This window comes from Equus asinus, chromosome 12, assembly GCF_041296235.1.
Source record: "Equus asinus isolate D_3611 breed Donkey chromosome 12, EquAss-T2T_v2, whole genome shotgun sequence".
NCBI lineage: Eukaryota > Metazoa > Chordata > Mammalia > Perissodactyla > Equidae > Equus > Equus asinus.
In genome coordinates, this window is record NC_091801.1 from 54,365,370 (window position 1) to 54,904,366 (window position 538,997).

General features: G+C 37.4%; 1 protein-coding gene, 2 long non-coding RNA genes and 2 pseudogenes across 10 annotated transcripts; 2 read left to right on the forward strand and 3 right to left on the reverse strand.

Annotated features, from left to right (window-relative positions):
• Positions 1 to 1,230: 1,230 nt before the first annotated feature.
• ANGPT1 (angiopoietin 1) lies at positions 1,231 to 242,074 on the reverse strand. Of its 8 annotated transcripts, none has more exons than XM_014855264.3 (9): positions 241,179 to 242,074; positions 105,320 to 105,475; positions 94,637 to 94,758; positions 73,039 to 73,268; positions 55,726 to 55,853; positions 47,048 to 47,149; positions 38,589 to 38,755; positions 15,049 to 15,179; positions 1,231 to 3,606 (listed from the first exon to the last, which is right to left on the reverse strand). In XM_014855264.3, exons 1-9 carry the CDS (start codon positions 241,473 to 241,475, stop codon positions 3,446 to 3,448), a joined length of 1,494 nt encoding a protein of 497 aa, XP_014710750.1. In that variant the 5' UTR covers positions 241,476 to 242,074; the 3' UTR covers positions 1,231 to 3,445. The 8 variants fall into 8 exon arrangements, with proteins under 8 accessions (XP_014710750.1, XP_014710749.1, XP_070337580.1 ...); XM_014855263.3 differs by having other exon boundaries at positions 73,036 to 73,268; XM_070481479.1 differs by lacking the exon at positions 241,179 to 242,074 and adding an exon at positions 240,976 to 241,059 and having other exon boundaries at positions 73,036 to 73,268.
• Positions 242,075 to 245,319: 3,245 nt separating this feature from the next.
• Positions 245,320 to 248,527, forward strand: LOC139039919 (uncharacterized). The gene is made up of 3 exons (XR_011493296.1): positions 245,320 to 246,060; positions 246,819 to 246,903; positions 247,585 to 248,527. It is a non-coding gene; the product is annotated as an uncharacterized lncRNA (long non-coding RNA).
• A 114,806-nt stretch (positions 248,528 to 363,333) lies between these two features.
• LOC123275784 (uncharacterized) lies at positions 363,334 to 393,270 on the forward strand. Its single transcript, XR_006511861.2, has 4 exons — positions 363,334 to 363,494; positions 374,036 to 374,163; positions 381,392 to 381,543; positions 389,141 to 393,270. It is a non-coding gene; the product is annotated as an uncharacterized lncRNA (long non-coding RNA).
• A 34,943-nt stretch (positions 393,271 to 428,213) lies between these two features.
• Positions 428,214 to 430,497, reverse strand: LOC139039809 (ferritin light chain pseudogene; annotated as a pseudogene).
• A 29,363-nt stretch (positions 430,498 to 459,860) lies between these two features.
• On the reverse strand, positions 459,861 to 461,911 carry LOC139039810 (tigger transposable element-derived protein 1-like; annotated as a pseudogene).
• Between the last annotated feature and the right edge of the window lie 77,086 nt (positions 461,912 to 538,997).

Genomic DNA, 538,997 nt, shown 5'->3' on the forward strand with positions numbered 1-538,997 from the left:
TCTGGTGGATCAGCTGAGGGCTTGCTGGACTACAGTGGCCGCATCTGGTAAACTCAGTCTTGCGTCCTGTGGTCTTTAATCCTCCATTAGGCTACCCTGTGCTTTTTATCCTGGCAGAGGTGGGGTGGAGCTGAACGCTCTTGAGACCTAGGCTCAGAAGTGGCACACAGGCACTTTTGCATTCTATTGGCTGGAGCAAGTCTCAAGCCGGCCCTTCCGGGCATGGGGAAAGACTCAACCTCTACATGGGATGAGCTGCAAAGTCACACTGTAAGGGCAGCACAGAGAAAGCAGAAGGACAGAGGTCATTTGTGCAATTAGTCTATCACAGGCTTCTTCATTTCTTCATTTGGATCGGAATTCTGAGTAGATGGAATGGAACTGTCTGGGAATGCAGGCTGGGGTTAACCTAACAAGTTTGTTTCAACTTCAGGCAGTAGTAAGGAAACACTGAAGGATTTTGAGCAGGGAAGAAACAGGTTCAGAAGTCTGGCTTTAGGAATAAGCTTGTGTGATTAGGGATGAATAGGAGCAGAGAGTAGCAGGAGAAAGAGTATCTTTTTCAGTGATATAGGTGGAAGTTAATGAAAATTCGGATCAATCTGGAGGCAATGGGAGCAGAATCAAGGGGAAAGGTAAAAAATTTCCTTCTAAGAACTGAACTGATAAGACAGCTGATAGACAGGAGGCCTGAGGGGCGAGGAGCATCTCCTTCATGCTCTTTCCCTTTTATAACTCAGATATTCAGCACACATCCTATTATTCCACATTCAGAGTCCTCAGGATTTATTGTCAACTGTCATATGCTAATACAACACTTAATAATTGGCAGGACATAACCAGCATACAGTAGAGATCTACCGTTCTAATAGAGCTAAGATATCTTACATCCCAGACTGAACATTTTTCAAAGATTGAGGCTTTAGTTCATTTAGTAGTCTTTTTTTCAGTGATTCTATACTCCCATAGATCTCTAATTTTAAATTTGTAAAACATTTAAAATGAGATGAAGTTTCACAAATACATTGTTTTCAATTTTATTTATATCAAATAAAGCTGTGATTGATGTGAAGAAATTTGCATAGAAGCCACATGAATTTTATTGAAAGGAAAATTTAAAGACAAAATCCTAATACTTAGCTTACCACAAAATAATTAAATGCAAAGGATATACATGTTAAGTGGCCATAAACATGTAAGCATCACACAATGCACGTAATGGAGTCATAAAACATTTTATACTGCTTTATTATAAATAATTGGAAACAATATTTCATTTTTCAAACCCAGATAGCAAACCAGTAAATGTCATGCTTTCTTTTTATTCATTATTTCATTTTATTTTTATAATATGAGTTGGGAAATAGTATTATTTATCAAAACACTGGTAAAAAGAATCTGTAGGAATACAAAAGAACAAAACACTCACTTTCATTCACTTAAATGAAAACAAGCAAGAAGATTTTTAGAGGGAGAGGCTAAATAGTGCTATGAAGGAGTCACCAAGAAGAGAAAAACTGCGGAATACCTGCAAATATCACTTGTAAGGCAAAACAGGTTGTATACAGATGTATAAATATAAAGACTTAATGGTAAACTTTAAAAAATATTTTCTTAAAAATGCAAATAGCTTTTACCTCTCAAATGGAGGAAAGCCACAAAGGGATAATAACAGATCAAGTCACCAGGTCTGAAATTGGTATTGTTGCTTTGAAAAAACATTTTTTTAAGAAAGGAAAGCCAATAAGCATTTCAATTTTCTTATCTCATAGAAACTCATGTTTTGATAAAAACTGTGCTCTATTGTAACCTTGAAGACGTAGAGGCAGAAAGTACTTCTTGATAAAATATTGTGCTAACTTCAAATTGCCCAAAAATCTGTGTCCCCAAATTTACTTAAAATAGATTATCCCATAGGAATATTTTCGCTAAGAGATTTATAGCAGCTAACAGTCAGAATTTTCTTAGTGAGGTAACTATGATTAATTTTCTTTTTTGTGTGTTTCCTTTATGTATAACACAGAGTTTTGCCAATTTTCTCCACAAATAATAAGTTTTAAAAATCAGAAACTGCCTAAGAAAACAGAGCCTGCGTAGAAAAATGCGAAGAAATAATGTAGTTCATAAAGTGGTATAGTGGATTTCTTTGAAAACTTGTGTTTATTTTCATCAATTAAGGACAACATTGTATATTCCAGATGAAACAGCTATTAGGTTTACCATGGATATTAACATACTATGTACAATGGTATTTATAATTCCTTTTTTATTTTTCATAGACTTCAAAGTGTATCTTTTACAGAAACTGGAACAGAGTGAATCTGGAAAGCATGTTTTAGTTAATCAGCAAAAATTAAATTAGCATGAAATAGGGTGAAGAATTGAAGATCATTATTTTTAAAATAATGAAGTTACACTTAAGTATACACATGCAAGAAGACACTGTAAAATAAACTGTTCCAGTTTACTTGGTTTTACTTCAACTTAATACACTCTAAAACACTGCTTTAATGTATAATATCAAAGAAAATATTAAATGCATGTATATTATCTTAAGAGCTTGATGATATATTTCACATTCTTTAAACTTTACTCAGGCTATAAATATATTTATAGATCAGTCAGTCAGCTTTTAAAATAAATGAAAACTGTAGCATGGGGGATAAATTTTCACCTCATATGTCCATACTTGATTGTGTCCATTTTTTCTGAAAACTGTATCAAAAAATCAAAGAGTAATGGAGCGTGTTTCTACCTCACACGTTGTTCTTTATACACTAAAATTCTTTATGGCTTCCCAAAATGAAATTTACATTTGAAGATGAGTTAACTGAAATCAACTAGTAAGTACGATTTAGGAGTTAGGCTTCTGAAATCCATTAACATTTAACCAATTCAGAGGGCGGTGCTGTTCTTCCTGAACTTTTATTAAAATTGTGCAACAGTATAAACTTACTGTTAGTAGGTTTGCATAGAAATAACACCATTTCACTGGTGTCATACATCTTTTCCAAAGGATTATGGCAGGCCTGTTTCTATTCTTCATGTATATTCTTTTGTTGTTGTTGTTGTTGTTAATTTTCTTCTTTTTTCAGTTTTACATGAATAAACCATATTTATCATCTGGCTACTATAGTTCCAAAATAAAATCCAGTAGTAATTTGAAGCACAGCGAACTGAGCAGTTTCTTCCCTTTTTAAAGCTTGATAGTGAGTGGCATTCTCTATAGCCAAGCCATATGAACATGGTAACCCCAAGAAGAGACTTTTGTGATCTCAAAAGGTTCCAAATCCACAGTCAAGAACCTTGATGACTTCACATAATTGCCACCTGTTGCTGGAAGGGAGATAATATTGTTTGCTTCAGAAGTTTTCAAGCAGTTTTTCATCTGGTAGCTTCTCCAGATTTCTTTGTTGCTTTTATAATTGCTTCTGATATTGTGCCTTCAAAAGTCTAAAGGTCGAATCATCATAGTTGTGGAACGTAAGGAGTAACTGGGCCCTTTGAAGTAGTGCCACTTTATCCCATTCAGTTTTCCATGGTTTTGTCCCGCTGTATAGAACATTCCGTTTAGATTGGATGGGCCACAAGCATCAAACCACCAGCCTGAAAAATTAGTTAACAATGAAAGAGAGAAGAGGAAGAAACAATTATAAATAAATTGAACACTTGGAAGCTAATAGCATTAACTGAAGGGGAAGTTATTCATACTTGTTATAATTATTTGCAAATAGGAGGCATTTAAGAAATATCTTCTCAGTACTGGAATTGTTTTGAATAACATCGATTCAGGCAGTGTACGAACAATCGGAGAAAGGAATGCTTTCATGAAAATTAGCTTTCAGTGTCACTCCATTCGGACTCATTTCACACTGTGAGGATGGGAAGCTTCTGGGTTTCAAGATGTGATCTAAATCAGCCTGGATTTATGTGTAGGGCAAGTAAAATGCAGATACCCCAAAGAGGCATCTACCTTAAGCCTGTTATTGGGAATAGAACCATTAATTATTAGTGATGAAGTTAAGAACATTAGACAACTGGCATTGAAATAGAAAGAAATGTTCCCTATTTACTCTATAATTTTGCCAAGAACTGGCCCTTCGCTGCTTCTGAAATTATTTGGATACTGGGCAATGACTGTGAATTTGAATTACCAGGCCCTCTCTGTAGTTTATAGCCATACGGGAAGTGTGCATCAACAGTAGCCACATAGTTCCTCTAGAGCAGTATGTTTTCTGTGATTGTCCAAAAAGAAAAACAACTTGATGAGTAACATGGAGCTCCTATGCTCCCTGTAAGGATAACTTAGTACTTTATTTTTTTTAATGAATCAAGTTCTTAGATTTTTAGATAAAACATAGTACTTTTTCTCTCTCTTCTGGAGTAACACTACTGAAATCTTTAGGGAGAGATTTATGCCAGAGACATTCTGGCATATTTGTATTTGGATACAGTTGACCTCCCTTTGATTACAGAGTTCTACCTAAGGGACTAATAGTTAAAGAAAAAGCTGTACAGCTGATGTTTGACTGTAACATGAGCATCATCTTGCAGAAACTTTAGAAAAAGTTATATGAAGAAAAGCTAGTTCTCACTTTTCAATTTTTGAAGATGAATACAGCTGGGTTGTGTTTGCAAAGTCAAACTAGAGGCATAGCAAGCTGTATTAATCACTGATTCATACTGGGGAACAGTAAGGTATGTCTTGATGAGTTTGGAAAGACACTGTGTTCAATGCTGTTTTACCAACTGTACGCAAACAACATAGATGTTAATGTAGTCAAAACACGAGGGACAAGAAGGTTCTTGTTTGGCGAGGGAAGAGGAACTGTAAAATTCCACCTTTTTTTCTTAAGATTAATTCTTTAAAAAATTTTTTGGTAAGTACAACTAGTAAAAATATGCTATTTATATTACAAAAGGCATTCTAACATTAGGAAATTTATTTACCCAGAAGACTCTCAAAGGACAAAATGATTGCTTTAGTGTTTTAACTCTTTCCTCCTTTTCTATGACCTTCTTGAGGCACTCTTCCATCATGTTAATGAGCCTTTCATACTCTTTCAAATATCCACCATGGTGTCTGAAGTAAACGCAGTTACTCTATTGTTGAGAAGTACAAATTACAGAATGATCCTCCAAATTATCTTAAGGCACTCAGGGTAAAAGTGTGTGGTTTTGTCCGGTTTATAGAAAGTCACAAGAGTTCTGAAAGAGTGTGGGAAGGCAGAGGGCTGTAGCAACAGCAGCCTGGCCATAAAGGACACAGGCAGAAGGATACATTTATCGGGAAACTTATGATGGGCTTAAGAAAGAGAAACGGAACTAGCATCCAACTAGGGGCACATAACAGAATCAGATAAACGGATCTTGTGTATATTTTCCAATGAGTATGACAGGGTAATGTTTGTGGTGAGGAGAATGGCATTTTGGAGATACTGAAAGAAGAACAGTATGGCTGGGTCAGAGTTGACAAGAAAACCAGTAGCCCGAAGCCAAGAGAGTCTGAAGACCAAATCACATAGTCTTTTGTTCATTATCCCAAGGCATGGTCTATATACCAGCCCACCTCGCATACTTAGTGCTGCACAGTTTGCTTAACAAATAACTGGCCAGCAACTACAGGCTTATTGACAGAGCGATTGACTTAGTTTCTTCTTGAACAGCCTCTATGGTCTGAAATAGTTTAGCTTGCTAAAAAGCTACATTTGATAGACACCCGAAGACATAACATCCGTGCTTACTGTATTCAATTTTTCTTTCTTCATTCAATATGTAATTATTGTGAAGTGTTGTCACACAATACTCAACAAGACAGATGCGGTCCCTGCCCTTATGGAACTTACTTCTAATGTGAGAAATAGGCAAAAAAGTAGCAAATAAATAAAATACCTACAAAGCATGACCAAAAAGAAAAGAAAAAAAGAGAAAAGAATCAGGGAGCCATGAAGGAAAATAACAGACTTACTTGACTTTTCATGTTCATGGAAGATGTTGACATTTAATGAGAGATGAAGGATGAGAGGGAGGCAGCCGTGTGAAGATGGGGAAAGACTCTTTTAAGCAGAGTATAGCACATGACAAAGTTATTAGGAAGAAAGAGAGCTTGGTTTAAGGACTAAAAGAACATCAGTGTAGCTGGCACATAGTGAACAAAGGAGAGACTTGCAGAAAATGAAGGTGGAGAAGTAGGCAGTTTTGGTGGAAAGCTGAACAATGTTTGCGGAAAAATTTATAGTTTATCCAGCCTACTTGTCCATCATCAGGTGAACAAGTAAAACATTCCCTAGGAATGGGAACCAATATTTAGCAAGAGGAACCAGATCTTCCAGCTGAAATGTGTAATCAAATATTACTTAGAACCCTCATTCTATAACTATGGTCTGCCGAAGTTATCCTGAGCATCTGTGGTAGCGTCATAAAGAGGAGAAAAATGAATCTAGAATCAATTCAACGAATATTAACCAATAGAAGGACATAAAGGTCAGAGTTGAGTAAAATTAAATTCCTGACTTCAAGGAGTGCACAGTTTTGTGTAGGACACAACAAATTGTTAAAAAATGAGATGATAGCTGTTAAACAGAGATGAAAAAAATCCTTAGAAACATAAACAGAAAGTCCTGTTTGTGGGTCCATAAGGCTCACTCATTTACCTCCTGAGCTGGGTCCTGAAGGATGGGTGTGAGTTCACTGGGCAGAAAGAGATTCTAAAGACAGTATGTACTCTGAGAGAGCAGGAGAGAGTGTCTGCCAGCAGCTTGGCTTGGCTGGAGTGCCAGTGGGTAAGGGGTTGGAGAATATAGGGCTAGCAAAATAAACAGGAGGGAGCACACAGAGGTTTTTATTACATTTTTAGAAATTTTCTTTTGGGCAATGAGGAGCCTGGAGAACACCAGACAAGAAATTAGAAAACCCAGACTTCAATGCTGACTTCACCAATTAATAACCAAGAAATCTTAGGCAATAACGTAAATAACATTGATATTTATTGAACAGTTAATATGTCTCAGGGACTCTGCTAAAATATTTATGTGCATTTTCTTATTTTATTCCCCAACAGCCTTATGTGGTATGGCAAGTACCATCATAAAGACACTGATGCTCAGATAGTTTAAGGAACATTTCCAAGGTCATACAGCCACTTACCTCTTCACTTATAAGATGTGGATTATAAATGTCCGAACAACCATTTTCATAGCACAGTTGCAAGGATCAAAGAAGATGATGCACTATTAGGGCCTGTAACACCCCATCTAAGTGCTTTGTATAAGTTATCTAGGAAGTGGGGCATGAGGGTTAGAGCAGGAACCAAAAGGATTAAATTTTGTGAGGCATCATAATGATTTAATAATGAAGACCAGGTCCTTGGTAACAACATATTTCCTTATTTGCTTGATAGAGTTTATTAGAGAAATATGAAAATGATTTGGCCCCAAATGAGTACAGTTGTACAGCGTTTGCCTTCTAAAGACATGGCATTTAAGCACCTAACATGTGTTTTGTTTTCAATGATTATCTCTTTATCTTAAGACCAGTGGGCCGTCTATACTATGGACTATCAGAGGGCAATTGATAATAATAAGATGATGAATTAAGATGGCAGAAAACTAAATGAAAGGGCAATTATTTCTCATGACAATTTTGGTTGTAGTTTCCTTTATAAAATACTCTGAACTTCAAGGTAGCAAAAATGGTTAGCTCTGTGCTAGTAAGTATTCTCTGACACATGTATTAAAGCAAACTAAGGAATTTCTTTGTATTACATATTTCAGTTTGTCCACTTTCTACCCCTCTCTGAAAAAATTAAGCATGACCAGGTCTTTTAAACATAAATCCTGAAAAGACAAGGTTTTAAAGCATATTTCCAGAAAGCGGGCAAAAGTATAGCAGACTCATGGTTATTCATATGTAATCCCTAGTATTCAGATAATCATATATACTCAACAGTGTGTGAGTTTACATATATAAGTAAGTTACATGTAAGTTCCATGCAAATATAAGTTTGCATGGAACGAAGGTGTTCTGTGTGGGTATGCCTGAGTTTGCAGGTCCTCTCTGATAAAATACCAAATAGCTGAATTACATATCCTCTATAATCCTTGGGAAATATTAACTTTGTACTTTGTTCTGTATGTGCCTGGGCATAACAAATGAGCAATATGCTAAAGAAGTTAATCTAGGAAAGGCACTTTAAGCTTAAAAGAACTCACTGTTTCAAGCAAAGGATGGAAGAAAGCAGCAGCTTCCATCTGCTATTAGGACAACTGATAAAATGTCTCAAATGTTTTAAGATTGGCAACTGCCAAGATGCACTTTGCCAAGCATTTTTCTTCATAACCTGTAACCTCATGTATATTTTAATAAGAAATCTGAGATGCATGTTTCTAATTCATTTACACTTAACTCATTAAAATTTAGTTTTCTAATAACTATCCCGGGCTTCCCAGGCCTTTAAAAATCATTTAAGCCTGTTATCTTTGAAGCAGAAAATTCACATTTTATCACCAGTAAATGAAACTTTGCCCAGAAAATAGGAATTTGATTTTAAACGTTGTACTCAGGAAGTGCAAATTTGTTTGACAGTCAGGAAACCAAACCTTCAAATTCTTTTGATCCTAAACAAAATGTCTCTCAACACTTCTTTTCTAAGGTAAAAAGTACAGCAAAATGAAAAGATATATCTGTTTTTATGGATTTCTTTCATTTATTTTCAATGCATGCATTCTAATCAGCAATATGGAACAGAACTTGCATGGAGAATAAGATTTTCCTCTTTTATCGTTAAATAAGGATGAGGCTGAACTGAACCAATTGGTGCCCTTGTTATCAATGGGATCATCACAAAAAAATCACTCGCTGAGTTTATGTGCACAAAATTGGCGTTACCCATAGCTAGCCTCAAGGAGCAGCTGCATGGGTCTTGTGTGCAGGAGGCAGAGGACCTTTCCAGAGGTCTGCATTCTCTCTGTCATCTCGTACTACATCCCCTTCAGGCCAAGGACTTGGCTTTTTTTTCCTTTCTCTTTTTGTTCCAAAGATGAAAAGTTGTTTATCCTGGCCAGTAATCTTGAATTCGTTAAAAACCTCTAGGTATTCTCTTACTGTCTCTCCCCTCCCATGGACTTCATTTCACTTTTAACCCGGTTTAAGTGAGGAAATCCTCATGAAAATGTGCTGCAAACAGTCAAACAGAGCTAAACTGCTGTCTTTGAAGGTCATTCCTTTTAACAGAGGCAGTAAAAGGAGTGTATGAGGTGATGGCTTATCTGGAGGTTGCATTCAAATCCTACCTCTGACACTAATTCTGCGACCTTTGGCAAGTTATCTAACTTTTCTCTATCTCAGTTCTTGCCAACAGCGTTATTGTGGTCCTTACTTCAAAGAGTTTTTAGAAGCATCATGTAAGTTATTAACTATAAATCATTTAGGATAATGCAAAAATGTCTGTTAGACAGTAAGAGTGCAATAAATATTTGCTAAATTATTATTAGAGCAAACTACAAACAAAATTAAGCTTTTGATTATTTCTCGTCCGCTGTCAATTATTAACCTTTGGTGGCAACCTTGTGGTATAGGCCTATCAGTTCTGGTTCACCCTTTTCCAAACTTCTCTTTTGAAAAACATTTTCTGATATTCTTTCTTCTTTTTCCAGTAAGTAAAAATTTCCTCAAGAAAATAGAAATATAATCCTAAACTTTGCACTGAGGATGTTCAAATTTATTTGAAAGTCAGGAATCAAACACTCAAAATTTCCAATTCTAAAGTTTAGTCTTCTAGGTTTTAGTTATTCTTAAAATTTAGTTCCAGTCCTCAATATTCATCCCATTGTTCCATGTGTGTGCATGCAAATGCATACATGTGATTATGCATCTTAAATCTAAGTTCACGCAAGAGTCACATTCATACTCACATTGATTTATTTTTATGTATTCTCACTGGGATCATTTGTAATTTTGCAAAGTCTTTTCAGAGATTCTGATAACATATTCATTTAACCAACATTTATCTAACACACGCAACGTGCCAGACACTGCTCTAGGCACTGAGGACACAGCAATAGCTAGCACAAAGTCCCTGCCTTCAAGGAATGTACATTTTTGTGGACTAGGCTTACAGTTATGTACTAAATAAGGAATTGCTTTGGAATAAAGTAATGCAATGTAGATTTCTGTGGTCAACCTTAAATTATCCCTATGGATCTTTTCTCTGAACATTTTTGCTTGAAAACCTAGGGAATGCCAGTTATCTGACAATGCTTAACTCATCCTTCCTGGGTTATTAAAAAACTCTAAGATGATTATATGTTCCCCAAAGATCTTGTCACTTCAGCATCATTCACCAGTTGGAGAAGCTACTAATTTCTTCCATTTTCTTTGTCTTCTTCAAGATTATATAGCAGGCAATATCAACTCTCTGCTGCAAGCATTTATCAGCTCTCTGCTCCTAGCATCTGGTAAGTTCTAGGGTGTACTAAGAAATTTATGTGTATGGCTTTATCCTCTCTTTTAGGACTGAATTGAGAAATATCCTTTGTTAGCTTTAGCAAAGTCCTGTCTGTCGGCTGACATAGTTTATGCGTGGGAAAAGAGATCGGAGTTTCTACCATAACAGATTCTTTCTGCAGAAGGTTAGGTCACATTTTTGCATAGCTTTTACGTTATATACTAAATATGGAAATTATGTTGAAAGAAAAGTAAGGTAAGGAAAGGAATGTAAAGCAATACCACACTTCGTTTTGTTTTTTCTTCAGCAACATTTAATAATTGTAGTTTCTAACAGACTTTTAGAAATATTTGCTTGAAGAATGCTAATTTAGTACCAAAGACCATGTTTTCCTTGAATGTAAGTTCACTTTGAGTGTGACAATCTAGTAATAAAAATTTTTCATTTTCACAGTTTTGGAGTCAGAGTTGTTTTGCGTATTTATTTTTTAGACTATAAATCCATATAAACAAAAGCACACATTGGATGAGACTTCATTTTCATTTTCTTAATGTTAAATATTAGATAAAATTCAAGTTGGTAATGAAATGGATTCCTCTGTCTGATCTCAGGAGGGCATAGTAGGAGCTCTCCTGTGGGACTAAGAAAATATTTCCTATAATGATCTCTTAAATTTATCCTCCCAGTACTGAAATATACAGATTTGTTGTTAACAGCCTACATAGAGGGGAGACCTAAAGAGAAAACTCACGAATTTTCCTAAAGCCAATGAAATCACAGACAAAGATATTTCTGACTTATAAATCTATGCTGACAAATCACCTCTAGTTAATGATTAATTAAGGGGTCAATTCCAGAGAAAATGTGCCTGGCAACTTGATCTTGAAATATATGCTCTGGTCCCATATGAAGTGTGTAATAAAACATAAAAATAACTCAATACATAAGTTGGGTGGAAGAATTGCTGGCTTTCTGGTAAGGAAGGAATAAGTCCATATACTTCTGGGAAAGGAGGTGTAAAACACTGTGCTATCTATTTCTATTGACGGCAAATGTGCTTTTGCAGCCCCTCATGCCTCCTTTCCACTCAACGATCCACTATGAATTACAACCCATGCATCGAAAGATAATATCACTTGTTTTTCCCTACTGTAGCCACAATGAGTACATGGAATAATGGAATCACAGAACTAGAAAAAAAATGTGACATTCTTATCTAGATCCACAACTACAGGAACATGCATAAGCAAACTCTTTCAGATGAATAGCTTTACTTTCTCTTCTTGAAGATGTCCATAACTAGACATGCACAATGCTCCCTGGCAACTCATTCCAGCATTTGACCCCCGGACACTCCATCTAAAGTCACTTCCCCCTTCCTCCAATAACTCTATTACATATTATATTTTGTCCCTAGAACTTGTTATGGTTTGAAATTGTGTTATTTATTGTTTACTTTTTTGTTGATGGCCTCCCTCCATAGATGCAAGCTCTATTCTGTCTTTCTTATTCCCTTAATAGTTACTTGTGAAAAATATGTTAAATTGATAGAAGGAATTTAAGAAGTTAAGATGTTAGGAAAGAAGGAAGAAAGATCAAAATGTTCTACCTTATGTCTAGCTGAAATACCTTTTGCTTTCAATTAAGCCCATCTCCTCTTGTTTAGTCTTTGACAGATAAGGGGAGCAACGATACTACATTCTCCAATTAAAATCCTTCCACGTACTTAAAGAAAACTATTTAGGATAGTTAGCGGGCAATAAATTTTACTTTACCCTTAATTCCTTTTCGAAGAAATAAAGAAAAAATATATAAACAAGACAAAACAAAGCTTTAATTGATAATGATGGAGAAGTATGAGTTATTAATTTCAAAGAGTATGAAATTTCACTGCTTAAACGAGACTATTTTCAATAGGCAAAAAATTCAAATACAAATTTTAAAAAAGAAAGGAAAAATCATCAGATGAAGAAAATGTTTCTAAGGGAAAATATGACAGAGAATAAATAGTGGTGGTGGGGATCTGCTAATTAGGACGTAAGTTCCAGGCAATACTCAAGTTACCTGGACTGTCATCGACATTCATCCTTATGTTCTCCAGTTCTTAGCTATCTAAATTCCACATTTTAGCTTTGCAGAGTGAATAGCTTTGCAAGACCTGGATTCTTTCAAAAGGATATTTGATAGGGTAATGGCGTTTATTACAAAAACACATTTACTTAGACTATTTCAGCCCAAGCAATAAGTGGAAATTTTCTCTCCCCAACATATGCGTTTATTGGTGAGTAAGAAGCAAGTCCAAGAATGATTATGGATGAATGAACATGACAAAGTTCCATCATTTGCAGCAGAAATAAAGTCATAAATCTGAGCAATGAAGTTTTCTCATTGACAACCAAGAGGGGCATTCTCCTCTTTGGTCTATATTTTCATTATGATGACAGGAATATGAACATATTGGAACACTCTTCTAAGGAAACATTTGAAAGATTTTACTGTTGGTTCATGTGTTGTATTTATTTGGTAACAAAAATTATATGTAAAAATAGACATGGAGAAAATGAAGCATACTTATATTAAAATGGGCAGGAAACTGGGCAAAGTCATTTTGTCTTTGTATAAAGTTACTGACAATTTCATTTATGGGATCAAGAAGGCAATGAAAAGAAAAATTTTCTTTCAGAAAAAAAGTTCAAAATCTTACCTGTGGGTACCAGTTTTTAAAAACATTCTAAATTTGTAACACCTGTTTGGGGGAGGGGGTCATAAAATTACATATAGAGGACATTTAACTATTTGAAGAGCTTGAATGTGATGCCAAAATGGCATATTGAAAGCTTAAGGAGAAAGATATGATAGAGGTGGAATCATAACAAGTTGGCTTTAACAATGCTAGGGCTCATCTCACGTTGAAAAGATGTTAACATAAGTGGAGTGGATGGGGGTAAAAGGGATGTGACTTGGTGGTGGTAGTAATAGAGGGCTCGGGGATGGGGATGAAGGTGGAAAGTTTTCTGCAAAACCTTCTCTCTATACTCTTCCAAGCTCTGTTAATTGATAAGAAAAACATCAACCTAATGTTTCATTTCATTGACTTCAAAATTTGAAAGTGATTTCAAGCGTTACAAGATGGTTATTCATTAATTCATGTACCATATTTTTTATTGAGTTCCTATGTGCCACAATCTACTGCGCTAGATGTTACGAATAAAATGGTGAACATTAACTTACTTTTGTTCTCCTTACGTACAAAGTGGAGATTAGAGTTTCCCTCTCTGCTTATCTCACAGAGTTGATTTGAAGTTCAAGTAAGATAGTACAACAAATACAGTGACATATAATAACACGTAATAATAATGGTAGTAATATCATATTTGGGGAAGGAAAATACTAGATTTAGAGTTTTTTCCTTACTAGCATGAAAACATGTTTTGTTGTAGACTAACACAGAGAAAGGATCAGAACAGCTTAAGGTGGGAGTGGTTGCTATCCCAGTAAGAGAGAGAAGCAATGCTAAAACTGTGAGAGGAGAAACAGTGGGAAAAAAATTTCCTTTACAATTTTGTTTGGTGCAAACTCCTTCCTTGCCAGAGCCTATAACATTCTTGAGCTACATCATTTGCAACGGGTTTTAGCTTAGTGTTTCTCAAACTTCAATCTGTTGTGTATCAACTTTGCAGGTTTTGCCATATCCGTTTATAACATTTATTAATATTTTTCTTTAAATCTACGATTTTTTAAATATCAAATAGTGTGAATACATTTAAAACTGCATTCCTTTAAAGAAGAAACAAATACCACTTGCTATAATAAAAGACAGATATAAAACTCAATAAAATTAAAACAAAATCACTTTGATTCTAGGTAGGTGCCATTGCTAACCAAGGTCCTGAGCCTCAGGCCAAAGGGTTTGCTGCCTTTGCTAAGAAGGGTCATTATTGAGTAAGTGCTAAGGAAGTGTTACAGACATGTTTGCACCAAATTAAGAATTTCTCTTTGACACAATCAGAAGGCTAGAAAATACTGCAAAAGTGCAAAAGGATTAACTTTCTTACTCAGTGATACAATATTATTCAATGATATCACCTATACCAGCGCAAATGTCTTGCAGAGGTCAACACTGTATAATACGAAACCCTGGCACAGCCGGTCTAAATTGTATGACTTTAGATCTAACTACACCTCTATATTCTTCTTATTCTATTTCATAGAAGATTAATGAACTCTATTACACAGTTGCAAAGCATTTTGTAAGAATTTTTTTTTCTGTATGTTGAATTCTCAAATTGTTCATTCCATTATAGACATTATTATGATTATTTAGAAGGTAGAATAACTGGGATTTTAAGAGGCTAAAGAATTTATTCAGAGCCAAGTTTAGCATGTCCCTTCTATAGATGTTGGGGGAGGAGGAAAAACTTCTAAATATGCTAGCGATGTCTTGCACAAGAACATATGGTAAATTAGTGGGCAGAACAAAATGATCTCTAGGGACTTGCTCTTAAGTTTCCTGACCAGAAGATCAGAGTCATTTCTCATAGATAAGAAACCTCAAGCCTCAAACCAATGAAACATAACTTAGAGAATGGCCCCATAGGACTTACCTCCTGTTAGCATGAGGGCACATTTGCACATACAGTTGTCATTATCAGCATCTTTAGTGCTGAAATCAGCACCGTGTAAGATCAGGCTGCTCTGTTTTCCTGCTGTCCCAGTGTGACCCTTTAAATACAACCTGAAGTTAAAAAAAAAAAAAAAAAAAGATAAGCCATTCAACAGAATAACAGAACCCAGAAGACTGGCATGTTGAATGTTTGCCTTTTTCATTATTTTCTCTTTTCTTTGAACTCAGCCCTTCCAACAAACTGCTACAAGATCCAAGCTCTCTGAACGAAAAGCAAGAAAGACTAAATAAAGGAAGGAAGGAGAAAAGGATGGATGGAGGGAGGGAAAATGGGAGGAAGGAAGGAAGGAAAGACTCCAAATTACAGATAGACAAAATTCTCTATGGCTATGTGCTTGGTGTTTATTTCACTATGCACGTTCAAACTCATAGCTCCCTGATAATGCAAGATCCACAGAAGGAAAATATACAATTAAACTCCACTCAAGTTTTGTTGGTTTCAATGATTAACAGAACTTGTAGTTAATAGTAGGCTGAAGGAAACTTCTAATGCTGAATTATCACATACAAACATATTTTAAAACTCTGAGAGGCAGGCTAAAAGTCACCAGTGACGCAAAACTGTAGAATTTTTAAGTACAGATTCACATTTTAGGTTGCAGGCTGCTCACATGGACGTGGGTCTCACCAGGGCAAAGTAAGGTGAGAGGTCATCAATGCGAGTCCTGGGCCATGTTACCTGGGTGAGTCCACCACCTTCCAGATCTAGTCTGAAGTTTTAATTTGATCAATTTCTCAGCCTCCCAGGGACAGACACACACAAAACTGAGAAAGACTTTTGTCAGGTCTCCATTTACAGTAAAAATAGGAACATTGTGGGAGCCCAGTCTCACGGTCTCCTTAGAGAAAATTTCACACAGAAAGCCAAACTGTAATAGAAAGTTGCTGGTTTGATGAACACAGAATCAGAGTTTGAGGAAGAAGATGAATGATTTCAAAATTAAGTAGCTGTGACCCTGCTGGCCTGAAACCTCTGGCTCCACTGGGACTGGCTGTGTTTAGCCCAAAGGTGCTCTTCGATGAGTGACAATAACTCCAACTCTGATTCTTGGCTTCTCTATGATTCGCAGTGACTTTCCTTAAGGTAAGTCAATACCATTTTCCCTGCAGTAGCTTTAAGCTCACCAATGGGTCTAGACTTTCCAGGACACAATAATTCTCTACACTGTCTTTTGCAGGTAAACCGGAACAAATGTTGAGTTGACATTAAGTGAGTGACTGGTAAGTGCTGGATATAGTTTATACTTTTATCTTTTCACAAGAAGATTATAGTTTCAACCTCATAATTTACAATAATTTCTTCGTGTGACCAAGGCAATAGGAATAAACAATTATAAATTTAGGAAGTAGAGGAAAGCAAAAAGAAGAAAATAAAAAGCAACCCAAATCTCATCTCTGAATATAACTACTCTTAACATTATGGTTTATATACATTTAGCCTTTTCCCTGTTTTTCCCCTCTCCAAATAGAAAATATTATTTATTTTAATTTTAAGTAAACATGTAATTTCTGATCACATTCTCATAAAAATTTTGAACAATGGACATAAAGTGTTTGCCCACAGGCCTATCTCATCTACCTCTTCAGAAGTAATTGCTCATGTCAGTTTTGTACTCTTAAAAACAGTTTTTCCTCATGTATAAACACAAATGAAATCATACTTTACATTTTCTTTATAATATGCTTTTCATATATAATTTTATATCCATTTCTCCACGCCATTACATAGTCTTCTCCAACATCATTTGGAAGCTGTTGAATGACTATATCATCAATTGTCTCAAGTTTAAGGGTTCCTTCCTAAATCTCTAAATAAGTATGCAAGTATATATGTTAGGGTTAGAATAAAGTACAGAATAAACATCTACAGTGTATTTTGCTGAACTTCACCTCTATGGACCTCATCAACGATGTATATTAAGGTCTGTAAGTCAAAAGAGACATTTTTCTAGATCCACATAATCAAGATTTGAAGGTCAGCCTTCTAGTCCCGGCAGCTTTTCTCTGAATTATTGCAGAAGTCTTACGACTGGTCTCACTGCCTTGAGTCCTTGCTCCTTCCCTTTCCCTCTAAAATCCATGCTCTGTGTAGCTCATTCAAAAACATGCATCTCATCATTCCTCTGTCCTGGTTAAAATCTCTCAGTTGTTCTCCCAACACATGAAAGAGAAAGTCCAGATTTTCTTATTGTGGTTTACAAGGACTCCGAAGATCTAGCCCTCATCTACTTTCTCCCATACCACCCTCACACCTCTACACCTCCTATCTCTTGTTATTTTCTGCACATGTACGTAATGCTCCAGACTTACCAATCACTTGTTCTCTAAGAGCACTGCACTCTCATTTCTCTGTACATCTGCATATGCTTCCCCTCTTCCTGGAAGGCCTTTCCGGCTGCTAAACTACTCGTCCTTTAAGATTCATTTCAAGTATAAGCTCAAAGAACATCAGATTGATACCTTTATAGTGAAACTTACTGTGCTGTATTTTACTTGTCTTTTTACCTGTCTTCTCCCATAATAAACTGTGAGCTCCTTGAGGCATAAGCTGTGTCTTACTCATCTTTGAATCACCAGAATCTAGAACAGTGTTTGATACAGAGGACACAGGCTCAATGTTCACTAAATAAATGAATGATGGGTGTGAATGAATGATTGGTGTAATTAATTTTCAGAAGGCTAAAGGCAGCAAGCAAAAGCAAACCCAAACATCAATAACCCTAATAACCAAAATATACCTGGCCCATGTTTTCAGAGGGATAACTTTTACATCTCATTTAGCTAAGTACTCAAGTTCCCACTTCCTTCCAATCAACTCAAATAATTAAAAAAAAATACATACACATACACACACGTACACCCTTATACACCCTTCTTGATCTTCTTCCCAGTTCTGTTTTTGTTCTTATTTTCTTGGAGACTCCAGGATGTGAAAACATGTTCGATACATTATGCAGACAAAATAAAGGAAGAAAGGCTATGTCTTAATTCTTATTAGTTCTTACGTCTTATTGAATGACTTATTTGTATTGTGTGCATAGCCAACGAATATTAGAGAATAAATTAAAAATAAAGACAGACTTGAGGCCGGCCCCATGGCCAAGTGGTTAAGTTTGTGCACTCTGCTTCGGCGGCCCAGGGTTTCGCCAGTACGGATCCTGGGTGCAGACATGGCACCACTCATCAGGCCATGTTGAGGCAGCGTCCCACATGCCACAACTAGAATGACCTACAACTAGAGCACACATCTATGTACTGGGGGGCCTTGGGGAGGAGAAGAAGAAGGAGGAAAAAAAAAAGATTGGCAACAGATGCTAGCTCAGGTGCCAATCTTTAAAAAAAAATAAGATAAAATAAAAATTCTTAAGGTAAATCCTTCAGCTAAAAATATTTTGAAAAAAAGGAAAAAGCCTAATAAGGTGTAAAATATTTCCTTAAGGCCCTGCCCATATTAGGAATCTTTAAATCAAAAATCAGAAGTGGAGAAGAGTCCCAAGATAGTGCAATGTAAATATTGGGACATATTGGTTGCAATAATTTAAAAGTAGAACTGAGGGGTGACAGAAACGGGTGAAGCTAGTCAAAAGGTACAAACTTTCAGTTATAAAACAAATAAGTCCTGGGGATGTAATGTACAGCATGGTGACTATAGTTAATAATACTGTATTGTATATTTGAAAGTTGCTAAAAGAGTAGAATTTAAAAGTTTTCATAACAAGAAAAAAATGTAACTGTGTGGTGATAGATGTTAACTAGACTTATTAAGGTGATCATTTTGCAATATATATATATGTGGGGACCTGGATTTGGCCACCCCAAGATATGTCTCTTTGTCATGGTGATTATTTGAGGCTAGTTTCTTTGCAGACAGGAAAGCAACTAAAAAGTAGAACTAAATCTCTATCTGTAAAGGTGCCTCCCTCTCTGTACCAGGAAGAAGAAAGGAGATGACCTTCTCTCTAGAAACTCTTAATCAATGCCAAAGGCAAGGGTTAAATCTGCATTTTATTGTGCTTGTCTGGTAACCTCCTGTAACTGACTTCCCTCCGCCTCCCAACACTGGCATTTCTTTAAGGATTAAGCATCTTTCCTTAGGCTAGGAACTGATTGCTGCGCTCACCTGTGACCACCCAGCTCAAGACAATAGCCTTGCCTCCTGCTACGCCCACTGAGATATCAGACCACTATCTGCTGTGTCCATCAAGCGCTGTGCGGACAGGACAATCTTGTGACTATTGTGGGAGGGACATTTCAATCACATGTGAAACACCCTGTTTGGGGGTATATAACCATTCTGTGCACCCCACTTCTTTGGTGCCGTTTCTTCCTTTGGGAAGAAAGGCCCCGGGCCATGGTTCCTCATAAATCTTTGTTTAATTTTCTCTTGCTATTCTGTCTCATGTGAATTTAATTCGTTCTCCGGCCAGACGAACCCACATTTAGGTAGAGGATAAGTCTTCCTCCCTACATATACATATTAAATCATTATGTTATACACCTGAAACTAGCATAATGTTATATGTCAATTATAGCTCAATAAAAAATAAAGTAGAAGACACCGATATTTCGAGGAACAGTGGATTTTTCACTGTACAAGACTGAGTAGAACTTGTAATTTATGTACGGTAGTGTTCCTCCCCCCATGTCTATATCCTTAGCTTGTCACAGGGGAGCAGCTTACACTCTTCTAAGGAAGAGACACCCCACTGACAGTTACCCTCTTGCACTTGGAAATAGAGATGGTGTTTCATAAAAATAATTTTTCTTAACACTATTTTAAGAAACTTACAAATGAGGATACCTATACTTCTGTCGACTCCTACAAGGATTCCACAAGCAACTGTGTAGTCAGGGATAGACCCTCTGCACAGTTAAGGGGCTCATTCTTTCTCAGCAGCTATTTAGCTGGCATAGAATACCAATTATTGACCCAAAGGCAACAAAGGTAGTTGATGATTTGATACAAGCAAATTAAGGGCTGGCCATTTCCTAATGCCAAATATATTTTCTAATTAGATAAGAAAACTAATGTGAATTGAGGTTCAAACAGAATACTTAGGTGGTTCTTTTTAATAGTGATTCTGGCTAACTTATGTATAATTAACTATTCACAGCTTTCTATATTCTGCTAATGGAATCTCACTTTCCAAAAAAAAAGCCAGTGAAAGAAGGGCCAAAATTAGCTTTGCATCTGACTATGGTAAAAGGGAACCTGAAGTGCGAGTCATTAGAGAGAATACTTTCCCCAAAATAATACCACGGGAATCCTGGACATTTTTTTTTGAGTTCAGCCAGTGTAGATGTGGCTTACATGAAGGATGATGTGTTAGGAGATAAAAACCAAACGTTATTCCAGAGCAAAGTATTTGGCTTAGGGACAGAAATATGGAAGACGCCAGAAAAAAAAGAAAAAAAGCAACAACACGAAAATAACACAAAATTCCAAAGAATATAGTTAGATGTGACAAAAAAAGGTAGCCACAAAGTAAAATCATGGTATTCATCCTTTTAAACCAACTTTTCCTAATTAAGGGGGAAAAATTTATGAGTACCATTTCTTTGGTGACTATGAAGAATGTTAGCATATTGATTTTTTTCAACTAGCATCTTAAGGGAAAACGAAGCTGATAAAAGAACATTGAAATTGGTCATGAATCTATAGTCATCCTTGATGAAACTATAGTTACCCATTTTCTTTCACTTAAATTTCAATACCTAGAAAAACAAAATCATATTTCTTAACGAATGTAGGATAATAGTGTGTCCTAGTAAGGAGGAACCGACTTCAAAATACATCTATGTGTCATACAAGTGATTCTAGAGCTTACTTTTCTTTAAAATAGGCAGCCAGATCTCATGCATCCAGTTTCTCACTAATTTTGTCTACTTAAGAGATGTCTATACTTCTGACATTTTTATGTCTTCACTGTATTCAGGAGGGCAAGAGTCTCTTTCATTATCCAAGGCAGTGGGAGTTGTGTGTATGACAAATTGAAGTTTGGCCCTGGCTCTTTTAAACAGTAGACAGACTCTCAGATAACTGAACTTTAAGGTCTTACATACTGACAGGCTGTACACATTTTTATTTTGGCTCTGAGCTCTCTCCCTGCCACCATATGGAACTAGTTTGTCTTTCTCACAAGCACTTGAAGAAAATGCAAAATAACCCCCACAGTTCTCTTTCAGTGCCTTGTAGCAAGGACACAATCTGACAAGTGTTTCCCAACACCACTAGGTCTCCTGGTTGCTGCTCCAGGGGTGTCTGCTTCCCACCCACCCTTGCTCTGTCGAGGAGGCTGGGCACCATCATCAGAGCATGTTTTTTTTAGCACTGAGTTTAAACGATCCAGGTGGCACTTATTTATGAAAATTATGAAATTAATTGTGAAAATAAATATTTCTCTTGTCAATCTATATATAGAGAAAACAGTGTTTGCCTTACTGTAGACTTTTAGCAAGATTAGGTATTTGTTTGGCATTATAAAGTCATTGGAAAGTATACAAATAATTAGTATTGTAGTAAACAGGGTAAGGGAGAAATTCAGGAGATGCTAACCTGCTCAAAAAGTTTAGTGGAAGAGATTAGCATTGGAGGCTGTGGAGGTCATGGACTTCGGAGAGAGATGAGGAGGAGATTTTCAAAAAAAGGGTTGTGAAATTCATGGCACAATTAAGTTTTGAGGTTATCTAACATCAAAAGAAGATAAGGAAGGGGCCAGCCTGGTGGCACAGTGGTGAAGTTTGCACATTCCATCTCGGCAGCCCAGGTTCGCTGGTTCAGATCCCAGGTGCGGGCCTACACACCGCTTGTCAAGTCATACTGTGGCAGGCATCCCACATATAAAGTAGAGGAAGATGGGCATGGATGTTACCTCAACAAAGAGAGGAGGATTGGTGGTGGATGTTGGCTCAGGGCACATCTTCCTCAATAAATAAATAAATAAATAAAAATGAAAAAAAAAAAGAAGATAAGAAAGAAAAGGGATTCCATCTTTCATTTGAATGTGCTGGGAGCATCAAGTGAAAAGGCAGACAATGATCTTATTTAGATACTAAGCATTTAAGATTTTTATTCCTCTTTTTTCTATTAGTATTTGAAGCTGAAGTTCTTTATGTTTTTCATTAAATGCCCTTTTTGTTAAGTATATAGTGTTCTACAGTGGAAAATACTTAAGGCTGGAAGCCTTGAGATAAAGGGAAGAACGTAAATTTATCTTAGCACAAGGGGAGACTTGAGCCCTATATTAGACTGTTAATATAGTGAAATTATGTCTAGTTAAATAATATTTTCTAAGTTTTTTCAAAATAACATCTTTGAGACAAACATTTTATTCTCTTTAGTTCAGGATTTTCCAAGTGTATCCTGTGCTTTTAAATGACGAGTTTTACTAAACTGATTCCTTTCTCTCCATCTTTACAAGTCCAAAATCAACCGTTTTTCAAGACAAGCCCAAATATTATACAGGAAGCCTTCTCTCTTCTTTCTCCTCTAAATTGTTATTGCACTGATAAATTGCTTCTCTTGTGACCCATCTCATTTTGCCTATTGTAGTATTTTTATTTTTATATCTGCCTTTTCCTTCTTCCTAGACTGTAAGCTCCTAATGAGAAGTATTCATGTCTTAGTCATCTTTATAAACTCCATATACCGTACACATAAGAGGCATTCAATAAATATTTATTGAGTTGATTATTAACTTAGAGTTCAAGTTGTTTAAAATTAAGTTTCATTCATCTCAAGAGATGGTTTATATGTACTAACATTTTAACTCTAGTAATACAACTGTGTTTTACAATTCAAGCCCCATGGGCATTTTTCTTCTGATTTGAAATTTGTCCAATGATAATGACCTAATGGTCTGCTCAAGTCATAATGGGGCACTGGTGTAATGAGGATGGAATTAGTTTGTGACTGCCAATAGACATTTGAAGAAATAGCTCATGGAATAACCCATTAAATTATATATTAGAGTCCATATGAGAAATGAGATCATCAAGTTTTACAAAAGGACCTATATCTATACATGTGTCCATTCTATTGCATAACTCCCTCTGGAACCTGGGCATTCGTCTAAAAATCTGTTTCAATAGCTTTATCTTCATTGTTAGAGGATAGAGGGTTTGTTTTCCAATGTTGAATCTTAGTACTGTGATCTCTGTTGAATGAGGCTCTATTAAGGCTGTGTCATTGTGTGCAACACTGTTTTTCACATGCTTGAGATGTATTTGTTACTCCATTGTCCATACGTGAGCAGAATTATTTACTTATTTGCAAGAGTCTCTAAATGAGTATCTGAGAAAAATGATAGAAAAATACACAAAGCAAAGTCAGTGCACCTGTGAAAAAATGAATGAATACATGCCTATGACAGACTTTGTATGACAATGATCTGCACACATAGACATAAATCTGCAAGTAGAAAGACAAGCTCAAAAGAAATTTCAAAAGAAAAGAGTGGTGTGAGTAGAAGGTTAAGAGACAATAATGTACAGTTTGATGAATCAAGACTTATGGATATGATAGAGATTTATAGATACCTAAAAAGACATAAAGACCAAGCAGGTATACGTAGTTTGGAACAAATTAAGTATGAATGAAAATAATAACTGACAATAAGTCATTAACCCCAATTTTTCCTTCTTTCCTTTCTGTCCCCACAAAAGATAAATAAATAAAACATTAGCTCCTGAAGAGTAAGACTGTGTCATGAACACTTGTGTCTTGAGAGAGCGTATAAAACTGAACAGAGTTTGGAGCCTAATAGTTATTTGTTTGGGTTTGCAACCTAGCTCCTATCCTTTCTGATCTCCAGTTGCCTCATCTGTAAAATGGGTCTAATAATAGTAATGTCTTTCTAATATTGTTGTGAAGATTAAATGTGGTAGTACACAGAAAGTCCTTAAAAGGATTGTCACATGTAGAGTAAGTACCTGATGAATATTAACAGAGCATTAAATCAAACTTCTCTAACCAATAACCATAAAATACACAGTAGCTCAGTAAATATGAGTTTTATAAGTTTAAATTGAACAAGTATAAATGGGTCTGATGTTAATAGCCATACATAAGCATACTGAGAGTCACAAAAATAACGAGAGAGACGCAGCTAATTAAGACATGCGTATAGGCAATACGCTGGAGAAATTAAAGATGAAAAGGATCAATTTTCTCAAATCCATAAGGACTCATTTCCTTTAAAATTTTTTCTCATTTTATAAAGAGCAAACAGGATACTAAGTACATAGCATAAGAAACCAAAGAGTTGCTTTGCTGACTAACAGCATAGTTTAAGATCTACTTTATTTTGAACTCAGGTGCCTCAATAATAAGTCTTTAACTCAAATGTTTATTCTTTAATAAACTAAAATTCCAATCTTTTGCAAATCCTATGTTTTGTTGCCATATAATAAGGTGCTTTATTGCCTGAATCCAGCATATGTTTTTTCCTTTCTTTACCCATAATTGATACCAAGAAAAATTCCCAAAAAGATCACTCATGCCAACCTATCCTTTAATTCTCATCGCTACTTCCTGAAAGCTTTCTTTATCACATTCCATCTTCCTTAATTGGTGTCATTTGTTCTCAGATGGAATTGGATCGCTGGGGAATCACCAGAATTTATGTATATTAACCTAAGAATTATGCTAAGAAGGAATACATTGTCTCACTAGTTTCTTACACCTTAGAAGCCCTGAGGTAGATATGTTATTTACCTTTGAACATGTTTAGTGGAAGACATGCAAGGGTGAAAAATGGTTGAGATAGCAAGGGTCACGGGAATCTGTGCTGTGATTAAGAAAGATAAATTTCTAGAGTTACAGAAAACTTTAGCCCAAATAATGAGAAACTTCGGAAAATCCAGTTTCATTTATTTTCTAGTGTGATTGTTTTATATATTAGCTTTTATTATACATGCATAAATTGCACGCTAATTTTTCATCTATTTAATTTTTCATAATATACATTTTAATGTCTCTCCCTTATCTTACAAATATTAATATAATGCAGAACTTCGATAAAAATGAGGTTATCAACCACCCACGTCTTCTCAAGCTCTTGACACAGGGGAACATTGTTCCCAGTGACTCCTGTTTTAAAACTCCAGTAAAATACAGTTCTCAGTGTTTCTCAATGAGATGAAGACCGAATATGTTCAAAACTCACGATAAATTCTTCCTCCAAAGAAAACAGCGAACTCACACACCGTTATCTCTGAGTGCCTTTGCATAGTGCTGGGAGAGTACACTCTATCCTGTACATTAAAAAAAAAAAAGCTATTTTCATGAAATCTGTGACAATGAAACCATACTTCCCAAGTTCAGAAATACATACTGTAGTGATTCTGTTTTTCATTCAAAATAAAATGAAGTGTTCCCGTATTCCTCTTCTCTTCTAAGAATACATAAATAAAAACATTGAGTGCCAAAATGAACTACATGGCACGAAGACCCCTAAAAACTAAACTGAAAAACACAAGCTGTCCCTTAAACATATTTCAATTCCCTTGGCGTCAAATGTGGCTGATGGAGTCAGCTCCGAGTGAATGCCTCACTGACTGGACCCTCTTCTGGTGCCTGAAAGACCAGGCCAAGAGCCACCTCAGAGAGTTTATGGGTTTGCTTTTTTAGCAAAAATTAAGTCAGGACCTTGTAAAACTTGTGATCAAAATTGGTGACTTTTTAGTATAAACAAGTTCAAGGGAGGTAGGTTTGTTCTCATTTTTATTTCTGCTTAAAAAGCAGCAAGAAACTTTTCTTTCCAGCATCGCCTAAGGGAAGACAAAGGGAGAGGAAAGGGTGAGTAGAATGTTGAAAACCATTGAGGGGTATTATCTGAGGTTTTTTTGCAAAGAGGAAATACTTTCTCTTGTTGTACTTGGACAATGTGTCGCTATAAGTTCTGCAAATAAGGCTCCAGCGTGCATAAGCAGATTCTTCTGTTGACCAAAATCATCAGTGGGCTTATTTCTCTCTAGAATTAGTATAAGATAAAGCCCAAACTCCTCATCATGTAATATGGCCCTCCATTTTCTGTAGCACAGTGAACCCCTATGTACAAGATACTCGCTATTCTCTAACTTTTCTCCTTCTGCCAGCATCCTCCATACTTGCCTCATGAAAACTTGCTCATATTTCACAAATCATATTTCCTCTATGAAGGCTTTCTTGGTCCCCTTCAATCTCCTCCCACGTACCACATACATCCTCAATCCCAGGCAAATTGACCACTTTTCTTTAGTGTCCAGCTATACCTTAATTCCAAGGGTTCTTACCGTGGAGTTGAATCACACATAAATGTAAGCAAAATTTTGTGTTTGTTTATTTATTTAGGGAGAAGATCCATAGCTCCATCAGCTTTTTTTTTTTTTTCGTGAGAAAGATTTGCCCTGGGCTAACATCTGTGGCCAATCTTCCTCTATCTTTGTATGTTAGTCACCACCACAGCATGGACACCAACAAGTGGTGTAGGTCTGCACCTGGGAACTTAACCCAGGTGGCCAAAGCAGAATGTGCTGAACTTAACCACTAGGTCACTGGGGCTGGCCCTCAAATTTTTTAAAAGGTCCATGATTCTTTGATGAAAAAAACAAAATAAGACAAAACAAAAAACGGACAAACATGCTAAAACATACTGCAGCTGAAACTTTTGTTTTATACCAACTATCTTGTGGCTTCCTCCTTCTCCTAAACTATTAGCCCCAAAGACCAGCAAGAATGGTGTCTCCCTTTAGTGTCATTAAAGTGTTTTTTCTGCATCAGCATCAGCTGGTTGTACTCGGTAGGACTGAGGTACCTAGGTCCTGAATCCGAGGATCAGAAACTCTGGATGTGGGATTCAGAAAGCAACACTTTGAAACAAACGCCCTAGTTGTCTATCTGCACACTCAAGTTTGGAGACAACTGACTAGTACCAGGGAAATAATTGCAACATGATAAATGTTTGATGGCTGGCTGGCTGGATAAATGAATGAATGTAGACTCTGATTTCAAAAGAATTGTCATTACTTTTAAGAGTAAGTTTAGCAAAGTTACATAGATTAAAGCAAAACTATATCCAATTAAGAGATAAATAAAATAATTATGAATATTGGACAACTACATATTTAATTATTATTTCTTAAAAAGCCAAGAAAATACTGACAATGTCTCTAACCATCACTGTATCTTCTAGGTTAGGGGATGGTAAAGAAGCATACAATCTTAGCAGAAGAATTATATCTTGTACTAAGAACACAAGATGTACTTTAAAAATCAAATTATAAACAGGTACAAACCATTCATTTGATCTTTAATCACATCTATTATTTTTAAAGCATGACTTATTAAAATAATTGCTTTTATTTTTTTTAGGGCCAGCCTGGTGGTATAGTGGTTAAGTTTGTGTGCTCCACTTCGGTGGCCCGGTGTTCACAGGTTTGTATCCTGGGTGCAGACCTACACACTCCTCATCAAGCCTTTCTGTGGTGGCACCCCACACACAAAATGGAGGAAGATTGGCACAGCTGTTAGCTCAGGAACAATCTTCTTCACACACACACACACACAAAAATAACAAAAAATAATTATTTTCTAACAATGATGTGACTTCCAATTGCTTATATAATAACTTCTGATCTTCAGATCTAGAAAATTCTCTCTAGAATTGATAATGAGGGTGTGAAGGAGTCAGAAAGTTGCTTTTCATTTGCAGCCTAAAAATTAATAAGGCTAAAATTTTTCTTTTATCCAGCTGTTTAGTCGAGCTTCTAACTGAGGCAGGTAATAAAACAGCACTTTGCTTTTTTTGTGTTGTTGAGGAAGATTAGCCCTCAGCTAACATCTGCTGCCAATTCTCCTCTTTTTGCTGAGGAAGACTGGCCCTGAGCTAACATCTGTGCCCATCTTCCTCTACTTTATATGTGGGACGCCTACCACAGCATGACTTGCCAAGCGGTGCCATGTCTGTACCCGGGATCCAAACCGGCACACCCCGGGCTGCTGAAGCAGAATGTGTGCACTTAACCACTGTGCCACCGGGCCGGCCCCAATAAAACAGCACCTTTGATTCTTTTAATAGAGAATGAGCAGAACCAACACAAACATTGGCATTTGTGGTGTTAGCACCCAAAGAGACATGTCTAAGCACTTTGAAATTATTTGGCACGGAGTAAATGCTCAATTTATATTAAAGTTGAATCTTATAATGCTACTATCAACATACAGTTTGTAGCTGATGCATTTAATGTTGATATATGTTGATACTTCGCATAATTATTAAAAATGGTTTTATGATGTTTATGGTTGAAATGAGTAAAGGCTCTTATAAAAGAAATAAGTCATCTAGAGAGAAAAAGGTATTGTATAAGTTACAGGGTAATTAATATATTATATCGTCATTTTCACAATTTTGAAATTTTTACTCAAAAAATATAATTAACTAAATCTTATACTTTCTGATAAGCTCTCAGTTATTCACCCATGATGAGTTCTATAAAATCAAAGTTTACTGTCACCTAATGGCACCTTCAAAATTGCATGTAAAATTGGATGGCCTGGTGGCATAGTGGTTAAGTTCTCGTGCTCTGCTTCAGTGGCCCAGGGTTCACCGGTTCGGATCCTGGGTGTGGACCTACACACCACTAATCAAGCCATGCTGTGGCAGCATCCCACATACAAAACACAGGGAGATTGGCACAAATGTTAGGTCAGGCCAATCTTCCTCACCAAAAAGAAAATTGCAGACAAAGTACATAGTCGTTGTAATCCACAAACTGCTTACCAGTGACAGCAACATAGCATCCTTTTCCAGGATCAGTTGACCTTAGAAATAAGGTATGTTGTGTACCTATTTTATTAACATTTTATTTCATTTTCTTGGCATTGGGCAACATAGAATTTCTTGCATATCTTTTGCAGGTAAAGAAAACAAACAGAAGAGCCCACAGTTGAATAGATCAGGCAAATGAATCTCAACGAAGCAACAATCCAAGAAACTAAAGGACATAGCATTTTATCAAAAATCTTACTGTCAAATGCTGCCTTTCTATACCATCAACCTCTGAGGGAAGGAATTTTGACTTCTTGATCTTTGAATTTCCAGCATCTAGATCAATAATTGCTATTTAGTAGTCAGCTGTGTTTGTTGAGTGGATAAAAAATATCTTTGTTTATATATCTTTCATATATTTATTAGAAAGTGCTTCCTTTGCAGACATATGCCAAGACTTGTGGAGAGGTCCCTGCCCACCTAGAGGTGGCAGCCTAATAACAGGCAATAACCAAGTACAACCAAGTGTGATGAGGACTCTGATAAAGATATGCACAGCGCACAGGGAGAGCACGTCGAAGGAGCTCCTTACTCAGTCTACAAAGCAGAGTTCTACAGATGGCGCTGAGACTTAAAGAACAAAGAAAATCAAGTTGGCAAAGAGGTTAAACTCTTGAAGGACAGAGGTTGAGTTCTGTGGGTTTTGTTTCCCCCACAGCATCTTGCACATTGTTGTTGCTCGTATTTATTGAAGAGAATAATCAAAACATTGAGTGAAAAAAAAATTGATTGGGTGTGAGAGAAGACCGTTTCAGATGGGCTGCCCTCAGAGGCCATCACTAGGGGCCAGGCCTAAGTCGCCCTCATATTACTAGTTGTGTGGCTCTCCTCTCTGCTCTTAGCATCATGCTTTGTCATTACACCTTTACACTCCTTGCTCAAGCCGTACCTAACTACTTGCAGCTCACTAACAAGACATGCTGAGTCTCCCTTCTGAGCCTTCGCATATACTATTACCTCTTCGACCTCCAACTTTGAACTATTTCTCCAGCTAATTCCAATTTGCCACTTTTAGCCCACCCCTTGGAAGTTTTCCAAACCTCACTAAATTGATAAGGTCCCCTATTCATGCCATACTAGTGTTTATTAGTGAACTCCCTGTGTTAATGGCATAATAATTGCCTGTTTTTCTACTACCCACCCCTTACCCTATCTCCATCACACATGTGTATGCATATGTGTGAACATACACATATACAACTGCACTGAAATTTCTGTGACCAATTTATCCTAGGATAGCACATAATAGAAAATAACAAATATTTCATTCATTGAAGATAGAGCCTTCATCTTTTCAGTAGTGGACAACATTAGGAGGACCCCCAGCAGAGGGACCGCAGGACATCTCCCTAGACTATTTCCTGGAGGCAGCGCTAGCTGATTCTAGATACATTTGCCAATCTGTAAGTTTCTAGGACAGCAGTTTTCTGAGTCCCAGCATTACTCATTCTGGAGCAGGAATCCTCTGGGAATCCTTAGACCTAACAGCACTGGGGCATTTTTTTTGGTCAGCTTGGAAAAGTCCAAGACTCTAGAGACTGACATCAATCGGCCTTAAAGTCAAGAGATGTTCCTGCCCCTTCGAAGACCTGAAGAAGATACAAAGTATGTTGTAAGTGCGTGCCTTTTTCTTCTTGAGTATTTCATCTCCGTTAAGTACAAAGTACAAATTTTGTTGAATAAAAACAATTCCTTCTCTGTTTTAGGAAGTAACCACAATGAAAATCACAGTCTAAAAAAAGTAATACATCTCCCAAGTTGGAGAAATTATTTGAAAAAATACAAACAAAACTACTTAAAGCCTTGAGTTTCATACCTAGACCAAAAATTCAACAGGGTAGAAACTACCAAGAGATTCCCTATATATCTTTTTCTACCTTGATCAGTCCAGAACTGCTGTAAAAAATAACTTTCCTCTCAGTATTTCAACACATCTGCTACCAGTTCCAGCCAGAACCATGTAAGCTCAGAGGATCAGAGAAATGAAAAACATTTCACAAAAAGGAGTGAAACGAGTTTTGCAATACTTACAAAAATGCAGGGTTTAAATTTTCATGGGAGACTCAAGAGAATTCTTTTCAATCCACACTAATTTGTTTTGTCCTCGAAATGCACACACGACATGGGAGCACTTTAATGGTTGAATAAAAAAGAAGGATTTTGGAATTGGAAAGACTTCTTCCTTACCTCCTCATTTTGATTCTGAGGACCTGAGTCTTGGAAAAGTGAAGTAACTCGTCCAAGGTCATTCAGAAAAGTAGCTACAGATCCAAGTCCAGAGTTCCTGTCTTTTGATTCCCGATACAATGTTTTACCCATTACCTCAAACTGCTTCCCAATAAAGATCTTGGCCAAAAATAAACTTTGTATAAACAGATATTTAATGGCCAAATTATTGTGAAGATTCTTTTTAGAAATTTTGTTTCAAATATTCTATTCATCCCTTCATGTGGAATCTCTTCCAGAACAAGGCTTTAACATAGCCACAGTCAGTTCAACCATGAAGGTATCATTCATCCCCAACAAATAATACGGACATAATAAAATATGAAGAATATTCCCACATAGTGCATTATAAATATTATAGTTAGATTATAATTGTAATATAAGATGTACATTATAAATGGTTAAACATTATCATTCAGACTTTACTAATACAAATTTTCTATTGGTTCAAAGAGGGGCTATCTTCAACCTTGCTATTATACCATCTGTGATAAAGGATTTACTAATTGAGTTAATACCATAAAAAGATAAAGGAATTAACTTCAGGGATAAAACTGCCAACTAAGAATGGAGAAAACTAACATGCAAAATCACTTGATCCAATAAAAAAAAGTTTACTAAAACTATGCCTTTCTAACGAGACTGTAAATTTTTAATATAATTTTCTTTTTCTTTCTAAACTTGAAAGTAGTACAACTAAATTTATCTCCAATTGGTAAATCTTTACTTTTTTAGTTATAAAAATAATAATACGGGGGCTGGCCCAGTGGCGCAGCAGTTAAGTGCGCATGTTCCGTGTTGGCGGCTTGGGGTCCACCGGATTGGATCGCAGGTGCTGACATGGTGCTGCTCATGAAACCATGCTGTGGCAGGTGTCCCACATATAAAGTAGAGGAAGATGGGCACGAATGTTAGCTCAGGGCTAGTCTTCCTCAGCAAAAAGGAGGATTGGCAGATGTTAGCTCAGGGCAGATCTTCCTCAAAAAAAATGAAAGAAAGAAAAAAAATAATACAATGGTTTTTAACCTGTGATCAACAAATGCCTAAGGCACTAGCAAGGGGAGGGCAAAGGGATACTGCAATAGGTCCCTACAGACTCTTCAACCAAAATAAATCAGCTTTATGTGTTTTAAACATTATGATATTTTGTAAAAATTTTCTTTAAGAGACTACATATTCCATTGCAAAAACAAAACCTTAAGCGAATTAAATAAACTTAGCCCAGCCAATAATGGGACTAATTGACCTTTTGTCGTTTCTGATGTGATAAAATGAAAAATACACAGTATCATTTATATAGCATCCTTGTCAAAAAAATTTAATTTGAATCTCATCAGAAAGAAATCAAATAAACCCAGAAAGAGACATTTCTGAGGAAAAGTGACCCTGGATTCTTTAAAAATATTAACGGTGGGTGTGTGTAGCCTGTTTTAGGCAAAGACTAAAGAGACCACAGATGCAATGAGCAAACCTGGACTAGGTCCAGAATCCAAAGAAATAAATAGATAAATACCAACCAATAAAAGACGTTTTGGGGGGAGAGAGGGGGGTGGATTTCAACATAGAAATATAATTTAAATTTTTAATTAATTTAATCAATAATAAGTTTCTTGGTATGATAAAAATTGAATTAAAAATATCTAAATATCTTTCATAGTTTTGTGGCATTTAAGTTTGTCCAATATAAAATATGTTTGAATACTCTTTCTGATTGGATCCCTATAGCAAAATGGCAATTATGGTAGGAGAGGGGAGATTAGTCCCACTTAAAAATGAGAAAATTGAGGTATAATATAGCAGGTGATTTGCCCAAGGTATACTGGGCAACTTGGTTAATCCTACTGTCCTACTGTCAACTTGGTTAATCTGAGATCTATGTTTCCCAGAATCTCCTTCCTTGTGTGGTCCCAAGTTAGAGTTGGCCAAAAGAAGATTGTGTGTGAGATTTGGAAGGTGGGAGTAAAGCATTGGCCCAACTCTCAGACCATCATTAGATATGGCGATATTCATGGGTAGAGCACCGGACAGTTCCCAGCTTGTCCTCTCTTCCACTCTGTGCCCAGCTTGCCTTCCCCATGCTGGCAACAGCTCCAGGCCTACCACCAGATGTTTAACTGCACACCCCCAGGTAACACAGCTACCCTGAAGCAACAGGTTTCCTTAGATCTCCCCCTTTGTGGTTCCACTGTGGGGGCTGGACGTGCTTGGTTTCTTGGATTTCCCCGTAAGCTCTGGCTTGTTCACCACCATACCAAGTTTCAAGCATATGTGTTAGTGACTTTCTCTGATTTTCCAACCTTCACCTTCCAGACCTTCACTTCCACAGCTCATCTCACATTTGTATAGGGTGTAGTTTGTATAACAAATCCCTTAATTTCATAACACTCATCATGACTGTGTTTCCCTGACTGAACACTGACTGATACAACCAAGTCGGTTTTATAGATAGTGAAGCCAGACTTCACTATTTAATATCTCCCATATCTTCTGATTCCTATTCTAGAGCTCTTTCCAGTAGATCATAGCATCTCTCCAACACCACATAATCTGTTATTTTTTTAAGCATTTGTTGTCATGGTGGTCGTTGTGTATTTGTTTTTTAATTCTATGTATTGGGATCAGCAAAGTTTTCATGAGAAGTAAAAGGTCACTGTAAGCCCTAAACTGATGGAAACCCTTATTGAAGTATTTATTAGAGAGATAAAAATTTGATCATTTATCAAAGAACTGAAAGGTCATAAAATAAAAAAGAAACAAGCATAAAATTAATTCTATTTTGGAAAATAATTTTTGAGCTGTAAAGAGTTTTACAACTACTTTAATTTATATGACAGAAAACTGAGAACCAGAGAGATGAGAAAATATGTACATCCACATTCAGATTATTAAAGATAGAAATGGGATTAGAGGAAACATATTTTATCTCTTAGAATATGTACTTTGAGTGTATTTAATTCTAGAAATTAACTGATGGATTTCCCTTAATCAGGGATGGCCATATGAGGGGCAGTTATGAGATCAAAACTCACATCTTGACTTCTACTCATATTAGTCCTTGTGATCTTGTGCACAGTACCATTTCTCTCATATGAGAATAAGGTGTCTGGTGCATAGTATATATTCATCAAATATTAGCTATTAACTTTTAGTTAATAGTTTGGTATCTATCTTGAATCTTGACCAAATAGTTTCTGTACTCTAGAAGCTTAGAAATTAGTGGGAAAGCTCTACACACAATTATTCAATAAATACTTATTAATGACTTATAATAGAATGTGGATACTGGATAGTTATCCAGAGACCGTTATGGAGCTGTGAGAGCACAAAGCATCCAAATTGGCCTGAGTGAGGGTGAAGCATTTCTCTGCAAAAATCACTGTAGGGAGATGTGTAGGGAAGTGTTCTTAGGATCAATCCCTGTGGCAAAGTGAAGAAAGAGGTACTGAGCAGAGGGAGAAGTTTGGCTCATATGCAGTCACAGTGAAGATCTCAGCTAAGCTCAAGTGGAACTCTGGACCTTGGATGGCCCTTCAGAATTGTCCTTAACTGAGGCAAGGGGTACGTTACACCTTTATTGACCTGTCATTGGATGCAATCTGTCTGCAGGAAGGAACAGTGACCTTAGATGATGTGACTTTCTTCAGCCACAGGCAATACCCAATCAGGGGACCTTGGCTACAAGCTGTTAGCCACCAACATTCCTAGGAGGTGGGAGAAGGAGTGCTTCAGCTCTGAAGGAAGGCTATGGGTGAGTGCATCACAGCACATACCATAGAAGGTATCAGGGAAGACTCCCTGGGATAAAGTAGAATCTTGAAGATTTAGAAGATGTATCCAAATTTGGGTTTATATTTGTAGGGTAAGAGTATAGCATAAACAAAGGCATGGAAGGCTTAGGGAAATTGCAAGTAGTTTTGGGAACATAATCATAAAGAGGGGGTATCTAGTTGGGTGAGGCTGTGGGGAGAGTATGATAGCAGTAGCTGCATAAGTAGGTAGGGCCAGGCCATGAGGAATTTTAAGTGGAAGACGTTAACCTGTAGATATATGAACACTGTTGAAATATATGAAGGAGGGTAGAGACCAAGTCAGATTGTCTTTTAGGAAAACCATCCCAACAATAGTGCGGAAGATATACTTGAGAGCATCAGGACTGGAGGCAAGAAGACTCTATAATAGTCTGGGTGTTAGATGACAAGGGTCTGGATAACACTACCTCTCTAGAGGAAGTATTTAATAATTTCACGTTGATTGTGTGTTGTTTCACATGATGTGTTTATCATGACACTCACATTATTGTTTTTTCATATTTATATTCTCCTGGGTTCTGTAGATTTTATTTTCTATCTGAGAAAATCATTTGGAATTTCCTTAGAGGATAAAAGAAATATATGTGCTATATATGTACATTTGAAAGCTCATCTATCCATTCACAACACTTACTTTTAATCAATATGTGTCTAGAGCATAAAAAAGATGTTCTTTTAAAAATATTAGATTCATAAATTATGGCCACAGCTATTGCAAGAGTTTTCAGAATACAATTTCTATTAAAATAGAGTATTTTTAAAAAGAAAAGTCTTAAAAAAACTCTGAATTTAATTTGAAAGAAGAAAAATATAGAAAATGTAAAAATATAAGGCAAAAATCTAGCAAAAATTCCATGGTTTTGATTTTAGTTACAATTTGGCTGAATTTGAGCAAGTCAATGGACCAAAGCCACAGTTTCTTCATCTTTGAAATGTAGCTAATAATACCTACCTCAAAAAGTCATTGTAAAGATTAAATTAAAAATCATTTCATAAATTATAAAATACCATACAAACGTTGGCATTAATACTTTTGATGATTTATCACAATGGTGTATTCAAATTCAGAGGGAAGAGAAAGGAGTGGAAGGAAAACACACGAAGGCAAAGCTGGACATCTGCAGTTCTAACTTCAGGCCACATGTGATGATACTGGGCCTGGGGAAACAGTGCTGGACATGAGTGAGTGATGATGCAGGTGAAGAAGGAAGTCACCAAGGTGTAGCTTCCCTTTTCAAGCTTGTGTTTGATTTTCTTTGAGAGAGTGAATAACACCATTTTATAGTGTGATTATTTTAACTAAGCTTTCACCAGAACAGGCGTTATGTTTAATGAGTCCTAATTTCCCATTTGATGCCAATATGAATCCTAATATTTACTTGCATGAGAAAGTGATGATTACAGACCTGTTTTCTGCTGAGTCTTGGCAGGAGAGAGGGTCAGAACTACCAACTTTATCACAGCTGCATGGTACAGTGAAAATCACACCCAGGTAGGTAGGAGTTAAATATCCCGTATTTAAGTCTTTCTCCCTCCTTGGGCAAAATATTGCATATTTCTGGATCTCAGCTTTCTTTTCTTTAAAACCATAGGTTTCCTTCTAGATTTATAATTCTTATTCTCAAGGTTCACAATTGTCTCAACAAAGAAAAATGGGGATACCAGAGGGTATGCCTCACTCTAGCTGGGAAGACAACGTTTTGCTCATAGATCTGCATCATATGGCTGAAGAATGGAATCACACAGATGTTGAAAGAATGGGAAATGCTCAATGAGGGCAGTAGGATACTCTAAGGTGAGGTAAATGCTCCTTCCTCATGCCTATGCCAGAATGACATTCATACCACGCACCCTGAAGCCAAATTCAGATGCCCACAATCCTCCTAAACCTGCCCAATCACTGTCCCCCTAATACCACTCCAGCCTCGCAACCACGTCTGTGTGCACACACATACACACACACGAATTGAGAGACATTTTGGAAAAGGAACCAAAGCAAATTCTTCAGGAGCCTAGAAAAGGACTAGACTAATTACTTGCTAGTCCTATTGTCAGGCTGTCTTACGTTAGCCAAGTTTCATGTAGTCTCAAGTTTCAGGTCAAAACATTTACATAAGAGTACCCCTGATGTTTTACAGTGGTTTTTCTTGTTATAAAATTCTCAAAATATTGACCTCCTTGGAAACACTTCTTCTTACACTCCATTGCATTTTATAAATGTCTCTTCTATGGTTTCTTGAGTTGCCATTATGTACACTCTCACTCCCTGCCATGGGACTATCAGCTCTTTAGATCTATTTCTCATCCTCTATTGTGGTGACATCATCATTGTTTGTTAAGAAAATGATTATTACGTCTCCAAGGATCCAATCCCATACATGATCCATTAAAATAACGTGAGACGTGTTCATGAAAAAGTTGTAGATTCGAACTCCTAAAGAATGGTATGTCTCAAAAAGACAAATAAGCAGCAGAAACAGTTGAACTATGAGCAGAGGGCCACACAGGTTGGAAAAAAACAGAAGTCTTTGGTTGCTGTCGTTGCATTTTGCTTGAAGCAATGTGCCAACCCTATAATGGACACGATTGTTTTCCGTGATGGATGTAGAGTAGCCACAATATTGAGAGCTTAACATCACTGCAACTCTAACTTGCTGATTAGAAAACTGAGGCACATATACAATTATTAAATACCTGCTATGTGCCAGGCATGGCGTTAATGAGTAGTGATATAAAAGTAACTGAAATATATTCCCTGTTCTCAAGGAGTGCCAATCAATTGTTCAGTGACATAGTTAGTTACAAAGCTGGACTGTGAGGTCTGGGGAACTAGTGACTTCGTCACTGACTGCAAAATCATCAGTGTATAGTAGAGTTCCTGGAACACAGAAGGAAAAAAATAAGTGTTTGTGAAATGAATTTACCACACCACATTACTTGCTTCATCATTTCTTAATGTTTCTTTTTCTAGTGTACAAGCTGCTCATCAAAAAAAAAATCAGAGATGTTAACAATTAAGTGGATAGTTTGCCTATTTTTATACCTGCAATGATATATTGTGTGGATTGATGCCATTATTTGTTTGTTTTTGCCTTTTACATTATTTACCAAAAAATTCTAAATTAAGCCTCATTTACCTTACCTTTTATGTAAGTCATTCAAAAACATAAAATTTTACTCCTCTTTTGTCACCTTCAAGACGTGAAAAAATAATAATTTAAGAAAGGTTAATAAAGAAAGTATAAGTAGAAAATCTTTTGACAGAAGGAATGGAGTATTTATTTCAAGCCACTGAATTTGAGTCAGTTCTCTGTCATCAGTTTTATAAGTATGAATTCACTGCACCTTTGTAACAATAACAAAAACAATAATATTGTGCTTGACTAAATTCCCTATTGTCTAGAATTGAGCCAACATCAGTAAGTCTGTGAAACTTGAAGTTTAAATTTTTTAAGGAGTCTCTATAAGGCTTTTTGTATCTGTCATAGGCCTATACAAACAACTCGTTTTTACTTTGATGGATGACTTTCATAATTTCTTTTTTTCACATTTTTCCACTAAAACTATTAAGTGGCTAGACCCAAGGTAGTGGAGTGCTACACAGAAGAAGAACTTACCTGTAGTTTTGCTTTTCGTTTCCTATGTGGAATCTGTCATACTGTGAGTAGGCTCTGTTTCCTTCCCAGTCCATTAACTCAATTCTTAGTGTGTACTGTCTCTGACTGGTTATGGCAAAAATAAACTCATTCCCCAGCCAATATTCACCGGAGGGATTTCCAAAACCCTGTGAAAGAAGATAGAGATGCAGTTGTTACTTCAGAAAGAAGCTCTTTTCATGATCAGCGTTTAACTGTTGTAAATAGTAATAAAACATTCTTTAAAAGTAAAGATATTTCTTCCGTGTTTTTACACCCTCTTATTCAATTACAGAATCAATACTTTTCTGATATGTTTCCCTCCATCGAGGCTTATGTCTAATTCTTATTACAGTAAAACCAGATATCCAAATCTGTATGGATGAGATGTTTTGGATTAAATGAATCTGATTAATAGGTTTAACCTGTAAATGCTTCTCAGTCACAGCTTGCTTTTGAAAATGTTTCTATAATACTAGTTAATGGAATATTTTAAACAATGAAAAATTTAAGCCTTTTCCAATGGATATTATCAGGATAGTATTGGACAAGTTATTTAACAATATTATTATTGTTTTTGTTATTGTTATTATTTAGGAGTCAAATTAGGCTCAGATTATAATTCAGACATATTACTAGACCCTTGATCTTTCTAGCTTTAACAATCTCAGTTTTAAATATTAGTAAGCAAACCTGTAAATCCGGGACTATAATCTTTTAAATGCTTCACTGACATGGGTTTGAATTTCAAGGTAGAAGGATGACAAGGAAGAGCTAGTGAGTGAACCTAGCTGGCTGCTCTGCACCTGATCTCAATATGGCTCCAGTGTTCTCTTTAAGGCAATCCTGGTCATGTTTGTTAAGTGTTCAAAATAATTTCTTTATGGGGAGAAACAGTGGTCCCCAAAAGAAAACCAACTGATAATGTTGGTGATAGGAAAATAAAGAACCCTAAGAAACCACTGGCATTCTAGACTTTTGGGTATTCACAATTGCCTCAGAAAGTATTCCCTGGAAATGCTTGAAATTCAATGTAGTTCTTGATCTATGTGTTTGTCTTTCTGAAGAGACTACGAGCTCCTTGAGGACAGATGCCGTGTAGTATATGCGAATCCTCAAAGACTACTGGAATGTTGGCATACACTGGGCCCTCCATATGTTTTATTGAAGTTCAAAGAAAAAGGAAGAAAAGAAAGGAAGAACGTGAGAAGGAATGGTATTCAGAGAAGTAGCCGTGAAACACTATTCTTTGTTGTAGGTAATGTGGTTGAGTCTCAGGGAAGTGTTTCTTAAAGTGCCCAACTGGATCATAATCACTGGAGCTCTGGTTGAAAAAAAATAATTCCTGGCTCCACACTGAATGAAAACATCTGAGAGCCAGCCCCACGAACCTGCATCTGAACAAGCTGCCCCTCTGTCCTGTGAGTGCTAATATCTGGAAGACACACCTCCGCTAATCACAGGATATAGTCTGATGTTTCAGAAGGAAACAGATTCTGGTTAATTCAGCTATTCATTAATAAAGGTTTCATTTTATCTACATTAAGAAGTATAAGGGAGGTACTAAAATAATCAAGGATTCCTTATTTTTGCAATACAGATGACAGAATTTGGAAAATCTTTGTTTCTTTTCAAATTTAATGCACATCAGCTTCATAGAATTATAACTACAGTAGAGGTCTTCTTAACTGTGCTCTCCGTTAACCAATTTAACACATGAATCAGTGTTCTCCACTCCTTCTTTAAGACATATTGATGCCCAGAGTATACCAAAAATATTAAACACATTTGTGCACTACTGTCTCTGCCAATGGAGTTACTTACCAAAGGTCAGTTGTGTTTGGTCCCAAGTCCATTTATGGCAGTTCTGTCATTATAATAATAAGACTAATAATATTAAGTAAATAAGTTAAATATTAGTGGGGAAAGAGGAGGCTTTGTTTTATTTTGTTTTTTTTTAAAACTTAATTTAAATATTTGGGTTTTTTCAAAAATAGTCATTAAAAAACACCTTTGGATTATGCATTGTAACAACTCTAAAAGACTGGGAAAAATAACACGTTAGAGGATTTTTAACTTACGTTGCTTTGCATGTGTCGTACTTGCTCTAGTTTAAAAAATGGAAGCTAGAAATCTGATATATCTCATTATGCGAAAGTTTTATGAAAGAACAACAAACCCAGAATTCCAGGCTTTGGCTCTATGTTTTAAAAAATGGGCAAATGAATGTATGTTTTAATATTTAAAGTTGAAATGAAATGTATTAGTATATGTAGGCACATTTTTAAAATTATTCCCCAAATTAACTTAGTTGTTGGTTAACTGAACACCCTTTGTCCAGATTGCACTGGATACATACCCTCTGAAGACTATCTACCTGTAGCTCTGAGCAAAGATAGGACCCACTGAAGTCACTGTTCCAAAGACAGTACTTTCCTCTCTGTTCCTAAGATGCTCAAGTCACACGCTGCAAAAGTTCCACAGTGGCAGGAAACTCTAGAGCAATTGAGGATGTGCTAAGAATTTTACATATTCTTATGGCAGCGGGTGCTACACAGTAGGGAGAAGAGTGAAGCTTACCTTCTCCAATGAATAAGCAAAGAGAGAAAGCTACAGGGGACTAACGTTAAAGAATTAGCACATTCTCAGTTGGAGCAGCCACTGGAAAGAAAAAAAAGACTGCTGGGATTTTCTTTGCATTTTTTTTCGGCTCAGACGTGTCAAAACTCGCCCTCTAACCACTTGATGATCCTCTCTTCTGTGTAATCAGTTAGAAGGGATTCAGCAATTATACTAAATGTGAGTAAGGAGTCTGGGAATGATGAAGCATTAAGTTTTAGGTCACATATTTCCATGCTGTTGAAAGAGCTTCATGGATAAAACACTCCAGCTTCCCCAGGATAAGAGCAGTGATCTCCAGGGAGCCTCACAAATGGACGAGCCTTAGCGTCATTTCTACAAAAGCCTCCATTCCCATCTTGGCATGCAAGCTTGTACCTCCCTCTAAGTGGAGATTAATATCTGTTCCTAAACACTTTGCTTTTTCTGATTGAAAATAGAGGAAAAAGCAACTAAAAAGGAAGCAACGAAATTTGCTTTTAGAAACCAAAATTCTACTTCGTGCACCTTCCCCAAAAGCTATCTAATTATGCTCTATTGTGGCTACAATGTATCAAAATGGCTGTTTGATAGTGTAGGGAGGAGACCTTCTAACAGCTAAGCGCAGTGATGCAGAAACAACTGTTTCATCATAAAGATGAAAAATAAGCGAAAGAAAGGGACACGGGTTCCCACATTAGTAAACTGTCTATTGGATAGTTTATCAGGCAGACCACAAATATGATGTCTAGGAACAAAGGCTTGGCTTTGATTAAGTAACTTCTACTCCCTCTCTCTGCTCCAATTTGAAACCTTTTCCTGCCACATATTTGCTGTGGAACCTCCAACATTACTTCTGAGCCTCAGTTTCTTCATCTGCAAAACAGGGATTAAAAATGTCATTTCCATACAAAGTGTTGTGAGAAGGAAATAACATATCTAAAGTATTTAGCTCACTGCTGATGCACGAGAAGCACTTAAAAATCTAGTTGCTGTTGTTATTATAGTTAGAGGATATATCACAATACATAGTAATTTTACTTGCCTCTCTCCCCCAAGACTGTAAGTTACTTGAGGGTAAACAGGTTCCTTTCTGCTATGTATGAGAAAGGGAACAAAAATAATCCAGGATCTTGTCTTAGCCTGAAAATTAATATGGAAATACTGAAACAATTATTTTAAATGTTTTCAGATGCGAGGAACTAATGTATTCTTAGGACAAGTTGAGTGTTTGTTTATACAAATGTTTGTTTATATAAAAGCCGTTTTAATCCAAGACGTTAGTTATTAAATAACTAATTATTATTAAGTATTAAATAAGTAATTAAAAGAAGTTAATTATTAAATAAGAAATTTAAACCAACTGGTTGCAATTGGGACATAAACCAAAACGTAGACTATTTTCTTATTCTTGCTTTTGCTTCCTAATGCTGAAAAGAAGTTGTCTCCTTCAACTCTCCTTGGTCCTACTTTTTAAAATCTCTTTCTCTCTACATATCATAGGTTTTAGGTTCTACAGAAGAGGTAAGTTTTGAGATCTTAAACCCATGCTACTAAATTGATAGTCCTGACAGCTGCTTTCATCTAGGAGTGCATATCAGGAAGAGCTGTGGAGCTTATTAAAAATATAGATGACTTGGTTCCTACATGGAGGTTCTGACCCACTATGTCTGGGGTGGGCTTAGAGATCTGTACACATAAAAGTTTCCACAAGTGAATCTGCTGTGTACCAAAGGTGGGGAATCATATAATTATGACGTGAAATAGCTGCTCCAAGTGAAATGAGAAAGAATATATTAATCAGATCAAATTATTTCAATGGTACATGGGGAAAATACAAGCACAAAACTTCATCTTCATACTGAGCTCCACATTAAGAGGCAAGTTTTGATTATGTATCATGGAACTGTCTTTGAAAAACATTTTATTTTCAGGCTGAAATAAAGAGATGGCCAATGCACATCTAAAAAATATAGGTTTACACGTATTGCACACATAACAGCTTACCATAGGTCTATATTTTACTCCAAATAGTCTGTAACAGACACCAAAATAAAAATAAAACATAAAAAGTTTATTGCTGATACTGAAAAAGCAGCAAGTCCTTACTGAATGAATAAACAACAGTAATAAAAATAAAATCTCTTGATAAATAAAATCCAAGGATGCTATATCCTTTCATGAAAACTATGTTTAGTTATGCCACTCACAGTCACACGAAAGATGTTGATATCATAATTCAGATAGATTGTTAATCAATTTTATTTCTCCCTTAGATCTTAAAAGGCAAAAGAGACATTAGAATTTTTTTAAAGATTTTATTTTTTTCCTTTTTCTCCCCAAAGCCCCCCAGTACATAGTTGTATATTCTTCGTTGTGGGTCCTTCTAGTTGTGGCATGTGGGATGCTGCCTCAGCGTGGTTTGATGAGCAGTGCCATGTCCGCGCCCAGGATTCGAACCAATGAAACACTGGGCCGCTTGCAGGGGAGCGCGCGAACTTAACCACTCAGCCACGGGGCCAGCCCCGAGACATGAGAATTTAACCTACACTAATGCTTACTTAAAATTGGCCTTAAAGACCAAATTGTGCTAAAAGAATGAACACAGAGGAAAGACCAATATTCATTAGTTTTTGCCAAAATCTACAGAAATGTTCAGTTTTAGTTTGTATTTTTCCAAGTTAATAAAATAATTGTCTCTGATACTTTATTTGTTTTGTCTGATAATGCTCATAGAAAGTGTTGACTTTTTATAGTTGAAGCAATTGAAACCAGACACAGTCCGTGTGTCCTACGGGTTTCATCTCCTTTTGTACAAATGATTAAAGAAAACAGATAAGAAGTCAGTGTTACTGCGCTGTGGCTTTCCAAAGGTGCTTTAATATACAATTCAATTGTGCATCTCCTCTAAATGTTGGCACACTCAGCCCAAGAAAGATGGAAAGAATGATTTATTTCAATATTTTCAATCTCATATGTATTTTTCTCTTTTTAATGTGATGATGTTAAAATTGAAAATGTCCTCTTAATTTTTTCCAGAAACACAGAACTCCCAGAAGGTATGGTGCCCAGACTGACATATTTGTGTCCATAGGAAGCCCTGTTTATGGGGGCAATTGTTTTCAACACAAAGCCAGGTTGTCTCCAGGGCATTAGTCACCACCTTCTATAAAGTTAGGCTGCTAGGGTACTATTTGGAACTCTTAGCTTGATTGGGCTTTATATGCAAAAGTACTGCTGATAAGTGTTATTGCTAGAGGCCACTAAATGGTACCCTCATGGTTTGAAGGAGTTAGTGTAGTTCCTTAAGTGCCTCATTAAAAAGGCCCACTCTGGACTTTCCTCTTGGCAAACATCTTTACAAATCCATAAACCAGATTTTGCTGAATCTCCTCCTAAAGGAAGTTTAAGTGAAAACAAAGCTCAGGTGCTCAGGTCAAAGACTTTTGAAGGCTTACAACTACTGTTAAGAATCAAATAAACTGCAAATCTTCCATGTTGAGAGAGGTTGAAAAATAATAATTACAATATATAATCTATATTTGTAATTTCATGTGTTCATAATTTTAACATATTGTTCTGGAAACCATATGAAGCAAGAGGCAGCCCATAGATAGCAACCAGCAAGAAGGGAAGAAGAGAGGAAAAACAGAAAGGAATGAGGAACGAAACCATGTCTGTACTCAGTGCCTGAGAAAGAAGTAAAGAGTCTCAGTGTGTATAATAGCAGATTAGTGAAGATTGAGGAGAAAGTGGTCCATGCCAAAAAGGTCTTGTCGTCCCAAAAGATGTATACTCTAGCAGTCAGTTCTTCTGATGTAGGAAGCAGAAATGGGTGTGAGTCATAAGAATTGGCATAAGGAGTCTACATCCATTCTTTGTGGAGTCATGTCACTTTGTCTTTGGTGAAAGAAAAATTCTGGAGGAAACAAGTGAAACACTTTCTACCTTGCGCTTTGGTAAAAGTTAACCAAGTTGTAATATATGACGATTTTTTTAAGTTAAAATTTAAAAAGTCATCAGACTCATTTTTTGCCAAAGTGTTTCAGAATTTTGGAGCTTATCTCATTTCCTGACCTTGTAGAATCGATCCTCAACTGATAAATTATTCTAGTTTGATTAGAATATGATAGTCTTTCTATTTTAAAAAAGGGAGAAGGGTAGACTTCTTAAAAGCCATGATTAAAGAATAATTCAGTCTCATGCTAATAGTGAAAAAAACACTTGTTGGCTTTAGCCTACCTTTCCATCTTGAGTTTACGGTTTATTGAAGACATCAAAGTTCCAACTTTGTGTAACTCCAAACTTCATTAACTTACTTACAGAGTACTCAATAGCGTATCTGATAAAAATATTGTAGACACAGAGACAGCACTAGAGACCTCCCTTTATTTACTAAAACCTTTTGTTTAGTGTCTTTTGACCAACTATGAACCTATTATTGGGTAGACTGTGAATGTTGACCAACCACAGTTTTCACACATTTTCTACAAGAATATCAAGACAGAACTTAGGCTAGTACAACATCTCTCTTCATCTTTTTCTCTACCTTCTGAGAGGGGAATTTGTCAAAAATTTGACAAGAATTGTCCAGAAGATTTATACATAACATATGAGAATTAGTCCATAAATGGAAATCCTCTTCCATTACTGTGCCTTGACATTTTGTCAGCAGATTTTAATAGTTAACATTGTAAGCATTGACTATGTGATTATTTGATTGTGGATTATTTCAACCATCTACTATATTATCTTGGGAAAATTGATCTCCCAACTTGCTCAGTTTCCTTTTAAAATGGAGACAGTATTAGATAATAGATTTGATATAAAAATTAGATGAGAATTTATGTGGGGCTGTCACCCATTAAGCATTGAAAAAGTTAGCTATGATGATGGTGGTGATGATGATGATGATGATGATGTCTGCTGTTATTTTGGAGACCCCAATGGATCATTCTTCACAGTTCACACCCGTGTGTACTCCTCTCACGTTGAATCTGGACTGACCCTGTCATCAACTTTAACCAAAAGAATGTTGTGGAAGTGACATTGTGCCATTACTGGGTCTAATACGTCCTAAAAAGGCCTGGAAGCTTCTATTTTTGTGCTTAAGGATGCTAACTGCTACATGTGAAGTCTGATGACCTTGGATCACTGTACTGGGAGAAGCCCAACCTAGCCACATGGAGGTCTCAGTCAACAGCCAACAACAACTTGCTAGCCATGTGAGTGAGGCCATTGGTAGTATCCACCCATCCTGTTCCACAACCTGCAACCCTGCACGCCTCCCTCATCCTGGCTCATGTACTCAGTCTGGGTCTAAGTTTTAGCTTCCCCCACCAACATTCAATGAGAAATGAATCCAGACAATACATAATAGTCCATCAAATAATTTCAGTAATATCTTTTTCTTTCTGATGTACACGTGGAAATCATTTACTCAAAATGATTTATGAGTGTTTTGTGTTTAATGAAAATAAGGTCAGTAACGTATCATTTTATTTTTTAAATAACTGAAAACACCTAAAAATACAAGAATTTATCACATAGTTTGGTGAAGATAACTTCATGACAAAACATCAAAAACTACATAAGGGGCTGGCCCCGTGGCCCAGTGGTTAAATTCACGCGCTCTGCTTTGGCGGCCCAGGGTTTCACTGGTTCGAATCCTGGGCGTGGACATGGCACTGCTCACCAAGCCACGTTGAGGCAGCATCCCACATGCCACCACTAGAAGGACCCACAACTAAAAATACACAACTATGTACCGGGGGGGCTTTGGGAGAAAAAGGAGAAATAAAATCTTAAAAAAAAAAAAACCTACATAAATTCTTTCATCTTACCATTTTATATTCTTTCCAACCTCTTTGGAAATCCAGACTTCCATCTTCACGATGTTGTATTACAGTCCAACCTCCCCCATTAAGATCCATATTGCAAAATACCTGACAAAGAGAAAATAACGGCAAGTGAAAATTATGTCTGTTTTAAAGAAACATGTATCAGAAATGTTTCAAAATAGAAATAGGGCGGATTGGCCTATAGATAAGAGGAATAAAAACTGCTATGTTGAAAAATGTTGGACATCTTATTGGTTACATTGTCTTATATTTCAGTTGTTTCTAACTAAATTTCATCAAATGTGCATAAATTATTTGTAAAAAACTAAATCAGTCAGTTTAAAACTGTCTCAGACTACAAAAACTTTTTTAAAATCTTTGTCTTAAATGGTAATAGGCACTTGAGTTTCTTCAATTTTTAAAAATGCTACTAAAGTTTCCAAAATTATAGACCACGTTATTACCAAAACATAAAACTCAGAATTTTTAAATCTTCAATTAATTGAAATGGCAATATAATAATAATAAAGATTTTAGAAAAATAATTTTAAAAAAATCATAAAAATTTATCTTTTGCATAATACATTGCATATTAACTCCTATACACTTACATACTATAATAATTATCTTTAGTGGTTCAGTATTACATTAGAGGAAAAGTTTGGTCCTCAGCGTATGGAGAATACATTATTTGCTTGAATTTTCATCATGAACAATAAAGAGGAGAACACAATGTACTGTATTACTTTTGACTGCGAGAAGTGTTTCTTTCCCATGTGGAAAAGTTATCCAAAACTTTCAAAGACTTATGCTTATTTCAATTATTCTAAATACAATGGTATTTATTTAGGAATTGATTCATTTCCCCCAGAGTCCACCCAAGGAGAGAAACATATATGTAATGGGATTATCTTTGGAAAGCAATCACTGTAATTGATGTAGCAAGAATGTGGCAGCTTGATTATTTAAGGGCCCAGCTATGGGGATCATCGTTCCCCCGGCAATTGACTACTAAAGCATTTTGGAGGCTGGCTAAAGGTGTAGATATAATGCAACAGCAGCAGGCTGGCTGTATGGGCAAAGAGCTAAGCTCTGATTAAAGGAAAAACCTCAAGCAGTCTCCCTGAGGCATTAAATTTGGAACACAGATGCCTAAAGGGTATGAAAACAACGGCAAGAACTGTCACTCAAAGGACAAATTGTCCATGTACTTCCTCAGAGTGAAAGGAACTAAGAGATACATCCCGCTTTGTGAGCATATAAAATAGGCAAACTGCTCTCCTGAGGGCTCTCCCTCTAATTTGACAACAGCCACACATCAGCATGTCTTCATCATCCCTAGCAATTGACTCACCCCAAAGATTATAAATTTGAAATTCCCCTCCCTGGCCCACTGGTTCCTCACTAATCCCTTAACCTTTCCGTACCTGCTCTTTGTCCTCAACATAACCTCTAGCTAGTCTTTTGTCCTCCTTAATTCTAATTCTAATGCATATACTTATTTTTCACTCAACAAGAATTTTTGGGCATTGATTCTGTGTTACAACAGGGGATATTATGATGAATAAAATATAAATCGTGTCCTCAAAACATCTAAACGTTTCAATAGTGACGGCTCCTATAGGATTAAGGAGATGTAGGGGTCCACAATTTTTGATTCCAGTAAGCTGACAAGTGATAGATAGTGATCTAAATAAGAAATTTAAGGAAGAGAGCTAACATATGAGAAAAGAAATGATGATCATTTCGGACTTCTAGAGTTTGAGGTAGCATAGTCATCCAAAAGGGGGAGTTCATTGATCAGTGAGAGATGATCTACTGGAGGTAGACCAAGGATAAGAATATGGATGAGAGGATAAGGGAATAAGAAAAATATAGCCGTTGACAACAGCATGCTTGTGAAGTACCAGATAATTTAAACACTTTACATGCAGTTTTCTAACTTATTTCACAACAACGCTATAATATATATCATCTCCGTTTTATAGATGAGAAAAATCAAGGGCTTAGAGTATTTCTGCAACTTACCAATGGTTATTATTAATAACAAGTACTGAATCTGGGATATAAACCCTACATCTAACTAATTAAAAATTATATTGGAGTAATCTGCTTGAAAGCAATAGTTGATAGCATGGAAATGGATTATTTAAAGAAGCAAAGAAAAAAATGGTAAGAGATGTGTTTAGGGGGAGGGTGGTGGGTCCAAGGTTGGGCTTTTGTGAACAGCTGATGGAGATAAAATACAACAATATCCTTTAGGTAGGCAAAGGCTTCACTTTATTTGCTGCTGTCTCCAGTGCCTAGAGCAGTGCCCAGCTTAGTACATTTAGCAGGCACTGAATGAACATTTGTTGAATAACTAAAGATGCAATAAGGAAAGATAAAATAGAAAAACTTGATTAATGGAATGCAATGAAAGCTGGCGATAGATTTTGAGTTGAGGAAGTGATCAACTTAATGAAATATTCCAGAGAAGTCAAGATAAATAAAGATTATATTCCAGAGAAGTTAAGATAAACAAAGATTAAGAAAATACACACTTAATTTAAAATGAAAGAGGCATTAGTGACCTCGAGGAGAGAGAGAGAGAGAGAGAGAGAGAGAGGGAGAGAGAGAGAGAGAGAGACTGAGAATTCCCATGAGAATAAAATCCAGATGACCTAGTTTAAAGAGGGCATAGGTGGTGATTCAAGACAAGTGGCCATGGTGGAACTTTACTGGTGAAACTTAAATAAGAGTAAGTGAAAATGTCAAGAAAACATTTTGCTAGAGGAAACTAATGTCACTTGTTTCTTAATTAAATTTTACCCCGCTTTAACCAGTTAATCCAGAATTTTTTCCAGATTTTTATTTCCTAATGGACATTGACTGCCTGAAAGTTTGCCAAACTCTGTTTGCAAAGCTATAAAGTCCACTTACACACTCAGGGAAAGGAATAACTACACTTATAAATATAGAGTGTGTAGAGAAAACTATTCTTCACAGTTTTTTAAATTACTATTATCTAGGTTATTAAAATTGTATGCACTTAAAGTTTTAAAATTACTCACAAATTTTAGAAAAGGGCAATTTTCCTTTTAAATAAAGGTTTCCAGTGACTTGGAAATGTTAAGGAGTGCTGAGAGCAGTTCTTAGATAAAGACCCAGAGAAAGTCAGAATTACATGGGGAGAAAGAAGTTACCCAGGCAGATTACTGCATTGGAAGCTGAGGTGCAGAGAAGTTAAGAGGTTGGACATATGCTCCACAATTCTTATTAGGACCCAATAATAACAGCAACGATAATAGCTGCCATTTGTGGAATATGGACACAATAGAGCTGAATGGCACATTGGTTAGGGGCGTGGAATTGGGTGCTAAATTTCCTGTGTTCAAATCCCACCTCTGCTCTTATAGCTTTTGCAAGGATTAAATGAGTCGATCCATAAAGAGTTTTTAGAATAGTGTTTGGCAGAAAATAGGCTTTGTCATTATTCTCATCTCTTAGATGTATTTTACATATGAGATAACATGTATTTGTATTATATATTATATATTCTGTATATATAATACCTCACATATTATATAGCTTACTATTATATATAACATTACATATAATTTATTATGAATAATACAGAATGTACAAAACCAAAAAATATAAAAGTTCAGTAAATTGTCCTTACGATTATGATTACCAGCTTCTTGTTAATAATACTGTCATCACTAATGTTTGAGCATGCTACTTTTTATTATATACATATATACTTAAGAAGCTGGACTCATGCTAGCAAAAAAAAAGAAATGCCATGTTATTTCTAGTCAGAAGAAAAATACAAAGCCTATGCTTAACAGATGAAGGAAGTTCAAGAAAATAGGTGGTTGGTTTCAAAAGATTTGAGACATAAAAGGACTTGAAACATTCACTCGCCAATATTGTGTGGTCTGTGCTATCTGGCGGTGTCCTTCCTGTAGACGAGGGCCCTGCCACATTTACTATGCCTGTTGTATTTATTGGTCACATGACTTGGGCTTAACTCTATCCAAGAAAAGATTGAACTGGCTCCTATCCCAGGCAAGGTCAAAGCTTTCAAGCATTAAATACCTTTTAACATAATATGGAGATTTAAACCCAAACAGAAAAGGGAAATTTGATTCACATAGTTCTTATGCTTTTATGCTCCATACAAGTTGGAATGATTAGGCTTGTGGATGTTAATTATTTTTCCATAACCTTAAATAGAAAAGGCTCAACACATTTGTTATAGTCCTTTTCCAAGAATTAGGGGAATTATGAATTCAGAAACAATTTTTTAATATTTTACAATAAGCAGAGTTATGATTTAACGGTTTTCTTTTTGAATGAAACTAAGCAGGCTATGAGGCATTTGGTTCTAGAAACTTATAAAATACAATGGAAAGTCTTATTTCCTACTGCTATGCATAGAAGGGAATTCAGAGAGGAAAATAACAACAAGCCACTAATAATAAAAAAGTAAAAAATAAATACATAAATGATCTAATCTTCCTTTTCTATCTGCTTAAAAAATTTAATAGTTCTGGAAAACTGCCTTTGGCTTCCCCATCACATTTTACAAGGTAACACTTTTCTAACTTTTGAAGATAGTCTTTCTTGGCACGGAACGATGTCAGTCAAAACAATAACTGTAGAACAATTCTGTGTACACACAACTTTCACTCTGCCTAAAAGAGGAATAATTCCTGTTGATAGTTTTTGTCACTTGCCAAAATAGCCCAGTTATGTCGATTGATCCACATCCCACATATTTGAACTTTCTGTTTTGTTCTGTTTTTCTATAGGCTTCTCTTGAGTTTCTTACCCTTACTAGAACTTCTGCAAGCATTACAATGAGGAAAGCTTTTGCTAAGCATATTCAAACGTAGCACCAAACTTTATATCTACAAAGCACAATGCACTTGGGAGGGTGAAGCTCCTAAAGATGCATTTTGCAAGCACTTTTTGTAGGACTGAGATGATATTGATGATCTCTATCAAAATAGGAGAAGAAAATGAGATTACAGGCTAGAAGAAAAGCGGCGTGGCTTAAAATCTGAACACAATCAATTTTACATAATTTTCTGGCAACAAACGCTTATCTGTGTCACTCACACAGGTTCATATAAAAAATCATGAATAGCGCCACTTCAGCAATTACTCCAATAAATGATTATCTTACTTAGCCCCCTGTTAAGATGCTACAGTCTGGAACTGATTTCCTTTTTCACAAAGCCTGTGTTCAATATTTATTAACTACATGATTTGAGCAAGTTATTTTTCTAAAATAGGGATAATGGGAGCACCCATCTCATAGGCTTATTGGAAACAAGTGAGTACCTATATGTAAAGTGCTTAGAATAGCTCCTGGCAAATTGTAAATGCTCAGTACATTTGAACTATTGTATTAATTAGCTTCTAAATTACTCTGGGGAAATTCATACAATATTTTTCTTACTATGCCATGCTATGTGGCTATAACAAGCGATTTTTTTAAAAAAACTACTACCTACAAAAAAGCGAAGGCATATTAGTCAAAAGTATACATAATAGAACACTATTACTACTTGTGAGACAATCCATGATCATAAAGGGAAAAGAATAAAATGAGGGAATGAACACCTAAGTCAAAAAAAAGACCAAAGTCTTCCTTCTTTTTGCTCAGTTACCTCCCCCTATTGCCGCACTCTGCTACCATCTCCAATAAAACTAAATCTAATGATAGTCCTGACCAGATGAGGTGGAAATTCTCCTTCTTCCCTCTGAACAGCCATGAGGCCACTTCTACAGAGATAAAACTTGCCTCTTATAGGCTTGTACTGATGTTACCGCTAACCTGCTCAGGCTACTGTCTTTTCCTAAGCTCAAATTTTAGAAGTTTAGTCCAGCAGATATTTGACACTTGGGGATTTAATATTTTAAATTTCACTTATTCATGAACGACCCTGAAGCTCTGTAATATGCAAAATCCATTATTTTGCACAATGTAAGTTTAAATCATGCCATCCTGATGAAGCCAACACAGGAGTCAGCCACTGATATAGTGAATTGGATCCTCCAACCCACTCTTTTCTGAAGATGTGAAAAGCAAATTTATTCAAGATTATGAGTTAAGATATGATACTTTTCTTTCACCCTAACAGTAACAGTGGTTCTGCAAATAGCCTGTGCATCATTTGCACCTCAAAATGTTTTGAAGTAAGAGTAGTTCAAAACACTAGTTGCAGGGGTGGCCCAGTGGTACAATGGTTAGGCTTGCATACTCTGCTTCAGTGGCCTGGGGTTCGCTGGTTCAGATCCCAGGGGCAGACCCACACTGCTCATCAAGCCATGCTGTGGTGGCATCCAACATACAAAAAAAGGAATATTGACATGGATGTCAGCTCAGGGACAATCTTCCTCAAGCAAAAAGAGAAAGCTTGGCAACAGATGTTAGCTCAGGGCCAGTCTTCCTCACAGAAAACAAAATAAAACAAAACAAAAATGCTAGTTGCAGTTATACATGAATTAAAGTTCATGGAATAATCAAAACTTTATTTGAACTGCCCCTCTGCCCCAGGGCCATTGGCAGTATTGGTGATGGGGTGAAAAGGATTCTAAAAGTGTGAAGGTTAATCCAAAACTTTAAAAGTTAATTTCATTTTTATATTTGTATGTATCATAGAACCGTTAGTAGTCTAAAGAGAAAGTCATTTAACGTTTTTAGCTAACTTTTATCTTTAGAGTCAAGGCATGTTGTAGTAGAACTGACAATAATTTAGGGGTTCTTTCAGGTCTTGGGCAGCACTGTAGGTAAATTACAGAGAGTTTTTATGTTAGCTCCACTCCGCCCCCCGGGACAGTTTCTGACACACTTTACATGTCATGTGTAGGTGTGTCAGTGTGTGGGTGTATATACATGTGCATGTATGTATGAATTGAATTTAAGCTTAAGTATGATTTTAAGATATGGGCAAGTAGAGTCGGGAGGCTTCATATCACATGATCCAAAGAATCCAAAAGCCTCCTCCTTACGATAAGTTACCCTCTTCTCTTTACTCCTAGACTTGCCATTGTACCTTCAGAGTTTTTTGTTTTTCTGTTTTTTAATCAAATGGCGCACTTGATTCAGTGAAGTCTTGAACAGAAGCTCAAAATGAAAAACAAGTGAAACCAAACTTCTCTGGTAGGTGGCCCAGGTAGCAATGTATGGAACTGTGCTTCCTGCCTTTTTACCCTCTGTGCTTTCTTCCCTCCATCCCCATTATGGAACAGCATGGAAGGTCTCTTTTTAGAAGAAAATTTTGCCCTAGCCCGTGGAAAAAAAAACCCTCAAGCTAACTTAAACCCCTAATCCTTATTGAAATTAAAAGAGAGAGGATGCTGGTGGAGTCCAGACTCTCCCTCTCGACAATTACATGACATCTGGCAAACTGGTCTCCAAGATTCATTTCCCTCACCATCAAAGGAGACTAACAATCAAGAAGACTAAGTAAGTTAGGTTTACTTACTATATAGTACATAGAAGTGTGACATTATCATCAGCAGGTCGTTTATCCATTCATTCGTTTGAGCATATATTTATTGAGGACCTACTATGCGCCAGAAGCCATGCCGGATCCCAGGAAATCAAGATAAGAAGGCACAATCCTTGCCTTGTAGAACTCTGGTAGTGAGAAAGTCATGCAGAGTTCCTGGAGGAGATTAGGGGAAGCCTTCCAAGAGCATTTGCACAGTACCCAGAGGAAATGGTGACATGGGACTGATAATTTAGGTGGGCAAAGAGAGGAAGAAAGTTATTTCATCCTTTGAGGATGGAGCACTGCAAGGGGGGCCATGGGCATCTAGCTAAAGCTTCTACGTACTGGAGAGCAGGGCTCTCCTCATGGCTCTCCATACACTCTGCTTTAAACAGACTGTCTCTATCACTACCCGTCTACAGTGTGTTATAATTATCTGTGAAATAGTGTGTTTTCATCATTACAGTGGGATCTGTTTGTTCTATATTGTGTCCCTAGCCCGTGACTGACAAATGAATGACATCCACTTAATATGTATTGAATGAAGGAATGGATGGACGATTTAATGAATAAATAGGGAGAAAGTATATAAAAGAGATGTGAGCAGGAAGACAGTGTTTGCTTACTTCAAAGTTTACTTTGGATCCTGTTCAACATACTGATAAATCCTATCTTCCAACCCACTCTTTTAGGTAAATATGAAAAGCAAATCATTTCAAGATTATGAGTTAAGATAGGCTTCTCTCACCCTAATAGGAGCAATGATTCTGCAAATAGCTATATGTCCCTGGCTTCCTCTCCACAGTATTTGGACTGTAGATGATATGTGCCATCTGGGTCTTTGGGACTTTGGAAGATGGCTCCTAATTCTTCCCCATGCACTTGAAGTACATGTGACCTCGACATGTAATCTGTACAAGGCAAGCATTTATGAGCAATGGAACATCCTAGGAATGAGCAGAGAATAAACAGAAAATTTTGTGTGAAAGAGGGATGGGAGGTGGGGGTTGGGGAAGTCTGTACAATAGGGTTTTCATCTTTTATGGACCTGGGAAACAGAGTATCTTTGGGAGAAAAAAGCTCAGGCATATATATTTTAGGTTTAACAAGCTCACAAATCAATCTGATTATTCAGCAATTCAACTAGGATCTGCTTTACATCTCGTAAACAAACACTTCTGGTTTTACCTTTTTGGGTTCTGGCATATTATTAATATAAATAGTGTAGATTCCACTTTTATTAAAACCAGCTTGATATGCATCTGCACAGTCTCTAAATGGTTTCTCTTCCTCTTTTTTTCCTCCCTTTAGTAAAACTGCAAAAAAAAAAAAAAAGATTGCAATTTGTGAATAAGAATATCAGTACCGTTAGTACCCAAATGGACTCCAAGTATAGCTAAGCAAGTCTTCATTTCCTCCAAATAAACGTCAATATTGCACTTACTAAAAAATCAATCATAAAGACAATACTAGATTTTGAGCTGACTCACAAAATTCAAAATTAAAGGAAAAAGCTGTAGAGCAATTTCTAACTGAATACTTCTTACATTTTGCTTAATTTCTTAAATCTCGTTTTTCTCTATATCTTTTCCAGAACAACAACTCAAGGGACAAATGACCTGATCATGTAATACCTCCAATTGGTAACAATTATGTCAATGTTCCTGCAAAATTTCTAAAATGTTCTTACTTACATTTCATGGGAAAGTTTTTTAAAAAATGCTGAAACATTTTTGGAGGAAGAGGAGATGAAGATATCTAATTCAAGTATAAAAATATAGTATGGAGGTTTAAAATGCTAAAAGTAGGTAGTAATGTTTCTCCATAGCTTTATATTGAAGACCTCCTAGAAATCTTTATTTAAAAAAATTCTTAAAATAATTACATTTAGAAAGTAGAAAAGAACCTCTGACCCAATTTAACTACCTAGAAAGAAAAGGGAGGTAAACTTTGTTTTTTATTTAGTGACCTGAAGTTCAACTATCAGGCAGATGATACACGAAAAAACAAAAATGAATAAGATTTGAAATTAGGTTATATATGAGAGGAGCTCAGTAAAGGCTAGAAGTCACGGGGAAAAGTAAATTTAATTAGAGATAGTCTCTACTGAGAGCTTTATTCACTGAGCTTCACCCATTAAGTTCTTATTAATAAGATCAAAATACAAAAATGACCCATAATTAGTAGTCCTTAACTAAGGATATAAGTAGTATATTTATAAAATATTTATGATTTAGCATTTTCTAATAAACGTATGTTATTTTGGTAACTGGTCTCATTAGCCATTTTCTAGAAGTTTTTAAGATTAAGAATATTTTACCGTTTTGCCCTTAAAGTCTCATGTTATTTAATAAATATCTGCTTTCAATCACTTTGAGTCACAGTAGTCTCCATAATAAGAATACAAAAGGTAAACAATGAATCAATGCTTTTAAATTGATTTTAAATGCTCTAATAATCTAAAATACTAGCCTGACTTAAACTTAAAATGCGTGATGTTACTAATTTATAGATAATTAAAAACAGTCCGATCTTGGTGGAAAGAATGACTATCTCAATATAAATATTTCAAATTTTCAAAAATAATTATATTTCAAGAAAGTGAAATATCCATGTCAGATATGTTCCCACAACAAAAATATAGAATTATAACATTTAATAGTATCATGGTTTTCTATGTAGCTCACGTTTGCACTAATGGTTTTGTCCACTTATATTAATAATTAAGTCTAAACACCACCATAACAATTGCAATATCAATGCAGAATAAGTAATCAGAGGACTGTGGGTTCATACAACAGGGGAGAAGCATTACACAGAATGTATGCAAATAGAAATTTAAAAATAAATATATGAATGCTTACTCAAAAACCATCTTTAATGGCATTGAACAGTCAATGGATTGTATAAAGGTATCGTTTTCAAAAACATCAATGCTGTTCACTTGTGCTTACTTATTTTAAGCTAATGGACTGTTACTTTTCTAAAACAAAACCTTTCTAAGTTCTAAATACTTGATGTTCTTTTGAAAAGTTGAAAATAACCAAATTAGATTTAAAAAATGGGGATGTAAAGAAATATCAACTAAAATTTATGATCCCTTGAGAGTATGAAGAACACAGGAAGATGTGGTCAACAGGAATTCACTGGTAAACCCATTTTCCTTTTCTGTGTGAGAGATGGAGAAAATCATTTATCTAAGGAGAAAATACTTCTCTTGTTGGATATACCACTTCCTGCCCTCCCTTATTTAGTTATGTAAGGAGAACACATTCCCTTCCCACTTCTCTGCCACCTTCCCTCCCCTTTTCTTTTCCTCTTCAGGAAGATGTGGGTGAAGAGGCTGTTGTGTGGGAAGAGGGAAGCTATTTCACACATATTTTCAATAACAGAGAAAAAAAGAAAAAGTTGGGTATCATCTTATTTTTATGGAAACTAATTGTATAAAAATGTTATCCAAGCTATGAATGTAAGTCCTATAACTGGAAAAGTCGTTTGAAAATCCTACCATAAAAGGTACAACTTATACTATGGATTTGTTGTTGTTATGGCAACATATCTGATGTAGATATTTCACTCTTTTGAAACATAGTTTGGTATTTTTGAAAAAATGAAATACGTTCTTTCCAGAAAAAAATAGTCATTTTTTCCAGAAAGATTAGACTGTTTGTTTTTAATTATTTATTAATTAGCAAACATTGTGCTTGAAAGTTTGATCCAGGCTACATTTTTGAGTATTATAGCATTTAAAATCAATTTTAAAGCTCCATTCAGAGCTTACCTTTGACATTTGTATTATATACTATGCTTTGAAGAAGGCCCCTTCTATAAGGGTAGATTGACCTTCAGAGTTTTTCTTTCTTTTTTTAATCTATAAAGTGAGCAGTTTTAATCTATAAGTGAGCATATCTCTGAGGTAAGTATGTGAATTACAAAACACAGAGCAGACTGACTGAATCATAATAAGTACTCAAGAAATGGTAGTTATTATTATTGTTGTTATAGTTAATAATAATATTATTAATGGCAACATTATATTACTATTCTTTCTTCTGGACAGGACACTAGCAGGCTGCAGAAGGCTAGCGAGTCCAGCCAATGGAGTGGTGAATCCTGCTGTCTGTCATCCTGAAGTCCAGATATTGTAGCTGACTAAATGCAGGGAAGTTACAATTGACTGGGTACATTTAGGATCATATTTAACCGGCCTCTACTTGTCAAAGTTGGCTAATTGGCTTATTTTATTCATTGATTCATGTATTAATCAGGTCATACCATTGTTGTTCAAGTCTAAAAGAACCCAGGTAATCTAATCTTGCTATACATTGTAAGCTTGTATCTGAATAGTTAAGTTTTAAAGACTATTTCAGATGAAATGATATATGATGTAAATACAACACGTTGATTGAGGTGTTAATCTCATAACTTTAATTTGCATGATGAATTGCTTTCTTTGTTAAGTCCTGGAGAGTTCTGAAACTCAGTGTTATGATTAGATATTGTAAAACTGGACATGTAGTAAACATTTTTAAAACATAGAAAGACAATAACAAAAATGAATTTACTGAACATTACACGTGTCAGAACTAAGGATACATTTTTGTAGGAGCCCTTGAGATTGAATAAGATGGAAGATAATGCCTGCGGGAATGTATGGTAAATGAGAGACAGACATGGAAAGCCTAATGGAAGAGGACAAAAGAAGTATCAACTAGACAGAGCTGGAGGAGTGACCTGGAGACCTGATACAAGTGTTTATCTATCTGTCAAAGTGGTTTAAACTTCTTATAATAATAGACTGATTTAAAAGCATGAATTAAAAATTGATCTTTATAAAAGTTCTTTCTTTGACCACATACTCTTATCTTTTCCTCTCTCATTCTTACTTAATGAATTTGTCTTTCTGCTAATTCAGAATCTAGATCCCCACCATTTACCTTCAGCCCATTCCTAGCCTCCCATTTCTTTTGTCCTACTTCCACCTCAGAGTCAGTCATTAAAGAACAGTTTAGGGAGAATTCAAAGCTCTCTGTATCTACTGACTTTCATCCATGAACCCCTTGCATGGGTGGATTCTGACCCAAGGAAGGATGTTTATTCACTTTCTCACCCTCACTTCTAGATTGCAAATACTAAAGTGAGGTTATTTACTGCCATCCAAATGCATGTTTTTGAACTTCAGCTGTGCTCTCCATGCTGCTCAGACAAACCCTTGGTCATTTCTAATAGACTTTTGATTACATTTCGTGAAGAATGTATTTCAAATCTTTCCACTTTTTTCAAGACTAAATCTCACTGCTATCTTCTCTCACTCTTCACATATAACCTTGTTTTAAGGTTTACTATGAAGGTCAAAGCCATTTGACATGTCTTGACCTTCTTCCTCTTTTCTATAGAAGTTGTCTTTGCTGATCCTTCCCCTTGCTTTATGTGTGGAACTCTCTTAGTCCCTTTTCTACTTCTTTAATTGTGCTTTCTCTTTCATCTTCTTTAGGTTATCTTCCTCTCCTCACTTACCATTTAGATGTCCACCAAAATTCTGTTCTTGGATGTCTATTCCTTATAAATCTACTCTTTTTGCAAACTATCTATCATGGCTTCAAACTTCTACAAAGAAGATTTCCAAGATGCAAGCATTTTTGACACTGTATTTGATTCATTCTTGACCTCTAGATCTGTATTTCTACTTGTCTATGGGGCAGTTCCTACTGCTACCTCAACTTTCCTTTGTTTAGTGTTGCCTAATCTTTCCAAATTCTATTCAATCTCTTTCTCTTACTGGTCCCACTATCCCCTTTTAGTTGTCATCAGTTAAAAATTAATGAAAGTCTAAATATAAGACAAATAGACTGAGTCTTTTCAATCAGTTTTTCAATTAAAAAGCCTGCCTTCCGACCCTCTTAGTTTAGTCCATTGCATATTAACTTAACAAATGTTGATAAAACATCTTCTGTTTGCATGACTTTTCCTAGGCAATGGAGATATAGACATAGGAAAACCACAACCTGCTCTTAACGTGATCACATTAATGATCATGTTAAGATGATGGGAGAAAACCTACTATATTAGTGGGTCTTCTATGATAGCTCATGATAACTATATCCATGTTTAGTATCATCCATGATAGAGGAAAACCCAACTCAAGGTTGCTTAAGCAAAAAGATAATCCATTGAATCATATAATGTATGTTCATATATTAAATATGTTAGTATATATACGTTCATATATATTATATATGAACATAATTGAACAATCTAGGATAGAGTTTTAGGTAAAGCATGATCAGGTTTCAAACAACATGAATAGGAATTGGTTTATCTTTTTCCTGATTCACTTGTTATTGACTCTCTACCCGGTCACAAGATGGCTAGCAATATAATGTTTCCAGTTTAAATATAGCACCAGAGAGAGACAATGCACAAAATTGCTATCTTGGAGGTGTGGATCAAGTGCATCGGGAGTACGTAGGGAGCATACACTCTGTCTGCCAGGTAGACCTGCGGAAAGCTATTCAGGAAGAGATAACACCTGAATGAATAAAACATGTAAAAAAGCTTACCTGAACTAAATTATAAGAGGCTGCTATGCCAGTTCAAAGACTTTACCCACACCAATATCAGCAAATAGACCTAGTAAGCCTTAGGAAGGAATCATTATTCATTCTTTTCATTTAGCCTTATCTGTCCAACCAAATCTTTGTGATCTAAAAGGAAAGAATAGGGGCACGAGCAGGTGCACGTCTATCTGTCACCAGCCAACATTCAGTCAATAAGCAATTTGACTCCAGGAGCTGTTGACTTTATCTAGCTCTTCCTTTCAGTTGTCCCGCCAATTTCAATCCAGATGGTGTGTCTGCCACCAGGATGACTTCAAGGAAGAACCATGAAAGCTGCGGCAGAGGGTCACTTCAATTCAGATGAACCCTCAAGAGAAAACTTCCTGGAATGTGCAATTGGTAATTCTGAGTCTTAGCAAACTTAGCAGAGAACACGGAAGGCAATTAGCCCTGCAACCAGAGATAATGTAAAAAGCCAAAGTCCTTGATGCTACTCTTTTCCTAAAAAGTTGCTAAAAGGGATCAATTCTTCAAACATTCTTTTTAAATCTTATATGTGGCTAATGGTTCATATCTCTTGAGTATTTAAGAAACATCAGAATGTATGTGGATCAAGTGATTGGTTTAAGGATTATCCTTGTGGTACTTTTTCGGCCATCACTGTTAGGGAGATAATAGTACCAGGAATTGGCCTTAAATCTGTGATTTTCAATACAACAGGTCACTGAATTAATTGAGCATACAGATAAGTAAAATGGCATATCTGACAAAGTGCAAACAATTGATTGATTGTAATCTGTACTCTTCAGCCAGGTGTGTGGGCATTTTATGGAAAGACCATTTGAAGATACTCTTTGGAATCCTAATTTATCCGAAAGGCCTTTTAGAAGTGGAGAACGGTAATACCTTGCATTTCAGCGGTGTGGAAAAATTAAAAGAAGGCTTGCAGGCAATATTCAATATTTCAATATTTTGTAGGTAGATGTGAGGGTGAGAGAGACTTACCAATGATTTCATAAATGCATATCACATATGTATAGCTACATAAATACATAAAAGCTTTATGCTTCTACATTGAAAATTTCAAAGTTTGTATTTGATTTCATATAAACATATGCATACGAACCTAAATATCTGTGGGTTTATATCTCAACATGATTGTTTTTAACCTACAAAAATGGCAATCGTATATGATTTAATCTAATATATATACGTATAAATGTACGTATGCATATATAAAATATGAATTGCTATATCACAATATAACAAACGTGATATATTCTGTTTGTAAATAAATTTGAATTGTTAAGTAGCTAAAAGCTCTCTTTTTTAAAACGTATTATTCGTTTTCTCCATAGTCCCCCCACCCCTGGCATAAGGGAACACAAGAACATCATTTACTTACTGCATTATTATTTTAATTAAATTTTTGCAAAAAGAACTATTTTTCCTCTCATTTAAATTCTTTAGGTGTATATATTTTGTAGGTAATCTGTAAAATCTTGACTACCCATCATCTTCTTGGTGGAACTATAATAATCATGATCATAACAAAATCAACTAGAATTAATGGAATACTTACTATGTGCTCAACTCTGAATTTCTCGTGCTAAGTATGTTTTATATGCTTCATTTCATTTAATGCTCATAAATATCTTGAGGTGGATTTATCAATATATGGTTTTATATATGAGGAAACTGGATCTCAGAGGTGCTATCTGACTTCACCAAAACTTATAGGTAGTGAAAGTCTTTAACTATAAAGCCAAGAATCTTAACTACTTTTTACTGACTTCTGGAGCAAAGTCAAATCCAAATAGAACTCCAATGAGTTATCTGTCACAGAGTCCCCAGCAATATTTAGCTGACTAGGTCACACCCAGGGTCTTGGGTGACTCAGGACAAGACTTAATTCTGAATGGATACAGGCTCTTCTCATGCAAGTAGGAAGTATGGGAAGAGTGACAGGAGGCAGAAATGAGAAGAAAGAAGAAAAACGTTGAGAAGAAGATAGAAGAGAGGCATAGGTAGCAGAATTATCTGTGAGATGGGAACTCTCAGCAGAAATGTGAAGCAGTGATGGCCCACAACTTCAAAAGCTAATGCAGAATTAGGAAGTAAGAGGTCCCTGAGCAGCCATACTGGATTTAATAATGTCCATACCCTAAAGCCATGCTGACCAGGATTTACCCCCATTAGTTTTAGATATTATTCTCACAAGCCTAATTGCTTGATTCCCAGCCTATGGACTATTTGCTAGAAGCCACAAATTTAGAGAAAAGGCCAGTCTTGAAGGTGAGAGTAGGCATATGTGTATGTGTTTGTGTGGGAGTGTGTTTGCGTTCATCTTCTAGAATCAAGCACAAAGACAGAGAAAATGGATAATTTAAAGCTTTCTGTGTGTATAAGGGAAAGACAGTACATTTTTAAAAGTAGGCCAAAATAAGAAATGATAATGGTTTGGGCAAGTATATAATATAAGGGATAAATTATATGCTTTTCCAAAGGCATCGTGGTAGTATGATGTAAGTTAATTCTACTGATAATGAATTAAGTTATTAGAAAAAGCTTTAATTTTATTTAATCTTCTCTTAGAGGAAAAATAGGAGAGAGGATATAAACAATGCAGGATGTTTATCATCACAATATTTTTCAATTTTCTTAAAATGTTACTACTTAAAAAGATACATTTTAACTCTCTGGAGAATATATTACCCATTATGTATAACTGTAGGTATATATATATATATATATATATACACATTTTTTAATAACATCATGATACATGCATAAGTTAATAAACTGTTAAGTCTATGTGGACATGCAAAGCACTCTATGCCATAGGTGGATTTTTATGGTACTCTTTTTTTAGTTTAGAATATTGAAACATCAAATAATTCTACATATTTCTACTTTATTTTGATTCGTGTATTTAAATAAATTTTCTAATGCTTCTCTAGTGTGAAATGACTTATGTACATGATTGAATGCATATTCAATGTAAAGCAACTAGGAATAAAAAAATTGACTAAATGTTGAAAATGGATTTATATACAACTTTTGTTTAATTGAATGACCATTCATTTTTCATAAAATTCATTTCTGTGTTTTCCCTTTGGGCCCCAGATGAGCAGTTATGAGTGCTACGTGACGCTTGCCATTTGTTCGGAAAGTCATTTTGTTAACAAAGATATTTCAGGTGTTTCATGTTTGTTAATTTCCCACGTAATGTTTTCAGCCTGACTGTAATATATTGATTTTGAACAAAGGATTTCCTATGCACATGAGAAAGCTTCAAGGGCATGTTTTGTGCCCTTTTATGAGTAGACAAATCATTGATTTCAGCAAAAGCCATTAAAAATGGAATGAAAGTCCTTGGGTTTTGCTGTAAACATAGAAAGTAGTTGCCAGATGCTTTTGAAAACTGACCAAAAAACCCCACAACATCTTCATTTTGAAGTTTTAAATAAATAAAGGCTGACTGTCACCATCGGTATGTCACTTTAATTCTTACTCTTGTAGTGAAATATACTTGAAGAATAGTGCTTAATTGCCAGCTGAGGCTCTACATGCGATTCTGCTCTGAACTTAGGGCTTCCTCAGTAATTATGATTGATGTCAAATCATGAGAATTTATGGAATGATGATGGAAGTCATACAATTTGCAGGTCTGTGTAGGACACCAGGCAAACCTAAGGTGTATGGTACTTTTATGTCAAGCAACCTGGCAGCAGCGCTGGGACTAGAACTCAGATGTCCAGATTCTTGTTCCTTCTAGACCACCATGTCCTGCCCTCTAGATGGTGTATGTCATAGCTGCTCCAAGACACTGGTGAGGAGACCATCTCGATCTAAGTCCTAGTTCTAGGGACGTGGGTAGGATTAATTACGGTTGAGATTCAGTTTATTTGCGCATTTGTAACTGTGTACATGAGGCTGAAACAACTGGCAAAACCTTTCTTTGGAACCAAATCTCCATTACAGTTAAACCCACAGTCCAATTTCGCTGTTCTACAGGAACTCATGCTGGTTGTGAAAACGCAATGTTCATACCTAAAAATAGTCATGAATACACGCAAAGACAGGATAAAATTAAAAGCGGTTTGACTTAATTGATATTGCATTTAATAATTTAAATTCATTGAAAATTTTATGATTTACTTATCTGTTCTTGGTAGGTCACATATTAATGTGATTCCTTGTCAGAGACAGTGCCACTCAGAACATGGACATCCAAGCCAGAGGTGGGTGAGATGCCAATGCACGTAGAGTTAGTCATGATGCTGGTATTCTTTAGTTGAAAATAATGATAAACTCCCATAGGAAGCTAAAAATGTTTTTTTATCAATAGTTTTAAAGGTTCTTTGCATTTGTCTTTGAGAAAACTCTTATGCTAAAAATCAATATTTTGTTTATATATATTGAAGCCTAACTGTACAGTTGCACTATTTCTCAGGGTTTGTTTCTTTTTTCTCAGTTCCTAAAGCATAAGAAATTTCATGAAGGTTTCACTCTATGGTTTATGTGATGCAAACGTTGAATTATGTTAATAACATGTTTTTCTCTTATTTTCTCTCTAAGTATAGGTGCTATTTGGCTCAGTGTAAAGCACCACAGCTTATCTGTAACTAATGTCCACTGCCCCATTATGATCCTGGACTTAGAAAATATCTGTTGAATTGGACTTAAATGTGGATGAGTCCAGGAAATGACTTAGTTAAAATTCTATTCAAAATATTTTGTGCTTCTTTGCTTTCGCCAATCAGGCCATGAAAAGCACAAGAGAAGACGGAACGGAGTTTGCTCATGGTAATGTTGGAACATCAAGGCAACACTTTTCTTTTGTGGCCTTTCACCCTGGTAACTTCCAGACCCAGCTGGAACCAGGAGATATCCCTTTTCAGATAGCCTAGTTTCTGAATTTGAAACTCTAATTCCAAAAGAGAATTAACCACAAAATTTCAAATCTCCCCCGAAAGATGTGGTTTAGAAATAGTTCATGGGAGAGGTCAAGGACTGTATTATTTTTATTTTGTTATCATTAGTTTGGCTATCTGCTATTCACACAATTTTTTTTATAGAAATTATGACTTTTCAAAAGGCAGATAACACGCTTCATCAAAAAGGAGAAATATACCATTTCCAAAAATAAATAGTTACTTTCTCCTTAAGCCATTGGGTTTTATGAAAGGAAGTGCTAGAAGTGTGGTTCATTTTAAGGAAATTGTAAATGTTTGACATATAATTTTCTGTCAAGATAAAGCATTTTCCTCATTAAATGGGAACAAGTGCTCTCTGTATCGTTCACCAGATGACTTCCTGTATTTTTCTTTCTTTTTCCACCTAATGTTAAATTGTGCATTACAAGTAGTCAACGAAAAACCAAATATTTTACTCACTCAATGAAAATGATATTTTCTATTTTTATCAATGTTTATATGAGTGACATTCAAGATGTTTTAATTTCCTCCCATCGCTTGTGATGTTTTTAGAGTGGTTCTTAACTCAAGGGACATGCAAGAGTTCAAAGTGTCTCATCCCTTGACTGAATGATTTACTTCACAAACTCAACAGACACTGCACGGGAGGTAAATTCCTTTCAGATGGTAGAATTGTTCTGAGAACAGAGCCAAATGTCTCCTCAGCACTGGGAAGGAAGCAAATGCCTCATTTCCCCTTTTCTGAAGGCCACAGGACTGAAAGTAATGATCAAACGTTCCATACTACTGCAATCAGCCTCTGGGAAAGACACTTTAAATCAAATAATTTAGATCACTTAAAAATTTGTAGTATCAGTCATTATGTCTTTCAGATGATGTGAAAGGAGTTTTTAAAATGAATTTCATGAGAAGCTCTTTATAATTTGAAATTTGAGCTTCATATTAGGGAACTAAGTACATAAATATGCTTGGGTCTCTTGCCATTTATTTTTAAGTTACTTTTATTCTTCTCTACCCTGTGTGCCTTTCTACCCAAAACTGCTGCCGGTCCTTTCACATTCAAGTTTCTTGGATGTGGGTAGATAACATTTTCCACTTTTACTTCCTCCTATTCATTTCAGTCTTTGACCTATGCAACTGAGCCATATACTTCACCCAAACTCTTCCTTCAGAAGGTCACTTCCCAGTTTCAAACTTCACTTTTCAGTCTTTTTTTTTTTTTGTATTTGACCTTTCTGCTTATTTGCCACTAATCTAAGACCTTTCATAACAGTCTTTTCTCCCTGCCATAACACTGCTCACTACTGGTTTTTCCCCTAATTCTGTTTTCTTTTTGGTCGCTTTTTATCTATCCTTTAAAGAACTCCCAGTTTTCTGTCTTTGATTTTACATTCTTATTACTATAAAATGAATTCATAATCTTAGTATGTAAATTCTCTGAAATTGTACATAAACTTGTGCCTGGGTATTTGCACTAAGGGGGAAAGAAAGTTAGGCTAGTTTTTATTAGATTCTCAAACACATCTATAATCCCCTAAATGGTTGAGTCATTGCTTTATACGCACCTTCAAGGATTTCACTTGCTGCACGGCTTTCCCACTTGTCTCCTCTGAGGACAATCTGGTTATCCAGATTTCACTCGTGAATTCCAGATTCTTATTCCTCTGCCTTCCAGATTCTAATTGTCCTACAGTCACCTCAGCCAATACGCCCAAAACTAAACTCACTTCCCCCTTTAACCTGCTTCTCTTCACATGTTGTCGATTTTAAGGAATATCATCAACATCCTCTCAGCTACTCAACCCCAGAAATTTGGAAGCTCTATTTGACTCTACTTCTAGTAAGTTCTTATTTCTTGTTGATTCTAATTCTTCTTTGTTCACAGATTTCCCCTCCACCTGTGTTTCCATTTACCCCGTTTGATCTTGCCAAAGTTATTTCTCTCCTAGAAGATCCTTTTGAGAATCTGTTGAAAATCATTGTCAACTCTACTTTCGCTCACCATCCTAGAACAGTGGATAAAGTACAGATTCCAGAACCAGACTCTCTGGGCTCAAATTTCACCTTGCTCACTTGATAGCACTGTGAAATTTGGAAATTATTTACCTCTCTGTGCTTAGTTTCTTTATCTGTCATATAAGGTTAGTAATAGCACCTAGCTTATAGAGTTATCAGAATTAAATGAGTTGATATATGCAAAGAGCTCAGAATATTAGCTTGTACTCTTCTAAGTATTTGTTAATATTTTAATAATGGCAAGAACACCTCTATGGTCCCTCTGTTTCCAAGCTTGTCAACTTTCCAATATATTCTTCCTATATCATGACTGGGGTAACTTTTCTAAAATGCAAATGTCACCTTTGTCCTGATATATTGACAATGACTCCTTATTGCTTTCAGGTAAAAAAGGCAGCTTCTTTGCTCTCCTCAGTTCACCTCTCTAACCTCATCTTTCCCTGTTCTCCTGCCTTTGATTCTGAGATTTATGCTATTCATTTGGATGTACGCTCCCGCCCAACCCCCGTTCCCATGACTCCTGGCAAACAGACATGTTGTTTGAGCTCTCTGGAGTAAGATCTGTTTTCTTTATTTTGAAGACTCAATTATTATCTCCCCGTTAGAGCCATCCTGCCTATGTTTTAATCCTGGATCCACCTTTTCCAGCTATGTAACCTTGAGCAAATTATTCAAGTTCCCTGTAGAATTTATAAGATGAGGATAACCATAGCAGTTCCCTCATACTGTTGTGAAGACTAACTACTGTTGTTGTGATATACAGCTTAAGCAATGCCTGAATCATAATAAGCGTTCAACAAAATCCTTAAAAAGACTCTGCAGATGCTGGATTCTGTGTTCATCCTTCTGTCTCTGCCATGATTTTAATATTTCTCCTGTGTGTTGTTAGTGCCCTGGCCTCACCTCTAGCAAACAATTATGAAATATCATTGTTTATCTGTCTCTTTCCCCACCAAATTCTAGTTACCTTGAAGCCACAGATTGAATTATATCTGTCCCCTCTTCCCTGATCTGAACAGTATCTGATATACTATAGGAACTCAGCAAATATTTGTTATCCTTATCCCCAGAAGAGAATCTCAAACAGAACAGTTGTTGCATAACTATTTTTTGAATGAATGGATAAATTTTATTAATCACATCTTGGTCTAGCAGGAGTATGCTCCAAGCTGATCTGGACAGTAAGACAATCAGCCCATGTAATTTTATGATGGAGCCTAAATCCTACTTTCTTTTAAACTTTTCTTTCTTCCCTTTTTTTATGCTTTGTTAGTAATTAAATTCTTGATCACATAATATGATGTTTACCTTGTGTATGCTGATCATGTGATGATGTTTTAATTACCTCTGAACATAGATGACTAGTGAAAGTTTGATAGTCACTGTGCCTGATTATCTTCCCCAAAAGAATTCTAAGCCTTGTTTTCATGCCATTATCAATGTAAACTATTTAATTCCTGCAATAACTGTGAATTACCAAAAACCTAAAGCAATCAGCTAAGCTCTGACACTATGAAAACATTGAGGGCAATATTTCTTTGGTGGGCAATGATTCTACAAATAAATGCGACCAAATGTTTGCAGACAAAGGTTAGACAAAAATGAATGTGTTACTCAGAAGTCTTACAATATGGATGCAATTTAGTATGAAATGACTATTTGCCTAAGACATCACTATTGCCTATTCAGAAAAAGAAGAAGAATGTTTGGTGAATTATTTCAGAAAATGTATTTATTAATTGTATTTAGCTTAAATGGATCTCATGACATTAGTAGGAAAAGTTCTGTGAAACTAAATAAAAATATTCCCTATATGCAAAGATTGATTTATAGTCCCTAGGCCAAATGCATGATTGGGGAAAGGATAAATTTCCTTTTCTTACTTTTACCATATAACTTTAGTGAGTTATAAGCACTTTAGAAAACATAAAAATAAAAATAACTACAATCTTTTGAGCATTTACTATGGATAGGCATCGATGCTATGTGTTTTACATAAACCTCTTTTAATTCTTGCTATAAAACCATCAAGTATGTATTATGATCCCATCTTAGAGATAAGAAAACTGAAGCTAAAAGAAGCTGCTTGGATGATTGTCAACAGTCACGCACCCTGGAGCATTATATTCAGACATTTTCTGTGAAAGAAATTTTATTTATAGATAGCACTTAATAAATTTGTGTGTAGTTAAATCTTGTCACTTGGAGAAGGAACTAAAATTTAATGAGTCAGTTATGTCATGTGCTCTTTGCTTTTATATGCAGTATCTAATTTAATTCTTTCCTTATCACTGTGAAGTAGACACAATTATCTTGACTTTATAAATGATGAAGCAGCTTCCTAAAGGTTTAATTAGTTGCCAATGACAGAAAAAACCCACTAAAAATTTATTTTCTTGCCTTGTAGTATTATATTCAGGCTGTCACCATAAATGACTGAGTCAAGTTGGAACCAGAGGAAACTTAAGGTCTATTAACAGTTTTGGCTTTTTGGATTATAACACAGTTCATGATGATTTTGCAAAATCTTTTAGAAGACTACTCTTTGAGTTTTTGAAATATGCATTTTAGAAAATTGATGCATTTATTGTGGTGTATTGATTTTGGCAACTTTGTATATATCTAAATTTCAAAGTAGAATATTTACATGTAAGCTTTTGATAAGTAATAAATCCATTTGATAAATGAATTTTTGGTCATAAAATTAGGGAAAAGTTTTTACTTATGTGTTTTAGAATTAGAATGAAATAAAAGTTCGTTTTAGTAACTGGTATTTAATCCAGTATTGCCATTTAAAACTTTAAAGTCACCATAACTAAATACTATGGCACCAGTGAAAATGAAGATATGCAGAGAATTAAAATCTTAATCGATGCCTTAGTGAGAGGCATTTTGTGTCTCTTACGAGTCCTTAAATGACCAAATATTTAGTTAGAGTACTAAACTGTGGGATTAAAGAAAAAAATATTAACAAGAAGCAAATAAAATCTGTGGTTATGAGACCACAGAACATTGGAAAATAGGGCAATCAGCTTACGGTAGGATCATAAGTGCTGTAGTTAAATCAGGATTTATTTTAGGATTGTATCATTAAAAAGAAAATATTTATCTAGAGGCCTGAAGTATTAGGCAATTTCTGTCTCGAGTATTACTTTTTTTATTTTTGGATATGCTATATCATGGAACAGACAGAGGTACTTTTCTCACACCCTGAGTGGATGTTAAGGGTAGCGTCTATCAGGAATGCCATCGAAATTGTTCAATAAATGTTTCTTGAATTTAACAAATGTTTGGTTGCCTTATGTTGCACCCAAACGCCAAACCTAGCCAGTAATTTTAATTCTGAAGTCACCCCCTCACCTCTAAAAGTTTACAGACATATTTATTAGATAAATACTCAGAAAAGAAGAGAAATTATGATAAGCAGGGAGACATATGAGCTCTGTGAGAATCACCAGAGCTTGATATTTCTAACATCATGAAAAAAAAGAACTACTCGACTCCATGTGCTTTAAGTCTCCTGATGATAAGAAAAACATGTTTTCAATCTTTCCCCAAATGTATTCAGTTCAATATGCGAATAGATATGTCTCATATTAATACTTAATTTCTAAATACTCATGAGCTCTATTAAAATTCTCTGGCAAAATCTTACCATGCTTTCCTTCCAGTGGACTCTAACTCAAGGTTTTGGCAGGCTCTGACTGATTAGCAGGTTTTTTCCTTCCCAATCACATTTCTGAGCACGCCCAAGTGGAGCTCTGGGAACTCACTGTTTAAAAAGTATTCTTTACAAAGTATATTAAGGCCTTGTTTAGACTATCTAAAGAAGATATAACTCAAGGTAATGGAGTGTAATAGAGAAATGTGAAATGTCTTTAAAACAAGATCACTTAATATGGAGTTATCCTCTATACTCATATCTATACATGAAAGTATGGAATTGAGCTAATTTTTCATATAGCTCAAGCCCACTATTAAATTAAAGGAATCTCCACATTTTGTATATTGCATTTGCACACAGAGCCTTTACATGAATGCTCATAAGTCACAGCTTAATGACAATCATAACTTTCAGATGTAAGTGGTGTTCTCTTTCACTCATCACCATTTACCATTCCATCTTCCCTCAGAGAAAGGCTGATCAGTGAGCAGAACTACAGAAGATGACCTTAAGCTATAAGCTTTGAAGAGCTCTCCTGAGGCTCAGGAGAGGTTCTGCTTCAAGTGGACAAGTGCACACAGAGGCACTCATTCAATAATTGTTGGGTAGATGGATGGACAGATGGATGGACGTCTTCTAAAGAGACACAGGCCTGCAATATTTCCAATGGTTAAATGGTTCCAGATATTCTAGTGATATTAAAAGTTTGTATTTCCACTGTCAAAAAGACACCACAGAATAGATGTGCCTAGACTCCTTAGTTAGGTCTCCTCTGCACAGAACTAAGCATAAGTGATCTTGATAAAGACTTTTAATAACAAAAATTCTTTCTCCCTCATAATAGTTATTGGGAACTTCTATATCTCCTTTTCTCTGCAGGCAATTCTCCCCTCTCACCTTCTGCAAAAGAAACAATTAATATTATTTTTAAAATGGGAATTCTCCTGAAACTTTCCCAGGTACTCTTAACTAATCTTTAGCATTGGCTAATTACTGTCCTGTATAATTGTGTCTAACACCACCACACCGAATAGTTATCGATGATAGTATAGATTTTATCTAAGGTTAAAAAGACTAAGAAAGAAAGAAGAAACTAGAAAGCCCTTTTAGAAAGATATTGTGAATTCAAGCTTATGAAGACACTCTGTGAAAAGTTAAAAACGTGAGAAAATTGTCAGTGAAAACATTATGAAATGCTTCTAAGAATAAAGTTCTTTTGCTGCTTTTACATAGCAATCAATGCAATGTAGAAAGTTATATGGAATATTTACTTGCTCCATATTAAACAAAATATTTACTGAAATGAGGAAGAAATTCTTACCACCTTCTTTAGTGCAAAGGTTGACGAGGTTATGCACTGTGTCCATCAGCTCCAATTGCTGCTTCTGAAGGACACTGTTGTTGGTGGTGGCCCTGTTCAATTGTTTCTCCAGTTCCTGGATTACAGATGTTTGACGAGTAACCAAGCTTTGAAGATTCTCTTTCTCTTCCTTTAAGGTGTCCAGCTCTTCCTTGTGCTTTCCTTCCATTTCCAAGATTTTATGTTCTAATATACTACAAGGAAATGAAGATAAGATAAAAATGCTATACAAAAAAATTGTACAACTAATTCCTGAGTTTATTTAAAGGTAGAAATTTTATTTAAATATTTCACCATGGAAATTGTTTTTAAGGGAGAGACTCAGGATATATATATATATATATAATATATAATATATTTTTTAAATCGGAGTGACATATACAACATGTCAAATGAATTATTAGACTAGTTGTTGTGAGAGTAGTGTTTATTTACTAAATATAATTTATTTCCTAGGGTTTATCTCCTATCCAGGGTAGCTGATTTGGACGCAAATAAGTATAGTCTGGAGAAGTTTCATTAAGGAAATGGAGCTGATAAAAAACAGAATAGTTCAGAAAAAGAACGTATGAACAGGGGCCGGTCCAGTGGCACAGTGGTTAGATTCACATGCTCTGCTTCGGTGGCCTGGAGTTTGCAGGTTCAGATCCCAGGTGCTGACCTAGCACCACTTGTCAAGCCACACTGCAGCAGCATCCCACATAAAAGAGAGGAAGACTAGCACATATGTTAGCTCAGCAACAATCTTCCTGAAGCAAAAAGAGGAAGATTGCCAATAGATGTTAGCTCAGGGCCAATCTTCCTCATAAAAAAAAAGAGCATGAACAAAATACAGAAACTATTTTTTATTTACTTTGCTTCATTCATTTGGGATTCTCAGAACATTAACAGTGATTAAATTTTGTAATAGTTCTGTGGGGTCAGGGAGTAGTATGTTGATGTAGAAAACACAGGACCAGAAAGTAAGCTATCTAAAGTCACAATGAACAGGATTTCTTGGGATTTTTGGTGCCTGGTCACATATCATAACCACTAGCTTACTTTATCTCTCAACCTAAGCTTCAAAATGAGGCTTAAAGTCATCACAAATTCCCAAATCACTGAATAATTGATTCTGAAAAGGAAGATCACATTAGGCTGGTGGCATGGTCTCACAGTAGGATTTGGGGTGCTTTGCTCAGGGTGATGCGATCCTCAACTGAGAACCTTCTTTCTCTCAGAATGCTTCAAAGGATACTCCCCTTGCGCATTGCACATTAAAAATGATAGAGAATGCAGAAGCACTCTTGAATCCTAGCAACTGACTGGAAATAAAAGCATTTACATTTTATAGAGTGTGTAATATACTAGTATTCTTCAGAGAAAAGCCTTATCCAGTTTTCCCAGTTCCATTTTCAGAAGGTTCAAACAGTCCTTAGTTTACAAGGTGTTATTCAAATGTAACATACCAGACTAAGTACTTAATTTACCTTGGAGAGATATAACAGTGAATCATTCCTATAAGTTTTGAAAAAGGGGACACTAGGGAATGTTTTAAATTTAATACTTAAATCATAAAATAGAGTATGTTTGAAGAGCCAAACTTTTCAACTCCATGTACTGGGGAACAAGCTGGATATCCAATTGTCCTTTAGATAGATTAAGAAATGTTGAAAGGGCCAGCCCTCATGACCCAGTGGTTAAGTTTAGTGCACTCCGCTGTGGTGGCCTGGGTCCACTTCCCGGGCACAGACTTACACCACTTGACTGTCAGTGGCCATGCTGTGGTGGCAGCTGGCAGACAAAAACAGGAACATTACAACAAATGTCAGCTCAGGGAGAATCTTCCTCAGGAAAAAAAAAAAGCGTAGAAAGAACTGCCCATGGGCATTCCAGATCTTTGCCAACAAACCTGTCTCCCAAGAAAATGTGGCTTAGAATATGGCAGGAAAGTTGCCTGTTGAACCAAGCTTGAAAAATACTAGGATGCTTCTATGTATAAGACTCTACTGATTTACAACACCTTTGGTAGCATGACAAGATTCACATGTGAAAATTTCACATCGAGACCCATTAGGGGCAGCTCTGTGACGTCTGCAAGATAAGAAAAGCCATGTTTCTGTTTTATATATACATATATTTTTAATTGCAGTAATGTTGGTTTATAACAGAAATTTCAGGTATACACCATTGTATTTGACTTCTGTATAGACTACATTATGTTCACCACCAAAGGTCTAGTTTGAATTGCTTTCATTCTATGAGACACCAACAGTGAAATAAGACCTGACCTGACTGATCATTAAGCAAACTCATTTTTTTGGTGAGGAAGAGTGGCCCTGAGCTAACATCTGTGCCAATCTTCCTCTATTTTGTATGTGGGATGCCACCACATCATAGCTTGATGAGCAGTGTGTAGGTCCGCACCTGGGATCGAAACCCACAAACCCTGGGCCACTGAAGCAGAGCATACGAACTTAACCACTATGCCACAGGGCCAGCCCCAAGCAAATTCAATTTTGATAGGTCTCGGGTGCAGCGATTTGGGGAAAATGTGATGGTCATTTACAGTTTTTAAAATGTTTTTGCAAATGAAAAATTTAAGCAAGAAGGAGTAAGATGAAAGACTATCTCTAAGGAGTGGGTACGATTCATTGTCTTTCAGTGTTTTCTTCTGTATCAATAACTTGTTGTTGAAGTTGACAGTTAAAAGCAAACAAAACAAAAGTATCTCCCCTATTGGTTAAAAAGCTCATCCCACCCACTGGTTTAGTGATTAGCGTACTTGCCATGGATGTCAGAGGAGGTCTTCTTTGTGCCTATTGATTTTTGGCCTTTAGATCTGAGAATTAACAATGATCAATGCCTTAGCACACTTTCAGCTTACTTTTAATTATTTTTGTTCCTCCTCATAGAGTAATGATCAGATGCAAGATACCCATAATATAGTCAGTTAACTTATAAGAAAATTGTCTTTTAAATTTACGAGAGTTACATTTTGCTATCAAGAAATCTTAGAATTAACTGTTAAAACGACAATAATGTAAAGATTAAAATTTGAATGATATAGTCGTATAACACAGGATAAAAACTCTGAATTATCATTTTGTTCCTAAAATAAGATGAGCAGTGGCTTTTCAGTTTTCCTAATTGGTAGGCAACACTCTGGTTTGGAAAATATCATATTATACTTATAACTTGTATTTATTAGTTGCTAAGTACCAATAGTGGTCTCAGCACTATGTAAAATGTAAAATGACACTATTCCTATCCTAAGAATTTATTTTTAAAGAGAAAACTTCAAATAGAAAAATAGCAGCTATAAGAAACTTCTGTTTCACACATAATACTTCTTTTTTGCTTTTTGCATCAATGTTTTTCTACTTTTGATGCATACCTTGTTCAAGAGGACAGATACTTAAAGATGGCTACTACCTGAGATGTTGATAAAGGAGTTTTGTTTTGTTTGTTTGTTTTATTTTTCAGGATAATTTGGAAAAAGTTGAGAATGGAAAGTTGATCAAAGAAGTCCTGGTGCCAAAGGAAATAATTCCGGACACTGGCTTGTGGAAGAAAGGTCCTGCATTTCCTGAGTTAAAGGAATATACACTTGGCGTGTTGGAAAGAACATTAATTTTCATAACTCACCAAACAACCTTTAATGCACCATCACTACCAAGTATCGAAAGACATCAACATAGCCTGTCACCTTAAAATAGATATTCATGCAAAGTAAAGAAAGGACTGCTCACAGAAGTAAGAAGCCTGTTCTGCATCACAGAGATTTCACAGGATTGAGAATGAAATACAAGCATGAAAAAATAATATGAAAATGATTTCAGGCAAATTGGAAACATCTCACACTGTTCCCCAAATGGCAGGTCTTACCAGTTAATTCTCTCTTCCAGTCATTTTCTCATTTCACTTCTTCATTTGGAGTTCCTTACAAAACTTCTGTACTCCAGTAATTCTCTATTAACTTTATTTATTAGGGCTATCTTTTATATTAATGATCACATTTTAGACTTCTTCAGGCAAGACTGATCTCTTTTTGACCGTTACATTTGACTCTGCTCACCCCTCCTTTGCATCTCCTCTTCATATTTGGCTTCAAAAAAACTATTCTCTTTTCTTTGCTACTTCTCATCCATTGGTTGATATCTACTTGGGAAGTCAGCTCGTCCTCCTCAGTATTTCCAAACTGGTTTAAGTCAAAAACTTTCTTGCCAGAAAAATTCATAGACTATCTCTAGTTATTAATCACGATGTTGTAATATATCATTATGGTTGTGTAGCATTTTAAAACTCTTATCTCCTTTGATTCTTAAAGCAATATAGTGATATAGACTGAGTAGATGTTACAACCCTCAGTTTATAGGTAAGAATCTAAATATCATGCCCCAAATTGTGCATATATTGTGCCAGAATCAAGATAAAAACCCATGTCTTCTAACTTGTCAGATTAGAAATCTAACATCCCAGCACTGTGAAAACTAGCATTAGAGTCTCATCTCTTTGACTTAGTGTAATACAATCTCTGCCTATTTCAACCCCTTTATACTTTACCAGGAATCAAGGCATAAGCTTAACATCTCCTTAATATTTGCTGCTCTCTATCTGGTTATTTTGGGAGCTTGTCTTTCACAATATTCCAAACTATCAATCTTTTCCATGTATAAAAACAAAATTTCTTTGCCAAGCCAGTTTTTTTTTTTAATCTGAACTGAGATTTACTTAACTCCACTCTGCCTTAACCCTTCTGCCATCAAGTTTAATTTTCTTACTCATTATATTATTAATCATAATCCATTTTGTCCTCAATCTTTTCATTGCTTGTCTTACATTTTCCCTATCCCAGGGGCGTTGGGAGAGGCCATCTCAGCTAGGCACAGAGACCTCTATATATAAAGGTTGATCTGAAGGACAACATTACAGATCCAATGTTCTAAAATCAGATGAGAAAAGTAGCCATATTTTCCCTTCAGTGATAAGTGTAGCTTAGGTTTAAATGCATAATCCAAAACCTGGATGTTGATTCCAAAATTCAGTGCACTGTTTTCTAGAATGCATTCAGTATATTTTTATTAGGCATTCCATTGTTAAGAGTTCTATTATCAAGTTTTGGGGAAGCCTAAATTAAATAAACAGTTTTTATTATGATGCATCCTTTAGGGTTAGTGTTTTATGGAACAACAATTTATGAAACAATGCACCTAAATCTATTCAAATAGACCTAGAAATCCAAGGACAGAGTTTCTCACAGAATTCTCACTACTTCCTGTTTCCCATCTTTCTGGAAACACTCTGAGAAGAGACATGCATCGAATTTTGGCACTTAGCTTCTAGTTTGAAGCAGAGGTGCACTTAAATGAAGAATAAAATAAACAAAATAATCTAGGCCTTGAACTTCAGTAAGAGGTTCTCACTGAGTGTATACAAAGCCCTATTTGAATTTTTTGGTTGACTTTTCCCCCTCATTTCCAGTCTGCCTGCTCCATCAAATCTTATTGGAAATATTTCAAATCATTGAACACATTTTGAAAATTTCACAGAAAAAGCTTTCTCTTTCAAACTGTTTCCCACAATAGAGTTCTTAACATAGCAGCCAATGAATTCACGGCAGTGACAGTTGCCTAAGCTCTATGTGTGTAAACACAGCCCTTAGACAAGGAAGAAGATGTTGAAAATATAGAAAACTCCTCAATTTTATCTATTTGAACCTACTTACAGATGGTTCCATTTTTTAATTATTTTTAATATGCATGTGTCAATATGTGTAGCAATTTGGGTTTTAAACAGCAATTTTTTCCCCATTCAAACAAGAGTGTACTAAGTTCATGTTAAATTTATACTTTAAGTTTCTAATTTCAGCACATAAATTTTCCTTTAAAATATGAAGTTAAATATTTTTGCAATTAAGATAGGGAGCAGAAGCATAAATTACCACAAGTAAATATTGGCAAATAAATTTTTTAAAGTTTAGGGTAAACAAGAATGAGCAAAATATGCTGTGAAAGCCAGAAATCAAGAAGAAAAAAGTATATACATTTAATGACATAAAAATGTAATAACTCTATAAAAAATAGGCTGAACAAAAAATGATAAACTAGAGAAAATATTTGAAACATACATGAATAAGTTTTAACATCCATTAAAGAGCTTATGCGAGTTAATAAAGCAAAGATAAACATTTAATAGAAAAATGAGAAATATACATGAATGAGCCAGTCACAAAGAAGAAATGCAAGTGGTCAATAAACATGAAAAGATGCACAAGTTAACCTCTCAGGTAGACAAGACAATAGCTAGCAAAGTTTGGGGAAATTAGAAAGTTCATGCACACAAGGGGAGAATGTAAAATTTAGAGATAATTTGTCAATATCTATGAAAATTTTAAATAATCTCATAACAATTCTAATAAATTGTAAATTATAGTGCATCTATAAAAATTAATGAGGTATATCTGTAATTACATGTACAACACATCCATGATAAATTGTTATGAAGTAAAAAAACGCAGCATTTAAAAAATGGGTACAATCTATACACATACACATATATCACATAAATGTCTACTTTTGCATTTGTATGATTGCATATGGGTATGTGTCTGAGTAAACACACACATAACTATGCACACTCTATACACATGTATATCTTAGTATATTCATAGAAAAAGTCTGGAAGAATAAGCACCAAACTCTTAATCTGCTAATGATGATTCTCTGCAGGGGTTGATGGTAGTGGAGGAGCAAGGAATTAGGGAGACTTTGACTTTCAGTTGTATAAACATCTATATAACTTAATGTTTAGGTAGGTTTTTTTTTTTTTTTTTTTTTTTTGGTAAAGATTGGCACCTGAGCTAACATCTGTTGCCAATCTTCTTTTTCTTTTTCTTTTTCTTTTTCTTCTTCTTCTTCGTCTCCTCCCCAAAGCACCCCAGTACATAGTTGTACATTCTAGTTGTAGGCCCTTTTGGTTATGCTATGTGGGATGCCACCTCAGCATGGCCCAATGAGCAGTGCCATGTTGGCACCCAGGATCCAAACTGGTGAAACCCTGGGCCACCAAAGCAGAGCATGCAAACTCAACCACTTGGATATGGGGCCAGCCCCAGATCAAGTTTATGTTACATTTTTTATTAATCAGAGAGGTGTGGTAAGCAGTCATGGGTCTATAATGGTCTGGGAAGATACCATCTTAGAGATTAAAAATTGGGCTGAATTAATGGACCTCAGAACATGGACTGATAAACTTGGGTGCCATGCAATGGGCTTTTGGGTGCAGAATAGCAGAATAAACACCATCTGTATTTTATTTATACTGAGAATAATTAGGAGTGACATCAGCAACACAGCAAAGTGAGCTGTTCGCTTTATCTCTTCCCCTTTGAACTACAACTAAGTGGACATTCATTGATCAATGGAAGATACCCACACAGCACAAGAGGAAATCTGAGAGATCCATACAACCATACAACTGAAGGTGGATGGACTGGGCCTTTGGGAAGTAGTGGAGATAGGTGAGCATTCTGTGATTCTTCCCCAACAGCCAAGATATGAAGAGCATGATGAATAAGATAAAAAACAATCTAGAATCCTTAAAAAATAGAGCTGATGTTATGGAGGAAAGAATTAGTGATGATTTAAAGGATAGAAATCCTTCAGCTAGAGGAGGAGAGAGAGCTAAGAGTTTAAAAGAATGAAGGAATTCTTCAAGAAATATCCGACTCAACTAGGAAAAGCAACATAAGGATTATAGGTATTACAGAAGGAGAAGAAAGGAGCAGAGAGCTTGTTCGAGGAAATAATAGCTGAGAAACTTCCCAAACCTGGTGAGGGAACCAGACTTGCAAATACATGCACCCAACAGAACTCCTAATTACATCAATGCTAAAAGACCTACTACAAATCATATAGCAGTAAAACTGGTAAAAGTAAATGACAAAGAATAAACATTAAGGGCAGCAAGCCAGAAGAAAATAACCTGAAAAGGAACCCCTATCAGGCTTTCAGGGGATTTCTCACAGGCAAGGAGACTGGAATGAGATATTCAAAATACTGAAAGACAAAAACTTTCAGCCAAGAATACACTATCCTTCAGATATGAAGGAGGAATAAAAGCTTTCCCAGATAAACAAATGTTGAGAGAGTTCATCACCACTAGACTTCCTCTACAAGAAATGATCAAGGATGCCCTCATATCTGAAACAAAAAGGCAAAGGTCTACAAAGCTTTGAGAAAGGAAATAAATAGACAGAGAAAATCAGAAACCTATATTTGTCTTTCAGAACAGGAAAGCAAATGCTTAATTATAACTTAAAAGACTTAGGGAAGAAAAGCATCAAGAGTAACTATAAACACTTCAACTTAGTCACAAGCTCACAACACAAAACAGAATAATTTGTGACAACAATAACTCATAAGGGGAACAGGAAAGGAATGGAACATCCTTAGGCTAATAGAGATAAGAGGCTATCAGAAAATGGACTATCTCATCTATGAGATCTTTTATACAAACCTCACGGTAACCACTAAATAAAAAATCAGAGCAGAGCCACAACTCACTAAAAAAGAGAAAACTGAGAAAACCAACAAAATGAAATGGCAGTCAAGAACACAAAGGAAGAGAAACAATGGAAATATAGAACAATTGGAAAACAATAGATAAAATGGCAGTATTAAGCCCTCATATATCAATAGTCACTCTAAAAGCAAGTGGATTGAATTTTCCAATCAAAAGACACAGAGTAGTTGGATGGATTGAAAAACAGGACCCAACAATATGCTGCCTCCAGGCAACACATCTCAGCTCTAAACACAAACACAGGCTCAGAATGAAGGGATGGAAGATGATACTCCAAGCTAATGGAAACCAAAAAAAAAGCAGATGTTGACATACTTCTGTGAGACAAAGTAGATGTCAAGATAAAAAAGACAATGAGAGACAAAGAGGGCCAGTACACAATGATGAAAGGGACTTTCCTCCAAGAGGAACACATGAACATATATGCACCCAACACAGGAGCACCAAACTATATAAAACAACTATTAACAGACCTAAAGGGAGAAATTAACAGCAACACAGTAATAGTAAGGGACTTCAATACCCCACTTACATCAATGGATAGATCATCAGAAAGTCAACAAGGAAATAGTGAATTTAAACAAAACACTTGATCAGATGGATGTAATAGATATTTACACAGCATTCCATCCAAAAACAACAGAATACACACTCTTCTCAAGTGCACATGGAAAATTCTCAAAGACAGACCATATGGGAAACAAGGCAAGCCTCACTAAATTTAAGAAGATTGAAATCATATCAAGCATCTTTACTGACCACAATGCTATGAAACTAGAAATCAACTGCAAGAAAAATGCTGGAAAAGTCATAAATATGTGGAGACTAAACGACACACTACTGAACAACCATTGAATCAATGAAGAAATCAAAGGAGAAATTCAAAAATACCTGGAGACAAATGAAAATGAATATACAACATACCAACTCATGGGATGCAGCAAAAGCAGTTATAAGAGGGAAATTCATAACAATGCAGACCCACCTCAACAAACAAGAAAGATCTCAAATAAGTAACTTTAAACTATACCTAATAGAAAAAGAAAACCAAACAAAGCCCAAAGTCAGCAGAAGAAGAGAAATAATAAAACTCAGAGCAGAAATAAATGAAACAGAAAGCAAAAAAAATGTAGAAAAGATCAATGAAACTAAGAGCTGGTTCTTTGAGAAGATAAAATTGACAAGCCCTTAGCCAGACTCACTAAGAAAAAAGAAAGAAGGCTCAAATAAACAAAATTGGAAATGAAAGAGGAAAAATTACAATGGATACCACAGAAATACAGAAGATTATAAGATAATACTATGAAAAATTATATGCCCACAAAGTGAATAACCTAGAAGAAATGGATAATTATTAGACTCATACAACCTCTCCAAGGTGAATCAAGAAGAAATAGAGAATATGAATAGGTCAGTTACAACTAAAGAGAATTAAATAGTAATAAAAAATTCCCCCAAAATAAAAGTCCAGGACCAGATGGCTTCTCCATTCAAAGAAGATTTAGTACCTATCCTTCTCGAACTATTCCAAAAAATTGATGAAGATGAAACACTTCCTAACACATTCTACAAGGCCAACACCACCCTGAGCCCAAAGCCAGACAAGGACAACACAAAGGAGGAAAATTACAGGCCAAATATTGCTGAAGAACATAGATTCAAAAATCCTCAACACAATATTGGCAAACTGAATACTGCAATATATTAAAAGGATCATGCACCATGATCAAGTGGGATTTATGCCAGGGATACAGAGATTGTTCAACATCTGCAAATCAATCAGTGTGATACACCACATTAACAAAATGAGGAACAAAACCCACATGATCATCTCAATAGATGCAGAGAAAGCATTTGACAAGATCCAACATCCATTTACAACAAAAACTCTCAATATAATGGGTATAGAAGGAAAGTAACAACATAACAAAAGCCATATATGACAAACCCACAGCCAATATCATACTCAATGGGGAAAAGCTGAAAGCCATCCCTCTGAGAACAGGAAAAAGACAAGGATGCCACTCTCTCTAATCTCATTTAACATAGTACTAGAGATTTTGGCCAGAGAAATTAGGCAAGAAAAAGAAATAAAACATATCCAAATTGACAAGCAAGAAGTGAAACTCTTGCTGTTTGTAGATGACATGATTTTATATATAGAAAACCCTAAAGAATCCATCAGAAAATTATTAGAAATAGTCAAAAACTACAGCAAATTTGCAAGGTACAAAATCAACTTACAAAAATTAGTTGCATTTCTATATACTAATAATGAACTAGCAGAAAGAGAAGTCAAGAATACAATCCCATTTACAATCGCAACAAAAAGAATAAAATATCTAGGAATAACTTTAACCAAAGTAGTGAAAGATCTATACAATGAAAACTATAAGACGTTGAAAGAAATTGAAGAAGATATAAAGAAATGGAAAGATATTCCACATGCATTGATTGGAAGAATTAACATAGTTAAAATGTCCATATTACCTAAAGGATTCTACAGATTCAATGCAATCCCAATCAGCATCCTAATGATGTTCTTCACAGAAATAGAACAAAGAATCCTAAAATTTCTATGGAACAGCAAAAGACCTTGAATAACCAAAGCAATCCTGAGTAAAAGAACAAAGCCAGAAGCATTATAATGACTGATTTCAAAATATATTACAAAGCTATAGTGATCAAAATAGCATGGTACTGGCACAAAAACAGACACACAGATCAGTGGAACAGAATTGAAGGCCAAGAAATAAAACCACGCATCTATAGACAGCTAACCTTTGACAAAGGAGCCAAGAGCATATGATGGAGAGAGGAAAGTTTCTTCAATGAATGGTGTTGGGAAAACTGGACATTCACAGGCAAAAGAATGAAAGTAGATCATTATCTTTTGCCAAACATAAAAATCAGTTCAAAATGGATTAAAGACTTGAATGTAAGACCTGAAGCCATAAAACTCCTAGAAGAAATTATAGGCAGTTTACTCTTTGACATGGATCTTAGCAGTGTTTTTTCAAATACCATGTCTACTCAGGCAAGAGAAACAAAAGAAAAAATTAACAAATGGGACTACATCAGGCTAAAAATGTTCTGCAAGGCAAAGGAAACCACGAACAAAAACAAAAGGTAATCCACCAACTGGAAGAAAATATTTGAAATCAAATATCTGACAAGGGGTTAATTTCCAAAATATGAAAAGAACTTACACAACTCAACACCCAAAAAATAAACAATGATCAAAAAATAGGCAGAAGATATGAACAGACATTTTTCCAAAGAAGATATACAGATGGTCAACAGATACATGAAAAGATGTTCAACACCACTAATTATTAGCGAAATGCAAATCAAAACTACAATGAAATATTACCCTGTATTAGTCAGAATGGCTATAATCACCAAGACAAAAAACACAAATGTTAGAGAGGATGTGGAGAAAAAGCAGCCCTCATACACTGCTGGTGGGAATGCAAGCGGGTGCAGCCACTATGGAAAATAGTGTGGAGATTTCCCTACAAATTAAAAATAGAAATACCATACAATTTAGATATTCCACTACTGGGTATTTATCCAAAGAGCTTGAAATCAACAATCCAAAGAGACTTATGCACCCCTATGTTCACTGCATCATTATCCTCAATAGCCAAGATGTGGTAGCAACCCAAGTGCCCTGCTATGGATGAATGGATAAAGAAGATTTGGTACATATACAATGGAATACTACTCACCCATACAAAAGACAAAACAGTCCAATTTGCAACAGCATTGATGGACCTTGAGAGTATGATGTTAAACAAAATAAGCCAGACAGAGAAAGACAAATACTGCATGATTTCACTCATATATGGAAGATAAACAAACACATGGACAAAGAGAACAGATTAGTGGTTACCAGAGGGGAATGGGGCTGGTGGGTAAGCAAAAGGGGTAAAGGGGCACATATATATGGTGACGGATAAAAATTAGACTAGAGGTGGTTAGTACCACGTAGTCTGTATAGAAATTGATAAATAAAAAGGTACACCTGAAATTACACAGTTATAAACCATTATGATCTCAATAAAATAAAAAGAACAATATATTTATAATATTAAATGTAAATACTATGTAATTTGTGTTTTCTATTCTATTAAAAATATTTTTTAGTTGTGTGTGTGTGCGTGTTCACAGATAAATGACATTTGTTGAGATAGAGCTACTGGGATGTTTGCCAGTTCATCCTTCATTCAACATTCAAAAAGCATTTAATGCTATATAGACCACCTGTAGAGAATTGTGCCTGGGAGCATAAAGACAAAGATAAATAAAACGCAATCTCTGTGTCCCAGAAGGTCATAGCCTAATAGTAGAGAGATAGATACACACACACACACACACACACACACAAGTGCACACACGCATATATTACAATGTGATGGGATAATTGAAATAATGGGTGAAAAAACAAGGTGCAGTGTTATCACATAAGTTGTAGTGAGCAAATCTATTTGGCAGAGTCAGAGAAGAGGTCTTGAAGGGGGTAACATTTGCAGTGAGTAGGGTATTACTCAGGGTAATTGTATTGAAGGGTAGACAGGAGTTTTATAAATTGAATAAAGAACTACAGGGCATTCTTGATAAGTCAAACATGAAACACATCTGAAATAATATCAAGTCTTCAGTGTGATACTCACAAGTAACATGATTAAATACTTACTGTGTGTGTCAGGCACTGGTCTCAGTGCTTTATATGCATTAACTCAATTATCCCACATCAACTCCATGCACTGCTATTATCATCATTCCTGTGTTACAAATTAGGAAACCAAAGCACAGAGAGTTTAAGTAACTTGCCGAAAGTCACACAAATAATTTGTGGCAGAGTTGGTTACAGCAGGATGAAGGAAAAGTGGAAACCCAGGCTGTCTGGCCTCAGGACTCATGCTCTTCACTAGTAGACCATACTTTCTAAAATATAAGACTCGAGGAAGTACAGGTATAAAATTAAGCTTATAATGATCATGGATGGTGCTCTATGCTAAAGAACTTGAACTTTCTTCAGTTGGTTACAGAGAATCATTAGGAGGTTGGGCAGATGGCTGTCTAGAGATTAAAAAATTGGGCTGAATTCGTGTGTGGGGGAACGTAAACAAAAGCAAAGAATAACCTGACTTGCATTTGAGAGAGACTTTGGCAGAGCTCTGGATGAGAGGTCTGAGAGGCCTGAGGCTTAAAGCACAGAGGTCACTGCAAAGGCCGACACGAGAATTAATGGAAGTTTGATCTAAAACATAGTCAGTGGAGACAGAAAAACAGGAGAGACTGTAAAAACATTTAGGAGATGGAACTGATTGCATCAACAGTGATCAGTGAGTTGCGAGGAACCAGGGAAAGGAAAGAATGAAGGTGACCCTTGTATTTCCCGTTTGATTCAGAATTCTCTTCCACTCTAAGATCCTATGGTTAATAAAATTCAAATGAAAAAAATGTTATATGCCATTAAATTCATTTTTAAAAAATGTGAGAGGGGAAAAAAACATTTTATTCAATCGGTGTCTGTAGGTCTTCAATTTACAAGGTATAGAATAGAGTAGAATAAATTCAAATACTTTTCCTTGATCCTTTCTATATACAACTAACATAATTCAACTTAACTTATTGCTAGAAGTTGGCAAGATTTTATTTTAGTAGAACTTATCAAATGGAGGATAGCTTTAATTTAAAAGACTGTGACAACTTTTTTTAGTCATATTAAGTTATTAAAAATCAATATTTTATTGTGCCACTAAAATACTTTACTTGTAAGGTACAATTTAGTATACTGAAACTGCACACACTTCGATCACTTAAAATTAATTCACTTCATCACTTCCCATAAACTCCAGCTAGAAGATAGATGAGGCTTGTCAAAGAAGTTCAGAGAATTCCCAAGGTAAAATGGTTTATATTTCATACTCCAGTATTGGGGGAAGAAATAATGATCTATACAGGAATAGGCCAAAAACAACTAGCCTGACCCTTTCTTCAAATTTGTTTGTGTTAGGAGGATAACTTGACAACCACATCCATTAATCTGGAGGCTGCATCATGGTGAAAAAATATTTTTATAATAATTAAGACACAGAACCATCATGGACTTAAACCCTAATTTTGCCATACACTAGCTGTTTAGTCAAGGGCAAGCTACTCGATCTCTGTAAACTTCTTTATATACAAAATGGGAATAATAATAGGTTCTTCGCAGAATTATTTGGAGGATTAGCAACAGTGTATGTAAAGCACCTCACACAGATATCCACCTGATACTAGATAGCTAGGCAGCAGACGGTTTTGCTAACACTACGTAGGAATGGCCATCATATGTGTAGTTCCACTTCACTCTGAATGTCTTACTGAATATTTCCCTAACCTTTGCTCTGCATATTCAATACCAGCATCAAGAAAACCTAAGGGCTCCATCTTTGTGTACATGGAATGGTGATCTCCCTTCCTGTATACCCTGGTGAGACAAAAGAATTTCTTCTGGAATATTTTTTCACCTGGCTGTGCTCGCACGTTGGAAAAAGTTGAGGTTAAGTTAGAGATGGGCAGGTGCCTTGACACCCAGTCAGTTGACCAAAGCTTTAGACTAAAAGATCCAGTTATATATTTGGTTTAGCTGAAGGAATTTGCATTTTGACATCTTTCCTTGTCTACCTCTGTTTTCTATCGTTTTGAGTGGAAGTGGCAGGAAACATACTGGAGAAATCTAATAAAAGTTGACAATTACTTGTCCCACTTTGTGGTCATAGCAAAACCCTATGTGCAAAGTAAATGTTAACGCTTCTCATTTCTTGGGTTCTTGGTTGTGAAATTTCAATCATATGGGCCAGTTACTGATCCCTTGCTTGCAAGTGCTGTTTCTTTGAGGCAAAAAACAAAACCAAGTTTTGAGATTAGGATAGCATCCAATAAAAGAAAAAAAAATTCCCTAAGAAAACAAACCAGAAGCTTCTTGGAGTCAGCCCCCACTAGACTGTTAGGAAAGCAAGTGGTAGAGCAAATGTTGTTAATCCTATTCCTGCTTTGTATCTTTGACCATTTAGGGGATAAAGAAGTGAATCTAATGAGGTTAAAAATCCATTTTCAACCCTACAAGTGATGCATTTAATTTGTCAGGATGTAAACCAGCAGGACCTCTCAGCATGATTAGTAGTATAATCCTGTCCATAAAATATTCTTCCTTATTCTGCCAAAGAAGTGATGGACCTTCCTAAGGTCCAGCTCACCAACTTGGCAGCCGAGGCCCCATCCTGCTCAAAGTTGGTAAGTCACACACCCAGACACAACCCCTGACATTCCTTGGGGAGGAAGCAAAGCTTAATTTAGATAATCCCCCTTGCAAAGTGTATTAGCTGATCCAAACCAGACCTGGCCGACTAAAGGCATGTTGCTTCTACATTTCAGAGATGCTTCAACGTAGAAATAGCTTCTTGTCGCATTTGGAGGATTAAGATTCATTTAAGGAATAGGTAGGGATGATCAATAAACTATTTTAAAATATACAAACAGCTTCATGTTTGCCTTTGACCTTTCATCTACTTAAATAGTGGGGGGAGTACATTTCTTTGTTATTCTAGAAAGTGCTTGGCAGAGTTCCTCTGATTCCATTTCACATATGAAAATAAACAATAACAATAAACAGAATAGGGAAAGTATGCTGTGTATCACAAATGGATACTTTTGGTTTATAGAAAGAAAAACACTTTTGTCTAAGTGGTTCATGGAAGAATATGCCTGGGTTAAGCACAGATGTTCCACCACCACTCTATTACACACATTAGACCCTTCAACGGAAGACACTCTATAGTCTAGAGATACGGCAATGGAGGGAGATAGAGCACATTGATAGAAAGACACCCCCAGGAACCACATGTGAGGTAATGTCAAACTTGAGGGTCAAAAGAAGAAAGGGGTGTAGAGTAGGAGTGAAAAATGCATGTAAGTTTTTGTCAGTATGAGCAGAGAAATAAATTTCAAATTAAAACTGAACTCCCTGAATTGATTGTGAAATACCTATATTGCTGTAGAAGAGAATTGTTATAATCCTGAAAAAATTATGACTAGCAATAAATGAGATGATTTATATTTTTAAGAAAAGCTGAATTTTCCTTAGAAATTAGAATTCAATGAGAAAAAAATTCATCAACTAAAGCATGTATGTATTTATGATCAGGAGTCAGCTTCCTCTGAGAGGTTGTGGCACGTGCAGAAGCCCCTTCTACTGACCTACAGCCCTTTTGAGAGCTCAAGCCTTGACTCAGCTTTACTGATGGAATAGAGAAAACTTTCAAGCAATTTCCCTTAAAAAAAATCCCAGCATTTCATGGTGAGAATCCCATGGTAAAAAATGATGTCAGGTGCCATAACAAGAATCATGATGGAAAGTCAAAAAACCCCCAAATAATATGAAACTAAGGTAGAAAGGATATATTTTTTAGAAAAGAAGAAGAGAGAAAAAAAGAAGCAAAGAAAGAATGAATATGAGAAGGAGGGAGGGCAAAGGAGACAGAGACAAGGAGAGATGAAGAGAGCTGAGTATAGGTGACACTTAAGAACAGCATTTATTTCCATAGTTAAGAGCGAGCCCTCTCAGGTCTCCCAGTTTTTTTATGGTATCTTGACAGCTAAAGTGTCAGATGTAGACCAAGAGATAACACATATCAGCTGAGGAAGAATTGAAGAGTGTAAATTCGTGCTGACAATTTTTTAAAAGATAAAACTTATGTGGTAACATACCTAGCAAGAGATGGATTAAAACCATCCTAGGTTACACCTATAAAATGAAATACCTTGCAGTTATTAAGAATGATATTTGAGAGATATTTTTTGATTAGAAAAGATATCTATCACCAAAAAAAGCAGGCTTCAAAACAGTATGTATAGCGTAACACAACTTTTTGTGAAAAATATATTTATATATAATATAGATGGACATATGTAGCTCTCTCAATGTTCTGGGATTGTGTTTTTTAATTATCTTTTGTGTACATTCTCCTTTTTCTACAGTTAATGTGTGTTATTTATATAATTATAAAAACAGCCTAAAAAACAAGGCAAAATTGTCTTTGTTTTATTTATTCATTCCTAGACAAAGCTTTTACCATATCATCTTGAAATACATGACTATAAACAGGGTTCATTTTTATCAACAAAGATAAAGCATGGTGGGACCCTAAATCAAGGGATGGTTAAAAAAAGTACACCTGTTATGTGTATGTGATGGTTACTGTGAAACTGCAGTAGGATAACGGGTACTTTTCAACAGAATTCTCAATTCCAGAACATTTCATCATGCAACCAGTTCAGGGTCAAGTCCTGTCAAGTTTATTTATAGCTCTACAGTTTACTCCATGACACAGGACAAAGAAAATAAATGCAAACTTAGAAACACAAGTCATAGAGCATGAGTGACTCCTTTCAGAATCGAAACCAACAGCCAGGTTTATCTTCTTCATGATGTAAAACCTTACTATAATTGTTGTCACTAAGGTCTACTTCTAGCATGAAGTTTGGGAAATCCTTCTAGGTTGCACATAATGTGCTACACTGAAAAGAGCAGGACTAAGAATGTAGAAACCTGGATTATATTCCCCATTCTGCCACTAGCTAGCTGTGTGACCTTGGACAGGTCACTCATTTCCACTGAGTCTGTTCCCTCATCTGTAAAGTAAGAGGAGAACTAGCAGTCCTCTTAGGTGCCTTCCTGGTTTGGAATATGGTGGAAACTCTAGTTCCACCAACACAACGGTATTTAACTAGTATCTAGCAACACAATGGTCTTTAACTCAATATAACGAAAGTTCTTCAAGTCATCCAAATATCCAGAAGAAAGTGCAGTTAATATATACTATACTTGTCCTACAGAGGTTACTGCTTTGATTGAATTGTTCATCATGAATGTCAATGCCTTCAAAATAATATAGTCTATATGCCATCCCAGCTTTCAAGAACTCTAAGTCTCATATCACTTACTTGAGATGATTCATAGTTTATAAAACACATCTATAAAGCTAACCAAAGAAATTTATCATGTCCAGAATAAATGGCTTTAAACTGGGGGGAGCAAAAGAACATCTTGAACCAACTTTGCAAGTAAATGATTTTCTGGAAAAATATAAATTGCCTTTTTCTCTAGTGCAAGATCTCTGAATTCAACAATCCTGTAGCTTTGCTCAAGCTTAAGGGCCAGTAGAGTGATGATTCAAGCTACAGAGTTTCAGAGGCTCTATTCTCTATTCCTATATATTTTGATCCTGCTGAAAACTGTCAATATTTTGTGTCAGTGAATTAAATCATAGAATCAAATACAAGCATGCTTCGTTTTATTGTGTTTCACTTTATTTTGCTTTGCAGATATTGCGTTTTTTTACAAATTGAAGGTTTGTGGCAACTCTGCATCAAGCAAGTTTATTGGCGCCATTTTCCCAAATTGGCTCATTTCATATCTGTCACATTTTGGTAATTCTTGCAATGTTTCAAACTTTTTCATTATCATTATATTTGTGATTATATTTGGTGAGCTATGATCAGTGATCTTTGATGCTACTCTTGTAATTGTTTTGGGGCACCACGAATCATGCCCATATAAGACAGAGAACTTAATCAATAAATGTATGTGTTCTGACTCCTCCAACAGCCGGTTGTTCCCCCATCTCTCTCCCTCTACTCATGCCTCCCTATTCCCTGAGACACAACAATATTGAAATTAGGCCAATTAATAACCGTATAATGGTATCTAAGTGTTCAGTTGAAAGGAGGGGTCGCATGTCTCTCACTTTAAATCAAAAGCTAGAAATGATTGAGCTTAGTGAGGAAGGCGTGTCAAAAGCTGAGACAGGCCAAAAGCTAGGCCACTTGTGACAAACTGCTGGCCAAGTTGTGAATACAAAGGAAAAGTTCTTGAAGAAAATTAAAAATGCTATCCAATGAACACCTGAATGATAAGGAAGTGAAGCAGGCTTTTTGGTAATATGGAGAAAGTTGAGTGATCTGGATAGAAGATCAAAGCAGCCACAACATTCTCTGAATCCAAAGCCTAATCCAAAGCAAGGCCCAACTCTCTTCAATTCTATGAAGGCTGAGAGAGGTGAAGAAGCTGCAGAAGAAAAGTTTGAAGCTAGCAGATGTTGGTTCATGGGGTTTAAGAAAGCAGCCATCTCCATAAGATAAAAGTGCAAGGTGAAGCAGCAAGTGCTGATGTAGAAGCTGAAGCAAGTTACCCAGAAGATCTAGCTAAGCTCATCAATTAGGTTGGATACACTAAACAACTGATTTTCAATGGAAATGAAACAGCTTTCTATTGGAAGATGCCATCTAAGACTTTAATAGCTGGAGAGGAGAAGTCAGTGCCTGGTTTCCAAGCTTCAAAGGACAGGCTGACTCTCTTGTTAGAGGCTAATGCTTCTGGTGACTGTAAGTTGAAGCCAATGCTCATTTACCATTTCAGAAATCCTAGGTTCCTTAAGATATGCTAAATCTACTCTGCCTGTGCTCTATAAATGCAACGCCAAAGCCTGAGTGACAGCACATCTCTTTGCAACATGGTTTACTGAATATTTTAAGCCCACTGTTGAGACCTACTGTTCAGAAAAAAAGATTGCCTTCAAAATATTGCTGCTCATTGACAATGCCCCTGGTCAACCAAGAGCTCTGATTATGTACAACAAGATTAATTTTGTTTTCATGCTTGTTAACACAACATCCATTCTGCAGCCCATGGATCAAGGAGTAATTTCGACTTTCAAGTCTTATTATTTAAAGAATACATTTCATAAGATGATAGCTGCCATAGATAGTGATTCCTTTGATGGATCTGAGCAAAGTAAATTGAAAATCTTCTGTAAAGGATTCACCATTCCAGATAATGTTAAGAAAATTCATGATTCATGGGAAGAGGTCCAAATATCAACATTAATAGGAGTTTGGAAGAAGTTGATTCCAACTCTTCTGCATGACTTTGAGGGGTTCAAGACTTCAGTGGAGGAAGTAACTGCGTAAGTGGTGGAAGTAGCAAGAGAACTAGAATTAGAAGTGGAGCCTGAAGATGTGGCTCAATTGCTGCAATCTCATGATAAAACTTTAATGGATGAGGAGTGGCTTCTTATGGACTAGCAAAGAAAGTGGTTTCTTGAGATGGAATCTACTCCTGGTGAAGATTGTCTAAATGACAACAAATAATTTAGAATATTACATGAACTTAGTTGATAAAGCAGTGACAGGGTTTGAGAGAATCGACTCCCACTTTGACAGAAGTTCTACTATAGGTAAAACACTACCAAAGCATCACATGCTACAGAGAAACCACTTGTAAAAAGTCAATCAATGTGGCAAACTTCACTGTCATCTTACTTTAAGAAACAGCCACAGCCATCTCAACCATCAGTAATCACCACCTTCATCCATCAGCGGCCATCAACATTGACGCAAGACCTTCCACCAGCAAAAAGATTACAACTCACTGAAGGGTCAGATGATCATTAGCATATTTTAGCAATAAAGTATTTTTAAGTTAAAGTCCTTACATTGTTAGACCTGATGCTATTGCACACTTAATAGACTACACTATGGTGTAACCATAATTTTCATGTGCACTGGGAAACCAAAAACGTCATGATACTCGCTTTACTGCGATACTCGCTTTACTGCAGTGGAATGGAATGGAACCACAGTATCTCCAAGGTATGCTTTGTAATTTTTGTAGATATGGTGGGATTTGAACAACTGAACATTAGATAAGTTAGCGTTAAAAGTTATAAAAAGCAAATATTTCAACAGTGTAAGCCACAGTATTAATCTTGTTGACATACTTGCTGTATTCACCTTTTGCTCTCCTTTCTTTTTATGTTAAAAATTAATTTGGCTCTATATTTCCTTTTTCTTGCAAATCACTTCAATTTTTTTTAAGAGTTGGCAGAGAGGTGAAGGATAGAAATAAGTGCATACATAACTATTTTTGGAATACAACAATCCTCACCTGTTTTTCTCATGAATCTTTAGGATTTCATTTGTCTGTTGAAGAAGTTGCTTCTCTAGTTTGTATGTTGATAATGAATTCTCCAGCAGTTGTATTTCAAGTCGAGAAGTTTGATTCAGTACCTTACGATAAAAGATAAAAACATTTCAAACTTCAATCACAAAGAGTAGAAAACAATTATTTGAGTTTTTTTATTTAGCTGTGTTTTCTTCTTAAATTACATTTCTTCCACACATTATTAAAGTAATTAATTAAATGGTCTACATTCTATTAATTAAATGGTATACATTCTATTAATTAATGCTTTACAAGTCTCTTAAACATATTTGTTTGAAATTGAGGTTGCGGTTGAACGAGAAAATTGAGTTGTTAAATCCACTTTCATATCTAAATTTTCGTGTCCCAAATCCCTAAGATATTCCACTGTACTAGTTGCTTTATATATATTATCTCCAATATTTACAAGTCCAAGATGAGTATTAGTACAAAGTCTTAGATATTGTGTATAGTTAAGAATAACTAGTAGGCAGGTAAAAATATGCCTGCCTCAATCTATTGCCTTAGAAAAACCAACTAGAAATGTGCAAATAACTCTTGACAGTTTAAACAGATTCATGATCATACATTTATTGAATATCTATCATGTTAGGTCATGTAAGCCTTTCCAGATGTCATATCATAGACATGGGCACCTGTTGAAGAAGGAATTGTTGTCGTCACTTTACAAATGAGGAAATTGAGGCTCAGAGAGAGGCCCAAATCCACACAGGAAACAAGGCAAGAATTAGGTTTCAAACTCAGACAGTGTGACTCTAATTCTGATGCTCTACACAGAAAGATAAGAAGAGGGAGAGTCAAACCATCCTGGGTCTTAACCTGAGGAGATGGAGTGACCAGGAGCCCAGATTGCACTGAAGGCAGATTGTAGTTATCCTTTCAACTGCACTACACTGGGTCCTCTAGAAGCTGTAAATGTTCGACTCATCTTGAATCACGAAGACTCATGATGCTAGTTAAGCTTTAATAGGACATGAATCTGTGAGCCATGAACCCAAACCTACACATCCTCCAAGCCAACATCACACACTCCATTCATAGAAGATGCCTTCAAACTGGGCTATTGCCCTTGTCTATCCCTGCCTCTGTCCTGTCCCCAACCCAGCTTCTTCCCTAAGGGAGGTACAAAGGGCAAAGGAGAAGGTATAATTAGTTTTAAAAACTCCTTCTGTCATTTGAAAACTTTTACAACCAACACAGCTTTCTTAGAATTACATACTGAAAGGGACCTGGGAAAACTTCTGGAAAGTCAATATCAGTCTAAAGGTCCTCCTCTAAAACGACACCATTAGCGCTGTCTTCCTTTTCTATAGCAGGTCTAAACTTGGGATTATATCAGATGCACATAGAAAACCTTTTCAAAATGTACTGACATGGCCAGGGCTGGGCTGGGGCTGGAGGAGATTGCTGGGGGAGGGGGTGTATTTGCAGGGGAGCAGGACAGGCACTAGGGTGAGATGGGACAGGAAATTGCCTCAGATGCAAAATTTAAAGAAGTGCCAAAAACTCAGTAATCAAGAAAAATGATATTTTAATGCAACATTTTAAAAGATCAAAATTAATACCAGAAAAAATCCATGTTGAACAGAATATCATTTTAAAATAAAGAGCAGTATCTGTTCCTGCACATGTATAATTCAGTCTTGCACAACTTTATCTCACTCCCTTCACCCTAGTCCCAGCCCTGTTGGGGGGTTTGGTGGGTAGGGCTGGGGGAGGCGGGTGGAGAAGAGAATGTTGAGATGGGGCATTTGTGCTTTAAAAATGTTTTAAGCTGCTATGACTCATTTACACAATTGTCATGAATATGGATCTAAAAGCCAGTCTCAAAGTTACTACTACTAATCAAACCTTATACTTGTGGACTATTTCAGAGTTTTAAAAAATATTTTCCTGTTCTGAGTTGTTTCATTTGAGGAAAAACAGGAACAAGAGAACTTGGGATTTGAAGATAGAGTTAGGAGCCGCCCAGAGGAAAAGATGTTAGAGAATGTAAAGATTGGGGATACACAGATAGCACTTTCAACTATTAAATGTATTTTTGTCCAGGGAAGTTTTCTGTTTGTTTTTCTATTAACTAGAATAACAATTCATAAAATAAATTATTATTAAAAACTACAAAATAAAATAGCTAAATAGGGGATGAGCCATCTGTATCTTTTGGTGACACTTAGAACAGTGCTTGGTACAGAGAAGACACTCGATATTTATTGAATGAACGAAAGGTACATTGTCTCGCTGAATCAACTGTATCATATGCCATTCAAGAAAACAGATTTTCTCCCTTATCCATGACACTCCCTAATCAAACTTCCTGATATTCTCAAATACCAAAATTTTATTTTATAAAAAACAGAAATTGTTCTTCTCCATGTCACAGAAGAACATGAGAGAACAATGAGAACACAATGGAACTGTCCAAAATTAAAAACAAAGCTGCCTATATATGTCTAGAAACTACTATGGCTCCTAAATTTCTCTACTTTATTTCTCTACTTTGCTACATAGCAACCAGAGTGATATTCTTAAAAACATAATGATTCAGGGTGGTGTTTATCAGTGGGAAACCTCTACGTTGATAGGAACCAACATTTTGAAACATGCTGTCTCAGTAGAAAGGGCCTAATAAATAAGATAATGTCATCTCTTACGTTAAATATGCTAATGGCTTCCCTTTGCAATTAGAATAAATTCTAAAGTTCTTAGCTTGATCTAAGAGGTCCCATGTGATCAGGACCCTGCTTACTTCTCAGATCTCATTTCCTGCCACTCTCTTCTTGTTCATTATGCGTCAACAATATTGATCTTATTTCTTCCACTCTAACATGCCAGATTCATTTCCACCTCAGGGCCTTTGCACTTGCAGTTTCCTCTGCCTGGAATGCCCACCCCTTACCAAATGAATAGCTGATTTCTTCTCATCATTCAAGTCTTGCTAAAGGAGGCCCTCCCTTGCTACTCTCTGTAAAGTAATTGCCCCATCATCTTCCATCAGGTCATCCTGTTTTATTTTTTTATGGAACCATCACTATCAGAAATCATCCTATCCATTCTCTCATTTGCTGTCTCTCTGTCCCATGAGGATGTCAGTTGCACAGAGGCAGAACTACTCCCTCTGGACCCTGCCAAATCTCCAGAGCCCAGTATAGGGCCAAGCACACTGAGCACTCAGAGCTATTTGCTGGGTGATAAGCTAGACAGTGGACAGTGAGTTGTTTTTCAGTTTGGGTAATGGTCAGAAAGAAGGTAAGAGGCCACATGAGTATCAAGCTGGACTTCAATTATTACAGCCCAAATCTAAAGCAGCATCTGAATGTGGGAGAAGGAGGGGGACAAATCTCAGAAGTCCAGGCTAAGTGTAGGGTTTCTCAAGCCAGTTTGAGCACAAATGCCAATCCCTTCTCTTCTCTCCCCATCACCTTGACTCAATAGCTGCTTTATTTCAACTCTCTCCACCGAAGTATTAAAATAGGCCTGAAGTTCAAAAGCAGGCAACTGAGAGAATGGCACAGGAAACCATGATAAATTGACCACTCTCTTGCCATGTGTCTATGGAACTTGCTGCTTAGCAATAATCTAAGTGTTCCATTAAAATGACAAAAGACATTTCCTTCTTTAGCTTAAACACATTCCAAAAGCACATCTCTGCAAAAAAGAAAGAAAGAAGAGAAAAGAAAAGAAAAAAGGAGAGTTAAGGGTATGTGAAGCAAGACCCCAAGGAACAATTTCAAATTTAAGTTTTCCAGAATATACCACAGAGTAAGGAATGCATAAGGCTTGAAACCGAGGATTTATGGACTACAAAATTTTAATTCTTTCTTTAAAAAAATAAACAAAACTTTAAAAATAAAAACTAGTTCCTCAAAAAAGGAAGTTAGAGAATTTCAGCCAGTTCCCCTTTAATACTTTTGAGGGTGCCTCTGATGTTCCTTAAGAGGGAAATCTCCCACAAAAGAAAGTTTCTTTCATTGGCATATTAACTTTGAAATCAGCCTTGTTTGTAAGTTTCTATTCCCTTTTATTTTAATTATGTTTTCCAAGTGAAAAATACAACACAATGTATGATACCTTGGCAATTAGATTTTTACAGAAGAATAAAAGCTGATAGATGTACAAGGAATGAGAGTTAGAAGATCACCATTTTACAAAATAAATGAAATAATTTATTTGGTCAGTGATGGGCAATGTGATAGGTCACTTGTTAATTTCCAAGGGGAAACAGACCACTGGAATGGAAAGCTAAGGAGGTGCCTACTCTAACCAAGTTAACACAGCATCACTGAGAGTGTGGCAAGCTGGCATTTGTGCCTCCTAATCAGATGCAATAGGAAGAAAGCAGTAATTTTACAAAGCACTGCTACCGCAATGTTTAACTCAATCTAATTGAGCCTTTAGAGTTAACTTCCAATTTAAAGAAACCATGGAGTATGGAACAGTAAATTAAAACACACTATAAAGAAATATTCAGACAAATTCAGAATATGTGACAGTTTTCAAAACAATTGACTCAGTTTATTAAAAGTCTCAAGAAAAAAAAGCAAAAGAATGCTCGAAATTAAAAGGGACTATTAAGTCTTGAAAAAGAAAATGCCTATAAAATTTTCAGTAGAATAACCAAGGAAATTTGAATGTGAAAATTAGATAATCTTAGAGAATTATGGTTAATCTTAGTTGTGATAATATAATACAATAATATATAATGAATATTATGTAATCATTTTATACAATATTTTATATTTTTATTATAAACACATATATAATATATATTTAATATAACGATAACCTCATTGGTTTATGGAGTTTAGTAGAGACGGAACTTATATTACAGATGTAGAAATTGCAGGTAGAAGTAACTTGCCCAACAGAGACAAAACACAGTAGTGTGAGAACGCAAGCCAGACAGATAGCCTGTCTCTGGAGTCTGGGTTCTTTCCTGCAGGCTCATGTAGCTGTGCACAAGCAGCTTCTCTCTGGCCAGGAAAGGTACCTCCTCTTAGTCACTGCCATCAAAGTGGTTTCTTTCAAATTACCACGAGTGCTTCTGCTTGTGCAGCTGATGGCTCCAATTTCTCCCCTCTCCCCACCCCAACACTAAACTAGCACTATGAGGCAGGAAAGTGACCAAATTTCTCATGCTCCTCAGAGTACAGAGAAAAATAAATTCAGCCAACGTTCTTAGTAGGTCAAAACATCTTTGCAGTAGACTGCTTCTGTTCCAAGTCCTATTCTGACCCATTAGCAATTTGTGGATATATATTACTATCAACACACAACCCTTAGGACATTGCCCTTGGTTTTGGGAGCATTGGGCTGAAATCTACAGAAATTAAGAGAGCAATATTAATTATTGTAATCATTTGACAAGTGTTGATTGAGAGCCTACTGTGTACTAAGTACTGTTCTAAATCCTAAGTATAGAGCAGTGAACAAGACAGATAAAATTCTTGTTCTCTAGGAGTTTGTATCCTAGTGCAAGGCTTGGCTAGCTTTTTGGTAAAGGGCCAGATAGTAAATATCTTAGTCTTGGAGGACCATATGGTCTCTGGTGCAAATACTCAACTCTGCCGTTGTATTGAGAAAGCAGCCATATACAATGTATAAATGAATGAGTGTAGCTGCGTTCAATAAAACTTTACTTACAAAAAGAGATGGCAGTTCAATTTGACCCGTGGGTCATAGTTCACCAAGCCCTCTCCTAATGGGCTATCAAACATTTTTTTCAGAGCTTGTGAGAAAATTAATTACTAGGTTATTTTCCTTGGATTATCCATTAGCAAATTTATTTTACTGCCATTTCAATTAGGGTAAAGTTAAATGATGATTCAACTATTCTCTCATCGAATTAAGGAGATCCAGTGGTTCAACATTGAGAGCTGCCTTTTCAAACCTATTTCTGCCTAGAGATTCATACTCATTGATTCAACTGTTCCAAAACAGCCTTAAATCTGTAATTGTATGACTAAAGTCCAAACAACAGGTGTGATAGTTTGTGACCTCTGAGCAGCAAATGATAAAATGAGTTTAGACATGCAGGAAATTTATTAAGGGAAATGCCTGGGAGAAAAAATTGGGAAGAAGCCAAAGTTAGCTAGGAGTGCCTTCCGATTAGGATGCAGGGCTAACCACAGTGAAGAAGAGAGGGAAGGAAGGGAGATTGAGTGGAAGTCCTCAACTGCAGGGCAGTTGTGAGAAAGTTTGGCAAAGCTGGTAGAGAGCCCTTAGCCAAAGTCATGTGTCAGCGGAGTCCTGTTGCTCCCAGGAGCAAGTCTGACTAAGCATAGCTGTCACAAAGTGTCTTGGCTGGAAATGGCCACTGATAATTGTGGCCTCTGCACCAATACAGTGATGGATTTCAGAGCACAGCAGCTGGGCCATTGGCCAATTATATCCCCCACAGTAGGAGATTGGAAAGGCGCACTTTTCTAGCTGTAAGGAAAGGCTCCATTGCTAATTAATTTGATGGAAAGTTAAGAAAGAAATGGTTTAGAAAAATTTCGCTACATTAACTCAACTAAGCTCACTGAGGATAAGGACTGCTTTACTTATTATTGTATTCTATATGGTAACTATTAAAATATCTTGCATTAAGGAGGTACTCAAAATACAACTTTTTAAATTTGATTAATTTCTAACATTATGGTTCCCACATAAATGATTGAAAATTGGAAGAAATTTAGGATCAGTGTCTAAGGGACTTCTCTATAGTTACACAACAAGCAAGTGGCAAAGACAACACTGGATCCTGGGATTACATGAGATGATGTGTAGACACACAGTAAAATGGCAACAATTGGTGGTACCATCAACAGCCGCAGAACAGCAGCAACATCTTCATCATTTACAGAAAACACTCAGCTGCTACTATTAGGTTCACATCACTTTTGCTTTATCTGGTTTCCATCTTATCCTCTGCTTGGACCCATTTAGTGTCCACAATCTTAGAGAGAGAAAGGAATCACAAGAGAGACGTCGTATAGATAAAGAGCTGGTAGAGCATTTAGACTCTGGTGCCAGACTGCCTGGGTTCAAATCTTTGCTTTAACATTTCCTAGTTCTTTCATCTGGGGAAAGTTTCTTCATCTTTCTGGGTTTCAATTCCACATCTTTGAACAAGGGATGGTACTCGCACCCACTCCATAGGATTTTTAAAAAATTATTAAATAGCTAAGATATGTACAATTGCTTAGAACAGAGCTGAGCACAGATTATTAGAGGTGAATTTTAATGTAGTTTGTCTTTTAGTGTGCCTTTAAATAACATTGGCCTGAGGAAGAAGTCAGAAATAAACTCACACTACAGGAAGGGACATGAATAATGCCTGACTTTAACCTCTTCATACTGCGCCCTTGGAAAGAGGAACTGGAAGAAGGGGAGATATTGGTACAAACTGATAACGGAGTGAGAAAAACACTGCAAGCTAGACTAAGGAGGAAGGACTGGGCACGGTGTTGGTTCCTGATTCTCACCACCATGGCCAGCTGGGTTGTTTAGATGTGCTCATTATCTGTCTCTTTTCTGACCATGATGCTTATTGAGCATGAGTATTTTTAAATGCCATTGCAGTAAAACTGTGGCTCTACCAACTTTTGTTAAGTGTCAGTTTGGAAGGTCAGTGGAGGACTAGAAAGTACTGAATTACTTATAACATTATCACGTGAAAGCTAGGGCACTAAAATATATTGCAAAACTATTGGCATGAATTCCTAAAATGACTGAGGACCTGAAACCAGTTTAGGAAAGCAGGATTTACCAACGTAAAACAAAGTACAGCGAATATGGGAGCAAAAACCTGAGCGCATACCTGGATAACTCGAAAGTATCTATTGTTTTATAAATGCTTATTACAAAAGAATAAAGTGTATTGAGATGAAGGAATAACTCAGGAGTCATTCTGTAAACTTGGCCCTGCATCGGGACTTGAGTGCACTCGAATGCTTATGTCTAAGTAGAACATGGCCTATTGCAAAGCTTCAAAAAAGCACCACGTGGGTACATGGTCACGAGAAAAAGTTTTGGAGCATCACACCTACACATAGAGTAGATAATCAGAAGACACTAAAATGAAGATGTAATGAACGCTAAAGATTCACTTCTTCAGGTCAGACATAGTTTGTCTGGGCTATTGTCTTCCTTCTTCACCTTTCTCTCATTGCCAGTTCTGGTGGATTTGTGATTTTTGAGATGTTTTCCAGGTTTCAGCTATCTTAAAATCCTTCTTGATTCATCTAATAAACTTTCGTTGGCCTTTAGTGTCTATTTAGGTTTACCTGCTCCACACAGGGAATTATTTTCTTTCTATGACTTTTCTGTACTATTTTCCATATTTTCCAAGGTACGTATCTCTCAACCTTAAGAATGAAGAACGTGTTATCTCTTAAAATCTTACTTGGCATTCATCTTAACAGTCTGGAGACTAATATGATGACAATGGAAACTTTTTCCCCCCACAACTCCAATTCCCAGGTGGAAAGAGGACAAAAACAACTCAAGAGACTTTTGGGGATGGGAAAAATAAAACAAAACCCTGCTACGTATATCATAAAACTTATTATAACAAAAATGCATAAAAATTTTAAATGTTCAATCAAGTAGGGTAATATTAATTGTGTATTTCAGTTTTTGAATATATATACAGCTTTGTAGGAGACGGTAAACATTCTGTTTTTTTTTTGTTTTTTTTTTTTAAGATTGGCACCTGAGCTAACAACTGTTGCCAATCATTTTTTTTTTCTCCCTGCTTTTTCTTCCCAAATCCCCCCAGTACATAGTTGCATATTTTAGTTGTGGGTCCTTCTAGTTGTGGCATGTGGGACGCCACCTCAATGTGGCCTGACGAGCAGTGCCATGTCCGCGCCCAGGATGTGAACCAGCGAAACCCTGGGCTGCCGAAGCGGAGCATGCAAACTTAACCACTCGGCCACGGGGTCGGCCCCTAAACGTTCTGTTCTAATAAAAATAAAAGGAAATACACTCAGATTATTTATACCACAAGAAGCCAATGCTCATAGATCACCAAGCTTGCTTAGTGTGATGATAAATGATTATATAAAATATCATAATTTTTAGGGGCTGGCCCGGTGGCACAGCGGTTGAGTTCGTGCGTTCCACTTCAGCGGCCCAGGGTTTGCTGGCTCAGATCCCAGGTGCGGACATGGCACCGCTCACCAAGCCATGCTGAAGCGGTGTCCCACATAGCACAAATAGAAGCACTCACAACTAGAATGTGCAACTGTGTACTGGGGTGAGGGGTGGCACTTTGGGGAGAAGAAGAACAAAGAAAAGAAAAAGAAAAAAAGAAGATTGGCAACAGAGGTTAGCTCAGGTGCCAATCTTTAAAAAAAAAAAATGCTCTATCCATATAAATTATCATTGTTATTTCTCTTTAAATACCAACATATGATCTGTGATGCCATTAACACAAATGAAATAAAGCAGAAATAAAGTTGCATCTTTCTTTTGAATTTGTGTTGTTAAAATAATTAACAAGGAGGCCATTACAAAGTGGCTGTAATGCCTTGGTAACCCACATAAGCAAACTAAAGCCTAAGCCAGAGTCAATGCACTTGAATTCAAGATAATGAAACTTAAGAACAATCAATCACAAACAGCCATGGAGGCTTTCCTAAATAAGGCAGCCACTGAAGCTATAGCCAATAGAATAATTGTCTTGCTTTGCTTCTGCGTCTTCTCTGTTGAAACCTTTCCCTTAGCTCCTGCAGTAGAATGTTCATAATTACTTCTCATTAGGCACCGCCCACTTTGAATCGATGCTTGCTCAAATAAACTCTTGGAAATGTTAATGTGCCTCAGTTTATCTTTTGACAATATATTTCGTTTTGATTCCAGAAATCAACTGTATTGAGATAGAATCATTCTCTGGGTTTCTAAATGGTAACTGGAATAACTATTTCCATGGTTAAAAGGGGACCAAGAGATCATCTTCTTGTCATCAAAAATGATATTTTCACTGAACTGTAATGGTAGTTTTGTGCCAGTGATGACTGAAGGGAAATTTACTGGTTTGTACATAAATAACTACAACTGCACATAAATAAGTATGTCATTGTCCCTGGTAGGGTAATAAACATATATATGAAGATATATGTATATATATGGAGAAAGTTTTAATTGACTTCTCATTATAAAATCATGCTGAAGAAAAAAAAACACTACACATTCCTGATCAGTTTATTTGGGGTTTTCCTTCCTACCCACTGAATGCACAAAACCTGTGCAGGTGCAATTCTGGCTGGAATACTACCAGGGACAAAAAAGGACGGATCAAAAACGTACATCAAAGGTGTCGATTTGACCCAAATGGTTATTTTGGTTGACACATATCATATCACAGTTGGTAGCTGCAGTGTTTATTTGAATTTAAACGCTGATTAAGTCTTTTGCCAGTCCTGTTTTTGCAAACACATACAAAGCTAAATATGCCAACCCTCATTAAGTCAAAAGAAACACGCATAGCATGTCAGGCAGTCATTGTTGTTATTATCAATAAACAAAAATGTATATGTTTCACCAATCCCAGTGCTGCAATGTGCTCTGTGTTTATGTAGTAAGCAAAAGGAAAAATATCTTCCTGGTTAAGAGTTTGTCGACTCTGGCCCAGCGGAGTACCTGGGTCTCAACATCTGTCAGCTTTCTGGTCTGTTCTGCTGTCTGAGAGAGGAGGCTGGTTCCTATCTCGAGCATGGTGGCCGTGTGGTTCTGAACTGCGTTCTGCTGTATCTGGGCCATCTCCGACTTCATATTTTCCACAATGTAATTCTCAATCTGCAAGAGATAAAGGACAAAATACAGTACATTATAAGCAAAGCCTCTCAGTTGGAACACATCATATTTACAATGACAAAATAAGACACAGCTGGCAAATCTGCCATCTGCCAGGGATCCTCTGCATCTTCGGGAGTTGGGGAAATGGGAGCAGAGCACACAGGGATCCAGTTGCTAACAAAGTCCCAATATACTGATGCATATATGTTCCAAATCACAATCATCATGAAAATTTGCACGTGGATGGTGCTCTCTTGTTTTCAATGTCATCTCATTTAACCCTCACAGCAAAGATGTGAGAGTTAGGCACAGATGGCCTCATTGTTCTTTTTATTTTACAGCTGAGGAAGCAGAATCAGAGAAGGTCAATTGTGAGCCCAAGGTCACTCAGCAAGAATACAGCAGAGTTAGCACGATAATTTAAATCTAAATCTTGGTTCTCTGGTCTTTCCAATACATGATATTGATCACTCATCTCTGAGAAAAATTCAGCTTCCTGCTCCCATTTCTGTAATGATAAATAAAAGACCATGCTGGGTTAGGGGATGGGACAAGGAATGTGAGGAGGGCACATGCCCCAAAACAAGCCTTTAAGGGAATATTAAAGTATAGGCAACAGCATATGAAGTGAGCTGCAGAGCCTCAGAGCTAGCTAAAACCATTCTCCAGTGCTCCTTTGCAAGCTCCAAAATGGTATTGTAAATATAAGCCCATAAAGCAGCATTTGCCCTTCTCACCGTGGGTAACATTTAGTCCTTTATGGTGCCATCTTAGCAAATACTGTGATTGTAAAACAAATGGTACCACAGGGGCCAAGAAGAATTATTAAGTGACTTACTACAAGGGAGTCTGTTAGGTACCTGGCAGAATAAAGCTAAGCATATGCAGTGTTTGAAAAATATGGAGGAAGCCTGCACCTCCCTGTCAGTGCACTTAATTCTCCCCCACCACTGCGTGGTGACTACATTTTATTACTCAATTACACATATGAGGAAATTGCATCCCAGAGAAGTCAGGTCCAAGGCCACACACCACAAAAACAACTAGACTTGGATTTGAGTGCTGAAGTCCTTAACTTTCATACCAACACTCTTAACCACTTGATAGCTCTGCCAAGTCGTGCTTCACAAGCTGGGTTCCAAATCATTAAAGGCTACGTGATTTTTACTGATGCTAGTGAACCATAATACATCCAGTATTTTCTAAATCATAGTAACATTATTATCTTGTAATCAATATAGCCTCAAACGAAATTCTCCTTTGTGAAACTTTGGCAGTTCACTTTCTAACACCATCTCTTGTTTATTTCTGTTTATCAAACATGACTCTTCCCCAAGCTCAACAAAACTAAAGGTTAAAATCAAACTTACATTGTTACTGATAAATTCTGACTTTGTTCTTTGTCAATATAAGGAACACCCTTTCATTGTCTATTCCCAAATTAGACGTAGGGGGAAAAATTCAACCTACAAAAATGTATTATAAAACAAATGCAAAACAGATTAGAATGAATATCTGGAAATTATCTTAACAAATTTTAAGGTCTCTAGGCCAGATTTGGGCTTTATTCCAATTGAACTAACATATTTAAACAACGATGGGAGAGTGGGGGGAAGGATGGTAGTCAGAGTATGAGACTCTTGTTTTGGATTCTGCCTCCTATGTTCCCCCTTCTCTTAATAACATCCCTTAACTTTCTTCTGGGAAATCACCTTTTTCCCTGCGGAACAAATGACTCAGGCGAAGTTATCTCACCCTAGCTTCAGGAGTGGGTACATGTTTGAGCCTGACAGATCAGAATGTTCCGTTCTTATTTAGAGAGAGGGAATTGTTCAAGAATGGAAAGATACTGTAAGCAAGACCATTAAGTCTCAGTTCTGGAATTTTGTCCAACTATTTTACAAAAGAACTTCTTTTTCCTCTGTGGTTAGTAAGCTGGTAATATATATGCCTGATACCATTGAAGCCCCATTTTGCCATCACAAAACCAGAGCCAGCCTAAGAATGAGACCAACTCAGAAAGATAGATAAGTAGATAGATAAACAGATGATAGATAGCTGGCTGATACAGACAGAAGCATACCTTTAGAGCACCTTGATCCAGTCGTGTTTTTAGCCAGATCTACCCTTGGACATTCAATTGTAAATTGTGTGATCTAATAATCTCCCCTGAAACAGCTCGCCTTTTTTTTTAACACAGAAAGAGTCTTGACTAATAGATTTGATGGATGTTTAGCAAAGGAAGCCTCAGAAGGCAAACATTAGCAGTATGTTCCTTGCTTGTCCAGGGAATTTGGGGTTGTATACGAACATGTGTATTCTCAAAAATGGGAGGTAAGTCTCCATCATGGAGGTGATATCCGCCATTTACAGCTGGCATTTATCAACTGTAACTCTGTGGCGGGCACTGAGCTATGTGCGTTCCTTTTACAACGGCACTTAAACCTCACAACAACTTTATGTGGTAGGTATTATCATGGCCACTTTGTAGGTGAGACTACTGAGGCTTAGAAAATAAATAACTTGCTCAAGAACAAACAAGAAGTCAACTCTCAATGCCAAAACCCATGTTCTTAAACTCTAACCTATTCAGTTAGCACCACTTAACTACTTTATGCATTTTCTTATGCAGCTCCTAAACCTTGTCTATTCATCAAAACTGCATGGAGGAAATTTTATAAATGTGGATGGAGGTACAATACACGAAAGAACTCTGAATTGGAATTTTCAAAGTGTATACTAGGAAACTCTATGTTTTAAAAAACTTCCCAATATAATTCCAATTGAGGCAAAGGCCAGTAGTTCACAAAATGTGGTCCATAGAATAACTGCCTGTATGAGAACTATTTGTGAACAGTCTGCCATGAGACAAGGACATCGTGCCAGAATGCGAATCATCTATGTCACTAAGCACACTGTTTAGTTCACTTATACAATATATATAAATAGGAGCAAGACTTTCCATGAAGACAGTGATGCTCTAATGCTTCAATTTACATTCTGGTGCAAGTTTCTTACCTTGCTTGTGAAACGACAACAGTTTCCCTGAGTAGCAGTGATTTAGATCATTACATTTACCTTGTACGTCAGGTTCCCTTTTGCCTAGAAATTTCAAATAACAACTTGGTTTCCTATGCAGATTTCTCTCCTGAGAGAAAATCCACTAATCAGTGAGTTCCAATACAGATCTGCTTGATAATGACACATCAGTTTATTATGCAGTTGGTAAGTGGGAGTCAGTTCCCCGACCTTGACTTGCTCTGCATGTAATAGGAACCATGTGCCACAGTCTCCACAGAGGAGGACACCCTCTGGCACAGGGTGACTACATCAACGTTCAGCTCCTTTGTGATTCTATCTATGTTAGAGCCTATCTCTCTATTCTGTATTACTGTGCTTTTTTTTTTTAATTTTAAAATTTAATGCCAGCAAAGCAAAATAAGTGCCTTAGGACAGCATTCATCACAAAGAGCCTCCCAATTCTGCTGACGCTGTTGTAGAAATAAAGTAGGTCTCCAACCTATACTAAAACTCTTAGTTGGGCTGCCATGATGAGTTACATGAATACAACTCTAGTTAATTATTTTTTAATCAAATGGAACTGCTTTCTCTAGGAGGAACTGCCTTTTAATGCAAAAGGTAATGGCACACTTAAGTAGCGAAAACCAGATGTAGTTGATTTAAAGGCTGAGGAGGGAGGCAGAAGTCAAATATACAATGTGTGATTAATATGGAGGGCTACTTTCATCTTATCTGTAAACATTCCTCCGTAGATGGATAACTGTGAAATTCATCTTGATGTGCCATATCAGCCAGGTTCAGGAAAGACTTGTGGCAAATTTGATTGTCTTCATATATTCCCCACTGATTTTAAAAATATGTTACAGAATATGATGGCTTCCTTAACTTTCAATATTTTATAAACACCTAAGATGTAAATTTTAAGCTTAGAAGTTGCTGACCACAAGAGCTGATGAATTATAACGTAGGGTACTCCCAACCTGAATCGTAAAATTATTTGACTATACTGCCACTCTCAGCATCTGACTCGAATTTCATAAAGCACTGTCCAAAAGACTAGCAAGAGGATGTAGGATGTGGTTTGAAATGAGATAAGGGACAGTAATTGATGATTTTTAAGCAAGGAAAAAATGTGACGTTTGTAAAGTGATTTAGTGTTTACAAAGAGCTTTCACATATATTGTTTGACTTGATTCTTATACGAGCCCTACAAGGGGAGTACTGACTCCACTTTCTGATTTAAGAAACAGAGGCTCAGAGGCCTTAGGCAACTTGATAGAAATGAAAGAAAGAACTCAAATCTATCTTCTGATGTTCCACTAGCCTCAGAGTTGTATGAACAGCTCTGTTGTTGGAAAGGTTAGATGGTTGGTTGACTGATTAATTGACTTCATTTTTAGCCAGCTCATTGAGAAGTCTTTTACTTATTCCTTTGAGAAAATCATGCATCATTAGAGGGTAGTTACTTTCACTTTGCTTCACCATATTGGAGACCAAGTTAATTCGAGGTGAGGTGAGAGGCTCTAGGGCCAGGTATATGGAAAGTTGACTGTGCCAGCATTTTTACTACAAGGGGTCACTGAAAATGCCCTTGTCAGTTCTTACTGGTTTTTTTTTTTAGTATGTAGTTCATAGCATGTTTGCTTTCTTCCACTTATTCTATTTCTCACAAACCATTGTAAAATACAACAAAGGGAATAACAACAACAACACCTCTACTAAGGCAAGGTACATACCAGGTTTTACAAATATGTAGCTCATTGACTCCTCATAACGATCTAGGCACTGTATTATTTTTCCTCATTTCACTGATAAGGAAACAGGCTCAGGGAAGTTGTCAATTGTCTATTATCACACAATGAGTCAGTGGATGAGCTTGTATGTCACTTTGAAAGAGGCTAGATGGTCCTGCAGGTTGTGCTCCATTCTAAAGGGTAGTCACCCATCAAGCACAAGCACACCACCACCAATGTCATAGACACATTCTGATAACACACAATATTCATGCAAGGAATACATAAAATGAAGGCTACAGAACTGATGAGATGAAACACAGTCAAAGATAGATAATTTTTTCATTTTTTATTTTTATTAAATTTTTTACTTATGTTTTAAAGATTGGCACCTGAGCTAACTGTTGCCAATCATTTTTTTTTTTCTTCTCTCAAAAGCCCCCCAGTACATAGTTGTATATTCTAGTTGTGAGTGCCTCTGATTGTGCTATGAGGGACACTGCCTCAACATGGCCTGACAAGTGGTGCCATGTCCGCGCCTACCATCTGAACCAGCGAAACCCTGGGCTGCCGAAGCAGAGTGTGTGAACGTAACCACTCTGCCACGGGGCTGGCCCCTCATTTTTTTATTTAATCATTTTCACACTGATTGATGGGTTATAAAATCCGGGGAAATGTTATAGGTGGTGAGAAAGCAAATATACAGTTAACTGTATGATTAACTAGCATTATTAAATAGACAAAAATATTGTTAAGAAGTCAAAATTATCAGCCATTTGTAGTTCACTCGTTTGCCCATATCTTTTGCCCAATGACTCGGAGAGAATTAATGCTTCCATTTTCCATTACAAGAGAGTTCTGGGAGAGCTCGCTTACTGGTCTCTCAAAATTCTTGCTGCTTCATGTTCATGAGAACCAAAATCTGTGTAAGATTATGACATGTCTTGCATGTGAAATGTATTCTCTGTCATTTCACTTCAAGAGATCATTTCAAGGGGATCTTTTAAATGAGAGCATATCTTAAAGCACAGAGAATACTTTCTCCATGTAATCCTTAAGAAAATAACATTTTAAGCCCTATAAAAACGGACAAAGGCATTGTTCACTTAAAATATGTTGTAGATTAAGTGGATTCTCACTGAATGTTGATGCATATGGCATTACTCAGTTATAGCAAAACAACCATGAAACAAAGTAAAAGGGTAAATATGGGAAAGCAATAAAAAGGTAAAACAATGCAAAAAATGCCTTAAATGTTAACAGTTTTATCTAATATCATTGTTTCATAAATCAGCAGCAATATTGAAAATGCAACTCTATCTAGGTTTATGGTTTATAAAAAAAGATGGCAGAGGCCAAATATATTATTTGCAGGAATTTCTATTATTAGGTCTCTCAGTATACTGCTTCTTTTACCAAATGGAGAAGTATAATTGTCTTTTTAGACAATCGATCTACTTAGCTGACATTTGAAACAGTTTCTGTACTGATAGGCATGACATACGTCCCATTTCTCATTTTGGTATCTGAAGGAACACTCGCTATTTATGGAAGAAAGAAAACCATTAGAAGAAGCAAGCTGGAGGAGACATTAAATATTATGAGCTCCCAGGATCTCGTTTTATAGACGTGGTGACTCAGGTTCAGGGATGTTATAGAAAGCAAGGTGAAACAACTAATTAACGTCAGATGCCGGGTTGTAGCCACTCAGTGTGTGGGAAATAGACTTACATCGGCAGGCTGAGCCAACAATAATGGCTGCCGGTATTGTTGGCCCAATCCACATTTCTTTCCCAATTCCTTGTTTCCTGCTACTTGCTTTACTGCTGCTGGCTCCTAATTTGAGGTTCCCCTTTCACAATATTGATTCATGCCCCTTCAGTTTTTGGGGTCTTGACTTTGCTTTCTGGACTCTATCTTTGCTTCCCAGAACTGACGCCCAGCAACTGCTCCTCAGCCATAGACCTCAACATCTCCCGGATTTTATTCTTCCTATGCATTACCCCAAAAATGGCAAAAATCAGGACCAGACTCTAAAATTAGTTCAAACTTATTAACCCTGCATCAGTTCGATTTTGTTCTAGCAAGTATGTGATAAACGGATCCTATGTATTAAGCCTAGTGCCAGATATTACGAGTACAAAGAGTTGAGTTTTGTCAGAATTAGACACATATTGATGGGTTATTTCACTAGAGTTGTGAATATTCTGATAAGGTTTACCTCTGACTATATGTCTTCCTGTAAGTATTATTATCTCTGATAGGGAGAAGCGCTCAGCTATTGACATTAATAATATGAGTGGATGTTTGTTATATCACCTCCATTGGAGTGGTAGCAAGACCCCCTTTGAGGCATATGGAGAAGCTAAGCTATCAAGATATCCCAGAAAATCCCATATGAACAATTCTTCTGCAATCATTTTTCTTGGTTATGACTCTTTTAAGACCTTATTTTTGCGGCTGCTGGAAGTTGCCAGTCATGTATAGTGCCCCAGACTTGGGTCAGGACCCAGGAAAGTCATTCTCTTTTCATATTAACAAATGAGATGTTTCCTGTGCCAAAACACATTTTACCAGCTTGGCACCTCTCTTTCACCCCATTTTCTCATGCCCAGAAAAAGACAGAATCATGAAACTTTAAAAATATTTATGTGTCTGATTAATTTTTCCCTTTACATTTTTAAAAGGCAGATGGTATATAAAAAGCACACTCAGCAAGGAGCCAGTTATTTGGATTTTAATCTAGATACTATTGTTGACTGACTTTGTGAACATGTGCAAGTTGCTGAAGCAATTTGGGTTTCAGATCTTCATCTACGACTTAGAGGGCTGGGTTACATTATTTGTAATGTCTCTTGAAGCTCTCAAATCACTTGATTTAAAACTTCCTTTATAAGGAACAGGATTCTGCAAGATTTTAATTTTTATTTATTACAGAAAATTGAATATAGATGTATATATCTGCGTCTATAAAATATTTAGTACATATTCTTAATGGCACTTAGGAAACAATGATACTGGAACACGATAGACGAGTCCTGGATCAAGTCTTTCCAGCAAGCACATCTGTTTTAAGAAAAACAGCTAGAATGTCTGATTCCCTTAATCCCCAGGCACCATTCTGTCCAAAATATGTTCCTTGTCTTTCTCCAATATAATCTGGTTTTCTTCCCCTGTTTCTTTTATCAATGAATGGTACCGCCGCTACCCACCCATTCATCCAAGCCACGGGGAGTCATCTTGACTATTCCTTGCCTTCATTTTCTACATTCAATTAGCACAACATGTGTTGTTTTTGTCTCTTGAAGGATGCCTAGGTCCATCCCTCTCCTTGCTTCCCTTTCTCCCTACCACATCTCTTTATCTTCACTGGCAGTGACTTCGGTCAGACTCTCATCATTTTTCTTCTGGATTTGTTAATGGCCCTATAACTGGTCTCCTGACTCCAGACTTGCTTCCTCCAATCCATCATCCATGGTGCAACCAGAGGGATCTATCTAAAACACAAATTTGGGCTTGTCACGCCGCTGCTTAAACTGTTTCAGTGGTTTTCACTACCTGCAGATAAAGTCATAACTTCTTAATCAGCTTGGAAGACTCTTTATGATCTGGACTCAGCTTCCCTACTTGTACCTCATGCTCCAGACACACCAAGTTATTTGCATTTTTTCCAAACATACATTATTTTCCTTTGCTTCCATGCCTTTGCACATGCCTTTGCTCTGATTGGAATATTCCTTTTCCTCCTCATTTTCCCTTATCCTGTTTTTGAAACCTCAGTTCAAGTTTTTCCTCCACAAGGAAACTTTCTGTGATTCTCCTCTCTGTAAGACCCCTCCTTTGTACGTTTAGAGGATCCTGTACGTTTTTTCATAATAACATTGCCCACCACCCCAGTACACCATTAACTCCTTGAGGGCAAGCACTGTCTTGTTCAGCTTGGTATCGCTTAGTGCCTGTCACAGAGTGAGTCCTCAATAATATTTAGATAAACAAATTAACGCACGAATGAATGAACTTGCATATGAAAATACTGACAACTTCTAATTGTGAGCTTAGCCTAGTTACAGTTCTTCCTGAAAGTATGAAATATCCTATTACCAATTATTAAATGATGCCTTTTTGAATGTCAACGGACCAGTGTAAAATGACGTAAAAGTAGATAAGTCTGAAGACAAATATCCTCACTTATTGAACCACATAATCCTATCTTGTCTTCCTGTTTCTTCCCTACTTTTCTTTTCCCAATCATCTTTATTATTTAAATTAAGTAAAATCCAGCAAACACATTGAAAAACAACCATGAGCTAATCACTGTGCTATACAATGAAAGCAAAAGAACGAGGAAAACTTGATTCTGATGATGAACACTACTTATAATGCAAGTGTGTTACAAGTGCTGGAATAAAGGTACAAACGTCCTGCCTGCCTACCTAATGAGGTAGGATAAAGGAAGTTTTGAATCCTCTAAATGAAGGAATCGAGGAAGTCTTCCCAGAGGCAGTCCCAAATGAATATGGCAGGGAGGGCATAAATTTCTTATATCTGCCTTAATACACAAATATGTGACTTGGAAAACTTGGAGGATGAAGGGATAAAGAAGGAAGCCAGAAAGACTAGGACAGCATGCAAGGAGCTGTGCTCATGTAGGCAAGATGACTCTCCTGACCACCTCCTGGAATGTGCTGTTCAGGAAATCAAGAGATAAATCAGTCAGAAGCAAGGGCATGCCATCGAGGCCACACACAGGGCAAGAGCATGCTATCAAATTTTCAATGTGAGATTCATACAGAAGGCTTAGGCAGATAATTTCTTTGATCTTTATGATATTTTCAAGCACACTAATCATAAAGTTTACCTCTTTAATAACACATATAAGTGCATATATGTGTGTACGTGTGTGTGTGCATGTGTGTATACTTGCACACATATACTCTCACACACATGTATTACCATACTCCCAACCGATGTGTCAGGTTCTATATTCATACTTTGTAGTTCTGTTCATTTCATTGTAGTTTATTTCATTAAAGATGCATTTAAAATAACCAATGCATCACCTTCTTTTGGATGAGGTATATTTCATATCAAAATAATCACTATAGATAATGCATGTTAAACAGTCATGGACAGCTCCAGGATTCTGCCTAACAACCGAGAAAGCTTTTTCTCGAGTTCTGAATATACAAATGAAAGAAAAAATGGAAAAACCACAAGGCAACTTCATACACATTGTTTTTATGTTGATAAAAGTGATAGTTTTTAAAATAAAGAAGATATTGCTTCAAACAGAAAATTCCAAACCTATCTTTCTTTAACTTAATGCATTTTAGTTTCTTGCTTATCTGGAATGAAATTTAACGCTTTTGCATGCTACATGAAATACATTCTGGTTCATTCCAAAAAAGGAAGCTTTGGCATTTGAACTAGAGACCACCCCAGTAGACAGGAGTTTGTTGGGAAGCGATGGGGTAAAAGAGACTCTCCACAGGATACTTCTAAGAAACACCTTCTGCAAACTACCTTTTTTTCCTCCTATGACAAATAATGACTGTGATGCAAAAAGGTAGCTTATTATGTTCACTTTTTGAAGGAAACCCCCTGTATTAAATGCAACACTGTAGGATTATGTAATTTAAATACTCAGTAGATGATATAAGATACACAATAACAGAAGTTCAAAAGCCTTAATAATTAAGGGATTTATACATTTTTCAGGAATACCACTACCAGGTAGAAAATTGCCGTCATTTTACTCTGGCATTTCATATGAAATAGCAAGGTATTAGTACTTAAAATCTTACCTCATTCCAATAAAACCCCTCTGTTCAATATTCTGAATTTTTTAGGCTGTTACATTTCCATATATGCTGCTTCTTTTCTAGAAATAAAGTTATTCTATTCATCTTCCTTCTCTTCTGTAATATCTGTTAAGTTTATGGTTGCTTATTTAAAATTAACTTTCATCTGCTTAAACAAGGCAAAATTAATGGTAAGAGTGTGTGTGTGTGTGTTTCTTCTCCAATACGGGATTACTCAATGGAAGGTACAGTAAGGTTGTACAGGCATAAAACTGTCAAAGTCATTGTATAACAAACATTCCAAAGCATTATGCGTGAGGTCTAAGTAATTTTTCCTGAATAATAGTTCTTATTTAAATTACCCTTGGTTCAAGTACTGGAAAGATTATTAGGATGGAAATAGTCATTCAAAGCATAAGAAAGGAACAATGATTGCTGACATCTTACAAATGAAATAAAATCCATATTTTTCCTCACTTTGATCAAAGGACTACAGACACGCCGCGTTGTTTCTTCTTTCACAAAGACCATTTTGGTGCTCTGGTGATGCTTGTTACATCTCAAGTGCTATTGGAAAGGAATACAAATTACCATTACAATGAATTAGTCTCTCTCAGAATTAACCACAGAGCACAAGAGAGAATGAAACTATGCATGAGTAACTGTTAAGATACCTGTTCCTATTACCACATGTATTGCCAAAAGAATTTTGTAAGAGTACATTTTAAACATTCTCTAATCTAGTTTTGGGAGATAAAGATCACTTCACAGTGTTGCTCTTGATATCCCCCCCATCCCCAACAAGCTATGACTACTTAAAATCTTAGATTTTTCAATTGAAAGAAGGCTAGTCTAACTTATTGGAAATACTAAATCTTGGAATCTTAGAAATATTTTTAAAATCATGAAATGTTGGGAATAGACACCATGAAACTCTGGTTAAGATTTAGCAGTTGTCACAATCTGACATATTTACTTTGAATTTGTTTCTGTTTTAGTAAGAAATAACATGTACAGACAACCAAAGTCCCGCCTCCACACACATTCTCCTGAAGCCCACGTGGACTTGTACTACATAGGTGTATACCCAAATGATAAGCCATGCCATCTAGTATATTTTCAAGATTTACAAAAACATTACCTTATTGTATGGCTCCTTCAACTCTGTGAATTTTTAATCAACCTCGTGTTTGTGAGACTTAGGCATATTAGCAGGGTAATTCTATTATGAATTACAAGACTGAATCAGCTTTAGTAATGTTAACTGCTAATGAAATAGTCTTGTACTGAAAGGGCTGAGTTACTCTGAAGACAAGATACAAACTCTAATTAGATCTGTAACTCTGAGTTCTAGCTCTGTCACAAGATGGAACAAATTGTTTCTCAGCCTCTCACAAAGCCCCTAGGATTTCTTCTCTAAAGAGCAGAAGGAAAGCTGCGTGATGGATCTTCCCCCAGTTATAGAATGTATCTCAAGAATCTGTATGAAGAATTTTTATCTTTGGCAAATAGTTATTTCCCAGAGAGAGCAATTATGGGGTTGAAAAAGAAAGGGAAACAAGGAAATAAGTTACCAGAACTAAAAATTGATTCTATAGTCCTTCTCAAACATAAATTACTACATTAAGATTTTAAAATAACTAGGACCACAATTATAAAGACAGCCCTTCCAATTTCCTAGGCAGCCTTCCATTGAATAGATCATGTAGGCTAGATTTTAAGGTACAAAACGACTAAAAATTATCAGCTTTCCATGGCTTTAAAAAGCACACAAAAACAACCTTTCTGCTCAATATAAGTAGTATATGAAATGATATATTTAGCATGTTCTCAGTTATGGTAAGTGTATTCAGACACACATTTGTATGTATTGGAAAAAGAAAAGAAACACTGGATTGTGATCAGTGCCTATCTCTGGCTGATGGGAATACAAGTGAATTTTATTTTCTTCTTGAAATGGTTTGATATTTTCCACTTTGTTTAAGAAAATGAGAATTTAATTTTATATTCAGAAAAAACATAAAGAATGAGAGAAAGACGGAAATGTGCTTAGAATGCATTCACTCAGTGGGAAACATAAACATCTGGCAGTTTGGTGGTGGCCTGGTCAGAGCAAACCTGGAGAACACCACGGTGATCAGTAGACATACCCCAAGGCTTTGTTGAGGTTTCTCCCCTAGTGCTGTCCCCTACCCTCCCAATGCCCTGGCTTTATGAGAACTAAAGAAAACAAACAAATGAAGGAAAACAAAAGAGCAGAAACAGCCCCAGGTAATTTCTGAAGGGGAAGGGTTTTGCGGACAGCCTATAACAATAGCCATTATTTATTGAGCACTTCTCCTGTGTCAGCCAATGAGTTATGGTCTTTACGTGCTTCCTTTGACTATTCCTCATAGCACTCATTTGGAATAATACTGTTACTGTCTCATACCCATGAGATGGTAGAAGTTAAGTAACATAACCAGGGTCACAGAGCCCAAATGCTGGAGCTGGTATTCAAACTTAAGTCAGTCTGATGCCCAAGTCCATTCTTTCCACTTAAGTTGGCCTCAGCTCCTTGGTTAGTGCAAGGATCACAAATAGGCCATTTCTTGCCCACATCTGTCCAGTTGAAGTGTTTTGTTTGGCTAGCACATTATTGTTTAAGTACGATTTTAAGCCTTTAGCCAGGAGGCATAGTCTCCAATTAGCCACCACTCTTACCTCTCTCAGAGATAACACTCCTGGCCCTTTTAGCTATTTATGGTAAGCTGCCCTGATCCTAAAGGCATTTGAGTTGCCACCAACTTGGGGGGGGGGGGGGGAGCGGGTGGAATTAAAGGCACCTACCATTTGACTATGGCCTTCCAATGATTAAAAACAAAAAAACCCAAACTCTTCATTCACTTGTACTCCCTTTTAAAATACAATGCAAAAACCCCTTCACCACTATTATGCTCAGGACGATTGAAAGAATAACTGGGTCAATATGTAATGGGCCCTTTGAGGCCTTCCTAAACTGAGGATAAAATAATTATTTTATATGACAAGCTGACTTATTCTTTCCTCAGCTCCATGATGCTATGCTATTTATGGCCTCATTAATTATCCTTGCTGAAAAGCACTAGTATTTTCTTTCATTTACTCAACCGAAACAGATACCATCTTCACACAGCATGTGGATTAGTATCATGCTTGTTCTCCTGTTCGTTACACTATCATTCCTTCAAATAAACACAAATGTCAAGTAAATATTTATTCTAATGCTCATATACATGCATTGAAAACTTATTGCCATAGAGTGTACTCTAATGTTATGATTTACAAAAAGTTTCCCAACAAAATTTCATCAATACTCTTCAAACAAGCCTTTTTCCTTTTGGAAATAAATGTTTTCTAGGTTACTAAATTAAAACATGCTGAACTATATCTAAATTGAAATTGCTGAACTGAAATAACTTTTGCTCAAAGATTTTTTAGTTGTTAAGTAAAACTACTTAAAGCTAAATATATTTACAGAATTTTTGCAGATACATATGTTTATATAGAATATTGAATTAGATTATATATATGTGTGTATATATATATACATATATATATAATATATGGGATAAAGTAGTAGGCTGTGATTATCTCTCTTTGGAAATGCCATGTCTTATCAAGCAGGTGTAAGATTATAACATAGCAGATCAGATATCAACAAAGACACATAGGCACACACAGATGTGGGTGTGTAAATAAGTATGTTTATATAATATATACATTTATGTACTTTCTTGTATGAGATAAACACAGTTCAATAAACATCTACTGAGTAACCTTTATATGTTTTCTACGTTAACAGGCCTTGTGACCCTAGAGATATAAAGATGCAAAAGATATAGTTCTTGCCTAGTCCCTCTCTAGTGAGAAAGACCAGTACATAAACAGACAATATCATTATAATATGGTAACTGTTAGAAATAGCCTGTACAAGATTGTGAAGTGTAATACCCCAAGTTTATGAAATCCATGACAATCTATTCCACACACTCAGAGAGAAGAAATGATGAGTTTGGTAGACTTCTCAGTTACCTCAACATGACTGAGCACAAACATAATTTGGAGAAAGCACACGCTTCATCAACCTCTTTTCTGTCCTGATGTGCATTCCCACGCAGGGCTGGTTGCTCTCAGCATTCACAGCTTCATCATGACGGCTTTTATATTAAAATTATATCAGCATCATTATTTCCAGGAAACCATGAAGCCCCAACATTATATATCCTAGGATGTCACTGAGACCTTATATATTGACTTCTTAAAGCCAAGGTTCTCAGGCCACAATGAGATATGTTATACTAAAAAGTCAGGTAGGGGCTGGAAAATCACCATCATATCAGGAAATCATGCATTTGTTTTCCCATAACTTTTAATCTGTAAAAAATGGAGAGTCAGAGAAGATAGGTAATTTCCCCAAAGACACACAGTTAAATAGAGCTCACAGCAGAACTAGAATTCTCACCTTGCCTTGTCTAAATCCAGAATCCATGGTTGTGCTAATACACACCATGCCTATTAGCCCAGATGTAAGGATCTCTCATATCAAAAGTTAAGATTTGTTATGGTCTACCTGATTTCTTCCAAAGTGGGAGGAAAGTCTTAGGGAACTCACATAAGCAGGGGGAATCTGGGATGCTGGGCTATCTTTAGCATGGTGCTGTGGAGAGCTCCCAGGACGTGTCATCAGGAGACCTGAGTAATTTGTTCATTTTCTCTTATCAGCCATATGAACTTCACAATCTTTTACTTGCCAAAGATAGATAATTTTCATCAGTAAAATCGTCATGCTACTTTTACCTGTACTAACTATCTCATAAATTTGTTGTACAGATCAAATGAAGTAAGCGTGTGCAAACACCTGGTCAGCTATAAGATGCTATGCAAATGGCAGATACTTATGCTTTGGTCTGAAGCCAAGTTGGGAGAAGAAATTTGAAGATCTATTAGAAAAAGTGTGAATTCTCTGGTATAACTTTATATATATATATATATTTTTCAATGAGATGACAACAGTTAAAATTAGCCATCATATTATTTCTTTTACCAAATTCAGATTTAAAGCCACATGAAAAGCAGCATATAAGAAGCAGTGTATGAGAAAGAAGAGGAAGCTTTAGACTTTGACAGCTTTATTTTATTTATTTATTTATTTATTTTTGGAGGAAGATTAGCCCTGAGCTAACTGCTGCTAATCCTCCTCTTTTTTTCTGAGGAAGACTGGGCCTGAGCTAACATCCGTGCCCATCATCCTCTACTTTATATGTGGGACGCCCACCATAGCATGGCTTGCCAAGCAGTGCCATGTCTGCACACGGGATCCGAACCGGAGAACCCCGGGCCGCCAAAGCAGAACATGCGCACTTAACCGCTGAGCCACCAGGCTGGCCCCAAAGACTTTGATAGCTTTAGACTGGCAACTGTTTTGCTGTGTGACTTTGAGCAAGTTGCTTTCCTTCTCTGTGTTTCAGCATCTAGAAAATGGGAATAATAATGTACCTACATCATAGTATTGTTTGGAGATTAAACAAGAAAAATCATGAGCATACCTACACTGAAAAATAAAATAACAAGCTTCTAATGGAAACAAATGAGTTTAAACTTGCTTAGCAGGTGGATATAAGAAATGATGTGAGAGAGTGAAGAAAAACATTTCCGAGAGATTTGTTCTTGGAGGCCTAGCTTCTGAACGCTTATTAGCATTGTGATTATAAAGAAGTCACTTAACTATTCTGTGCCTTGCTTTCCTCATTTGTAAAGTAAATGTAATAATACTTATGTTAAAGCAGTTCTGTAACGTTAAAATGAAAATATTTTGTAAACTAGAATCACACAAAGACACAAGATTTCTTACAGCATGTTGTCATCCTTGATACTACCGCCTGTCAATGCTAAAGGGTTTTGCAAATCTTCATCCTTAAATAATTAAGTATCTTTCCTGTTTACACTATCTCAGGAATCTATGTACTCCGGGCTGGCCAAAATGTCTTGGAACAGATAATAATATTTTACTATATTTTAATGTAATGTCAGAAAGCCATTTATTATATATATTCACTAATTCTTCCAGATTTTATGGTCAAAGGGTATAAAGAAACCTCTTGTACAACATGTGCTAGTTGTTTCAAACCTTTTGAGAGAACTTTCTCCTTGAGCAATTTTAACCCAGAAATATCTATAATTATGATTTTGATAATGAGTCGACTCTGAATTGCTGGGCCAGTAATGAATAAAGTGCGAGACTGCAGTGAATAAAGTTCCCAGATGTCTTTCATAAAAATATTGTCGGGGAAGGAGTGGGTGGTGGGATTGGGGGAAGATTGTAAAAGGGAAAAAAAGAAACATTTAACATTTTAAACATTATAGTTAACACAACTATCTGAACATCTGACTTAAAAGCAGATAAAGTACAAAATTATTCACATTATAAAAATATTCATCTCTTTACTTAGGATAAGAGGAACCTGTAAAGTAAAAATATTGCAAGTGCTGATGGTTTGTTTTGCTTTGTTTTCTGATAAATTGACTGATAAACTGAAGATGAAGCATTTCAAGCCACTGATGATAACTATCAATAAACATTTCAGACAAAGCAAATATGACATTAAACAATAAAAAGAGCATTTACTTGTATGGTTCACTACTGGGCATTTGGCAAACTTGACAGTGAAAGGCCTCAAATGGTTCTTTGCTCCATGAGAAGCAGTGCCTCCTTTAAGATAGATTGATGTTTAGAATTTCATAAACCTCAGGGGCTTAGCACTTCTTTATTTAATCACACAACTAAAAAAGCCCTTGTGGGTACTTGCTACATGAAACATTCCAAATGAGTAAGTCCACTGAGATTTCTGAGTTTCCTGTGACGCTTACCATTATTGCATCTGCAACCCCCTGCTGTTGGGCATGAAGCAATGAGCCTTGTCCTTGCCTGGGGCTCATCTCATGGTGTAACATGTGAAGGTCATGGCACTATGCACTTTGGGATTTTATCTTTAAATGGATTCTAAACAGGAAGAGACTCTCTAACAAAGAGCCATTAAAATACTGCAACTTTTGAAACATTCACAGAGACACAATCACTAGAACAGAATAAGGTTGGTTCTTCTCGGGAAAAAACACAAATATAACAAAGTCAGATTAGAGTAGAGGCTTTCTCATTTTTTTTCACTGTGACTCATACTAAGAGGAATAGTTTTAATCGGGACAAGGAACGAATACAAAACACACACACACACACACACACACACATACGCACACAAGCTTGCACGTGCACACAAGTAAGAAACAAAAGTTTCGGGAAACAATATTTACTCCAATGACACAGTACATAGAACCCAGGTCTCTGACCCTCTGAGACTTTGATATTTTATTTCGTTTGTACAAGAAGATTTGACTCAACCAATTTTTTAGTTTTACAACCTATTAATGGTCATGATGTTCAGCTGAAAAACACTGGATTGGAAGCTGATATTCATAACTACTATTTATGATGTTCTCACTACGTGTGAGGCAACGTGCTGAATAGCTTACTTAAATCATAGCATTTAGTCCTCAAACAACCATTAGGGATGAATGCTATTATATCTTTTTCATAGACAAGGCATCTGAGATTACGACTTGGCTCTGGTTATGCAGCCAGGAAATTCAAGAGGTGGGACTAGAAGTCAATCCTTTCTAACTCAGAATTATACTCATTACACCACCAAAAAGCCAAAAGTTGATATTTCAGGTCAGACTAGACAGAATTCTGACTAGATTAGTAGGAAAAACTATTTCTATACAATAAAGAAACTGGCAGAGCCTAACATAATTTTTTAAGATCATTGTGTGTGTGTATATATATATATATATATACCCAATGCAGTTCTTCTTAGAATAGAGATTCACTATTTTTTTTACACAAAGCTTGTTGTCATTATTTTAAGTGACCAATTGTAGAGCTTCTGTGTATTGCTATATAGAAACTTCAATAGGATAGATTCCAGCTATTGAATTTAAACACAAGTTTAGTAGGGTAATCAGCCTCTAAGATGGTCCAATGAGCCTCTCCTTCTGGTATTTATATTCCTCCGTAGTCTCCTTCTGCATTCTACCAGAGTTGTCTGTGTGACCAAGAGAATATGACAGAAGAGATGATATGCCATTTCAGAAAAAGATACCATGGCTTCCATCTTGGTCTCTCTCTCTCTCTCTGTCTCTCGCCCATCACTCCCTCTGGGGGAAGCCATGTTATAAGCAGCTCCATGGAGAGGTCCACATAGTGAGGAATTGAAGCTCCAGCAAAAGCCAGGTGAATAAGCTTGGAATAGATCCTCCAGCCCCAGTCTTGTCTTCAGAGACTGTAGCCCAAGCCAACAGATTGCCTGTACCCGCCAAGGGACCCAGAGCCAGAACCACCCAGCTAAGCTGTCCTCAGAACTCTGATTCTCAGAAACTGTGAGATGATAAGTGTCTGATATTTTAAGTTATTATATTTTAGTATAATTTTTTAGGCAATAATAGATAATAAATGCAAACAGTTACAGCTTAAACTTGGCAGGATGCTATCTCAAAAGAGGTTTTGTCTGCATGTGTTACACAACACCTTTCATAGCAAAAATGGAGTCCAAAAGTAACAGAATACTCAGGTTGGAAAAAATAAGAGAAAAGAAAAGAAAACTAAATCATGAATGGTGCAGGAAATCTGATAGTTTATTATTAGGTTTTCAAGTCAAACTACACAGTCTAGACTAGAGGCTGGTGATACAATTTATGAATCATTGAGACTCCTAATCCTAAGCAGTTAATAACAATTTGTCAGCCAATCAATTAATCAGCATCTCCTTTGTTCTTATTCTCCCCAATCATTGGCTATTTTAAACATCACTGGCACGTCCCACTTGAAGCTGAATAAGAAAAGAGAAGAGAATCGAAACTCACATATGTGAGTTCTGCTACTCTTTGCAGTTTATGCTGGGGCTAGTCTTTGAAAAGTGGGCAAAACTAGGCACCATCAACCATCTTGAATCCCTCTCTCCTAGTACCTAGGATTCTCATGCTATCTTCCAGCTCCCTAACCCCTTCCACCAGGGCATTTACTCAGGTCTGCCTTTCCCCACAATACCCTCCCTTTGCATTAATTCAGAGAAATCACAAATGAATGATTTCTAACTTGTTGCTCTTCTGGCTATTTTAATTTTCTAAAAGACACTTGTTTACTCAATTAAATTCTGACTTTTTAGATTTCAGGGAGGATTAGAAGCTGAAATGAAGATTTCATAATTGAAAATATACATATCTTATCTGTGTCATTTGGACCAAAACTGAAATTCCTAGAAAAAAAATTTAACTTGTTTTACAATGTTAGGATTGTCATTAAATTATTTATAAATTTAAATAAGTTTTCTCAGCTCCAACACTATTCACATTTAGGGCAGGATAATGTTTCATTGTGTGTGAGTATATGGGAGGATGTCCTATGTATTATAGGATATTTGGCAGCATCATTGGCCTCTACCCACCAGATGCTGGTAGCACTCCTAGCTATGACAACCAAAAATGTCTCCAGACATTGCTGATGTCCGCTGGGAGTCAAGATCATGTGGAGTTGCGAATCACTAATATAAATAATTGCTACGTTTTTGAGCAAGTACGTGTATGTGTTCACTAAGAGGATATAAGAAAATAATTTCAGGAAATGTGGGGTTATTTAGGAGGTGACGCCTCTCCTGGTACTTCTAAAATTACAGTCATATCATGGAACCAAAATGTGTCTGTCTAATTTTTATCCTGCATTTTAACAAAAGGTAGAGATTGAAACTACTAATTTTATCTTAATTATATTATTTAACTTATCAGATAAAAATTTGGCCATATTTACAAAACGCAAACAGATATTCACACAATGTGAGGGCTAGAAAGCGTCATGGGTGCTGTCTCCTCAAATTTGCTCTCTTTAAAAACTATGGCCCAGAGAAATGGTCTGACAGAGATTCAATCATGCGGTAAGGACTGGAACTCAAGTCTCTGATGCTCATCTGCTCTTGAGGAAGGTGGAAACAAGAAAACATACTTCCCTTTTGGTTAGGAGTTCACCAACACTACATAGAATACACTTTTCCCTGGGTTTATGTGTTATATGTGTTACATACCTGGGGCACCGGGCAGAAGACACCAGCTTGATTGTGGACTCTGCCAGGTATTTGCATGACCTAGGGGTAAGGCTTGATTCTCCGCCTCAGTTTCCTATCTTTAACATGAGGATAACACCTATTGTGAAGGTTTTGTAAACTATCACATGTGATTAAAATGTGAATTAGCTTGTTGTCACACTAAAACTTTTGAGATATTTATAAAAATAATGAATACATACTAAAGTTTACCTCAGATAGAAAAAGCGATAATCCCAGTGCTGTCAAAACTAAATTTACAAAGAGCTTATGTTCTAGCTGTGCTAAGGTGCTAAAAATGGCCTATTTGACAAAGTGTAAATCCCTTTCCATTTCCTAACTGTTCTTTTCAGAATCTCCATTCTCTACTCTCTTAAGTGAGAATTAACTTCAATGCTATTTTTAGTCAAGTACGAAATAGATTTATCTTCAGGAATAGGAGAATGCATTTGGAAAGATCTGGAGAAAATCTACAAATTTTGAAGGAACACTGTCTTTTTGCTCATGCATTTGTAAGTCACATGATATTTAAGATTGAGAGGTTGAATTTTGAAATATGCTAAAACTTGAAAAGTAGGCAATTGACCACTCAGAGAATTAGACAGCAGATACAGTGATAGTATGTCTAAGTATGATCATGTTGGCTGTGTTGGAAGATGAAATGAGATGTAGATTTAATGGGTGAAATGATGTCATCCATGAGAGATCGTTCATAGAAGCATTTCCTCTCCAAAAAGATACTATTTACCACTGAAAGAAAAAGTGCTATACTCTATCCTGATGGGAATTTTTCTTTCCTGAGGTTCTCCTGGACATTTTTAGTGCATCACTAATTTCTGATGGACTGAATGACTTATTAGATTTCCCTAAATGCCTTACTTTGCCCTTGGGAAAAGCCAAGGCTTTGAGGAAAAATCTGACTTATTGTATCTTATAATGGAGTATAGGGACCTAATTAAGAATAAAGAATTAAATAGATGAACACAGTGACGATTTTTTTTATGGTCTCTCATTATTCTCTTAAAAGAGATGACCCAGTTAAGGAAAAGTGACTTGGAACGACATGGCCAGTGCTTAGCACCCAAGTCTTAAAATGCCTTTTTCTCAAGTAAAAGTCAGCTGTTTCATTCTCTTTCCAAAGAAGTTCTGAACTTAGCGCCACTTCAGTTGACTGCTTTAAGAATGCTGACCTTCATTCCCATTTAAGAGAGTGAAGGGTTAGGATTAATGTTTCTTTCTTATATACTCTGCCTTGCAAAACCCTTTCCATTTACTCATAAAAGAAGTTTGCCAATCTTTTTTTATTGAAAGGATTAAGATCAGGTATTGTCATCCTAATAGTGTGATCAAATACAGTTGTGGTAAGCAAACAAGAGACCAGGAGAGCCAACAGCAACAGGCTGTAATATAATGCCAAAGACTAGTTTATTGAGTATATTATCAGGAAATCATTGTAAGATTAGAAAGTATAATATTTACATTTAATTATAATTTACACAATTGCAGTTCTCATGAGAAAATATACTTTAAAAAAAGACAAACCAATTAAACCAACATGCTCGTAAGCACTGTATATTCTGGCTCGAGGTCACCACGGTAGTGGGGCAGGTTCTGTCCTGTTCAAGGGCACGAGTAAGGGCTGGAATCAGTCCACTTTTAGCTCTCTAAACCTCAGTGCTTGATGCAGGACTGGGGTATTTTTCAATTCTCTCAAAAGCATTATACGGGTTAGTGGAGGTCCCAAATTGCCTTTCATCTAATGGTCCAGATGCAATCTTTTTTTTACTAACACTCCATCAGAGAAAAGAGAAGCACATGGTTATAGGCCAAAGAATTGACTTACATTTTCCAACCTGACATGATCACACACTCAGTCTTCAAAAGAGACTAGGGAAACCTATTCTTCACTATTAGAAATTCTGGTGGAAATTGGGGTGGTAGCAGATGGTATTTAGCTAGGGGAATAAGAAATGCTTAAACTCTTTTTTTGTCCAGTCAAAACCCTGTCCCCTTGAGGTACCCTAGGAAAATATAAGCGAAGGGACAGTGCAAAAAGAAAGCTAAATTCCACATTATTATTAGTTGGGCTTTTGTGCCAAATTCCAATCCAGAGCTCTCTGATAAACTGTACTGGAGCATAAAGCCTAGCACAGAAGTGTAGGAAGGCTAGCCCATCCTCCAGTGAAACTGAAACTCAAATGTTATATGCCATACGACCTGAAGACATGGAGCACAGCACAAGAATGCTCCCTCCTGCCACGCCTCACACTCTGTGCCTATGTTTCTGCATACAACCATGCTAAATATATCGATAAAAGCTAAATTCACACTTCTTGCCCCAACTTGCACAGCATGCGTTTGGAATGACAGGATCTACGTACGTGGTAAAGTTTAGCAAAATCTTAAGAAATAATTTCAATTTACATTATGTGAATCCTATAAGTCTATTATAGGACAGAATGTTGCAATTCAGAGGACAGAGGAAAATTTTCATGGGAAATGTAGAAGTTAAACTCAAACTTGATGATTGTCTAGGGAAGAACAGAGGGACAATTGTTAGTAGAAAGAAGAGCTCTTACAATGGCACAGAACCCATAAAAATGCATACTTCATTTAGGTGCAGAAAGGAGGGAATAGTATACATTCTTCTCCAGCCATAGGAGAGGATTTAGAAGGGAAAGAAGGAAGAAACAAGGGGAGGCCCAGACAAATTGTGGTGGGTATTTAGTGTTAAGCTAAAGAGAATTTAAATTTTGTCCCACTGAAAAAGGAGAAAATCCAAGGATATAGGCCTTCAAGTCTGACTTTGGGTTCTCACTAAATTCCAAAATTTTAAAAAATCTGTTATAACTGGAAACTTTATTTCCAAGCTACCAACATGTGATTTGCGGGTCGCTGCCTTTGGGAAATATAGAATTTCTAAGATTTTTGAACTTGGAGTTTAGGAAATTTCCAATTTTGAAGCAACTACTCTCTGATGTTCCAGAAGATCAAGTACCATTTTCTCTTTTCCTTCCTTCTAATGCTTAATCTGCAGCACTCCATTCAAAGCACAGCTCATCACTGATTAGACAAATACTTACAAGCAGGGCTCATTTCTAGTAGGTAATGAAGTGTAAGGACGAAGCTTAAATGATGCAATATACCCAATGTCCAGCCTTACATAAATAAATAAAGGACCATTTGTTTCATTTCACTTCAATACACACTTGTGAAAGGGGATGTTCTATTTCTTTTGGCACACACAAAAAATTCTAAGTATACATCAACATCTTTTTAATGTTGAAATATAGCTTTCGTTTGTCTTTTATTCCAAAATAACTATATAATAAACATACTGGAAATTTTTTGGTGCCTTGTTCAAGAATGAACAGGCTGAATTTCCTCCCCAGATGCCTCGTGACATTGGCATGAGCACAGCAGGAAATTTACAGCCTTCCAGTCATAATCCCATCTGGATGAATCTGCTATGTGTGCTAGCCAGGCCAGAGCTCACCTGCAGATACTGAAATTTAATCCATCTTCAAACATTATCTGGAGACTTCCTAAAGACAGCAACCCATTGGAGGAGAAGTCTGAAGATTGCCACTTTATGGGACTATTTGAAGATATTTTGGTCTTTGGACAAGTGGAAGAAAGTAGAAAGATATGAGGGAAGAAACTAACATTTTTGAGCATGGATCATATAAACAGGGCAAAGCTATGCTTTATCAACTTATTCCATCTACTCTTCGGTGCACACCTTGTGATGTAAGTGTTGTTCCACCTGTTTCCACAGTAGGAAACTGAAGCTGACATGTGTGAGAGCCAGTGTTACACAACAAGTGGTGGAGGTGAGATTTGAACCTGAAGGATCCTGATCCCAAGTTCAAAGCTTTCAATTATATAATCTTGTCAAGAATATAAAAACAGATAAGTGGATTTCATAGAAGAAAAGATGACCCAAGGATTAATATTTGTAAACCCGAACTAATATTTTTGTTAAATTGACGTAATCCTTAGAGGGTACATCCATCTAAAATAAGCTTTGATATTGTCATTTAAAAAAATCACATCAGTTGCCAAAATTGCCTCTGTTTCGTTGGTCTACATTGCTGCTTAAGATGTCCCAGGTGACCCAGAGGCTTGGCCAAGTGGATAACTGAAAAATTATCCATTGCAATTCTAACTGTAATCAGTCAATCTTGATAATTTGCACTACAAAATATGACTTTCCATATGAAGTTTGAAGCTGAGTTGAGATCGATTCACTACTCAATTAGATCAGCTTTTACAGGCCTTAAATATCCTTGAAGTTTTTAGTTTAAAAAGCAATGGAAGGAAGTGTTCCTCAATTGTTTTTGTTGTTGCTATTATTACTATTATTAGTGTTATTTTAGGGACTATATATTTTAACCTGCAACTTCCTCTGAAAATGTCTATTCACATTGTTTGGAAAGGAAGTGAGGAAAGTGCAGTTGAAAATTTTACCAAACTCTAATCTCCAGTGAACATCGTGTGTATAGTATAAAAGCAAAATGCAGATGCCACTGATCTGTTAATTATCCTAAGAGAAAAAAGGTCTACATATGTAGGTGCATACATGTAGACGTGTATAGATACTATATATACATACACAAGACTGTCTGTAATCCTAGAATCTATTCATATTTTTGTTAAATTTTCAAAAATTCTATAAGGCTTTGTAACTATATTTTTCTTATTTTAATTATAAAAGTGATGTTACAAATATTGAAGACAATGGGTATTTAGGGATGAGGGATGGAAGTTATCTGTCTTGAGGAGAATAATATTTTATCACTGACATTGTTTAGAATTGCTGTTGCCTGCTGATGATAAAAGGCAGACCAACTTTCAGTTGCTTTTGTTATTAATTTTAAAATATCTACTAAAAGGCACCTGGAGTGGACCACTTCAACTGCCCTTATCTTGGCATGCCACTGACTGAGGGCCTTCTGGGTGAAAATTGCCATGTTTAAATGTCTTGTTTCATTATTTTTAAAATGAAACTAGAAGTGTTTACTCCATAAGGCTGCTATGAAAATTAAATAAACGACAATTTGGAGAGTGCTTAGAAGCGAGCCTGGCATAGAGTAAGCATTATAGCACTGTTTGTTTAAATAAATAAATAATATTTATGAAAAGCCTGAGGTGTGAGCCCACCAATTTTACAGATTAGGAAACCGAGTCTCAGCGGGGGTTAAAAAAATTTATCAAATGTCAAAATGGTGAAATCAGCATTTAAATTCAGGTTCATAGGCACCAAACCTGTACCTACTCTTTCTCTTCCACACACAACAGGTGTTTCATGTTATCCATTCTCCTAGCACTAGATCATTTCTTTAGCTTTTTTTGAGTATTCTAAATATTTCCATATTTTTTTTTAAGATTTTATTATTTCCTTTTTCTCCCCAAAGCCCCCCGGTACATAGTTGTATATTCTTCTTTGTGGGTCCTTCTAGTTGTGGCATGTGGGACGCTGCCTCAGCGTGGTCTGACGAGCAGTGCCATGTCCACGCCCAGGATTCGAACCAACGAAACACTGGGCTGCCTGCAGCAGAGCGCGCGAACTTAACCACTCGGCCACGGGGCCAGCCCCTAAATATTTCCATATTTTGCATATTAACTTTCCAAATTATTTACGTGCATACATGTTTTTAACCTAAAGTTTCCTGTTATTTCAGAACAGGTGCATTGAGGCATGATAAGGTAAGAGCTGATATTTATTAAGAAAGAGTGAATTTTATTCAATCTTTTAAGTTTCTAAAAGCATGCAAATTAGGTTGTTATTGTTATTTTAAGAAAAAGAACATTTTGTATTGAAAAAGTATGCCTTTCCAAGAAAGCACTAACCAGATGTTAGGGTCTTGAGATATCCCAAAGGAGTACTGGTAAAAAAAAAAATACAATGAGCAAAGAACTCCTTCTACACACAAATCTAAGAGGTACACACATTTTATAACTATGAATAGTTTGCAATAAATTTAGCAAATGTGCTTTATCATCAGACACCAGAGCCCAGGGATATCCTAGTTTTGAAAACGTGGTTTAAGAGAGAAGGAAAACACAAATAGCTAAGAAAAATTCCTAGGAAAATGTAATACAATAATTAAGTGGAATATAGAGAAGGAATGCCAAAAACCCAGTTTTTTACACACGTGTGCCAGGGACCTAAAGTCTGTGCGTGCTAATGAACTGCTCAGCCTTTGATTCTATTTACAAAGGCAGCATTTAAAGACTAAGTGATATATTCATCAGCCAATTATTTGTCATCAAATGTTTATTGAGTGTTTATGCTATGCATAGCACTTTATTATATACATACTTGTATGTATGTTTGAAGGGAGAGAAGAAATGCACACACACACACTACAAACTAATTGCCATTTTAACTCTTTTGATTTTGTCTTCACTCAACTTACCTTTTTGTTTTTTATTTCATTTCTTAAAGTCATTGTTCTTGTTTATTGGAGGTTTATTTTAATTTTTTTTTTTAAGATTTTATTTTTCCTTTTTCTCCCCAAAGCCCCCAGGTACACAGTTGTGTATTTTTTTTTTAGTTGTGGGTCCTTCTAGTTGTGGCACGTGGGATGATGTCTCAGCATGGCTTGATGAGCGGTGCCATGTCCATGGCCAGGATTTGAACCCGTGAAACCCTGGGTCGCTGAAGCAGAGCACGAACTTAACCACTCAGCCACAGGGTCGGCCCCTGGTTGTTTGGTTTTGTTTGCTGTACATTAAACCTCCAGAACTTGTTCAGTGATTAGGTTTTTTTAAATTGGTGATATAGATACAGCCAGTGTGAGCTGACCCTCTGTGACCTGTAGATCCCTTTATTAAGCAGATTGTTTTTTTAACCATTATTTTTTAACTCATCTGGTGTCATGCCAATCCTTTCTCATTTTGCCAAATAGGAAATGTATCTCAAAAATGGACATAGCATTATTCTGAAAGAAAAAAACCCTTTCCACAGCATATGATTCTCACCTTGTCCATGTATCTCTTCTAGTAATGTGGGGCAGAGCCAGAGAGTACAAAACACTGAGTTGTACTCATCTTGGTGATCACTGTGTGGGGCAGAGTGCCTTGCAGGACTCCACCATCCACTCAATCGTGTTTGTTTTGGGGGGTTTTGCTTGCGTGTATTTGTTTAATACTCTGTCGTTGGCAAAATAAAAGCAAGTTTCTCTATGTTGAGAAGTGTATTGAGTACTCTTCCAGATGGATTTCGCTAATTCTTGGGAAAGCCTGAAGTCTAGATAAGCAGAGACAGTAGAAAGTTGGATTCTTCCTGTTCCTGGTTTCCTTAGTGTTTTAATTTCGTCTCCTAGTGGGCAGCTTTTTGTTTTATGTCACTGGGCAGATGGCCATTGGCTCTCTCTCTGGTTTTATTGGAAGTTTCTTCAAATGGTCGTGGTAAATTTCAATGAACTTTTTTTATCATGCTCATTTCATTTAATTTGGTGGTTGGGGAGTTCCAAGTCAAACAGAAATTTCAGGCGAAATGTTAAAAGGGAAAAACTTGAATCCAAATCAGCAGGACTTAAAAGCAACACTGTGTGTGCCGGGAACTTGCCCAGAGATCAACCCTGTTGGATAGTGACAGGCAGCTGTGACATTACCTGTCAATGTTTGTTTCTCCAGAGGATCCCAAGAACCACTTCATGCTTACTGAAGCCCTATTTCAGAGCTTCGAGCCTGAGTAACTGGATATCTCTGAAAGAGAAGACTAGGTGCCCTCATGAAGGCTCCTTGCTGGGTCTTGGCAGAAGCATGAGGGCAGCTTGAGGAGGAACCACTGTGAGCTCACGAAGTCCCCTGAATTCTCTCTTTGTGAAACCCATGCCCTTTGTTGCTTGCTTCTGGCAAACTGAGAGCATCCTGAGAATGGGTCAAGGATCTTTCAAAGGAATCCCTGCCAGCAAGATTGAATCGCATTTCCAAAAGCAAAGTGGAACATTTTTCCATGTCAGACTGGGACGTTATGACAACTGGGTACCGAGACTGTGGGCGTGATAGGAATGGGAGATGGACGGTATTTTTCCAAAAGACAAAATATGTCCTACAGGATATTAATTTTTAAAACTGGTGGAAGTTTCTTGGTTGTTCAGAATAATGCTGCTTCTCTGTCTGTTCCACCACTTTCTCCTGCTCTTTGCCTATTCTTTTTCTATATCTGGGCAGTCAAAAATAATTTTTCTTAATACATAGAGGATAGACATTTAGGAGTCCTGGTAAGAGGGACAGACTTGATTTATATGAGGGCTTGTCACTCTAAATTAGTGACTCCATTATTTATTTCTGCCTCTATATTCTGAGTTGGCCCAAATGGTAGGTCAGTTATTATTTCAGACAGACCAAAGGAACTTAATTTTTAAATTGTATAAAGTGGGAGAAATACATCAGTAGGTCATAAATCTGAGAAATAAAAAGAAGAAATAAAAAGGAATTTTGACATATGTTTATAAAACTTTCACTTCCCTATTGTAGTTTTATTCTTTTCTTTCAACAAAGTAGACTACAAGAACAAAGAATAGTTTAGATAAACCACATACGATGGTTAGGAAAGAACATCCAAGTCAAGCTGAAGCATGTGTGAATTCTATACTTGTCACAAGATCTGCTGTGCATTTCCTGAGTTGGGCGCTGAAGCAAGTTCCCAGTTATCAGGTCTGTGCTCCACAGCACAAGGCTATTATAGATATATATCAGTGCTGTGCTGGTAAATTGGCTCCTGAAAAAAATGTGCCCCTATTTTTTATAGTGTTTGCCATTTTCTGTGGTGCAAATACTCCTACCACATCAGATTTCAAGCTACCAACTGACGTCACTAAACAGAGAGTTGAGAATGATGTGCATATGAGGTGCATAATTGACTCCTGTGAGCCTGTACCAGCCAGCTTCAGCATGTTATATATAGACATACTTGGAGCCAAGAGTCAACTTAGAAATCCTCTACCACAAACCCCGAATTTTTTAAAGGAGAAGATGAGTCTTAGAGTTGGAGCGATTTATTTATCTCAAGCAGAGCAAGAGTGGCTAAGTTGGGAATAGATACCCTACATTATTCCTAGCTCAGGGCCCTTTCTACTGCACTAAAATACAATAAATGAATTGCTTGTGTATGTTTATATTTCAATCTGAACACTGATACAAGAAAAGCAGTAAGTAGTTATATTTTTTAAAATAGAGATAATAATAGAACCTAATATACTGAGGCAGGAACTGGTGCCTACTGAAAAGCTCTCCTTACTTCTTTCCATTGTATGCCCCTCCCACATCTTCTGCCATGGCCGTGTCATTTGGAAATTTCTGGGTTCAAGTCCATATTACACAGGAACTCATTGCTGCTCAGGAGAACTAAACTTCTGACGCCTCTCTGTCTGACCACAGTATACCACCAAGACTTTTTGATGCGTCTTCCCTCGTATCAGTGTAATGCAGCTCTATTTCAGTGACAATAGAGATATGGCCCCCTCAGACTTGATCTAGATCAGGGGCTCTCAAAACATGATCCGTAGATTCCTGAAAATTCTTTGAGACACTTTCAGAGGCTCTGCAGGGTCAAAACTATTTTTATAATAATATTAAAATGTTGTTGGCCTTTTTCATTGTGTTGAGATTTGCCTTGGTACAAAAGTGATGTGGATGAAACTGCTGGCACCTTACAGCAAATCGATGCATTGTTACCCATCAATACTAGTCATCATCGCATTCTCCACAACCAAAAACTTACATTAAAAAAAAATCCAGTTTCTCGTAACAATGCACTCAGTGAAGCAGTAAAGGTTATCAACTTTATTAAATCTTAACTTTTAAATGCACATTTTTAAAAATTCGGTGGGAATGCATGGAAATATGCATAAAGCACTTATGCTGCATACTTCAGTAAAAGCACTCATGAATTGCGTGATTTTCAGGCTGAATCTGCCTTTTTGTTCCTGGAGCATCAAGCTCACTTGACTGAATGACTGACAGATAAGCCATGGTTATTTAAACTTGCATATTTGGCAGACATTTTCTCAAAATGAATGAAGTCTTTCAGTTAAAGGAAAGCAACTAACAATATTTGTTTCGAAAGATGAAATTCAAGCTTTCAAGAGAAACTTAGAAGATTGAAAACCTTGTGTAAGCCAGACTTCTTTCCTAAATTTAAAAATGCTTCTGATGTAATAGTTGTTGATAGTAACAAAGTTGATCTTTTAGTATTGTACAATGAAGTATATCATAATTGGATGATGTGTTTAATTCAGTGAACCAATATCTTCCAAATGACCAATGCCTAATAGTACAAAATCACACACTAATGAAAGATCTATTCGGAGTGCAAGACACACCAATGGATTTCAATGTAGCAGAGTAAAAAATTTGTTGACATGGATTCAGATTCCACATTTGAATGAACATTAAAGAAATTTCCACAAGATTCGGTGTAGTATCAAAGAAGAATATTCATAATTATCTGAAGAAGTTACTAAAATATTCTTTCCTTTTCCAACATACCTCTCTAAGGCTGTATTTTCTTTATATACTTCAACCAAAACAATAAACTGCAGGAGATATGGGAAGTCAGCTGTTTACAATTAAAAAGATTTGCAAAAATGTAAAATAATGCTGCTCCTCTCACCAAAACCTTTTGTTTTAGAAAATATAGTTATTTTCATTGAAATATGTTATTTATGTTAACAAGTAGTAGGTTTATCATTGTTATTTTTAAACAAATCAATAAATATTTTAACGTCTCCATTTTAATTTCTAATATAGTGGGAAAAGTAACTTCTAACTCCCAGGAGTATACAGAAGAGCTCCCCAGACATGGCACATGAAAGGTCTTCATAATCAGGAATGATATTACACATACATTTATTATCTATGTTAATTGTAAAGACTAGAAAAATGAGAAGCAGTATAATGTTTTTACTTATAATAGTAAGATTTCTTGATCAATAAATACATAGTTCTACCCCATAGATAATTTTTTCTTCTTTAGTAGTGGCAAGTCTCAATGTTTTCTTGTATTTTGCTGAGAATTTATGACAGGAAAAGTGGTAATGAGAAGACATACTGCCTTGAAATTTAAGGTTATTCACAAGCTCCTGTTATCCATTAAGTGGAGCATCCAATAGGCAGTGTTTCAGAAGTCTATTTGTTAAAAATCAGCTTAGCCTAATAGTCAAGAACAAAGACTCTGGAGACAGCTTGCCTGGCATTGAATCTCACTCAAACACACAACTTCAGATGAGGTATTAATACTGTTAATAATAATTATATCCTAGAATTTGGGAGAGGATCAATACATGCAAGGTATTCTTAATAGTACCTGGCATGTAGGAAGTTCTCAGCCCATGTCAGCTATTATTATACAGTAACACAGTCTTAGAAGTCAATATCTGGTTAATATGCATGTGCAGAGTGCCTTTTTCTGGTAGACTATGATGCAGTGTCTTTTGGAATTAATATATAGTAGAAACTGAGTAAGCTAAGGGCCACATGATAATATTATATTGTTTTGGGGTGGAAATCAATTCATTTTAAAATCACTTACTAGACACTAACTGCATGCCAGGTATTGTGCTAAAAGGTCAGTTACAAAAATGAATAAGATTCCTTTAAGAATTCATAGTTTAGTGGACTGCATAGACATGTAAAATATAAGGGCTCATAATTGCAATGTGCACATAGTACTATGGAAACAGATGAAAGAAGACACCATGAGTTGTTGGGGAAGGCTCCACAAAAAGGATGATTTTTGAGGCAAGCCTTGAACAAGATGGTAGAAGACAGAGAAAGGAGTACACTATGGATTGAAGGGGCCGAGTATCAGCAACATTGATGTAATGACCTAAAGATACTCTCCAAGTTCAGATTTCTTTGTTTGTACCCATCTCTGCTTTATTGAGAATGACTTGGGAATTGCTAACATCTTACCATGAATTCCTTCTCTGTTGAGCCCATTATTAAGGCATTATTGACAAATAATATTGCACCAAAATGCTAGTAAGCACTTCCCTCTGTGCATTGCAAAATCCTAGGGGCAACAGAACTTTCAAATAGAGAGTTCTTAAACTGAAATGACGTTTTATGCCTGATGATCATTTGAGGGAACTGTAACATTATCAATAATAAATTATTCACAATCTTTAGCAAAGTTAAATTTTGAAAAGAACTTTGACATAGAAAAAAATGGTAGAAAAAGTTGAAAGATTTCAGATCCTGGCTAGGGTACTATTTAAAAAGACTTGTTTCCAATACTGTAATCTCTACATAGGTTAGGTTTTTATAGGTTAAATTTTGTCTGTATGAGGAACTATTGCAACCTACTTTTTACCATTGCTAAAAAAATAAACGTCTAGTTTTCAAATAATTTATTAAAATGCCTGGATCCTTTCCAAATTTCCTTTCCAATTCCTTTCCAAATTTCCAGTGTCTTAAAGAATATTTTGGAAATATCTTATATATTTCTTGTTTTTGAACTGCCATTTAACAGTATGAATAACTTGGACAACAATTACTAGTGATATTTCTAATTATTTCTCCGCAGGCTTGCTCAATTTATAATGACAAATTAAAGGTTTTCTATGAAAGAATTAATTTTATTTTTATAAGCTGATTTCTAACAGAGACTGCATGAAAATTATAATTGTGTTTTTTTAATTTTTTAATCTTTTTTATTGAATTTTAATTTTAATTTTTTTCCCACGAAAATCGTAATTGTGAAGAAGGCATGATGAACTCTACAACTCTGGCAAATGTTCTTGAAAGAAAATATTGTACAAAATACTTTGATCAATGACTAATATATCCAAAAGGAGTCAAGTTCCATTTTGTAAACAGAAATTTTTTCTAAGCCTTCCTTCCCAAAGCATCCTAGTCCATTGTCATTTGAATAAACAAAACCGCCTGATTGCACCATTCCCGTACACCACCCCAATGGACTTCACAAAGCATCGTCTCTAGAGTGGGCCTCCTTTATTGCAGCATTTTCAGTGCACATCGTTGAATCTGTAAAGAGACTGAGGCAGTAACCTTCTGTGTTCTGGCGGGAGGTGGAGGTACACCTGAGTTGACTGACTGAGAGTGTGAGGCACTTCCTGCTGCCAAGAACTCTTTCTACATCACATGGATCATATTAATACTTGAAAGTACTCTTTTAATTGCTGTGATGTGAAATACGGAAGCATTATCTGGTAGAGCATTTTCAAAGGTCATTATAGACTTTGGTTCAGAGGAGGCTGCAATATTCTGTTGTTTAGTTTGCAGATATATGGCTAAATAGCTGCACACACAGTAGGAATACATTCATTCACACAATTAAGATAGTCTCTGGGTTTCTGATAGACCAAATGCACCTAATATTTAAATGCCATATAGTTTATAGTCATGATGACCTAGTATTAATATGATTTCCTAGAATAAAAATGTGGTGATGTGAAAATGGAGAATTATTGAACCTGGAAAGCTAAATGCTAATCATGACTGCCACTACCTAGCACCGTGACTTTAGGACCTTTAGTTTTCTCATGTATAAAATGGGAAAACACATCTTCTGCCTACCTCAGGAGTTTTTTCTGAACATGGCAAGGGCTATATGCTGTGTTTGAATGCCCAGCATCCAGTCCTTGGTTTTCTTTGGGAATATCTAAATCCACCATGCATAACATGTTGGAGTTCTGTTATCCAACGTCAGCTTAGCCTGGGAGTTGAAGAGAAGCATAATTCTGCAACGGTCTGGGAGAGGTAAATTTGATACGGAAAGCAATTACGCTGCATAATAATGAATGTGGCAGAACTTTGACAGGAGAGCAAATTAAAGAGGATCCTTAGTCTCTGTTAGTTCCAGCGCCAGTCCTCCCCTGAGGTCTCTTCTGTGTCCAGATTTGAGAATTGGCTTAATTTTCCTGGACATCTTTTGTCTGCTTTAGCTTACGGTAAGGCCAAACAGAGGATAACATATAATAAAAACAATTACATACTGCCAAAGTAAACCTCTGTGCAAAAGAGGGGATTTGTAGCTCTTCAGAAACATTTAAAATATAATTAGGAATATATATATAATGCACAGAGTAAATCCAAACAACAGAGCTGTAGAAAATGGTTGTGGCTACTTCCTCCATCTAAAAATAATATCGACCCAGGCAATGTGGTAAGGCTGCTGTAATATCCTTCTGCTCATTCTTACATGCCAGAAATATTGAAACAGATTTTTTTTTCCCTAAAAAAAAAAAGAAATCATGTTGCAGCAAGCACTTGGAGAATACAAAATCGGCATCTCATGGTTCCTACTTCCTTTCCAAAATGTGTGGTAAATTACAAATTTCAAAGGCTTTAAACCTAAACTCAATAAGTGCATTCCTTTCAAGGCCAACAGGCCAAAGATACCATAAGGTAAACTACCCATGGTAATTTTTACCACATCATCTACTCTTCACTGATTTCAAGAGTTCCTTATTTTCATCTCATGATCAGAAAACTTATTTTCTTTATCAACCCACCCATTTAATTTATATATGCTATTGGAGAGAGGCCTGTAAGTATAGACTTGAGTTCTATGAAACTGAGCACGGTGGAACCTAACATTGGCCATACAGTAAACAAGAATATACTCTTGCTTATGATGGGAAAGTAAGACCTAATTCATTGTGATCAAAAGGGTTTGATCATTCAGTTCAGTTTGCGTCATAACACTGAACCGAATGCTCTGAAGCTTGCTCTGTGTTTAGTACAGAGATATTTAGATTAATGATACCAGTTCCTTACCCCCAGGAAGCTCACAAAACGATTGATATCATTGTTATTGTACAAAGCGGATAATCAAAATCATGATGCAGGATTAAATCATCAGAGAATCTATAATTTGAAGATCCTGAAGAGGATTCAGAATAAATCCCCAAAAGATTGCTTGGAAAATGATACAGAATGGTCAGAAAAATAAAAAGAAGTCATTACTATTCATTTAATGAATAAACACATATACAGCACGTCCTGTTTGTCTAGCTTTATTTCAAATGTTTTACAAATAATTACTCATGTAATTCTTAGAACAATCCTCTGAGGTAGGTGCAATTATTATGCCTGTTTTGCAGATGGAGGAACTGAGCCACAGAGAGGTTTAGTAATTTGCCCAAGGTCACAGTAAGAGACCAAGCTAGGTTCTGAATCCAGGATGTCTGGCTCCAGAATGCAAGCTCTGCTGCCTCTGCTATTTATTCCCTCTACTATTAAAACAGATGGGCATAACAAAAAGCCCTTTTGACTCAGAGTTCTAATGCCTAATATTGGCAATCATTAAAAATTTTGTTAAAAGGTTGCATGTTCAAATCAGCATATGAGTTACCAGGTATCATTGCAATAAAAATTTTCTCATCAAAAAATTAACTACTAGGGGCCAGTCTGTTGGCTTAGTGGTTAAGTTCATGCACCCTGCTTCTGCAGCCCAGGGTTCACTGGTTGGGATCCCAGGCGCGGACCTACACACTGCTCGTGAAGCCATGCTGTGGCAGTGTCCCACATACAAAATAGAGGAAGATTGGCACAGATGTTAGCTCAGGGTCAATCTTCCTTACAAAAAAAAAAAAATTAACTACTAAACAAGAATTACTTTAACTCACAAATGTAGTTGCCCAAGGCAAGCCCAAACCCAGATTTCTGTCTGTGTCTATGACTTCAGATGATGTGTGCTTTTATAGCTCTGGCTCCCATTATGATGTGGGCTGGGTCTCTTGAGCACAGTATATGTAACAGTCTAGTTATTGCCTCTGGCCCCAGCTTACCTGGAAGCCTGGCTCAGTCTTTTTATTTTCCCATATATTTTTTATTAATTTCAAAATTTGTATATGTTCATTATAATAGGTACAATAAGCTAAAAGTATATTTTCTAAAAATAATAATCCCCTCCACTCTGACATTCCTGGGTTAACAGCCTGACATTCTGGTGTGCATAACTCCAAACTTTCTCTATGTTCATACATATAAACATCTGCATATGTATTTGTTTTAAAACATATGCATACTGTTTTACAAAAGTGGGATCACACTATACACATTATTGTGCAATGTGCTTTCTCAAAAATACACAGCAAATATTCATGAGTCAACTGATAAATATAATACACTTGTTTTAATAGCCACATGATATTTTAAAATGTAGATGTAACATAATTTATTAAACTATTTTACTCTTGAAAGAACTTTGGCTTGTCTCTTGCCCTTTAAACAATGATGGAACAAATATCCTTGAAAATAGTCTTGGATATAATTGTATGAGTACTGGCGCTTTTATTTCAATGGGACAGAGTCCCAAAATGGCATGTAAAATTTCAATTTTGCCGTTTCCTTTAGAAACGATGGAAATAATTTCTACCGCCCCCAGTTTGTTAGAATATGTTTCCCCACATCCTCAAAAGCCTTAGGCATTACTCCTCTTTAAAATTTTCCAATCTGATGGAAGAAAAAAAATACATTTTATTGTCATTTTAATTTATATTTTGACTAAAAATGAGGATGAATACCATTTTATTCATCAGTCATTGGGGTTGCAAATTTACTGAGATAATGCTGTTCTTATCTTTGGATTACTTTTTTCCTATCAGTTTTCAGGTAATTTTTGTATATGAAAGATATTAACTGTTTGTCATAAATCAATCTTTATTTTTTTTAGCTCCCTTGTGTTATCTTTTGCCATGCAAATATGTCTATGTTCGATGTCTGTGGTTTTGGGGTTTCCCACTTCTCCTCGAATATCTCTTCCATTGCTATTCTTCTCCTAAATTATTTTCTAATATTTTAATGCTATTTTTTAAATTTAAATTTTCAATCTATCTGGAATTAATTTCATGTGTGGTGTGAGGTAATTTTATTCCCTTCCAGAAGGACAGCTGGTTTTGCCAAACTGTCTACTTAATAAATGATATTTTTCTCATTGAATTGAAATGCCACCTTGCCATATATTAAGTTCCCATATATGCGTGGATCTATTTCTGGTCTCTTTATTCTGCTTTTTTGATCTCTTTGTCTATTCCTAAGCCAAAGTGTATTGTTTTGATTATGATGGCAGCTTCACTGTTATTGCTCATTAAGTAGGGCCTACTAATGGGTAATAGTAAAGGTTTGAACAAGAAGTGCACAGTCCAGAAGGAAAAAAGTTAGTATTCAAGTCAGAAACTATAAACTGAAATTTTCATAGTAATCTATTTCCCACATCATATGTTTCTTTTTAAATTATTTCTTCCATCAGTGCTTGCTGATGTCTTTTTACCTATAAGTATTTACTATTAGTATTAGTTTTTTCATCTAACTGTGAACATTCTGCAAAAGACAAAACTATAAGGACTAAAAATAGGTCAGTGGATGCCCAGGGTTTAGAGTGGGGAGGGGGGATAGGCTGCAAAGGGTCATGGGGGTACTTCTTCAGACCACAGAAATGTTCTATATCTTGATAATGGTGATGGTTAAAAGAGTACATACATTTGTTGGAGCTCATCAAACAGCACACTTAAAAAGTATGAATTTAATTGTACACTAGTTATATCTCAATAAATTTGATTTAAAATGTATAAGTGTGAAATATGGTCATTTTTTCTACATTTTGGGAATGAAACCGGATCTACTTTCTGCAATAGACAAAGTTGGAATCCAGTCTTGCATTTGTTTGAATCCCCTGTAACAAAACAAGAGCTGAATCTTAAGTGAAAATCTGTGGGGACTCCTGCCCCTGATATATTTTGACTTTCTATCTTTGGAAGTAATCTACGTTTGACCTATTTTAACGCCACAGCAATTTGTGGAGACCATTCATCCTGGGGAAACAATTGACTCTCTTACACAGATTCATAGATTTTATTACATTTTCCAAGAAGCATTCTATGAATTGTGAAAGATACTGATATTTTCTTAAAGCTAAGGGTTAGAGCTGGAGGTCTAGTCCTCAGTAGCACCTAAGCAGTAATTTTTCACTTAAGGAATCTGAGGCTGAATGAGGTTAAGATTAGCGGAGCCACAGAGCAACAGTGTTCTCATTCCCACTTTGTCTATTTTTGTCAGTGCATTTTAGGCAAAACTCTTCTCCTATTGACTCTTACTAGAATACACAAGCAAGAAACTAGACCATCTCTCAGAGAACAGAGACCAAAGGCAAGAGAAGATTGATGAGCATTTCTGCAGAGAGCCAGCCCCAGTCTCAGTCCCAGACAGAAGGCCAGGAGGTTCAACATGGTAATCTGTTGAAACAACCCTGATGGTAGCTCCAGATTTAATGTTATCAGGATTTATCCTAGAGGAGTTAGTTTTCAGAGTCAGAACAAGAAGGGCAGGGAGGGGTTAGGTTTAAGAGATATCATGACAATGTGCCTGCTTTTTCTCACATGTGAAAATGTAGGCTATCTAGAGGTAAACGGATAGGAGCCATCTTGAATTAACAGATTATCACTAATACCTTTTAGCCACTTATAATAAACTGTAGAATAAACTAATGCGATTTTTATTCCTAATACCATTCTAGCCTTCCGATGATTTTGCTAAGGTTTCCCTTCTATATTTATAGTTACATTATACTATGTTAATTTTCGTATCATTATTTGGATAGGATAATTCGGCATATTAAAACAATATGGGAATATTAGTAACCCATTGCAAATAACATGGCTTTTCCTAGAACTTTCTTATGGATTTTTTTTTCCCCTTAAAAAGCCCAAGGATGATAAAGTTTGGCATAATGGCTGGTATTTCTTTCAAGTGGGGTCTCTCTTTCTATATATTGGAGACTATTAAGAGGATATTAATAATAATAAAGTAATAAATGCCATCAAGCAATATAGAAAAGAGCACTTTAAATGTTGAAACTGTTCAAAATAGGGTAGGCTGCCTTCAGAAAGGCATCCCTAGAAATGTCCAGGCTGATCCTGGATGCTTGCTTCCCTTTGTTCATTCACCTTAGCTTTATTGAGCGCCTGAGGACTCCTGCCAGGTATGCGGTTAAAAGATTTCATGGTAGGGGCTGAGACTGGACACAATGGCCTTTAAGGTTTCTTCCATTTCTATGTTTTTTGATTCCATGTTTCCACATTTTTATTAAGAATTTCCAGAGGAGGGCACTAAGCTATGTATAATTCACTGGTTTCACAATTTCATCTTCCATTGCTAAATAATTTACCACCATATCTTTGCCAATTAAAGATGACAGTAAACACCTCTACAAATTTGCATTGATTTATGGAAGTCATGACAAAATGACAAATGTAAAAACTTCTCATAATGTGTTTCACTTTGACCTGAACTATAAATCAGGATACTTCATAATATCTACAACAAAAATATATTGTCACTTCTATACATTAGGAAATAAGTAAAAAAATATGGATAATTATTTATGTATATGTTTCTTTGAAACATATCTTATAGATTTAACTCTGTGTCAGAGTATACCACTAAAAGGCATATAGAATTGAGATTTCTCAGTAGCCAGAGAAATGTCAGATTTGCCAAGAGAAAGCCAGGATGTACTTCTTAATCATTGTGTGCCCAGAGTTAAAAACTGGATATAAAATAATTTGTCTCAACGAGGATATCAAAGTCATTTTTTATCCTCATTGTTTAGTGGAACACTTCATTCTCTGATTTTAGAACAGAAGCTTATGTGCTATTATGCTGTTAGGGAAAGTGTTTGGTTATTGGGATAGAAAGAACTTCAGGACCTGAATACTACAAAGAAAAGCTTGACTCTGTAGTGACTATTTGAAAGAGACCAGGATCTGTTTGTGCCTGAGGTAGTGCTAGAACAAATATATAATGATATATTGATGACAGTGTCAGGCAGGAGCTAAGGCTCTTGTTCACTTTGGCAATATTACAAGAGGATCAGAGATTGCCGAAACGTCAGGCTAGGAAATTCAGGACAGGCATACTCTGCCTTCAGTATGGCTACTTATCCTATCCAATTAGCCGAATTATCTTTCATTCATCTCTGCATTTTGCTCCTTGTAGGTATGACCTTAAACACCAACAGACATGAAAGTCCAGATTGTCAACTACCAAATAATAAAAAATTATTATATTAGGCAAGCCACCTTTATCTTTAGAAATAGATGATAATGGAGTATGTAAGAAAATTAAATTCAAACTTAACTAAACATGACCCTTTTTAGTTAGATTTTTTCCAAACACTGACTAAAAATAGTCAGGGCTCACAGTTTTATTTCCTTCTGAATAATTTTATGAGATGAACTAAGAGGGGGTTGACTGGCAAGTTCAGTAACTCTCCTTTTGACTGTCTAGTGAGGGCTGTCAGCAAGGGAAGTGGACAAATGCTGATAACAGAAAGAAGAGAGGGATGGTGGGCAGGGAACTACAGTGTCCTCAGAAACTACCATGTTGCTGTACTTTAAAGGGATACTTAAAAGCTCAGTTAGGTAACTTTCATCGTTTGCTTTCAACTTCTTTAACAAGTTTCTTGTAGAAGGAATATATTATTATTATTATTTTTTAATTTGGCAGGAGATTACTACCAAAGCATCTTTCCTAGAGGAAATGCATATGTATTTATTTAAGTATTTCTCGCCTCCTTCTCCTCCTGGAAATGCCCATAAGGGCAATGGGCCAGGGACATCTGAGAGGGCTATGGTAGGCAATATGAAAACGATGCCAACTGGAACATTTTAGGCTCAAACAAAATAAATCCAGATGCTTCTGACTCATACAAACATTTCCTTTATCTTATGGTGACATGAGGGTTTCCCCCTTCCCTCAAAAATGAGTCTCTTTATTTCCCTCTTTATATGAGTCACAAGTCTGATAACTCACAAAAATACTAGGTGTTTCATGAACATAACTTTATCATTAAAATTGTTCCCAAGGACCACTTCTTTTACAGCTTCCAGATCATGGAAGCTATACTCTAGAGTCAGGCAGTACTACCTTCTTCAAACCTAAAGTTGGGTAGGAAATACTGAGGAAAGTCATCAAAAGAAGTAGTCAAGACTCAGAACAAACCATTCACATTGGAAGGATTTTCTCATTTGCCTCCATTTTCTCTACCCCATTCCACTCCCATAATCTTGCTTTGGGTTCTGTTGAGGTCATATTATTAGTCCTCAATGAACACATGAAAACCTAGTTAGCAGACATATATTTTCACACTCAAAACATTCATTCTTTTCAACAAAACCACCAAATGCCCCAAAACACCAACTTGCCTATGCATGGAAGGGCTTTAGTTTCCTACAAATCAAATACCAAAGTTGGAATGAAACTAAATCGACTTATCAGATTATCAGGGTTTGGCTGACTCTTTGCCCTTCATCACAAGGCAGAGAAATTCTCCTGAATTGGCTTCCTCCCAAGTACTGACAATACCTCTGATGGTATTATGGGAGGGATCGAAGTGTTAAGTACCCCTGGAGGCCCTGTATGTATTTTAAGCATGCAGCTACCTGAATAGCCAGTCTATTAATATGCCCAAAGGAGAAGAAATAGTCTTCACAAATTTAGTTCTTATTTTATGACGAGACTTTGATTCCATTGAAGATCGTAAGTTTTACAATTGTTAATTGATTGTAAAACATGTAGAACATCAAAACACCACCTAACATACTAATAACTTGTGACAATTTTAACAATCCATTTCATTTTCTTGTGAACTGCCTGAATTTGAAATAGTGATGGAAACTTCTTACTTTATTCAAATAAATAGTTTTAAACTGCCTACTCATAGTGCTACAAAGTGTCACTTAGCTTGTTTTAATAGTTGTTGAAACTTGGTAAGTGGTACAGGAAGATTCCTTAGGCTATGTCTTCTACTTTTGTGTATGTTTGAAAATTTCTATCAAGTAAACTTTCAAAATATAATTTAAATTTAAATTGTATTAAAATTGCTTTTAAGGCCAATTATTTCAAGGGAAGCATCAGGACTTCACTCAAAGATTTGCTTGATTGCAAAGGCAAACTATCTACAAGCTTTAAAATTCTTTACAAGTTTTAAATTTCCTACAAAGTGTAAAAATGCCCTGTGAGTTAAAGGGTCAAAGATTTTGTATTGTTTGCAATACTCACAAGCATGAAAGATCCGTTGATGGTTCATATAATCTATTTTCTGGTCGTAAAGCACACTTAAATCAAAATTGTTCTGGACAGAGTGATACCTAGCTTTTAATTTTTTTTTAAATCCAGAGAAAGCTAAATATATAATTCACATATTATTATAAAAATCAATGTTTTTATTCTGATTTTCAAGGCAACTTCTACAGGGGTGGGATGGGAAAAGGAGGAGAGGAGAGGAGATTACTATTAGGAGGAAGAGTAACCATTATTCCGCTGGTTATTCCACTTAGGAAAGGGCCTAAGAAGGCACTGGGACATTTTCAGTATTTCATAATTCTAGTTCTTCTGGGAAAATTATGAGAAAGATTCTTTCAGAGTTATTTCAGGAGCTGTAGTACTTAACCAAATTAGGAAGTAACAAGATCAGATAAAATGTAAAAGAAATTAGAATATGTATTTAAAACACATAAACAAAATTTAAAAACCACCACTTTCCAAAGCCTCCATTGGTGTTCCAAAACATCCAAGTAGGTTTTAGTTTGGATTAAATTAATTTAAATGTTTTGACAAATATATAACAGTATATTAATATTACATTCAGTGGCTGTAACTAGGGACCAACATTTAGACAGAACAGTAATTACTGGAAAGGAAGCAGGACAACTTCATGGGTGAAACTCTCACTCCACTTTCTGTCCCAAAAGCTTCTCTTCGTGCTCTCTGACTTTCTTTCTGACCTGTACCTTCTCCATGACCAGTGTCAGCCTTTTCTAAGGTCAGTGAGGGTAAGTCAAGGACTCTAATAGTCTTGGGGGAAAGAGTTAAACAGAGGGAGATAGTTGGCAATTTTTTTGATTTTCCCTGAAAACAGGATTTGATTCCAAGAGTGTTACAATGTGCCAAACAAAAAAGCTATCAAACAAGTGGCTGTAATTTTTAGTGTACTATCAAAAACTATTTGCTGCTTTAATATTAATCAGCATGAAGGAATATGCACTTTTCTCTCCAAACTGTTTGTGTTTGTCAGACTCTTAATTTTGCCTCTCTAAAAAGTATTCCATCTTAAATATAGGTGATTCATTGACTTATAGGGATGAAACAGTAAAGGTCTTTCAAGATCCTTTGCGGACAAGGAGGTTATGGCTGGCCCGAGAGCCTTCTGCAGGTTAGTGGCTGAGCCGGGCTCTAGCCTCACAGAGTCTCCCTTCCCAGAATGTCCAGGGGTTCCAGCTCCACACCCTTTCCACTCCATCAACACAAGAACGTGAATCCTGATAACTCACATGACAAAATGACATGACTTGAAAGAGTGGACACAGTGGTCCGACGCACCAGAAAACACCACCATTGCTTTCAGATGCAATCTCACTGACAGGTTAAGGAGTCAGGTGCCTTAATTTCTAAACATGTGGGCTAGAATGGGGTTAGAAAATGTTGGAGTAGCTGAAACGTTGCCATACCAAAACTGGCCTCATCAGAGGAGAGATCAGCATAAGAAGTAGGAATTTGAATAGCAGGTCTTCTCTCTCCTTCCAGACCCCGCTTTGCCAGAAACACAGTAGAGGCAGCTGGACATGATTAGAAGGAGGATGGGGGCTTCTTATAAAACATGTAAATATTTACTAAACACATACTAACTACTGTTCATCTGTTACTCTTATGGGTTATCTATACTTTGTTCCAAGCTCCTTTCTGATGCAGGGCATTGATCTTCTAACCCCCATCTGTAGGAGGTGAGATCAGGAAAGAGGGGAGTTGGTCCCTTTCAAATCATTTGTGCAAACACATTTCAAAATATATTTCATAATTTCGGGGCTGGCCCGGTAGCGCAGCAGTTGGGTTTGCACATTTCGCTTCAGCAGCCCAGGGTTCGCTGGTTGGGATCCTGGGTGCAGACATGGCACCGCTTGACAAGCCATGCTGTGGTAGGTGTCCCACATATAAAGTGGAGGAAGATGGGCACTGATGTTAGCTCAGGGCCAGTCTTCCTCAGCAAAAAAGAGGAGGATTGGCAGCAGATGTTAGCTCAGGACTAATCTTCGTCAAAAAAAACCCCACATAAATATATATATTTCATAATTTAAGTCCCCATCCCAAAAAGCATGCTCCATGAGTATTACTAAATACATCTTGATCCCTCAGCTAAACTGATGACTTCAATAGTACTCTTTTTGGTAATGCTCCATGAGAACAAGATGTTCTGTCCAATTTGTTCCCTGCTATAGTCTGAATGCCTAGAACAGTGCATGGTACACTGTAGTCCTCCACAAACAGCTGATGAATAAATGAGAGACAGTGTTTTACAGCAGTAGACATCAGGCCTCACAGCCATCTGGAAAACAGTAACTGTCAACTAGAAAATACAGGAACACCAAGGGTCAAATCAGAGCTTTTCCAAGCAGGTAACAGTATTAATGTGCTCTTCTAACTTGAAATTTCTTTTAGAAATAACTTGAAAGCGTGCAGAGTTAGTCTAGATCCTGCTAGAAAATGGTTGATTTGTTTCAAAAGCATGTGAACGTCCACCCCCTCCAACACACCAAGGATTGATTTTAACATCATAAAGTTTCTAACCTGTAATCCTGCTGTAAAATGTTACTTTTTGAAATGCATTTCTGGTGCTCCTGCAAACTGTTTTGTAGCTTGCTGACTCTTTTGAGTCCATAAACTTCACTTTGGGGGACCAAAACCAGGACAGTATACCCACAACAGTCGTTATTTTAAGCCCCTGTGGTTTGCGTGCAATTTTTCTACTGTTCGGCAGCTCATTGTGGGAGATCCATTAACATTGACTGGTCCTCGGTCACTAGACTAAATGTGCAATATGCGTTTCCTTACCTTTGCTTGTCATCAATTATACTTTAAAAAACATAATATTCACATAAAACATTTCTCTTCCTTTTTCTTTTCTTTTTCCAAATAAAAATACTCTTTCAGAACCACTAAAATGCAAGTCATCAAAGAAGCACTGTAACAATGTTGGCTGTTTCTACAGGTTAGAACAGTCATTTCATTTTGGTAGCCTTATCCACTGTTAAGCAGATTAGAGAGAGGAGATAATGTCCTAAAGATCTGAAGCAACCTGCTTTTAAATCCTCAAAAGGATAAAATATAATTGAGGGCAATGAGTGGGTTGAGCGATAGTCATTTGCCAAAGGGTAAGAGAGTTGGACTTCACATAAAACTTCCATTAGGTTCAACAGTCCTTTGATGCAGGATTATTCTATTTGCACTTAACAATATGGTGAAATTCACCATAGAATTCAGATTTGTGTGTGCACATACACCGTAACTAACATATGTTTCTATGTTTTCTATGTATATAAAATATGTCATTGTTCATTTTACAGATTCTATTTCTTGGAAAAATCAGTGTGGAAAGACCTGAAAAAAAAAAACCCTACAATTAATACTTAAAACTACAATATCTCAGTGATGTTATGTCCTTGTTTTGCCTTCATGCTGATGTTGAATAAAACAACCTTCTATCAATGGCATCCTAATTTTGCTTCTCCTCTATCCACCTCCAGGATTTTAAAATACTAATGAAAAGATTTAATCAGACACTGGGTGATTATCTATCTGGGATGTTATGGAGAGCAAGCTGCTTCATCGGCTGAAGGGCGAGACTACATAAACTATAAGAACCAGTCTCTTGAAGATGCAATACTTCCCCATTGTGTTGATTTTCAAAAAAGCAGGTTGGTGAAGCACATTTGGGTGGAGCAGACTCATTTTTTGTAACTCAGTATGTCAATCATAAGGAAGTTTCATATTTGAGCATCTTCTGTGTTAAAAATCTGCTCTGACTCCGAACTGTAATATTAGAATCCAGCTCAATTTATGGTCCCAGCAAACAAGACAAATAACAGAGGCAAAAGCAAACCAAGAGAATTCTAGAAACCTTAGATATGAAAAAACAGTAGTCCAGATAATAACTTCAGACTTATCATTCTTTCCTTCACTTGTTTGATAAATATTTATTAAGCAACTAATATGTATCAATTTACTGGGATAAGATGTGAGGCTACACAGAGGAATAAACACTTACACTGATCTATACAGTTCTAACAGCTTAAAAGGTATTAATTCATCTAAATCTCACAAAAATCAAATGAAGTAGGTACTTTTTTATCCCCATATTACAGATGAGCAACTAAGGAAGAGACAAGTTAAGTAACATGCCTAAAAATCATCCTGGGTAGTAAGTAATGTGGGCAGGAACCCAATCAGTGCCATTTGTGTCCTTAGTCCATGATCTTACTCTCGAAATTAAACCACTACCAAAATTAAGAAATATAAGAATAAGAAATAGAGTTAATCAATTATAGCTGCAATATCCTTAAAATAATTTTGAATTTATATTTAAAGTGAGCCTAACCTTTAGCCAAGAGTCCCACTACTAAGAATCTCTCTCAGGAAAACACGTGGACAGATTGGCCAAATTGTACATTTAACAACAAACATTTAAGCTTTGTTTGAGATAGTGACCAACTGGAAACAATCCTATATCAATTGGTTTGCTTTTGGCTGCAAGTAACAGAATACTTGACTAAGGTGGATTAAACAATAGTAGTTTATTAGCCCATAAGAAATCCTGGAAAGAAGGTTCTAGTGTTAGTTCAGCAGCTCAAGAATGTCATCAAAGATTCAAAAGCTTAACCTTCACACTCTATAATCCTTGGCATAATTTTATTCTTAAGCTTCATTCCTCATGGTCACAAGAAAGCTCCTGCAGCTCCAGGCATCACACGTCACACAATCACATCCAAAGCCAGAAAGAAGGCAGTTTCTCCAAGCATGTCTATTGTTATCTAGGAGGAAAACCTAGTCCAGAAACTTTATTTGGCCTCTTTGGCCAGATTTAGGCTTCATACTCTAGTCCTTAGCTGCAAGGGAGACTGAAAAAGTGAGTAACTGGCATTTTCAGCCTATAACATAGGAGGTATTTGTATTTTAGATATCATTTAATATTTTTAAATTAACATAAATTACTTTTATAACAGAAAAGACTGTTTTCAGTTTTGAAAAACAATAAAATTCAAAGAGAAAAATTATCTCCTATCAAAATATTAATGTTCTTTGGCTCAGCTTGGAGGCAGAGAGTTGAGCCGTCAAAAAATGAACAAGACATCCTAATCAAAATTTGTTTTGCATTACTGTCATGAAGAAATAAGAGAAAGACAAAAGAGAAATCAAGCAAAATGGTCACTGGAGGCTTTTAAAACTGGAAAAATAAAAATGTTTTGTTAAGAGATGATGATACAACCCAAAGCCTTAAAGAAAGGGCTGTTGCAACTTAATATATTGGAGGGCTTGCTCTATGGGCTTTTCCTCTTGTGAGAACGCCTTTCAGTCCTGCCAAGATCAGCTTTATGCTGGCCACGAAAATTAAAATACTTTAAGGGAAGAAGAAAAATACTCTTATTTTGGGGAAAGTAATTCACAGTTTTAACAGCATGAAGTTATCTGCCAATATATTCCTGTTTGGTTAAAACAAATGGCTCACACTTTTCTTGGTTCACTGAATATTTTAAATCATTTTAATTATACAAGTTATACATAAATACTTCTCATTGCAAAAACTTCAAACACCATCGAAGAATAAAAGTGAAAAATGAAATTCCCATCTTATTGCCTCCAACAATCCTTGGCTCATTTCCCTTCAAAGAGATAACCACTGTTCTTTTGTTTTTTTTGTTTTTTTTTTTTTTTTGAGGAAGATTAGCCCTGAGCTAACATCTGCTGCCAATCCTCCTCTTTTTGCTGAGGAAGACTGGCCCAGAGCTAACATCCCTGCCCATCTTCCTCTACTTTATACGTGGGACGCCTACCACAGCATGGCGTGCCAAGCAGTGCCACGTCCGCACCTGGGATCTAGGCCGGTGAACCCCAGGCCACCAAAGCAGAACGTGTGCACTTAACTGCTGCGCCACCGGGCTGGCCTCTAATTGTAGCAAATTTTTAAATGTAGAAACATATAAAGAACAAAGCAAACATCACCTGTAATTCCACCACCTTTAGACAATTGATATTTTTTCATAGTCTATTACGCACAATTAAATATGTATATAGTATGTATATGTGGTACAGCTATATTATACATATACATGTATAGAAAACATTTGTTTTTAAGATTGAGATCATACTGCATATATTCATTCATATGCTTTTTCTCTTAACAGTATATTGTAAATATTATATTACTGTTCTATATTGATTAATCTTCAAAACATGGCTATCATATGGCTATACTGTAAATTTATTAGCCAGGCCTTTATTCTGTGTTGGACTTATAAATTATTTAATATTTTTAAATTTAAAATAAGATTTGCTAAATATCCTTGGAGGTAAAATTTTATATTCCTCTCTTTTCTTCATCTAAATTCTATAAGGAAAATGATTGGCTAAAATAGTGCAAACATTTTTAAGTCTTGGGATTTTCACTTACATTTTAAACTATGTGACTGTGTATGTATCTTCTAATAATTTATACTGATGTTTGAGAGTGCTCGTATTTCTATGTCCTTGGAATAATAGGCATGAAACAGAGTTTTTAATCTTTTATACTTTAATAGATTAAAATATTATCATATTGCTTAATAGGTATTTCTATAATTACAGTTGATATTGAATGTTTTATCATATGTGTTTGAGTTCAATCCTTTGTATTCATTCTTCATTGAATTTCCTAGACATATTCTCTGCCCATTTTTCAATCCAGTGGTCTACATTTTCATATTGATTTATAAAAACTCTTTATATACAAAGACATTAATATTTTTCTCTAGTTTCTTTGATTTTTTAACATTCACTTCTTTAATAAATCTGCCATACATATAAGGCACAGATTTAACTTGATCTAAACTATGTGACGATCGATATAAATGGAAAACAAATATTGAAAAAAGTTGGCCTAGGTTTAGAAACCTTGGAATATACATGGGCAATGTTCATGCTTCTAATATGCATTCTAATGCAACATTTTCAAGTTATTAAAAATCACTGTCAATAGCCAAAACTATATGAAATCCCTTTTTGAGTGTCCCAGAATTGAACTACACCAGCATTAGTGGACTCTTTAAGAAAGTTTTCAGTATCCTTTTTTTTCCCTCTGAATGGAGATTTGTTTTTCAGTTTTATTGAGAAATAATTCAGATACATCACTGTATAAGTTTAAGGCATACAGGATGATGGTTTGATTTACATACATTGTGGGAAAGTTTTCAGTATCTTAATGAAATATATGTCTACATTCTTTCAAGACTAATGTTTAGGTTTTGAACTAAGACTAAGATAAAGGAAATTCAAATCCTCATGCTTTGTGACCTTTGGCACGATATTTAACTTCTCTGTGCTTCCTTTTTCTCACTTATAATAATACAAATGAGCAATAATACTAGCTATCTTATAGGGTTTTTAAAAATAATTAAATTACATAATTTTATGTAAAGCACTTAGCATTATGCTAAGTTGGAACAAAATTGTTACTCCATAGATCATAATAATGACTATTCTAGAATTGTTTGTATTACTTACAAATAAATTCCCCTTACCATTAAATTCTACGGCAAACAAAAAGCAGTTTTACATAAAGTCTATCTGCTTTGGGAAACTCGTTTAAGTCAGTTTATGTCTCATGAAAGCCTGTAGTGTGTTGGTCTTTCAAGAAATTGTGAGCATCTTTGAAGTGTTGGTGACTCAGATTGATGTGTTCCTTCCTCTTTGGTGTTCATTCTTAGCCCTTGGACCATTGAAACAGAAAAGACATGGCTGGAGGGCATTCTTTTCCACAATGGCGCTTCCACAGATTTGACCCAGGCCATGCATACGGCTCTCAGTAGGCGGATTTTATTTAAATGAATGAGATTGCCCTATGCTTTATTCATGACACAAGAATTTAAAAGCACTGATAGAGAGGTTACAGCAAAACAGAACTCGATGGGGATCATATTTTTATAAACTGCAGATTGCTCCTTACAAAGCAGATATACAAAATACCAAACTGCATAATTCAAGAAATAGCCTCATATTTAGAGCTGTATGTAAATACCAAAGATGGATGAACTGCTTTTGAATTTCCACCACTACTTTGTGACTTTCATTTCTCTTCCTCACTAACAAGGCTTCATGTAGAATTTAAAAGCCTGTTTTCAGAAGAAAGAGGATGGAAACATTGTTCTTGAGCATCCCAGAAATCTGGCAGCCTACCTGGACCTCATTCAAGTGCTCTACTCCCCAGCCCCTTGCATGGAAAAAGGTAGCCAGTTCTAAACGAAAAAAAAACATGAAAGTCTTCTCAAAAAAACACATCTAAGAAAGCTCAAACAAGTGAATAATAGAAACAGCCAAAACTCAGCCCTTGTGATTGGTCACTCAATTTGTTTTTCTTTCCTCTCCTTCCTACTGGCTGACTTTTGGTCACTTCACTGCTCCTTGGCACCTCTAAGAGAGGGGGTGTGCATGTAGGGGTCAGACAGGGGAAGGGAGAAGATCATTAGTCAATTTTGCATCTTGCTAGTTGTTCTAGAGAAAGGTTGCGCTGAAACAGAAGAGGACAATGAGGATTAGGGATTATCTGTGACTTTCAAAGACCATTGTTCCTCCATTATTATGAAAACAGCAGCAGCAGCGGGCTGCAGGCTCACTCTCATTTATTCCTGCACATGGAGAAAGTGAACTCAGCATTCGCATATAGTCCAGAACTCACAGCTCTGAAAGTAAGAGTAATGTACAGAAATACCATTCTCTTAAAAAAGAAAAAAAAAAGCAATTTTGAGTCAGACACAATTAGAGAAAGCCAAAGTCCAGCTGTTTTCAGAATTTAGCCAATATTAGTAAGATTGTGGTTTTGCAATAGCAATATAAAATGTGCTTTTGGAGGTGTTTTTCCATTTAATTCACTGACTTCTAAATGTTTGCTATTTTAGCCATATGTTCCTAGTTTCTGTACATCGAATATTTAAAAAATGTCATTTTGCAAGAGCTATTTGATGTTCCAGAAGGCTTTTTTGTTATTGTTAGAAAGCAGAAATCATGATTTGTAGAGGGAAATTTTACAAGTTTAAAACGATTGCTTTTGAGGTTTCGCTTCACTTCATTTCCCTTGATGTCTTTTAGAGAGAAAAGTGTATTCCTCCGTCTGACACTGAAAAGTCTTCATGATGAAAACAGACAGACAGAGCAGGAGACAGGGCTGGAGGTGAGGGCTCTGCTGTCTTTATGAACTGCTACTGTTCAAAATCAACCCATCCAACTTCTTGAAAATACGGCTTCAGCAATGAAACATGTTTAAACAGTGATAATGGATTGCAAATAAAGGGACTCTTATCTTTGGAATTTTGAAGTAGACACCAGAAAGCAGTGCAAATTTAGTTTTAGGCTTACCCCCAAAGCTGAACTTTCTTCTTTTATGTCAGCCTGCGCTTATGTGTTACAGGAATACGTAACGGAGCTTTAGAAGCCTGACTAATCACATATAAAAATAAAACGTGTAGCACTTTATAAAAAAACCAGGAATTTGAGGTAAGATTATTTGTTATTTTCACAGGAGCACAGTACCAGGTGAATGAGGGAAAGTTGTGAGAATAACATATAAAAGTGTCATGGACAGCAGAATAATAAATCTTACTCTATCATTCATTCCTTCATCCTCTCATCAATCATTCATTTATTCATTCATTCAATTATTACTCCACTATCAGTAGATGCTCCTGAAACAAGGAAAGATAAAGTATCATTATAGATAAAGCTCATTTTTTTAATAATTCATGGATCTCCATTCTCTGATTAATCCAAAGGCAATTGATAAATAGAAAATCAAATGGCTACAGAAGTGGCAAGAAAGATTCTAACCTAGAGCAAAAAAATGTTTCTTTAAAATAGCCCCAGGCCTTCCTCTTAACCATTACTAAACCAGTCATCCCAAGGCTAATTCTTTCATCTCTGATTGATAGAATATTCTTCCCTTTTCATCAAAAAAAAAAAAAAATCTCTCATGGACTTCTCACCATTTTTCACAGTCAGACTTTGTTCCTGCAGCCCATCTGTTGAGCTTGGATTTTTGGGATGCATTGTCCCATCGGGTTTGCCAGTGGGACTCTGGTTGGTTCTGAAGAGCCTCCTCCTGGCTCCTTGGTCCCATGGCCTGGGCATTGGCTCAGAGACACTGTCCTGGTCTGCCCAGGCCCTCGTCCTTCCAGTCTCCACTCAGCCCAGTGTTGCATGGACCGCAGTCTGGACACTCAGTTTTTTTTTCCTTCCTCAAAATGGTTGTCCTCCATCAGTTCCTGATTTTCTTAGCACTCTACTTTTACTCTTCCATGGGCAAATTCTCTAATCACATAACCGGGGCTGGTGCGATTACAATATTTCTTCCTGCCATTATCTTTGCATTTCAACTACGGTCATATTTTGTATCAGAAGTGCCTCCCTTTGAAAACTTTCTAATGTCCGCTTCCTTTAGCACCTTCTAAACTTTCTCTTCTAAACTTTCAGAACCTCCACTTATAATTGTATTTACTTGACCTTCTTTTTTGTCAAACTAAATTTTGAGCCTCATGAAAAGTGGGAACATATTGATTGTATCTACTTTGGGATCCTCTGCATTTTGCATAGTACCTGGCATGAAAAAAACTACTAAATACATATGTGCTGAATAAATTCATTCATTTATCCATCCATCCATCCATCCATCAATCTATCTATCCATCCATCCAAGATTTACTGAGCCAGATGCTGGAAAGTTATGACAGACCCAGGGGAAAATAATTAGGGCCAAGTGGGCCTCTTGATGCCCTTCAAATCACACTCCACTGGCAGCTGCTTACACCACTTGTGCAGGCCAGCCCTGGACAAAGGTCAGAGGGGTGAAGCAGGAGCAAGGACAGAGCTCACAAATCATTGGCTCCTGACACTTGCAACAACTTTGAAAACATTTAAAACTGTTACCTTCAACTTCAAGGATCTCGTACTCACCCTACTAAGACGCTTTTGACACTCTAACTCCATCACTGCCTTCCTCACCACTGACTCACAGCAATCGGCAGATCTCAGGATTGATGGTCTAGGAAGTGGGAAGAAAGTCCCTAGGTCAGGGTCCTGAGGCTCTGGAATTCCCTCTCTCTCAAGCTTTGCCTTCTTCTACACAGGGCAATGTGCCAAAAGAGCCCCTTTAACTCCTGCAGTCTGCAAGTGGCAAAGGAATATCTAAACCTTCACCATTTTCTGAACCTCTCTTTCCCTCATTCTGCAACTGGGCCCTAATTGTTTAGATAACTGTCCTGTCTAAAAAAGCTAGATGATTATTTGAACCTCAGAACTAACTAGAAAAAGGAGATTACATTTACTAAAATCTTCTCATGCTATGTTAATTATACACAACAGCAATTTTCAGCTTACGCCTAAAGTGCAAGAATATCAAGTGACTTGACACAATGAACAAATAGAAAATGCGGTGGTTTCTCCTACTATTACAAATATACAGTCAGTATAAAATAAGTTTAACCACTACATATTAATCAAAATGACACCTTAGTTGATTTTTTTAATGAAACTTGAGTGATTTGTGGTTATATTTCTCAAAAACTTCACCCAATTATCATTTATCTCTCATATAGTACTATTAAGCTTTTGTGTTTCATGAAATGCTATGTAGTTGTTTTTACTGATTAATTCTCATTTTAATTTTTTGTAGGACTCTACAATCATTCCATTTTAGAGACATAATGAGAGAAACAAAACTGTTTCAATATATTCTGACAAAATTACAGAATATAAACTTTCTAAACAAGGGTTAAGAACTCAAAATCCTGGAGTCTCAATTCAACTATTCAGTGACTATTTAAAGATCTATTTTACAAAACACCTAACGTAAGAAAACTCACATAATTCTACTCCTTTGTTTTTGCCCAAGGAGAAAATGGCTAGACATGCCAGTGTTGAGGAAGAAAAGAGGTTAATCTATAGGTTTAAATTTCTTAAAACAATGGCTTAGAGATGAAGGGTTTTTTTAAGTATACTTTTTTATTTATTTGTTTATTTTATTTACTTATTTATTTATTGGTGAGGAAGATTGGCCCTGAGCTAACATCTGTTGACAATCTTCCTCCTTTTGCTTGAGGAGGATTGTTGCTGAGCTAACATCTGTGCCAGTCTTCCTCTATTTATTTGGGGATGCTGCCACATCGTGGCTTGATGACTGGTGTGTAGGTCCGTGCCTGGGATTCACACCTGCGAACCCTGGGTCACTGAAGCAGACTGTGAGAACTTAACCACTACACCACCAGGCTGACCCTCAGAAGAAGTTTGACTCCTATATTGTCTCCAAGTTATTAAAAGTGCGGTTGTATAATATTTAAAGACCATAAAAGCCAGCTAAATATAAGAAATTATATCGAAAAATACATTGTTTGGTACACATTTATTCTTAATTCAACAAATATCTCTTTAGTCCTTTATTATATATTATCAGTCAATAAAATCTATGTCTTTCAATGAAGTTGATGAGACTTTCAAAAATATATATATACTGTACATGTTCAGTGTAAAAATATATAAATCTAACTGAAGTAAAAGACTATGTAGAAAATTTGAAAAAAAAATCCTATAGTTATTAAGATTAGAACAATCTTTTGGTTGAAAACCATAGCAAAATGGAATTAGCAACTGCATTCCTGTTGTTTAATGAAGAAATATGTACCTGTTTACATAGGTTAGGATGCTTTTAATGGCTATTAAAAATAATCTGGCTCAAATTGGCATAAGCAATTAGGATATACATTGGCTCAGGTAACTGAAAGTCCAAAGACAAGACCAGCTTCCAGATTAGTTGCTACAACTACCTGAAGATGTAATCAAGAACCCATCTTTCTTTGTAACATCTACATTATTGAGCTTCATCCTAAAGTTTGTTTTCCTGCGGTTGTCTGGTGGTAGAAGCTATCAGAGAGAGTTACATGCTTCTTAATTTATGTTGGATCAGGGTTTCTCCACCTCAACACTACTGACGCTAATGATATTTGGGGCCAAATAATTCTCTATTGTGCTGTCCTGTGAACTGAAGGATGCTTAGCATCATCCTTGGCCTCTACTCACTAGATGCAGTAGCATCTCGAGTTATGACAATCAAAAATGTTTCTAGACATTGCCAAATGTCTCCTGGGAGGCAAAATCACCCACAGTTGAAAACCACTGATATGAAAAGGCCCTCTAGGCAAATGAGAAATTTTCTCAGAAGCCTGTGGAAAACATTTTCTCAGATTGAACTGACCTAAATTGCATGGCCATACCTAAACCAATCAGAGCCAAAAAGATCAGAAATACTTTCATTAGGACTAAGTGAGTCAAATTCCTGGCAGTAGAAAAAGAGTCAGAATCTCTCGAATCTTAGGGGCTACATAGGGGAGGGCAGATTCCTGAACAAAATCAGGGTTCTATTAGGAAGAAACAAAGGGACAATGGATTCAGAGTAGGCAACCAACAACATTCACAAAACAGTTCCTCAGAACAAACAAGATTGACACTGACATATATATTCAAAAGAAACTACTCAGGTAAGTCTTCATAGAAGAAATACTGAGAAATGTGGTTGACTCATTGATTTAAATCTTCATTGAGTATATTCTATGCACCAGGCTACTAGGTGCTATTGACAAGGTGGTGAATAAACTAGATACATGGAAGATACACTTGAAAGAGATCACTACAAAAAGTATGGTGAATGTTATGTTGTCAGATGTCATGAATAAGAATAAAGGAATGCCTCTCTAGCGTTTGCCTGCCTTGTTCACTCTCTATTCCCAGCAGATAGAAAAACGGATGGCTTATAGTAGGCTCTTACAAACATTTATTGCGTGAGTGAGTAAATGGAAGCCAAAATAGTAAACTCTTACTATGTGTTAGTCATTGTTTTAGGTTTTAAGAATAAAGCAATGAACTAATTAATGAGAAGAAGCAGACAAAATCAAATAAATAGATGTGGTGAATATATAAAACAAGCCTAGCTTATAATACAACTAAGAACTTCAGTATATTTCTGTCTCATCCTCTCCCTTTGTTTGGTTGAAAGAGTTTACTTAGTCCTGGATGAAAAAGTAGCAGGCACATGACTGTTCCGTTTACTCTTACATAATTCAGCCTATGGTGACTTTCAATAGCACGTATAGTCTTAATCCAGAAATTGAGTGACCAGTCCAAGGTAATTATTAAAACTTCACATTTCACCTAGGGTTAAGTCTTATTCCCTGCCTCCCTCGGATCAGCTTTAGTCTGGAAGGCAAAGTCCTGATCCCTCTGCTCTCCCTGCCTCCCACCCTCTAATCCTTTGCAGCTATTCTGCTCCTGATTCAGGCAAAAGTGAAAACTAGCAAAGCCAAGAAATGGAGGTCTGGAGAACATTGTTGGGACTGGAGTGAAGGGAGTGAGGTACATGCTTCAGGCCAAAAATTTAACCAAAAAATTCAAGAACCAAGATAAATAGCATTTACTAAAATATTAATTATAGAATTGATATTAAAATATTAATCAATGTTGATATTAATGTGAAAATATTTTTAAACCAAAATTAATCTTTAAAAATCCATGATGAAGAAAATATCCAAATTTTTAAGAAAGATAGCATCAGTGACAGTGTCTTGGTGAGCCAATTGGAGCCTGAAGCAAAAGAAAAATGATCAGTAATACTAACTCAGGGCAGTGCGTCTTGCGAAAGATGGATGAGTTTTAGAGATATCTTGGAGGTAGAATGGTAAAGATCGTGATTGACTAGATATGATGAGATATACGGTCACTCCAATTATTGGGAAAGGGAGTATAGGAAGACAAGCAGGTTTGGTGATGAAAGTAAATTCAGGAAAAATAATGATCATGGCACCTGAAAGTCTTTCATCTCATCACGATGTCCAAAGGGCCCTTGATACATGGGTGTAGGGTTTATGATAGTATCCTTAACAGTGTTAACTGCTCTGTCGGGAACACTCAGTATACCCTGAAGAGAGCATGCTCAATGGAGGCAATTCTTTGGGATCTGGTGGGATGAAGTGGGGCCCCCAAAACAATGGAATCCAAGTACACAGCTTCTGGGAGTCCATCTCGATTCAGACTAAAAAGTAGATTAAGATTTAGATTAAAAAGCAGACTAGCTAAAGGAATGAATGTACTCCATGTACTCCCAATTATTTCACATTCACATTGTTTCATTTAATCAACCTTTTGATAAAAATCAAACAGCAGCTAGATTGAGGCTACCACCTTTGGAACAGGCTGAGAGTTCAGGCATTTGTGTTTCAGATTAAGGACGAATAAAAATCAACTGACTAGATAGTTTTTTTTAACATTACAGGAGTCTAACTGAACTTTTTGCCAAGGCTGTCCTATGAATAGATGCTGAGATGGCCGTGGCTGTGATATATTTTGCCGTAAAATTTTTAAACAAGATTTCTCTCTCATGACTACAGAAAAATCTCAATATTCTAACAACAAAATACCTGATTATAAACAATGCTAATGGGGGCATACCTTTCAGGAAAGTTAGTTGCAATGTGTCATAGTAAAGTACTAAGTGAATTTACCTAATATATGGACAAGATAGAGGATAATAAATTAAATTCATGGAAATAATGTAGAGAATCCTGTCTTAGAGAAGTCGATCTTAAGACATTCTACCTAATAACTGTTAGGTAACAGAAGCTTTCATTCGTTGAAGCCACTCCTAGTAAATTAATAACAAAAATTAATGTATAAATCATGTATTAGGGTGTATGGGGAAAGAAACAAATTTCAAAATGTGACAACATCAACATTTTAAAATATAAGGAATCAGTTTCAGAAATTATTTGTATTTTGATTATCCAATTTGCAATTTTTATAGATTATATAAATTAACCTATAATTGAGCACAAATTTAATTTGATGTGTAATGTGATATACACAGTGAAAAAATTATGTACCTAATTAATAATTCTATGAAGAGATAATATTGATCATGGCTTCTTTACATTCTCATAATAATTGGGAAGCGGAGACTAAGGAACAACTCAGTTTTCTGCTCTATGCCTTTAGGAATATAAACTCTCAAAATAATTAAAACAAGCAAATAAAGTTTTCTTACATATTTTAATTGGTCTTATTAACATTTTATGATGAACCATAGCTATTAATTAACCATATACAGTAATTAATAAACCATACAAATGAATTCACTGATGAATTGTTTCCTTGGAAAGTCACTGTTTTGCTTGGATTTCTTGTATCAGCATTAAAGACAATTTTCCAAGAGAACTGTTAGCCTCTTTGAACAATTTTCTTTGTTAATCTCTGTGCCAAAATGTTTTTTAGATTATCTTTTCTATTTAAACTGTTTCATGCTATGAATAATAAACACTATGTGAGTCAATCCAAATGGATTCTAATTGATTCAAAAGCAATTTGTTTCCAGAAATGTATAAAGTATCTATTGTGGAGGGTAGGGAGGAAGAGGTTTTAGGAATGGAAAATTTTCAACTCATGATAGATATAGCTAAGATAAAGTAATGATTATCACAAGATTTTAGTAAATCTTTGAACTTGAAAAATCTAACACAATCAGGTAAAATTTACATAAAAATATTAGCATTTAGGAAAATATTCAGCTCAAGCATTAACACTCTCCTCAAAAGGAGAATGTGCTAGAAACCCCTTTTTTAAACAGAAAAGTGAAAACCAAAATCCAGACTGTCTTAGACATTCTGGCCAGTGAAGTAAGACGTGAAATAGAACTAGGAAGTAGAACTCTTGAATGTGCGGAGACAAAATTACTATTTGTAGACTGTTCACATATTCATTCATTCAATATCTTTGTATTGATTGCCACAGGCACTCTTCTAGGTGCTGGGCATACAGTGATAAGCCAGACAGATAAGTTCTAAGTTCCTTGCCAGCTTTAAGTTTCTCTATTTGTTCTCCACTAAGTGTCATACTGCTCTATGAGACATCAGGATGACTAAAGATAACAGAGACCAAAAGCAACAGGGCATCAACAACATAGAACGTTATTTCTCTTACACATAAAAGTCCAAACACAGCTGTTTAGATCCGTAAAGCAAGCTCTGTTCAACAAAGTCCTAAGAACCCAGATTGTTTCCAGTTTTCTGCCTGGTCATTCCTGGAAATAACTCTCTTTCTCCATGGTCCCTTAGAAGTCTAGCTATTAGATATAAATTCCAAGGATTAAGATGGAGAAGACGGGAAGAAGAAACAGAAAGCACAAGTCTGCAATCTTTAAAGGAAGTTTGCCAAAAGCTGCTACATCATGTTTCTGCTAGCATCCCATTCATCAGAATTTAGCCTCATGGCTTTGCTTGTCTGTAAAGGAGACTGGAAAATGTCAATTTTTGTTTTGTTTTGTATTTTCTTATGAGGCAGCCATAGGCACCGCAAAAAAAAAAAAAAAAAAAAAAAAATGAGGGTTGTAATTCAGAAAGAGCAGGTATCAGGGTGGAAAACTAATGGCCTCATCCAAACCAGGCAACCATGAAATCATCTGAATTCACATCAACCTCTGAGATCTGGTACAACTCTTTCCACTTCCAAGTGCCTGTCTGAGTGCTAAATTCCAAATGTAGCATAATCCAACTACAAATATAGCCTTAAATTTTTAAAGTTTCTGGAAATCCCATTTGTCTGTTAAAGGAATAGAAATCTATGAACAGCCAGTAGATATGAAAGGAGGTTTGAAGAAAGAAAGGGCATGATCAACTTCCACAGAGTTGCCACTCTGAATTTTGTCACCCTGGTTACAATATTAGTTCCATAAACTGCTTTGAACACACTAAACAGATAATAGTAGAAAGCAAGCCTAAAATACACTTCTTACTGGAACTTGAATTCTGCCTGGTTACTGAAGTCAAATCCAGTTTTCACTGCCCTGATAAGGAATGTGGGTTGCATCATTCCAAACCAGCATAATTTAAAGATATCTTGTACAAAAGCAGTCGTGCTAAGAATAGTTGCTTGTCTGTGATTCTGTTCACCATGATTATACGGTAAAGTACATGTGAACATGTCCCACGGGAGGGGTTATGTCTAAGTGGAAGGGTTTTCTCTTGGAGTAAAACCTTAGAGCAAGACTATTCATTTTGGATGATCGGGAATGAAAGAACTGAATAACTTCTAACGTTATCTAAGCTTGTGTTTAGGGTCAGCTAAGATTTCTTTTAGTGACATTCTAGCCTAAGAAAAAAACATTGATAATTTTATAAAATGAACCCGAAACCTTTCAATGATGATACTCAAGTTTCCCATCATAGAGCTTTGTATGTCAAACCAAGTGTGTGAGTTTATTAAGGTATTCTCCATTGTCAGAAAAGGCTTACTTTACCCATTAAAATCTCACTCAAATGGATATCAAGTATCTCTTGTGTCTTGTTACATGATGTAATTTAAGTCTGAAAATGTCCATGCTTTGCTTTAACCAGAAAGTTAAAATCTTTCTCAATGGAAGCAATAGAGTATATCACTGATAATGTGAAGGTGATCCAGTAAAGGGTCATGACTTAGCCCTTTCTGGACAAACAACGAAAAGAAACTTGTCTGCTCCCATGTTATGTGGCATCAATAATCCAGCCTATTTTAACACACCAATCCCTTCCATGCTTTGAAGCCAACCTTTTCCGATATACCATAGTAGGTGACTGTGGTTGCTTCCCCCAACAATAAAATAATGACAGAGCTATTGAACAATTATGTGCAACCATGTACTAGCCACTGAAGGAAACAAATAAATGAATAAGATATAATCTCTATTTTTTTTTATTTGGTGAGGAAGATTGGCCCTGAGCTAACATCTGCTGCCAATCTTCCTCTTTTTGCTTGAGGAAGATTATCCCTGAGCTAACAGCTTTGCCAATCTTCCTCTACTTTTTGTATGTGGGATGCTGCCACAGCACGGCTTGATGAGCAGTGTGGAGGTCCACATCCTGGATCCGAACCCACAAACCCCAGGCTGCCAAAGCAGAGCTGCCATACTTAGCTGCTATGTCACCAGGCCGGCCCCATATAATCCCTATATTTAAAGAGCTAACAGTTTAGTAGGAGAGGAAATCTGACTAGAAAATATAGGAATTCTGACTCAAGATCTCTATGACTGATGTTATAAGAGAAACAAAAAGCTGAATGAGGGAAAGATCACATTGGTCTGAAGTAATAAGAAAACCCTTAAAGTGAATGTGGCATTTGAGAAACATCTTGAATAGTAGGTAGAAACAGAAAGAAGGGCTTTGAGGAGCTGCTGTGAGATGGGGAAATGAGGATTGTGTTTAAGATATAGTAAGTAGTCAATTGGTTGGCACATACAGTAGGAGTAGGAGCAAAGTGAAGAAAGGATGGACAGATGAGCAATTACCATATTGTGAAGGGCACTGACCAGGGAGTGAGGAATGTTACTGAATTTATAATCATGTGGTAGCTATTAAAGATTTTTGCAAGAGGAAGTCATGATAGAGCTGTACTTGGGAGAACCATCTGACAGCAGGGTGTCAGGCAGAATGGATGGAAAGGCCAATTAGAGGCCATTGCCATTGTTATCACACACTACAACATCAGGAACATCCTGGTTATTTATATGGAACTCTGAGACAAGGGAGAAAAGAGCAGGATTAGCATTGGCCAAATCTCTTCTCTTTGGAAGGATGGCTTCCAAGCTTGGCATTCTCATTCAAGTCTTCTTCAAACAAGAAACCTCTCCAGGTCAATCTTGTCCAGCCCCCATTATTTTCACTCCTGGAAAGAGAATTTAGCATCTGCCCACATTTAAATGTTCCATTTCCCTCAGATAGATCATGAACACCCTAGGAGCAGCTAAGATAAAGGGGGCTGCTGGTAGCAAGAGTACATCTTATCTCATTAAAGAAAGTTGCAAGTTCATCTGGGGAAATCAAATCTGGCCAGGAACTATCTGAAAGGCATGTTATTTTCTCTCTTCAACAAAGAAGGATGTTAGGAGATGGGGCAGAAATGTTACATGACTGTGAATCTGATCAGTCGGTTTCTATCCCAAACTACTTAAACAGAAGCTATGGAAACAACAGCAGCATTTCTAAATTATGTAATTCTACAGGGAGAAAGGAGGGTCTTAGAGGAAAGTTTTCCCTAGAGTCTTGTAAAATGATGAATACATCAAGCAAGGCAAATAGAATTGTTCTGTCTTTGCAAATTGGCATGCAGATGTTTACCTTCTGTAACATGTTACGACCTCACATCCTTTACTAAAAATTACAACTTCGTAGCATCTTCAAGAGACTGAAGCACCATAAGACATTTTTCCTTTCTATGTGAAATGTATATGAAACTGATATTTGTTTCTAATATAAGAAGGAAGGTTTAGACTTGTTTTTAAAGTCATAGAACATAAGGCAAAATATGTGGCAAATATTATTGAATCAAATCTGATGGAAAATAGTGATTTACTTTATCTTCTCTAGACAACTGTCTTCCACAATTTTATCACTTTCCATGACAATTGTATTTAACTGAGCATAATGCAAGCTTTTCAAGCCAAAAGCATTACAGCTGCTTTTCTTTAGACAACATCAACAAAATCTGATGAAAGAACTTTAGAAAAATGGGCACATGAGTGTCTGTGTTCTCTTGTTTGTGATGATACCAAGTTCCTTAGTAATTACACGACATTCCACTGAATTTGGTATTGGCCTGGGATGAACCAACAGATTTAGTGAGACACTGAGCTAATCTGGGCTGGCAGATTCCATGCTTCTCTATTTAGTTATCTGAAGAAAATCATAAGAATATAGTGCAATATTTGCTGAAATAGGTCAAAACTACTTGAAAAATCCAGCAAGAAAGACAGTGAAATTAAAAAGGCTGATGGCTTTTGAAGGTGTAAGTAGAGTAGCAGTTCACATATAAACGACAGGAAAGAAAAAGGTGACACAACATCTGGCTCATACATAATAGGAACTTTGGATCCAGTCTAGAAGCTTGCATTTTGTTCACATAATGAGAGCCAGCTGAGGCCAGGCAGAGATAATATATCGGACTCTGTCACCAGTCATAAAGTACTCGAGCTCTTCCTTCAGTGTTCCTGAATTAATAGAGGTTTGTTTCTATTCAGACAAAGTTGTAAAACTGCCTGAAGATAATAGTTCTCTCAAAATAAAAAAGAATCCTGCCTCTGGAATTACTTGATGTATTCGGTTCTTTGTACAAAAGGCAAATACACATCTTTCACTTCTGTTCTGATCTAGAAAGTTAGATAAGTATCCTAAGCCGAGAATTAATTCATAAATTTATCAATAATATCTTTTCTAGGTCTAAAATCATTCACAACCTCCCTCATCCTGTCATGCACACAATTGAAGAAAGAGAGAGAGAAAATATGCAAATTGACCTAGTAGGACAAACTTCAACCCATCCAAAGTTTTGTGTTATTTCAAAGCTTTTCTTGTGAGTGGAAAAGATTAGATATCGAGGTTTAACTAATTTCATAGAGTTTCATAGGATAATGCTTCTTAGTTGCACTATAAATCTGTCATGTATTGTACTCCTTCTATTCTATCCCAACCACTGTGCTAAATACTTTACATTCATGATTTCATTTAATCTCTGCAAGAACCTTATGAGTTAACGTGTACCCATTTTACAAACTAAGAGGAATCTGAGGCTTAGAGAAGATAAGGGCAGGAGGCAAGATTTCAGCTCGGGTTTATTTGACTCAGACTCCAAAGGCCACTAACCACAAAGCTTTCACAGAATGCACACCATAATTGGTTTTGCACATTGATTGCTGCTCATGTTTATTTGATAAGCAATCAATTATTCATCTAAGTTGCCATCTGAAATTATTTGTCTATAATTATTTACACATGAAAAAAGAAGGACTTGCTGCTGTGACTGCTAATGTTGGACATAATACCTCTGACCAGCAGTCAAAGAAAAACACCTGGGCTTTTGTTCAGCCCCAGTTCAAATGTAAAAAATGTTTTTAATCCTTGGTCGTATTAATCATGAACTATAAATGCCATAGCCCATGAGTTCTTTAAAAAGAAAAAAAGCTGCCATTATTTCACTCTGAGAAGGAATCCACAAGATTTACACATTACAGTTTCACTCTAAGTCGTTAGTGTCTCCTCCATTTACTTGATGTTTCCATTCATAAACTTAGGAGAATATGTTGTTAAATCTGCATATACTCCCAATCAAGTAGAAAAGAACAGCCTCAGGTTTCACACCTTTCAGACTTATAATACTCTTCTTGCCAACCCTAGAGGAATAAGGAATTGTCCCAAAACTTTTGCTATCAATCTGTCACTTAGATCATCATTCATATGTGGTCCATTGAGAATGAATCGCTAGATGCTTGCTTTAGAAATGTCCTCTCATTACATAAGAATACACAAGTAGTTCAAAAAATTAAAAATAAAATGCTTCTTAGCTCTGAAATACACTCCTCAATGTAAAACATACAGATATGTACCACGTCACTACTGTACCCATCATTAAAAGACCTTCTCTTATGTGAAAATTGTATTTATTCATTAATATTTTGTCTAACATTTATATTTTCTGATAAATACATAAAATTAAAACGTGTGAGAAAATGATCCTTGAATGCTTAATTCTTTACATTCCACTAGAATATTTCTTCCACTTGGAATTTTTCTAAAGATAGTCGTAAACTCTGACACTTCAGTCTTAATAGTTCTTGTAAAAATAGCAAGACAATCTTTTATTTTACTTTGACAGGGACAATACAATAGTATGTATTACTGAACATAATGTTTTTAAACTTTCTATTACATATCAAGAATCTTGGAAATGCATGGAAAGGTAGAGTACATCCTTTATTTATCTAGTAGCTGCCAGCATTTCTCATCGTGAGTGAAAAATTGTCTTTTCTTCTCTTGTCAAATAACAATGGATGCAGTATTAGTCACAGTTTGCATGGAAATCTGCCAATAAAAGAAAGGTAAGTAATATTTCTCTCCAAGCCTAATAAAAATGTCCTGTGGCCTTTTGTGAGGATATAAAGTATGACTCAAGATACCAGCCAAAACAAAGTAAAAATGGAGGGAAGAAAAGGAAAAGACAGTAAAGTCTCACTTTTCTGTACCATCTACAAGTATCCTAAAGCCGTGCCAAAGAATAAGAGAAATGTGACTTTGCTGTGTCTGTCAAGCCTTTCCTGAGCTACAAAAAGAAAAGAAAACCTTCTTCCCCATCACAAGTGTACAAAAGAGGAGTCTTGCTGGTAAGGTTAGCATCTGTCAATATCAGGCCTGGTACAAAAGCAAAGCCGCTCTTTGAATTGTTTGCTTAATGAGATCTCCCAGTGAATGGAGTGTATCTGCAGCCTGGGGTTTCACAAGGAACACAATATTGTGTGTGGATGATTTTAGATAGAAAGGTGGTTCGTTTCAGTAAAGCAAGTGAGAAAGAATAAACTTGTCATTTTATTCTAATTTGAGTATTTGCATTGAAAATGATTAAAATAGTTTTTCTGTACATTATCCATAAGCGGGATAATTTCTATCTTTTATCCCAGCCATCTGATTTTTCTCTGGGACATTCTTATATGTACTGGCTTCCACTCATTGTTTGTGTTCCATTCGTGGACCACTGCTATAGAATTTCAATGAGTTTCATGTTAAACACCTATTAGAATTCATTCTTTCAGAATCATTCTGCCAGGAGCAAGCCCATACATACTCCTCCAGTTTACTACTATCTTCTACTACAAATTAAAATAATTTATTCCAATTTTTAAGGGTAATTCCAAGAAACATAAAACAATTACTTTGGTCTACTGAAAACTCCACACTGAGTTCCAAATACTCAGATTCCAATATTAATTACATCTGCTATAATTTATCATGCACTTGTATGGCAGGCAATCTGATGCCCCATTTAAACTTGTCAACGACCTGCAAGAGAGGTATTACTTTCTTTTATAAAGATGAGAAAACTGGGGATCAGAGAACTTGAGCATTTTCCCAAGGATATGTGGTTATAATTCCAACCTGAATCTCGATAAAACTCAGGCTCTCGCATTATACTACATTGTTGTTGCTCCACAACGTTCACAAAATAACTTTAGCTTTTTCTTCTTTAAAGATTTTATTTTTTAGAACATTTTTAGGTTCATAGCAAAATTGAGAGGAAGGTACAGAAATTTTCCATATCTTCCCTCCCCCCACATGAACAGCCTCCCTCATTATCAATATCACCGACCGTTATACCGAGTAGTATGTTTGCTACAAGTGATGACCCTGCATTGCCACATCATGATCACCCAAGGTCCATTGTTTACATTAGGGTTCACTCTTGATGTCATATGTTCTGGGGGCTTGGACAAATATATAACGACATATATCTATCATTATAGTATCATACAGAGTATTTTCACTGCCCTAAAACCTACTTTAGCTTTTTAAAAATAACCTTGTACAAAAGAATAAATATGTTTCTAGAGCCCCTTAAACCTATTATGGCTAAATTCAGAGCACAGCTGATACTGATCTTGTTTTCTTGGTCAGGGCTCAGGTATCTTGATTCGCTGCTCCAGAGTGTTTTCCAGTATCTTCTTATAAAAGTTTTTAACATGATCACCCACATTTGTTAACTTGCTTTGAGTCTCAAACATTCAGAAACCTTTAACTATCACATTTGGAACATAAAAAGGCCTGAACTTTATGACATAAATTTTACATCTAAAGTTTCCTTAGTATTCAATCTAATTTAAACTTTTTATTTAACCTAAAGAAATCACCAGATTAACTCCCAAAATCAATATTTAGATGTTACCAGGAAAATTTTAAAAATTTTAAAAATTTTAAAATTTACTCAAATACATATACCTAAGAAACTGAATATGTACAGGCAAGTTTTAAACATCACTGCAAAAAGTTCTATAGTAAATGCTTTTGCAGGAAAGTTTGCAGCTTGTATATAGAGAGAGAAGAATTGAGCAACGTATTTCTTATATGCTCTCCCTTTTCACAAAAGGAAATAATAATATTATTTGTACCAAAGGCTTATTGATGATTAAAGTGGATGTTCTGGTGCCTATCCTCCTTCTGGGAGCTGACTGTGCACACCTCTTCTCAACTCCATATTCACTATCAACAAATTGACATCTTGAAATTGGCCATGGCGGGAGTATTTACACTATAGAAATTGACAAAGACTACAAATCAATTCTGCCTCTGCTTGCCCCTGTTGGAGCCAGCTGGTAAACATGTATCAGCATAACACTGATGAAGTGAGATAATACATTAGAGTGGATATGAAATGTGCCTTCATTCCTCCAGGTGCAGGGGGTGTTGGCTGTTGATGGCTCTCAGATGTACCCTTCTGTGACTTGCCCTTAGCTGAAGGCAGTTGCCCTCCCCAAGATTATGCTCTTTCTTCTTTGAACAGCCTGGTTGATGTGGGGTACAAAGATCTGGGCCCCCAAAAAGCCATTCTAGCTCCAAAGCCTCTTATGAGATCAGTCGAAGTCTCTGTTTCAATTGCATCATAGTTTCATGCTACTTTTGGCCTGTCTTGCTTCAATCTCTCCTTTATAGATGTTGCTCCTGAAAGCAGGCCCCCAAAACTACACAAAAATCTCTCAGTGTCTGTTTCCCTGGGAAGCTGACCTAAGACACACATGTAAGATTTCCTGGCACAGAGTAAGTGCTCAATAAACGTCAGTTGTTAATATATTTGTAACCATTTGTTCACTGTACTTTGTTGTGAGAGAAAGAGGAAAATGGTTTTAAGTCTCTTTTCCTCTTTTTAAGTTGAAAAAAAGATTCTGCTATAGATAATACAACAACAAAATAATGGTTGTCTTTAACCATTAGCTCTTCAAAATGCTGGATCTGAATGAAACATATATTTGGGCCAAGTAAACACCTGCAAATTGAATGGATTCCTTGAGATTTTATGCAGTAAAAATGCCTTTGAGAGTCAGAAAAAGTGGTAAAATTTGACCAAAAAGGTAACAAAAGAATTTTAAGAGTTCATCAAATTTTGGTTGTTGAACTTTAGACATGTGTAAGATCTAAGACACTGCACTCAGGAATCGTTAATTTTAACATGAATGCAAGTTTGATAACACCACAGTTCCGAGAAGGATGACTAAGAGGCTTCTTTCCTCAGTAATCTGAAGAACTGATAAAAACCTTCTTTGGTCAATTTCAGAAGAAAATTGAATGTGAGATCACATTATTCCCTTCCTTAGACTGCACAGGATCTAAACATAACTCATCCCTGGGGGGGAGGATTCGACGCAAACCACAGCAGAAAAACACTGGGCCGCCATTTACAGTTATCCAGTAAAATAATATTCTGTGTACATTCTGGGTTATGCATGAATATCATGATGACTACTAAGGGATTAATTATTTTATTTGGAATCATAATATTTCTTAGAACCCTGTGAGGAACTCAACAAAATTAAGTCATAATAATTCATGTACTGGTCATATATTAAAATAAAATATCTCTGACACATTAGAAAGACATTTTTAAAACTTCCCACTCATTGGAAAATCACATTAAAGAAAGATTGTTCAGTATCTGATTTCTAGTATGGAATTCAGGCTCAGTTAATAATATAATGGCTATATGCTATTACAGGAGGATGCTACCTTGATTTTTTCCTGCTCATTTGCTGATGACTTAGTTTACCCAGACATTCTGGACAAGATATTTACAGAAGGCACTGAGGACAATGAGAGAAAAGAGGAAGGTTATTCCTCTTACAGAACCTATAGTTTATGGAAGAGATACACACATAAAGAAATAAATTCAGTTCTAAGTAGAGGTAATTTAGTAGCTACCCTCTGAGCATGTTTTACTTGCTTTTGTACCACACTGCTCCTCAAGATCCGTTATCTCCATTATCCTTTCCATGTGGCACTTTTGGGGGCTACCAGTCACAGAAACTAAATCTCTGAACATATCAGTCTCAAGCCGAGTCTACCAGAGGCCTGTCCTGGGATTGTCCCAACCAAGGTTTCCTGCCATTTGGATGAGGAAAGATGTGAAGGGGAGGCTGCAGGCAGTTATTTTCCCAGTTTGTTTGAATAATAAAGCCAAGCTAAAAAGAGCTGAAATGGGTCCAAAACTCTCATCCATAAGACACCAAGAGTTGGTTTGTATCACTGATCCTGCAAGCAATCTGGGTATACTTTCAGAATAAGCTTGGATTGAGTTTCTCCAACTCTCAACACAAAGTGCTCACTATGCAGGTACCAGGAGTGGCTTCAGGTTTTGTGGGGTCTGAAGCTTATATCATTTGAGAGTCCTCTTAGAAAAAGAAAAATACAAAATTATAAATGAACAGCCAAGTACAAATGTGATTGATTATTTCAAAGAAAAAAGGAAAATACAAGTTCCTAGATCCTTGGAGGGTTATAGCTTTGGTAATTTACTAGACCTTGCTTACACAGAATTGCTTCTTAGTTGCAAACTGACCTACCTTCCCACACAGAACTCTCTACAACAACCAGCAACTCCTAGGACACAAGGAGGCATGTGCAAGTGAGGGGCCCTGAAGCTCAGGCTTCACTCACTCAAGGTAATTCTGCCTCCAGCAGCTCATATGTCCAAAGTACACGGGACAATAAAGAGAGAAGGGGCAACCCTGATCCCAGGAAAGCTTTCTCAGCGGCGTGAGCACTCACCTGGTGGTTAATCAGTATTCTAAGGCAAAGAAAGTGTGGGGCCCAAGACTGTGTGGGTTCTTTGCACTATGTTATGGTGTCAAGGAATAAAACATGTTAGAGAAAGCTTATCCTATTTAAATGTGAAGAAAAGGTGATTTCGCGGTGGCAAGTTGGAAAATCCCTCTCCATGCATCATAGAACATGACTGTTAAGTATGTAGTTCTCCTCCCCTCTCTGCTCTTCCTCCATCTTTTTACTTCATTGGCCTTTGGGCTTCTCGGAGGGAGAATAGGTCAAAGCCCTGCTTCCGGGATTTTTATGTACAGCATATGCTTTCCATCTTTGGGATTATTTCCCCAAATCCCAATATTTTGTCCTTGTCCTTAAAATAAACATGGCACTCAAAAAAAGGAGAGGAAAAAAGGAGCTGAACAATAACAAATGACAAGGCTTTTCCCTTTTACACCAAGACCCTTAAGACACTGAGAAGCTTAACAAGAATAGCAAACACTATCCTTTTGCATATAGGAAGTATGTCACCAAAAGTTCACCAATACGGTGCTGGATGCAGTAGGGTGGAAAAACAGAGGACATTTTTTAAGTAGAGGAAAATGACAGCCCATATTTTTAAAAAATTAAAACCAAGTTCAACTTTTCACAGAACTTACACAAGAATTCTAATATGGAAAAAGAATGTGGGTCCAAACTCAGCTCCCCATACACTCCTTTTTCCCGATTCAGATACAAAACCCTGGATAAGGTGAACTTGGTGAGTCCTGCCAACTGTAGTCAGGACCAGCCCACTTTAGTCAGTAATACAGTTAAAACTAAAGAGAAAATCTCGGTCCTTGATTGCTAGAATTGTGAAGGGCACTTTTGTGTGTGTTCTGGAGGAACAGCAGTTTGGGGAGGCAGTCTGTGTAAGGTCCAGGGCAGAGCTTTGTTTTGAAATTTCTATAGCAGGAGGATTTAGGATCCTGTAAAGATTCCTGTACCAACCCAGGGTTAGACTGTAAGGACGTCTTGCCCAATCAAACTGTGATACCAACTCAAGCATTAGAAAGCCAGCTTTGAGCCATTTGTGAAGCAGATGCTGATGTTTGCAGAAGCTTCTCATCTGTTCTGTCCTATACCAGCTAATTGTTGAGGCACTTCTTCCTCCCTCCAGTGGTAGACACCATCCTGAAGATGCTCCTGGCTACTCAGGACATATGGTCACATCTGGGCCTGTCCTTCAGGTCATTGTTCAGTGTTCAGCATTCTGTACCTTTCCCAATTCCCTTGTCCATAACATTTCTCTGTTTGAGTCTCCCTTTGCCAAAATAATTATAATCACTAAGGGAAGACCTCTCTGCTATTATATGTTTGAAAGTTGTATGAATGTTGATTTATTTTAGAGTCTCTTCCAGTATAGTATACAAGTGTGGCCTATGGTAAGGGAAAATTGTTATGGGTAGGGGTCAGCATCTTCTTCCAACAAGAGAAGGAGGGAAAATGAATTATTATTCCCAGTGTCATTTATGGGAAAGATGCACCTCCCAAGACAGGACACTGGAATTGGGAGGACAGACAAAGCAAGGCATGACAGGAGGCTAGGTTGCCTGAAAGGGTCTACCCAGCAAGTAGATCAAAGCAAAGGGATCCACATGTTGCACATTGAAGAAGCCATATTCTGAAAGTCAATTTGTCCAGTAGGTGAATTTTCAGGCACCAGGCAGGACTGTACTTTCTGTTTGGCCTTTCATGTGGTCCTTCTCCAATTATTACCAACCATGAAGCACCTGGACTTGATGTTTAGAGAGCAGGAATATTTTCCTGCAACTACAAATAATGAAATATGGTATACAGGTTTCCTGCCCAGATGACATTCATCTTTTATGTGGCCATCTGCTAACTGCATCTCATTATACATGAATTCAGTTAGCGTGGAATGTCTCCTATGTGTCTAGCCCATGCTAGGGCACCTTGAAAGATTACAAAGGATATAAAAGGTCCAGGGCCTGCCATGTGGGAAATAGGATTAACTCCCATGAGACTTTTTAATACAACAATAGGCTTTTCAAAGTGTAATATCCTATATTAGAAGACTAATCAAAACCAAAACAAACAGAGTGGTGCTATTATCACATGTCTCAGAGAAAATGAAGGTTTTTCCAAGGTTCCATCTTCAACCCTTCTTTTTGGATCACCCCACACACTCTTTTTTAATGATGCCATAGTTTCTAGTTCAGGTCTCTCTTAGTCTTTCTGCCGTGCTGATATTGGCAGTTGTTTAGTTTTCTTTTCCTAGTGCTGAGCTTGAACAAGAACAATCACAGACACCTGCCAGGTGCTTTTTTAAGCAAGGGCACATATTTTGACAGTGACTGGTGATAGCCATGTCACCAGTAGTAACTAACCTCTATAGGAATCACACTTGTTATTTTGACCTCTTAGCTCATTCTCTAATCATGTTGGCAAAATTCCTAACCCACATAAAGGCATTTTAAAAAGCATTCATATTATTGAATGTTGTCCCCTAAACCCTCCAGTAAAGTGAAGGAAAAGCTACTCATTCAATATTGCCTTTTAAGCAATTTGAAATCTGAATTCATTTCCAAATATGCTAAAACAAATTCTGATATAATAGAATTCTGCCATTTTAAATCGTAAGCATCATGTCATGTTACATGGTCTGAGACTTGTTAAAAAACAAAAACAAAGAAAAGGCAAAAAACAAATGGTGGTATTAAAGCTGTTGAAAATGGATAACAAGATGAATTAAAGATAACTGGCTATATATCACTCTAATTAATAGATGCTTGTATGGTACGACTATAAGCTGTGAGATGATACGAGACCCCTTGCAAGGTCGTGAGAGAAAGTGGGGAAGAATCATTTAAAGCGTGGAGGAGCACAGCGAGCCACACATAGGGTGCGACAGGTTACTGCAGTGAGTGCAACCAGGACTCCCCAGAGAGGCTCTCTAATCAGCATGTCATCACTTAACAGTTCAGTTAACAAATTTGGACAAAAAAGCAACTAAAAACTTCATCTCTAATTATCGAACCCCCTTGAAGCTTAAGTTTCCAAAGGCTTTGCTAATCAATAATGACACTGAGTGAGACACTCCTAAGGAGCTGTCTTTCTTAGAGATGTTTGTTAACCCAGCAGGAAGAGTCTGCAATGAAATGCTTCTTACTTCAGGGTTAATTATTCGTCTTTTCTCCCCAAAGCCAATGGGAGTTTGAAGAAAGTATGAAAGCCTATTGCTAAATTCCAGGAGGGCAAAAAAAAATCAACTCTGCTGGACTTCTAGCAACTAGCTGGCTTTTGGATTGCTTTTGTCTTGGTGAGGGAGAAATTCCTGGAGCATGATCAAAGGCTAGTCACTGTTTTATAGTGTATATAAAGGAGTTTTTTATAAACTAATATTATTTTGAAAGGCAGGCCTTCACAAATCTTTTGTTTTAGGACACTGACAATATAGTGGTTTGTTATGATTTACATAAAAGTAAAAGCAATAAAGAGATAATCTCAAAAAATACACACCTGGGTCAATAACTGTATTACATTTCATTTCTGAGGGAAAAAAGTCCATTTCTCATGTGGGTTCTTTTTCATTTAAAGTAAAAGGCGAGGTAGTCACATACATATGAATCAACTTCTTGGTTAGAATCTTACTTCTGGAATGTACTGGAAGGATCTGGGTTCCTTTTTTTTTTCCTCAGAATTAAAATTTTTAACTTCAGTATATAGAAAAAAATCCTGGAAGCATTTTAACTCCTAAGGTAATACTTGATGTTTTGGGAATTTCACAAAAATTGTGAACATGGTAATAAGTTAAAATTGTTTACTATTTTCTCAATAGAAAATTAATTTGAGACAATAGTCTTTATGGGGTCCTGATAATATTTCAAATTCAGGAGAATGCTGTGTGGCCCTCTGTGTAGCATCCTTCAGCTAATTGTTAAGTACTTACTGTATACCCTCTAGCACCTTGCCCCATTTTACTGTCATTTTTGGTTGACAGGCCTGAGTTCCCACTGGACTGTGAATACCTCGAAAGCAGAGTTCGTGCCTGTTTACTCTTCCTTACCAAGAAGAACTTAAACAAATATTTTTCCTAGATTGCATCAGTCTCTGTGGTAGGCTAAATAATGGCTTCCCCAAAGATGTCCAAATCCTCAACCTCAGGACCTGTAAATATAACTAGGTTACCCTACAAGGTAAAATGGACTTTGTAAATGCAATTAAATTAAGGCTCTTGGGATGGAGCAGTTATCCTGGATTATCAGGGTTGGCCAATGTAATCACAGGGACTTTAGAAGAGGGAGGCCAGAGGCTCAGTGTCAGTAGGAAACCATGTGACCACAGAAGCAAGAGGTTGGAATGATGACAGGAAGTGGCCAGCAAGCCAAGGATTGCAGTTGGCCTCTAAAAACTGAAAAAGGCAAGAAAATGGATTCTTCCCTCAGGGCCTCCAGAAGGAACCAGACCTGCCAAAATATTGACTATGTTTGAAGTAATCTGTTATAGCAGCAATATACAACTCATACCGTCTGTTATTATTTGGTGTACTAAAATCATCTCTTCTCCTTGAGTTCCCCTCTGATGAACATCATGGTGTCATGTGTTCTTCGAAAAGGCAGTATGTGAAAGGTGAAAACTCTTGGGCTCTTAAGTCAAACTTCCCATGTTCGAATCTCAGCTCTGTGCGAATTGGCTGATGATGTCCATGTCCTTTAACTTCCCAAAATCTGTCTCCTCACTGGTAAGATGGAGAAAATAGTAGTTCTTACATCATAGCCTTTTTCCCTCTGAAGAATAAGGTAGAATGTATGTGTGTTTAGCACATTATTAACAGATGGTAATTGGTCAGTGATTTTGTTTTTAATAAAAAATATAAATATAAAAATATTGACTGTGTATAAATAAATCACCTTAGGAAAACATAGATTCTGGTTAGAAGTCACTTGTTGCTTTGTCCATTACAGATATCCCACGTGCAGGTTATCACAAAGCATACGTGAGTAGGAAGTTTCTGTGTTCTATTTTCTGAGAGGCTTGGTAACTGAGGACAGATCCAAGAAACAGCATGAGTTAGGCCAAGATGAATCCAGCTGTGTTCTGGCTGTTAGAGTATATGTAATTTTCTTCACATAGCGTGGTCTCCCAGGCCTCCAGAGACTTGCACATGCCACCTGCCCTCTGCCAGGAATGTCCTCCTCCTTCTTACAATTACCAACCCCTTTCTCCCTTAGTAAGAACCCGCAATCTCTGTGAAGTCTTCCCTGCCTTCTCAAGCTTCCAATGATGAACTCTTCAACTCTCCTGATACACTTTCACGAGAATCCCCTTAAGGTTTGCATCCACCTCCCTATCAGTTCTTCAGGAAAATGGCTGTTTCTTTTTTATCTCAGAGTACTATGCTAGGCACTAAAGATATAATTCAAGGAAGTCAAAGACTAGATTATCTGATAAATCAGTCTTTGCAGGTGATCTAATGGTTTAAGTTACTTTAAACATATATACCCCTCCACAATCACACACAATTATCTCATAATAAATTTACATCTTGAAATAAGCTTTCTTGGCCCCAACATTTTAATCTAGAAGAATAATTATATTAGTACATATTTCAGCAAACTCTGGCAAATCAGTTGAACATAGATGTTGACATGAGAAAGATTCTCGGTGCCTTTCAAATAACACAGTGAATTACAATAACAGCACAAATGTGAAAACATTTTTACAGTGTGATAGAGGTAATGATGTTTAAAATTTTCATTTATTAAAAAAATGTATAATACATTATACAATTAAAACAATAATTGAACTATAAAATCCTTCAAAAATAGAAATCAATTTTACTTTCCCCCAAAGACATTGTAAGATATAAATAAACCTTATTCTAAATAAATTATTTTGGGAGTATGCTCATCCTATAATGATGCTATAATGAAAGTCAAGTGAGACAACAGGATTCACTTTCCTGCTAAATTTTCTGAAATACAGCTTTCTAAGGAAAACAAGGGGTATGGGCATGAGCGTTTAACCCAACTGTCAGATTTTAAACTGTTTAATATGTATTAGACATTTCCTAAGGCTGTTAATGATAGTTATTTGTTTCAAGAGAAATATATATCTAGACATGCAGATATGAGAATTGCTATGTCCCACTGTCTATGAGCTTTATAGAATCTCCTGCTTTAATTATGCTTTTTTACTTAGGCATTTATTTCTGTAGGCATTCCTTCCAAATCGCAATTTATAAGTCTTGTGCTTACAAATAAAATACATAATGTCTTTGTTCATAAAAAGCCTCAATTTAATAAACATTCATAGTTCACATTCATGTGGAAGAGTTATTTTTTCTCTCTCTCTCCTTTTTTTCTTAAGATACTTCTTAAGCATTGAACTAAATAGTGATTGAGATTATTGTCCATTTGGTCAGGGTGTAGGAGAAACGGAATTTTTTTTATGATTCCCAAAATAGAGAGTTGACACGTAGGGGGGAAAATAGCCAGAAGTGAATTTCAGACCTTTCATTTGGTGCCACATGATTCTTTTTCATTACACACAAAACCCAATGGCTACCATGTGCAAATAAATGTTGAAGAAGGAACATTCTATTGCCTGTGGGTTGGAGTAGTGAGTTCTTCCCCAGAAAACCAGGTCTGCCTCATGAAATAGTTCTGTGGCTTTCAAAATCTTGTGCAGAGAAAGAACACTTAAAGGCGTTGTGTCTAACTAGGTTATCAATAAAGAGACAAAGAGTAAAGGATTAAAAATGAAAGGATTGCCCCAATCCCCTGCCATGTAAGATGAAACAGAAAATTGTACAAATAAAGATACTGGGCAATATTTTTCTCATCAGGAAAATTAGTGGATTGAAAAAATTATCCTTCAATTTCTTTCAGCTGTTAGAGTCTATGATTTTAAATGGATGAAACAGGACATTAACCTCCATCATAAGCCAGGCTTCTAGCACCAATTCAACACAAATCTCATCTTGTTAATGCTTTTCCTTTTCTTAAATAAGAAGTTTAAAGTTTTCAATACATACCTTTGTACAAAAGGGACATAAAGCAAAAAGTGCAAAATATTTCTAACTGGAGAGTTGAAAGTGTATGTCTCATCCAGATGTCAGAGCAGTTCCAGGTCCAAAAATCTTCAAAGGCACGATTTCAAAGATTCCGTCATCCATTCACAAATTTATACATTCTTTATTAAGCTCCTACTATATTCCAGATACTATGAAAGGTGGCAGGAACAAATAATTAACTATAGCATAGTCCTCATCCTTCTATATAACAAATTTGAGTTAAAAATGAAATATTAAGGGGCCGGCCTGTTGGCGTAGTGGTTAAGTTGCTTGCTCAGCTTTGGTGGCCCGGGGTTCACAGGTTGGGATTCAGGTGTGGACCTAGCACCACTCGTCAAGCCATGCTGCGGTAGCACCCCGAATAAAATAGAGGAAGATCGGTACAGATGTTAGCTCAGTGACAATCTTCCTCAAGCAAAAAGAGGAAGATTGGCAATAGATGTTAGCTCAGAGCCAATTTTCCTCATACGCACACACACACAAAATTCAATATAAGAGAGCACAGACAGAAATAGAGGCCATTCTGATTGAAGAAAGGAGTGAATATAGGCGAAGTGGTCATAGACACATTTGAGTTGTTGTCCAAATACTATTTCAATGTCTAAGTAGGGAGAAAAAGAGATAGCATTACACAGTGAGGGAACAGCTTAGCAAAGACAAGGATGTGTAATATGCTTGGCAAGTTTTAAGAACAGCGAGAAGTGTAGCATGTCTAACAGACCGGGTGGGAATGTGAGAGTGGCAAGCAATGACACAGGAAAAATAGGCTGGACTAAATTTGTGCTAGGGAGTTTGGACTTCATTATGTGGGCAATGTGAAATCATGGAAGATATTTAAGCAGAGGACTTGAAATAACTCCTCTTGGAGTTGGGAAGAGAGAGTGCAGGGGATAAGGCTAGAATCACTGGGGTCAACAAGATCATTTATTTGCCTACTCAGAAAGTCAGGGAGAAAGATGTTAAGGATCCGAACTCAGTGGAGGAGATGAAGGAGTAAAGAGACTTTTCCTGAAGAAAATCAGTCTCAGCTAACACAGACTTCTAAAGAAATACAAAACTTCAAATAGCAACCTAAGTTAAAGGTTGTAGGCTGGCCTGACAGTGGCCCTGATTAGATAGCAATGATTTGTAATTAACGTATTAAAGGAAAAGCCTAAACTCTTATGGCTTCTGCTTTTGTTAGACTGATAAAGTTTGCTTGTAAATGTGTGCCCAATAAATTTGGAAAATAAACTGTTTGAAAATATTTTGTTCCCTGAAAGTGGTAAACATTCTCCTTAAATCACATTTGAACTCTTAGTTGTTTAGCAAATCCATTTAGATGTGGTTAGTGCCAAATTAAATCACAGTGAAACTCATTTAAGAATTACTTTTATTTATTGAAGTGTGAATGAAAGAGATATTTGTTCACCCTTTAGTTATTCTCTTTCTAAAATGGGTACTGGCAGGTAGACATTAAAATAATGTTACTATATAGTTGCGCTTGGGGTTGAAATGAGAATGATTAGAAGTGGACACAAGGGATCTTTGTGGACTGATGGAAATATTCTGAAATTAGACTGTGGTGCTAGTTGCACAACTCTGTAAATTTACTAAAAGTCATGGGACTGTACACTTAAAATGTGTGAATTTTATGGTATGTAAATTGAATATACTTCATTAAATCTATTAAAAAACATTCATGTATATTTATTAGGGATTTTAAATCTACTAAATGTGGTGGTAACTTATTCAATAACAGTCATTTATCCAATAACTATTTATAGAGAAATTACTAGGGACAGGTATGTTCTAGGCCAGTGCTTCTCAAAATTTAACGTGTTTAAGAATTATCAGTGAATAGTAAATACAGATTCTAACTCAGTAGGTCTGGATCTAGGTCCATAATTCTGTCATTTTAACAAACTTCCTGGTGATGCCATGAGCTGGCTGGAAAATTGGGTGCTAAGGCTCTAGGCCCTGGGAATGCAGCAGGGAACAGAAGATAATTTTCTTGCTCCCACAGAGCTGGCTTCCTAGGAGGAGAAGCAGGTGATAACCAAGAAAATAAATAAAAGCTCAGGATAGCTTCTCCCATATACTACACAACCTTTAAGACAACCCTAAGATTCAACAATCTTTCAAAATACTTGTATTTGCTGCCTCCCACGTGTCAAGCATCAAGATAGGCGATGGAGACAGAGTTGTGAGCAAACCACAGTTTCTGATCTCAGGGAATTTACAATCTATTGCTAGACTCATTTCACCCTCAAAACATCCTTATGAGGTGCGTCATATAATTCTCTTTATTTTCCAGGAGCAGAAGCCCACACAGCTCATATCAGTGCTGGGTCTCAAACCCAAGACTTCATCTCAACACTATGCTAAACTACACTGTCCTCAATTTCATGGTTAAATTTAAGAAATGAGAAATTTAGATTGCATTTACTGTCAGAGAATACTGCAGTTGTTTTGGCTTTGGTGCCCTTGGCAAGTTGTACTGTGTTTGTACAGTTTATTAGCCTGGCTCTTTCCTCCCTCTGGGTCTCACGTTATTAAAGCACTCTTGTGCTTATATGGAAGATTGTTATTGAGGTCCACATTTCTGTCTCCTCTTTGCTACCAATTTCAGCAACCTTCTGAGGATCTATATATTCTCTCTCCTCTTCTGGGAATTTGAAGTTCATCTTCATTTATCGTCTGCACATGTACTTCTTATGCTACTTCCCTCCTTTTTTCGGTTCACTAATGATGTCGTTAAACAAAATAGAACTCAACACTGACCCATGAGGACAGCTCCTTGGATTCTGAGCTCATTTTATGTCAATCATCCATTCCTTCAATGGAATGTTTCAGCCCAAAGTTCTCATACTGGGACAAGAACAAACCACTGTAGTTTACATAAGAATAGAAATTCCTAGATACTTATGAGAGAAACATTTGAAAATCAACTTATTTGCAGGAATATGAACAATGATGGAAATAGAAAGTGGGAAATTATATGCTAGCATATTTGAACAATTAATAATAGCTAATATTTATTGAACATGAACATGTCAATCACTTAATTATATTATTAGTATCTCTAATTTTAAAAATCATCTTCCAATATAGTTTCATTTCTTATCACCACCACCACTTCTACTTTGCAGGCCTGAAACTGAGAGCCAGTGAGGTGAGATGGCATCTCTAGGACCTGTGTCTCCAAGGTTCGCATATTTTTCTAATACTATATATTGCTATTACATATTTCTTTGAGTATTACTTAGGTTTTTGGTTGTAATTTTAACTGGCCTGTTAAGAAACTAATCATGCTACCTTTTTAATTTGGGATAGGAAACTTCTCAGTATTCTTCCCAAAAATACTTGATTTGTAGAATTTTAATAAAAGTATGTCTCCCCCAGGAACAGTTGACTCTATGAGAACCAGTAATTTGGTCTGGCATGTTATAGAGTTGTTACTAGCTACCTTGAAAGAAGTTTTGTGAAACAAATTTCAGTTTTTATAAAGCTGAAGGAGAAAAGAGAATTAAAAAAAGGAGTCAAGTATGTAAATGGCCTATAGCATTTGAACAGTCATGGTTTCAAGACAATTATATTAAATAGACAAATCTGGTTTTAATGGTCATGTTTAGAAGATGGACAGAGTGCTAAATGTGTAAGTAATTATGAACTTGGCACAGTAGCTCTGTTTATTTTAAGCTCTCTTTTGCTGCTTTGGTTGAGGATGTTTACTTAACCAGACTCTATTAAACATGTTAAAAACATTATTGCAGATATTGTCTTTGTGAGCACTTTAAATTGACAAGCTGCAGAGGCGATAAATCATCAGGCATAGTAGATGCTGGCAGACGGGCTAGAGCAGACCCAAAGAGGACAAGCAGGTATCTTTTTATCTTGGACCAAAAAAAATTTCCGCTGAATTAAGTGTTTCTGAAGAGCAAAGGACTGACAGCATTGGAGACTGACGTCTTCTATTTACCAGACATGGGCCCTATGTAGGGAACTGCAGGAACTAGATGATGAGTCCTCTCTGGTATCAGGAAACTCTCATGCTGGCAGCTATTGTATGGAATTCAGCCTCTAAATCCAAACTTAAATCAGTTACTCTGAAAGTGAATAGGTACATAACACATTAACCATCCACAATGCTATCTAAGCCTAGGAAACTAGAAAACTCTTAGGTGTGTTTCACAACGCAGGGACAAGGAGCTGAGAAATGACAAAAACTTGTGTCGATAATGATCCATGTGGAAACCCATTTTTCAGCTTTATTATTACTTTCCCTTCTTCCTCCTTCTCTTCTTACTCTCCCTCCTTCTTCTTCCTTTTCCTCTTTTTCATCATCTTTGTTGTCTCTATATTTATTGATCTTTTCCGGGGAGTCAATTTCATTTTAAATAATTGCAGTGGTATTTCCTGATAACGATTGTTTAGCCCCATGTAAACATATTTAAAATACTCATCGAAAATAATTTGATGATTTCTACAGAAAATTATAAAATGTCATGTTCTCACAAAATAAGTTCACAGTAAAGGAGCAGTGGTTTTATTCTAAACAAGGGAACTGAAGAATTTTTACCATGCGCTGTAATTATTTATCAAAGTAATCTAGAAAGGCAGTGAGTTGGCAGGCAGGAGAAAAAAACTTATGTTTATCTTTACTATTTACATAAATCTCAACCTGATAGAGATTTTAGGCCATGGCTATCACAGAAATTATCTGATATGTTCTTTTGAAGTTTGTTGACAAAAACCACTCCAGACGCAAATCCATTTCATGTGGTGTGTGGTCTTGGGGAAAAAAAGTATTAGCCTTCTTTAGCTGAAAAATGGCCATCTTAAATTGCCAAGGTTTATAGAAAGACAGGATTAATGAATAAAATAACATGAGAGAATGGTTATATGCTACACCCTTTTTAAAAAGTAGCATATGATAGTTAACAAACAAAATGTACATTTTTAAATGAATTCAAAAGTGAAATAAATGAATTTTTTTGAGATTCGAGTACAATATATTATTATTGTATAAGGTTGTCCACATATACAGGGCTTCTTGTGTACCACGGGATACTGCTTACAATAGTGTTTATGATCGAAATAACAAAGTTTTTATGTCAGTAACCACAGCACCGCTATTTATAAGAAAAAAGAAAGTCTAGATGCATATTAATTCTTGGACTTATAGAAAACCATTTAGAAAAAGGCTGGCTATTATAATACCAGAATTAATGTCATTAATTTAGGAACCGTTAAATGTAGATTCCAGTACAGGCCAGTGGAGCTAAGAACTACGGCTTCAGAGTCATATAAACATTGGAGTAAGATAACCTCTTCTAACTTTATCGTCCTCATCTGCAAAATGGGCATGATAATTCCATTGTAAAAAGTTTCCAGGAAGACTGTAGTTGACAACATTGTGTTGTATAATTGAAAGTTGCTAAGAGAGTAGATCTTAAAAATTCTCACCACAAAAAACCAAAACATTATAATTATGTGAGGTGACAGACGTGTTAACTAATCTTATTGTGGTAATCATTTCACAACATAGACATACATCAAATCATTATGTTGTACACCTTAAACTTACACAATGTTATATGTCAATTACATCTCAATAAAGCTGAAAAAAAAAGTTTTCAGGAAGACTTAAATGAGATAATTTATGTCATGACCTAAGCCCAGCACCTAAATGTGTTCAACAACTTTTAGTTTCCTTTACTTTAGGAAGTTGGCGTGCTCTTCCTAAGGAAAAGAGCTGTGTTTCATCCATATTTATAGCTGTCAGAGTGCTAAGCAGAGTATCTTACACAAGTAGATACTCAATAAAATCTGTGGAAAGAAGAAAGAAGAGAGGGAAGGACCTGATTCCAATCCTAAACCAACTGCTAATCTAGTATGATAGACAGTACTTACATAAACAAACATTTATGTTTGAAATTTATATATAAAAATAAATACCACCCTAAAGGCACATACCAGCTGCTAAATTATTTGAGTCAGGAAAGAAGTTTGTTTTGCTGCTCAAAAGGCATTTGAATAAAAGGGTTCTATGGCTATTCACAGTGTCCATGAAAATAAGGAAAGGATCCAGACAGGCAGACAGGCTCATCAGGAGGCCCTCAAAATATAAAATAGGTGCACAGGGCATGGGCCAGGTTGAGACTGTGGAAATACAGAAGAACGGAAATGAAAAAACAAGTCCCCCAGAATTTGGGACTAGTCTGGGGATGGTGAGGGAACAGAATGGGCAAGGGAAGCCCAGGGTCCCTGCCTGGAATCAGGATGCACGGAAAGCAGAATAAATAGGCTAAGGGGAGACCACGAGTTCCCTTTTTTTTCCCCCTATGTTTAGATTTAGGTGATGGCAGAACATCTAAGTAAAGATGTTCCATAAACAGAAAGAAATCTGTGACTGGGGAGAATATAAAAGGTCAGGGCAGAAGAGGAAGATCTGGAAATTGTCTGCATAGAGGTGGGTGGTAAATAAAAATGGGAGATCAAGCATCCTTACTTGCTCAGAGGACATGAATGGCAAACCACAGAAAATTGTAAAAAACACTTTCTATTTTAATTACATTTAATTTTTAGGTATTTCTGGCTCCTCTCTGGGGGTTAACATATTACCAAATTTTACGTACCCGTTTAGAGCTAGAAGACACTTCAGAGATTTCTGATCCAATTCTTTCATTTTCTAGGCAGGCAGAAGCCCAGAGGTGTGAAGCGACATGCTCAAGGTTATTGAGCAAACAACTTTCCATTTGTTCATTCATTCAATAAGTACAAATATGCAGATATAGATGAGTGCAAATATGGGATGATTTAAAATTCTATATTGATGTACATATCTATTTACAAATCACCAATCCCTTTGTGACTGTAATTTAGTCATACTTGAGCTAAGTTAAAATATATATACTCTAAATGATTCACCCGGAGCCACATATGATATCATAATTGGGAAACAAAAGACTTTCTACAAACATTAATATGTCCTTTAAAAAACAATAGGCTAATGATATAGAAACATATTCACATTCAGAAATACTTCTTCAGTTAGTCGGTGCATCAAAATAATCAATAGGTAATGTAGGGTGTTTTCCAAACTTCAATTTGAGGACACGTAAGATTCCTATAGTTGATCCCAGTCATGTTATATGCTTAGCTTGAACTGTATAATGTGAACATTTAAAACTAGAGAAATGAAGTATACTTTCCAAGTTACCCATTATGCACGTGGGTAAAGACAAAGGAAAAAAATAAATCTAGCAGAAACCCAGCATGGCTATAATCTAGGCTGTCAGCTTTCAGTTGTTTATTTGGAAAAATCATTCAATCACTTTCTTGGTACTTATCCTAACTGCACAGTTTACTCAACTGACAGTAGCCAGAATTTAAAAAAAAGGCAAATTCATTAAACTACAAGGTTTACATTTGATTGTTTTTTGGTAATAGACTATCACATAGCTACAAAGCCTATGACTGAATGTGTCCAATGACAGAAAATTGATTACATTTGAAGCAAGTGTGTCTATCTTTATAGCTTTGGAAACTTCTTTCATATGTAATGATGTTTCCCTGCAATTTACACATACATATTGGTTCATATTCTACCCCCAGGGATCATGCAAAGCAATAATCCTTTCAGTATTTGAAGAAAGCTGCCAGGCTCTGTCTGAGTTTCTTTGTACCCTGGTCATTCCTCCTAAAAATTGTCTTAAGCACCTTGCTCCATTGGTTTTTCTCCACAGAATTTGCTCCTGTTCGCTCTGGACTTTATTGCGGTAGGGCCTAGTAGAGGAGACAGAAAGTCAACTCCGGAGTTCAACAGATCTTTATTTGAATCTTTCCTTCATCACTAACAGTATGTTTGATCTTCCACAATTTATTTATCCTCCCTGAGCTTCAGTTTTCTTACCTGTCAAATTTACAATAAGAATAATGACCTCAGAGTCCTGTTATGATGACAAGATGAGATCATACATGGTCCAGTGCCTGGTCCAGCACTCTTCAAACCCACACCCCTAAAAGGAGTCAGATCTTTGCAGGTAAAAAGAGGATTCCCATCACCACTTAGACCCAGATATCATCTATTAGCTAAAAACCAAGGAGAATTGAAAAGTCTACTGAAATATTTGCATATTTCACATGTACGCATGCACACACATCCTCCGTAAAGAGATCTTGAGTACAACTTTAAAAAATGTATTCACACTGAGTATCCTTGGCAATGTAAATGGGTGAAAATACAAAAGGAAAAAGAAAAAGAGTACATTTTGGCAAAAGGTAATATAGACCAATAAAAACCAATAGCTGTTATGTTGCACTCAAATTTTTTTGTGTTACCATCTAACCTAGTTTCAGGTTGTACTTTTCTTCCTATTCTAACTCATGTTTACTTTAAAGGTTTTACAAATGCCATACCTATCATTGCATATCTCATTAACAGGTAACATATTTGTCAAGAAAGAAGTGGAAGAATAAGCAAACTAAACCCCTTAAAATATCGTCAGAGTGTGAGCTGCTTCTCTTCTGAAAGGATTTCCTTCCGTAAGACAACGGGCAGACTTTCTTATATGATTACCCTCACTCCATAGCAATGATTTCATTTCAACACACACACACACACACACTAAATTGTGCAGTATAGAAGTACTCCTGAAACTGTGTCTAAATTTCGCTATGTCCCATGAGTCTTAGTAACCCCAAGCCTGCTAAGCATCTGCTTGTAAGAAGGTGCCACATTTTTTCTGTATAGGGCAAATAAGAAAACATTCTTTCAGCTACACTCATATTTCTGGTAATGTCTGCACAATGTCTTCATGTCAGAGACCAGAATTAAATATTCTTCCCCTAATGTGGAATGCCCAGCTAGTCTCTCTTTCAAAATCCTCAAGACTCATTCTCTATTAAGCATGTTCGAATCACCTACCAGCACAATAGATAATTTCTTTTTTGTGCTCCCATTTTCTACTTTATATACTTCTATCACAGTATCTATAAAACTTAAAAGGTCTAATTTGTTTACTTAGCTGTCTCCCTCTTTAGACCATAAGCTTTCTGAGGGCAGGGGATGTGACCTAGTCATCCCAAGGGTCTGGAATAGTACCCAGCTCAACATATTTTCCCCTCTCCAGTGAATATCTTTGGCTCAATTATTAAGGAAAAATTACATGGTGGAGTGACTTGGACTGGACTTCAGGAGGCCTGGGTTTCAGTCCTGGTTCTAGCTTTCAGTTATTAATCAATGTCTTTGGGAAAGTTAATTAACTTCTAGAGGCACCTAAAATAAGGAGGTTGAGCTAAGTCATCTTTAACATTTTGCTTGGATTGAAAATTCTGATTCTCAGTACTCAAGCATCCATGTTGTACTTTATAATGTGTGGGAGTAATGAAAGATTTTAAAAAGTACATTAGTATACCATTCTAGCCAAAAAGATAAAATGAGATTGGGTCATCAGTATGACTGAACATGAAGTGACCATGCTGATGAACACAAAATGACCTCTGGTTAAAGTGTTCTCTCAAATTTTAAGTACAGATTCAGACTATTTGGGTATGATTTACTATGCTTGATGGCAATGACATTAGGAGCACCCAAGAAAAGTCAACATCCTTCCAAATTTGTCTAAATTGTTGTCAGAATATCTCCTGTGAGGAGAGAATCTGACTCAACATGTCTGTGGGTTATATGTGGCTGTATCATGTTTGAATTACTCGCATCAGTGCCTAAAGCCAAATACACAACTCCTAAACCCCAAACTATTAAGTGTTGAGCAAGATATTTAGTAACACTGGGAGTTTTGAAAGTATTTCTTACTTTGGCTTAGGATACCTAGGGGAAGAGACAGGTTTTAGCACTAAATTGAACCTTGAGCATCATTATCTTTCACATGGAAACCAGACACAGTTAATGAGGAAAAAGTAAATCACTCGCTTTTCAAGGATTCATTTATATGCCAAGATAACAAGCCAACCTTCTTCTGTTTTTGTCAATTGGTCCAAGTATTTGTTGAACAATATTAGTGAGTACCCAAATGAGGCCAACATTCTAGCATAAGGCCTTACCCCTTGTTCTCAGTGAAATGAAAGTTCTGTAAACTTACAAGAAGATTTTGCATACAGAGGTAAAACTTTATGAAAGTGTCATCAATAAAATCTAGAAGAATCCTAAAAATTTGGTTAAGTCAAGCTGATATACAATCGAAGGAGACATACAGATTGGCAGACTATACTTATGTAGGGTTTCCTAAATATTTTAGAGTTTTATCAGGGACTCCCTTTAGTTTCACACTCAGGCATCAGTTTCATTACTTTACAACAGTTATGAGAGTGAAAAATTATTTAGCCCAACCAAGCACATAAGACAATGATTTGTAGATCAGATGATGGCTATTAATTTATCATGGAAGATAAATTATGCCTCTACTCCTTTTCTGAAGGGCAGAGCACTCCTGAGACCAAATAACAAATCAAAACTCTGTTGAATGAACCATAAAGGGGAAATTCAGCATGCTACAGGGAGATTTACATCAAATTTACATATTTTGAGATGTTATTCTTCTTCCCTGCAGGAGTATTTCTGTCTAGACACCTAGGACTGGTCATTAGAATCAATGTACTTCACCCTGAACAAGACTGACAATACACACTAATTTGCACTCTCTAACTTTATTTTTTCTGCAGCAGTGTTCTCTCTGCATGGGCTCCCTACAGTGAGTTACATCACTTCCCCATCATATCAGAATCTTTTTTTTTCAGAGGCAGAGAGCTTCAGGAAGCATTTTACTGTCTTCCTTACTGGATTATCCACTTCTGATGGATCCTGGTCTCATCAGAATCTCATTGCTCAGTGGATATTTTTTATTTTAATTTTATTTCTAAAATCAGAAGGGCTATTTGGACACAATGGAGAAAGAGAGAGAATGAAAGTGAAGAGAAGAAACTTACACTCTTACTTATCCTTATTTTTATCCCTTGGAAATGCTCCTGGGTCCCTAAAATTCCTTCATAATTTATAATTTTTAGTTTATATAAAGTATGTATTACTACATTTTACTTCTTTCACAATATATCAAGCGAATAATTGAGTATGATTCTCTTAATGTGTAAATGCCATTAAAATAAAATATAATAAGAATTTACTTATAAATTTGAAGTCAGAAAAAACCTAGAATTCAAATGTCTTTGTAAAAATTGTCAAAGAATTTAACTATAAAAGTATGTGACACTATTAATCTTTACTACAAACAATACAATATTTTGATTTGTAATTTGATCCTGAATGCACTAATTTCAGGAAACAGGTTGAAATAGTGATATAAATATGTAATCAGCTAAAATTTTCGCTGACTTTAGCAAAGTACTCGGATTTCTTAAAAATATACTATGGACCTCCTATAGTTGATTCTATTTCAAATTCTATTTATGTTTGTATTATGGGCAATCTGCCCACAGACCAGTGTGAGGACAATCATCAATCAGAAACCAATAAACTTTCAATTAGCTTTATTACGTATCTGGTCAAAATCCTTCAGGGTCTTGGATGGAGGAATCAAACATAGTTTCTGTTTTCGAAAACTCAGAATCTTTCAGAAAAACAGATATGATGTCACTAACAGATATGTAATCACATAGGGTATGCATACTCTAAGGCAGCATTACTCAATAAAAATAAATCTCAAGCCATATGTAATGAGAAGCCACATATGTGATTTTAAAGTTTTTGGCAGACCACATTTAAAAAGTAAAAATTAAACAAGTGAAATTAATTTTAATAAATATTTTATTTAATCTAATGTATCCAGAAGATTAGCATTTCACAAGTGTGTAAAATCACAGAAGGTATATTTTATACATTTTTTTATTGTCTTTAAATGAGATATGGATTTTACATTTGCAGCATATCTGAATTTGGACTAGCCACATTTCAAGTGTACAATAGCTATATGTGGCTTGTGGCTATGGTATTAGACAATGCAGGAAGGAGCATACAAGTTCTGAGGGAACAGGGAGGAAAAAAAGATTAATTCTCCCCGGGCCATAAGGAAAACTAAACAAAAAAGTTGACATTTGGGTTTGGCCTGTAGAGGATTTTATTAGGTAAAGTGAGAATAGATTGTGACCAGATTGTGCAGCTCTACATTAAGTTTGAATTTTATCTTTTAAGCTGTGGCTAGGTTTTTAAGGCAGAGGGTAAGAGGATCAGAGTCTTGCTTTCAAAACATAAATGTTGGCACAATGGAAGATGCATTGGAAAATGAGAAGAGTAGAACCAAATAGACAACTTACGTGGCTATTGCAGAGTATGCGACATAGATTTAAATAAAATCTGTTTGCTTAAGACTCCCCAATTTAACTCCTAAACCCAGATCTCTGTTTTAAACTTCAGCCTGAGAGTTTCACACTTAACCTCTCCACTTGGCTACAAAGTAGGCAACTTTGGCATAAAATAACAAAAACTCAGCTCCTAATCACTAAGACTTGCTCTACACCAGCTTTCCCCATTGCAGTGGATGCACCTCTTTCCTTCTAGTCTAGCTGCTTAGACTGAAAATTTTAAACATATCTTTCATGCCTCTTTTTCTTTTCATCTCCCATATCCAATCCCTTAGGAAATCCCATTGACTCTACTTTCAAAACATACCACAATCTGACCACTTCTCTCTACTTCTACTGCTACCACCCTGCTCTGAGCCACCAGCAGCCCTCATTGAATTGTGACAGCTCATACCTGGTCTCCTTGCTTTTTACCCTTGCCTATAAAGTATATTTTCAGCACAGAAACCTGATTGGCGCTTTTGAAATGTAAATCAGATTATCTCCTAAAACCCTGCAAGGGCTCCCATTTTACTCTGAGGCAAAGTACCTATGTAGCAGATTAGACTGTTCCCAACTCATCATTTCCTCTCTGTAACAGAATTATGCATTCACACTCATTGCCATGTGAATTTTTAGTATTTCTCACAAGAGCAAACAGAGTATACATCCCTCTCCCACTGGCTTTGGGCTTTGGCAAATGACTTTCTTTGGCCAATGAAATAGATAAAAGAGATGGTGTTTCAGTTATGAGTCAAAGCTTTAAGAAACTTCTTGTGTCTTCACTCACTCTTCTTGCACTACGCCATCCATTATGAGAGGAGTACAGCCCAGATAACTACTGCACCCAGAATGAGGAGACATATGGAACAGACTTGATCCCAACTTGCAACCTGGACCCAAGCCCAGCCAATTCAAACCAAACTTAGTAGAGTCACAACTGACCTGCTGACCCCTGAGTGAGAAATAAATTCTTGTTGTTGAAGATATTAAGTTTTGGGGTTGTTTGTTATGTATCATTATTACAGCAACAGCTGCCTAATATACACAACAATGGCCTATAAAACCCCTCATGATCCACACACATCCCTTCCCTCCCTCTTTCTTTCCTCTTTATCTACTATTCTCTGTATCATTTACTCCACTTCCACTGCTACAGCCTCCTTATTGTTTCTCAAATATACCAAGCATGCTCCCCCCTTAGGGTCTTTGCACAGGCTGATCCCTCTGCCTAGACTACTCCTCTAGTTACCTGTGTGGATCCCTCTCTTATTTCCTTCAAGTTAAATATCACCTTCTCAATGAGACCTATCCTGACAGCCCATTTAAAATCGCACGTCCACCTCTCACCCCAAGGATTGATGGAGAAAGGGCATGAGGGAATTTTCTGGGGTCATGCAAATGTTCCATACAGGGTGGTTTATTATATGAGTGTACAGATGTGATACAGTTCATCAATTTGTACATTTAAGATGTGTGTATATCACTGTATATAAATTTACTACAAAAAGGAAAATCATAAACAAAAATTGAACTCTAGTTAGAAGGTTTGCTTTTTTACAGTGGTATCAATTATCAATTCTGAAACCATCTTTTTTATGTTTTATTCATAAGCAAATGAGTAAATATGTTGTGGATAATGAAAACCAAGTTTCTTCCTTTGGAGAAGACAGTTCGATACGTGGAAAGAAGGAAGACTAGATGGAAAATACTTTCTAGTGTTGTAAAAGAATTGGAGATAGAAATATGAACTAACGGTTTACACACACTCACACATCTTATATAGACAGATTTAGATGTAGATATCGTAATAAAGATATAAAGACAGAGATATATATCTTAACTGTTCATTGAGAGGGCCTACAAGCAATGTGGCACCAGTAACAATAAGTTAGTGCCCAGAGCTTGGTTTCCACATACCATTCTCTACTAAAAGAAACCACAGCTCCTTGGATAAACAGCTCCCTTGCAGGGGCAAGGAAAGTACAAGATGAACTGGAATACCTTGGTACAACAGAAAGTAACAAAGTGCTCGAGGCATCATGCGGATGTCTCAAAAGGTCACAGTCGCTAGCTTGGAGGAAATCCTACTGGCCAAATCTGGGACCAGTTGTGCATCAAAATAAAGACAAATGTAGATCATAACACATTGAATACAATAAGAACCCATGAGTCCATCTGGTACAAATAAATGAATGAAAAAATAAAGAAGGAAATGAAGAAGGGAAATGTCTTCCTTATGGTAGAATGCCAATCGATAAATGCAGACGTAATAATGGATTGAGATAATCATCAATGGATGGAAAAGTAGGGATTGAAAATGTGATGAAGAACAAATACTTAACTATTCTCAAAGTATCTCCCTACAAATTGCTTACTAATTACAAGGTGAGAGTGTAGACTTTACAGTGGAGAAACCTGGTGGATCCCCACCAGATCAAAGCTAGCATCACCGAAACTGGAACAAGCCAACACCTTTCAACGCTTGATATGAAGTGCTGAGAAAGACTGAATATCATTTTAGTGCTTTTCCTGTAAAACATGCATCATCTTATTCAATTCAAGAAGAAACAAAGCAAATTCAAATCAAATGTCACTGGCCTGAACTTTTCAAAAATGTCAAGATCAAGAAACAGAAGTAAAGGGGCTGGCCCCGTGGCCGAGTGGTTAAGTTCGCGCGCTCCGCTGCAGGCGGCCCAGTGTTTCGTTGGTTCGAATCCTGGGCGCGGACATGGCACTGCTCATCAAACCATGCTGAGGCAGCGTCCCACATGCCACAACTAGAAGGACCCACAACGAAGAATACACAACTATGTACCAGAGGGCTTTGGGGAGAAAAAGGAAAAAATAAAATCTTTAAAAAAAAAAAAAAAAAAGAAACAGAAGTAAAACAAATAAAATTTGACAATAAAATTCAACACATGATCCTGGACTGAATTCTGTGCCAGGAAAAAAAAAAAGGCTATAAAGGACATTCAATATTAAATATCCTGATTTTGATAACTGTGATGCAACTATGTTTTAAAATGTCTTTATTCTTAGGAAATGCACACTGAAATATATGGAAGCAAAGGGACACAATGTCGTCAATGCCCTCCCAAAAGTTGGGGTGGAAAATCTGAATATATGTGTATGTTTGTAGACAGATGAATGGATGGATAGATAGACTAACAAAACAAACAGAGCAAAATGTAATCAATTGGTGTATCTCAGTGAAAGGTATGTGGATGTTCTTTGTACAATTCTTGCAACTCTTCTGTAAGTCTGGAATAATATCAATTTTTTAAATGCTTCCCACTGCTCATAATCTATCAACTTACCTTATTCTACTTTTCGCTTTTCCATAGCACTTACCTCCCTTTAAGATGCTATATGTCTATCATTTATTCTCTATCTGATCTAACTGGAACAACTAAAACACAAATCTATGAGGGCAGGGATCCTTGTCATTTTGGGTTCACAGTATATTCTAAGCTCCTAGAAAGTGCTTGGCACAAAGTAGGTGCTCAATAAATCTTTGTTCCATGAAAAGAGGGAGATAGCAAAGAATAAACTACGAAAGTGGTGATGGTAATAGAGAGGAGGTTACTGAGTTGATGATAGCTAACATCATAATAAAACAGGCTGACTGAGCATTTATTATATATGCAATGTAATTGTAAGTGCTTTACACATATTGCTTATTTAATCCACTAACATTTCTGAGATAGATACTATCATTATCTGCACTTTACAAATGAGAAATCTGAAGCACAGAGAGAAGAAGTAGCTTTCCCAAGGTCATCCAGCTAGTAAGTAGTGGGGAAACAAACCCAGACGTTCTGGTGCCTACAGTCCATTATTCTGCTTTCTGAGGCAAAGGGAGAGGCAGTGTGGAACCATGCAAAGGCAAACCATTCAGAATCAGACCCCCTTGGGGGTGAGTCCTGAGTCTATCACAAATTAGCTGTGTCGCTTTGAGACAGTAACTTAATTACTCTGTCACCAAGTTTCCTCATTTAAGAAGATGCAGATGACATCTACTACATAAAAATGTAAGGCTTAAGTGAGATAAACAAGATAAAGTGCCTGAAAAATCATACTCAATCATTATTAGTTTTACCCTCCTTCAAGTGAGTGACTAATTTTTGTTGCTGCTTGTTGTCTTTTTTCTTTTCTTTTTTTTTTTGAGGAAGATTAGCCTTGAGCTAACTGCTGCCAATCCTCCTCTTTTTGCTGAGGAAGCCTGGCCCTGAGCTAACATCCATGCCCAGCTTCCTCTACTTTCTATGTGGGACGCCTACCACAGCATGGCTTGCCAAGCGGTGCCATGTCCGCACCTAGGATCCGAAACACCAAACCCAAGGCCACCGAAGCAGAATGTGCGCACTTAACCACTGTGCCACCAGGCCGGCCCCTGTTGCTTGTTTTCTCAGTTGCTCACTAGATAGTGATATTGTTTAATAAGCTAGAGAGCAGTTGTTATATGTGGTCAATTCCCATTTCAGGTATCATTCATTCTTTAGTCTCTAGCATTAATAGACACACTTTCTCCCCCATTGTCTGACCTAATAGTCCATGTACATCATCCCTTCATATGCAAGTCTGAGGATGGTATACACTGGAACCAAAATATTCAGGTGCAGCATAAATTGACTTTGCATATATGTTATAAAGTAGTTACCTACTTAGTAAACTATATATTTGAATCTATGGTGTAGATAGAAATTTTCACTGGCTTTATAAATCTCTTATTAATAAAGCAAAAGAAAACAAAATTTCTTATGTTCTTAAGGAAAAAATGTCTCAGAAGAATAAGAGACCAAATGAACAGTTTCATTTGAGATTCTGGGGCCCAAAGATGACAGAACAGGTAAGCAGGAGTGTTTAAAGATTGGTGCTCAAACAAAATTTTTTCATATGGGGATGTACTCTATCTGTTACATAATATAAATGAGTCCTGTTTCTCTACCTCTGCGTCAAATCACGTAACCAGATGGAGCTTCGCTTGGAATCAACATGTTTTCAACTCTAGCATGACTTTTTGCATTAGGCAACATGCATTTTGAATTTAGGCCATGTTGTAATATTTATTAATTTCTTGGTTTGTACAAAGCACTTTTTTTAGTTCTTTATATGCATTAGCTCTCCTAAGTCCAGTGACATTAGGTATTATCTCTGCATATTTACCCTGGATGATGAGTAGAGACATGAAATTTATCCATGAAGTAATTTTCTTTGGGTTGGGTTTCCCTTGTTTTGATTTGTTATAATGTGGATACACTTACAAAGTTTAGAAGTAGCTAAATATCTGATTTTTAAATTTAGACTTTAGGAGTGAACCCAATAGTCAGCAATTGTTAAAATCTTTAAAATGCGAAAATGCATTATATTAATTAGTGTTTTGATTAAAAGCACAAAATGAAACAAGAGAGTGTGGCAAAAGTGTCCTATTTGAATCCAAGTGGTATTGATACAAAACTAAAAATGATTTGAGTTCTTGGAGGAACCCAATGGAATATTAGATACTTTTTGAAAGATTTCAGGTTTTTTAAAGTGATTTTAAAGCCACTGCACTTGATAAACCATCTGTGTTACTTCTTGTTAGTATCCACATTTCATGGTTTCTACAGCTAGTTACACATTCTAAGCATCTGCTAAAGCTCAAATTCTGCTCTAGCTTCCTGTTGAGGAGTTAAGGATTATTTGCTTTTATATGGTTCATTTCTGTCTGTGGTATGTGATAAAGGTGGTGATTTCTTGACACAGCAATATAAATGGGTTTTCCCCATTAAAAGCTCTATTGGGGGCAGGGAGGGAACCCTTATAAATCACTGTGTGGTCTTGTAAATCATGTGTTGTAGGATATTTTCCTCCCAGGTTCGGATCAGAATAACAAGCACCCGTGAAATTGCCAAGAGCATCCAAAAAGACAGCAAAATCACCCAAGACAAACGAAACAAAGTTTAATATTATTTTAAGAAAACAATCCTGAAAAATTCTTTGACCCAAATGAAATATTTCTAAGCGTGTTGCCAAAAATAAGAAAATGAGAATAGGTATATTATGTATTCCTATTTTAACTCAGGAAATTATAGAACAATAATAAAGCTATAGTAATATCCGTAACAGTAGAATAAATCATATTTATTGAGCACGAACTCTACTTGACACTCTGCTAATTGCTTTCCCTTAATTTACTTTAATTCCCATAATCATACCATACAGTTAGTATCATGTTATAGATGAGGAAATTTATGACCGCCTTCTGTATATTTACTAGAATATTCTGTAAATGCGCCATGATACTTTTATTTTTAGTCACATCTCATTTAAATAAAAATTATTTGAGAGGATGTAATCTCCCTCCTTACTCTTTATGGTCATACCTCTAATGAGGGCCAGAGAAAGTATCTTCAAAAGTGCATTTCTTAAATTAAAAAATACTTACACTTCTAGGATTTGTATTAACTCTTTCCTATCATCTGTTTCCTAAATAACGGTTACCAACAGTAGACACAATTGAGCACTGACTGCACACGAAGTACAGGTGTAGGGAAGAGATTAAAAACGAGAGACACTGCTCTTCCAAAACTTACACTTACGCACAAATACACACACACACGTTTTTTAACCTTATGATACTAGGTGCAATACCTTCCAAAGGACACCCTGGCACTAAAAAAGTTAAGCTTTAACAGATATTGACCTTTATTTATAATGGAGGAGATCTTTTATCAGCAGAAGATTTTGGCTCATTGTTAACAATGTTGTAAATATCTTAGTACTATAAAACAGACCTATACCTAAATGGTGACATTTATTCATTTTACATTTTCTCAAAGTTACTGAAATGGATGACCCTTTGAAACACGGAACTTGTTATTTTCTAAGTCATTTGGACAATGATTTGTGAGAGATTCTGACTAGGGCATTCTAAGGGGGAAATAGACATGAAAGTCTCATAACAGGGATGCTATCGTGGAAGTCATCCTATGCCCATGGTGATCCCTTGTTGAGCAACAAAGGAAGATCTGTCTTTTTAGAGCAAAGACTTGCGAGTATCAGGGAAAATGTATTAATCTTGAATTCCTAAATTCTTATACCTCATGTGTTTACCTTTTCCTTTGTCAGAAAATTTAATTGTTGATTCACCACTAGCAATTTTACAGGACAATATAGTATGTATTTCACTATGCTGATTCTATTTTCCTATCTTTATTTTCTGTTTACCTAATTCCCAAATGTTTATTCTATACTTCATATGTGTATGTATGTGTATATTTACATATCTACATATATACATGTGTGTGACTGTGTGTACCTTTGCTCCATCAAGTTCTTTATAGAATAAGACAAGACATTAACATTTAGAAATATAAAATCAACAAGCATTCTGACATAGTACTTACCATAATACATCATATTTTATAAAATATATTCTACGATTTTCCATAGGTAGAGATGTATACCAAATTTTCTTGCCTCTAAGTAAAAGATGAAATTAAAGACAATGTAAGCAATGAAACTTGCTCCTATCCTTCATAATTAAGGTCTTGTGGCTAGACTATGGCCCATCAAGCCAAACAGGCGTGGATTCCCATTCCATCTTGGCTTGGGCTATCTGTGTGAACTTGCAAGAACTGCCCAACCTCCAAGAGCTTTAGCTTCCTCATCTCAAAACTGGAGAGAATATTTTTTATTTGTCAGATGTTTCTAAGGATTAAATGAGATTAAGTAAATTTGATATACAGTACAGGCTCAGTAAATGCTGGATCTGTTCTTAGTCTTCCTCATGGAAATCTCTATTCACTAGATCTTCACTAAACACACATTAGACATTCTGAAAATATTTAATAAATGAATTACGATGAAGAATTTATAGTGGTCTATTTTCCCTTACTAAAATTAGCTCCATAAGGAGAAATTTACTGTAACTTTACATCCAAAAAAGACAAACATTAATGAATTTTTTAAATGATCGTGCGCAATGCTCATAAAAAGGTGTGCGTGTGCGTGCGTGTATGTGTGTGCGTGCTTCTGCTTTTTGAGGAGTGGTCACTTTCTCACTCACAAATAATGTGAGTACACGTTAATTTGATCACAGATTGTCTGAAAATGTCTTTGAACCTCTGTATATTACCTTTGATCCAGAAATTTGACTTCCAAAATTTTGACAAAAAGTAATTAAGAATAGGTACGGAAATTTATTTACAAAGATGTTCATTGCAATACTATTTGTCATATTAAAAATTGGTTAGAAATCTATATGTTCAACAGTAGATGACTGGATACAGTACATTTAAATAATTGAATTCTAACTGGCTATTATAATGAGATTAAAAAGTACATTTCTTCTTTTTTTTTGAGAAAGATTAGCCCTAAGATAACATCTGCTGCCAATCATCCTCTTTTTGCTGAGGAAGATTGGCCCTGAGCTAACATCTGTGCCCATCTTCCTCTAATTTATGTGGGATGCCTACCACAGCATGGCTTGATAGCAGTGCATAGGTCTGCACCTGGGATCCAAACCAGCAAACCCTGGGCCACTGAAGTGGAACTTAACCACTGTGCCACTGGGCTGGCCCCATACATTTCTTGATATGAATAGATGTATATAGTATATTGTTGCAATAAAAACAAATCTTGAAACACCATATATAGAGTGACTCTACTTTGGGAATGAATGTATACTTCTCTAAAGAAAAATCCCTAAAAGAGTTTGCCAAAAAAGATGTGAAGAATGTCTCTGCAACATGGCAGGTGATTTGTATGTCTTTTAGCCTATCCGTATTTTCTAATTTTTCAGTGATGAACACCTACTTCTTAGGTAATTAGAGTAATTAAGTGAAAAGCAAAGAACAGCCACCTAAAGTTCAACCCCTCTTCATTTCCCTTCTGCGTTTCGCTTCACTGGTGGTACATTCCAAAGCAAATGGTTTAGAAAAGAACTGAGCATAGCATGTTACTTACACGGTGTGGTGTGGTCCCCAATAGTGGTTTTTTTAATAGCTGTACTTGAGTGACCTTAAACAGCTTAAATATACAATGGTTGAGAAGGAGTTCTGTGAGGACGGGGAGGATGACCAGGCTTGTGAGATATCATCAGCACTGTTTAGATTCTATCTCTTTTCTATTACTCAGGACATGTTGCTATTGGACAAGACTGACTATTCTGTTTATTTATAACAATAGAAATCAATTTCCAGACAAGTCATTTAGAGCAAGTTTTGAGCCAGTTTTCCCTCACTTTTGAGTATCTGGTAGTACTATAGGCACCTTGATATAAACCTTCAACTGCTTATTTTTGTAGTCATTAGAGTAAACTGATACCTACACGTACAGAAATACACTACAGACGTAGACTCTAAGTAAGAAATAGTACACTTTCTACTCAAAATAACTATCACATATATTGTTAGCCAATTTAAACAACTTATAGGTAGAGATATAATATACAACCCGAGTATCTAGTTTACTACTCTGCGAGGCCTTGAATTCAGGATGGGCATGTCAGATTTCTCCGACAGATCTCACCTGCCTAACGTTATTTCTGGCTCTTTAGTTCCATGTAATATTTATTTTCCTGTCTTTTTAATAAATAAATAAATACATCTACACTGATGTAAAGTGGTCTATAAAATATTTTTGTATGTTCTTGTTGAGAAGGCAAAGGACATACAGTGGGAGGACCATCTCAGAGGTGTAAATGTCTAGGATGTACTTTCCTAAAACATTGCCTGTGTCTATAAAACGAAGTGGTTTGGAAAAAGGTTCCATCCTCTTCCACTAACTGTTGGCTCCCATATGTCTTCCTCTCTACCCACCTTCTCAAAATACTCCCTCAGAAGCATCTTAGTCAACCTAAGAATAACTCCCAGATGTCTTGCTGCCTCACTGTGTAGCCTCTCTCCCCTTTACTGAGATTGTATGATCAGGAAAGATAGCAGGAAGAGTTTAACAACAGGACCTTTTTTTGGTTCAAAATAAGTTCATTGCATAGCAGGTCCTTTCTTTGTCTCTATGTGAATAGTTCAGAAATGTAGAAAACTGTTTTCTGTAACTTTATGTACAAATAATGTTTGGAAGTTATAACACACTGCTTTGCTTTATAGTTTAAATTTACATACCAATGTTTCTCTAATTTTAGACAAAGTTGTCTCATATAGTAAGCTAATAAGTGACTTAGACGCCATATGTCATCTGCTAAATGTCTTAATTGAATTCTCCACTTAGATCCAGCAAGTGTCTCCTGTTTTCCTACATCCTGTGATTAATAACCATCCCCGAATTCTCTGGTAATGTGGTAGATAAGCGGTTTAACCCTGGCCTTCCATTCTAGGAATGAAAGTCAGGTAAATACAAAAGCCTTTGCATCATGCCCCTTGATGAACCAACTTATGTTTTGAATGAGGCACAATGTTTCAAAACGAGAGTTTATTAATAAGAAAATAGATATTTATGGTAATTCCTGCCCTCTCCTCATAAGTCATTGTGGGAAAGTTTGTAATTTTGCTGCGGTTGTTTTAAATATCCCTTACCTGTGGCCAAACTTGCAATAAAACATCTCAAATAAGAGAGGCAGAGGAGCCTAGTAAACTCACAATCAAGGCTTCTGTCTTCAAGAAAGAATCTGGTTGGAGAACCTCCTTCCTCATTACTTTCTTTTGTCAACATTTTCAAGCATAGAAACGGCCTTAGAAAGACCCAAAGTACATGACTTTGGGATTGGAATGAAGCCGTAAAAAAAGCATGTTTTTATAAGAACAAGAAGTCAGAAAGTTGATCTTCATTGGTTTTCTGCCTACCATGTGAAATGTACCCCTGAGACATGGTGTGTTCATCAGCACATCAGCTGATGAAGAGAGCAGCAGCATCGTATTAAAAATGGGATTCACCGTGCTTTCCTTTCAAATGAACAAAATTAAAAAAAAAAAATTTTATTACAGGTTCAAAAATGCTCTTTGTGCTGTTATAATTAGGTCAACCAAACATTATTTGGTCAACATTAAAACAGAAAGCTGGGTAGCAGTTGAAGTTACAAATAGTTTTCTGTGAACTTGGAGGTCTTGAGCAAAGCTGAGATGTTTGCATAATCTTTTCTGTAGCAACAACATTCCACACGCATATTTCTCTTTAAAAAGAACTCCATGGTCAGTGGTATTCTGGGTTCAAGGCCTAAATAAAAAGCATCTCAAGTCAAAAGTCCTGTTCTAAAAATTGAGATGTAGAGAAGGTCATAAGTCATTTGACTTCTCTTTTAAATCATTATGGATGACTAGAAGTCACATTGATTCAAAGTACAAATTTACTTAAACCTCTGAACTTGAACTTTAAGCTATCTAGCCCAATTTCTTCCCCAAAACCTTCCCAAACTTTTGAGGTTTCTACAAACAAGATAAATCACTACACACAACAGTGAGCAGAGGAAAAGGTGAAATGCACAATAAACGTGCTTGCATAATTTTTTTCAAGGCCTGGAAAGAAAAATGTTAAATGTGGCCTACCACTTTTATGGCAGTTTTCCAAAATACAAATCTCAAAGTGTATATGATATAACATTTATTTTTAAAAAATGAAAATATAAAACCTAGAGATCCATACGTAAAAAATAAAAAGCAAATCTCTGAATTATAGTTATCTTGAACATCTTACTTTCCCAGGAGTTTGATCAAAACAGCACTTAATAAGGAAATATTTTTATGATGAAAATTACTTTGCTTTCTGCTTTGAGCCAATGGAAGATGCACCCCAAATTGTAACTTTTCCTCAATACAATAGAGCTGTATCATATTCTCTTTTAATTTCATGAATCCAACTATGTGGTTAGTATCATAACTTTACTAGTATGACAGGTAAAAATTCTACACAATAATATTTATCACACATATCCTTTATTATAGGTTGTACATTCGTTAGATTTTTACACATTAATAAATACATATCACTGCATAGAGTTGTATACGCAAGTCTGAAACTCTTGAGTAAGATGCTCCCAATAATCTAAGGTAGAGATGAGAGAAGAAAATAATTGCCACATGCTTGTGTTTTAGTCTTATTTGGAAATAATGATAATCACCATAATAATGATTATGCTGTTAGCCAACAAAGTCATGCTAAGGGGTGAGACAGTCAACCAACTAACCAAGCTGCCATTTTTAAGGGGAATTAAACATCACTGGAATAAACTGTAATATGGTTAACAGTTAATTCAGATGATTTCCACATGAGACTTCTTTGTGGCTATTGAGGTGAAAATTGATCCTAATCACTCCACATTAGTCCAGTAAGCAAAATTTAAAATAATAAATAGTTCTTTGCCGACTCCAACTTCTCTTTTCTGAGAGGTAAGTTGCAAAACACAACTGCCAGCTCTACCACTAAAGTTGAAACCAACCAGCTGAGTTGTTTATATCTCACAGTCTTAGTCAACTGAAACTATTAATATGTGGGTAAGGCTCTTTACCAGAAGCAAGTAATCCATTTCCCTGTCTGAAGTTTAAACCATTCACTATGCCTCCCAAGAAGTTTATGTTTTAGGAAATCACACACACACACAACACACATACACACAACACACACACACCAAAGAGGAAAAAAATATCTAATGGAATATTTTTAGGACAATGACTCTGTAGATGGAAGTGAATTAGTAAGTAAATCTATTTCAGTTCCTTCTTTATCCATGAAAGCTATTTTTTACAGACAGTTATATTCATACTGAATATGAAACCAAAAATAAAACAGAAGAGCATCTGATTTTTGTTCTGTCCAATAATTACTTTTAGGTTTCTGCAACTGAAGGCCAAGTTGGGATTAGAACAGTTCTTGTCCATATGTAGCTGAAATTCCAGTACATACTAATAAACAAGGTTTGACTGATGTTTCTGACATTAATTACAATGGTCTGCTAACTGGTTTTTTGGACTTAATTGAGTATTTTATGATCGTATTGTAACATGCAGGATGTATACAAGAATAAACAATGAGTTTATTTATCTTTGAGATTCCAATAACTGCTGATTCTCTGTTTCAACGTATTACAGAAAAACTGCTAATGGAAAATCTGACTTGTATATCTGGCTTGTGACTAATAAACTTAAGCACATCAAAAATTCTTAGGATTGTCAGTGTCAAGAAAGTCTGAGTTCTTTGACCTAATTATAAGTTGGAAATGCTTCGAAACAAAAAGTAGAAGTATCATAAAGTATAAAATATTTTCTAAACTGAAACAAAGGAAAAATAATTTTAAAACAATTTGAACAAGACTTTGCAACTATATCTAGTAGATAATGTCTATTCCGGTGAGTAAAAATGACTAATTATATCTAAGGAGTGAGAAAGCATTAAAGGAAAAATCCAAACACATCAAAATGTTACGTTTGGTGCAGCAATATATCCTTTATTATAAATATAAAGAAAGAAGGTGAATTCCTTTTTATAAAATATCAGTTTCTCTGTCCTCTCACTAAATAAATATTAAATACATTGACATGGGTACAGGAGGTCTGATATCATATAAACTACCTCACATATATTACCTCATTTAATCTTCCCAAGAACTCTATCAAATAAATTATATTATCCTCCCTTTACATGTGACATATGACAAAATTAAGGCCCAAAAGCGTTAAGTAACTAGCAGAAAATCACATGGCTGGCACATCCTAACCCAGAATAACCAAACTGGAAAGCAAGTCCTCACAGTACCACCTAAGACAATTTGAGCTCTGTTCAGTAAATTCCTACTTTTTGGAATGCTCAGTTTACTCTAAGCTCTGGAGATGTATACCTCTGTGTCCCTATTTTTTGCTATCTCTCTCTTTTTTAAATCTTCTATGGAGTAATCTTTGGTTTCATTTTATATTCAAGGTGCAAACTTGTCCATGTGCCCAGCAACTATATGGGAATACAGTATAAAATGCTTTACTTAAGTAAAGAAATTTCTGTCAATAAAACAAAATGAGAAGTTGATTAAAATTCTTATGTGGGAACTGGGCAGGAATAAGAAAACTCACTGTGCCCTACTACCAATGTTTACAACAGTTTCATTGTTCATAACTCAAAGATGACCACTTTCACTTTATATTAACCAATACAAGTTTTAGGCTATTTGGTTGCATGGTCAAACCAGTTTGCATAAAATAAGATATTTCTTGTATATGGTCCTAGACTTTTCAAAACATGTTCGATTGCCTTTCCAGAATGTCATTGTAGTAAGGGGAAAAAAAATGCAGGCTTCAAAGACACATCAAATAAACAGTACAGGGAACTGAATGAAAATGTAAATCTACTCTAAAACTCACTTTCAATTTTCTGCCCTATGCTTTAGAAATAAATGAAAAGAACAAAGGATTGCTGGTGCTAAAAACTTCTGTCATAAATTTCATGGACTCCAAGTGACTTCCAGCAAATTTGACCTGCCCTATGAAAACATGCAAAAGCATCACCATAATTTCACTACTTTGGTTTGGACATTCATGTCTCCATGCTATGCTTCCATTCAAGCGACAAGGACATATCTGAGTCTTTCACAGTAAGAAGCTGGTGAAACACTCCAGGGATCCTCCAGGTAGAATTGTTCAACAATTCCAAAATGTGGTGGAGTGTGAAGTGTTTATTTTTTAACTGTATCTATAAGCATATTCTATAGCATGTAGAGATTCCCAATCCTTCGGGGGGAGGAGGGGAAGGCTGAGGAATGGGGATCAGAAGAGGGGTGGGATCAGGGGTGAGAAAGTTTAAGCAGGACATGTATGTACAGACCATGTCTTTGAATGCATAAAAAAGGGCTACTCACTGCTTATTTGGATGTTGTAAATAAAGCTGAAGATGAAATGGGATTAATATGTCATAAAATAGATTGAAGCAGTGAATTATAACTCAAACATTTGTACATGCATGAGAAAGCACTTCTCTGCTTTTGGACAAATGAACAACTGCAGATTTTAATGTAACTCGTCCACTGGTTTTACCTAGGGTCAATTTAAATCCTTGCTAGAAAATGAAAGACTTTCTAAAGAAATAGTTTTGCAACGTACATACACAAAAGATATGCAGACAACACTATGCGTCAATCAACTTGCTACCTGATTCTTGCACATGACGGGTAAGGAGGAAAACTAACGTTCAATTCAATTATAGGAGATTTTTATGATCAAGCAAGGCAATTTCAGTTTTCTCTCATTTAGATATAATTCTCAGTTAAATCCTAACAGACATAACTCTTCTCAAGAAGGCGTTGCCTGGATGGAGTCCAATGTAGAATACTTATGTTAATACTCTTTAATAAGACTCAGCAATTTATTTTTGGCCTTTCTTTAGAATTTTGGGGTAATAAAACTCATGAAGATCCTTCGCTAATTCTATATATCGCCTCTGGTTGCCTGGGTCTCCACGGGCGCTTGAACCTCAGAGGCACACTGCAGTAGACCTAGGAGACACAGAGCCGCAGGAAAAACATGGAACATCTTTTTGGAAGCTAATTTTACTTAAAAACGTGTAAATGAAAGCACTATTTTATATTAAAAGAAATTGACAATTTAGCATATTTCTCACTATCTCATTAACATTTATAAATTTTGTGTTGGACTAGATCATTTCAGGCTATACCTGAAAACTCTTAGGGTTTCATCCTCTCTCTCTCCTCAGGACCATTTCAGTGGGAAAGTTTGAGAAGCTTGGGAGACTAATTATACTAGGACAAACCTAAATTAAATTTTAGTGAAAGGCACCATACTATTAAAAACTCTGAGCCATAGGCCACTTGGGAGTATTCACAATAGATACTTAAACACAGCAACTTACTGTTTCCTCATCTCTAAATTATTGCTGTGGATCAGCTTGAGATTCAATCCTATCACGTTTTAACTTTTTCGAGTCAGGATACCCTTACACTCAAAGTGATAAGAAATTACTGTGTCATAGTTAAATTGGCATTATTTTTATTTTTTTACCTAAAATAATGATGGTGCTTAAAATCATTGGTGTCTTAGAGTCAATATAATGTGTTTAAAAAAAATCAATGCACAGCCGGCCCTGTGGCTGAGTGGTTAAAGTTCTGCATGCCCCGCTTCGGCGGCCTGGGATTCATGGGTTCAAATCCTGGATGTGGACCTACTCCACTCATCAGCCATGCTGTGGAGCCATCCCATATACAAGGTAGAGGAAGATTTGCATGGATGTTAGCTTAGGGCTAATCTTCCTTAAGCCGAAAATAAAAAAAAAAAGAGGAGGATGGGTGACAGATGTTAGCTCAGAGCAAATATTCCTCACCAAAAAAAAAAAAGATCATTGCACAACCCCACTACACCATGGGCTTAATGTTACGAAGCCTGCCCTTCAAAATCCAGTTATTTTTAACCTATATTCAAAATGGACTCATGTCATAGTCAAAGTATATCATAAAATGTAATTTATTAATTCTGTATGCTAACTATATTTTGCTTGTTAATAGTTCTATTTTCACAAATAAATGAATAAATAAATACATAAAGAAAATGCACATTGGTGATATGTGGGGCTTTCTCTATATACTGAAACATGTAAAATGTTTTAGACAGCATTCTATTTTCAAAATAAGTCAATAGATGTATTATTTATATTCATTTTTATATTGAAGAACACAGCAAACTTGCAGGAAGTATCAGTTCAATAAACAAACCACTAGTTAAGAACACTTACGGGTCAAAGTTTTATTCCTTCACTGTATAATGGCCATATGAGAATGTTGCCTTGGGCTATAAACCTTGAGCAGGACAGATGGTGCAGACTAAGTTTAGTTTCATTTTCTGGGGGTTGAGTAAACTATCAGGACTTTATTGATTAACTGAAAAACAAGCACATGCTTTTAGATGGTAATGACAATGACGATGATCTTGGCAATGATAATGTTAAGAGAGAGAGGAAACAGACAAAAGCTGAGGGCCCAGACTGAAATTGGTCCTATTAGGACTTCTCAATGCCGCCTCTAAAGCAGCAGCACAGATTGGCTCTAGGCAGCATGAACGTGACTTAAGCCTCCCATGGAAGAACCAGCGGGGACTAGAGCACGTGGTTCAGTCACGCTAAAAAGAGTGGGTCCTAGTGTTAGTATGAGAAGGATACATTCATAGATGGAGTCTTTAGAGCTGACAGCAGAGGGGATTTTAGAAATCGAGGTGTTAAATGTACAAGGTCTTTACAGCTGAGGTTGCTGGCATACATGCCCCATCTCACAGGTGATTATCAGGCTTTCACAGCTGGGGCTCCACAGATAGGGGAAGAAAATGTGACTCAGGTTGGGAGGGTCATTTAGCAGTAAATGACTTACAAATCACAAATTAGGACACACAAAAATAATTTCTTACTGCCATTCAACTATATATTCAATACAACCCCAATAAAAGGTAAAAACTTTTAAAGGTGTTGTCATTTTTTACAATCTGTAAACTAATAGCAAGCATAAAACAATCAAATAACCAATCAAGTAATCCCCTCCAAAAAAAGATCTTACAAAGAGGAAGGAAATTATAAATGGAATGCTAAAAGAAACATTAAAATTAAGCTACATTCCCCTCTCAGTCCTTCTTACTCATAACGGAAAGCACCTGTGGTAGGCAGACTTCCAAAATGGCCACCAATCTTCCCCGCATTCTAAAATTCACACACCTGTGTCATTTCTTCCCCTAGAGCATGGGCCGGATTGAATGACTTGCTTCTAATCAATAAACTATTGCAAAACTGATGGGATGTCACTTGTGTGACCAGGTTGCACAAGACTCTGACTTCCAGCTTCGCAGCAGACTCTCTCCATTGCCTTTTCAGCATCCATGCCTTGATTTAGTAAGCTCCATGCTGGAGAGGTCCATGTGACAAGGAACTGGCCCTCAGTTTAACCTTACCCACGAGGAACGGAATCCAAGTGAATTTGGAAGAAAATCTTTCCCTAGTCAAACATTCAGATAAGACCAGAGCCCTCGCCAAGATCTGGATTTCAGCCTCGTGAGGAACCATGAAGCAGAGGACTCATCTAAGATGTACCTAGATTCTCTCTTTTTTTTTTTTTTTTTGAGGAAGATTAGCCCTGAGCTAACATCTGGCACCAATCCTCCTCTTTTTGCTGAGAAAGACTGGCCCTGAGCTAACATCCATGCCCATATTCCTCTACTTTATACGTGGGATGCCTACCACAGCATGGCTTGCCGAGCGGTGCCATGTCCGCACCCGGGATCCAAACCTGTGAACCCCGGGCTGCCGAAGTGGAACGTGCGAACTTAACCGCTGCACCACTGGGCCGGCCCCCCAGATTCCTGAATCACAAAAATTGTCAGGTAACAAGTGTGTGTCGGAATAAGCTGCTAAATTCTGAATAATTTATTATGCAGCATTAAAAAACTAATGCAGTCCCAAAATGTCCTCCTGAGAGTTAGAATGTATTCCAGTTCATCTAGGACCAACAAGAATTCTGTTAACAACATATTTTCAATAACAACTGTCTGCAGAGCAAATTTCCTAAGTCTATCTTGAATAAGCCAATCTTTAAAGATAAGATTACATATATATGTATGCATACATGTATACACACATATTTCAACCGTATGTACAGCTGCTGACAATTGTAGGGCATTCGTAAATAACCTTTTCAAAAGTGAAAGTTCTCCAGGACAAGTTAAAGGATTGCTTTAAAAGCTGCATAAAGATTTCTCTTAGTAACATTTGTAGACATGTATAATATATTCTGAAGATCACAAGACTTTAAAAGCTCAAATAAAATAAAACATAGGTGCATTATAAAATTTAGAAAATGTAAAGATTGAGATAAAGTTAAGCGTATTGTTTGAAATATATGGACAGGATATGGAAAGACTCTTGGAATTAGCATTCACCTGGGGCTGGATCTGGCAGTAATTAGATGCATGAGAGCCAATTTAGTGTGGTGGATAAGAACAGGAATTCTGAAGCCAGTCAACCTGGCTTCTTTTTCTTGCTCTGCCATCTAATAACTATGAGACATTAGACAATCTCTTCATGCCTCAGTTTCCTCATCTCTAACATGGAGAAAATAAGAATACCCACACAGATGAGGATTAGATGGGATAATACTAGTAAAGCATTTGGAATAATTTCTGGCATATGCTAAAAGGTAAAAAACCGAAACGTTAACTAAACTACAAAAGTGATCTTATGCATACGACTTACCTCTACACATCATGGTTTTTCCAGGTACAAAATAAGAGCTTGAATAAGACGAGTTTTTAAAGTCCTTTACAGTCTTACAATCTTGATGCTTTTGTCTTCTATCACTCAAAATACTTAAAATAGTAGAAAGCATTCATTCATTCATTCATTCATTCATTTTATATTTATTTATCAAGTCCCTACTACGTTCCCGCTCCTGACTTCCGGGAAGTGATCTAGAGAAGCAGTAAAGGGTAATGTTATGAGCCCAAGCTCTGGAATCAGACTCTCTGGGACTTAGGGCTTCTGATATCGGGCAATTTCCTTAACTTTCAGAGCCCAATTTCCTCTCTTTTGAAATGGGAGTGATAATAGCTACACTCTCATAAGTTTGCTGTGAGGATTAACTGAGTTAATACAGATAAGCCTCATAGACAGAACTTGGAATATAGTAAGTGCTCAATAAAGACCACTACTGGGGACAGCCCAGTGGCGCGGCAGTGAAGTGTGCACGTTCCGCTTCGGCGGCCCGAGGTTTGCCAGTTGGGAAACTGGGTGCGGACATGGCACCGCTTGGCAAGCCATGCTGTGGTAGGCGTCCCACATATAAAAGTAGAAGAAGATGGGCATGGATGTTAGCTCAGAGCCAGTCTTCCTCAGCAAAAGGAGGAGGATTGGCACTAATCTTCCTCAAAAAAAAAAAAAAAAAAAGACCATTATTGTCAGGAGGAGAGTCAGAAAGGAAAACACACACATTGTGGTAAGTACCGTGATGGGACAGGGGGCAAGGGACAGCGCCCAGGGAGGTAGAACACTAAGTCAAAGAGGATGCACAGCAGTATGGAGGGCTCAAGAAAGTTTCGCAGAAGAATCAATATTTGATCTCACATGAAAGAATTAAGAGAAGTAGGTAAAGAAGGTATAATATGGTTAAATATTTCACTGTGAAATATTTAAAAAGTATAAAAGAATTTCACCAAAAGATAACCAAGTAACTAAAGACTTACTCCATATCAATACACACTGACTGATGAGTCTAGGTTCACACTTACATCTCCATTTCCAAATAAATGCAATATAGCATCCACTGAGGTTGCCAATAGCTGTCATATGCAAAGAAAAACAACCCAGATAACAATATTATTTTCCTAGGGAGACCTGGTCCTAAACACAAATGCCTCCCCAACTGGTAGCATTTCAAACGCAATTTGGGGCAAGGGTCCATTGTGATACTCCTGCCATGACATCATTCACCTAACTCTTTCCACATGATAACGCTCTTCAAATAGTTGGGCAGCTGCCAAGTGGACCCTAATTTAACTTACATAATGCTAGGAGGTGCATTACTAGGAACAAGTTCCAGGAAGGACTTCTACCCAGGAGAACTGCCTAATGCTTAGGACTGCTGTTAAAACCTCCGGGAGCCTTTTCCCCATCCCTCCAGATAGTGCCATTCCTGGCACTAAAAGCATTTGAGCAGACTAAATACATCACCTCCCCAGGAGTGCTATAACATGGATTGTGAAATGTTGGGCTGAATGATAAGTTTTCTGTATGAAGGAAGAAGGTGGACAAAATGACTTTGAAATTTCCACTCAGTCCCAAAGTGAAATTCAATTACTCATGTGTCATCTTACTGAGTATAAAATATGAGTCAGGAATACGAGGACTTCCTTCACAATCTTGTTTATGTGTATTGTCTTGGTAAAATTATTAATAGAACACGCTTTGAATCTCAAAAGGGTGCCCTGCCACTAGAGAATATTAAGTCCTTATTAAAGTGCCGTGCTTCCAGGAGTCTGTCATGTAGCCCACAAAGATTGACAAGATGGATTCTAGGGCTGGAAAGAATAATCTCTTTGGTTTTCCTACTAAAGCAGGGTTCTACTCTACTAAGGGCTAGCGTCACTTACTGCTCCTCTCAGCTCAAACCCTAAATCTGCCGGGCCTGACATGCCCCACGCCTTCTGTGCAGGTGAGAGTGAGAAAATAATTAAGAAAAGGGAACCGTTTCTAAAACCAAGGAAAATCAAAGGATTTCAGCATTTACCTGAAGACTGGTTGTCAAAGACTGTAATTGAGGAAACACATCCAAATTCTACCCTTTACCCTCCAGCCCACCATTACTACCCTAAGTTAAGACTTCATTTCCTCTTGCTGGGTTATAAGTACAATGTTGAAATGCTAATCTTCGTGCATGTCTTAGTCAACATCATGGCTTGACTAAAGATTTAGAACATAGACTTATCAAATGTTCAGATAGCCAAAAGTTAGGATTAAAATATAATTTGTTGGACAAGAGGCTGAAGATTCTTAAAGGGCTGAAAAAATAAACCCACCCAAAGAAAAATACAATTTAATATAGATAAATTCAAAGTCCTACCTTTAGCTTAAAATCAAACAAACAAAAGAAGATATATGAGGAAGGACAGGTATAAAAGTTGTTCACATAAAGAAACCTGGAGGGGGCCAGGACCATGGCTGAGTGGTTAAGTTCAAGTGCTCCACTTCGGTGGCCCAGGGTTTTGCTGGCTCGGATCCTGGGCACAGACATGGCGCCGCTCGTCAGGCCATGCTGAGGCAGCGTCCCACATAGAACAACCAGAGGCAGTCACAACTGGAATATACAACCATGTACTGGGGGGCTTTGGGGAGAAGAAGGGGGAAAAAAAAAGATTGATAACAGCTGTTAGATCAGAAGCCAATCAAAAACAAGAAACAACCTGGGTACTTTGGGAGAGTGTGATCCAATGTCCAATGGTGTGATAAAGCTACGAAGAATGGGTAATGTCTAGGTTGAAATATAAGAAGTACAATGTCCGGACCAATGAACAAAACAGTCCCATGGTTTCCTGCATTGTTAGGACCACCTGTGGATATTGTGTTCAGCTCTATAACTAAGGTGAAATTGACCAAAGTCTATTAACAGATGAAGAGACAGGAATGCCTAACTGAGCAGAAAAGAAACGTTAGGGAGGTAAAATAATCATAAACAACAACAATGCTACTATAATTACTATAGAAACCGCAAGATCAATAAAGTGGTGCTTTCTAAGTGCTGGAGTCTGCTGGAGACACTTGAAACAAATTGTTGGCTTTGACTCCTGCATAAATCCTAGAAGGTAATAGTATTAGCTCCCTTTATTCAGATGAGGAATCTGATGCTCAGAAAAAGTAAGTTGTCGCAGATTACTTTCATACTAAATATTTGAAGTCATTGTGTAGAAGAAAAATTTGTTCTTTCCAGGGGAAATGAGTGGAAGCTACAACTTGATACAAAAGAAAAATTCCTAGTGTTCATAACTGCATTAGGGTGGAATTGCCTACCGGCCTAGTGGCCAGTTCTCCTTTGCTACATGTGGTCAAGCTGAGGTGAATTGTCTGGAATAGACAGAAAAAAAGCATTCCTGTATTGGTTGGGAGGTGGGGTTAGGTAACCTTCAGGTTTCCCTCCAACATTAAAGTCTATGATTCTGATTCTGAGAAATGGGGTACTTTCGTCGCTTTGGTATTATGCACTACTTAGGTCAAACAAAAAATGTCATTCAAACCAGTTGTTATACTGAACTGACAGGTCTCTTCAATGAAAACAGTCATTTCTATTAATCTCTGTAGACATATCCTTTAACTTAGTTCTGTGATTAATCACATTTCATTTGGATTTGCTATTTTTTAAAAGCAATTTTATGATTATGACCTATACATCATATTAGCAGCAAGAATAATAAGAGAGTCTTTATCCACAAGGCTATAGAACACAGTTACTTCAGAATCTCTCACTGCCCATGCTAGACATGTGCAGAAGCTTGATGCTGCTGAATGGAGCGAGCCTCTCACAAGCTACTTCTGAATACGGATTAATGTCATAACTGAAGGAACATTTCAGCCAAAATTTGGCAGTGGAAAACAAAAGTCCTTTACCACTTCTTGAACCAGCATCCTCCCTGAAATGTAAACTCCTCAAATATTATATAAGGTCCATTGTAAGTAGAAGGAAACCCTCTAACTGAGATCAAATTACAAGGTATTCATGAGAGAATGTTACCTATCAAATTGACACACGTGGGCTATATGTACATAACCAGTTTCCTCTCCCTTCCCCCAGTTCTTTTCGGTTGTTTGAGAGTTATATTCAAGTGGTTAAAAAAATATATCAAGCAACAATAGAGAAATTGGAAGAACCTAGGTCAAATACTTGTTACTTTGGGGAGTGGAACCACAAAACTCTAGGGTTACCCTTACATAAACACAGAGACAGACGCAGAGTATAGACAAATTGGGCTCATTCACTTAGTTCTTTTCTTTCTTTCTATTTTTTTGGAAGTTTTTCTAGTGTCTATAGAGTGTCAGTAGCTGAATCCTTCAAAACCTGACCAATTCTAATCCTTCGCTTTATACTCTCTGTCCCATGTATCTCTTCTTTATTTTGTTAACTTAAAGTCATTTGTGGGACCATTTGATTAATATCCATTTCCTCACCAGACTGCACACCCTATGAGGGTAGAAATAATGTCTGTTTTTGCTCACCTTTGTCCCCAGTGTTTCAGCACAATGCCTGGCACACATGCTACCAGTTAATAAATATTTAGTGAGCGAACAAATTAATGAAGGCAATCTTGGAGAACACATTTTGATTAACCATTTGCACAAGCTCCAGGACAGACTTTATTATATTCAAGGAAAGTCTTTGCAGAAAAGTTCAAGCCAAAACCATTCTCATACTGTTGGAGAACACTACCATTAATTGTGTCACCTCTGAAAACTAAAAAGGGCAATAAATATAGCCCACAAATCAGCTTTAAATTGGCCAAAGTCTAGAATATGTTTCCATCCCTAATTTATGTAATTTTGTCACTGCAATCTGTTTTTTTGTTGTTGTTTTTTGGAAAGCCAAGACAGATTTCTGGCTTTTCAAAATGTACTTTTTCAGCTCCTAGCTGACACACACAACAGGTTTGTCAAGAGTTTTCAAGCAATGAGATATGACATCAGACAATATGGTTAACACCATACCTCATCTTAAAAATACCTTTTCATGAGGCATACAAAAGAATAACATGATGTAGATTTTGCCAGCTTGTTTGAGTGATGTCTTTATCCACTTTCTGCAAGCTAAAATGAGCATAGGATATTTCATAATTGATCTCTGTACAATCTGTGTAATGCTCGCTACAGCTGTTCCAGAATAGAGGAGTCAAAACCATATCCATATTCATCAACTAGAATACTTTATAGATCTGATGTTATATAATAAAAATCTGAGGATATTTTATTTTACAGTAAATATTTCAATAAATTGGTATAGGTCTAATTTCTTGTTCTGTTACAACTTGTAGCCTTTTTAATGATAGGCAAAAGAAATTAATGTGCTTTTTGAAAGAAAAATTATATCCTAAGATCTTTTACTCAAGGCATAAGCTTGTAGCCTCAAGGGCCTGGAAGAAAGACATTTATAAAGGCTGTAATGTTATGTTAAGTGTGTGCTATTAGCAAATTTACATATTTTTGTTCATTTGCATTATTGTAGAAGGGAAATAAATACATCAGGTTGCACCTAACGCATCCTCAGTGACCCGGCAAATTCATTTTTGTATGCTCATGTAGGACTCTGTTTTTCAAAGAATACAATCTTTTCTACATATAACTATCACTTCACCCATAAACATTAGGATGTGTCCCAGGTTTTTCTGCCAGGTAGGAAAAGCCTTCTCTCTCTTATTTCAGGAAGCTTTTAAAGGATTGTTCAGATCTGAGAAGTTGAAATCTATTCTTTTGCAGGTCTTTTCCTTTTGAAATATCTTTCTATAAGGAGCAAGCACTGCCAAAAGGACTGTTCTCAGATTCTCATTGAGAGAATTATTCATGTTCCAACAGAATTAGCTGTTCTGTCTTCTTAACATCTGGAGAAATCTATTGTAGAACAACATAATCACGCATGTCTTTCAAATCCACGGCAGTGCGCATTTTCACTAGGATTTGTTTGTGTTTGTTTGTTTGTCCATTTTATTAACTAAAGTCCATACTTTGTTCAGATTTCCTTAGTTCTACCTAATGTTCTTTTTTCTGTCCAGGATCCCACCCAGGATACGACATGATATTTACTCATCCTGTCTCCTTAGGCTTCTCTTGCTTTTTTAATGACCTTGACATTTTTGAAGAGTGCTTGTCAGATATTTTGTAGAATGGCTCTAAATTGAGATTTTTCTGAGGTTTTTGTTATGATTAGACTGCAGTTATAGGGTTTGAGCAGGAGACCGCAGAAGAAGGTGCCATTCTGTGCTCTTCTCATAACACTGGTAAGCGGACATACTATCAGACATGACTTATCACTGTTAATATTGACTTTCGTCACCTGGCTGAGGTACTGTTTGTCAGGTTTCTCCAGTGTAAAGTTACACTCTTTCCCCTTGTCAATACTGTTCTCTTTAGAAAGAAGACACTACGCGTAGCCCACACTTAAGGAGTGGGTAGTTACACCCCACCTCCCTGAGGGCGGAGCATCTATACAAATTATTTTAAATTCTTCTGCCCAGGAGATTTGTTCACTAGGATTTGAACTAGGGAATCTTAAGGCATTCTTTATCTGATTACCATATATCATGTAGCCCTAAGAAAGTCACTTAGCTTTGTTGGGTACAATTTGTAAAGAAAATGTTCAAACATTTTAAAAACAACTGTAATTTGTTAAACACATACTGTGTAACAGACTTTGTCATCAGGCGCTTAGAGAATCTTGTCTCACATAATCGCTATAACAACCTTATGAGGAAGGCATTATTATCCTCATTTCATAGATGCAGAAATTTGAAGTTCGGAGAGGTAAGGTAACCTGTCCAATCCATGCTTACAATTCATCACATGTTGAAAGCTAAACTATATATGTGTACACACATACACGACACACATATATATGAGTCTTATATATTATGAAATAACACCTTCTGATATATAACAAAGGCAGGAAGCACGTCAAAGATGCTGCTTTGTCTTTTTTTAAAGACGGAAAGACGTGGCTAATTGGATTTCTAATTTTGCCCCATTCATTTTCCAACATAAAGAATATAAATGACTTTCTCATCCCCACAGCCACAAGAACTGGTCATCACTTGGTTTGGGGTGTCCAATTCTCTAGGGGTTGCAGTCATTTCAGTGAATAAGATTCCATGATATGAAGTCATGAGAATATGAGAGGAATGTGTATTTTTAAGAGGATGTGAATTTCCCAGTGAGCCTATTTTATTTCTAGGCATAAATATGCGTTTGCTTAAAAATCCACATGTTCCATGTTACAAGACCATTATTCTTGCTCAGCAAACATGGAATTTCTGTGTTTTCACAGAACCAGATTTCTACCCTAACATTTTATCTGAAACTTGCATGACTACCAGGGCACACGTATTCCTATTATTAACCAGGAATCTCTCTGTGCTGTACAAAGTCACAAAATGCATCATAATGCATGATCTACTTGGCAAATGCTGAAGAGCATTTCACATTTCATTATTACAAATGGCCATGCTTACAAATGTATGATGACAATTGAAAACACAAAGTCGGATTCAGGTCATTTAAAAAACGGAAAAAAAATGCCACATGAGACATATAGGTCAGCAAATATCACTAATATACTTTAATACCTCGCTGAAGAGAGATGGCTCTTGGTAATCAACCAGTTCTTCACTGGAATGGTCAATGCGTTTATTTTCAGAATGGAACATGGAGCTTTATTTTTTAAGTGGGATTCACTTAATTTGCAAGGATCAAACAGATTTAAAAGAATCAAATCATTCCTTTATGTAAGTGTTTATATAACACAAAAAGAATAGTGCAGTATATATCTTGCCAGATTGTACAATTGCGTGTTTTTAAGTGGTTGGAAGCTTCAGTATATGAGGCTTATTACCCTTAGACTTAATAAGTAAGTCGACTCAATTCCCTAACACATTCTGTGCTGTATAATCTGTAAGTCATGGGGTACACCAAGGAAGGGAAGACTGATTGGGCCTCTTTACCTTTATCTGAATTAAGAAATTATAAAGCACCTTGGTATAGCCCTTTCTTCCTCTCATCTGAAAAGATGAGAATGGAGTCAATCTTATCTCATGTAATGTTGCAAATTACTCTCAAAGTCATCTGAAATTAACAACTCCATAGGACTCAAACCCAGAAACATTTTCAGTCATAATTTTACATTTTTTCACAGTGCTTATTACCTGAGTAAAGTACTCTTGTAATGTTCCCAGTTCTAAAATGTCAGTGTTATCTTCAACAAAGACTTGTGTTTTATTTTTATTTACCTAAATGCTGCTATGATTTTCCCCTCAGAATTTCCCCTATTACCTAATTCTCTACCTCTTTTCCCACCCTGTCATCTCTTTACCTTATTACTCTATTACTTTAGGTGAGTGTCAGAGCTGTGTGGGCCACTCTCCCTACCTACCATCCCAGCTTCTGGTTATTCACCTTTCATAATGCAACTGCAGAATGCAAAATCATTTTTTCACGATTATTACTATTTATGTCCATGTCCTTTAAAAATTTGATGGTAAGCTTCTATCATCTTGTTAGTCACCTTTCCTATCAAATTCCATTGCCTAAGGGTGAGTTGCAGGCCCTGTATCACACTTACTTATTAATTTAGCCCTCCAATCATCCATCTTTCCATCCATCCATTATTTAATACTATATGGAAAATGAGGGAGAAGAGACGCAAGGAATTTGCTGCAGCATAGAATGCACAAAGTTCAGGGAGAAGAATAAAGCATGATATTCTAATAAAATTGCTAAGATTTAGATACGGCTGGAACAGAGAACCATGGAGTAAATTCAGAAAGATGAGACTAGAGAGCTGAACAAGGATCAGTTTAAGTAAGACACGGAGTTTGAACTTACTTTGGGGCCATTGATGCATTTTAACTAGGAGAATGGTATGATTAAATTTCGGAAAAGCTCTCACTGCCCAATGTAAATTGAACTGGAATAGATATTAAGAACTTGCAAAGTAATTTCATATATAATACAATTATAACTTCCTTAATCTCTCTCTCATACACCTTCCTGCTCTCTTTGCTACATCAAATCCTGAAGGATTTAATCCTGGTGTTATATTCTACAAACCTAGGTCACCCACTCACCTTGTGTTTTATAACTTACCTTTCCATAAGTTTTAAATAAAATTCTTTAAATGTATTTCTTCCTTTGGATAAAAAGAATAAAATCAGCTAAGTTTTGTGGACTACCCTAAGCCAATTTCCACCTGTAATTCACCATTTCCAGAGCTTTCAACATCAACTTATCCATAAAAGTAGTGAAAGAGGGAAGTCAGAAACAAAAATTGGTGTGAAATGAATAAATGACTACCACATGATAAAACTGGATTCAGAACTGGTCTTATAAGAAGGTAGCTGCTGGGTGGTAAAATGTGAAGTTACCAAAGGAAAAAATCCCCGGTCCAAAATATTTCTCCTAGGTTTCCTTTACCTACAGATCCTGTTACTATTTCTAAAGGCCCATCCATATTTATCTTTCCCTGAAAGCAGTTATTTTGAAACGTGATGGAAATTTTAACATGGCCAAGTCTCCATCATCTCCACCTTACTCCGACTTATTTCATTTTGGCCTCAGTTTAAATGTACTTGATTTTCCTAAAAAAAAAGCTTATATTACTTTGATGATAAAAGTGGCACATGCTCATATTGTACAATAAATACAATAGGCATAAAAGAGAAAGTGCAAAAAATATTCTTGAATTCCACCATTAAAAATGAATCATTGTGAATGTTTTGGATGTGCTTCCTCTCAATGGTTTTATGCATATGCTTACAAATACACACCCACGTCTCCACCGCCCACTCTTCCCACACAAAGTCAGGGGTGTAAAATGTGCAGAGCTTCTCTAAAATGAGGGCAATGTCCGTATCGATGTACAGAGTTGTAAGGATCAAATAAATTAACACCTTTAAAGTGTCTGTCCCAGGCTTGGTATGTAATAAATGCTTAAAATATTAGCTATTATTTTTTTATTGATATAATTATTCAGGTATATAAACTTGTTCACGCCACATTTTGTGGGTATTTTCTCTTGCCAAATATGATTTTTAACAGCTGCAGTTGCGGTGCCACTGAAGACATGGCCTTTCATCAGATGATCCTGGGTTGCAGTGTCTGCCAGTTGAGCCATTTACTGCTTGTGGGAGCTTGTGCGTGGTTTCCTCATTTGAAGGTGTGGATACCGCTGTTTATCTTTCAGAATTTTTTTTTTTTAGGATTAGAGATCACGTGTGCAAGGTATCATAGTAAATAACCAATAAATAATAATATCTATTGTTTTTTAACGTTGCTGCTATGGTAGCTGCAATGAACATATTCATGCATATTGCTTTTTCCTTCTTTTGAATTATTTCCTTGGAAGTGAGTCCCAGAAGTAAGATTACTGAGTCAAGGGGATAAAAAATAGTTATGTTCTTTGTATTTATTGTTATGTTGTTTTCCAATAAGTTTCAACCAAGATATAATGAAATAAGCAAAGCATCTCCTCTATTTAAAGAATGTTCCTATACCTGTTTCATTCCAGTCCAAATCCTATCTTCATCAGTTAAGAAGGGGAGGATCTGGAATGGATTGTATTGCAGGAATTCCAACCTGCTGGGAATTGAACAGATGCTGCTAACTCATTTTGCATTTGGGAGACCAGCAGTCAACCGTGCTCAATAACAGCTTTCAGAAACATCTGGATTTAAACTTACAGCCTAAACAGGACAGGGTAAGTAGCATACAGTTATAAAATAGCTTCATGCCTTGATTCTCAAAAATCTGAATTCACTGAGATTTTTACAATTTTAAATGATCAGAAAGATTGCAAACAATGTAAGCATTAAGATTCACATAAACTATACAGTATATCATTTTGGCATTGTGTACTTCTGGTCAACCTGAAGTTTAGGAAGGCTCACAGGATTTTTACAAATACTATTTTGAAGGTAGAAAAATTCTTATTAATAACTATTTTACTCAAAGGAGAGCAAAGATACATGCAGTCTTCAAGTTACATTTATTGAATCTTAATTTACATGAAACTGAAATCGTTAACATAAGAGTACAGAAAGGTAGTAAAACTATTGGCTTAAAACCAACAGTTATGACATTCCACCCATGTCATGAGACTTACTGGAATGCTAGCTTCTGGAAGGCAGAGCTCATGTCTAATGTATGGCTCTTCAATGATTATCACACACCCTGCACAGGTGCTTAAGTAAATGGTGACTGTTCCACCCATACTATTGCATTCATGTATTATCCCCAAATGTAGTGGCTTGTAACGACCATTCAATTATGCTACTAGGTTCCCAGGCTGTATGGGTCAGGATTTCAGGCCAGGCACAGTGGGGATGGGGTGTTTCTACTCCATGATGTCTGGGATTTTAACTCTACATCTGGAGGTAATAGAGTGAGCGGGGGCTGGAAGCATCTGCAGGTTCATTCACTCATGTCTAGAGCCTGGGCTGGAATGACAAAAATGGGGACACACTAACCAGAGCACCTACACATGTCCTCTCCAAGTGGCTTGACTTCCTCACAACATGGTGGCCTCAAAGTAGATGGACTTCTAACATGGCGGCTTGGGGCTCCAGGCATGAGTATTGTAATGAACAAAATGAAAACTGAATTGCCTTTTATGATCCAACCAGATTCAAAGGGAAGAGAATTCTTTATGGGATGATGGCATGTAAGGCATAATACTATTTATGATATAATCCTATTATAATCATCTTTGAAAAATACAACCAACAATTACCCTCTAGTCCTGTTTTCTATTTAACATATACTCTTTCTACCTGTTAAATTAAAAAATTATATTTTCTTTGCATAGTTTTAGTTCCCAAAAATGGCAGAGTTTTTTTGTTCTAAATTTTAAAACTATGTATAATTTTTCAAACTTTAACTTCCTAAAAGATTCTGATACCCAACCCCTAAGTGGACAGGTAGGACTAGTGTGTCTTTCCGATACAAAATCACCTCCTTGCCATTGATTTCTCAATTGCCCAGTAGTCAGAGAAGGACCAAGCACAACATTAATCTCATTTTCCATGGGAAATATTTTGTATTTAAACAGAAGAGAAATTTTCAAACTATTTGGTGAATTATTTGAAACATAAACAATTAAAATATATGCTTCTAGAGTTTATTTGAGATTTTTGGTTGCCTATGATATCTTTTTGGCCATAACTTTCAAAATTAGATCCAGTGGAAGACATTTCAGAATAATAGAATAATATATAGGAATATTTTATGCTTAGGATAATTAATTTTCATAGTGATCTTTTCCCCTGAAAATTGCACAAGTTTGGTTTGTGAACTCAAAGTATGTAAGCTTTGGGGCTGGACCCATGCCTTAGTGGTTGGGTTCACGCACTCCACTTTGGTGGCTCAGGGTTCACAGGTTCGTATCCCGGGCATGGACCTACACACTGCTCATCAAGCCAATGCTGTGGCAGTGGCCCACATACAAAAACAATAGAGGAAGATTGGCACAAATGTTAGCTCAGCAACAATCTTCCTCAAGCAATAAGAGGAAGATTGACAACAGATGTTAACTCAGGGCCAATCTTCCTCACCAAAAATAAAAAAAAAGTATTTAAGCTTTAGTTTAGCTATGAAACATAATGGTCACAAAAAGAATTCCCTCTCTCTCTGCCATGGGGACCTCTTAGTTCCTATATGTACTCAATTCTTGGTTAAGAGCTTTGTTGAGGGCTGAGTGCAGAATTTCCACTTGTACTGTCAACTTTGATCATTCATTTGACCCAAAGTCTCTTTAGTTCATTAGTTATCTTGACTTTCAATAAGAGATAATGATAGTTTTACTTTTACAAGTGTTTATTAATTTGCTGTTCTTTTTTCTAAGCATAAACCTGGGATCAAAGATTACTTTTATATACTAAAGAAACAAAATAAAATAAAATAAAAATACATAGCATGTGACCCTTTTCTCCAAAATACTACAAACGCGACCCTAATTCATTAATGTTGAAATAATAAACAATCTCCTCTATGGATTATACTGTATCCCTATTTGGTCTTATACACCCCAGCACTACAATACAGTGTTTATAAGCAAAAATGCAGATAAACTAGTTTAAAATATTATCTTTATTTGTATACTTACATCAGGGTAACCTCAACTGAGGCAATTTGTGTAAGCAACTCGCTGATTTGAAAAAATGCAAAAACAGCAATTAATTATTTGCCTCTGACATATTTTTAAATTTAAATAAAAATTGGTAGCCAGATAGGAATGGTGCTAGAAAGTAGCTCTCCTAAGAGCAGTTGCTTTCTTACAGCAATTTGTATACATGTATGGCACATTATTCTGACCTGCAAAGAAGGTTATTTATTTATTTTGGATATATTCTCTCAAACTTAGAAGAAAGACATTCATTTGAACCTCTTCCCCACTCTCCATCAATCAAAATTTGTTTTAATTTGTGAAGGAAAAGTGAAAGTGGTATGAACAAAGAAGAGCTTATGATTTAACCACTCAGAATGCCTGGGTTCAAGTTCCATATCCGTCTCAAAGTTAATATGTAACCTTTTAAAAGCCAGTTGATCTCATTGGTCCTCAGTCTGCTTATCTATAAAATCGATATGATAATACCTACTATGTATAAAAAATGTACGTGCTTATCTATTTGGATGATGATACTGCTTAACCAAGGTAAACTTTAATACCCTACTTGTTACTAAACACCTTTCTTAAAATAGAATGTCATTTTCGTGCTTGCTTTGGTGACAGAACATCCAACATCCATTGCCCTCTTTGCAGATAAATTGATTTATTCCATATACAATGCAATAGCAATTTCATTGGCAGGAAATGTGATTATGTTATATGGACCAAATAAATCACACCATAATTATACGTCCACACAAAGTACAAACTATACAACTAAATATGGGAGGTCGCTTCTCAGCTTCTTTTAACATGTATTTGCTATTTTGTCAGCTAACTCTTGAGAGGAGATGAAAAGTACCAGACATGATAGATGAAAGATGAAAAATATGGAGGAGATGAAGAAAGAAACCCTTAAAATTGAGAAAGTTGCTCTCCTTAATAGTTTCCTGAAAACTGAGAAAAGGTCCTTGTTATTCAGCATTAGCACCAGAATCCTCCTGACCACTTCACTGAGCAAAAAGTTGCCCCCAGATAATGCGTATCACACAATGCATTTAAGTATATATCCTACCAGTAGCTATGGGGCACCTACGACATCAATGTGCCACACACTGCTGACCTTAGCATTCCACGGAGAACTCAGGTCAAGCAAGTGGATACACATTGCATTGTTGTTGTTGTTTTCTCAGCTCCACTACGCAAAGGTGGATGAACAGCATGCCTGAATTCTATTTGGTCCCCATCCTGTTTTGCCCTCTCTCTCCTCTGGGACTCTATGAAGAAGTACGGACAGAGGGAAGTTAGGGGAGCCTGAAGTCTTTCCACCTCATACGATTGATACTTATCAGCTATAAGGGCAGCAACCTTCAAGCCCAGGCATCTCCATGGTCAGGCCTCTGAGATCAGGAAAAACAGAGGAAAAGCCAACACAATTGTCTGCAAGTAGCAGTGTTTTGGCCTTGGATCAAAATACCAGAGATATTTTAATTAGTAGGGACATGATAAATAAAATAGGAAGTGAGATAAGAGGTCATTGCCTGAGAAAACAAGGCTTTTCTTCTCATTTTTACAACTCTCTGAATGACCCACAAAAGAAAGTGCATGCAAATAATATTTTAAGTTCCAGGATGTGCTTTTGCTTTTCCAAGAAGGATTGCCCACAGATAGATCCAAGAGGGAGGTCATTAAATTGAACGGAAGATATTTCGAATAGGCAGCTTCGCCCCATGTAAAGACATTGTAAGCCTTTCTTTGCGTTCTAGAAATTTTTAGGTAAATAGTCAGATTCAGTTAAGCTCTGTAACTTCAAAAGATGGCGCTTCTAAGGAGACCGGCGGGAGGGACTGCAGACGCGGGATTCCTAGGTCTGTTAACAGGCCTGTGGGAGGGCAGAGAGAACTGGGCTACTGTACTTCCCTCAGCAGCGTAACCTACGTGTCATAGCCAGTTTCACCGTGCGGCTTTAGAGTTGGGAGAGGGACAAACGGTTGTCTGAAACAGAACTTGGGAAAGGGGCAACTCATTTAGTATGAAAGAATTAAGGGTTTAGATGCAAAGACTACCACCGAAAATTTTTTTCAAATAGACTTAAGGTTTGAAGACTGACAAGAGGAGACGCGGTAAAAGTTGCTGTAGCTAATCCCACAGTTGGTTAAGAGCAGAGGTCATGGAGCCAGACAGCCTTGGCATTGGGTGCTGGCCCTGCCACTCAGCCACTGGGCGATCCTGGGCAAGCTACTTGCCCTCTCTGTGCCTCAGTTGTTTCATGTGCTTTGTGAAAGGTTATAGTACTATTCACCTTATGTTGGCTTCTGAAAGTATTCAATAAATTAATATATGCAAAGTTCCTCCAAGAGGCCTTAAATAGGTGTTAAAAGTGCTCAACATTTAACTATTACTGTAACTCAGACCTGCCCCAAAGAATAACCAATATTTACTTAACACTTACTATGTGCTAGAATTTATGCAAAGTAATTTACATGAATTATACTCACTCAACTACACCCTGTGACATAGGTACTATTATTACATCAATTTTACCGATAATGAAAGTGAGGTAGAGAGAAGTTAAGGAACTTGCCCAAGGTCACACAGCAAGGAAGTGACGCGTTGAGATTCAAACCCAGGCAGTCTGGCTCTAGGTACAACACACTTCATTTCTGTGTGGTACTGCATTTACACTTGACATAGGAAATACTGGACACAAACAATGCATTTGCTTTCAGGTCTGTTTTTTTCAGTGGGTTTAGGCTTCTCAACAACAGGGGCCATGGTGAATTCATTGCCACCTCCCAGTACCTAGCAGTGCATATTCTATTAGATAACTGGCTAAGCAGCTGCCTGTCCTTTATTAATGGCAGGTGCTTAGCTCCATGACTTGTGCCTGTATTCTAAAATCCCATGACAGAACTCATTACCATCTCTCATGGAGCAGTCCTCCTGTCACTGCTTTGGTCCCAAGCCCCCTCACTGTGCCTCTCTGCCCCCAGTAAAAGGACAGTCACTAGTCTCCCTGTTCATTCAGCCTCCCACCTTCCTTCTAGCACTTCCACTTTAGAGTGAGTATAAGGAGGATCACATAGGACTTTACTGAAAACAATAGCAGAGGAGAGAAGAGTAATGAAAAGCAGAGACAGGCCAGGAATAGGTTCCGTGCACCCATGAACGAGAAAAGGGTAACTTTTTTCTCTCCAGCTCTGCAGCCTGCCTCATCACCTCTCTTTTCTGGTTTTCGAGTCTCAGAAGTCTCCAAAGTAGGGAAAGCACAGCCTGGCATTTGAAAAAGGCAGGCCACTGGGAAGCCAGAAAAAATATTATAACTGTCATTTCTAAAATAATAAGAAAGTTAATAACAACTTCTGATAAGCCTTGACCCTGGAGCCTTCACTCCATCAGTATATCAAAGGGCCGTGCGTTATTTATCTCCTGAAGAAAGAGGAAACGCTCCACAGAGCCAGTGGAATTGAAGGTGCTGCCTTCGCATGATTGGCCTCTTCCAGCATACTGTGATATGTAGCAGCTTAGGTGCATTTGGGAAAGTGGATTCAAGGATGATTTTATCTAGAATTAACTAAATTAACCTTCACAGTCTGAACAAGTGTCTTTTAAAAAAATACTAAATAACCAGCACATATGAACAAGAAAAGGGCAATTCTGAGATTCCCCTTCCCGGTAAATGTCACATACTAGAAGTGAAAACAAAGATTAGCTAAGAATTTTATAAATTTTGAAAACAAAATTTTCAGCCAGAAAATTTCAAAAATATCAAAATGTCTACTTAAAATTCAGATTTCCATTCACTATCCTTAACAATGAATTCTGTTCTAAGTGAATACTGTACCTTGAGATATTAGATAATCAACATAATTCATGTTCCTAAACTTAAAAATAGAGAACTATAAACCATTATGCAACTGGATAATTTAGGAAATAGGTATGTTATATAATTTGCCACTAATTATCCAAGACTTGTCTATTATCTTAACATGTTTGGGTCATGTTAAATATGGGTGGACATCAACATTTTTAGGAATCTAGAACAACCTGTACTTTTGTAATTTACATATTAATATTCTTAAACTGCCTTGTGTCTTCTTATATTCGCTTGCCAACAAATGTTCAAACTCTCAAGAGTTATGTTTCTTCTTGCCTGCCAATAGATTGGTTTTGGCAGCTTTACCTACCTAATAGTTGATTATTTGAAAGCATATTGCACTCCTTCACACATAAAGCATCCCTCGAATGATACCTCTGGGAGACGGAGTGAGGAAGAGTCGTGGCGGGGCCTCACTCCAGTTCTCCTCTAGCCCCTCCGTTTTCATCTGGATTACATATTAAGCTTCTGCCTAATAATTTGCTTGGAAATAGGGTTCCATTGCTAAAAAATATTTAATATTCATCAGTTCATTTGTTCAAAAATATTAAACCTTCACTATATTAGTAGAGTTTTAAAGTTATAAAATATTCAATTCATTCAATAAATTATTCATTTATTCAATAAATTTTAAACTACTGCTTATTATAACTCTCTTCTTATTATTTAAAAACTGAGTAAAATTGGAAAATAAAGAAAAGACTGGTGATATTAGTAATAAAAATACAAGTCTCATCTCTTCTATCTGTGTAATTGAGATGAGGTGGATGCAAGTTCTGCTGGGTACAGCAATCCTTTAGCTGCAATAAATACTCATTAGACTTTACTCTAGTCAATTGTATATTAATAGTGAAGACAAGAATACTGTTAAAACGTTTTACAGGGGCTAGCCCCATGGCTGAGTGGTTAAGTTCGCACACTCTGCTTCGGCGGCCCAGTGTTTCACAGGTTTAGATCCTGGGCGCAGACATGGCACCACTCACCAGGCCACGCTGAGGCAGCATCTCACATGCCACAACTAGAAGGATCCACAATTAAAAATACACAACTATGTACCGGGGGGCTTTGGCGAGAAAAAAGAAAAATAAACTCTTTAAAAAATAAAAATAAATAAATAAAGATATAAAAAAATTTTTTAAATAGGTTTTACAAAATCTTGGGACTGTCTTTAATAAAAGTTTAGAAATGAAACGTAATTTGGGATTTTAAAGTATTAATCTGTTCGCTGGAACTGGAAACCCTCCAATAATCTTTAGAGTCTGGTATTATAATTCAACTCATTCAGTTTCCATAAACAAAATAGAGCGTATCTATGAAGTATACACCTTCTTAATGAGTTAAACTACATATGTAACTAAATGTTAAAATACACCATCTTCCAAATTATCATCAGTCATTCCACAGAAATGTGCATTAAGTTTACCTGTTTGATGCCAGTGAATTTGGTGGCTTACGTCTATATATTACTAATGATTCAAGATATTCACATTTCACTTGTATTTCGTTAATACTTTAGCCACTGATTTACTTTAGACACAGCTTGGTGTTTGATCTAATTTGCACACTCTTTCACAGTACAACACAAACTTAGGAAATACATGCCAATGTAGACCTAGATAGTCACGTGGTATATGTAAGCAAGTAACATTTACTACATTTACCTTATTCTATATTCTCCAATACTCACTGCCAGAAGAAAAGATCTGCATATACCCAAATACATTATTGATAAAATTATTAGCTACTAGAGGGTTATGTCTGGCTTTATATGCTCTACATCACTTGCTCTGTTAAATATTACCTTTTCATTTGTTTGAAGGAAGAAATCAGATCATTGGGATAGGCAACTAAGACCATATAAGCTTGAAAACTTCTCACGTCTATTTTTCTCCGTAAGAATTAGAGAGGAGTGTTTAGGTACAGAGCATCCAAACATAAAGAAAAGACAATTCATGGAGCACTTCCTTCTTTAGAAAGCTCTTTGATAGGGGAGGGGGCACATCTTTTGTACACTTTGTAAAGAGATTTAAACACTAAGAGGCCCTCCCTTCCTCAGACCACGGGGCCAGAACCGAAGGGGTTTGGAACTTCCCAACTTCACAGTGAAGGATAATCTTGTATTGCAACAAAAGGCGAGGATGACTCAGAATGTAATTAGGGTTGTGCGTCTAAGCAAACGACACAATATAGCTTGTGGTATTAAAAAAAAGAAAAGAAAAGAAGAAGAAGAGGCCCAGGAAAAGGCTGCTAGTGTTTCCACACACAGACAAGGCCATGGCAAAATGAAAACAAAATCCTCTTAATTAGCAAATTATAGCATACAGGCTGATAAACCTCTGTATTTTGTAGCTGAGCCACCCACTTGTTGCTCCTCCCCTCTCATCATCTACACAAGTGGGAACACTAGTAAATGTTTATCTAAAACAAATGGTAGAGGGAGGAAAGGTTTCTAAATACACTGAATGTAAGAGACAGAGCTGAAGTCCCATTTCTATGAAAATAGAATGCCTCCGATATTTTGTCAACATTATTGTTAATGCCACAACCAACAGGATGAAACAGACACATAAAGCAGAAGACCCTAGAATCCAGACTTGTTTCTGCAGAGGCTGCTGATCTGTACTGTTATTCAGGTGCCTTTTCTTTTTAACACATATCTGCTTTTGGAATATTTCTCTGTTCGCATCATGGTGGGCAGAGAAAAGAAAAGACATGAAATTTCCCTGCCTCTACTCCTCTAAAATGTCACCTCACAGCATGTCTCAATACCAAGCCAAGAAATGACTTAGTCAGGCTCTCTGCCAACTGGCATGGACCTGAAGACTACTTGACCTCCTGGAGGGTGATCTTTTTCCCACACAACAAACCTTAAAATTTACTTTGCAATGGTCTCAATATTATTACTATATTCCTCTTGTAATATAGGACAAAGGTCAACAAACTTTTTCTGTAAAAAGCTGGATATTAAATTTTAGGCTCTGTGGGCCATTTGGTCTCTGTTGCAACTCCTCAACTCTGCCTCTGTAAGAAGAAAGCAGCCATAGACAATACATAAGCGAATGGGTATGGCTCTGTTCCAATAAAACTTTATTTAAAAAAGCATAGACAATATATTAAGGAATGAGTGTGGTTGTAATACAATAAAACTACTTACAAACACAGGTGGCTGGCAAGATTTAGGCCAAGGGCCATAGTTTGCTGATCCTTGATATAGAAGATGGAAACTCGCAAGATTAATTAAAATTTTTCCTATTACATAGTTAGCAGGGTAATGTATGGAATATCAGTGAGTATCATTGCCATACATTTATTTAATTATAATCCAAATCTACCCATTGAATTCATTCATTTCTCTATTCGTTAAAAAAAAATTATTCTTCCCAACTGTGTTCCAGGCACCGTGCTGGAAAAGCAGATCTTTTATCAAAAATAATAAATAAAAACTGGTGAACAAGACAAGTACAGTCTTTACCTCATAGAGCGTGGGGTCTGGGAGAATATATTCTGCAAATATTTACTGATGTCCTGCTGTGTGTCAAGTACTCTTCTAGGAGTGAGGTATATGCAGGGAACAAGTTAGACAAGGACCTCTTGTGGCGTTTACATTTTTAGTAGAGGGAGATAGAATAAATAAAGTGACAAGCAATACGCAATACAAGGTCACACAGTGATAAATTACATGAAGAAATAATAAAGTATAATACACTTAGGAGAGTGGGGTAAGGAGGTAGGTAATGCTGCTCAGAGAAGACTTACTGAGAAGACTGCTGAGCAAAGACATGAAAGAAGAGAAAGAGCCATCCATGCCAAGTTCTGGGGGAAGAATTCTCCAAGCTAACTAAACAGCATGTAAAGTCTCTGAGACAGGAAGGAGTTGGTCTGTTGGAGAAATAATAAGGCAGCTAATGTCTTTGAGTGTCTGGAATGAGGGAAAGGTGGTAAGTGATGAAACCAGAGAGGAGTGTTGGGGCAAATCATATGGGCCTCTTGGTAAGAAACTTGGATTTTATGCTTACAGAATGAAAAATTGGGGGAGGATTTCATGGAAGAGAATGACACATTCTTATTCATTTTTAAACTACATTGAACCAGTAATTATATACGAGGTGAATGCTACTAATAAGAAATGGCACAGTCAAGGGTAAGAAAGGGCTGAAGTCACCCATAGCAAAGGACCTACTTGCCATGGTCCTGAAACCTGAGATCCATCGGTGGAGACAGTTTGGGGATGAGGCTTGCTCCTTCCCACAGAAAAATCCAAAAGGTTCTAATAGCTCCAACTGCCCAGCTTCTGGAGCCCAGAAAGGTTTCTAAAATATAACAAGCAAACAATAAAAGCTACCTATTTGTCAAAAAGTTAATACAGGTGTATTAACTAAAGGTTTCCTACTTGGGCTGAAAATCAGGGGTTATTCTTCAAATGAAGTTGATGGGGACATTTCTACAACTGGATTTAAAAGACAATTATTCCTATTAATCTTTCTTGGCAACTGCCATTTTTTTCCTATCTATGCATAAATCATATATGTGTGTTTTCTTCTAGTGTCAAATTTTTAAAAACATATTTAACAACTGTCTGCTCATTTCACATGTCAGGAAGTTCCCCCACATGTGCAAATAAAACATAGTGCATCCTCTCTGGCTTAGTATTGCACAGTTACCAGCCACCAAAATAATGCACAGATGAGAAGACAGTTCTAGCTACTTAGCTTTACAGGTGCACACATTATATGTAAATATATGCCATTATTGTATGCATAAATGGTTGCCTACTGGTCTGGAAGTACAAAATTCTTTTTCCTTCCAAAGGAAGATCTAGCTGACCCTCATATAACCCAACACTAAGGATTGAAACAAACTTTAACATCTGAAAGCCGTTACAAGGTCCCTTAACTTGCGTTATTTTATACCTAGCACCACACACTTGAGCACTTGACATTTTTTATTTTTATATTATGATGATAGAGATATTGTTCAAACACTTGATAAACATCTTTGGAGACATAAAGATGGATAAAGAGACACTCCAGGGACCCTTAGTCCAAGTAGAAAAACAGGCCTCAAAACAAATAATGAAAATGAGAACAATCACACAATATGGACGTGCACTGTTAACATGATACATGCAATATACTAAGATAACATTAGAGAACCCAGCCTGGGAGGGGAATTGGAGTGTGGGTACGTTTCCCGGAGAAACTGTCAACAAAGTTGACTCTTACAGAATAATGAAGAGGACAAAAGAGAGTGACTATATAAGTTTTTGAGATCCTAGATCATTGGCTAAATACAATTTGGATAATTAATAACCACCTACTCTAGACACAATATTGTTTTAATTAATACTAGGGCAAAAATAATTGTGGGATGTACCTGAAGGGGAACAGAATATGTCATCCCAAAATATGGCTTTTTAGCCTAAGGATTATTTTAGGATGATTAATTTTAAGAAGCAGTAGACATAAGAAAAGCTCTGCTCAGAAGTAGAAGTTTACTTTTGTAAGAGAAATTTACATTTTAAGGGAAATCTCCATTTCTAAGGGTGTCTCCCTCTCTGTACCAGAAGAGGAGGATGACTAAATCTGTAGAAACTCTATCAATGGAGAAGCCATGGTCTTAAATCTGTATAGCAACCACACCCTTGTTTACTGTGTTTTGCCTGAACACCTGGCTCCCACCTCACCCCTGCAATATCTTCTTTGTCTTTAACCAGAGAGGGTATTTAAGGTAATGACTTGGGTCATTTTGGGGAGTTACTGAGTTTTCCTGGGTATCTTCCAAGTATACAGGAGATATACATGTTATTAAACTTCTGACTGTTCTTCTGTTAATCTTTTATTAAAGAGGGGTGTCAACCATGAACCTGGAAGGGTAGAGGGAAAATTATTTTTCCTCCTCCACATAGTCCTTGCCTAAATGACAACGTACAATCTATTTAGAGAGGTACAGTGCATATCCAAAACCAGATGTTAATAGTACATAGTAAAGTGTGGATTGCAATGCATAGACAATGCATCCATTTGTTCATTCAACAAATATTTATTGTCTATCTGCTATGGACCATCTACTAGTCTAGGCCCAGGGGATACAGCAGTGGACAAACATACAAGGTCACTGGCATCATGGAAGTCACGTTCTAGTGGCTAGTAATATGGATTAATATGTGTATATATGGGTTTAAAAGATTATCATCATCATCAATGTGTTTCAGGTAATAGTATTCTAAATCCTAACTCTCTGAAGCAAAGAATACAATATACAAGTAAAGGATGTTGTTAGTCAAAAAATGCTGTCAATAGAAAAATTGAGCCAAGAAATCTAGCAAAAGCTTTTCATTTATTAAAATATTCTGGATGACAATTCACAACTACATTTTCCACTAATAATCATCAATTTATCAATTTTATCTAGTATGAAATATTTATAGTAGATAGACTCTTGTTTTCTGCTACACGGTATGTTTTTAACTCAATTTATTTATACTTTCAACCAAAAAAAGGGACATCATTTGGCAAAGCCAAAACAGACTTTCTAAACATTTCCCCCAATTCTAAAACATATATTTTAAATCTAAATATTTTAAATATACATATTTATGAACTTTTGGAATATGGGAGAAAGAAAACAATAATTCAAGAAGCACAGGATGTGGAGTAGACCTTAAACATTAGACATTTCTCTGTCATAGAAAGGTGGGAAGGAATGGTCAGAAAGAGGAAAAAGCACAAAGGTCATTTGTACTTATTGTTACTATCCCAAGATCTGGTCATTCTCAGGCATTGGGTATGGCTTGCTAATAATGCTGAAAAGAGCTATATGATAGAAGAGAGTCAAATCCAGACATACAGCCCAGGTGTTTCACCCAATAAAATTGTGATTTTGAGCGTATTATTTATATTGCTCTTCCCCATCTGACAAGTGAGGATAATGCTATGCACCTACCTCATGCTGGTGTTAATAGACAAGTTTTCGTGGAAAGTTGATCTCCTTGAATTAAATCCATCACATCAAGAGACGAGTGCCATAACAGTTTCAGCACTTATGGTGACAAACACAGCCTTCGCCCCTTGCTTACCTTGCTTCTCATCTTGTTCAGTTCCAAGACCAGAAAAGTTGAGGAATGAGATTCGAGAGTATAAATCTCCTAAGTGACTTTCAGTGACAGCCAGTGTCTTATAAAGAATATTTTAAAAATCCAATTTACCAAACTTTAAGGAAGGTAACAGATTAACATAAATTACCATCTAGCTGCATCTAGCATTGGTAATACACATTCTGCATCAGAAACTTTCCTGATAGTGATGCCATGAGCTGCATAATAATCACCGTGTTTTGATTAACTATTTTGTTGAATAAATGGATGAATTAATTGCACTTACACTGACAGCCTTAGTTTCTGCAGTGCATTGCTTCTTATCCTACAACTAGTTGGAATCCAAATAGAAGTAGTACAAATTGCAGTGTTAAGCATCCCAAACGGTTACAGTAAAAGATTTCCATTTGAATTATCAAAATAAATACATGAAATTTAGAACTTGAAGTGAAAAAAAACTCTAATTAAGGGAAACATGAGAACCTTTAGCAAGTTCTTTGCTGAATGCATTTATTTGGTTTCTTGATCCTCCGACCAATCGCATTAACAATGACAAAAGATATGCAAATTTAAAGAGACAATAGTCAAGCCAAACTGCTCTGACTCATACCAACTGGGACATTTTCAGCATATATTCAGCTTGATTCGTGCTAGCAAGGGTCAATGTAATCAAAAGATATTTTCATAGCTATGTCTGGCTATAATCTGAAAACTATGCCATAACCATTGACCAAGAACAATGCAAACAAAAATCAAATTCATTTCACACAATAATTAACATATGAAACATGCGCATGATTTAAGCCCAGTAGAATCATGTGTTTACCCTGTCACAGCTGAATAATTGCATAGCAACAAAAAATATGCATTACTATGCTTGAATCACCATTTTGGTTGTATGTTTCAAGCAAACAAAATATTACATTTTTGGTAGAATAGCTCATTCAGGACAGTTTGGGATGAAATTTCCCTCCCCAATCCCCTCAAAACATCCAGTCTAATTTATAATGATTGAATTCCCATTAAAAACTATATGGACAGTATACTGAGAATAGTAACAAGCTATTCAACCAAATTCATTTGTTTACCATGGAAATAAGTTTTGCCAAAGAAAAAACAGATGTCCTATTATACACTGCTGCTGTAATCGGTGCCTGAAATTTAAGCTACAATTATCAAAAGACTGCAGAATTCTGTTTGCTTTCTGTTCTTCTGCCCATCTATTGATTTTTTTCACCTATTGTAGTCTACAATAGAATGATTAACTACAATTCAGGTTTGGAAACCAAAACTACTGAGTTTAGTTAACTTGTCAAATAAAATAACAGTGATCTTAGTTCAGTCCCTAGTGGACAAAAGTAGAATAACCGTTGCTTGGCATGATTCAGCAGGCGGTGATGAGTGAGTGTGACCACACAGGAATAAAGGAGAGTGTTCGTCCCTTCCCATCTTCTACCTCCTTAAAGGGTTTGCTCTATTCACAGACCAACTTAAAGAAGATTGGACTGGTTCTGTTCCTACCTATATGCACCTGGTGAATTTTTAGCAAAGATCCTGGGGGAGAAGCTTTTCACAAATAGAGACATTGTCGCCTTTCTAGTGACACAGTTGAATACACTTGTTATCTGCTGCTTACCTGTTACACAAAGAAACGGAGAGCAAAGAGAGAATGAACCGCGGAAAATAACACTTGTTCATATTTTAAAAGGCATATTTTCAACAAAAACTTTCAAGTGGTTTATAGAGATATAACTGAAGAAAATGTTCAATTTGATTTCTAGAAACTGAGATGAAATGCATACTCAACAGTAACATCCATCCGAATACTTAGACTCCCACATGGCACTGTCTGTAAAAACAATGTCCTGAGAAAACAGGTACTTCAGGAATATAGCAAAGCCTACGTGTGGTGTTCAGCCCAAATCTGCAGGTGCAAGTGCGTCTTCGGGACAGCCACCACTGGCTCCCTTTCTCCTTTCATAGTGGGCAAACAACCTCTTCCTGGTGAGTTCACATTAAAATTTATCTTCTTGATCTTTTTCTCAAGGATAGAAGAAACATTTGACAGAAATCAATCCTCTATTTTACTACTTGCTGAAATTTTTTCCTTTACCTGCCTATATAATTTCTCCAACCAAATATCAAACTTTACATTTACTCTCATTTCATGTTAACCTGACAAGAGGTTGAAAACAAAAATATTTGGCGATGATTTCCTATCCTATCTGCACAAAATTTACTGGTGTAAAATCTATTTGATCCTAAGTTAGCATGGTCATTATTATTTTCTTTTTTCACCAACTTGCTCAAGACATACATGCTTTCTTTAAAAAAAAAAGAAAAAAGGTTTTGACAGACAACTTAAGCTAAATTTTAAATAAGAGAAAACCAGAAATGTCATAAATTGTGCCATTGCTAGACACACAAATGGGGTGCCACCATACCTTCATAGGCTTTCAGAAGCCTAAAAACCTCGGCTCACTCCAGGGAAGTCACAAGGAGAGAGCCAGCAGTCTTGCATTTGCAAACACTGCCCCTCTGGAGCCAAAGGTAAACACACAAATGCCCCCCTAAGGAACTCTAAGTTAGCTGCAGTGCAAGAACGGAAAAGGCTCCGTGCAACTAGAAACTGAAAGCAATCACTTACTTTTTGCAGCCACTGAGTATAATTTTCCATCACATGCTCCAGATGTTGAAGTTTCTGGGAAGAGAAATCCGGTTCCACGTGTGGAGCATCTCTCTGCAGAGCGTTTGTGTTGTACTGGTCTGTCGTACTCTCACGACAGTTCCCGTCGTGTTCTGGAAGAATGAAAGTGTAGGCACACTGCCCGTGTTGAATCCGGTTATATCTTCTCCCACCGTTTTCTGGACTTCGGCGCTGGTTGCTGCACCCTAAGTGAGTCAGAATGGCAGCGAGGAAAGCAAAGGAAAGGAAAACTGTCATTGTACTGCGAGCGCTCTCTCTCCGTGCCTCTCGCAAAACTTGCTCCTTTCTTCTGACCTTTAAACTAGTTCTTTATTTCAGGTAAAATTGCTTGTTTGTTTAACTTTTTCCCCCTCAGAGAAAGCTTTTGAAGAAGAATCACAGAAAACTAGCCATTTGTTAGCTTTGTTCTAAAATGTTATTTTTTATTTCACTGTAATGATAGTTTCCTTAGTTAAAACTTGAGATATTTATTGCATAGTAGCTGAGATTTATTGTTTCCTCTCTGTGTAACCGTTCAGCGTGGAGCCTGCCTGAGTCAGCTGCGTGTACATATTCTAGACCCTTTCCTCTACCCTATCTGCTGCAGATCTGCTATTTTCTCCCGGACCTCAGTGAGTTTTATTAAGGTTGCACATCCAAGCCAAGCTGGAAGCAGGCAGCCTTTCACAAGATGACTTGACAGGAATGCATGAGTGTGCCCCTATGCTAAGGATTGCTGATGGCTTGGAGCGGCAGGATCGTCTTACAAATTGGCTAGATGCGCATGACCTCAATCATGTATGGCCCTCCCGCCCCTTCCGCAGACAATTGCTTCGAGCCTGTAGCAGATTCACTGCGAATCAATAAATAGAGCAGTCCACCTTAATACACTTTTGCTGTGTATGCTGACCTACTAAAATCTAGCAAACTAGCAGTATGTTTTTAAAGTGACTAATTGGGAAACCCTAAGAAGAAAAGTGGCATAGTGTCCCGTGAAATTATTTTTGATAGGGAATGATAATTCTGTACAATTATTAATTTTTTAAAAAAAAATTATTCTTGACTCTGGAGAAAAATATATTAAAAAATATTTTTAGAGATGGTATTCTGTCATTGTATTCACTTATACTTCAGGAGTTGGAGAAAATTATCAGGGAGGGTCAAATTTGCAAAAAATTTGCGTAACTTGTCACTCAAAGGAATATGGCATTTGCATATTAAGTAAAATAATCTGAGTGCTTTCAGAGATAAGGATTTTACATAAAACTAGTTCCCCAATTAGAATGCAGCCTGGTGTGTTCTGTGTATACAAACTGAGCAACTTCCTTACAAAAACAGTGTGGTTACAACTTAAGACAGTGACCTGAGAATTATTAATTCCTGTGATGCATCCTAATCATATACTTCACAAGGACCTCTTTGGTGTGGCTATGGCTATCTTTAGTACTGGGATGGAAGTTCCACATAAGTTCTCCTGTGGCTGCATAGAAAAAAATATCTGAGAACAAACATACATCAGGTGTATCAATGGGCCAGCAAAGAGCTGTATGAGGGAAATCCCTGTGCTTCTATTAAGTGAGAAACAAACATTATCAGAGTAATTTCCCAGATGTGGGGTGTAAACATTTGAACAAAGGGATCAGTAAAACATCAAGAATAGATGATAATTATAGAATTAAGGTTAGGGCACTGAGATCTTTCCTAAGTGTGTGCAGAAAACTCGAATTATGAGCAGGGGCTTTCATCAAGAACTGGGAGGGATTCTTAGGAATGGAGCTTCCCCACTGCAGTCATGGTGTAAAAACAGAAGCCACAGATGTTGACTTTCCTGTCCTGGAATGGGGGGCAGGGCAGTGGGTGACAGGCAGTAGAGGTTAGAGACTGGTGTGTAGGGAGATATTAGAGGAGAGGGCAAAACAAATTCCAGAAAGAATGTGATTTACTTAGGGGGAAAATTGTGCAGAGATGTATCAGTCCTTTCCACATCAAATAACAAATTTCTGATCTGACAGAGGCGGAAGGAAGTAATACCTAACACAGTGATAAAGTCTTTGAACCATCTTGGCAGTCTCCTCTTAATGTTGCGTGTCTCCCTGTTGGCTGATATGTCACTCATGTGCAATAATAGTAATGACATTTATTAAGAGCTTACTATTTTCCAGACCTGTGCTAAGCACTCCTTACACTTGATCTCATTTAATTATCCCAACAAACCTAAGACAAGGATATTATGTTTAACTCCATTTTATTGATAGGAAAACTGAGTCACAGAAAGCCTAACTGGTCACAACTCACGTAGCTACCAAGTGATGGTGCCACAACGTGAACTCTGGTCAACTGATTCCAAGCCTGTGCTTCTAACCTCCAAACCAGCCAAAAGGCTTCTAACAGCCTCCAGCTGCACTGATTCACGGTCCTACAGGTTAAGTAATGGTACGTAGAAGAAAAAGAACTCATTAAAAGCCAGTTTATACCACCAAAATGATTTAATCATTTCTCTGTACCCAAAAACCAACCAAACAAGCAAAAATGACAGGTAACCAATGCAATCAAGTTTTTAAGGGCCCACAAGGACAAAGTGGACTAGCAAAGCACAGATTGCCTAGAACTTCCCAACACTGCTTGCTTTGAAAATTATCACTGGAAAGAAGAGAGTCCAAAACCAACACCTTTACTGTTTCATTAAGAACTAAATACAGCCGAAAGTCGGCAGGAGACACATGAGTGAGTAGTGAAGTCTCTGCTAAAGCGCTCCTGTGTTTTTGACAGCCAAGATACTAAAAATCTGTTCCTCGGTGTGTGTGTCTCTATATGTGTGTGTTCCTCTGTGTGTCTCTACTCGTGGTCAATCATGTAAACGTTTACAATCTGAACAAATGAAAAGAAAGAATGCACAATTCCCTGAGGGAAAAGCGGACAACTGAGAAAGGGAAGCCTGCAATGCAGGTAAAAAGGGGGAAAGGGACAGAGAGACCGCGAGAGAAAGAGAGATTGATTTATCTGTTTGCCAGAAAAACAAAGAAACAAAAAACCATGACAATGGACGTATTAATTCCAATCTGGAAAAACTGTCTCAAGATCAATTTTAAGTAATGGGAAAACAAAGAGATGTGCAGAAGGCACTCCTGCGTTTTGGGACTCCAGCTGAGGAGACACTGGGAGCATCTGAGGACCCTAATGACGTACTAAAGACCATATGCTTCCAGAGACCCAAACCCAACCAACAGTAATACTGTAGACTGTCGGTGCTGGTTATTCAGCAATGGTGCAGCTTAGGAGACTTTAGAATTAAGAAGTATTATGAAGAACAGACCATATTTAAAAAAAAAAATCCCTACCACACCACCAAAAGAGGTAAAAAAAAAAAAAAAGTTCTAATGAACTAAATAGTACTATTCAACTGAATACTGAGATAGCTTGATCTTGAAAGCTTTGTATCTTTGTATTTTATTTGCATTATCAGAGTCCTGGAATAGGGAGGTGTATGCTTTAAAATTCTGACCTCCTACCTACAATAGTCCTAGTAGATTTTAGTCTTATCCAGAAATTTCTAGTGGGAGAAGAAACACCATTTGTATGGGAATTTGATGGCCCTAAATCTGTCCTAAGAACCAGTCTTTGTTACTTCTTTTGTGAGCTTTCCTACTTTCCCTAAGCCCAATAAGTGGCTCTTTCTAATGTATTTCAATAGCCTTCTCTTTATATCTCTATAACAGCACTTCTCACACTGCTTTCTAATTATTTCTTTTTGGTTTATCTCCCCCTTCTAGTTGTGAGCTCATAAAATGATCTCCTCTCTTTCATCTTTGATTCCCCAGCACTTACTATGCATTTTGGTGAAGGAATGAAGGAACAAATAAATGACTGAATGAGCTAATTAATTACTTAGTATCTGACTACAACATGACTGGCCAGATCTGTTGCATTTTTGGGGTGAGTTTACCTAGAATCGGGATGAAGCTCAACTTTATTCTATAAAGAATCAGACACAAGAACACGGTACAATAACAAAACATAATGTTTTCTAAGCCTTCACAAATTAATTTCTCATTTAATATTTATTGCACCCCCATAATTATGTATTATTATCCTTATTTTGCAGATGAGAACATTAAAACACATAGAAGTTAATTGCCCAAGATCCATGCTCTCTTATGTGGCAGAGAAGGAATTTGATCCTTAATCCATCTAACTCTGGAGCCCACATTCATATCCCACTGAGCTTAATGCCTCCAACAATACCTCTGTATTAGGAAACAGGGAGAAAACTTTTCTTAAATTTAGGGGACAGGAACAACATAGCATATATAACTAAGATTGATCTCCCCCTCCTCCTACCCATGGCCTTTATGGATTCATGTTATGATCTTCCAAAATAGAGCTAATATTAAGCTAGGATGCACCAGTATGGTTGTCCCATCTCCTAAAGAACGTCCAATTTGATTGTTCACATTAAACTTTGGGTCCATTCTGAATGGTTAGTCCTGTGCCATATCACCTGTTGTATATCTTCATTATCACCCATGCTGTAAAATAAAATTAGACAATATAAAATCAAATAGAGTTTATTTCTAAAAGACATGATATATTCCATATTCTAAGGGCACCATATTCTATGGCTCTGCTCTGGCACTTTTAGGGTTCAAGAATATCAGAAGGGCTAGAGCAGTGGCAGCTACGTCTAAAAGGAGGGCACTTGGCTGTAATCCCTGGAGGCAGAGCTAAGACCCCTTCACTCAACTATGTAGCCATCAAAAATATCCACAACAGATGAAAATACCACAGGGGGTAAAACAGAAAAACAAGAAGACAGAGGATGTCACCTGGTGACTGACAGCACTTCGTGAGTACACGTGAAATATCCATTGGGAACTCCCAAACCAATTGGGAAGATTTTGCAAAGAGGTGAAGACACTGCAGGGGGTTGGGGGTGAGGAAGACACTACAATGGATAGAGATATATAGCTAGGTGAGGAAAATTAAAATTATTAGATGTTCTGCCTTCTGATGAGAGAAAATCCTGGTAATTGGTAGATGGTGTCCTCCTTGCTAAGTCAGGTTTTCTTTCCCCTGAGGAAGATTAGCTCTGAGCTGACATCTGCCAATCCTCTTCTTTTTCCTGAGGAAGACTGGCCCTGAGCTAACATCTGTGCCCATCTTCCTCTACTTTATATGTGGGACGCCTACCACAGCATAGTTTGCTGTGGCTTGCCAAGCAGTGCCATGTCCGTACTCGGGATCTGAACCTGCGAACCCCAGGCCGCTGAAGCAGAACGTGTGCACCTAACCACTGTGCCACTGGGCCGGCCCCATAAGTCAGTTTTTAATTGTAGCTATGCAAGTCATTTTTTAATTGTAGCTATGTAAGTTAGAAAGAGCAGAGATAGAATTAATTTGTTCTACTTAAGAAAAAGAGAAGGGGCTCAAGGAAGGATCTGGAGGTGGCGGACTGAAGCTAGAGAGGCTCAGAGAAGAGTCAAAAGAGAGAAGAAACTTGTGGCTGTGTGGCTATGAGAAACTTGGGAAGATACATTGAGTACAGAGGTTTGGAATGAAATGGTGTTTCCTGTGAGATAAAATCCTTCTTATCTTTTTCAGCAGAATATATGCTTTGGGGCAAGTGATTTCTTTAGGGTGAATGAGAAGAATCGTTGGTCCTTGCTCCATATATGGGAACAGCTAAAATGTAGGTTACTTAGCCTGTTAATGTGAACACTAATAAAGTGATTAATTTCACGTTGGTCTTTCACACTAGATTCGAGCCTCCCTGGGGCTGGAACTGTGTCTGTCTTTTAATCTCTCTATCCCTTTTTCCTGGCACATAGGAGGCAATTGATAAATATTTGTTATTTGTGATCCAGCTGACTGTCCAACTCACTCATTCACTTTAATTCTCGACAGTGAGATCTGAGGACATAGAATCATCACTCTCCCTTGTGGGTTTTTATATGCTGATCTTGCCTAGGCCCCGAGATCTTAGTTCCTGGAAAACCACATAAGAGAGTCAGAGTCTACAGATTCCAAAGCAAAGCCCAGAAGTGGCAGTGGAACTGTACCTAACGCTCCCAGCCACCCATGGACAGTGCCATGGTTGAAGAACCATTCAAGAAACATTGCAGAAATACCTTCCAGTGTGTGGTTACTTGTTACCACAACAGAGATAACTTCTAAAAGCACCCAAGTTAGAAAAGAAAACAAACAGCTGGAGACTGCACCAAGTAGAAATACAGATGCCAACATTCCCCTCATACCAGAATAGAGAAAGATTGCCATTGGAGACCCAGGGAGATGAGATTTTACTACCGGAAAAAGCATATAAACCACTTTGCATTTACTGTCTCCTTCTTTCTTCTCTTTTTCCCTACAGAAATCTTGATTCTTAGAAGAGTGAAAAATGCAAAGGTCTCTTTGTCTCAACTTTTGCAACTTCAGAAAGAACATGTATTTTACATGTTCGCAGAAACTCAAAAAGAACATATATTTGAAAGGAGTGGCTGGAATCACCATTTGGTGAATCACGTACCCAGTGGCACTTGGATGGTGGCTAATCCTTGTAACCAAAGCTGATAAATTGCCCTCCATTGAGAAGTGACTCAAGATACAGGACTTTCTGTGATTTTGTGTTTGTGATTAGAGAGTTGTAACAGCCTCTGCTCATTGGAGGAGAAAAAAAAGGAACATTCACAAATATTGCAAACTCAGATGAAAATATAGAAATAAGATCCCTGAATTTTTCTGAAATCTATCATTTTTGCTTTTTAGTCTTATTTTCTCTTTTTTTTTTTTCAAGGAAGATTAGCCTTGAGCTAACATCTGCCAATCCTCCTCTTTTCTTTCGCTGAGGAAGACTGGCCCTGAGCTAACGTCGGTGCCCATCTTCCTCTACTTTATATGTGGACGCCTACCACAGCATGGCTTGCCAAGCAGTGCCATGTCCGCATCCAGGATCCGAACTGGTGCTCCCTGGGCCACTGAAGCAGAACGTGTGCACTTAACCGCTGCGCCACCGGGCTGGCCCCTAGTCTTATTTTCATACTTTCTGTTAATCTAATCTTACTTCTCTCTTCCCTCCTGCCAGAGTGGATGAACTGTTCCATAGTGGGTAAGATGGGAGACAGATTGCTTTATTTTTCTTTTCATTTATTTCATGTTTATACTATTAAATAAGATTGGATTATGCTAGACAAAACATTTAATTATTCTAAGCTCAGTTTCTTCACCTGTAAAATGAGGATGATAATACAGTATCACTTTTTTGAGGTACTGTGAAGGATGTGGAGATTAAATAAAATAATGGCTATAAAGTACTCAGCACAGTGTCTAGAGCACATCGAGTGCTCTAAAATGTTAGTTCTTGTTGTTTCTAAAGGTGAGTACTCCTTCTTGTGCTCAAAAATGGTCCTACTTTTAAGCTTGTTTCATTGAGTTTGATGACTGTCTACACAGCTTCATTCCCATCATTTTGTCCTCTTAATTGTTTAAAATCACTCTGAACCTCTTAAAAGTCACAATATTCAGGAAGCACATTTTAATATGAGAGGGTGACCATGTTCACAATGATAGATCATGGAAACGACTCTGGTTTCCTTGAGGGCAGGGACTTCAATGCTCTTCCTCGTTACTGCATCCCCAGAACCGAAAACAATGAGTGCCTGACACATAGTAAGTGCTTAGTAAATATTTGTGGAATGAATGAAACATGTTGGAAACAATATGGTAAGAATATACCACTCCACAGAGACATCTAGTAGGGCAGACCAACATATAAACTAGTCACATTTGGTGGTATGATGAGAATTTTATTCCCCTGGAAATCATGGGAGCAATGTGGATGCCATTTATGGCTTCATCACCATGACTTTTTATCTGACTCATTTCCGGCCAATTCAACTAGATAACCTTATTTTCAAGAGCTTCTTTTATGACTAGACTTGTGGCATATATCACCCCATTCTGTTTCCTGGGATGGGGAGATAAAGTAGCAAGTGTTTGCTTCTGATAAAATGAAAAAGAATTGAAACACTCTACTGTTAATCTTATAAGAAATATAAGCTTGGCATGACTTTTACATAAGCAAAGGAAACCTTATTTTATCTATTTTTTCTCCAATACTAATTTTGTTTCCTTTTAATAGTAACTTTAAACAAAGTACCCATCAAATCTGAAAAATTTACACTTTCTTTTTTGCTGAATATGTGCCCTGGTTCTTTCCTCTTTGTCTTCTCTTACAATTAGTAAAAATCTTTAGAAGGGAGAATTGTGGCAAATAAAGAAAGGCTGGGAAAAAAGACAACCATAAATGACTGAAAAATTGGAAAAGATTGTCACAGCCATTTCATTTTCTATAGTTAAATGTTCCTTTTACTTCTGTATGTATACACATTTTTATGTGTATGGATTATTTTTAGCTCCAGAGACACCAAACAGCCTGCATATTTTGCAAGATGTTTCCCAAGTTTGTATCACATTCACCTTCATTGTATTTATCAAAACTGCATACATGCCCCTTGTACTTTTGTTTACCTCGTAGTTTCCTTAGCTCAAATTTTAAGCTTTCTATGTGTCTTAGATTTACCTTAAACAAGAGTATCTGGGAAACCAAGCATGTGTGCTTTTTCTTGATGTACATTAAAATAAATCCAGAATATTGAAACGAATATCTGTCCCCACACCACCCACCAAATATTTCAGGTCCCCAGTGGAATGTGTGCCACATTTTGGGAAACATGACTTAGTGCTGTCAATAGTCGAGTCATCCTCTCTTGCAAAATGAATGAACAATACCTCCTGTCAATATATCTGTGGAAAAGACTGTTGTAGCTGCTGCAGTCCCTCAAGATCAGTTTTCATCATGTCCAGGGTGTTTGGGGATTGTTTCCATTCTGTAGTCAAATCAGAAATTTTAAAAAAGCTTTTGAAACAGAGACTTCTGCACAAACGCTGCCAGAGACCGTATGAAGGACTTCCGTATATCCCAATGGGGAAGTCATGGCAGGGGAGTGGCAGCAGCCCTCTTTATATTGCTGTCCACTGACAAAAATGCCCAACTGAAGGTCTGAAATTGAAACTAATGATTGACCAAGAATTTCAACTGTACTTCTCTTGATTCTGGCATTGGAAAGAATAGTGAAGTTATCTAGTGTCTGAAGAGTAAATCTGCACTCCATTTCAGTCTTGCATTTGGAAGAATATTGGGGAAATAGTAAACAAATTGCTTCTCAAGAGTTGCCTTCCCCTTGGAGAATTTACATTCCTTGCTGACATCCTTCAAAGAGTCGTAAAAACACATTAGCTCAAAAGAGGGAAAGGAGAGTTAATATTTAAAGGAGCAGTTAGGAATCAATTACCCTCAGTTTAATAATAGCTAACATTTATTGAGTACCTATGATATGTCCAAGACTGTGCTAATCATTGTACCCGCATTATCTGTTCTGCTACAATCACAATAACCCAATATGTAGGAACTTTTATTACCATCATTTTACAGAGGAAAAAACAAACTTAGAGAAGTTTCAGGCAGGACTCAAACCCAGGGTTTTTGACTCCAGAGATGAAGCTATTAACCATTCCATATACACAAACCATCAGTCAGTCCTTTGAGAGCACCTGCCCATTTGAATTCCAAAATTAATTATCTTCCTGATTTTTATCACACATTTCCTTATTTGTTAAACCAACAAGAAGCACAGAACTTGATAGCCAATTAGACCAAAGGAAAGTTGTAATGGTTGAAAATGAAAACTATCAAGAAAAGTTAACAATTATAATATATTTACTGTCCGTTGATCACTTATACGCATTATCAAATTTAAACCTTCAAACAAGCATGTCATACCCATATCACAGATGAAGAAACTGGGGCTTTAGAAAATAAGGAACTTGACCAAGCTTTTATGGAAGAAGTTGTATGTTAACCAGGACTTCTGACTTTAAGGCCTGATCATCTTAATTAATATGCTAAAGAAAATTCTCTAAAATAGGTGAAAAAAATCCATTTTCAAGGTATTTATATGGAGGACCTTAGCCAGACATGTCCTCATCTTCACTGAGTGAAAAGGACAAGATTAATTCATTGTCCTCAAAGTTGGATCCTGGGCTGGCAGCATCAGAATCACCTGGGATCTTGCTCATAATGCAAAAATCTTAGGCCCCCAACCAGAGCTACTGAATCAAAAAACCTGAGTGTGGGACCCAGTTTCTTTTTAACAAGGCTTGCAGGTACTTCTGACGCTCATCCAAGTTTGAGAACCACTGGTTTGATTCATTACTTGCTTATCCTGGCAGCACCTTAGTATCACTTGAGAACTTTACATAAATAAGATGCTTGGGCTTGTCCCTAGAGATTTTAACTCAGTGGATCTGGGGTGCAGCATAGACAGTGGTATGTTAGAAAATGTATCAGGTGTTCTAATGTGTAGCCATGGTTGAGAACTAATGGCTTAACTGAAAGAGCTAACCAAGAAGAAATGGGAGCGCTGGATTGGTTCCATACAAAGAAAAAGAGTAAACTTATTTGGATATGCCTAAAACATTTCTGGAAGGTTCTTTAATTCTAGGATTATAAAACAATGACATTAGTGCCTTTAAAATGTTATATATTTAATTTTTGGAGCATTTAAGGACACAAAGATGACCACACGTTAAATAAACTAGAACCACGAGATTAAGCACCTTCATGGTTCACATTGTTTTGTTGTTGTTGAAATAATTCATCTCCTAAATTTATATCTTAAAACCTTTAAAAAATAAAATGTTTATGTCTTAATCACTCGTGAGCACAATGCTGACTCTCATCTAGTAATTTATAATTACTGCTGTGATGACATTTTGTTTCTGTTCTCATAAAGCATTCTTATTTGTTCCTCCCAAAACAAGCAGTCAGTGCCTGTTCTTATCTCTAACTGCTCCAATATCTGAATTTTCACCTGGGATGAATGAACGACTGGGAAAACAGCAGTGACTATCACTTACAAATAAATTCCAGAGGCTTTAGAGTTACTGATTGTAGTTTGTGATTGTATAACCCATATGGATTCTACATTTTCCACAAGGAAACCATGAACTTTGGGAATAACTGTTGTTGCTGAGCTATCATCTGTGCCAATCTTCCTCTATTTTATGTGGGATGTCGCCACAGTGTGGCTTGACGAGCAGTGCTATGTCTGCTCCTGGGATCCAAACCTGTGAACTCCAGGCCACTGAAGGGAAGCACATGAACTTAACCACTATGCCACTGGGCCAGCCCCCTTATTCCATTTTTTGAGTGATTATAAATGGTATTGCTTATTTAATTTTAGTTTCTACATTTTCATTGCTAGTGTATAGAAACATTATTGATTTTTGAATTTTTATTTCATATTCTGCAAACCTCCAGAACTCACTTATAGAACTGATAGTTCGAGAAACTTTTTGTAGATTCCTTGGATTTTCTATATAGACCATCATATCATCTGCAAATAGAGACAGTTTTATCTCTTCCTTACCAATTTATATGTCTTTTATTTCTCTTTTTTGCCTTATTGCCTTGGCCAGAACTTTTCCACAATCTCTTCCAGAAAATAGGAGAAACACTTCTCAATTCATTCTATGAAGCCACTATTACCCTGAAATCAAAACAAGACAAAAATAACACAAAAATGAAAACTACAGACAAATATCCCTCATGAATAAACAAGCAAAAATTCTTATACACATGTTAATATCCAGTAAATTCCATTACTTAATATATAGTGAATAAAGTCCACCAGAAAGATGTTTATAAATTCTACAATGAGTCCATAGGGATACTGGTTCAAAATGTGTTTCATCCCTTGATTTGAAAAGTCTACCTTAGAAACAAGGTAGGAACATTGTGTTTTTATCCCCACTCTTTCATCCATTCACTCAACACATATCTATTGAGGCTATGCCGTATGATAGGCACTGCTCTATAGGTTGGGGTACAGCAGTGAAACAAACAGATAAACTTTCCTGACACCACACAGCTTAAATTCTGATGACAGGAGATAGAAAAAACTAAATTATTACTATATGCCACACTGTATGTTATACAGTGATTACTGTTATAAAAAGAACTAAATAGGAAAGTAAGGGAGGGAATGCTGTGGTGGTGGTGAATTTAAATAGGAAGGCCAGGAAAGACCTCACTGAAAGGTGATATATGAGCAAGTGTTAAAGGAGATGAGTATTAGCAGAATAATGCCCTTGCCCCAAAGATGTCCCCATCCTAATGCCTGGAACCTGGATATGTGAATATGTTATCTTACATGGCGAAAGGGACTTTGCAAATATTAATAAGGTTACCAAGTTTGAGATGAAGAGATTATCCAAGTGGACCTAATCTAATCACATTAGGTCCTTAAAATTAAAGCACCTCTTCCAGTTAGGGTCAGAGGGAGATGTGACCATGGAAGACTGCCAGAGAGATGTAATCTTTTTTGCTCTGAAGATGGAGAATGTGGGTAGTCTCTAAAAGCTGGAAAAAGCAAGGAAATGGATTCTCTTCTAGAGCCTCCAGAAAAGAACACAGACCTCCAACACCTTGATTTTAGCCTGTGTCCGATTTCTGACCTGCAAAGCTGTGAGATAATAAATTTGTGTTGCTTTAAGCCGCTAAGTTTATGGTAATTGTTACAGCAGCAACAGAATACAGTGAGGGAATGTCTTGCTTATTCAAGGAGCGGTGGGGAGGCCAGTGAATCTGGAGAAGAGCAGTAATAGAAAATGAGGTCATGGAGCCGGCCCATGGCCAAGTGGTTAAATTTGGGCGCTCCTCTCCGGGGGTCCAGGGTTTCATAGGTTTGGATCCTGGGCATGGACCTAGCACCACTCATCAAGCCATGTTGAGGCAGCATCCCACAGAGCAGAGCTAGAAGGACCTACAACTAGAATATACAGCTATGTACTGCGGGGTTTTGGGGAGAAGAAGGGAAAAAAAGATTAGCAACAGATGTTATCTCAGGGTCAATCTTCAAAAAAAAGAGAAGAAACTGAGGTCAAAGTAGAGGTAAAAGATCATAGAGGACCTTGGTGGCCAGTGTAACAACGTTGGTTTTTATTCTGAAATGGGAAGCCACTGTGAATTTTCAAACAGAGGAATGTGATCTGTCTTGTATCGTAAAGGGATATCAACTCTGTAGAAGGGCAAAGGCAAAAGCCTAGAGCCCTGTGAGGAGGCTTTTTCAATGACGCACATGATGATGGCTTCAATGAGGGTAGTGGCTGTGGAGACGAAAATTGGTCAGGTAAATATTTTGAGGGTGGGGTCAAAAGAATTTCCTGATGGCTTGTATGTTGGGTGTGAGAGATGTCTCAAGGTTTTGGCGTAAACAAATGGAAAGCTGAATTTTGCTAATTGTGATGAAGAAGACTGAACAGATTTGGGAAAGAGAGAATAGGACTTAGTTTCAGACATATTAAATTTCAGACAATTATTGAAGAGACGGCTAGTAAGCAGTTGGATATATGACTCTAGCGTTAGGGGAACGGCCCCTAATGGAGATGTAAATCTGGATATCATCAGGGAGCATTTAGATGTTATTGGAAGCTGTGACTACTCAATCAATCACCAAGGGAGAAAGGGTAGGTAGGGAAGAGAAAAGGTCTAACAACAGGACTCTGAGAACCTAGTGTTAACAGATTAGGGATAGGAGGAGGAATCATCATAGGAGCATAAAAAGAAGCAGCTAATGAGACAGGCAAAAACCAGGAAGATCCTGGAAACCAGGGGAAGTACATTTTTCAAGGAAGATGATCAATTATGACAAATGTAGCTTTTAGATCAAGGAATATGACGACAGAGAATTGACCAATGGTTTAAACAACATGGAGGTGGTAGATGCCCTTGAAAAGAGCAGCTTTGGAAGAATAGTGGGGATGTGGGGTGCTGATCCTGACCAGAGTTGGTTTAAGAAAGACAGGAAGCAAGGAATTGGCATCAGCAGATGATGATGACCTTCTCGAGGAGATTTACTGTAAATAGCAACATCAATCTCGGAGAAGGGGACACCCATAAAAGCATTTGAAAAGTTTTTATACTACATTTTCTGCTAACACTATGGGAAAATAAGGACGTAAGATTTAAACCTCTAGTCCTGGTGTGAAACATACTAACTTGGACACACTGACCTTATAGATATTGGCTTTGGTCTTATTTTTATACCTTGTTATGCCAGTTGAGTTACCAAAACAGTATCTTTGAACTTGCCAATAAACTATCCTAAGCTCTCTTGCACAAATAAGCAAGCTTTACTCTGAGGTACTGCTGCCAGAAAATAAGTCTAACTACAGACATATGAATGCAATATAACCCTTTTTCTTGGCTTGATAAGATTTTTTTAAGTGAATTACTTTTCTCTTTTATGGCAAAAACTTTGCAGTTTCCTATCAAAGGGGGCAGTGATTAGCAGCAGGAGACTTATGCCTGGAAAGGTATATTCTTCGTTGTATTTTTTTCCCCCTTAAGTATTGCGGGATTTTCCCCCTTTGACCACTTGTAGGAGAAGAACTCCTGAGTGGTCTGAAACGACTTGGCAACATTTTTAGAAATAAAAGAAAAACTCTGTTGTTTAGAGATTTTCTAGCAATAATATCTGGAGAACTATTTTTCCTCTGCGCTTGTACATGGCTTTCTTTAAAATTATTTCCTATAGATGCGACATAATCACATCTCCTTCCCAAATCTTTTATTCAAATGTGTCATAAAAAGCTAGTCATGAGTAAGTCCAAGGTTATTTTACCTGGAGAAGCATGATGAAAGGGAAATGTAACTGGGCTTTAGCATTTTAGAAAATCTGGTTTCAGAAAAATATTCCTAAAGACTTAAACAAATTTAGCATGTGAACATGGTAACATCTCAAATCAACGGGCAAAGAATTTTTTTAAAGAAATGGTGTTGAGACCCTGGGATAAAGATAAAGTTGGCTTCACACTTCACACTATACACCAAGATAAATTCCGTATCTATTTAAGTCTTACATTAAAAAAATTATTAGAAGAAAACCTATGCTTAAGAAAACCTTTCTAACTTAAAATCTAGAATCTATTTTAAAATTTTAAAAAATTGATTATTTTGACTACCAACAAATATAAAAAGTCCAAATACCAAATTAAAAAGAACTTTAATGAGCAAAATCAAAAGACAAATGACAGAGAAAAAATTAATTGCAATTCATAGCATATAAGAAAAATGCAAATTATAAACGCATTTATCCTTTGATTAAGGATTTTGCTTTGGGGAATTATCCCACAGAGAAATATGCATAAAATGATGTACGTTCAACTACTCACTGAAACCTTGTTTGTAACAGCAAAAAACCCAAGTGTCGTCAAACTCAGACTTGCAATATATACTGTGGAACATCCACTCAAGAGAGTATTATACAGCTATAAAAAAGCAAGGAGGAAGCTCTCTACGTATGGGCACAGAAAGAGCTTCAGGATATATTAATAACTGAGGTTTTTTTTCAAAAGTCATAAAATAGGGTATAGAGTCTGATGATATCAGTTCTTTATAAAACCGGAATGACTAGAGTAGATGGGGACAGGGGTTGGAGAGGGACTTTTTCACGCTGTTGCAGTTGGAGTTTTGAATCACATGAATGTATAAACGATTCAAACCAAAAGGAAACTGAATAAAATAAAAACAAAGAATTGGAGTCAAATCCTGATTCATTTATAACTATGTTACTTTGAGCAGTAACTTAACCATCCTGAGCTTGGTTTCTTAGTCTACAAAATTGGAAAAACAAACCTTGATTATCTCATATGTTTTTTTTTTCGACAAACAATATAAAACACATCAAAGGGGCCAGCCTGGTGGTGTAGTGGTTAAGTTCATGTGTTCTGCTTTGGCGGTCCAGGGTTTGCAGGTTCAGATCCAAGGCATGGACCTACACACCTCTAATCAAGCCATTTTGTAGTGGTAGCCCACGTACAAAATACGGAAGATTGGCAATAGATGTTAGCTCAGAGCCAATCTTCCTCACCAAAAAAAAACCCACCCATATTAAAGTGCTTTTGCACCATGAAATGGCGTGAAAGGAAGACATATTATCTTTTATTTTTAGTTTTCTTACAATGACTTGCTGGCAAACATACAAAGTAAGGCACAATCTAATCAAGTATAGGGACACTGAAACCTCTAATATTCAGTATAAGTTCTTTATTCATTCTTCTCATTCTTTCATTAATTCTTATTCATTCTTCTCAAATTTTGTTTTTCTCATAAAAGCTTTTTCCCAGGCCTGTATCTAGTTAGAGAACAGAGAGTTGGGACAAAAGAGCTGAATTACTGGAATGACAGTCCCTCCACATTCTTCCCTCTGAGGTGTCCCTCAGGTGCCTCCCTTCTCACGGCAGCCAGGTAGTTGTGGGGACACCTCTGGCCTCCTGTCCTGCTGCCACCCAGAGACTCCACTGCTGCCCACTGTAGAAGCATATTCTTGTTCTGTCTACTGCTTTTGCCATCTCTGCTGTCCCCTCCTCTACCAACTCTGCTCCCTCTGGGCTCCCACCTCTGAGGAAGGCGGCCAGGTGCAGGGCCAGGAATGAGTCACCAGAACAGCTCCTCAGATTCGCCCCCACAGGCTGAGGCTTGGTTCCCTTGGCTCCCCTTGTGTAGAGTGAGAATGCCTCCTGGGAAGCCAGGACTGGTAGGGCACAGCACCCCTGTGGCTGTATCTTGTCCCGGCCTGAAGAGTGTGATTTTTTTCTTCAAGTCTCCTTCACTTATTCCCATAAGGTAACTGCACTTCCCCTAAGGCAGGAATTTCTATCATTCTCCCTCCCTTATCTTTGGTTAGCAGCCAGAGGGCCTGGCGTCTCCTCTGCTCCCAGCATCCTCCCCAGCCCCACTCCCTCGCGGTCCTGACACTGTGGGCAGCATGACTTCCCAGCAGATGGACCCATGCCTCCCTGTCTCCTCCCCCAATTATCACCAGTCTGTGGGGTTTTCTCTATAGACAGACCTCTCAATACTGGCCAATTCTTCATTTAAAAAGAATGATTCTGGGGGCCGGCCTGGTGGCATAGTGTTCATGTGCTCCACTTTGGTGGCCCAGGGTTCACGGGTTCGGATCCTGGGTGTGGACCTACACACCACTCATCAAGCCATGCTCAGACGGCATCATACATACAAAGCAGAGGAAGATTGGCATAGATGTTAGCTCAGTGGTAGTCTTCCTCAAGCAAAAAGAGGAAGATTGGTAAGAGATGTTAGCTCAGGGCCAATCTTCCTCAACAAAAAGTAAAAAGAATAAAAAATAAGAAATAATGATTCTGGGGCGGCTACGAACACTGTAGACCTTTCCTGAGATCACTGCTAAGCAAAATTACAATTCCAGACCTGTAATCCCCAGCCTTGGTTGATGACTGTCAGATTTCTCAAAAGACAACAACCCCAAATTTCCAAAATTCCCTCTAAAATATTTTTTAAAGTGAATTCATCTTAAGTATGACTGTCACATGACATTCTGAGACCTACTATAAGCATAGTGGCAATGTCCCCCAAATCCCAGCATTATTAGGTACCCTGCCCAGATAGGGGGTCAGTCAGATTGGAGCAAGAATGTTAATAAAATTTTTAGAAAATCAAACCAAGAAAATGAAGTGGTTTTCTTGTTTTTTGTTTTTGTTGAGGATGATTGGCCCTGAGTGAACACTGTTGCAAATCTTCCTCTTTTTTTTTTCTTTTTGCTTGAGGCAGATTCGCCCTGAGCTAACATCTGTGCCAGTCTTCCTCTATTTTGCGTGTGGGTCACCACCACAGCAGTGCTGTCAAGTGGTGTAGGTCCACGGCCAGGATCTGAATCCACGAACCCAGGCAGCTGAAGCAGAGCACGTTGAACTTCAGCACTAAATCACAGGGCTAAGCCCTAGAAAATAAAGTTTTTAAAATCAAAATTATTTGAGTCAATCCCGAAAGGGAAAGATCATAAAAAAACATAAGATAAGCATTTTTCTAAACAGCAGAATTTAAAGAAGTATGTACATTAATTTGGTGAATCCTGTATTAAAACGAGGAAAAGCATAGATATACATTTACCAGACTACCCTAAGCTATGGAAAGATAAAGCACGCATCTCTCCTGCCAATGGAACATGCTGCATAAATAGAAAAGTGCCATGTTCAGTAATAACTTGAGAATTCAGAAATGCACGGCCATCTGCTGGAGTATGTTTTGCTCATCTGGAGCTCAATGTGATAGAAATGTTGTCTGTTTCTCATGCATACCCAAAGTCCCCACTAAGAAGTGAGACCATGGAATTACTGTCGTTTCACTGCGAAGTTTCGAAGACTTCCATAGAACATTTTTAGATTACACTGGAAATTGTTTGTTATAAACACTTCCTTATGCCTCTGCCTTCCAGTCAGCTGAAAAGCTCTCTTTTCTTTCTGATCTTCAGCCCTTGCTGAAGTGTTACCTATCTGTGTTTGTACCGCTTCCTGGATGCCATGTCCTGTAACCTTGTGCTATGACCTCGGAGTGACAGCTGTTCCGATGGCTTTGGCTAAGGCTGTTGCATTTACTCACCAAAAGCAGCAGACTGTTGGCTCCTCGCACTTACTGTATGCCTGCTGCTCCAGGCTGCCAGCCTCCTGCCAGGTTGCTCTGTCAGTTTTACTAGGTAAAAGGTCCTCAGAGAGACTTCAACTTAGATGGACTACATTATGTTATTGACATCTCCTTGGCAGGGGGTCACTGCCCTGAACCTCCAAACTTCATGCTTCTGATCCCCAAATGGGTCCATTTTCCACAAGTAGTCATGATACAGTGAGGATAATGAAATCCACGTGATTGTAGGTGAATTATGAACACAAAACACAAGTTAGGACCCCTTGCACAACTGGTGTAAGATTCGGATAATAATTAAATAAAAAAAAATATTCTAAAGTGTTATTTAGAATATTTGAGTCATTTTGGAGGCTCAAAAATGCACAATTAATTTTAAACAAGGGAAATTTTAAAAGATCATAAAATTCTGGTATTATGTGATCTAAATAAGTCCTTTTATTGGCAGATAAGAAAAGTGTAAGTCAAGCATTTGCCCCAGGTTACAATGGTTTTCAACGAGAAGCAGGTTGCCATACTCCCATAATGTTTTCACTATGCTTTTATAATGTGTATCCTGAAAAACAGGCTCCAAATTAGGATTTCAGTATCCAAGCACCACAAGCAAATCTTATTTTTCTGTTTTAATCTTTATCTCTGTAGTCTCCTCAGTAGAAACTTTTCTCCCTCCCCTTTCTTCACAGTCTTACCTGATTTTCATTTAAAAAGTACCTTCCAATCCCAGGGTAAGGTTATTTGACACCTGTAAGAGACTTGGAAATCTTCAGGATAAATTCCTACATGGCAAACCAAATAAAACCTGACTATAAATAATCATGGCCATTCAAACCAGCTTACTTGCCCAGGGCCTAAAAGAAACCAGAGCAGTCAAAAGAAATTAGGCAGAAGACTGGTATCGTGCTAGGCAAGGGCGAAAGGCAACATGACCTGTCGTTCTCTTCATGTCCCTCTGGATCAGGGGTATGTGTGTGGGAGTCTGTGACGGGAAGGATAGTGACTCTCTTTGCAGCCATCAGTACTATACTTGTAATTTCTCACCGGAACAATCTGAGGCCTGTTAAAGGACATAAAGAATTCATGGACACTGCCTGTGGTCCCAGAGATCTGGGTTCAGATTCCTGTTCTGACACTTAGCTGCTGTGTGCTTTGGGGAAGGCTCTTAATTGCTTCAAGTTTGGGTTTCTTCCATTGTGACAGAAGAGTAACCACGTCTCCCTCCCAGGGATCATGGTGAGGTTGAAAGGAGATAGCACGAGCAGAATGCCTGGTGTTTGCAGAGGCCTAATTAGTGCAGTTTTCCTTTGTTTTTATAAAGTAAGACTGCATTAATAAATAGGAGGGAGAATGCAAACAGTACAGAGCAAATCAGATCGTTGGTTTTGTTTCTTTGCAGACTAGTGATGTTTAAAAACCCTTTCCAAGAATCCTATAAATACCCCCAAACTGCAAGTGGAATTCTTCCTAATGCCATTTGAAAGTTCACTGGGTTTGAGAAACTCTATCCCAGGATGCCATATCTGATATAAGAGCCCAGCGAAACATTTTTTGGCCTGGTTCATTGGTGACCCCCTGGGATTCATTTTTTCCCCTGTCCCTCTTCTCTTTTCTTTCACTCTGTTTTTCTTCTTTCTGGCACTGCCCCTGATAGCTTCCTGGGCAAAAATCCAGTTGTTCTTTATAATAGCATGTGCCCTCCTGCAACAGGTTTAGTGAGAACTGAAGGAGGTGAAGCATAAATGGAGGAGAGAACGTAACCCACACACACTCCCACTCCTCCCAGCCTCAGGAGCGCCCTTCGGTAACCTTTGTCATGATCCTCCTTTCCCTTCTGGCTCAGCTTGTTCATCTGTTCAGGGCAAGGGTCAAAGGTCACTGGGCAGAGCCACACTAATTGCACTAGGAAATCTCCCAGTAATGCAAGGACATCGGGGAAAACCAAGAAAGAAAAAATAGAAGCACGAAGGAGAAACTGCTGCCAAAAATTGTTATTGAATCCCTTTGGATTTATTTAGAGCATATTGCTCTGCATATAAATATGAAAGCAAACAAATCTCTAAGCCAGCCTGTTTAGACCAATTTGACATTTCAAGGGAAACTAAAGCTGTGCCTCTGTGATGCCAAAATATCTGGATGAAAAGTGAAAAACTGTGTCAATAAACAAATATCTGTTAAGCCTATTACCCAAATCCAGCCTTGTGCTGAGGCACTGATGAGAATAAAAGAAGCAGAGCAGGGCCCTTGTCCTCAAGGAGCTTGTAACATGGCAGCAGACACCACCAATAATATCTTGGCCCATCACCACACACACTGATCACTCTCTTATCATTTTATTTACCTCCTATTATTATTATTTATTTATCTTGTTATTTTTCTTTATAGCCTTTATCAATTACATCTCTGTCTATGGAACCTATCTCCATCCATCTGTCCACCTATCCATCCGTTTATATCCCTATCTACCTATCCATGTATCTATCCAGAGAGAGAGAGATTATTTATTCTCTTAGTCAATTTCTCCCTGAAGAAGTAAGCTCCTTGAGAAAGGGGCCTTGGTTGTGTTCACTGCTATAACCTTGGTCCAAGAATTGAGTCTGGGGCCAGCCTTGGGGCACAGTGGTTAAGTTCATGTGCTCTGCTTAGTGTCCCACATACAAAATAGAGGAAGGTTGGCAGAGATGTTAGCCTAGGGCCAATCTTCCTCATTAAAAGAAAAATTAAATTGAATCTGACACATAGTTAACACTCAATAAATATTTTTTGCATGAACTAAGGATATAGAGCAATGAGATATTAACGAGAAGTCAGAAAAATCTTCATGGAGAAAAGACATCTTCAGTTGAACCATGAAGGATAGATATAATTTGCATGGATAAGAGGGTGAAAGCATTCCAGATATGGGCACAGCATGCCCTTAGATGCCAGGGCTAGAATGGCATAGCATAGGAAATGTGGAGAAAATAGTCCCACTCTCTCTAAAAGAATGTGTAAGACACTGATATCTGGCTGTCTGGATTTAGCTGGATAAAATATTATAATTATTTCTTTAATTCACAGATGTTAAAATCATTCTAACATCATTTCCAAGTATTTGTCTTATCTTTTTAGGACCTTAGAACCCAAGACCTTCACTCCAGGGATGGCTCCTCATTGTTTGTCAGAATAATAGAAACTCAAACTTTAGGAAGTTCAGAGGAGGAGTAGCTACTGTCGATGCCTAGCTTGTCCTCTGATTTCCTATTTGATCTCTTATCTCTTTTTTGTCCTTCCTGCTTTATCACAATTGTACTCAGAATACACTCAATATACCCCTTTTCGCTAAAATCAATCTAACCTTTGGTTGTACGTGACCACATGGCCAAATCTTGAGGAAATTATGCTAAGTAAAACAAGCTGGTCACAGAAGGACAAATACTGCATGATTCCATTTCTATAAGTTATCTAAAATAGTCTAACTCATAGAATCATAGAATGGTGGTTGTCAGGGGCTGGGGGGAAGTCTCAATTATGCAAGATGAATAAGTTCTAGAGATTTGCTATACAATATTGTCCCTATAGTAATAATACTGTATTGTACACTTAAAAATTTGTTACAAAGGTAGATCTCATGTTGTGTTCTTACCACAATAAAATAACATTAAAAATAAAATAAAGGTAAATAAACAAATCCTGAGGCTGAAATCTTGTCTTTTGTCTGTTCTACTAGCCACATGGCCCCCGCACACAAGGCCACACATTCATTCTTCGGTGACAACCTGAGATCCTAGGCATAGGTCTTGACCTAGCAGAGGCTATATAAGTGAGAGTTAATTCTGAAGACAGCTGATCATTGCTGAAGAAACCCATGAGATTATTAGAGTTTTAAATTAGAATCCGAGAATCATAGTCGCTTCTTTTTAAGCAAGAGATATCAAAAATAAAAGTCATATTATTTCCATCTTGTAGCATGTTGGCTGCTATTAGTTATACGTGTGTAATGTCACTAGCTATGTGCCATCACTATTATAAGCAGTAAGGTCTAGGTTTAGTTTGAGCTATGTTAAAAATACATGATAGCAATAGATGACATGGGTGACAGTAGGCAGTTGACAGAAATAAAGAAGTTCAGTTAATCCTGGCCTTGGACCATTTAAGCACATTACAGAACAAACTCACCTTCCCAGCTATCTTGCAACTTAAATAGTTTGTCAGTAATTCTTCTGTTGAGGCAGTCATTTTCATATAAGCAAATATTTGTTTGGCAGGATAAATGATCATACTTGTGAAAATATGGTGGCATTCCGTAGCCCTTTGTTTCTCTTTTACGAACTTTTCTTTTTTCTGCTGTTTCTTAATTCAAAGGCTCATCTTTGTCCTGAATTCCTTTCATGCTGTACAGCTTTCCTGGTCGCTCTAGGTCAATTTGCCTATAGATAATTTGCCAATGTACAATTAGCCAAAAAGGCAATTTCCTAAATGGCTAATTCTCTGAAAGCAATTCCCTGAAAGGGATGGCTTTTTGCAAATAGATTTTTGGTAAAGTCGTCCATGTTCCTCCTGGACGAGTAATCTCACCCACTCACAGGGATTGAGCTACCACTGTATACGTGTCTTCTACATCTGTATTACTTAAATATTCAGCTTGTATGTTCCCTAGACACATTACAATTTCTATGTCTAAAAGTCTCCTTCTTAGCTCTCTTAGTTCCAAATTGTTCCTCCAGTATTTCAGATCTCAAGGAAAAGCAGCACTTGTCACCCACTTTGCCTCTCAGGAACCTGAGTCGTTATAGATTCATTCATCCTCCCCTCACTCTCCAATTGCAATCAAGTGCCTAGTCCTGCTGGTTTTAACCTCCTAATGAAATAGGAGAATGAAATCATCAGATCCATGTTTCTCATAGATTCCTAAGTGCTTCTCAATCAATCACCTTCTCTTCATCATTGCTGTCTACTGATGAAGGTCAGGCCCATCCCATCTCTCTCTGGACCACTCCAGGACCATTACAATAGGATCATAATTAACCTGGCTCCATCTAATTTTTCCCCTTTCACATTCCTTCTTTTACTTTGCTACTAGAATGAACTACATTCCATATTTAAAATTATTTACATACTCCCTGTTCTCTATAGCAGTGGTTCCCAAAAGTGTGTTCCATGAAAGACAAATCCTGCAAGATGATCTGGGTTCAAATAAGTTTAGAAAATGCCACATACCATATCCTCCTCTTGCAAAATCACAACGGCCATTGACATAATGAAGGTCCTGAAAAGACTTTTTTTTTTTTTTTTTAAAGATTTTATTTTTTCCTTTTTCTCCCCAAAGCCCCCCGGTACATAGTTGTGTATTCTTCGTTGTGGGTTCTTCTAGTTGTGGCATGTGGGACGCTGCCTCAGCGTGGTCTGATGAGCAGTGCCATGTCCACGCCCAGGATTCGAACCAACGAAACACTGGGCCGCCTGCTGCGGAGTGCGCGAACTTAACCACTCGGCCAAGGGGCCAGCCCCGGTCCTGAAAAGACTTGATGCAAAGAAATACATAACATTGTCTAACCCAGCATATCACATGCATTTGACTCATGATCTCTTCTTTCTCAAGTAACAGCTATTAACAAGCAGTGGAACAAGCTTTGAAAATGATGACATATCATGAATTGATGATGCTAAGGAGCTGAAGTAACTGGCTTGACCCAGTCCACTGCCCCTGTCTTATTTCATGTCCTCTCTAATCCACAGTTGACATTCTGGGAATCCTGTACGACTTGCACTTCCTCATGAGCAGCACGTTCCTTCCATGTGTCTTTGGCATATTACTCCCTTTACCTGAAATGCCCTACTCTAAACCCACCACCCATTCCACCTTCTGACTAGCTCTTACTCATCTTTCAAAACACATCTCAAGTTTCATCTCCTCTAGGAAGCTTTTTCTGACCTTTCTGATCTACCTTTCGTTTTTCTTATAATGTTCTTTCACTCATCACAGTACTTACCATCTGTTAACTAAAACTAGCTTTACTTCCCTCATTTGTGCAATCTCCTCAGGGACCAAATCATTAGTACATAGTAAGAGCTCAAGAAATAGCTGTCGAACTGAAATAGACCAGCCCATGATGAAGGTACTAGATGATAACCCAGTAAAGTTTTTAAACATGTATAAAATACCAAGGTCCCTCAATATTTCAAAAAATATATTTGAAAAACTGCTTTCTTTTTGAAAAAGTTGTTTATAGTATGCATCTTTTTTCTTTAATATCATTCCATTTATTAATGTTGTTAGTGATTTCTAATGAAATTTTCCTTCTTACTTGAATTTTCGTGTTTCAATCATTCATATCAGATATGCAAACATTTTTTTCTTTTCTAAGAATGAGGAAGAAAACGAAATCACTGAAAATATTCACTACGGCAACTTTCTACTGTGGAAATTAGCAACACCACTTCGGATCTTGAAATATAAACACTACTTAAAATTAATGCAGGGATACTGAATCCACGTCTTTGCTCAACCTTATTTAAATAACAGCTGTTCTTCATTTTATTTGCCTCAAACCTACCAAACCTGTTTGGGCCATGAAGCAGGTCTGAGCCAAGCCTTTTATGTTTAGCTGTACATAAAAGACGACAGCTTTTCTTCTGGGCAAAATTACCTCATGCCACATTTCTCCCTAAATCTCAACTCCTTTGTATGTGAGATCTAGCTCTCAGACACTGAGAAGAGATCATTAACCAAGTTTGACATCCTTATCAAGTTATTTATGAATACAGTTTGTGCCCATAGGTGTAATGTATAACGAATGTTTGAGCTGAATATTCATTAATCCCAATTGACTTACCTCATATTAAAGAAGCTATCTCCTTCACTTATTCATTATTCATTCAATAAATATACGCTTAGCACCTATTATGTGGCAGGTGTTATGCTGTCACAAAGGCCATAGTGGGATAATAATAGTAATAATGCTATAAATAATAGCTGCACGTACTGAGCATATGCAATGTGTAAGGTGCCATGCTGAGGCGTGTATGTATATCATCCCATTAGATCTTTACAAGCTTGTGAGGTCAGTGCACTGCCATCTCTTTTGATATCTTAGGACACTGAGACTTAGAGACATTGGTACAGCTCCAGAGATCACAGAGTTAGGCAACGTCAGAGCCACATTTGAATCCAGACAGCTTGTCTCCCGAGAAGCCCGTGCTTAGTTACCATGCAAAACAGCCTGTCAGTAGTCACACAATACTCTACCATCAAACTTTCCACAGGCACGTTCCCTGCCTGACCACGGTCATGCTGCATCTTAAACGGCACTGACAGGCACTGTTTCAGGGGGTTTGAAGTGGCAATGGCATAGGAAATCAAATTAAAATGTTTTTTTTAATCAAACAACTTTGGAGCATATGGTGCTGGCAAGTGTTCGATGAATATTAACTGATAGTAGTTAATGATAAACTATAGTTAATGTGGTTGTACTGTGTGACCTTTGAGGTACCTTTCAACGAGGAGATTCTGTGATTAAGGAGGTGGCTTAATCTAGCTGTTTCTAGATTTCATCTCCAGACTGTCTCTTGAAAATCACATGTAATTCAGGCTATTTTCAAAGGAATAAACTGGACTAAGCAAGACACTTATCCATATTTATGCCAAACAAAAGAGGTCACCTACAGAGGAGATTAGGACATATTTTGTCTCAACTTGTATCCTGTGAGAAAATGGAACTCAAGATATTAAATAGAGCTAATGTATTGTAAGGCATCATGGAAGGACAGTCAGGAAGAAGTACGAATTTATCCAGTTGTGTAATTAACGATGTTTCTAGGTGAGTAAGCTATTCTAAAATGGTGATAAATATCTTTTATAGATCCAACATACTAAAAGTTAATTTATAGGAATTTGATCAATGCAAAGAATTATGGTGGATCCTGAATGCACACAGAATGTAATTCCCCTACATTCATCTTACAAATTTCCTGCCCTGCCCTACCTCCTGGCTAACTTAGCCATATATTCTCCCCATAGGCCAAAAAACAAGATTGCTTGAACAGTGTACTTCCTGACTAATTTATTAAGATGGTTTCTTGGGTTATACAATATTCCCAACCCAAAGGCCACTCACTGGAAAGAGAAAATAATACCTTTCTTAATTAACAAGGAAAAAGTATCAGACTGAATTCCAAACGATTTGACCACTTTGACCTGGTCTTAGACCTTATGCACATTTCCACAAGCTCAGAGGAGAACTCCAAATCCCACTTGGAGTTTAAGCTTTGTTTAAAGTACTGTTCAGTGGGAAAGAGCCATTTTTCTAGCTGTCCTGGAATTTGAATGTCAAGAAGGTGATAACCAGGTGCCAAGGTGATAGGCTGCTGTAACAGAACATGATCCAAAGTCTACTTATGCACAGAAGCTCTGCGTTTTGTGACAAGAATTGAAATGTTGTGCACCAATTCTACGTCCTGAATGTATCTTGTCCCCGTGGGAAGCAACATTTTTATGGTTTTGGAGCTGGGTCAACTAGTGACCTAAAATTGCATTTAAGTCCAGGGTCCCTACATTTCTTAAAGAGGCCTTTATAGCAAATCAAATAAAATACCTTACATAAGCCACTAAAACTTGCAGCAACAATATGATCATGCTATTATGATTGATATTTTAAAAAGAAAGCTTGTGTGAACACAACGAGAGAGTACACCAACAATTTAGCTCCTGATGAAAACACTCCAACTTTAATCTGCTTCAGAGCAGCATATCCTAGTGATTAAAAGCATCATCCATGAGAAACATAGATCTGCTTCAAATTCTGCCTCCTTCACTCACTGGGGAACCTTGGGTATGTAACAGAAGTCTCAGTTTCAACAACTGTGCCTCATAGAATTATTATGTGGTTTAAATGTGATAACGTAGTTAGAAGTTCTCATTCTGTTCGGCATGTGGAAAGCACTCAGTAAATATTGGCTGCCAGGTTTTACCCATTCAACCAACAATCACGGAAAGTCTACAATTATCAGGGACTAAGCTATGGGAAATAAGTAAAAAAGAACAAAAAGCAGGATGACAATATGGTTAAAACATTGTTTTTAAGCTTTGTTTTTTAAGTTTTTGCGTTCTTGGGTGTTTTTCCGTTGGCCCTGTTTCCTTCAATGGCTTGTAAGCTCCCTAAAACTGTATGCCATATCTGCAATTTCTTTTGAATGGCTTCTCGTATACAATGATTACTTTGTGGTTGACTAATGTTTCTCTGCCACAGGCCAATCCTGAAAGGTTACGAGGTACGTATACTCAACCAAAGGCATAGTTAAGGCTCACTCAGACTTTCTTACGTGAGTCCTATGACTGCTGAGATCACATCATGGACATCTGAAGAGACTGACAGGATTAGAGGACCTTTATAGAAGCAAGACCTCTAAAAACTAACCTGTCTTCCCACTGAGATGCCTTCATCCCAGCAGAGACTTGAACTTTTCAGAAGTTCTCAAGATATTAGCGGTCAGGATCTTGTCAAGATTTAGCTACTGGCCTGTCCTCATTTATCAACCTTGTTGCTTGGACTCTGAGCACACGGCAAAAGTGTCATGAATTGCTTATAAACTGTGCATGTGCACGTCTGCACTTGTGCTTGTGTGGTGTGTGTTTTGAAACTTATTGCAGAAATAGTCCAACTGCAAATAACAGAAGAGAGCCATAAAAATTCTACATAGAGAATCGTGGGCTTAATTAAAACGTACAATATACGTATATAGCTAAAATTAGTGGCTTAGTATAGTAAACCAATGACATAATCACATTGTCTTCTGAACTTGACATTTTAATATTCATTATATGTTTCAACTTGCTGTTTTATCAAAATAAAAGTTCTGAAAATTTTATTGCCTTTGGCTTCTTAGTTTGATCTCAAAGAATTTTAAAACTAATTTTATTAGATTTTGAGATACGAATTAATTTTCTTTTCTAACTTTGGATAAAACTTAACTTAATTTTCACTCCATGAGTGCAATCCAGCTTTGTTCTCTCGACAATGACTTTAACTTTCTACCAACATCAGGTTATGACCCAGTTTACGATTTGAGGATTAGATCTATTTCTAATACAATTCATCTTAAATTCTTTTTGAAACAGGATAGGGAAATGCTGCTTTCCTGGGATGGAGTGGTAGTTCTGTGTTGTCACTGACTAATGATGGGAAACTGACCAAGTCACAATTTCTCTGGGTCTCAGTTTTCTCACTAAAAGGAAATCAGACTAAATGAGTACTAAGGCCCATTCCAGTCTTTAAACTCCATAATTCTTTATTTTAATTAATAGTTGATGTTTACATTGTCTGATGAATGAAAAACAAAGCATGTTTTTACTTAAAAATTAATAGAAGCATATATGCATCTCAAGAAACTTAACTGTGAATGAATATTTGAGATGAGGGTTAGAAAATTTCCTTGAAAATACTTCGTACTGTGAGCAAAATCCAAATAACTACTTGAGAAACTTTTTTATTTTTGAGGAACTGCTTGGAAGAAATAATTGTATAAGTAGAGGCAGGATGACAACAAAGATTTTAAAATCAGAAAGATCTAGATTCAAATCCTGGCCTCATGGTATCATCTTGGGTGAATTATATAACCTCCTGGACCTCAATTTCTGAATCTGTAAAGTGGGGATAATACGTACCTCCCAGAGCTGCTGTAAAAATTAAATGAGACTTATAAGGCGTTTATCATGGTAACGGTTTCATGGTAAACACTCAAATATTATCCACCTTTTTATTTTCCTTTCTAGAAGTCTTTGCAATAAAAGCAAGAAATTCTTGATTCAGTAGAAGCAAGTGTGGCATCAACAGGCTGTGCATCTCTTGAGTCTAGGAAGGCACTAGTTCACAGTGGTTAACAGTGTGCATTCAGGGCCTTAAAGACTGGCATTCAAATTCAAACTCTGTCACTTATTACCTTTGGGACCATAGGCAATTTATTCAAGGTCTCTGAGATGCAGTTTTTCATCTGTAAATTCGTTATTATAAGGCTTAGAAGAGAGAATGCAGCACAGTATCTATATCATATCATAAAAATTCAATAAATAGCAGCTATTTTTATTATGTTTATGTTCTCCAAACTTGAAACAGTGACTGGAATCGAGAAGGAAATCAATGGATATTTCTGAAGGAATGATTGAGCAAATGATTGGTCCTTGGTTGATGAACGACAACCAGAATCTGTGTGTCTTCTGGGAGCAAGGCAGGCCCTGGAGTCCCACAGCTTCCTATGGAAGGGATGTCATTTTCAAAGATGTCTTTCTTGACACAAAAACAATGCAGTGTAAACCATTTGTGTTCTTTTTATGGAACCAGCTAGGGATTCCTCACGGGTTTTGTCCTCCGTTAAAAAACTGTTCCATGACATTTTTCATGGGTGTTCCCTGGTTGTCTGTAGCCAAACATTTGGGAGAAGGGGGAGGGAGGCGGATCTGGCTAAAACCTTTGGGAAATCTGAAATAAAGGTTAATGTGTCCACTGTGTATTCTTGAATTGGTTGTACAAAATAGATCTAAAAATTTTTACCTACATAAACATATCATAAGTTAAGAAATATTAGCATTTCATTAGATTTAAACAGCAATAACAACAAAATGACATTAGAGTATCTATACTTTGCTGGGTAGGTATCTCTAGAATCTAAAAATATCAAGAGTTCTATTACTAGAACATTTAAAATAAAATTATATCATCATTTTAGACTATTTAAAAAACAACAATAATGTGTGGGCTCCCTCTGCTGGATCTTCAGACTGTGAATGCCAGAAAGAGGTTTAGTACCTTAGAATTACCTAATCAATTAGATTACTCATGGTGATGAAATTAACACAAAGAAGTGGTCATGATCCATCTCAAAATCCACAGTAAAACAGTTTGCCAAATAAAAAAACTGAAATAGGTTGGGAATATTCTTTTCTGCTGGTGTTAAAAAGCAGGGATTTTGTTTTCTTTTTTGTTTTAAGTAGGAGACAGTAGATTTGTTTGTTTGTTTGTTTTGTTTTATGTTTTAAAAAGGAGGCGCAGACTTTCTTTGGAAAGGGGTCACATGTGGTCCACGGTGCCTGTTGCCAGGGTAACCACGTCCTCTGTCTATACATGTCAAGGCCAGTTGCTTCCTTTGGAGACAATCAGACTATCAGGTCAAAGGAAACAGAAAATGCAAATTATGATGTTCATGCTGTTTCAGAAAAACTACAATGTGATTATCCTGCAACGCAACTCAGAGAAGTTTTCACTTTAATAATGAATTTCTTTTAATGTTACTAATGTGACTATCTCCTTAAAATAATTATGTTCTGGTGAATATGTAGGCACTTAATGCTTTTGCACTGGGGGCTTTTTCTTATTAAATTTGGAAGGAAATGTGAGGACAAAATGTTCTTTAAGAAAATTAGAACTTTTCTCTTCCAAGAGTCATAAAATATTATCCAAAACTCTATAAAAATATTACCCCTTTTAGCTTATGAAAGAGTTCTGAAAAAGGTTCTCTCTTTTTTTTTTCAATGTCTAATGATCCTGAATTTAGATGCTATGTTTAAAAATTGTTTACTGAAGAAGGCTATAATTAGTATAAGGGATACTGAATCCCACTTTGAGAATGGCAAGTTATTAGTTGGCTTTGTTTGTTGATATAAAGAATAGAAACAGAACTTGTTGCAGAAGACTGGCGTTTGATCCATTCCTTAGTTTAGTGTAGATTTTTACGGTGAGATGCACAAAATTTAAATATATCAGTGAGAGCTCGTGTATTCATGAAAAAACACTATTTACTTTGTTGAGTCTCACAGACTTCACACTCTTAGTATTGACTTTTTGTTATAAAATTTCCAAACTCATAAAAAAATTTTAAACCTTACATCATAGGTATTGATAATGGTCCCCATATCAAACACAGCCACAAATAGATCAATGTACCTAAAATTACCTTTCTCATAATATCTCTGGAAAAGTAACCAAGAGAATTCCTTAAGCTGAAAAGTCTCACTAAGTTAGTACTTTCAGGGACGATATAGTTCCTTATTTTGCTCAAAAGGGTTAAGCACATGTTTCCTCAAAGCTTTCATTTTTAATTTTCTCTCTTGTGGTACACTATGTTCTGAAGATTTAGAAAGATCTTTATCCAAGGGGAGTGCATAGCTATTACTTCCTTTCATGCAGGATTTTTCCCTGGACCCATCTCCCAAGGGAGCTGGAGAAACTAAGAAAATGCATGCAGAGAAAGATCTGAATGGACAATGAACTACACATAGACTGCCTTATAGCTAGAGTGACCATATGTTCCAGTTTACTGGGGACAATCTTGGTTGATGCCTCTTTTCCTGGCGTAACTATTAACAGTGCCATTTCATTCTCAAAAATGTCTGCTTTCAATGATAAATTACATGACCATCCTATTTACAGTCTAAGCACTTCTGACTGCATTGCCATTTCTTTTTGAGAAGGTCATTTCCAAATGTGCATTTGCCTGAGCTCTAACCCCTCCATATATCAGGAGTTCTATGGTTAATTAAGTTTGAGAAATGCTGTATACTATGCACACTAGTCTTCTTGGAGAGTCTAAGATACAAATATTTTAAAGCTGCTAGACTTTGCTTACTTCAAAAACTCCAAAATTTCTGGACTACCAGCTCCATCATTTTTCTTTGCACAATAGTTATTAATATAACACAACATGGAGCTATAACACAGTTACATGAGTACTCAGTTCCAATTAGCACAGGATCCATACCCGATTCTTATACTTATCTCACTGTGCCCCATCTGAAGAACTAAAATTGTGGGGAGACAAAGAGACCAAATAAAATGCCAGCTCCAAGAACTCTGCTAGAGAATATTAAAGGGGCTCCAATTTAAAATAAAAAGTGTTCATACAGCTCTCCCAACTAAATTGTTTAGTTAGAAATTATCCCATTTCCCACACATTCCCATTGATTTCAGTTGTTCTTTATTTGGTGCTTATTATGTTTAAAGCACTAGTTATACACTATTTGAGGATCCATAAGAAAAACTGTTGTATCCAGGGACTTACAATGGGTAAGAGTCTCCTCCTCTCTGTTCCTGATCTCACTTACTCTCTTATATTCTGCCCCTCATTCTACCACACCATATAATTTTCTAATTGATTATATTTACTTTTTATTTTCTGATTTTTGAACTGAAATGTAAATTCTCCAAGAGCAATTTTTTTTTTCTTTTTTGGTGAGGAAGACTGGCCTTGAGCTAACATCTGTTGCCAATCTTCCTCTTTGCTTGAAGAAGATTGCCACTGAGCTAACATCTGTGCCAGTCTTCCTCTATTTTGTATGTGGGATGCCACCACAGCATGGCTGGGTGGGCAGTGTGTAGGTCTGCACCCAGAATCTGAATCTGTGAACCCCAGGCTGGTGAAGCAGAGCATGTGATCTTAGTCACTATGCCACCAGGCCAGCCCCTGCTTTTTCTGTTTTATTCAGTAATTTATCTTAGGCATCTAAAAAGTAGTTAGCACAAAGTCTATGTTTACCCAGTATTTCTTGAAAGAATACATGAATGAATAAATGAACTCTTTAAGGGAAGTTTTAATCATGGGGCCCAGCTCACAGTAGGCATGTTTTCTGAAGAACGAAGGGCTGAAGGCATAGATGCATGAGAGTACAGGTACGTGGCTGGATCTCAGAGTAGGACATAATGTTGGAAATGTGTGGTAGAAATAGGTCATGGAGAACCTTGAATGTCCTTTTAGTGACCTAGTTACTATTTATTGTGCAATTACTATGGGTCATGCACTGTGTGAGGAATAATAGCATTTTCCTATAACAAACCCACAAGGTAAATATTATTTGCTCCCTGTTTTAGATGAGAAAACAGAATCTCATGAAGGTTAGGTAACTTGTCCCAAATCACATGCAAGTTAACAGTGAAGCTAGGATCAAAAGCTAATTTTCTGTGACTCCAAGATTTATGCTTATCATGCTGCCTTTCATTGGGCAAGTACAGAGCCATAAAGATAGGTGAGCAATGGAGTAAAATCTTTGCCTTGTGTTTTTACAAATAATTGCAACCACTATGAGTCATAGATTGTACAAGTAAGAAGTTGAATGTGAGATTCTAGTAGGAGTTGAAATTCCAGCTCTGGAACTCAGAATTCAGGACAGGTTTATATACGTCAGAGTTGTGATGTCCGTGACAGCAGCTACTAGCCTTGTGAGACTGCTGAGTTCTTGAAAAGGAATTAGTCCAAATTCAGATGTGCTCTAAGTATAAAGTACATGCTGGATATTGAAGACATGGTAAAAAAAAAGATGTAAAATATTTCTTTAATAATTTTTAATTAATTACATGTTAAAATGTTAATAGAATGGATATATTGAGTTAAATAAAGCATATTAAAATTAACGTTTCTTTTACTTTTTGTAAGGAGGCTTCCAGGAAAATTAAAATTACATATGTGGCTTGTGTTATATTTCTGTTGGACAATGCTATTCTAGTTAGTCTCATAAAGGAGCTCTTCGAATTTTTAAGGGATCACAGAAGGAACTGCTTAGGCTAAGTAGGCCAAGGAATCTTGAGAGAAGCCTACATTTAGAGGTTGGATAAAGAAGGAGGAGACAGCAAAGGAGACTAGGGAGTGATCCAAGATGACAGCATCAAGAAGTAACTTGGTCATATGGTACAGAAAGGGCAGGGAGGTTGATGACTGAGAAGAGGTTGCTAGATTTGCTAATGAGGAGGTTATTTGCTTTTAAGATTTTTCATAGAGTGGTTGTGGTAGAAGCTGGTTTTGAAAAGGGATAGGGGTGGGACCTAAGATACACACATTTCTAAGGAACTGGATGTTGTGAACATGTTTCTAAGTTTAGTGGAGGAGAAGAGATTAAAGATTCAAAAGAAGAAAAGATCATTGATGTAGCGAGGTCTCCTCATCAGTTCTAGAAAAGCAACTCTCTAGGAAAGGACTCGGAATACTTTTCTTTTGAAGCCACAGGGAAGGAAAGGAAATTATGAGATTTCACATGATTTTATTTCATATATTCTCTGAGATGGGAGAGATACGGTTATAGTCTGAGAGTCAAAAGGTTGCAGCTGAATTAGAGAGCTTGAGAAGTGTGAGAAAAGCTTGGGAAAGACACAGTAGCATGTCATTACTACGAAATAATAAAAGATTGGGAAGCGAGCAGTGAACAGTCAGTGGAGTTTGGATAGCATAAATATGCAGGAGCATCTGCTGACACGATAATGTTGCTTTCCCAGCAGAGTGAAGCTTTTTGAGGCTTACCCAAGACTAGAAACTGAACAAGTAAGAGTGATTGAAGGGGAAGGAACCTTTTATGTTGCTTGCGTGAAGATAGAATTGTAGGTCACAATGCCCGAATTGGATAAAAAGCCTTTCAAAGCCAGAAGGGGAGATTTTGGGGGATGGAAGGAAGGCAGCAGCCATTTTGTAGCATACACACTTTGCCCGTCTGATGACTGATTTCATTGCATGAAGCAGTGGCTGGTCAGTTAGGTGTGTCTGGCTCTGTGAGGAAGGGCTTCAGCTTATGCAGATTGCCCGTATCACCAAGACACGTCAGAGGTAGCAAGAACAAATATGGATTTCAGTCCATCCTTATAAGGTTCCAGCTCATCCTCATGGAGTTCCAGCCTGCTGGTGATCTTTTCTTCCTGAATGCCTGCCCTGTGAACCTTGGGCCAGTCAGAAACAGAGATACCATTGCGGGGACTGTTTATCTCACCGCACGAGCCAGTTCCCTGTAATTAATCCTTTAACTTGTAACAGATATTATTTTATATATATATATCTTATAGATACATAAGATATATCTATAAGATATATCTATATTCCTATTGTTTCCATTTCTCTCATTGAGTCCCGACTAATACGGAATTAAAAGCCTAGGAAAAAGACGGCAAATCCTGGAGGTCAGGAAGAAGAGATTTCATTTATTTATTCACTTATCCATTTTATTCTAGGTGCCAAAATCATACATCACATAAGATATGGGTCTTGACAAGTTTTAATTAAAACAAATAAATGAAATAAAACTGTCTTCATGGAGTAGAGAGGGGGCTTCAAGGCAGGGATGGTCATTCTGCCTAGCTTGGATTTCAAAGGAACACTGAATTTAGACTGTGGTCTGTCGTCTAGGAGGTACATTAGAGAATAAGAGGAAAACCAATCTCTCCTTTGGGCCCCAAGATATTGAACAAGTAGAAGGAGAGACTGACGCTTGGAAGAAACTTTCAGGAAATGATGTAGGCTCCTGAGTTTTCAAACTGTAATTCTGCTTCAAACATCACCTATTCATTATCCATCAGTCCATCGGCTCATTCTCATATTCCATGAGCCATAATTTCCCAGGCTCCTCAGATACAAGTCTCTGCAGCATCCTCCACTTTCTTTTTCCCCATTTCTTCCAGCACCATTACCCACCTTGCCCTCTGCCACTGCCTCCCCAATTGCCCATGAAATTGTGTTCCTTCTACTTCAGAACTGTCTCTTGCATGAACATCCTCCTTCATAACTCTGCAGCTGACACTGCCATAAATAAGACCATCGCTATTTCTCACTTGGCCATTTTTACAAGTCTTCTAATGGATATTTCTGCCCCAAGAGTTCCTGAAAAACAAATCATTTCTAGTCACTTCCCTGCATAAACATTACTGAATCCCTCTAGAAACATTTCAAATTCCTTATCGTAGTACCTTTTCAATGAAGGTCTCACGAGCATTTTCTACATTTCCCATGATTTGTCATCTTCTTCTGGTTGTTCCTAAACGACACTATGCCTTTCAGAATTTTGTGGCTTTTGCATGTGCTGTTCCTATGGCTTAGAATGCCCTCTACACCCTTCCGTTTGTGATAAACGCCTCCTAATTCTTCAAGAGAGGATCAAGTTTTCCATTAGGTAGACTCCCTCCTTAGTGCCCCAGAGCACTGCATGCTAACCTCCCTTCTAACACAAATTCTACATTGAATAATAATTCTCAGTTTAAATAAATGCTTCTCATTTTGGCACTGCCATCTCCTGAGGGCTATGACAGCAATACATTGGTAATGCTCTGGCTGGTACATAGGAATGGCTTCAGAAAAGCTTATTAAATGAATGAAATAATTAATGAAATCAGAGAGTCATATTTCAGATGGAGGTTTGCAATTATTGCTCAGGCCCCAGGCTAGGCTACAGAAATATATTTCATCTATAAGGTAGCTAGACTACAGCACTATAAATACATTTGCCAAATATTGCATTCTAGAACTTTGATTGCAAAAAAGACAACATTTCAGCCACTTAAATGAGTTAGACCTATATTGTAGGCTGGTCCAGGGAGCCAGTCAAAATTTATACTATTGTTTCTATAAGAAATTACATTCCTCAGCTTACAGGGAGAAGGAAACACAACCATTCCAGAAATGAGAGTTCTCCAGCTGCAGCCGTATTGTCTGCCTGATAAATGGGAAGAAGGAAATGGAGAGCAGAATGACAGAAACAGTTTTTATTATTGTTTTACAAGGCATGGCTGCTGGGCCCTGGCATACAATGAGAAGACAAGCCTGGATTTAAGGTGTATGACATCCCACAGTATAGTCCAGAACATCTTCAGCTATGTCAGAGAAGTAAGAGATGTGATATTCACAGAATAGCTCTTGCCATCTGGGATATCCCTTTCTTCCCACACATTCTAATGCCATCTGTGCTATTATATTTATGTGTGGATATTTGTAACTCTGGTTACTGATATTTTAAGGAGTGCCTGTGAATCTTAAATTAAGAGAGAAATTCTCCCGAATTATTTCAATAATAGCAGCATTTTTGGTCCAAGTAGTCATTTGACAAGCAAACTTTGGTTGAATGTCTACCAAGTGCTAACCAATGTATGAAGCACTGGGGATAGAGATAAAGGATTCAGACTCACAAACAAATATCAGCTGATAAAAGTTTGCCATACATGAAGTAGTATACAGAAGTGACGAAGATAGTCTCATGAAACGTATATGCTGGCAGAGAAAAAAATTGTGTATAGTTATAATATGATTTATATACTCAAAAATTGGGTGAGTTTAAAGTATTTTAGAAGCACAGAGAGGGAGTTCCTAATCCAGATGTGGGAGAAATGCAGGTGGGAAGGGCAAGTATGGTGGACAGGTTGAAAAATGACCACAATTATTCTTGCCTTTTGGTACATATGTCTTTATGTAATCCCCTCTCGTTGAGTGTGGATGGGACCTGTGAATTACTTCTAACCAAGAAAATACGGCAAAAGTGATGGGATGTCACTTTCATGATTATATTAAGTAAGATCATGGCTTCCATCTTTCTAGGAGACTCTCTCATTTGCATTCTTGGCTTGCACACTTTGACAAATTAAGAAGCCGTTTTGGGAAGGTCCAGATGTCAAGGCTGCCTCTTACCAACAGCTATCTAGGAACTGAGGGTGACTTCCAGCCAACAACTGAAAAATCAGTGAGTCCCTCAGTCCAACAGGCCTCCAAGAACTGAATCCTGCCAACAATTATGTAAGCTTGGAAGTGAACACTTCCCAAGTCAAGTGTTCAGATGAGACTTCAGCCCTGGCTGACGCATTGGTTGTAGCCTCATGTGAGATCCTGAAGCAGGACTCAACTAAGCAATGCCTGGATTCTTGACCCACAGAAACTATAAATAACAATAATGAGAATAATAGTAAATGCATGTTTTTAAGCCACTAATTTTTTGGTAATACTGTTACACAGCAATAGATAACTGGTAGAGCAAGCAAGACTTATTGAAGTAAGATGTATTGAAGAAGATTGATGCCTGAGCTAAGTATTAAAGAAGACAGGTGGCATAGTGAATTCCGTTAGTGAATTCTAGGCAAATAGGACAGCATAACTAAATGTACAGAGACAGGAAGCACTGGGGTGTGATGACTGCACTACAAGCATTTCTATGTTACTGAGACCACAGGTGCAAAGCATTGGGTGGTAGAAGATAAGGAAGGAGAGGTGTTGGAGCAGGGGTTGCACTAAGAAGGATCTTTTAGGCTTGTATGTCATATTAATGATTTGGATTTTATCCTATAGGCAATGGGAAGCTACTGAAATATTTAAGAAGGGCAGGAATAATGGAGAGTTTTATGGCTTAGATAGGCCACTCTGGAAACTATGTGGATAGATAACTTTGAGAATAACAAGCACCGAAGTCACCATCCAGTTGACAGACTGTTCCCTATGATAGGCCTCACGGTGGTCAAGGTAATAAAGAATGAGGACCAGACCATGTGAAGGCTGGAAAGACGAGGACTAATTTGAGAAATAGTTAATAAGTAAAAGAAGCAGGACTTGGGAACTGGTTAGGAGTCAGGCATGAAGGAAAGAAATATGTCGAAGATGACCCCTTGATTTCTAATTTGGATAATCATTAGTGATGGTTCCATCAACTGGGACCAAGAATGCAGGAGGAGAAAGAGCAGATTTAGGAGGAAAAGGTGAATAGAATTTTTAATTAGTCTGAAGTTCAGGACTGGGCTCTGAATAGAGTTGTAGAGCTGAGCATAGTGGTAATGACTGAAATCAAAAGATTTGATGAGATTGACTGGAAACAACAAGAAAAATAAAGCCGGTGAGCTGAAAATAGAACTCCAGGGACACCAATGGCTAGGGAGTGACCAGCAGGAGAAACTGTAGCAGTGACAAAGGAGGAAGGGTGAGGGAGGAATGAGGAAGACAGCATTAAAAGCTTATTAGAACTTTCATCCTATATTTAAGAAACTCCCTTCTTTATATAATTTGCTTTGGTTGATTTGGACTCCAGCAGACTTGGGGTGAGTTTATATGAAATTCCTTTCCCTGGTTTCCCTTTTCTTCTCCATCTTCCTATCATATTCTCCCCTTAACCAAATGATTTTGTCTACTTTCTTGATTAAGGTGGCAACAATTTCTTTCAAAGGGCACTGGGCCTGAGGTTGATTCTGGAGGAGACTCTGACACTCTGGAATATGTACTGGGTAAAATAACAACAATTTGCCCTCAAAGAGATTGCTTTGGCTGCTGGAAATCACAGAGAGACTCAGGATAGAGGACCACTGAGAATTCTTTTCAGAAAGCAGTTCAACATAATATTTTCCAAGAGAATTTATTTTGTAGAGAAACAGATTGGTATAACAGAAATAACACTGGGATGAAAGTTAGGATTCTTTGTACAAGAGTATTCAAGAGCCAAGATTGGGGGTGAGACAGTGGAGATGGAACAGAAAAGAGAAACACTTTGTATGAAAACATGGCAGAAATTTGTAATATCCTTTGAGGGTGAGGAGAGATAAAAGAGAGCTACTTGCATATTTCAGAATCTAATGCTGATGTGATTACTGACTGGGGGCAGGGCAGCAAACGAAAAGCCAGTTTTCTAAAAAGTTATGAGATGGCTTTATTGATGGTTTGTTTGAGCTAATGGTGAGATCTATAACAGAAGTTTATTGCATATCAGAGACACAGGGCAATCAGTTAGACGAGTGGATGGAACGAGTGATAGAGATCTGAGGCACACCCTGAGAGAGGCATGGTGGAGCCCTTAGCATCAAAAACACCTTCAGAGCTAGAAAAGCAGACTGTTTTGGACCTTGAAAGAGGAAATGGAAAGAAAGAGAAAAGCAGTGCTCATAGAGGTGAGAAGGGAATTGGGATTATATAGTCAGATAAAGAGGTTTGTTCATCCTTTTATGCCCCTTTATCTGTTTTCTGACAAAACAGACATGATTTACAGTAGACGTCTCATTGCTCATTTCACATGGAATACTGAAGTTACTTCAGTTCACCAGAGGACACAGAACACAAAAGTAGCACCCATAAGAGAAGTGATGATAGATTTGAACATTAACTCCCACATGTTACAAGTAAATTTCCTTTTGAGTCCAAATCACGGTGTCTGGTTACTGGAGAAGATTTACTGGCAGCAGCGTAAATCCCTGAAAGGTTACTGTCTTACCCAGCTAATAGTGAGGAAGACATGGACTGTATTCTCAGTTAGACATGCTGGATTTTAAAACCAGAAAAGCTAAACCCCAAAGTTCCTAAAACTAACTAAGATAAGAAATTTATTGTGTGACTGCTCTCTAAAGAGAGTAGTCTTAGCTAATTAAACTCAAGTCCTTTTACTCATAAAGTTAACTCTGATTGTAATGGCAATGATATAATTTTTATCAGAGAAGTGACTTCTTAGAATATTAAATTTTAACTTGATCAGAAAAAGTACATGACTGTCTACATGTTTTGCTTTGACATTTTTTAAAAAATGTAATTACCGGTTGATATCGCCAGATTTTATCAGAGAAACAAATTTAGACTCTAGGGTTCCAGTAGTCTCTAAACGTCTGGCACATTTTCCGCTCTATGTCCCTATACTGTTCTGGACTAAGCTACCTCGGCAAAGCACCTCTACTCACACAAACGTGCCATTTCACCACAAGAGTTTCTATAACCAACGATGGAGAAATTCCTTTGTCTTATTTATAATACTTCTCAAAAAAGTATGACATCTAAAAAGAAGTACTTATAATTCAGCTCCTTAAGAGATCAACTCAAGACATGCTGTTTTCTACTAAAACTAATATTTAGATGGGGTTGGGAAATCATTATAGTCCAAACATACCTTTGTTAAGTTAAAATATAGGTTCCTCAACCACAGAGAGGGATAACCTACTTGACTCAGGATAATAATTAAATGGTTAGAATTTCAAAAATGTCCACAAGATTGTGATGAATCTGATGATTATAATGTTAATGATCAGATAAATCTGGCCTTTATAAGCAACCTTTATAAACTGTCAATTAGGCAGTTGGATGAGAATGCATGTCCCTTTACCGCCCTTTCAGTACACTGATATTCCATGACTCTTGGGGAATACACACACTGACAAGGGCCAGTTCACTCTCCTTTCTTAAATCTGTGTATTACTGGAGTTTTAATGCCTCTGTAATGCTTAGGATGGTTCCTTTCACATAGTAGCAGATATTCATGAAATGTTCATTGAAAGCATCAATTAATTAGTGAATTTATATTCACTACATATCTTGGATGCCAAACTCTGTACCTGTACACCTTAGGTACATAGGAAATAGTGAAGATTGGATTAATGAATAAAAAAGCATTGATAATGTTAATTAATTCAAGGAACATAAACTGTAATTCAGGTTTGGTCTCAACTATGACCATGTCATTTGTGCTATGATAGCTTTGGGATTTTTTTCTCTGCTTTTCCCTTTAACACTTTATTGTTAAATATACTATGAAATACACATAGGAGCCAGTGATTTTTGAGTTGTACCAAAATTAAATATAATTTTATACAAGTTTAAACGTTTCAAAAGGAGAAAACATATTTTCGTGAGAGTAAAAATTTAAAATTTTAAATGTTTAGAAATATGTCAAAGCAAATGGTTTTGCGAAGCTGCTCTTCATCAGGAAAAAAATCATAGTCATAGAAATAACTGTTTTGTTAAAGCTCTGATGCTGCATTTTTTTAATAGGCTGTATTTAGTTCTAGTAACCATTTACAATTACTCTCCACAAAGGGCTCTCTTTATAGACAATTGAATTATTCCAAGGAAAATTTAGGGCAAACTCTCAAAGCAGTGCCATTAGGCCAACATTTGTGCATATATGTGCTTAGTTTGGAATTTATAAACAGTTAAGGGAATCACTGAACTACATCTCAAAAATCAACTGAATTGTTTTTAACTTTTTCAATCTTCAAGCAGTCCTGAATTTTCCCTTTCAAAACGAGTCATTAATAAGAAAGAAAGGAAGACACTGGCACAATTAAACATGCTTTTACAAAGGTATTTTAATTGTGCTTGCCCATACATGGAAAATACCATTTATAGCTTAATTCATGTAAGCTTAATTTACAGGAAAGGTGTAATTCAACTTGACGAGCTATGGTAAAGAATGAGTTATAATTCTCAAGTCTTTGTAATAACCTTGTCATATAATGCCAGTTATAATATTATAATGTAACACATAAATAAAAACTATGTTAAAATTACATTAAATTTCAAATGGCAAGTTTGTATTTAAGCAATTTAAGTAGCATGTGTGTTTAAGGAGTAAAAATTCAGCCTGACTAAAAAAGGACAGAACAGATTCTCAAATCTAAGTTCTCAAATATAAAATATTTCAAAGAAAGTCGAGAGATATGTCCAATCCACAGAGCAGCAAAAACTGGCTTCCATCCTCATTTTTAATAATTAAGAAGATTCAAGAAAACATTAAAAACAGATCTGCAATATTTTGGTGTGACTCAAAAGCCATCAAAACCAAATTTAATTTAAAATACAAGCAATCTAAGACATGAATCAGGAAAACCATACTTAATTTTCTCATTGAGGTGTTCACATGAAGACAGTTTGAAATTACATTATTTGTGAAGAAATGTTTTGTTAAAACAAGCTGGAGCATCAGACAAAGTAAACACAATTTCACAGATAAAACTAAGATGCAGAAAAATATCAGTCAGAAAATTGCTATGTCTAATTCTCACTATCACTTTGAAATAGAATTTATCATGAAACTAAATGCAGTCTGCTGCTTGAATGGAATGAAAATAATCCCACTATAAAATTTAAAAATGTATGGAAAATAATTAATATTTTTGGATTCTTTAAAATGTTTATTCCAAGACTACCTTCAGGGGCCAGCCCCTCAGGCTTGCTTATATAAAGTGACCATCATATATATGTGTGTGGTCTTCAGTATAAAGCCTCAAATAGTAAGAGCCAGAGTTGCAGTAACTTACTTTTTCCAAGCATGACCTAGCAGAAAAAGAAGACAGAAAGACAGACAGACAGACAGGAAGGAAGGAAGAAAGGAAAGAAAGGAAGAAAGAAAGAAGGAAAGGAAGGAAGGAAGGGAGGGAGTGTGGGAGGGAGGAAGGATTCTTACTTAAGAAAGAAAGAAAAAGAGAAAGGAAGAGACAAGAAGTAAGGGAGGGAGGAAAGGAGGCATGGATTTTTACTAAAGCCCTCAACGTGTTTACGAGTTGTTCCTGTTAACTCCCTCAAAACTTAGTGGCTAACTACAGCCATTTTATATCTCACATTTGTGGGTCAGGAATTCAGTTAGAGTTCAGCTCAGTAATTCTCCTTTTCATGTGTCGTTGACAGAAGAATTTATACTCTGAAGAGTCCTAGACAGCTTCACTCTCAAGTCCGGTGCCTTGGGAGAGACGGCTAGAAAGCGAAGGTCAGCTGGGGCCTCTCCAACATGAAGTCTAAAGGTAGTCGGGCTTTTTATACATGGCAGCTCAGGAATCCCAAAGAGAGCAAGCCAAGGGAGCCCAGGTGGAAGCTGCACGGCTTCTTATGATCTCACCTCAAGTGTCAGAGAATGTCACTTCTGAAGTCTTCCATGAGTCAAGTCAGACATGAAGGCCATACCAGACACAAGAAGGGGAGGCTTCGACATCATGTCTCAGTGGGAGAAGCAGCAAAGAATTTGTGGCCATTTTAAATCTTCCACACAAGTTCACACTGGAACATAAGCCAGGAAGATCCATAGTACAATGATACATATTTTGTTGAGGCTTTACCAATATTATTTTTGGAAACAAATTGTTTCTAGCTATATCTTCTTTAAAATTGCTTGGGTTTAAATTATTGTAACCAATTTTTCTGACATGGAACTTTTAAAGCCTTAAGGTTTTGGTTTTTTTAAATTTTGTTCTAGTTTTTGGTTATTTTTTAAAAAGAGATTTCTTTTTTCCCTTCCAAGAGGCCTACTTTAGGCAAATATCAGGGAGAAGTGAGATGACTGCCTATCCAGGCACATTGCCTTGGTAGACCACTCAGATTCTGAAGGAGAGTATCAGCCCTCCTAATGTGGCCGACCGTTAAGAATACGGATGTGAAATCACTAGTACCATAAGGTTCCCACATTTCTCTAAGAAGTACATTTCTTAGAGAATACAGCTTTTACCTCATAGCCACTTATGACTTGGCAAAGATCAACTGAAACAAGTGTTAATACCAGTGAACTCCTGAGATGTTGCAGTACTTGCAGGCCTCTAATCCTCATTTGCACTTGGATTCATCTAAGCAACAGAGTTTAACCCTTCATTGTTTTAATGCTGTATTGATAATCATTTACTGATTTGAATTTTGACATTACACCACCACCTCACATTGATAGCCTCTATAAGACATGTCCTTTAAAGCTTTTTATTGTATCTATTACTATGTGCAGGTAGTTGAAGCTGTGGCTGATGGCGCCATCTTGTCTCCTTTAGGAGAATCTGCAGGTAAAATTTCTCTCTGAGTACCAGAAATAGTTGAACTTCTCTGGAACAACTAATTTGTCTTTCTTTTGAGACCCCGAATCATGTAGCTGGTTATGGTTTCCTCTTTGCCATGTCTGCTAAAAAGTCAGATTTGTTGCCTAACCTTGGCAGTTGAGAGAATACGAACTTGAGTGCTAACCTCATGCCACAGTTCAACTCATTTTTCATAACCCTGCTTTCCCTTTTTCTTAAATAACTCATTTCTTTTCTTTATCTGCTTATATTGTGTAGTTTTTGAAAGATATCTTAAATCTTTTTTGGAAAAAGGTAAGTAGAAATGATTAAATAAAAAATACCCAATAACCATTCATTGAGTGTTCACTATCTGTTACAAAGAGCTTACAAGTGGGACACTATCTTACTAGGCCTTTGGATGGATGTTTTTCAGCTATGAAAAACAGGAACTTCTATCTAATGGATGATCTCAGCTGAGTCTCACCAAATATTGGGTGTGTGAGACTTGATCTATACCCCCTTGAATCCACTTGAATTGAAAGGCCAGAAGAATAATTCAGAGTGTTAATAGTTGGGATTCAGAAACGTATGGTAACCATGGTTGGTGAGAAAGGATTGATATTTTCAGAAGAAAATATTACCCTGAAGTAAAACTTTGGCCTCTGTATTTAGCTTAAGAATTTGTTAATATTTTAAAAGGCCAATCTAAAATAACCCTAAATAGTAAATTATATGTTTTCTTTCCCCAGACATGCATATTGTAACTGTCATTTTAGGGGGCCCAATATCTTGTAACTCATAACATATGAGGCTCAGCTCAAACTGTTCTGAGGATTTTTGTTGTTTTTTTGTTTTGTTTTGGAATAAACATATTACAACTTTCTCTGAAATATTTTCAGATTAAAGCATTGGTTCTCAAGCAGAGGTGATGTCCAGAGACACTTTCAGTTGTCACAACCGAGAGTGGTGGTAGTACTGGAATCTAATTGGTAGAGGCCAGGAATGCTGCTAAACATCCTACAGCGCACAGGACAACCCCCACAACAAAGAATTATCCAGTCCAAATGTCATTAGTGTGAGATTGAGAAACCCTGGGTTAAAGTCACATGCTGTGTTGTATAAGTCTCAGTTCTTGACCAATAACTAGTTTAAGAGTTTAAAACAATGTAAAACTTTATGGGAAAAACAATTGCTGGCTTTCAGTAATACTGGAGGCTCTTTGTAATTATGTCATATTAATGTATGTACATCCAATATGTAGCATAAGGCCTGGCCCACAAAGGCTTGTGGAAAGGAGGAGCAAATGGATGACCAACAGCCATTACAAAAGGATGCTGCTGATCTCCACACTGAAGGGAGTTGGCCTTTTTTCTGAGCAGAAGGTAATAATCTGGCTGTTCAAATTTCCCCAGAGAAAGTCCCTTTTGCCTCTCTCTTACTTGGTTCTCATGATAGCCAGCAATATAGAATATCTATAGTTAAGGTATTTATGAGAGGATTTGCTTGCAAATTGAATGAAATCCAGCACCTGTGCAATCTTAAGACATCTGCTATTTCAGAGAGACAGTCTAATGGATGTACTCGCTATCTCACCATCTAGATTGTTCCTCTTATTCTCCTCTTATTATGTAGGGTCTCGGAGCAAAGTGCTTAGATGCAATGCGCTCTACTTGCTTGAAGTATTAACAAGAACAATGTGGTTAAACAGCATTTCTGTATCTCCTGCAATATTAGAGTTAAAGCCATTGTCCAGTGTGTCACATAATATACTTTATGCAAACCCCATGCAATTAATTCAGACTCAAAATTTGTTCCAGGAAAAACATGTCTCAACATATTATTTCTCTTGTCAAAAACAAAACTATATATATAACCAACTATTTTTCTTTTTCACCTTAGCTACAAGAAAAATAAGCTGCCTGAAATCATTTGCTTTTTCTGAGGCTGTATCATGAGTGGTTAAAATGACACACCCTGGAGCCAGGCTGCCTGGAGTCACCACTTTCTAGCTGGGTTGACTTCACTTCTCTGTGCCTCAGCTTCCTCATAGGTAACATGAAGATAATAATTACACTGACTTCAGGTTACTGTTAGGATTAGAATTGTTAACTGTTAAGTGCTTGAAACAGTGCCTAGAACATAGGAAGCCCTTGATAAGTATCATCTATTATTATTTCTGCTTTCTTCAGACAATTCCAAGTCCACCGAATTTTCTAGTAGCCCTTTGACTTGTAAGCTTTACACAGCCAGAGCCCTTATGTAGGCTGCTCACCAACAAACTGCTAATCTCTAGCAGAATAGCTAACATGCAGCATGTCTTTAAAAGATGTGACCTGAATAAGAGAATAGAAGCTTGCGCTTTACCAATAGATAGATAAAATATACAAAGTTTGGCTCTCAAATGGAGAATACGTCCCAAGAACAAAGGTACACCTTGTACAAGACCACAATTGCTGATGAAAGAATATTATACCTACCACATTTTACTGTTACTTCCAGTTTAGAACTAGATCAGAGGGGATTAAATGAGAAGATTTCAGTTAACATTCAGCTAAAAAAATTGCTTAAGAACAATTTTCACCACAGGTGGTGCAGACTGATGCTTGAACAAAAATTTTTGCATTCTACATAATGGATGCAAAGAAAAGTAGGTCAAAAACCCTTCCCTCCAGGAGTTTATAGGCCATTTTCTATGAGGAATGCAGATATTTTAGATGCTGTGGATGTTTTATGTGCTTTTTTATAATTGTGTGAAAGACACACAATGTTGGACATGTTCTTTTTCTCTAATAATTTGCCAGTTTCAGGTTAGAAGCATTTTTATTTGAACATAGGATAGCACATATCCTGTTTGAATTTTGTCTTTTTGATATGATCATGTCAGTGAGCACCAGAGTAAACCAATGGGATTTCTAGGGTACAAAGGAAAACTCTCTATCTCAAACTGCACATTCTGTTAAAGATTTGACATGAGAACTGAATTGCCCCAAAGTATCTAATTTTTCAAAAGCTGTTCTTCTATAATTATCCAGACACCACATAAATTACATCTTGCCAAATGTTGGAAATAAAATTTTTTATCTTGTCCTAAATATGTCTAAGAAACCATGTAGTGTTTAATTAATTGAAAATCAAATCTTGCCTGCTGCCAGTTGCTTAATCAACCAATAAGGGGAGCAATGTGCATTGTTGCAGGCTTATTTGCAGAGGCGAATCCCTACCTAGTGGAAATGAGATGGTGAGTAAGGTAGTGATGACAAAGCCATCCGAAAGGACTGCACTCCTAGGTAAGCTCTCCAAACACACCCACATTTGAAGGAAGCCATGTAGACAACAGGATGGACACTTTCAGCCCTGTGGCAAGAAGGCACTGCAGAAATCTAAACGATTCCAGTAATGTCTTTCTAATGTTCTACGACGTTATGAAACTTGATGACTTACTGTGTTGTGTTACTATGTCTATGTCTTACATTAATTTTATAATTTTATTTCTCTCCATTTCTCTGTCCTGATCATGTCACAAACTTATAGGGCTGGAAGAGAAGCTGATTTTCCACCATTTAACTTGACTCTCTTAGCATTCCCAATTATGATGTGATTTTGAGACTCATTCCAAAGTGAGACACCCATTATCTGACAGCTTTAGATATCTAAAGTTTACAAAATGTATGATGTTTATAATTTCTTAGCATCTAATGAGAATAATTGATAGTGCTTCGTGAATTGTTCTTTGATGAGCTTCCTTTTCCCGTTCCCTTAGATGTTAAAGGCAAAGTTTTTCTCCCTACCGTTTTTTTGGCTTTATTTGTTTTTCTCTAAGGACCCTGAAGATTGCTTTAATACATCTTGAGAATTAACGATAGGAGGAAGGAGAGAAAAGGGGTAAGTATTAAGATTTAGTTGAATGTCAGCCACTGTGCCAGGTTCTTTGTAATATATCATGTCATCTAATTTCCACAACAACTTCTGTGTTTTGTATTATTATCTCTATTTATGGATCAAGAAATGGGGACGTCAGGAATATTAGGTAACATTCAAAGTCATGCAACTAGCAAGTGGCTGAAGCAGGCTTCCACTTCCAAACCAGGTCTTCCAACTCTATGTCTAGTGCTTTTCCCACTACACCACACATGCACAAACAGGTCATCAGGAGACCCTCGTCCTGACCTGCACTCTGGTAATCTAGCACTTACCACCAAAGAAATGGTCAGAATTCATTCCACTCTAATATGGTCGCCATGCATAATTCTTGCTTACTTCGTCCTTGAGAGCATTCCAAGTGGGCTGACTAAAAGAGTTCATATAGCAAAACTTCTCCCAGAAAACAGAAGGCATATGGAAAATGGTCAGGTATGAAAATTCTCTAATTGAGATCTACAATTAGAAAGGAATTGTCATAGAGCCTCTTAAGTAAGAATGAAACCCAGAAGAATTCAATGTCTCACAGAACATCTCATTGTCAGGTTCAACTTGATCTATATGCAGAGTGAGTAAACATTAATTTAATCTGTCCGAAAGGCAATGAGACAGGTACTATGACGATCTGCATTCTTAAGATTATCACAAGAAACAAATCTTTAAAGTAATTAAGTGCCTTGTCCAAGGTCACACAGCTAAACCTCTGTACCGAAACATTAATTAGACACCACCTAACTTATTTGATTTTCTTCTTCCCTAAATTGTCTGTGATTGGTCAGGTGTGTCAGGTGGCCTCTCTGCCCCTCAGTTTCTTCTTTTATAATGAGGGGATTAGATGACTCCCAAAGTCCCTTCTTATTGTGGAGGTCTATGCACCAATGTGGTTGTGCCACTCCCTAAATTAAGTCATATTTCTTAACTTTCTGAATTAAATATGGTTTAATATTCATAGCTATATAACTTAAAGAAAACTTCTTTTAAAATGATACATGAATGACAAGAACTACCTTGGAGGTACTGTGGATTTCTCTTAGCAGTATTTTCATTTAAGTGTAAATGAATCATAAACGTGAGGATTATATTTCTTTTAAAATAAACATGCCTGAAATCTCAGATGATATTATCTTGGCAAAATGCACTTAGGATTTTATTAAACCCAAGACATTTGAAAATCAGATGATATACTGAGAACAAGATATTCACACACGATCTATACCTATGAAATGAAGTAAATTGAGGCAATTTGTTGAATATTACAGCTAAGGAGCTCTGTTGCTTTTATTCCCCTGATATTAAAGTAAAAATAAAGTTGAGACTTAGTAGTCTATTTCAAGGCCCAAACCACAAAGATCTTACTGCTTCCCACATCCATTGTATGGACTTCTTTCCCCAATAGTTAAACAAATTCCCCTACACCACTTGTCTCTCTATTGATCATTTCTTTCAGGTTGGCTTAATTGGATACTGGCTCTTTCCATAAGTTTTCCTTGTCCTCTCAAGTGTAACTCTTTCTCCTACACAACACATATTTCAGTGTTTCCACACAACTTTCAGCTCATGATTCCCCCGTCTTAATATGAATAAACAAAAAATAAATAAGTAAATACACCTGTTCCCTTGAAGCTCTTGACAATTGACTATACTATTTACCCATTTCTGACATTATCTTCTATTATCCTCCTGGTCACTTTCCTTGATTCAATATAATCTTTGGCACCTGCTCAAATCATTTACTTTCTGCTATTCTGAGTAATGTCATCATCTAACTAGACAAATTAATCCAAACCTGAACATAATAATCTTTGAACTTGTTATCTTCTCCTTTACTCCACTTGTTATGGTTCTCATGGACCCACCCAGAAATGCTTCACCTCTGAAATCAGAAATGCCTTCTCTCTACCCTGAGACCACAGTTTTGATCTTTCCCTCAAATCTCTTCAATTTCATTAGACTCTAATTCACAGGTCTTTCTGCTTTCTTCTCTATTAGCCACTGCTTCCTTCTTTCTCCTCTATATCTATGAGCTATCACTTCAAAACTTCTGCTTCTTGAACACTATCCTTACAAACAACTCAATCCTAAATGAAATCAACTAGGTTGAGAAAGTTGTTTAGTAAATCACACTGATGGGCATTGAAACCATAGTTTCCTGGCTATGTTCTCTCTTCACTTCCTTAACTGCTAATAAGAAGAGAAGCAACTGAGTCACATGGCACTGTTAACCACTGCTTCTTCAATTCATTCTCCCTTACACCCCAACTCCTGATCTATTTTCTAAACAGAGGAAATAGAGTCCATCAAAGAGGCAGTCCCTCAATTTTTGGAGAAAGGATACAGAGAAAGACTAGATGAATTTTTTATGCTTTACATCGTTGGAGTGAAGTAGGAGTCCCCCCTCCTTTAGAGAGAGGTGATGAGTGGCACTTATCAGTCATTACCCAGGAATTTCCTCAGGAGCCTGTAAGCCCTAAAAGGTGAAGGGCAAGACTCTCTTGTTCTAGTCTGTAAACTTAGTACCCAGCATGACTAGCATATAGTAGGAGTTCAAACAATACTCGCTGAATGCGTGAATAAATGACTGCGTAATGATCAGGGAATTTCTAACAAATATACTTGTAGCTTCAAACCTCCAGCTAATTGCTTCAGTCGCAAGCTTGTTATATGTGAAGACCCAGTTTTAGTTTCAGCAAACAATCTCAAACCATTTTCATGTGTCTTTGGTTTCAATATAACTCAAAATACATTCTGCCAAGTATTCTTCTCTACAGATTTTAAACACAGGATTCTTTCAGGGGAAATTTAATCCTAATGTTTATGATTCGTTTATACTTAAATCATCAAAACATCACCTACAAATCCCACTTGGCTATCTAATTTTATGATTCCCTAACTGGATAATTGTTTGCATATTTAAGACAAAATGATTATTTGCCCTCAATTATTTAGGTAATTGTCTCAATTACACACTTTGTGTCTTGTGTGTAGACAAGCCATAATCAGACTAAAACATATTTTGACTTCAGGATACTTCAGTCTTTATATTTGGGGATAAAGTTTTTGTATAAGACAATTGAAACAAGAAATCAGAAGTTAAAAAGTGTTCTTTTAAATAAAGGCCCATTTAGTAGTCAACATATAATCCATATAAGTCATTCTTAATACAGAAAAATCTTTTGATTAGTTCAGCAGTTTTCACTACTCCTGGTCATTTTAAAATAAATCAATTGTCAGTCTCAAATAAAACAAGGGTTTAGTATTGCAAATAGAAAATCAAACTGGGATGCTAAAAGTGGTTAAAAGCCCTTAAATAGATGGAGATCTAGAGGAAGAAATTAAAGTTTCCTGGAATTTAGTTTTTCTTGTCCTTTTTTAAAGTACTTTCCCACACCACTCCTGCCTGGTGTCTCTCCTTTCTCCTTCTCGCTCTCTCTGCTCTAGCCAGTCTGGCCTTGACAATTCCAACTCATTTCTTTCTCAGGCCCTATGCCTATTCTCCTCTATCTTCGGAGGCTCTTCCTCCAGATACTCACATGGCTCATTTCAATTAAGTTGCCTCTCTAAAGTCACTTCTTAACAGAGGCTTTCTCTAGTCACCCTAGACAAAGTAGCCATTTCCTCTCACTTGGTCATTCTCTTCTTACCCTGCTTTACTCTTACCATAGTACTTATTACTGATGTCATCACCTGAATTTGTAAAATATACTTATTAATTGAGCTGTCTATGTCAGATTCCCTCTAAAAGGCAGGGACAATGGTTTCTTCACTACTATATCACCCAATATTTGTTGAATCAGTAAATGAATCTTCAGTGTTAGTATTTAAATAGTTCTTTTGCCATTTCACCTTACTGAGTTCTGTAACATGCCAGGGGGAAAACACAAAGTTTGCAAACATTACTGATGAAAAACGAAAGATAATGCTATCTATAGCATTTACTCTGGTTCAAAGGTGGAGTTAATGCTTCTCCGTTCTGCTTCATGTATGGTTTCAAAATATTCAAAGGCTTGGGATTAGACAAAGCAAATGAAATTATTTTTTGTTGTCTTGATAGAGAAACAAAGGAAGGTCAATATTTGGGCTCCTGCCTATGTAGATAATGCAATGCTCTAGTCCGGGTATATACTAAATATAAATGAAAACTGACTTCTTGCTAATTGCATTCAACAATATAACTGTGGTTTCACCAAAAGAGTATTTTCACATTTTAGAGTATAAAAAATATTCACTTCTACAAAACACTATCTTATTTTTCTAAATCCTGTGAAGATGATGTTACAAACTGACTGGAAATGCAGTGGGGAGGGTATAAAGGCCATTTTAACCAATTTTTCTTAAAATTTTATCCAATCCTTACTAACCAATTTTTATTAGCATCTCAATAAAGAAATAAAATAACAATGACCATCACTCTAGGTTCCACGGACTGTGTGTGCCAAGTGCTTTCCGTGTATTTCTTATTTAACCCTCACATCAAATAAGAAAACTAAGAAAGTTTAACTAATTTGCTCAACTAACTTGCCCTGATTTGCTTTGAGGGAGACTGGCTTCCTGACCATTCTGCAGCAATGAACAATTTCCCAAAGATCAGTTCTCCTTTAGACATCAACGCTCCATCTCAACACACAAAGCATGGCACTAATGCCATCAGACAACATGGTCCAGTCTCTAAGCTCTTCAAAAAAAATTTTTAAATGAAAGACACACATTTTACTCGTGTATATAAATAATTTGGAAAACTCTAAAAATTCTATTTCTCACCTGGGAACAGAGGATTGTTGTGACGATCAGAAAGATAAGTAGATTTTAAAGCCAAATCGCCATCCTTCACACAGCCAGCATAGAGCAGGAAGCTTAGGAAGTAGGTGGGGGCATTGATGGGGTCAGCTGTACAGAGTAAGGTCTTCAACCTTGTGATCAGACCACAGTCTACCTTCTCACTGTGGCTGCGATGGTTTCTGTAGAGGTCTGTAAGCCACTTAAACCATCATCACACAAATTACCACATACACACCAAGGCATGGCATTTGTTATTCTGAATATATAGATGGGCATGTCTAGCCTGTGCTTTGGCCCGGGCTAGACATGCCTTGGCTTCCAGGGATATGACCCTGATTTCCAGCTTATGAGATCATGGTCAGTTATCTCAGTGGACATTAAAAAGCCGATGTATTTTTCTCTTCTATCTTCTATTCTTTGAATAATTCCTGTGATCTGAACCTCAGAGATCAAATTGCATTATATCCCATGCTAGCTTGTTATGACAACTAAGGTTGCAATGGAAGCAACCAATTCAAGGCTTTGCCTGGTAACTGACACTAAACCAATAGTTGTAACTCCCATCCCCTCCTTGACTGCTAAAAAGAGAAGTAGTTGAGTCATATGGCCATACTAACCAAGGGATAAGTGACCTGGGGTCACTTTGAATAATAGTAAGCCCAGTCCTATAAACTATAAAAATGATCTACACAAAGAAGTCACTGGTGTCAAGACTATAAAACTCTATATATCATTGGCCTCTGATAGTTGTTCTTTGGCTATGCCACAGAGATACCCAGACAATCCCAAAAAGGACCCAGACTCACCTTATGCTATTTCTCACATTACAACCATCCTTTGTTTAGAAGTCATGCACTTCTCATTTAATGAAGAGGCAGCTGGCAATACTGCTTCGGTTTCAAAATATCCATAAGGAAGGAAAACCCAGTCCACATGGTACAAAGGAGAGAAGGATGAGATTAAATATTAAGACCAATTCCTTAACATCAGGCCATATTCAGAAGAGGCTTGCATTTGTAATCCACCATTTAGGTGGATCCTGCTTAGGTGGATACAGTCATGTTGGCGGGAATCTCAGACTTCTAAAGCAGTTTAAATTCTCATGTCCAGAGGGCTAGTTTTCTTGACACATCTTTCTTCAGAAAAACAATTTTTATATGTGTGGTTCCATAGAAGACCAAGCTTCTCTTTTCTTCAAAGTTGGATTGGTTAATTTAGCACAGTGCCACACACACCCAGGCAGGAGGCACTGTTCTCAAGGATCATTTACACGCTCCATTATTAGTAGAGGATAGTTGAAATCGGAGCTTTAAAAATAGACCCTTGCTGGTTATAATTTCATAATTCATCCCTTTTCCCTCATTGCTCATTTAATTGAAATATCACAATTCCCCCCAATATAATGCAATTAGTATCAAGGGAGTTATTGGTCTATGAAAACCCTATCATTACACGAGTATTCCTGTTTTAGCAATCTAGGGATTTCACAATTTCATTTACAAAATCTTTCTCTCAGTAACCACCAAATATATCCTTTTTGATTAATTGTTTTAGAGCCCATTTAGTATTTTCCATATCTTTTGACTGAGACCTATGTTAGGTATCTAGCTAACATGGTTATCTGAACTCTAAACAATTACTTTATTTGATCTGTATATCAATAATGATCTGCGTATGTGAGTACGGGACCTGAGTAATTTCATAAAAATGTACTTAACCAAGGTGCTATTTATCTTATGCTACAAAAATAACCATCTCCTAAGCCTGACGTGATTTAAGTTCATCCCTTCTCCTTTTTTCTGCTAATAGATGTTCTTTTACCTGATATTGCCCATCAGAATGGAGACCAGCAAAGATTCCAATATGGGAGGACAAAGAATAAACCAATGTTCTTTCAGGTGAAGGTCTGGGGTAAAAGGGGAGCTGGAAAATGATGTGTAAATGGCCTCTGCCTTTAATGTCTGACTCTCTGAGCACTGCCTGAGCTAACATCTGCCACCAATCCTCCTCTTTTTGCTGAGGAAGACTGGCCCTGAGCTCATATCCGTGCCCATCTTCCTCTATTTTATATGTGGGACACATGCCACAGCATGGCTTGCTAAATGGCGCAAAGGTCCACAACCAGGATCCCAACCGGTGAACCCTAGGCCGCTGAAGCAAACTGGTCAGCTTAACCGCTGCGCAACCAGGCTGGCCCCGAGATGCCTCTTTTTAAACAAACATAATTCTCAAGTGAGCTCAATCTTTTTTCCTTTCATCAGGTCTACACCTCCACTATTTCCCTTCAACTAGAAAAAAAGCAGCCAACCTGCTGCTTCTCACCCTTCACAGCTCTTCTCTCCTAAGGAGAAGCAGACCAGGGCTTAAGAGTCCTGGAGGAGGAATCAGCAGCCGGGGCTCTGGCAATAAGCAACAGCAATAAAAATGTCTAGTAGGGATCACGTGGTCTGGCAGAAGTCATTTAAATGTTGATGCCTCTGTTACCTCATCTATCTAATTAATGTAACAAAGCAAAAACCCCCAAATCTTCTAATACCTTATATACTTTGTCAAAAGGTTTTAAGGAAAATCAAATAAGATATTCTATAAGAGTCTTCTTAAATTTTTTTAAATTGAAATATAATTTACATGCAGTGAAATGCATAGCTATTTACATTTTGGCTAAATTGTGACAAAGGCATACACCCGTGTAACCCATATCCATATCAAATTGGGATGATTTCCATCACGCCAAAATGTTTCTCACGCCCCTTCCTATTGAGGCCTGCCACGTCACCACTCCCCAACCACCAACCCCAGGGCCCACCATCATCCTAATTTCTTTCACCAGAGATAGCTTTAGCCTGTCCTAGAACTACACATAAATAGATTCACAGAAGGTGCTCTTTTGCGTCTGGCTTCTTTTGCTCAGAATAATGTTTTTGAAATTCATCCACATTGTTGTACGTAGAAGCAATTTGTTCCTTTTTCATTACTACTTAATATCTCATTCCTTATTGCCTTAATTCCTATCCCTTATTCCTTCTTGTTCCTTAATATTTCATTGTATGAAATATCACAATTCATTTACTTATTTTTCAAGTGCTGTATAGTTTCTGCCACTTATGAATAAGGCTACTATACACATTCTTGTACAAGTCTTTTTGAAAAAAATGTAGTTTATTTTATCGTGAGAAATTCAGGAGGACAACTGCCGGGTCACAGGCTCAACATCTGTTTGATTTAAGAAGAAACTGACAGTTTTCCCAAGTAAGTTGTGCCATTGTACATTTCCAACAATAACACATGAGAGCTCTGGCTCCTCTACATTCTTGCCAAATTTGGTGTTAGTCTTTAATTTTAGCAATTCTTGTGGGTATGAACTATCTCATTATCATATTAATTTTCATTTTTCTAATGACTAATGAGGCTGAGAACTTTTTAACGAGATGCTTGCCTGCTTATTTGGTTTCCTCTGTGAAGCGCCTGTTGAAGTGTTTTTTCCATTTTTTTACTGGGTTGCGTTTATTTCTGTTTTTTTAATTATAGGAGTTTCTTTTATAAATTCTTAATACAAGACCTATATATTCATAATATAAATATGACATATGCATTGCAAATTTTTTTTCAGTCTGTGGCTTATCTATTTTCTTATTAGTTTCTTTTGATGAGCAGAAGTTTTAGACATTGATAAAAGCCAGCTTAACATTTTTTAATATTTAGTGTTTTTTTCTGAAGCTATCTTTGTCTACCTCAAGGTTACAGCGATATTCTTCTTTGTTTTCTTCTAGAAGTCTTATAGTTTTAGCTTGTATGTTTTAACTCCGATCCATCTCAAATTTTGTGTGGTTCTGGCTTGAATTAAGAATCAAGGTTAATTTTTCCATACAGATACCAGTTGTGTCAGTTATTTTGTAGAAAAAAACATTCTTTCCCCGTTGAATTGCTTTGGAGATTTTGTCAAATATCAATTGACAGTATAAGTGTAAGTCTATTTCTGTACCATTGATCTATATTTCTATCATTATGCTGCCTCAAGAACTGTAATTTCATAATAAGCTTTAAAATCAAGGTAGCATGAGTCCTCCAATTTTTTCTTTTTTAATATTACTTTGGCTATTCTGGATCCTCTACATTCACATAAATTCCATAAAAGTCAATTATTTACAAAATTTCAGCCTGATTTTTTTTTCATTAGGATTTTATTGACGCTATACACTATTTTGAGTTTGAATCTTTTTTGAAAAGTATTAAGGAAAATACTGACAAAAGACATTTCTGTTGTTCATATTTCAAAAAGGGGAGGAATAAATTGGCATTTGAAATTTTAGTGTAAATCTTCAGAACACAATAATATATACAACTCAAGTGGAATGAAACATTCTAAAATAGGGGCAGAGAAGATTCATTAATTTATTTGAGAGTCTGATTGAGTACTTCTGTCATAGCTGGCTAGCATCTCTGAATACACGTGAGACAGTGCCAGGCACAGAGACGAAACTCAGTGACTACTGAATGAGTAAATGAGAGAGACACATTCCTCCAAGAGTTTGTGGTCTCATAAGGGAGACACACATACAAACAAATGAGTAAAAGGAAATATGAAAAGACCTAGGGGAGGACACGAGAGGGAGCTGCTAAACCTGAGAGGACCTCTAAATGCAGTAAAGCACAGCATAAAATTGGTTTTGTGTAAATGGAGTTTATAATCCTAACATATTCTAATTGAATCCTAATAGGTACTTAAGGAAAGCCCACTTAGGTGTTCTTTCTCTTTGTACTCATCCCTTCCCTATTATTTAAAGAGAAAATACATTTTTTAAATGCCACAGCTTTAAGAATCAAAATTTAGAATTGTTGAAGATGGGGCAGGCCTGGTGGCACAGCAGTTAAGTGCACATGTTCCACTTCTCGGTGGCCCAGGGTTCGCCGGTTGGGATCCCGGGTGTGGACATGGCACCGCTTGGCAAAATCCATGCTGTAGCAGGTGTCCCACATATAAAGTAGAAGAAGATGGGCATGGATGTTAGCTCAGGGCCAGTCTTCCTCAGCAAAAAGAGGAGGATCTGCAGTAGTTAGCTCAGGGCTAATCTTCCTCAAAAAAAAAAAAAAGAATTATTGAAGATTATTTATATCACACTTATCTAAAAATAAATATACTACTTTATTTTTCATGAAACATGGTGAATGAAGAACAATAAATGTATTTGCCTTTTTAAAGATCTTAATGTAATTAAGAAAAGAGCATTGGGTTATGTTGTTGTTTTTGTGTGATTTTGATTGACTTAAACATTGGTTTCTCTGGCTTTGTATGAAAACATTCTCCTTAAGTATTTTCATATTCATTTACTCAACTGTCAACAAATATTTACTTATCACCTACTGTGTGCCAGGAAAAAACATGATTAAATCTATAGTTTTACATACAAGGTAAAATAAAGACATTCTCTGACAAGTTTAATATATATACATATTGTTTGAAATAATTCTTAGAGGATTTACTACAAGACTAAGAAAGATGAATCCAGGAAGAAGATATTTGGGAACTAAAGTGAATGTCTTTTTTTCTAATTAAATGATGATCTTTAAAAATTCATATCCTTAATAAACTTGCATAAAATTTCACAAGATACCACTGATAGCAACATAGGAGGTAGTTTTGGGTCTATTGTGCATTCAGGGCAGGAGAGGTTAGAAGTTAAAAGTGTGCTGTGTGCTCTACTTTGGCAGCCCAGGTTTGATTCCCACCTTTCTGTCAGTGGCCATGCTGTGGTGGAGGCTAACATACGAAATGAAGACTGACAGCAGATGTTAGCTCAGGGTGAATCTTCCTGAGCAAAAAAAAAAAGTACACTGTGGTACATGTTTTGTCTGGGGGAATACATAGAATACACAGAATTTGATAAGTTTTAAACAAATAAGGAAATATGGCCTAATAAAAGATTTTGATATATACAACCTGCAGAAGATATAAAACAAAAAATATCCAATGTAAAATAATAAGAGGAAAAAAGAAATAAAATTAACTATGGAAATAGAAAACAAAAAATATTAAATAAATGGAGATAAGTTCTATCTAACACAAGTAGTAATAATATGAAATAGGCTAAGTTCAATGATCAAGACATCGATATCCAGATTGAATTTGAGATAATCCAGTAATGTGATAAAAAGGATAAGAAGGTTTGAAAGGATAGGTCTCTCCTCAAACCTCCCCCAACTCCATGAGACTGTAATAAAGACAAAGACCTCATTTTTGGTACTTGATCATCTCTGACAGCTTTCAAGTCCCCAGCTTTCCTTTACTCCTTTGCCCCACATCTGAAAAACAAGACCTCAAACTCCCATCCTGGTTCCATCTAGAACCACAAGAAAACCCAAAGCCACCAGTGTTCCTCCTTGTTTTGCTCCCAACTAAATCTGAGGTCTTCTCTTTTGGGAATCCTTTTGCTGCTTACTACATGAGTAATAAACTTTGCTTCCCATCTCATTGGTGCCTATGTGTCATTCCTCTCATTATCTATAAGTGCCTGAGGAGAGGGGGCGTTGATGGCAGCTGCCCAGCATCCAGCAGGGGATTCTGGGTACCCAAATAAAACAGAGGCCTTTTCCACAACATTATCTAAAATGTCAACCTACTCCCAGCAATCCTGTTTCTCCTCTACTGCTTTCTTTTTCAGCAGCACTTACCACCATCTGACATACATGTTTTGACTTTTAGTTTTTCTTAATCTATTAATTACATGTTTTTCCTACTGAAATATATGCTCCTGCCAAGAAAGATTATCATGTCTTGTTTATCTCTTTATATCTACAGCCTAGAATAGTATCTGACAGCAGATATTCAATATTTGTTGAATGCAATAATAAAAAAATATACAAGGTCATCATAAACCAAAAGAAAGCCTTGGAAGTAATTTTAATACTAGAGGAAATAAATATTTAAGACAAAAAAGAGATCATAAGAAACAAAATGGGAAGTTATAAACTGATAGAATGAATGAGAGCTCAAGAAGATGTAACAATCATGACGTAATTATGCGTCATGAAATGTGTGATCTTGAAATATATCTCAACAAGTGGATGGATTGCTGAGATGAATGGGCAATAATTTTAGTTGAAGATGGTAACACATTTCTCTTTAAAACTAATAAATAGAGCAGACAAAAAACCCCCAAAGATATTGAAGTTTTGAATAATATAATTGATCTATATATTTTAGAGAGAGAGAGAGAGAAAGAGGGAGAACATGTTCAAACTCCCAAAATACAGAACACAAAAATTTTTAAACAGACTTGCAGAACTTATAAAGAAAAACTGATTATAGACTAGGCATGAAGAAAGTCACAATAGATTTTAAACAGCACCACACAGACTATGTTTTTGATCCATGTTGTAAACTAAAAATCAATTACAAAATGATAGGAAAATAAAATCTCTAATGCCTGGAAAACACTCAAACATACTACAAAACAGCTATGCGTTAGTGCAAAAATTATAACTGAATACTTAGAGCTTAATTAAAATAACACGTAAGAATATAAAATACAGTGAAGTAGTGTTTATAGGGAAATCACTTTGCACATATTTATTGAAAAACAAGGAATATTGAAAATAAATGGACCAAGTATTCAAATCAATAAGCTAGAAAAAAATGAAAAGAGTAAATGTAAAGAATTTAGAAGAAACAATAATAAAAATAAGGAAAGAAATGAAATAATTAGAGAAAACATTTTATAAATACAGGTAATCAACTAAAACTTAAGATAGTTATCTGAAGTGTTGATAAGTTAGACAAACAACTGGTATTACTGCTGAAAATAAAAGGGAATCACAATAAAATATACAATGTAAAAGAGAAAATAACTGGAAAATATAAAAACAAAAGATAATTCACTATTATTGTAAAAATTATATGACAATTTTAAAATATGGATTAAATACATTTTTGGGAAATACTGACACAAGAAAAAATAGAAAACTTGAATAGACTAATAATCAGTGAGGAATTGAAAATTGTAAACAAAAACCTGTCCTTTTTCCCATCTTCAAGCACAAGGATCACTAAGATGGTTTTACTGGTGAAGTCTACCAAATTCTTAAGGGATAGACGATTTTTCTTTCATATAAGCTATTTCAAAAAATAAGAAGAAGAGGGGAAGGCTGCCAGGCTTATGTTATTAAAATAGTTTAACTTCATATTGAAATCAGTTTAAGGCAATAGAAAAATCAAAATCACATTCTAACAATAGTTACTCGCATAAATGCAAATTTTCTAAATAAATAAAATATTGGGTCATTGAGTCTTTCTGCATTGTGCTAAGGTAGAATTTAAACTAGATATGCCAGAGTTCTTCAATAGTGGCATATTTATGAATGAGGTCATTTATTTCATTAACAAATTATAAGAAATAACTAACATAGATTCAGGGGAAAGAAAAGGGAAATTGAACGCAATTATGTTAACAATCTGGAAAAAGTCCTTAAAAGGCAATTTCCTTAAACTAATAAAATACAGTTGCCAAGTTTTTCAGCAAACATTGTACTTTAATAGGGAAATTTCAGAAGCATTCTTTTTAACTTTGGAAATGGGTCAAGGATGATTATTATAACCACTACTGAGTAACATAATCCTAAGTGTCATAGGCAAAGTAATCAAGCAAGCAAGAAAAATGAGTTCAGGAAAAGACAATATTGATATTTGCATGTTCTATAATTTACTTAGAAAATCCTGAGAATCTATTGGAAATATTATGAGGTCGATCAATTGGCTGATACAAAGTCAGTATATAAATATCAATAATATTTCACTACTTCCACAATAAATTAAAAATGTATAGGAGGCCTGTTCTGTGGCAAAGTGGTTACATTCGCGTGCTCCACTTCGGTGGCCCAGGGTTTTGCTGGTTCGGATCCTGGGTGTGGACGTGGCACTGCTCATTAGGCCATGGTGAGGCAGTGTCCCACATGCAGCAACTAGAAGGACCCACAACTAAAATATACAACTATGTACTGGGGGGATTTGGGGAGAAAAAGCAGGAAAAAAAAAAAAAAGACTGGCAAGAGTTGTTAGCTAAGGTGCCAATCCTTCAAAAAAAATGTAATAGAAAATACAGATGCAGTTTATAACAGCAAAAAATAGACTCTCAGAAATAGCCAACTGTGTTAAAGGACAAAAAATAATGGTGATTAAATGGAAGGCTATACCATGTTCATGGATAGTCCATCCTATCATTACAAAACTGTCAATTCTCTCCAAATAAATCTATATATTTAAATGCAATTTCAACTTAAATCTCAGCAGAATTTTTTGAGTAAACTTGGTGACTGATTCTAAAAATTTACAGAGGAATAAATATACAGAGATATGAAGGACAGTTAGTGAAAGATTAAGACCCTACGCTGCTCTCGTATTTTCATTAGGTCCATTTATTATGGTGTTGGTTTATACATTTGGACCTAGGTTTTATTTCAATTGCTACATTGCTCAAAATTCTACCAGCTGCCTCAACTCTTTTCATATTTCCAGGAGAAGGTGCAGAAGAGGGAGCAAGCAGTCTATGTTTAGTTTACTATCTGATCCTCCCCTTTACAACACGGTTTAATAGTATTAATTCATTTCTGCACATCTATATAGTTCTCATTCTATAATGTGGTGTGTCGCTGTCAAGACTTTTTCTCTATGAAGTAGGAAATTTAAAAATATTCTCAGATATTTGTAAAGATAGATATACACATTAAGTGGGTCCAACAGATAAGATCACTGCTTCCACCTACAACAAACTCTTCTCGGAACAAGATCTCCTGCTATCTGAGGTTCTGAGAGCGCAGTACACAGCATTTTACTCTTGTAGCCTGAGTTCTCTGTGTGCCATTGGAAGTGTCCCGGGGTAAGAAAAAAATCCTTGGTTTAACAAAGCTCCCTACGACAGGATGTCTGCCTACTTCTCTCTCCTTATCTTTTCGCTCCCTAAATTTGGCTTGATCTCAGACACAAATAAATGCCATTGATAGTTCCTGAGTCTCATCTGCAAAATGAAAAGGTTTTACTATGTCATTTCACAGTTTCAAGCTTTCACAATCCTATATCATAACCGCATATGGAGAGCACATGAAAATCATAAGACGAAGATTTATGTTTGATCTTCACATCAGGGTCTTTAGCTATCTATATGATAATGGAAAATTGTGAATGAAGATCATTTTATTGTGTCTATACATTTATATCCACTAATTCTTCCTGTTTTCGCGTTTTCTTTCCCATCCAAACTAGTTGCAAAGACCTTTCCAATACCTTTGTTAAAGGACCAGAACATCGAAATACACAAGTGAATTAATCTAGAAATACACTCAGCATGTATTACATATTGTAGCAACTTTAATATAACATGTAAACATTCAATCAGTGATTTTATGAAGACTTTCATTCTCATTTACAATCTATCATCCAGGCTTCCTGAATTCAAATTGTTGTCACATCTTATTGATCTTTCTAGTTCTCTTAACACAGAGTCCCAGTTAAAGATTTAGTCTTTGAGGACAGTCACAATTAGTTTCACTATGGATATAATTTTTGCTCAGTTTTATTTTTAAATCTTTTTGGTATTTAAATTTTGAAACAAATAGTTTTTGATAATACACTATGCATAATTAAATAAAGAGATTTTTGTTTTAAAGAGGAAGAAAGAAGCAGAACCTCTCTTGCAGTTATACCAGTTCCCAAGTTCGTATGGACTTTCATTTAAAATTTAAAGCTATTAAAAGGAGAACTCAAATCATCCTCTTCACTTTGAAAGATGACTCCAGATCACCACAGAAGAAAAAACATGCAGCCTCTTTAAATCCTCCATGGAAGTACAATTTAATTAATAATCATATAAAGAAGGAAATGCTAAATTTACAATAAAAAATCAGAGGAGTAAGCAAAAGCAACATGGGCAAATGTTTAAATTGTGCCCTTTTTAGTTATTAAGTTTTTGCACTGACAAAGTTTTTAAAAGCCATATCATCTTCAATTGCTAATTACTACTAACTTAGGTTTGCTGGGTAGTTCTGTGCTAGTTTATTTGCATTTAGTTCTCAAAGCTTAAAATGACCTAGATACTCCAGATTTTTATAGTTATTTCCTTGTGCCATGTGCTTTCAATTAGAAAAGCTGTGTTTTGTACTCATCTTTTAAAAATAACAGCTGCTTCAATATTCCTATCAAGTTCTCAAATATAATCCGAGTGATTTATTTATTGGTAGGTTTCCCACTTTATACTATGGCTGCATAAAACATGATATTATTTCTCTCTTGTTCTTTGGGATAATCATTCTTTTCTAAGAGGAAAATAGAAATTGAAGATTGAATGATTAAACATCTTAAGAAGCAATTCTTATTGTTAATGAAAGAGAAATTGAATGTGGAAGTATGGCAAAGAACTAAAAATTGTCTGATTTCTCTTCTACTATGTTAAATTTGTATGTTCTTATTTCCCTGAATGTATTAGAATAGCATCGGAGATTTTCTTTCCACTGATTCCTAAAATATTTCTAAAGAGAAAAATGAAAATTTAAAGTTGAAATTGTCATGATACCAGTCTAGTACTCTCAGGCATAAGAAAATGAAAACTCTATGTCTATTTCATAATATTTTATTTCTATTTCTTTTTCCTTTCAAGCTTTGACCTACCTTTACCACTAATTTTTAGCTAACCATTTTTATGTTTTTGGAATGTTTATATATTTTCCTGTATTTTCATTTTGATGCATGTTCATAAACAGGAGTAAATTATAATAATATAATTTTATATATAATTAGGGGGATAACAAACTAGTGAGACACATTGTGTAGAAACTTATGCAAAATTATTTTTCTGTAATACAAATGTTAGTACACAAAAAATGTACTTAAGCTTTGGTTTCACTATGAAGTATACAAAAATCTTAAATACAATTTTTGAAATAAAATTGTAATAAATATAATGTCATGAGGTGAGAAGGAAAAGTACTCCTCAGTGAAGAAAGCAGATTAGAGCAGTTCAAATAATGCTTTTTAAAGAACAGACTCCACAGCAATAATGTAGATAGAATTCTAGGTACTAACTGTGCTTTCCTGTTCATATATTTGACCTTATTAATTTGAAATATCTTGACAATATAAAATGGTATAATTCTTGATGATGTAATTCTTTTCTAATCTAAATTAAATAATAAAAATGTTGAGGGTATTCCTATATTTCTTGGGAGAAAAACCCGTTTTAAGGTGATTGAAAGTATAGCTTTCAAAATTTCCAATTCTTATGGCATTTATAATGAATAAAGTACCACCATGAGTTAGAATGAGAATCTAGCATTGTAATCTACTCTACTTGATTGAGGCAACCTTAACATCGAGTCTACATTCCCCAAACAGCAACTGAAAAAGAAGCTATTTATTCAATTGGTAAGTACCTATATAATATTTAGCATTCAGAATGTTTGCAATATGTACACAGTTTATAATTCGTGGTAATGAAGATGTGTGTGAAAACAACCCAAGTCAATATTTTATTTCATTTACTCCTTTGCATAACCATGCATGTAAGAACATTCATTATAAGGAGCTTGTTGAAAAATTCTGTATATATTTACAAAAAGTTAGAAAACAAAATGGAAGTAAAAAATATCTTTAAAGATAGAAACAAGAAAATAAAATAACTAGGAATCAATAGGAACTATGCAGGGAATATATAAAAGTATTTTCTAGGTATCGAGAGAAGTTTCAATATTATAATCATCAATTTTTTCTAAATTAATCTGTAAATTCAATTTAATATCAATAAAACCTCAAACTATAACTTTTTCCAAATTGAAAAGCTTATTTTAAAATGTATATTAAAAATAATTGTAAGGATATCAAAGAATAGGTGAGGTATTCTGAAAAAGTAATATGGAATGGGGGAATTACTCTGCCGGATGATAACATTTATTATAGTTATAGTATTTTATATAGTTTGGTGCTAGACATAGACTAATCAGAAAGAACAGATAAGAATCCAGAAATATAGCCATATGTACATGAAAAAATATTATAGGATAAAGGTGCTGTTTCAAACATTATTATGGTTGAAAGATGGATTTAATATCCTTTATTTATTGTTTGAATTGTTTACCTGTGTATTAATTTTTTAAAGTATGCGTATATAATTATGAGAACTTATGCGTATAATGTACATAGACACATAGACATATATGGAAGACATGTAATGCGTTAATATGTTCATGTATAAAAACCAAGACATGTATAAGTGTGTCTGCATACATATCTTGTGTATATATACATCTATGTAAATATGTGTGTATACATATGTGTGTGTATTTGTGCATATATGCATATACATACATGTGTATGTCAAAGAAGAAGAAATAAAATGCTTAGACATATATTAGATATGTTGTTTTGTGGTAGTATTTCTAGTTTGTTTTTTGGGTTTTTTTGTTTTTGCCTCAAGAAAATTGCACATCATAGTAATATTTTTTTCCTTGTTTCTCATATTGTTGAAGGATAATTTTTGTTCCCTTTTTTTCTTTTTTATTTCTTTTACTGTGGTAACATTGGCTTATAACATACAAATTTCAGATGTACATCCTAATAAATTTTGAATTCTGTGTAGATTGCATCATGTTCGCCATCCAAAGACTAATTACAATCCACCCCCACACCCATGTGCCTAATCACCTCTTTTCCTCTCCTCTCTCCCCCCCTCTTCCCCTCTGGTAACCACCAATCCAATCTCTGTTGCTATGTGTTTGTCATTGTTTTTATCCTCTACTTATGAGTGAGGTCATGCAGTATTTTACTTTCTCCCTCTGATTTATTTCACTTAGCACAATACCCTCAAGGTCCATCCATGTTGTCACAAATGGCTGAGTTTCATGCTTTTTATGGCTGAGTGGTATTCCATTGTGTATATATACCACATCTTGTTTATCCATTCGTCCCTGATGGGCACCTAGATTGCTTCCAAGTCTCGGCTATTGTAAATAAGGCTTCAATGAACACAGGGGGTGCATGTATCTTTATGCATTTGTGTTTTCAAGTTCTTTGGATAAATACCCAGCTGTGAAATAGCTGAATCATATGGTAGATCGATTCTTAATTTTCTGAGGAATCTCCATACTGTTTTCCATAGTGACTGCACTAGAATGCACTCCCACCAGCAGTGTATGAGGGTTCCCTTCTCTCCACAACCTCTCCAAGATGCATTGTTTCCTGTTTTGTTAATTATGAACATTCTCACAGGAGTGAGGTGATATCTCCTTGTAGCTTTGATTTGCATTTCCGTGATAGTTAATGACATGGAACATCTTTTCATCTGCCTGTTGGCCATCTATATATCTTCTTTGGAGAAATATCTGTTCAGATCTTTCGGCCAGTTTTTAATTGGGTTGTTAGTTTTTTCGTTATTGAGATGAATGAGTTCTTTATATATGTTGGATATTAACCCCTTATCTGATATGTGGTTTGCAAATATCTTCTCCCAATTGTTAGGTTGTCTTTTCGTTTTGTTGATGGCTTCCTTTGCTGTGCAGAAGATTTTTAGTTTGATGTATTACCATTTGTTTGTTTTTTCTATTGTTTCTCTTGCTTGGTCAGACATGGTATTTGAAAAAATGCTTCTAAGACCAATGTCAAAGAGCATACTGCCTATGTTTTTCCTTCTGGAAGTTTCATGGTTTCAGATCTTACATTCAAGTGTTTAATCCATTTTGAGTTGATTTTTGTGCATGGTGTAAGATAATGGTCTACTTTCATTCTTTTGCATGTGACTGTCCAGTGTGCCCAACACCACTTATTGAAGAGACTATCCTTTCTCCATTGTATGTTCTTGGCTCTCTTGTCGAAAACTGGTTGTTCATATATGTGTGGGTTTATTTCTGGGCTCTTGATTCTGTTCCATTGATCTGTGTGTCTGTTTTTGTGCCAATACCATACTGTTTTGGTTACTATAGCTTTGTAGTATATTTTGAAATCAGGGAGTGTGGTGCCTTCAGTTTTTTTCTTTTTTCCTCAGGATTCCTTTGGCTATTTAGGGTCTTGTTCCATATGAATTTTTGGATTCTTTGTTCTATTTCTGTGAAAAATGTTGTTGGAACTTCAATAGGGATTGCACTAAATCTATAGATTGCTTTAGGAAGTATGGACATTTTAACTACGTTAATTCTTCCAATCCAAGAGCACGGAGTATTTTTCCATTTCTTTGTCTCTTATATTTCTTTCAACAATGTTTTATAGTTTTTGGTGTACATATCTTTCACGTCTTTGGTTAAGTTTATTCCTAGGTATTTTATTCTTTTTGTCGCAATTGTAAACAGGATTGTATTCTTAATTTCTCTTTCAGCACTTCATTGTTAGTGTATAGAAGTGCAACTGATTTTGTATGTTGATTTTGTGTCCTTCAACTCGACTGTACTAGTTTACCATTTCTAAAAGTTTTTAGTGGAATCTTTTGGGTTTTCTATATATAAAGTCGTGTCATCTGCAAATAGTGACAGTTTCACTTCTTCCTCTCCAATGTGGATCCCTTTTATTTCTGTTTCTTGCCTGATTGCTCTGGCTAAGACTTACAATATTGTGCTAAATAAGAGTGATGAAAGTGGTTATCCTTGTCTGGTTCCTGTTCTTAGAGGGATAGCTTTCAGTTTTTCTCTATTGAGAATGTTATTAGTGGTGGGTTTGTCATATATGGCCTTTACTATGTTGAGGTATTTCCCTTCTACACCCATTTTATTTAGAGTTTTTATAACAAATGGATGCTGTATCTTGTCAAATGCTTTCTCTGCATCTATTGAGATGATCATGTGATTTTTATTCTAATTTTGTTAAAGTGGTGTATCATGTTGATTGATCTGCAGATGTTAAACCATCCCTGTATCCCTGGAGTAAATCCCACTTGATCACGGTGTATGACCTTTTTAATGTATTGTATTCGATTTGCCAGTATTTTGTTGAGGATTTTTACATCGATATTCATCAGTAATATTGTCCTGTAATTTTCTTTTTTTGTGTTGCCCTTGTCTGGTTTTGGCATCAGGGTAATGTTGCCTTCGTAGAATGAGTTAGGAAGCTTCCCCTCCTCTTCAATTCTTTGGAAGAGTTTGAGAAGGATGGGTACTAAGTCGTCTTTGAATATTTGGTGGAATTCACCAGGGAAGCCATCTGATCCTGGACCAGACGTTTTTTATTTTGGGGAAGGTTTTTGATTACTGTTTCAATTTCCTTACTGGTGATTGGTCTATTCAAACTCTCTATTTCTTCTTGATTCAGTTTTGAAGGTGGTATAACTCTAAGAATTTATCCATTTCTTCTAGATTATCCAATTTGTTGGCATATAGCTTTTCATAGTATTCTCTTGTAATCTTCTGTATTTCTGAGGTGTGTGTTGTAATTTCTCCTCTTTCATTTATGATTTTATTTATTTGAGTCTTCTCTCTTTTTCCTTCGTGAGTCTAGCTAATGATTTGTCAATTTTGCTTATCTTTTCAAAGAACCAGTTCTTGGTTTCACTGATTTTTTTCTATTTTTTTAGTCTCTATTTCATTTATTTCTGCTCTTATTTTTATTATGTCCATCCTTCTGCTGATTTGGGGCTTTGCTTGTTCTTCTTTTTCCAGTTCCTTTAGGTGTACTGTTAAGAGAAGAGTTAAGATATAAGAGATAAAGGATTCTTCTCAACCATGTGATTTTATAACTGTTGTACCTTGTAAATTAAGAAATAATTTTTATAATTTAGTTTCCATATATTTTTAAGAAATTTATGAGAGGCAGTAATGAGTCAATTGTCAAATGTACTTTCTCTTCATCTATATTAGTTTCATATTATTTTTAGTATACTGTATATTGTATATGTGAAAATATAAAAATTATACACAACATATATTTGCAGAGTTGCATATCAGACTTAATTTCCAGTCCTATACTTGATCCACCAGTCCAATGATCACAGTGATTAGAATTTGATAACTAAGCTGAAGCTAAAAAGTTCACTTGTGACTTTCTTAAGTGACCCTTTTAGAATCAATGTTTATGACTCAATGTGGAAAGTGCACATATACATATGAGAAGCATCATTAGAATCCTCCAACTATGTTGGGAAAAGGGACTGAAAACATTGAGACTGTGATACAAAGATGAAAAACAACCCCTAAAAAGAGAAATCATTTGTTCTCTTGACATATGCTCTAATTTACAGCAATTCTTACACCCCAAAGCATTACCTCATTACCATTTGCTCCCAACTTTCAACTCTCACTTCTGACATTGTTCAGTGAAGCAGTGGGAACAGGCCTGGACTTCCCAGATATTGTGAAACTATTATAGAATTTAGTCTCATCTGCAGACATATATTCCAGAGCTCAAATCTCACTGGGAAAAGGCATCAATTCAGAGTAGATCTTTGGCAGGGTTTAAAGAAAAGTCTGGGTGAATAGAAGGTCAAAGAGATAGCTACATATGTTAAGTAACAGAGCTTGAAAATGAATATGAAATTAAATACTACAATGTAACATGAGAGACATAGTCAAGGAATGATAATAAATGGAATAATTTTAAAAAGTAAAATGTAGACAGTGTAATAAAGATTAAATGCCAATGAAGGAATGAGAGGCCTGAGTGTCTGTAAGACTGGGAATCGTTAGTAATTGATAGGGTTGAGAAGAAAAATAAGATTCAATTGTGGAAAGAAATAATCTGCTTCTGAAGTTTCCTGCTGTTCTTCATTAAATCTGAATGTAATTTACACATTGCTCATTGATCTATTCATGCTGAATCACTTAATGTGTTTCCACTAAGTACACGGAACTATGCCAGAAACTTAACAGGAAATGAAAGAAATACAAGACATAGTCCACATATCCTACAATATCCTACAATGTGGCATATGCATGAAATAAATAATAGTATAAGATATTATTAGTGAAAATGCCAAAAGGAGAAAAACAGACAATAGATACTTTGGGAGTTCAAAGAAAGGGCATCATTGTGAACTTGAGCAGTAGGGAAAGGCATCTTGGATAATTAAGATGTGAGTTTGCTCTTAAAGAATGAGTAGGACTTGAATTCGTAGTGGAATGGGGGTTAAACTTTTTGTGGGAAGGCTTCCAAAAGGAAATATTGTTTGTTTGCTAATCGAGGATGCTCTCTGACTCATCCTTTCTTCCTCACATCTGCACATCAAGTTAATCACAAAGTCCTGTTGAATTCATACTATAAATACATTCATCCCCACTTTTCTCCACACTCACTATCATCCTTACCCATGCTACCATCTTCCCTTGACTAAATCATTGAACCAGGCCCCCTAACTGTTCCAGTTAAACCTGAGTTAATGATAGAGTATCCAGGTGAATATTTCCTCTAGTGAAAAGGGATATAGAATCAGGTACAGATTTAAAATATCACACTTAAAGTGACAATCTATAGCAAAGGCCAGTGAATTAAGGCTAAATATGGCCCATCATTGCCTGTTTTCACAAAGTTTTATTGGAATACAGCCAAGCCCATTCACTTGCACATTGTCTATGGCTACTTTCATGCTACAACAGCAGAGATGAGTAGTTGCTGACGATCATCTGGGCTGCAAAACTACATCATTTACTATCTGGTTCAATAAAGAAAGTTTGTCGATCCCTTATCTGTAATAATGGGCCACGGCAAAAATGATGGTAATAATCTTGGATGTAAATAAATTAATCACATTTATACATATGTTTAGGCATATGTACCTAGGTCTACATGTTGTATACATATATTAAACTAACTTATTTATCCCAAAGCTTCAGGCACTGATAAATATCTAAGGAATAGCAGGAGACAAGAGAAAGGAGGAAAACCAAACATTGACAATTTTTTACCACAAGATATGGAACTCTAAAACTCATAGAGTGTTATCATCATTATGCTCTTTAAAGAAAAGCAAATTACGTTTTTCTCTATTTAAGAAATTAATAGTTGCAAAAATAACAGTAACAACCTGGGATCTGAACTAACTATAATAGTGTTTATAATTTTTGTCTGATTCATATTTTAAGGCAGCAAGGCTTTTCAGAGGCACAGCAAGTCCATGAAGTTTATCTTGTAATCTGAGTTTTGCATGCAGGATGGCCATCTCCCAGATAAAGCTAGTATTTGTCTTTGCTGGAACTTCTGCTGTTGTTAAATCTACCATGACAGAAAATGAAGCCCAGCACTCAGTCTTTGAAAAACACCAGGTGTGCCCCAATGGCCTAGAGAAGGAAAGATGGGAAGCAGAAACTGTAGTATGTCTTGGGCATATTGAAAATAGTCATTACTTTTTGGGGGGAAATTCATTTGGATATGACCATTATACATATGCTCAGGTAAGATGGAGGGAGGCATTCAATCATCTGTCAACAGTAGTAGTGGTCAGGACACTTTGGTTGCAAATGACAAATATGCAAGTTGAGCAAGGGTGTGCCAAAAAGGGGAGTTTATTGGCAAACATGACAGAATTTCACATAGATGGTGTGCAACCTAAATCAGATATGATAGACTAAAGTGCTACAACATGTAGGACCCCTGATCTTTCCACTGTTTTCTCATTTTGGCTTCATTTCATGGAGTACTTTCTCCAATAGGAAATTTCATAGTTTCATAGAAGTGGATTATGGAATAAAAATGCCACCCCCCCCCCCCCAGTTCCAACTTGGAAAATCCTGGGATTTTGATTGATCTGTTCCTTTGACCAAGACAAGTGGCTGTGATGGTCTGTGGCAAATGGTGGGAGATGGAAATTTGAAGTATTATTTTATGAGGAGAAGGGTAGAAATGCTAAACACACTCATACAAAAATCAGGAGCCACTTCCGGTACGAAATATTTCTTTTCCTGTGATTACCTATGATCAACTTACTTAGTAACTAACTGGATATAAAGATTAATGCGTCTGCAAAGATAGTAGTTGTACAGCGGGATTTTTCCTGTTGTCTCAAAATTGGCTAAGGCCCCAATGAGACTAAGTATGCCAAATACTTCACATTTTCTTTCCACAGGTCTTCCAATGATTAGAGTCAGCCGCTTCCCTGCAGGGCATCCTGAGAGGTGCCAGTTCAGAATCTTGGCCAAAGCTTAATCCTCCCCAAGTTCTATCTTTAAATTAACTTCAGGATGAGACTAGGAAAGAGGATACCAACTTTCAGGGGCATGTAGTGGTAAGCAAGAGTGGCTATACTCACTTCACACCTTAGGTGGGTGCTACCTTTCCTGAACAACAAGAATGAAACACTTAAAAGAATTACTTCTAAAGGTAGGGGTTGCCTGTAAGAAGGGGATGTCTGCTTAGCCTGCAGAAACAAGCGAACTTGCTAAAAATCAGCAAATATTTTAGATTTTTAGACATTTTCCTCTAAAATCTATCCATCTAGTTCCTCATCAAATGTAAAAGCCTGTCTCCACTTTGATCAATTTCAAGGCTGAGCTTCCTGGATCAATGCTCTCCACATAGACCAGCAATTTAGGCACAGCTCTTGACCACTGTTACACTCTTTATCATCATTATGTTGGTTAATCTATATACATTTATCTGTAGCTTTTATTGATTTTTTTCTTGGCCTGTGACTCTGCAAACAGAGACAGGTCTTAAGATAAGCTATGTAAGCCCAGAGTAGTACCTATAGCTTAACGTCAAAATGAAAACCAGAGCTGTCAGAATAGATTTTCCTTCCACAATGGTAAAATACGACTGTGCTCTGATCTCTCCTATTTTCTTTGTACATTGAAGACTTGAGATCATTTTAGTTGGCCTATTTTCTGCTTTACTATAGAGGAGAGAAAAGTTACTATTTTCCTGTATGCTGATGGCAAGATTTTTTATTATAATCAGGGTGGACTTAGTAGATAGGTGTTCCCTCCATCTGGTTAATCTGAGTACTGTCCAAACAAAAGCCTCAAATCTAGACAAAATCATCCAAGCCATCATTTCGGGGAATCATTCCCAAATGCTGATTAAAAAAAAAGCCTTTAAGTGAGTTTATTTCCTTACCGTGGGGGCATATTTTACAAAAAGTTTACCATGGAGAGTCCTTAACTAAATTGTTGCATCAATTAAATTGCTTTTCTGAGAATTTTTGTGGTTGTAGTATTTTGAAACATCTGTTTTAAAAAACACAACCTGAATTGATTTCTACTATGTGCTATGATGGAGAACTTTGAGGTCTCCATGGTCCATTTTATCCTGTGTTCAGCAGAGCAAGAACTGTATGGCGAATAATTAATAGTCCTGACTACTATCTCTGTTCTGAGGAAGATGGCTTTCTATTGAAGGTTTAGCTAAAATTCTCAATTTTCATTGGAAAATATCAGCTGTATCCCATACAAGGCAAAACTCTGGATCTTCCCTTCATCAGTATCACAGTTATCCAGAATTCCAGATATTGTCAGAGAGCAAAGCCTAAATCTTTTTTGCCGCCCTGTACTAATCAAAATATTCACTGAAATAAATTGTATTAATTTAGAGTTGTCTGGAGCCTGTAGAATTCATCTTTTTGCTTTACATTCTCTCTCTTTTTCTTTTTAGATTAGATGAGAGCGTCAGAGAACTGTATATACAAATATTTTATGATCCAATAATCGACCTACATTAAGGGATGTGTGGAGGGCTTAATAATCAACTTCCAAAGATGAACAAATGCTAATTCCTGAATATGTTACCTTACTTGACCAAAAAGACTTACTGGTCTTGACATGGGGAAATTATCCTGGATTATCCCAGTGAGCCCAATCTGTGATTACTTATGATCAACTTACTTAGTAACTAACTGGATATGAAACAGAGGCAGAAGGGTCAGAGTCAGAGAAATGGATCTAAGGATAGAAGCACAGGTTGGGGTGATAATGGCCAGGAACCAAGGAATGCTGGTAGACTCTGGAAGCTGGAAAATGCAAGGAACAGATTTTCCCCTACAGCCTCCAGAAAAATTGCAGCTCTGCTGACACATTGATTTTAGCACTGTCAGACCCATTTCAGACTCCTGACCTCTAGAACTGCAAGATCATAAATTTGCATTGTCTTAAGCCTCTAAATTTGTGATAATTTGTTAGAGTAGCAATAAGAAACTAATATAGCATGCTAAAAGAAAATAATATGTAAAGTTTTATAAAGTTTCTGCTGAACTAATATTATTGAGTACTCTACCACATTACATCTTCTTTTTAGAGATGCTCAAGAGAAATATCTTTTGGGTATCAATATGCAAATAACTCTTTTCTCTTGAGCTACTAAAATCTGTGGATTATGTCCCTGATTATTTTTCTCATGTGGTCTTCACTACTAGGAAACTCCAGTCCCATCCATTATTATGAGCAGTAACTTTATCTCTGATTCAGCTTTACTTTCTTGTTTTTTTCTCTTCACTCTTTTTCTCATATATCTATCTTATATCTTCTTGACTTATATGTGTTTTTATAAGCCACTTCTAATCATTTTTTGAAGATGAGTATAAAGAAATCAATCATTAAAAAGATTCTCAGAAAGCTTTTGTGAAGAAAGATCTTCTTCAGGCTTAACTGAATTTCTCCCCATTGTAATCTCATTGAAAATCTGGCCTGCAAATAGAGGAAATTTGGAAGAGAGTTATTTTGGGGAGAAAAAAAGAGTTTATAGTTTTCTTTTGTTTTCAACTTAAACTAACAAATGACATTTTCACTTTATAACTTTTTTTATAAGATCCATTGATGTAAAATCCACTACATAGCATCCATTCTAGAAGAAGAGTCATTGAATATATGATTTCTCAAATAATGTAATGAATAATTCTATTTCTTTTCTACATCTACATTTATAATTCTTATTTTTTTTCATATGTGATAATGACAGGCTGATAGTGGCCATGTGTGAATAGGGTTTTCACTAATATTGATAATTGTGTTTTAAAAAATTATCCTTTGACTTTTGACAACAGCTGCTCACTCTTTGGTTAAACCTTTACAGTCTGTAACACTGGCCTCCTATGTTTGAAGGGTTCTTGTGTTAAGGACAAAGAGTTGACTTTCTCTGCTCTTAGCCAGTGACTCATGACATTGAAACAACCTAACTTTGTCCTTATTGTGACAGAAATGTTCTCATTTAATAGTTGTCACAGACCACAGCTCATTCGATGAGCTCCACTTAGCTGTAACTCTACAAATACGTTTCCTATAATTGGTGCTGATACTGGGGAATTAACCTCGCATGCCTCTTTCCATTTGATCCTACCTGTTGACATTTGTATGCCAAAAAAAGAATATGTCAGTGGCATGAGAAAGAGTAGATATGAAGTTCCAAAGTGCTTGTCTGCCAAGTAGACAGGTTTAACTAAGGAAGGTGACTGGGAAAAGTGTGAAGATCATGCCAGACATTGGGATATATGTTTAGAAACAGGGGAGAAAAAAAAAACCCAAACCGTGACTAGCAGGAAAAGCTTCTGGGAACAAAATCTCTGGGAAGTAAGCAGAAGATGGCAGGTGACAAAGTGGACCACAAAGAGGTGAATAGAGGAGGACAACTTGCAGAGATGCATGCAGCACTCAACATGAAAACTGGGCAGACAGTCAAAGAGACATCAGCCGAGATTGGGTAAAAGCACATTTTGATTTGACTGTTCACGTCTTGTTGTTGAGTGAGAATCTCCTTGATCATGTGGGAAAGTAGGGAAGGTCAACACCCAAAACATTCATGGAGGCTCATGGAGAGAATGAGGGTGACAGAAAAATGGTGGATTGTGATTATAATACTGTGGGGCCACATAGCAAAATGTTCATTCTAGATAATGAATATCTATGTTTTTTATCAAAGGAATAGGGGGGAAAATGCTTCTAAATCTACCTGTACATGATGACAGGTGCTTATTTTCATCTTGCTCATTTATTTTCTAGCCTTATGTAATTACAGTTCATTTCTTTTTTTTTTGTTTAGTGACTATTTTCTTCAATAGGCTATAAGCTCTAAGAGGTCAGGAATCATATCTATTCTGTTTACTATTCAGTATCCAGCAGCAAGCACAACACTTGTCACACAGAAGGCATTGAATATCTATTTATTGAATAAATAAATTAGTATATGCATGGCAAAATTCAATTTACATGGATGTTTATTTGTGTGTGGCTAACTTGTAAAACTATGGCCAGCCAAAACTAGATTTTGTTTTTATGTCAACAAAACATTAGTGTATTTGAATCATCGAAATGAGCATTTGTTTTTAACTAAATATTTATCGTTTTCTAGGAATTGTATTCAATAAATAAGACTTAGCAATACTTTTAGTCTTTTCTGGTTTTGGATGAGTGAAAACAATGACAAATAGAACTAGAGTCATGTTTTGGTATTGAGTTTTTGTCTTAATTTCTGGAATGTATGGAAACCACTAAAAATACTAAATATTTAAAAGATGGAGAATTTAGATTGCTTTTAGGATTAAATAATAGGTTCAACCTTTCTTCCACTTGGTTGCCAATCTCTGTACTCACATTGAGACGTTTGAATCTATTTGTTACCCCATCTGTTTACATTTAGAGCTGAAAACTAGGTAGCACTTGGGTAATACAATGACTCAATTCAGACATTGCCGTATTTTAAGGACACAGTGATAGATGTATATTTCCCAGAGCTAGAACAACCTCAGTATGTCTAATCTCTAACTTCTTTTCCTAGAAGAGAATCTAAACCAAACCTCTTTCATGGTATTTTAGAAAGCAGCATGTTCCTGTTTACCAATGGTACTTACTGGTAACATCTCAGGAAAAACAGGTGCCTGTGCACAAGGGTCTCTGAGCTCACAGGGTCTTGCTGAACTCTTTCCTTCTGTTGACAATGCATATAATTTCTATTGAGGAGGGAGATTTTGTGGAAGAACATCCATCTTCAAACCCAGGAGTAATAAAAAATCAATGGCATGAATAAATGTAATTATACCTCCATGTGGAACAGTTAAGGAAAATAGAGAAAAAGGGTAAGCATGCAGTCACTGGCAACTCTACAGTTTCTTTTTGGCAATCTTGTGCTGAAACTCTCACTATAATTTACTTTCAAGACCATGAAACTAGACTTCAGCTCATTAAAGCCTGCATGAGGATCTTATTTTCAGAGATCCTCAATTGATTACAATCGATACATCTTGAAAAGAGTCTTGCCAAAGCCAAGATTCCTCTGCATAGATTATTACCTTGTGTGGTAGGAACAAATGGAGAGAAGCCTGCAGGAACACACGTTCTTTCCTGAAGAAGCAAGGCCTTGAGGACAATGACCAACTGAGGAACCAGAGCTTACAATGTAGAAGGCATCCATTTTATTACATAAAAGTGCCTGCTGGAAACTGATCTCTGCTTCATTTATTCTTGGTTTTGCTCTTTTTTTTTTTCACCTTTAAACAGTAAAAAGATTTAAAAACATAGATTGGAGAAGCAGCAACACAGGAAAAAAAAAGACTGTGCAGATTAATGCAGTGCTGTAATATCTATTTGCAAAATGCTCTGGAAATGTATAAATATGAGATCAACTGCAGGCAAATAAGAGTTAATGTTGGTTTGTTCCATTGCCTGTAATATATAGAAAGTTTAAGATGAAGGCAAAGATGTATTTTACTATCTTCTCATCCTCCACTCCTCCTGGCTTGGTGTTGGAAGAGAGGTTTTGTTGTTAGAGGCCAAAACAGAGGCACAGAATCCCAGACCACTTCTGTGTGGCTTGCTGAAAGCAGATTGGTGCTTAAGATGCTCAGCTCCTGGGGCTGGCTCCGTGGTCGAGTGGTTAAGTTAGAAGGCTCAGCTTTGGCGGCCTGGGGCTTTGCCGCTTCGGATCCCAGGTGCAGACGTGGTACCGCTCATCAGGCCACACTGAGATGGCGTCCCCCATGCCACAGCTAGAAGGAACCACAACTGGAATATACAACTATGTACTGGGGGGATTTGGGGAGAAAAAGCAGGAAAAAAAAGAAAAAAGAAGACTGGCAACAGTTGTTAGCTCAGCTGCCAATCGTTAAAAGAACAAAAAAATGCTCGGCTCCTAAGTCAGACTTACCAGAATTTGGGCTCCAGACCCACCAGTTAATAGCTGCTGATGTGAGCAAGTTACTAAGCTTTTCTAAGCTTTATCTTAAAATGAGGACCCACTGTCACATAATGTGTTTAAGGATGACCTAAGCATCAAAAATGTTGGCAATTGGGGCCAGCCCTGTGGCCTAGTGGTTAAGTTTGCGCCCTCCGCTTCAGCGGCCCGGGGTTTCGCGGTTTGGATCCTGGGCGCAGACATGGCACCACTCCTCATGCCATGCTGAGATGGCATCCCACATAGCACAACCGGAAGGACCTAGAACTAGAATATACAGCTATGTACTAGGAGGCTTTAGGGAGAAGAAGAAGAAGAAAAAAAAAAATTGGCAACAGAACTTAGCTCAGGTGCCAATCTTTAAAAAAGCAAAACAAGACAAAATGTTAGCCATTATTACGATAAATATTACTGATTTCTTATGAATGTGTGTGTGTTTTAAAATTTGGCAGCAGAATGTAAAGGAAGAGGTATATAATTTTGTTTTGCTTTTGTTTTTTTAAATACACTTTATTTTTTAGAGCAGTTTTAGGCTCAGAGTAAAATTGAGGGGAGGGTACAAAGAGTTCCCATATACTCTGTCCCCACACATGCACAGCCTTTCCCATTATCAACATCCCACACCGGAGTGGTGCGTTGTTACAACTGAGAATCTACATTGACACATCATTATCACCCAAAGTACACAGTTTACATTAGGGCTCACTTTTGGTGTTGTGCATTCTATGGGTTTTGATGTAAATGACTTTTTATCTCCAAAAACACTGACAAATAGTCCTTTACCAATATATTTAATAATTCAGTGAGTATTAGTGAAACACATCTTATTTCATTAAAACTGTAGTTGACTGAGTTACAACAAAAGAGCGCTAAAGACAAATCTTTGACTGCAAGGATTTTACTATTTTAACAGAATAATAAGTGACACTGTAATATAAAATTCTTACCCAAGTGCTTTTTTGACTGTCTACCTGCAAGGCAATGCCTTAGGACCATTGCCACAGAGAAGACAAGGAGACAAAAATAATTTAGATATATATTCTGCTCAATAAGCTTTTCATTGTACTAAGCTTTAAGTTTAGTAAAATAAACAAGACATACATCTTAATAATTACAACTGAAAGATGAAAGTGACAAAATGATGTGATTGAGAATTGTTGGAAAATAAAGAATTGTCGGAACTTACGGAGGGGAGAGATTTATTCTGGCTAATCTGACAGTGCTTAATGAGGGAAGTGGTTTATTAACAGGTTCGGAACAAAGGCTGAACCTTTATCTGGCAGAAGAGAAGAGAGAAGCAAAGTTACAGAGTCAGGAAAGTGTGGGAAAAGGTCATTTTTTTCATTCAATCAATTCAGTACATACTTTTTATCCAGTGCCTACTAGGAGCCAACCACCGTTGTTGGTGCTGGAGATACAGCAGTAAACAAAACAGATAAAAATTCTGTCCTTGAAGAACTTACTCTCTATTTCAGGGGAGCAAATTTTGAGTTTGGTAGAAACAAAGGAGACCAAAAATAAATAAATAAACCAAAAAAGGTTGGCGAAGGGAGGCAGAAAAATGTTTGGGAAGGTACAATAGGGCCAGGTCATAGACAGTTCTGAAGGTCAAGCCAGAGAGTCGGCCTTTGGTTGTTTAGATGAAGGTAAGCCATTAAAGTTTTTTGAGCAGCAAAATATCCTAATCAGATCTGTACTTCAGGAAGATTAATTAAGTAGTTAATTGGTAAGATAAAGCTGAGAAAAGAGAAGTGGGTGGACACATGGTAGCAGTTCTGCAAAGAAATAACGTGGACAAGCAGAACAAGAGAGAGATGCCTCAGGTGCTGGAAGAGGACGTAGGATGTGTCCCTGGATTTGAAGATAAGCTCTAAGGACACCAAAAGTTTGTGACTTCCAAATAAGGCAAGGCAATGCCTAGCCAGTGCTTCACGATGTAGTTCTGCACAGGAGAGATTAAATTTGCAGTGTCCACCTTTTCCTTTGGCAGCTTAATTCTCTTCCAAGCAGTCAATTAAGTTGATCTTTATCCCTTTACAAGCGTTTCCTTCTTTTGCTGAAAGCAATGACTATTGAAGTAGAAGTGCATGGGCTCCTGATAATCAGAATGGACCTCCCATCATTAAATGTCCCTATTCCGAAAAGATCACTGAGGAATTGGAAGAAAGGGGCCTCTTTGTTCCCGTTTAATTCTATTGTCTTCCTTGCTACTCATCTGTTTAGCAAATGAAGAGAGAAATTAATGATGATGATGAAAGAAAAGCTAAGGGAAATGTATAGGCATTGTAAAGTTAGGCCAATCCACAATTGTCTCCAAAATGAGCTTGACGCTTATTTTCCCAGTCTTTACACTCAGGCCTTTATTCTTGGTTTTTCTTTATTTTTCCAATATTCTCAAAAGTACCAATGTACAAAGTGAGTCTGTGGTAAGCTTGCAGTGAGAGGAGCAAAGAGCTGTCTATTAAATTCCCAGCTCCAATCTGCAGGAACTGAGACTTTTTCAAATATTACCAACAGGATGGATTACAAGAGTGATGGAGAAATGTATCTCAAATCACTAGACTAAAACACAGAAGATTATTTGTACTCACAACAACCTTTTTGAGCACACAAGAAAACTGGAAAATGGGAAAACACATACACACACACTAACACACACACACACACATGCACACAACATACTCCACTGAGGAATAGTGAGAAAAACACTTAATTGGTGCCTAAGTACTTTTTATATGATCCACCCAACCTTGCCTCTCACACACACCTTTCTTCCATCCTTTGACAGCCTCATCTTCTAAGAATAAAGAAATATAAAGCACAGGATTTCAAATCATGTGATCCTGGTTGCAAATTCAATTTCAACATTTATGTTTTATTTAGGCATTTTACTTATTAAACTTTCTGAATTGCAATTTTCTCATTTGTAAATGTCCTTAACAATACCTACCTCTAGGTTCTAGTGTGTATTCAGTGAGATCATACAGATAAATGCTTACAATGCCAGCAATCAATAAATGTTAATCATTGTTTATTTTCTTGTCCTTGTCATTATTATTAAATCTCTTAGATAAAGGAAGCCACATGAATAAAAGGCACAGTTCCTTGGACGTAGAATGTGGTTAAAATCCCAATGTGTGCCAGCAGGTCTTGAAAGTGCAAACTCACTTAAAACCCAGGCATCCTGGTCAGCTCCTATCACTTCTAAGAAGAGTGAGATACTTACAACTCCAAGACTTAAAATAGCTCCGAAGTGTTGGCAAAGATATCCTTGTTGTGAAGGTACAAGTGCCCTTTGTGAATTTCACTCCCCAAGTGTTAACTGACATACAGCATGCAACACTTGACAGTCTCGTTCAAAAGCAGTTTAAAAGAAAGTGCCTGAAATACAGAGAATTTGGCTGCTCATTATAGACACCACTTTGGCAAACATCATGTTGAAGCATCAAAGCTTTTCAAACATTGGAGGACCTAACTCAGACTCAGATAAGCAAAGCTGATAAACAAATTGTCCCTGATTCCATGGCATATCTGTTTAATATAATGGTTCTTACCAGCTGAAACTACAGGCTTAGTATAATTTAATTTAAATTGCTCAAATGGAAAGTTATTTTTAAATTTCAATTTGCTTTCTTTTACTCCTGACTTTTCTAGAGTGGCAAGCATGAAGATGGCAAGTCTTCACTTGCAGATCTTAACCCTTCTCTCATGTGAAACTCTCTTTCATTGATTCTAGCTTTCTTTCTTTCTTTTGGTGAGGAAGATTGGCCCTGAGTTAACATCTGTTGCCAATCTTCCTCTTTTTTTTTTGCTCCCCAAAGCCCTGGTACCTAGTTATATATCCTAGCTGTAGGTCATTCTAGCTCTTCTATGTGTGATGCAGCCACAGCATGGCCTGATGAGTGGTACATAGGTCCACACCCAGGATCTGAACCAGCCAACTCTGGGCCACCAAAGTGGAGCACATGAACCTAACCAATTGGCCACGGAGCTGGGCCCTCTAGCTTTCTTAAGGATCCCTTAACTTCACAGCCTATTTAAGAAGTCATCTCTAGTACTGTGATGAGACAAGGGCTCTCACGTCCCCCTGGAACTGTCCATATTCTGTCTATACTACTGAGCCAAAAACAAATTTTTAAAAGAAATCTAGAATTGGATGTGAGAAATGCCCTATAGTTGCTTGTATATATTGCAAATATTGGATGCATCAGTTGTAATATATTCATATTTCAGACACAGAGAGCTGTAGAATGTGGATCATTTTATGAGTCGGCAGGGTGTACCTTCGCCTATATAAAAGCTTAAGCTTATGTCTATCAAGAGCATAAAGGTTGTGCTAGGACAGAGACAGCTATACAGGCTATCAAACTACTCATTTACTCGAGGCTGCTTTTTTTAGGACTAGTTTCAGGAAGACCTTTCCTCCTTTATAAATAACACAGTTACCATTAGCTTGCAAACTTCTCGAGCACATCAATTTAGAAAGCATTTCAGGAGCATTGACTATGTATTGTAGCACAGTGTAGGGCCTTGGGACGAAACTATGATGAAAGTATAAATAGATTGTTTCATTCAGTGTGACAGATGTCATAAAGGTCAATTGGGGTAGAGGTGGAATTAAAGAGAGTAAAAGTGTCCAGGTCCCAATTCCAATTTGTGGGGGAGGGGGTGGGCCACCACCACCACGCAATTCTCCAGACACCAACTGAGTGTCCTACAATTCAACTCAATCCTGACACTATCTACCCAGAGACTGCATCAGATTCCACAGGTTAAGGATTCAGTCCTACTGCCTCCCAACTTCAGATGCCGGTCACAAATCCAAGTTGTTACTTGTACTTCTGACTGGCTATAAAGCAGAGGTTCCCAAGAAGCCCTTCTTAGGTTCCATTAATTGGCTAGAGCAGCTCACAGAACTCAGGAAACTCATTTACTCACTAGCTTACTGCCTTATTATAAAAGGATATAACTCAGGAACAGCCAGATGGAAGAGATGCACAGGGCAAGGTACGTGGGAAGGGGTGTGGAGTTTCCATACCCTCTCTAGGTGTGTCGCTCTCCCAGCACCTCCACTTGTTGACCAACCCTGTCGTTTTTATGGAGTCTTCATTACATAGACATGATTGATTATATCATTGGCCATTGGCAATTGAACTCAACCTCCAGCCCCTCTCATCTCCCTAGAGGGGGAGTTTAACCCTCTAATCACATGGTTGGGTCTCTTGGCAACCAGCCCTCCATCCTTAGGTAACCTAGGGACTTTCCAAAAGTCATTAACATAACAAAAGACATATTTTCTGCTGTTACTGCAGGAAATTCCAAAATTTGTAGGAGCTGTGAGCAAGTAACTGTGAACAAAAACCAAATATATATGAGAAATATATTTTAGTCATCTGAATGACCAATATATATCTCCTATAAGTCACAGCATCACAGGGAGCATGGAAGAGAGTGCTTATTTAGAGATAGGAAGGTATTGGGAAGGCTTCCTACAGGAATGAAACCCAAGCTGAGTGGAAGTCTAATTAGCCTGGCTGTGGTATGGGTGGAATTGGGGTTGAGGTAAGAGACGATATGAGAGAGAATGGGAAAGAAGGTACAGCTCGAGGCAGAGAAAAGCAAGGCCATAAGACAGAGAGAGCAAGGATTTATACAAGCCAACTCTGAGTAGTTTAGTGTTGGTAGAAAGAAGAGTATAAAGCATGGAGTTCAGATCTGAGGCAGGACTGCTGAGCAAGATCTGATATCAAAGGGCCTTAGAGGAGGGGCTGAGCACTTCAGACTTTATTCCAATTGCAGTGGGAAGCTGTATTAGTCTCCTATTGCTGCTATAACAAATTACCACGAACTTAATGGCTTAAAACAACACAAATTTATTATCTAACAGTTCTCAAGTTCAGAAGTCCAAAATGAGTTACCAGTGCTGCATTCCTTCTGAGAGATCTGGAGAGAATCTGCTTCCTTTGGTTTTATAGCTTCTAGCGGTTGCCCATGTTCACATTTCTTAGCACTTGGCCCCTTACAGAAATTCTGCCACTCCAGTGTCACATTTCCTCTCACTGACTATTCTACCCGCTCCTTCACTTTTACAAAGTGATTATATTGGGCTCACCAGGACAATTTCCCCATCTCAAGATCCTTAATTTAATCACATCTATAAAGGCCCTTTTGCTATGTAAGGTAACACATTCACAGGATGCTGGGATTAGGATGTGAACATCTTTGGAAGGCCGTTATTCTGCCTACCACAGAAGCTATTTTAGGTTTTTAAGCCAGGAGCCAAAAGATAACATAGCATAAAGTTATGAGTTAACATAAAGTTAACTGAGAATCAAGGACATTTCATAATTCATGAGTTTCTGTATTTTAGCAACATCAGGTAATCATGTTAAAAATATCTCTTTCTTAGGTATTTTACTGTCTTATATTGAGCATTTCTCCTTTCTTCTTTCTTCCTCAGTCAGGGGCCTGTGTGTGTGTGTGTGTGTGTGTGGTGTGTATGTGTGTGTATATAATTTATAGGGCCAATAACAAGCACATAGAGAATGTGCAGGGGTGAGGGCTTCTAGATCTAAAACAACTGCTTATGTTTAATAAGTACATTTGGATTCTTAGCCTGAATTCATAACCACACGGCAATCAACAATTTACGGTCATGAGAAGTCAAGGGCAGTCCATGCTCCAAGGACAGGCTGAGCTGGATATAAGCCCTCGCTTTGCTACTTCACAGGTGTGTGTTCCTTAGACAAGCTGCCTGAGGTTTTTGTGACTCATGCTCCTCATCTATTAAAGGGGCACAATAATGCCTGCCCAGCAGTTCTGTTGTAAGAGTTAAAATAATATAATACTGGCAGGAACATTTTGATATTCATGGCATTAGGCTTTCATAATGGGGAAAATACCATATACCTATCCACATGGTCTACAGCACCTTACTTCTCAAATTCAGAAATTAGACATGAATAGCATAAGCCAGATATTGCAAGGTGTAAAAAAATAGTAGATAGAATCTTTCATATTTAGTCTAACCCGACAAAACATTTAAAAAAAAAAAAGTAGTCAGCATAACTATTATTACTATTGCTCATCTGTTCAAAAACAAAAAGGAATTGTGAAACATTTTCACTGTGGATTTCATCTTCATTTGTAGGAGCCACTGCTGGCCTGGGGCTCCGTAGTGTATTTCCTTGGGCCCAAGCTGGCGGTCTTATTCTTTTTCTTTATTATCATTACTCACAGCTGCTGAAGAACAGAAACTGGTGGCATTCATGCTCCCAAGGGCTCCAAAGTAATTTCCAATCTTTCTCCTTCTCCAAACTATCGTCACCACAAGGGTGTGAGTGCACGAGATATTCAGAAATATGAAAAAGGCTTAAAATCACATTTTCTTTGAAATACTGAAATGGTCCTCAGGCCACTTCAGCAGTCAGGCCATTATAGGATGAATATATAAATTACTGCTAGGATAAGCAAAGGAAGTCTCAGATTAATTATGTGTGTTTGTGGATGCTCATCTCAGCCAATATCAGGGCACATGCATAAACGAAGTAGCCTTCAGATGACAGACACTGTATAATGGAAAACATACTGGGCTTGAAATCAGAAAGCCTTCATTTTAATCCCGCAGCTGAAAGGGCATGGACAAATTATTTATTCCAACTCCCTCATGTTGTTGATTCATTTACTCAGAAAATATCTATGCAGGTCCTACCATGTGTCAGGCACTGTGCTAGGCACTATGAATAAAATGAGCAAAAGCGACAGTGGTCATGAACCTAAGAAGGTGCAGAAAGTGCAGCCACATTGAGACATCTGTGACATATGAATTCTTTTCTCCTTTTATGTTAGAATCTTTCATCCCAAGGTTTGTGAAATAATCTGCTTTTTGAAAACGACTTTAAGAGAAAGATAAAACATTTGTAGAAATGAATAATGATTCATAAATATTATTTGTGTTTCTCTTTTGCTTTTATGCTTACAAAGTCCTTGGTGATCCTGGATTCAATTAAATATTCATATGTAACTTCTTTTTCTTTTAACTTTTAACTTTTGACATTAAATCTTTAATCCATTTAAATGAATTCTGCTCAATCAGGGAAAAAAGTCCAATATTGCACTAAATGAATAATCTATAAATTAATAAATGATTCTCAATCCCTTTTTAAAAATCACTGTTTAGTCTGTTTTAGCTTTTCCTTTTACTGCACTATACCCGTTAAGTCAAGTACAATACCACACTGTTATAAATACTTCAATTTTTAACAAATTTTCACTTGGTAAGATGAAATCTGTTTTTTCGCTCTATTTTCCCACGTTTTATTAGCATTTAGAAGATATGTTAACCTTCCTAAGAGATTTTCAGATGGCAATTTTCATTACATGTAATGTTCATCTTAAATGCTGATCTTAGAATCAAATGGCCAATGTTTCTTATAACTAGTTGTTTCTCACTACATAAGAACTATTGAGCAGAATTTCCAGAGAAATGAGTGACTTCAGGGCCAACACGACACAACACAAGTAGTAACAAGATGAGCCTGGAACACCTTGTAATGCCAAAAATGGTTAAAAGAAAAAAAGGACACAGAAGTCAGATTGAAGAGATTCCCATTGGCCAAATCTGAAACAATGTGAACACGAAAATAATCAAGTTTAGTAATGAATTACAAACTATTGAAAAACAGGAATTTATGAATGCATACCAGGAATAATCAAATAAATAAATGGAGGAGAAGGAAGGGCTTTGCTGATAGCAGAATGACAAATGCTGACTGAAGAATATGGAGGGAGCAGTGGAGACAGAAAAATCATTATTTTGCAACCATCATAGTAAAGATTGAATCAGGAAACAAATGCCAATGGATGCTAAAACTAGGGGAATACTTTGATGAGGCAAAGGATATTTGCATGATCTTAGAATGTCTTCCTGCAGACTGCTCATGACTTATAAGGGGAGAAAACAGTAACTACAAAGTAGAGAAATCGTCTCCACAAGTGATCAAAATTAGTATCACCAATGAGGGGCAGGTACACATGGGGTGCCTCCAGATGCAATAGTTTGTAAAGGAAACAACATCACCTATATGGTATTCTGACTGAGAATGCATAATCTGAATCTAATCACGAGAAAACATCAGACAAACTCAAAGTGAGGAATATTCTATAAAAAGGAGGCAGGGGATGAAACTGTATCCTTCAAAAATATCAATGTCAGGGCTGGCCCCGTGGCCGAGTGGTTAATTTTGCGCGCTCCGCTGCAGGCGGCCCAGTGTTTCGTTGGTTCAAATCCTGGGCGCGGACATGGCGCTGCTCATCAAACCACGCTGAGCCAATGTCCCTCATGCCACAACTAGAAGGACCCACAACAAAGAATATACAACTATGTACCGGGGGGCTTTGGGGAGAAAAAGGAAAAAATAAAATCTTTAAAAAGAAAAAATACCCATGTCATAAAAGATGAAGAAAAGCTGTGGAAATGTTCCAGGTTAAAAGAAGCTAAAGAGTCATGACAACTAAATGCACTATCTGATCCCAGGCTGGAGCGCGTTCTGGAAATCAGAGGGAAAATGCTACATAGGACAGCATTAGGTCAACTGAAAAAATAGGAATAGAAACACTGGTTTAGATAAAATTGTTCATCAATGTTAATTTTACTCAAGTTGGCAACTGTACTGTGGTTATGTAAGAGAGTATTCTTTCTGGGAAATACACACTAAACTATTTAGGGTTAAAGGTCCATGATGATGTATCCTTAAATGACTCAGATAAATGAATTATGTGGTAGATAGATAGATGGATGGATTAGAAAGATAGAGAGAGAGAGAGAGGGAGAAAGAAAGAAAAAGAGAGAGAAAGAAAGAAAGAAAGAAAGAAAGAAAGAAAGAAAGAAAGAAAGAAAGAAAGAAAGAAAGAAAGAAAGAAAGAAAGAAAAAAAGAAAGAAAGAAAGAAAAAGAAAGAAAGAAAGAAAGAAAAAGAAAGAAAAAATAGATTTAGAGAACAAATGATAAGGAGAATGGTGTAAAATATTAGCAATATGCAAATCTGAGAAGGTGTTTACAGGTGTTCTTTGTACTTATGTTTGCAATTTTTTGTAAGTTTGCAAGTATTCCAAATAAAAATTTCAAATAATACAAAATAAATATAAAATAGTGAAAGAATGGGGGGAAAAGTCAAAATCCTTTCCTCTAAACCATTCCTTCAAAGTAGATTTTTCCATTATTTTCTATTGCTTCATCCTTCTAACTCCTTTTGTAGTACTAGTCAAATAGTTTGAATTATTTATTTGTTCAATATTTGCTGTCTGTCTCCCTATGAAACAATCCCTGAGCACAGGAACAATGCTTGTTATTGTTTATGTCACCCCAGCATCTAATTTACTGGGTGGCACAATGTAGGCATTGAATAAATATCTGTTGATTAGATGAAGAAAAAACTTGATTTTTATATATTTGTCTTAAGATCTAAGTACTTTCAACTTTATCTTTTGTTTCTAGTTTTTCATAATGGGCCATGTGATACTTTCACATTGGGGCATTGAGCGGGGTGGAGAATGCATATATTGAATTTACTTATATAAGTCACTGTGAAGAGTACTATTAGAGTATTATTATTAATAGAATGTGATAGCTACATTCAAAGGGCTTAAAATTCAGTCAAGAATAAAGCAAACTATTTTATTTATTATGATCTCTAGAATTCAAAACGTTGGCCTAAAGATTATACAGTATTTATTAATCTCAATGAATGAAAATACTGAAATAAAATAAAACTTGTATAAATACTTCTGGTTTAGTATCTGTGTCCATCTATGTGGATTTTGGAACACAGTCATACAATGAATCAATTATACAGCTAAGAACCTGGAAATCCTCATTTTTAGAATAAATATTGAAATTATGACAGCTCTTTAAACATTCAAGTGGAATAACAAATTTCAAACTTGGAAAGAGAAATAAACATTGAAAAAGCTATATTAATAATGACCTCACCTAATTCATAGTAACTTTAGCATGTGGTTACTTTTGGTTATTTATCAGTTACTTCTGTCCTTAAAATATTACGAAGCATCCATGAACATATATAAAAAATAAAACATTTTTGCAGTGGCTTTATTTAGCAAAAATAATAAAGTGTATAACCACCTAGTTCTGACATAAAGTTCTAAACAAAGTGTAAGAAAGTGTTGCTAAGTATAAAATAGCCGACATTTTAAATATTGAAATTAATTTAGAGAAAAAAATATATAAAATTAAGTTGTTTCCAACTTCCAATCTGACAGAAAACCAACTATATTGTTGGACAAAACTGTCAAAAACAATCATTTAGCTTTGCTGACTCCACCAGAATGGGCTCCTTTGACATGAAGTGTTGACAGGTAAAGTGGTGACTTTGGTGGCAAGCAAAGAGTGATAGCACCTCTGCTAGGCTGAGGTTACGGTTCTGTTTGAGGCAATCAATGGGCTGCTGAACTAGTCAGAGATTTAATAGGGGGTTTTAGGATGTGAGACAGTTTTCCAGGCCTTGAATAATCAAAATTAACATCACCAATGAACAATATGAAAATGAAAGTAAGAAAACAGTTACAAACAGTAGCCCCTGCCCCCGCCCCTTATCTACAGTTTAACTTTCTGTGGTTTCCCATAGTCAACCATGGTCTGAAAATATTAAATAGAAAATTCCAGAAATAAACAATGCTTAAGTTTTAAATGGCATGCTGTTCTGAGTAGCGTGATGAAATCTTGTGCTGTCCCATCCATCCCACTGCGGATGTGAATCATCCCTTTGCCCAGTGTATCTACACTGTACACGACTCACCCATCCGTTAGTCACTTAGTAGTTGTCTGGGTTATCAGATCAACTGTCACGGTATCAAAGTTCTTGTGTTCAAGTAACCCTTATTTTACAAAATAATAGACCCAAAGTGCAAGAGTAGTGATGCTGACAAGTTGGATATGCCAAAGAAGCCATAAAGCTTTAGGTGAAAAGATTAAAGTTCTCAATTTAATAAGGAAAGAAAAAAAGTCGTATGCTCAAGTTGCTAAGATCTACGGTAAGAACAAATCTTTTATCAGGGAAATCCGAAGAAGGAAAAAATTCATGCTAGTTTTACTGTCACACCTCAAACATGTATGTATAGGAAAAGAACATAGTATATAGGGCTCGCTACTATCCACAGTTTCAGGCATCCACTGGGGGCCTTAGAACGTATCTTCTGCAGGTAAAGAAGGGCTACTGTATACCAAAAAAGAATAAAACACTTAGGAATAAATTTAAAGAAAGAAATTCAAGATTTGTAAAATGAGAACTATAAAACACTGTTAAGAGAAGCTAACAACGTTTAAATAGAGAGAAATCAATGTTCATGTCTTGGAAGACTCAGTAAGATTTCAAATCTCCCCAATTGATCTACAGATTCATTATAATCCTTATCACAATTCCAGAAATCTTTTCTGTAGAAACTGACAAGCTCATTTTAAAATTGATCTGGAAATGTAAAGGATCTAGAATGCCAAAACAATTTTGAAAAAGAAATATAAATTTGGAGGACTTATATTACCTGATTTCAAACCTTACTATAATGCTGTAATGATCAAGATAACGTGGTACTGGTGTAATGATAGGCAGATAGAATAGATCAATGGAATAAAATTAATAGTCCAGAAGTAAATCCTTACAATTATGGTCAATTGGTTTTCCATAAGGTTGCCACAAAGTCAATTCAATGGGGAAAGGATAGTCTTAAAAAAAATAATAATGCTGGGACAATTGGAAACACATCTGCAAATAATAAAATACAACAAAAAATAAAAATAAAATTTTGACTCTATATCATACCATACACAAAAAATAAGTCAAAATGGACCATAGACTGAAATATAAGACCTAAAACTATAAACCTTTTAGAAGAAAATATATGAGAAAATCTTCATGACTTTGGGTTAGGCCAAGTGTTCTTAGACATGACAACAGATGCACAAACCAATAAAAAAGACACTGATAAACTGGACGTCATTGAAATTAAAAACTTTTGTTCTTCCAAAGACACTTAAGAATTTGAAAAAATAAGCCACAGCCTGGGAGAAAGTATTTGAAAACTACATATTTGATTAAAAAAACTTGCACCCAGAATATATAAAGAAATCATACAACTAAATAATAAAAGACAACTCAGTTAAAAGATGAGCAAAAGACTTGAGTAGATAATTCACCAAAGAAAACATAGTACCGGCTAATAAGCATATGAAAGATGTTCAATATCATTAGTTATTAGGGAAATACAAATTAAAACCACTATGACATATGACAACACATGCACCAAAATGACCATAATCAAAAGACACAGAATGCAAAGTGTTGACAATGATGTAAGAAACTGGAACACTCATACATGCAGTGGGAATGTAAACTAGTACTACCTTTTTGGAAAACAGTTCGGCACTTTCTGAAAAGGTTAACCGTGAACTCATCATATGAACCAGCAAATCTGTTCCTAGAAATCTACCCAAGAGAAATGAAAACTAACGTCCACACAGAGACTCCTGTGTGAATGTTTATAGGAGTCTTATTGATCATAGCCGAAAGCTTGAAACAATTCAAATGCCTATCAACTTATCAAAGGATAAACAAAATGTGGCATATCCATAAAATGAAATACTAGTCATCAGTAAAATGTAATGAAGTAGTGATCCTGCCAGGATTGACTTGAAAGAGGCTTTTGAGAATTTATGGAGAAAGACGGAAATGTTCTAAAATTGGATGGTGGCTTTGGTTGCACAACTCTATAAATTTACGAAAAATTATTCAACTTACAGAGAGCGAATGTTCTATATGTAAATTATATCTTAATAAAGTTGTTAAGAATAATGCTATATGATGAATTAACAAAGTGAGAAAAATATCCTGAAATAATTTTTTAAATAAATTCTAATGTGTCCTCTTGCCTATACCTATCACCCACATACCCATATATTTTCATTTTATATTGTGGCCCTTCCCCATTAAATTATATCATGAGGCAGCCATTTCATCAGGATAGGATTATTACAACCAAGGTGTTACTATAAAGAAATAAATTCTTGTCCTTTGAGCTTCAAAATACATTTCTAAAACACCAGGAAGGGATAATAGGTGTGAGAATGTTCTCCCAAGAGGGACTTATACTCTGCATACTCCACCCCACTTTCTGCCCCTAGGCTGAACCAAGGGGTTGGGTAGTGCTAACATAAAGAAAGCAGTAAAGGTTTAAGGAATCAAAATGAATAGGAATCCTTGGCTCCTGTATTTGGATAAAGCCCAAAACCTGAACAAAATCTCTGAATTCCTCATGTTCGAAAAGGAGAACAGAGCAAAACTATCTGGAGGGAGGATCTAGGCAGAAGATCTCAGAGATCTACGAAGTTTTCTGCAGCTCTAGGGTAGCAAGAAAGTATAGCCTTGACCTGTGCACTAGAGAAAAGTGTAGAAGCAGCTGAGAGAGAGGACCAACCCCACAGAGATCTTGGAATTCAAAGGAGAGTCAGCACCCCCAAACCATATTATTACATGAGCTCCCCAACACATGGATATGATTCTGGGAATGGGGAGATGCAGGGCAATGAAACCCTGCATTTCTCAAATTACATTTATTCCTCCTGGCAGAATGAGAGCATGAGATAAAAAACAAGTTTGCTTACAGACAACAAGAAATAAGAAGTTACATTTCTTCCACACTAAATCCGTAGACTGAGATTGATGCCTGCTACATAACACTATAAAGCAGTGTTTCTCAACCTTTTTTGTATGATCAGCCCCTAAGGAGCTTTCTTAGATAAGTTTTTCTCTAGTTTCCCTCCTCATAAAATCTTAACACCACAGATATACTGTATATGTATTTATGTGCTGTATTTATATATGTGTTTTATATAAAAAGAGTAGGATTTTCTTTTTTCCTCCAAGACCCAGATTTTCTCCCCTTGGGAGCAATATCACCTTTCTTAAGAAAGCATGCTATAAAATGCCACTAAATGGGGGGCCAGCCCGATGGTACAGTAGTTAAATTTGCATATTCCACTTCAGCGGCCCAGGGTTCACCGCTTCAGATCCTGGGTGCAGACATGGCACCACTTGGCAAGCCACGCTGTGGTAGGCATCCCACATATAAAGTGGAGGAAGAGGGGCAGGGATGTTAGCTCAGGGCCAGTCTTCCTCAGCAAAAAGAGCAGGATTGGCAGCAGATGTTAGCTCAGGGCTAATCTTCCTCAACAACAACAAAAAAAAAAACACAAAGGAAAGAAAGAGGGAAAAAAATTCCACTAAATGGGCCACAGAAAAGGAATAGGTTAAATAATTGATGATATTAATATATAGGTAGCACTATACCAAACACTTTCTTCTACAGCATTTCATTTGACCCCTTCTACAAACTTATGAAGTATTATTACCATCCTCATTTTCACAGATAATTAAATGACTCTTCTGCTAATAAGTCACTGAGCTGGAACTGGGACCCAGAAGTTCCAACTCAAATTCTATGCTCTTTCTCCTTGACACCTTGCATCAGAAAACATTTTCTATTGGAAATAGTAGCAACTCTTTCCTTTAAATCATACAACTATAATAAGATGAATCAGTAGAAAAGATGCCATGGGGAATCACTCTATATGGGAAGGAAATTGACCAAATGACTAATGTCTTGTTCATCTCTAATTACTAGGATTTTGGTGGAATAGCTAAAGAGATATTAGATACGCAAAATTCAATATAATTCAATTCAGTATAAAAAAGTAATGTGCAGATCACTAGGAATTTGCAATGGCTTGGCTTACCCTACTATTGACATTGTCATATAATTCTAGATAAATGTATTGGCATTTTAAATAGTGAGAGGCTGACATAAAAATCACATGCAAAAGACTAATTCAAAAATTATTACTCAAAGGATATTAAATATACATTTACAAACACAAAGAGAAAAAGAGAGATTAACATATACTCAATACCATATATTAACATAAATTCAAAGTCAACACTCTGTCTTTTACTGTTGTTAATGAGCTATAGCCTATCTGAAAGAACTGATTCCAAAACTAAATCTATATTTATTTATCAGCCAGAAAGTTATAGAGCAAAATTTGTAAACACTATTTTATTCTAACCATATTTACAATTCACATTCAGACTCTAGGCACGTACACCAAGTGTCTTCTCATAGATATAATTTAAATATTCCATGCCAAATTCTGTGTCAATATTTATAAAGCCATCACTGCGGCACCGTTCCCCTACTCTTAACAGGATCACAAAAGGATGCTACTCCATGGACTGGAATAGATGATATAAATTTATGATTGGTGGTTCTGAGGAGCGTTTCAAGACAGTGATCATGTGAAAGAGCAACTCTCTTTTTTCAGTGTGTCCCCACTGAATACATTAGCCTCATCTTCTGGAAGAGTATTTAATATGCTGCTCATTTTAGAAAACAAGACTGAGAAGCAAACAAGCAGCAGACAACCTGGAAATAATCTCTACACAAAATCTAGACGTTTGTGCCACAGAGCAAGGAAGGATACACCAAGGTTTCCTACTCTAGCGTTCCAAAACCTCTAGATACGGCTTGGGGTGAACCCAATCCTAGTTATCACGGATGCCTTTTATCGGTCCTACACTTCTGGTGCAAAATGCAAGAATCAGCAGAGCAAAGAGTTGGGGAAAGATCATCCCAAGAGAGGAGCAGCAAAGGCCCCCATGGAAGGAGAGACTGGCATGTTTGAGGAACTGAGAGAATTCTAATCAGTATTAAGTTGTTTGGGTTTGGGTTTCACAGGAATGTGCTTCATGTAAATCATTTGAAATGTTCTAGCATGCTTTAATTATTATGTTATTCCTGCTTCTATTTGGCATAATAAATGCCATCAAAGAATAATTTAATCAATAGATAAATGACAAGGATTAGAATAATTCAAGTAATTCAAGTAGTAACAAGTGGTGAAGAAAAATGTATAGGTTGTGCTAGACCAGTTTTAGGAATGTTTGAATTATTATGTACATTCAAAGTTGACACGCCAAAATACCTCTAGATTCTAACTCCTTTCATACTAAAAAGGGTATAATCCATCATGACCCTTCAAGTTCAGGAAATTCAGATATAAGTGTGGTTTTAATAGAAGTATTTAAAACTCACTTCATTTTTAAAATAATATTTTTCTTTAATATCCTGAGAAAACATTTAGATTAGATGGCTGTGACTCAACTCTTTCCAAAACTGTACAGTGAAATGCACTGAATTTAAGGTGATGGTGTTGAAATATAGCAATAATTCAATTTAAGGACAACCCAACATTTTTATATACTATATTTCCCTGAATGAAGGAAGACATCTGTCTATCTAAATCTACACTTATGCATATGTATGTACATATATATATGTATATAAATATTGATAATTTTGACTGAGTTGAAAAATCAACTTAAGTCGAATGGCACGACAATCCATTCAAATAAACAGATTTTTTTAAACGTAAAATTAAGCATTGAATTTAGCTGTCAAAGTCTAAAAAATGCCTGAATCCAATATAGGAAATCAAGTTGGTGATTTTATGGTAGTCTCCACATACTTTTTTTACCTTGCCAAAATGACTGTATAAATTGAGTAGAAGAGCTGCCTAGATTTGCATAGCAAAAAGGAGAGGTCAAAAGCTAATGAACAGATCATAAGAATCACAGAAAAATTATTGACAAGTAGATGAAATTTCTCAAAGTGTTAAAGACTAAATCACATCAATATCAAAAATCATAAAAATAATAAATATCAGGTAATGAATAAAAACATAAAATAAAAAATAAATATGAAAATGTTATAGTCAGGTGCTAATGTCATAGGTGAGTGGTTTAGTGAGCTCTCTTAAGGCCGAGGTCCACCAAGTTTTTCTGTAAAGGGCCTGATAGTAAATATTTTAGATTTCATAGGCCGCAAAGAATCTCTGTCACATAGTCTTTGTCTTTTTTTTTTTAACAACTTTTTAAAAATATAAAAACCATTCTTGGCTCAAGGCAAGGACCAGGTCTTACTTTTATAGCCCCACAGAGTTAGTGGCTTCCTAAATACAGACAGATGGACTGAGAGAAGGTCATAATTTTCTACTTATCTGAGTTATGAAACTGTCAAATTCAAGAGTAGCTTTGCAAAAGATGAAAAAGAGGAACACAGTGCCCAGAATTGGCTTTCAAGTATGCACGATTGCGTGTGTTGATGCCTCAATTCTACATTTTTGCCAGAGCAGTATTTCATCAAACACAAGTCTTCATTTTATTAATCTGTTATCCAGAACGTCAATATGCTTTGAAAAGGAGGTAATAAAATCTCACACTTAAAGCTGTCTCTGACAACTGGATGTAACTGAGTGATAAACGTGCCTTCAGTTCCAGCCATAGATTGACCACATCCTTGAACTTCCCTCCACCCCCTCTAAGGACCACCAATAAATGAGGATGGCTTAAACTACTTGGCTTGAAAGCAGTTCACCAGGCCTAAGATAGGGAAAAAATATGCAAATCTGAAAAGCTAGTGTCTTTCTCCAACTATAAAAGATGATGAACAGAGAGTGAAGGGAAATTAATAGAGTAATTTGTATTACTTTAGCTGTTCCCTGGGTGATTAGTGGGGTAAAGAGATGCTACCACAAAAAACTTCTCTCCCAGGAAATTAGGGGAAGGGCTGGAGCTGCTTAGCAGCAGAACCTGCAGATTCATTTGGGATAGATCATAAATGATAGGAGCAAAGGAATGTCTAGGCAGGCAAGGACCAGCCACAGTTTTCATTAAGTTTAATTTGGCATAGAAGAGAATCATAAAATTTCTGTGGGCTTGTAAGAGGCTACAAATGTTAGATGGGCACATTACTCAATTCACCAGCTGCCAAGTGCAGCCTTGACATAAATTATGTGGGAGAGTCTCTGGGGTGAAAGTCAAAGGACCACTCATGTCATGAGATTTTATGGAGGCCCAGCTGGGCACCCCAACTACCCAGTGTGACATATTGTACCAGCATTGTGGTCATTGTGCTGTGAGGGCATTAACAGCTCACCAAACCCACTGAGATCACTAGCAGATGGAGCCAGCATAAAGGCTCTCCTGGACTATTTGGGTTACCATCCAATATTGACAAATGGGCAATAATATACACAGACCCCCCAAGCCCGCTTCCACCAACACCTTACAGTTTCCAGCATCTTAAGAAATTAGAACCAGGGAGAAGGAATGGGGAAACCTTTGAAGGGGAAGAAGTTTGATGTGTAGAGTTTTCAGCTGGACTATAATACCTAAATTTGTTCAAAGAAACTTCAGTATCAGTCTACTAGTCTAGAATAAGTTCTCCGAGTTAGATAAGGCAGGAAGTGTCTCTTTTAGAAAAGTTTGTATAGATATAAAATGAGAGTTTCATTTTTGCATCGCTAACTTTTGTGAATTATCACAACCATGAAGCATCCGATCAGATACACTGAAAAGTAAAGCTGTCTTTTCCTCAAGTTGCACACAGTTAGAGTACAGAAATCTTCAAAATTCCGTTAGAAATTATAGACATTTAGAAATGAAGGATCCTTAAGGTAATTAAGAAATCTTAAAAGGAAATGGGAAAACAACTACCTGTTTAAAAACGGCTGTGAAAAAATCCCTGAATCTGCGGTTGCTTCTGAATCTCTTATAGAACAAATTCCAGTTTCTCTTAAAAAATAAACGTATAAGGTTCCCAGAATAAATCAGAACACTGTCTTCTACACATGAATATTTGCTTAGGTATAATTTTAGATTCTGATGAGGATGAAAAAATAGAATATAAACCAGAAAATATTGCTTCCCAGTTTAATTTTATGCTTGATTAAGGATGATGGAGGTATTGGAAAGATAGGGAACACCAAATGAAATGGAAATGAACAAGAGTCTTCAAGGCGTCTGCAGGCGATTTGACTTTGGCTGGGTTCCTTGGGTCCAGTTCACCAGCTCTTGCTTGTTTGTTTTACCAACGGGTAAGATTTCTGGTTTATCTCCGAACATTTTTCACAAGTTAAATGTGACATTTACTTTCTCCTCTAATGCTGTCTCATCATATTGTTTCTGAACCAGTGATATCCTTAAGGCTTTTTCCAAAAATGGAAGCTGTGAAACTAATTATTTTAAAAATCAGCCTTCAGACTTACTTCTTACTTTTCACCAACATGCCCGGCCCTGTGCAGTGCATTGAGCTTAGTACTAATTCTATCCTCACTGAGCATCCAAGTTTGGCCAGAATTGGTCTAAACGTGTAGTTTAGCTACTCTGAAAATCTTAACCAGGGTCTTGCTTTCTACAGAAAAAAAGGTCAGGCCGGAACTTTTCAATCACGAGTAAAAAGTTAACAATAAAAATCAGTTTCTTAAAGCAGAAAAAAAATGCATTATATCATCTAGTTTTGGAAGACCCAAGCTGCTTCTGTTAAAATACCTACCTACCTCTCCATTTTCCTAAATGCTAAAGTTTACCTGGACATCCAAGCAAGGTGTTAATAAGTTCTGATAAAGGATTTATTACCTTTCAACATTCATTCAAGTAGTGCCAATGAGGCTCTAGTGATGTGCCAAGTTCTGTTCTTGGAGAACAGGCAAACCTCTACACCCAACAGATGTAATATCTGCATGATCAAGTTTACATGTCTCATAGAGATGACAGACACTGGCAGATATACCATAGCCTAATAATGACTATGATGGGGATTTGACAGCTCCTGGGAGCACCTAGAGGTACCACAGGAATCCCATGGCCAAATAACTCTCCTAGCTGGGAGGCCAGACAAATCTCTGCATGAGGAGCATGTGGACAGGGACTGTGGCCGCTGCAACAAGCTTCTAGATCTACCAAGTAAGACTTCAAACTACTAATAGAAGAAATCCTAGTCTAGCCTAAGCCATTCATTTTAAAGAGAAGAGAACCAAGGACACTTTCTACTGTTGACTAATAAATCTACTATTTTTGTCACTTTCCACATCTTCCTTCAGTCCCCTGAACTCTCCAGCAAGAAATTATCATCCCCTCCTTTTGATTCCCATGGAATTTTTTTTTTTTAAAGATTTTATTTTTTCCTTTTTCTCCCCAAAGCCCCCCGGTACATAGTTGTATATTCTTCATTGTGGGTCCTTCTAGTTGTGGCATGTGGGGTGCTGCCTCAGCGTGGTTTGATGAGCAGTGCCATGTCCGCGCCCAGGATTCGAACCAACGAAACACTGGGTCGCCTGCAGCGGAGCGCGCGGACTTAACCACTCAGCCACGGGGCCAGCCCCAATTCCCATGGAATTTTGTTGGTACTCTCTGGTGAAATTTACCTTATTTTATGAAATCTAAGATGTCATTTCTTAAAACAATCCTGATTTCAGAGATACTAAGTTCGAGGCAGGGAGGGGAGATATGCATTCTAGCATAGGTGAAATGTGGTATTACTTTCTGACTTATGTTTGAGCTATATACATACTTTTCTCATCTCCACCAATAGATTTCAAGTCCTCAAGGCCTATTTTGTGTAGTTGAATGCAAAAGTTCAGCACCTTGCACGTGACAGGAACCCAAAGCATATTTGAAAAGAAAAATGAAAGAACAGGTTTATCAGATGGACCTGATAGGAGCCAAGTTTGCCAGTTCTCAACCTAGTGCTCTTTCTACCAAATAACATCATCATCAATCCTTATTAAGAGGAGGTCAAGTGGAACTTTAATATAAAACAATAACCACAAAAATGTTAATATAACCCTTATAAAGCATTACTGATGTGCCAGATAGTGCTGTAAGTGCCATACTTGTTTTTTAATGCTCACAATAGCCTGATGTCCTATATACTTTTTATGCTTCTCGTTTTTATCTCAGCCTACCTTCCTGCTCTGGCCATTGTTTGCTGGGGTGGGGGGGGGGGGGTCCTCTGGATCTCATCTCAGCCACACTACCTATCTGCTTTTGACCAGACCTCTGGGCCTCTAGTGGGTGGGGTGACTGGACATCTCCCTCAACCACGCTGGTGCCTACATGTATGTGGAAGTACAAGTAGGTTACATCTCCTGGGGCAACCCTTGACCAGTGGAGCCAGGGAGCGAATGGATAAATCTCTCTCTCTTCTTCTCAGGCAGATGATTCTGAGCTATCTTTTACAGTTTCACAGGGAGGGCCCAAAAGAATCTCAGACCATTTTCCACATCAGGATCCAACTCAATCATGACCCTTTGGACCAACATGGCTTCCTTCCTATTGTATTCCTTTTACTCCCTAATTCTAGCAATCTAATGAATTCCTAGAATTACTTCCCAAAGTAAACCACTGCACATAATCCTTCTTCTCAGACTCAATATTTGGGGGAACCCAAGCTAAGATCTCTGTGAGTTAGCTGCACTATTAATTGCCTAGGTTTCAGATGAGCAAAGTGAAGCACAGAGAAGTTAAATCAAATGCCTAAGGGCCCACAGCCAGGAAGCAGTGGAGCTGGGATTCTAACCCAGGAAGTCTGATGACAGAGTCAATACCTTTAATTACTTCACCTTCTCTTTACAGGATATGAAACTGATTTTCAACTAAAAAATTCAAATATTTTTCTACCTAATTAATCATAATTTGCTATATTGTTACAATGTTGCAAAATTAGTCAAATACTGTCAAATACAGTATTACTGTCAAATACTGTAGAGGACTAATATTTATTAAGTACAAGCTCTATGCCAGGTACTTTAGTATATATTATCTCATTACTTCTTACACTTTTGAATGGTTAATATTTTAAAAATTCATTTTGCATATGAGAAAGAGGGACTTTAGAAAAGTAACTTGCCAAAGTCACAGAGCTAGTAAGGGTTAGAACCAGGATTGCAACACATTCATTTATTTGATTAACAAATATTTATTGAGCACCTGTGGTGTGCCACGTAACATTCTGGGAGCTAGAGATTCAGTCCAAGCCCCTGCCCTCATGGAGCTTATATTCTGATAGAGGATCCCCACAATAATTCAAACAAATAAACAAGAATCACTGGATAATGATAATTTGCTTAAAGACAAAACAGGGAAGTAACAAAGTGACTAGATCTGTGAGAGGAGCACAGATGCTAAGGGAACACCTAGAAGTTTCTCAATGTTGGCACTACTGACACTTTGGGACTGATAATTCTTTGTTGTGAGGGATCGTCCTTGCAGGATGGTTAGCAGCATGTCTGGCCTCTACTCAATAGATGCCAGCAGCACTCCCCAAGTCCTGACAGCCAAAATGTCTCCAGACATTGCTAAATGTCTTGGGGGGGGGGTGGGAGGCGGCGCACAAAATCACCTCTGATTGAGAACCACTGACCTAGAGCAAAGTTGTTCAGGTGGAGTCAGGCTAGGGATGTGTGAAAAGCAAAGCAAGTTCATACTGAGTAAGGAGGAGAGGGGCACGAGATTAGGTTCTAAAGGTAGGTGAAGGCCCACCAGGCAAGGACTGTTAGGCCAGGGGAAAGAATTCTGATTTTATGTTAGGCTGCTGCCGCCTAGGCTGACTAGGAAATGCTGTGGTTGTTGTAGAAGAGCCACTGATACTTCCTCCATCTTTATTTTTCAAGAGCTCTCAACCCTCCAGCCTCCTCAGCCTCTCCCCGGTGTTTCACACCATCCAAGTTCTCTGGGCCGCCCTCCTCTGTCCTGTGCTGCTTTCTCTTACCGGTTCCTGGGGTTTGGCACTTGGATTGCACACGTGTCTTTTCCATCCTTGGTGCCTTTTCCCTGTGCTTCTTTGCCTGGAAGATGATGTCCTGAAATTCTGCCTGGAAAACCCCTAGGCATGCTTCAAGAGCCACTTAAGTATTTGCCTCTCCAGGGTGTTTTCCCCAACTCCTTCCTGCAGGCAAATACTGTAGCCTGTATGCTAGTGCATCATCATTCTTTACATCTGAATCAAGTTCTTCACCCTCACTGCAACTTCCCCAAGAGCGTGAGCCAAATCTTGGTCATCTTTACTTCTCTGGTAACTACCTAGTGCTTGACATGCATATAGAAGGTTTGTTCCTCCACCAAAAATCTATATTACTATTTTGAGCCTTCTTCCAAACATAAGAATACTACCTAAGAAAAATTCTTCCTGTGTTTCTATCACTTTTGAGAGAAGCATTCTTCAATTTTTTCTTTAGTAAATACTGATTGATACATTTTATCTGAGTAAAATGTACAGATCTTGGCAGTACCTACACATATACACATATGCTCACTCAAGTTTAGCTACTTAGAAAATATGCCTTTAGATTTATAGTTGTTGTAGGCCATTACTCCAAGAGAGCTACCTGGCAGATAGGCACACTTTTAACTTTATGTTGGGTGGATCTAGAGCAAGGCACAAAAGAAATAAGTGTGAAGATCACAGTCATTGAGAGGGAGCAGTGCACCCCCACTGTGACTGATAAAACACTAAAGTCTGTCCCATCCTGCAAAGATGAGAATCTAATCATGGGAGTAAATAGGTCAAGGAGTTTATAAAGCACAGGTCTCATAAAATTTTCTCTCACAAATGCATTATTTTAATAAATGTCCTCAAAGCCAACGGCGCTGATTTTATGATGTGTATTCAGACAGTCAATGAAAAGGCTGAGAGAAGAGAAAGCAGCAATAAAAACCCACCACTCGATGAGTCAAATTGTAAGCAATGTGCAGCTTTGTAAACTTGGTTGAGTGAAAGCGAAATACTGGACTAACAAACAAGATGGTTACAAGATAAACTTTTGTATCCAAATTTTATCCAAATCAGAGCAAGGTGCTAATTTCACTTAGCACTGTATTTTGAACAAAGTAGGCATTTAATAAATATCTGCTAAATGCATGAATATGCTTTGCCACTCACCTGTTTTCCTAATATTAAAATATATGGTAAATTCTGGGGCTGGCCCAGTGGCATGGTGCTTAAGTTCGCACACTCCACTTGGGTGGCCCAGGGTTCACAGGCCCAGATCCCAGGTGCGGCCCTCGGCACTGCTTATCAAGCTGTGCTGTGGCAGGCGTCCCATGTATAAAATAGAGGAAAATGAGCACAGATGTTAGCTCAGGGCCAATCTTCAACAGCAAAAAGAGAAGGATTGGCAACAGATGTTAGCTCAGGGCTAATCTCCCTCACCAAAAAAAAAAGAAAAAAAAATATATATATATATAAAAATTTAATTATATCCTTTTCACATGATTCACACAGTTTGAACTTTGGCAAAAACAACAAATCTAGGCAGCAGTTTGTGTAAACCATTCTAGGAAAAAAATGCAACCAAAGTGTGTGGTAAACTTAGCCTTGCAATGAAACCGTTAAAAAAGATAGAAATCTTCTGCTTTAGGACACTGTGTGAACCAAGAACTCACATGGACAGGGAAGAGCTAGATGTAAAGCCCTCTTCTGAAGAGTTTGCCAATGAGGATAAGGAGCCAAAAGGAACTCAGAACGCTGTTCTAAGTTCTCACAGCTACTACTCTTCATCGTCACCATTGCCACATATTCTTTGTTCCAGCTGGCCCTCGGACTACCACAGAAAGCTCATTTTTCAAAATTATTCTAGCTGCCATTTCTTTTTCTAACAACTGACAAATTTACCTAAATCAAAGAAGTGATTCCACTCGGTGTATTTTGTATTATCAAACATGGAAGCATATAATTGAAGACGGATTAAAGTTAAGTCGGGAAATTCTCCACATTAATCCCTTAAAATAATAAGGGTGAACTGGAAGGACTGGCTTCCTATTTTCTTCAAAAAAAAAAAAAACATGCCTTTAAAAGCAAAGGCATCCAACTTTCAGTAATTGGTTTTAAATTTGGTTTTATTTCTTTACTAACCTTACCAGTTGTTTGAGTTGATGGGTACATTCAGTCAAATAATTTAATAGGATGAATGGGTAAAAACAACCTAAGTATCAAAGGTCTCCAAAAGCTTTTAGGAAACTATCATCACCCTTCCAAAAGCATTACCCATGTCCAATCTAGGTACTAAAAAAAGCTAATAAAACAATTACTCTCTAGGCTTTAGGATCGTATGTTACATACACTATTTCCCCACAGCCTTAGCTAATGACATGACTTTATTTTTGGTAGTAAGAATAAACAGATCTTTAAAATTGAGGTTTTTTTAAAGTGACTTTTGCCCTTCCTTCTTTACTTTTTTTCCATTGCCCCCTTCCAATTAGTCCCCAAGACTATGGCAGACTGTCGTTTCCTAAAATGGCCGCCACATATCTCCTGCCCCATAGTTCTTCTAAAACCTTGCCATTCCTTCTGTCAAGATATGAAGTCTGTGTTCCCTTTCCTTGAATCTAAGTTGGCCTTTGTGACGGTCGCAACCAGGATAGCGAAGGGACGACGCAAAGTGACTTACAGGCGAGGCCACGAAAATGCAATTTCCTTCCCGTTTGTTCTTGGAATGCTTGTCCCTGGAACTCAGCCGCTGTCCTGCAAGGAAGCCCAGGCAGGCTGGGGAGAGAGCCTCATCTTCAGCGGAATCAAAGCGCTCGGCCTCGACCAGGGGAAGTGGCGCAGGCGAGCGGGAGCCCCGACGCGGAGCCCCCCAAGACCCCCAAGCAGGAACAGCGAGATGGCGGCCACCCGAGGCCTCGCCATTGTCGCCTTCGAGGAGGAGAAGTGGCGGGAACACCTGACAGGCTTTCTCAAGCGGAAGGTGGAGCGGAAGAAGGCAGGCACTGAGGACATCAAGCAGCTCCTCAAAGAGGAGCATAAGCAGCTTGGAAGGCGCGCCACCAGGACCACCTGAAGATGCTGACGGAGAAGAGGAGGCACTGGGGGAGGAGGACCAGCTGCGCCCGCAGTGATGGTGGTGAAGGCGGAGACGGCGGCGGCCGCAACCACAGTCGCCGGCTGCTAGGACTGCCCCTGCCTGAGCAGGGGGCCTGTGCACGGGTCCTAGGAAGAGACTTCATCCGCGGAGAAGCCAATTACAGTCTTTCCCAGGAGGTCCAGAGACCCGCTGTCCCAGCGGATGTCCTCTCGTATGGCATCGCTGCACACGCACAGCCACAGAAAGGGCGAGAGGTAACATCCCCGCGGGCCCAGGCCTCCACCAAGAAGCCCCGAGTGCCACTCATGCCAGCAAGACCCAGCACCGCCGGCCGACAGGTGAGAGTGACACAGCAGGACGTGAGCCCCGAGAAGCAGGCCATGCCCCATCTTGGCTGCAAGGCCTGTCCTGCCTCGCTCGGCGTAGCTGTCCCTGTAACTCAGCCTGCCCCGAGGTGATGACTCCGTGGCCCAAGGTGGGACATCTCCAGCCTGGGGCTTGGACCCAGAAGGAACAAGCAGCTCAGAGGTGGCTCCTCCAGGTGGAGCCTTCAGAGCCAAGTTTGGGGCGTCTTCCAAAGTGTATACCCCACCTGGCCCTGATCAGATTTATGAAGCTAAAAAAGAAAAAAAAATTCGATCTCAGCCTCAGCCCTTGCTGAGCTTCAGTATGACAGGCAACATCAGCTTGACAGACATGTGAGTACCCCATCTTAAAAGTACTATTTCCTTCTGACGCCTTTGCGCTATCCCACTGACACCACATGAAGCAAACAAGCCATTCCCACTGAGGCCTAGCCAAATTGCAAATTTATGAGCATATTTTGTTGCTTTTTTAAGCTGCTCCATTTTGGAGTGGTTTGTTAAGCAACAGTAGACAACTGATACATCCTCCCTAAGGTCTGTATGACCTGTTATTTTTCCGCTCCATCACCAATGTTCTAAATTCAAGTTCTCATCCCTTGCCTAAACTATTGCAATAGCTGACTCTTTTCCTTCCCTCCAGTCGCTCCCTGATTGATTTTCATTTCCACAACCCTTCCTCTATCTTGTTAACTTACATCTTGTTTATATTACTCCCCAAAACACAGAAAAAGTTTAAACTGTGATCTGAGAAGTTTTCAATATCTATCTGTGGCTCTCAATGCTGGCTATCTGTTAGAACTACCCAAGGAATTTTTTAAACCAATACCTGAGTCGCAAGTCTGAGATTCTTATTCAGTTGATGTAAGGTGCAAACTATTCATTGGTATTTTTAAAAACTCTCCAGATCATCTAAAGGACAGCTAAAATGAGAACCGCTGAAGCCATTGAGGGTAGAAAAGAACATGCAGGAACAGGTTTAATTAGAACAAGGCCAACGCCACTATTCAAGGTATGAGTAAAAGATGAAGATCAAAGACTGGTCCAGAGTTTTCAGAGTAGGAAGAAAAACAGAGGATTAAAATATCAAGAAAAGAAAGTGACTGGGGAGTAGAAGTGGAAATGTCAGGAAGATCCTGAAAGCAGTTCAAAATGTTCATGAATTTCTGTTATTGTTTTACTTTGTTTTGTTTATTATAATAAAGTGATTAATGCTGTCCTGACAGGCAAAGGTAATTCCAGAGTTGAAAAAGAACTTACATAAACCCATTAGGACATGATTTCATTTCCCCTCGTAGCATATTCCCCAACCCTATCACAATTCAGTTATTGGTTCAACAAATATATATTGAGTGCTACTATTTGTCACACATTATGCTGGGGATATAGCAGTGAACTCCACAAGGCCCTTGCTCTCAAGGAGCTTACATTCAAGTTGGGCGTGGCAGACAAAAAATAAACAAGTGCGTAATATGTCAGAGGGTAGTAAGTAATATGAAGAAAAATAAAGGAGGGAAAGGGGGAAAGGAACACTAGGGCAGAAGTGGGGGCGGGATGTCAAGAGTATTTTTTTAAGGTGTCAGAAAAGGCTTCACTGATAAGGTTTCCGTTGAGCAGAGACCTGAAAGCAATAAAGGAGCCCATCACGTGAGTGGATCCCTGTGGGAGTGGTGCGAGAAGAACAAAGAGCGAGTGAGAACAAGGTACCACAAGGTGGCCGGTGTGGCTAGGATGGAGTAAAAACAGTGGAAAGTCGTAGGAGATGAGGTCAAAGAGATAACAGAGGCAAAAAGAAGGGGTTTCAGGAGTGAGGGGGATACATTGTAACAGGCAGTGGTTTATTGAAAAGCATTGCTGTAATGATTTATATGGATTATCGGTCACTGTAATTCTATGGATTTTGCTCTGAGAGAGATGAAAAGCCATTGAAGGGTTCTCATGATAGAAGAGGCAGGATCAGTAGTTTAGCTATTCACTCTAGTGGCTCTGTGGAGAGTAGACCGTACGGAGCAAGGACTGATTCAGACCACCTATCTCTATTTTTAACATTTTCCATAATAAAAATGCATAGCTTTTGTATTAATAATATAAATCTCTCATTAAAAAACATTTGAAATTCTGGGGCTGGCCCGGTGGTGTGGTGGTGAAGTTCCTGTGCTCCGCTTCAGTGGCCCAGGGTTCCCAGGTTCAGATCCCAGGCGCAGACCTATCACTGCTCCCCAAGCCACACTGTGGCAGTGTCCCACATAAAACAGAGGAAGACTGGCACAGATGTTAGCTCAGGGCCAATCCTCCTCCTCCTCAAAAACGAATTAAAATAGATTGAAAGAATATCTGTTAAGGAGAAACAAAGCATTATATTCTCTATTATTAATCTATTCTTCCAAATGTGTTTCTTAAGGACAGATTTTCATGATGGGCTGTGGGTTGTGTATTATTTTGCTAGGGTTATCATTACAAAGTACCACAAACTAGGTGGCTTAAAATGGCCGAAGTGGATTGTCTCACAATGCTACAGGCTAGAAGTCTCAAATCCAGGTGTCAGCAGAGCTAGGCTCCCTCTGAGACCCTGGGTAGACTCCTTCTTCGCCCCTCCCTAGCTTCTGGTGGTGGGCAGCGATCCTGGGCATTCCTTAGCTGGCAGCAACGTCAGTCCGATCTCTGTTTCCCATCACACGACCATCCTTACATCATCTTTCCTCTCTGTGTGTCTTTGCCCAAATTTCCCTGTTACAAAGACACCAGTTGAATTGTATTTGAGCCCACCCTAATCACTTCATCTTAACTTGGCTAAATCTGGAAAGACTCTATTTCCAAATAAAGTCACATTCTGAGGCATTGGAGATTAAGACTTCAATTATCTTTTTTGGGGGGGATACAATTCAACCCATACAGACTGGTTCTCATGAAATCCTTAATAATAGAATTTGTATCGTATACTACCTTCTCTATCAAGGCAAAAATATACAAAGAAAAGAATAGAGCTGTTCCCAAAAAGTTAAAGAAAATTCTTGAATAAAGGATGATTGCGCTGAGAGGGAGAATCTGTGGTATATTTTTTTGATCCTCTCACTTTTTCCACTCCAGCAGACATTTTCCAGAGAATAACTCAAAACTCTATGAAAAGACTTGGTTATTTTTGGTGATTTTCATTCATGGAACATGAATTTTTCATGTTTTGATGAGTTGACCTTTAGGGCTGGATCATTTAGCCTTTATGGCTATATAACTCCTAAGACAGGTTTATTGAAATTAGAGAGTCACCCGCACCTTTCAAATTGGTTTCACAGTTCCAGGGGAGTGGGAATTAGAATGTTGGTTAACATTAATCTGAGAGGGAGTGGACATCAGCCCATAAACATGTTTAAAACATGCCCAACCTGCTGAACAACTTAATTTTACTTAATGAAGCCTTTTGTTTTCAGCAGCAGAATAAAAATTTTTAGGCGGACAGATGAACTTTATAGGGTGACTGAATTTTGTTGAATGCTGGCTTTGAGAGCCAGTAACAAGCTCCAAAAGACAAATCAGAGCAACACATAATGCTTAGCCTCAAGATATCCCCCAGGCAAAGCAAATCCTTATCAAGAACCCACTGGTGACCCAAGTAACCAAGCTGAGCTGCAATTAATGTGTTGGCACACGTGCCATACAAGGACAGTGAGCGTTCTGTCATGAGACAGAGAGCAAAAGAAGATGAAGAACAAACACCTAATTCTCGATATACTATCAAATATCGTGTATGGAATTACTCTAAAAGTACACACAGTGAAGCATAAACTATGTTTGACCCATCTATTATCTGGAAGTTAAATATCTCTAAATTCATTTATTTCCACTAATCAGCTGCTGGGCATTTTTCTCCAGCTTCGGCCATCTGCTTTTAATTACCAAAACAATCAGCAATCCAAACTGAAATGATAAATAGTTAATCATTACAGGCTTTCAGCTTACAGGTGTAGTCAAAAAGAAAAGGAATAAACAGATTTATTTAGTTTTAAAGAGAGTCAAACTTAAATGAATCCAGAACATTGCCAAAATTACCTTATTTCTTTGACATTTTGAGGTTCGTAAATGAAATCTACTCCAACAGCTATAAAATAAATTTGGATTAACAAGTTTAACAAATAGTGTTATTTTGAGCAGGATGGTTGAAATAAATTTAAAAGACTCGAACAGATTTCATGGAGAAAAGTAGGACAATGAAGAAAAGTAGCGCCCTCTCCAACAGCAGTAACTAAAACTCTGAACATCTGAAGATAGAGAACATAAATGTTTCAACAGCTAATAAGATAAATTTACCTTCATATCATATTTACGTCAATTTTTTGGAAAAGAAAACCAAATGCCTACTTTTCCGTTTCAAACAAGGGAAATCTGTGTAAGAATGAGAAATGAAATTCACATTGCTGCGTATCTACCATATGTTTGTATGTCACAAGTATAGTCCCGTAAACAATCCTATGGAGATTATTTCTCCCACATTAAAGATAAGAAAACTGAGCCTGGGAGATAAAGTCAAGTTGAGAGTCAAATCTGGGGCAGTCTGTGATTGATGGCTACCTTTCACTGCTTGATTAACACGTGATGAATAGCAAAAAACTTGATAACAGAACATTTCACTGTATTTCTTTTAAAGGACACTACCAGATTGACAGGTATTGGTGTTCAAAAAAATAATTCATTTTCCATTACTACATATCTCATCAAAACTAAAGTTGAATGATTATATTTATGTTGTCTGAAATGTTTAAGACAGTAATTTTTTTTAACATTTTGGTGTTTTTCAGTTTTAACAATGTGTTGAGCTCTGAGTGGATTAAAGATGGTGTTTTGAGGTTCCCCACGAGAAGCAAAAAATTATACAAATAGGGAAGAACTAATCTTCTAGATGGTAGTAAGAGGTTCTTAAGTTTACAATTATTATTGAAATATATATATCTTGCTTAGGAAAGAGCTGGTGCTTTTATACTTTTACGTCTGCTTAGCCCTGGTTGTTTCTTAGGTATAGTGAGTGGAGCACTCATGTTAGAATAATCCTGATCCCAAGCATTCCAGGAATTCGTCTTTTTCACAATCTCAAGGTGATATAGTTACTTTGACACACTTCCTCTTTGTCTTAGTCTTGCAGGTGTCCAATGCTGACCCCCCAAAATGTCACCAAAACAAACTGTTGATAAGACAAAGCTGAGTTGATTATTTACCATGTAGTTTACCTCACAGAGCTTTTGTAGTCCTGAAAGGCCAAAACTTGGATGTTAATTAGATTTTGAAGTTAGATATAAGGTGGGGCTTTCTTTCTTTCCCTTTTTTTGAGGAAGATTAGCCCTGAGCTAACTGCTGCCAATCCTCCTCATTTTGCCGGGGAAGACCGGCCCTGAGCTAACATCCATGCCCATCTTCCTCTTAAGGTGGGTCTTTCAATGGAAGGGCTTGCTTAGGGTTGGGTAAGGATCATGATAAAATCGTTTGGCATTGGTAGGCTTAGCAAGGTAAGGATCTTGAGGAGAGAGGGTCAATGAGTCTGGTAGTATAAACTGTCAGCTGATGTTTTCTGTTGAAGAGTTGGTCGGTCCTTCAGGAAGTTTTTGAAATGAACAATAAAGTTATTTACATCTTTCTTCCAGCTGATTGCTGTGAATGAAACTATCTTTAGATTTGGGAAGCAAAAGCTGAAATGAGTTACAGTTGGTCAGTTCCCCTCTAACAAACCCAATGAGAGATAGAGTTTTTACTGGGCCCTTGTCAATTCGGTAATGTGAGACAGGAACACTTTCATACGGGTTCTCAAAGTAAGATTCAAGAATAGTTGGTTTTTATTTTTATTTATTTATTTATTTAGTGAGGAAGATTGGACCTGAGCTAATGTCTGTTGCCAATATTTCTCTTTTTGCTTGAGGAAATTGTCACTGAGCTAACATCTGTGCCAATCTTCCTCTCTTTTGCATGTGGGACACTGCCACAGCATGATGCCTTGATGAGCGGTGTGTAGGTCCAGCTCAGGATCCAAACCTGTGAACCCCAGGCTGCCAAAGTGGAGTGTATGAACTTAACCACTATGCCATAGGGCCAGCCCCAAGAATAGTTGGTTTTTAAAGTGCTAGGAAAACAGTGTATTAAATTTTATGTTTATGCAATTCCCTCTTTTCAGCCCTCTAAGGGAGGAGGTGATTCCTTCATTTTACTGAACTATATGATTGTTCAGGATACATTTGGAAGAAGGCAAATAAGGAATAAATAGGATTGAAAAGGAAAGGATAGATGCACCCAGAGCAAAAGAAAAGGGGAGAATGCTAAAGTGGGTTGTCAAAAGGGAGGTGGGGAAGAGAAGATGAAAGCAATGGAAGGAAAGAAATTGTCAAAAGACTTTGGAGAAAGAGCAAAAATGCTTAAACAGATATTTTAGGACGATTTTTCTGGGATGTCAAATAAAATCCTTTCCCTATGACGTCATCAGTAAAAGTCCTTACTTGTAAATGTATTACTTCAGACCACCTCTGCCAATACTCAAATGTCAGGATTTTTTTCCCTCTTGAGAACCAACCACAGGTTATTTGGCCAAGTATGACATCCCAAAATGACAGCAGCGGTTGCTGCTTAGCATCTCACCACAGCCATCATGCAGAGATGCCACTACAAGACCGTCAAAATCCCTCTTAGGATTCTCATTAGGGGAGGCATCAGGTGGAACCCAGAGACCAATCTACCCGGGAGGCAGCACATTACTGACACTGCCTTATTTAACTGCAGCGTGAGAAGGCTTGTTGACTCAAGGGAGAATTTCTATGTACCTGAGTAGGATGCACCCCTCTCCACCTTTCTTTCTGACACACATCCTTGAAACATAATTATAAAATGAACCACAGGAGAACAAAATAAACGTTCCTTAGTCTCACCCTACTTTCTTCTCCCTGGGACATGCCCATTACAGCAGTTTATTAAGCAGCTAAGACACTAGGAGAGAGGGGAAGAGAAGAGAGGGAGAAGCAAGTGTCCATTGCCTGGTATCATTCTTGTTCAAAGAACCAGGCCCTGTCTTCTCCAGGGTGAATTGAATGTTGTCCCTTGGTTGAAAACACATTTGATCTAACACATGGAGGCACCCAATTAACAAATATGGTAGGACTTTTGATATTTGCTAAGTCAGTCAGCAACTTGAGTGGGGCCTTGCAATTCTCTGAACTCATCAGAAACTTAGAATCTGTATTGTCTTTTACCCTTAAATTTAGAGTATGTGATATCAAAGTTGATCTCAGGCATTGAATTCAGGGAAAAAACAGAGGCAAGCTGAACCTGCTGGGATGAAATGGTCAGAGAGAGCTTGGAGATACAAGAGTAAAGTGATGAAATTTTCTTTGTTTAATAAAGAAAAGGGAAGTGACCGCCTTCGCACCCTGTTAGGGTGCCTGCTTAAAACCCTAATAAAACCTCTGCTTAAAAACATAATAGGCCCAGGAAGGGGCCCGACCTTTTGATTTTACAACGTAAGGTCACAGGCATTCTGACCCTTGGAACTGTAAGCACGAATCTCCAAAATGAAGGCAGGAGTCTTTCAGGAGGTAGCACTCACAGGTGCATCATTTGTCTCGAGGTAATAAGAGAAGTTACTTTTTCTTTCTTCTACTCTGCTGTGTAAATTTGTGTGAAATTCTGTCCATGCTTTCTAGTCACTTTCATACTATTTAAATGCAAATAAATCAGTTAATAGTTTTCCAATAATAAATTGTGTTCTCTCTCTCTTCTATATCGGTACAGAGGGGACTTTTATTGTCAGGATTGTTTTATTTCCCCAACAGTAACTATCAGAAAACAGTAATACATGCACCTACAAGGCAAAAAAGATAAGTAACTTAATGGGATGAGGCTTGAACAGTTGGGTGGCCAGTGATATCATTTACTGTGAACAGTCACAAAAGAAGGAGCAGTCTTTTCACAGAGAGCGGAACCTTAGTATTAGAGGAGAATTTAACTACCAGACCTCCGTCTCATATTTTAATCTCCTCCAACACACCCTGAGTTTCTTCCAAATCCAATCAATTAGAAGACCTGATTTTTCTTCCATCCAAAATCTCTTTGAAATCCATCTGATTCTCTCCATTCACAAAGCCACTACGTCAGACCATATGGCCATCATCTCTCCCCTAACAAGTTTAATCACCTTCAATTTTGCTGCCTCTCAAACTATTTCTCCAGATAGCTGTAAGTCATGCTTCTAAAACACAAGATTTCTGTTTAAAAACATGGTGTGTAAGGATCTCTGCATCTTACTCCTGCTTGCTCCACTAGCTTGATTTCTCATGACTCCAAAACTCTTTCCCTGCTTCTTAAATTTGTGGTCCTGCCATACCTAGTTGCTCAGTGTTACTTGAACATCCTTACTCTGGCCTCCAGGATTTTACACAGGCTATTTTCTTAGTCAGGATCATTTGCAGCCATCCCTTCCTCTATTCACCATCCTCCTCCTCCCAAATAATCACTACTTATCGTTCTTCAGTTAGGACTCAAGTAGAATGGATCACCTCTCTCTGAATTTCTTGTCTGACCCTTCCAATACATCCCTAATTTCCCTTATAGCACCTTGCTTTGACCTAATATTTATCACACTATACTATATTTGCCAATTTGTATTATCTGTTATACTATAAGATCTTTGAAAGAATTCTTAATGAGTAAGTGTTTAGCAATTAAGTCTAAAAGTTAATGTCCAGGAGTAGAACTGGTTTGCATACCAACTTGATCCAAGGCTTCAAATGAAGGCATCAGAACCCAGCTATTTTCCAGTCCTCAGCTTTATTCTCTTATATGTTGGCTTCACTCTCAGACTGCACCTGGTGTCAAACATGGCTGCCAACAGCTCAAGGTCTACAATCTCTCAAGCCCAGTGGAAAAGAATGCCTTTCTCTCCACGGAGTCTCAGCAGAATCCTCATTGAATACCATTAGCTCTGATTAGGCCACATCCCCATTCTCGAAGTAGTCACTCTGGTCAGGGAGAATAAGATGCTCTAACTAACTGGGCTTGAATAACATGCTTATCCCTGGAGCCAGAGATGGAGTTCACACTAAGGGAGCCACATGGAATATAGGAGGTGCTTCTTTGGAAAGTAATAGAGTTACTGGTACCAAAAGAAGAGTTAGTGCAAGCTGGGAAGCAAAAACAAGACAAAACAAAACAAAAACTGTCCCCTACCATAGATAAATTACATGGCTGTGTAAATCAAGATATTCTGTGGTAGGTTAAGAAATTACAGCTTTGCAGTTTAATTCAACTACATACACTTTAAATTTATTTCTATATGATGATTTAGCTAATCTTTCTCTGTAAATTAGGTTTCTTTGGGAGCTAAATTGAAATTCATTCAGGTTTTTAGGACTGCATAATAAGTGGAAACTTATTTCCTTCCAAAAGGGATTTGCGATTATATAGACATTGACAAACTTTTAGTTTGAATATGATATTTTAAACTTGATGATTGAATTTCCTTAATAAGTTGGAAACATGGAAAATGTTTTGGGAGAAATGGCTAATGCTGGGCAATAAATGCAAGAAATAGCACTTTTTATATAATTCAATTCTAAATGATTAATTTTGATTTAAACATATAAGTAATTTGTTTATCATGTGATTCAATTGAAAGACTCAATTTATACTAAAAAGTTGGGTTAACATGACCACCCAGGGCAGGAAATGAGGAAAGAGCCAATTTATGTTCAGCAAGAAGGTTCCAGTTACTTCTTAAGAAGTGAAAAAAGCTTCAAACACACTTTTCCCCCTCTGGGAATTTCAGTACAACGTAGCTGCTCAGAGAAATATCTCCCTCTCACAACACCTTTTTGTGATGAGAACAGGCTGCCAAGAAAGCTCTCACAGATAGAAGTCTGAAGAATGTCTATCTTGAGTCAGGTGTTATAATTAGTTTTGACACTACTTTCACAGTAAGACTCCTTAATCCTGCTGAAATTTTATAGAGGGATAAATCAAGCACCTCCTACATATGTACATTATTCCAGGAGTCTCTTTAATCTGTCTTGTCCATGGTTTAGGACTTAGAGATATTTCAGTTATGGTCATGGAGACTGCTCTGGAAGCATCAGGTGGATTCTTTTCCTGCTTAAAATAAACACTGTCCTAAATAGAAAGACTATGTTCACAGTTCATACAGCTATATGATAGAAGAGATTCTGTTCCCAAAGGCAGCATGATAATTCAGAAAAAGCCCTGAATTTGGGAGTCAGATGCTTTCAGCTGAAGTCCCCAGTCTTCACCTTAGAACTTTTTGATCTTTAAGAGTTTCCTCATCTCAATAGGGGAGAAAAAATATCTTGTATCATAGAGTTATTGTGTGGCTCAAAAGGAAATCAATAATGTATGCAAAAGAGCTCTGCAGACTACCCGGTCATATAGTCTCAGCCTCAATACTTCTCTATAATGAAGTCCTTGAAAACTGTAGGAACCAAATATGTTACAACGGAGTCAAGATGGACTTGTGAGAGATATATATATATAAGTCTGCCAAATTGCAGTTCAATAACAATAGGTAACATTGATTAAGCACTAATTATATGCAAGGTACTTTGCAAGGCTTCCATTTCCAAGTCTGGCAACAATCCTATGTGGTGGCTAATAATGTTATTCCTATTTTATATATAGAAACATGGAGGCTAATAAAGATTAAATAACTTCCCTAAGTCCACACAACTAGAAAGATCCATCTGGGTGGATCTGGAACTCAACACAGATCATTTCACTCAAAGCTAATATTCTTAGCTCTACATAGCTCCACATGGCTTCTCCATCCATTCAGGTCCATGCAACAGAAGACATGGTCCTGAAATACTCCCTTGTATAAATATGAAATTGATTCATGATAAAGAAACATCATCAGCTAATGGGGGAGTAATTGATCATTTAACAAACAATTTCAGGAAACCTGACTTTTTTGTTTTATTATGGCCTCATGTACGAGAACACTTAAAAAATGAAATAAGCCACTCACTTTTTTTAAATAAGCCTTTGAAACCTTTTTAAGTCTTGAGCTTTTTTAAGACTGAATAATATTTCACTGATGTATATACCATGTTTTGTCTATCCATTCATCTGTTGATGGACACTTGGGTTTTTTCTACCTTTTGGCTATTGTAAATAATGCTTCTGTGAACACTGGTGTACAATGTCTGTTTGAGTTTCTGCTTTCAATTTTTTGGGGTATGTACCCAGAAGTGGAATTGCTGGATCATATGGTAATTCTACTTTTAATTTTTTGAGGCACTTCCACAGTGTTTTCCCCTCAGGCTATACCATTTTCACCTTCCCACCAACAATGCACAAGAGTTCTAGTTTCTCCACATCTTCACCAACACCTATTAATTTCTGGGTTTTTTTTTAATTAACATCCTTGAATTTTATAATCTTTTTTACAATACGCATGTATTGTTTTCAAATTCCAGGAGGAAAGCCCTTCAAAAGTTATAAAAGAAAATCAAGAATCACATAGTGAGATTTTGTTGAATGTGAAAATGTTGAGGATTTCACATCCTTAATTGTCATGGACTTAGGGTCTCTCTTGAGAATTCCTTATAATGACGTTCTTGAAAATTGTTGGAAATCCTTTCTTCTTATTATGTTCTCCATCTCAGTTGATGAGATGGCCCTATTATCAATTGGTATGCAGCCTCACCTTGGTCCTCTCTATTATCCCTTACATCCATTTGATAACTAGCTTATTGTATGTAAAACAATAATTTACATATTAAAATAAACACAACTGTATTATGTAAATGAAAGCAAATGCATGTATTTTAAACAAAACCATAGGCTTCAAAAATTTTTCCCACATGAAGGCTTTGGACGGTGTGAGCTACAGTGCCACAGCCTCAGAGTTTACTTCTCTCTCTGTCTATAATGGTACATTGAAGGGAACCTCAAGAAATACTGATTTATGGGATAAAATATAGTCCCCTTAGCGTATCATATGAGGTCCCCTGTGAATTGGCACTTGCCCATATCTCTAGACTCACTTCCTGCTGCCTCCCGCCACATCAATGTCTTATGTTTCAGAAATGCCACATCATTTGCGGCTTCCAGAACATCACCCTACTATTTCATGTATCTCTGTATTTCATGCGCTGTTCTCTGCTCAGACAAGGAGTTTCCCCCTCCCATCTCCCTACAAGCTGTTCTATGTGGTGAACTCCGTTCCCTCCCTTCTGTCTCCACCCAAATATCATTTCCTCTTTGAAGCCTCCCCACTCTCTCCTCTACCCCCACCCCTTCAAAGTGTTACTTTATATTTAAATTATACTTTAATTATTGTTCATATCATATTATACTGTGCCATTTATTAGTTTGCACATCTGTCTCCCACCTAAAATGTCATCATTTTGAGAGAATGTATGATTAAAATCATAGTTTCTAAAGGTAGTCTACGTGAGTTTGACTCCCAGTGCTACCATTTTCTACTGTGTGACTTTAAGCAAGTTAACTGACTTCTCTGCACCCCCATGTTCTCTGTAAAATAGGGTCCGTACTAGCGCTTACGTTACAGGATTGTTGTTAGGCTTCTATGGGATAATATATGTTCAGGGCTTAGAAGACCTCCTGGCAAATAATCAGCATTCATAAATGTCACCTACTTTTACCGTATTCATTTTAGAATCTTCAGAACCTGACACAAAGTAGGTATTTGGGAAATGTTTTTTGAAACAAGTTGAATTTCCTTCTACATGTTTTTGGCCTTCAATTGCTTCTCTTTGGCCAAAAGAAAAACATACTTTTTTAAAAACTGAAAGAAATCTTGGTGACTGAGAAACCCCAAAATGTACTGCTCAAATCCTTGGTGTTTCAAATTATTTTGTGTGCCGTGCCCTAGACTTGGCAGTAATGCTGTCATGTCACAACAACTAAATTGAAAGAGGAAGGAATTAAAACATTGATGGTTTGAAAGGGAGTTTGTTGTCCATTATCCTATCAGAAAATAATCCAAACCTTCACACGAGATGTGAAAAGAGAACCTACGTTGGAGACCCATCTTTCAGAGTTATGAAAACCCATTACATATTTGTTGAAAGGAAAATGTTTGTGCCTTTGGACAATAACTCCACATAGAGGGAGAAGACTGCCAGAACACATGGATAATTGCTTGGACTGCTAGAGGTTTTGTTCAGGGTCTTGAGACTAGTGATGGATGAGACTGAAAGGACTGCTTTAAATAAACCAAACATCTTGGATTAGTGTCGCTGGAGTTAGAGTCCCCTGGGAAAGGCCTGTCTCCTGTGATTTCCAGTATACTCCACTTCCAACGAGCTGGAAATACCACAAGAAAACTGTTGTTCTCACGGTATTTTTGCCTTTTCCATTTCTGGTTTCAGCTGAGAAAAAAAAAATGGTATGTGCAGATCAAAAATGGCATGTGTACACGACAAAAATGAGAGCATCCGAATGTTTGATCTTTAAACTAAAGAGAATTCACTGTGAGTTTCAAATAAATTCAAATACACTAACTTTGGGCGCGTTCTCATAAGTTTCACTTAAGCAGATGTATGCCGACAAGTGAGCCAGAAATTGTATTGCACCTATGTTGATTGAAAGCAAAGTGGCAGAATAACTAAAATGGGTTAATGTCTCTAAACTTTTGTTTAGAGACATTTACTTAAACTGCTTCTGAAATTATGCTATAAATAAGTAAGCATATTTCAATAAATATTTGGGTGTTTTTCTAAAAGTGGTTGACTTTTGTCTATTTACAATTTTGCTAGTAAAATTTAATTCCATGTTTAGACTCTGCTTCAATAAAGTGCAACAAATATTTATGGATCACTAACTGTATGTCAGGCAGAGTGCTAAGAGCTGCTTGATGGCACTGTTGACGTATGCTAATTCTTTCTAAATATGTGCAATTAAGAATATTTAGATAAGGTAACCAAAGGAATGTGAAGAGAGAGCAGAAAGGAAAACGATAGAGTGCAAATCTTCGAAGAACAATTTGAGTGTGATTTTCCTCAATGGTGTGCTTAGTGTTTTATCTATTATTAGTAGCAGAAAAAAATGACTAAAGATTGAGTGAAAATTAGTGGCTTTTTTTATCCTGCAAAATCTTGATTTTTGCATACAGTTAGTGTTTAAATTTACCTATAAAGAAAAAAAAAGATGACAATTGCTGTTTAAATTTTCTGAGTGGCAAATATATTTTCTGAGTGGCAAATATTCACAAACCAATTAAGCAGATTTGGGATTCAAGGTGATAGGAAATGTTATTATTCATAGATGTGCATATTAATAGATACATTTAAATTAACTGAATCTATTAACTTTTTACCTGCATAATATGTACATTAAAGTACAGATGCCATCTATTGGTTAAAAGCTCAAAAGATAGAATCAGTCAGATATACTCAGGTCTGGAGTTTTGTTTTACCTCTTCATAGCTGTGTGACCATAGTTGCTTAACTTCTCTGAGCTACAGAGTCCACACCTGTAAAATAAGAATTATAATTGTAGCTACCTAATAAAGTTATTGAGAGAATGAAGTAGTGATGCATATAAACTATTTAACTGAGTGCATAGAGAGAATGCAATAAATGTTTGCTTTAATTAGTAGTAGTAGTACTAATGAGGTTAATGAGAAATGGTGTTAACTACAAACTTTGAATAAAGTTGAGATTGGGGGAAGTTGATGTTAAAGTAAATAAGTTTGGCAAGATCAGAAATTGTAACAACTGTGAGTAAGGAAATCATCTGAATATTTCATGGCTGTAATTCAATTATAATGTGATAGTATCTGAATTTAATTAACACTGAACCCAGAATATGTTCAAATTCAAGAGTTTCAATTATCCATCTCCAAAGTATATTTCTGTGCAAGTCAGTGAATGTGCCTAAGACTAACTAACATATAAGCCCAGTTCAGCTACCATCTGTCTGTTTCTCCGTTGTGAGTTCTGTGAGCCGTGAGTAGCATGGTGAGATTTGAGCTGCTACTGGAATTCCTGCTGTAAATGTGGGACAGCATTTCCAGTCTTCAAACAATCCCCAATGCTAGCTTGTGTAGTAACTATAGTCTTCCTGATACTCAAGAGAATTAGGAGGGCCAGCTCCGGTGGCCTAGCGGTTGAGTTTGACACAATCCTCTTTGGTGGCCCAGGTTTGGTTCCCAGGCATGGACATACAGTACCACTTGTCTGTCAGTGGCCATAATGTGGCAGTGGCTTACATACAAAAAGAGGAAGATTGGCAGTGGCTGTTAGCTCAGGGCTAATCTTCCTCGGTAAAAAAAAGAACATTAGGAAAACATGACTCTTCTTTAGAGCATCAATGACATCTTTGTTAGAGAATTTGTTTCCTCTTAGGGGGAGTAAATACTTTTCCTGACTCAAAGAAAAATATCAGGCTTGTATCAAAACAACAGCCCAACCCTGGGGATGTGTTCAGATAGCAGGAGGAGGAAAATTAGCAGTTTTCAGGGGCTCCTGGATTCCACCACGGTAAGAAGGAAAGTAGACTAACTGCTTGAGGATGCTGCTCAGTCTCATCCAAGCCTAGCAAGTTACCTTCTCAAAGGACTTCCTCTATATGCTGTAGGAAGAGAAGGACCATGCACCTGCCCAGGTAAAGTGGAAGATGAGGAGGGTGTCTTGGCTTCAGTCTTGGGTACGTTATTGCGCTAGATGCAAAAAGGCAGTACTGTGTGCCTCTTTATTGTGGTGAGCTTTTTGCATATATCAAGTCATTGTGTTGTACACTGGAAATTAATTGTGTTGTACACTGGAAATTAATATAATGTTTAATCAATTATATCTCAATTTAACAAAAAAAGATGGGCTATGAAACAGAAAAAAAGGAAAGATATTGATTTCTTCAAAGCTGTATCTGAAGTGCAACACAGGAAACCACTATTCTTGAACCACAACAGAGTGTTCTCACCATGGAAAATAATTTGCCGTGACCAGGATCTCTTGTGCACCAAGTCCAAGGTTTAGATAGTGGAAACAATGTTATAAAGGGTTCATAGTTGAGAGACAGATCAGTTAATCAGAGAAGTTTACAGTAATGGGGATTCATCGAGGATTAATCCTTTGTCATTATGTCCTCTTGAAGGGCATTCACAGTTAATTCATCACTAAAAGCTTCTCCTCTTATGACATAAACCAATATTCACCATGTCAGGTTAGTACCTTTAGGTACTAGTTGTACCAGCTTAAAACTAAAATGTTTCTTGTTTGCCCACATAACTATTTCTGCTAAATAGTGGCCCAGATCCAGGATTAATGACCAAATAAAATATCTCCACCTTGTCAGAGATGTAGCAATTCCAAAATCTCACAAATATCTTGTTCCCATCCAGTCTCTGCCTCTGTTGAGACAGCAAATAGCAACCAATTATGTGCCTTTGCATGATCTGGGACATGCCTATTAACAAGTGACTCATCTCTCTTCGTTTAATATAGTTGTCAGGTCTTAAAATCAATAGCTAACTCCAAATAAAGCTGTTAAGAAATCTAGTACATCCTTGCTCAGAAATACATTATGCACCTTTCCATGGGGGGGAAGGAAAAAGTCCCCCTCGTCAGTCAGGCAGAAGCCAGAATGTCAGTGGTAGAAATGAAGAGGAGGAAGCCGCCCAGTGATGCAGGGGAATCTCTTTAATAACTACACAGCTGAGGAGGCCCTTGGGATTGTGGCATGTAGTCTCTCTGGGCATGAGCTGGGAACCAAGATTAATTAGGATCATCTGGTAACTAGAAGCAACTAAGACCCTGGGGAAGATGGGGCACCACCACAGAAAAATACACTTCTGATTATTTTGTATCCTAGCTAAATTCCCAGGCTTAATTAGCCTGGGGAAGTACCCATGACATAAGCGACTCTCAGTTCTCCAAATCAATGTTTTTCTGTAGTTAAAACAATTAGCGAGTATAGGAAAACATTAAAACAGATCATATTTCTCTTTCTGGGGAAAACCTGAGACTTGTTTGCTTTTGAATCATGAAAAAGATCGGAATACTTTCTTTCTGCTCCTAGTAAGTCATTAAGGCCTGTCATCTGAAATGTCGCTTTTGCCAAAGACCGTTTATAAATGAGCAATTAAAACTTACTGAAGCATTTTAGATGAAACTTATTTAATTGATGAGTGAACTAATGCTATATATCTATCAAGTTGTGATTTTTCTTCCTTAGCAGAAGCGTAATGTGACATTAGGAGACATAGTGCAGAGCTTCTTTGTACGAATGTCACGAGCCAGCGTTGAGACTATTTGCCATGGAGACAAAATGGGCAGTACTCTGGTAGATGTAAACAAAATAATAGCCATTTTATACTCACAGCAACAATTTACCTATATTTTGTGTGTGTGTGTGTGTGACAGAAAGAGAAAGAGAGAGAGAGAGAGCGCCAAGCAATAGGTGATATTTATTTTGGAAAAAAGATAGCACTATTTTGATCCCTAACGGTGGTTACCATAAACATGAAAATCACATTTCTTTGTTGAATAAAATTCAGGAAATTAGCAGAGATAAAATGAAAAAGAAAAATGGATGGAAAAAACTGCTTTTTGAGTCAAAATGATCAGGTTCTCTCTCTGCCTACATAAGAGGTAATGTGGATTGTAATTGTAATACAAGGATGGGAATTTAGCTTTTCCTCCACAAACCTATTCTTTAATTTGATACAAATTGATGTATCATAGTAACATTTATATTGTTCTCATTTGGTCCTCAGGGGATAGAAATAATCCACATACTTTTCCTTGTATGATAAATATTACCAGGATCTCCAAACTTAAAGATCATAGCTTCACAAGGGAAAATTCCAAGTAACCCTCAGTCAAAACACGAATTCTTTCCTGTTTCTTATTAAAGCACTTTTTAGGATTAAAAACTTCCTTATAGAATATCAGTGCTGGAACACGATTAAGATAAAGCTGAAGTCAGATGGCTCAACACAGAGAAGCAATTTCTTAACAGATAAGCATCCTTTCTCCAGAATGGAGCCTACTTGAAATCATTGATATCAACTACTTCAGCAGAGCAAACTGCATGAAAGCTTTAAACACTGAAATTGGCAGCTTTTAAACTTTTATATCTTCTTGTCTCCTTTTTAAAAGAGTCCTGTGAAACGGAAATGCTATCTTCACGTGCAGAGGGAAAAGAAACATGCTCCTTCTTGGAAGTTCTCAATGAATGTAAAAGTGAGTGAGAGGTCTCCTCCAATGCCAGCAGAAAGCCTTGAAAGCAGGGAAATGTTTTTTCAAGATTAGCCCTTTCCCTTCTGGCGGGACAACCAAGGACAAATTCCTCTCTCTCTCTTCTTTGCCATATCCTCTTTATTCAGGAATAAAATCACTTTAAAGTCATTCTGTGCTCTGTGGTATTGAGTACTCTACCCAGAGCTGAGGGAAAAGGAGAAAGAACCAGGACTCTGACTCCACAGGACATGGTATGAAGGGACACAGACACATGCTCCCATCTAATATGATGGGAACCCATCATTCCATGACTCTGAAAAGTGATGTGCTCTGTGAACTGTAGAAATGGTAGGAAAATCTTGTTGAAGGAAGGAAGGACATTTATTCCATGCTCCTTGTGTTTCCATGTGGAAGCACTCAGCCTAGACAAACATTGTCTTCTCCCACCTCTTACGCACTTCTCCCGCTTGGGAAGGAGAAATGAAATATCTGAATGGGGGGTTTCAAAAACGAACCTCGGATCTCAGCATACTCCGTGGGACTCGTTCCTCCTGAGATTTGACAGACGGCTGAGAGAGTATTTTCTGTACTGCTCCATCTGTGCACTTGGAAGGCTATTCCCAAGGGGAAAGCCTGTTGTCTAGCTTCCTAGTACTGGGGGTAGGGACTAAGTTTAATTATAGGATAGAGGATTAACAAGCCCATTCCCCTGCAGACTTAAAGGCATATTTTAGAAGCAGCTTTGTCAATGTAACAAAACAAGTGATATTTTGAGCTGCATTCTTCTGACTCTTGCACTTAGCTGTAAATGTGTTCCACATTTGGTTGGGAGAGGGGATTTATTTAAGGACTCCCTAGGATCCTGATAGCTTCCGGCCATGTAAATAAATTAATGGTCATCAATGAATGAGTGGCTTTCAAACCCATTTTTTTCCATTACCCTAAAAGTTCTTTCTTTATTAGGAAACAGAAAACAAGAAAAAAAAAGACTAATGTAAATGGAGGGGAGTCTGATGTCAATGAAAGTTGAAAAGGATCATGAATATGACTGTATCTACAGCTTTAGGTGCCACCTCAGTACTTAGGGACCCATGAGTGTAAGGGCCTCCCCACACTTCCATTTGAAGGGCATTTTTGGCTTGGTAAACTAGAAGGAAATTCCAGTGAAAGTCCATTGAAGGCCCTGATTACTTTTCACTGTTTCATAAACATGATGATAGACTGTTTCATTTTGGGGTGGGAAGGGGGTTGTGAGATGTAAGAAGAAATATTGAATATCCCATCTACATTATTTCATTTAATCCTCAAAACAACTGGGTAAAAGAGGTACTATTCTTTTCTCCACTTACAGATGAGGAAACAAAGCTTAGACACATAAAGATGCTTGCCCAAGACCTCAAAGACTCTAAATGACTGAACCAGGGTTCAATCCTAGATCTGTCAAAATGGAAGCTCTCGCTTTAACCACTCTGTCATTCTACTTTATTTGTCTTGGTACTGCCAATGTTAATCACCTCGAAAACAATCAGTAAATGCTTCTTGAATTGAATAGAATTAAGAGTGGAATTTAAAACAAGCATTAAAAACAGCCTCTTCACTCAGTTTTTATGTTTATGGACATTGCAATTTAGTCACATAGAACTAGAATGAGCTTAATATCAGAGAATCAGAATAACCATGAGATTAAAAAATTGAAAGGACTAACTCATCCAAGAAAAAATCAAGAATCCTGAATATGGATTTTACCAAAGTGGTGACTAAAAGCGTGATGATAGCCAGCAGATATTACTCAAGTATAATAAACATGACTGGTGAGAGGATGAATTTAATTAAATGCATCAATTTGGGGAAATGGAAATTTAGGTCTGATTTAATGGAAAGCATTTTCACCATGAGAACTCAAATATCACAGAATAATCTCCAGGGAAATAGTAGCTCTTCTACTTGGGACATTTAAAAATAGACTGTATTTACCCAAGAGAAAAGAAAGAATATATTCACACAAAGACTTGCACATAAATGTTTATGTCAACTTTATTTGTAATAGCCAAAACCTGAAAACGATCCAAACGTGCATCGACAGCTAAATGAATAAATGAATTGTGGTATAGCCATACAATGGAATACTATTCATCAATAAAAAGGAATGAATTATTAATACATGCAGCAACATGGATGAATCTCAAAATGATGCTGAATAAAAGAAGCAAGACCAAAACAGAATACAGACTCTCTGATTCCATTTATATATGTCTATAAAATGATCAGTGGTTTCAGGGTGGAGGAAAAGACAGGGAGAGAGGGAGGACAAAGAGATGTAAGAAAACTTCTGGGGCTGACACATGTTCATGAGGTGATTTTCGTGATGATTTCATGGGGGTATACATATGTTAAAACATATCAAATTGTACACTTTAAAAATATGAAGTTTATTTTCTATCAATTATACCTCAATAATGCTGTTTGAAAAACAGCAAATGAACAAACATATTAAAAAGAATCAATTGTGGAACATACTAGAGGGTAAGGGTGTAAGGCATTGTACCCACAACCAAAAGGACAGAATGGCTACGTCATGTCTTTTCTTCCTCCACAAAATACCTCTTTACTAGACACTTGTCTCTTGGTCAATCTCTTTTCCTACGTTCTTAATCCATGCAGTATACTACTATTTGGACCAAAGAATAAGGAAAACAAAAATCACCCACAATCCCACCACACAGAGATAATGACTATTAACGTTTGAGGATATTTCTTCCCAGTTTTTGAATATCAGGATTGTACTCTCAGTATTTGATTTGAGTTTTAATATTAGATTCATACAATTTGTATTGTGTTTTATTTAAACTTTCTAATTCTCAAAATTTTCAAATATACAGAAAAGAGTAAAAAATCAGATGCTTAGATAATTATCACTTGACTTTAGTTTTTTGCTTCAGATTTCTTTCTTTAAAAGAAACAAACATTTTAAAGTTCTACTCTTCATTTCTTCCCTCTTTCTGCCCGGAAGTAAGCAAAACCCTGAAATTTGTATATATTATTATTATTATATATATTTGTGCTTTATTACATATATATATCTGCATAAGCAAATATAAACATAGGTTTGTGCTTCTAAAAGTTCCATAAATTGTATCGTAAGGAACATCATTTTGCATCTTGCTTTTTCCATTCACTCTTTTTAGGATTTATCCATATGGACCCATATCAATCCAATATGTTTCTTTTGACTATGTCCCATTGTATGAATAAATCAGTTTAGCATTCCTGTTTTACTTAATATTATACCATGATTGTTCTCCAAGCTCTTGTGATTTTCCCTCTCTTCCCCCAGCTCTCTCTGGCTGGTTCTTTCTCCTCCCTCAGGTCACAACTGAGAGAAGTTTCCCAGACTACACCATCTGAAGTATCTTCCATGCTTGCTCCCACCCAACAAATGGTTATTCTTTTTTTCACATCATCCTGTTAATTTCTTTTATAGCATTTACTTTTCATTTTCTCCATTTATTTATTGTAGGGTTCCTGTGAGAGATGGTAAGTCCCCTGAGGTCAGGGACCTTGTCTTTCTTGTTCATCTTTGTATTTTAAAGAGACATGTCTCATTAGCAAAATGCATGTCACATTAAAAGGGCTCAACTATTTACAGAAAGAATGAATAAATGGATAGATGGATGGATGACAGGTGGCAGGAGTGATAGATAGATGATTGGATGCTGACTAAAATGTCATTTCTGGTTCTAATTCTGTGAGACCCCATTCTACCATCAACAAAAAGCAGAGGAGAACTTAAGTTTCATGTCTTAGCTCTCAGCCACATATGGGCCAATCTACTCTGGATGACCAAGTAGTTAAGTCTACAGTAAAAATAATAAACTTTTTAATAAACTTTTTAAATGTTGCAGAGTTTGAAGCAACAGTTCAGTCCCTTAAACTTCTCTTTTCAAATTATCAACTCACACAGAAACTAAAATTCTGGCTATTCAGCTAGATGACCAGAACATATCCTTTATTTTATCATCCTGAGAAGTATTTAGTAAGACAATAAATAATTCATAGTTAGTTTCATGAATTATTTATGATTTATATAGCACATATATGATTGTTTTTCATAAGTAAACATGTTTTCTGAAGTTTTGGAAATTTGAAAAGATTTGTATACCTACATGTTTCTATAACTACTTTTTAAATTTTAGAGAGTTTACTTTGTAATATCATAATGAAAAATTAAAAATTTTAGATGCTAGTTTTAACTTTATATAATATCTAATATTAAGAAACACACGTATATGCAAACAGACATGCTTCTGAAATAGTATAAACATTGATATGATAGATTTGCAAAATTGGCTTAGCATAATTTAAAAGTACTTATCATTTTCCTAAATTAAAGTGATTATTTTTGTTCTTTAGATAATCACTTAGACTAAAAATATTCTTTGTATTTGAAGATGCTTTAAAATGGTAATTGTTTTGCACAGGTAATAATCTGTATTAGCAAAATGCATAATAACACTAGTTAGCATTTACCGTGGACTTATAATATGCAGGCACTGTTCTAAGCACTTCTCTGTATATCTCATTGAGGCATCACAACAACCATATAGGGTAGATGTTCCTTTCTCCATTTTACATGCAAGGAAGAGAGGATTCAAGAGGTTATTTGACTCATTCAAGTAAGTGATAGAACTAAGACGTAACTCTAAGCCCATATTTGTAACCACTACACAATAATGGAAATGAGGTGTAGTATAAATAAGAAAATAAAAATCACCTTTTATCCCATAACCCAGAGAGTACTAATTGACTAATAGAAAGGAAAATGATCATGTCCACGTTTTTATAAACTGACTGTTCTTCTTGAATATTAAAATTCTTTAAATGGTTTTCACCAGAATATGATGAATATGTTGGTTACAAGTCTAAAGATTCTCCCCGAAGAAAAGGCCTTATAAAGGTGAGTCTAGTACTACCGAAATGTTTTATCCCAATGATTTTATATGACTGAAAAAGCATTGACAGCATAATAGTGAAGGCAACCAAGCAGTGAAATATACACCTTAAAAGCACAGGTTGGCCTTGTGCATCACTGAAGGTCATCACCTTGATGGATCTGGCTGTCTCCATGTCCTAAGATCATCTGCACTCAGGGTCCTAGTCACTGTAAATTTGATACAACCTAAACATGCCCCAAGCCCTGATTTACAAAGCCTTTCAGCAAAAAGATAAGGCATTGGTATCCTGATCATTTTAAGAAAGGGCACTGATAAACATATGGTAATGAAACATTTTACTGATATATTAAATGACACTACTTAAATGAGATGTTTTAGATCGGCATCACTCAAAAGCCCACAGGGTAAAAGAAAAATATACACCTATTTGTTCATCAACTCAAAGATTTTGAAAAGCTATCAATATAAGAGGTGCAAATTGAACTTCCTGGGAAAAAATTGGTGGCAGCAATTACTAGTCAGCACATCCTATCATCAAGTCTATAGAAATGGTTTCCAATTTAAATAGCCACTTACACATTTCCTCTAACATCGGAGAACTTATGCTGTGTGCATAATAAAGGAAATTTTTTTATTTCTCTGCAAAACACTTTTGCGTTGTGAGGAAAGTTGAAGTGATTAGTCCAGAAATTTTTATACTATTTTTGCCATTTATTATACTATTTTTAAGCTATTTATGCTCAAGACAAACGTTCATGGTTATTCTAAAGACTATTTGGATTCAATTATTGTCTGACCTTACAAATAAGCTCTTTATAAACTGCTAAGTGTGTAGAGTTTTTAGCTTATTTTCTTAACTTTTCATTAAAATAGAGTTTTATTATTTTTTAATGTATGAAATGATTTTTACAGCCATTTTTTGTGCTGGTACAAGAGAGCTTTAAAAAGTAAATACCAATATTTAGAGAAATAAATATAAACCTGTTTAATATTATCTTCCTATTATAACTAGTTTTGAAACTGGTTGTAAGTATATAAATATCTTTTCTTTCTGGCATCTAATTTCCATTATAAGTGAAGCCTGAAAGATCTAGTTACCTCAGTAGTAAAATAACATGCTATAGAGTATGTTGATCAAATGAATTATAACTGCATCTGCAGAAATCAGAAATTTAGTCAAAAAGCTAACTTTCTTGTAGTTGGTAATTCACTATTGCATATCCTTTTAATTGCCAATATTTCCATTTCCCTAATAGAGGAAATACTCTCATCCTAACTATACAAATTAGATTTGACTTTTTAAATGCAACTTATAGGCACACAACTCGAGTCCAGTCATTAGAATGAGGAATCAATATATTACCAAAGTTTTATAATGACTGAAATAAATGCCTCATTTTATCCAAAGTTTTGTCCAACTCCTCACTTAGCCTTTATTTACCTTAGATTCAAAGTATTCTGGCTTAATCCAGAACATGCTTAATGTTCTTGCATCACCTTTAAACATGAAAAATCATCTGGCCTTCTGATACCCTTCAATTTTAAGAGTAAATTTCTGCTTAGTACAGAGTAAAATTTTCTGGTTCATTTAGTGGGCCAGTGACAGTTTTTATTTGATTAAACCAACGTAATTTTGTTACTCAAGTATGTTGGGTAAACCTGAAATGAACAGGGAGGGGGAAAGCTTTACTTCATGAAAATGCTACCTTACTGTGTAACCAAAGTCCTTGGGAGAGCTTTCCTTCTTGGATTAATCAAGAGCAATGGAGAAGACATCTCAAGCTCTTGATAGGAGATTGCTGGTTTCTGTGTGGACAAGGTCATTTCAATAACAAAATGTGAGTCAGAGATGAGAAACTCTGACCAAAGATAAGCATCTTTGTAATTGTTTATAGAGAACTCACTCAGAGTAATTTATGTAAGAAAAAAGAGCTGGCAGTACAACCATTGGAAATGGCTATGACTAATGGGTTCTACGCCAAAATTTTTATTTCTCACTCCTTAAAACAAAAAAAAAGCACTCCTCAGTAAGTATTGAATTTAGGTTGTCGGATTTAGGGTCTGGAGAATATTCCCATCATATTTCTCTTTTTGCTACTCCTGAATGAGCTCTACAGATATGCCCTGGAATCTAAGTACCTCCTTACCTGATAATGCCTGAAATCATATAATAAGTGGGGCTTAAGTTGAAGTTTTATGCATAATGACCAGAGACAATGTTACTATCATGTTTCAGAAATTCCTCCTTTACTGCACAGATCGAGACTGCACACTTGTTGCACAGTTGGGTGCTTTCTCTACTACTGACCTCATCCAGATGCTCCTTGAACAGCGAAATGCAACTTCTTTCCCAACTCAATTTATCCTTGTCGATTAAATAAAACAAACGAAATGTCAAGGAGTCTCAAGAAAGAAGTATCGAGTAAGGCACGCTTTGTTGTCTTTGGTTCAGTGTAAGCGTAATTTAAATTTCACAACTGAAACATGCTAGGAAAACTACGGAATCATAATGGTTTCCTGGACAACAGAAGGCACTTTGTGTCCTACAATTGATTAATCTAATGGATCCCTAGTTTGTTTCAAGGAACTGAGTTTCTTTTCATAGCTACTGAATGGCCAGAAATTATATGCTTTAATTCTATTTCTACTTGTTATTGTTGAAGTGAAATTCATTTTATGGTGAAGACACTGGTTCTCAAAGTACGTCCTAGGGAGCTTAAAGTTATATACCTGGGAATGGCTTTCGAGACAAGCAAAATCAGTATCAGCTACTCTAAAAAGGTGTGTGACAAATGACACTCCAGCGTCTGAAGGTCAGAAGTAGAGCCATTGGGATCTGAACCAGTGCCCTTGACCTCCCTCTCTGAGGATGACAGAGATGGCTGGGGACATGGATGAGGTTCTTCTTCAGGCTGTAGTGCCTAACGCTGTAAAAATTCAAAAATGGCAAGCTGGTTGATGTCACTTGTGTTGAGGAATTACGTTCTGTGAGATTTGTCTGTTTTATTCACAGCCCCATCCTGTGGGTCTAGAATAGTGCCTACTACATAGAGGGTGTCCAATAAATCTTTGTCAAATGGATCTTTCCAAAACCTGATGTCCCGCTGCAAAGAACTGACTCTTCCTTATGTGCACAAGCAGGTAAGATCCACTATTTAATAATAATATGCTGTCAACTGTTTTGTATCTATCATATAATTTAATCTTTTTAAAAGTCCTTGGGAAAAAATTTCATTATCCAAATTTAAAAATATCAGCAGCAATAATTTTTTTAAAAGGAGAACGCTAGTATTATGGACTGAGTTTTTTCCCCTTAAATTCATGTTAAAATCCTACTGCCCAATGTGACAGTGTTAGGAGGTGTGTCCTTTAGAAAGTAATGAGGATTAGATGAGGTCATGAGGGTGGAGCCCTCGTGAATAGTATTAGTTTCCTTATAAGAATCTCAGGAGAGCTTGCTTCCTCTCTCTGCTCTCAGCCATGTGAGGATACAAGAAGTCAGCAGGCTGAAACCCAGGAGAGAGCCTTCACCAGAACTGTGAGAAATAAATTTCTGTTGTTTATAAGCCACCCAGTCTATGGTATTTTGTTAAAGCAGCCTGAACTAAGACAGCTAGGAAACTTGCCCAGGTTTCACAGACTAAATGGCAGAGTCAAAATGGTAAATGATAAAGGGACTGTAGGAAAGACTTGTGTCCTGCCATCAGCTTGGTCATTTACTTCCTACTTTGTTTTCTCATGTGCAAATTGAGGGTGATAATTGAGGCTCTAGAATGGAACGTATCTAAAGTCAACTGAACCATTCAAGATCTGCACAAACACAGGGCTAATCCCTCATCAGTGCATTTATTTATTTATTCTAGATGTATAAAATTTATTCTAGATGTATAAAAGATTCATGTTTGGGGCCAGCTCCGTGGCCAAGTGGTTAAGTTCACGCGCTTGGCTTTGGTGGCCCAGGGTTTCGCTGGTTCAGATCCTGGGCACAGACATGGCACTGCTCATCCAAGCCATGCTGAGGCAGCGTCCCACATAGCCCAACCAGAAGGACCTACAACTAGAATATACCACTGTGTACTGGGGGGCCTCGGGAAGAAGAAGAAAATAAATAAATAAAAGATTGGCAATAGATGTTAGCTCAGGTGCCAATCTTTAAAAAAGAAAATTCATGTTTATAAAAAACACGTTTGAAATTTAATTGTTGAATACATAATCCATTAAAAGTTCACAAAGTATAAAACAATGCACTAGTGTCTCTTAGCCACTCTGAGCATAAAAGTCCTAAAGCATGAGTTTTTAGCTGTATTTAATAGGGCTATGGGCTGGCCCCATGGCCCAGTGGTTGAGTTCTCCGGCTCTGCTTCGGTGGCCCAGGGTTTCATCAGTTCAGATCCTGGGCACGGACATGGCAAGGCTCATCAGGCCATGCTGAGGTGGCATCCTACATGCCACAACTAGAAGGACCCACAACTAAAAATACACAACTATGTACCAGGGGGCTTTGGGGAGAAAAAGGAAAAGTAAAATCCTTAATATGTCTAATATGTAGTACTTTCATTATCATTCTTTTCAATTTATTTTAAAATTTCTGTTTGGATATTCTCTTGATTCAAGAATTTAAGATAAAGTTTTTGTATTTTCTGTTCTTTCTTTGTTGCTTTTTACCCTCTTTTTTGTCAGGTTTTCTCAGTTTATTATAATTTTTGTTTGCATTACACTGGGATCACAGAATGTTGTATGCCCTATTTCCATTTTTTGGGATTTATTTAGGTTTTCCTTATGGCCTGGTGTATGGCTAATTTTTTTTTACTATTACAGAACCACTTGGAAATAGAATATGTTCTGCTCTAGTTGTGTGTGTGTATGAGTGTGTGAGTATGTAGTTACTTAGGTGTTCTAAATAATTTCCATTTTTTACGTCTACTCAACTGTCATGAATTATGAAATAGTAACTAAAATCTCTCACTGCGACTCTCTTCTACTTTTATTTTCTGTGCTATCTTTTTGACTCTATGAATATTGATGCTATATTATATGGTGTACAGGTATTCGTAACTGTTACAAATTGTACATTTTAACATTAAAATGTGCTCTTCTTTATTTAATACTTTGAGATCTGAGTTCAGTCTGCCTGATAGTAAAATTACAACCATTGCTTTCTTTTGTTTTCACTGGCCTGGAGTATGTTTATCAATTCCTTTATTTTCAGCCTTTATGACTCATTTGTTTTAGGTGTGGCTCCTGTATACAGTGTAAAATTGAGTTTTAATATGTGATCTGATCTGAAAGCCTTTTTCTAACAAGTGAGTTTAGTCCTTATTGATATGACATGCTTATTATAGTCTGTCATTATTTGTTTACTTCTCTAGTTTCTATGAATTTCTTACTTTATGTAATTCCTTTCTTCTTCTTCCTTTTTCTCTCTTCCATTATCTGATTTTAATCAATTATATTCTCTTTCTTAGTATTTAAATTTGTGATCTTAAATATATTTGAACCTTATTGATTAATTTGTCACTTTGACACCCCCCACTACAGTTATCTAAAATGAGGAGAAATAATTTATTCAAACTTCTTTTGTCCTTCCACTCCTAAAAATTTGTTGTAATTTTTTCTGTACCATTAGGGTATACAACGCTTACTCTCTTTTCTGTCATCTTAATCCCTACTCTTCTTTCAGTGTTTTAGATAGATCCAGTTAAAGATTCAGTGCTCATCAATGGTGCTTTTATATTCATTTTTCACTTCCCGTTTGTCTAGTTGAAGCTCTTTCTTTGTGAGAATCTCCCTTCAAGAAGTCTTATGGGAACAACACTTCCTAAGAATCTGATGTTTAATATAGTAAAGTCTTGCCTTATCCGGGACATCAGTTCGAGGAAGTATAAGATCCTTGGTCATGCTTTCTTTCTTTGATAAAGCTCCTTCATTTTCTCTTTGTGTTGAACTTTCTCTGTGGAGAATTCTGAGGACAGCCTGATCTTTCCCTCCCTTAGAGGTGGTTATATTTTGCTTCGCTCCTCAAAGTTTTCTTTATCTTCAAAGTTCGGCGTGCTTGCTTAGTTATAACTCTATGTGGTGTTTCCTGGCTCAGTTTCCCCTGGGACATGATATGTGTACTTATGTAGATTCCAAGTTCTTTTATTTTAAGAAAGTGAATTATAAATGTTTGCTCTGGTCTGTTATTGTGTTTTTCTCCATTGGGAATTGCAAAATCTCCTTTTGCCTGTCGTCCATATCTACCCTTTTCTCTCTGGTCCTTTATTTTTTTCTTCATCGCCATTTCGTGTTTTACACTTTATTGTCTTTTCAACAGTGTTCTCTTACAACAACAACGATAAAAAGATATAAAAGGAAATGCAAAGGTGGGGGAGAGGAAGAAATACAAATACAATACAATAAAACACAAATGCAAATAATAGCAGATTTGTTTTTAATAGTCTCTCTTGTCTACTCTCCCTCGTGTTCCTTCTATTGTCACTGTCATTTCTCTGATACTTTTTCCCCCATAGCTCCTGAGCTTTGCCAGTTCACATTTCATTTCTTTTCATTATCTCACCATCTCTTCCCTAAACTCTTGCATTTTTGCCTAGTGCTCTTGTTTCACGGAGGCAATTTCTTCACGTGTTTTTAATTCACTTTGCATTTTTTTTCTTTTCAGACATCTGAATCTTCTATTTGTTTTTCCTTCCCTCCTCCTACTCTTCTCCTCTTCCTCCACATTCTCTGCCTCATCATTCTTCTCTCTCTCTCTCCTTCTTTCTCTTCTCCTTCCCTTCGTATCTCCTTTTATATCTTTTTGTTGTTGTTGTTTGATAAGGGGAACAAAATTGAATTGGTTAAGACAGTTTCATCACTGATCCATGAAAGAACATCTTTTATTTTTGACTACTTATTTTTTCATATCAGTAATAGAATAAACACCCACAAAACCACTAGTCAATAATGTTAGAGCTAGAATATTGAATATATCAACTGTTTGCACCTCCTTCATTCTGTCTCCCAGCCTCAGCCAAACTAATTGTTGTCCTGAAATTAGCATTATCATACTCCTGCCTTTCAGAAATAGAATTCTGTCACATATATGTTATATGTGGTATATATACGTTGTATATACATTTTATAAATATATATAAATACACACATTCCTAAAACATATGCTGTTTGACTTCAATTGTTTTCAACTTTATAAAAGCCAATTAAACATATGATGCAAGATATGTAAAGAGATTCTCAAATTTGGTATTGGTCAGGAAAATAAAGATCAAAACTATGACATAACGTTTTTTACCCATTCTATTGGTAAAAATTAAGTGTGATAATATTAGGTTTCTGAAATCTCTTTTACATAAACATTCCCACTCCTTTCCTTTTTTTTTCCTCTGTTGTAGCAAATTTTTGTAAATTTACAGCCTGCCATTCTCTTTTTATCACTCTCTTTTGAGGGAGATGGGTTTTAATTCCTGAGATCAATTATTTACAGAAAGAAATTAATGTAGAGTGTGGAGTATGCTTCTAGATATCTGAAATTTTTTTGTAATCCAGGATTTTGAATGTGAGTTAAGTTAGCTCTTAATTTGTCCCTAAAAATGAGCCTTGACTTAGATCTACCCCTTATATGTTTGTCACAGTGAAACTAAGTCCAGGAAACTCCAGGCACCAGCTGGTGTATCTTGTTTCCATCCCGCAGTAATTAACTAGAGTTTTTAGGATTGCATTTCAATTTATATCTTTCACCTTCAAAGATTATACTTTCACTTTTAAAAATATATCTACTTTGAGGCCATAATGGAGCAATAAGGACTGGATTTATCCTCCATCTAAAATCACTTAAAATCCAGACAAAAGACATGAAATACAGTTGTCAGATGCTGCTCTGTGAAAGAGGGGAAACAAATGAGGTGAGCCCTACAAGTGTGTCAGTTAAATTTCTGAAGAAAGTTTCCAGACTTCTGAGCAGAGTAAAGGAATCAGGAAGAGCCCCACGATCTATCTGAGCTGGGGAGATGAAAATGAGCATCCAAGGATGCCAAAGTAGTTAAGAGTTTGCGGGACAGAATACCAGAATACCACAGAAAAGAAAGCTTCACAAAAGAAAACAAAAATCTCTGGGTGCACTTTGACTATTCTACTCAGTACTAACTAGTGTGTGGGTAAAGAAGGCTATTGCAGACCAGGTTTAAAAAGGTAAAAAAGGAGAAAAACACCCAAACATCAAAAGGAGTAGGCAGAAAAATCCCTGGAGTTCAAACAGGACCAGGAACTGTCCATGTCTCTACCAGCTAGAGTAGGAAAATCTTGCAATACATAGCATACCAGGTAGTGTACTAAAGAATATTTTCACAGTAGTAGAGAAAAATTAGTTCTAAAGTAACTTCTGCTCTGCTCCACTAAACAGAGCTTAAAATCAAGACTCAAAGAATTAAACTGTTTTCAATTTTCCTCCATCCATGGACAAAGTTCAGGACCACTTTGAAAAATAGGAGCAACCAACAAGAAAACTTACAATGTCTGGCATCCAATAGATAATTATCAAGCACACAGAAAAAAATTCCATCAATCAAAAAATCTGGAATTGACAGATGATGAGATTAATATACAAGTATGTAAAAACAGTTTTATAACTGTTTTGCACATGTTCCAGAATATAAAGCAAAATATGAATAGGTTAAGAACGTAATAGACATAAAAAAGATCCAAAATGTAATTTTAGAGATGGAGAGCGCAATGTTTGAGATAAAAATTACTCTTGATGAGATTAATAGCAGATTTGACACTGCATAATATAAGGTTAATTTAAGACATTTTAATAGAAACTACCCAAACTGAAACACAGAAAAAAAAAGACTGAAAAAAATTAAAAGTACACCAGTGAGTTCTGGAATAACTCTAAGCAGCCATATATAAGTTTAATTGGAGCCTCAAAGAACAGAGAAAGGAGATAGGATAGGAAAATATCTGAAGAAAGAATGGCTAAAACTTTCCACATTTGGTGAGCACCATAAACCCACAGATCCCAAGAAGCTCTAAAAATCCCAAGCAAAAGAAACTTGAAGAAAACAACACAAAGTCACATTATAAACAAATCAAGTGAGAAAGAGAAAATCTTAAAAGACTCCAGGGTGAAAAGACGTATTTCATACAGAAGAGCAAAGACAAGAAAAATAGCAGACTTCTCTTCAGATGCAAGTCCCAAGACAGCAGAACAACATCTTTAAAGTGCTCAAAGGAAAACACTGTCAGTCTGGAATTCTAAATTCTCAACTATCTTTTTTTAGATAAATACCTTGAAGTGCAATAGCTGGATCATGTGGTAGTTCTATTGTTAATTTTTTGAGGACTCTCCATACTGTTTTCCATAGTGGCTGCAGCAGTTTACATTCCCACCAGCAGTGCACGAGGGTTTCCTTTTCTCTACATCATCTCCCACGCTGGTTATTTCTATTCTTAATTATAGCCATTCTTATGGGTGTGAGGTGATATTTCATTGTAGTTTTGACTTGCATTTCCCTAATAATCAGTGATGTTGAATATCTTTGCATGTGCCATCTGTATATCTTCTTTGGAAAAATATCTGTTCAGATCCTTTGCCCATTTTTTAATTGTTTGTTTTTTTGTTGTTGAGATGGTTCTCTTCTTTATATATTTTTGATATTAATCCCTTATCAGATATATGATTCCCAAACATCTTCTCCCAGTTGTTAGCTTGTCTTTTCCTTTTGTTGATGCTTTCCTTTGCTGTGCAGAAGCTTTTTAGTTTGATGTAGTCTCATTTGTTTATTTTTTTCTTTTGCTTCCCTTGCCTGAGGAGACATGATATTCAGAAAGATGGTATTAAGACAATGTCGAAGAGCATATAGCCCTTGTTTCCTTTTAGGGTTTTTATGGTTTCAGACTTGGAAATAACCTAAGTGCCCATCAATGAATGATTGGATAAAGAAGATGTAGTATATAGAGGTAATGGAATACTACTTAGCCATAATAAAAGATGAAATCTTGCCATTTGTGACAACATGGATGGACCTTGAGGGCATTATGCAAAGCAAAACAAGTCAGATGAAGAAAGCCAAACACCATATGATTTCACTCATATGTGGAAGATAAGATAACAACAACAACAACAACAAAACAAATTGATATAGAGAATAGATTGGTGCTTACCAGAGGGGAAAGGGGCAAGGGGAGGGTAAAAGGGGTAAAAGGGCACATGTGTACAGTGATGGATGGTAATTAGTCTTTGGGTGGTGAACATAATGTAGCCTGCACAGAAATCAAAATATAATGATGTACACATGAAATTTATATGTTATAAATCAATGTTACCTCAATAAAGAAAACGAAGAAAAAATTTATCTTTTTTTTTATATGTTAGGAAATTTTTCCAGACATTCTAAAGCCGGTGGAAGCCATTACCAGCAGACATATACTATAAAAATAATGTTAAAGGAAGTCATTCAGCGTGAAGGCAAATGATATCAGATGGAAGTCTGGATCTTCACAAAGCAATGAAGAGCACCAGAAATGGTAAGTCTCAAATAATTGTCTTTTATTTTTAAATTACATTAAAATATACTTGACTGTTTAAAGCAAAAATATTACAATGAATTTTGGGGTTTCTAATTACATATAGAAGCAAAATGTGTAACAACAATAGTGTAAAGGGCAGCATTATCCTGACACCAAAATAAGAAAAAGTTATTAGACAGTTAGTTAACTTTGAATTTCAGATAAATAATGAGCAATCATTTAGTATAAGTACGTTCCATGCAATCAACGTGGGACAAAAACCAAAAATTTATTTTTAAAAAAGACGTTAGAAGGAAAAAATCTACAGACCAGTATTCCTCATCCATATAAACACAAAACTCCTTAGCCATATTTTAGAAATTCAAATTCAACAATATATGTAAAAAAAAATATCATGGCCAGTGAAGTTTATCTCAAGATGCAAGGTATATTAAATTAATATTATTTTTTTAAAATATCAAATTAATATTAACGTCAAATATTAATAATATTTTAAAAAATAAATCAATATAATTCATTGTACTAAAAGCTTAAAAAAACCCATATAATCGTCTCAATAAGTGCAGGAAAAACATTATAATAGCCAACATCATTTTGTGATTATAATTCTCAGCAAACTAGAATAGAGAGGAAAGTCCTCAACCTCATAAGGGTTACCTATAAAAAGCCTAGAGTTAACATCATAGCAATGGTGAATGACTGAATCTTTCCTCTTATAATTGAGAACAAAAAATGGATATTTCTTCCAATCACTTCTATTCAACACTGTGCTGATACATCTAGCCAGTGCAATCAGGCAACGATTAAAAGAAAAGCAGAGAGATTGGTAAGGAAGAATAAACCTGTCTTTGTTTGCAGAGGATATAAAAATCTCAGAAATCTACCAAAAAGCTTTTGGAACTTATAAATGAGTTTAGCAAGATTGCAGGATGTAAATTCACTGTACAAAATCTATTGAATCTATATCTGACCGACAAGAAATCCAAAACTGAAATTAAAAAATACAATTTACAATATAAAAAACATGTAACAGTTGGAGATAAATTTGATGAAAGATGTGCAAGACCTATGTGCTAAAAAGTCTAAAATATTTCTGGGAGAAATTAAAGAATAGCTAAATAAATTAAGGAATATAGCATATTCATGAATTTTAAAATTCAATATTGTTAACATGTTGATTTTCCCCAAATTAATTTTCAATGCAATCCTAATCAAAATTTAAGTAAGCTTTTTTCCCAGAAATTGACAAGTTTTTCTAAAGTTGTGTAGAAATGCAGAGAACTGAAAACTAAAATAACTGAAAAATAAAAAGTTGGAGAATTTATACAACCTGATATCAAGGCTCATAAAGCTACAGCAGTCAAGACAGTGTGGTATATGATATCAATATGAAAAATAAATAAATCTAAACCCTAACCTCACCCCATATACAAAATTAACTCAAAATGGATCAGAGATCTAAATGTAGGTGCTAACACTATAAAATTTCTAGGAAAAAAATCTTAGTTCCCTTGACTGTAGCCCACATTTCTTTAACAGGACACAAAGCATTACGAATAAAAGAAAAAGTCAATAGATTGAACTTTATCAAAATCAGGAACTATTGCTCCTCAAAAATTACTTATGAAAAAGAAAGGTGCGCCTAGACTTGTAAGAAGTATTTGCAAAATATATATCTGACAAGTGAATTATATCAAGGATGTGGAAAGAACTATTATACCCCATTCATAATATAAACCATCCAATAAAAATCAGGTAGAATGTTTGAACATACGGCTTACCATATATAAATGTCAAATGAGGACAAAGATGCTAAACATCTTTAGTCATTACCCAAACTCAATTTATAACACAATAATATTTTATTGTACACTCAATAGAGTGGCTAAAATGAAAAACTGACCATATTAAGTGTTGATGGAGATGTGGAGCAACTGGAACTCTTTTTTTTCTTTTTCCTTTTTCTTTCCTTTTTTTTTAAGATAGGCACCTGAGCTAACATGTTGCCAATCTTCTTTTTTCTTTTTCTTCTTCTCCCCAAAGCCCCTGGGTACATAGTTATATATCCTAGTTGTGTGTGCCTCTAGTTGTGCTATGTGGGATGCCACCTCAGCATGGCCTGATGAGCAGTGCTATGTCTGCGCCTGGGATCTGAACCAGTGAAACCCTGGGCTGCCGAAGCAGACCACGTGAACTTAACCACTCGGCCACAGGGCCGGCCCCTGGAACTCTCATAAATAGCTGGTCCAAATGTAAAATAACACAACCACCTTGGAAGACAGTTTGGCAATGTCTTAAGATGTTAAACATACATTTACCATACTACTCAGCCCTTCTACTTCAAGGTATTTTCCCAAGAGAAATGAAAATGTATGCCCATACAAAGAGGTGTATCTGAATGTTCATAGCAGCTTTATTTTTACAACCCAAAGACCAAAACAAAACTTCAAATTTCTATCAACAGGTGAATGGATAAGAAAATGATGATACAGCTATACCAGGGTATACAAACCTTTTCTGTAAAGGAAGAAATAATATGTATTTTCAGCTTTCTGGGCCATATTGTTTCTACTCAGCTCTGCTGTTGTAGCATGAAAGCAACCATAAACTGTGTACAGGCAGATGGAGGTGGTGAGATATGGCCAACAAAAACCTGCATTTAGCCAGCTGGATTTGGCCTCCTGGACTTGCCAAAGCCTGGTCTATGTACAATGAAATACTACTCAACAATAAAAAGAAACACACTATTGGTGCATGTAATACCATGGATAAATCTTAAAAATAATTATGCTGAATAAAAAAAGTACTGTATGATTCCACTTATAAAATTCTAGAATTTTCAAACCAATCTACAGTGACGGGTTTATCAGTGGTATATTCAGCAAGTTTAAATAATTACTTAGACATGTATCTTTAGTTCCTTGAACATATTTGATTTAAAGTCTTTGTCTAGTAATCCAACATCGGGGCTTCCCCAAGGACAGTTTCTAGTGACTGCTTTTTATTTCCTGTTTATGAGCTATATTTTCCAATTTCTCTATATGCTCATTGCTTTTTTGTTGAAAAGTAGGCTTTTTACATAACATAATGCAGCAACTCTGGAAATTAGATTCCCTTCCCCTAGAGTTTTTGTTGTTGCTGTTATTGCTGTTTGTTTAGTGAATTTTCTGGGCTAATTCTTCATGGTTTGTATTCTTTGTCATGTGCATCCACTGAAATCTCTACTTAATTAGCTTAGTGGTTAGACATTGGACAAAGATTTCTTAAATTCTAATTCAAAAGAAGTCCCAAGGAGATTTCAACGGGCACAAGTAGAGTTCTGTGTCTACACCTGGAGAGGAGAGGCCTTCAATTGTTAGCTCTCACTAGAACCACACGGGGAGAGAGGCAGTTTCCCCAAGATAGAAGGAAGAAAGGAAAACATAGGAGTCCACACAGGAGCCACTCCCAGGATATTCCACTATTCCTGTATATTCCTGCGCTCACTTTTTTTGCAAAGCCAGCCTAATTACCATGTAACCTATCTCTGAGTGAGCCCTTCAAGACCAAAATGGGTACAGGCCAAGATTTAACTACAGGGAGTGCTTCAAATAAGCCATTTTCTCTCTCCCCTAAGTATTTATAGTATGATTTTGAAGAATAATTTTTGAAAACCCTATTCCAGGCCTAATTATCTCATCTCAATCTAAATTAGTCAGACTTTTGGGTTTGGGGAATCAGTCTTGATTCAGTTCTCTTTCTTCATGAAGAGTCATATGGATTCCTATACTTATGAGAAAACTTTTACTTCCATTGCTAGTTAGGGAAAAGAAAAGTTTGGGGGCTAAATGCCAACTCAGAAAGAAGATACAGATACTGCTTGTCGATTGAGTTTCAGGTAGAAAACAAGAGGTTATAGGCCTCAACCAACATGTTTAATTGAAAAGGAAACCAAGGGCCAAGAGTAGATCAGTTACAAGTTAGCAGGTTTGTGTCTTTGACTTGGTACCTGTACAATAAAATGATAGGACCAGATTTGAGTTACAAATATTGAAAGGGTCATCCATTTGGACCTAATTTCCATTAATAGATGTTTAGAACTCATGTTGATATATGACAATGAACTAAATTATCAGCAGAGCCCTATGTTGAATAACCCTTGTGACAAAAAGACAATGAGCTATTCTGTGGTAGATTTTCTATATTAACAACTGTTTAATGAATAGAAGTCCCTAGATGTAAAAAAATCTGGTTTTCAGAAGATCCTGGGAAGCATTCCAAAGAGAACTAGATTCTTAAAAAAAAAAATAGTGTCATAGTGTATCATATATTTACTACATTGAGACAGTTAAACTTTAGAAATTAAACAACACTAGCTGAAAAAACATAACTTCCTAAATAATAGCAGGTTAATCATGGTGAAAAAGTTTATCCAAACATACCTACCCCAGAGGAATTATAGTAAATGCCTTTTGTTATAAATTAAATTGTAAGTGGCTAAGATAGTCTTTTAACTCATACTGTTTTAGTCACATCTATTCCCATTAGCCACATTAAATCTACATTAAACAAAACTAATTGCACACACACATCTTCGTGCCGAAAGCACAGCAGTTTCTTATATAGACTCTTCTATCTTGCTTATGCCTGATTTGTGTAGGTACCAGTGTATCAGTTTTCTGCATATAAATTTTAAAGGAAGACACAAACCAGCACTGTAATATCCAAGTTAAAAACCTTCTTTTATCCTAGACTTTGATCAAAGACACTTTATTTTTGTTGAGAACCCTGAATAATCTTCCTAGGAACTAGTATGTAACTCATCATATACCCCAACATTTAATAGTAAGTAGAATATATTTCTTCTTTGAAAACCCAAACCCATTGCTTGGGCTCTCATGTTTTATGGACAACTGCAGAGGAACTGTTACTGGTCATTGGTAAAATCTAATGGATATGTTTTTGTTACTCATGATGTATCACATTTTAAAAATAAACCCTCTGGGCTATTTTGTTATTCTAAAATTCAAGGAATTTAAAACCATTGTTATAAAGGTTTAGAACCATTCTATTGTTTCATAAACAGTTATACACAGTCTCAATATCAAGATACCACATCAGTTTAAAAATAAAGCATTTTTTTCTTATGCCATTTTTATAGCAGTAACTTGGTGATATAAGCGAAATATACATTTGCAATAGAACTTACAACGCATGAGTGTAAAAGTCTGTATTAAGTGCTTACGACCATGTTTCTGGAATTTAAGTTTTACATGTCACATATAGTATGTTTTATGCTAGAAAAGTCTCAAAAACATGAGATATTTTGAGAAATAGTAATTCTTTCAAACATGTAGTTAGGAACTAGTCCTGCTCCCTTCAAGCCACGAAGGTGGTGCCTGTCAGGCTGCCCAATGTCCAGGTTTAGTTGTAACCGGAGTAGAAAGATAAGTCATCAAAATACTTGTTAATTATCCATAACCACCTTCCAAAAATCTAGAGCCCACTCAGACTTCTAAGTCAGAATTCAGGCCACAGTACCTGGTCTATCATTCCAGAAAGCAATTCAGTTGTGTATCTCTTTTCCGTATCATTTAAAAATTAATATACAGTAGAGCCTTTCAGATTGTAGCCAAGAAAACATTTGTATCCCCATGTCTATACTGGCTCAAGTCCAGTGGTTCCAGTACTCAAGGCCTCCTTACACTCCTCTGAGAAAATCTACTTGCACCAAACATTTAGGAGACAGGCAGATTTTAGTAAAGATTTTGTGGAGAACAAAAAAAAACAAGATTTTATATGAACCTCTGCCACATACCCTGCAGCATGTAATTTTGTAAAAACCTATTGGACTTGTATCTTCTTCCTAGCCCCTCTGGCAGTTCTATTAACTGCCAACTCGGAAAGCAGGCAGTTTTCTTTTTCCTTCTCTTACCACTCAAAGCATAGGTTTTGTCGCCACAATGCAGGAAATTAATCAAAACTTTATTTCAGCCAAATTGGCTTTCCTTGCAAAGGAAATCTCTTAGCAACTGCAAAGAAGTTAAAAATATTTATATGCTTATGTATTTATTGTGTATTTGTAGCACTTAAACAATGGTCCTTTGCAAAATATGCAGTAATTCATGAGGGTCATTGGTTTTATATTGAAGACAATCCAGTTTTTCGGTCCTCTTTTCACCTAGAACTCAAACAGCTACGCACTGAAAATCTTACAAGCACCCTATTGGTAACTGGGGTTACCAAACTACTCAAAAATGAAAAGGGCATTCATTTATCTGGCTTTCATACTGAAGCAACTAACATGAAATATATGATCTCCTTAATGTATTTAGCAAAGATAGATGAAGGGTAAGATGACATGTACTGTCACCCAACTATGAACCCATATGGGTTTGGCAGTCCCTGCACCAGAAATGTTTATCATGATTTTGCTCAAAAGGGGCCTACCAGAGAAAGGTCTTCTTGTTTCCGGGACATGCATGAACATCTCGAATTCTGTTTACTACATTCTTTAAGCAGAGAGTCATCCTGAGAAAATTCAGCCTTGAAGACACTTGGTGATTTGGATTTCTCCCCAAGCCATTCATTTCCAAGGGCCAAACCATACCTTCCAACTCATGCTTAAAGCTCCATAAATTCTTAGGTTACATATGGGCAGAGTATTTCTCTCTACTGAATTCATTCAACAGTACTTATTGTGTAAATGCCAGTGGAGCACCAACTACATTCCAGGCACTGTACTAGATACTGCACCATGGAAGTGATGCCCACCTGTCCTGATTTTTCTCTGTTTACACATCAAAATCCATCTCTGCCCCTCTCCACCCTTCCTTGAGCCCTGAGACACTGACCTCTAGTCAACAGAGCCATGCCTGCCCTCTGGTTTCCTGTTAGGTTTCCTAATGGGGGGGTACTGCCAGGAGTGAGGGGAGAGGTCAGGGTAGTTATTCCTCCTGATCTGTATGTCACAGGTTATAAATTGGCTATACCTGAATGCCTCAGCCATAGCCAATTTACCCGTAGCCACAGCTTCTGTTCCTTCAGCTCTCACTCTGTTCTGGTAGCAGTTGATTTTCTTGCTCCTTTAGGCCTTGGGTAATAATTGCTGCCCTTTGTTGGTAATCTCTGGGTGTTTTGCCATCTCTTACTAGTTCCCATAATCCTGTCCACACCTTTGTAAATAGTTCCCTCTTTAAACTCTCTTTAAATACTTCTTTTGTATGCTGTCCTTTTCCTGCCGAGGCCCTGACTTAGAGAAGGGTCTCATAGACAGCCAGATATAGATGTAAATGATCTTTTATGTCTAGTATTGTAATCAGGATAAATTAAAAGTACAATGGATGCATAGGTAGACATTCCTAGTTGTCTATTCAGAATGTATTTTCCTTTTCTGACTTACATACAGAACCCTAAGCTTGTCTGATTAGTGCTGTGTTCAGTTAAAAATAATCTACCAGGTTCACTGGCTGCTAGTTCAACCAGTGGGGATGTAGACAGAAGTCTCCTAGGTGGAACTCCCAGAAAAGAGGCTGTATTTCTGATAAAAACTGACAGACTCAGCTAGTACACAGACTTTCCTTTTATTTCTTATTTCTTCCTGCCTGGAATGCAGATTCAACATCTGGAAGCACAGTAGTCATCCTGAGACCATGCGAAGTAAAGCCCTTCACAAGATGTAATGGAATAGGAACCTGGAAGGAGCTTCGATTCTTGGTAATTTCCAGAACTGATATTCTGACCCTCAACTGCCTATAATTCAACTTCTTATTATGGGGGAAAACAAACCCTATCTACTTAACTTTCTGTAGTCTGTTCCTGATACATGCAGGTGATCAAACCCCAGCTGATATAAGGAAGTTGAAAATGACTCTGTGTAAGACACGACCCAGCAATGTGTACAAGGAGAAGAAGTTCTGAATTTCTGGACCTAACTGTAGTGTGTATGGGGCAGGAAATGAGTAGTAGGGGAAGAAATGAGATTGGAAGCTAGACAGCAGCTGGATCACAAAGCATCTTATCTACTGTGTCAAAGGAGTTTAGGTTTTATTCTGCCAATAAGAAGGAGGGTACCAATTTCAGTGCTTTCCGTCTTAAGGAATAGAATGCCCAATAAAGATGACTTAAGCAATACAGGGATTTATTTGTACACATTTAATGAGAGGCCAATATGTAGCAGGTTACAAGGTAGATTCAGAGACTCAATAACATCATTTGCTCAGAATCTTTTAGGATTAATTATCTGTGGTTCTCTTAGTTTTCCCATTACTGGCAGCTTTCCAGCAGTCGTGCTCCAGCCATCATATCCAAAAGACAAGAAAAAGGGGGCTGCTAACTAAGCGTCTCTCTTCTCTCTCACTTTTCTTTTTTATCAAAGAGGAAGATCTACCCTAGAAGCCCCCATCAGACTTTCTCACAGGTCTTACTGGCAGATCTGGGTTATATATCCCTAAACTCATTTTTGGCAAAGGGGAAGGATCTTATGGAAAGGGTTCAGACGATTCCACCCCCAAATATGCCACTCTATCATGAGGATTATTTTGAGCTGAAGGCAATTGAGAAAAAGCAGACACAGGATGAGCTCTCTGGCCTCCCCCAATCTCTCTGAAAGCAGAACATAAATTCCTCTTGTGAAGGTGTATCCCCTCTACCCATACCAGGAAGGGGATAACAACTTTATCACCAGAAACAATAACAAGATGGCGCCTAGATGGACCTGCAACAACAAACCTTGCTAAGTAATCCTTATCTTCCATCAGTTTCCCTAATATATTTACCTTCTCACAGTTTGCTGCCCCTAAAAGCCTAAACCCTTTATCCTTTGTCTTGCCACCTCTCTATAAATTTGTTGTTCTTTGTTAAGATGCCATATATGCCCCAAGTTCTAACCCCGCTTTGAGTTACTCATTACCGAGTATTCTGTGTGCACCCACAGTGCATGAGTTGCAGAGAATGTTAGTTTTTCCTCGATATCTTTTCTTGCCTTTCTGCTCATCTTCCCAGTGAGAGACCTCCAACTTCTGGCGAACTCTTTGGTGACCTAGGTAAAGAGTGTTTCCCAGCCTCCCTTTGAGACAAATTTTGACTCGCTAACTGAGTTCTAGCCACTGGGCTGTAAACTGACTAATTAATTGGAAACCTTCTTAAAAGACACTGGGGATCTTCCTTTGTCCCTTTCTTCTTTATCCCTTTCTCTTTCCTGCTGGCTGGAAGGCAGGTGTGATAACTGCGGCTTGATCAGATATTTGGGGCCATGAATTGACTTTGGGGATGGACTCTTCCAGGTAGGGCTACAGATAGAAGGAGCTTGAGTCCCTGTGGACTTTGTATAGAAAGACTTACCAGATCAGCTTCTAACTGCCAACTTTTGGACATTATCATGAAAAAGAAATAACATTTTATCATATTTAAATTGCTATTAGTTTTGTTCTCTGTTACTTTAGCCAAATCTAATACTTACTAATGACTTAAACTGTTTATGATTTATTCCTCGTGGTCAAGGAGTGAGACCCACTTTTCCTAAGCACATTGCTGACTTACACTTCAACAAAAGAATGATTGTTTTAGCAAGAATGGAGAGAGTGGCTGTAGAATATACCACCAATAGTGTTTGCTAAAGGAAATCATCCAGTGTATGTCACGAAAGAGAGCATTACTATATTTACATGCCTGAAATGTCATTCTGCAATATTTATGGGACAAACAGGAACTAGAAGGAAAAGATGTAGAAGGCTGAGACCAAGGTCATGAGAACAGCCTGGGGCAGTGTCGATAGGAATGGAGAAGCAGGGACAGCTGTGAGCTACTGACTGGATGGCGGGGGTATTGGAGAGGGGGGAGGGAGAAGGCAAGAAGGTACCAAGATTGCAATTATGGAAAAGTAAAGAAGACAGAAAACAACATTCTGCACTCGCGTGCTTTCTTTTTGGAAGAAAAATATGGATATTCAATCAATCAATAAACATTTACTAAGCACTTACTACATGCCAACACAGTTCTTTGACCATATATTGCAAATGGGTTAGCTTCAAAACTAAAGGAATTTGTTTGTAAACAGGAGTTAATGGTTACTTTTGAGGATTTTTCCAGGCCCTAAGTGGAGGATAGAGGTAACTACAGAATGAGCCCTGTCTACAAAGAGCCCTCTATCCAGTGGAGATACAAACTCCTGGCACAGAGTACATGTTCAATATTGCTCTTCAGGATGAATGACATGCTCACGCAGAATCTTAAAATGGGACAGTAATGTGTGGTTTGGGACTCAAATATTTTGGGGGCACAAAGGAGAAAAATGGTGGATCTATCTAAGTAAACAATGAAGGAGGCGACAGTTGAGCTCTTTGTTGCTTAACTTAGCTTATCTCTTGCCTTCATTATTTTTTACTCTACTTATTTTCTTCCACTTATTTAATCATTTCAAGAAGTTCTAAGATGAATTTTTTAAAATTTAGATCTGAACTGCCAGTGAACTGCATATTCATGCTAAACTAAATTCATATTAAAATATTTTGTTTAATATAGATTTATTCAATCAGCTGTGATTTATTATTCTCCCGTAATGCATCAGAATTTCAACAGTAGTTTTTGTTCCCAATATTTTATTTAATATTCCTAATAAGGCAGGTATATTTTCAAGATTAGCTTCAGCTATGAATAACAAAGTTTAATAAGATAGAAATGTATTTCTTAATTATATAAGAGTCTGAAAACGTATATATTGACTGCTTCATAAAGTCATCAAGGAACCAGGCTCCTTCTAGCTCACCGTTCCACCATCCTTAAGATGTGGCCGTGTCCTCTTTGCCCAAGAGAGTAGCTGGAGCTCCAGCCACCATATCTGTATTCCAGACAGCAGGATGGGGAAAGATTTGAAGAATAAAGGAGGCAGTGGGCTCACATCAGTCATTTTTTAAAGAAAATTCCTTAAAGATGCCACATGACGCTTCTAATTACATTCAGAACTTAATCATATGGCCACGCCTATCTATAAGGGAGAATAGAAAATGCTACTTTTTGGGACAACATTTTCCCAGTTAAAAATTATGAGTTTTATTCCCATGTAGGACAGGAGTGGATATTGATGAATAGTGGCAGATGAGGAAATGAACGCTCAGAGGTTGACTTGTCCTTGACGACACATCTGGCTCCTGTCAGAGCCAGGATGTGAATCCCTTTCTTCTTGATCTAAATTCAGCACTGATTTCACTCTACAACGACAGCCTCCATCAGTTGAAATGTGAAATGGCTTCTTTTTCACAATGACGTTTTTTTCCGCAGAACTGTATCACAATTATAAGCATAAAAATTTTTTTGAACAAGTCATTACAGTGAATATGTCACAACATCAACCATTATTCTAGTCCTTGATTTTTGGTCTTCACCTTTCTGTAATGTATTAAAATCTTGATATTTATTTCTAGGTCAGTCTTGTTTTCTTCATTTTTTGGGCTTGCCTCTTTATCCTGATAGATATCAATGTCGCTTTCTTTTTGTTTAGTTACCCTCCATAATGTATACCTCATATCTGATCGTTCTCTTATAAAATTATACAATTGTCCTGAAGCTTTCCTTAACGTTTTCCTCCTGCATCATATTCTTTAGACCAAACCACCCAACTTGTCAGTTTTACATAACTCACACTTACCCTTTTTCTTCATCCTCAATTTTGCTGAATTTTTTGAAAGACTTTCTTGTATTGCTCCAATGATCCTCTTCAAAGGCTCCTAAAATCCAGGTACTTGATGCTTCTGAATCCCTATGAAAAATGCAACTTGTACCCTCAGATGTATGAATACCTGGTTTCCCAAGAATTCTAACATCCATTTTAAATAACTTCCCTTCTTTTCAGTATGCTCTATACTACAATCTCATTTATCTGCTACATCAAAACCATAATGTTTTTCACCTTTCTCAGAGTATCTAATGCCTGAACTCCTTCTAATGCCATCATATATGCTTGCAACTCTCCTCGTCACAGTCATCTTTGCTGCAACTCCTGACATCTGGAACCATCTCCTGCAACTCCTGGACACTCCATCAATCTTCCAGTTTCATAATAATAATAATAGAAAAATCTTGCCTGCCAATGACTGCAGAGCCCCTCCCTTCATATCTACAATGTTCTCTTATCTTACTATCAAAAATGATGTGTAATACAAAACGTCTATTCTATTGTTCAGTGATTTAATTTGTCAACTATCAAGTACTTAGGTCTGAATCCAGGCATTTTTCGATGAATTGTGTTTGAGATTTTTTTGAGGGGTAGGTCCAGTATGGACCTCTTCTTGAATGACTCGTGCTAGCATAGCAGTGTAAACTGATACCTACATATCTTTGCTATTATTAAAGAAGAGGAATGAATGCATTACGAGTTTGGCGTTGACTATACTTGACATGGAGAATAATGGAGCACCCCTAAAGAAATGGGGAATTTTAATGTGCAAGTGGTGTTCTGCTGAACATATAAAATATGAGATCAGAGATCAAGTGCTTTATGAACAACAGCAGGTCTCAAGAGACTGTTTCCCCTATAGGCGTACATTAGTGGTTTAATGATAGCCCTTTTGACGTTTTAAACCTTATAAATGACTTCACACGATTTACCTCCCCGGAAAAATACTTTCCGAGACTAAAGATTGGATAAAGACATCTACTTAGTAGGAAAAGAACAAAATGTTGCAGTCACTTGTGATTTTTTATTAAACCTATTGGAGTAAAATTTATTTTATTTTGGCAAGGTCACTGAAAATACTTCAGTGGAAAATAATTGGAAAGAAGTTGTTGGGTTCTTTCCTCTAAACATTTTTATCTAAGATATTCCCTCTACGGTGTGGGAAAATATCCAGATTGTGATGAAGGATCTTTTAAAGGATTTACAAAACCTTAAAAGTTGACTCTCAAAGCCGCGGACATAATTACGGTGACCTGGAAACTGGCTCTATCCTTCATCTTAGCAGGAGTTTGTTGTTGATTTTAAATACTTTGCTCCTTATATCCAACAATTTAATTTCCTTCTAACTCTATCTCTTTACACAATTCTTTAAATTACTGGCTTAGGTACTCCTATGAGAAATGTAAGAATGTTCTATCACGGTTTCTGTCCAGAAGTTCAATTATTTTATGCTATCCTTGTTTTGTCTATCAAATAGCTTGCACAAAAGTAATCATTTTTTTCCTTTAAATCCATTTTTCTCCAATTTAATTAATTAAATTAGTTAACAAAATAAAAAATTTAAAATAATTGCCGAAATGATACCCCTAATCATCTTTTCATTTTAAGTAAACAGCATATATAACAATCTGAGCTTATAAACTATTATTTCCACAACTAGTTAGTTGTCTAGTTTCATTTTAATACTGTGTTTATTTCAAGACATCCAATATATCCCTATTGTTTTTGTAACATAAAGGAAAATGCAAATGTTTTAAGTGAAAATTTACCCATTATTTCCATTAAGCCACAATGTAATTCATAGTATTTGAAAATTTACACTGGAATTATTCTTGGCTAAATCTTAAAATCATTTCAGGCAAACAGTTATTAATGCTGTCACCAAATATTTCTATTTCTCTGCCTTCTGGTTTATGGTAAGATTGTACTTCCTTTTCGACTTGTTTTTGGGCCATGTAACTAGTTCTGGCCAGCGAGCCGTGAGTGGGGAAGTAACCTGTGTGACTTCCAGGCTGAGCATTTAACTGCTCATGAGCTGTTCTCCTGAGCTCTTCTGTCTTGGCTAGCTGACCCATACAGTTTGAGATGCTGGCCTCTCTGTCACTCCAGGCCCCTGAGTAGTCATGATGTGTTGAGCTCCCTGCTGACTCAAGATGGACGTGTAATGTGAGCCAGAAATAACTTTTATTATTTTAAATCACAGAGTTCTGGAGATAGATTTTTTCCTTTTACCACAGCATAACCTGTCCTGACTTAAAACAGATTCTTTTGGGTCTTTGAATTTAAGCTATTTATTCAGCTTCTGCACACATTTACTTAATCATGACACTTATCTTGATACACTTTAAGAAAAGTTAGTAATGATATAAGAAAAAAATATAGAGATACAGAGAGATCAATCAACTAGAAGGTCAGAAAAAATATTTTTAAATATAACAATACAAGAAAGCACAGAAATAGTAGATTTCAAATTTTCTTTTCTCAGTTACTTCTCCACCAATTTTTTTACATATGAAAGAGGCACTGCTCATTAAAGACATAAAATTATATATAGAAATGTAGAAAGAAAATGAACCAGTCACTCCCCAGACATGATTACATAATCATCTTAACATTTTGATGTTTCCTGCCAATCTTTTCCTATGCATATTCAGTGTGTGCATGCATTTGCAAATTTAATAATGCACTGTGTAAATTAAACAATTACAGTAATAAAACATAAGAACTAGAAAGAAATGCAGTTAAATATTCAACTGAGTTTATGGAAATGAAGGCTTTCTCAGCATAAATATAAAGTGGAAACCACTGACAAAATTAATTACATTAAACTTTAAACTCATGAATATCAAAAACATCCTAAAAAGGATATGACAAAATGTACTTGTGTAGTCTAAAGTTGAAACTTGTGTTCATAAAAAACATAAAAAGTACCATGCAAGGAAAAAATGGGTATTTTCAAATTTTGAAACTCATTTAGTGTTTTATATTTTGTTACGCTCAGAATACACACTTGATAAAAGTGTATCATTGAGACTTCCTAATCTAGTTTTCAAAAGAAAATTAATTCACATGAAAAAATTCACAGAAAGAGTCTAAGAGATCAATTGCATAAGTAAGGGCTGAATTTTGTAATATAGACTGAAAATTTTTCTTTCTTTTTGCTGAGGAAGATTGGCCCTGAGCTAATGGCTGTGCCAATCTTCCTCTGTTTTGTATGTAGGATGCCACCACAGCATGTGGTGTGTGGGTCTGTGCCCAGGATCCAACCTGCAAACCCCAGGCCACCGAAGTAGAGCATGTGAATTTAACCATTATGCCACTGGGCTGGCCCCTAGACTGAAAATACTTTGAGAGTTCAAAGAAAGGAAATATATATGAAGGAATAATCAAAGAATACCTCTTAGAAAAATAGGAACTGAGCTTAGCATTGATTTTTCATAATAAACTGAAAAGAATCTCTTATCTTTGTGTGGATCAAACGTGAGCTCAGTCTTGAAGTTTGTTGTAACAGAGCACACTATCAGAGCAAGAGCAGTAAGTGCACAGGGCAAAGCAACTACAAAGGGCCTAGCTGGCTGTGGGGTTAGCCCTGAGGGGTGGGCTCAAGGTCTAAATCACAATGTCTAAATGGGCTGGCAAAGCTGGGTTCAACTCAGGCTGGTACTCAGACACAGGACATCTGCTCTTATGAGTAGCTAAGTGAAGTGGCTTAGTTAGTTTGAGCTGCTATAACAGAATACTGTAGACTGGGAGGCTTAAACAACATTTGTTTCTCACAGTTTTGGAGGCTAGAAGTCCTAGATCAGAGAGCCAGGATGGTCAGGTTCGTGGTGAAGACCCTCTTTCTGGTTTTGGATGGCCGTCTTCTTTTGTCGTAATCCTCACATGGTGGAGGAAAAAGAGAGCTAGTTCTCTTCCTCCAGTTTATAGCAGAGTCCAGCACTTGGTGAACATCCAAGGATAGGATCCGACCCCCTGGTAGAGGGGCCGGCAAGCACTGCGTAGGGTGCCAGGAAATGCCCTAAAGCAAGTAGATTATTGTTTGGAGCAGGGTCAGATTTCTAACAATGACTTTGAATACAAAACAGGAAATAAGGCTGAAGCCAAGTAACAAAGAATGGGCCATCATTGCAAGGAACCCTAAGAAGAGATGCAGGTGCCCAAGGGGTTTTCCCTAAGCTCATTAGATAGAGAGCTGCAGTCAGCAAAGCTAACTCCAGATTCTGTCTACTGGTGTAGGAAGGGTTTCTAAAATGAGGGCTCCAGATTTAAGAGAGTGGAGCTGAGCATGTAGATTAAAGTTCTTTTTTTTTTTCTGTTTTTTTTTTTTTTTTTTTTAAAGATTGGCACCTGAGCTAAGATCTGTTGCCAATCGTCTTCTTCTTTTCCTTTTTTCTTCTTCTCCTCGAATCCCCCCAGTACATAGTTGTATATTCTAGTCGTAGGTCTTTCTGGCTCTGCTATGCTGGATGCCACCTCAGCATGGCTTGATGAGCGGTGCCATGTCCACGCCCAGGATCCAAACTGGCAAAACCCTGGGCCACCGAAGCAGAGCACACGAACTTAACCACTTGGCCATGGGCCCAGCCCCTGAAGATCTTTGATACCTACAACTGAGCAGAATTTGGAAAGTCAGAAGTTGACTTTCCCAATTTTGCAAATGTTTCCATAAGCATCATCTTATTTGATCCTCCCAAAGCCTATAGACCTTTAAAGTAGGAAAAACAGGCATCATTTTCCTCACTTTGGAAGGGGGACATGACATGCCCAGGTCCTGAGGTCAGTAAAAGAAACCTTCTGTCTCCCACTCAGTGTCCTTCCCTTTGAAGTTTAGGGAAACATAGGGCTTACTATAATGAGATAATGACTCAGAGAAAAGAGAAATTGTGATCACAATGAAAATGATGGTTTTGATTTAGCCAGATGACTAAAACTCAAGTTATCTTTAGAGAAATAAGGCTGTAAAACCATGGGAGCTTCTACATTATGGATGTTATATTAGTTTACTAGGGCTGCTCTAACAAAATACCACAGACTAAGTAGCTTAAACAACAGAAATTTATTTTCTCACAGTTCTAGAGACTACAAGTCTGAGCTCAAGGTGTTGGCAGGATTGGTTTCTTCTGAGGCCTCTCTCCTTGCCTTGTAGATGGCTGTCTCCTCCCTTTGTCTTTACATGGTCTTCCCTCTGTGCATGTGTGTGTCCAAATTTCCTCTTCTTATAGGGACACAAGTCTTACTGGTTATGGCCCAACTGAATGACCTCATTTTAACTTAATTACCTCTTCAAAGACCCTGTCTCCAAATACAGTCACACTCTGAGGTACTGGGGATTAGGACATCACTATGAAATCTTGGCGGACACAATTCAGCCCATAACAGATGGTTTTATTTTATTTATTTATTTATTTTTTGAAAGATTTTATTTTTTCCTTTTTCTCCCCAAACCCCCCCAATACATAGTTGTGCATTTCTAGTTGTGGGTCCTTCTAGTTGTGGCATGTGGGGTGCCACCTCAGCATGGCCCGACCAGCGGTGCTATGTCCGTGCCCAGGATATGAAGCGGAGAAACGCTGGGTCACTGAAGCAGAGCACACAAACTTAACCACTCGGCCACGGGGCCGGCCCCAACAGACGTTGTTTTAAAATCACAGTTTTGGAGATAGGCATGACATAATAGGAAATAGGAAGCCATTGAAAGCTTGTGAAGTGAATGGCATTGTGAAAGCCATGTTTAAGAAACATTAGTTTGGCAGTAAAATGGATCTTAGAAAAAATTAAAAACAAGGAAACTGACTAGAATGCTGTTGAAATAGTCTAGAATGGGTATCATGAGAGTATAGTGACATTTCCAAATACATGCAATTTTCAAAGGATGGTGGAACTCTGTCCCATGTTTTTTAACTTTGAGTAGAAGTATGTCATGCAACACCTTTCTGTAAATGGTGCCACAAGCTTTCTGGTTAATGCTGTAATAGAGGGAAATAAGCACATTAAAGGACTTAAAAAACACTAACAAAGATGTGTTCTAGATGCTGCACGAATGTTATATAATATGATAATTGGTATGTAATATGCTACTATTATAGTAATTTTTCCCCATTCATTATGTGCATTTATTTCGCAAGCCTGTATTGGGCAGTGACTATGTGCTCTGTACGGAAAGTCAAAGATATAATCCTCCCCTAGAGGAGCCTGCTATTCTTTATGTTCCCTAAAAGTGGGTGTATTAAATTTTTTCAAACAATTTAAATTTTTCATCATCTTTGCCAAAAAATCTCCTCCTCTAGGGCTTAAGCTCCATGAGCAATCACAAATTTACCCATCCATAAACCACTGAGAAGCCATCAAGCTCCTTTGCCATTGAGAATCATGGCATTTTATTCATAAGGAGAGAGTCCTACTATAAACATGCCAGAGAACACACTCTCATTCCTGCAGCCTCCCCTAACTGCCTTCAATCACCCTAATTCCCATCAACTTCAAAGGGAGCTCAGAAAAGATATGGAGAAACGAGAAACGGGAAGTTGGCAGGAGTTGTACCAACACATCCTCAAACCACGGTGTGTTAAAAACATGAAGCTTTCATGAAGCTAAGTGCCAACAAATGATACTTAGCGTTTTCAAAGAGCTTCCCAATGGCCTAATTAAATGTTATGAGGTCAATCAGTATTATTAGCCTCCTTGCGTAGATAAGAAATTGGAAACACAAAAAGGTTAAGTGATGTGCCCAGGCATTCACAATTCAACAGTGTTTACGTTAGTGTTTGAACTCAGAGATCCTGACAACCCAGGAATGCTTCAACTCATCTTCCGCTCCCTCTCCAAACTATTCCACCTCACTATAATTTATCAATTTCCATTTATGAACATTCTTAATAGTTATTAGAGGTTCGATTTAACTTCCAAAAGTGAGAGTACTAAATCCACATCAAAAATAACCAAAATTTCTCATCAAATAGCTCCAAATTCAAAGAAGTGTAGTAGAGACAGATAAATTTCTGTTGAATATGGAATTCTCTTGATAGAGAATTCTGTAAAATTGTCAGTAATTTATATATGCTCATATTTTTTTTCCTGTATATCTTAATGATAAATGTGAGGTGATAAATTTCACATTGTGATCAACTCAGTGAAAGTCTTTGAAGTTCTTATAAACTGTCATAAATTTTGTAGTACCCTATCACTGCAAAAGGCCATTAAGAATGCTTTTAAATCAGTCTGACACATTAAATGATGCAATCAAAGTTGTAGTCTTAGAATAAATTGTTAACTCCCGTTACATTGAATGTTAAGTATTGGCTTAAATAGCATCCTCTTGATAGAGACGTGGATATAATAAGGTACAATTTATGCTATTTCCTTACCTACTACTAGTAACTTTATTGCAGGTTCATACAAGAACCTCCATTAATGTATTCAACTTGTGAATATACATGCTAAACTTTAAATCTCTGGCATATGCCTTTTCAAGTAGGTTTTTAGATTAACAGTTAATGTATTTTGCTTTTTCTAAAAAAAAATCTAATTACTTTCTTTCATCCCTACTTAAGTCAGAATCCATGTTTATGTTTTCTCCCTCTCCAGTGTTGCATAACAAATTGTTTCATGTTTCTAATAATTTGAATAAGGCAATGTGTTGCTTAATGTGTTTTTAACAAATGTGAATAAAATTAGTCTTTCTCTCATTACTGACCTTATGTTTCAGTAATAATAGTAACAGCAAAATTAAGTATTTAATATACCCATATTCTGGGTTTTTTTGGGGGGAAATTTGATCTTGAAATGTGAAGTGATATTAAAATTAGAGGTTTGCACCCTACTCCCATTCAATGTGTCACAGGCACTCCTTTGATGTTGGCTTCAAAGAGATGCACAATATAAGTTAATATGATAGATATATCTCCATTAGCCCAGAATCAGCTTTTCTTTTCTAAGGCAAATTATTCCTATCACTGTTTCTTCCTAGATCTTGGGGCATTTCTCTTTGACAGTTTCTCCAAGTTATCATTAAAGTAGACGTGGAAGTGGTATAGAGCAGTGGATAAATTCTGGAGTTCATTCAGCTTAGGTTTAAATCCTGACTTAGCCACTATCCAAATGTGAAATCTTGGGCAATCCACTCAACCTCTCTAAGCCTCAGTTTCCTCATATGTAAAACTGGAGTAATAGAACTATATACTTCATAGGCTTGTAGTATGAATTCAAGGAAATAGAACAGATAAAGCACTAAGTGTAGTGCCTAGAATTAAACAAGTTCTCAATAAAGGTCAGATATTATTGTTAGAATGAAAACAATAGAACTTTCAGATTGGTCAATTTACTCTTACTGATTTATTTTCAAATATCCACTCACCAAGCTCTTTTGAGTGTCTACTCTGCATACAGACTAGGTATTCCACATAAAATTCTAGTTAGCGTACTGGATGAGAAAAAGAAAAGAAAAGGAAGATTTATTCCTATTTGAGGCATTGAAAGTCTAGTGGACAACACAAAAGCCTGCATGCAGATGTTTATAACAATTTTAGTCCTGGTTGCCAAAACTTAGAAGCAATTAAAATGTCCTTCAGCAGGTGAATGGATAAATCAACTGTGGTACAATCCAGACATGGAATATTATTCAGCACTAAAAAGAAATGAACTCTCGAGCCATGAAAAGACATGAAGAACTTTAAATGCTATCATTAAGTAAAAGAGGCCAATATGAGGAGGCCGTATACTATATGATTCCAACTATATGACATTCTTGAAAAGGCAAAACTTTGGAGACAATAAACAGATCAATGGTTGCCATGGGATGGGGTAGGAGAAACCGAATGAATAAGTGGAGCACAGAGGATTTTTAGGGTAGTGAAAATTCTCTGTATGGTACTCTAACAATATATACATGTTATTACACAGTTGTCCAAACCCATAGAATGTACACACCATTGAACTCTAATGGAAACTATGGACTTAGTGCTAAGTGAGCAGTATCCTCAGGGGAATATATTGTGATGGGCAATTGTCATTTTAGTGAACAATCAGCATATTTTGAAGATCTGTCTTATAAAAGAGAAGACTGAATTAATTTTCCCATACTCCCTTGCACATTGAGAAGGTCATATGGCCTTGGTTCCACCCATTAGTTACCCATACAACAGTTCTGCTTAGGACCCACTTTCTGGCAAGGGTGTAGCAGAAGCACTTGTTTTGGGAAGGAAACAGTGATGGAGATGCTGGTCTCCAGAACCCACCATCAGCTGGGGCAGCTGTGGGTTTGCCTCCCATCCCTGTAGAGGTGATGGTGCAGTTCTCCATTTGAGCAGTCTCAAATGTCTGTGGTTTGTGCACTGTTCCTGTATTCAGAGCTTCCAAACTTGGCCCTGGTCTTCCCAGATCATCTGTGAGCTACCTAATGTTAACTAATAAAATGTTTGACCATTTAAACCATGTAGACTTTGCTTTGTTGTCTGAATCTCAAACTTTACAATGTCCTATACGACTTATCTCAAGACAAAAGTTTAAGAGGCAAGAAAAGCTTAAGGTACTGTGGCAGATATCACTACCATTCACTGATATTCTTTTTCCCTCTACAACAGGGACACAATAGTAAGACTGTGAACTTGCCTGCCCCCTTGAACTTAGGCACAGCTTGTGACGTGCTTTGGCCAATGAGTAAGCAGAAGTGATGTATGTCCTTTCCAGGTGAAGCCATTTAATTTCAAGTTCTCTACTCTCTGCCTCTCTCTTCCCTAGCTGAGGCTGTCATGGAAGTCTGTGCTATTGTGGAGGGAACAATATTGGGCTACCAAAGGGAGTACAGCTGCCCTGTAGAGTGACCAAGATCTTCAGAGGATTTTCGTGGTAAAGCAGTAAACTGTTGTTTAAGCCACTGAAATTTGGGGCTGTTCGTTACTGCAACATAACTTACGCTATCCTGACTAGAACAGGCACATTAGAGTTTGTAGAAGTGTTATATACACACATTATTTTGTAAATAAATGGAAATGATGACTTAAGCCAACAATTAGAGCTTTCATACAATCTGAACTGATTCTATAACAATATATTTGGAAATATTTAGCTACCATGAGGTTTCTCTTTTCTTTCTAATGGTTATTATTTTACTGTTCTTATTATATTTTTAATTTATATACTAAGGTTTATTTATATACTATGGTTTTGGGGTTATTGTGGACTTTTTGAGCTCCTCAATTGCATGATCTAACCCCTAGTAGGTAAAATTAACCCCAAGTAGGTTTTGTGGCAATAGAGAACTGTTTTATTGATAACCTACACATCTCTTACCTATTTTGCAGTTATTAAGGACATTTTCTGATAATAAAGTTGAAATGCTTGAAAAATGAAGTTGGCAAAAGGCAGAAAATCTAAATCCCTTATCAAAAATTACTAGTCAGTAAGTACATTGGTCTCTACGTTAGAATCTGAGTATACTTATACCTGAGATGATAAAGTAAATTTCATCTAGTATGCCCACTAGGATTGATCAGTAGTAACTGCTTGAAGGCTGTGTAGAGTAAGGAGTCTGAAGCCACATTCAGATTCACTCAGAAAGAGAGCCATAGTTGACTTATATATCTGTAGTGGGCACGGAAGTGACTGTAAACATACATGTCACATATCCCTGCTGTATATGCTCTATGCTGTAATGCCTGCTTATATGTGTGATGTAAATTTGCCCTGGGTTTGAAATACTAAACACTTCCATTTGATCTTAAAGCAAACAGAAAAGAGGGCCCTAAATGGAAATGTGCTATTTTAGACAGTCTGTTGCACAATACCCCTGATCTTGCCAAAAAAAACTCTATAATAAGACTAAAATTTCTGGTTACTCCTGCTTCAACTAAGATGTTTGATGAGATTACTACTGGGTCATGTCTCAAACACATTTCACTAACATTACTTATGAAATTATATCGTAATTAGATTGGAGACCCTTCTCACCTGCCTTCCTCTACAAGATTGAGAAGTGTCTGAAAGTAAGGTGCACGGTTGATTCCCCTTTATATCGCCAGGAGCAGGTCAGACCTTGATGTATGATATGTCTTTAACAAATGATTGTTAAATGCAATCCCTGCAAGTGGAATCAACAGCATGACAAAGGCCTTGTTATGTATATGGCAAAGCTATGGGATCTTTCTCAATGCAGGAATTTTATATGTGTATGAGCTGGACATAGAGTTGACTGTATTCCTCGAGCACATGGTAAAGGTCTCCAATGGTATCTCTAAATCAAATCGGGAATTTTTAATAAACCTAGGAGTTGCCCCAGATTGTAAAAATGCCTGGCAATCCAAGAGTAAAATTAGATAATTAAATGAGCTGTTATAATCAGTGGAACCAAACCACAGGGATAAGGCTTAGGCCATCAATAATGGCTGTGTGTCATCAGCTTATGTCTCAGATTTACCCCTAGACATTTTCATTCTTGTTACTTCTTTTATCCTGGCCCACTGCTGACTCTACCCATGTTTTTCCCAGAGGGCACCAGGCTGCTGGTTGAGATGCTGTGTTAGTCAATGGGAGATGGGAGGTATATGTGATGGAGGATCCGTCAAGGACTTGCTCTGGTCCATTGGTGCTCCTGCTGCTTCATATGCCGCAGTGTCTCAGGGTGGGGCTGGCTCAGAGTAGCTTTTGAAGCAAGAAAGGATTATTTCATTGAAGATTAGCTTGTCTCCTGCCTATTTTGCTGCTACCCAACTCCATAATTTAGTGGAAAGGAATGCCACATACCAGCAGTTTTCTCACATAAAATACACTTGGATCAGAGGTCTTGTATACCAGCATCTCTGGAAATGTGAGGGAAAATATATTGCTCTAGCTAAAGTGGACTGTTCATGCTTCACAAAGGCTTAGCAGATTTTCTCTTTAGAAAATCTCTAAGCAGATTTTCATTGCAGTCTCCAATATATTTAGGAAAACAAAGTTGCCAGAAAACACCCTCTATTCTTTTAAACAGGCTCAAAGCCAGAGAAAATCTTATCACAAAACAATAACTCAGTTATATTTATAATCTTAAACACCATCCAGAAGAGCATTTCAAAAATTATATGCTAGGAAAGATAAGACTCTACCCCATAATTTCAGGAACAACTGTATGTCAGGCTGCCAGATAAATATTTACCACACATTCAAATTTAGCTGAACTTATATGACTTCAATCAGTGAAACCATTTCCAGACCCCAAGGTCACAAAAGCTGTTATCAGGTTTCTCGAGCCTGCTGCCACATTCGTGTCGGAAACCAAACGCCACACACTCTAGGCTTCCTCAAGTCCTGAAAAGCTGATATGACGATAGTCTACTCACTGCTTTTCCTGTACACGGAAAACACCTTTTCACTCCTTCTTTCCCCAGTAATCAAATCTTCATTCTGAACAGGTGAAAGGGCTGCCCACCCCTCTTAAGCAACCATGTCTTTCTGCCCTGGAATGTAATTTGCGAAATGTTTAGGCTGGAATTTCAAGGGTGTGAACTGAGGTGACTATTGAGGACGGATGTAAAGACATCCCATAGTAGCAGGCTCCCAGCCAAATTTACGGTGTCAAGTTATCTGCCTAAAAAATGTTACAAGGGCCACAGAGGTGCCCAGAGTAGGAGCCTGCCAATTAGAAGGAGTGTGAATGAGACTTATGGGGCTGGCCAGGGTGACAGGGCCACAGTCATCATTTGGCAGGAGGCAGTTTAAAGATAGGTGGCTGACAGCATAGCCAGGGTTCTCGGGAGCATATGCACAGTTCTTGGAACTGCATTCTCTGTTATAAATTATTGTACTCAGACTAAAAGTGCCTGCTGCTCACTCCAGTTGCTGAATTGTAACTTTCCTTAAGTAACCAGCACTTGCAAAGCATAGTCAATGGTTTGGAGAGGTGTGGGATAGAGAAGCAAAGGGGAAAAAAAGCACCATACTTCCAGGCTTTTACCTACTTAACAGGAGGAAAAACTGATAATAGTTCAGAGAAAATCACAAAATAGGAACCAAAATCAACACTATATTTAACTAATGGTAACATTATTGACATCATGAATTATATTTTATTAACTTAAGGATTTGCACAGTAATATAGAATCTTTCCAAATTATTTTAACAGGGTTAGGTTTCCCAGAAAGGATGGTGAGATTGGTAGAATAGGGTGAGAAACATATTACAAATGAAAAGAAGAGAAATTAGACTCTATCTAAAGCAGTTTTCTTTGCGTGTAATTATGAAATGGACACAAATGTTGAATTAGTCACCCCCAAGTGATGAATTTGCAAGGTGTGTTTCGACCACATATCATGCCTAAGTTGCAAACTGACAAAGGTTGGAGATAAAACTATATGAAAATATGCTATTTTCAGGGCCCTGGGCATATGTATCCTTCAAGGGAACATTGGCAATAGTTGGCATTAGGAGAGCTACAGGAAAATGTACAGACCACAGATCATCAACAAGGTAAAGGGGTAAAATAAAACAAATTCTGCGATCAGCTTTGATAGTATTAACTTCAATTTTTGCCTTTCTCAGCTATAAAATAACACGTTTAGTTAAAATTAAGAACTATCAGTTCAGTGCTTACTGTGTGCCATTTTCAATATGTTCTAAGTGCTCTCTATGGGTTAACTCATTTACTCCTCAAAACCAACCCTGTGAGGTGGGTACTGTTATTATCCTCATTTTACAGATGAAGAAATCCAGGCAACAAAAGTTAGATAATTTGCCTAACCTTATATATCTAGTTTAAGTGCCTGAAGCCCGACGCAAATCAAATAGCCTGGCTCCAAAGCTGTGCCAAAGACGTTTCCGGGTATCACGGTCCAGAGACTAGCATTGTGATTGGTCGTACACACATGCAAAAGTTTGGATTTTCTCTGCTTGAGATGAGTCTGAGGCTTAGAAGAGGAAAGTTAGAAGGAATATGGGCAAACCCTTGAGCACCTTCTCTTCCATACTCCGTGCAGGAACAGAATTCAGAAACCAACTCCAATCAGGCTGTAGGTATGTCAAAAATGTTCTCCAACATTGGAAGAGAAATAAATGTGTTGTAATTATTTACTATTCGAAATTTTAATCATTTAGATTTTAATCTTTGTTTACTATTGCAAGACAGCTGCTGCAGTAGCACCTTCATGTTCCTTTTTTTCTTGTCGGTTCCCAGAAAGATAGCTGATAAAACAGGTCTGTTTTTATCACAGTCCCCCACAGACAAGAAGTGATTGGAAGGTCTTACTTCTGGGTGGCCCCAGCAATCCTGAGTGGTGTTAACAAAATGATAGCAGCTTCTTTAATACAACAGAAAGATAATCATTGTTCCTGGATCATTAGATGTATTTTTAACACACCGGTGGAGTATCTTGAAGCTCCTCCTTAGCATCTAGTCAACTGATTAGCTTACTAAGACATTTGCTTCTCGGATATCTTTCCAGCTTAGTTACTTGAGAGAGTTTCCAAAAGCAAAGGTTCTGTTGCTCTTTGCATCCTTTTCCCTTTCTCCCACACGGATATTTGGTAATGTATAGACACAGCTGCAACTCTATTAATTCTCAATGATGTCTGGTGCTTTGATTAGAACCCTTGGCCCTAGTTATACAAGCTTAAAATTCTAGTTCAATTCAGAAATTCAGCAGAAGCTCACTGGGAGGAAGACAGCTTGCTGGGAATAAGAACTGGAAAATATAGGTACTCTCTTATATGTGCATACTTTAGGCATTACATTTCTTTAGATCAACCAAAATTTCACCCAATTCTCTATGTCTCCGTTGAAAAAATTTGGAAGTTAACCGTTCTTCCCTTTTTCCTGACAAAAGAAATTAAAGAAACTCTTTAATTGCAGGATGGTCTCAATATATGTATGCCTGCCTTTCCTCCAAACCTGTGGAAGACCACCCTAGGCCTCTCCATTTGGTGCCTCAGATGGACTAATGCCAGCAAGCTGCTCCGAACTGCAAAAGGAGATTGAAAACAAAACATAAATCATTAAAGAAGGAGAATCTACTGCTGCCTTATCCCTCTGGATCCTAGGCTATTCCAAATGTCAGGAAACATCAGAAATGTAAAGTTCAAGGATGATGTATTAGTTCTGACTCTGTACTTAGGAAAACTGGCAGCTCTGAAGCAGGGAGAGCTGCACACAATCTGCTCTGGCAGCAGTTTCTCTCTCTCTCCACTTGGGAGGGGGAAGGTTGGGACGGCTCTGGGAATTTGGCTTTCTCCCTTGCTGTAGAGAAAAAGAGAAGTAAATAGCCAATGATGACTAGCTTTGGCTACGAATGTCCAGCAATTATTAACTGCACTCAGGCTTTCAGTAAATTAAGAGAGTTGGTGACCCACAGGGCTATGCAAACCATTTATGGTGCTGAAATACTTGAGAGTGAAGCTTGATTTTTCTACTAAGGTTTATGCCTTATGATTGAGAGCATGTGTAAGAATCGAGATAGGGATTCAGAACACGTATTTACTGGAGACCATGTCTCTGACTTATGGAAATTCCAGTCTTTATATAATGCTGATTAAATATTACACTCGATAAGGAGCAAGATTAACAGATTCCCCTCTGAAGGTAGCAAGCAGAACTATTGAGTCTTGCCTGCTCCAGGTGTTTCCTAGCACATCAGTCCCTGGGCTCAGAAATCCCGCAGCCTGAGCAGCCACTGAGTTCATTAAAGCACATGGCGTCTCCAAAAGGCCCAGTTAAGGTGCATCTGATGCTACCATTCGGAGGTTTCTGCACCTGAGAGAAACCTCGTTTAGGAAGCTATACTGACGTGAAAATGGTTCTGATTTGGATTCAATCTGATAGACTACACTTGGCTAGCTAGGGCAAAACAAAAACTCCCAAGTAAAACTATTACCCTCCATATATTACAAAATAGTAGGTTTTTCAACATGTATGCCCAAGTATCCAGAGCAGGTCATTGGCACCAGTTATTTATTTGTTTGGTCTCCAGTATTTGGTTCATTCCTTGTCTTTATTTACTTTCTTCCAACTAAGATGGGAGACCTGTCAGTTGGAATCCTCAAAAACCTGAATAACTTATTTTTAGCAAGTCAGGATTTGCTGGTAAGAGAGGACAGAGGCTGCTAGCCACTTCTCTGCCCAGTGGACTTTGGAAATGACTCTTTCAGAACCTTGCGTGGGCCCTTCTTAGTGATACATATGTAAGGTGAATAGTTCTATTTTGCTCTCTGAGGGCCCTTTAGGGAGATTTCCCAAAACCCTGGAGACAGGTGGGAAAATTTCTCTAAGGACCCAGGAGCACTAAAGTGATTTGAAAACAAAAACGAAGTATGTGAGGGCACTTGCAGCCCGTGCAGACATACAAACCAGCAAGTGCTGCAGGACAGCAAAGGACGAGAACAGGAATGGAGGCAACTCTTGTTATTTCAACTGCTGGAGTTTGTAGACCTTTTCTCTAGGATTCTGCCTCTGACATGATTCAGTATCCACTTTCCGGTCTCTGTCTTGCTTAATTGAATCCTTGAGAGAGAAAATTGTTTTGGTGCAACCAGGGCAGGTGTCCACATCTATGCCATTCAGCTATGGTCAGGAAGCTAAGCTAGCTTCCAGAAGGCTATGAGGATTAAGGCAGGGTGTACTCTATAGAAGCTGGAGAAACACCTCAATATGGGTCCACTATCCCAGCCAGCACTTCTCAACTTTACTGTGTATGCAAATACCCAGGGATCTTGTTAAAACGCAGATTGTGATCCAGAAGGTCTGGGGTGGAACCAGAGATTGTGTGTCTCTACCAAGCTGCTAGGTGATGTCAATACTGCTGGTCCATGGACCACACATTCATTAAGTAGCAAGGCACTTCACCACTGTATGCTACAAGTTTGTGGCTTAATGATAATAATAATAATAGCCTTTATAGAACATTTACCATGCACTAGGCATTACTTGAAGTGCATTACAAGTTTACTTCATTTAAGCCTTGTAATAATCATAAAAGTGGATGCTCTGATCCCCATTTTACTGATGAAGAAACTGAGACACAGAAATGTTAAGTAACCTGTCCAAGATTTGAGCTTTTTACGCAAATTCCATGAAGATATTTCTTGCTACTCTGACCAAATGATTGGATCAGCCTTTGTTGTTTCTCTCTGAACTCCAAGGACCTGTTCAGTGTTTGGATATGGCCCACTACATAAGAGCTATGTTTGGCAAAATAGCATCAAAACTTTTCCAGATGGAATCAGCTTGGTAACTGTACTTCAGAATTCTCAGAATCACACTATTTAAATATGTCAAGCTCAACAATACATAGGAGAATGCAAATGGTAAAATAGCAAATTCACTTCTCTGGATAGTCTGCTCTGCTGCATCTAAGTATCATTCTTTCTTTTTCAACCAGATACTATCTCTCACCATAAAAATGAATACGTAGCAATTTGTTTTCAACAGTTGGTCTAAATCCAGATTATTTTATCTTGTCAGCACCTTACAGATGTTACAGTGAGCAAAGGTATAAAATACTCATGAAATGTTCCTCCTGTGTCAAAAGCTATGAGGTAGCAGTTCCAGCTAGTTAGGACCTAACTCTATTAAATGAATTCCTCCTTTGCTCTTAAAACTGTCTGTCTCCAGAGGACACAAATGTCTGATGGAGAAAACTCCAGATACAACTTTTGCATACTCAATCCTGTCAAATAGAGTAATTTTGTACAATCACCATCTATTATTCGCTTGGATTTCTTCATTATTAAGGGTTTCTGTTATTTATTCTTCCTAAGAGTTTGTTAGGTTAAATTGTGGAAAACCTCTTAAATTAGAATACAAATCAGCAGTACAAATTTTGTACTATAATCATATAGTAAGTAACTTTTTATTATCTTGTTTTTTGGATGGTTCCATATGATTCAATGAGTTTTTTTCCTTCTATATCATAATTAGTGGCTAATGCAAATTGATTGTACCTACATAAGAAACTGCCATACTCTTTTACAGAATGGCTTTACTGTTTTATATTCTCATAACAATGCATGAGGATCTAGTTTCTCCACATCCTCACCAGCGTTTGGTGTTATCACTTTTTTTAATTTTAGCCATTCTGATGGGTGTGTTTTGATGTCCCATTTTAGTTTCAATTTGCATTTTCCTCGTGGCTAATGATGCTAAAAATCTTTTCATGTGTTATTATATTTATATAGACAAACTCCTCAAAATGCCCCTTTAAGAGGAATTTAAATCCTAGCCAGTGCTTTTCAAGTTGAAACTTAACTCTTGTTGTCTTAAAGACATGATCAATGAATTCTGTCCTGCTACATTATTGGTAAAATAGGGTTTGGGGTGCTTATCAATGTGTGTAACATGGGTCTATGGAAAATTTGATTTCCAAACAACCATCTCGTAAGTGAATACTTGGGAAAATCCCTAACTTTATTTACTAATTCATTCCGTTTTTTATTTTCTATCCCCTAATCATTCCTCAAAGAATTTCAGGTAGTTCAGTTTGTTTAGGAATTGCCTATAGGATATGTATATGTATATGTATTAGGAATTGCCTATAGGATATGTAATTTTTTGCTCATTTCCTAGGAGTTTTATTTATTTGTTTATTCAGTCATTCAATGAATATAATGGTGAGTACCTGCTAATGTGCTGAGCACAAAGCTAGGACCTTGGGGATAAAAAGCCAAGGAAGGCAAACAAAATTTCCGCCCTCAAAGAGTTTACAGTTAGCAAAGGTTTTAAAATACACAAAGGTAATCATTTCATACTCTCTTCCTTAGGTGGTAGTTGCCTGCTCAGTTTCAAGTTTAATTTTAGGTTATTATTCACATTAAGTTTGTGACTAGCTGCAAAAATCAAATCGAGTGCTCACAGATTTCACGACACCTTTCCAGTTTTCCTTCTTCCTTTTCCCTCCTGCAGTGGACCACGGAGAAGAGGAGGTAAGGCCACAGGGTTCATCTCTTCTGCCTTCAGATTCGCCTTCCCCTCCTACTTCTGGCCAGCTACCAAAGTACAATAAACAGGACAGGGCTCTTTCTCATCTATCCCCTTCAAAACATTCACGTAGGACTTTATCAAAGACTAAACCTCCTAAAACCTTCGCAATTAACAGGAGATGCTACTTCTAAAATAGAAATTTCTTAAAAAATAGAAATAGCCAGTTCATTTTATACATTGAGCTGCTAGGAAAAGCACTTTTCATCATAAAGTAATATTGCTTGCAATACAGTGCAATGTGAAGCGAGCTATAGAAAGGATTTAGTTCTCTTTTAATCGATTTAATGAACTTTTGTTCTATGTGCGTGCTCTTACTATGTTATGCATACTGTTCAAGGTGCTGGAGATATAAGGTCAATCATACACTATCCCTTTCCTCCACGAGCTCACCTTCTAGTGGAAAACAGAAATGTAGATGAAGAATGAGAGTCAAATGTCCTAGATGCTTCTGAGTTGTGATGGGGACAGAGAAAGAAGAAAATAACTGTAGCTGGTGACAGAGTGAGAGACTGATGAGGAGAAACTTCTATTATGCCAATTCCAAGCTATAAATATTTAGAATATGGATCAACCTGAAAGTATATTTATTTTTCTGATGCTCCCTTCCAAAGGTATTTTTGGGTGATTTTTTTTGTTTTGTTTTATTCTTTTAGGAAGTTCTCTGCAATTTACCTCCATTTGTCTTGAATTCCAGTTTCTACTCTTACATACTAGGTTATTTTTCAAAAGGTTACATATCAGTTATTACAGCCCATGAGAGACACTTGAGGCACACGTTTACATACAGGCACTCCCCACTGTCTTTAACTGTTATCTGTGTCTTTTAGTCAGTTCTACATTTAAAGCAAATATTGCCTTAAATCCAATGGCAACCTGCTTTTGTTTTATTTTTACCAAGCTTTGGTGTGGAACCTTGTCAAAAGCCTTATAAAAGTCTAAGTAAATTAGGTACACTGATTTCTGTAGTCCAAATGCGTATTTACCTCCTCAAAGATCTTTGATTGGGAACTATTGGCAAGAGTCATGTTTCATTGCCTAGTATAGTCCATCGTTGGCCTGTCTCCTTTCAATTCTTAGATTGGAGGGGGAAAAAAGTCCCAAAGCTTTTCTTGGTCTATTTGTATCTTTCTTAATGGTGCATTATTTTAATGAGATAAAATCAAAAGCGTAAGTAATTTTAGCATCTCAATTTCTTACAGTGAAGCATGTAATAGAATTTTGATAATGGTCTGAAGTTACTATCTTCCTTCCAAAATATGTTAATCCACATATACAAAAACCTCAAATCTGAGAGCACAATTAAGTATGTGTGTGCAGGCTTTTACATTTGCAGATTAACGCATAGATGATCTGAAGGCATGCTGAGGTATTTAATTTAATACAATGTTAAGTCCTAGCTTTTAATCCAAAGTCATGAACATAGATAAGACATTTAAGATATATAATTTTAAATTTTAAAATACAATTAATTCAGATATGAAGTTATTTTATCATTCAAGTGTCAATGATGTTTCTTTTCATATTAAGATTGCCTGAGAATACATATATAAACAAGTTCCATTGTTGCTTATTTTAAAAAAAATCACATTTGTGTGTATGGGTGATGATTTTTGTTGTACTATTTTTAATGCTGCATTTTTGTTATGGTAGGAAAAGGGCATGCCTTGTTTTTTTTGTGTGTGTGTGCAATGTCTTTGCTATTACTCATGAAGAGTTTTATGTCTTGCTCTTTGGCTATATTCTGCTTTCTGAGCATAAGTAAATTTATGAAAATATTACATGTTCAACCCCTTTTGTATTTCCTTTAACTAAACATTCTTTCCTATCTATGTTCCTCAGTGTTTATCTCAAGTCACATCCCATTATGTAAAAGAGGGAACTATTTGGCTTATTTTCACAGAATTGTTTGACACTTAAAGGATTAGAGAAAATTTGATTTATGATCTGTAACATGAACCAAAGTACAGAAATGAACAATTTTCTGAGATCTAAATTCAACTACTGATACCAGAATTCAGCTGGTTTCCTTTGGTGATTTGAAATTCCTCCTCATCAAAAACAATCTGAAATTATTCTTATTTGTGTGATTTATAGATTATGATGTCAATATTTAAAAAGTAAATAGTATGTGATATCTTCTGACAAATATGTACCTAATGCCTATTTTGTCCCTTTCCGTGATGTTTTAATTATTAGCTTAATGTTCTGATTATGAAAACAAAAGAGTAGTATTTCCAACATAAAGAAATTAATAACAAGTCAAAGACTTTAAACATACATTATTTGAAGAAAAAAAAGGATGGATGAAGTAGATTGAATATTTTCTTTAAAATAAATATAGAAATGTCTGATGCCAAAAAAACTGATAGCAAAGATTATGTATCTTCTTAATGGATATGTTTATGATGATGGTATAATGATATTTGGGAACAATTCCAAGAGTAAATTATAAAATACTAGTTGATAGGAAACACTTAAATGATGGTATTATTAGGCTTTTCCCTAGGAATATGCTTTCTGATCCTCACTAAATCATGTTTGAACATGCAATGGAGCTTACAGTTTGCTCATTTGCCCTAGACAATATATTACTATGATTCTGTTAAAAAGAGGGCTAAGGGACAGTCAATGTAAAATTAAGATGACAAGATGGTGAATATTAAGCATCCATAGTCCCAACACGCAACCTCAGACATCCTTCCCATCTTTCTGTAATTGTCAAGAAAGAACTAATGAGTTTCTATTTTGTTACCTTTGGGTGATAGATAACTTACACCATCCAGAAAAAAAGTATAGCACATTTCTTTCTCCTAAAAATGTATTCATTTCTTCTTTAGTTGATAAAAAAAAAATTAGTATAAATAAATAACTAGTACTTATTGTTTACTTTGTGGTAAATTTAAAGAAGTGAACTAACATCTCAAGATGTAATCTTGGGCTAAAATGAAACCCAAGCAGTCAGACTCCAGGGATAATATTCCAAATCTCATTATATTCACTAGAAAGACAAAGATTAACAGATTAACAAGAAACTGTTTCTTCCTTGAGGGGTTCTCAGGGGATTAAGGGAGATAGACAGAAAAGTAAATAATTGCAGCAGCCTTGTAAATGGTAGAATAGAAGTGGTATAAGGCTCTAGACGAGTCAGGAAAAAGCATCTGGTGCCTGGAAAGATAACATCTGAACAAAGTCGGACGGATGGGAGTCCACCAAAGTCAGCACGATTTGGAGAGGAAGAACTATGGGAAAGAAGGTCATTCTAGGAAGAGATAAAAGCATAGCTAGAGCTAAAAACAAGGAAACATGAGTGACATATTCAGGGAACATGTTCTAGCTGGAGTAGATGTTACATTTGGGGTGAGTGCAGAGAGGGGTTTGGAGGGGCAGACGGGGGCCCTGTGAACCTTCTTAATAGGGCTGAACTTTGGAAATTGGAGCCACTGAAGAAGTTAAAGCAAAGAATGAAATGGCCAGACTTACATTTTAGGGGAAATTTTCTGACAGCCACTTATAGAGGATGGTTAGATGGATTGGAAATCACACTGAGGTTATTGTAGCAACAGAAGCAAAATAAAATAAAAGGCCTAACCAAAGCAAGGAAATGATAATAGGCAAGAGGAGAGATTTGAAAGAGATTATAGCGGCTGAGTCACCAAATTTATCACAGGAAGGGAGATGATGAAGGAAAAAGAATCAATAGGATAAGTTCCAGGCTTGAGTGAATAGATGGATGGTGGCATCAATTATAAAGACAGAAAACACAAGAGGAGGTACAAGTTTTGGGGAGTCATTAATGACTCGAAGTGAGGACATGTTGAGTTAAAAGTCTCTGTGAATATCCTAGTGTCAGTGAGAAAATGGATATTTAGGAAAGTGGCTTTAAGGAACTCAGCCCAGTTTATCCTAAGAAAATGTATGTGGAAAGTCAATTTATAAAGAAAAGGTTATTTGTAAGCATGAAATCAAGTAGATCTATTTACATGTATACATTGTTATGGGCTGGATTGTGCCCCCTACTAATTTATATGTTGAAGTCCTAACCCCCAGGACCTCAGAATATGACTGCATTTGGAGACAGGGCCTCTTAGAGGTGATTAAGTTAAAATGAGGCCATTGTGGTGGGCCCTAATCCAATCTGAATTTGTTCTTATAAGAAGAGGAGATTTAGACATACAGAGAGACACCAAGGATGCACATGCACAGAGGAAAGTCCATGTGAGGTCACAGTAAGAAGGTAGCCATCTTCAAGCCGAGGAGAGAGGCCTCAGCAGAAACCAAACCTACGGATACTTTGATCTTGGACTTCCAGCCTCCAGAAGTATGAGAAATAAATTTACGTTGTTTAAGCCCCTCAGTGTGTGATGTTTTGTTATGGCAGCCTTAGCAAATGAGTACAGACGTTATTCTAGCCTTATGCACTGCTTCCATGACGTGGACATGTTTGCCAGCAAGACCAGCCCTTTTCCCTGGAGTATGCTGAAAACACGTCAACATCTTATACTTTGAGTTTCATTTTTCTTAGCTCCATTCTGTCTACCCTATAATTTCTACAGAGAACCTCAATGAAAAATCAGCTTTCTTAGGCCCATTTACATTCTATACTTCTTCCTGAGGACTGCACACGAGATACTTTTACCTAACTTGAGGGTTCATAAAATGGCTGAGACTCTTGTTTTCTCTGAGGATGTATTATTCCTACACCGGACTAATCCCATGGCTATTTTGTAACTTCCTTGTCAAAAGGTAACCTTATCTTCACAGAATTCCATAATGCTGCCACCTCACCACCAATGTTTACATCCGTATCCCTACAAGGAGCTGGAGCACTGATTTCCACTCAGAAAAAGCACATCATTGTTCAAGTCATTGGTGAGAAGAATTTCAGAGGCATAGTTTAAAGGACTGAAATAAATCTATCCAAAATTAATCACTCTTTAATTTCTGTAGACTTAAATTTCATAGCAGGTGATGTCATTTAAACATGAATATATGAATAAGCTTCAATAAAACTTTCTCCAAGGACCATATTTGTAATAGCCTATTGGCCACTTTGAATAAGATTCTATCCTTGTTTTGTGATTTATTATCACATATTACTAGATAAATCATTAACTTAGTCATTCAATAAATAAATATTTATTACTTACCTACTCTGTGTCTGGCACTGTGCTAGGTACTGGGGTTACAGACATAGACTCCATTCCTTGGGCCCTTACAGGCTAGCTGGAATGAAAGTAAAGGGAATTATTGAAAGGTTTTAAGGAGATACTCAGCCTTATTTACCTTAGTTCCATTTATTACCTTGGCAAAAATTATGTCTAATTGCAGTATCTTTAATCTACCTTCAAACACACCCAAGGCAGAAAAAGCAGCTGTTGGAAGGCAAAAGTGCTCTTGTAGCTTATAATGCTAGGAGCATGCTGGTGATTTAATTTGAAAAAGCTATTTTATATTGTAGCTTTTATAACTAGAGATTCAAAATGTCAGTATTGGGAAATAAACATCTCTGGTGTTATGGGCTGAACTGTGTCCCCCCAATAGTCATAGTTTGAAACCTTAACCCCCAGTGTCCCAGAAAGTGACTGTATCTAAAGATAAGGCTTTAAAGATGCAAGTAAATTAAAATGAGGCCATTACGGTGGGTGTCCTCATGAGAAGGACTGACTGGTGTCCTTATAAGTAGAGAAAGTTTGGACACACAGAGACACCATGCATTCACAGAGAGACAGCCATATGAACGGATGGCAAGAAGGCAGCCACCTACAGCCAAGGAGAGAGGCCTCAGAGGAAATCAATTCTGCCAGCACCTTGATCTTGGACTTCCAGCCTCCAGAACTGTGAGAAAATAAATTCTGTTGTTTAAGCCACCCAGTCTGTGGTATTTTGTTATGGCAGCCAGAGCTGACTAAGTCAACACCTATCTAAAGGCGAGGCAAGATCCATGAAATGAAAATCAATTTGATATTCCAGCCATTATGTCATTAATTTGAGCATTGCCATATGTAAGATGTGCAGATAATTCAAACCAATGCTTGGATTTTTTTTCACACTGTTAAATACAAATGAGTACAGCACACTTTCTTATAATTATGTCCGGCTGTTTAAACAATAATAACTTGTAAAGAGTGTAAAAATATTTTCAGTAGATGCTCTTATCAGCGCAAAATCTGTAACACCGAATGTATCAGGTCTTGTCACTGTGGCCCTTCATTTCAATACTTAATAAAGGTTTATTCAGCAGTCTTCCCTTTGCTCTTCTCAATGAACCACAATCATCTCTGGCACATATGCACAACAGAGCAAACTTTCTTGAATTAATAAAATTAAGTCTGTCAGATTTAGGCCAGTTGGGTATTAAATTCAAACTAGACCAAATACTAGCTGAACATGGTTGCAGCTTGTATAGATCAGATTTGGCATAAAATTCAGTTTGTGAGGTAATGTAAATTATCAAAGTGATACTGCTTCATATTTCATATGGTTTATTTTAAAAGTGATATATATCACACAGAAAAATAAAGCTTAACTTAATGTGAAAACAACTACTTAGGAGAACAATAGACTGAGAATGTAAGTGGAGCATTCATTAAGAACTGGCATATGGTTCTGCATAATAATCCAGGACTTCATTGTTTCCATTTGGATTGAACAGAAAAAAGAGAAAAGACCCAGTCAAATGCTACCTTCATTTTACTTTTATGTGAAAATTAAAAAAAAATTTTTCTTTTCACTTTAGGAATAGGCACCTTTTACTCTCGCAGGTAAGTGTAAAATTCCCATTGCATTATTTCTAACAGGGAAAAAAAAAACCTGGCATGCCTGTCACAAGAGTGACTATGTCAAAATAAGCACAATTAGTTTAACATTGTTAAAATGTATATGCCTTTCTGTGACAAATTCAATATTAGAGGTTTAAACATCAAATCCATGTCATAGCCACCATTTCAATGAATTAAGATTCTTCTCAAGCTACCCTTTTGCCAAAACCAAAAGCAAAATTCCAAATGTACTATAGGATGATTTAAAGATACATACTGTAAAGGGACAACTGAAAGGGTAAAGTATTTTTGGTCCTAAACCTCTAAACTAGAAAGTGTATAGAAAACACGAACTAAAAATTCAACACAAATAGCTGTTTTTCTAATTGCATCAGAAAGCTAGCTATTCACATTTTTACCACTTTTAATTAAAATGCAATTTCCAAGTACATTTATTTTCATAAAATTTCTTTAAGCATGACATCAAACAATAAAAATCACTAATTTTGAGAGTTAAAGTGATAAAAATGTTTATGTAGTCAAATATATTCAACTCCTTAAAATTATCATACTATTCGTTCATTCATTCATTCATTCAGTCAACAAATGATTTCAGCATGACTATTACCTGCCGGTTACAGTAGTTCACAAACAGGCATAGTCACTACCCACATAGAGCTTATAGTATAAAGAGAGAGATAAAGAATCCATAATTAAACACATATATAAAATAGATAAAAACTTGATGTGCCAGAGCAACATGCAAAGTATTTAAATATATTCTCTGTTCAATCTTCATAACACCCATGAGGTCTTTACTATTTTGGCCACATTTTACTCATGAAGAAATGGAGGCACAAAAAAGTGAAGTAACAGCACGAAGTCATACAGCCTATAAGTGGTAGAGCTGGGCTTTGAACCCACATACTCTGGCTCCGGAGATTGTATTCCTAACTACTGTAATGCCACTTTTCAAATATAACATTGTAAGTTGTGACGAATGACAGTAAGGAAAATAGCATCTACAATGTATGTAGAAAATGTATCCACAAAGCCAAATTTAACCTGAGGCTGTCAAGGGAAGCCTCTCAAGAGCATTGAGTTTGAAGCTGAGACTTGAAGGACGGCTTAAGATGCGGGGAAGAGAGTGTGTGTGTTGGAGGGGAGAGGGGCACGGTTTAGCAGAATAAATAGCATGTCCCAAGGCCCTGGTAGTAAAAAAAAAAAAAAAGGAGGTTACTTGATTGAACATTTTTCCCCAATCTTTGTGTTATGAGAGCCAAGATGCATTTATTTTCTACTTTATATTTCATTCAAAAAAATGGGTTCAAAATTTTTAAGCTGAGAAAAAAAAAGCTGAAAAAATTTTAAAAAGAACAATCAAAAATTCTTAAAAACACAGTAAGTTGCAAAATTGCTTTGCAGGATACTAAGATTTCTGATACATGAAAAACCAGTGGCAAAAATGATCACTTTCAAATGCATTTCCACCAAAAAGGCATCTTGAACCAAATTCTATCCCACCAAATTGTATGTTTTCAATTCTGTCTTTGCAATCAGGAAATGTTGCCAGGCATAAGGATCAGGGCAGGCAAAAAATAAAGGAGTAAACAGCTTAGCTTGTTCTCACAGCTACAAAGAACTCAGATTTGGCTGAGGTGTGTAGAGAGGTGTGGGGAAGAGATACTCTCAGGGAGGAAGACAAGGTTGGACAAGGAAGTAAGAACCAGACTGCAGAGGAAATTATAAGTCATACTAACAGCTTTATCCTTTAGGTAATGGAAAACTATCAAAGAGTTTCAAGTGGAGATTTGCATTTTAGGAAGCTCTTTGTAAGAAAACTGGAAGCAGAGAGAAACATGAAAACCAGAAAAAGTAAAACCAGACAGTCACACATGCTAGCATTTAAAATTCTCTGTTAATTGATAAAACATAAATTCATAATGTTACTAAGGGCAAAATGAAGCATGAGGAGACAAAGATGAAAACATGTGTATTGCAGTCTTGATATCAAGTATATTTTATTTATTACTATTTTTTAAAGGTAATCAACACAGACTCTAGACAGTCACATCAAGGAACCTGATGAGCTAACATATGTAAAAAGACCCAGCACACGCCTGAAAGATAATAGATGCTCAACAAATGTTGTATCATTTCATTTAAGTTCCATTACCAACCATGTTTCACACTGTAGTATTATTTACACTCTCTGTTTAGAAACACCCACCATTACAAGAGGTCAAAGCAATAAATTCCAGCGGAAAACATTTTAATTTATATCGTAATTTGAAATTCACAAGCATTCATGGCACTGATTAATTATGTGTTTAGTGACAAATAGGGCAAGAGTCACCATTTAAAGCCATCTCTTAACCATTTTTTCTCTTCACTTATCACCAATTCATCCATATTCTGTTCTAGATCTCAAAATAATTGCTCAATGTCACTTTTGGGAAAAGATTCCAAAATGACATTCTCTGAACTGAACTCCTGTGTCTAAAAAGTTAACTGCAAGATCCAAGTAAAGGAAGTTGGAGTGGGAGGTAAAGAAAACACATGTTATGTGTCAAGCACTCTAACACCTATTAATGTCCCTCACCTCACTCCAGCAACGTCCCTGTAAGTTATCCCTGTTTATGTCGATGGAGAAACTAACACTCAAAGAGATTGTGTGATGCACTTCCCTCTGGAAGCGGGTGGAGTGAAAGGGCTTAGACTTTGGGATCAGATGGGTTTCATCTAGCCATTGCTGCTTCTATCTATACCATGTTTCTAGGGAGAAGACCTTATCTTAATCATCCGTTTATCTCTAACAGCTAGCAGATGAAATGATTCAGAAAAAGTTAATCAATATTGAAGAAAAGAAAGAGGGAAGAAAATTCCATAACGTAGCAACACTGAGCTCCTTTTTAGAAAAGAGTTCAGTACATAATCACTTATGAATTCCACACATAATTAGAAATTCATTTATAGATGTCTCCTGGAGATAGCTTTAAGGAGGAATGACTGTTGAATAAAATGATCCAGGAAAAAATGAAATAAATCAAATGAACAATGAAAATTGACCTTATACTTCCAAAGTTATCAAAAAATAAAAAGAGTGAAATAATTTTTTACAAAGATATTGTGACAGCAACTGCTAGTTTCCCCCCCCAATATCTGTTTTCCTACTCCTCTATTATAATACAAGTTTCAAATTTTAGCTCACCATATGGCTACCTGGAATAGCAATCACAATTCCCTGTTTTCCTCTTATCTAGGTATAGCCGCACAATTAAGTTCAGGCCAAGAATTCGAGGGAAAGTGATGAGTGCAACTTCTAGGATATGTCCTTAAAGGGAAGGAGTACTGCCTTTATCTCACTCTCTCGGTCCTGCTTCCTGGAATGTAGATATGATGGAGCACCATTTTGGACCGTGAAGATGAGAGCAACCTATGCAACAGACAATAGAGCAACAAGACAGAAGGAGCCTTAGTCTGGTTCTGGAGCTAAGCAGCCATGCCAGTCCTATACCTTCATGCCATCAGGTGAGAGAAACATAAGCTTCTCTCTTGCATAAGCTACTATTATTCAGGGTCCCTGTTACGTGCCGCTGAACCCAAAAGCTCATTAACATTGATGGAACCCAGGATGGCAGGATTCTTGTGGACTAGCTCATTCTCTCTTCCAATCTCAGGATTTCCTTCCTCCTGATAAGATGGACGTCAGGAAGGCATTCACTGGGATCAGAAATCAGCTTATGTCTTTCAATGGGCAAGATGACTGTTAGAAGTAATTATAAGTTCACTGAAACATTTCTCTTCAAAAACTTGAATGTAATTTTAGCCAAATGGTTTTTTATCTTCTCAGTGTGACAAAAAGAAAATATGCCATCACATCAGGCTCTCCTTATTTTGAAAAGAATGAGATCAAAGGGCACATCAACATCTATAAGCCTTTCTTTGTATATTTCTCTCATTTTAAATCTATGGAAGACTCATGACTTTGTGAACTATTTGGCTATGTCAAAACAAAGTTTAAGCCAGGAAAAACGTTTTAAACAGGGCCCTTTCAAATCAGTAGGGAATAGGACACCCAATGTCCCAGATCATGTAGGATTCTCTTTACATATTCTTTGAATTCTCCTCTAGCTTCTGCTCAAGGCCTTGTGTATATTAAACTTTTTAGGACGAAAAAAACTCAGTTGTATACTGAAATTTCTAATTTTTGAGCATTTTGCTTGCTATTTCAAAGGGCACGGATTTTGAAAATTTCAATAAAATAACTCCCAGTCATGTCTCTTTATTGCAATATTGGGGCAGCCTATGCACTGCAATCTACAAGCTGTGTGACCTTGAGCAATTCACTTAACCTCACTAAACCTTGTTTTTTTTTTCACCTATAGAGTGGGGATAGTTACTGTATGAGACTCAGATTGTGACACGAGACACTGACCAAGCACTTAGCAGAGTGCCTAGCACATTAGAGAAGCTAGGTAAATATCAGCTGTTATTCAAATTATCCTTGCGATTATTATTTGCCACAGACATTTACAGTTTCTGTGCTATAAAAGTTGATCTCCTTCCTATAGGAAGATGGAATTCCTTGATCATTATCTGCACACTATCTGCTCTAGTTATTTAGTACAAATGAGTTTATGCTGAGCGATCTATATATTTGCAAAATGGCTGAACAGGGTGGAGAACTAGCCTGCATCCATGAAATAGAATGAACTAATGGTACAAAGTAAACTCTTCAATTAGCTCTTTAATTTTATCTACTTGAAATTCACACCAAATCCATGTGGGTCTTTTTGTCTAATAATAGTCAAGTCAATACTCGCTTGATTACTTATCAGTTTTGTTCATTAACAAAGTACTTTTATTAATAAAATATATTTACTACTCTTTTTACTTTGCATGATTCTAAAAGACCATACAGGGAATATTTTGCATAATGGCAATATTTACTGGAACTGTATTTTTTAAAGGCATGTGTCAAAAGAGAATGAGAAAATTGTGTAAGGCAGAAATACACATTTGTGAAACAGACGTTGGTACATAAAACATTTAATAGTTGTACACTCTTAAATCAACTCTAGTGTCAAAGAAGATCCCAAGTGTAAATTTAAGGGTTAGACATTGTTTCCAACTAGATGATAATGATCCCTTCATCTTCATCTTGTGTTTATAAAAAGTTGTATAGTATTTACTCTGCAGAGTATCCACATCCATTTAATACTCTCCAATTCCTCTGCCCCAACGCTTACACCTCTCTCCACCCCCATCCAAGGCAAACGAAGAAAAAAATAAATTCCCTTAATTTAAAAAATTAAAATAAAACAATCATATGTCCTGATTGTTTCTTTTAGAGTACTGAACTACAGCTATTTTGCTTAATTTCTTTTCAAATCATTTGTACTCCTGTGGCTAACACATGATACCTACAATAGAAAAAGACGTAAAATACCAGATTTTAATAATCCTTAGGTGGCTCTATGTAAAGCAGATGTTCTATTATACTTTCCAGATGCTAGCTATAAGCACAATTAATTAAAGGCAGTGCTTACATATCATTTTAGTACATTTCAGTGCATAGTTAAAACTATGTTAGAGAAAAGGGAGAAGGAGCAAAAGCCAGCACAACTTAATGCAAAGAGAACTGCCAAGAAAGATTAAGCTCACGTATGTTATGCCAACAACAGGCAGAATTAAAGAGCAACTGTCACCAAACTTAGAAGCGCTTGCTTGGTGCACTGTGACAACACTAAGATTTATAAAATACCAACTTTGTTCACAGCTTTGCACCCCACATGCCTTTGATGAGGTTTCACCCCAGTTACTACTCATTCCAGAAATCTTCAGACAACCTAAGATGCCAACCTACACTTTTGGAATACAACAACCTGATAAAACTCAGATTGAATAGTTTTTCTCCAATGCTAGAGAAGACAATTTTTACATTTCAAACAATACTAATTTTTTTCTACGTTCACTTTACTTTTTCAGAGTGTTGTATGCTCATCAGTCTCTTCGAGTGCTGCCTTGTCTTTTGTGTGCTCTACAAATTATTGCTAATATTTAGTTCAACTCATTGCACACTGAGTACCCAATATGTTCAAAGGCCTGTACTGGGGGAGTCAAGGACAAACTAGTCCGGGTTCTCTACTCAGAGGGCGAGTCTTCATTCAAAGACTCTCAAAGCGTCATCATCAAATTTAGCTCCCAACTTGCCAACAACCCTGGTTACATGACCTAAGCAAACTGTAGGTTGAATCCATTGTGCTAGGTTTACCTTAGTTGTCACAACTCTTATCACACTCGGTACCCAGTAGCATTTTCCCAAAGCAAAGAACACAGATAGTAGTTAATGCATAAATAAAAAAGAATGCCTCCTTCAGATCAGCCAAGGGATATATATGAATCACTCGCTGTTTGTAAAGCATAGTACTAACTTCCTGCATACAAAACTGAGCTATAAGAAATGGAAAATCAAATATGTGAAATGACTCACTAACCACCTCTTCTCTGGATTTCACCCTTGGAATTCCCTAGGAACATGGTACACTTACTTTCTAACTGCACTAGAGGGAGAAACCTATTCATTTTTACTCTAAACACAACTTAGAGAGATTTCAATTTATTTTTTCTGTACTTGGTCTATTTCAAATGTGTCTGTCTACATAAAAACTGAATAAAATTGAAAACTTACCTTGGATTGTCTGATTAATGTTGAATTTTATAAAATTGTTAGTATCGAACAGCTTTTGACCTACAAAATGACAATTTCGTGTAGTTCAACCTATAAAACTCTGCTTTGTAACTTCAGCATACTGTTTCATAAAATCAGTAACTTAAAAACTTTTACATTTAATTCAGTGGGATTTGAATATTCATGTAATTGAATCAATGGCTTTAAAATGACATTTCATTAAAAAAATAGCAAGGGACAGAAAGATGGAAAATAACACCTAACAAGTAAGGAGGTATCCTCTCCTCTAAGTGAAAGTAAGCCTATGTGATGCATTCAAGAAAGCATCCTCTTTCTAAGATATAAGCTGATATTACTAAAGACTTGTTTTTGCTTTTGTGTGTGTGAAGAGGATTTCCCCTGAGCTAACATCTGTGCCAATCTTCCTCTATTTTGTATGTGGGATGCTGCCACAGCATGGCTTGATGAGCAGTGTGTAGGTCCACACCTGGGATCCCAACCCGGGAACCCCGGGCCACTGAAGCAGAGCCCATGAACTTAACCATTATGCCACTGGGGCAGCCCCAAGATTTATTTTGTTTTTTATTTTCTTCTTCTCCCCAAAGCCTACCAGTACACAGTTGTATGTTGTAGTTGTAGGTCCTTCTGGTTCTGCTATGTGGGACGCCACCTCAGCATGGTTTGATGAGCCATGCTGGGTCCGTGCCCAGGATCCAAACCAGTGAAATCCTGCGCCAATGTAGCGGAGCACACAAACTTAACTACTTGGCCACAGAGCCGGCCTCAAGATTTGTTTTTCAGTAGCTGACTTTCAGAAGAGTTTCCTTTTGTCCCTGGTGCAAGGGGTGGGGGGAGGGGGATACAACAGATTATAAAGTGTTGTGTGCTGACCTCTCATCTCTTAGGGACCAAATTTTCATTGAGTCCACAGATACATTCCCTCTTGACTCACAGAAAAATCACTACACAAAAACACATAACAAAACAGTCACTTGAAGTTACGGAAGCCTCAGAAATACTTGGGCACAAAAATGAATGCACCCTTGGAGTTTACAAGACATCGCCCCCCACCCCCCACCCCGGGGTCCCAAAGTGCATCTGTTGAAAAGTCTCACATTACGCCCGCCTGGCTGTACCTGCGGTTTGAAGATAAACCAATAAACAGATGATTAATCAGTGAGAAGAACCATAAAAATTCTCTCCAGAAAAGATGAGGGGGGAAAATGAGCATATTTTTCCCGGCAAGAACATGGAGATGGTTCTTATTGATCAGGCTTCCTCACCTGACTCGGTTTTGTTTGGAGGTGGTAGCGACTGCTCCCAGGACCTGTTGAGAGAGAGAGCTGCAGAGTTCAGCATCTAAGTCTATTAATAACTTAACAGAATCAAGTCATTCTATTAGCACACACACCTTGAGGGGCTTTCTGCCCTGAAAGCACGTTGTGAAAATTGATTGTTATTGTTATATAGTTCTCTCATTATAAAGAACTTACTCTATTTAAGATTCTCTACAGCAATACAGCTGACATTTTTGCAGCAAAATCGATAGTTTACAAGTGTCGGAGATGTCTTCTAGGATCAGCAAAATGAGCCCCGAGGATTGGTTTCATCCCATTCTAAACCAAATCCTTTCAGCTAACCCATTAGCACTCATCTCTACCAGGCTTTCTCCTGTTCATTTGTTTATTTTACTTGTTTATTGTCTTTCTCTCTCCTCTTCTCCTAAAAGGTAAACTCCGTGATGGCCCTGGTCTGTCCCATTCATGGCTGGCTCTATCTCTAGTGCCTAAGTAATATCAGACACTTAGGAGAGCCTATAGTAAATATGGCTGAATTAATTAAGTATTGGAAATTATAGTACTAACACTAGTAATACCATCTATCTACATGAAAACACTAAAATAAAAATTTCTTCTTTATACTTATTATTGTTCCTTCTCAATACCTTTTCCACAAACTACAAATTTTGCAGATATTTGTCCCAACTTCATAACTGCTGGGTTATGAGTTAAAAGAAAACATTTATAAAGAATTTTGAATTTCTGCCATAAAGCATTATATGTAAATAAAGGAGGACCTGTTTGATTGGAAAAATACGCACTTTGTATTCATTCATTTATAAATCAAACATTTACTGGGTCCCCATGGGGTAATGCACACTTTCACACACATTGTTATTATTAATCCTCATTAGATCTGTAGTGGACAGCATGCTTCTAGGTTTACAGGTTAGGGACAATGCTCACATTGGTTGAACCTGTGAAGTGGCTAGAATTTGAACCTACTCTAATCTAGCATTTGTTATAATCATGTTTTCTTGTTATTTTTTCCATTCTAGCAGACACTTCAGTGTTGTGTTATTTTCCTGTCTGCACAAGGAATGAGACTTGGCAATGGGAAGGCTCCTTCATATAGAGATCTACTCAGTGAAGACAGCAAAGTACAAAGGTTAAGCACCCAGGCTCTGGATATAGACTATTCCCAGCTGGGTTTGTCACTTACAGGCAGAGTGACCTTGGGCTTAAAGTCTCCATGCCTCAGTTTCCTCACCTGTAAAACAAGGATAATGAACGACAAGTGTTAACCATTTTTAACACAGAGTAGACCCTTGTGGTTGCTAGTAATGCACTATGCAAATTCTCCAGTTCTTTCTTTTCTTTTATTGTTCTGCAAAAATCTTTGTTTCCATCTGGTGCACTGCTTGGGAGAGGGCTCCAGAGTGGTTAAAAAGCTGTCTAGTGGCTTCAGGGAGAGGCTCAGGCAGAAGCCCTTACACCTCGGGGATGACAGAGGGGCCCCTCCAAGGCTGCTGGGCTCCGGAAGCTCCCAGTGGTGCTTGAGGGTGAGCCTTTTGAAGAGACACTTGCCCAGCCCGACCTGAGGGCCGGCCCACCAGGGAGGTTAGTCAGGTGATCACCCATCTTCTTGATGAGTTTCACCTCCTCATCTGGAAAGTGGCTCTCCTAGAAGTCACAAAGATGGAGTATGTGCTGGCAGAACCCAGGGCATGAAGATCTCAAAGGGCCTGATTCAGGTTCTTCTCCAGCCCAATGGCAGCTTCCATGGAGTTCTGGGTTTTACCACACTCATCTTGGGAGAGTTTCTGTACATACTGGAAGAGGTCACAGCCCCAGCGCTGGTTTTGCATCTGCAAGAGACACTCAGTGCCCTCGTGCTTCTCCTTGGCCAACTGGTGGAAGAGGTGGCCCACACCCTCCAGAGCCACATCTTTGAGGTGGAGATGAGATGAGCCCAGAGAGAGGGCGGTGGAGGAGGCTCACAGATGCAGATTGACCAGGCAGTTGACCGCGGCCTCCACCTCGGTGGAATAATTGTGTAGTAACCTAGGAGCTCACGGTTGCTCAGCAATAAGAAGCTAACAACAAAAAACAGTGTTGGCTGGTCCCGGAGGCAGGCGAGGCCAAGATGACCCCAGAGAATGCCGCTGGAAAGGAGGTTGGAGGGTGATGGGAGGCTGGAAGAAGGGGAGTTCCGGGTCTGTTCCATCCAAACTCTGTTGAATCAAGAGTCAGATGTGCCGGACAGCTGGGGGCGCTGCCTCCATTTCTTTAGCAGGTTTTAAAACATGTCACCAAGCCTCCCATCTAAAGCGATAAATCAATTTTTGAAGAACTCCCTTTCCTGGATATGAAAATAGTTTGGAACTTAGAAATAAAATCTTCCCAGAAATTGAGCAAGATTTAGCACACTTCATATACATCTGGAAAAAGGGAAATCAAGGAGAAAAAGATTATGAGTTTTTCATAAAGATTTTCATGACTTCAAGCTTCCCTTTATATTCTATGTTATAGGTCATGGAGACAAATCTACTGGTACCTGAGTCAAAATACTGAAATTTCTTGCATCTATATCATTCTAGTCTTTATCATACGAGATTGTTTTTAATAACAGCTTTGTTGAGATATATTTCACACACCCTATAACTCACTCATGTAAAGTGTACAATTCAGTCATTTTTAGTAGATTCACACAATTGTGCAACTACCACCACAATCAATTTTAGAACATTTTCATCACCCCCAAAAGAAACTTGTATCATCAGCCATCATTCTCCATTTTACCAACTCCCCCAGCCCTCGGCTATCACCAATTTACTTTGTTTCCATGAGACTTCCTTAAAATGACAGATTCTAAAGTTAAATCAATGAATCAATTAAAAGTACACAACTAAATTATATAAAAGTTTTATAAGTAAAATTTGAGTCATTTCTTGAATACTCAGAAATAAAGTGTTAAAGATGCATAAGAAATGAACGTTATATTCAACATACATGTATGTATCTTCTACTACAGTGCTGAGAATATGAAGGAGAGTAATATGCTGCCTATTCATAATAAATCTGAGAAAACAGGACATGGCTAACGAAGGAGCACAGGACGGGGGAAGTGTCAGGCAAGAAGACCAGGCCGTGAGTTCTACGGGCTTCAGAGAAGGAAAGGGTCCCTGGTGAGTAAGACAGGCAAGGAAAAGAAATTCACACCAGGCGGTAAGGAATGGGCAGGACTGAGACTAGCAAAGAGAAGCGGGGCAGGAATTTTAATTTTCAACCACAGGTAAAGCCTGTCCTTCTTATAATGCAATGATTACAAAAGAAGTCACCCAAAACACTCTGAGTCATCAATTTCCAATATATTTAAATGAGCGTTAAATGGATCCATCCTTCAAGTTTTCTTAAAATATTCCACAAGATACACTTTTTAAAGTAAGAAGTTGTGTGAGCAGCTTGTTTTTTCTCATTATAAAATGTCTAATTTTGCTATAAGGATCAGGTTGCTATTTCTGAGACCAAAAAAAGTTAATATGGGGGCTGGCCGGTGGCGCACTGCTTAAGTTCTCAGGTTCCGCTTTGGTGGCCTGGGGTTCAGAGGCCCGGATCCCGGGTGCAGACATGGCACTGCTTGGCAAGCCATGCTGTGGCAGGCGTCTCACATATAAAGTAGAGGAAGATGGCCACAGATGTTAGCTCAGGGCCAGTCTTCCTCAGCAAAAAGTGGAGGATTGGTAGCAGATGTTAGCTCAGGGCTAATCTTCCTCAAAAATAAAAGTTAATAATGGAAAAAATGCTGAAAGAAACAAAAAAAGACAACTTTTTATATTGCAAAGAGATGAGTTCTTTAGAGATAGTAATTATATTAAGACTGTGAGATTTACACTGTTTTAAACTTAAACTTCGTTTAAATCTATCTCCTCAGCTAGATCACCTACTTCATTAGGGTCTTCAAGGGGGTCCACTAAACGTAATCCCTCTTCCCTGCCTGGAATCTGAAAAGGCAGGGCATAGGGTTGATAAAATCCCTAACATCAGCTTTATAAGTAAGAGGCTAGCTTAGGAAGGTGCGGCATGTATCTGCAGGCAGAAGCAATACGAATTCTAGAATCAAAATCCCCGGGTGGGCAGGGAGAGCCCGTGTCAGAGAAGGAGATGAGAAGTCCTGCTCCCTGCCTGCAGCTCACTCGCAGGAGGAAGGGAGCAGCTGAGTGAAGCACGCCCCATTCTTTCTTCCAATGTTTCAGGTAGATTAATCTACCTGTGCCGGGGCAGTGATTGAGTGTGAAACTTGATCGCCCAGCAGAATCAGCTGGAGAACTTGTTAAAACAGTTCGCTGGGCTCCACGTACAGCATCATTGATTTGCACTTCTGACAAGTGCCCAGATGATGCTGATGCTGCTAGCTTGAGGGGAGGGGGAGCATGCCACACTTTGAGAACCACTGGCGTAGAAAGTGATCAAGAGCACCCCATCCCATCAGGGTGCATCCCCTGCAAGAAGTGTCCCCCACAACGACTTCCACAATGGTGGTTGCTTATTCTGGTCATATTCTGTTCCCTTCTTCCATCAGTGATGGGCACAGGGGCTGGCACACAGTGGCTATAAGTTGTTTGCTGGATTGAATTGAATCTGTGTTGCGTGATTTCTGTTGCAACTAGCATATGAAAACAATTTTTTTTTTAAAAAATTAAAATGTCAGTCTTGAATGTTCACCCATTTTTAAAACTAAAGTTCATGTCATCTTCATTGGAAGTTCTTGATTCTGATACTTAACTGATTCACAATTCCCAGGGGCAGACTGGATGTGACTTACGAGTGAGTGACTCAAGTGCCGCAAACATGCCTATTTCTGTACAATTTTCTTCTGAAAGTACTAGAAATTCTCCCCAGAGGGCATTTCCATCCCACTGTTTCTCAGGGGGATTTGGTAGTTTGAGTAACTAGGAAATTAAAACCAAGAGTTTGACTTTTCTGATTTGACTCTAAATATTAGAAGTTTTACTTATCTTTCCTTATCTGCCAACTCCACCTATTTATGCTCGCTCACACTAGATAAATCCTTCATTCAACATTTCTGAATTATATTCAGATTTTTCACAGATACAGAGAAAATTTTCATTCTCTGTTTTGTAGTGAGTTTTTTAAAAAACGTTTAGGTCACATTAAATTAAAGATGGTCTAGTTAACAATACTTCACAAATTTGAGATCCTGAATAATTTAAAGGAAATCAACACTTTGTAAGGAGAAAATTGTTATAACTGTAACATGAATCCAGAACCCAGAAATGATACAATAAATGCATAGGACTTTCTAGAGTTACAGAAGCTTACTAGAAGGAATTCTTCAAGAACTGTGGAAAGAGCCTGCGTGAGTTGAATTCTATGAGCCACTCTTTGACTGCCCCCTACTGGCTAAATTTCAGAGTGCTGATCTAAGTATAGTCCTTGTCTTAAGGTTTTACCAAAAACGTTTGCCATGGGATTTTTATAGGTTTTCAGATTTTATATAAGGTTTGTGTGGTCCTTATTTTCTATATCTCTATACAACCAAAAGTGATTTCCTTCATTTAACTTTAATCCTTGCTGATACGTATCTTGATTTTTCATTTGTACTAGTTACCTGGTCTAACGGGTTTTCAATAATGATAATAAAAGGATCATACTCAGAGATGACCACAAACAAGGAATTCAGCGGGTTGCATCTTCAGTGACAGTCTTCTCTTCTTATGATTTAGTGAAATACGTGGTTTGCTGAATGCAGGGGCTGTCACAAGGGCTGTAGAGTGGAGTTTTGTAATTAATGCTTTGTATATCATTTTATCATTTTATGCTTCAGCTTCTCTACACTTACTGATAGCAACCAAATACAGAATTATGGAAATTTTTTATTGGAAACTGATGAGTTGCTTTTTTAAGATTTCAAGGGATATCACTGAGATGATGAGTCTTAAAAATTTGGGGGAGGGGGAATTGTGTGAGTTAAGTTTAGATAGTTAATATAGGTTTAATTTTTAAAGCTCTTGGGTGGAAAACTGTAATCCTTATATCCTGAGTTTCTTGGCCCGTCAACTGAGATTGTGGGTGAGGACAGGTTAGGTATAAACAATATCTTGTAAGCCAGGAAAATTTGTCTCCCCTGTTCACTAGTGACAAGAATTAAAATAGAAGGACTAACGGCCCCAAGGGCACTCAGTGGCTGGTAGGGCTACCTATTATGTAGTGGCCACTCCAGGGAAGCGAGCTCATGTTGTATGAAGGGGGGAATGAAAAATATCTCTATTTTTCCTCGAAAGAGGAAGTTGCTAGGACAAAGTGCACCCTACCCATTATGGGACAAAGTGTTTCTGTAGAATAAAAGTCCAAGATTGTGCAAAGGATAGAACTACAAACTTGAGGGTATAAAATAATGTCACTTAACTTTATTTTCTCTGAATCTAGATAAATCTGAGCCTGAGCCCACATCACACTGAGTTATCAAGACATTCAGTTTCAGTCATTATCATTCTGAGGCTTCCCCTATGCTAGGTTCGGGTGAAGATCTCAGCAAACTTGTGCAGAACAAAATATTGGAAATGGCATCTCCAGTTACCCATCCTCCTTAATTGCCTTGACACCTGTCCAACACCCAAGTCCACATGTTCTGCCTTCACCCAGCCACACTATGGGGAGGAGACTGCAGGTCCCTACCACTCCCAGAACCTGCAGCCCTCCTCCCACCCAGTCCTGGGGAATCACCACTCTCTAACCTTCTAATCACCTTTCTCCTACCCGTTCTGGGTCACCCACCATAATAACATTAATGAGTTTGGGCTTTCATTACCACCAGGATGGATTGTCTTAAAACAACTTCTGCTGGAAGGCTTGCCAAGGGACCTCCTAGAGGCAGAGAAACACCAAGGCAGGAAAAACAATGCAAAGAATAAATAAAACTTGGTTTCCATCCTTTCTGATTTTTCCTCAGCGGTCAAATTAAAACTCGTATTGCTACATCAATAAATTATTTTGTCATATTTGCAAAATCAGGGAGAACGGAGTGCAAAGAGAAAAATATGAGTTTGGGAAACTAGAAGAAGATTTAGATAAAGGGCATCATTTCTCTGGATCGTCCCAAGTTGATGTTTAACTTCTTTATTTCTGCTGCCACCTGCTGGTGGGAAGGGATTCATAGTGTGCTGAGCTGGAGGGACAAAACTCATGCTTTAACTCATTGCAGCCTGTACAGATCTGTAGGGTTCAAGGATAAGCCCTCTCAGGAATCACAAAAACGTAATAATAGAATACTGACAATGCTTTAAACGCAAATCAAATTTTACTATACTGGGGGAGAGGTCTATAGAAAAAGAAAAGAGGTGATGAAGTAGATATTATACAATACCAGAAGTCAATAGGTTGTAGCTAGAATGCTGCTAACTGCAGGGAGATTTTATAATGTTGTGATGCAGCGCTTCAATGTTTGTAATAGAGTCTTCTGGGCTTCCGTAGTTATTCATGCAGTGACAGAAGATAAAGTAATCCCAGAGTATATTTCAACTGCTAAATACTGAATACTGAAGGCTTGCTCATCTCTTGCCCGTTTTACTGTTTATCTAAAACAGTATCATCCAGAGTTAATGTAATCTGTTTTTTTTTTTTAAGTTGGACAACAGTAAGCAGTGTAAAGCCATTCTTAAATGCCACCAGGGAACAAATTAATACATTCTACAGTCTGAAAATTCAGGAGACTCCTTGCTGCACGTAATCACCTTAATGCTCAAGGATTGACTTGATATCAATCAGTTCATAGTCTGGAATTAATATGCTAGGAGGTTTTCATTTAAATAAAAACAAAGAAACAAAGGATCCTGCCCAGAAGCATGTTGTATATTTTCTTGACCATTTATGGAGTCAAAATCTTGGCTGTAAAAAGATTTCTCGTGATACTAGATTCAGTGAAGGCTAAAATATTTACTGACAGGATGGCATTCTAGAAGACCAATTGACCATGAGCACCAGCAGTCATTCTTGAGAGACTTCAATTCTGCAGGAGGAATCAGCTGCTCCTGAAGACTCTCATGCTTGGGTTGCAAGTTTAGGCAACTGTCTCAACATCACAAATTGAGAAATATCTAAAATCATGATGGAGGCATGGATGTAGTCTTCATGATAAACTCATTCCACATTGCTACTTGAGTGAACTAAATGTGGTATTTAGAGAATATAGCCAATGGACTAAGGATTAGTCAACACTTTTATTCACAAATGACTCCCAACTTGAACTAGCATAGACAAAATGGGAATTTGATGGTTAACGGAATTCAAATGAAGTGCATATAGCCAAATCACAGAAAGAGCAGGGATCTGGCTGGGCCTTAAAAATAGCTAAAATAAAGGTTTGGGGTGCATCCAGTGTTCTTCAGCTGTGCTTCTCATTCATAACAGCTTCATCTCTAGTGTAGATAGTCTTCCTTCACAAGAAAGCATTATGCCCCCTCACAGCTTCCTTGTTTCCCATCCCCACCACTCCTTCCATTTAAAATTCTTAGGGAAGATTATTGATTGGCTTGAGTCAGGGGGCCTCACCTGGACCAACCCACTGAGGCCAGAAGTAATGTGAAGTAACAGTTTAGAGCAGGAACTCTGAATCCTCACTGCCCTGGTACCATCCTGATACTTATTAGCTGCATGACCCTGGACAATCTACTCAACCTCTCAGTGTGTGAGTTTCTTCATCTGTCAAGTAGGGATACAATTGTGCCTAGTTCAGAAGTTTATTGTGGAAATTAAAAGGGACACTACATGTAGAGTGCTTCAAACCATGCCTGACACAGAATAAGCAGCATTTAAGTAGTTTTTATTCCACTAGAACAGCGGCTCTCAATCTTTATCATATATTACAATTGTTCAGGAAACTTTAAAAAATATTTGATGCCTTGGTTTCATCCCCAGATAGCTGGTTTGGGAGTATAGCCCAGGATCAGGGTTTCTAATGTCCTTCTCAAAAATTTTATGTGCATGCAGGATTGAGAACTACCGCACTAGAGCACTATTCAATCTTCAGTGCTTAAAACCATGCCTGGCACACAAAGGGTGCTCAAAAATATTAGTTGAATTAGATAATGATGCAGCTATAGGAGCTGCTATATCTAGTTGAATCAGGGCAGATATGTGCGCGCGTGTGTGTGTGTGTGTACACAGTCTGGCCCATAACATTTCGGGACCAGGGTGAGAGTACAAATGAAGCTCCCCATAGCATATTTGTAAATATTTATTATAAACCAAGTAATAAATGACTAAATAAAATATTTTGTACCCACCTACCGTGAAACATAAATCTCTGTAACTACTTAGAGGTCCAGATATAAATTTAGAATTTTAGGGCTCCTCCAGTTTCCTCTATAGAATACATCAGGCTGAGGAGAGCCATTCGCTGGCTTCTGGCCCCAGCCTATGACCACTCCCTTTGCTTCCCAAGGTCAGCTGTCTCTCACTGCAGGGGCCCTTGAGCATTATACATACAACTCTCACATGAAACCTTTCTCCACACCGCCCATGATACCCCTCAGGCCTGGGGTGCACACACCATCAGCACTGCCAGCACCTAGGTGGATAGATGAAAGGAAGAGGAAGTGGGCTTGGGTCCATTTTGGAAATCTAGGTGCTGTAGGTCGAGGTAGATGGGCAATTGCATGGGCTTCATGTGGGTACACCCGGTTTGTCTGACACACTGGACAAAGTCTATAATGAGGGGAACAGCTGGAGTAGGTCCAGGGTGGGGACCTCTAAAGCATAGGGCCTGTGGTAGGGTCCCCTATTTAGTCCAGGTTTAAGGGTAGGCAGCACTCTGTGTGTGTATGTGTGTGTGCACACGTGAACATGCAAACATGCACTACAGTTAGAAAGAACACTGGATCCACCACAAATTGCAATACTCTACGTAACAGAACTTTAAGGAGTGGCTCCAAATCTAAATGTTGTTCAAAACATGTAGGCAGATATCTCTTGCTTCATGTCATCAAAATGGGCACAAACATGCACATGCATGCTATATAGCATGTCTTCTGCTTTAAACCTTTCAGTGACTTCCTATTGCATTTGAGGAAAAGAGAAGTTATAGGCAATTTTCATCAGTCACAGTAATTATGTTCTATGAAGTCACCAGGAACAATGAATTAGTGAGTACCAAACCATTCCTCCTAGGTGATGTGTAGAGTCAGGTTCCTTTGAGCCTCTGGTCACATTTTCAGCAACCTATCAATACACAACCTAGCTGTATGTGTGATTCTGTTTAAAAACATCTTATTTAATATATATATTCATATATAGTTGATTCGTTAACATTGAACACATGGTCAGCACCACTGCAACTGATGGCAGAATATAGCTTACTTAACACTATCTAACACGTATTGTCTCCATAACGCACATCACAGCTTTCCTGCCTGTAGGAACACTAGATAGCACTTCAGCCCTACTCTTGGGGCCATTTTAGACAAATAGTACAAAAATGTGAAAAACATGGTATAAATCTCCATGAGAAAGACCCTAGTTTACAGTATGAAAGCTGAAACAAAGGCAAAGAGTATTGCCTGGTTCAGCCTCAGCTGGGAACATGCGCATCAGGTGACTCAAATTTTTCCCCCCTCTGTGCGTGTCCCATTATGACTGTGAAAGCACTGTGAGTATTGATTTTGGGGTTACAAATAAATTTTAGCTAGGAGGCAATTCTCAAAAGCAAAATCCATGAATAATAAGGATCAACTGTATTTAACATGATAAAATCTAATCCTTAACCTGGAATTCAAATATCTCTATGAGCTGGCTACGTTTTGTTTTTCCAGGCTTAATCCCAGTCTTCCCCAGTTCCCCACTCCTGGCTGCCTCTCCACTCCCCTGTCAGGCTGAAACAACCTTTTCTCGCTACCCCGCACAGACACACATTCTTCTCTACCCTGTTTCCATTGACTTAAGCCATGAAATACCAGAAACACGAATGTCTCAGAAACTGCATGGAGCAGGAGAGAAAAGCTCTTCTCAATTTAAATATATATTGAGATATTTTACACTCCCAAATCTTTTTATATTAATTACCTGCATTAAAAGCACCTTACTCTGATGAATTCAGTGACAAAGTAAGCAAACTAAAAGGGTCTTGTGGGTGGAAAGAGTAGAGAGAATATTACATGACAGACTGGTTAAAGAGCATCAAATGCTGTGACCAGGCCAAATTTGACAGGAATAAATTTACCATGGCTTTGGAAAGTTCAAGGTCAAATATTTCTCCACTTCCCATGAGATAAGCTCATGGTTGAGAATAACAATGTTGAATTATTCCTTTTCTCTATGAAATAAACTATAGGCTAGAGTTACATAGAAGTTGCATGATAAAATTCAATTCTGAGGATTGATTTCCAACTTTCTGAAAAAGCAAAACATGCAGAGGAGTCTACTTTAAATGACAGCATTCTTGCTCTGATGACTTGGTCATGCTTCATATAACTTGGCCATATATATTCAAGAAATATATAATATTATATATATATGAGATATATATGTATAAGTGTGTGTATGTAAATATAAGCATATATACAAATATGTGTGCATATATATATATATAAATAAATATATTTTATAGTTTTTAAAGCTGGTTATATTTCCCCATAGTGTGAATCATTTACAAATTGAAGAAAACCAAAATTAAAACAAAGGACTTGTGGTCTATATGTGTGGTCTTTACAGTTTTTAGACGAAATGAAAACAATGAGTTTGGCTTTTGCTGTCTTCAGTAAGCTATTTGGATATAAAAATGTGTGTTTTACTCATTAAGTCCTTATTGTCCTTATCTTCTATTTTGGAATCTGCTGCCAGAAAATAGATTTCTAATTATCTTTGTGACCAATAAAGAAAGATTTAGAAAACCAGATGTTAAGCTAGGAATTAATTTTAGCACAAAGAACACAAAGAGAAAGATAGATTTTCCAACTTTTTTACCCAGTCCATATTCAAATAAAATCATTCAAGTTTTTTCTTTAATAAATGTGCACTTCATGTGCTTTGGGTGGTGAGAAAAGCACTGCATTAATCATTCCTACTCTGAGATGACATAGCAGGCTGCCATATTCTAAATGTCCTTGACCATCTCCAAATAAATACTTCATAGTCTGCTTTTACCCTGTGTCCTTCTTAATTTAGTTCTCAACACTAGGAAACAAAATGGGAGATCATGCCATCAGAGAGTGTCTACCAACATGTTCTTCTGGTATCTCAGTTAGTCCACTCTCCTATTCTAGGTTTCAAAAACAGCCTAAGGTCAAGAGCTTATAAAAGGTGGGAGCTTGATCTCACTCCTTTTCAGAGGATTGAATAAAAGAGATACCAACACAGAAGGCGGGAGGGATGTGGAAGAGGCTGGAATGCACCTCTGCTCTTGTTCTTGATGTAGATCTTCGGCCACCCAACTTCACAGGTACCTGAGGAACAAATTTATCCTTAAATCCTCACTAGACTAACAGCCAAGTACTTTGGTCCAGTAGTTGGGTTCATTGTTTAGTGCAGTAGTCTAAAAGCAATGAATTAGAAAGCTCTTCACTGGCAAAAAGAGTTCACTGAGAGGGCAGATCAGGAGATACATCCCAACTAGTATCTAACCAAGTGCCTTCTGTTGACATTTCATCCATGCATTCAGGTGTGCTTTGTCTATCCCAGGTGGTTAATGGAGAGTCAGCAGGAGACCCAGAATTATGTGCCATGGTGAGTGAAAGTCCTGGAGTGAGGTCAATGCTGATGACATCAAAATAAAACTGAGCAACAGAATATTGAAATTTAAAAAATTAGAAAACATAGACATGACTCCTGAGCAATAAAACCAGAAGTTAGTTTCCTGAAAAAAGTAATAAATAGATAGTGGATTGGCAAGTGTAGTCAAGAAGAAAAAGAAGGAGAGAGAAAAAATCCAAGCACAAAAGGACATTAGGAACAATAAAGGAAACATAGTTACAGAATGAATGAGACATTTAGACATCATAGTTCAGTCATGAACAAATGCTTCTTGAACAGCTGCTTTATGCCAAGACCTATTCTGTCCACTAGGGACAGAGCAGGAAACATGACCGAGCCCCTGCACTCAGGGATCCTACATTCAAGAGAGAAGAGTCAGAAAAATACAAAAGAAATAGTCAATTAACTTTAGCTAATGGCAAGTACATGCAGATGATAAAATAGGCTAGGGTAAGAGAGAGGTTCCTCATGGCTGCTTTAGTTAGGATGGCAGTGAAGGCCTTTCTGAGGAGTGACATTTGAATTGAGGTCTGGATAAGAAATGAAGAGTCACACAGACCTGTGGGAAGAGCCTTCCAAGAAGAAGAAAAAGCAAGGACAAATTTCCTAAGCTTGGAGCAGGACTCATGTGTTTAAGGGACAAAGGAGGCCAACGTGTCTAGAGCATGTGAACAAGAGGGGGAGTGGAGCAAGCTAAGGAAGCAGTGGCCACATCAGGTAGGGCTGTCTAGACCACAGTAAAGAGTCTGAATGTCACTATAGACCAAGTGGAAAGCCACCGAAATTAGGTGATTTGACTTACTCTTTAGAGAGCCTCTGGGTTGTTCTCTGGAGGTCAGCCTGAGGAGGCACAAGAGAGAAAGCAAGATTATCTCTTAAGACTGTGGAGCAGCAGCCCTTGCAAGAGAAGGTGGCAGCTACTCCAGGGCTGTACTAGTGGCCATGGAGAGAGTCATAGGTACAGCCCCAGAGCAATTGGAGAACTAGATAAGTTTGGACAGTTTCCAAAAGAAGAAGAAGGAGAAGGAGGAAGAGAAGAAAAAAACTACATATGTTAAGCACTAATTCTGTGCTCAGAACTGTATTAAGTTCTGGGAAAGACACACACACACAAAAAAATTAAGACAAGTTCTGCCCTCCAAATGCTTTCAGACTGGGTGGGGTACAAACAAACTAATGCCTGTGGAACTAAGGTGATACGTTATGGTGAGGCCATCTTTCCTCCTCTCCGGGAATCAGCAGCCAGAGCTACAACCCTGGAAAGAGAGAGAGAGAGAGAGAAGGGAGCAAAGAAGAGAGGGAGGGAAAGGAGGGAAGGAAGGAAAGAGAGAAAGAGAAAGAAACAAACACCATGCTGTCCCTATGGAAACCTGAGCCTAACATTTACGAGGAGGGAACTGTCTCTGAAATCTCCTCCTCCCCTTCCACTGCTTCCCAGTCCATATAAAAGTGGGTTGAGGGAGGTCACCAGCTGGATTCTCTGGAAGCAGATGCTCAGATGGGATTTGGGGAACAAGATGTTTCTTAGAAAAAAACCTGTGAAAGGCAGGAGGAGGAAGCAGGCTCAGGCAGAGGGAGAAGTTGAACTGTGATGCGGGATAGGCAAAGCCTCAACCAACCTGACAGGGCACCCTAGAGGGAGCAGTGCTCGCTCCAGAGTGCCCCACATGGGGCAGAAATGACCAGGTCTTGTTCTTCCATCCTTTAGTCGGCAGAGTAGACACAAGTTGTCCCAAGAAGGATGTGATCCTGAAAAGGGCAGCTCTCCAGCTGAGGCAGTCCCTGAAGGAGCTGACTGCTGAAGCAGAAAGTGCTGGATCTGGACCATGCATCTCATGACTCCGTGTCTATTCAGGGGATTGTAGGGGGAGGTGGATAAGAAGTTCTGTTCTAAGAAACCATTGTGGGTGAAGCAATCTTCCCTTCTCCTCCATTTCCTCTCCTCAATCTGTTCTCCTCCTATAAGAAGGGGAGTACCTACAGGCATCTTCTTTCCACCAAGTTAGAAACAGGTTTCTTCTCTGAAATTTGCTGAGCTCTGAAGTGCCCTGATGCTAAAGTAAAAAGAGGTGTCAGACCTAAGAAAGGCAGTGTGCCAGGGGTCACTCAGTTTCCACTATTTGGCTTTCCCAAATGGATCAAGAAGAGTTCTTCGTGGGTCAAGAAGTAGAGACTTGGAATGGTGCCTGAATCCTAAGCATTCTTATTGGACCATAGAGGGCTACCTGCTTGCTGAAGGGTCCTGATAACAGGAGTGTGAGATGGCCCACCTTTGGTCATTGCTGAGGTGAGGAGGAAGCCTCAGCTGGACTTTCTGCACCGTGAAATTTTATAGGGCCTGTAGGGCCCTCCAAAGAACTGACAAAAGTGCCCACATGGGTAAACCAGTGTCTGGGTGACTTCCACAATGAAGATGTCACATTCTAGGAGTGCAGTGATTGTGGTGCTGATGAGTTCAAGAAAAGACATTGAAGGAAGGTGAACTGTCCTATATTTACACTGTAAAATTTTGAAGGATAAATTTGACATAGCCAGAAAACAAATTGTTGTTCACATTTTCCTGCTTACGCTGGATAAGACTTACCTATGTTATCATCAACAAAGCAAAGTAACAACCTTGAGAGACTCCTGGAAGCCACTGCTCACAGAATAATGCAGCCTCATGAGTAATGCCACAAGCAGCATTAAGTATATGGTATTAGGGAATTGTGAATAATAACAGCCTCGGTACCTTTATCTCACAGGGGGAGATATGAAGTTAGCTGGGAACAGCACATTTGACAATAAAGAGCACAAAGAGATGGTTCCTGGACCTCAACAGAAAGAGATGGGGTGTGGGCTCTATGAAGAGAGTCTACTTGCACTGACTCGACACTAAACAAATGTGTAAATACCTCTTCTCTACCCACTATATTAAATTTCCATTGATAAATCACTATACCTTATATGAGTCCATGAATTTTATAGTATATTTTTAAACAAATTATTTGTTAGACAGGGGCCACACACAAAATATATTTGTCCAGGATCCTGCACACCTTAGGGACAACCCTTAATGTGATTTTGTTTTTTTGCCAACAAATGAAGGGGACTCCACTGTTCCTCAAGCAGTCACCTAAGGGAATATCATTTGTCCTCCACTTCATCCCCAGTGCAGCACTAGAAGAGTAAGCACTCAGAAAGAAAAGGAGAAGGGAGAGAGGAAGGTAAGAGACCAGACCCTCTTCCATACCTTTTAAGCCCGGGATCTACAGATCCAACCTAAGACAATGGGACTGAGAAGTTATGAAATTTGACTAGGATGAAGTTAAAGGAGATTATCACCATGGGGGAGAAAATGCTAGCAATTATGGGAAAATTAGATCACATAATTATATCTCAATTCTAGCATCTGCAATTTCAGAGGAGATTCCTTGAAATTGCAGATTCGTTTCATTTTTTTTCCACAATCTAATTTGGTGAATAGCGAACATCAGTTTGGGTGATTTATCCATATTAAGTGTAGAGTTTGTTTTGGACCTCCAAAGATAATTCACTTTTGGCCCACACAACAAATATTAAATAAAACAGATATGTATCTAGAGGGACACGTGACAGCTAAAAACACCTGTTTGGCCAAGTAAAATTCTAAAGAACAAATGAAATCTTAAGGGAGTTATGAAATATACTATTATTGTAATCCTTTCTATGATTTATCTTTGTATTTCTCACTTATACTTGACGTAATTAAGGAAATGCTGAAGACTGTTGCACACGATGGCTTATAAACATGAATATTTAAAAGAATTTGATACCAATATTCCTCATAACTTATTACATCATTCTTTTAATGTGTAGAGTGCTGGTGATTCAGAATAAAATGTCAATTATAATAGACCTAAGTATTTCAGGTCTAGAAAGATTTCTTCCATTCCATTGTGTCTATAAGTGCACTTACAAGAAGTAATTCAAAAAAGCCACTAAAGTAAAAATAGTTTTCTTATGTAGAAAAGTGTCAAGATTTTGATTAATTGTGACATGTATACCAACCCAGACCTAAAATATGATGATTTAAGTATTCAAATCCGAGCCTGAGAAGAAGTAAGTCTAACTAAAACCAGACTATAAATGCTGAATATCTGTCTATTTGTCTATCTATCATCTATGTATCTCCATTAAATATTCAGCTATTCTCAAATGTAATGTATTATATGCTCTCTACATCCTCTAAGAAATCTGTAAACTCTCTGATAGCTAACACACTTTTTAACTCTTCTTTCCTGTCAATCAGTGTGTGCTAAGGAAATTAGCTAATTAATTTCTTCTTTCATTTGACACAAATTAAGATGAGCAAAGCCCTGTGCTAGGTGTGGTGGATAAGAGAGTACCATAGAGCTTACATAAGAGAGAAACAGACGTCAAACAAGTATTTACAAAAGGCACTGTAAGTCTGGAAGCTAGAATACACACTTAGAAACCCCATTGCCAGGATCAGATCCTGGCACTCTACAAGCAACAAGCTGCGTAATAAAAAATGTGCATAATAACAGAACCTCCTAGAGTTGTTGCAGAGATTAAGTGAATTGTACTTACAAGAGAGCCTGCTACATGGTAAGATTCATTATATGTTGGCTGTTATTAACAAGCATGATAACTGCCATGAGAGGAGAAATACAGGGTGCAATATAATTTTAATATCAATCCATATAGAGCATAAAAAAACAAAACTTAAAAAATAATATTCTATATAACATTGAGTCTATATAACAGTCTATAAAAGTCAAAATTGAGTATGTCTGTACTACTTTTATTGATGTAAGCCACTGCTCATACTTCATTCATTCATTCACTCATTTAGTAAGTATTTATTGAGGTTCTGCCATGTGACCAGCCTGTGCCAGTCAGAGTGTGCAGGTAAGAACAGCCCCTGCATTCATAGAGCTTATAGTCTATCTTGGGGAATAAGCAGAGTTGACTCATGGCCCCAAAGACCCAGTGGACCCTTGACCATAAGAGGTAAAGCTGAGGAGAACTCAGAAACTTTATGAGTAAATAAAACTTATTTCTTCAGGATGTATGACTCTCCCTCAAATTCACATGTCACTTGGAACTAGTCAGATTGCTTACTTCAAAACGCAGTCTCTCACCTCACTTCTCCCACTCTCTTGCTACTTATGAACTCACTATTAAACTTTTATAAGATTTTAAATCTTGAAAGCTAGGTACCATGGAAGTACCATTAAAAATTTATAAGTCTTACACAAAATGTGTCATGATTAGACAGCTTACTTACCATCTTACAGAGTGAACACCATTTTAGGGTGGCCAAGTTCCCACTTCTTGTTCCATAAGGGATGTTAGTATATGAAATATGGAATAAAGATAGAGGTAATGTAGTATAGTTGCAAAAAGTCTGGTCTCAGATTTTGAAGGCTTTGTTTGTTTCACTCATTTAAGCAAATATTTATGAAATATTTCTGTGGTGGATCTCTCTGCTACTTCAGCCTGTCCAGTATCTTGCTGCCTTCCTAGGAACATCACCCTCAGTTTTCCCTTAGGAAATGGAGATCAACTGACCCCATCACCAGCTTCAATGTAGGCTGTAACTCAGGTCAGCCATATGAGCATACCCCATCTCAGTGGTCACGGTGATTGGTTCAAGGACATGGTGCAAAACAGTTCCATGAGATTTAGCCCTGGTGCTTTGAGGGAGCTGTTGGCAAAGAGGTTCTTTCTTTTCCCTTGAGTTTCTAGTTGGTTACATGTATGTCTGAGGCTTCCTGCAGCCACCACCCACCCAGAGCCTGCCTGATAATATAGCGAAACAAGAGGAAACCACAAGCCAGAGGTGGAGCGTGACTGTAAGAAAGAGAAGAAGAGAGCCTCCGTGGCCAAGTGGTCAAGTTCATTCGCTTTGCTTGGGCGGCCCAGGGTTTTGCCAGTTCAGATCCTGGGTGTGGACCTAGCACTGTTCATCAGGCCATGCTGAGGCAGCATCCCACATAGCAGAACTAGAAGGACCTACAACTAGAATATACAACTGTGTCCTGGGGAACTTTGGGGAGAAGAAGAAGAAAAAAAGAGAAGATTGGCAACAGATGTTAGCTCAGGTGCCAATCTTCAAAAAAAAAGATAAAAGGGTGAAAGAAAGTCTGAGTTCTGACAATTCTTCTCTGTGGAGTGGGTGCAAACTCAGAGGGGGCAAAAATGTACTCTACTTTTCATAAGTAAATGTAATTCCTATCTTAATGTCTCATTTCACCTGGTGGCAATACAGTGAATGTGAAACAACTTAGTGTATCAGTCAGCTGAGGGCCTGTTCTCTCCCCTTCCCCTGAGGTTGGTTCAAAGTCCACAGCATCAAGTGTGAGGGTCTACCAGCCGCCAAATCTCTCCCTGGCTGGTGCCTTCTGAGACATCCATAACTCTACTGGGTCCCTGCTCTCTGTCTACTCAGATCTCTCTCTGTCCTCTTTGTCTCCACCATGTAGTCCCTCCAGATCATCCAGCTCTCTCAACAACCCCTAAGCCCTCCAGATAAATTCTGTATGTTTCTGACCCAACACATCAAACAACCTTTCCGTTATTTACACACCATGGTGTCACAGAGTGCCTCCTGGGGTTTAGATGGACATAATGTCACAGGTATCCTTTCTTCTTCAGCCCCCACACCCATAAATGTGGAGTTTTCCAACATCTCTCCACCCAAGGACTCACCCAAGGCCAGGATGCAGCCACCACTCTTGGGATTCCATGGGCATCTACACTTGCTCGTCTCCTCTCTAACTGCCTCTCTTTTTTGAAACCTGGGATGGGAAAACTGACTTTTACATTGTGATCTATTCCTTTACATAAACTTCGTCTTTTGAAACTAAAAAATCTTGCCTCTAGTGAGAGTTTCTAAAGACCACTTTGAAGTTTGAAATCTAATAATCTACTCTATCAGTCTCCGAATGCTTCATTTCCCGAGGCAGTGAGTCTGGGTTACCTCAACTCATGCCTGAAATCAAGGGAAAAAAAGGAAATTGCTGATAAAGGAAAACACAATAGGTTGTTAGAGATTTGCTTTAAATTAATCCAGCAAAGGGTACTGGAGTGGGAGGAATGGGAAAGTATAGGTGAAAAGAGATAAGCCATAATTGTCAAAGCTAGGTGAGAGCCCATGAGGGTACATCACACTATTCTCTCCACTATCTTACTGCTATTTTCGGAAGTTCAGAAGTGGAATCAGAATTGAGGAGGGAGATATTTGACTCAAGCTTTGCTATGAAATTTTTGAGGAGTCTTAGGAGAGTCAACTAATTCTGTGTTTAGTTTTTGTGCAGGTGAAATTGTGCAAATAAGATAAAATAATTTGAAATATTTTAAACTATAAGGCATTATTAAACATAATTATTGTTTTCTAAAAATGTTTAATGTGTAATATGACCCCAGTAAATAAGCAATGGTGAAACAAAGAATATTTAACAGTCTTGATCTCTAACCCTTGTTCTTGAAAAGTCCTCAAATCAGTTTAAAAAGATCAATTTTCAAGATGGCGGAGTGAGAGGTCTTCTTTGTCTCTCCCCCATCGAATCTACAACTAATTGGACATTCACCAATTAACAAAGGATATCCAGATAGCATCTCAAGACTCCTAAAAGTCTCGTGCTACTACACATTGGAAGGCGGACGGACTTCCCCCCGGGAGGAGGTGGAAATAGGTGAAAACTCTCCGACCCCCGACCCCCGGACAGCCTAGTTCCTGAGGGGGCTCTCTTCCAGTGGACTTCCCCATAGCATCGCCACACACCAAGGGTAGGAGTGTGCACTCACCAGCGGAGCGAAGGTGGAAACAGGTGACAACACCCCTACCCAAGCTCCCCGTGATCACACCTAAGCCCAGGGGGGAATCCCTAGGGTCCCGCACCCACCGGCAGGGAAGGCCTCCACTCGCCATTAGCAGGGAGGCCCCTCCCAGAAGCCAGAACAAACAGAAGCTCCTGGCGGGCCCGGCAGGGCACCAGATCGCAAGCTGCCACTGAGCTCATGGTCTCCAGCACACAGCTCGGTGCAGGGGGCACTCGGACTTCCCGTAGACGTGCTTGGGGACATGGTTGGAGCTCCAGCGCCTGGCTCTGTGGTGCGGGGGGAGGCTCCGGGTTCCCACATCTCCCTGGCAGGGAAAGCCTCTGCTCACCATTAGCAGGGAGGTCACGCCCAGAATCCAGGACAAAGGGAAGCTCCCAGGGGGAGGATCCCCTGGGGCAGCTCCAGGCCGCAAGCTGCCACTGGGCTCATGGTCTCCTGCACACGGGTCGGTGCAGGGAGTGCCCGGACTTCCCGTGGACGCGCTTGGGGACTGGGTGGAGCTCCAACACCCGGCTCTGCAGCCCAGGGGGTCGCTCCAGGGTCCTACACACCCCCAGCAGGGAGGGCCTCTGCTCGCCATTGGCAGGGAGGCCCCGCCCAGCATTTGGAACACCAGGAAGCTCCCTGGAGCAGAATTCCCCACAAGGCAGCAGCTTACAAGCCACCGCCAGGCCCACGGACTCTGGCCGTGTCCCAGATGAGGCAAGAGGCTCCCAGAGATCCTGTGAGAGTGAAGTGGGGCAGAGTAGAGCTCCGGTGAAATGGTTACGTAGCCCAGGGGAGATCTCCAGGTTCTTACAGCAGCCTCAGTGAAAGCCTCTGCACAGCACTAGTGGAGAGTTCCCAACTGGCAATCACAAGGTGGGAAGGCCCTGGGGCTAAAGCAGCACAGGTGAGCTAACGACAGACTGCAGAAGATACCCATCGCTCTGCTGGGACCTATAGTGGACAAGTGTGATCTAGTGGGCCCTTTTAGGGACAAATCGGAGATTATAGGTGATCCTGCTCCTGGCTGATGGGAAAGCCCATAACACTGCTGCAGACCACAAGGAGGGAGCACGTCTAGGTGGACTGCGGCAGTAGGCACCAGCAGCCTGAGGCCCCCTTGCGATTGCCCCCACAACCAATGAGGGACCCCACAGGACCACTGTGACTACGAGGAGGGGTCCAGGCCCAGTCAGTAACAGCTGACAGGGTTCCTGGTTGGGGCAGTCTAAACAGCTGCTCCCCCACACACACCAGACGCAACAAGTGGAAGCAGCAACTAAACTCTATCTCTATGAGGAGGCACAAATCCATGCCATCAAGCAGTATGAAAAAATATATTAAATCTCCAGAACAGAAGGAAAATGATAAGCACCTAGAAAACAATCCCAAAGACAATGAAATGTATAACCTAAATGACGATGATTTCAAAACTGCCATTATGAAAAAACTCAACGACCTAAAAGAGAATTCAGATAGACAACTCAATGAGTTCAGGAGCTATGTCACAAAAGAGCTTGACACTATAAAGAAGAACCAATTAGAAATACTGGAGATGAAGAACACAATGGAGGAGATTAAGAAAAATCTGGACTCTCTGAACAGTAGGGTCGATAATATGGAGGACAGAATTAGCAATTTGGAGGATAGGAATATAGAAATGCTGCAGGCAGAGGAGGAGAGAGAATTAAGACTAAAAAGAAATGAAGAAACTCTCCGAGAATTATCTGACTCAATTAGGAGATGCAACATAAGGATTATAGGTATACCAGAGGGAAAAGAGAAGGAAAAGAGGGCAGAAGGCCTGTTCAAAGAAATAATAGCTGAGAACTTTCCAAACTTGGGAAGAGAGATGGAACTTCACGTCACAGAAGCCAGTAGATCTCCAAACTTTATTAACGCAAGAAGAGCAGCCCCGAGACATATAATAGTGAAACTAGCAAAAGTCAATGACAAAGAGAAAATACTAAGGGCAACCAGGCAGAAGAAAATAACTTACAAAGGAAACCGCATAAGGCTACAAGCAGATTTCTCAGGAGAGACCTTACAGGCTAGAAGAGATTGGAATGAAATATTCAAAACTCTGAAGGACAAAAACCTGCAGCCAAGAATACTCTACCTAGCGAAAACATCCTTCAAATACGATGGAGAAATAAAAACTTTCCCAGATAAACAAAAGTTAAGGGAGTTCATCACCACAAAACCTCCTCTTCAAGAATTTCTCAGGAAGAAACTCATTCCTGAAAAATCAAAAAAAGGAAAGGGGTTACAAAATCCAGAACAAAGGAGATAAGCAGAAGGACAATAACACAAAGTAACAGCTCTCCATCAGGACAAAATGAAAAGAACCGGAAAACAAGTGATAAAATTGCAACAGTAGGCCCCCACATTTCAATAATCACACTAAACATGAATGGATTGAACTCTCCAATCGAAAGGCACAGAGTGGCAGGATGGATCAAAGAACAAGATCCAACAATATGCTGCCTCCAGGAAACACACCTCAGCCCCAAAGACAAACAGAGACTCAGAGTGAAGGGATGGAAGACAGTACTCCAAGCCAATAATGAACAAAAGAAAACAGGTGTTGCCATACTTATATCAGACAAAGTAGACTTCAAAGCAAAACAGATAAAGAAAGACAAAGAGGGGCAGTATATAATGATAAAAGGGACGCTCCACCAAGATGACATAACAGTTATAAATATATACTCACCTAACACAGGAGCACCAAAATTCGTAAAGAAACTATTAACAAAACTAAAAGAAGACATCAGCAGCAATACAATAATAGTAGGGGACCTCAACACCCCATTAACACCAATGGACAGATCATACAGACAGAAATTCGACAAGGAAATTATAGAATTAAATGAAAAATTAGATCAGATGGACCTAATAGATATATATAGGACACTTCATCCAAAAACAGCAGGTTACACATTCTTCTCAAGCGTGCATGGAACATTCTCAAGGATAGACAATATCTTGGGAAACAAAGCAAGCATCAATAAGTTCAAGAGGGTTGAAATAATATCAAGCATCTTTTCTGATCACAATGCTATGAAACTAGAAATCAACTACAAGAATAAAGCTGGGAAAGGGCCAAAAATGTGGAGACTAAACAACATGCTACTGAACAAACAATGGATTATTGAAGAAATTAAAGAAATCAAATATTATCGGGAGACAAATGAAAATGAAAACACATTGTACCAAATTATTTGAGATGCAGCAAAGGCAGTCCTAAGAGGGAAATTCATTGCAATACAGGCTCACCTCAATAAGCAAGAAAAATCTTACATAAACAACCTCAAACGACACCTAACGGAATTAGAAAAAGAAGAACAAACAAAGCCCAAAGTCGGTAGAAGGAGGGAAATAATAAGAATTAGAGCAGAAATGAATGATATTGAAACAAAAAAGACAGTAGAAAGGATCAATGAAACAAAGAGTTGGTTCTTCGAAAAAATTAACAAAATCGACAAACCCTTAGCCAGGCTCACAAAAAAAAAGAGAGCAGTCTCAAATAAATAAAATTAGAAACAAGAGAGGAGAAATCACAACAGATACCGAAGAAATACAAAGGATCATAAGAGAATACTATGAAAAACTATATGCCAACAAATTGAACAACCTAGAAGAAATGGGTAAATTCCTAGCCTCATACAACCTACCCAAATTGAATCAGGAAGAAATAGAGAATCTGAATAGACCAATCACAAGTAAAGAAATAGAAACAGTAATCAAAAACCTCCCCAAAAATAAGAGTCCAGGACCAGAGAGCTTCTCTGGAGAATTCTACCAAACATTCAAAGAAAATTTAATACCTATCCTTCTCAAACTGTTCCAGAAAATAGAGGAAGATGGAGCACTTCCTAATACATTCTATGAAGCCAACATCACCCTGATCCCCAAACCTGACAAGGACAACACAAAGAAGGAAAAACTACAGGTCAATATCACTGATGAACATAGATGCAAAAATCCTCAACAAAATTTTGGCAAACCGAATACAGCAATATATCAAAAAGATTATACACCATGATCAAGCGGGATTTATACCAGGGACACAGGGATGGTTCAACATCCTCAACTCAATCAACGTGATTCACTACATTAACAATATGAGAAACAAAAACCACATGATCATCTCAATAGATGCAGAGAAAGCATTCGACAAGATCCAACATCCATTTATGATAAAAACCCTCAATAAAATAGGTATAGAAGGAAAGTACCTCAACATAATAAAGGCCATATATGACAAACCCACAGCCAACATCATACTCAACGGACAAAAACTGAAACCCATCCCTCTCAGAACAGGAACAAGACAAGGATGCCCACTTTCACCACTCTTATTCAACATAGTACTGGAGGTGTTGGCCAGAGCTATTCGGCAGGAAAAAGAAATAAAAGGAATCCAAATAGGCAATGAAGAAGTAAAACTCTCGCTGTTTGCAGACGTCATGATCTTATATATAGAAAACCCCAAAGAATCCATAGAAAAACTATTAGAAACAATCAACAACTACAGCAAAGTTGCAGGGTATAAAATCAACATACATAAATCAGTAGCATTTCTATATGCTAACAATGAACTAACAGAAAAAGATCTCAAGAACTCAATCCCATTCACGATCACAACAAAAAGAATAAAATACCTTGGGACAAATTTAACCAAGGAAGTGAAAGATCTATACAAGGAAAACAACAAGACCTTCTTGAAAGAAATCAACGACGACATAAAGAGATGGAAAGACATTCCATGCACATGGATTGGAAGAATAAACATAGTTAAAATGTCCATACTACCTAAAGCAATCTACAGATTCAACACTATCCCAATCAGAATTCCAATGTCATTCTTTACAGAAATTGAACAAAGAATCCAAAAATTCATATGGGGCAATGAAAGACCCCAAATTGCTAAAGCAATCCTGAGAAAGAAGAACAAAGCTGGAGGCATCACAATCCCTGACTTCAAAACATACTACAAAGCTACAGTGATCAAAACAGCATGGTACTGGTACAAAAACAGATGCACAGATCAATGGAACAGAATTGAAAGCCCAGAAATAAAACCACACATCTATGGACAGCTAATCTTTGACAAAGGAGCTGAGGGCCTACAATGGAGGAAAGAAAGTCTCTTCAACAAATGGTGCTGGGAAAACTGGACAGCCACATGCAAAAGAATGAAAATCAACCATTCTTTTTCACCATTTACTAAAATAAACTCAAAATGGATCAAAGACCTAAAGATTAGGCCTGAAACAATAAGTCTTCTAGAAGAGAATATTGGCAGCACACTCTTTGACATCAGCTTCAAAAGAATCTTTTCGGACACCATAACCCCTCACATGAGGGAAAAAATAGGAAGAATAAACAAATGGGACGTCATCAGGCTAAAGAGCTTCTTCAAGGCAAGGGAAAACAGGATTGAAACAAAAAAACAGCCCACTAATTGGGAAAAAATATTCACAAGTTATTTATCCGACAAAGGGTTAATCTCCATAATATACAAAGAACTCAGACGACTCAACAATAAAAAATCAAATAACCCAATTACAAAATGGGCAGGGGACATGAACAGACATTTCTCCAAAGAAGATATACGGATGGCCAATAGACACATGAAAAGATGCTCATCATCACTAATCATCAGGGAAATGCAAATCAAAACTACACTAAGATATCACCTTACACCTGTTAGAATGGCAAAAATATCCAAAACCAAAAGTGACAAATGTTGGAGAGGCTGTGGAGAAAAGGGAACCCTCATACACTGTTGGTGGGAATGCAAACTGGTGCAGCCACTATGGAAAACAGTATGGAGATTCCTCAAAAAGTTAAGAATAGAAATACCTTATGACCCAGCCATCCCACTACTGGGTATATATCCTAAGAACCTGAAATCAGCAATTCCAGAAGTTCCATGCACCCCTATCTTCATTGCAGCGTTATTTACAATAGCTAAGTCATGGAACCAACCTAAGTGCCCAGCAACTGATGATTGGATAAAGAAGTTGTGGTATATATATACAACGGAATACTACTTGGCCATAGAAAAGGACAAAGTTGTCCCATTCACAACAACATGGATAGACCTTGAGAGTATTATGTTGAGTGAGATAAGCCAAACAGAGAAAGACGAACTCTGTATGACTCCACTCATAGGTGGTAGTTAACATATGGACAAAGAGAACTGATCGGTGGTTGCCAGGGGAAAGGGGGGTGGGGGGAGGGCACTAGGGGTGAAGTGGTGTACCTACAACATGACTAATAATAATGTACAACTGTAATTTCACAAGGATGTTAACTTTTATAACCTTAATAAAAAAAATGAGAATTAAAAAAAAAATCAATTTTCAGGGGCTGGCCCCGTGGCTGAGTGGTTAAGTTCACGAGCTCCGCTGCAGGTGGCCCAGTGTTTTGTTTGTTCGAATCCTGGTCACGGACATGGCACTGTTCGTCAAACCATGCTGAGGCAGCGTCCCACATGCCACAACTAGAAGGACCCACAACGAAGAATATACAACTATGTACCAGGGGGCTTTGGGGAGAAAAAGGAAAAAAGTAAAATCTTTAAAAAAAAATCAATTTTCAGGAGAAAAACTAATTTTCCCTTACATCAACAAATTCAAGAGAGATAAGATATGTACAAATGTAGAAGATAGCAAGACACTTGACAATGAACATTTAGAGAGAAAACAATTCAAAATGCAATCAGTAGAAACTCTTTGACTTAACTTATCAAAGAAAGTGTATAGATTTAGTGTATAGATTTGTTTTAGTAATGTGTCAAGTTCAAACAGTGAGGAAGAAACAAGACGAGTACTGAAATTTGAATGAACACAGGGCTGTTGATTTCAACACAATAAAAGAGAAAATGAAAAGCATTCCCTCAAGATACACAGTATTTATGCAGATACCAACAAAGGAAACAGTCACCCATCTCCTTTCGTAGGAAAAGGTGGAAACTAAGAAAATAATTTCCAGCCAGGAAGCATTTAGTGCATAATATTGAAAGCTGACTTGAACATCTGCATTTTTTCTTCTTTAATTTGTGCTTCAGGGTTAAATCTTAAAATCATTCCATTTCCTTCTGATAATCCTTTTAGATATCGATCCTTAAAGCTTTTCTTAAGACAAGAGTCCTGTGGCCCAACTTGCACAAGTTTCATCATAAGAACTCTTTTTGTCTACCCTTTAAGAAAGTCATGGCTGTTTTTCATAAGGAAACATTGATAATTTATTCTGAGAATTACAAAGCATTTTCTGGCACTGCAAAGAAGGGAGACTCATTTTGTTATACTCCTATGTGCTTATGTTGATTTAGATTCTCGGCATTCTGCTTAAGTTTGACCTGTGTCCGACGCAGCCTTTATTTCTCTCATCTAAGGGATTCCTGCAGGGGTCTGGAATGCCACTACTGAGAGAGCGTGTCAGCAGCATTTCTTAGCAAAACACTGCCAGAAATACAGAAAATAAACATGTTTGAAAAATAGCTGAGTTGAAGTGCTTCCAGATTCAACTCTGAATAGCTCAAATCCCTTAAAGCCTGTTAAATATTATAAAAATCAGGTCATTAACTGAGATTCAGCTTGCAAATTGCAACGTGACTTAGAACCACTGAGAAATAAAAGGCAAGTTTTATAGCAGCGCTATTGGTCCTCAGACGGGACAATCTCCTACTGACTTTGGGGGTGGGGAAGAGGGAAGAGGCTGAGAACTCACGACTGAGGAGCTCCCAGGGGGATATAATGTCTAATTTGCATTGCCGAGGACTGATAAAGAGCTCAACACCTAATTAAAGCTGCTTCGCAAACAACTCCCAAAGTAGAATCAGTCTCTAGTTGGAATCAGTGATCACTCTCTGGGGAGTCATCATCAGCCAAAAATGATAACTTGGCCTTTTGGAAAATCCTCATCCTAAAAGATGGTAACTCAAAGAGTGATGAAAATCACAAGTTCTGTATTGAAGTCCTGGAACAAGATCACATTTGTCTTCTCTGTACAAGAATATCTTGCTCAACTATCAGGCTAGGAATAAATAAAGCCTGGAAAATGCTCAAGCTCTAGGGAGAAAGTAATCAGCCTTTCGCACAGTGGATAAGAGCAGTTCATCCGTGAAAACGCATGTCCTAAGCAATAACAATGTTCCATCAATACAGGCCTCTCTGAAGGTGCTTCTAAGGCCCTCAGTGCCGAAAGAGAGAGCATTCTATGCCTCTCTACAGACCAGTGAGTGTGAATTTTTAACCACCACTTGGGAGTATAAGGAATATCTCGTTACTACCTTTAAATTATATTCAGACATCCAGCTCTAAGATTCCATGCAGCCTGAATGGCAGGGAATTAATTCTCCACCTTTATTTACTCTCTCATTAATTTACCTGCCTCCAAGTGATGGAAAAGTCCTCAGTTTCTTTTGCAGCGCAGAGAATTCAGAGAGGGCCACACTGGTTACAGCTGATATGCCCAGCTGTATCTTGACAGTCAGCCATTTCTGCTACTGCGGGGCCACCCCGGGCACACAACACTCTGCAGAGTTTCTGTGAGGACCTGGGTGAACACGCCTCCCAGGGGCACACAGAGCACCTCCCCAGATGGCTTCCTCTCAGTGTGCGCACTCAGATCCCATACCTTTCCGTGCCTGGGGCATCCCCTGCTCTCTGCTCCCTGTCTTTCCTCAGAAACATTCAGAGTCAATGCTAAACAAACTGAGGCTTCCAGGAAAGATTGAAAGAGAAGTCATCTTTTAGAAGCTCCCTGTTTGGGCTCCCTAAGGAAAGGAAACACAATGTCCCCCATTACCTTTCCTGGCAAGAAAGGAGATCTCTCTGTCTCTCTCCCTCTTTCCCTCTCTCTCTCTCTCACTTCCTCTCTCATTCTCTCTGTGTCTCTTTCATGTTCATATTACATATGAACATATACACACTTCAGTTAAAAAAAAAAGGTTAAGCAGGGCCTGCCCAGTGGCATAAGGGTTAAGTTTGTGTGCTCCACTTCGGCAGCCTGGGGTTCGCAGGTTCCAGGCATGGATCTACACACTGCTCATCAAATCATGCTGTGGCAGCATCCCATATACAAAGTAGAGGAAGATTGGCACGGATGTTAGCTCAGGGACCATCTTCCTCAAGCAAAAAGAGGAATTGGCAACAGATGTTAGCTCAGGACCAATCTCCCTCACACACACACACACACACACACAAAAGTTCACGTTAATGTTGTTATTTCATTTAACGAATGAAGAAATTGAGGCTCAGAAACGTTTAGTCACTTCCCCAGGTGACAATGGTGTATGACTCATGAAGGAAGCATCTGGACCCCAGTCTGTCTGAATCCAAAGCTCGTGCTTGTAAAACTTCTTTGTTAGAAGCAGGAAAAAGTCAGTCTTTCAGAGGGTGACTTGTAGGAAGATCTCTATCTCTATCTCTCTCCTGAGACTAGCCCAAAACTTACCTCTTGAAGAGGGCTTTCTAAGGGCTTCGTGCCAAGAGGTAGTTGGTGGTGGGGTTCAGGAGGGGTCAGCCATTCACAGCTTTACCATTTGCAGCTAAACTAGGAATTCTGGTTTAGATTCAGCTGGAATGCCTTCTGGCAAAGAAACACTTAATGTGAAAAGGAGTTATTGGAGCCAGCCCCCTGGCCAAGTGGTTAAAGTTCTGTGCGCTCCGCTTTGGCTGCCCAGGTTCGCAGGTTCGGATTGTGGGCATGGACCTACTCCACTCCTTGGCCATGCTGTGGAGGCATCCCACATACAAAAAATAAAGGAGGAGTGGCATGAATGTTAGCTCAGGGTGAGATTTCCTGACACAAAAAAATGGAGCTATCTTGAGAAGGGTAAGATATCAAAATGCTATTTTCCATTTAACACAGGGAATAACTGGTAGAGAGCAACTCCTTACACACTGGGACTTGAGATGGGCTTTATAGGAATAGGGCATCCATGAACCCAGTCCATAAACCCATAAGTCAGGAGCAGTGTTCAAAGAAGGCATTGACAGATTGGGCCTCAAACTGGGAGGTTCTGGGCTGCAAAGGAGTAAGGTGAGGACTTGGGGCACTTGATTCTAATTATTTCTGGAATTGTGAGGAAGATGAATCATCAGGAAGATGACAGTGTTCTCTTGGTAGCCCACACAGCGGTGCCTCCAGAGCCAGGCTCTGCAGCTGGGTCACGTCCCCCAACTCTTACTCGTTCTGGTCTCAGATCAGGTCCAACTTTCCTCTCCCCTTCCCTAACACCTGTCTGCATCTGCCATGAACAGGTTATTTTGCCTTCATCTCAAGCCACCAGAGATGACAGAATCTTCCTGGGAGAGGGACCAGAGCAGGTGAACACAAAGGAATGACTTCCACTCATTGAATGCAGAGCCAGACACATTCTCAGAAGTCACGCAATTCAAATTTTGGCCAGTTATGGAAACCTTGAACACTATTTGCAACAGGAATCTCCTGTTTTTGTCTTTTCAGCATCCCTTTCTCTTGTCTTTTGTTAACTACTCCCTTATTTTATTTTGGGGAATCGTGCCTCCCACAAGTTCATTTCATGCTGTTCCAGAGAGGCTGGTTCTCCCTCTGCCTTCAGTGATATAGGTGTGATTTATCACCAGTCCCAGAAGTAGCAATTGAAATTATTGTATCTCGTCTCCACGCCTCAGCGGTTGGCTGAGGGTGGACACGTGGCCCAAGCCAAACCAAGCATAGTTGATCCTGGGACTACGGCTGGAATTTTTAGGAAATAGCAACTCTCTTTCTTTTAGGGTTGCTAATCAGGCAGAGTATATTCCTGAAACTTCTGGAGTCCACATTGCTTCCTCTTGGAGACAGCCTGCGGTAGAATGAGGCCAAGACAGAGAGAAGCAGAGGTTGTAGTTGGAACAAATAATGTTCCTACAGACATTATTTAATTACTTGGATTCAGCCATGATGGAATTTTTCAGTTAAATAAACCAGGATATTTCCCTTTGGGCCTAAGGCAATTTATGATGAGTTTCTGTCCCACACAACCCAAAGCAAACAATTCACTTTCTACAGCTTCACAGGTGGGAAGTTATTGGCCCTCACTTTAATCACTCCAGATGGACAAACGTCCATTTTCTGCTAGAGCTTTGGATTTTGGGCTCTGATCCTCAGTTCTTTCTTGTATTGAGCAAAATCTGCTGTCTTTAACCTAGTCTCACTACTAATGTTTCATGTATTTGTTCATTTAGTTCCTTGTTCAACTGGGGAACAGCAAGTGTAAGAGTACCGCAGTGGGTTTGAATTTTGTGTGTTGAAGGAACAGCAAAACCCAATGTGTCTGGACCCCAGTGAGTGAGGGGCATAGTGGTACACATCTGTCAGATGGGGTGAAGGCGGGAAAGTTGGATTTCACTGTAAGAACAATGAGAAGCCTGGGAGTGTTCTTAACACATGGGAATAGTGTGATTTGAGTTACAAAGATCCTAAAGATTTCTACCCATGAAAGCACTGGAGGAAGTCAAATCTTTATGCCACCTGTCAGTCCTTCAGAAAGTTGAAGTTACTGGCATTCCCCATAGTTTTCCTATTTTCTAGCTTCTTCAACCATGTTTCATGTAATAGGGTTCCTAAGCTCTGCAACAACATGGTGTCTTCCTCTGGACTCATGCTAGTTTGTCAATGTGCCTCCTCAAATACTGTTCTCAGGCTGACCACAGAAACTCTAGATATTGCCCAAGCAGTGAGTCCTAGTATGGGATCATTATCTTCTCTATCCCATCCCTCCACCCATCTCGGTGCAGTGAAAATGCGCTGTCCCATTTTAGGCTACTGTGTCTCCCTATTAACTCTTTTATTTATTTATATTCACATATAACATTGTATTAAAGTGTACAACATAATTATTTTATTTTATACATGTATATATAATAAAATGATTGCTACAATAAGTTCAGTTAACACCCATCACCTCACATAGTGACAAATTTTTTTGCATAATGAAAATTTTTAAGATCTACTCTAACAACTGTCAAATATGCAATACAGTATTGTTAACTATAGTCACCATGCTGTACATTACATCCCCAAAACTTATTTATTTTACTACTAGAAGTTTACACCTTTTGACCACTTTCGCGCATTTTGCCCTTCCCACTCCCACTTCCTGCCTCCGGCAACCACCAATCTGTGCTCTGTTTCTATGAGTTCAGTTTTTTTAGATATACGGGAGATCCTACAGTACAGGCCCCTTCGGAGATATTGCGGGTTCAGTTCCAGACAACCGCAAAAAGCGAATATCACAATAAAATGAGTCACACAAATTTTTTCATTTTCCAATGCATATAAAAGTTACGTTTGCACTACACTGTAGTCTTTTAAGCATGTGATAGCATTATGTATAAAAAAACAATGTGCACCTCAATTAAAAAATACTTTATTGCTAAAAAACGCAAACTATCATCTGGCCTTCAGCGAGTCATAATCTTTTTGCTGGTGGAGGGTCTTGCTTCGATGTTGATGGCTGCTGACTGATCAGGGTGGTGGTTGCTGAAGGCTGGGGTGGCTGTGGCAATTTCTTAAAATAAGACAACAATGAACTTTGCTGCATCGATTGACTCTTTCTTTCATGAACGATTTCTCTATAGCATGCAATGCTGTTTGATAGCATTTTACCCAAAGTAGAACTTCTTTCAAAGTGGGAGTCAATCTTCTTAAACCCTGCTGCTGCTTTACCAACTAAGTTTATGTCATATTCTAAATCTTTTTGTTTTCATTTCAACAGTATTCATAGCATCTTCACTAGGAGAAGAGTCCATCTCAATAAGCCACTTTCTTTGCTCATCCATACGAAGCAACTCCTCATCCGTTAAAGTTTTATCATGAGATTGGAGCAATTCAGTCACATCATCAGGCTCCACTTCTAATTCTAGTTCTTGTGCTATTTCCGCCACATCGGCAATTACTTCCTCCACTGAAGTCTTGAACCCCTCAAAGTCATCCATAATGGTTAGAATCAACTTCTTCCAAATTCCTGTTAATGTTGATATTTGGACCTCTTCCCATGAATCACAAATGTTCTTAATGGCATCTAGAATGGGAAATCCTTTCCAGAAGGTTTTCAATTGACTTTGCCCAGATCCATCAGAGGAATCACTATCTGTGGCAGCTATAACCTGAAAAAATGTGTCTCTTCAATGATAATGCTTGAAAGTCAAAATTACTCCTTGATCCATGAGGTGCAGAATGGATGTTGTGTCAGCAGGCATGAAAACAACATTAATCTGATTGCACATCATCAGAGCTCTTGGATGACCAGCTACATTGTCAGTGAGCAGTAATATTCTGAAAGGAATCTTTTTCTCTGGACAGTAGGTCTTAACAGTTGGCTTAAAATATTCAGTAAACCATGTTGTAAACAGATGTGCTGTGACCCAGGCTTTGTTGTTCCACTTATAGAGCACAGGCAGAGTAGATTTAGCATAATTCTGAAGGGGCCTAGGATTTTTGGAGTGGTAAGTGAGCATTGGCTTCAACTTAAAGTCACCAGCTGCATTAGCCCCTAACAAGAGAGTCAGCCTGTCCTTTGAAGTTGTGAAGCCAGGCATTGACTTCTCCTTGCTAGCTATAAAGGTCTTAGATAGCATCTTCTTCCAATATAAGACTATTTCATCTACAATGAAATTCAGTTGTTTAGCGTAGCCACCTTTGTTAACTATCTTAGCTAGCTCTTCTGGGTGACTTGGTTCAGCTTCTACATCAGCACTTGCTGCTTCACCTTGCACTTTTATCTTATGGAGATGGCTTTCTTCCCTTCACCTCATGAACCAACCTCTGCTAGCTTCAGACTTTTCTTCTGCAGCTTTCTCACCTTTCTCAGCCTTCATAGAATTGAAGAGAGTTAGGGCCTTGCTCTGGATTAGGCTTTGGGTTAAGGGAATGTTGTGGCTGCTTTGATCTTCTATCCAGATCACTAAAACTTTCTCCATATCAGCAATAAGGCTGTTTCACTTTCTTATCACGCATGTGTTCACTGAAGCTGCACTTTTTTTATTTTATTTTTTTGGTGAGGAAGATCAGCCCTGAGCTAACATCTGTTGCCAATCTTCCTCTTTTTGTTGAGGAAGGTTGTCGCTGAGCTAATATCCATGCCAGTCTTCCTCCATTTTATATGTGGGACACTGCCACAGCATGGTTTGATGAGTGGTGCATAGGCGTGTGCCCAGGATCCAAACCAGTGAACCCCAGGCTGCCAAAGTGGAGTGCGTGAACTTAATCACTAAGCTACTGGGCGAGTCCCTGAAGTAGTACTTCTAATTTTCTTCAGGAACTTTTCCTTTGCATTTATAACTTGGCTAACTGGTGCAAGAGGCCTAGCTTTCAGCCTGTCTCAGCTTTCAACATGCCTTCCTCACCAAGCTTAATCATTTCTAGCTTTCGTTTTAAAGTGAGAGATGTACAACTCTTCCTTTCTCTTAAATATGTAGAGACCATTGTAGGGTTATTAATTGCCCTAATTTCAATATTGTTGTGTCTCAGGGAATAGGGAGGTCCGAGGAAAGGGAGAGAGAGAGGGTAATAGCCAGTTGGTAGAGCATTCAAACCACACACATTCACTGATTAAGTTCACCCTCTTATATGGGTGGGGTTCATGGTGCCTCAAAACAATTACAACAGTAACATCAAAGATAACCGAGCAAAGATCACCATAACAGATGTAATAATAATGAAAAAGTTTGAAATATTGCTAGAATTACCAAAATGGTTCAGAGAGACACAAAATGAGCAAACGCTGTTGGAAAAATGACACCAATAGACTTGCTTGATGCAGGGTTGCCACAAACCTTCAATTTTTAAAAAAAGGCAACATCCGTGAAGTGCAGCAGAGTGAAGTATAATAGAATGAGGTACGTCTGTATGGGCTATTGCAAACAATGCTGCAGTGAACGTGGGGTGCAAACGTCTCTTCATGACAGTGATTTCATTTCCTGTGGAAGTATTCCCAAAATTCCAGAAGTGGGACTGCTGGATCATATGGTAGCTCTATTTGTAATTTTTTGAGGAATCTATGTACTGTTTTCCATAGTGGCTGCACCAATTTACATTCCCACCAACCGTGCACAAGGGTTCCCTTTTCTCTCTAGCCTTACAAACAGTTACCTCTTGTCTTTTTGAGAACAGCCATTCAAACAGGGGTGAAGTGATGTCTCATTGTGGTTTTGATTTGCATTTCCCTGATAATTAGTGATGTTGAGCATCTTTTCATGTACCTGTTGGCCGTTTGTATGCCTTCTTTGGAAAAATGTCTATTCAGTTCTTCTGCCCATTTTTTAATTGGATCACCCTAATAACTCTTAATTAATTAATTTAATCAACCAATACTCTTTGAGCATATATTATTTTTAATTAAGTCAATTTCTAATTAAATGTTATTTTGTGAGAGAAATATGCAAACGCTTTTTTCTGAGTGAATTAGACTCCTGCAAGATTTTTACACGACACGCAAAGAGGTACATAAAGATTGATCTCGTCCAACTTTTGTATAAACAAAGTGAGGTAATAAAAAAACGGGATTTAGCTTGAACAAATGACCAGATTTTATCTGGAATCATCAGCCCTATAGGTGTCAGTCATTGTGTGGCCTCTATGAAGAAAAGCCTTTAAGTAATACGTATTTAAAGCCACCTGAGACCACTTTAACAAGATAAGGAATATTTGATTTTTTAAAACTCCTGAATTTAAAAAATCAGAATGAGGTTTAAGTGGCACATTACTCATAGTTGGGCGGAAAAACATGATCAATTTCAGCAGATCAATAGCAGTTAAAGATTTCTTTGGAAAGTTACCAAGTTGTCCCTGGATGTTTGTTTCCAATAAAAATGAGATCATTAAAACTATCTACTTCAATCTTGAGTGTTTATGCTCAACTGTTTCAGTAAAGGGCATGTGAATATTTTTAGAATTATCAGTAAGTGGAAAGTTATGCTGATGTCTCCTATGGAAGCCTAGCTGCTCCGTGGACCAAGATACCACAGCCCACCTGAGAAAAGGCGCCCTGGCTGCAGACAAAGCTCCTAGTGAGAAGCTGTTGCATAATAGCCTTGCTAACCTTAGTTTTATAATGTAACGTTAAATTCCATCCCCGGTTGCTGAAAATAAAAAGACGTTTTTGTAAAAGCAGTAATTAGTTATTCTGACTAAATTTTCAGAGGTTTCACTTCAGGGGAAATTGTTCCCTGTTTCAGCAGCTACAGTCAGGGCTACTGCTAGCTCCAATGCAAGTTAGAAAAAAGACATCCTTTCCTTTTACAGACAGAAATCCACACTAGGCTTTCTGGCTTGATAAGAGCCCACTTTTTACTCTTTGTTAATCTATTGCCAGAATAATACTGTGTAACAAACCACGCTAAAACTTAGTGGCTTAAAATAATAGCCATTTATTATTTCTTGTGAATCCATGAGTTCCTTGGACCAGTCTTGCCTTATTTCAACTGGGTTTACCAGTCATCTGCAGTCAGCATCAGATTGGCTGAGGGCTGGCTGGTCAGGAATAACCTTGACTGGATCAACTTATCTCTGCTCCATATGGTCTCTCAGTCTCCAGGAGACCAGCCTAGGCTTGTTCTCATGGCAGAAGCAGGTGTCCGATAGAGAGAGCAGAAGCTGCAAGACCTCTTGAGGTCTCTATTTGAAAATGGCACACCATCATTTCTGCCACATTCTGTTAGCCAAAGCAAGTTATACAGCCAGCCTAGACTCAAGGGGTCAGGAATAGACTCCAACTCTTGATGGGAGAAGCACCAAAGTCACATTGCAATGGACATGGATGTGAGGTGCAGAATTGAGGCCTCTCTTGTAATCGATCTGCCACATACTCCTTCAGTGAGGCACCTGTCCAACTGGCTACAGTCCACAAAACTTTACTTTGCTAGACAGTTATCTAGGTAAAATAATAGCTGGCAATTTTGTTGTTGCTTTTGCTGGATTGACTTCTTTTTTCTCCCTGCCCCCACAGTTTTATTGAGAAATAATTGCCATACATCACCAGATAAGTTTAAGGCGTACAACATGATTGTTTGGTTTACATATATTGTGAAATGATTACCACAATAGGTTTAGTCAACACCTGTCATCTCATACGGATACAATAAAAGGAAAAGAAAAAATAGTGGCCGGCCCCGTGGCTGAGTGGTTAAGTTTGTACTCTCCGCTACGGCAGCCCAGGGTTTCGCTGGTTCAGATCCTGGGCGTGGACATGGCACCACTCATCAGGCCACGTTGAGGTGAGGTGCCACATGCCACAACTAGAAGCACCCACAACTAAAATATACAGCTATGTACTCGGGGGGGGGGGGGGGCGCGTTGGGGAGAATAAGCAGAAAGAAAAGAAAAGAAAAAATAATTTCTCCTTGTGATGAGAGCTTTGAATTTACTCTCAACTTTCCTATATATCTTATAGCAGTCTTAACTGTAGTCATCATGTTGTACATCACATCCCTAGTACTTATGTATCTTATAACTGAAAGCTTGTGCTTTTGACCACCTTCCTTCAATTCCCCCACCCCACCCCTTGCCTCTGATAACCACAAATCTGATCTCTTTTTCTATGAGTTTGGTGGGGTATTTTGTTTGTTTGTTTGTTTTTTAGATTCCACATAGAAGTGAAATCATACAGTATTTGTCTTTCTCTGTTTGACTTATTTCACTTAGCATAATACCTTTAAGGTCTATCCATGTTGTTACAAATGGTAGGATTTCCTTGTTTTTTAATGGCTGAATAATATTCCATTGTGTATATGTATCACAGTTTCTTTATCCATTCATCCATCGATGGACTCTTAGGTTGTTTCATGTCTTGGCTATTATAAATAATGTTTCTATGAACACGGAGATGCAGATAAGGCCAATACTTTGTTTGCCTTAATTGATTCAACAAATATTCTTGGAACGATTATAATGTGCTCTGGCATTACAATGATGAGTGAAAATAGACAGGATTCCAGTTTTCAGAGAGCCTACATTTAAAGCCTTTCTGTTTTCCCATTACCATTTCAGTAGTATACAAGCAAATAGGTTATTTTCACTTCAGGTTTCGAAAGGTCCTATATAAAATCCAATTACCTCTTTCAAAACTGTGAATTTAAGAATTGCCAGAAGTTTCACAACTAGAAAAGATCACTTATCAGTTTGAGGCTAGTCAAATTTGAAATAAGAATGAGTCATGTTAAAGTCAATATTTGGTACATGGTCAATTTCTTTCCCAGCATGAGCAATTGTGTCAACCTGAGTCCTTAATCCTTTTTAATTTGGTCATTGCTTCAAGTCTGCAGATTTCAAAAATCATGATATCTGACCTAACTCTATTAGTAAAATCAATTTTAAAGCATCACAAATGGCATTTGCTCCAGAATTAGAAACATCTTTAACAATATCGTTAAATTTTAAAGTTTGAAGTATCCTTAGAAATCATTTGATCCAAGGTCTTTGTTTTACAGATGAGGAAGGCAATATCCAGAGAGGCAGAGACATGCCTAAATTCACGTATCCAGGCAGCCATAGAGCCAGAACCAGAACCTAGAACGCCTCTCTTCCATCTCAGCAGCCTGCCCATCATAACATGTGCCTCCTTCCTTCCGCTTTGACAGTGTGCTTGAATGTTTTCATTTCCCAGAGCTCCGTTATTCGTAATAAATGAATTGGAGGAGAACAGGAGTGGATGTGGAGGAGGCAATCTTAGAGGTTGCTGTGGTGATTGAGGCAAGTCCAGTGTTCTGAAATGGGACTGTGCTAGAGGAGGTGGAGAAAGCTGCACGTAGTCCAAATACGGTTAGGAGTTAGAAAGGACAGAATTCCCAGAGTGAAGAAAAGAAAAGAAACAAGGATGAAAATAAGGTTTACGACATGAACAGTGAGGTGGTTAGTAGCACCATTCATAGAACCAGGCTTTGCTGGTGGAAATCAAGAGATTGGTTTTGCCCACCGATTTTGTACAGCCCTCCACACGTCCAACTGGGACTCTCCTTGAGGCAGTGATAGATACGCATCTAGGTTTCAGGATGGATAAACACAATGAGTGCATTGGCTCACTCCTTCAGCAAATAAGATGTGAACACTTCCAGTGTGTTGAGCATTGTGCTATGCCCAGAGAACGCAGTGAGAGGCAAGATAGGTTGGTACCTGCTGTCAGGAAGTTTCCACAGTTGCAGGACTGTCTGACCTTCTGAGCATTCCTGGTTTCATCATTCCTTGTAGACGTCAAAGGTACTGCCACAGTGTACTGTGATTTGCCTCCAAAGACCACATTATTCCCTGTAGGCACCAAAAGAACAGACTCGACCGTGCTCAATCATGTGCCTCAAATTAAGCTAGCTGGGAAATGGTGGAACGGGAGCTCTAATCTGCCTTTCAGTGGCTCACTTGGTCTCAAACTGCTCCTCCCTTCTCATCTCCTGCACGGTCTAGAGAGGAGCTTCTTTATTATTATAAACCAAGTGGCCCTTATTCCTTTTTTGAGTCCCTCTTCGAGCACAAATTTTCACAAGTACAGAAAACACATTTCAAGGATTTAAACATGGAGTTCTTTGCTTCCTCTTGCACTACTCGGGCCTCAGAGGAGTCCCCTTGGCACAGCCAGGCCTCTAGTGCTGGAGTAAATGAGGCCCATGCCTTTGGACTCATCTCTTTTTTGATCTTCTCTCCTCTCTTGTTTGAAGTAAAATATCTTTGACAATCATATGCAATCATTCCTCAGGCTACAGTGCTTATAGGAGAAGCTGCGCCAAAGATGATCCCATAGTTACAGGATAAACCAAAAATTTACATTATAAAAGGTTATTTAGGCAGAACTGGAAATTTATGGCAAAACATGGATTGTCTGCCCATCATCATCAGCTTTACCATCACAACTACTGTTTATTGAATGCTTACTATGTGCCAGACACTGTGCTAAGCCTAAGATATATGTAAAATATTTTATTTAATCCTTACAGTTTCCTTATTTGACAGATAAAGGTACTGAAGCCTAAAAAGTTTGGATAACTTAAGGTGCCATGGCTAGTAAGTATCAGAACTGGAACCACAGATCTGTCAGTTTCCTCCAAAGCAAACTCTTAACCACAAAACTAAACTAAATCCTGTGCATTAGACATTTTCTCCAAATTCAGTTTTGAATTATGCTGCGGTCTTCTCAGACAGTCACACAAACTGTTCATCACAAGGGCTTCCTCTCTCCTGTGTTTGACCATTGGCGAACACTGAATGTTGAATGTGGATTGTCGTTCACACGTTCCCTGTGGTACAAACATTGCATGAAGCAGTCCTAAGGGGACTTGATGCTGGATAGAACAAAGGATGCATGTTTCCAGAATATTTTATTTAAATGATAAGCTAATCTAATAATAATCAGTGTCACATCGCACCTGAGGCAACAAGGAATTGAACCATAGATGGTTTTTAATAATAAAAAGATGTCAAGTGATATCTCCTTCACAAACAAGGGAAACAAAGGGAACAGAAAAGCTGGACAAAGGACGAGAAAAATGATCTACACCATTGGGGTAATTAAATCAGAATTAGGTTGGTGTTAGCATACAATAATAAAATGAACCAATCAGAGTGACTCGATTGGAGGAACCTATTGGATTTCTGTTTATATAAACCTTGAGTGGAAGAGAAATACCAAGAAGAGTGATTTTTTTAATGCTAAGAAAAATAGTGAGTGAAAATTTATTTATAATTTTGTTTGATTTTATGCTCTCAAACTTGCTCAGCCCTTTCATGACCTGAAATTTCAACCCCAAATCATACCCGCCATGTATTCTCTTCGGAACAAGACAGCATGTTAAGAAAACAAATAGAATCTCCAACGCTTTGCAAAGGTGAATGCTTCAGGTTTTCAACAAAACATCCAGAAAGTTTGGGTTTGTGCAGGTTTTGCCTTATACCAAAATCAGCCACTAGATGGCAAAATATGACATGATATGGAAGCTGCAGACAGTTTAAAAGTCTGACGGAGCGAAGTAGAGGAAATTCAAGTTAGTGAAAACCTGTAATTGTACTATACTTATAAAAAGATATAATATAGTCATTCTTAAGGTGTGCACATTACTTCTAATTAAAAATGTTTACTGATTCATTCAAATTCTTGCCAGAAGTCCTAAGGCTAAAACCCAGCTGACTGCAAGACTTGTTCCTGAGCCCTGCTTCTTATCTCTGCCAGCCTCCCGCCTAGGGGTTCGCTGCTTAACGATATTTCTCAGTGCTAACCACCAGCTTGCCTGGGTTCTAATTAGAATTCTCTTCTGTCACATTCTCCATCATTCTTCTTGGCCTCCTTTCAACATCTTTCACTACTTCATCCTTGCATATTTGCTTGGACCGACCCAGCTGCGGTCTTTTTGACCTTTTTGACTCTTTTTGGGCCTATGAACCCATTTCTCAGCAGCACACCTAGTAGGATGCTCTATTTCCAGGTCCTAGCCTGAATCAACATAAGCCTCAAGATGTGAGAGAAACGTTTCTTAAAAAACCGGTCACGTAAATGTTACAGGAAGACTGATGGAAAGGAAGAGTGAGATGAACCTCAGACCAGTTACACAGCTTTTTCAAAGTTTCTTATCGATAATTGCTAAAAATAGAACCAGATACTCCTGACACCTGATTTGGCCCTCCATTTAGTCAATAGTCTCTTTCTTTGATCATTAAATAAAAGAAGAAAGTAGCAATTTGGGGAAACGCATGCCAAGTAGACTTGATAATCTTTTCCAAGTGCTATCAGTGAAACCAGTAACAGAAAAGAAGTTTTCCGCTGGCCTCTCCACTGTTCTGGACTTATTAATTTCTATAATACTCTACATTCTGAAATTGAATCATGTTACTAAAATCTCTTGTTGGAGATTAACAAAGTGAAAGTTAGACTGAAATTTCCCAAAGCAAGTGGTCTTTGTGAGAAACCTCTTGTGCAATCCATACCATATGTCGTTTTATACACAGATATTTTACAAAATGTTGAGAGAGCCCAACAGCATTCTTCGTGAAATCTCCTCTAAGCAAATATACCCAACCTAAAGCAACCTCATTGCCTTTGTGCCTGGCATATAACAGATGCTCAGTTTGCACAGGGAAGGAAGGAGTGAAGGAAGAAATGGAGAGGAAGAAGAAGAAAGATGAGAGAAAAGATGTGTCTATTGAAAAGATACAAACAAATGCTTGTAAAATCACCAAGAAGCATACTTTCTTTGTCCAGTTGCGATGAAGAAATGTCAGTTCTCTTCTTAGTATAAGCTGATGTTTTAGGCTTGGCCATTTTCAAAACTATTCCCTAATCATCTCTTTTCTAGACTAAACAATCCTAGCTCCGAAAACTTTCCCTCAGGACTTTCATTAATTGTTTTTGTGCTTATCTATACCAATTTTGATTTCTTTCTTAAAAGTCAAAGTTATTTGAGATTATATTCCATTGCTTTTCTTTAGCCTTTCAAATGTTATCCTCTTTTGAGGAGATATTTACAGTTAAAAGAGAAAACAGATGAAATTTTAAGTTTTTAAGGGGAAAATATATTTTGAAGCCCATGGAAAAGTAGTTATCTAAACAACTACTTTTTTACATACAAGCAAATATTATTAGAAATTTGCTTTTCTTAAAGCATAAAACAGATTAATTATTGCATCTGGATTTCTCAATCCCCAAACACAACACATAGAGACACACACACACACACACACACACTTCCTATGCTACGAAAAAGTAGTCAAACATAATACTTACTTTTTCCATGATAATAATATTTAATGAAATAAACTACTAAAAGATTTTTCACCCTAAATTCATGTATTCTACAAAGAATCTCTTACAACATATAAAAACCCGGAAACCCTGTTGGGAGCCTTCACATAGATTTGCCACTTTAAGCACTTCCCTGTTTCTAAATCAAACTGTTGTCTATGAACCGCCTTCATCAGCATCACTTTGCAGAAGAGTACTTCAGCAGGACTTCTCAAAGCTGCTGATTCCTGGTCTCCGTTCCAGCCCTACAGAATTAGAATCTCTAGAGACAGGGTCCAGAAAATTGGCATACTCCCCACATAATTCTTATGAATATTTCAGTTTCAAGGGATACTAGTACCAAGCTTTGGTCTTTCCACCTGGTAGAGAAGCACTATTTTTTTTCCCTATAAGTACAGAGATTTTTTTTTTTAAGTTGGTACTTAAACAGTGATGGTAAAAATGTAAGCGATATGCTACCTATCCAGCAAACATCCTGGATCTGGTCAGCAACCTGATTATTGTGAAGAAAGAATTTAATTGTGTTGCTAGGGATCTCTAAGGTGCTTTGATCTCCCAGGGACTAGCTTTATTTTTGGATGTTAATGTAAGACAAATCCCACAGTCTCTTTTATAATTCACATACTTGGCCAAGTTTGCACTTCACATTGCAGTGAATCTGATTTCTTCCTTGTAGTGAGCTCTAATGTAAGACATTGTGTTTTTTAATACAGAAATGGAAATTATTTTTGGTTGGCCAGGAAGTTGAAAAGAAGGGAAAATAATGCTGAGCTATAATTGCTAAGAGTCAGTGATTGGAGTCTAAGAAACAGGATTCCAGGGGCAGGCCCTGTGACATAGTGGCTGAGTTCAGTGTGCTCTGCTTCAGCAGCCCAGGTTTGCTGGTTCAGATGCTGGGCACAGGCCTACACCACTCGTCAGCCATGCTGTGGCAGTGACACACATACAAAGTAGAGAAGGATTGGCACAGATGTTATCTCAGGGCTAATATTCCCTAAGCAAAGAAGAAGAGGAAGATTGGCAACGTGTGTTAGCTCAGGGTGAATCTTCCTCAGCAAAGAAGAAAAGAAGGAAGGAAGAAAGGAAGGGAGGGAGGAAGAAAGAAATGAGATTCCAAGAAGTAGGACTATAACCCTGGTATTCTTATTCTTCCAGTTTCTACCACTTAGGTCACTTCAAATTTATTTGCTTTCAAGGTGACCTACTTTGATTATGTGATAGCTTAGAATTTATGTGACAGATATCATCTGATAGTTTAGAATGTTGCTCACATTTATGCTGAAATCAATAAATAAAGTTATTCTCTAAAATAAGTTTGCTTTACCACTTTTTTGTGTTTCACCCCCTTTTAGTATATTCTCTCATAATATGATGCATTTGGAAAGCTCTATGGCTGTGACTTACTAGATTGTTCTCTATGATAGTTTTCCTTTGATTTTACTTCCATTTTATATTCTGTAAAAGGTTATTGATATTCAGTTTCTGTATGAGTGTACACTTTATCAAAGTATCAAGTACTTATAGGGAAAAAAAATAGTGCTTCTCTACCAGATGGAAAGACCAAAGCTTGGTACAAAAACTTTCAGATTCATTTGATTCTCACAACCACTCAAAATATGGCAGGGAATGTACCATCTGTATTTTAATTTAAATAAAATTTAATAAATGTTATAATTTTCAATATGAATTCGTCATTAGTAGAACATTAACATGTTTTATAAAACATGTTAAATACACATAAAATTAAAACAAGTTAACATATGTTAAAACATGTTTTGGTATGAAGTTAAATTAACGTGGAGAATATGTTTTATCTTGTATTAATGCAAGATGAGAGAGAAAAATATGATGAAAAACCTCTCCAAATTGCACGAATCAAATTTCTTTTCCTTCAGTGTGATATAAGGACAAAGCTTCTGGCTTCCCAGGCTTATGATATTATCTCTGTTAATACAGCATGTTGGGGTAGGGTCTGTGTGTCAGTCTGCCTCACACTGCCCCATTTTACACCTCTAGCTCCCGCACTCCAACAGTATTCATACTGAAGAATAAATCAGATGACCACTCCAATTATGAGTCCCTGGGCCACACCTTGATCAAATATATCATGAGGGAATTTGATTACATGACTTAATGATAACTTCCAATCCTGAGACTCAATGGAAGAAATGCCTGTGTGGGCTCACGTCACCTTATTTAGTATCTACATCACTTGTCTCATAGGAGTATTACACTGTTGCTGAGGAAGATACAGGAAGTTAGGCTAAATAGGTACAAGGGTCACCAATTCACAAATAGGTTGGATGGTAGCAATACCATTTCAAGTTGATTGCTTTGAGACTGGAACATATTTTCCCCTATGAACAATGTTATATATGGTTATTAAATTCCAAAGTTAATTTAAAGTGTATGTAGAGGGTATACCCTGATAAAAATGAGAAGTGAATATAGTAAGCCAGCCTCCAGGGAAGGGCTGTGTAGTGAAAGCTGTACATTTAGGCAACTGCAAGCCAATCACAGGTGAGGGTCACAAAAACTGGACAGAAAAAGGCAAACCAGAGTCTCCAATGCAGGAAGAGCCCTTTGATTTCTTGACAACATAATGATACAGCATGAGCCAATTTCCCTTGGGAATGATAACCAGATGCGTTTCAGAGTGTTGGACCTAAACCCTTTGTGAGATATGATTGATAAGTTTATTCCAAACGCCAAAGAAGATAATGAAGTGAGGTAACTTCCAGTCCTCCCCCAACGCCCCAACCCACCTCCTTCCAAGTGAGTTCCCCAATCACAGTTCTCCTCATTTTGGACATCTGTATTTCTCCACCAGGACATCTCAAAGAAACAAAAAATAAAGAAGCATCTTCAAAAGTAGTCCCTTCCATCCAAGCTCTACAATGGGGAAGAAACTTAATTTTGGTCTGAATCTCTTCACTTGGCCAAAAGGACCTGGAAGCTTTGTTAGTGAGTGGTCTCTGTGGCTTCTTCTAGTAAGTAGAGCTCCTCCTCTCTCCTCCCCTCAAGGATTGCCTCCAATCAGAGTAAAGCACAACGACCCTGCAAAAGTTCCAGCCTCACCAAGCAACCAATCCCCCTTATTTGTAGATGAGGAATCTTTATAAACTTGATTTTTTAAATCAAGGGATACTTGAACTATGCTAGTTCCAAGACATGGAAAAAAGTTTATTTTTGTGAGGTGGTGGCCATATTGGTTTATGTATGTGTTCACTTGACAAATCTCTGCTGTGAATTTTTCTTGTAATTTGCCTCTCTTCTAGGAAAATTAAAATTTGCATGCAGAGATTCTGGTTGTGTATTTCAGATTCCTAGACTGTTTTACTTAATCAAACTTATACCAAACCAATTAATCAAAGTTATAAATGGAAAGACGACATTCCTGAGACGTCATTTATCAGGCCGTGGACTGATGTCACTCTTTTCTCTACTGTCACTGGCGCCATCCTCATCCAGGAACACATGCCAGGAATGTTAAATGAGCTGATCTGTGGGGAGCATTGAGAAGATCTAAAGTTTGCCTTTTAAACAGTTCCAGTACCTAGAACGATCCTGGAAGAAGGAATAATTAATAATTTTTTCTTAATGAATTCTGCTATGCATGTTTCCCCATAACAATTAAAACAATGGACAGTGACTGCTGCTCAGACCTGTAGACAAATTTAATCAAAGGAAGAAAACAAAAAATAAAATTCTCTTTAAGCTCCCAGGAGATAGAAAACCATGCCGGTTTGATTTGGGAGTACTTAGCACATTTGAGAATGTAAACACATTTTTCTATTATGATACTCATTTAAAATAAATATTTTATCTGGAAACAAATCATCTCTGGTTCTAATTTGAATCAGGAATTAGAGTGAGATGATGTCACAAGACTAGTTTTATTAGGTAGGATACTGGTTTTTTATTAAAATGATCATCCTTGCTAATATTTCCACTTGCATCACCAAACGGAATCCGTTTCATTTTTCCTGTGCACTCCTGACACCTCAAAAATTGTCCCTCCCAATGTTCCTTAATTTAGTCAGTGACACTGCCATCTACCCAGGTGCTCAGCAAGAAACTTTACAGGCACCTTCAGCCTCTCCATCTTAATTAGGAAAGCTTAGTCAGAAGAACCATGTTTCTATTTACCACCATGAGCAAGTCATTGTTAGTAAATGTTGAAGTGATTTTGTGATTACTCATCTGTATTCTTAGCCAAGACATTTAACCTTTCCAAACTTCAGTTTCTTCATCAATAAATTCATAGATATGGACTATAGAAATATCCCTGAGTTTCTCTAATACCATGTTGCAACTGCATTCATACAAAGTTTTATCAACAAAAAGTCAATAGTCAATTAGTTGTCAACACTTTTTACATGTAGTTTTCCTGTGGATTGGTTCCCTATTCTGTGTGCTTTCCAAAGTGTCCTGCATTTGATTCTGTTATAGTATTTATCCTTCTCAAGTGCAACTTTCTGTTTATTATCTATCCTTCTAGGAGATACTGAGATTCCTGAAAATTCAAATTCACACATACAGACTATGGTCTTCATCACTTTATCTGCCCTTCATAGCATAGCACTTACCATATAGAATGTCCAAAATAGATTTACAAGTATTTGAATCTCTCCCTTCACATTGGCCACCCTAGCCTAAACCCTCATTCCTCCCCTGGGGCAACTGAAAAAGCCTGTTTAGCTGTCTGCCCTCCTTCTATTCCACAGAGCAGTCAGAATGACCAGCCTACAATGCTTCCTTCACTTCCCATCCCATTTTTAAAAGGCTCTGAAGGCCTTTGCAGGGCTTTACACTGCTACCTTTACAGTCTCAGCTCTGCCTCTCTTGCCTTCACTCATCTGCTGCAGACACACCAGGTTCTTTTCAGTTCCTCCTCCCTGTCTCAGGACCTTTGATCATGCTGTCCTACTGCCTAGAATCCATGGGAATTAGCTCCCAGAAAAAAATGTCTAATATACCTTGAGTATTATTACATGAAATTGTCTTTAGAAGTAGCACATTGACCTTTCTTAAGCTAATCTACCTGGAATTGCTTTTTCAAAAAGGATAAGGACTTAATATTTTGCACTTCAGGAGTATATTTGCCTGTAGTTAGCTAAGTGGAACATCAAAAATCTTTTAAGTCTAAAGCAAAATTCTCATCCTGTTCTGAAATGCGATCACTTCCAGTCATCATACCGCTTAAAAATTTCATCACCTTGGGGCTGGCCCAGTGGTGCAGCGTTAAATGGGCACGTTCCACTTCTCAGAGGCCCAGGGTTCGTCGGTTCAGATCCCAGGTGCGGACATAGCACCATTTGGCAAAAGCCATGCTGTGGTAGGCGTCACATGTACAAAGTAGAGGAAGATGAGCATGTATGTTAGCTCAAGGCCAGTCTTCCTCAGCAAAAAGAGGGGGGTTGGTGGTAGTTAGCTCAGAGCTAATCTTCCTCAAAAAAAAAAATTTTATTACCCTGTGGACTGGGATTATAATTACCCACGAAGACCAATCAAAGGTAGTCACTTAAGCTAGTGCTCTTCTTTGTAGAAATCATAGAATATTCTTCTTGCCCTTTAGTCAGCTCACAAGATCACATTATACTCCTAACGTCAGACTATACAGCAACACACTGCCTTGTTACTAAAAGTAGGGAGTTCACACCCTATACAGCAGTGTGACATTCATGGGGCAATTGCTCAGTGATTATTTCAAATATTGCCAAGAAGATAATGTCTCAAGGAGAAGAAATAGTCACCAGTGTTTTTAGATTTGAAGATTTCAAGAACATATAATAAGTCATGTAGCTTTAATAAGTGCCGTTCCACTGCCAGTAAAATCAGATTTGGGGTTTTTTCACTTGCTTAGAAAACCTAGTAATGGCTATGCCATACTGTCAGCTTATTTATACTTAAAATCAAGTCTCCTTTCATGAGACTTAATGCTATCTCTTACCAAAGCGTTCTTGACTTTGAGTGAAGTTACATGTGTTAAAGGCTAGGAGAGTCATTTTTTCACGTACCGGTCCCCCGTGTTTTTTAAGTACTGACGCCAGAGGGATTCTTTGGCAATCACTAAATAACGGGGACTCTCACATGTGCATAAACAAAGGCCACCAGCCAAACACCGATCCTCAGAAGCTTCCAAACCTGATGTGAGTTGTTCTAAACTCATTATTTAGAAACTGAAATAACAAAGACGTTGACCCTTGAAGTACCTGGGAAAGTGCCATACTTCCTACTGGCCACTTGGAGCCTCCGTGCGCTCTGCCCTACAAATGCAATCATGTTTACGTAAGGATTAGTTCTCCCGACAACTATCTGGGTTTTGATTTAGGAACTGAATAGGACTCCACCACAAAGAGCCACTGGATCACAGACAGTGTGTTCTTTTAATTTACTTGCGTAAACAGGCAAAAATTGAAGGCAGCTGTCAGCAAAGACCAAATTAGAGAGCTGAGTGTCAGAGCCACAGTTGAATCAAGATCAGGTTTTGAGGCGGGGGGTGGGGGGAGCTTGGATTTTTAAGCTTCCAAAAAAGATATGTTGTGAGGTACGAAGCTAAGACTTTCACTTGAACTATGGTTTGGATGTACAGTGCATGGTTTACTTCTCAAAAATCAAATTTAGACTGAAACTAATATCATTCCTAAAAACCTTTCCTTACTTAAATGATGTACATGATCTCAAAGTATAATACAATAAATGTGCAAACCATAACCATCCCTAATAGAATTATAGCAAATATAGCTCAGTCTGCTAGGCTTGTGGGCTGTGAATCTCCTTGATATGGCTCATCACAAACTCCTAATGCATCTTTTAGTGATTTTAATGATTGCTCTAATTCTGTCCTGGTATTTTTTGCTTCTCTTATTATCTCCCGGTGACCTTGCTTTTGTGCCAGACTGCTGTGATGGAACATTGCAGTTGTGATCGGGGAAGAACAGTAAGCAAAATCTCAAGCTTGGGACTCTCAATAATTCAATGCATTTATTCATACATTTACCATGTCTATTTAGTAAGTGTAGACATCTGTGGCTATGTGCAATGCCTTAAAATTTAGTTAACATAGGTATAGGTGTAATTGGGGGCAATATGGCTTAGTGGTTAAAGTACACTGGCTGTGGAGTTAGATTTGGGTCTGATATGCAACTTAGGCATTTAATAGCAAATTAGTTCATTTCTTTGCATTTTAATTTTCTCATTTATAAAATAAGGAAAATAATATTTTATAGGGTTGTTTTGAAAATGAAATATGATAACCTACATAATGTGCTCCTATAAAGCCAGGCACATAGAAAGCACTCAATAAAATAGTTATTCTCATTATTTTATTATCAGCTCAATTCAGTAAATAGATATTTAGGGCCTGCTATGTGTCAGCACTGTGGGATACACAAAAGAAGTTTGAAATAGTGTTCCTGTTCTGAAAAGACTTATAATCACGTTGAAGTTTTGATTATGGAAATAAGCTATAGTGCCTGGAAAAAGTAATGTGTTACTCTGTGGGGAAGTGTCCAAATGAGTAAGGGGAGGAAAGCAAGAGCTACAAGGGATCTGAGGAAGAAGAGGCAAGTATGAGTTGAAACAGTGGAGAAACACTGCGTGGAAGACGTCGTAATTATGGTGAATCTTGAAGGCTGGGCCTTCCACACATAGGAAGGTGATAGAAATGAACATGGCCTATTTGAGGAATATTCAGCTTCACCAAAGCACTGGTTGTGCTGGGAATAAGGGAGGATCAGGTTGCAAAGAGGCAGCATTTTCCAAAATGTGTTCTAAGAAAGGGTAGTTTAGCAGGATAATCAAAGCGCATGCGCTCTCTCTCTCTCTCTCTCTCTCTCTATCACACACACACACACACACACACAGAAAAGTTTATTTCTTGGGCAAATGTTGGGCCAAACAAAGTGACACATACATCTTCTTTGTGGGACTTCTCAGAGACTTTAACATGCTAACGTGTGTAATAGAAATATAACTAACTGTAGTGTTTATGCGTAAAGCATCTAATTGTGCCCTAAGTGTCATAATTCCCATCAGTGATGACACGCATGGCATATGCTTCTCTCTTCCCTTTGAAGGAGCTTGTAGTGAGGGAGGAAAGGTGAGACTCAGAACAGAAGAACAAAAGTTAATGGAGTGTGGAAATGACTCCAATATGAGGAAGGAAGGAAATCCTGATTTGAATTTGGTGGCAAGAGTTGGAGAAGGCTGGATTTTCTGCATTCAAAGATGCGAGGGCTTTGGAGAAAAAGAAGGCTGGAGGACTGCCTCCTGAGAATGAGGAGTTGGTGGGAGTGTTGCTGATGACCAGGCAGCATAGCCAAGTTTTAAGAACAGGGATCCTCTTAAGTTGTTTGAGTTAATGTGATGTGTAAAATTCATCTGCCCTAAAAGTTGAGTAAAATTTGTGCTACACAAAGGCCTGACGCATCAGTTCATTTTATCAGTTTACTTATGCATTGGTCAGTTGCCAGGTCGGCTGGGGCCTGGCTGGTCTAGGACAGCTTTAACTGGAATAACTCACCTCTGCCGCATGTGGCCTCTCATTCTCCAGAGACTAGACCAGGCGTGTTCATTCACATGGTATTGGCAAGGCTCCAAGAGACAACAAGCAGAACCATTCAATGTCTCTTGTAGCCTAACATTGAACTGGGACATTATCACTTCCCAGCTTTATTTTGGCCAAAGCAAGCCACAAGTGTAGCACAGATTCAAGGGATGGGGAAATTGTCCCCACTTTTGATGGGAAGAGCTGCAAAGCCACATTGCAAAGGGGTAAAGATACAGGGAGGGAAATAATTTTGGCCTTTTGTGCAAAGAATTTACAACATCTTACCTGAGTAACTTTCTCATGGATATGTAAAAGGGCTTGGTTTAATGCTATGTAGAACAGCATAATGGTAAGAACAGCGTGCTCAGAAAATCGAATCTACTCAGTACAATAAAAACCTCTGAGCAAAGAGTGACCATGGGAATATAAGCCTCATGTTTAGTCACCAAAGATCTGAAGTGAGCATTAAACTTTCTATAAGTCATGGAAAGGGGTGCTGAGCCAATATTACCTAGCTCTTAAGGGACGCTCTGACACCAACTGAGAGATGGGTATTATGAATATCCAAAAAGTTTCTATAGGACATGGTGTGCTCCTGGTTTATTTTACCATGGAAAAATTCTCTCCCTTCCCTCCCTTCCTTTCTCCTCTCTTTTCCTCCCTCTCCATCTCTTCTCCAGCCTCCCATCCTCACAAGACTAAGAAATGGAAACAGTATGGGAAAGGGCTTAGAATATAAGGATGAAGCATCTGACCCAAGCTTGTAGGCAGTGGCAAGTCTTTAGAAGATTTGGGGCACAAAGTTTGTGATTGAATTTGGAAGGGTTCATCTTCTGACAGCATTGTTTGGTGGATCAGAAGGAAGCCTTGTTTTTGAGAGTAGGAAGCAAGTTACATTAACAGCTTCTAAAAGAATCAAGACAGATACAAAACAAAGATACGTCTGCTTCTGGTACCCAAGCACCCAAGACATTTAACAAATGTTTGTTGATTGACTGTTCTGGTGACATCCATGTGGACTTGGATGATTTTTGAAGAGACTCAACCAATAAGAAGCCTTGATCAGGCCCCATTTTGTAAGAGGTGTTGCCCATATGTTATTTCCTATCTAGGCATCAGAAACAAGGATTCAAATGTCAATTAGGTCAAATTGATTCAAGAAAATTTTTTAATGATAGATGAGAGGCTCTTGTAACTCCAGACTTCATAAAGATAACAAAAGAGAGTAGGTAAGAATAATTGAACCCACCCTATGGAATTAACTATACACAGTTAAGTGAACAGTTAACTTAAACACACACACATATGATAATAAGCAGTTGTGACTACAGTACAACTCCATTCCAAATTCCAGTCATGCTTTGTTAGGATATCAATGGCTTTAAGAACCAGTCCTAGTCCTCTCTTAAGTAATTTCTTTGGTTACTTTGTTTGTGTCCTTCATTTATCTTGGTTGGCATCCATCATTGGTAATTCTGACTCTCATGATTACCCATACTGGTCCATAAAAAATCTTTTATTTTCTTATATGAGAGTTGTACATAGGCAAGAATATGTGAAAAAAATTTTGGTTGCTTTGTCTACAACTCCTCAAACAGATAGAATCTGTATCAACTATTTTTGTAGCACTCACTATTTCTGACCCTATAATGCCACTATAGAGATTTACACTGGAAACTCAAGTCCCATTCATTCTGCAGATTATATCTGTTATCTAACCAACTGCTCTAAGCTGGCCTGCTACCGATGTCTTCAGTTTAAAAAGAGAAGGTTTATAGAACTTTCTGCACACAGGCTGCTATTGTAGGTGCTGACTTCAAATCTTCCTCTCACCTCATTTTCCAGTACAGAATATTTAGAATTCAGGTTCTTCATAGTTATTTTCTTTACTACACTCTAAAACACATTCCTAACTTCTTCCCAAGCAGCCGAGGTTTCAGGTTTAAAATGTGAATACATTGTTAGATGACGGCTTTTAACCATTTCATGTCCATTCTAGGTAGCAGGCACATTCGTATACACAATCAATAGGAATCAATCATTAATAAGAGCAAACATTTATTGCGTCTACTGTGTGCCAAGCACTCTACGAGCTTTATGATTAGCATTATAATCATATACTTTAGCTAATTTAGCTGATTAGCATTAGCTAATTTAATGTACAAAAGTTTATCCTTCACTCACCATCTAGTCATCTTTTAAAAGTGTAAATCTGATCAATTAACCTTCTTAAAATATTATCTTAGAGTAAAATCTAGCTTCTTTACCATGGTCTACAAAGTCCTCCATAATCTCTCCTTCGTCCATCTCTCCAACTTTATCGTCTCCCTTGATCACACTAGCTTTCCTTCCCTTCAACTCCCAACCTCATTACCAATTCACTGCCTTTGTGCTTGGGTTTCCAGCATCCTGGAACTCTCTTTCCCAGAATTTCTCACCAGACTGCCTCCTTTGCACCATTTAGGTTTTAGCTCAAGTGTCATCTCTCTGGAGAGGTCTCCTTGGAACATCCTAGATAAAGCATTATGCTATCTCCCTGCGCCTCAGTCACCATCTGTCCAATCACTCTGTTGGCTGTCCTTCATAGAACGTAGCATTATTTGAATTTATCTTTTGTATTTATTTGTTTGCATGCTTCTGTCTGTCCATCCCACTCAAATGTTAGCCCCAGTGAAGGCAGGATTTGTCTCTGTCTTCTTCATAACTCTGTCTTCTATACTTGGAAGAGTAAATACTTTTGACCGAACGAACACAGCGATGGCAGTGGTATCAGTTTTCCCCCAAATCATGGAGGCACGTTTGTGCTAAGTAATTGATCCACAGCCACACAGACAATGAATTTGATCTCAGACAAGTCACTTAGCCCTAATAGGAACTCAGGACTTCTCAAGTCCAAACCCATGCCTTTAAAACCTGTGCTACCCTGTATTAAATGATAATACCTCTATTATGCATAAAAACTGAATAATTCTACCCCACTCTCAGCAATAATTTTTTTTTTAGCAATAATTGACTGGATAAATTGGTACAAAAGGAAGATATTTTACTCCCATATTTTATTCTGGGTCTGAAGAGAAGAGGACCCAAATATTCTGGATTGTCATAGAACTTTGGTTTTGTTAAGGAGAATCTGCCAAAGAAGGCAGGGAGAAGAGGAAAGAAAGTGAACTAAGACATTTTGAGCCCCTGCCATTTGTGAGGTATGTTGTAAGCGTTTTGATGATTAACACCTACACTGTTTGTGACAAACACCAGTGTATAGATGAAGAAATGGAGATCCAGGAAGTTAAGAAATGCACACGACTTGATAATAGTAGAATATGAATCCCATTCTGTACAAATCCAAAGTCCATGAATTTTCCACGGCACCATTGGCTTAATGAGTGGCAGCAGTGTAGTTAAGAGTAAAATGTGAGGATTTTTACTGTTAACACCACCTACATTTCTTCTTTTTCACTGACATTTGAATATTCCCAGAATATAATCTGATATTCCTTATCAAAAACTTGACTTCCCTCTTGTTCAGTAATAACACAAAGTTATGCCAAATTAAATAAATCCACATTACTTCAACAGGCTCAGCTGAAACAAGCCAAACAGGCTGGACAGTACTCAGCAGGGGATACAATTTTGAATCTCCCAGGAAATTAAGGAATTTATTTTTCCCTGAGATGATATAAAGCACGAGTGGTCTTCTCTTTTACAAAATGCATCAAGCCAGATCTGTGTGGCAATTTTACCTAGAACTTTACAACTGGTCCCAAATTAGTCAGGTTTCTTTTTAGCTAAAGCCCAGGTTTGAAGCTCCTCTTCCTTTCATGGAAGGTGGACCAAGGAACTACACCTGTGTGTTAAACCACCGGCCTAGAACCATCAAAGCCTGAAATTGACAAGGAGGAAAATTCTACTTGAGGAAATATCCATTCTCCTGGTTTTTCAGGATCCTTGATGAAGGTTTCCTGAATTTAGAGATAACTGAGCACAATTTGGCCTTAGAAACGCTCAAGCTCCCTATGGGACCAGGGCTTGCCGACAGTGGCACAGTGAAAGTTATTTCAATGCCCTTCCTCAGAACTGTTATCCTTAGAAACAGGGTCGTATGAAAGGGACCTGCTTTTAGTTGATAGCATCCCTCTCTGTCAGCAACTTCTCATTTCCTGATGAAGCCCCCATTCTCCCACCCTCATGGGAGCAAAGCTCTTACTTCATCCTTAATGTCTATCTTTTGGCAAGCTGCTCACCCTGGACTTAAATTCTTTGGAAACTGTTTCTTTTCTTCCTCAAATTTCCAAATGAAACTACTTCCTTGCAAGTGCTTTCCTGGCAGCCTTTCTCTCTTACTTGAGGAAACACATTTAGACACTCTGTTCCAGCCAGAAGGTCACTTGCGACAATAAACAGCAAACCAAACTCAGATTTGAAGGCACGGAAGAGTGATGAAACACAACGGTGTTGCCTGCCTCCCTGCCAGAACCAGCTGTTCCCTCCGCACCATCCACATCTGTGCTGATAGCCAATGGAGAACTCTCCAGAGCATTCTGCCTAAAGCCAAGCTTCAGGGTTGTCTGGTGCTGTGGAGGACCCATCACACTTCTATTAATGTAGGATTGCTGCAAAAACAAAAAGGTACCATATGCCATCTGCTCCTTTCAATACAATACTCTTCTTTCTGAGGTTTCTAAACAAAAAATGCTACAGCTGAGCTCTTAAAAGATCTTGCCTGGGGCCGGCTCCGTGGCCAAGTGGTTAAGTTCGCTCACTCCACTGCAGCAGCCCAGGGTTCGGATCCTGGGAGTGGACATGGCACCACTCATCAGGCCACGTTGAGGCGGCGTCCCACATCCCACAACTAGAAGGACCGGCAACTAGGATATCCAACTGTGTATAGTGGAGGTTGGGGGAGATAAAAGCAGGAAAAAAAAAAAAAAGATTGGCAACAGTTGTTAGCCCAGGTGCCAATCTTACAAACAAACAAATAAAAAAGATCTTGCCTAATAGAAAAACTCAGGGTTTTGGTGTCTAGAGAAAAGATACTGCTTCGCTGGTGCGTCTATAAAATCTAGTTTTGATTTTTCTCGTAGAACATGGCATCATTTTGATCATGATTTAAAAGAAAATCCCATGGTAATTAACCCCTTCATTATCATCCTTTCCTGGTCATGAACTGAAAACTGTCCTCTGGGAGACCAGTTCCTGACCTCCAAACGACTGGAAAGAACCTGGATCCTTTCTTCACGAGCAAACAACCTGCGTAAATCTACCGCACCCCTCCCTGTGTCTTTAATTCACATGTACTCTCTTCTCCTCCCTTAGCTTTATTAAAAGGTGTTGGGCCTTTCTTGACTCATTCTCTGAAACTTTTCTTCTTCTCAGGGCAGGCCAAGGCTGCAGGTTGACCCAGCCCCTCCAGCCTCTGGCACAGCTCATCTCCAGACAAATTAGAGTTTCTGTTTTCTTCTGTGCTTTTCTGAATTCAGAATACAAAGTGTGTTGGTAAAGTAGATTATCCACATCTATGCAAGTGTTAAAAAGAATGTGTTTTGTCAACAGTATGCGTGCTAATGTATAAAGAAGCCTGAGATATACTAAGTCAAAAAATGAAAGGAAGTTGTAGGAAAAGGAGATGGCTTATATTACACTTTTAATCTAATTTGTGATCCAAATATACATTTTTTATTGTAAAAATAGTACAGATTCATGAAAAGAAATTTTAAAGCCTACTTATTCAATGGCCATGGGTGGGATGGAAAATTTTACTTTTCACTTTATACAGTTTTGTTTCCTTGACTTTGTACCATAAGCATGCATTTCTTTTCTTTTCTTTTTTTGGTGAGGAAGATTGGCCCTGAGCTAACATCTGTGGCAATCTTCCTCTATTTTGTATGTGGGTTGCCACCACAGCATGGCTTTGATGAGTGGTATAGGTTCATGCCTGGGATCTGAACCTGCAAACCTCAGGCCACTGAAGCAGAGCATGCCGAACTTAACCACTATGCCACAGGGCCAGGCTTGTGCATTTTTTTCTTAAGAATTAGCAATAAAAGTAATAATAAATTGATGGGGGACTGTCAGATATCATAGTGAGGTTGGATATAGGCTAAAGGAATTTTGGCTTTGTTTTTTCTGGGGTCAGTAGTTGCATCTACACTCAAAGTAGCCCCTTTTGATAAATACTGACTTATGTGTCTCCTTGATTGTGCATTTAGATAAACCTCAAAGTTTCTTTCCCCTTTCAAATTCCAGGACACAACATAGATTCTGCACTGAAGGTGCTGCCGTATCACCTTTTCTCTGGCTGGTTTGTACAATTTTCCCTCATTTATGCCATAAATGTGGACTTTGCAAGTCAGTCCCTGTCAACACCCCACTATTGATCATAAGCCCATTCAGGGGGTGAGGAAGCAGGAGCTCTTTCTTCCTGTTTGTCCTAATGTGTCAGGTCACTCTGGGGCTGATGAGCCAGACTCTCTCAAACCAGACACCCAGAGTCTCAGCCATCAGAGGGAGGCTGCAACTTGAGGACTGATCCCAGGAGAGTGAGAGTAGGGCCTGCTGATCAGAGTAAGCAAACAAAGCAGGTGGTCCAGAGGCTCTTGGTGACAGCAGACAGACTGAGCAGTGATTGAACGAAGTAGGGTGAGTGGTGCCAGGAAGTCAGGATCATGGAAGGTTGGCAGCAGATGCTGTACTGCAGCCATGGGATGCAGAGGAAGAAAAATAGGGCTGTGGGCCCAGAGGAGGTACCATCTTGGCTGATTATTAAGAAAAAGATGGAGGTGAGGGCCTAGTTATCAGAAGTAGAGCACAAGCTCAGAGGGCATTCACAACAGGGCTAATTCATGCTTAGTTGCCTCACTGGCCAGATTCAGGCACCTTTTAATCCTTCTAACCAAGGAAGGATGGGTGGGTCCCACTGCCTGAAATGGGGCTGAGCCTGCAGGTCAACTGGGCCAAATTGTGAGAGAGCAGAAATTTAAAAGACAGTTTAGTGAATACATTGTATCAACTGGAGTAGAGGGTGAGGGTCAGTTCATGGTCATATAGCACAAGCCACGAGCGAGGCCAACGTCATCAATTAGAAAACTTCGAAAAAAAGAATCTATTTCAGCTGTCTTCTGCACATTCGTTGGATATGGAAACTGGAATACAATGCATATCCTGAAAGACTCAAGCTGTGAAGCACAACAAAAAATACAACCAAACAAACAAATAAAAACACTGGGATTTCATTCTGCAATCTCTGAGGGAAAAAGTGATGACTTGTGTGGAGCCCACCGTGAGGCCCATCCACAGCATTTAATCCTGCTTGCAATTTTTATGTCTAGATTAGAGGAACACACTCATTTTCCTTAAATCACATTTAATTTGTTTCTCAGACATTCTAACATGTTCCAAAAGAGCAACTCCTCCGTTGCCAAAATCTCCTCTTGGCCTGATCTTTCTCATCTCAGGCTTTGAGGCATTGACCATTTCACATCTCACACAGTGCTACTCACTTCTTCACTAGGTGGCCTGGATAAGTTGCACTATTTTTCTATTCCAGGACTGAACTGTTACAGCAGTCTGATTGTTGGAACGGGTTAAAGAGTGGGGTGTGGGTGGAAGATAGGTAGACTATTCCATTCTTTCCTTTTGCTACCAATAGACAGTCCAACAGGGGCTTGTTAGAACAGTCTGACTGTAGGACCACAGCAAAGGAGCTAAAACTCTTGGTAATATTTATTTCAGTGATATAAATTGCTGGTGGAGAAACACAAAAAGCAGCTTTGGACAAATTTATCAAGCCATTTCTTGAGATATTTGGAAACTGAACACACTGTGAATCAAAATACCTCCAAATCTAGCCCACATTGCAATCTGAAATAAAACTACATTCATTTAGTAAGGGCACTTAGTACTGAAAGGCAATCTGCGTTCCTGTTCAAAATCTGGCCAAATACATTTAGGGCTTTCATTCCCCTGGTGTCGTTGGTCCAGATACTATTCTGATATTACCTCCCAGGACTTTCTCCTGGTATATTTCCAAGGCTACAGATCTTCAGGAAAAATTCCTGGAATTTTTCTCACAATCCTATCCTCATGAGTTATTGGGGTTGATTAAGAGATGATGGCATCCTACCTAATAAGGTTTTTCTTTACTCCTTTTAGCTACAATGGAGTAAGGCATTTTCTTCATTTATGTAAACATTCATAAACATATATTAACATCTTGGCATGCATGTGGAATCATGGTGCTTGGAGCAGTGAAGACCAAGATGAAAAACGTCAGAGAATTCTGTACAAGATAATCAAAATAAATATTTATCAAGTCAATAATTATAACATAGGGAGATGAATGTAGTGATTTCATTGGTGGGGCAAAATGGGAACAATCAGCTGTGTTTGAATGGGTAGAGGAAGCTTTTAAAGATAAGATGCTTGAAGGATGTGTGTGTTTGACAAACCTACTAGAAAGGTGTTATGGTCCGAATGTTTGTGTTCTCCCAAAATTTACATGTTGAAGCCCTAGCATTACCCCAATGTGATGGTATTTGGAGGTGGTGAAACCGGTAAACAGCTAGCCATTGATGGTTAGGTAGCTAGTAACTAAAGTTTTTCTTTTCTGGAATTGTTAATTATAACTTTTAGTTATTCACCCACCTAATGTTAACTGTGCTGTTTAGGCAATATACTATCTGACTCCCACTAGGTTCCCATAGTAACATCTCCCTGGCCCCTGGGTCACCATGGTAACAGATGTTTGAGCTGTTTTTCAGGAATTAGGACCCCTTGTCCAGTTCAGGCCAGTTGAGACCACCAACCCTTCAACCGGGCCTAAGCAAAACCTCGACAAGTAACATTTGACATCAAGGAGCTAAAACTCCACCCTCAGATCATGAGGCCGCTGCCATTTTATGAACATGCTTCCTAGAAAGAGGCATGAAGCTTGACTCCACTTGTGCAGATCAGCAATTACCTCACTTCTCCTTACCTCCAATCATCTAGTCCCACATTTCAGACCACCTTGCCCCCTGCCCCGTAAATATGCCTGAGTCCCCATTTTCAGGCAGGCGTATCTGAGATTGGTTCTCCTGCCTTCTCACTTGGCTGGCTTGTGATTAAATCCTTTCTCTTTGCAAACCCATCGTCTAGATGATTGGCTTAATCCTGCAGCAGGCGAAACAAACCTGGTTCGGTAAAAATGGGACCTTTGGGAAGTAACCAGGTTTAGATGAGGTCATGCGAGTGGGGCTCCCATGAGGGGATTAGTATCCTATGAGAAGAGGAAGACAGACCAGAGCTCTCTCTTTCTCACTGTCATGTGGGGACACAGCAAGAAGGTGGCAGGTTGCAAGCAAGGAAGACGGCTCTCAGCAGGAATAAATCTGCTGGCAACTTGACCTTGGACTTCCCAGCCTCCAGAAGTGTGAGAATTAAGTTTCTGTTGTTTGAGCCACACCTTCTATGGTATTTTGTTATGGCAGCCAGAGCAGACTGAGACAACAAATAAAGGAACAGCACTCTCACCAGAGGGAACAGTTCAGCATTCCAAGGTGCAGTTTTGATTTGCAGTGGTGCCACCACACTGAGTAACAAAGGCCTTAATGCTGCGGCATCATAGAGAGTGTGGGATGTCAAGTCCCCCCCCGCCCCCCACCCCGTAAAATTCAACATACACCATCCCAGGGGAGGCACAATCTTCTGCCTCCCCCAGCCATAGTTAATTATGGGAACTTATGGGAGTGTTGTTGTAGCCTTCAGATATTTTAAGGTGATTGATAAAAATAAAAACATTGCTTCACACTTTAAAAGGAATGCCTACACATTAGCTCATTTGATTTGTTGCTGGAACTCTGTGTGGTAAACGGAGATATCCCTATTTTTATAAGTGAGAAAACTGAAGGGTTAAGTGGTTGCCCAAGGCCACAGCAGAGTTAATCACTTTCTCCTCCTCCCTCTCCACACTGGGATGAGGAATTCAGCCACTTGCTTTCCAGGGATCTTTAGAATGCTTTCTTCACAAAGAAAAGGTTCTGCCCCACATGCAGGTGGAACCATTTCTTGAGCCCCTTTTTATCACCAGTACTGAATTCTGTGACAGATTCATAATACGATGCTTAGTAAATAATTGAGAAGGGAAGACTAAGTCCTTTCATGTCAGATCTCCTGTTTTATCGGCTGATTCCCTGCAAGGATATCACACCCTAAGTCAAAGGCGCTCACTTGACTGCTTCCTGTTCTATGCACATGCTCTTTCCTATGAGCCTCCTGGAACCAATGTTTTCCATCACCAGTTCATTCATTCTCTCGTGGTTAGCACAGCAAGGAACTAGCAAGCACTTACTATAAAATTAAATTTACTTTTCATTGTTTAATGACTAGAAGATGATAACCCAAGCCTAAAACGGTTACTTGTATAGATTTCAGGTGTGCTGCTTGTGTGCTGTGTGACAACACCACCTGAAGAATGTCACTGGGACCCTAGATACCAAGACAAGGTGATTTTCCTAACTTGCTGTGTCCACACTTAGGAGAAATGTAGAGGTCAGCTCTCCTGGTTCTGAAATTCCATGTGTTCCATATTTCCATAACAGTACTCAAATGCCAAAACATTTTATTGTCTTCCCTCTTTCACGCTCTTGATCATCCAAGTATATCTCACTCTACATGACAGGTACATTTCTGAAAATGTGTGTGTAAACCAAATCTAGACTATTTTATGCTCTAGGAGAGAACACTTGATTTTAAATAATGACCCAATAGATCTAAGATAAAAATTGCTGGATTAAATTTTTCTTACTTATGAGTTACTACTTATGAGAGTAAATGTGTTATTTAAATACTAAATATATTCATAGATTAAAATAAATTAAATGCATTGAATATTAAATTAAATATTTTAAATTTTAAAAGAGGAAATTTAGTAATTTTTATCCTACATCTTTTGAATAAAAAGTAAAGTTCTGAAGGGGAAATAGGAAAATATCTCCGGGTAAAAAGTCTGATTTTCTTGGGGTGAGAGTCTTGGAAAGTTTTCCAAAAAGCTCTTTCTTTCTACTCAGATTATGAAGAGAGGATAAAAATGGCCCACCACACTTAAAATTTAACATACAGATGATCAAATTATACAGAAAAATAATTTTTTTATTTTCTTTAATTAATTTCTTCTTGCTGTTGACAGAAACAAAACTCAGACTTGCCACTTCAAGGCCACTTTCTCAGTTTCAAACAGTCGCTCCATTTAATTCTGGTTTAGTTTTATAAATGTCCAGACAAATTTCAAACTCCTTATAGGAGTTAACTATTGTTCACAAGGCTGGGACCAATTTTAATTAAGCACGAAGGATAAAAACAACACAGAGAACATCTTGGGTCATGCTGTGTGAAAGTGGCACTTCTTGGCACTGGGACTCTCCCATATGGCCACACTGCCTCATCCCAAGTTGAATGGGACTTCCCAAAAGTCACGTCCATGTTCTTCCACTTCCTTGGCACAGGGCTATGTATCCAGACTTCCTAGGTTCAAGTCCTTCTGACGCACATATCTTACTAACGGGGCAGCCCTAGCAAATGATTTCAGTCCTCAGCTTCCTCAGTTGTCAAGTGGCCAACTGCTTCATGGGAATTAGTGGCGAGAATTCAATTAGATAGCACTTATAAGGGGCTTTGATGCTACTGCCTCTAAAACCATCTATGGTGAGGAGCTAGTTTGGCAGGATTTTAAAATTTCCAAACAGTTGTGGAGGATATTTTTTTAAAGCAATAAAATGAATTATTAGAAATTATATATATACACATTTTTCTCTTTATTTTTTAATTTATATATATAAATAAAGGCAAATATATACAGAATAGAAACTCATGTCATAGTATTGTATAATTCTGATGTGCAGGGCTTGGTTAAGATTTTCTGAAAGAACTTATTACTGGATGAGGCAGGACCTACTTTCCACAACACTGCGTCACAGTTACATCAAAGACCTCGCTGCAGGGCAAATATTTGTCTTTGGAGAATATAGAGGAGTCAATGTTGTGAAAATTAAAGCTAGGGTAGAGAGAGGTCTATATTAAACAGCTCATGAACCTATCTCATGATCCACTATGGCATCTACCTTGGTTTCTCCAGAGGCCTGCCTGGGTGTTCTGGGTACCCCCAGGAGGATACACTGATAAACCCGATTAGAAAGGTGACAGGGTGTACTCTGCATAAACTTTTAGATGCAGCTGGGATTTCAAGGCACAACTTTTTCAAAATAAAATATCCTATTTCGTCCCTATTTCCAGAATTGTAATCAGAACCCTGGCTTTCCTGATGTATTATTGTTCTCATTTGGTTTCCCTTGGAAGAGAATGGAAACTCTGAGTCTTGGCCACTCTTCCGGCACATTCTGATTCCCCATTTAGTGGGCCAGAGTGCTCCATGTACTTCCTTTAATATCAATGGAATTAAAAGGCATTCTGTGGAAAATGTACAATGGAGATTTATAGACTTCAAAAACATCATAAAATTAAGCTAAATGTCCAAGTTTTGTTACAGGTAGAGGTGGTACATTTGATGTACTTGCCAATGTTTGGTTTGGGGAAAAAGAATTTAAACTTTCCAAGGCTTCCTTTATTTTGTTTGTATTCAAAATATTGGTTCCTAGACCTCCTCTGTGTGTAGAATGCACTCTGAGCAAGTTGGGAAAGTCTTAGGGACGAGTGGGGTGAATTTGATCACCTCGTGAGCAAAATCGCTTGAGTAAGCCTATTAGAGAAGAAGATGATAGCCTGAGGGAGAAAAAATTCTCTGGAGAATTTTGCTGCCCATTTCTTGTCTTGCCACCTCAGAATTCTCATTCAGTCCTACCCTAAATCTCACTGTCTTTGAGGGTTCTTCAGTAATTTCCCAAATGGTTTGGATCTCTGTGTTTTGTTACGGGTTTTTAAGGAAACCTGTTCTCCTGCATGGCACTTATCACAACTATATTTGTTTAATGTATTTTACCTCCTAGATTGTAAGCTCCGAATCTATCTTGTTCTACTTTCAGCACCCCGATACCTAACAGCATGCCTGGCAGAGTACTATTTAATAAATTTTGTTGAATGAATGAATATGCCTCTTACCACCAACACCCCTCACACGTGCGTGCACACACACACACACACACACACACACACACACACACTGTTTTATTGATTTTAAGTATTTGCTGGGGGTGGGGGCAGCCCGGTGGCATAGTGGTTAAGTGCACACATTCTGCTTCTGTAGCCTGGGGTTCGCCGGTTCGGATCCGGTGTGGACATGGCACCACTTGGCAAGCCATGCTGTGGTAGGTATCCCACATATAAAGGAGAGGAAGATGGGCATGGATGTTAGCTCAGGGCCAGTTTCCTCAGCAAAAAGAGTAGGATTGGCAGCAGATATTAGCTCAGGGCTAATCTGCCTCAAAAAAAAAAGTATTTGCCAGAAGAGTAATGGGGAATATACTCATATTAAAACCTTCATGAAGTCTGTAAGTTCTGCTTTACAAAACCCACAGACTACTCAGACTGTATACCATTGCTACAAGAATCAGAAACCACTTTTTAAGATGGTTATAGACAGGCTGAAACCTTACACTTGGAATCAGACTGGGCTCAAATTTCGAGCCTGCCACTTGCTCGCGATTTACCTAATTTCACAAAGCCTCAGTTTTCACATACATAAAATGGCAAGCAGTAAGAACAATGATGAATAACATGCCACAGATCACGGTTGCAAGGATGAAATAAGATAATATATAATTTAAAAGCTAGCAGAGTTTCTGGCTCACGGTAGGTCCTCAGTTAATGCTTGTTGAATCTGAATTTGAAAAAGAAAAATACAACCATGGCAATTTGGGATGGAAAGTTTCCAAGTGGGACAGGCTGTTTGAAGGTGGAGAAGGCTCAGATGGCCATTGTCGTGACTGCTCCCTGGGCTCCTGAGCCACAGTTCCTGCGGCACTCTTCTATTCCACCTATGGTTTCTGGAGTCACATCAGAGGTTTGGGGTAATTTGAATTAATATTCCCTCTATAACAATATCAGGTAATCTGAAACTTCTATTACCCCTAGTTTTGTCCTGATTACTTTTTTAAAAATCGGACTCCAAATTATTCTAGAAACTACAGTATAACATAATATATTGCTATACTAACTGATTATGAAATTAGTCCGAAAACGTTTAGCTAATATTATACTCAGGAACTCATAGACTTTGCTTTACTTTGATCTCCTTGATTTATTTTGAAGTGTACTTTGTATCTACTTTTTTCTAAGCCTTGCCTTTATCCAAAACCAGTAACGTTTAGAACTGTTAACAACTTAGAAAGTTTGTGACTTTAAGTAAATTGCTTAACCTCTTTGTGACTTAGTTTCCTTAACTGTTATATGAGAATAATAACAGTACTTACCATATAGGGGTGTTTGGGGTATTAAATATCCTAATTCATGTGAAGCACGTTGAAAGTGTCTGGCACCTCATCAGAATTTAATAAGTATTTGCGACTTTAATAGTCCCAAGTGGATGGGTCACATACACACATACACAAGAAACCATCTATAAAAAAATAATAATTTTTTTAAATTAAAAAAGAAACCATCTAGGGACATAAACAGTAATTACTACTTATAGTGACTTTATTTGAAAATATTACTATATTAGTTCATTGTACTAAGATTGCATATTAAACTGGTATTTTCAAACTTTCATGTAATTGAGGACCAGTGCATCCTGAGTCTTTAAAAATTTCATTAATACAAGGAAATATTCCTGAGTACTCTATAGAATAGAATTTCTTCGGTTGTAGTGCACTAACCATCAACATCAAAATACCTCTGGTGCTTTTAAAGATGCAGACGCCAGGGCCCCACTCAGTCTTACTGAATGAGAATCTCTGGGTTTGGAGCCAGGGAATATACATTTTAAACATTAAGCAATCTCTATACATGCTGAAAGTTGAAAATAAATGTAACAGATTGAATCTGTTACTTTTGTATCATCACGACTTGTTCATCAAAATGTCATAATACCTTACTGTAGTAATTGACACAGAAAAATGCAATGTTAGCCCAATTTGCAGAAACCAAGGTCAATACACAATTACTGAGTGCTTGTTTGTGTCAGACGCTAAGTGCTGAATATTTAAAGATATTTAATGCCTAGTTTCTTCGCTGGAGGAGCTTAGTCTAATGAAGTTGCTTATAGTCTGGTCTCAGGAACTACTTCTCCTTGAAATATTCTTAAAAACTCTGTGTTGGGGCCAGCCCAGTGGTATAGTGGTTAAGTTCACGTGCTCCACTTCAGTGGCCTGGGGTTTGTGGGTTGGGATCCTGGCTCAGACCTACACACTGCTCATCGAGCCATGCTATGGTGGCATTCCACATACAAAATAGAGGAAGATTGGCACAGAGCTTAGCTCAAGGCCAATCTTCCTCACCAAAAAATAATAACAATTAAAAAAAACTAAAAAGTGGCCAGCCTGGTGATGAAGTGGTTAAGTTCACATGTTCCGCTTCAGCAGCCCGGGGTTTGCCGGATCCTGGGTGCAGACCCACGCACTGCTTCTCAGACCACACTGTGGCAGGCATCCCACATATAAAGTAGAGGAAGATGGGCACATATATTAGCTTAGGGCCAATCTTCCTCAGCAAAAAGAGGAGGATTGGCAGCAGACGTTAGCTCAGGGCTAATCATCTTCAAAAAAAAGCTAAACTGAAAAGTCTGTGTCATGTAACTGAGATTCAGATAGTAATAACTGTTGGCTAAATCTAATGATTCCATTATGCAGGGATGGAATTCTCTAATAAATACACAAGGAGAGGAAGAGAAATTTATCAATTAACCAGCAAACATGTATAATATGCTTGGCAGACAGATTACATCACAGTATGTTGATAAACTTTAAGGCAAGAAGAAAAATAAAATCTCTGACGTGCAGCCAAGGTTAACAGTGCCATATGAGCCACACATGCAATATACCAGGACTCTGACCTACCAAAAAGACAAGCACGCAGTTCTAGAAGAAACCATGTTATCCCAGTAGGTACACATGGTTTTCCCTGGGCTTGGGGGTGTTCCTGGGTAAGGCTTGTGAAGCCTGTGTGCCTAACATTTTTCAGGGCTTCCTGCAACCTCCTATGTTAAGTTATAGCTAACACCCAACAGTAAGTTGGAGGGAACTCAGCTCTAACAGAAATATCTCTTACATGTTCAGAACACTTACATTCCCCTGGAACCTGCGAAATACTGCTGGAGGCCATGTGCACCCTGGTTCCCCACCAACCAATCCTTCCCAAAGTTCAACAAAGTCCTGAGTCAGTCAATCAAGGGTTTGTCCAGAACAGGCTGCAAGAGGAGCTGCAAAAGAAAGCTATAACTAAAAGAATGACAAACCTATCAGGCAGGCATAGAGCTTGAAATAATCTTCCATGCTAAGTTATCCTGAGAAATCATGAAATGTAAACTCAACTAAATGCACACATTTTTATAATGCAAATATTGAACGCTAGTAGCGAATAAGTTCTGCTATTTCACTTTCTCCTATCTCTAATTTAAAAAAAGGGATTTCCTTCTTACATTAAAGGTGTTTGTTCTTATCTGAATTAGCTATGATTTATTTAGTTTAAATATTCAGAAAGACAAGCAAATGGATAGAAAAATAAGACACACACTGAGCTTTCTTCAATTCCTGAAATTTCTCTAGATTAGAGTTAAAAAAAAAATAGGAGGCACGTTTCATTTGCGTTTTTCACCCTTAATTGAAGAACCAGTTTCTAATGGAAGATCATAAAGCTGAAAAGGCGCCAATGAAATAGCTGGGTTTCATGGCCGTGGGACTGCTTTCTCAGTACAAACAGCATTTGTGGTTTCAAACAGGGAGTCTTGAGTCTCTGTGGCTGGGTTAAGTGAACAGCAACTCAAACCAAACTTTGTGTAGCTGTTCTGACAAGCAGGAAATGTGTAAACATTTTCAAAACCACCAAAAACTGCCAGGTAGGGGGCTGCCAGGCCTCTATTTTGTCACACAGTGTCCCTCTCTTCATTCTTTGCTCACCTGGTTAGTTTCTTCAGTTCAGAATGTAGTCATCTTTCATCCTAGAACCAATCTTAATTTGACAATTTATGCAAACTATAATAAATCACACACACACCAAAACTCTTAGGCAGCTCCATCCCTAATTTGAACTATTGTTTTGCCTTTGAGCTCACTGAAAAGTCCTTTAAAAAAAGAAAGAAGAAAAGAGCATAAAGAAAAGAGAAAGGAAGGAAAAGAGAGAGGAAGGAAGGAAGGAAGGATAGATGGAAGGAAGGAAAGAGGAGGAAGAGAAAGGAAAGAGGGAGGGAGGAAGGGAGGAAAAAAGATAAGAAAAAAATAAGGAATCATCAATGGGATGGTAAAGAAAATTATTAGGCTACCCTCTAGAACACCCCTTTAAGTGCCTCTAGAATTGAAGGGTGCTCTTTGTATTAAAGCCGGACTAATTCAGTGACTGAAAACCAAGACCCAGATTCCCGAGTGTCAGCTTTAAGGCTCATCTTGCTCCTAACCATCTCCCATGGGCCAGAGAGAGGAGGGAAAGTGTTTATTTATTGCTCTATTATGACCGAAACCAGCATTATTTGGCACTTGCTCTTCAGAAAGTTTGTCAAAACTTCAGTTTCATGAAACAACGGGTCTGGTCAAGGCCAAAATGCTTTAGGACTAGCTTTTTTTCTCATGGCATTTCCATTGTTGGTGCTAGCCAAAACCCAAACTACATACCCAGATGAAAATAAACATAAATCAAAAAACCTCAGAAATAGCCTGAGCTTAGTGTGAAGAGTGAATGAATGATGACTTATGTTAGCTACTATTTTATCTGAATTAGATCCTTGATTTTCTTTTTCTCAGAGCTGGTTAAATCAGGATTTCTTTTTCTTCCTTGTTGGATTAGATGCTTGATTTTTATACAAATAAAATCGTTATTGTAGCGGTAAAATAACCCCCCACCAAATAAGAAATATTCAGAAATTTAGCCTACTCCATTAAATGTTAGGCAAATTCCAGTGATTGATGACATATTCCAGTTATTTCCTCAGTTATTCCTGGTAAGGGGTCCAACTAGGAATTGAGCTTTCCTTATAAAATATAGCAAAAAAAAAAACCTTCAGTCTTTAACACCCCAAATACTCAACCTCGGGCAAAATATACTAGCACCTTTCTGTGAGTTTTACCTTAATGTTAGAAGTAACGGAGTCAGAAATTCTCTGGGTTATTACCATTTTATTGTTGGTGGACTTAGTGGCCTTCTTTCTTTCTAATATGGACAGGATGAAGCACATAAAAGCATTTATTAAAGGACATATTTTGGCCTGAAAACAAGCCCTGTTTCTGCCCCCACAGGATGTTGGTGCTCTCCACAGACCTCGTGTTGATTACCCTGTGTGGGAAGTAGCGGTCAACTCTAATTAACTAATTTACTTTCAACAAGTGTTTAATTAGGGCCTGTGCCCATATGTTGTGCTCTTTTGAAGATTCTTCACAATGTAGGAACTTTATGAAAATACAAAGCATTAATCTGGTTCTCTGACATAAGAGGCCTTTGACCATGTAGAAAATAATATGAATCAATTGACAAGCATTAAACTCAATAAATACATATCAACCAACTTAGAAAGGGCACTGAGCCAGCCACCATGGGAATAAAATACCGTGCCTTTAGAGACTGGAATTGAAGATGAGCACACGAAAACCAAAGTGTAATATTCTAAAGAGGCAACATTATAGTCATTGATGGTGGATTGAGAATAATAGTATTTTTTGACTATTCACGGTGTGTCAGATACATTCTGCACTCTAGCTCGTTTAGTGCTCAACAGAATTCTACAATCTAAATCATCCCCATTTTGCAGGTGAGACAATTGAGACAGAGAGGGATTAAATAACTGGCCAAGGTTATAACTGGCAGGTTGCAGGCTTGGAATTCAAACACAGAAAGTCTTAGGGAATCACAGAGGTACTTTAAGGAGGTGCTTCCCAAACTTTGATGTCCATAGTAATCACCTGGAGAATCTGGTTAAATTACAGATTCTTTTTTCCCCTTATCTTACATGTGCGTATCTTTTTGTTGTTGTTGAGGAAGATTGAGCTAACATCTGTTGCCAAACTTCCCTTTTTCTTCCTCCCCAAAGCCCCAGCACATAGTTGTACATACTAGTTGTAAGTCATTTTAGTTCTTCTATGTAGGATGACACCACAACATGGCTTGATGAGCCTTGTGTAGGTCCACGCCCAGGATCTGAATTGGGAAACCCTGAATTGGGCCACTGAAGCAAAGAGCGCAAACTTAACCACTCAGGCACTCAGCCACAGGGCCGGCCCCCGTAAACTACAGATTCTAATTCAAAGGGTCAAGGGTGAGGTCTAAGGTTCTGCCCTTTTTTCCCTTAAAAACTTCATTGAGATGTAATTGATGTATAATAAACTGCGTGTGTACAATTTGACAAGTTTTGACATGTAGATACACTCATGAAACTAGCAGCACAGTCAAGATAATGAACATAGCCATCACCCCTAAATGCTTCCCTCCCACCTACACCCTGCCCTCTCTGGTCTGTACTAGCTCCACCAGGTAATTCTCACACTGCTGACCCTCCAACTATGCTTTGAAAAACAAGGACTTACAGGGTCAGTGAGGATTTTAACAAACTAAAATGTGGTGGAGAAACATGCCAGAACATGTGCTGAGAACAGAGAGGGTCAGTAAATTAATCAATGACATGGGGCTAATAAAATTGTGAAGGCAGTTCTCAAGCTCAGGTCTAGGACCAGGCTCGTGACTCTAAATCCTTTACTCTTTTCCCTCAGCACTAAGACTATATGATTACAAAATGTGGCTATAGAGGAAGTAATAATCAAAATTGCAGTTTAACAATTAACTGCCTCTTCTTGGAGTCATGGTCCTATTCCAGGTAAAACTGAGGCCATGCCGTGTTGATTGCCACCCTCAAAGACTAGAGCAAAGGAAGTGGAGCTCAACTTTTAAACCCTGCATTTGTAAAAAGTCTGTCATGGTAATAGGTAAGAAAGGAAGCATCACTGAGAGAAGCTGATATGCTCTTTCCCGACACGAGGCAGAACATGCAGAAGTGCAGTCAGGCTCTCTCGTTTGAATCCCAGCACCACCCACTAGCTATTTGACCTTGGTCGAATTACTGAACTCTTCTCTGCCTGTTTGTTTATCTGCAAAATGAGGATGATAGTAGCACATAACTCTGAAGATTTCTCCAAGAATTAAATGTGATAGCATTGAACAGTGCTTGAAACAGTTCCTAACATGTAAAAAAGGTTCTGTATTTCTATTGGTCAATCTAAATTTGTTCTGTTTGATTTGCTGAGCATAGAATTGGCTCAGACACACCAGTGGGAAAGTAGCAGTAGTAGAAATAAACCGCCTTAGGATAGAGAAAAAGTCATTAAAGCGCAGCTCTGCCACTAATTTGCTAACCTTAGACAAGTCACTGGATTTCCCTGAGCCTCAGTTTCCTCTCCTATCAAAAAAAGAGGGTTGAGTGAACTGGATAATTTCAAACATTTCTCCCAGATACACTAAAGTAAGAATTTATGATTCTATTATGAAAGGGGAAAAGAAGGGAGGCACATGGGAATAAGAATTACTTGCAGAATTTTTAATGTGTTGGACCCCACTTCTCAGATTCCTAAGCCACCCATCAATTTAGTAAATGTAAGAGACCTAAAAATTTGCATTTTAACGAGTATCTTGTATGACTCTGATGTATGTGGTCCCCACCCTTTGAGAAACACTGTCCTAGATAATAGAGAAAAAATCTAGTCTAGAATTGCACTTTGTGCAAATAATCCTTATCTATGTGATCCAGATATGGATAAATGAAAGATAATATCCAAGGTAAGACAGCTCCCATTTACTGAGTGCATACTCTATGCCACACATGCAGTAAATGTTACATATTTTATATGTGTGTGGATGAAACATCTAGTTTTCATGATCTCTGCAGGTGTTTTTGAGCCAGACTTCAAGTTGTGTAAGCCTATTAGTTTCCTTTTTATTTAAGCAACGTTTTGTTGGGGTTTTGGTTCCTTGCAGCCAAAAATACCCTGACTAATTCACATATTCTATTCCAGGCACTGTGGATTTAAAAGGAATTTCCCCAAAAAGCTCAATGACTCATGGTAGGGGGAAAGGGTGTCAGGCAAGAAAGGTTGTGATAAGTTTCAGAACAGACTTATTCGAGATGCTATGGAAACACTGCGAAGGGATAGCAAAGCTTTAGGAGAAAAGAGCCTGAACTAGTTCTTGAAAAATAAACAAATAAAATGGGCAGAAAAGACATTGCAGGAAAGGGACTGGCTTTCGAAAAAGGCCAAATGTATGAGAACACGGAATGTGGGACTCTGCAGGAAGCTGGTCTTATCTTCCAGGCTCAATAGTATAGATTATCAGCAGGTCTGTTCAGGCAACAGAGAAGGATTTTGTCTCCTCTGTGCACCATGTGGAAGAAGCATCTGGGATGATACTGCCTTGAATCTCACAGACATGGGTTCAAATCTCAGCTTTGCCCTTTATGAGCTGTGTGATCCTGAGAAAGTTACTTAACCTCTCCAAGCCTCCATTTCCTTGTCTGAAAAGCGGAGTTATTGATGTCTAAGTTGTAAGTAGTTTAAAGTTAAAAGATAATGAGTCTAAAGTGCTTGGCACATAATTTTTTTATCCCTTTGATTATGATTACCATCCGTGTGATAAGAATACAGAGAGAAAAAGACATTGTCCCTGCTGTTGAGATACTTAACATTTACTTGGCAAGAATAATATGCAAGCAAGTAGTTTTCTGAGAATGTGAGTGCACAGGACAGGATCAGAGGCACACCTTTCAAAATTTATTCTGATAATAACAAATTGTTAATTAATTTGAAAGTGATATAAACAGATGATAAGGTTTCGTTTAAGATCATGGTTTCTTAGCTGTGTGGAGAATTGATCGTAAGTGGAAGTAGCAGATTGGTTAAGAGACTGTGATCATGGGAGGTGTAAAGAGGGTAAGCTAGGAGGTAGCAGCTGGATAAAGAAAACCAGATATATTTGCGAGACATTTAGGATTATAGTTGACCGAATTTGGATTTCATGCCTCAGCTACAAGTCTAGGATAATGCTCACATCTCTAGTTTAGGAATGTTCAATATTGATGTCATTATCCAGAACCTGGAATACAGGAGGGAGAGCTGGAACCATCATATCTTTCCCATTCTCATTTTCCTCACCCGATCTACCCGACACTTGGCCAACAATTAATTATTCCTTCCCCTGCAATCTGTGTTATCAATATGCAACTTTGAGCATGCTGCATTATATCGTGCCGCTTGTATCTAAACTTTTCTCTATTCAGGGGTTCTCAAAGTTCAGTCCTTAAACTAGCAACATCAGCATTATATGGGAACTTGTTAGAAATGCAAATCCTCGGGCTCCATTCCAGATCAATTGAATCAAAAATTCTGAGGCTGGCCTCAGCAGTCTGACAGAACAGCCCATCAGGAGATTCCAACGCAAGCTGGATTTTGTGGACTCACGAGTCTACGGTAGCCTTCAGCACACCAGGTGATTTGTAACATCCTGGCTTGCACAAGAGGAAACAACTCTGACAACATCCTGCCAGTCCCCAGAGAGAAGAACCATGGCTTCCCATGAGGGAAATGGGGCCCTGTAAATGGAGCAAAAGCCCTCACCACAAATACAGATAAGGTCCTACTGGCAGAGTTACAGTTGGGCAGTTCTGCAACTGATTTGGCGCAACTTGGGTCTTCTTCCCAAGGCAAATAGCAACATTCAGAGTAGGCTTGATTTATATTGCAAAACTATCTCACGACTAGTCTAATATCAAGCTCCCAACCCCACTAGAAGAAAAATTGGGGCCCAGCGAAATATGTGAGAGGTAATCAAAAGGAAAATTGTCCCTCAAACATACTCCTTCTGCACACTAGGGCACTCAACTATTCTTACAGACAAGGCTACTCAAACTCCAAGAGACAAATATAATAGCCCATCATGCCAGGTCAGTAGGTAGAATTTCAAGGGTCAACAAGCCATGGTCTCAAAGGCTCCAATTACAACTAGGCCACCAGACAGATGCCCAATTGTCTGCTGGCCTCTGTGGCATAACTCTGTGTTTCTTGGGGAGAAGGGGGAGGGTCCCTGGGCTCTTTCTCAGGGAAAGGGAATTAATCCCATCATGACCCCTAGGTCTCAATTCCCAACTGCCCATTAACTGTCTGACTAACTGGCATCCCTGGGTGGGCTGTAAAGTTTGAGAATTGCTATGAAATCCCTTCCTTTCAGTTTTCAGAATGAAATCCTATGTGCAGAAATATTTTCTTTCTCATTAAATCGTTTATTTTCTCATCCAGTAAGCTCTATTGTTGAAAATATTTAATTTTCATCCTGTCTCATCCCTGATAATACAAAAACTACAGTTTCAAGATCTCCTTTCTCTAATGACAAGGGGCCATGATGGACTATCTTGCTAAATATCTGCAGCTGCTGACCATCAGAGCTGCTTAGTTTCTTCCAGTTCACCTCCTCCCTGACCCTCTAGGCTAATTACACTCCCAGTCCCGCTCACAGTGAGACGTCCGTGGGCAGGATCTAGACATGGAGGACTACCTGGAGGTCAAATGGGAGACTTTTCAAATGTTTGTTTCTCTCCACTGTTAATAGGAATGGTGAAGTGTGCATAGCCAGACAGAAAGGGACCCACAACCTCAGCTAATTCTGATCCAGTCTTGTGGGATATCCACAACATTTTCCTCTACTCCACTGTCTTCAGTTCAGTACTGCTGCCATCAAAACCTCTGGACTCTCAGAATAAGCTAGGTTTTAACTGAGTGACCTTGGGTAAGATTTTAATCTATGCTTTCCTCACTTTCCCCACCTGTAAAATGGGTGTAGTTGTGAATAGTAAATAAAAAATGCATCTAAAGCTAGTGTTGGATCTAGTACACAGTGCTGAATAAATGTCAGCACTGAGATGATGATATTGTTGTTGTTGTTGATGATGATGATGATTGTAGTGGACAACTTGGTGCTCTCCCCACATCCTCTAGGATCCCTTTATATTCTCTGTACTTTCCCGTAGAGGCTTTTAACTAATTACTTTTGAGTGTAGGAATATGAAACCTCCAGGAACCATTGGGACCTAAAGGATACTCTAGAACCAAAGAAAGGAAAGATGTCACAAAAATGAGGGAGAGGGATATTCCTTGCTTTAACACATGGCTCTGGCATAGTTTTATGTTGATACATCTTGACTTTGTGATCGTTAGAAGTGCCACTGCTTACACCAAAGGTGCCAGTACCAGTCTGAGTGCCAGCTTAACCTGATGGAGGAAGCTATAACCTTATGAATAGGCCAGCAGCTTCAGGGGCGTTCTGGAGGCAATAGTAAGGGCGAATTATTGGCAGCCACAAGTAGCAGTGTGGATAGTTGGTAGAAGCTCAGAGGACTTTATTGGTGAACTTTGTAGATTCTCCCAGAATAACTGGGGTGTCTTTCAGGTGAGCTAAAGGTCCATTAATAGTAAGTAAAAAAACAGACCCAGAGGGGCCAGCCCTATGGCCTAGTGGTTAAGTTTGGAATGCTCTGCTTTGGTGGCCTGGGTCTGTGGGTTTGGATTCTGGGCGCAAACCTACCTGACTCATTAGCCATGCTGTGGTGGCAACTCGCACATAAAATAGAGGAAGACTGGCACAGGTGTTAGCTCAGAGCAAAATCTTCCTCTGCAAAAAAATAAATAAACCAGAAAAATGTAACATACTACTGAATCAGTATGAATTTTTTTTCCATGTCTTCAAGATACAAGAATGGTAGCTATAGAGCTTCTTACTCCTGCCACACCTCCCTAACCCTACAGGATCACAGATAAGGAAGCATGAGGAAGGGCTAGGAATCCTACGTGGGCTGGCCAAAGGAGAACTGTAGGTTCTTGGCTTGGCCCAGATCTTTCCTGTCCAATGTAACCTGGCTGACCAAGAACTAGTCCCAACAGCCAGTGGCTTGAAGCTGCCCCTCAGCAGCCTGTCTTCACATCTGACACTTTCATCTCTCTCTCTCTCTGTATCCCCTGCTCCCCCAATCTGAGAATACTCCTGTTTGAATTATGGAGCCCACTAGCACATGATATTGGAGAGTTTGCGATAAGTTCTTTATGCTAATAATTTCTTTATTTTCCTAAATCAATTTAATCTAGAATAGCCTGTTCTTGAAGGGCCCATGCACAAACTCAACCATTTCACAAAGCAACATAAAATCACCAGAAAGGTGCACAGTCCTTTGGTGAAAGAGACTGACTTGATAGGCTCTGGGTGCATCTCCACAAGGCAGGAGGTGACTGGGACCATGCCCTCCAGGGACCAAGACATTGGTGGCAGCCGTTATTGTGACCTAGTACAGGCATGCTGACACAGACGCTCGCTGGCTGACACCATTGGAGTTCTTCCCCTAGCCTGTTAGCACAGGGGTCTGCCCTGCCCACTAGAGTGCCGGTTTAATCCAGCTCAGCCAGGGCAGGCTGCCAGCCCTAGGGACTGGCCCCACCCAACAGCAAGCCCTCAGGCAACTTGTGAGCCTGCATAGGCACAGCGTGTGGGACCTCTGTAGCAAGAAGAGTTGGTCTGCTTCAAGGTGGGGCATGCGCATGGGGCAGGACTGCATTGACAGGGTGTGTGGGTTTGTGGGTGCTAGGGCTTGTCAGCTGCAGCAGACCTCTTCTTCTCAAACAGCCACACAGGGGATTGGCCCCACCTTCCAACACCTGAAACAATTGTGTTCCTCCAAGTCTGAGGCCAGCTCCATCCAGCTGCACTATTGAGAGAGCTGACAACAGTTTGCAGGCTGGAGGCCTACAGCAGTTATAAGCTCCTGAACCTACCAACCAATGACACTGGGGCCTACTCACTTAACAGAAAAACTGCAGCAGGAATGTGCTATCAGACCTTGCAGCTAACTGTGCTGGGGCTCCCCCCACCCAATAAAGTGACTGAAGGTACTGTGGCAGCCACACACAGCTGAGCATTACAACCAGCCAGCCAGGGGCAGTCTAGCCTCCCTGTGTACCTTCAGCAAGAACAACCCTGCCACAAGAGAAGGACATCCGTAGCCCACATAAGGGGCACTCATGGAACATTTGGAACTGATGATGAGAGGACGCACACTGCTGAGCCTCATAAGGCATCTCTTACATAAGGCTACCTCTCCAAGATTGGATACCTAGCTAACCTACCCACTACATAGATACAAGCAGAGAAAAGAGGCAAAATGAGGATACAAAGGAATATGTTCCAAATAAGGGAACAGGACCAATCCTCAGAAAAAGAACTAAACGAAACAGAGATAAACAATCTACCTGATAAACAGTACGAACTAATAGTCATAAGGATGCTCACTGATCTTGGAAAAAGAATGGATGAATACAGTGAGAACTTCAACAAAGAAGTGGAAAATATATAATAGAACTGAATAATACAATACTGGAAATTAAAAATTCACTACAATAGCAGAGTAGATGATACAGAAGAATGGATCAGAGAGCTGGATGAAAGACTAGAGGAAATCACCCAAGCTGAAGAGAAAAAAGAAAATAGAATTAAAAAGAATGAGGACAGTCTCGGGGACCTCTGGGACAACATCAAGTGCACTAACATCTGTATTATAGGTGTCCCAGAAAGGGAAGAGAGAGACAAAGGGGCAGAGAATGTATTCGAAGAAATAATAGCTGAAAACTTTCCTAAACTAAGGAAGAAAACAGACATCCAGGTACAGGAAGCACAGAGAACACCAAACAAGGTGAACCCAAAGAAGCCCACAGCAAGACACATTATAATTAAAATGTCGAGAATTAAAGGTAAAGAGAGAATCCTAAAAGCTGCAAGAGAAAGGCAACGAGTTACATACAAAGGAAATCCCATAAGGCTATCAGATGAGTTTTCAGCAGAAACCTTGCAGGCTAGAAGGGAGTAGCATGATATATTTAAAGTTTTGAAAGGAAAAAACCTACAGCCAAGAATTCTCTACTCGGCAAGGTTGTCATTCAGAATGGAAAGAGAGATAACTAGTTTTCAGACAAGCAAAACCCAGTGGAGTTTATCACCAATAAACCAGCCTTACAAGAAATGCTAAAGGGACTTATTTAAGTGGAAAAGAAAAGACCACAAATAGGAATAAGAAAATTATCAAAAAAATAAAATAAAATAAAATCACTGGTAAAGGCAAATATACAGTAAAGGTAGCAGATCAACCACCTATAAAGCTAATATGAAGGTCAAAAGACAAAAGTACTAAAATTATCTATTTCCAGGATAAGAGGGTAAAGGATACACACACACACACACACACACACACACACACAAAGAGGTTAATATGATATCAAAAACATAAAATGTGGGAGGAGGGGAGTAAAAGAGTAGAGCTTTTAGCAAGAGGTTAAACGTAAGAGACCAACTTCGTATAGGTTGCAATATACGTAGGTTATTATATATGAACCTCATGGTAATTACAAACCAGAAACCTATGATAAATACACGAAAGATGTTTATTCCATGTACTTAAGGTTGGTTTGCATTGAGAAAAATTTGAAAGTAGTTTACCACCTTATCAGAAAAACAGGAGGAAATCATATGATTATCTCAATAGATGCAGAACAGTATTTGACAGAATTCCCCACCCACCCAGAAAAAGAAAATTAGCAAACTGGAAATAGAAGAAAATTTCCTCAGCCTGCTAAGAACATCTTTGAAACTCCTACTGCTAGCTAACATTGTACTTAAAGAAAAAGTCTGACCATGTTTTCTCTAAGATCAGGGACAAAGCAAGGATGTGTGTATTCTCATCACTTCTATTCAACATTGTAGTGAAAGTCTTAGCCCAACAAGGCAAGAAAAAGAAACAAAAGATATATATTAGAAGATAGAATTACAGCGGGCAAGTCCAGTTGCTACTGCTGTTAAGACGTCTCTGCTGGCACAGATCAGCCCCACCCCCGGGATCTGGTAAGGAGCATAGCGAAAGCTTTCTCTCTAGCTCAACTAACAGGAAATACCAGAGCAATTTGCTCTCACTAGTCAGAGATAGCAGTAACCTTTCCTATTTTGCCTAGAAATAGGTGACCTCTCCAACTCTGATTTATAATTGGGTCCTCAGGGAATTTGATTGTCTTAGCATCCTACCTAGGATACCCCATTGATCCTCAACATTTATGACACCATTTTGACAGGCTCTGGAGAGCAGGAAGTAGCAGGTATTATAGACGTTTTGGTAGGACAGAAGGTGAGAAGTAAATCCTCTAAAAATACAGATTTGCCACTTTGGTTAAGTTTCTGGAGATCCAGTGGTTGGGGGTGCGCAGGGATTTTCCCTCCAAAGTGAAAGATAAGCTGCTGCACCTACCACCCTATATGTTGAAACTAGTGACATCATTTGTTAGACTGCTTCAGACTTTTGAGATGACCTACAATATATTTTGGTTTAGTATTCTGACCAAATTTATTGAGCTCCCCAAAGGCTGCTAGTCTTGAGTAGAACCTGAAGCCACAGACGGCTCTCCAGCTTGTCCAGATCTAAGCCAATGGAACTCAGTGGAACCAACTGGGATTAAAGCATTTGTAGATGATCATGATGTTGTCTGAATTCTCTGGTAAGCCCCATCAAGAGAATCACAGTGGAGCTTCTGGAGGAAAAACTATGTGTTTCTACAACTAGTTATGTCATTTTGGAGAAACAGTTAATGAGTTGCAATTGGGCCCTGATAGAGACCAACCATGGAAATGAAGGTATTCATGCAACCTGAGCTACCCATCAAGAACTAGGTGTTATCTGTTACACCAGTAGATAAAGTTGGTCATGTCCACACCATTCCATCTTCAAGTGGAAGCGCAACCGAGCAGAGCTTTGAAATCATAAATTGCTTGAACAGGTACTTGCATTTCCATTGAAAACACTGTTGTGGCATTGCTATCTCATATGGCCTCATGGGGAATTCTTTACGATGGAGGATCAAAAAGGGGACAAAAAAGGAACTTGTTTTAAATATTGGTCTGCTTGATATGCTGGCATCAGCTTATCAGAAATGAACAGGAATATCTCTGTATGAAACACGGGAATGGTTTTCCCCCAGGAGGCAGGATCTTCCTGATATGGCTTTCTTTGCACAATAGTTTGACCATGCAAGCTGATTTAAACATTTCTAATTTAAAACATTAAAAACATTGAGAATTAAAGTACTTTATTTCTTTGTTAAAAAGAAACTTAAGAATAGTTTGGGGGCTGGCCCTGTGGCCAAGTGGATGACTTCACGTGCTCCGCTTCCGCAGCCCGGGGTTTCCCCAGTTCGGATCCTAGGCGCGGACATGGCACCGCCCATCATGCCGTGCTGAGGCGGCATCCCACATGCCACAACTAGAAGGACCCACAACTAACACACAACTATGTACCGGGGGGCTTTGGGGAGAAAAAGGAAAAAAAGAAAAAGAAAAAAAAGAATAGTTTGAACAGTGACTGCCTCTCTCTTTTTTTTTTTTTTTTTTTTGAGGAAGATTAGCCCGAGCTAACTACTGCTAATCCTCCTCCTTTTGCTGAGGAAGACCAGCCCTGAGCTAACATCCATGCCCATCTTCCTCTACTTTATACGTGGGACGCCTACCACAACATGGCTTTTGCCAAGCAGTGCCATGTCCACACCCAGGATCCGGGCTGGTGAACCCCGGGCTGCAGAGAAGCGGAAAATGCGATCTTAAACCGCTGCGCCACCGCGCCGGCCCCAGACTGCCTCTCTTTATTGTATAATTTACAATATGGAGAGAGCATCTTTTTTATGTCTTGGTGAATTGCTATACCACTTTTTAAGTTTGGATAAACTTCTAACATTTTATCTTTTGCACCTATGATGTCGTGAAGTATCTCTGAGAGTTCCTTTAATGTGATTGTTTTACTGTCAGCATCACTTCCTCTGGGATATCTTCAGCTTTTATCATAACAATTCTCATTTATGTCCATAAGTTTGCCTTAAAGTTCCTCTGGCTACATATCTATAGTCTTTCAAATGGCAAAAATGTCAACATTCCCAAGATCAGCCATTTCTTCTACAACTCCGTTTACGTTTGATTTGAATTTTACTTCTAGCATTATCAGTTTTTGCTTCTTTGCTGCATGTCTGTCTTTGTGGGCCAATTCTCTTTTCCAATTATCCATTTTTGTAAAAGCCACATGGCTTTATTATTGGGAGACAAGGAGGCAACAAATGCACACTTGGCTGTGTGTGAACTGAATAACAGATGAGCAGTGAGCAATCACTAATAGACTTTGAAAGACATTACACGATTGGTCACTGATAATTATGTACATCTGTTGTTTACACAGTGATTTGTGGACTGAAGAGCTGGCAGTGAAGTTTGCACTGTATGCAATCTCTCACAGTTAATACACCATGGTAACTGAAATTTGAACTGTTGTTGAAGGACTGTTGTTATTTAACTAAACCATGATAACTGAAATTTGTGCGTATCAGAACCCTGCAAAGTGAGGACTGCTGGTCTGTTTGTTGTTTACTTTGCCCTGAAGGACAGATAGTCTAAGATATGGGTCTATACTAATCTTCAGGCATGGTTTGGTCATTTGGTCAGAGAAACAGAAGGAATAATTTTTCCAGATGAGTGACAAGCAGGTTTTGGAAAGGGTCATGTGAATGGTTCCCTCAGAATGGGCCAAGAGTGGGAGAAAAACTATATCATATGTGAATGGTCACTAATGGTCCCCTTTGCGGACGAGGCTCCTAATAATAATATGAACAAGATGATACACCCTGTGTCTATCAAGTCAGTCTTGTTCCCAGTCCCCCTAATGTTTGATCAGTGGATTCATGAACAATGTGCCATGATAGCAGGGATGTATTTTATGCAGGATCAACAATGTAGACTGCTCTCATCGAGCCTGGTAGAAGTACCCCTACTTCTTGGTATGCAATATTCTAAAGACACCAATACCTAGTTCCTGGAGAACCAGCCGGCTATTTGGTGAAGTACTGCTTCTATTGCAGCCCTGCCATCATTGTGTTAGCTCATTCAGGCTGCTGTAAGAAAATACCACAGGTTGGGTGGCTTATAAACAAGAGAAATTTACTTCTCACAGTTCTGGAAGTTGTGAGTTCAAGATCAGGGTACCATCCTGCTTGGGTGAGGGCCCTCTTCCAGGTCCTAGACTTCTTGCCATGTTCTCACATGGCAGAAATGCCTAAGGAGCTCTGTGAGATCTCTTTTATAAGAGACCTAATCGCCTCCAAAAAGTTCTACCTCCTGATACCATCACCTTGAGAATCAGGACTTCAACATATGAATTTTGAGGGCACACAGATTCAGACCACAGTAATCATGGATGAGACAGTGCTTTGTCTTTATGAAACAGATACTTCCGGATTTGAATTTTCCTCCCCTACCTAATATGCTTCTCCTAAGAATAACATCCACAACTTCCCTCTTAGAGTTTTCTACACAGCATAGTTTGACCAAGAAACCCATTTTTCAGCCAAAGTGAGCCAGTAGGCTGATCCTCATGGAGCTTACTAGTCTTACCATGTACCTCATTATCCATATAAAATAAGGTTTATCAAAGATTCCATTACGACACGAGTTGACAGTCAACACTTTGCAGGTTTGGGATGCCACATACACTCTGAGCCAGCGATTGACATGAGGTACTATTTCTCCCAAAGTTAGAATGGGTCTGGAAACCAAGGGGTGGATATAAGCATGACATCATCTATTATTATACCTTATTACCCACTTGCCAAAAATTTTCTCTCTGTCCTCAAAACTCTAGGCTTTGCTAGTTAGAGAATTTAGCGCCCAAGGGAGAATGCTTCCACAATGGGGCATAACAACAGTTACATTGAATTGGAAGCTGAGACTGACTCTTTGCCATTGGGGGCCTTTTTTTTTTTTTTTTTTTTTGCTTGAGGAAGATTAGCCCTAAGCTAACATCTGTGCCAATCTTCCTCTGTTTTGTATGTGGGTCACTGCCATAGCATGGCTGACAAGTGGTGTACGTCCGTGCCTGGGATCCGAACCTGCGAACCCAGGCCACTGAAGCAGAGTGCACTGAACTTAACCACTATGCCACAGGGCTGGCCCTTTTGGGGCTTTTTATGCTGCTTGACAAACTGGGAGAAAAAAGTACCACTACGCTGCCTGAGTGATTGATCCAGATCAGGGGTTTGTAAACTTTTTCCATAAAAGGACAGATAAGAATGTTTTTGGCTTCATAGGCCTGATGTTCTCTGTTACAATTACTCAGCTCAGCTGTTGTGGTGTGAAAGTAGCCACAGTTAGTACTTAAATGAAAGGGCATGGCCATATCCTCACCAGACAGGACCAAGGAACAGAACCAAAAAATGAAAGGGTCTCTTTCTCCTCCTGAGTCACCTGCATTTGATACATATAAGTGTTTAAGAGAAGATATCATTTCAAATTCTCCATGTTCCTGCTGGTGCCAGTAAAATAGGAATTCCTACCCACTGAGAAGTATTGTGAAGAAATATTCTACCATTTCTTGACCCATTTTTTATTCATACCTCTCTCAAGACTTGAAGAATGACTGAGCACTGTCCATGTGTCTGTCGGTCTCTTCTGGGCTCTTTTTCTCTCTGGGAGAGTTTTGTACTTATATACTCCTCCATATATACTCTTTACTGCTCTGGTCTCCTCTCTGCAGTAAGTTTAGCAAGGAGGTCAGATCTTGCAAGAGCAGGTAGTTGTGAAGGTGGGAAGTCTGCCATTTTCTAGCTGCTTTTGTCTGTCACTGGTGGGTAAGCTTAGCTCTTCTTTAATATCATTGGTCCTTGTATAAGCCTCACTGTATTCACTGATTTCCCTCTCCTCAACCTCTGCTACATTCCCCGGATACCCAAGAACAAATTTAAGACTTCTTCTCAAATGGCAATTTTCTATAATATCCAAAGTGTCCTGCTATTCTGAGTCATAAATGTTTATATGATCCCTAAATCTCAAGATCATGAGCATCCCTGAGAGTCGGGATGGGAGAATGTAAATTTCCCATGTAATAGGAAGGTCAGAGATTCTGGAAGGCCAGAAGCCCAATAACATTTTTTTTTTTATTGTTCTAGCCATTGAGCTAGGCACTTTAGATATGTTATCTTATTTAATCCTTTAACAACCATTTAAAACTTGGAACAACCTAAACATTATATCTCTACTTTAGACGAAAAATGGGTAACTAGAGATGTCAAGTAATTTGGTATTGCATACACACACTAGAAAGCAACAAAACCAGAATTTAAACACAGATCTTTCTGACTCCCTAATCCATGATCTTGGTCACTGTGATATATTAGCAATTAGGGGAAGGGACACTAAAACAATAAGCCATGATCTTTTGCCAACCACCTCTCCCAAGACAGGAAATAATTCTGAGTAGGAGAAACTAGCCAAGGAAGAGAGGTGGTTTATCTGTGGCCATTCCTAAGTGAGGACTGAGCATTCCGTTAAACATCTTCTCACTCTAGAAATCTAAACGTGGGTGTAATCTAAGTCTTGATTCCTCACCAGAGAGGTAGTTAGGGTAAGATGGCCTTCCCCAGTACAGTGACCCATTCATGGTCTACACAATGCACTGATGGACTGACAGGATAAAAGAACAAGTAGGATTCTGATATGAAGAAACCCGAGAAGGGAGAACTTTCATGGTCCAACATGTTGGTGTCACATTTTACATTGTCTCTACTTTGTCTGCTTAACTAGGCAATATTCTCATTGTCCCTTTTCTCCGCAATTCCCATAATGACATATTTTTTTCTGGAAATTATAGGACCATCATGGTCCACTGAAAATCTGTGATATATATAATTTATTTGGTGTTCCACAATCTTTCTATTTATCTTTTGCTGGTTCTTAAGTACCCTCCTCCACAGCCACTATACAAAACTTCCAATCTCTTGAAACATTTCCACTCAAACAAAAATGCCGCCTACTTTTTTTGAGAAGGAAGTCATGTGACATATTTCCTCATTTATCTTCTTCAAAATGCCTCTGTCTGGATATCATATCATCAGAGGATTTTCTTTGGAAATTCAGAATATTTACTTTAGAAAGTAAAAAGACAAGGGTGGGAACACAATACACAATTACGATGATTTAAGTTACTTTGGCTTATATAGCTGAAAAGTCATGTAATTGTTCAGCCGTCTGGCTTACACATGGAAGAGAGTAGACTTACTGAATTGGCTGAGAACGCAAGAAGAGCCATCTGGTCATCTAACAAACGTTGCTTGAGCACCTTCTCTGTGCCAGGAACTGTAACAAGGGTTGATGATAACAGTTTGGTCATATGGGGCTCAACACAAGAAAGGTTTTTTCCAGCTTGAATTCCCAAACAATGGAAAAGTCTATCTTGAAAACCTATAAATATTCCATTTGTCAACTAACTACCTACTGACTGCATCAGATATTATAAAAAGGATTTTTTTTCCCACTACCAAGGAGATTAAAATAATTGAGTTACTTTTAACTCAATGCTTCTATAGAATGACAATTCTAGGTCCTTTCCTAGTATTTATTTTCCACCCAACACTGATTTTATTTCCACATTCCCTTAAAAATATATTTATTCTCAGATTCATCTTTTTGCTGATGATTCATAGGTACTTTCCTCTAGTCCTGGTGACTCCTCTAAGTACCAGTCATGCTTAGCCCTGCCTACTGGACATTTCCCATTGGGTCTCTTGCTGTCTGTCCAAAATTAAAGTATTTAATCAAACTTATCCTCAACTCAAAAGTAAGTACTCTTCCTGAAACTTAAATTTCTATCAATAGCACCATTTTATTCCTTCAGTAATTTTGCACAAAATCTGGTAGTCACCATTGACATGCTATGTCTCTTAGGCCTTAGAAATGATCCATCATCAATCATGTTGGTTCAATATGTCTAATGTTCTCTTATCCACTTAAAAAAAAGCGTTCCACCCACTTTTCCTGGTTCATGACTATATTCCTTAGGCTGTTTAAGGAGTAGGATATAGTATCCCTAAATCTCTGTCTTCCTTGCCATTTCTCCAGATAAGCACATGCACCCTTTTTAAAGTTTTGTTGACCATTAATTCTAGTCTTTATCAAAATGTAAATGGATTTAGACCATATTTATCTACAGCTATGTGAGTGAAACTCACTCATTTTCCTCCATTTCAGGTAGCACAAAATATTCAATAGATAGTTCATACAATGGAAAAATGGAAGTAGATCACTATAATACTCGAATCATTTTCAGTTCAGACAAACTCTAGATACAGGTGTCCTATTCCACTGCTTCTTGTCTTCACACATGACAAGTCAAATTAGACTAATCTGTACAACATTATTCCACCTTTGGGATTCCTTTAAGAGCTCTGGCTCTGCAGACGGTGGGCCATAGCTGTACCTGGATGTATAATCCCCACCTCCAGGATCTGTAGTATATCAACATGTGGTTAATAGTAATCCCATTTCCCTGCATTGGTCAATGGTAGCTCTTCATTATACTAAACTGTAAGCACCCTGAAGGCAGGGACCTTAGTTTCAAGTAAGCATCTGAATTCTTAGATCCTAGCAGAGTGTTGCATTTAGTAAATTTGTTCAATAAAGAAACCCTGATTTTTGCTCTTCAGAGACATTGTCAAAAGAATGAAAAGATATGCCACAGACTGGGGGAAAATTGTGGCAAATGAACTATCTCATGAAGCAATTGTATTCAGAAAATATAAAGAATTCCTAAAACTCACTAATAAGAAAACAAACAATCCAATTTTTTTAAATGGGAAAAATGTTTGACTAGACACTTCACCAAAGAAGATATAATGATACTGAATAAGAACATAAAATGTGCTAACAGCATACAAATTAAAACATTATGATATACTACTACAAATCTATTAGAATATCTAAAATGAAAAAGACTGACCATATCAAATGTTGGTAAGGATGTAGATCTACTGGATCTCATACACTTCTACTGGGAATGTAAAATGGTACAATCACTTTGGAAAATAGTTGCTCAGTTTTTTAAAATCTTAAACATACACCTACCATATGACCCAGACGTGCCACTCCTAGGAATCTACTCAAGGAAAAAGAAAGCATACATCCTCACAAAGACTTGCACACAAATGTTCATGGCAGCCCTTTTGTAATGGCCAAAAACTGGAAATGACCCAGATGCCCATCAACTGGTGAATGGATAAATTGTGGTATATTCATACAATGAAATATTACTTATCAATAAAAATGGATAAACAATAACATATATAAGTCTCAAAGTAATTATGCTGAGTGAAAGAAGCCAGGCATAAAAGAATACCTGCTGTATTATTCCATCTATATAAAATTCTAGAAAATTTAAATTAATCTATAGTGACAAAAAGCAGGTCATTTGTTGCCCGAGGACAAAGAGGTGCCAATGTGGGGTTACAAAGGGGAACAAGGAAACCTTTGGAAGTGATGGATATGTTCATTATCTTATTGTAGTGATGATTTTATGAGTGTTCACATAGGTCAAACTTTACCAAATTGTACACTTTAAACATATGTAGTTCTTTGTTGATTATACCTCAATAAATCTGTAAAAAAAGAAAAAAGAAGAAACTATTACTCTTCACTGTATTTGAAGACACCAGTCATATGGATAAATACAGTCACAGAGGAAGGACTTGCATTTTTTAAATGAAAATCTGGCCAAGGATTATTGCTGCAAATGTAAGGTGGACCCAACCATTCATTCATTCATTCATTCATTCATTCAATGTGTATTTATTCGTGACTTATTATCTTCTAGACAGTATTCCAGGCACCGAGGATATATCCATGAACAGTGCTGACAGAGTTCCCACCCTCCCAGAGATGACATATTATGTGGTCGAGTGGACAAAATACTTAACATACAGACAAGTAGAGTCTAGTCTATGTCATTGCCCCGAAGAGTAAAGCAGAGGAGGTTGCTATTTTAGTTTAGATGGTCAGGAAAGGTCTGACAGGTGACATTTCAGCAGAAAACTCTTTTCATAATATTAATGCTTTTAATTCATAAATTTTCATAATTTCATATTTTATACTTTTTTGAGATTTTGCATAGCAAAATGATGTTCTGGATAGTAACTTATAATTGTTTGACCCTTTATGTGGCTCACCTCCTCTATCTTAAAGAATTTGGGGGGTTTGCTGGTGGTAGGGGTGAGTTATAGAGAGTTAAACAAAATGTATATAAATTAGAGGGCTGTGAGATTTCTAAAAGCCAAACACCAATTAGGAAACCAGTTGCAGATTAGAATCATCTCCCTTAATTACCACTTTGAAGGGAATTACCTTGCCCCCATAATAGAACATGCAGCTCCCTTTCATTTTGCAGCTGAGCCTGAGGATTCTTTTTGATTTACTTTTTCTTGTCTGTACTGACTTTTATGTGTTGAAATCAATACATTCATAGCAATGAACAATGAGATCATCTCTGCGTGATCACATTGCTCATCTTTGTTATTATCTATCATTCACCCTTCCACCCAGCATGTACTAAGCACCCACTAAGCTCTGCGCACTGACTGCAGCACGAGGCCGTGGCAATGCATCAGACATGGAACTTGAACTTGAATAGTTTATTGTCTACTAGGGGTAGATGCACATAAATCAATGAGAAAAGAAATCATCCGAGGTGTTGACCTACAGGATAAAGCAGAAGGAGGAAGGTGGCTTGTCAGGCTTGCTATTTTGGGATGTCTCTGGTGATCTTTCTGCAATGTCCTGTATCTAGTTCTTTGGCGCCAACTAGACTTCGTCACATCTCTGTTATATCCCTAAACGTCTTCCAGGTACTTAAACCTCCTCCAGCTGTTCATCTGTAAAGTGGGAGAGATAACAATAAGGATTAAGGAATATAACAAATATAAAGTATCTAAAGGATTAAATGTCCAAGTAATGTTAATTCATTTCCCCCATGTTTTGGTCACCCTAAAAATTGTCTGATTTTATACTTTAAATATTTTTTAAAATTATTAAGAAATATTTCAGATAAAAAAGGGTTTAAAGAATAAATTAATAAACTCAACTTCAGAAATGAAACATTATCAATACAGTTGACATCTTTGTGCACCTGAGTCTCTCACCTTCCTCCTAGCAATAGCCCCTTCCAAAAGAAGTAACTTCTATCCTGAATTTGCTATCAACCCCATGCATTTCCTTATATTTTTACTACATATGTATACATATATATATTTCATATGTGTGCAATGTTGCTTTGTGTGTTTTTACACTTTACATAAATGACATCACACTCTAGATATTCTGAAAATCAGATTTTCCTGCAAATAGGCTTGTAAGATGTATCCTTGTTGATACATATAGAGCTAGTTCAGTCACTTCCCTGTTCATACTCTTCTGTGTAAACATTCCATGAGTTATTTATTTCTACTCTAGTTGGTTGACTTTTAATAGTGCTGCTTCAACAACGCTTCCATAGACATTCCTATACAGGGTGCCATGTGCAAATGTGTGAGAGTTTCTCAGGGGTATACTTGGAAGTGAAATTGTTGGATCATTGAATATGCACAGCTTCCAATTTATGGATGTTACCAAATCGCTTCCAAAACGTTGTAGTAATGTAAACTCCCACCAGCAGTATATGAATTCCTAATTTTCCACATTCTCATTAATTCCTGACATAGCCACATATAAAAATGTTTCCAAATGAAAGAGTGTGAAATGGTACTTCAATATGGTTTCAATTTATGTTTTCCTTTCTGCCAGTGGAGTTGAACATCTTTTCACATGCTTAGTAGTCATTTGGGTACTTCTTCTAGGAATAATTTTTGCCCATTTCCTCAAAGCATCTTCATAGAAAAGTAACCCACATTTTTATCTTCTCCAATTTTGAATTTATTAAAGCATTGATAGAAAACATTTAAATCTTTGGGAATATTAAAAATAAATAAGATTCTCCTTACCACCCTTGTCCCCAACCATCCAGTTTTCCTCCTTGTAATTAACTTTTCTTCACATTTGAAATTTGGAAGCAGTGCATAGAGAACATTGTTTCCTTAATTCTGTATGCTCATTGAGGAGAAATATAGTAAGTAAAGTAAAATTTAGGGTCCTGTGTTAATTTTTAAAGGACTGAGAGAGACCAGAACCAGTCAAGAGGCTTTTACTTCTCTTGAGCAGAGAGAAAGGATGAAGATAAAGGAGAGACAATGATCATTGATGTTTGAAGGTCGCAGAGAAAATTGAGAATGGAAGTTCTCACAATAATGGAGGGCTCAGACTAAGACCGCCCTACAGTACAGCAGTCCCAGGAGTCATTGTCTTGTGTGTGAACCTGTCTGTCCTCATACAGAGTACTAAACACTGAGTTGTATAGAGATGAAGTCAGCACCTGCTAACCAAAGGTTCTTTATGAAGCCTGTTGAGTTGTGCATAATGCTGGATGTTGCTTCAAGGTTCTCTGACATTATAATGAATAATATGCCTATGAATTGAATGTATTAAGTGTTTTCTATATAGGAAATACTTTACACAGTAGCTCATTGGATTTATGAACACTCTTAACAGGGTGTTAAACCATTTCACAGACGAGGAACCTGAGGTTCATATTGGGGAAGAGATTACCCATCATCATAGCTGATATGTTACTGATTATAGATATTGCATGCCTTGTGATGAAGTTTGTAGATTTACTTGACGTTGATGGGATAGAGAGTTACGTTTTCTCAAATTGAAATTATATAATCACCTACCTGGAAGTAAGTATTGCCAATTTATTGGGAAATGTCCATGTTATTTCATACCATACTTCATATGATATTTCTTTGCAATGAAGTTATCGTGTATCCAGAGTATATAAATCTTTGAAAGGCAGATGCCAGGTCACTACTGAGAAAGCTCTGACTGGAAACCCAAACAGTTGCACATTTCTAAACATACGGCACCTCTTCCCCAGTGCTGTCATTATCAACCATCTTCCCCTGGAAATTGGTAGGGAGAATAAGTCACTTTTCCATAGCAACTCTCTGGGTTTATCATAAAAATGATAAAGCCTCAGATTTAGGCAATTTGTGAGTAATTTTCATTTCTTCAAGAGAAAGAAAGACTAGTTCTCAGATCCCAGGCTTTCATGTGCTAGCCAAGAAGAACGCCTCCAGGATTTTCTTCCAGAGCTCCCTAAAACATTCCCAACTTTCCCAAAGTCTCCATTCTCAGAGGCCACGAGATGTAGTCGAATACGAATTTGAGGGGCCTAACTGCTGGTGTAGAAGGTAAATTGCTACTTAAAGATGTTTCCCAGATGGAAACTAAATGTCTTTTAAAAAGAAATTAAACATTTGTCTCAAACAGTGATACTTTCCCCCTGAAACTCTTTGTGCTTTCAGCGGAATGAGTCCAAACCAATTTGGGGGGTTTTATTCAACCTTAAAACTCCCGTGGCCACTAATCCACAGAAGCTGTTTACTCTTTGAAGTTTCCTTTCATTCTGAGCTGACAGGCTTTTAGCCAAGTTTGGTTTCAGGAGACCTTCAGAGATTGTTCTCTGCCCAGGTTGTGTCCTCTCTGTGTGGTGGTTGAGCCCTTGGCTTAAATTTCGTGAAAAGGACCAAGTTGTTCAAGTCCAAGGCAGAATGAATAAATGTTTCCAGCACAAGGAGAGGTTTGCGAGAGGTGTGGCTCTGTGTCTGTGGGGATGGGGAGATGGGGGGTAGGGATTAGTGGGAAGAGGGGCGGGGGAGGGGGTTGGGGGGGCTTGGTGCCCAAATGAACCCATGAGGTGTAGCTGGTATTGAAAAGTTAAATTGTACTTCGTGTGTTCTAAACATTTACAATTATCAGATCTAGAAATAACTTTGTTTCAAAAAATGGTAATGACTATATGATAGTCATCCTCTATCATTATTTTCCCATGTAATTATTAGCTAACTTGAGATAATGATGAAATAATCTTGGTAAATGGTCTAATAAAAAAATAGTATCACCAAATTGACCATGAGCAGCAATGAAAAAGTAGCACATGAAAGTGGTTAAGTGTATTACCCAAAGTTCCCATTACTATATTCAGCCATCTCGCCTTATGATGCTCTTTCTCTTAAATAGGGTCATGGATCATTAATCCCCTGGCCTTGAAACCTCTTATGATTAAAAGTGTTACTTAGCAACCTTTAGACATTGAAGTTAATGCAAATAAGAAAAGCCAAAAGGTCTGTTGGTCTGTTCACTCTTATTGTAAAAAACGATTGATGTCCTGTGCTGGAATATTTTTCATTTGCTTTCTTAGAATTATATTGTCTTGACTGGGTAGGAAGAAAACAGTAAAATGTGTGTTTCCTTTGCTCCCATAGATCAGGAAAAAAAATCACAAACATATTTGGTACTCATCTCATATGTCCACCTCATTATTCTTCATACATGAAAATGATTCTCTTCTCTCCTCCAAATGTTGGATTCAGTCTTTAAACAACAGTACATGCTGTCTAAACCAAGTTAGTAGATACAGCAGGCCCAAATATGGCAATTTCTTTTCATGCAGCTTTGCTTCATTGCCTGCATTTTTTTTGCTAAAAGCAGTCATATTTATCTTGATTACTACATGCTAATTGGTGAGAGCACAACTTCCATTGTGTTCCTTTTATATTTTAGTACACACTTCCATTTAGGCACTTACCATCTTGTGCCATACACTATGCTTGCATCCAGGGCTGACTTCATGGGTGTGTGACCTATGCCATCATACAGGGCCCCATTCATGGTTTAATGCTATACTGTGCCTCTCTCAAAATTCATAATTTTTGAAGAAGAGGCTGTGCATTTTCATTTCATACTGGGCTGATCCACATATTATGGTAGCTGGTCCTACTTACATATCTATCTTCTCTGCTGGAGACCAGCCATCTGAGGGAAGGGATGATATTTCCTGGTCCAGTTCAATGCGTCTTGTGTGGATTAAGCCTCATGGAAAGCATAAAGCTTTGATTTCTCATAATTCAACCTGATAATACATTATTACTTTGTTTCAAGCTTTTGACAGAAACTTTTTTCAAATTGGACTTTGTGTCTGCATGATTCAGTCGGTGTATTTTAAGAATGTCATTTGTATTCCTAGAAAGTTTTGGGCACTAAGGCATGAAAAATTAAGGACCAAAGATACAGTTGTTCTCAAGAAGGAGCTTAGAGTTGTGTGATAGTAAAACTAACACCTGAGAATAGAAAACCTCTTATTAAATTTTAAAACTCTCATATGGATACTTATTAAATTAACATAATTCTTCATGGAGTAATGGAGTCACCTTGGAAACAGTGACCATTAGCTACCATCACCCTTCTCTGTATTCTACTCATAAATCATGGTTGCTAATTTTTTTTCCTTTCAATTGGATCTCAAAATCTATTTGTTTAGGGAATTTTCATGTACTACTGGCGGGAATAGAATTTATGATAAATTTCTATAAGGTAATTTGGAATCATAATTTAAAAATCTTTAAAATATGCAAACCTATTAACCCAGCATTTCCACTCATTTTCTCTTGAAGCGCATTGCATCTAAAGCAGCAAAATATTGGAACAAGTGTCTAATAAATAAATTACTTATTTAAAAATGATATATTAAATATTTACATCATTTTGATGACATAGAAATTACTGATATAATACGTTTTTGAAATAATTATAAAATCATACTCCAGTCACTATGACTCCAATATTTTTAATGTATAAATGCATTAAGAAGTGGAAATAAACATATCAAAGTATTAAAAGTAATGCTCTTGTGGAAAAAGGGATTATAGATCATTTTTATTTTGTTTTTTACATTTCTATATCTTAAAATGATTTCTAAAATGTTTTAAAATATCAGTTGTTAATATTTGAGAATACTTTCATCTTTGTTAAAGATAATAACCTAAAATTGTATCCATGTATATCAAAGATGGTACTCAGACTATGAAAGCCCTCAAGTTGCATTTGAATTTTCCAAAAAGGTATGTAGCCCCCAATGAATCCTTCAAAATGATGATGTTGAACATGAGAAGTGCACCCTTATACCGGTCTTTCCAAAAGTATTATTTGGGAATCAGCATCGTGGGCAAACACCAACCACCCAATATCACAAATCACACTGTACCACCTTGGGGTGCAGGAAAACTACAAATTTCCCTTGGATTCTGGGGAGGACTTTAGAATGGAAGATGCCAGAGTAAATATTTTAGACTCAGACTATTGAATTGGTAAGAACTGGTTTCATTGGAAATGGTGGCAGAATCTTTCTGTGTTCCAGCAGACTATTTTGTTTATAGCTCAGTTTTAGCATTTCTTATTCAAAGTGCCCAAGTGCCTTTTGCAGCTCTGTTTCCATTGCCAAATTTCATGCTCCTTGAGGGCATGGACCATATATTTTTCATGTGTCCTCCCTCCCTCCAAAGGCACAGTTCAGGGCCTGGCATATAGTAAGACACCATAAATGTTTTGAGAATGAATGATGAACGTGCGAAGTCAGGTCTTACTTATCTTAACATGGGTCATATTGCTTGACCCATGCAAACGGAATGCCACTACTTGCTTGTCGTACCTCACAACTTTTGTAGGGGCCAAATTAATATACATATTAAACACTGTAAATCACTGCAGAAATATTAGTTATTATGTGCAAAGCACTATACTAAGTGATCTTGAAAAACAGTTATTTAAACCTAAGAGTCCTGTCTTCAGGGAACTTACAATCCAATTATACCTATGAATTCTTTAGTCTAGTAATAGAAGTAACCAATGATTGTTCGGATCACAGAGTGGCAGCATCACCCATCATGGCTTTCCCTTCCTATTATAAACTTTATGAACCTGCATTTCCAGCTGCCCAGACTTTCAGACAGTTTAGAATGTTAATTTTGGTAATTTTTCACATTTGAAACAGTGACAAGAGGCAAGGATTCTTAGTTTTCCTTTTGAGTTTGTTCTGCTTTGAATAACATATAATTTCCAACAAAAATCATGGACCATAGCTTTCTCTGAATTGTATTTCTCAAGTTTGGATAGATTATGGGAAAACAGAGAGGGGCAGAAGGGAAAACAGAAAGGGAGACAGAGAGAGAGAAAGAATATGAGGGGCAGTGAGGGAAGGAGGGAAGCTGGGAGGGAGAGACGATGGAATCAGGACCCTCTGGGAAGTCTCCATTATCATCTCATCTCCCCCTTGTCTCCCAGGCTAGTGAAAATATTTGCCACTCAATATATTTTCTGGGTGAAGACATTTGTCAAAGATTTTAGTATCTTCATATAAAAGGTAAAAAAAAAAAAGTAATAAACTCTCCCCAAATCATCATCACCGCCACCACCAAAACAAAAAGAGCCATTATATTTAAGAAGTACATACAGGAGTATAGAATTGGCACCCCTAAGAAATTCTGCCCCTTTGGGTAAACTCAGGCACGTCCAAGATGTAAATCAAATCCAGCTTGAACTTGGACAGGTTGAGTTTTACCTGGAAGAACACTGAACGAATTGCTCAGGTAATAACAGCCCAGAGATTTATGCAGAGCAGATGTGGGATGTGAGGGGGAAAGTTGACTGCTCCCATCCCTCTTTTATCTGGGCCCCCATTTCCTGTAACTCCATTGTCTAGGGAGTCCAGACCAAATTGTGGACTTCTATAAACTTTACCCAACCTTCAACTACACTCATTTTTATGTAGTTTTATATTAAATCATCCAAGGCCCTCACAGAATCATAGGGTGAGTTTGTGGTAGCTTTTCCCAAAAATTATTCTGGGATGTGTTTGGATTGGCATTTGAGCACCAGTTTTATTTGTCTCAGAGTGTAAATCAAAGAAATAATCATTTCTGGATAGAATCAAACCCAAATATCTCCAGTACAGCCCAAGTTTATATGTACAGCCAGTAGAATGTTATATAGTTTAGTTCGTTTTTATAAAATACGGTTTGTACCTCAAGAAAATGTTTTAAAACACATCATGTCAGCACTAAACTCAATCAGTACAGTGGAGTTAAAAAAAATCATATGATCTCAGAAGATATATTTAATAATTGGTGCCAATTTTTAGATGGTGGTCTTTTGAATTTTCTAAATTTCCTAATTAGGGTGTAGCAAATTTAATGACAAAGGACTGCACACAAGCACCTAATTACAGTGGAGCACCACTGATATTGAGGAGCTAAAGAAAGGGTAACTAACATACCATCCACTTTGCCTGTTGCTATTCCACAAAACCCATCAGAGTTCAAAACTATAAGATGAAACGCATTCAGCCAGCCTATTTTCAAAAGCCCAACAGTCTGTGTTTTTGAAATGCACTAATTTAAATTTAAAGACACATATTTAATGTTTCCCCTTTGTAGGTTTTTCAGCAGCAAACACACATGGAGTCGCCATCTGTTTTTAGCCTGGTTCATTACCAATTCATCCCCTGCTCTGTATTATCAGATCAAGAGGGTGGACATAAATTTGGCCACCTGGGCACTGGTGTCATTAACGTGTGCCCCAGCCACACACTCATAAAGTGGTTTTGCTTGGAGCTGTAACTTCGTGGTGCTTCCTTTTTCCATTTGATCAATGTGAGTTTTGCTCAGTAAGCTCTTAATAATGTAATTTCAGAACAAACTAGAGAACGCCAAGGACTTTCAGGAGTTTGCCTACAAATCCAGGAGAAAATGATTTATGCTTTCAGGGACAGACACAGACTGACAGAACCAAGCTGGCCGGAGTAGAGTCAGAGAGAAGAGAGGACAAAGGCAGAAAGAGACACATAAAGACACAGGCAGAGAAACACACACAAGTTCCTGTCCTTTTTATTTTAATGAAGATGTGTATGTAAGAGTTCAGACTGTTTCAATATAATTCTGAGTATGGCTCATGATAGAAAATCACTGAGCCCACTTTTTCCCTCTGTTGTAAAAGAAATGCACAGCTATTCATCCCAAATCGCTTAGTTCATCACACAATAAAGGCGGCACATTTAAAACAGATGTCTTACTTCCTTAATTAAAACTTTGTGTCATTCTGCAAACTACATTGAATTGAGAACTAATTTGATAAATTATGAAGTCAATTAAAACAGATAAATTGCCCTGATTCCTTTTTTCCACCCCTTTTAAATACTGAGCAAAATCAGAGAAATACAATTATCTTAGAAATATGATATGAAGTAATTTATAGTATAACAATCACATCTTTTAGGGAAATTTAATTTTGTAACTAAAAAATACTACAAATAAAAATTCTCACTGCTGGCTCTCCCAAAAACTGTCTTCCTGGGATTCTGGGATGATTCAGATTTTAATAATGAAAAAATCACAAAGAAAATATTGGACCATTAATAGAATCCTTTACTGAATAGCTACTGTATGTGCAATTTTGAGGAACAAAGAGCATGGACTCTCATCTCAAGAGATTTTCAATCCAGTTGGTGAGAGAAAAATAATCGTTCGATTGTTGAAAAAAAATGAAAGCATTTTATTTAAAAGTATTGCCTCAAATCATATTCACTATAGAAGTTCAGAGAAAGAAATTATCAATGATAAGTCAGGGAAGTAAGGCCACATGGAGGAGGCAATGGCTGAGGGGAAGCTTGTAAAGGATGGTGTATTAGTTGTATTAGTCTTCAGAGCCACAACTAAATACCATAGACTGGGTGGCTTAAACAACAGAAATTTCTCTCTCGCATTTCTGAAGACTGAAAGTCTAAGATCAAGATGTTGGCAGGTTTGGTTTCTCGTGAGGCCTCTCTCCTTGGCTTGCAGATGGCCATCTTCTCGTTGTGTCGTCACATGGCCTCTCTGTGTGTGCATGCTCCTGGTGTCTCTTCCTCTTTTTAGAAGGACATCAGTCCTATTGGATTAGGGCGCACTCTTATGACCTCTCTTAACCTTAATTACCTCCTTAAAGGCCCTGTCTCCAAAACCAGCCATATTAGGGGTTAGGGCTTCAACATATGGATTTTGAGGAGACGTAATTCAGTCCGTAACAGATGGTATTTGGATGGGGATATGTTTTGTAGGGAAGGTCGTCAGTGATGTGATGTATGATATGATATGACAGTCAAAGATCAGCCTTATTAACAAAGAGTAATTATAAGCCATCATTAACAGCACTCTCTTTGTCTTGCTTTTCAGCTTTACTCAGATATAATTGCCAAATATTATAAGCTATTTAAAGTATAGATGATGATTTGGTATATATATAGATTGTGAAAGGATTGCCTCCCACATAGAGTTAACATATCCATAGCCTCACATATTTACCCACCTCCCCCGCTTTTTTTGTGAGAACATTTAAGTTCTACTCTCTTAGCAAATTTTAATTATACAATACAGTATTATCCAACTATAGTCACCATGATATACATTAGATCCTCAGACCTTAAGCATCTTATAACTGAAAGTTTGTACCTTTTTACCAACCTCTCCCTATTTCCTCCACCCTACAGCCCCTGGTAACCACTTTACTACTCTGTTTCTATGAGTTCAACTTGTTTTTTAGATTCTACATATAAGTGATGTTATTCAATGTTTGCCTTTCTCTATCTGGCTTATTTCACCTTAGCATAATGCCATCTAGTTTTATCCATGTTGTTGCTAATGACAGAATTTCCTTCCTTTTTAAGGCTGAGTAATATTCCATTGTGTATATATACCACATATTTTTGATCCATTTGTCCTTTGGTGGACACTTAGGTTGTCTCCATACCTTGGCTATTGTGAATAATGCTGCAAAGAACATGAGAGTACAGATACTTCTTTGAGATAATGATGTTCTTTCCTTTGGCTATAAACCCAGAAGTGGGGTTGCTGGATCATATAGTAGTTCTATTATTAATTTCTTAAGGAAACTCCATACTGTTTTCCATAGTGGAAGTACCAATTTACATCCCATCAACAGGGCACAAGGGTCCCATTTTCTCCACCTCCTCACCAGCAGTTGTTATCTTTTGTCTTTTTAATAATAGCCATTCAAAGATATGAGGTGATATCTCATTGTGGTTTTGATTTACATTTTCCTGATAATTAGAAATGTTGAACACCTTTTCATGTACCCATTGGCCACTTGTATGTCTTCTTTAGAAAGACATCTATTCAGGTCCTTTGCCCTTTTTGAATTAGATTGTTAAAAATTTTTTCCTATTGAGTTTTATGAGTTTTTATTTTTACCTTTTGAATATTAACCCCTTATTGGATATGTGGTTTGAAAATATTTTCTCCCATTCCATAAGTTGCCTTTTCATTTTGTTGATGGTTTGCTTTGCTGTGCAGAGCTTTTTAGTTTGATGTACCTCACTTGTTTATTTTTGCTTTTGTTGCCTTTGCTTTTGCTTTCAAATCTAAAAAGTTATTGCCAATACCAAAGTCAGAGTGCTTACCCTGTATGCTTTCTTCTAGGAGTTTTATGGTTTCAGGTCTTATGTTCAAGACTTTAATCCATTCTGAGTTGATTTTTTGTGTATGGTGTAAAACAGGGGTCCAGTTTCATTCTTTTGCATGTGGAAATACACTGTTCCAATAACATTTATTGAAGAGGTTATCCTTTCCACATTGCATATTCTTGGCTCCTTTGTAGTAAATTAATTGCCCATATATGCATGAGTTTATTTCTGGGCTCTCTATTGTGTTCCATTGATCTATGTGTCTGTTTTTATGGCAATATTACACTCTTTGGATTACTATAACTTTGTAATATAGTTTGAAATCAGGAAGTGATGCCTCCAACTTTGTTCTTTCTCAAGATTGCTTTGGCTGTTCAGGGTCTTTTGTGGTTTCATAAAAATTTTAGGATTGTTTATTCTATTTCTATGAAAAATGCATTTGGAATTTTGATAGGGATTGCATTGACTCTAGAGATTTCTTTGGGTAGTATGTATATGTTAACAACATTGATTCGTCCAATCCATGAACATGGAATATCTTTCCATTTATTTGTATCTTCTTTAATTTCTTTCATCAGTGTCTTAGAGTTTTCAGTGTATAGATCTTTAACCCCCTTGGTTAAACTTATCCCTAAATATTTTATTCTTTTTGTTGCTATAATAAATGAGATTTTCTTAATTTCTCTTTCTGATATTTTGTTGTTAGTGTGGAGAAATACAACTGACTTTTGTGTGTTGATTTTTGTATCCTGCAACTTTACTGTATTTGTTTAGTAGTTCTAGCAGTTTTTTGGTGGAGTCTTCAGGGTTTCTTCTATGTAATATCATGTCAACTGCAAACAGAGATAGTTTTACTTCTTCCTTTCTGATATGATTGCCTTTTATTTCTTTTTCTTGCCTAATTGCTCTGGCTAGGACTTCTAGCACTATGTTGTATAGCAGTGGTGAGAGTGGACATCATTGTCTTCTTCACGATCTTGGAGGAAAAGCTTTCAGCTTTTCACTGCTGAGTATGATGTTAGCTGTGGGCTCTGTTAATATATGGCCTTTGTTATGTTGAGGCATGTTCCCTCTATACCCACTTTGTTGAGAGTTTTCTTTTAATCACAAAAGGACGTTGAATTTTGTCAAATGCTTTTTCTGAAGCTATTGAGATCATCATGTGTTGAACCATCTTTGAATCTCTGGAATAAATTCCACTTGATCATGGTGGATGATCCTTTTAACGTACTGTTGAATTCCATTTGCTAATATTTTGTTGAAGATTTTTGCATAAGATCTGTTCTGCAGAGTGCTTGAGAAGAATGTGTATTTTGCTGCTGTTGGATAGAACTTTCTGTAAATGTCAGGTCCATCTGACTTGTTTAAGTCCAATGTTTTCCTGTTGGTTTTCTATCTGGACGATCCGTCCAGTGTTGAAAGAGGGATGTTGAAGTCTCCTACTATTATCGTTTTGCTGTCTAAATTTATTTTTTCAGATCTGTTAATATTTGCTTTATATATTTAGGTGCTCCTATATTGGGTGCATAAATATTTACTATGTAAATATTGTCCCCTTTATCGTTGTATAATGATCTTCTTTGTCTTTTATTACAGTCTTTCACTTAAAGTCTGTTTTGTCTCATATCAGTATAGCTAACCCCGCTTTCTTTAGGTTTCCATTTGCATGAAATATCTTTTTCCATTTCTTCACTTTCAGTCTATGTGTGTCCCTAAAGCTGAAGTGAGTCTCTGAGGGTAAGCAGCATATAGCTGGGTCTTGTTTTTTTAATCCATTCAGCCACGCTATGTCTTTCTTTTTTTGGAGGAAGATTAGCCCTGAGCTAACGTCTACCACCAATCCTCCTCTTTTTTTCTGAGGAACACTGGCCATCAGCTAATATCCGTGCCCATCTTCCTCTAGTTTATATGTAGGACGTCTGCCACAGCATGGCTTGACAAGCGGTGCATTGGTCCACACCTGGGATCCTAACTGGTGAACCCTGGGCCCCCGAGTGGAATGTGCAAACTTAACCACTGCACCACCAGGCCAGCCCCAACTCTATGTATTTTGATTGGAGAACTTAAGTCTCTTTACATGTGAAGTATTATTGATAGGTATGGACTTACTGTTGCCATTTTGTTCATTGTTTTTTGGTTGTTTTGTAATTTCTTTGCTCCTTTCTTCCTCTCTTTTGCTCTCTTCCTTTGTGATTTGATGATTTTCTGTAGTGGTATGCTTTAATTCCTTTCTTTTTATCTTTTGTGTCTACTGTAAGTTTTTCCTTCTTGGTTACCATAAAGCTAACATAAAACATTTTATATTTATAACAGTCTATTTTAAGCTTATAACAGCCTAACTTTGAACACATGCAAAGGCTCTACATTTTTAAACCCACTAACATTTCATGTTTTTGATGTCCTAATTTACATCTCTTTACACTATGTATCCAGTAACAAATTATTGTAGTTATAGCAATTTTTAATGCTCTTGTCTTTTAATCTTCATACTAGAGTTATAAGTGGTTTACCTACCACAATTACAATATGATAGTATTCTGAATTTAACTATATGTTTACTTTTACCAGTGAGTTTTAAACTTTCATATGTTTTATTTTTACTAATTAGCATCTTTTCATTTCAGCTTGAAGAACTCCCTTTAACATTTCTTATAAGGACATTCTAGTGGTGATGAACTCCTTTAGCATTTATTTGTCTGGAAAACTTTCTCTCTCCTTTAATTCTGAAGGACAACTTTGCTGAGTATACTATTCTTGGTTGGCAGTTTTTTCTTTTAGCACATTGAATATATCCTCCTCCTCTCTCCAGCCTACAAAGTCTCTGCTAAAAAATCTACAGATAGTCTGTGGGGGTTCCCTTGTACTTAACAAGTTGCTTTTCTCTCACTGATTTTAAGATTGTCTCCTTGACTTAACTTCTGACAATTTAATTATAATATGTCTCAATGTAAGTCCCTCTAAATTTATCTTGTTTGGTACTCTTTGGGCTTCCTGGATCTGGATGTCTATTTTTTTCCACAGAGTAGGGAAGTTTTCAGCTACTATTCTTTGAATCAACTTTCTGCCCCTTTCTCTCTCCCTTCTCCTTCTGAGACCCCCCTCTAATGTGTATATTGGTCCTCTTAATGGTGTCCAATAAGTCCCTTAAGTTATATTCACTCTTTTTCATTCTGTTTTCTTTTTGCTGCTCTGATTGGGTTAATTCTATTGCCCTGTCTTCAAGTTTTCTGATCTTTTCTTTCACTTGATCTAATCTGATTTTGAGCCCCTCTATTGAATTTTTCATTGCAGTTATTGTATTCTTCAGCTCTGTGATTTCTGTTTGGTACTTTTTATATTTTCTGTGTTTTTTTGAAATTCTCACTTGTCATGCATTGCTCTCTTGCCCTCAGTGAGCATCTTTATGACCATTAATTTGAACTTTATCAGGTAAATCACTTATCTCTATTTCAATAAGATCTATTTCTGAAGATTTATCTTGTTCTTTTGTTTGGAACACATTTCTCTGTTTCTTCATTTTACTTGATTCTCTGTGTTGGTTTCTGCGCATTATATAAAACAGCAACCAGGGCCAGCCCAGTGGTGCAGCAGTTAAGTGTGCACATTCCACTTTGGCAGCCCGGGGTTAACCAGTTCAGATCCCAGGTGCGGACATGGCACCGCTTGGCATGCCATGCTGTAGTAGGCGTCCCACATATAAAGTAGAGGAAGATGGGCATGGATGTTAGCTCGGGGCCAGTCTTCCTCAGCGAAAAGAGGAGGATTGGCAGCAGTTAGCTCAGGGCTAATCTTCCAAAAAAAAAAAAAAAAAAGAAAAAACAGCAACTTATTCTAGTCTTGACAGAGTGGCCTTGTATAGGAGATGAATCTTGTCAATCAGCCTGGCCTGAGCTCCTAGTTGTCTCTCAAACCTTTGTGATTGCCCAAGCTGACTTCCTTGCTCTTAGTGGCTCCCAATAGTTGAGAGTGTACCAAAATCCATCAGTGTCCCAAAGGGGAAGATCACAGTTGGCACCTAAATGCAAGTATACTGGAAGTCTGACTCTCAGGCAGCAGCTAGGAAAGTATGTAGTTAAGCCCCTTCCAGGGAGAAACTGAGAGTTGGAGATTTTTTCCTGCTCCCTCTGTGCTTGGCCAGGTATATAGCTACTGGGGGATGCTCATGAGTCTGTTAAGAAGTGCTTCTTTGTTTGCTACAATCCTGTGGGCCTTGTAAATGCAAGACCCTTTGGCTATCAGAGCTAGGCAATCCACATGTCCATCCTTTGGACAGCAGCCATGAAAGCTGGGGTTCCAGATGTATGTACAAGCTCCTTCCGTGGAAGTGCTGGCAAATTAAAGCAGGCTAGAGGGAGAAGGCAGGGAAGGTGTCTGCCAGTTTCCTCAGTCTCCAAGGAAGGTCATTGCCATTTCCTAGATGTGTGCTAAATTAGAAGTGTGGCCCTCAGGTAGGAGCTTTTAAAGTGTGCAGATGGACCCTTTCCAGGGAAAGACTAGGAGATGGGCATTTTTGCCTTCTCCCTTCATGCTGAGCCCTGGAGGGGTAGCCAGGTAAGAATTCCTTTTTAGTTTGCTACAGTCCTGTGGGACTCGTGAATGGAAGCCCCATTGGCTATCAGAGCCAGGTGATCTGGGGACCCAACCCTCAGGTGGTAGTGTGAAAGCTGGAGTGCAGACGTGTGTACAGGTTCCTTCCAGGGAGACACTGGTGATGTGTAGCTGGCTACAGGGAGATGATCGGAAAGGTGTCTGACAGTTTGCCTGGTCTCCAGAAGGATCACAGGCGGCCCGTAGATGCCTGATAAATTGGAAGCCAGACCCTCAGGCAGCAGCTTTCAAAATATACAGATGGACCCCATTCAGAGAAAGACTAGGAGATGGGCAATTTTCCTGCTCCCTCTGCAGTGAACCCTGTGGGGAAAGTCACAGGAGTGCTCCTGCTCATTAACAACTGCTTCTTTGTTTGCTATAGTCTTCTGGGTTTCGTGGACACAAGCCTTGTAGGCTTTCAGAGCTAGGTATTTTGAGGGCCCTTCCCTCAAGTAGGAGTCTTAAAAGTTGGGCATTAAATGTGACATCTAAATCCTTCCCTCCTGAGGGAGAAGCCGGGAGTTGGGAGTTCCCTCTTGACTGTATGGCACTGTGCTGGGGGTGGGGTTTATGGTGAGAGCGTGTCTCCGTCTTTCCCACCCATTTCAATGTGGGTATTTTCTCATTTGCCCACTGTATAGGAGTCACTCAGCTAGTTTCTGGATCTCTTTCAGTGGTAATTTCTCCCTGTGTAGCTGTACATTGTGTCTGTGGGAGCAGGGGAGATCAGGAGCCTCCTACGTCACTGTCTTGGTTGACCTCCCACTAATAGCAGTCTACAGTTTGCCTACACTAGTTGCATAGGGTAGGTATGTGGAGAAAATCTATGGAGATTATGTGCTGCCTTGGCTATCCAACAATATTATATGAATCTTGAAAAAGTTTGACAACAAATTATTGTACCACCATCATCAGAATGCCAATCTCTTCCATCAAAATGAGACACTTCATTAAAAGCAGATGTCATTGTTCTAATTATAAACTTAAGCAAATTGATTATTCCTGTCAAATATTGTTTTGACTTTTCTGCTTTTCTATACCTACTGATCAGGTTTTAACTACTAAGTAATGTGGCTTCTTGAGCTCAAGAAAAAGCAAACTGAAAAACAGCATTACTGCATAATGCCAGGCTATACTAAGGTAACATAACCCAAGAATCTCAGTAGCTTAATGTAATAAATGGTTATTTCTTGCTCATGAAAAGTCTGATTTAGGCTGGTCAACCACCCAAGGCAACTCTTTTCCATGCAGGGACTCAGAGATCCAGGCTGCTTTCACCTTATGGCTCTACCTTTGTGGTCCCAGCCAGAGGGGAAAAGAAATTGTGCAGAATGTACATTTGCTCTTAAGTGCCCCAGCCCTGAAGTTTCCTGCATAATTCCCAGCCAGACTCCTTTGGTTAAAATCAATCATAAGGCGCCACCCAGCTACAAGGTGATTGAGAAATGGAACGCTCTTTGGTGGTCAGAAAGGAGAGAACTGAATGTGAGTAAGCACTAGAAGTTTCTGCCACATTTAGTTTTTCCAGGTAGTATATGTAGGAGAAAGTAAACCTGGAGAAGCCTGTGTGATGGGGAAAAAGATTAAGAAAATTGTTATTTAAAAAATCTAATGCAAGTACTTAAAACTTTAGTCATCCTATTTTACACAGTGAACAATGAAAAAAGTACTTTTAACACTTCTCTTGCTTTCCAGTTAAATATCATGATTGCGTATGTGTGTGCAATACCGAACTCTGTTCAAACATGTATGCTCTTACATTAGAGAGCTGTTTCCAAAGTAACTCTATAATTACAAGTTTAAAAGATCCTCATGGTTGAAAATTGCAAACACAAGGACCTGTAATTCACAGAATGCTTGTTTTGTTGTTCACTTGATATATTTTATTAAATTTGAAAGAAATAAAAGAAAACTCTTTGTAGGGTCATTGAGATAATTATTTCATCATAAATGTAGCTGAAATTGGTAGGTGATATGGTAACCCAAAATTAAGGATCATTATCACATTTATGTGAAGAGTTATTTCCAAAGTTTTTAAGCATGGACTTATTTTAAGTTCTTTCTACATTGAAACCATTTTCAAGGAGATTATAAACTATTGGTAAGTCTTGCTTTTGGAGCGTACAATGTGGAAAAAAATTTAAGACAACCAAACTCCTCAATTATTACAAATTTTTCCTAATTGCCCTTCACTTCTCCTGATATTTTTATTCTTAACCAAGGGGGAAGGGAACTATGTAAGCCTTGAATCCAAACTCTTGGTCACTCTTAGTGACTACTTGGTCCTGGTTTTCCTCCCTGGACACTTTGTCACCGTCTCTTTACTGGTACCTCCTTTTTTGGTTGACATCTAAGGGTTGAGTGCTTCTAAGTCTCTTTTCTCCCCCTTGTACTTTCTCCGGGTCAGCCCATAAAGTTCCTTGGTGCTAAGTGCCATCTATACATTGATGTATCCCACAGTTATGTGTCTAGCCCTGACCTTTTTCCTAAACTCCAGATTTATATCCAGCTGCCTACTTGGTATCTCCATATAGATATCTAACAGGCACCTCAAACTTAGCACGTGAAAAATGGATTTATTCTCCAGCTTTCTCCATCTTCCCTAAATGTCCTGCTGCTTAGGCAAGAAATCTAGGAGACATATGTGTTTCCTTTTTTTCCTTCACAACTACTCACTACATCCAACATACCAGCAAGTCTTAGGGCTCTTCTGCCAAACTATGTCCTGAGTCCAACCACTTCTCTCCTTCTTTATTGCACCCACTAGCCCAAGACATATTGATTCTCATCTGATTACTGCAATAGCTCTCTACTTCTGCTCTGAAAATCCACCTTCCTCACAGCAGCCCAAGTGAATAGGGCAAGGGCATCAGATCATATCACACCTCTGCTTAAATCCTCCCATGATTTTCCAAGCACTTAGACTAAAATATAAGCTTTAACGACAGCCCAAATGGCCCTTCATAACCTTTCCTTTGAATACTCCTGACCTCATGTTGTCCCACTGTCCTCCTGTCCATTCTCTAGAAACTCTTCCCTTTTGTCTGTACTCTGATCATGCTGACCCTGTTTGCACCTTAGGACCTTTGTACTTGTTGTTTCCAGTGTCTGGGCTACTTCTTTCCCAGGTCTTCATATACCTGTCATTTGGGCTTTATACCAAAGGCCGCCTCCCCAGAGATGCCTTCCTTGACACTCCTACCATTATCACATAACCTGGCCATAGTGGAGAGCTGAAGATGATACAAAACATTGGTCTAAAAATCACCTAACAGCCAAAATGAACAAACCAGAGAACAGGGGTACTGCAATCATTGTCTACAAGGTTATTCTTTTAGAAGGCATTCAATATATACTCAATTTTCATAGGCTAAGAGAGGAAATGGAGGCCAAACTCCAATGGAAGGAAAAATATTAAGATAATGGGGGACACAAAGAATTAGGGATCCCAGAAGTAGAATAAAAAAGCCAATAAGTCGGGGCTGGCTCGTGGCCCAGTGGTTAGATTCAAGTGCTCCGCTTTGGTGGCCCAGGGTTTCACTGGTTTGGATCCTGGGCACGGACATGGAACTGCTTGTCAGGCCACTTTGAGGTGGCATCCCACATGCCACAACTAGAAGGACCCACAACTAAAATATACAACTCTGTACTTGGCGGATTTGGGGAGAAAAAGCAGGAAAAAAAGCCAATAAGTGTAATCAAATGATAGTTTTAAAGAAGAGTTTTCTTGCCTGTGTTTAAAATGAGTCCACTGCATTCATTCATGTAGATTGGGGTTATAAGAACAACAGAAGAGTACACCGCTGACACATATTACTGAAAAAGGATGGAGAGCTGTTGATGTTGAAGAGCTAGACGAGGGAAGTATGAGATTCTCTGTTTAGAATGCAGGGGCTCTGGTTTGCTAGAAGATAGTAGTGCTACTTATAGCAATGAAGAAGTTAGAAAGGATAGAAATTATGCAGAAAAAAATAATTTTGCTTTCTGAGTTTTTACTATTTCACCTTTAGGTTTGGGCCAGAAATAAATGTAGTAACCCATGGCAAGTAAGAGAAACTAGAAGTGGAGTGAGACATTAAGAGTGGATATATAAATTTGAGATTTATCTCCATACACAGGATGGTTTTGAAATGGCATATATGTTCAATACTTAAGAAAAAGTTTGCTAACCCCTCTTCTCAAAAACAGACCTAAGGAAGAAACCTTGTGGCTGACTCTTTTAACTAAACTAGCAAAAGGAAGAAAGGGAACCAGTAGAAGAGAATCAAATTAAAGCTGGATGTGCACCCAGAGGGCATGCTGCCATGGAAGCTGAGGTTATAAAGCCCACGGAGGAGTGAGTTGACTAAGCCATTAGAGACCTTCAGAGCACTACCAAAGCTCTACTGTTGAGCTTCTTAAAGGGGAATATGCATTTCTCCCAGTCTAAGTGACTGTGCCAAGGAGTATGTGAAGCCACAGGACCAAATAAGCATGGAACATCTTTCTGGAACAGGATTTCAATCCAGGTTTTGGGGGAGATGCTGAAAGCTTGGGTAATAATGTTATACCTAAAAATAAAAACCCATTTTATTAGGTAGAATGCAAAATTTGCATGGATTTTATACTAAAATCATGAGGCTAAAGACATTCCAAATTTGAAATGAAGCTGCTTCAGGTTATAATCCTAGATTTATAAATTCACTTTTCTCCATCTTTAAGGGTAGTGGAAAGGTTTGAAAAATATTGCGTGGAATATTCCAGAGTGAGAGAAGACAGTTGTCACCATCTAGGTCATTAAATTGACGTGGGAATCAAAAAGGTTATAACTCCTCTGTCAATGCCAATCTATTGGAAGTGTTTCCTTGGAACACCTTTATTGGGAAGAATTCTGAGACTTGTGTTTAGTGATTAGCAATGTGTTCTAATGTTGGGGGAAGTGGCACATGGCAGTTTGCTGTAATGATTCATTATAGATTAATATGGGGATCTAAATCTTTATTAGATACATTTTTTAGATTGCCCAACCTCTCAGTTTTAATGTTTACTAAATACTTTCAAAGCCATATTGTCCTTACATCTTGGCCTTCATGATTCAAGGGGTATCAGTTAATATGTTTACCATAAAGGAACCCTTGAAGATTTTATATCATCATCCCAGTCCAGTCTTTCTTGATCCCTACAAGATACAGAGGTGAAGAGGAAATTAAAAAGGCACTGTATTCCATGTGAAAATTTTTTTTAAACATTTTTTCCCTTTTTCTCCCCAAAGCCCCCCAGTACATAGTTGTATATTCTTCATTGTGGGTCCTTCTAGTTGTGGCATGTGGGATGCTGCCTCAGCATGGTTTGATGAGCAGTGCCATGTCCGCGCCCAGGATTCGAACCAACAAAACACTGGGCAGCCTGCAGTGGAGCACGCGAACTTAACCACTCGGCCATGGGGCCAGCCCCTCCATATAAAAATTTTTAATATTTTATTCTACAAGGAACAGGATGGTATTTAAATGAGAAGCGTAGAACAAATATATTAATAGAAAAATAGTAGAAATTCAAATGAAAAGTCGGAATGAGTGAAGCTGGGGGCAAGGAATAGTTAGGATAATAATTGAACAGACAGGACAAAGAAAGTAAAGAGGTGGGGAGAAATTCAAGAGATATTTCTGAGGTAAACTCACTGCACTCTAATAACAGATTACATGTATGGAACAACAGGAGTAAATGATTAATGCAAGAGTCTTTGTTTAACCAACTAGGTAGGTAGAAATATTAACTATTACATGGGGAAGGCAGGAAGAGGAATTGTTTTGGCACAGACGTCACTGATGATGCTGATTATGTGCTTGTTTGCTCTTGGTCTACTCTGCCCTTCCCCTGAATTCCTCAGCATTACTAAGAACTACATTTCTCAGACTCCCTAGTTTCCAGGCAGGTTTGGGCAATGGCAGATGCCGGAGGTTGGAAGGTAGAGAGAAGTCAGGATATTTCTTCCTCTCTTACTTTGCCTCAGGAAACATTTCTCACAGTGACCAGATCTTTTCCAAGATTTCAGCTCCCATCAGACAAGCTTTGTCCTTGGTTCCAGCTTCCTCAGTGGTCATAGCTCTAGCTTCAGCTATTGTTCTAGCTGGGTGGCTTTGCCTTGTGGATTCTGGAAACTCCACCTATTGCTGTTATCCCTCTTGCCCTAGGGATGATAGTGACTTCCTACTGTTGCTAATCTTTGGATTGTCTTGCAATCCCCATGTTATGTTCTTGTCTCATTTATCAACTGTGTAACCAAATCCCAGCATTAAATTCCCTGTTAAATTCTTGACCAGATCCTGACTAATACAGTAATATATTCAGTTTTAGATCCATTGAGCTTGAGAAAGTGTGGGGCTCCCTGGTCAAGATATTTAGTAGAGGCTTGGAAATAGTTACCAAAGACCTAGAGACAGATGAGTGTGGAAGTCAACAACATGCAAGTGGAATTTGAAGATGTAAAGTTAGATTTCCCAGGCAGAATGAGGAGATGAAGAGATCAAACCAAAAAGATTAAATAGTAGGCTAACCCCTGAAAAAAATCAATGTTTTTAATTTAAGCCAAGAAAGAACTTGAAGACTGAAAAGGAGTGGCCAGAGAAGCAGAAAAGCCAGGTTAGGAATGTCACAGAAGTCAAATGAGTGATGAATTTTCTAAAGACAGAACAACAGTGTTAAACTTGGTGGAAATAGCAGATAAGACACATACAAAAGGATCCAGGCAAATAAGACAAACATCTTCCTTGTATTTAGCAAGAGGAGCGTCATTGCTACTTTTGTCAGAACAATTACAATGTAGTCGGGGAAAGAAACAAGATTATGAAGAGTTAAGACACAGATGAAAATGGGAGAAGCCAGCAATGAATGTAAGTTACTCTTTCAAGAAATTAGACAATGAAGATCTTGAAAGAAAGAGTTACCTTAAGTCAGAGGGAGAGGAAGGGCTGAGGAAATGAAAGGAGTGGCTACTGAAGATCCCACGAAAGTAAGAGGAAATGGGATCAAACATATAGTGGAATGGTTATTCCTCCTGAAGAGGGAGGGTGATGAGGTTAATTAAGATATAGATACATTTACGTTAATTAAGATATAGATACATTTACAAGGTGTCTAATTGTGCCTTTTCTAACTTGCTATTATCAAGTAGTATCCACTGTGCACAAATGTCTCTAAAATGAACAGAAGTATTATTCACTTTTCTTTTGCTCTCCTACTCACAGCTCCCTTT

Coding starts and splice junctions, on each gene's coding strand:
- ANGPT1 (XM_014855263.3), bottom strand. CDS start 241,475: ATGACAGTTTTCCTTTCCTTTGCTTTCCTCGCTGCCATTCTGACTCAC. Junction 94,759..105,319: donor TGACAGATGTTGAGACCCAG/GTACTCCGCTGG, acceptor TTTTATCGTAAG/GTACTGAATCAAACTTCTCG. Junction 38,756..47,047: donor GTTGGAAAGAATATAAAATG/GTAAGATGAAAG, acceptor CTTCTTTCACAG/GGTTTTGGAAATCCCTCCGG.